Source organism: Bufo gargarizans, chromosome 1, assembly GCF_014858855.1.
Source record: "Bufo gargarizans isolate SCDJY-AF-19 chromosome 1, ASM1485885v1, whole genome shotgun sequence".
NCBI lineage: Eukaryota > Metazoa > Chordata > Amphibia > Anura > Bufonidae > Bufo > Bufo gargarizans.
This window is the reverse complement of record NC_058080.1, coordinates 38927274-39477690: the sequence shown is the minus strand read 5'-3', so window position 1 is coordinate 39477690 and position 550417 is coordinate 38927274. Positions and strand designations below refer to the sequence as shown.

The 550417-nt window shown below is 45.3% G+C and overlaps 1 protein-coding gene across 8 annotated transcripts; it reads right to left on the bottom strand.

Moving 5' to 3' along the window:
• Positions 1 to 133537: 133537 nt before the first annotated feature.
• On the bottom strand, positions 133538 to 425461 carry CTBP1 (C-terminal binding protein 1). 8 transcript variants are annotated; one of them, XM_044294954.1, is made up of 11 exons: positions 425356 to 425461; positions 395574 to 395672; positions 186132 to 186286; positions 168143 to 168287; positions 166538 to 166744; positions 151230 to 151444; positions 143976 to 144106; positions 143238 to 143365; positions 142576 to 142693; positions 138086 to 138193; positions 134617 to 134749 (listed from the first exon to the last, which is right to left on the bottom strand). In XM_044294954.1, exons 1-10 carry the CDS (start codon positions 425411 to 425413, stop codon positions 138094 to 138096), a joined length of 1356 nt encoding a protein of 451 aa, XP_044150889.1. In that variant the 5' UTR covers positions 425414 to 425461; the 3' UTR covers positions 134617 to 134749; positions 138086 to 138093. The 8 variants fall into 8 exon arrangements, with proteins under 8 accessions (XP_044150871.1, XP_044150910.1, XP_044150902.1 ...); XM_044294936.1 differs by lacking the exon at positions 138086 to 138193 and having other exon boundaries at positions 133538 to 134749; positions 425356 to 425448; XM_044294975.1 differs by lacking the exons at positions 138086 to 138193; positions 395574 to 395672; positions 425356 to 425461 and adding exons at positions 204617 to 204708; positions 205931 to 206065 and having other exon boundaries at positions 133538 to 134749.
• Between the last annotated feature and the right edge of the window lie 124956 nt (positions 425462 to 550417).

Below are 550417 nucleotides of genomic sequence, written 5' to 3'. Positions count from 1 at the left end.
GGACCAGGATGTTGACATGGGGGAGTCCTCCGATCCCGCCGGTCGGACACAGCGTGTCTTTAGAGCGGATGAGACCCTCCTCTCTGTGATGCGCACAGAGTGGAAAAAAGCCTGAGAAGGGTCCAGTGCTTACCAGAAAATTCAGACTCATGTACCCGATGGCTAAACCCTTGGTGGAATCGTGGGGTTCCGTTCCCAAGGTGGACATGGCTATAGCCAAGTTGTCCCGGCGCACTCTAGTCCCTGCAGACGATGGGTCTAGCCTGCAGGACCCTCTAGACCGGAGGGCAGAGTGCACCCTTAGGAGGGGTTACGCGGCGGCTGCTGCCTCCGCATCTACTTCCATTTCGGCCACTGAGGTAGCCACCTATCTACGCTCTAGGCTTAATCAAATCCAGACGGATGTGGACCAGAGCGTATCAAGAGACGACATCCTGGCAGCCTTCAAGTCAGCCAACCTGGCTATGGACTTTTTAGTTGATTCCTCTCAGATGCAGCTAAAGCTGGCCGCCAAAACTATGGCCCTAGTTTCAGCTGCCCGCAGACCACTTTGGCTGAAACCGTGGATCGCGGATAACGCATCCAAGTTTAACCTTTGTGGGCTCCCCTTCGAACCAGATAGGTTATTCGGGTCCGAATTGGACAAAATAATGGAGGGGCTCTCCGATAAAAAAGGGAAGAGCCTCCCCCAGCAGCCCTTTCGGGGACGCCCCAGACAGGAAAGGAAGGGCGGAGGTCGTTCTGGGCAGCAGTCTAGGCGCAGAGATTGGGGGGGGCCGTCTCGTAAATATCCGAGACGCCCCCGCAAACCCACCAGGGAGGCAAACCCCTCCTGACTATGGGCCTCCTCGAGGCTCTTGGATAAGCCCTGCTGCCCCTGCAGTGTCTCCTCTAGATTTTCCCGTACCCCTCCCCCAGATTCCCGTGGGGGGCCGTCTTACCCACTTCAAAGACTCTTGGAGCCGGTTGATTGCAGACCCCTGGGTCCAGGACATAGTTTCCGCCGGGTACCGGGTAGATCTTATCTCTCTCCCCCCAGAGAGATTCATCGCCACACGAAGCTTCGGGTCTGCCAAACAGGTGGTCCTAGAATCTTACATTCAGGACTATATTTCCAAGGGAGCCCTGGAGGAGGTTCCGGCAGGGGAGAGGGGCCTAGGGATTTATTCACCAGTGTTCCTGGTTCCCAAGAAGACAGGAGATCTCCGGATGATCATCGATTTGAGATTCCTCAATCGATTTATAAGGAAAACAAGGTTTCGCATGGAAACCATAAGGTCAGTCAGCCATATCCTCAATCTTGGGGACGTCATGGCTACTCTGGACCTCCAGGATGCGTACCTTCACATTCCGATCCATTCCGCTTCCCGGAAACTCCTCAGGATCGCGGTCCAGATCTCAGGGGTTTGCAGGCACTTTCAGTTCGCCGTGCTTCCCTTCGGAATCTCTTCTGCCCCCCTCATCTTCACCAAGGTGGTGGTTTCGGTGGTGGCAGCTTTGAGACTCCAAGGTCTGACTATTATTCCTTATCTGGACGATTGGCTTTTCATAGCCTCTTCAGTTCCGATCCTTACCCACCATCTTCAGGTCGCAGTCTCCTTTCTCTTCCGCCTAGGCTGGGTTATCAACTGGCAGAAGTCGAATGTGAGCCCATCGACTTCAATCCATTATTTAGGATTCGTGGTCGACTCTGTGGAGATGTCCCTCCGGTTGACTCCAGAAAGGAGAGCGCGGATTCAGGACCTGGCAAAGGTCCTTTATGTCCCTCGTCGAGTCTCTATCCGGACTCTCATGAAGATGCTGGGGCTCATGTCAGCGGCTGTGGATGCGGTCCCTTGGGCGTTATGGCACCTCCGTCCTCTTCAGTCGGAGGTCTTACACCTATGGAACGGCAGCCCTGCGGGGCTAGATTTCCTGTGCTCCCTGTCCGGTCAAACCCGAAATTCCCTCAGATGGTGGTTTCAGCTACCAGCAGGGAAGTCTATGACCCAACCAGCTTGGGTCATATTGACTACAGACGCGTCCCTTGTAGGCTGGGGCGCTCACCTGGACGGATCCCCAATCCAGGGATCTTGGTCTCCTCTGGAGCGGCATCTTTCCTCCAATCTTCACGAGATGCGAGCTATCCGGCTAGCCCTCCTTCACTTTGCGCCTCAGATCCGGGGCAAAGCAGTGAAAGTCCAGTCAGACAATATGACTGCAGTCCTCTATATAAACAAACAGGGAGGCACAAGATCATTGCCCCTTCTGTCAGAGATCGGGGTAATTCTTTGGTGGGCAGAGCTGAACCTTTCCCATCTATCTGCCGTTCATATTCGAGGCTCCCTCAATATGATAGCGGACCGCTTAAGTCGAGGATTACCGACCATGGAGTGGTCTCTGCATCCGGAGATCTTCAGGCAGCTAGTTCACAGATGGGGTATGCCAGAAGTGGATCTCATGGCAACCAGGTTCAACGCCAAGGTGATGAGGTTCTGTTCCCTCTACAGGGAAGACAACCCCCTGGCGATAGATGCTCTGTCAATACCGTGGAGGTTCAGGCTGGCTTACATCTTCCCTCCCTTTTCCATGATACCGAGGGTATTGATGAAAATCCGTCAGGATCAGGCCTCGGTAATAGCCATCATACCGTTTTGGCCCAGAATATCCTGGTTTACCCAGCTCATTCAGATGAGTCGGGGACAATACTGGAGACTCCCCCCGGAGCAGACCCTGGTGTCGTGGGACACTCACCTCTGCCCAGATCTGCACAGGTTCAACCTGACAGCCTGGAGGTTGATCAGTCCCTTCCCAATATAGAAGGGCTTTCCGAGTCGGTCCTGAGAACTTTGTCGCATTCCCGAGCAGAGTCTACAAAGAAGGCCTACTCCAGGATCATGAGAATCTTCGAGGCATGGTGTGATTCCAGACAGGTGGCGTCTGCAGATCCGCCCCTTCCTGCGATACTTCAATTTCTTCAGGATGGATTAGATAGAGGCCTATCTCCAGCTACCTTGAAGGTACAGGTTTATGCCATCTCGGCCTGTCTCAACAGGCCACATTCTCGGGACCCACTCATCAAACGCTTCCTGAAGGGAGCTGAAAGACTAAAGCCTACTATACTGAAACCTATCCCCCAGTGGGATCTTTCAGTAGTGCTCAGGGGGCTAGCATCTCCCCCCTTCGAGCCCTTGGAGGAGGTAAATTTTAAATTTTTGACTTTAAAGATGGTCTTTCTTCTGGCTATAGCTTCAGCCAAAAGAGTTTCTGAATTGCAGGCTTTCTCCGCAAATCACCCGTACATTATTTTTCTACAGGATAGAGTAGTCCTGAAGTTTTTACCTTACTTCAGGCCTAAGGTGCCTACTTTCCAGAACATCAATCAGGTAATATCTTTACCAGTTTTGTTTACAGCCTCCTCCTCTGATACTCCAGCTAGAGACCCGCTGGATATTTCAAGATGCCTCCAGATCTATGTGGATAGATCTAGTGAGTTCAGGATAGATGAGAATCTTCTTATCCTGTTTGCCGGTAAGTCTAAAGGCCGTAAAGCGTCTAAAGCCACCATTAGTCGCTGGATCAAGGAGGCCATTATGGAAGCTTTCGTCTCCCAATCCTTAGATCCTCCCGAGTTTGTGAGGGCCCATTCTACTAGGGCGGTCTCCACCTCGGTTGCGGAGAGAAGACTCCTCCCCTTAGAGTTGATCTGTAAGGCGGCCTCCTGGAGCTCTGAGTCAACCTTCATCTCCCATTATAGGATAGATGCTAGGATGGCAGAGTTTTTCGGCTTTTGGGCAGACTATTCTTAGTTCTGCCAGGCATGAGGACCCTCCCTAGGGGATTCTTCTTGCTATCTCCCCATCTGTGCTGCTGTTGAGGACGTAAGGGAATCGTTAATTTCTAACGATAATTTGTTTTCCCTTAGTCCTAACAGCAGCACACAAATATCCCACCCTAAATACATTATGCTTGTTAAAAAACACGGTGGGCTGGGGGGGTGATCTCCTCCCTTTCAGGGAGCTGAAGATCGTTTATTGGTTCTTGGGCTCATTAAAATTCCGCCGATCCTACCAGTCCACAGGGGCAGTTAACCCCATCTGTGCTGCTGTTAGGACTAAGGGAAAACAAATTATCGTTAGAAATTAACGATTAGAGACATGAAAAATTAGGAAAACCTACACCAAGGGTGCACAACCTGCGGCCCAGGGGCCACATGCGGCCCTCGATACCATTCTGTGTGGCCCCCAACCATCTGGTAACAGACATACTGTATATGTCTGTGTCTTGTGGCTGCTTATATGCATCTTTCATGTATTTTCTGATTCAGATGGCAGTATTAGAAGTGTAACTAGACATTTATGATATATACTGTGTTTTCAATATGCCATAAATATAGTATTTCCGTTGATAATACCCCTTTAAGTTTTATTTTCAGGCTTTGGAATTGGTTCAGGCTGACAATGTGGCCCCCAACCAGAAAAGTTTGTGCACCCCCGGCCTACACCAAACCTATTAACAACCTATCATGTTCAATGGCCATTCGTAGGCGTCTCGAAACAGTGACCCGGGTCATAGCTAAGGGGGGGTTTCAAAGTTGCAAAACTCTAAAATTGCTAAATTTGGGCAGCAACATCAATTTTAAGGTTTTAAAGAGTCACTGTACTTTCACACAATTTTATTTAATTTAATAGAGAATGGTTTAACTAGCAAATTTGTATTATTTAACCCATAAGTGAACCACCCATACGCCTTTTTACGGTGGTCACTAAGTAGCTTTAGGCTGGGCCACCGCTTTTTTACGGAGGACCAGTCTAAGCGCTGCACGGATCCCCGTGCAGCGGAGAGCAGGGGCCAGGCTCTCACATGAGAGCCTCGGCCCTGCTCTAACATCCCGGACCGGCAGGTGTGCCGATCTGGGCTGTTTAACACTTTACATACCCGCCGCATGTAAAGTGCTGACAGAGGGAGCGGACTCCCTGTGTCTCCCATCAGCACCCTGCAAATGCGATCGCGGGTCGCCAATGTGTGTGAAGGCTGGCTGGGGTCTAATGAAGGGATCAAGCCTGCCTTGAGTAATTTCCAGCAGGCTGTGCCTCTCTGGCGCAGCCTACTGGTCAATGTCCGAATAGCACTGACATTAAAATGCAATGCACTTGGGATAGTGCATTGCATTTTAAAATCAATCAAAAAGCTGTCTGTTATAGTCCCCTTGTGGGACTATTAAGTGGTAAAAAAACAAACAAAAAAAAAACACATTTATTTAATAATTTTAAAAAAACATTAAGAAAATACGCTTTTCAATGACAAAAATAGCAACAAAAAAAAATCTCCCCCATATTTTGGTGGTCTGTAACCACCCAGACTACATAAATATCACGTAAATTATTCCCTACGGTGAAGGCCGCAAATAAAAAAAAAGCACAGAATTGCTAATTTATTCTTAGTTTCCACCGAAAAAATGTAATAACAAGCGATCAAAAAGCGCCATTTGCTCCAAAATTATACCAATGAAAAATACAAGTCGTCCTGCAAAAATCAAGCCCTCACTCAACTCCATAGAAAGAAGAATAAAAAAGTTATAGGTCTTGGGAAGTGGAAGAAAGGTGTTTTATTGCAAAAAAACTATATGTATTTGGTATCACTGTAATCGTACTGACCCATAGAATAAAGATATTATTTTTTTTATACCGAAAAATGAACATTGTAAAATTTAAAACGTAGAAACGCAGTGGCAGTATTGCTGTTTTTCCCATCTCCCTCCCAGAAATAGTTAATAAAAGTTAATCAGTAAGTTATGTGTACCCCAAAATGGTGCCATTAAAAACTACAACAAGCCCTCATAAAGCTATATAGACAGAAAAATAAATAAGTTATAGCTCTTGGAACGCGACGTTGAAAAAACGCTTGGTTAGTATGGCCCAAAACAGGCTGGTCACTAAGTGGTTAAAAAATATGCCTGCATCCACCTGAAAAAAAGCTTTAGTCATGGCCACTAGGGGTCTTACTTCCACCTAATTTGCAGTCCACTACTGCCTGCTGTCAAGCATGATCCTTCCCTAGCAACAGATACTCAGAAGATGTCTCACAGTTAATGGGGGCATTTCAGAACTAGCTGAGATCCTGAGACTGCTTCTACACAGCTTTTGAAGATTATAGAAGCTTCCTGTGTGTCTGCAAGAGTGATTTCCCCATCCTTATCTGTTCTGTGAGCTCAGAAACTGAAAACAAACCTAGTGGGAATTAAGGGAAAGGATGGCACAGCAGTACAGTGCTGGCAGATATCACAGAAGGGAGACACCCCCTGCTTCTGAGTGAAATGCATCTAGCTGTGCAGCTGAAAGAGAGAATAATATGGCTGAAAGAGGCATTAGGAAAGCCCGAAAAAACCTGCACAGCCATTATGCAAAATTTTTTAAATCAGGTACGCTTTAAGAATAATCTTTTTAAGTACACAATTGCAGACCACATCTGAATAATGACGGCGAAATTATCAGAGCCATTGGTGCACCAAAAGGATGCTCCCCATAAACAGTACCAGAGAGCATCAAACATAAACAATATTTCCAGCAGAGTTCCAGAGTTCTCCCTGATGAATAGCTATAAAAGTATAAATACATGTGAAACAAGCACCTTCTGGTAACTGCCAGCATTCTTTCGAGAAGACTTGCTTGATCTCCTTGTACTGTAAAAGGTCTCCCCTATTTTGGAAGACTGACAATGCGAGAAAGTAGGCAAATACAGTATATACTCTAAATGATGAACTTCCTGGCTCTGTAGATATTAATCCCTGTCCTAGGGCTTTACAAATTGTCAGCAGCTTTGACAACCATCTCCAAGTCCTTTAGTTAGTCCAAGCATCACATCCTAAAAGTCCTTAAGCAATGGCAAAAGGTCAATCCTTAGTACGAGCTCTACCCTTTTAAGAACGTGGCTGCCAGTCTGCCGCCTTTTATGTACTGTCCACAATCTCGACTGCTGTAATTACTTCATTTTCAGCCTCAGATGCAATTGACCAGACAAAAGTCTTAGCTCCACCCTACTGACCCCTATTGCTGCCAGTGGCGCTAATGACTTTTCCTAGCAATGTAACTTAAAAGGGTTTTCAAAGACTTAAATACTGATGACTAGTGTTGGGCGAGCATGCTTGGCCGAACACTAGTTCGGCTCGAGCATCGTGATGCTGGGCACATCACGGTGTTCGGCCGAATACGGCGTGTGCTCGAGCGTGATGCTCGAGTCTCCTCCCCGCACATTTATTGGCTGCTACGCAGCCAATAAACATGCAGGTAAGTACTGCCCTTCACTGTAATTCCGTAGCCATGTTGGCTGCTGGCATTACAGTGATTGGCTGGCAGGAATGCTTTATCGGGTGCTATATAGCACCCGATGACACGTGTTCAGCTCAGTCTTAGTCAGGGAGAGCTGGAGAACAGAAGGGAGAGAGAGTGTAGGGATTTAAATAGGAATATTTTAGCTTTTATACTTGTTATAGACCCAAAAGTCTTTGTAAGGACTACTGTGTGTGGCAGCAATATATATTTTTAGCGTAACCTGTACTAAATAGCATGCAATTGTTTAGCGACATTATCTGCGCTATATCTCCTGTGTAACGTGTGCGCAGCCTAAAAATATCTGAGACATCCAGTGTACTTTTTCCGGTGTCCGCTGCGGACAGTTACATTACCTGCGCTACATCTCCAGTATAAGATTTGCCCATCCGAAATATCAGTGACATTCATGCAGTGTAATTTTTCGTTAGGCGGTGGTGACAGCGACATTACTTGTGTTATACCTCCTGTTTAATGTGTGCGCATCCTAAAAATGTCTGTGACATTCTGTGTACTTTATTTGCGCATACACTTATAAAACCTGCGCTACCATATGTGTGACATACTTGCAAGCATATATCATTTAATATGCGCAAGGCGAGCAGTAAGGGACGGGGAAGTGGCCGTGCTGCTGATGGTGCACGCAGAGGCCGTGGCACTGGGCGCGGTGAAACTGTGCCTGCTGCCAGAGCACAAGAAAAACAATCATCCACGATACCTAGATTCATATCCCAGTTTGCAGGGCGGCGCAGGACACCACTCTCATAGTCAGACCAGTGCGACCAGGTGGTCAGTTGGATTGCAGCAGATAATGCTTCCAGTCGGTTAAGCACCACCCTGTCTTCCACAAAGTCCAGTCTCAGTAGCCAAGAGTCTGGTCAACAGAATCCTCATCCTGATCCTCATTCCTCCCACCATGGAGAGTCTTGGCAAACAAGTGATCCCACACTCGGATATTCCGAGGAGCTGTTTTCATCGCCATTCCTTAATTTGTGCCTCTCGCCAAGCCCGCTTAAAGAGGAACATGAGGAGATCTTGTGCCCTGATTCCCAAACTCTGGAGCATCCACAGTCAGAAGAAGATGACGGTGGGGAACGACAATTAGTGTTTAATGAGGTGGATGATGATGATGAGACACAGTTGCCAATAAGTCTCAAGTCTGCAATTAGTGTCTCAAGAGGTTCATGATGAGGATGAGACACAGTTGTCAATAACTGAGGTTGTTGTTAGGTCAACAAGTCAGGAGGATGAGCAGAGTAAGGAAGTGGAAGAGGAGATGCTGGACGATGAAGTCACTGACCCAACCTGGGAAGAAGGCAAGCCGAGCGAGGACAGCAGTACAGAGAGGGAGGGATCAGCAGCACAGCAACAGGCTAGATAAGGAAGTGGGGTGGCAAAAAGGAGAAGGCGGGCCACACCAAACTGTTCCCCGGAGCACCCCATTGCGGCAATCTCCCTTGCCAAGGGGTAGATGTTCCATAGTCTGGCGCATTTGTGAGGAAAGTGCGGACGATAAAAGAACTGTCATTTGCAACCTGTGCCGGACCAAAATGAGCAGGGACATGAACACTAGCAACCTCACCAACAGCAGCATGATCCGCAACATGGCATCAAAGCACCGTAATAGGTGGGCCGAACGCCTGGATCCACAACCAGTGTCTGCGGGTCACCCCCCCCCCTTCTCCTCCTCCACCTCCTCCTCCAGTTCCACCTCTGAATTATCATCTTGCAGCACCAGTCAGCCATCACTCGGTAGCTGGAAGCAGTGTAGCACTGCAGTGGGGAAGCGGCAACAGGCCAAGCTTAAAGAGGACCTTTCACTGATTATTACACTGTGAACTAAGTATACAGACATGGAGAGCGGCGCCCGGGGATCTCACTGCACTTACTATTATCCCCAGGCGCCGCTCCTTTCTACTGCTATGCCCTCCGGTATCTATGCACCCCTTCCGCCACTAAAAAGGGTATATGGTTCAATCTCCCTTTTCTCCTCCTCCTCCTCCATCATATCAACATGCTTATTAGGCTGCCCTCGCTTCTAATGTTTTAGAGGGTCAGCTCAGTAGCAGGCCCTCACCCATAATGTTTTAGAGGGTCACCAGCAGGCCCTCACCCATAATGTTTTTGAGGGTCACCAGCAGACCCTCAACCATAATGTTTTAGAGGGTCAGCTCAGCAGCAGACCCTCACCCATAAATTTTCTAGATGGTCAGCTCGGCAGCAGGCCCTCGCCCGCAAAATTTTTTAGATGGTCAGCTCAGCAGCAGACCCTGACCCCTAATGTTTTAGATGGTCAGATCAGCAGCAGGCCATCGCCCCTGTTTTAGAGGGTCACCAGAAGGCCCTTGTTCCTAATGTTTTTGAGGGTCACCAGCAGGCCACCAATCATAATTTTTAAGGGTGTGTATGATGCCCTCCTTTATGTGTAATAAAGGGTGTATTGGAGTGCCGGTTACTTGTAATTTTTGGCAGCACTTGCACTTTATATACAAGTAAATATACAGGAAAGAATGTTTCCTAACAATTTTTATCTTCGGTTTGTTGCGTATTATTGTCAGTCTGTAAAAGTGGCGTACTACTCAGACAACATCGTTCCCAGCAGCGACCTGGGAGTCCAAGATGCATCTAGACATCCTCACCATGCTTATCCCGAACCATTTCAGTGGTTTTTCCATCAATTTCTGACCTTTTACTATGAACCAGACACCCTCCCCTCTTCAGAGCAGGCGGTGCCTGGTTTAATACTCAGGTTCTCCCATTGACTTCCATTGTGCTTGGGTGCTCGGTAGAGGCTCGAACACCTGAGCACATTGGTGCTTGTCCAACACTCCTGATGACCTATCTTCTGGATAGGCCATCAGTATCTGATCAGTGAGGGTCAGACACCCTGGAACCCCAGTGCCGTACATGGTATAGCGGCTGTGCTTGGTATCGTGCTCAGCCCCATTCACTTCTATGGGTCTGAGCTAGGCCACGAGACCTATTAACGTGTCGCCACTGGCAGCAAGAAGGCTGCAGTACTATTTCAAGCGTTGCTGCCTTTTCAAATGGCGGATCGGCAAGGGTCTCAGGTGTCAGCCTCCACGATCAAATACTGATGACCTATCCTGAAAGGGGTCCTTCGTGCCACAGCGTTGGATGTTCCTAGGGGTGCAGCCGAGTGTTTAGATTCCGGATTTAGTGGCCCTTTAATACTTTCTCCATGGCACTGGGTCCCCTTCCTGGTTTATTAATGGCTGGCAGGGAGTGCACAGTCCTTTGAGAGCCTTTGGCTAGCTAACCCTTTTCAAGGGCCTTACTCACTGCCCATGGGTTTTGTTTGTTGCCAAAATGTTATAAATTTAGAGGCCTTGCTCATTGTCAGGGGCTTGCTCATTTCTCAAAGTAGGAACTTAAAGGGTAACTGTTATGTTTTGATCAAATATAAATTTTATCATATGTTACTGCTGCAGCAGCATTATGCATAAAGCAATCTTTAGTTTCTTCACATACCACTGTTTTCCTTGAGCTTTTCCCTTAGTTACGGCTTTTTGAACATTTACAATATGAGGACCTTCTCAAAATGGCTCCTCTGCAAGTTCTCTGAGGCCAAAACTGCTTTCCCTCACTTCCCATACACACTTGCTGTAGCCAGCAGCTCCCTGCCAGCCAATCAGATTGGATTACTGAGAGACACGCCTCCTCACTCTGAAGCCTAATGCAGGCATGCAGTGTGAAGGACCGCCCCTCTGTCTTCCTGTCTTCTTAGCCAGAGACAGACAAGCCATAGCAACTGTATTTTAATGGAGCAGTGGAAAGGGACAGATGATTTTAATGAAAGCTGTTATTATAAGGTAATTACAGATCTTTTGACAATCATTGACAGACTAACTCAGGTATACATGCCTAGCTCTAACAAACTAGCAAATAAATAAAAAAATATGACAGTTACACTTTAAGTGTTTCTGGTTGCTGTCAGCATTATGAGCCCTAGCCTGAAGCTATTGTGTCCCATCTGTTTTTACTTCCAGTCGAGGAACCAAGTGCAGAAAGTTTTTGCAGACAGTTTTCTTAGAACACTGATATTAGGAAAATGTTCAATGGTCATTGACATTTTAAAACCCCGGTTTCCTGCATAAAACTGATATTGAAACTTTGGAAGATCTGTTGTAATTTCTTTCCAGACTTGCAAAACCAAGGAGTTAAATTCCAATGCCAAATTCCCAAGAGTTAGTCATTAATGAAGGCATCAGAAGATCTGGTGAAAGATCTTCTGTCTATGGAGCAGTGCTGGACTTATTTTGGATGATGCTCTGTGCGCTACCATCTATTGATGCACTGGTTATAATAAACTGTTGTACAACTAGCTATATCATTCAGTGTCTAATTATATGAGCCATACAGTATGACAGTATGGTGTCCGAGTAGAAGTGCCATAAATTGGCTAAATAACAATGCTATACCATACCACCACCACCATACAGTGCAAAAACAATTCTAAGTAAAAGTTACCATAAAGTACTAAAATAATATCACCATACATGAACTAATCTCATACCAGTGCTGTACAATGTCTAAAACATTAAAAAGGTTTCCAAGATCCCTAAATTATGGAAAGACAGGAAGTGTTATAAAATAACCAATGCCTAGGTCTTATCTCCTGCTGTTCCAGGGTTGCCATTCTGCTGCTCCTCCCTGGTCTTTGTTTCGGCAGCTCAAGCAATAACGTTCCCAGTTGACCCATGGAATGGCTGCAGCCAGTCACTGACCTTAGCACTCACGTGGGGCCCTCAGGGACATGGTCAAGAAAGACATTTGGAATTTAAACCAGACCAGCATTCAGTCAAGATTCAAATCACAGGAGAAGGTTGCAAATTATTGCCATCTGTTAGAAGCAAACATCTTGGTTGGAGAGTGTCTAATGGTGGGGATGGTCAATGGAATTGAGCTGGCCTGACTACTGAAAACCAGATGGCAAGTGACAACCAGGGCCAAGTCAGTCTTTAAAATTTACTTTTCCTTCTTGTTATGTGAAGGAAGTACCACGGTACACTTCACGGCAGTTCATATTCTGCCTATACACAATGGAGGAATATTGGAAGTGGACATTTCAGTCTGTGGCTGAGATTTGAACAAAAAAAAAAAGAGCAGTGGTGGTGGACAGTGTGATGGGCTCTAATGTTCCAGTAATGCGGTACTTGGGATGAATGTATTGCAAGAGTTAGATGGACTTTGTCTCATTTGATAGGACCAGAGTATTGACAGTACTTCCCAAGTCAGATAATCCCACAGATCTGTGCAGCAGTTCAGAATTCAGAAGATATCTAGATGTTCCAAGATCATAGGTTGTGCAAGAGTACCCCCTCCAGACAACTAGAAATCCCAGCTAGCCATGCATTGTTGCTGCCCTTGCAAGTTGGTACAAGCCAGGGACTGAAAAGATAGCAATGGCCAGGTGCTATTGAGAATGGTAAATGTCACCAAGTAAGATGTGACCCTTGCACCTCGAGAGCTGACAACAGAAGTGTCCCCCATATGCGAGGACCAAATACCCAAGATAGACAGCACAAAGTATTAAGTATGTGTGAAGTGAAAAGAAAATCTACATGGTTTTCAAAATGTGTTAATAGATAAAAATCTGAAAAGTGTAGTGTTTATTTGTTTTCAGCCCCCAGTACTTTGATACCCTTAAATAAAATCCTTTGTGACCAATTGCCTTCAGAAGTCACCTAATTAGTAAATAGAGTCCACCTGTGTGTAATTTATTCTCAGTATAACTACAGCTGTTCTGTGGAGGCCTCCAAGGTTTGCTAGAGAACTTTAGTGATCAAACAGCATCATGAAAGCCAAGGAACACACCAGACAGGTCGAGGATAAAGTTGTGGAGAAATGTAAAGCAGGGTTAGGTTAATAAAAATACCGTAAGCTCTGAACATCTCACGGAGCACTGTTCAATCTGTGATCCGAAAATGGAAGGAGTATGACACAACTGAAAACCTACCAAGACATGTCCGTCCACCTAAACTGACAGCCCAGGCAAGGAGAGCACTAACTAGAGAATCAGCCAAGAGGCCCATGGTCACTATGGAAGAGCTGCAGAGATCCACAGCTCAGGTGGGAGAATCTGTCCACAGGACAACTATTAGTCGTGTACTCCACAAATCTGTCCTTTATGGAAGAGTGGCAAGAAGAAGCCATTTTTGAAAACAAGCCATAATAAGTCCTATTTGCCGTTTGCCACAAGCCAAGTAAGGAACAAAGCAAACATATAGAAGAAAGTCCTCTGGTCAGATGAGACCAAAGTTCAACTTTTGGCCTAAACACAAAAAGCTATGTATGGCGGAAAACTAACACTGCACATCACCCTGAACATACCATCCCCGCCGTGAACCGTGATGGTGGCAGCGTCATGCTGTGGGATGCTTTTCTTCAGCAGGGACAGGGAAGCTGGTTAGAGTTGATGGGAAGATGGATGGAGCTAAATACAGGGCAATCCTGGAGGAAAACCTGGTAGAGGCTGCAAAAGACTTGAGACTAGAGCAGAGAGTCACCTTCCAGCAGGACAACGACCCTAAACATACTGCCAGAGCTACAATGGAATGGTTTAAATTAATGCATATTCATATGACTGGGTATATAGAAAAATCTGATTGCATATAAGGTATAACCTATTTCTTTATTGTTTATAAAATTATACCTTTCAGTGTATCATTAAATCAATAAAATTCAATAAAATTGCACCATTCAATGGTATAATATATATGGGATAATATAATATAATAAATCAATAAAATTGCATCATACAGTGGTATAATATATCAAGGATAATATGATCCCTCTCAATACATCAAGTTGTATCAATAAAAAAGTCCTTGTAAGGCTGGAGAAATCCTAAAATGAAAGGAAGGAGACCTACTTATGCAGGTGATCAGTCTGCATATAGGTCTTGTATGGATGTGCACTATAAAAATAATAATAATAAAATCTTGTGCTGATGTGGGTCCGCTTGTATCCTGAAAGTACAGTCACCTCAAGAAAGGAAAAAAGAACAGTATTACCCCATAAAGTTGGATTCCAGGGAGCTGCTGCAGAGGGGTATCTTTGTTAAAGGGACTCTGTCACCACTTTCTAACCCCCACTTTTAAAACTATAGTTCTGTCCATGTTATAAGCGAAATCTGCTGGCTCGTTTTGATAAAAAAAAACTTTTATCTAACCTGTCAGTCATGTAGATAAGGTGCCCAGGGCGTTTCTCCTGGTCTGAACATGCCGCCCGCCGCCGCCGCCGTTGGTGCCCAGCTCCTCCTCTGCTCTGAATTTGCGCCGCCTGAATATCAAGAAATACGCCTCCGGCTCTCCCTCAGTCCCCCCTCCTTCTTTTCTAAGATCCCGCGCGTGCGCACAGGCCTGTGCCTGATGCGCCCGTGCGGACTTTTAGATTCAGCCTTTATTGAGCGACTTTTAGATTCAGCCTTTATTCAGAGCAGAGGAGGAGCTGGGCACCAACGGCGGCGGCGGCGGGCGGCGGGCGGCATGTTCAGACCAGGAGAAACGCCCTGAGCACCTTATCTACATGACTGACAGGTTAGATAAAAGTTTTTTTTTATCAAAACGAGCCTGCAGATTTCGCTTATAACAACACCTTAGTAATCACAAGGGCTCCATGGACAGAACAATAGTTTTAAAAGTGGGGGTTAGAAAGTGGTGACAGAGTCCCTTTAAGGTAGTCCGATCCTGTGTGGCGTATGGCGTTGGTGCGCACGTGGTCCTCGGCGTCTTTGGCGTCTTCTTCTGTTCCGGCTTCCTGGATCGCTGCGATGTTCTCCGCAATACAGGAAGTGACGTTTCTATGACTGGAAGTGGCGGTCCGTTACTCCGATCAGCTGACCGATTTTGTCAGCGAACACTCTCTGGGGTCTTTCAGAGACCAAATCCTCCCTCTTAGCTTGTTCAGCTTTAGTTAGCCTGTGCACACTTGAGCAAGTGAGATCAAGTGTGCACAGGCTAACTAAAGCTGAACAAACAATAAAGAAATAGGTTATACCTTATATGCAATCAGATTTTTCTATATACCCAGTCATTTGAGTGCCCTCCATTCCGTGAAATTTATACTATATCCAACATTTTGGCAATTGGTACTGCCATATTGGAGAGAGCACCAATCCGTGTTGTGCTGTCAGTAGAGCCTCTGTAATCTTTTCTCATTTTCGTAATGCATATTCATGTGTTAGAATGGCCCAGTCACAGTCCAGACCTAAATCTCGGATAACCAAGGAGCGGCTCCGTAAGAAGCAAATCAAGGTTCTGGAGAGGCCTAGCCAGTCTCCAGACCTAAATCCAATAGAACATCTTTGGAGGGAGAGGAAACTCTGTGTTGCTCAGCGACAGCCCCGAAACCTGACAGCTCTAAAGGAGATCTGTGTGCAGGAGTGGGCCAAAATCCCTGCTGCAGTGTGTGCAAACCTGGTCAAGAACTACAGGAAACGTTTGACCTCTGTAATTGCAAACAAAGGCTTCTGTACCAAATACTAACACTGATTTTCTACAGTGTTCAAATACTTCTGTTCAGCCGTGCAAGACAAATACATTCTTTAAAAATCATACAATGTGATTTCCTGATTTTTTTTATTTTATTCTGTCTCAGAGTGGGAATGCACCTACAATGTAAATTTCAGACCCCTCCATGATTTCTAAGTGGGAGAACTTGCAAAATCGCAGGGTGCTCAAATACTTCTGTTCCTCACTGTAGCTATAGCCCTATAGCGAGACAAGAAGCACCATACTTATATATAGAGATCTATAGTGAGATTATTATGTAGACATTTGCCCCTAATGCTACTGTGCAAGGTCATCAACTGTGAGAGCATGCGGTGGCAGTGTCTCGGCCTTCTGGGTGATTGCCGTGACATGGTTGCCACGCATGCTGTTGCCGGTGGTTACGTGTTTGGTATGCTTGTGTGTGCACTTCCCCTTTAAGTTGTAGCCTCCCTCTGTCTGGTGCTGTAAGGGTTAACTCCCTGACTGGGTGTGGTCACTTGGCTTATATCTTCTGTGGTTTCTTGGCTGGAGTCAGTTGTACTTCAGCTGTTGTTGGTGCTGGAGCTCTGCTCCAGTCCAGGGTGTTCCATCTGTCCAGTGAGGGCCACTCTTGTGGTCATCAATGTTATCCCGGTGTCTCCTTCCTTTCCTGTCCCTATTTGTATGGAGTGGGTTATGTTCAGGGTGTTTGTATGTCTAGTTTGGTGTTGCATGTCTGGTGGTGTTTGGTGTCCAGCACTTGACATTCCCCTGTCTCATGTTTATTGCAGCTATGGTGTTCCTGTGTGGTTTGTGGTGTGTGCTGTGTCCTTTAATGTTGGTGTGGACAGCAGCACTAGTGCACGGGTTCCAGTCAGTGTGTCTGTGGCAGGTAAGTGTGTTATTGGTTTCGCTTACCTGACATCCCCTTTGCTGTATGTGTTCCCCTCTCCTTGCAGCCTGGCCTTAGATAGAGACTCCTGTTCCTCCATGAATTGGATGAACAGGTCATCTCTTCCCTGCTCCTTGGTGAGGGATTACAAGGGCGACTTAGGGTCTCTAGGAATCCTGAGTATGAGTCGTCCTACCATCGGGGTCTGCTCATACAGTGAGGAGTCAGATAGAGGATTAGGGACGCTGTAGGAGGTGACCTGCTCCCTCATTACTTCTTTTGGCCAGGCTGATCCCTTTTTACCCTTTGACACCGCACAGTGGGGGGTTTCCCCCACTCCCCACCGTGACAGTATGACCACAAAGGCTCCTTGCTTGGAGCCTTCGGAAGAAGGCCCAGCATGTGTCGCCTGCCATTTTCTGGCTCACATGCTTATTATCCAGAGGGAGGGTGAAAGGTGAGATGCTGTTAACAGTGCGGTTCCCTGTGACAGTTGGTTGCAGTTGGTGTGAACCGTCACTGGTGTTTGCGTTTCTCCTCGTCCATTTCTCAGTGGTTCAGGTGCTTGTGTTGTGTGCTGGATGCATTCTTTGGTGTACTGTCTGTGTGCTGGTTGGGGATGCTTGCTGGCAGTGACCTGGTGTGAACCGTGTCTGAGGTGGACGCAGTGTTCAGTGCAGTTTCTCTGGTTTATTTGGTGGCTGGTGTCCAGGTTCCTGTGTGTTGCTCCAGGGGCTGGCGGCAGTCTTAGAGAGACATCCTTGCTCTGACTCTGAATCTTCTTACTTCCCCTTGTCCGTGTCTCAGTGGTTTTATCACTTATGTTGTGTGCTGGCTGCATTCCTGTGGTGTGCTGGTTGGGAATGCTTGCTCGCAGCGACCTTGTGTGAACTGGGTCTGAGATGGACTCAGTGTTTAGTGCGGTCTCTCTGAGCTGTATAGTGGCTGGCTGCCTGGTTTCTAGGTGGTTCCGGGGGCTGGCAGCAGTCTTTTTGAGACTTGCTTGCACTGTCGCTGATCCTGTTTCTTACCCCTACCCCCCATCCTGTTGTTTTTTGGGTGTTGTGTTTAGTTGCCCTTTTTTTTTTTTTTTTTTTTTTGGGGGGGGGGGGGGGTGGCTTTGAGGGGTGGAAGTGTCACGGCCTATGATGTACGCTGTGACGCACGGGTTCCAGTCAGTGTGTCTGTGGCAGTTAAGTGTGTTATTGGTTTCGCTTACCTGCCATCTCCTTATGCTGTATGTGTTCCCCTCTCCTTGCAGCCTGGCCTCAGATAGAGACTCCTGTTCCTCCATGGATGGGAGGGACAGGTCGTCTCTTCCCTGCTCCTTGGTGAGGGATTACCAGGGCGACTCAGGGTCTCTAGGAATCCTGAGTATGAGTCGTCCTACCATCGGGGTCCGCTCATACGGTGGGGAGTCAGGGAGAGGATTAGGGATGTTGTAGGAGGTGACCTGCTCCCTTATTACTCCTTTTGGCCAGGCTGATCCCCTTTTACCCTTTGACACCGCACGGTGGGGGGTTTCCCCCACTCCCCACCGTGACACTGGACTTATTTCCCATTGGGGTGCACCATGACTTACCATCCTTTCCGGAGACCAGCAACACATGGCTGACACCTCAGTGGTGTCCAGAGGACCCAGCGTAATGTTGGGACCACCCCATACCCAGCCACTGCATATACAGCCCTATATCATTACATAGCACTGTAAACTACTGAATAGTTTTTGGGCAAGCCTGAATGACCCACCAGTATTTCCCAATGGATAATCCACCCTTGCACCTGTGGACGAAGACTAGTGGGCACCATCTCAGTAAGTAAAGGCCAGAGTAATTATAGAGGAGAGAAGAGTATTCTATGTGACTTGAAGGAGAGGGAAACAAAGATCCTGAGGAGGAGGACTTTTTTCAGGTATAGCGCAACAGAGTAATTTTGGAAAGTTATTCTCCAGATTATGTGATGTTTAAGTTGCCAGAACATCAACCGGTGCCCATTTAACTCCAGCAGACGGCAACAGATCTCTGGTCAGTATGGCTAGGGGAGGAGACTTAGCACAGACAGGATGTGGATGGGGAATATTGCCCCAGTACTGTATGTGCACTGGTGTGCAGAGATCAGCTGTGTAATTCAGTCGGAGCAAGAGCATGGTTACTAGAGCAGCCGTAGTGGAGAACCATGAGAGGAGATATTGTGGTCCTGCTACTGAGTAGCTTGTGGCAAGTGGAGTTTAAATGAGCCCCGGAGTGTACAAGCCACAGCACTGCTGAAGAACATAGGGATGTTGCATCCCTGGGACATCCCCATGAAAGGTAACCTGGAGTATGCAGGGTCTAACACGTGTGGACACTAATGTAATCTAAGCCTAAGGTTCAATATTTCAAGTTATGAGCTTTCCTGACCACAAACAGAGACAGGTATATTATTTCTTTCTTGTGTATACCACGGACACCGATCACACAAGTCACATGCAGCACAGGTCTTACCGTCCATGGGGCACATGGTCTTTGGCAGTGAGCTTTATTACATGCACCTTATCCCATTTATAATCTTTAAAATAGGAAAAACATAGACTCTGGCTGCAGGAGATGTGTGGAGAGATCACAGGAGACATCATCTCTTTTACATAATCGGACTACTCCAGTTTCTGTGGTTTGGCCAACTGGCGGACAGCCTTGTCGGCTCTGTGATCTGCAGAACATGTGTAAAAATAAAACACGGTCATCCGTGAAATACAAAGCCGCTCCAGCGCTGACAGTGAATAAGGGGGCCTCTGTTTATATGGTGGTCACTGACCGCAGCAGACATGTGCCCTACTTACTGGCATCACCACTGTGATTCGGTGCAGCACTCACGTCCTGGTACAGCGTGTCATTGCTGCCATGCAAACAAAGGGCAGAGATGGAACACAGGAGAACTGACACTGGAGTGGTGGGGAGTAATGTCTGTTTGATTATATTAACATTTTTTTATGCAGCCACTTTTGGACTACCCCTTCACCAGTGCCATACTTATTTTCGGGGGACCAATTGCTGGAGAGTTGTGTAGGAACGGGCACCACCATTCCTACACCCTGCTACTGTATCTAATGGCTAACCAATAATGTCATCTGTATATTTATTCCAGGTCCTCTTATACTGTGCATTCGTAATATTGGTATGTAACTGTTATTTCATGTATTACATGCACTATGCCTGGTTGTCCAGAAGGTGTCAGTGTATATGGCAGAGAGATCTTTAGGATAGAATGGAACTATCCATTCCATTCTATCCCCTTTTGGTAGAAGTGGGCTAGTCCTGCTGCCTACTAAGGGAGGGGTTGCAGGAAGTTATAGTTCAGTTTAGATTCGATAGTGGAGCTGAAAAGACATAAGAGATGGCGCAGTGAGGGGAATGCCCCCCCCCCCCCCGCCTTGCAGCATGTAGTCTCCCAAGGGAAGCAGCTTATAGAGCACCATGACTCCTTACTGTTTACATACATAGGTACCTGAACAGTCATAAAGTCCAGCTACCAGACTGAAGCCAGAGTCTAGCAAAGCAGAGAAAGATAAAGCAAGGTATCCAAGTTTGCCTGCTGATTTACACTAGAACCTACTGGAACGATCGGCCCTGGGGGTGGCCAGACGCAATAGCAGGTCCCAGAGGTGGAACCTACACCTACCTGATGTTGATGGCAGATCCTAGTGATATTCCATCAATGTCTGAGCTGGGCCAACCCCTTTAATGTCCCTTTGTGTTAAAGTGGTAGTCTGAATTTAGGGGATCACATGAGGACATGGATGGTTGCTAAGTCATCAGTCATCCTTCGAAGATCTACTGTATGAAAGTGAAGTATGTCGGATTTTTTACTTCGAGCCGTCTTCTTCTCTGGCATTCTCTCACATTAGAAAAAGTTGAAACTTATGTTGTGGGTTTTTTACATTTGACATGTGGTGACATGATTTTTTTTTTTCCTTTCATTAGGAAAAACTATTTTGCATTTTGCAAGTTAAATTATCTTCTGGAAAACTTGTGGTTTTGCTTTCACTAAACCACGGGTCTGTAACAACACACCATAGTGTGTCCACTCACTTTTATGGGATTTCTGGAGGCTGTACTAAGCGCTGTACTTGGTAGTCACTAGAAGTAAATGGAGCAGTGGCCACACAGGAGTACCACCACTCGGGGACCCTCATTCTTGTGATCGGTGGGAGTCCCAGCAGTCAGACTCCCAGTGATCAGGCACCCATGCCCTATCCTGTTGATATGGGGGAGTGTTGTTAGTGAGAAAACCACTTTGCGTATTGCAGGGTGACCATAGAAATCAATTGCGTCTCCCTGTAATACATGGATGTGTCAGGTCCCCCACTGACAGGCCTTTTTACAGCCACTGAGCATTATGGCTCCTGAATGGGAGACTCCCATGGGGAGAGACATTGAACACTTAAGGCTATATTACACCAGCCAAATTTTCAGACGTTTGTCAGGAAGTAAACAGCAAAAGCGTTCCTTCCTGGAAATCGCCTGCTCGCTAGCGGAGGAGACGGAGGTGCTATTGCATGCAGCGATCTTCTCCACAGCATGGGAAGGAGCAATCGTTATGCCATCGCTCGTTCCCATGCTCTATAGTTATTTGCCGTTAGCAGATTGTGATTAGTCAGCACGATATACCATCGGCAAATCATGATCTTTCAGCATGTTGAAAGAACACAATTTGTCGGGCGGTAATGCCTGATGAACGAGCGTTTGCTCATTCATCAGGTAATCGGTGGCAGTATTAGGCTACTTTCACACTTGCGTTCAGAGCGGATCCGTCTGGTGTCTGCACAGACGGATCCGCTCCTATAATGCAGACGATGGGATCCGTTCAGAACTTGAGCCATATTGTGTCAACTTCAAACGGATCCGTCCCCATTGACTTACATTGTAAGTCTGGACAGATCTGTTTGCCTCCGCACGGCCAGGCGGACTCCCAAACGCTGCAAGCAGCGTTCGGGTGTCCGCCTGCTGAGTGGAGGACAAACTGTGCCAGACTGATGCATTCTGAGCGGATCCGCATCCACTCAGAATGCATTAGGGCAGTATGGATGCGTTCGGGGCCGCTTGTGAGAGCCTTCAAATGGAACTCGCAAGCGGAGCCCCGAACGCTAGTGTGAAAGTAGCCCACTGCCAGATGATTGCTAACGAGCGTCATCTGGCAGAAAATGTGCCAGTGTAAATACAGGCTTTACTTCCAGTACTCCCTGTAGATTATATCTGATTACTGGGGGTATCACTTTGTGATCTGCTTATTGTTGAGGGACTTCGTCCAAGGGATTGTCCAGAGTGAAGACCCTTTTACCAAAATTAAAGAGGTCTTCTAGTTTGCATCGACATCCTTTAAAATAATCATTTATCCAGGTAGCTGTAATTTTGTAATGTACTTTTTTTACCTTTCTGCTCCTATCATCCATTCTGGGTTGTGGTCACATGACCATGTCCATGCAGCTCCTTCTTATTTCCTGTGATGTCATGTCCATGGACGGGGCAGTGATAGGGGAGTGTCTATGTAACTAGCTGGGTGGGAGGAGCTAAGCGTGGTTAGAGGCAGTGCTGGAAGCATTGGTAGATATGGAAGTGCATTGTGGGTTTGGTTGGATACAGGAACAGGAAGTGATACATACAGGATTCAACCAAATTAGAGCGATTTGCTTACATGGTGAAACATATCAGAGTCCAACCTGGGGGAAAAAATCACAGATGTACATGAGGTAAGAAACTACAATGGGGACAAAACTGTCAATGGGGACAAAACTGAACTGAACGAAATGGAGTGCACCAGAATGCATTCCGTTCCATTTGGTTGCATTTTCTGTCCACGATGCGGTGCGGAGCAAGACAGATTCGTCCTGACACACAATGTAAGTCAATAGGGACGGATCCGTTTTCTCTGACACAATAGAAAACTGATCCGTCCCCCATTGACTTTTAATTGTGTTCAAGACGGATCCGTCATGGCTATAGAATGCATGCTGCTGTATTATTGTAACAGAAGCGTTTTTGCAGATCCATGACGGATCCGCGAAAAAAGTAGCCTTACAACAAAATTTATATCAGTTTGATAACAATGTAGCTGAAATGAGTGTTAATGAGTAGTGTTGATCACGAATATTCGAATTTAGAATTTTTATCGCGAATATAGGTACTTAGAAAATTTGCTAATATTTCGAATACTGTTATGTATATTCGTAATTTTGAATATTCGGGAAAAAAAATCCCTTTTTTTTTATTTATTTTTTTATCAGTACACATGATCCCTCCCTGCTTCTAGCTTGTGGGCCAATAAGAAGGCTGCAATATACTTGACTACACTAGGAGTAGTAGTGTTTGCGAATTTATCTCTATATTCGTTTTTTTTCGAATATTCGCTATATTGCTATATATTCTTGTTTTAGAATATTACGAATATTCGAAAAAACGAAGTTATAGCAATATAGTGAATATTCGAAAAAAAACTAATATAGAGCAATTTAGCTAATATAGTGCTATAATCTTTTTTTTTTATAGTTGTAATTTTTTTCCAATCTGAACTTCAGATGAGAAAAAAATTACAACTATTAGACAAAGAAGATTATAGCACTATATTAGCAAAATTTCTCTATATTATTTTTTTTGGAATATTCGCTATATTGCTATATATTCTTGTTTTAGAATATTACGAATATTCGAAAAAACAAAGTTATAGCAATATAGCGAATATTCGAAAAAATTGAATATAGAGCAATTTAGCTAATATAGTGCTATAATCTTCTTTGTCTAATAGTTGTAAGTTGAAAAATTCGCAATAAAAAAAATTTAATCCGAAAATTCGAATTACGAAAATTCGCATTTTACACAATCATTACCTTGCCGATTTTTCGAGTAAAAAAAATCGTAGAATATAACGAATATTCGAATATTGCGAATTCGAATATGACCCCTGCCGCTCATTACTATTAATGAGTTGTTAGGAGTTCAGTGATGCTAAGCATTTAGTTGTAATGAGTGTTTATGACTTATCCTCAAGATAGGTCATCAATCCAAGCTCGCTGGGGTATTACTCCCGGCACCTCCAACAATCAGCTGTTTGAAGGGGCCCCAGTGCTCTGCTGAACACCGCGGTTCTTCCTTGTCAAACAGCCTAGACAAAACTCATGTTCCATTCAAGTGAATGGGGCTGAGCTTCAATCGGATATCCCAATCTCCAAAAACCCCTTTAAAACCACAGGAAATAACAAAATTAGCAACTCTCCCTCTGACATCACCTCCTGCTCTACAGCTATTGGCTGAAGTTGGACTTTACAGATATCCTGATCTGTCTGACCGCTTTCTGCTCCATTTTAGCTACTTTATCTTGCATTTGGACTGGTATTAGAGGGTATTATATGTAAGGGAGGCAAATGCCCTCGGCTTCAGTATCAGGGGCAGATTCACAATCCTTGTAGTGACAAATATTGTCAAATATATACACCAGATGACCAACAAAACAAGGTAAATAAAAGTGGAGCACAGAAACACCTAATCATATGGTCAGGGACTTACGCTACCATTACATAAGCACCAATGTACACAATAATACTGTCATACAGTGATCATATAATGGTCAGAAACCCAGTCCATTTAGGCAGTCTTTAGTATATTATTCTGCTGTAGACAATAAAGAGAATACAGCACTATCAGAGGCGGAATATATATTTTCATTTGGTGACACATACAAGTAACATATGTTCTTATTATGGTTTGTTTTCTTTTCTTCTCCATCTGGCCCACACCTTCAGGACAGTTTCTCCCAGCCCAGGCAGTTTCTGTCCTCATTTTTGCTACTTGATGCCTCTAAAAATGCTGCCTCTAAAAATAACAGAGTCAGTTAAGGGAACAATCACACACTACAATATTATTACAAAAGTATTAGACTTTAAAAGGACCAGGTTAACAAGGAAATATAGGACTATTTAAAAAGGGCACTAAAAGGATGAAAAACACATCTATGTACGCCCTTCAGCCAGTGAACTCCAATGGACTGTATGCAGCTAAAAGGGAGTGAAAGGTATCGCCTGTGAATAGAACACCTTGGCTTCAGTCTTCACAACGGTTCACTGGGTTTTTGGCTTCAGGGTGTCCTATCATATATGTATGCACCTTGCATTGCTGCTCATGAATCTGCACTGCAGAAGGAATTACAGAAAAAAAACAATTGGATTTGTTGTGGACCCCTCAGCTGGAATTGTAAGGGATTGCTATTTTAGGCATTACATCTCAGAGGAGGTTGGAACCTTGCTTCAGCCATACCAGTCAGAACATTGTTGGAGCTGTTTTGCCAAGACCTATGCCTCCATCATGTGTGTATGTCTTTTGAATATTTGTGCTCAGTAAAGACTGTAAACTAACCGTTTTACTTTACGTCAGTCATCAGAACTTCAACTCGAGGGGACCCCACTTTCTACCAGTTGGTTGCGCCTCACTAGCTAATGATTGGCAAGAACATGGCAGAGGAACTGCATAATAAGAAAGGAGGTTGGAAATCTGCCCATAAAAGTGGAATGGACGGCAAATCATACCGGGCCCTTGTCACCCACTGTAGTTGGTAAAATCTGGCATCATAAGGGAGCCACCTCTCATCTATTTATGTCATGGCATACAGTATATGGTGGCATTTTTGGACAATTTTTAGAATTGGAGAAAATATCCTTACAATTATTCAATAATCCACTTTTCGCATAAAAAAGGAAAGATTCAGACTCCCATATAGGAGAATATTTCAATGACTTGTCATCCATTTCACCATGTATGACCAGCTCTAGAGACACTGGGTCTGGTAGATATATAAAATTGCCACTGAAAATTATTGGATAATCCTTAAAAAGTCTGTAAAGTAGACTTCAAAACTCTAGCGTCTCTCATCATCCTGAAAGTACCTAGTTGTCTTTTTTTTTACTGCTACTGTTAAATCCGCCTAAATCCATTGTAAACTGCCTGCGTCATTGTCATTTCATCATTTAACCACAGTTTAGGAAAAAGCGTATAAACGGAAGAAGAAATCTAATGTCTAGAATGGAAAATCCAGAAGACAGGACGGACTAAATGACAGAGCAATAAGGGCGTGTGTGGCCATGGAAAGAGCCTAACAATACAAAATGTAATTTCACAAGGACGGAAAAGTCTTCTTTTACAAGAGCAGCCATATAAGAAGAACATAACCTGTAGAATAAATTCAGTATGGAAGAAATTATAGTCTATCGTCCATCTGCAATTCTCCGAAGTGAAGCCAGAAAAAGGCAAGAGCTGTTGGAGTTGCTATGCGATATAACATTACAAAGAACGGTGGAAGATGTTAGACTCCGATATCCCACCAATAAAGACTTTTGTTTCTCTATGACTTTTTCAGATGTTTTCTATAATAGAAAACACTTTAGGTTGCCTTTTGACCAATGACAATGTCAATGAGCCATCTCAGGAAATCAGCTACGGTGCCAACTTGTGAGCCTGGACATATACTGATAGTTGGACTTCTTGGCATACATAGAAGAAAGAGGCCCCAAAGCAAATGCATAAATTGGGCTTCTCGTTATGGTTCTGGGTTTTACCACCCAGGACAGTAGGCATGGTGTTTGTTCCCCCCCTGACAAATCTTGGATCAATTCCCTACCCCAAGTTTGCTAACCATGAAGCTCCTCTGTAGAGAGGAGTCACACATTCTTACCACCCTGTAGCAAAGGACATGGACCTTCTCTCTCCAAGGGCCTCATGTCAGCTTCAGACTTCCACTCTTCTATGCTACTATATATCACATTATGTTGATATGGCCAAAGATTTTTATAATGGGAAACGATCTTTAACCAATTAAATTGGCTCTTTCAAAGTTTCCATAACTGTTTCATCTTCAAACAGCACTGATCCTGCTGATTAAAACGATACCTGTCTTGTCAAAATTGGTTGTGGCATTCCCGGGGAAAAAGACTTGTATTCTTTACGCAAAACAGGTATTCAGTACATTTAGGGGTGGGGCCTAGTCCCTCAGTGCACCTCCTCAGCTCCTAGCCACGCCCCTCATTGCACTGAAGCCATAATTTGCATAAAGAATAAAAGTCTTTTTCCTGGGGAACGCCACAACCGATTTTCACAAGACAGGTATCATTTTAATCAGCAGTATCAACTCTATAAGGTAATATGCCCAGTTTAATAGGGTTGATCCTACTGACTGGTGCACTTTAAGGAATTAAACTAGAGGTAAATCAAATTTCAGGTGCAAGGGCTTATTTGGAATTATGGGAACGTCAAATGGGTATTTTCAGCAATATAGAAGAATCAGCAGTCCAGGAATACGAAGAACTGCAGCCATATTCACCCATGTTGACTCAGTACCACATTTTAGCTCCTCTGTGCAGCCGTTCAGAGCACATGGGTGAACATAGCTGCAACTCTTCATATTCCAGGAGTGCAGCTTCCTTTCCTATATTGTGGCATTGTACCCTGTACCCAGTGAGGCTTTACAAAAGACAACACCCTGCTCACGTCCATAGAATATATTTCTTTGGCGCTCTATGGGTGGACAGGCTAATTACAACATACAGACCGATACACGATCACAAGTATTTTGACCTGAGCAGCTTTGTCCAAATAATATAGGAAAACCAGATTGGGACTGCTCTCAATCTCATGCTTGCGTTGGAAAAACGATTGCTTCTACTAAAGTACATGTGCTGAAGCTCACAAGTCGTGAAAATTATAGAAACAGAACTTTCTCTGCAGAGAACCTGGAAAATGTTTGGCTTATTTCTAAACACTTGTCTGGAGAGATTGTCTTCTCTCTTCCTTGAGAGAGGCTAGGCAGTGTACTGGCTCTCCTTAAAGAGACCAGCCCTGTGTGGAGACTTACTGGAAGGACTCCATGGTATGAAGACTTATTGGCAATGCTCCATGGGAAAACCATTTGCAGAGAGGTACCTCCATGGAGCATTGCCAATAAGTCTCCATACCATGGAGTACTTTCAGTAAGTCTCCACGCAAGACTGGTCTCTCGGGAGCCACTTCCACAAGGTAGCACTAGCGAGATTACTCCCTTAAGGGGAAATTCTGGGCAAAATACTGACTACTGGGGGCCCCTACTGATGTACCTAGAATACGGAATCTGTTGTGTGAAGGGGGGCAGGGTATGACAAAAGTGGGAAGTGAACATAGTCCAGGCTAAATGTAAGTTAGCACCTCTCCCTTCTGCAGGAAGGTGGAGAAGACTCGAGTCCCCAGGTGATGTATCCAATGATGTGGCTTGTGTATCAATCACTCTTTAGGTCAAGAGAGGAGCAGCATGAGGGGCCCTGTTAAATGCGCCAACAAGTGCCATCTTGCCAAAGTTTAGGCGCAAGTCTACATGGTGTATCCACACCCCCTCCCTCTGAAAGCGCAAGCAAGTGAAAAGGCAAACTGCAGCAGTAGATCTGAAAAAGGACAAGAAGCAGGAGGAGGAGGAGTCTCCATTTTGCATTTGTGTTTTTGAGGTGACACAAGAGCACATGAGCAACATGCGTTTCTTGAGTGGGGGTGCGAGAGGTAGATTCGGCCTCGGATCATACTCGCAATTATGTCCCTGGTTGGGGTCACCAATTATAGATCAATGCAGGTAATTCATGCAGCCCAAAGAGCGTAAAAGAAGAGGGAATATTCTTCCCCCAAATCTGTATGGAAGTGGGTGGCAGTGGCTGAGAAGCCTGTGATGTGGTAGGCTGTGGGTGTGCAGGTGGAAAGGGAGTCTCCCTCCTGCAAATGATGATCAATGAGCTAATGAGGAGGACGGAAGGAGAGGTAGCTGAGAAGGCCTGGGTTAGTGCCACCAAGCCTGAAGAGGAACCCATACTGTGGCCCATACTTCAGTCACTGGGAACATTTGATATATTGGGGCAGGTAGAGCATGGTGATTCCCAAGACACAGAGGAACAGAGCTGAAGGAAAGAGATCTTCAGCTAAGGGCCTAGAGAGGCCTGTATTATTTGTTGCTGAATTAAGAAGTTATTCGTTGGGACTGATGGACCTTATGGACTGTAAATAGTTCTGTCTTTAAGAAACTGTCACCTCCAAGAGTGATGTGCCCTCCTGTTGAGAGATTGCAAACAGTATGTGTGAACTTGTGAGTAAATGCTGAAAATGTTAAATGTGTCTTTGCCTGCCAGTATGTGTGTGTCATCCATTACAGGTAGGTAGCTAGCATGTCTTCAGTTCTGAGTTCAGTTTTCCAGTGTTATATCAGTCTTGTGAAGCAGAGTCAGGATTTCGCCTGCTGCAGACTCAAATGACAGCCTCAGAGTTACCTGAAAGAACTATGGAAGGACTCCACTCCTGGAGTATAATACAGGATGTAACTCAGGATCAGTACAGGATAAGTAATGTAATGTATGTACACAGTGACTCCACCAGCAGAATAGTGAGTGCAGCTCTGGAGTATAACACAGGATGTAACTCAGGATCAGTACAGGATAAGTAATGTATATACACAGTGACTCCACCAGCAGAATAGTGAGTGCAGCTCTGGAGTATAATACAGGATGTAACTCAGGATCAGTACAGGATAAGTAATGCAATGTATGTACACAGTGACTCCACCAGCAGAATACTGAGTGCAGCTCTGGAGTATAATACAGGATGTAACTCAGAATCGGTACAGGATAAGTAATGTAATGTATGTACATAGTGACTCCACCAGCAGAATAGTGAGTGCAGCTCTGAAGTATAACACAGGATGTAACTCAGAATCAGTACAGGATAAGTAATGTATGTACACAAATGTACACAGTTACTACCAGCAGAATAATGAGTGCAGCTCTAAAGTATAATACAGGATATAACTCAGGATCAGTACAGGATAAGTAATGTATGTACACAGTGACTCCACCAGCAGAATAGTGAGTGCAGCTCTGGAGTATAACATAGGTATGCAGTTCAGGATCAGTACTGGATAAGTAATTATTATTTATATGTAAGTCCCATTAATTCCAGGTTGTTGTACACCTAAAGAGGTATATATAATATAAAACAAAAAAGTACGATAAGCACCAGCCTATTAGCAGACTGGTACAGAGGAAGAGAGGACCCTGCCCCTGAGGGCTTACAATCTACAAGGTAATGTACGGTATGTATATAGCATATGCCATAATTCTCTGATATACAGCCAGGTCCATAAATATTGGGACAGCGACACAATTCTAACATTTTTGGCAATATACACCACCACAATGGATTTGAATTGAAACCAAGATGTGCTTTAACTGCAGACTGTCAGCTTTAATTTGAGGGTATTTACATCCAAATCAGGTGAACGGTGTAGGAATGACAACAGTTTGCATATGTGCCTCCCACTTGTTAAGGGACCAAAAGTAATGGGCCAATTGGCTTCTCAGCTGTTCCATGGCCAGGTGTGTGTTATTCCCTCATTATCCCAATTACAATAATAGGGCAGAGCAGATAAAAGGTCCAGAGTTCATTTCAAGTGTGCTATTTGCATTTGGAATCTGTTGCTGTCAACTCTCAAGACGAGATCTAAAGAGCTGTCACTATCAGTGAAGCAAGCCATCATTAGGCTGAAAAAACACAACAAACCCATCGGAGAGATAGCAAAAACATTAGGCGTGGCCAAAACAACTGTTTGGAACAGTCTTAAAAAGAAGGAATGCACCGGTGAGCTCAGCAACACCAAAAGACCCTGAAGACCACGGAAAACAACTGTGGTGGATGACCAAAGAATTCTTTCCCTGGTGAAGAAAACAACCTTCACAACAGTTGGCCAGATCAAGAACACTCTCCAGGAGGTAGGTGTATGTGTATCAAAGTCGACAATCAAGAGAAGACTTCACCAGAGTGAATACAGAGGGTTCACCACAAGATGTAAACCATTGGTGAGCCTCAAAAACAGGCAGGCCAGGATAGAGTTTGCCAAACGACATCTAAAAAAGCCTTCACAGTTCTGGAACAACATCCTATGGACAGATAAGACCAAGATCAACTTGTACCAGAGTGATGGGAAGAGAAGAGTATGGAGAAGGAAAGGAACTGCTCATGATCCTAAGCATACCACCTCATTAGTGAAGCATGGTGGTGGTAGTGTCATGGTGTGGCATGTATGGCTGCCAATGGAACTGGTTCTCTTGTATTTATTGATGATGTGACTGCTGACAAAGCAGGATGAATTCTGAAGTGTTTCGGGCAATATTATCTGCTCATATTCAGCCAAAAGCTTCAGAACTCATTGGACGGCGCTTCACAGTGCAGATGGACAATGACACAAAGCATACTGCAAAAGCAACCAAAGAGTTTTTTAAGGGAAAGAAGTTCAATGTTATGCAATGGCCAAGTCAATCACCTGACCTGAATCCGATTGAGCATGCATTTCACTTGCTGAAGACAAAACTGAAGGGAAAATGCCCCAAGAACAAGCCGGAACTGAAGACAGTTGCAGTAGAGGCCTGGCAGAGCATCACCAGGGATGAAACACAGCGTCTGGTGATGTCTATGTGTTCCAGACTTCATGCTGTAATTGACTGCAAAGGATTTGCAACCAAGTTTTAAAAAGTGAAATTCTGATTATTAATCTGTCCCATTACTTTTGGTCCCTTAACAAGTGGGAGGCACATATGCAAACTGTTATCATTTCTACACCGTTCACCTGATTTGGATGTAAATACCCTCAAATTAAAGCTGACAGTCTACAGGTAAAGCACATCTTCATTTCAAATCCATTGTGGTGGTGTATAGAGCGAAAAATGTTAGACTTGTGTCGATGTCCCAATATTTATGGACCTGACTGTACCTCACAGATATGTAGAGATCGGGGACCTCGATCAGCTTGATGAGACAGTCACTAGTTTGATTAGGTAGTCACTTTTTCAGTCATTTCCCAGTAAGTAAATGGAGAGAACCACACACATACGCAGCCACCTCTCCTTTCTTTGACCACCTGGATGCTGTGGCCACCTTGCCAGGTGGTTTGGAGGTCAGAGGACCTCTGTTCTCCATGAAAACAAGGGTCCCAAAGGAGAGATCTGCATCTATAAGGCACATCCTGTGTATATATCGTAAATACCCAAGGTGGGAATATTCCTTTTAATATTAATATGGTGCTATAAGTATGCTGAAAAATCAAATGCCTTGCTGCACTGATGCTTTTAGGTCCATTTCCATTGATAGCTTCTGGCATCATGTTTAGTGGGTTTCGTTAAGTCTTTCAATACTATGGATACCTTTGGGACATTCTCCATCTATACTTGCTGGCATCATTATTAGTATTATTAGTAGGTGACCAGAAAATCTTATCAAGGAAGGTAAAAAATTATCAATCAAGAGGTTCTAGCCCTGTTGTAGATAGGCTCTGTGGGGGTGGTCTACACAAGATGGACCCTTATCTACTTCTGGCTTTCACAGCAACAACATGGGCCATCATTTACTATATGGTACTACCACAATCTTGTAAGATCAGGGTTCACATAAGTTACATAAAACCAGATCTCAGCTGATTTAAAAGCCAGAAGGGAAAACTGTATTATTCCTCACCATTCAGAGTATTTTTATATTTCCCATCACTTACATGCGTTCACACTTTTCCAAATTTGTCAGATATTTTATGTGCAATTACATGACCATTAAACCTCATCATCTTAGGAGAGCTACATTACTTTCTGCCCACAAAGCAGAATGATGGTGGAATTATAATGCTATTAAGCCCTCTGGTTACTCACACCAGGTCATTTTAATTGAAACCCAGAGAAAATAAAATAGCTTGTAATGTGCAATTTAGAAGGTAACCCTGCCCGGTAACAAGGGTTCTGTTTTTTTCCACTAAACATTTATTTGACTATGGCTTCAAACTGTAAGAGAATGATTTCCTCCTCCTCCTCCTCCTCGGTGAACATCTGATTTTTATGTTGAGGAAACTCTTATTTTAACCACTAATCCTACCTCCACCTTCTCCAAATGGGCTGTAAAATGTGTTCTGCAGTTTCCTACTTCAGAGCCAAAAACAAGGATGAACTTGTTTTATGACCGCATCCCTCAGTTACAAGGTGGGTCAACCTTGGAGGACAAGGGCTAAAAAGGCCTATGTATGGTAGGTTATCTCCATCAGTCACAGTACGCATGCATGACCACCAGGCATGGGGACGGGGAAGAGACATGGACTTAATAGTTTATTTTTATTTTTATTTTATAAGCTAAAGTGGTTTAAGATGACCACAAGACCTTTTATTATGGAAGTCAGTGGTGGTCCAGGATCACAGGCTGATCTCTCATTTTATGATGTTTTTGTCTTTATTTTCCATGCCACTATCCATATACAAAAAATTCAGAAATCTTGCCGTTTGAACACCTACAACTATGTCAATGGTGACACTTTCTGTTATGTAGAGAGCACTTCTCAGTAGTCATCTCATTATCATCACAGGCATGATAACAATGATCTATTAGCCAGAGAGTCTCTAACCCTGGAGAACCTAGCACGCCCATGCATTGCATGTACAGCCCATGAGAATGGGAACTAAATAATGCTTGATTTCCCCCTTGGTGGCACTGCAGCAAAATAGATCACTTTCTGTGCTTATCCCCATAGAGTATAGCTGAGGTTTGAGGTCCCAGCTTAAAGGGACTGTGCCACAATTATGTTATTTTAATTTAAGTCAGCATGAAAAAGTAGTTACTTCTGTCATTCACTTTCTGTTACAAAGATGCTCCACTTGTGGGATATTTAATTTGTATAGTAATATGCACGTCCACCTTCTGAGGTGGTCGCACATGCTCAGTTCTATCCTTCAACTGCCACCAGCCATATCTACAGTTTGAAGCTGCGACAGTTACAGGGAGACAGCTGCAGCAGAAAAGGATACTCTGACTGAGGCACGACATTCTCTCTGAGCTGCAGCAGAATGAAGACACCCCCGGAGCTGCCAATTTAATGAGAATCTACCAAAGCAATTGGAATAATTAATGGGGAGGTCAATGGATCAATGGGAAGTACAAGGTTGGTTCTAGCTTGGTAGAAAGGGAATATCATGTGCAGTGAGCCAGCCGATCACTGCTAAAAGTTACTTGTTTCATCAAAAGTTAAATATTGTGATTGGATATTAAACATGTATTTCCTCATGTACTATGTTTACCTGACAATTATTTATGCCTGATCCAGGACAACACCATTCCTGAGATTGAAAGCTGCCAGAGAACAACTTAACTAAACGACTACCCAGTGGCGTAACTAGAGGTCTATGGGTCCCAGGGCAAACTTTATATTGGGGCCCTCCACCCCCATTAACCTGCAACCCCATTACCCCACCTCCTCCCCCTCCACTCGCACTGTATATACAGTGTATATCATTTGGCCCCCACCCAGACTGTATGTATTTCATTTGGCCCCCACTCACTCACACTGTATATATATTTCATTTTGACCCCTATATATAATTGAATGATTGGCTGCCCCTGCCCCCCTCTCACTCTGTATAGATTATATTTTTTTGTGGCCCCCTCTTATATGGCTGTTGCGGGCCCCCCTTTCTAAATTCAGTTCATAGGGCCACTGCCAGGTGCCCCCAGTATGGCACAGCCCCTGCCAGACTATTTTTGTGCCCCCCCCCCCCCCCCCGGCCCTTTCTAAATTCAATTCATAGTGCCGGATGCGCACCGTGTGCATACCTAAAAAAAAATAATAATACTTACCTCTGCTCTGTTCCGCATTCAGTCGTCCCGTCTCACTGGCAGCATCATCACGTCTTCCCGCGAGTCCCGTGACCTCCAGCGCCGGGTCTCCCTGACATTGAGCAGAAAGGGTGTATGTATAGGGATGTGCGCAGCCGCACTAGCCATTTAGTTTCTAAATAGACAGAGCAAGGCGGAGAGGGACTGGGCTGGCAAAAAGCACTTGGGGGCCCCCTTCCCTGCGACTACCCCTGAGGGAAAGAATAGACATTCATCGTGCTTTAAGGAGAAATCTTGGCCTATTAACTACCTTTGCAGTCATGTAACCTGTAAGATCTGTGGGAAGTAGACTTGTATAACAGCTGCTAGTCCATGCATACTGAGAACTGTAACTGATGTACCTGAACTTATGTTACAGATGAGTAAGTGTGGACTCACTGTGCCAACTAACTGGTTTGGCTTTGGGCTAAACCCAAGATCTGGACTTCACTGCAGGGAGCAACCAAACCTCTACCTCTTGGGATAGGCCCAGTATAGTTAACAGCTTACACACTGGGGTCAGTGACTTTGGTTCAAGCGCCAGAGGTTTTAGGCACAGAAAACACACCAACATATGCACCGAAGGTACAGTCTAAACTGTCACCAAAACTGATTATGTGTTTTTTGGCAGAACTTGACTGTAGGAAACTTGGAGACACTAATAGAGCTTGTGGACAGGCTAGTGGCGCATGTGCATTGGGCCGCCCCCCAGGGGAGATCAGGTTCCAGTGTTTAGGAATGCTGAGTGGTATGTTGCGGCCCTAATAGTTTTGTGTCATGGCGATCCTACCCTGATACTGTCACTCCCTGGGGTTAGACTCCGTAGAAACAAAGGAGTTGTAGTTGGTGGAGTAAGTAGAGTCCAGACTTGAGGTTTACCAGTTTTTACTTGAATAAACTTGGAATAAACTTGTGTCATCCAAACCATATTTGATCTTTCTCTTGGCTCCAGCAGGCTAAGATTAAACTGGCAGGTAAACTTGAATACTTTGCTTCCTCTTTCTGCTGCTGTGCTAATACCCGGCTTCAGGGCTTCAGTCTGGTTCCTATCAGCTTCGGTTACTGTTTCTTATGAGAGTGAGGTATCCTGTGACCTGTGTCTTTGGCTCTGTTTTCCCTCTCAGAGGTACTAAGTTCTTATCAGTAATGGGCTCTCTGAGCTACTTTTCCCAAAGCTCCTGCAGCAGTGAGGGTAAAACACTCTTTCACCACACCATGCTGCTTCACTCTCTTGCTCCACCACTCAACTCCACTACAGCTTCCTACAAACCCCTCCCTTGGTAGGAAGCAGGACTAGACCACTTCTGCCCAAAAGGGGAAGATTGAAATGGCGAACCAGGCACAGTACATGAAATACAATACATAACAGTTACATACAGCACCTAATGAACAGACCTGGAAACAGAAGGCATGGTTGTATTACACACTGGTTAGGCATTTAAGACTGTAGCAGGTTGTAGGAATTGTAGTGCCCACTCTGGGGTACTACACATGCAGGAACAAGGCAGGAGGAACCAAGACTGTACCATAGACGGGGGAGACAGACTAGGAGAACCAAGGCACAGACTTAAACTGAAAGCTAAACTGTGAGGTCAAGAGGACACAGGTCGGATGGGTACACGGCAGGAACACAGAATGGATAACACAGGATTAACCAAAAGAATTTCAGAAGCACAAAGTCTTCCAAACACCTTTGTTAATCACGAGGAACCTTAAACTCATGCACCCTCTGTCTGGAGAGGGTGCCTAATATATCCAGAGACCCTCACCCATTGGCTAGGAACGGATTTATAGGTGAGCTCCCTGATCCTTTCAGAGGCTACAGGTGAGCATGCGCACTCCCTAAGAGAATAGAGTGAAGCAATGGAGACAGCAGGTTGCAGAGAGTATGGGGCAGAATGGTGAGTAGCAGGGCAGCAGCGGGCATGGACTGCTGAACTAAAAATGTAATTCTTCAGTAAAGAATTGTTCTACTGCAAAGCTGCCTTGCACCTCAAAATTCATCACCATCAAGGGCCCCCCGAACCACCATCAGGCAAGAGAAACTCACAACCAGGGTTTGCCCTGTAGGGAAGAAAAGTTGTGCCTTTCCCATCACTGCATGGCCCGGCAGAGCGGCAGAGTGGGCACTAACTACTACCTCCATTCTTGCTACTATCACTCTTATCTTCCTCTGCTCTGCTCTCCTGGGCAAGCTGTAATAGAAGGTTTAGAACCATTAAGGCCATGCTGGATTCAGACAGTAAGGTACCGCACGTTTATGGCAATAAGACTTTGCTGCTTGTTGAAAGGATAGATTACCTACGGCACCCGCCACACCTTGAGATGGACAGGCCATCCAAATCTAAGATCTAAACCCTGCAATCTGGGAACAGTTATTAAGAAAGGAATTGCACACTTGTAGTTAGTTGGGAAGGCTGCAAAGTAAGACTCTGAGGATTACTACTACCATGACTGCTACTGCCTATACACAACTATTGGAAGAAACCTACTTTGTAACATACTTCAGAACTCTGCATTTTGCTGCTACATGAACTACTACTCCCATTATATATATTCAGTAAAGAGAGACTTTATTTAGTACAACTAAACGACTCTGATCATTAACTTCACCATCTGTCCGTCAGCCACTGCCTGGCACCCTGCCAACTACCCACCATCAATGGCACCCCAGCCACCACCAGACAGGAAGCCCCAAAAGTCCCCAAGAGAAGAAACAATGTGCTCTCCAATTAATGCACGCCCCAAGAGAGCATCGGAGTGAGGACTGCCACAGTGTACCACCATAACCCCTGTCATAACTACGACTCCCCTCCTCCCGGATCACCCCTGCAGGTCACTGCACATGTACTATATGATCTCTGATTTTTATCTTTTATATCAGTTATGACATAACCCCTTTAATATCAGGGGGCAGACAATTGCCAAAGTCTGTTTTACAGTTTTGAGTTATTCCATTCCTCCAAACTGGAAATTACCCAGTTATGTCTCTGGACTTGACTTTCCTTTGGCAGACAATGCCTTCACTGATGTCATACCGCACAAATTAATACCACAACCCATCCGCTAGCTCTAGAGTACGGTGTATTTCATTGTTTTCTGAGTGAAATATCACACATGAACAAGATATGAACAGGTTTCGGAAGCAGATAAGGGGCAGATAAGACGCCCTCTAATACATGCAAAAAATATTCCAAAATGTTATCCATCTACGATTTCCAAGTCATGTTCCAGAGGCGTATTAACTTTATAAAATTACCAGAGGCTTAAAGGGCATGTGCCACAAAAAATATCTTTTTTCAAACCAGCTACTGGATCTGAATATTTTTGTAAATGTATGTGAGTCAAAATTTAGCATAGTCACTGAGCTATTCAATAGAATGTATCTGTACTACCTGTTATTTGTTCTTCTTCTTATTTCTCTGTCCACCTCAGTAACATCAATGAGGTGGACGCACATGCTCAGTTCCATCTTTCAACTGCCACCAGCTGTATCTACTGTTAGAAGCTGTGACAGTTACAGGGAGAGAGCTGTAGCAGAAAGGACACAGTCCCTGAGCTGTGATAGGAAGAGAGCTGCATCAGAAAGGATATGTAACAGCAGTGGGCGTGGAAACACTGTGCCAACTAACAACTTTGGCTTTGGGCAATCAATGAGAGTGTTATCCTGGCAATCCCCTGGTTTCCACCATTTAATCCCTTGACATGGATCTAGTCTTCACTGAAGAGGAGCCACTAGGTCCCTACCTCTTGGGATCGTCCAGGTGTAGTTGGCAGATGACTCACAGGATCAGGAAATATTCATAGTCATGTAACAGGCCAAGGTCAGGGCAGGCATAGTTCATGAATATCTGAGAGACTAGTCTGAGGTCAGGGCAGGCAGCGATGGATCAGTATGAGAGACAGGCAGTGGAGGGTCAGAGTCGGTACACAGGCAGGTAATCGCAGGTAACAGTTCCTAGTTTGTCCTACACTGGTACTTTGTAATAAACTTTTGGTTCCCTCCACGTGATGGAATGAGGTTCTTCAGGTTGCTGGGATGGAGGAAAGTTCCGCTCCATTAGAACTAGTATGGTTGACATCGGTAGCTGGGAGACAGCTTAAAAGACTAAGAATGGACACATTTACCTCATAAATACTAGACCGGAGAAAAAGATATGGATCGCACATCCACATGCCATGCATTGATCTATTGCTCATCAGCACCATATATAACCTGTGCACAAGGCGCTTGGTATATGTTTTAATAAAAATTCATAAGTCCTCTCAACCCGTCAAGATGGCTTCTAATGAGCAGGTCCCTACTCTAAACTGGCACAGCATGGCGACCACCTCTTTGCAACACAGCACCTGCTGGCAGCGAGATCCAACAGCCCAACAACACCTCAGCAGTCAGGCTAAGCCCCCACAGCACTAGGCCCTGCCATCCCACAGAAACAACATTACTGCAGCAACAGTCACCATGCAACCCCACACAATGCAAAAAGACCTCAAAAGCTCACCTCTCCATGTGGTCTCAGAAACCAGACTGAGACAGTGTAGGAGTTTATTAACCTTCAGGCAGTCTCATGCTAATTGAAACAACTTGGGTCAAATTGGAGGAGTGCTGATACCATAAAAACAAAAAAATATGGGTCAGACTACAAAAATACCAGACTACGGAGAAAAGAATATGGATCACACATTCAAAAGCCATGCATTAATGTGCAAGACTTGACTTTTTCCATGTCATACACTTCAAGAGCAGTAAATTCTAGAAGTTGCAGTCCTAGAGGATATTGTAACTTGGGGCCCTATAACTCGATTTCTACATTTAAACTGCATCAGAAAAACAGATGGTAGTGTTCCTAGTGATAAGCCACCAATGTCTGAGGTGAGACAACCCCTTTAATCTACATTACCTCTTAAAGGGGTATTCTCATCTTAATGATCACTGTTAAATCTGTTAATGATTTGACAGTGATCATTTTTCTAAATACATTTTATTACCCAATTCCCACCCTTTTTTTAGAAAATAAGTCCCCTCTTACCTGATGTTGTCTTTGGTCTCCCGGCCGGGCCGCGCAATGTCCTGAACGCACACGCCGCCGCGCATGCGCCATGATGACTTCTTCCTGGCCAGTATAGTACAGAGCCACGAACGCGCACACCGGCGCTGTAATATACAGGCCAGGAATAGGTCACCATGGCGCATGCGCGGCAGCGTGTGTGTTCAGGACATTGCGCGGCCCGGCCGGGAGAAAATCCTCAGTCTTCTGTGCAAGCGCAGCCCGGCCAGGAGAAGAATCCAGGAAGTGAGCGTCGTGCTCAAGGAAGGCAAGTATGAAAAGGGAAGATGAGAATACCCCTTTAATAAAGGACTCTGCATTTTTTGAGTTTCCTTAATTTTTACTTGGTTGCGTTTTAGTTGTTTACTTCTCATTCTGTGTTTTGTCACGTTCTTTAGACCAGAAAGTGGCCTCCAAAAGTGAAGTAGAGCACACCACACATGCACAACATGCTCTCCATTCATTTCTATGGGAAATAGTCACATTTCACAGAGAAATACAGTAAAAGGTCTTGGGGTATAGTAAAGGCCACTGAAAAATAATATTGAATGCTGGGTGACACTAACGATGTGGGCAAACACCAATAAACGAAGATGTAGACTGCAGAGATGTGCTGCTCCTGGAGCAAGACAGAGCTCTAATGCCATTCTACAATTTTTCTCTACTGTGAAATGAATATATGTGGAGCTGGTTGTAAATGTTAAACTTGTCTGCTCATGGACTGATACTGTGAATTGCAATTTTTCTCCAATGTATTAGCAAATCATCAATCAACAAAACATCTCAAGAGGGATCCTTTCAATATGGTTGGCAGATGATGGATTGGCAATAGTCATTGTCATGGCGATGCTCTGTGTCTACCACCTAGTCTCTGCCCAGCCCCAGCCGCCACACTCCTGTGTTTCACGCTGCAGGCCTCAGTCTAGCTGCTAGGTCTCTCTTGCTATGTGTATATTATAGTCTACTCATTTAACCTCACCCTGCAGTACTGAAAGGGTTAATTTCCCTTTTGCTCTGTACGCAGCTGGGCTGTTTGTTCCACCCCTTGCTAGAGCAGTCCCTTAGGTTTCTCTAGCTTGCAAGGCCCTGCATAAGAGCTATAATCCATTTGTCTGCCTTCGTACCGACTTCTGTCTGATTCCTGTATTCTGACTCTGCCACCTCACCTGACCCGTGTCTGTTCTCTGTTATGACCCTCTGCTGCCTGCGTTGACCTCTGGACTGTTTAATGGATTTGTACGTACTCTGCTTGCCTTGACCTCCGCCTATTTCTTGACTATAAGTATTGTTTGATCCCTCAGTGCTTTGCACCTATGTTTCTGACCCCATGGGTCAGCAGCCAACCTATTCTAAGAGGTAGCACCCTGGTGACTCCCCTGCAGCAAAGGTCAGAATAACGCCCTCAGGACTAGCCAAAAGTCAAACTGGTTGGTTGGCACAGTGGGCCAATACTCATCGCCAAAACAGTCATCTATTTAGTAACTTTGGAGTCCCATATTTTTGGCCAAATATTTGTCTTTTGAATGTGTTTACATACATTGCAGGCTGCTGAGTTCCAGTGAGACATCTTTCATGATGATGGTCTATAGACCCTCTCTCTGCTCTCTTGAACACTCATAAAGCTGATATCCATTCTATAGCCTTCAAAGTTTATTACATATTATATCTTAGGCTGATTTGACGCACAAAATGAATTTTTCTTACCTCTCTATGCTCAACATTTTCCGAGACCTATGGTGTGAGATGACAAACATTTTGAAAAAAAAAATGGTTTCACAATACTGTGTCACAAGATGTCTATCCTATATGTCTCTATGTGTGGCCAACCAGTGGCTGTGTTGTGAATTACAGCCTGTCAAAGATTTTGCTAGCATGTCACAATTGTATTGAATTTGTTTTGTGAGAACATATGGTCCCTCATCAAATTCAAATCAAAGGTAAGGGTCGACATGTCTGTCCATTGGAAAGCTCCCAATGTATACATCACATGTGTCTAAAGGCTCTGATTCACTAGAAGGAGACCAGTCATCATCATACAGGCTGCCACTACTTATGTCTTATGAAGGAGCAGATGATTAGTCACAATATTCATGGGGTACTCAGCCAGGACACTAATCACAAGGTCATGAGAAGCAGGGGTGCAGTGCTCCTGAGTGTGGGCAAAGAGCATAGCAGGTACTGCCTATCCGCGTGACAATTATATATGGAGCTTGCAGAGTATGAAGTCTGTCATTCTGCACTGAATATCCTACCCTCCACACCACACTGTCTGTCACAGGATTGGTACAGTTATGACTTTAACTCTGTGGATCAATTTTACAGCTAGACATGAGTGAGCAAATTCTAAAATTCTGAAATTCAACCAAAAATTTTCTAAAAGTTCTGATTTTAACAAACCTGAATTTTGTGTGATTTGAAATAGAGAGGCAAAGAGACAGTTTTTTCCAGACATTCAGAGTACTTTTGAGTCAGGTCGAAATTTATTTGGCTCCGAATCGATCTGGACAGCCTATTCATTCAAAACGGACCTAAAATTGAAATTTAAGAAACTAGCTCACAGAAGAAACCACAGCCATGGTGCCCTTAAGAAATAGACCACAGTGTCAAGGGACTGGTTGTAGAGTCAATTCCGAATGCTGCTGACTTCTTATGGACCATTGAAATTCCATTATTGTGTCCTGGCTGTTTAACCACTTCAGCCCCGCTAGCTGAAACCCCCTTCATGACCAGAGCACTTTTTACACTTCGGCACTACACTACTTTCACCGTTTATCGCTCGGTCATGCAACTTACCACCCAAATGAATTTTACCTCCTTTTCTTCTCACTAATGGAGCTTTCATTTGGTGGTATTTTATTGCTGCTGACATTTTTACTTTTTTTGTTATTAATCAAAATGTAACGATTTTTTTGCAAAAAAATGACATTTTTCACTTTCAGCTGTGAAATTTTGCAAAAAAAACGACATCCATATATAAATTTTTCGCTAAATTTATAGTTCTACATGTCTTTGATAAAAAAAAAATGTTTGGGCAAAAAAAAAATGGTTTGGGTAAAAGTTATAGCATTTACAAACTATGGTACAAAAATGTGAATTTCCGCTTTTTGAAACGGCTCTGATTTTCTGAGCACCTGTCATGTTTCCTGAGGTTCTACAATGCCCAAACAGTAGAAAAACCCCACAAATGACCCCATTTCGGAAAGTAGACACCCTAAGGTATTCGCTGATGGGCATAGTGAGTTCATAGAACTTTTTATTTTTTGTCACAAGTTAGCGGAAAATGATGATGATTTTTTTTTTTTTTTTTTTCTTACAAAGTCTCATATTCCACTAACTTGCGACAAAAAATAAAAAATTCTAGGAACTCACCATGCCCCTCACAGAATACCTTGGGGTGTCTTCTTTCCAAAATGGGGTCACTTGTGGGGTAGTTATACTGCCCTGGCAATTTAGGGGCCCAAATGTGTGAGAAGAACTTTGCAATCAAAATGTGTAAGAAATGACCGGTGAAATCCGAAAGGTGCACTTTGGAATATGCGCCCCTTTGCCCACCTTGGCAGCAAAAAAGTGTCACACATGTGGTATCGCCGTACTCAGGAGAAGTTGGGGAATGTGTTTTGGGGTGTCATTTTACATATACCCATGCTGGGTGAGAGAAATATCTTGGCAAAAGACAACTTTTCCCATTTTTTTATACAAAGTTGGCATTTGACCAAGATATTTTTCTCACCCAGCATGGGTATATGTAAAATGACACCCCAAAACACATTGCCCAACTTCTCCTGAGTACGGCGATACCAGATGTGTCACACTTTTTTGCTGCCAAGGTGGGCAAAGGGGCACATATTCCAAAGTGCACCTTTCGGATTTTGCAGGGCATTTTTTACACATTTTGATTGCAAAGTTCTTCTCACACATTTGGGCCCCTAAATTGCCAGGGCAGTATAACTACGCCACAAGTGACCCCATTTTGGAAAGAAGACACCCCAAGGTATTCCGTGAGGGGCACTGCGAGTTCCTAGAATTTTTTATTTTTTGTCACAAGTTAGCGGAAAATGATGATTTTTTTTTTTTCTCTTTTTTCCTTACAAAGTCTCATATTCCACTAACTTGCGACAAAAAATAAAAAATTCTAGGAACTCGCCATGCCCCTCACGGAATACCTTGGGGTGTCTTCTTTCCAAAATGGGGTCACTTGTGGCGTAGTTATACTGCCCTGGCAATTTAGGGGCCCAAATGTGTGAGAAGTACTTTGCAATCAAAATCTGTAAAAAATGACCGGTGAAATCCGAAAGGTGCACTTTGTTATATGTGCCCCTTTGCCCACCTTGGCATCAAAAAAGTGTCACACATCTGGTATCGCCGTACTCAGGAGAAGTTGGGGAATGTGTTTTGGGCTGTCATTTTACATATACCCATGCTGGGTGAGAGAAATATCTTGGCAAAAGACAACTTTTCCAATTTTTTTATACAAAGTTGGCATTTGACCAAGATATTTTTCTCACCCAGCATGGGTATATGTAAAATGACACCCCAAAACACATTGCCCAACTTCTCCTGAGTACGGCGATACCAGAGGTGTCACACTTTTTTGCTGCCAAGGTGGGCAAAGGGGCACATATTCCAAAGTGCACCTTTCGGATTTTGCAGGGCATTTTTTACACATTTTGATTGCAAAGTTCTTCTCACACATTTGGGCCCCTAAATTGCCAGGGCAGTATAACTACCCCACAAGTGACCCCATTTTGGAAAGAAGACACCCCAAGGTATTCCGTGAGGGGCATGGCGAGTTCCTAGAATTTTTTATTTTTTGTCGCAAGTTAGTGGAATATGAGACTTTGTAAGGAAAAAAGAAAAAAAAAGAAAAATCAGCATTTTCCGCTAAATTGTGACAAAAAATAAAAAATTCTAGGAACTCGCCGTGCCCCCCACGGAATACCTTGGGGTGTCTTCTTTCCAAAATGGGGTCACTTGTGGCATAGTTATACTGCCCTGGCAATTTAGGGGCCCAAATGTGTAAGAAGTACCTTGAAATCAAAATGTGTAAAAAATGGCCTGCGAAATCTGAAAGGTGCCCCTTTGCCCACCTTGGCTGCAAAAAAGTGTGACACATCTGGTATCGCCGTACTCAGGAGAAGTTGGGGAATGTGTTTTGGGGGGTCATTTTACATATAACCATGCTGGGTGAGAGAAATATCTTGGCAAAAGACAACTTTTCCCATTTTTTTATACAAAGTTGGCATTTGACCAAGATATTTTTCTCACCCAGCATGGGTATATGTAAAATGACACCCCAAAACACATTCCCCAACTTCTCCTGAGTACGGCGATACCAGATGTGTCACACTTTTTTGCAGCCTAGATGCGCAAAGGGGCCCAAATTCCTTTTAGGAGGGCATTTTTAGACATTTGGATCCCAGACTTCTTCTCATGCTTTAGGGCCCCTAAAAATCCAGGGCAGTATAAATACCCCACATGTGACCCCACTTTGGAAAGAAGACACCCCGAGGTATTCAATGAGGGGCATGGCGAGTTCCTAGAATTTTTTTTTTTTTTGCATAAGTTAGCGGATATTGATTTTTTTTTGTTTTTTTTCTCACAAAGTCTCACTTTCCGCTAACTTAGGACAAAAATTTCAATCTTTCATGGACTCAATATGCCCCTCACGGAATACCTTGGGGTGTCTTCTTTCCGAAATGGGGTCACATGTGGGGTACTTATACTGCCCTGGCTTTTTAGGGGCCCTAAAGCGTGAGAAGAAGTCTGGAATATAAATGTCTAAAAATGTTTACGCATTTGGATTCCGTGAGGGGTATGGTGCGTCCATGTGAGATTTTATTTTTTGACACAAGTTAGTGGAATATGAGACTTTGTAAGAAAAAACGAAAACAAAAACAGACAAAAAATTTCCACTGACTTGTGCCAAAAAAAATGGCTGAATGGAGCCTTACCAGGGGGGGGAGTGATCAATGACAGGGGGGTGATCAATGACAGGGGGGTGATCACCCATATAGACTCCCTGATCACCCCCCTGTCATTGATCACCCCCCCTGTAAGGCTCCATTCAGACATCCGCATGATTTTTTACGGATCCATGGATACATGTATCGGATCCACAGAACGCATGCGGACGTCTGAATGGAGCCTTACAGGGGGGTTATCAATGACAGGGGGTGATCAGGGTAATCAGGGTGATCACCCCCCTGTCACTGATCACCCCCCCTGTAAGGCTCCATTCAGACATCCGCATGATTTTTTACGGATCCATGGATACATGGATCGGATCCACAGAACGCATGCGGACGTCTGAATGGAGCCTTACAGGGGGGTTATCAATGACAGGGGGTGATCAGGGTAATCAGGGTGATCACCCCCCTGTCACTGATCACCCCCCCTGTAAGGCTCCATTCAGACATCCGCATGATTTTTTACGGATCCATGGATACATGTATCGGATCCACAGAACGCATGCGGACATCTGAATGGAGCCTTACAGGGGGGTTATCAATGACAGGGGGTGATCAGGGTAATCAGGGTGATCACCCCCCTGTCACTGATCACCCCCCCTGTAAGGCTCCATTCAGACATCCGCATGATTTTTTACGGATCCATGGATACATGGATCGGATCCACAGAACGCATGCGGACGTCTGAATGGAGCCTTACAGGGGGGTTATCAATGACAGGGGGTGATCAGGGTAATCAGGGTGATCACCCCCCTGTCACTGATCACCCCCCCTGTAAGGCTCCATTCAGACATCCGCATGATTTTTTACGGATCCATGGATACATGTATCGGATCCACAGAACGCATGCGGACGTCTGAATGGAGCCTTACAGGGGGGTTATCAATGACAGGGGGTGATCAGGGTAATCAGGGTGATCACCCCCCTGTCACTGATCACCCCCCCTGTAAGGCTCCATTCAGACATCCGCATGATTTTTTACAGATCCATGGATACATGGATCGGATCCACAGAACGCATGCGGACGTCTGAATGGAGCCTTACAGGGGGGTTATCAATGACAGGCGGGTGATCAGGGTAATCAGGGTGATCACCCCCCTGTCACTGATCACCCCCCCTGTAAGGCTCCATTCAGACATCCGCATGATTTTTTACGGATCCATGGATACATGGATCGGATCCACAGAACGCATGCGGACGTCTGAATGGAGCCTTACAGGGGGGTTATCAATGACAGGCGGGTGATCAGGGTAATCAGGGTGATCACCCCCCTGTCACTGATCACCCCCCCTGTAAGGCTCCATTCAGACATCCGCATGATTTTTTACGGATCCATGGATACATGGATCGGATCCACAGAACGCATGCGGACGTCTGAATGGAGCCTTACAGGGGGGTTATCAATGACAGGGGGTGATCAGGGTAATCAGGGTGATCACCCCCCTGTCACTGATCACCCCCCCTGTAAGGCTCCATTCAGACATCCGCATGATTTTTTACGGATCCATGGATACATGGATCGGATCCACAGAACGCATGCGGACGTCTGAATGGAGCCTTACAGGGGGGTTATCAATGACAGGCGGGTGATCAGGGTAATCAGGGTGATCACCCCCCTGTCACTGATCACCCCCCCTGTAAGGCTCCATTCAGACATCCGCATGATTTTTTACAGATCCATGGATACATAGATCGGATCCACAGAACGCATGCGGACGTCTGAATGGAGCCTTACAGGGGAGTTATCAATGACAGGGGGTGATCAGGGTGATCAGGGTGATCACCCCCCTGTCACTGATCACACCCCCTGTAAGGCTCCATTCAGACATCCGCATGATTTTTTACGGATCCATGGATACATGGATCGGATCCACAGAACGCATGCGGACGTCTGAATGGAGCCTTACAGGGGGGTTATCAATGACAGGCGGGTGATCAGGGTGATCAGGGTGATCACCCCCCTGTCACTGATCACCCCCCCTGTAAGGCTCCATTCAGACATCCGCATGATTTTTTACGGATCCATGGATACATGGATCGGATCCACAGAACGCATGCGGACGTCTGAATGGAGCCTTACAGGGGGGTTATCAATGACAGGGGGTAATCAGGGTGATCACCCCCCTGTCACTGATCACCCCCCCTGTAAGGCTCCATTCAGACGTCCGCATGATTTTTACGGATCCATGGATACATGGATCGGATCCGTAAAAATCATGCGGACGTCTGAATGGAGCCTGACAGGGGGGTTATCAATGACAGGGGGTGATCAGGGTAATCAGGGTGATCACCCCCCTGTCACTGATCACCCCCCCTGTAAGGCTCCATTCAGACGTCCGCATGATTTTTACGGATCCATGGATACATGGATCGGATCCGTAAAAATCATGCGGACGTCTGAATGGAGCCTTACAGGGGGGGTGATCAGTGACAGGGGGGTGATCAATGACAGGGGGTGATCAGGGAGTGTATATGGGTGATCACCCGCCTGTCATTGATCACCCCCCTGTAAGGCTCCATTCAGACTTCCGCATGATTTTTACGGATCCATGGATACATGGATCGGATCCGTAAAAATCATGCGGACGTCTGAACGGAGCCTGACAGGGGGGTGATCAATGACAGGGCGGTGATCAATGACAGGGGGGTGATCAGGGAGTTTATATGGGGTGATCATGGGTGATCAGGGGTTTATAAGGGGTTAATAAGTGACGGGGGGGTGGGGTGTAGTGTAGTGTGGTGTTTGGTGCGACTGTACTGACCTACCTGAGTCCTCTGGTGGTCGATCCAAACAAAAGGGACCACCAGAGGACCAGGTAGGAGGTATATTAGACGCTGTTATGAAAACAGCGTCTAATATACCTGTTAGGGGTTAAAAAATTCGGATCTCCAGCCTGCCAGCGAGCGATCGCCGCTGGCAGGCTGGAGATCCACTCGCTTACCTTCAGTTCCTGTGAGCGCGCGCGCCTGTGTGCGCGCGTTCACAGGAAATCTCGCGTATCGCGAGATGACGCGTATATGCGTGACTGTGCGCAGCCCTGCCACCTCCGGAACGCACATGTGCGTTAGGCGGTCCGGAGGTGGTTAAGGATCCTCTGGTGTCCAACCCTGAACCTGAGCACTTTTTTTTTCTGAAATATGCTCATGATTACACATCACATGTGCATGTTGTATCCCTTACATATTTGTATTTTCTCAGTGACATTTACAGTCCTTATTTTTCAAAAGTTTGCTTGGTTTTGAAGACTTTTTTGTCTTTACTGATACTGATAATTTGGCAATGTTTATATCTTAGTGTGAATTCCAAGACCACCAGCAATAATCAGAACACAAAACAATTGTGAACAATGTAAAACACACATTCTAGTCGAGATAAACTTCAAAATGTCATCTGAATGTCAAGAATTAAAAAATAACCTTTTCCACAAAACTCTGCATTTAACTTCTTCTAACCAATTAGAGCTAAATAAATATACTGTGCTAGAAGCACGGAAAGCATCCTGTAAACCTGTTCTGATTATGATGACTGGCTCTCGTGATCTATTGCAGAATCTACAGATGGTGGCAATTTTTATGACGCCAAAGGTACAACAAAGACTGCATAGACTAACATACTGTATATCATTATGAGAACATTCCTGCAAAACTGAATGCATTTGATCACAAAGGCCTCCTTGGTTATCTGTAACCAAGACCTTCTCCTGAAAGTCTAAGTATGTTTTTGGAAAGCAGAACCTAAAATCTAATATCTACAAAAAATTCACACAGGTGAATATGTTGCTCAGGTCTGTTATAAGTGGTCATCCAGGCTCTTTGTTCTTCCAAGCTTTATTCATTAAGAGAGGCATTAAATATTAACCCCAAAAAACATTTGGGACAGTTTTTTCCAATCGCGGCAGAATGTGTCCTTGTCTTTTGGAATCTATAGAGTCAACATAGAAAACACATACATTTTTTTAGAATTGCTAATTGTAAAAGTTTGGATTCACTAAAGTCTTCTCTGATTGGATTAGTTAAATTTTCATTTTGGTGTCTACATGGCCCAGACCGACATGATGACTTCTTCCAGTCACATTAGATGTCATGTTTTTTGTACAGACATCTTTGGTGTCTTTCTTTTCCAGCATCAACCCATCTCTTCCCCATCTTCTATTATAGTACCAGCTGTTTTACACAATGCCCCTAAAATTGTACTTTAGAATTTAGAAATAAACAATGATATCTTAACTGCAATTACCCTGGAAATAAAAGTGCCGCACATTGCACTTGACAACAATAGTGCCAGATAGATAGGAGGCTCAAAAATAATTATGCCAAACAGATGTGCTCTACATTGTGTTCCAAACAGAAGTATTGACCCTCAAAGTATTAGTGACCCTGACAGCAATACTGCTCTATTGAACTCAATAGGTACAGATGTTTTCTCCCTTAGAAGCATTGCTTCTAGAGAAGAAAATCTCCATACATATGGCACCAGAGAGAGCCTGCACAACGACACAAGGATTCCCGTAGGGTTCTGTGCAAGGGAGCCAAACAGCCTTCAAGCACTGCAAATCAATGCTCCAATCCCACAGTAGGTATTCTGCTGCATACTTGGAGCCAGCGCCAATATTTTAAGAGTATGTCCTCTTTTTAACATTATTTTATAGCTTAATATAGATATGTTCCTCTGTTTTTACAATTCTCCTGGTAGTTACTGGAAACAGTCAAGAAGCTTGTTGACAGCCACTCCCCGAACAGCTCAGTTGAGCTCCGATAATACAGCGAGAGAAGTTGTTTCTACTTGAGATGCCTATATATTACTGTACAGTATGTTCTTGTGCATACTTATGTACAATATATTATGTGACAGACCGAGTATATTCAGAATAATTAGATGGACCGTTTTCTGCATTAACGAGAAACCAGCTGTCATGGTTTTAATGCGTAAAGTGCAGATTTACCAAAATGAGGTCTGTTCTGAACACGAGGAAGAAAAAAATGTTTTCTTGGAGATATTTCTATGTAAAAAGCATCTGCTGGAATCTGGTCAAAGACACGGGGCTGACTCTTGGCAGATGCCAGTGGCAGATCCTTTTACTTGTCCATACCAGATTTGAGGCAGCGTATTATATTTTATGCTGGATTAAGAGGTGACGAGGTCGTCCTGTGCCATGAGATGACTCAATTGGACTGTAACCGATGCAGGATCAGGATTTCACATTGGATCTCTTGGTTTTCAGTCCACTCTGCTGAATCAATTAAAGTCCAGCATGTGATTGTGGTTTAAAGGCGAGCGGTTCCAGTTCTCTGCTAACAAAACACTTGGGGGAATGAGACTACCCAGCATCAACTGTACGGGCAAAGATGTCTCATTATGCTCTGATTATAAGTGATTGACACCTATAAACTTGGAAGGGACGCCTATATAATTACATGCGTATACGGATTTAGGATTGATCCACCCAATTATGGGCTAGACCCAAGGAGTGTGTCCTCAGTGCAGGACCCCATAGGTCATCCACTTGACTCCAGGAAAGCACAAACTTAGAGAGTTTCCAGTTTCATGTAAATGAAGATTAATCATCGTATAAGGCCTCATGCACACGAATCTGCAAAATACAGATGCGGTCCATATGTTGTCCTTATTTTATTTGCGGACCCATTGTTTTCAATGGGTCCGTGGTCCGTATTTTGAGATGTGTGCTTTCCTGAACCGTATGTCTGTTCTGCAAAAAGACAGAACATATACTATACTTGTCCACAAAGTGCAAACCACGGAGCCATTGAAGTCCATGGATATGGTCCTGTGCATACGGCCTTAAAGGGGTTGTACAAGAATGGGGGGAAGGGGGGGAGTCTCCGAATCCTGAAAATGAAGGGGGTGTACTGCAGTTCCTGATGGCTGGGGCGCCGCTGTGCAGGGGAGAACAGTGAAAGTAATGCAGCGCTGATTCACTCCATTCTCAGCACTGGTGGGGTCACATAGGTAGGACCGCCACCAAGCACAAATAATGTTATATCCTAACATATGCAATCACCATATCCAATGGGAGTTACCCACATAGAATTGTCAAGACTGGATAAAATTGCATCAAACATGGAAGAAAATTGGCAGCATTTAGAGTAGCAGCAAATTTTAGCTCTGGACTTCCACATGGCATGGGACGAAATGTAGGATTTTGCAATTGACCGTTCTCAGAGGAGTTTTTCGTTGCAGTTGCACTACATGCCAATGAACCCTTCAGGGATTTTCCTATCTTATAAAGGGATGGTAGGTTATATCTTGAGGATAAGCCAACACTCTAGGTCCTTGATCCTGAGGATAAAGGTGACGTAGCCGGGTGGCAGGGAGCGCCACCTAGGCTTCTGCTTCTGGAGGAGAATCCAAAGGTTAGACCCCAATGATTTTAAATAGAGATGAGTGAATCGAAGCTGACGAAGTGGAATTCGATCCAAATTTCAGGAATTATTCGATCCGAATCCGAATTTCCTCACGCTTTGTGGTAATGAATCGAATTTTTTCCTAAAATGGCTGCTGCACATGTTAGGACATGGAGCAAGGAACTCTGAAAACGAGGGATCACCCACAATGCCATGCATGCAGCTCATCAGCAGCCAGCCCTGTGATGTCACAGCCCTATAAATAGCCTCAGCCATCTTGGATTCTGCCATTTTCCAGTGTACTTAGTGCAGGGAGAGACGTCAGCAGGCGCTAGGGACAGTGCTAGGAAAGACTTGAAAACTTATATTTTGCTCAATAGAAGTTCAGGGAAAGAGCATTCAAGGTGAAGGGAAAGAATAGGGAGGAATTATTCCACAGTATTGAAGCAGAACACGGTTCAGTAGGGGAGGTTACAGCCTGGGTAATAGGAGCAATCCTGTTACACCTTGCTGCACTGACTGGAGATCCAAATTGCCATTATACAGCTCTGTAATTCCAGTAAACCGTTCTTGTTATTGGGGTCTTATTAGCCCTTGTGCGGTGCAGTTATATATATGTTCTAAAGCCTTTTTTTGTCGTGTATTAGTGGGGGGGGGGGAGGGGGCTTATTAGCCGTTGTGTGTTGAAGTGAGAAAATGACAGCCCTTTTTGGCGTGTATTAGTGGCAAAAAAAAAGTATTATTTGCCGTTCACTGCTGCAGTTATACGTCTAAAGCCTTTTTTTGTCGTGTATTAGTGGGGAAAAAGAAAAAGGGCTCTCAGCTCAGTATACTGATGGGGAGCTGTGTGACTACATTTCCGAGGTGTCCCACCCTAAAATTAGCGCGGAGGATAGACGGCTGCTAGATGCAGAGATAACACTAGAGGAGATTCAGCTAGCCATTCAGGACCTACCTAAGGGAAAGGCGCCGGGCCCGGATGGGATCCCTGTGGAAGTATATGCTAGATATAGTAATATCCTGGGACCCCAACTCCTTAAATTGTATTCGGAGTCGATTCGACTGCGTTTGTTACCTGACTCCCTGTATGATGCCACCATTGTAGTAATTCTGAAACCGGACAAGGACCCCAATGAGTGTGGGTCTTATAGACCTATCTCATTGCTAAATTTAGACTATAAGATATTGACTAGGCTATTGGCTTCACGCCTAAATAAAGTGGTGACATCCATAGTACATAAAGATCAGGCTGGATTTATGCCAGGCCGGACGACTTCTGATAATATTAGAAGGGCGCAGGTAATAGCACAGATCGGGGCGGCGGAGGACAGGAGGTGGGCCCTGGCGTCCCTCGACACTGCTAAGGCCTTTGACTCTGTGGAATGGCCCTTCCTGCTGCAGATTTTGAGAGACTTTGGCTTCGGTCCTCAGTTTGTAAGCTGGATTGAAATACTGTATCAGAGACCCAGAGCAAACATACTTGTGAATGGCACTCAATCTGCCTCCTTTGCGCTTCACAGAGGTACGAGGCAGGGCTGTCCCCTTTCCCCGCTGCTGTTTGCTGTCGTGATTGAGCATCTTGCGCTACGCATTAGACAAGACGAGGCCTTTCTGGGGATCTCCAGAGGGGAAAGAGTAGAGAAAGTAGGGCTTTACGCTGATGATTTGCTCCTGTTTATGGATGAGCCTGAGAGTACCCTCCGGAGGGCGATGGAAGTGATAGAGAGGTTTGGCACTTACTCGGGCTTGCACATAAATTGGACAAAATCTGCTATCATGCCTCTTTGGACACATTACTGGCCCGGAAGGCTGCTTAACCTACCAGTAGTGGATCATTTCAAGTACCTTGGTATTGTGATCACTAGGGATCCCCATGTATCAGTGGCAAGAAATATAGACCCTATAGAATCTTTATTCATTGACAAATTTAAAACATGGAAGTCTTTGCCGCTTTCGGTAATGGGTAGATTGAATTTGGTCAAAATGGTACTACTTCCGAAGGGTCTTTATCTCCTGTCACACGCATGTGCCCCAGTCCCTAAGGCTTTCTTTGACAGACTGCACAGGATTACAGCGGCTTTTGTCTGGGGGGGAGCTAGGAGGAAGCTTTCCCTGGACGTTCTACAGAGGTCCAAACTTCATGGTGGAGTTGCCCTGCCTGACTTTTTTCTGTATTACTTAGCTAGTCAGTTGAAATACGTAGCGGCATGGGTAGGGCAGGAGGAGTTGCCGGGGCCGGAATACTGGCTGAAAGAATATCTGAGCTTAGCCACTTTATGGCCTGTGTTAGAGTCCCCTAATCTGGTGCCTGGAAGGCTTCTCCCTGCCCATAAGTTAGCCAACCAAATTTGGAGGGCGGCCAAACTTAATTCGTACAAGGGCTTACCGGATGCTGCTCCTCTTTGGGATAATCCCATGTTTCCACATTTAGCGAATTTGGAGGGAGTGGCGGTTTGGAAAGAGCAAGGGATTCGGAACCTGGAGGACTTATATATAGGTGGCGTTCTGAGGTCCTTACAGCAATTACAGGAGAAGTTTGAGATCCCTCATACACACTTCTATAGGTACCTTCAGTTGAGACATGCCCTGACTGCTCAATTTAGAGGGGGGAATAGGAACATCTCTAAGTATCCCTTGATAGGGGTATTAAGGTCACAGGGCCCCAAGGGTGTAATTTCTGTGCTATACACTCATCTTCTGGGAGAACGCATGGCTCTCCAACCTTTGGGGGTAGAGGCAAAGTGGAGAGAATCCATTTCTTCATTTGATGCCGAGGATTGGGAGGAGGCCCTGCTGGTGCCTGCTAAGGTTTCCCCTTCAGTGAACAACAGACTGACCCAGCTATTTATACTCCATAGGAGCTACTTATCTCCTTTAAGGTTATATAGAATGGGAAGGTCTCCTAGCAGCAGATGTCATAGGTGCCAGGAGGAGAGGGCTGATTTTTGGCATTTGATGTGGGGATGCAGCTACATTCAAGCCTTCTGGGATAAGGTTGTGGACGTTCTATCAACAATGGTCCCTGCCCAGCTAGCCATTTGCCCTAAAGTTTGCATCCTGGGAATCTTGGATGAGGAGCAGTGGACGCATCACCAGAGGATATTTTTAGGGGAGGCCTTATTCATGGCTAGGAAGGCAATAGCGCTGAGGTGGATGGCTGACAGGCCCCCAACTGTCAATCAATGGAAAGCACTGGTTAATCAAGCCATGGCTATGGAGAAAGTGGTATATGCTCATAGAAGGTGCCCGCAGAAATTTCGAAAGGTATGGGGAGAGTGGTGCTCTTCAACCTTAACCTTGCAACCCATGCACATGCACTCTATATAGGCAGGGACTGCATGATGCATTTTATGGTGGTTACTGTGTATAGATATATTCAATGCCTGCTTAGTGAGTTATGGAACACGATGTTATGCTTATTTGAGTACATTGCTCCTGCTCCTGGATGCTGCCTTGCCCATATGTGATTTTTATGTAACTACCATGGTACCTGGAGTTCCCCTGCGTGGGCTGCTTCAGGTTTGTTATTGATGCCTTGATGTATGCCTTTTTTTAATGATACTTCAATAAAACGAGTTTAAAAAAAAAAAAAAGAAAAAGGGCTTATTAGCTGGTGTGTAGTGATGTGAGAAAATGTTATCCCTTTTTGGCATGTATAAATTTTCTTTTTATTTACTTATTTGATCTAACAGTATGTCAGACAGAGAAGTGCCAGGCCCTGCACAGGGGAGGGGCACAGGCCTAAATGTTTCTGGCGCAGGCACAGGTCGCAGCAGAGTAAGGGGGCGTGGCAGCAGAGGTCACTTCGAGAGGCCTGAGCTCCCAGTGTCATCTAGCGGTCGTGTCTTGACCAGCAACCCAGCAGTTCTTGAATGGTTGTCCCGATCTTTGACTTCGTCGCAAGTGACATCAGACACCCCCAGCCAAGAGTCGGTGGTTTCGTCAGACACAACCCTTAGTTGGCATGGCCCGTGACCAGGCCCTGTGCCCTCACCTGTCCTCAACCTGCCTCTGTCCTTTTCTGTTCCCTCAGCCAGAGAAGTATTGTATGATGTGGGCTCAGCTCCACTATACAGCGAGGACGAGCTACTAGAGGACAGTCAGCAGCTACTGCCAAGATCCGGAGGAGACATACGCCGCTTCCTCCGGTAGGTGGGCAAGTAGTGATGAAGAGAGTGGCGTGGGAGCTGGTGTTGCGAGCAATCAGGCTCCTGGCTCAGAGACCGATGAGGAGGACATTCGTGACGTGCAGATAGTACTTGATACTAATGTTGCTGATCACAATTGGGAGCCGGGTGACGAAGGGGCTTCATCATCATCGGGAGAAGAGGGTGGCAGCTTGCGTGTGAGGCAGCAGTGGAGCCAGCAAGTCAGTAGTGTGGCGGGGAGTCAGCAGGGTGGCAGCAGTGGGAGGTCGGGAGCCAAACATGCCTGGGTAGACCACTCGCTTTGCAGGAGCCCGGAAAGTAGTGGTGCAGCGGTTCACGGAGGCAGTGGCGGTAGCAGTCAGTCAGTGGGGGGTGTTGGGGGTAAAATCACCTACTCAGCAGTGTGGCAGTTTTTTGTAAAGCCGCTGGGGAGGTGAACATGGCCATTTGTCGAATCTGTGGGCAGAAGGTGAGGCGTGGCCAGGGTGCCAATGTTGGCACCACGGCCCTGCATCAACATATTCAGCGTCACTATGAAGTGGCCTGTGAGAACCGTGGCTCCAATGTGGTGGTCCAGCCTTCTTCAGCAACCGCTGCATCGCCCAGTGGCACAAACCCGATTTCAGGTAGTCAATGCTCCCTTCAGCCGAAGGAAGCTGTCTGTCCTTCCCATCATCTGCTGGTCCTGATGTTCCTGCTCCTCCTCCTCCTACTACTTGTCAGTCATTCCGTCAGCAATCGATCACCGAAGCGATTGCCAAGAGAAAATAGTATGCGTGCTCTCATCCAACGGCACAAAAGCTAACGTGCTTCTGGCCAAGTTGCTGGTACTGCAGTCACTCCCTTTCCAAGTGGTGGACTCTGCACCTTTCAGAGAACTGATGGCTTGTGCCGAGCCGAGGTGGAGAATCCCAAGCCATCATTTCTTTGCCAAAAAAGGCAGTACCAACCCTGCACACATATGCTAAACAGAAGGTGGGCCAGTCCTTGAGCCTGTCGGTGTCTGCCAAAGTGCACGGCAGCACCAACGTGTGGAGCTGTAACTACGGTCAAGGACAATATATGTCGTTTACGGCCCACTGGGTAAATGTTGTTCCTGCCCAGCCAAACCAGCAACTTGGCCAGGTGACGCGGCTTCCGCCTCCACATTCTCACGCCGTTGGTCCTGCGACAATGTCCGCCTCTGTCTCCAAATCCTCCACCGTGGCCTCAGCCTCCACTGCAAGGACAATTCACATTGCCCCACCAGCATATCGCATGTGCAGGGCACAGCCATGTCACGCTGTTCTGCACCTTGTTTGCCTGGGCGAATGGAGTTACACAGGGGAGGAACTGCTCCGATTCTTTCAACAAGAAATCGAACCCTGGCTTTCTCCGCAACAACTCAAAATCAGAACCATGGTGACCAACAACGGGATGAACATGGTGTCGGCGTTGCGTCAAGAAGGGCGTGGCGCATGTGTTCAGTCTGGTTGTGAAGCGTTTCCTGAAGTCTTCCACCCATCTGCAAGACATCCTAAAAATGGCCAGCAAACTTTGCATGCACTTCAGCCACTCGTACACCGCCAAGCACACCCTCCTTGAGCTACAGCGGCAGAACGGTGTCCCCCAACATAGGCTGATATGCGACATTTCTACCCGTTGGAATTCCACCCTCCATATGTTGGACCAACTCTATGAACAGAGAAAGGCCATAATGACTTCTTGATGATACAGGCAGGTACTCCCCTGTGTAACTTCTATGTTAGCCAGTGACACCTGCCATTTGCTCAGGCCCTTTGAGGAGGCCACTTTATTTTTCAGTTGTCATGTCTGCGGGATTAGCAACGTCATTCCACGGATTCACATCCTTGAAAAGATGCTGGTATATCTTGCTGGTCAGGTGACTGGAGACGTGGCGCCTACATCTCACGGCCACATGAGCCCTGTGGGGGCTGAACAAGAGGAAGAGGACATTGGAGCACAAGCAATGTGTAGCGAAATGGGTGGTTTTTCTACACAGGTGACAGGAGAAGAGGAGCAGGAGCAGACAGAGGAGTAAGAGGAAGACGAGGCAGATGACCCAGACACACAGTGGCAGTATGCAGTGGAGATGGAGGCAGGGAGTCCCTCCAAGTCACTTGCGCAAATTGCCTGAAGCATGCTCACTTGCTTGCGTAGTGACAGCCGAATTGTCACCATTCAGCAGAGGGATGACTGCTGGCTCTCCACCACACTATGTCACCTTGCCACTCTGTGGTCTTCTGATGCTGCTGCCATCTCCACACTATATCATCTTGTCACTCTGTGGTCTCCTGATGCTGCTGTTACCTCCACACTATGTCACCTTTCCACTCTGTGGCCTCCTCATGCTGCTGCCGACACTTTCACACTCTGCCACTCTGTAGCCGACTCCTGCTGCTGCTGCCACCTCAACACTATGTCACCTTGCCACTCTGTGGTCTCCTGATGCTGCTGCCACCTCCACACTATGTCACCTTGCCACTCTGTGGTCTCCTGATGCTGCTGCTACCTCCACACTATGTCACCTTGCCACTCTGTGGTCTCCTGATGCTGCTGCTACCTCAACACTATGTCACCTTGCCACTCTGTGGCCTCCTCATGCTTCTGATGCCACCTCTAAACTCTGTCATTATGCCACTATGTGGTCTCCTGATGCTGCTGCTACCTCAACACTATGTCACCTTGCCACTCTGTGGCCTCCTCATGCTTCTGCTGTCACCTCCAAACTCTGTCATTATGCCACTCTGTGGTCTCCTGATGCTGTTGCCACCTCCACACTATGTCACCTTGCCACTCTGTGGTCTCCTGATGCTGCTGCCACCTCCACACTATGTCATTGGGTCACTCTGTGGCCTTCCCATGCTGTTTCCACCCTCCCCACTTCATGACTGGGCCACTATTTTGCCTTTTTGACCTGGTTGACATCATCATTTACTTGACCCTTCTTCTGATCTATCAGAAGGAAGTAAAAATGAGACACACAACGGATCCTGTCTACGTAGCAGCTGTAATGCATGTATGGTCCCATCAGAAGTGGCTTATGATTTGGTAGCCAAAAGCAGGAGTGGGTACAAAACACAGAAGACATGCAAATATTCCATTCACGTGTCATCTCTGTTTTGGATCCACTCCTTGTTTTTTTGGCATTAGCAATACTGATGGATTACTGACCAAATGCTGACCGGGTGAAGGCGGATGCTCAACAGACAGGATCAGTTTTTTGGGGGGTTATTGTTCTGACGGATCAGAGGGAAGGCAAAATAATCAGTGACGTCAACACAAACTTACTGCTGAGACCCTCTCCACTCTGTCAAGGGGGTTCTACTTGTATAAGCGTTTAATAGAAAAGGTTCTGTAGACATCTATGTGAAATCAGCTGACAACGGTGTGAAAGAAGTGTGCTCTTTTACGTTATAGTAGGATCTTGGGCCTCTGCACGGTTCTTTACACCTGACACTAACATCACACTGACCGGGTGAAGGCGGATGCTCAACAGACAGGATCAGTTTTTTGGGGGGTTATTGTCCTGACGGATCAGAGGGAAGGCAAAATAATCAGTGACGTCAACACAAACTTACTGCTGAGACCCTCTCCACTCTGACAAGGGGGTTCTACTTGTATAAGCGTTTAATAGAAAAGGTTCTGTAGACATCTATGTGAAATCAGCTGACGACGGTGTGAAAGAAGTGTGCTCTTTTACGTTATAGTAGGATCTTGGGCCTCTGCACGGTTCTTTACACCTGACACTAACATCACACTTGAGTTATTTGGTTAGAGAAGTGAAGTGTGCAGTGATTCTAAGAGCGACGCCTGTCATGTGCGTGTCATACTGACTCAGAGTATCACTACCACAGCAGACTCCCTATGTGTGATGCTGCAAGGCAGTGTTCTACAACACTATACAGGATCTCTGCAGCCAGGAAATAGCTGTTTTTTAACGTGATTTGCCACAAATTAATTCGGATTGAATCTAATTTTTTCAGACAATTCAGCGAACCGACCGAATCAAATTTTTGAGAAATTCGCACATCCCTAATTATAAAGTGATGAATAACAGACTTAAAGTGCGATTAAAGATGTTTTCAGGGTTCATCAATATAAGATTGGTGGGGGTCTAACTCTCTGCAGCCTTCTTGATCAGCAGTTTGAAGGTGCTGCAACCTCTTCATTATTTACATGGAGCCATCTACCTGCACACCATCTATTTATTGTCAGCTGTCTAGGATATGGCAACTTCTTCCAGCGCTGAAGTCCCAGGACACCCTGCCCTGTGAGGAACTTATTTCCCTGTGACTTTTCTAACCAAACAATTCCCTTTAAGGTGTTATGCACACCTAACAGAGCCAGGGTGTGTACGGTGCAAGTGGACAGGCAACAAATAGAGTTAGACAGGGCCCAGATTAACTGAAGAGCATTCATTAAACAGATGAAATCCGTGACAGGTTGGATATAACTTAACAAAGTCTAAACGGCTAGCGGTTCCCGGCCAATGATCACACAACCAAGACGGTGCACCCTTATTTTTCAGTTTTGCAGCAGGGTGTATGTAGAGGCAGGGTCACATTAATACTTGAATTTTGCGGTCCAAAAGCCCAAGAGAGGCAAATATTTTAGTGCAGGTCTGATAGAAGCCACCTTGTCACTGGTAGTTGGGCACAAAATGGGCACGAAGAGCTTCTAATTTTCATATTGTAAGTATGGTATAGCAATGATGCCATTTACATTTATTCATGTTTTCAATGTTTGCTTGTGTCTTTGCGCATAACGCACTGTGCTGCTATTTGTAGTCCTTGTTCGCTTTTGCGTTGCAGCCATGGTAGCGTGCACCTGAGCTTGCTTTTTATATATAGTTTGGAGGTGTTGGTCTAACTCTCTTTTGCACATTTTACTAGGTGGTATCTCCGCTTGCTGCTATACAGGCTGCCACTCTGGAATAGTAACAGTAATACAGATGTTGGATGTCCTCCTGTGGTCCAAGCTCTTTTATCTTGGACCTGTAGATCAGCCAAGGTGGATGTTGGCTGCTGTGCATGGAAGTTCTGTCTCCACATCCAGTCCCAGACATTCTCGATGGGGGAGAGATCTGGATACCCTGAAGAGCACGTAATGAGACACGGACAATATATGACGGGCGTTATCTTGTGGAACACCACATCACCTAACTGAATCATAAAAGGCAGTTGGACTGGTTCCAAAATGTCCTGGACATACCGAAGGCTGGTCAAAGTTCCCTCCCATGGTAGCTAGTGGTGCCCCACACCATGACACCTGGTGTCGTTCCTGTGTGTCTCCACTCTATACTGGATGGTAGTAGTCGCTGTCCAGCTCTTCTACAAACTCTGATGTGGCCACCAAAGCATAACCTGCTTTCATACTGAACACGTTATAGAAACAGTAACTAGATGTTGTTATACAAGGTGCAAACAAAAAAATGGACGTGTTTCTTAAAGGTAAATTAACAGAGTTGTCCAGGAAAACGTACGTACTTTCTTCTAAAAACAGAGCCACACCTGTCCACAGGCTGTTTGATGTACCATAGCCAACTTTCATGGAGCCGACCTGCAATACCCCACTCAACCCATGGCCCCATTCCCCCAAAAAATAAAACAGCCATGTTTTTCTAATCTTTAACACCCCGTCAAAGGTATATAATATTAGCCTAACAGATTTATAGAGTTCCTAGACCTGCCTATGGGTTACATAAGCATGGAAGTAAAAAAGAGGGAGAGACCTCAAAAACTCACAGATGGAGAAAATGGCTTCATCCAGGAAACCAGCACAAAATACCCCTTGTTTAATCCACCATCATTTGAAGTCTCAAGACTTTTTCCCCTCCGTGTAAGTTTCTAGTAATGTAAAATACAGATGTTTTATTCCAATCATCCTGTCCTCCTTAAAAGAAGCAAAAACTAATTGGTTTTTCACGTGAAATTTCCTAATCGTCTCTTACATCAATCTGGTTTTTCAGAATCCCGGGGACTATTTTGTAACATCTGTTTTTTTAGTATTTTGTGTATATATGTATTTTGCATTGATGTCATCCTCAATATGGATTCTATCCAGAAAGGACAAAGGATGGATTGTGTTAGACCTTCAAGCATGAAGTTGGACTCCCCCTTAGCTCTATAATTACACCTGCCTTGCTGATTACATTAAACCTCTGTGATCCGGCTGTCATGTGCTTGCGTGTTGTCCCAGTGGAAATATTTTGTTGTGACTTACAAAGAGGTTGAGCAAAGATGTCTCCAATCACGCAGAAAGTCATAAAAGGAAGACCATAAATCATTTAGGAAAGTTGTTCCTGCCATGCTTTCTAATTCACTGGTGTGTTTCAGCATCCAACCACTAACTTATCCTGACATCCATAACGTGAAACATATACCATCTTTCCCAACCAATCTCCTAAGTAACAATTTCAAGGTCTGTCAGAGAAACAGAAGCATAATATAACTGGGTCTACTGAGATTGGCCAATAAACCATCTCTGAACACATTTACCTCAACTAGATAGATGCTATTTACTGGTGTAATACATTTCCCAAAGTAAGACCTTTTTCTTCTCTCCGAGGTCGTAATTGGGCGAATGTAGTTTTTGCTTAACTGTTTGAAAAACAAGCAAATAAAAAATACTGTTATAATCATTTATAACACTGTATGGTGATTCAAAAGTCTCTATACACAGACAATAGTGGAACTTATGCCTTCGAGGTTTCTGGATTGGGTGCTGTAGAGTGATCACCAAAGCCACTGAGACATTTGGCACCGTGAAAAGATAAGATAAGATGCTTAAAAATGCAACCATATTGTTTAGTTGAGTTCTTCGTGAATGGAGGAGATGCATACTCATGTGTTGTCAAAAGAAAGGCCATCATGTAAAGCAGAGGTCTCCTATTTTTTGTACCTTGTGGGCCAAAGTCAACTCTGGGCATTGGTGATGAGCCATTTTCAGCTAAGATTTTCAGGAGATTCATCAGTATTGGTAGCTTTGCCTGGTACTACAGCTTGTCCCATTCACTTGACTTGTACTCATTAGTACTAGGCACAGCCACCAGTACTGGTGAGCTATTGTGCCTGTGTAACATCACCGAAACATCACAACCTCTTTATTGTGCTGTTCAACAAGGGACCCCAAGGTCAAATTCCCACCTATGAAACATTGGTGGCCTGTCCATAGGGATGTTCCTCACCTTTATAGTCTCAGATAACCTCTTTAAACCCTTAACAATTATTGGTCAAACCAGATTTATAAAATATCAAATATTGTAAAAAATTGGTTGGAAGTTGTGCTGCCAGTGGGTTGTGCAGATATTTGGTCTACATCTGGCGTGAGACATTCATTCATCTATGACCACCTTTAGGCTTGTAAAGATTAAGTCATTTATATCATATACTGTATATATACATATCCTTCAGATTCTTAGAAAATACCATCACTGGTGTATATTGGGTTTTCCTCTCTGAGAAAGAGTGCCGCTTATCCCAAGCAGATGCATGCTAACTGGTGCCGGAAGAGACTTTACGAGTCGTGATTGAATCCAAGAGGAATTTTTATTTTGTAAACCCTTGAAGCGGAGTGTAGAAGCTGCATGAGCTCAGGATTAAGCACATTCTGCTTGGCAAAAGGACTAGATGTTATTTAGTCCAGCTGGACGGCACGCTTCCGATACTCATAGATCAAGATTTCACCTTCACTTCATGTTTGATGGATTTCAGTCATAGCAGGATGCCAAGTTCTATGTGATAAAACCATAGTTATTATACTATAGAGTAGCATAAAAATTCCTTACATTCTTCAGCTGGACAAGAACATTGCCAGTGGGCTCCAAAGAAGAAATCTTGCTCCTTGCAAATATTCAACAACTGCTGACAAGGTCATTTTTAGGTTCTTCAAATATCCAATAACAATTTGCTCTTTGTCACCATGCATAATATCCCAGGTGGTCTAGGGGAGTTTGGGGATTAATAATTGACATTCCTGGTGATCTAGGGTGGTTTAGGGGTTAACACATTGTATTACTGGTGCTCTTAAGTAGTTTACAGGCTAACATGTATTCTTGGTGGCGTAAGATGGCCAGGTAGAATAATATGTGTTCTGTAGCATGGCCCATGGGATAGACTCAAAAATGAGTTGCAGGTACTGTCCTTGCTTTAAAATGCAGCAAACAGTCCTTTACTTAAAGGGGTTGTCCCAAAGGGACATTTATAGCATATGCCATAAGTGGCCGATAAGTGCAGGCCCTACTCCTAGGACCCAATTCTGTCTCAACAATGGGGCCTTGCAGTGAATGGAGAGGATGTGGTGCATGCTCAACTTTCTCCATTCACTGCTATGGACTGCTATGGTGACACAAAAGGTACAAGTGGAAAAATAGGGGAGCTGCATGAGCCAGTCATCAGCCGATATCTGTAGTGCATGGGTGCAGTGGTGACTTTGGTGGAGGATCAGGTTCAGAAAATGTTGATAAATTTGCTAGAGGGATTAGATCAAGGGATGTGACAGGCCACCCTAAAAAAAATTGTTTTTAGGGAGCGCTTAAAACTGTGTATATTGTGATTTCATCTAATTTCTTGGGGTAAGGCATTCAAGAGAACTGGTGCAGCTTGGGAGAAGTCTTGAAGCAGAGAGTAAGAGTTTCGGATGTCGAAAGTCATTTGCAGAGTGTAGAGCATGGGTAGGGTGGTAGACAGAGATAAGGGAGGAGATGTGGGGGGGTGCAGCACTGTGGAGAGCTTTGGGGGTGATAACAAGCAGTTCAATCCTATACTGTATGGGCAACCAGTGCAGTGACTGGCAGAGGCCGGAGGCATCAGAGTAGCGGTTAGACAGATTTGGCTGCTGCATTAAGGATAGATTGAAGAGTCTGGTGAAGGGGGAGGCCAATTACTAATGAGTTATAGTAAACAAAGCTGGAATGGATCAGGGCGACAATGAGAGTTTTTGTTATTTCCATAATATTTTTGAGGTGCAGGCGGCATAAGCAAGAGATAGATTGAATATAGGGGGTGAAGGAAAGATCAGTGCCAAACATAACACCGAGACAGTGAGCGTGCTGCCCAGGAGTTATGACATCAGGGTTGGGTTGACCCTGCTGTGCTGCACATCAGTTTTTAAAGACCCAGTACTCTTTTTATGTGCAGGGGCCAGCTAACAGCTCAATTAATACAGAAAAAAAAAAACTAACAATATCTGCTGGCTGATGATATGTGAAGCATCATAGTTGCATTGGACACTGTGCAATTGTCCCTATATTTCCAAAAACCTATTGCAAATTTTCTACAGTTAATAAGTGTACAAATAAGCATATTTTACTGCGTCACTAGCAGGTTATATTTTGGTTAAAGAGGTTGTCCAATTGCATCTTGTATCACCCAAAAGCCTGTAGTAAATTTTCTACAGTTAATAAGTGTACAATAATTGTATTTTAGAGCGTCACTGGCAGCATAAATTTTGGCCTCAGACAATTAAACTGTTGTTTTTCAAAAGCCGGTTGCAAAGTTAATAATTGTACAATAAGCATATTTTCCAGTGTCACTGGCAGTGTATATTTGTCCAATTGCACCTTTTTTTCCCAAAAACCTGTTACAAAGTTTCCTTATTTAATCAGTGTATCTAACCTATAACTTCTCATTGTGTAAATAGGCTTTAAAATAGAATGTCTGGTAAATAACCATAGCTATAATGCACTAGGGAGACATGACAGCTAGAATCATTCTGGAAGTGGGGCACTGCCACCTTCTTGTGGAGTTGTTCTGGTTGTGCAAGACACTGTCCATTTGATCCAGGGACTGCAAATAATCAAAAGATTTTACGAAATTCCCAACTGAAGTGTTCCTCCAAGTGATAAATCTGTATTCATCATCTCAGTCACAGCAGGATGATGTTGATGACACCTCTGAGTGTGACACCAAGCCAGAGTTCAGCACATTCCTTATGCTCCTCCTTGTGGCACTAGAGAAGCCTTTTATTTATATTATATGTCTTCACTGGTTCCTGCTAGCTGGGTGCCTTTTTTTTCTAAGAGGAGACAACACCATGGGTTCTGTGGAAGATACTTAAAATAGGCTTCTTGTTAATGAGTTTTGTGAGAACAGTCAGTGTTTTAACTGCCATGAATAGGAGGTTCAGAGCCAACATATAGTCAAAATATCAAAAAAAATAGACAAAGCCAGATCTGCTTCTATTAGACGGCTGGTGATACTGTTTGTGCAGACTCAAAATGTGTCAGACCAAGGCCAAGTTCCATTGCTGGTAGCTCTATGCGGGTATCTCCAGCATGGCAATATTTCTACATAGTGCCTTGCAAACAAAACCATAGAAGTAGGCACCAAACGTAGGCACCACGGCTCTATTGCAACATCATCAGATCCAGTGGAAAAATCAAACTAGCCAGCAATCCTCCGTCTCCTAGTCTTCATTCAGCCAGGCTGCATCCACAATATCATCAATTACTCAATGTCATCAGTACTGCTTCTCCTGCTCAGTCATCTACGTATAAGGGAATGTCTGGCCAGGAAACAACTGTACATGCCCAGTAATCTGCTTGTGTTAAAACTGTACTCTTACATAGTGTTGGGCGCGAAATTTCGAAACGCGAATTTTAATCGCGAATATCGCCACTTCGAGAATTTGCAAAGATTTAGAGTATAGTGCTATATATTCGCATTCGCGAATATTCTAGATTTTTTTTCATCCGAATCCATGATCCCTCCCTGCTTCTTGCTTGTAGGCCAATGAGAAGGCTGCAATGTCTTTGTCTTTGCTTAGCAACATCCCTAGCAACCAATAGGAAATTTGCCTACCCCTTACTATATAAGAACCTCCCCAGCAGCCATTTCCTGCATTTTTTTGCAGTTCTGACAGAGACAGCAATGTCATTGCTGTGGTCTGTGCTTTCCTGTGTCATTAAATTAGATAGTTAGTTAGTTAGCTAGTTAGCTTATATATAATACAGATAGTTAGTAGGAGACAGTCAGTGTAGTTTAGATAGGTTCCAGTGCAGGGTGTTAGGTAGTGTGGTAGGTTCTGCTGTCCATACATACATGCTACAGACATAGTGCTGTGATGTCACGAGTTCACAACAACACTTAGTGCACCAATCAGTAATATGTAGTCAGACCTGCTAAAATGTGCATGTATTGTGCCAAAATATGCGCATCATTAATTGCCTATTGGCGCAATCGCAAATATATTGGAGCACTCTATCTGCATATAAAGCTATAGTAATGTTCTGCCGTGCCAACCATTTTCTCTAGTCTCAGGAAACTTCTAGCAGCTTGAAAAATGTAGCAAAAGTGACCCACGCCTGTATTGCATGCGCAATGCGCGCATATTACATTGCCGATTTTCGCAATCAAGAAAATACTGGCAAATTCACAAATTTATGATGAATATTTGCCCAAATATTCGAGAAATATTGTAAATTTGAATATTGCACCTGCCGCTCATCACTACTCCGAAATGGCCAAGTTGCAGGTGGTGCAGTCGCTGCTGTACCACTTAGTGGATTTCATTTACTTGGTGTGCGCTCAGCCTCAATGGAAGATACCTAGATGCTATTATTTTTTTTAAAAGCCATGACATAAGAATCCTGCAGGGTATCCTGATTTCCCCATCTCCCTTCTTCCTGACTGTTGCCCTCCCTGCCTGGTGGAGACCCCCTGGAGACCCCTAGAATACTTACTCAGTAAAAGTGCCATTAAAGAGAAAAAGAGGAGAGCGTGCAGTGCCGAGCGTGAGAGACGCGGGAGCCGCCATTACGGAGGGAGCGAGGAGAGCTGTGCTGCACAGACCACTGGAGTGGTGTCACGGAAGGTGTACAGGAAACTAAAAGACACAAAATGAATATCCAACTCACTGGATCCAAAACTAACGAACAAAAGGGAGAGCCCTGCATCAGACCTGGCTCTCTCCCTGACTGCTCAGCCTATGCGAAAATCCCAATGGTAGATGATCGCATATCCTCGTACCTCGACTGTATAACACCTGAACACCCTATAATAGTGAAGGGACACGGCCACCGGCTCCCTACACTTGATACAGAGGGAGTCAGGGTCACCTGGGATCCAGCAAACAGAAAAACACAAATGAATGAACAAAACTTATCTGTAGAAGACTCAGAAGTAGGATCAGCATACACACACTCCAGGAAGGAATATAAACCGCAAAGTGAAGCAGTCTGGGAAGGGATTTAAATGGATGCAATCAGTGCAACTACATGACAGCTGAGAGAGGCTAACGAGATGAGAAAATGAAAGCAAAACAAAAGGAAGCTCAAGGAAGAGGTTCTGAAAAACATCTGTCAGAGCTTCTCAGATGTCTGGTGGTGACAGTACCCCTCCTTCTACGAGTGGACTCCGGACACTCAGAGCCCACCTTCTCAGGATGGGACCTATGGAAAGCCCTTATGAGACGAGTGGCCTTAATGTCCGTCACTGGGACCCACATGCTCTCCTCAGGACCATAACCCTCCCAATGAACGAGGTACTGGAGAGAACCGCGGACAACACGAGAATCCACAATCCTAGAGACCTTAAATTCAGATTACCATCAACCACAATCGGAGGAGGAGGCAAAGACAAGGGTACAATGGGTTGGACATAAGGTTTTAATAAGGACTTATGAAAAACATTATGGATCTTCCAAGTCTGAGGAAGATCAAGACGGTAGGCAACAGGATTGATGACGGACAAGATTTTGTAAGGCCCAATAAACTTAGGACCCAACTTCCAGGAGGGAACCTTCAATTTGATATTCTTAGTAGACAACCACACCAGATCACCAACATTCAGGTCCGGACCAGGCACACGTCTCTTATCCGCCACACGCTTATATCTCTCACTCATGCTCTTTAGATTATCCTGAATCTTTTTCCAAATAGATGACAACGACGAGGAGAATCTGTCCTCATCAGGTAAACCAGAAGACCCCTCTCCAGAGAATGTCCCAAACTGCGGATGAAACCCATATGCACCAAAAAATGGTGACTTATCAGAGGACTCCTGACGACGGTTATTTAAAGCAAACTCAGCAAGGGACAGAAAAGAACACCAATCCTCCTGATTCTCCGCCACAAAACAGCGCAGATATGTCTCCAGATTATGATTGACGCGCTCTGTCTGGCCATTCGACTGCGGGTGGAAGGCAGAAGAGAATGACAACCGAACCCCCAAGCGAGAACAGAAAGCCTTCTAGAATCTGGAAACAAACTACGTGCCCCTATCAGAGACTATGTCTGAAGGAATACCATGCAATTTGACAATGTGATCAATAAATGCCTGCGCCAGCGTCTTAGCATTGGGCAAGCCAGGAAAAGGGATGAAATGCACCATTTTGCTAAAACGGTCCACCACCACCAGAATCACAGTCTTCCCCGAGGAACGAGGCAGGTCCGTAAAGAAGTCCATGGACAGATGTGTACAAGGACGGGAAGGAATGGGTAAGGGAAGGAGAGGACCTGATGGCCGTGAATGAGGGACTTTGGCACGAGCGCAGGTCTCGCAGGCTGCCACAAAACCCTCAACCGACTTACGAAGCGCCGGCCACCAGAATCTCCGAGCGATGAGATCCACTGTGGCTCTTGCCCCCGGGTGCCCAGCAAGGACAGTATCGTGGTGTTCCTTAAAAATCTTGTGTCTTAAAGCGAGAGGCACAAACAACCTCCCAGGAGGACAAAGATCAGGAGCCTCTGACTGGGCTACCTGAACCTCTGCCTCCAATTCAGGATAAAGAGCAGAGACCACCACACCTTCAGCCAAAATGGGACCCGGGTCTTCAAAATTCCCACCTCCCGGAAAACAACGTGACAGGGCATCCGCCTTCACATTCTTAACCCCAGGGCGGAACGTGACAACAAAATTAAACCTGGAAAAGAACAAAGACCATCGGGCCTGTCTCGGGTTCAGACGCTTGGCTGACTCCAAGTAGGCCAGATTCTTATGGTCAGTAAACACGGTAATAGGGTGTCTGGCACCCTCTAGCCAATGGCGCCATTCATCAAAAGCCAACTTGATGGCCAACAACTCCCTATCTCCCACATCGTAATTTCTCTCTGCGGAGGAGAGTTTCTTTGAGAAAAAGGCACACGGTCGCCATTTGGCAGGAGAGGGACCCTGAGACAAGACCGCACCCACACCCACATCAGAAGCATCAACCTCAACTATGAAGGGTAGAGAAATATCAGGTTGTACCAAGATGGGAGCAGAAGCAAAACTCTCCTTGATATTAGAAAAGGCCTTACGCGCCTCTACCGACCAGGAGGAAAAATCTACCCCCTTTCTAGTCATATCAGTGAGTGGTTTAACAACAGAGGAATAATTCAAAATAAACTTCCTGTAATAATTGGCAAAGCCCAAAAAACGCATCAGTGCCTTTTGATTCTCAGGAAGCTCCCACTCAAGCACAGCGCGGACCTTCTCGGGGTCCATGCGAAAACCAGAAGCGGAGAGAAGAAACCCCAGAAATTGAATTTCTGGAACCGCAAACACACATTTTTCCAGTTTCGCATATAATTTATTCTCCCGCAGGATGAGCAAGACCTGACGTAAATGTTCCTTATGAGTTTTGAAATCGGGAGAAAAAATCAAAATGTCATCCAAATACACCAATACAAATTTTCCCATCAAATGATAAAAAATGCTGTTCAAGAAATGCTGAAAAACGGCTGGGGCATTCATCAAACCAAAAGGCATAACCAAATTTTCAAAATGGCCCTCAGGGGTATTGAAGGCCGTCTTCCATTCGTCCCCTTCTCTGACCCTGACCAGGTTGTATGCCCCTCTTAAATCTAATTTGGAAAAGACTTTAGCCCCAACAACCTGGTTAAATAGGTCCGGGATCAGAGGAAGCGGATAAGGGTCACGAATTGTGATATTGTTCAGCTCCCTGAAATCCAGACAAGGTCTTAAAGAACCATCTTTTTTCTTAACAAAGAAAAAACCAGCGTCAACAGGTGACTTCGAGGGTCGTATGTGTCCTTTTCTCAGACTCTCAGAGATATAAGCACGCATAGCGATCCTCTCAGGTTGGGAAAGATTGTATAAACGAGATTTAGGCAGCTTGGCGTCTGGGATGAGATTAATAGGGCAATCGTACTCCCTGTGCGGGGGCAAATCCTGAACTCCACTCTCAGAGAAGACATCCGAAAATTCAGAGAGAAAAGATGGTACAGTCTTAGTAGCAACCTCAGAAACAGGCAATGAGGCAATTCTCTCTGCAAAAGTCACTCCAACCATTTATTTGCCTCGCTTGCCAATCAATGGTGGGGTTATGCTTAGTGAGCCAGGGCAGCCCCAACACCAGAGGGGTGGGTAAACCGCTAAGGACGAAACATGACACATCCTCAACATGAGCATCACTCACAATTAAACGGATATTGTGAACTATGCCCTTTAATGATTTTTGAGAAAGTGGAGCGGAATCGATAGCAAAAACAGGAATATCCTTTCCCAAAGTGCGCACCTGGAAACCATGAGTTATCGCAAATTGATTATCAATGAGATTAACCGCTGCTCCACTATCCACAAAAATCTCACAAAAAATGTTCTTGCTCTCTAGCGCCACCCTAGCCGGCAGGACAAAACAGGAACTACAAGCAAATGGAAAACCTTCAATTTCCGCCTCAACCCTGCCAATAGTAACAGACGGAACATTTTTAAAAGATTTTTTCCTGTTTGTTTCTTTTTTACTCCCAGAAAACTGCCTGAATCTCCTAGAGGGACAAATATTTGCCAAATGATTTATACCTCCACAACAAAAACAAACCGTCCCATGCGAGCTGAATCTTCTATTGTCAGAAGCAATCAACCCCAGCTGCATGGGCTCCTGCTCAGAAGGGGCTGACGGCGACTGAGACCCCTGCGCCCAGAACGGGACCGCTGCACTGTCCTGGGACTGCGTATGACAGGAAGGAGACATCTCTCCTCTCTCTCTAAGACGCCTGTCAATACGAACGGCCTGAGACATAGCAGAGTCCAAAGAAATAGGCCTCTCATGAAAGGCAAATGCATCTTTCAATCCCTCTGAAAGACCATGGCAAAATTGACTTCGGAGCGCAGCATCATTCCAACCAGTATCAACTGCCCATCTCCGAAATTCTGAGCAGTATATTTCTGCGGATTGTTTACCCTGGCATAATAGACGTAGTTTAGACTCAGCCAGAGCAATACGATCCGGATCATCATATATCTGACCCAGGGCTAAAAAGAATTCATCCACTGAACGGAGAGCCCGTGCCCCCTCCGGCAGCGAAAAGGCCCAGGACTGAGCGTTACCTCTGAGCAGCGATATAATGATCCCCACCCTCCGTTCCTCATCACCAGAGGAGTGGGGAAGAAGGCGAAAATGGAGTTTGCAAGCCTCTCTAAAACGCACAAAATTCTCACTACCCCCGGAGAACGTATCCGGGAGCGAGATCTTAGGCTCAGAACAAACTCCATGAACGCAAGCTGAACCGGTCACTTGAAGCTGAGAAAAAGTCTTACGGAGATCAGCTACCTCCAATGAAAGACCCTGGAAGCGTTCAGCCAAAAGTGAAACCGGATCCATGCTTGAGACGGTTATGGCGGCTTATAATGTCACGGACGGTGTACAAGAAACAAGGCAAAGCAACATGTATAAACGACTCGCTGGATCCAAAAACTAAGGAACCAAGGGAGACCCCTGCAGAAGAACTGGCACTTTCCCTGGCTGCTCAGCCTATGCAAAGATCCGAATGGTGGAGGTTTGCATATCCACGAACCTTGACTATAAAGCCCTGAGCACCCTACAATAGTGAGGGGACACGACCACCGGCTCCCTACACAAGATACGGAGGGAGTCAGGGTCACCTGGGATCCATCAAACAGAAAATAACAGATAAAGGTACAACACTTAGCTTTGAAGCAAACAGGAGGACAGAGTCAGCGTGCACACACACTCCAGTAAGTAGTATAAGCCGCCCAGAAAAGCCTTCTGGGGAAGAATTTAAAGGGAAGCAATTAGTCCAACACATGACAGCTGAGAGAGGCTAACGAGAGGAGGAGCTGAATACCACAACACAGAAACTCAAGGAGGAGGTTCTGAAAGGCCTCTGTCAGAGCTTCTCAGCTGTCTGGTTGTGACAACTTCTGAGTCTTCTACAGATAAGTTTTGTTACTCTCAAAAGACTGTCTGAATCTCCTAGAGGGACAAACATTTGCCAAATGATTTATACCCCCACAATAGAAACAAACCTTCCTATGAGGACTGAATCTTCCACTGTCAGAGGCAATCAAACCGAGATGCATGGGCTCCTGCTCAGAAGGGATTGAGAGCGACTTAGACCCCTGTGCACTGAATGAGACCGCCGCACTGTCCTGGGACTGAGTATGACAGGAAGGAGTGATCTCTCCTCTCTCTCTAAGACGCCTGTCAATACGAACGGCCCGAGACATGGCAGAGTCCAAGGAGGTAGGTCTCTCATGAAAGGCAAATGCATCTTTCAATCCCTCTGAAAGACCATGGCAAAATTGACTTCGGAGTGCAGCATCATTCCAACCAGTATCAGCTGCCCATCTCCGAAATTCTGAGCAGTATATCTCTGCGGATTGTTTACCCTGACATAAAAGATGTAGTCTAGACTCAGCCAGAGCAATACGATCCGGATCATCATATATCTGACCCAGGGCTAAAAAGAATTCATCCACTGAACGGAGGGGCCGTGCCCCCACCGGCAGCGAAAAGGCCCAGGACTGAGCGTTATCCCTGAGCAGCGAGATGATGATCCCCACCCTCCGTTCCTCATCACCAGAGGAATGGGGAAGTAGGCGAAAATGGAGTTTGCAAGCCTCTCTAAAACGAACAAAATTCTCACTACCCCCGGAGAACGTATCCGGGAGCGAGATCTTAGGCTCAGAACAAACTCCATGAACGCAAGCTGAATCGGTCACCTGAAACTGAGAAAGAGTCTTACGGAGATCTGCTACCTCCAATGAAAGACCCTGCATGCGTTCAGTCAAAAGTGAAACCGGATCCATGCTTGAGACGGTTTTGGCGGTTTATAATGTCACGGAAGGTGTACAGGAAACTAGAAGACACAAAATGAATATCCGACTCTAAAGGAACAAAAGGGAGAGCCCTGCATCAGACCTGGCTCTCTCCCTGTCTGCTCAGCCTATGCGAAAATCCCAATGGTAGATGATCGCATATCCTCGTACCTCGACTGTATAACACCTGAACACCCTATAATAGTGAGGGGACACGGCCACCGGCTCCCTACACTTGATACGGAGAGAGTCAGGGTCACCTGGGATCCAGCAAACAGAAAAACACAAATGAATGAACAAAACTTATCTGTAGAAGACTCAGAAGTAGGATCAGGATGCACACACTCCAGGAAGGAATATAAACCGCAAAGTGAAGCAGTCTGGAAAGGGATTTAAAGGGATGCAATCAGTGCAACTACATGACAGCTGAGAGAGGCTAACGAGATGAGAACATGAAAGCAAAACAAAAGGAAGCTCAAGGAGGAGATTCTGAAAGACATCTGTCAGAGCTTCTCAGATGTCTGGTGGTGACAAGTGGTGAGACTGGGGACACCCTGTGGTTTGCACATACTCCCTGCGGGAACATGATAGAATCGCCCCACGGCCTCCACAGAAGCAAGACACTGTTATTACCGACAGGAAAGGTGCAAACATCGCGGCCTGCATAGGCAAAAGCTGTCTTGCCGGCGTGGCTTAGAGGCCTCTCTTGCAGCACCCCAGCCCGGTATAGGTAGAGGAGGTGAGGTGGAAGCCGTCAGTAGTTGAACGCTATTGCAACAGAGGGCCGGTTTCTGTGGGACTGAGAGTCCTGGCCAATTTGAGACTGCCATGTGAAGGGAGCCTTATGATCTGGTGTCTACAACCATAAATCACTGTGCCTGAGAAGAGGAGACTAAGGCCCCTTTCACACGGGAGTTGCGGGAAAATGTGCGGGTGTGTTGCGGGAACACCCGCGATTTTTCCGCGCGAGTGCAAAATATTGTAATGCATTTTGCACTCGCGTGAGAAAAATCTGAATACAGAATGCATAGTAAAATAGCGCTGGAGGGGTTAAAAATAAATAAAAATTAATTTGACTCACCTTAGTCCACTTGCTCGCGTAGCCGGCATCTCCTTCTGTCTTCATCTTAGCTTTGTGTAGCAACAAGAACCTGTGGTGACGTCACTCCGGTCATCACATGATCCATCACCATGGTAAAAGATCATGTGATGACTGTGATGTCACCAAAGGTCCTTGTTGCTACACAAAGCTAAGATGAAGACAGAATGAGATGCCGGGCAGCGCGAGCAAGTGGACTAAGGTGAGTTAAATTTTTTTATTTATTTTTTTAACCCCTCCAGCGCTATTTTACTATGCATTCTGTATTCAGAATGCTATTATTTTCCCTTATAACCATGTTATAAGGGAAAATAATAATGATCGGGTCTCCATCCCGATCGTCTCCTAGCAACTGTGCGTGAAAATCGCACCGCATCAGCACTTGCTTGCGGATGTTTGCGATTTTCACGCAACCCCATTCACTGCTATGGGGCCTGCGTTACGTGAAACACGCACAAAGAGGAGCATGCTGCGATTTTCACGCAACGCACAAGTGATGCATGAAAATCACTGCTCGTGTGCACAGTCCCATAGAAATTAATGGGCCAGGATTCAGTGCGGGTGCAATGCGTTCACTTCACGCATTGCACCCGCGCGGAATACTCGCTCGTGTGAAAGGGGCCTAAGACATATTATACCTAAATAGTGCTTTATTGCTGGTTCCCTGCTGCAAAGCCTTTTCTTGAATTACGGCCTACATTGATCATAGACTTGCATTGGAATAGGAAAAGCTGTATATGGGGCGGAAGACCACTTTAGCACCCCTCCACTCTCCAGGCAAAGTCTTGATAGACAGCATGAGCCAGACTGAGGAGGAGGATATGTCCATGGCTTCATCTGCTTAAATGCCACAAACAGACAAAATTATGTCGGCCATAGTGGCTTGCCATGCAGCCTTAACTGCAAAAAAAGACCTCCTATAAAGTGACGTAAACTTTTTGCTCCATAATATTGAGAAAATGAGAAACCGTACTCTGAAAGTGGAGCGTGTAGAGTGGGAGAGGTGGAAGACACACCGCACAACACTTCTGAGTTGGCAAACTCGATTATGCAGCAAGTAAAGGTTCTTCAAGCTAGAGTGGAAGATGCCGAAAACCGCAATAGGTGAAATAATATCCGCATACTTGGCCTCCTGGAAAGGTACCAAACCTGAGGTTTTTGCTGGAAACTTGATAAAGTCGGTGCTCTCCCCGCTACATCTTTCTCAATGTTTCATAATTGAAAGGGCACACAGAATCCCGACTAGACCTATGCCTCCAGGCTCACTGCCGAGACCATTTATAATGAAGATCCTAAACTACAGAGACTGAGACAATATTCTGGCAGCAGGTAGAAAAAGGGAACTGTTTCATACGAGAACACTAAAGCTACTTTCACACTTTTGCTGAATCCGGCAGGGTTCAGCAAAAATGCTTTCGTTACTGATAATACAACCATCTGCATCCGTTATGAATGGATCAAGTTGTATTATCTTTAATATATCTTTAACATTGCCAAGACGGATCCGTCATTAACTCCATTGAAAGTCAATGGGGGACAGATCGGTTTTCTATTGTGGCAGAGAAAACCGCCCCCATTGACTTGCATTGTGGGTAATGCCGAATCCGTCTTGCTCCGCATCCCAGGACAGAAAGCTCTCCGGTCTGGGAACACAACTAAATGGAACGGAATGCATTTTGGAGCATTCCGTTCTGTTCAGTTCAGTTTTGACAATGAATGGGGACAAAACTGAAGCGTTTTTTTTTCCAGTATTGAGCCCCTATGACGTAACTCAATACCGGAAAACTTTAACGCTCGTGTGAAAGTACCCTAAGATATCCTTTTATCTGTATTTTACTACTAAGGTACAGAAGAAGAGGAGACAATTTACACAAGTCTGGGCCAAACTAAGGGAACTAGGCATATAATACTGAAATGCACTACCCAACCAGGCTTCGAGTACAAGTAGACGGAACAACTTATTTCTTTCAGACGCCAGAAGAAGCGTTGAATTGGCTGGACACTCGGCGGCCTCGGGAGGGGAGGCGGTGAACCAACTGCTTAATCTAGCTCATTATATTCTATGACCGGGGTTGTCCTCGCATCCTTCATAGTGACATTGCTACAAGATATGGGGTGGGGGTCTGATGGGAGGAAAAGAATGTTTGAGTTGGGGATGTGAATATGGTTCATGAGGAGACATCCCTCTGTTTATGTTTTTTCCTTTTCATTAGCCTCAAGGGGTTGAGTTTCTTTTTCTTAGAAGTGAAGAGAGGGTAGAGATTAAGTTCAGGCGAAGCTACCCTAGTGTTACTCATTTCCCTGCTTTCTTAGTTTGGGAGGGAGGCGGGTGAAGGCTAGGAGATATTTTTTAAGTCAGCGGTTGATCGCTCTTGATTGAGTGTCAGGTTAGCTTTTGACTATTATCTTATATTGGGATTAGAGGCCCAGCTAAGTTGGGGATGTGTGGGCAGGGAGGGGGTAAGGGAATTCATTGGTTAGGTTTGGATTGCTGTGGATGGAAGTGTGAATGTCACCGTGGCGCTGCAGGTCTCTTCATTAAGAGGTACAAGTTTTTGTTCTCATTATGGCAACGCTTAAGATAATCTCATGGAATGTGAGGGGCCTAAATTGCAAGATCAAAAGAGCATTGGTTTTTAACTACTTAAAGTCTTACAACCCTGATTTCATTATTTTACAGGAGATGCATCTAAGGGACCGCGAGGTTCTGTCTCTTGGGTGGGGTAGACCCATTATGTGACATATATGAATACAGCACGGGGAGTCTCCATCCTTGTCAGTAAGAGAACTCCATTACAACTGCACACAATCTTGATAGATCCGCATGGCAGATATGTGATATTGTACAGTATGATACGGGGTAGTCCTATGATAATAGTGGCTCTATATGTACAGTATCTCCTCCCTTTTGTAGATCCATACTGGACGAGATCATGATTAGGGTCTCACAACTGCCCCAATCGCCCCTTATTATATTAGGGGACTTTAATGCAGTCCTGGATATTCAACTTGACAGGCTTAGGCCTCCAAGCAGACACAACCCATCCCTATATACAGTCCTGATCAAAAGTTTAAGACCACTTGAAAAATGGCAAAAAATCATATTTAGCATGGCTGGATCTTAACAAGGTTCCAAGTAGAGCTTAAATAATTATCTATGTATTGTATTGTAATATTTTACATTTAATAAAGGTTGTATTTACCACTTTCTTTTCGAAGTGTGCAAATTTTTTTGTGGTTTAGAGCTTCAACATGCAACAAGAAGAAATGGGAGTAAAACAAAAAAAAATTTGAGCATTCAATTTAATGAAAACAACGAATAAACTGAAACAGGCTGTTTTTAAGCTGATCAAAAGTTTAGGACCACACCTCCCAAAAAAAAAACTAAACTCCCCCAAAACAGAAATCCAACTTCCAAACATGAGCTCAGTAATGAGTAGCTCCGCTGTTATTGTTTATCACTTCCAAAATTTGTTTCGGCATGCTTGATGCAAGCGTTTCCATGAGGTGAGTGGGAACATTTCTCCAAGTGGTGAGGACGGCCGAACGAAGGCTATCTACTGTCTGGAACTGTTGTCCATTTTTGTAAACTTCCCTTGCCATCCATCCCCAAAGGTTCTCAATTGGATTTAGATCAGGGGAACACGCAGGATGGGCCAAAAGAGTGATGTTATTCTCCTGGAAGAAGTCCCGTGTCCTGCGGGCATTGTATACTGTAGCGCTGTCCTGTTGAAAAACCCAATCGTTGCCACACAGACAAGGGCCCTCAGTCATGAGGAATGCTCTCTGCAACATCTGGACATAGCCAGCAGCCGTTTGACGCCCCTGCACTTTCTGAAGCTCCATTGTTCTACTGACGGAAAAAGCACCCCAGACCATTATGGCGCCCCCCCCACTGTGGCACTGTGGCAGGTGGGATCTGCTTGTCATGCCAGTAACGTTGGAAACCATCAGGACCATCAGAGAATAAAATTTTCTTCCACCTTTAAATGTCCCATGTTTGGTGCTCTCTTGCAAAGTCCAAACGAGCAGTTCTGTGGCGTTCAAGGAGACAAGGTTTTTGAAGACGTTTTTTGTTTTTGAAGCCCTTCAGTCTCAGATGCCGTCTGATGGTTATGGGGCTGCAGTCAGCACCAGTAAGGGCCTTAATTTGGGTCGAGGATCGTCCAGTGTCTTGAAGGACAGCTAATTGGATCCTCCGGCTCAGTGCTGATAAAAAATTTTGGGGTCTTTAACTTGACTTTTTTGTTCCATAACCCTCAGGATCATTTAAGAAATTCCAAATGACTGTCTTACTGCGTCCCACCTCAGCAGCGATGGCGCGCTGTGAGAGACCCTGCTTATGCAGTTCAACAACCCGACCATGTTAAAAAAGGGAGTTTTTTTGCCTTTGCCATCACAACGTGTGACTACCTGACAGAAAATGACAATGAATCCACATCTTTGCACAGATTTGGCCTTTTAAAGGCATGTGGTCCTAAAATTTGGATCAGCTGAAAAACAGCCTGTTCCAGTTTAATCGTTATTTTCAATTAATTAAATGCTCAAAAAATGTTTTGTCTCACTCTCATTTCTTCTTGTTGCATGTTGAAGCTCTACTTGGAACCTTATTAAGATCCAACAATGTAAAATATGATTTTTTGCCATTTTTCAAGTGGTCTTAAACTTTTGATCAGGACTGTAATTGGGCTCCCCAGTTGCCAGGACTCCCCAGTTGCCAGGATTAGGATCAATGACTTGATGACAGAGAGCTTTATTCTGGGAAGAGGCACCCGCCAAGGCTGTCCCCTTTCCCCCCTTTTATTCAATATTTATATCGAACCCTTAGCGGCCATGATACGACATGATCCGGAGGTGGCTGGCTTTGGCATAATGGGGAAGCATGACCGCGTGTCCCTCTACGCAGATGATATTCTGTTTTTTATTCATCAAACAAATACCACCCTCCCTCGCATAATGGATCTGGTCGGTCACTTTTCCGACATATCTGGACTTGAGATCAATTGGGAGAAGACCGTACTTCTCCCTATAGACGAGCTGCGAGGCGAATTTAATAATCAGTTAACGATCTCTGATTCAATAAAGTACCTGGGGATAATAGTTTCCGCCAAACCTCAGGAATATTTACAACTTAACCTGATCCCTTTGTTGATGAAGTTAAGAGCAAAAATTAAGACATGGCAAAAAATTCTGCTAGCAAGAGCGGATAGAATTTCATTAATAAAAATGGTAGTGCTGCCCCAGGTTCTTTATGTCCTGCGCAACTCGCCTATATGGATTACAGACAAGCATTTTAGATTGATAGAGCGGATGCTTAATGACTTACTATGGGGGAGGAAGCGTGTGAGACTGAAGGCACTGAGGGCGGGTTGGTGGGGAGAGATGGGGAAAATGCTATCTGTCCGGCTTTTCTGCATGTATTATATAGATGTAGAATGTGAAGGTTCAAATGTCGACACTATTATGTATACTCATATGAAATTATTGTCAATCACGTTCACAGATTAGAATTGGCGGACTGATGGATTTTATAATGTTAATTATGTAATATGTATTTAAGTTTTTGTATCACAATAAATAAAATTTTATAAATTAAAAAAGAAAAAAAAAAAAAAAGGACTGTAATTGGGCGACAGCTCATAATTTAGAGGAGTTGTGGAGATGGTGGAACCCCAGTGCCAGGCAGTTCTCGTTTTACTCGCCCTCTGGTAATACTATGTCTCGTATAGATTTGGCATTTGGTAGCCCTGATTCATTGCACATGGTAAGAGAAGTTAGTTATTTACCAAGGGGCATATCAGATAATGCCCCATTACAGGTGATACTGTCCCAGCCATTAGGAGGGTCCGGTCAAGACATGGAGACTTAACCCTATGTGGTTACAGGTGCTTTGGAGGGAAGATAATTGCAGGAAGGAATTGGAGGAGTATTGTAAATTTAATGAGGGGTCTTCTAATCCATTAACGGAATGGGAAGCATGTAAGGCGATGATGAGGGGAGTCTATTTCGGCCATTGCCACTCACGGGGCTGAACTGTGAAGTACACGAAGCCGGTTGGAAATCAGCCTAGCGAAAGCGGAAGAAGCATTTATTAATGATCCTAGTGACGAGCTGCAAGAGAGGTGGTTATCTCTTCAGAGAGATTACAAGCTACATCTCACTGAGTACTCTCAGAAGGGGCTTCTTGCGCGGCTGCAGACTGTAGTAGCAATGATTAGGTCAGAAACCTTTTTCTCAAAGAAACTCTCCTCCGCAGAGAGAAATTACGATGTGGGAGATGGGGAGTTGTTGGCCATCAAATTAGCTTTTGAGGAATGGCGCCATTGGCTAGAGGGAGCCAGACACCCTATTACCGTGTTTACCGACCATAAGAATCTGGCCTACTTGGAGTCAGCCAAGCTTCTGAACCCGAGACAGGCCAGATGGTCTTTATTCTTTTCCAGGTTTAATTTTGTTGTCACGTTCCGCCCTGGGGTTAAAAATGTGAAGGCCGATGCCCTGTTACGTTGTTTTCCGGGAGGGGGAAACTTTGCATACCCGGGTCCCATTTTGGCTAAAGGGGTGGTCGTCTCTGCTCTTTACCCTGATTTGGAGGCAGAGGTTCAGGCAGAGGCTCCTGATCTTTGTCCTCCTGGGAGGTTGTTTGTGCCTCTCGCTTTACGACACAAGGTTTTTAAGGAGCATCACGATACTGTCCTTGCTGGGCACCCGGGGAGCAGAGCCACTGTGGATCTCATTGCTCAGAGATTCTGGTGGCCGGCTCTTCGTAAGACGGTTGAGAGTTTTGTGGCAGCCTGCGAGACCTGCGCTCGTGCCAAGGTCCCTCATTCACGGCCATCGGGTCCTCTCCTCCCGTTACCCATTCCTTCACATCCTTGGACACATCTGTCCATGGACTTCATTATGGACCTGCCTCGTTCCTCGGGGAAGACTGTTATTTTGGTAGTAGTAGACCGTTTTAGCAAAATGGCGCATTTTATTCCTTTTCCTGAGTTACCCAGTGCTAAAACGCTGGCACAGGCGTTTGTTGATCACATTGTCAAACTGCATGGCATTCCTTCAGACATAGTCTCGGATAGGGGCACGCAGTTTGTTTCCAGATTCTGGAAGGCCTTCTGTTCTCGCTTGGGGGTTCGGTTGTCGTTCTCTTCTGCTTTTCACCCGCCGTCGAATGGCCAGACAGAGACATATCTGGAGACATATCTGTGCTGTTTTGTGACTGAGAATCAGGAGGATTGGTGTTCTTTTTTGTCCCTTGCGGAGTTTGCTTTAAATAACCATCGCCAGAAGTCCTCGGATAAGTCACCATTTTTTGGTGCATATGGGTTTCATCCGCAGTTTGGGACATTCTCGGGTCTTCTGGTTTACCTGATGAGGAGAGATTTTCCTCATCTTTGTCATTTATTTGGCAAAAGATTCAGGGTAATCTGAAGAGGATGAGTGAGAGATATAAGCGTGTGCCGGATAAGAGACGTGCACCTGAATGTGGGTGATCTGGTGTGGTTGTCTACTAAGAATATCAAATTGAAGGTTCCCTCTTGGAAGTTAGGTCCTAAGTTTATTGGGCCTTACAAGATTCTGTCCGTCATCAATCCCGTTGCCTTTCGTCTTGATCTTCCTCAGACTTGGAAGATCCATAATGTTTTTCACAAATCCCTGTTAAAACCTTATGTCCAACCCACTGTACCCTTCTCTTTGCCTCCTCCTCCGATTGTGGTTGATGGTAATCTTGAATTTCAGGTCTCTAGGATTGTGGATTCTCGCATTATCCGCGGTTCTCTCCAGTACCTCGTTCATTGGGAGGGTTATGGTCCTGAGGAGAGGATGTGGGTCCCAGTGGCAGACATTAAGGCCACTCGTCTCATCAGGGCTTTCCATAGGTCTCATCCTGAGAAGGTGGGCTCTGAGTGTCCGGAGTCCACTCGTAGAAGGAGGGGTACTGTCACCGCCAGATCTCTGAAAAGCTCTGACAGACGTTCTTCAGTACCTCTTGCTTGAGGTTCTTTTGTTTTGGTTTTGTTTTGTCATCTCGTTTCCCTCTCTCAGCTGTCATGTAGTTGCACTGATTGCATCCCTTTATATCCCCTCCCATACTGCATCACTTTGTGGTTTATACAACTTCCTGGATTGTGCTCACTGCTAGATGCTGCAACTGCTGGTTCCTCAGATAAGTCTGTTCTTTTATTTGTGTTTTCCTGTTGGCTTGATCCTAGGTGACCCTGACTCCCTCTGTATTAAGTGTAGGAAGCCGGTTGTCATGTCCGCTCACTATTATAGGGTTTTCAGGTGTCACACAGTCTAGGTATGAGGGCATGCAATTATCTATCATAAAGATCTTTGCATGGGCTGAGCAGTCAGGGAGAGCTCTAGGGCTTTTATAGGGCTCACCCTTATTTTCCTTAGTTTGGGATCAAGTCAGTCGGATCTTTATTTGTGTCTTCTAGTTATCTGCAACACCATCCGTGACATTCCCACAATAGGCTCTTATCCCCCTCCTCAATGTCCTCCTCAGTGGACATTTCTAGTCCCCAACAAAAACAGGGAAGAGTGTTGCTTCCACTCCCCCTCACTCCTATCCAGAGCTGCATCTGCCATGGGGCGAGATGAACATATATAGGCACTACAGGGCACTATGGGGGAGCATTATATACTGGCACTACAGGGGGATGGAGGAGTATTACATGCTGGCACTACATTGGGGAGCACAGTGGGCACAGTATTGGGGGTAGCAGCAGGATGACACTGTTGGGGCATATGGAGGAAGAAGAGAAAAATTATCGAAAAGTGAGGAATCTAAAATGTCTGTGTGGCAGATGAGACGTGGCTGAAAGAAGTCATCTGGCACAGGCTCTTCTACTGAACACTGGTCCCTATCTTCAGACAATTAGGGGCTCTGACTGCGCTCCTTTTATACAGTTTCTAACTAAACTAGAACCTTCTAATAGGACAACTGAAGCTGAAGAAACACAGTCTAACAGAAACAATGTTGCAATTTCAGTCTGCTATACTGTAGGCTTGTATTGAGCCGCAACACATGTCAATGAGGATGACTAAGCAGTTTTCAGATGTAAACAGCAGTTTGTATAAACCGTGTCAGTTTTTTTCCTCCAAAACTTAAAAAAATAAGTAGCATCCCAGTACTTAGGTAGAAAGTCCTGAAGTCTCTCACTATTAGCTGGCTGTGTATTAACAGTGCAAATGAACAGGATATATTACAATAAACATATAAAATGCAGTTCAACAATATAAAACAGCATAAGTGTAAGCAACAGCATAAATCATGGTGCAACTCAAACCTTCAAAGCTCAATAGAGCAGGGAGTTGATGGCTTTGCACAAAAGCAATAGGGGCAAATGTCCACAAACATCCATATTCTAAAGTACCCTTTCTCCAGGGCACTATTCTGCCACTACTATTACCCCTACACAGCCACACATCTCCTGCCTTGCCACTGCTGCTACCCCTATACAACCGCACATGTCCTGCTTTGCCATTACTGTTACCCGTATATAGTGGTACATCTGCTGCCTTGTCCGTCTACAGCGCACTGGGGGAGATGTATCAAAACTGGTGCAAAGGAAAACTGGCTTAGTTACCCATATCAACTATCAGATTTCACCTTTCACTTTCGAAAGGAGCTCTGAAAATTGAAAGGTGAAATCTGATTGGTTTCTATAGGCAACTAAGCCAATTTGCCTTTGCACCAGTTTTGATAAATCTCCCCCTAGTGTGTTTTTAAATAGACTGTTTGTTAACACCGGTAACTATGCGTTTACCCATAGCTACAGTTGTGTTCAAAATAAAAGCAGTCAGACATCACTAACCTGATCAATCACTGTTTTTGGTAGAAATGATATTTCTACATGGCAAATAATTTACTAGCAGGTGTAGTAGAGTAATAGAAATCCAACAGACCCAACAGTCATGACATGCATGCTGCTGATTCTGTGTAATTGAATCACTAATTGAAAGAGGCATGTTCAAAATAATAGCAGTGTGGAGTTCAATTAGTGAGGTCATTCATTCTTTGAAAAACAGGTGGCAATTATTGCCCTTATTTAAGGAAGGAAGGCAGCAAATGTTGTACAAGCTGGTTACAGTGCATTTCTCTCTGAAATTATGAAGAAATTGGGTCGTTCCAGACATTGTTCAGAAGAACAGCGTACCTTGATTAAACAGTTGATTGGAGAGGGTAAAACATTTAAAGAAGTGCAGAAAATGATAGGCTGCTCAGCTATAATGCTCGCAAATGTTTTAAAATGGCAACCAAAACCTGAAAGACGTGGAAGAAAGTGAAAAACTACCATTCAAATGGATAGAAGAATAGCCAAAATGGCAAGGACTCAGCCAACAATCAGCTCCAGGAAGATCAAAGAAGGTCTGAAGTTACCTGTGAGTACTGTTACAATTAGAAGACGCCTATGTGAAGCCAAGCTATCTGCAAGAAGCCCCCGCAAAGTCCCACTGTTAAAAAAAAAGACATGTGCTGAAGAGGTTACAATTTGCCAAAGAGCACATTGACGGCCTAAAGAGACATTTTGTGGACTGATGAAAGTAAGTTTGTTCTTTTTGGGTCTAGTGGCCGGAGACAGTTTGTCAGACGACCCCCAAACTCTGAATTCAAGCCACAGTACACTGTGAAGACAGAGAAACATGGTGGCACAAGCATCATGATATGGGGATGTTTCTCATACTACGGTGTTGGGCTTATTTATCGCATACCAGGGATCATGGATCAGTGTGAATACATCAGAATACATGAAGAGGTCATGCTGCCTTATGCTGAAGAGGAAATGCCCTTGAAATGGGTGTTCCAACAAGACAACGACCCCAAACACACCAGTAAACGTGCAACATCTTGGTTCCAGACCAACAAGATTGACGTTATGGAGCGGTCAGCCCAATCCCCGGATCTTAATCCAATAGAAAACTTGTGGGGTGACATAAAAAATGCAGTTTCTGAGGCAAAACCAAGAAATAGAGAAGAACTGTGGAATGTAGTCCAATCATCCTGGGCTGGAGTACCTGTTCACAGGGGCCAGAAGGTGGTTGACTCCTTGCAACACAGACGTCCAGCAGTTCTCAGAAAAAGCGGTTATACAACTAAATATTAGTTACGTGAGTCAAAGGAAAGCAAAAACATTTTTCAGTTTATATAGTAAATGTTTGAGTTTGCAAAGAAGAAACACTGCTATTTTTTTGAACAGTCTAATATTCACTTTTCTTCATTTTTTTTAGAGCAACAACACAAATTTGATATATTTATCTTCATGATTTGATTTGGAATAGAATGTGTAGTGTTCCCAATGCATTTGTGTGTATGCAAATAAAAGCTATTAGAAGGATTTTGAGCTTTGTTCATTTTTGTAAAACACACTGCTATTATTTTGAACACAACTGTATATGTGTCAGTGTCACCCTGACATCATTTGCTATTGCAGTCATTAGATTAAAGATCTTAAAATGGGGAGACAAAGGGAGAGAAATAGTGATTAAAATATATATAAAGAGAGAGAAAGACAAGAAAAGAGAAAATATGAGCCCTAGAAGATCTCTGTTATAGAACAATTATTAGGCCAATTGAAGCACTTTTAATTTGAGCCAAATTTATTTGTACCAGAACAGAATCTTAATCATTAGAATCAGACCCGAAATGAATTACAAAAATTCACTCACCTCTAAATATAATGCATTTTTAAGAAATGCATTATTTCTGTAGATTCTTAATATGTTCTTAGCAGTTGGACTACATCAGGTATTTACCCTCGTACAAGGTCACAAATTTAATGTATGACAGTAAATGACACACAGCCTCCAGAGAGTTGCCAGTGAGAGTTGGAACATGTTCTTCCCTCGACCGTTCCCTAACGATATTAATTTCCTGTCTTTTTATGTTTTTCAAATCCAGTCCAACGTAAGCAAATAGAAGAAGGATTCGGAGCTTCTGCCTGCAACCTGGATATGGAATGATTGTAGGGAAACACTGGTTACAAGTCAAAAACAAAAGGAAGAATTTCTAACAACCATGCTCATCCCAGCTCCCACTTTTTCTCCAGAATGAAGCAACAAATCGCTAAGTGGAAGGTATCAGTACGTACAGCTGAGCTAACCCTACAAGACATTGTGCCTGGTTTGTCAGTGAATTTTCTGCTGACAGAATCCCTTTAATCTCTATGTATGTTTTTGGCTGGAGGTCCCAGAGGTCAGACCTCTACAGATCACACGTCTATGGCTAAACCTTAAAGGACCCATCTCTAAGATCCTGGCATCCCTATTAATCATCTGAGTAAAGGAACTGTTGAGGGGTCAGATGCCCACTGACCAGATTTCATTAGCCTGTTCTAAGGATAGGCCATTGATATTAATGTCCTGGAGAACCTTCCTTTAAAGGGTTTCTACCACCAGAAATACTGTTATGTAGCTGACTGACATTGGCGATGCGGGATTTCGGCAGCGATGCGGCGGACCGTGCCATCCATCAAGAGGAGCGGGGCGGGCAGAACAGGGGACCTGGGCGGGATAAAGGGTGAGTAGACGGAGCCTCTAGGTGCTGATTTTAACTCTATGCTTTCTGGTGTTTTTTCTGTGTCATTGAGCTTACCTTACATTATATAATAAATCTTAAAGGCATATTATCTTTTCTGCTTCTGTGAACACAATATATAACAGTTTTATGACATCCAAACATGAAGTCACTGTAAATAACTCTGCTTTTGTCTTTAACACACAAACATAGGAACTGTATTAAGGTTATTGGCAGGTTTAGCTGTATAAACATATAAACTATATTAGCAACCTAGGACAGGTCTTAGCTGGCCAGCTACACGATGAACCACTAAGTTGAACACGTGGGCTAGGCATGGGATGTGTGTGAGCTTCCCGAGCTCTAAAGCCGCCACCAAGTTACAGCCATTATCAGACATAACAATGCCTGGTTCTAGGTTGAGTGGCGAGAGCCACAGCTCAGTCTGGTATCTTATCCCCTGCCATAGCTTTGCGGCGGTGTGCTGTTTGTCACCTAAGCAGATCAGCTTAAGCACGGCCTGTTGACACCACTGCAGTGCTACACTGCTTCTAGCTACCGACTGATGGCTGACTGGTGCTGCAAAAGGATAATTCTAAGGTGGAATTGGAGGAGGAGGCAGAGGAGGAGAAGTCGGGGTTGGAGCCACTAACGTAGGTGGTGGTGGAAACCCTGATGGAATTAGGGCCCGCAATCCTTGGCGTCGGTAGCACCTGTGCCATCCCAGGGTACGACTCGCTCCCGACCTCCACAACGTTCACCCAGTGTGCAGTCAGGGAAACATAGCATCCCTGGCCGAAAGCACTTCTCCATGTGTCAGTGGTTAAGTGGACCTTCCCAGTAACTGTGTTGGTCAGGTCACGGGTGATGTTACGGGACACATGCTGGTGTAAGGCGGGTACAGCACACCATGAAAAATAGTGGCGGCTGGGGACTGCGTAACATGGGATGGCTGCGGACATCAGGCTGGGGAAGACATCAGTGTCCACAAGCCTAAATGTCAACATTTCCAGGGCCAGTAATTTGGAAAGTTGCGCATTTAGTGCTATGGCCTGTGGGTGGGTGGCTGGGTATTTGCGCTTGCATTCAAATGCCTGGGGTAAGGACATTTGTATGCTGCGCTGGGACACTGAAGTGGATGTGGTCGCTGACAGTTCTTGCGAAGGTCCAGGTGCAGGGCGGGAGGCATCCAGGCCTGCGCCTTCGATAGGGGATTGGCCAGCACGTTACACAGGGGAAGAGGGAACAGTGGTGTGACCCGCAGACAGAGATTGTGGACCCAGGCGTTCTGCTCACCTATTAGGCTGTTTTGATGCCATTCAGCGGATCATGCTGGTCATTTTTGTATGGCACAGGTTGCAAATTACAATTCTATTGTCTTCTGCACTTTCCTCAAAAAAGTGCCAGACTGAGGAACACCTACCCCTTGGCAAGGGAGATTTCCGCAAGGGTGTGCTCCGGGGAACAGTTGCAGGCCTGTTTGGTGTGGCCCGCCTTCTACCTTTTGCCACCCCACTGCCTCTACCAGCCTGTTGCGGTGCTGCGGATCCCTCCTCCTCTGTACTGCTGTCCTCGCTCGGCTTGCCACCTTCCCAGGTTGGGTCAGTGGCTTCATCATCCACCACCTCCTCTTCCACTTATTCACTCTGCTCATCCTCCTGACTAGTTGACCTAACAACAACCTCAGTTATTGACAACTGTGTCTCATCCTCATCATCAACCCCTTGAGACACTAATTGCCGTTGACTTATTGGCAACTGTGTCTCATCATCATCATCCACCTCGTGAAACACTAAATGCCGTTCCCCACCGTCATCTTTTTCTGACTTTGGATGCTCCAGAGTTTGGGAATCAGGGCACAAGATCTCCTCATGTCCCTCTTCAAGCGGGATTGGCGAGAGGCACAAATTAAGGAATAGTGATGAAAAGAGCTCCTCAGAATATCCGAGTGGAGGATCACTTGTTTGCCAAGACTCTTTATGGTGGGAGGAAGGAGGATCAGGGTGAGGATTCTGTTGACCAGACTCTTGGCAACTGAGACTGGACTTTGTGGAAGACAGGATGGTGCTTAACTGACTGGAAGCATTTTCTGCTGCAGGTCTGACTTCGAGAGTGTGGTCCTGCGCCACCCTGCAAACTGGGACATGAAGCTAGGTATCGTGGATGATTGTTTTTCTTGTGCTCTGACAGCAGGCACAGAGCCCAGGGCCACAGCGTCTGCGTGCACCATCAGCATCACGGCCACTTCCCTGTTCCTTACGGCTCACCTTCTTCATATTAAATGTTATATAGGCTTGAAAGTATGTCACACGGGATGTGGAAACGTTACACAGGATAAATACCGCAAGATAATGTCGCTGATGTCACCAGCGGCTAATATAAAATTCCAGAGAATGTCACAGGTATTTGGGATATGGAAACGTTACACAGGCGATGTACCCCAGGTAATGTCACTGTCCGCAAGCCTACACCGTCTACGGAAAAAGTACACTGGATGTCACATATTTTTGGGATGCGCACACATTAAACAGGAGAAATACCGCAGATAATGTCGCTGATGTCAGCAGTGGCTAATATAAAATTACAGGGAATGTCACAGGTATTTGGGAGGTGGAAACGTTACACAGGAGAAATATCGCAGATAATGTAGCTGATGTCAGCAGCGGCTAATACAAAATTACAGGGAATGTCACAGGTATTTGGGATGTGGAAACATCACACAGAAGATATACCATAGATAATGTCTATGCTGTTACCTGCGGCTAATAAAAAATTACAGGGAGTGTCACAGGTATTTGGGATGCGCACACGTCACACTGGAGTAATACAGCAGATAATGTCACTGATGTCAGCAGCGGCTAATATAAAATTACAGGGAATGTCACAGGTAATTGGGATGTGGAAACGTTACACAGAAGATATACCCCAGGTAATGTCACTGTCCGCAGCGGACATAGTCTATGGAAAAAGTACACTGGATGTCACTGATATTTTTTGGATGTGCACACGTTACACAGGAGATGTAGCGCAGCTAAAGTCACTGTCCGCAGCGGACACCGTCTACGGAAAAAGTACACTGGATGTCACAGATATTTTTGAGATACGCACACGTTACACAGAAGATGTAGCTCAGATAATGTCGCTGTCTGCAGCAGCCAAACTATTGCGCGCTATTTAGCGCAGGATGTGCTAAAAATTGATATTGGGGTAGGAGACTCGAGCATTGCGCTCGGCACATGCGGTATTCAGCCGAATACCGCCATGTTCCAAGCATGCTCGATCAACACTAGTGACCGGATCGTTCCCCAGATCATCACACCAGCAGTTGGGGCAGTGTGTTGTTCCACAGCAAAAGCAGGATTAATGCACTCCATGAGGCCTCCATATTAGAACTTGACCATCGTCAGATTCCATAAAGAACCTGGATTCATCACTGAAGACAATATAGTTCCAGTCCATAGAAGTCCAGGTTTCTCATTCATGACACAACTGCAAACTAAGGCAAAGGCGGCTGTCTTTCAATGGCAGGAAACGTAATGGACATAATGACACCAAATTTTCTTCTGCTAAGCACCTGGAAATGGTCCAGGCAGAGACAGGGGCTGTAATGAAGGAGCCACTTGTGTCTGGATGGTGGACAATGAAACTGTGGGAGCTGCTCGTGTTTTTTACAAGATCAAAGGATCCTGTCTACTGGTGGTCTGTCTGGGCCGTCCGTAGCCTGTTCACCATGTGTGGGTGACCTCAAGGACCCACTGCTACCAACACCTCCTAACAGCTAGGTCAGAATTGCTATTCATTGAAACATATATATAATGATACAAAAAAGGAAAAATTAGAGGGTTATTCAAAATATCTTGGGAATAGTTACCCAAAATATATGAAAAACTGTGGGTGCCAAAAGGAGAGGAGTATCAATTCTATTAGGGCTCTTTCACACGAGCGGATGCCGCGTGGGTAATCCACTGCGTGAAAGAATGCCAAGCCGCGTTCCGGACAGCAGAGACACGGAGCAGTAACATGACTGATAATGCTCCGTGCCTCTCTGTGATCTTTTTACTACAAAATTACGGTGACAACTTTATCTCGCTGTGATTTTGTAGTAAAAAGGTCACAGAGAGGCACGGAGCGTTATCAGTCATGTTACTGCTCCGTGTCTCTGCTGTCCGGAGCGCGGCTTGGCATTCTTTCACGCAGCAGATTACCCACGCGGCATCCGCTCGTGTAAAAGAGCCCTTAGTAAAGTATAGGTTGGATGCTTGTGTAGAGGAACAGTATGGGAAGGCAGCTATAATAGTGTTTGAGTAGAGGACTCTCTACATATAATACAAATGTGAAAAAGAGAGAAGGAAACAGATATTTCGACCGAATTAGTAATAAAGGATTGATAAGAAGCTATCAAGTCTGGGCTGCCATCAATTCCTGACCATCTTACATGCGATTTTGGTCAGGTGGGTAAGAGACTGTAGGTGTCTTGAGCCTATCCTACAGACCACCCAAGTGAAGTGAGTTAAAGGGAACCGGTCATCAACTTTATGCTGTCCATACTAACAGCAGCCTAAGGCCTCCTGCACACGAACGTGTGCGCCCCGCTGCCATGCTGCGGCCTGCAAAATGCGGGCTGCAATGCACGAACACCTATCGTGGGGCAGCCGCAGCGGATCGCGGACCCATTCACTTTAGTGGGTCCGCTATCCAGCCGTTCCGCAAAAAGATAGGACATGTTCTATCTTTTTTGCGGAACGAAAGTACGGGACGAAACCCCACGGAAGTACTCCGTAGTGCTTCGGTAGGGTTCCGTTCCACACCATTCCGCATCTCCGGATTTGCGGACCCATTGAAGTGAATGGGAACGCATCCGTGATGATGCAGAATACCCACGGAACCGCGCCCGTGTATTGTGGATCCGCAATACGGAAAAGGGACACCTACGGTCGTGTGCAGGAGGCTTAAAGTAGAGACAGGTGAGTTGATTTCAGCAGTCTGTCATTTATAAGTTAAAAGTAAGTGGATGCCGAGAACCAACATCACAATCATTGCAGACTGGGCCTGGAAAAGAGTCCCGGCCACCTGAGAAGAGTCCTGGTTATCCATGAATTCCTGCTCTCCTGCTGATGACTGACAGTCTTCTACCTAGTTTTCTCTCTTTCTCTCTAGGAGAGAACTGCCAACCATCAGCAGATGTTCCCCTTAGTGAGGTCAGCATATAGTTGATGACAGGTTCCCTTTAATACCCATTTGTTTTAATCCTTTTTTTATTTCGATTTTAATATTGATCACCCTAATATATCTATTTGGATATCTATCACCTGATATATCGGCTTTCTTTGACTTATATACATACATACTCGATATTTTGTCACCTGGTATTCTAGTGTAGACAAATCAGGGAATGGTGCTGATTAAGGTTTGTATATCATTTAACACTCCCATAGTATCTATTTCCGTCTCTCTTTTTCACAATTTATTGAAACACCAATCCTGCTTTTCTAAGTCCAATGATGTATAGCACTAAGAGATACACTACCCAAAAGTAGCCTCTGAGAGCCCTTTGATAGGCAAGTGGGAAAGCACCTTTACACTGTCTTGTGGAAGACCCAGTGTCTAATTAGACCACACCCGTAATCATTTACTACCTGCCCGAGACATAACTGCATGCCAGGTTTGCAGCAGTCTGACATTTCTATATTTTGTATTGTCAATGAGTGTGTGCATGCTGAATGGTTCACACATCTCTCCACAAAATGAAATATTTTAGAAGCACAACTGGTTTTCAAGAAATGTTAAAAAAGTTGAGAAATGGTTAATATGAAGATAAAGAAGTGCAAATCCACAGTACAGTAAAGTCCACCAACACGACTTTCAGGGTGGACTCACATCCTGCGGACGCCTTATCACCAGCAGCGTGGCAGTATGCTCGATTAGGACACATTTGATAGCTTCCAGGCATCCGTCAGTATGACAGCCGCTCTCATGCTGTTTGGTGGGATTATAGACGAGGGCGGAGGTTCCTAGATTACTCTGAATTACTTCATAAATGTTTTATGAGGACAACCGTGACAAGCAAGCTATTAAGGGGGAACTGTGGATTACACTGTTATGGGGGCTCTGTGCATGACACTGTTATGGGGGATCTGTGGATGACACAATGTTATGGGGGATCAGTGGAAGACACTGTTATGGGGGATCTGTGGAAGACACTGTCATGGGGGATCTGTGGATGACACTGTTATGGGGGATCTGTGGATGACACACTGTTATAGAGGCTCTGTGAATGACACAATGTTATGGGGGATCTGTGGAAGACACTGTTATGGGGGATCTGTGGAAGACACTGTCATGGGGGGTCCACAAATTCCCCATAGGTGTGTCATCCACAGATATTTGCCATCTACAGATTCACATAACAGTGTCATCCACAAATCCTCCCCTTAAGGCCTCCTGTACACGAATGTGTGCTGCCCGTTGTCGTATTGTGGACCGCATTGGCAGATCCGCAATACACGGGCGCCGTTCCATGGGCATTCTGCATCACGGATGCGGACCCATTCACTTCAATGGGTCCTCAAATCCGGAGATGCGGAATGGTGCGGAACGGAAGCACAGAATGGAAACCGACGGAAGCACTACGGAGTGCTTCCCTGGGGTTTCATCCCGTACATCTGTTCCGCAAAAAGATAGAACATGATGACCTATCTTTTTGCGGAACGGGTGGATAGCGGACCCATTAAAGTAAATGGGTCCGCGATCAACTGCGGCTGCCCCGCGGTCTGTGTTTGTGCATTATAGGGGATCTGTAGATGACACTGTTATGGGGGATCTGTGGATGACACTTTTATGGGAGATAAGTTGATGACACACTGTTATGGGGGATCTGTGGATGACACACTGTTATGGAGGATCTGTGGATGACGCTCTGTTATGGGGGATCTGTGGATGACACACTGTTATGGAGGATCTGTGGATGACACTGTTATGGGGGATCTGTGGGTGACACTGTTATGGAGGATCTGTGGATGACACTGTTATGGAGGATCTGTGGATGACACTGTTATGGGGGATCTGTGGATGACACTGTTATGGGGGGATCTGTGGGTGTCACACTGTTATGGGGGGAATCTGTGGATGACACTCTTATGTGGGATGGCACACTTATGGGGGATCTGTGGATGACACATTGTTATGGAGGATCTGTGGATGACACTGTTATGGGGGGTCTGTAGATGACACTGTTAAGTGGGATCTGTGGAAGAAACTGTTATGGGGATATATGGAGCACACTCTTATGGGGGATCTGTGGATGACACACAGTTATGGGGGATCTGTGGATAACACACTGTTATGGGAGATTTGTAGATGACACACTGTTATAGGGGATCTGTGGATGACACTTATGGAGGATCTGTGGATGACATTGTTATGGAGGATCTGTGGATGACACTCTTATGGGGGATCTGTGAATGACACACTGTTATAGGGGACCTGTGGATGACACACTGTTAAAGGGGATCTGTGGATAACACTGTTATGAGGGATCTGTGGATGACACTGTTATGGGGGTTCTGTGGATGACACACCATTTGGGGGATCTGTGCATGACACTGTTATGGGGGATCTGTGGATGACACACTGTTATAGAGGATCTATAAATGACACTGTTGTGGGGGATCTGTGGATGACACACTGTTATAGGGGATCTGAGGATGACACTTATGGAGGATCTGTGGATGACATCTGTGGACGTTCACTGTGCTCCGGCCCCCAGCTCCAGTAGTTATAAAATGTTGTACAATTAATAAGCATTCTATTAATTTGGCCCCCCTCTGCAGTAGAACATTCAATACAGCCACATCCTACTCACAGGGCTGTGCTGGCCGGCCGGGCAGACGAGCGGCAGCATCACGACTGACGTCACATGCCTGCGCCGCCTCCTTCATTCAGAAAGTAGGCCGGGCACATGACGTCAGTTGTGACGCTGCCGCTCCTCTGCCCGGCCGGCCAGCATTAAGATGACAGCCCTGTGAGTATGATGTGGCTGTATTGAATGTAATACTGCAGAGGGGGGCCAAATGAATAGATTTCTTATTAATTGTACAACATTTTATAACTACTGGAGCTGGGGGCCGGAGAACAGTGAACGCACCGGCCCCCAGCTCCTCCTCCCAGTTCCTCCCCGCTATTTTCTATTAATCTATTAATTGTACAATGGGGGCTGTGGATGGCACTGTTATGGGGTGGGTGGGGGTCTGTGGATGGCACTGTTATGGGGTGGGTGGGGGTCTGTGGATGGCACTGTTATGGGGTGGGTGGGGGTCTGTGGATGGCACTGTTATGAGGTGGGGGGGTCTGTGGATGGCACTGTTATGAGGTGGGGGGGTCTGTGGATGGCACTGTTATGAGGTGGGGGGGGGGGGGTCTGTGGATGGCACTGTTATGGGGTGGGTGGGGGTCTGTGGATGGCACTGTTATGGGGTGGGTGGGGGTCTGTGGATGGCACTGTTATGAGGTGGCGGGGTCTGTGGATGGCACTGTTATGAGGTGGGGGGGGGTCTGTGGATGGCACTGTTATGGGGTGGGTGGGGTCTGTGGATGGCACTGTTATGGGGTGGGTGGGGGTCTGTGGATGGCACTGTTATGAGGTGGGGGGGTCTGTGGATGGCACTGTTATGGGGTGGGTGGGGGTCTGTGGATGGCACTGTTATGAGGTGGGGGGTCTGTGGATGGCACTGTTATGGGGTGGGGGGTCTTTTAAAAGTATTTGGGCAAAAAGGCAGTTTCGGTTTCGGTTTCGGTTTCGGTCAAGGGGTATCCTGAATTTTCGGTTTCGGTTTCGGACCAGAATTTTCATTTCGGTGCACCCCTAGTTATAGGGGATGTGTGGAGGACACACTATTATGTGGGATCTGCTGATGACACTGTTATGGGGGGATCTGTGGATGACACTGTTATAGGGGATCTGTGGATGACACTGTTATGGGAGATCTGTGGATGATGCTGTTATGGGGGATCTGTGGATGACACACTGTTATGGAGGATCTGTGGATGACACTGTTATGGGGATTTGTTGATGGCACACTGTTATGGAGGATCTGTGGATGAGACACTGTTATGGAGGATCTGTGGATGACACTATTATGGGGGATGGCACACTTTTGAGGGATCTGTGGATAACACATTCTTATGGAGGATCTGTGGATGACAATGTTATGGGGGATCTGTGGATGACATACTGTTATAGGGGATCTGTGGATGACACTGTTATGGGGGATCTGTGGATGACACTGTTATGGGGGATACAGTATGTGGATGACACTGTTATGGGGGATATGTGGCTGACACTGTTATGGGGACCTGTGGATGACACTGTTATGGGGGATCTGTTGATGACACTGATATGGGAGATATGTGGATGACACTGTTATGGGGGATCTGTGGATGACACTGTTATGGGGGATCTGTAGATGACACACTGTTATGAAGGATCTGTGGATGAAACACTGTTATGGAGGATCTGTAGATGACACTGTTATGGGGATTTGTTGATGGCACAATGTTATGGGGGATCTGTGGATGACACAATGTTATGGAGGATCTGTGGATGACACTGTTATGTGGAATCTGTGGATGACACTGTTTTGGGGGTCTGTGGATGACACACCATTATGGGGGATCTGTGGATGACACTGTTATAGGGACCTGTGGATGACACTGTTAAGGGGGATCTGTGGATGACACACTGTTATGGGGATCAGTGGATGACAATTATGGGGGGATCTGTGGATGACACTGTTGTGGGAGATCTGTGGATTACACTCTTCTGGGGGATCTGTGGATGACACAATGTTATGAGGAATCTGTGGATGACACTGTTATGGGGATCTGTGGATGACACTGTTATAGGGGATCTGTGGATTACACACTGTTATAGGGGATCTGTAGATGTCACTTATGGAGGATTTGTGGATGACACTGTTATGGGGGATCTGTGGATGACACACTGTTATGGGGGATCTGTGGATGACACACTGTTATGGGGGATCTGTGGATGACACACTGTTATGGGGGATCTGTGGATGACACACTGTTATAGGGGATCTGTAGATGACACTTATGGAGGATCTGTGGATGACACTGTTATGGGGGATCTGTGGATGACACAATGTTATGTGGGGATCTGTGGATGACACTCTTATAGGTGATCTGGGATTGACACACTGTTATAGGGGATCTGTGGATGACACACTGTTATAGGGGACCTGTGGATGACACACTGTTATGGAGGATTTGTGGATGACACTGTTATAGGGGAATTGTGGATGGCACACTGTTATGGAAGATCTGTGGAGGACATACTGTTATGGGAGATCTGCTGATGACACTGTTATGGGTGATCTGTGGATGACTCACTGTTAAGGGGAGGGTCTGTGGATGACACACTATTATAGGGGATCTGCAGATGATACTGTTATGGGTCATCTGTGGATGACACTGTTATGGGAGATCTGTGGATGACACACTATTATGGGTGATTTGTGGATGACACACTGTTATGGGGGATCTGTGGATGACACACTATTATGATGGACCTGCTGATGACACTGTTATGAGGGATCTCTGGTTGACACTGTTATGGGGGATAAGTGGATGACACACTGTTATAGTGGATCTGTGGATGACATACTAAAAATGGTGGATCTGTGGATGACACTGTTATGGGGGATTTGTGGATGACACACTGTTATGGGGGATTTGTGGCTGACACACTGTTATGGGGGATCTGTGGATGACACACTGTTATGGGGGATCTGTGGATGACACTGTTATGGGGATCTGTGGATGGCACTGTTATGGGGGATCTGTGGATGACACTGTTATGGGGATCTGTGAATGACACAATGTTATGGGGGATCTGTGGATGACACACTGCAATGGGGGATCTGTGAATGACACACTTATGGGGGATATGTGGATGACACACTATTATGAGGGATCAACTGATGACACTGTTATGGGGGATCAGTGGATGACACACTGTTAAGGTGAGTATCTGTGGATGACACACTATTTTGGTAGATCTGTGGATGACACTGTTATGGGGGATCTGTGGATGACACTTTTATGGGGGATCTGTGGATGACACTGTTATGGGGGATCTGTGGATGACACACTGTTATGGAGGATCTGTGGATGGCACACTGTTATGGGGATTTGTGGATGGCACACTGTTATAGGGGATCTGTGGATGACACTGTTATGGGGATCTGTGGATGACACTGTTATGGGAGATCTGTGGATGGCACACTGTTATGGGAGATCTGTGGATGACAAACTGTTATGGGGGATCTGTAGATGACACACTGTTATGGGGGATCTGTGGATGACACACTGTTATGGGGGATCTGTGGATGAGACACTGTTATAGGGGATCTGTGGATGACACTTATGGAGGATCTGTGGATGACACTGTTATGGGGGGATCTGTGGATGACACACTGTTATGGGGGGATCTGTGGATGATACACTGTTATGGGGGATCTGTGGATGGCACTGTTATGGAGGATCAGTGGATGTCACTGTTATGGGGGATCTGTGGATGACACACTGTTATGGAGGATCTGTGAATGACACGTTATGGGGGATCTGTGGATGACACACTGTTATGAGGGATCTTTGGATGACACACTACTATGAGGGATCTGCTGATGACACTGTTATGGGGGCTCTGTGGATGACACACTGTTATGGGGGATCTGTGTATGAGACACTGTTATAGGGGATCTGTGGATGACACTTATGGAGGATCTGTGGATGACACTGTTATGGGGGGATCTGTGGATGACACACTGTTATGGGGGGATCTGTGGATGATACACTGTTATGGGGGGATCTGTGGATGACACTGTTATGGAGGATCAGTGGATGTCACTGTTATGGGGGATCTGTGGATGACACACTGTTATGGAGGATCTGTGAATGACACGTTATGGGGGATCTGTGGATGACACACTGTTATGAGGGATCTGTGGATGACACACTGTTATGAGGGATCTGTGGATGACACACTATTATGAGGGATCTGCTGATGACACTGTTATGGGGGATCTGTCGATGACACTGTTATTGGGGTTCAGTGGATGACACACTGTTAAGGGGAGTATCTGTGGATGACACACTATTATGGTGGATCTGTGGATGACATTGTTATGGGGGATCTGTGGATGACACTGTTATGGGGGATCTGTGGATGACACACTGTTATGGAGGATCTGTGGATGACACACTGTTACGGAGGATATATGGATGACACTGTTATGTGGATTTGTGGATGGCATACTGTTATGAGGGATCTGTGGATGACACTGGTATGGGGATCTTTGGATGACACTGTTATGGGGGATCTGTGGATGACACACTGTTATGGGAGATCTGTGGATAACACACTGTTATGGGGGATCTGTGGATGACACACTGTTATGGGGGATCTGTGGATGACACACTGTTATAGGGGATCTGTGGATGACACACAGTTATGGGTGATCTGTGGATGACACACAGTTATGGGTGATCTGTGGATGACACAATGTTATAGTGACCTGTGGATGACACACTGTTATGGAGGGATCTGTGGATGACACACTGTTATGGGGGGATCTGTGGATGACACACTGTTATGGGGGGGATCTGTGGATGACACACTGTTATGGGGGGATCTGTGGATGACACACTGTTACGGGGGATCTGTGGATGACACACTGTTACGGGGGATCTGTGAATGACACTGGTTTGCAGGAGTCTGTGACTGATAAACAGTGGGACGTGGTCTCAAACGATGAAGAGATTTATAAAAGGATAATGAGAGGAGTCGGCGATTCCTGGGGTGTCGCTGCTTCTCTGTCAGCGGTGATACCGTACTAGTGTTACATATAACGGAACGAGCAGATGTTTCCTTATTATTTTATGTTTACTTCTTGAAAGACGCGTTACCCGGGACAAATTCTTTCCAAAAAGCGATAAAAACATATTTATAAATCAACCCGGCAGCAGAATTTCATCAATGTGTGTTGTAATCCAGCACATGGCCGTCACGAGACCCGTTTTACTTTTCTGGATTGTGACCCCGTATACTTATAACGATGCACATTCCTCCAGGCAGGAAAGGCCACGGCTTCTAGGTGACTGTCCAGGAATAGTCTATAGGTTGAGACGGATGACGCAATCCTGGCATCCTCCAGCCTGGTTTATGAGATTTTCCACCCGGGTAGAGGGTTTCAGTCAGCATTAGCTCAGTATATCGTCAGTACCGGGATAGGGCCGACCACTTACAGTAAGCCCTGCCAGCTCCCAGCTCACGCACTTGTTACTGCATCTCATAAACTGTACTGAAGCTCTGTAGGATGGAGGCTAAATAATAGGTCCTACAAGACCACATACAGCAGAGGTACATTCCTCGCTAGTTTTCTCGTTCCGTCACATCAGGAGAGGCAAGAATTTAACCATCAAGGATTATACTAGAAAGAAATACAGAAAGATCACATTGTGATCATGGTAGATTGTGTGTGCAGTACTCTAGACCTAGGGGGTATAATTTTTTAAGTACACCAGCATGTAGAGGTATGGTTGGCAGGGACAGGGTTCACCACCCTCTTCCTCACCTCTTGGTGAGAGTGGTCTGCTCCTTCTTCCTGCCAGGGGTGAGGGTTCTAGTCTAGACTGGAAGAAGGAAGCATAGCTAATCATTCCTACTCCAAGGATCTTAGGGAACATCAAGAGAACCAATTCTCCTGTGAGACCACTACTCCAGAGAGACTGTCACTATACCAGTATACCTTAGAAGCTACAGCTTAACAGGCCCTGCTGCAAGTGAAGGACTACGGTTCAGACACCCATCACCTTGATTACATCCAGGTCAGGTCAACTCAAAGCCTGCATTACACAGTGGACACCTATAGCCGCAAGTGCCAGCTTCCAGCTATCCAGAACTTCGAGGAAGAGTAATCAGCAGGATAGCTGCCATTAACTGACACTTTGCCCACCTCCATACCTCATTATCTGGAGCAGAAATTTCACTTTATACCAATTACTGCTGGATGTGCTACAATTTAGTAAATAGATACTGTTATACATTTACTTCTGGCGTGAGCCTTGAAACCACCTTTCCACTTCACCCATTCTTAAGGAGTGACGGCCGAAGGGAGTACACTGTGACTACAACACCTCATCAGGGCCACTATAATTTTGCATCCTCTGCACCAGCTCCTCAGGGGCTCGCTCCATGTGCTACCATTTTATTTTAGGGTTTTCTCCCTGAAGGTCCAATAATACATAATATTCAGTTAGTCTGACAGCTATCAGGTCTCATTGATGCTGGATTAAAGGATTTATGGCTTCACTTTTTAATTGCACATTATTACAAATGTCAGTAGATATGGCGGATTCCCGTGCACCTCATAGTATTACCTCTGACAGTCTTATAGGGATGATTCATCTGGACAGCATTAGTGGGCATAACATCTGTCTCTGTTGACCAGGAGTGCCGCCAATGGCTCGGCATTGGTGTGTAGTGGTATTACTTATGTGACACCATTATTTTTTTTTAGGTTTTATCTTGTGCAACTGTTATTTTAAGGGACACAGTGTATGTCAGCATTATATTCAGGGGCACAGTGTTTGGCAGTATTATATTTTGGGGGCACAGTGGTTGGTGGTATTATATTCAGGGACATAGTGCATGGAGATAATATGTTCAGAGGAACAGTGTGTGGTGGTATTATATTGGGGGGGCACAGTATATGGTAGTAATACATTCTGGCGGTGTTACATTCAGAGGCACGCAACGGTATTATATTCACGGGGCACAATCTAGGACGGTATTATATTCAGGGGCACAGTATATGGCAGTATTATATTCAGAGGCACAATATATGGTGGTATTATATTTTGGGGACACAGTGGTTGACAGTATTATACTCAGGAACACAGTGTGTAACAGTATTACTGTATATTCAAGGCCATATTGTGTGGCAGTATTATATTCAGGGGCACATATGTAGAAGTATTATATTCATGGGACACAGTGTGTGACGGTATTATTTTCAGTGGGTGCAGTGTGTGGGTGTATTATATTTAGGGACCACAGTGCATGTCAGTATTATATCCAGGGGTACAGTATATGGTGTTAATATATTTTGGGGACACAGTGGTTGACAGTATTATACTCAGGAGCTCGGTATGTTACAGTATTATATTCAGGGGGCACAGTTTGGGGTGGAATTATATTCAGTAGGCCTATAGTGTGGTGCTATCATTTTCAGGCGCACAGTGTGGGGCACTACAACATTTATGGGGTGCAGTGTGTGGTATTATTTTATTTAGAGGCCACAGTGTCTGGCAGTAGTATATTTAGAGGCACAGAATGTGGTCATATATTTTTGGGCACAGTGGTTGACAGTATAGTACAGGGACAAAGTGTGTGTAGCTAGTATATTCAGAGGCACAGTGTGTGGCGGTATTAGCAGGTGGAGTTGTACCGCAAAAGAAAGGAGCCAAAGAAATGTAGTTGCAAAACATAGAGTTGTAGCTCTGAGAAGTCGTTATTTTGGAGAAAATAATAAAACTACAATCGGAAAAGCGTCCACCTGTGAGTCCCTGAATCACTGTATATTCTGCCTCGGATGAAGTCTGATCTGATGGTTCTGTGACCAATCATATTATGGACCAGCAAATGTGAACCCACTGTGCTAAATAACCGGTTTGGCTATAACCATAAGGGTTTTTTCTGGTGCTCCCCTAATATTCAGCCTTTAAACCCTGTACAGAGACCTGGCCTTCGCTGCAGCACACAGGTGTTCCGGGTATATAGCTGGAGCAGAGACAAGAACAAAGACAGGATAAATGCAGGCAACACAGAGGAGAATTGCAGAAGCACTAGACTCTTAGGGTACTTTCACACTTGCGTTTTTCTTTTCCGGCATAGAGTTCCGTCACAGGGGCTCTATACCGGAAAAGAACTGATCAGGCATATCCCCATGCATTCTGAATGAAGAGTAATCCGTTCAGTTTGCATCAGGATGTCTTCAGTTTAGTCGTTTTGACTGATCAGGCAAAAGAGAAAACCGTAGCATGCTACGGTTTTCTCTCCGGCGAAAAAAACTGAAGACATGCCTGAACGCCGGATCCGGCATTTTTTCCCATAGGAATGTATTAGCGCCGGATCCGGCATTCAGAATACCGGAATGCCGGATCCGTCGTTCCGGCATGCGCAGATCAGTAAAAATGAGAAAAATGTACAAGACGGATCCGTCTCACAAATGCTTTCAGTCAGCAGCAGATCGGCGGATCCGGCGGCCAGAACTGCCCGCCGGATCACACTGCCGCAAGTGTGAAAGTAGCCTTAACACCTTTGCTGCTCACCTTAAAGGGCTTCTGTCACCCCACTAAACTCATTTTTTTGGGGGGGGTACTTATAATCCCTATCCTGCGATATAGCTATACATTATGTTATTAAGCATTTTCGTCCTGTAGATATGTCAAAAAACGTACAAATATTCGATAAAGTCCATTACTATATCCTATGTGTTTTTTATCGAATATTTGAGACTCATCGAATATATTTGCTTATCGTTATCGATTATATATCCTTTATCTTTTTATTGACCAAAATATATATATACCCTTTCTCACTGTACATTTTTTATCACATCGATTATTAATATATTTCGATCATGCGAATACCCACAGATTTAATTATCGATTAGACATTCGCAACTCCAACACACTTATACCTCACTACCCCTTCACTCTTCCCTACACTATCCGGGTGATAACCCCAACACAGTCCCACTACCCAATATAAATCAACAAGAAAACAACCAATCAATAGACTTTGTATAATAAAAATACTAATAAAAAACTCCTTATAATAACCAGATATAGAGTGCCTGTCAATTTCTTTACTTCGATTCAAAGTAAATTAACCCTTATCAGGACTAAATAAAATTGACCCCCACACCTCGCCTCAAAGAAATAACGCAAGCAATTTGCAAACTTTGTACGGTGCAGTCGGGGCTATTAATAATGCATGTAATTAGAACATGCAAGTCCTGATTTTTTTTTTAATTAGAAAACAATTGCAGATAAGAGCAACATCACATTTAGAAAATTTTCATATTCATTACACTGCACCTTTAATCAATACTGTGCCGGCGGAAATCTAACTGGAAGGTTATTATCCTCTCCCCCTCCTGGATTTAATTATGTTCCTATCTCACGGCCAAGAAATTGGAGATAACGTGCTACGCGGTTATGGCGGTAAAGAAGCGCCATTAACTTCTGTTTTCTAATTTCCAGAGGCAGTAATTCCACCTTTTATCTCCTCATGTAGAAATATGGGTAAAGGATTGAAGACGGTTCCTGTGATTGATTCCACCCTGGGAGATCTGCGAGACACAGGCCGGGGCATCGTCACAGGATGTGGTTATATTTGTGGGTTAATCTACTTAGAGTATATCCCATTACCTAATACACTCACAAACTTCCACAGGCCTGAGCGCAATACGGTTTCTCATTAACTCTGCATTGACCTGTATAACATTTATCTGCTATAACAGTTGCATTCCAGCTTCCTTCTCTATCCCTTATCCCTCACGTTTCTTGTTCTCCATGTTCTCCATGGTTGCTTCTCTTCTTTGCTATATTTTGTATCGCACCTTGGAGGCTACAAATTCCTCAGTGTTTACCCCAACCTCATATTGGGCAGAGCCAAAGGTAATCGTAACGTTAAAAGCTTCTACAGAGGTACCCCAAAATATGGTGCTGGCCCTCATATGTGTACGTCAATTTGCAGATGGTTCATCACACCCCTATGCTGGTTATCTGGTGCACATTTCCCCTTAAGCATAGGGTTTTCTAGAACAAGGGTGCAGATCAGGTTATATATTAATGAGTACAGAGCAGAACGTACTGCCCTAAGCCTACTGCACACTTCCCAAGTTTTCATGGGTGTTCTGTGGGAGATGGGTTAGCTAGAAAGCTGAAACCCCTTTTGTTAGACCATGCCCCCATCACTGCAGCACCATGCCACTTTCATGTGGTGACATACCTTCTCAATGTATGTTTGGGCCTGCGTTGGATGATGCAGTACCTACTGCCACATACAATTGAGGTCCATAGAGGGCTGCTTTCTGGAGAAAGGAGCACTCCATGAGGAACCTGGGAGAAGCTGCAGCTCAAAGGGTTGAGACAGTGAGAGAACCCGGCCACGCTCCTCAATGAAGAGGGAGAGAACCAGGAAAAGCACAGTCCTAGCATATTTAGGAAGGAAACTGTCATCACAGTGTTAGGACAGTTTTCTTTGTTGGACTGTAGGTACAAGTACTGGACCTCTATGTGAAAGACGTGTAACTGACAAGAATTTGTGTCTCTGCTTGTCTGAAGTGTAACTACAAAGCGCCAGTAAACTGTAGTGTGTTCCTTGCTGTCTTTTTTCCTGGACACTATTTATCTAGGGGTTGCACTACATTATAACATCAGGCAGAAAACTGTACAGGAGCATGTCCATTTTCACTGTGGCACACACCTGGAAGTAGGAAAGCCAGCAACTGTGAGGGACAATACTGAGAGGAAGCCATCATCCAGTTCCCGCGTGCCACACTATGGGACCCTTACAGAGAAGGGACCCTGTCCTAGCTGGTTTCCACTATTGGGTGGAGAACCTGTGTAGGACTCAAGGGGGTGGTGAAAATACCCAAGGGTGGTGCGTATTGTTTTGTGTCTTCAGGGTAACATGCTACAAACAAACCATAAGTCATAAGTACAGAATGAATGTAATCAACATAAAGAGTACAAATGAAAGGAAGAATGACTACAGTATCTGACTACGCAAGGTTTGTTTGTAGTCTGTCACTATGGAGACACATAGGCCTACATAGGAGTTCTGGAAACAAGCTGCCTAATATAAGACCTATCTAACTGCCCAGAAGTGCTCTAGAGAAGAAGCTGAACTGGACAAGTCTTGTGTAAGTGCTTTCAAAATGGCGGCACCCATTAAATATTGGTGATAGGTAGAGAACATACCACTTTTTAAGAATCTCATCTACAGAAATATATGTTCTACGTTCTGCATTTTCACAATAAGGTCATGCCTAAGGTCATTAAAATCGTCCATCATTTCGTTCACGAGCCAAAAGGACTAGTGCAACTAATGCTACAAATATTTCCAGTTCTTAGATGATATCACATGGATGTGGCTTAGTTATGCCATGAAACCATGTGTATAGCTGTCAGCGTTGCATGACCGGAACTGGTCTGGTAATATAAACAGTTACATCCATTGCTCAGTAATCATAATACACACAACTGATTGTTTGCAGCAGAACAAAATGTCAAGGTGGAGTAAGAAGATCCTCAGCGAACTGTAGAAATTTCCTGAATGAAAATGGATCATTGAAATGAAACATATGCGTTATTCAACAGGACAATATCGCCACCTACTGTGTAACTCATCGCAGTACGTTTTATTCTTATCACAATTTACATCATACTCAATGTTTAACAATTTGACTGGACATAGGGACTATAAGGGGTGCAGATGGAGCAGTCGCTTCTGGGCCCTGGAGCCTGAGGCTCTTATGCCACATCAAAAGGCACCAGTGGCACATTGTAGGTGTGGGGTCTAGTTGATGATATTGCATAGGAGCCTAGGAGCTCAAAGCCCAAGAGAAAGAATCAGGATTGGTATCATCATCTAGCCAGATGTCCTGGCTGAGGGAAAATCATGACAATAGATTTAGGAATTCTCTATTCTTATCAAACTGAGGGTAGAATAGATATGATCCCACTGTAATGGGACAAGAAGAGAGAAGGAACTAGAGGAGAGATGGAACCAGGCATTGTAATTGAGGATGGACTGGGGGAGTGCAAGTGTTAGGAACCCACAGAGGGAATTCACCATCAAGGTGGAAAATGATAAGGGCATGTACAATCATTTTTGTTGACCTGATTCATGTTTCGAGGCAGAGGTGGCAAAAGCTTGGATATTTTGTCTGGAGGGCAGGTGGAAATCAAAGGTTATCCCAAGGCAGCGCAGACTGGCGAATGTGTGGAACAATGAACTGTGAATGGTATGTCTGGTGAGCAACCTGAACGAGATGGGGGAAGATGACGATGAATTCAGTTTTCTATATGTTGAGTTTTAGTAAAAGGGAGGAGAAAAAATGATTTAAAGCTGGAATTCTGGTGAGGTATGAAGAGATCCAAGAAAGAGCCAAGCTTGTGATGCCAAGAAGGAAGCACCAGCAGATGTCAAAGGTGGAGGACGGGTAGTATGAGGAGCACAGAGAAATGTTGTCTGGCTTCAATGACCTGGTTAAGGTTCTGTTCTAATCATTTCCAGAAATCCAGAGGCATTTGTGGAACCATTGAATGACTCACACTACTGGCACTTGGCAAATCCCATTGGTTTACAATGTAACCTCTTTCCATGGCCTGAGAGTGGTGTTTTCTATGACCTTGGTAAATCACAGCTATCCCTGTGGATTGGAAGCACAACCTCAAAGTGCCATATATTTAAAGGGTTGTCCCATCTGCACATTTATGGCATAGCCACAGGATATGCAATACCATAAATGTTGGATAGGTGCAGATCTCACCTCTGGAGTCTACTCCCATCTCAAGAATGAAGTTCTGCTGTGCACCAGGAATAGAAAGGAGAATGTACAGTCGTGGCCAAAAGTTTTGAGAATTACATAAATATTGAAAATTGGAAAAATTGCTGCTTAAGTTTTTCTAATAGCAACTTGCATATACTCCAGAATGTTATGAAGAGTGATCAGATGAATTGCATAGTCCTTCTTTGCCATGAAAATAACTTAATCCCAAAAAAAACTTTCCACTTCATTGCTGTCATTAAAGGACCTGCTGAGATCATTTCAGTAATCGTCTTGTTAACTCAGGTGAGAATGTTGACGAGCACAAGGCTGGAGATCATTATGTCAGGCTGATTGGGTTAAAATGGCAGACTTGACCTGTTAAAAGGAGGGTGATGCTTGAAATCATTATTCTTCCATTGTTAACCATGGTGACCTGCAAAGAAACGCGTGCAGCCATCATTGCGTTGCATAAAAATGGCTTCACAGGCAAGGATATTGTGGCTACTAAGATTGCACCTTAATCAACAATTTATAGGATCATCAAGAACTTCAAGGAAAGAGGTTCAATTCTTGTTAAGAAGGCTTCAGGGCGTCCAAGAAAGTCCAGCAAGCGCCAGGATCGTCTCCTAAAGAGGATTCAGCTGCGGGATCGGAGTGCCACCAGTGCAGAGCGCATCTGCACGCACAGTGAGGCGAAGACTTTTGGAAGATGGCCTGGTGTCAAGAAGGGCTGCAAAGAAGCCACTTCTCTCCAAAAAAAACATCAGTGACAGATTGATCTTCTTCAGAAAATATGGTGAATGGACTGCTGAGGACTGGGACAAAGTCATATTCTCCGATGAAGCCTCTTTCCGATTGTTTGGGGCATCAGGAAAAAGGCTTGTCCGGAGAAGAAAAGGTGAGTGCTACCATCAGTCCTGTGTCATGCCAACAGTAAAGCATCCTGAGACCATTCATGTGTGGGGTTGCTTCTCATCCAAGGAGAGTAGGGCTCACTCACAATTTTGCCCAAAAACACAGCCATGAATAAAGAATGGTACCAAAACACCCTCCAACAGCAAACGTCTTCCAACAATCCAACAACAGTTTGGTGAAGAACAATGCATTTTCCAGCACGATGGAGCACCGTGCCATAAGGCAAAAGTGATAACTAAGTGGTTCGGGGACCAAAACGTTGACATTTTGGGTCCATGGCCTGGAAACTCCCCAGATCTTAATCCCATTGAGAACTTGTGGTCAATCCTCAAGAGGCGGGTGGACAAACAAAAATGACACTAATTCTGACAAACTCCAAGAAGTGATTATGAAAGAATGGGTTGCTATCAGTCAGGAATTGGTCCAGAAGTTGATTGAGAGCATGCCCAGTCGAATTGCAGAGGTCCTGAAAAAGAAGGGCCAACACTGCAAATACTGACTCTTTGCATAAATGTCATGTAATTGTCGATAAAAGCCTTTGAAACGTATGAAGTGCGTGTAATTATATTTCACTACATCACAGAAACAACTGAAACAAAGATCTAAAAGCAGTTTAGCAGCAAACTTTGTGAAAACTAATATTTGTGTCATTCTCAAAACTTTTGGCCACGACTGTATATGTGTGGCTCTCAACTACTATGGGAATTTCAAAAACAGCTGAGCACGCTCTTTTTTTTCGGGGTTATGGTTTTAATGAATTGAAGACGCTATTAGTGAGTAATAGAATAAAGGGGTGGGGTAGGGCAGAGATAAAACACAGCAGTAGGATAAAGGATGAGGTTCGCCGTCCTTTTTGAAACATCTAGTTTGGAATAGATCTACCCTGTCAACATGATCGTGTTCAGTGCATCATACGGTTGACATTTTGGACCTTCCTAAGACCAAAACTGAAGGGTTATATGTGATTATGCGGATGCGAGTCTTGTCTGGTTCAGCATTATCCTACCTCTCATTTGCTTAAATGCGAAAAACATGCGTTTCACAGACACAGAATCTGTCAAAGGCAGGCAGATTAAACGCACGGGCATCTGTTACATAGATAGATAGAGGTAAAAAATAGCCTTGTTATTTCCTCCTGCCTGACAGATTACAGCAGGCAGTGAATACATTTCATCTTGTAACAAACAAAAGGTATTTCATGCATTCTACTTCTGCAGCAGCCGCGTCTATTTGATCCATATCTCTCACAAGACAATTCATCCAGTTACTGTGAATAATATCATAATATCTGGATTGTTGTTTTCTTGGAAATGCGAAGGACAGGAAACCATTTATATGAACTGAGGCAGCGAGTATTCTCTGCTCTGCAGGATGAATCACACAACTTGTGCACTGCTTGTAAAAGAGACAAAAAATTACTTAAAGGGACAGGACTAAGGTTAAAGGTAGGGTTTGCTTTTACTCAAAGGTGCCCTTCAGAGACTTGCCAGGTGCTTGCAGACCCAATGCTTTCAGCCACCCCAACAAACAGCTGATTTGTCCCATGGAAGCCAGACGTTTTCCCTGCATGGGAAATGAAGTATGACATGGAGGCCATGCAGATGGTTTATGTCCTCCTCTGAAGCATGAGCCTTCCTTTACATAAAATCTGCTCCATTTGGCAGTACCTTATATGTAAATGTTTTAGCCCCCATCTAGTTAATCCAGTTGGGCTCATAGACTTCATCAATGCAGAAGTACCATTTCTAAATTTAGAATGGGGATACACCTTAAAGATGAACGAATCCGAAAAATTTACTTTTGGTTTACCCTGGTTTTGTGAAAGTTGGGGTGCTCTGTTTTCATGGAAGAATATTATTAACATTTTCAGTGGGGTTTGAGAGGGTGGTCTGTCCACCATCCGGCTCATAGCAAGAGTTTTCCAGGCCAGAAACAAAACCTCTCGCATAAGGGTGAGACCATTCGTCTCCTTTCAGACGGCACAGCAAACAAATCTCAGGAGATAAAGAGTCAATTTTCTCTAAGATCTCAAAAACTAAGTCTCAAACCTCACACCAAAGGGACCTTCTGTAAGAACAGGACCAAAGAGTTGATTAAATCCTGCATGGTCCTCAGAGCATCTCTGACATCTAATAGAAGGGGATCTGCCCATATTAAGCACTCTCACTGGAGTTCAAAAGCATTGGTGGACAATGAATACTTGGGTCAGCTGATTATTTGCAGCCTGGGAAACTAACTGTGGTGATCCCATAGCTTTCATAAAATCCCCGCTAGACTGTGCGAAGTTGATGTTTTACTAGATCATTTTCCAAATCTTTTACTTCCACCTCAAGACCCTGAGAAATCCAGACTATCTTGTCTTTATGGATGAAGGTAAGTTTCTCCCGTAATGGATCCTGCAATTACACATAGGGCAAGGTTGTGACAACATATTACAAATCACTATGTGGTGGAGGTTAGATGGGACAATTATGTAGGACCATTCACCCCTTGCTTACTAACTTTTAGGTTCTCACTGCTTTTGGAAAAGGGAGATCAGGCCTGCCATCTCTATCGGGCCCATGGTAACCACAGGGTCTGGTATCTACACCCTTATGTGAAGTTATGTGTTTAGCCCATACTGCTGATGAAAAATGCAGATCAGTTTTGCACCCCCTTTCTTTCCCATACAGGGGAATGGAGATGTGACTCTCAGACCAGTTCTCTCCTTGTTTGCTAACTTTGTGGTGCCTATGGTGCAATGAAGCGCATGACATTATGCAGGACGCTCTATTCGCATCAGTTCTGATGCCATGTTTACGCCTCTACATACCACATGGCCATGAACAAGATCTATGGTTAGACAGAAACACTAAAGTCAGCCTATAGTTTTGTCAGTTATGGAGTGCCTTTAATAAAACCGTGGTATTCTTATACATCTACCTGGAGCCGGAACAAAGCGGCAAGGAGCAGGGAAGTATAGACCTCTGCACAGGTATCACTGGGTCTAAGGGAGGTTTGAAAAACAAAAAACCTGGGCAACCTCTTTAAGCTAGGTCCCTTTATCTCCATTAAGAAGTGTTGGGGGTTGGTGTAGCAAGATTGTGGTATGCAGTAAATTTTTCCAAGTCAGTGAGTAGGGTAGAACGTCAACCAACTTTCATCTTCTACTTCTGGATCATCTGGATCCCTCCCTTCTTGCAACAAAGATATCCAGTCCTTTCCATCCAATATCATTTAGGAGAATGGAGATATAACTCTCAAACAAGTTCTCACTAACCTCGTCTATGAAGGAGATTGTCTATGCAAATTCCAAAGGTGATGGAGAATACCCTAAACCCTTTATTTTCTGTTTCTACCTTGATTGCTGACTTTGAAAAGCCAACCCAAATTGAAGATCCCATCTCCATCATTCCAATAGTAAGATTGGTAGTGAAATCGGGTGTTTTGCTCATGCCACCTAGTTTTCATCAATGGAGTACTGGTGGTGGCTGTGGTGTGGCATAGTCATGACGCCTCTGCCAGCAGTTCCATGTTGATGCAACTTCTGGGAACAGCAATGTGCACCGTGTACAATAGAATCAATGGCATGTCCACCTATAGAATTGGTTTGGCAATGTTAGTTGGAGGATACGTTAGTACAATAACACAAATTACAACCAAACAGGAGGCCAAAGATAGATGGTGGGATCCCAAAGCTCTGGACAGTGTGGCGGAGAACATATACACGCCTGTAGGGAGCAGTTGTTACATTAAGCACATTCTCCCGCTATTCCAGCCTCCATCTACTATATGGAAATGAGAATTTTGCATAAGAAGGTTAAATCAAAGACTATCCACTTCCTAATATTGGTTTAGCGCACGGCTATTGCATTCTTCAATGTGATTTAGCTGCCGGAGCTTTAGAGAAAAAGCGAGCCGCACTCTGAAAATGAATATATTTATTTTCTAGGACTTGGCACAAACCTCTCCTGACAAATCGTGTGCAGCGATTCATAAGCCGCTAAATTATAACAACTTACCGCGGAGCTATAGAGTAAATACCATCTGCCTGTAACTTATACAGAGCGCTCCTGCTTGTAAACATGAAGACTGCTGTAACATAAGCAGCCGAAAATACAATATGACATGGAAACTTTGCTTTATTAAAACAGGCAGTGCTCACTACCAATGTCGCGGTTTGTGATGAAAAGTATTTGGAATAAATTTACATATTTTGTCGGGCTTGATGAGAAAAATATATTCCAAGATTCGGATTTTAAAATAAATCTGTAACTAACACGCTTGTCAGGTTCACAAGCTCTCGCTTTGAGATGGCAGCATTGTATAAACCTCCTTATGAGCTTTTCCACCTTAAATGCATGAGATTTATTCAATTAAAATGCAGTCTGTTTATTTTTATTCTTTTCTTCCGAAAAAGTGGCGCTTTTGTCCATGGGTTGCGCATGGTATTGCATCCCAGCCCTATTCTAGGGTCCTAGGAGCCCAAGGCTAACTGGCGTGATAAACCATGTTTGAATCATGTGGACACTTAACTCGGAAAGAAATGGCACAATGGGAAAAAGACAAGACTACGGAGCCAGTATGATGCTTAGGATTGTGTTTTGCTGGAAACCTCGGGCGCTGGCTAGAGATGAGAATATCAATTCTAAACTAATTGGATTTGTAACAAATTTTGCAAAAATACTCGCCCCCTAAACAGATCTGAAGTTTTGGAGATTGGCTTCAGACGTATTAAGCGAAAACGGCACCCAGCGCCATTTTACTGTGAACATTGGTGGGGAAACGACAGGAAGGAAGGCGATGGAATAGCACATGAGCCTTAGAGGGCTTGCCCTGATTGGCTCAGAGGCTGACAGACAGCTTGATCAGCCAGTCAGGGTGCGGTATTCAACCAGGTCATTCTGGGAACGAGCCAAACGCCATTCTGTTCTCAGCTGTGGATGTGATAGGACGTGTTGTGACTGCGCCTGACAAAAAAAAATTGCAGACACAAGCCAGTTACTAGGGTCATTCTAGGGATAGAATTGGAGATATAATTGGGTAGATTTTAGAGTTTTATCAGGTAAAGCGAATGAATGAGGGACTGATCAGTGTACCAGTTGTTTCATACAGCTTGCTGGCAGGTTCTGCATTACAAAAACCTGTAAGAAACTCATATTTCTCTGTACGAACAGCCAGCTTTTTTTTTTTTTTTTCTGTAAAAAGATTTCTACAGTTTATAGGCTTATTTCCAGCAGCCCAATAGCATACATTCTGCTGCAAACGCTGCCCAATTCCCCCATTTATTTTCTTCTAAAAACCATACTAAGCTTTATTAGTGCATGCACGCCGTGCCTCAATAACAGCATTTATATACCCGTTAACGCATTGCGTCAAGATTACCGTGCAATAATAAATGGTGCCCAATCCATATGGGATGTCCAAAAAGATCATATAAACAGCATGGTCCGATGTCCACATTATTTTGTACATTGTAGGTTCAGTTCACGTTCTGTAGAGAAGAAAAGGCAGCTCTCACCTGCTCCTCCTTGCCCTGAGCATGGAAACAGCTCCTGGACGCGGCCGATTTGTATTCGGAAACAAAAACGTGAAGTCCAGCTCAGTCTTGTAGCAAATAGAAATACACTCACCTAAATAATTATTAGGAACACCATACTAATACGGTGTTGGACCCCCTTTTGCCTTCAGAACTGCCTTAATTCTACGTGGCATTGATTCAACAAGGTGCTGATAGCATTCTTTAGAAATGTTGGCCCATATTGATAGGATAGCATCTTGCAGTTGATGGAGATTTGAGGGATGCACATCCAGGGCACGGAGCTCCCGTTCCACCACATCCCAAAGATGCTCTATTGGGTTGAGATCTGGTGACTGTGGGGGCCATTTTAGTACAGTGAACTCATTGTCATGTTCAAGAAACCAATTTGAAATGATTCGAGCTTTGTGACATGGTGCATTATCCTGCTGGAAGTAGCCATCAGAGGATGGGTACATGGTGGTCATGAAGGGATGGACATGGTCAGAAACAATGCTCAGGTAGCCCGTGGCATTTAAATGATGGCCAATTGGCACTAAGGGGCCTAAAGTGTGCCCAGAAAACATCCCCCACACCATTACACCACCACCACCACCAGCCTGCACAGTGGTAACAAGGCATGATGGATACATGTTCTCATTCTGTTTACGCCAAATTCAGACTCTACCATTTGAATGTCTCAACAGAAATCGAGACTCATCAGACCAGGCAACATTTTTCCAGTCTTCAACAGTCCAATTTTGGTGAGCTCGTGCAAATTGTAGCCTCTTTTTCCTATTTGTAGTGGAGATGAGTGGTACCCGGTGGGGTCTTCTGCTGTTGTAGCCCACCTTTCTTTCCCATTCTGACATTCAGTTTGGAGTTCAGGAGATTGTCTTGACCAGGACCACAACCCTACATGCATTGAAGCAACTGCCATGTGATTGGTTGACTAGATAATCGCATTAATGAGAAATAGAACAGGTGTTCCTAATAATTCTTTAGGCGAGTGTATACTTTATTGTAGCGATAAAAACTTCCTGTACAGGGCAGTCCCGTCTACGCGTTTCAGACCCTTGTCTTTAGGTCCTTACTCATGACACATCTACAGTAAGGACCTAAAAACAAGGGGCGGAAACGCGTAGACGAGACTTCCCTTTACAGGAGGTTTTTATCGCTACAATAAAGTATATTTCTCTTTGCTACAAGACTGAGCTGGACTTCGCGTTTTTGTTTCTGAATTGTAGGTTCAGTATATTGTGTGAAGTGAAGAGCCACCTAGCATTGAAGAATCTGTAAAAAGAACAAAAAATAACGAGTGATTACTCCCGTGACACGACAAAGCCAATTCTGGAAATGCGAATATTCTTCCCTGACTTGGAAATATGAAGCTACCTGCAGCACAAGGCAATTTTCAAATAATGTCACTGTTACTAAATTGGGTCATTACTTTCCATAGCATAGCAGGATTCCTGCATTACTGCAACGGCGGACCTATTATAGGAACAGAACTCAGCTGCTATAGAAGGAAAGGGAAGAAAAAGGCGAGAATCCCCAAGGTGATCTATCGTCTTGGAGCTAAATTGCCATACTTAGATATGAGAAATAAACTTACTAATAGTGTCATAGTTCACAAAGCGCCTGTGTGTGCAGTGGAAGTAAATTTAGACGTGTGCAGTAGCTGGGAGTCCTGCCATTCCGTCATTACTCACAGGCAATGAGGAGAGAGTGCTTATAGACTGTTAATAAAAGCATCTCAATTTACTGCAAGAGCATAAAATCCAACGTGAACTTCATAAAAGTTACTCAGTAGATCTGACATTTTAAGATCGGTTTCCTCCAGTGCGTCAGCGCCTTCTTTATTCCACTGTAAAGCCGTCTGGATTATTTTGGTTTATCAGCTGAACGTGTCTCATGGGTGCGGAGCTGAATACACAGATAATCAATCTCAGGCTGAAGTGTTATGGTTAAACATACCATATACTGTATATAGGAGAATCGGTAATGAGCCCGGAGGTTTACACTAATACCACACCAGCCGCCTTACTAATGACCAATAGTCCCTAAAAATCTCATTAACCTTTTGCAACAAGTGACAATAGGGAGATTCCAAGATGCAATGTACAAAGCAGGCAAAGCCATGCTTTATTACATGTGTCCCACCCGTTCATGTCGGGGCATGCTCTCAAACCTGCGGCGTTTGAATCACAAGTTGTGGTAATGAATAAATATGGACCCAAGACCAGACCTCTATAGTAATATAAAACTCAGTCCAAACCTCTTTAATAAATACAGACTCCAAGCCAGACCCCCTATATAAAGAGTCCATACCAGGCCTCAAAATACAAGTCTCCTAAATAAATATGGACCCCAGAGTAGACTCAAAGAAATACCGACCCAAGACCAGACTCCCTATAGGAATATAAAGCTCAGTCCAAACCTCCTTAATATATACAGACCCCATGCCAGACCCCCTATAGTAATAAAGTGCCCCTGTCAGACCACTTAAAAAATACAATCCCCCAAACTAAATACAGACTCCAGACCAGACCTCTATAGTAATACAGACTCTAGACCAGACCTCTGTAGTAATACAGACTCCAGACCAGACCTCTATAGAGATACAGACTCCAGACCAGACCTCTATAGAGATACAGACTCCAGACCAGACCTCTATAGTAACACAGACTCAAGACCTCTATAGTAACACAGACTCAAGACCTCTATAGAAATACAGACTCCAGAGCACACCTCTATAGAAATAAACTCCAGACCAGACCTCTATAGTAATACAGACTCCAGACCACACCTCTGTAGTAATACAGACTCTAGACCAGACCTCTGTAGTAATACAGACTCCAGACCAAACCTCTATAGTAATACAGACTCCAGACCAGATCTCTATAGTAATACAGAGTCCAGCCCAGACCTCTATAGTAATAGACTCAAGACCAGACCTCTATAGTAATAGAGTCCAGACCAGACCTCTGTAGTAATACAGACTCCAGACCAGACCTCTATAGTAATACAGACTCAAGACCAGACCTCTGTAGTAATAGACTCCAGACCAGATCTTTATAGTAACACAGACTCAAGACCTCTATAGTAATACAGACTCCAGACCACACCTCTGTAGTAATACAGACCCTAGACCAGACCTCTGTAGTAATACAGACTCCAGACCACACCTCTGTAGTAATACAGACTCTAGACCAGTCCTCTGTAGTAATAGACTCCCGCCCAGACCTCTATAGTAATACAGAGTCCAGCCCAGACCTCTATAGTAATAGACTCCAGACCAGACCTCTATAGTAATAAAGAGTCCAGACCACACCTCTGTAGTAATACAGACTCTAGACCAGTCCTCTGTAGTAATAGACTCCAGACCAGACCCCTATAGTAATACAGAGTCCAGCCCAGACCTCTATAGTAATAGACTCCAGACCAGACCTCTATAGTAATACAGAGTCCAGATCAGACGTCTTAATTAAATACAAATACCCTAAATAAATATGAATCCCAGACCCTTAAAGGGACTCTGTCACCACTTTCTAACCCCCACTTTTAAAACTATAGTTCTGTCCATGGAGCCCTGTGATTACAATGGTGTTGTTATATGCGAAATCCGCAGGCTCGTTTTGATAAAAAAAACTTTTATCTAACCTGTCACTCATGAGGATAAGGTGCCCAGGGCGTTTCTCCCGGTCTGAACATGCCGCCGCCGTTGGTGCCCAGCTCCTCCTCTGATCCTTTCAGCGCCGCCTGAATATCAAGAAATACGCCTCCGGCTCTCCCTCAGTCCCCCCTCCTTCTTTTCTAAGATCCCGCGCGTGCGGCAGTGTTCGCGTTATCGGGAGGTTGAGCGAAGTGCGCATGCGCATGCGCACTTCGCTCAATGAGGCTGAATCGAGAAGTCCGCACGGGCGCATCAGGCACAGGCCTGTGCGCACGCGCGAAATTTTAGAAAAGGAGGGGGGACTGAGGGAGAGCCGGAGGCGTATTTCTTGATATTCAGGCGGCGCTGAAAGGATCAGAGGAGGAGCTGGGCACCAACGGCGGCGGGCGGCATGTTCAGACCAGGAGAAACGCCCTGGGCACCTTATCCTCATGAGTGACAGGTTAGATAAAAGTTTTTTTTATCAAAACGAGCCAGCGGATTTCGCATATAACAACACCATTGTAATCACAGGGGCTCCATGGACAGAACTATAGTTTTAAAAGTGGGGGTTAGAAAGTGGTGACAGAGTCCCTTTAAAGAAATACAGACCCAAGACCAGACCCCTATAGTAATATAAAGCTCAAACCCAATTTCTTAAATAAATGCAGACGTCAGACTGCCACCCAGTAATAAAGAGCCCACATCAGACCTCCTATAGTAATCTAGACCCCAGACCAGACTCCCAAAAAAATACAGACCCAAGACCAGACCCCCTGTTGTAATATAAAGCTCAAATCAGATTTCTTAAATACGGTAAATACAGACCTCAGACTGGTCCCCAGTAATAAAGAACCCACATCAGACTTCCTATAGTAATATAGACTCCAGACCAGACTTCTAAAGAAATACAGACCCAAGACGAGACCCTTATAGTAATATAAAGCTCAGACCAAGCCTCTTAAATAAATACAGACCACAGGCCAGACCCCCTATAGTAATAAAGAGTCAGACCTCTTAATTATATACAAGCCCCCTAAATAAATATGGATCCCAGACCCTTAAAGAAATACAGACCCAAGACCAGATCCCCTATAGTAATATAAAAAAGGCCAGATCTCTTAAATAAATAAAGATCCAAGACTGTCCCCCATGGCAATAAAGAGCACACATCAGACCTCCTATAGTAATACAGACCCCAGACCTAAACCACTATAGTAATATAAATCTCAGACCAAACCGCTTAAAAAAATTCAAATCTCCTAACTAAATACAGACTCCAGACCAGACCTCTATAGTAATACAGACCCCTCAAGAACTAGAGACCCAAGATCAGACCCCTTAGTAATGTAAAGCTCAGGCCAAACTTCTTACATAATACAGACATCCAGGCCAGAACCCCAATAGATATAAAGAGCCCCCACCAGACCTCTTAAAAAAACACAAATCCCCTAACTAAATACAGATCCAGACCAGACATCTATAGTAATACAGACCACAGTCCAGACCCATCAAGAAATACAGACCCAAGATCAGACCCCTTAGTAATATAAAGCTCAGACCAAACATCAGACCCCAGGCCAGACTCCCTATAGTAATAAAGAGTCCCCACCAGAACTCTTAAAACAATACAAATCCCCTAACTAAATACAGACTCCAGACCAGAACTCTATAGTAATAGAGTCCAGACCTCATAAATAAATACAGACCCCTTTTTATAAATATGGACCCCAGAACAGATGCCTAAATTATCCATGGGATCCTCATCTATCAAGACAACAGGAAACCTGTGACCCCCATTTGCTATATCACAGTGCTTGCTTACCACAAAAAATACAGTTCACAAGTGAGAGCCCATTTGACCGGATAGTTGAGAGTCCCACATCTATCAGGAAATTATGGGACTACCCCTTTAAAAGCCATTCTATTGGACAGTGTGGATGTTATGTCTATTATACTTGCATTAGGGATCACGAGTAATGTTCTTGCTTGAGCACCTATTGCCCAGCTGGATGTAGACTTGCCATTGTTTCCAGACGCAAGTCCAGGTGAACGTTACCGCGCCTGCTGGCGAACGTATAGTAGTGCCCACGCTCAAATTCTTGAATATTACTTTTCTGTGTTTGCTATAATCAATCTTAGGATTCATATGGAAACCTTATGACCGGCAGCATCTGGTGAAGTTATACAGCAGCACTTGTAAACTTGGCAGGGATAACGCGGCGCAAATGAACTGAAAAACCTGCACGTAATAAGCAAATCCTCCACAAAGCACAAATATATACTGTATATATACATATATTAGCTTCTATAATACCGCACTGAGGCAGCAGTGTATGCAGTAATGTCAAGAAAGATAAACTCCATGTGTTGTACAATAAAAAAACGAACAATCATATATGCTGTGCCTAAGCTGCAGTAGTTCCTGGCACTTTTTAAATGGCTTTTCAGGGTCTTAAAGTGTTACTGTACTTTCACACAATTTCCTTTCATTTAACAGAGAATGGTGTAACTAGCACATCTCTAAATCACTTCATTAAAAAAATCTGCCTGCATCCACCTAAAAAATGCTGTATAATCATGGCCACTAGGGGTCTCACTTCCACCCAATTTGCAGTTCACTGCTTGTTGTCAGGCAAGATCTGTCTCAGGTAACAGAGACTGAGAAGATGGCTGAGAGGAAGTGAGGGCGTGTCAGAGCTAGCTGAGATACTGAGCCTGATAGAACGACTGCTTCTGAATTCCCAGGAGCCTCCTCTATGTCTATAAGTGTGATTTCTCCCTCCTTATCTGTTTTGTGAGCTCCAGAGCTGAAAAGAAACATAATGAGAAGTATGGAAAAGGACATTACAGCAGTACAGTACTGGCAGACTTCCATAGAAGGGAGATGCCCCCTGCAGCTGAGTGAAATGCATCTAGCTGTGCAGCTGAAAAAGGGAATATGGTTGAAAGCGAATTAGAGAAGCCCAATCATAACTGTTAATTCACAGTTTTACAGCAAGACACGGAGGCTTCGTATTGCTATCTCCTTCTTTACTTCCACCAATAGCAGCAAAGGAAAAATTAACATAATCAAAACAACAAAGGACCCTCCCCTAACAGATCCTATAATAAGCAGTGTCCTCTTCATATCTTCCTCTTTCTTTGCTGCTCCACCAAAGATAAGTGATCTATTTATCTGATTAGTGTGATTTTGATTCAGGAAGCATTTGTGTCTTTGCTTGGTATTTCAATTACTGGCCTAGTATTTTATGCTATTCTGACCTGTTGCAGGGTCCCCCCCTGTTTTAACTGCGTTGTGGGGTCTTATCCCTGTATTTCTTTTTTCCCTGTATTGCTTTATACCCCATACACCTGTTACGGCCTGCATCTGGGGGTCGTTCCCCCCTTCCTCTCTCCCCTTGGCCTTGGCATTTGCTCATTTCCCCTCATCCTTTCACTTTGGGGTGTGCTCTATAGCCCCCTCCTCTCCCCCTACCTCTGCGCCGCTCTGATTCCTCCCCCGGGTCTCCGGCGGCATAGGCGTGAGGCGGGCTTTTTCTCCTGTGGCTTCCCGCGGCTCCGAGATCTCGCGAGATCTCGGCGGCCATCTTGGGAGCCACCGCCCGTCCTATCGCGAGATTTCGGAACATTCAGCAGTGCTCCCCTGCTCGGCCCAGCTACGGATCGGCTCCTGCTACCTGCGGCGTTTGGGGTGACTAACCCCTAGATAGGTTAGTTTTTCGGCCACAGTTTAGGCGCCACTGTTGGGCACTGTTAGACTAGGTGCCCCATCGATTGCCCAGCAATTTAGCCTTAGTTTTAGATAATCTATAGCATGTCTTCAGACCGCTCTCCCCCTGGGCCTATTCCCCCCCCACCATCAGGGGACCCCAGCTTGCCAGCCATGAGCGCACAGGCCCTGGAGCTACAACGCTCAGTGTCTAGTGCCATTATAGAGGCCATGGGCTCCATGTCCTCAATGATTTCTCAAACCATATCTCAGGCCTTATCTGCTCATGCTCCAGGCCCCTCTACTCTAATGCCTACACCCACTAACCCGCAGCCTACCATTGAACCTCCTGCCCAGGAGAATTTGATTGGTGTGATCCAAGCCACCCAGGATAGCGCGCTTAGATCGCGCAAAAGAGCCTTACCGCGCCAGGCAGAAAGGGCGCGAACGTGGAAAAGTGCTAGAGCACAAACTGATGACATAGATTCTGATAATGAATCTGACATGGAGGCTTATGCGGAGGCAGATGACCACTCTGATGGGGAGTTGGAGATGGAACAGGAGTTTCCAAGTACCTCAGGCCCTAGGCCGTCCACATCTGGGTCCGTGGGCGCATCCACCTCTACCCCAACGCGGCTTCTAGCCTGGTGGATCCTTCTGGCAACCCACTTTTTGACCCTGATGCCCTCCACCACCCTAGGTCGGCGGAGTGGATGCCGGTAGCTCACGTTTGCGACTACCTGGAGCATTGGGTGCGTCGTCCTCTCAGCAAGGAGGCGCGCAGCAAGCTCCGTGCGGAATGCCCCAGACCGTTGATCCCCAACAAGGTCTGTGAAACGCCAGCTGTGGATCAAAAGATGACACAGTTCTTGGCTAAAACTGGCTGGAATCCCCGTAAAGGGCTAGATTCCGCTATAAAGAGCTGTCAGGACAAGCTCCTCGACATTTTTGGTCCCCTCGCCAAGATCTTTGAGATGGCCGAATCGGCCAGAGTGGACGGCTCTCCGGTCGATCCGGAGGAGCTTACGGGCTGGATCCAAAGAGCCATTTGCATCGCGGGCAGCACTAACTCCTCCCTGTCCATTGAAAGGCGTAAAGCCATTCTTTTTAAAATTGACCCAAAATTGGCCAACCTGGCACTCACTGAGACAGGGAAGGAGGCTCAGGGTCAACTGTTCGGGGATTCCTTATTAAGGACCTCAGCAGGTACGTTGGAGCATTCACCGCATTGGACAAGGCCCAGTCCTCCATGAGAAGGGTATTTCAGGGACGGGTCTCCACTAGGGCCGGCAGTGGTAGGGGCCGTCTGTCCGGCCGCTCCAGTTATCAAGCCCGCAGCTCGGGCCGAGGCTCCTTCAACCAGAGGCCTCCATTCCAGGACCAAAGGAATCCCCCCTCGTTCTTCCCGGCCAGAGGCGGTCAATGGCGTTCCAGGTCGGTTAGAGGAAATCCGAACTACAGAAAATCCTTCGGTAAGTCTTTCCCCACTGGGGACTTCTTCCTCCCCTCGTGTAGGGGGCAGACTCCGTCTATGTTCCCGCGTTTGGTCCAACATCACTTCAGATCCATGGGTGCTGAACACTGTGCAGGGGTTCCACATAGAACTTACGGGTTCCCCAGATATCGTCCTGTCTCCCCCTCCCCGGGCACTGCCGGACAGGGAGCTGGTGGACGTAGAACTTTTTTCCCTCTTGCACAAGGATGCAATAGAAAGGGCACCTCCTACCCAAAGGGGCGTTCTCAGCCACATTTTTCTAGTTCAGAAAAAAGGGGGACAATTTCGTCCAGTCATAAATCTCCGGGCTCTGAATTCTGTGGTGCGCTACCGCCACTTCAAGATGGAGGGGATTCACCTCCTTCGGGACTTGCTGATTCCGGGGGACTGGATGGTGAAGCTGGATCTCAAAGATGCCTATCTGACGGTTCCGGTTGCCTCCTCCTCCAGGGACCTTCTTCGCTTCCTGTGGAAGGGCGAGGTGTGGCGCTTCACTTGCCTACCGTTCGGCCTTTCCTCAGCGCCCTGGTGCTTCACCAAGTTACTGCGCCCAGTCATGGCCTGGCTGCGGAGTCGGGGGGTGCGTCTTGTCATATACCTGGACGACATCCTCATTATGCACCAATGTCAGCAGTCTCTGCTACAACACCTCCAGTGGACCTCGGATCTGCTGACGAGTCTGGGTTTTCTACTCAATCTCGAGAAGTCCTGTCTCACACCGTCTCGGACGTATGGAGTTTCTGGGCTTCACGGTGGACTCTGTCGCGGAATCCCTCAGTCTTCCTGCGGAGAAGTTACGGACGATACGCAAGGAGTTGAGACATGCTCTCTCTACTCCCTCCCTATCACTACGCCATCTGGCTCGCATCATTGGGCTATTAGCCTCCTCTATCCAGGCATGTCTTCCCCGCTCCACTCCATTATCGGGCTTTACAGCGTCTGAAGATCGCCCACCTCCGTGCCGGGGCCTCGTTTGCAGACGCGGTGATTCTGGATCAGGAAGCTCAGGAGGAACTCCGTTGGTGGTTGAGCAACTTGGAAGCCTGGAACGGCAGAGCAATTTTCGGATTCCAACCGGAATTCACGGTGGAGTCGGACGCGAGTCTCCAAGGCTGGGGGGCCCACTGCGAGGGTATCTCCACTGGCGGTCGATGGTCGGAGTCCGAGACCCGTTTTCACATCAACGCTCTGGAACTTCTAGCGGGTTCAGTTTGCCATCAGGAGTTTCACCAGGGACAGTAGCGCATGCATGCATCCGTCTACGCATGGACAATGTGTCGGCGGTCCGATACGTCAATCATCCTAGGCGGCACTCAATCGGCCACCTTAGCCCGACTGGCGAAGGAGTTCTGGTCCTACTGTCTGTCCAGGGACATCATGGTTCAAGCGGAGTATCCTTCCGGGTCTCCACAACTACCGAGCGGATTGGAGCTCCCGATGCTTCACGGACGGCAGCGACTGGAGGTTGAATCCGGAGATGTTCTCCATGATCTCGGACATCTGGGGTCCTTGTTCCATAGACCTCTTCGCGTCCCGTCTCAACGCTCACCTGCCCAGGTTCTTCAGCTGGCGTCCGGATCCGGAAGGCAGAGGCGGTGGACTGCGTTTCTCCAGGACTGGTCTGCAGCCCTACATTACGCAGTTTCCGCCGTTTGCCATGATTCCGAGGGATGCTGTTACAGACTCGTCGTCAGGCGGCGGAATTGGTGGTGGTGATCCCCTTCTGGGGGTCTCAAGCTTGGTACCCGATTCTCCTGGAACTCCTGGTGGATATACCTCTCCTACTCCCGACGCGGACGGATCTCCTCCAGGACCCGCTGGGTGCCCCGCATCCCCTCCTGGTCGACGGCTCCCTTCAGCTTCTGGCGTGCCGAATCTCAGGACTCCAGGTGAGATCGAGGGAATTTCGGAGGCAACTAGACGCCTCCTGGACAACGCTTGGGCTCCCGGCACCCGAAAATCTTACCGGGCAGCTTGGGGATCTTGGGTTGGCTGGTGCATGGAACGGGACCTGGATCCCGTTTCGGCGTCTGTGACCCATTTATTGCAATTCCTGACGTCTCTTTTTGAAGCAGGGAAAGCTTATCGGACCATCAATTTGTTCCGTTCTGCGATTTCCTCGACTCATCAGGGATTTGACTGGCGTTCCTGCTGGTCAACACCCTTTGGTGTCTCGACTTTTACGTGGCTCGCGTTTGGCTCGGCCTCCTCGGCCACGTTTCACCACTACGTGGGATGTTTCCCTGGTCCTTTCTTTCCTCTCTTCCTGGCCCGACAATGCGGCTCTTTCCCTCCGTCAGCTTTCGGCCAAGTTGCTGACCCTTTTTTGCCTGATTTCCTGTAAGAGGGTCTCTGATGTCAGGGCTCTGGATCATGATGCCAGATCTTTACGCCCGAGGGTGTTACTTTTAACATCACGCGGCGTACCAAGACCAATATTCGGTCAGTATCCTATCCCAGTTTTCCGTCTTCTCCGGCGCTCTGTCCTGTAGTTTGCCTGCGGGAGTATGAGTTGCGCACTCGGTCTCACCGTTCTGCGGACACTCCGCAGCTTTTCCTCTCTATTCGCCATCCCTTTGGCCCGGTGACCAGTCCCACTTTGGCGCGATGGATGAAGTGGGTCATGTCCCTTTCCGGGATTGATACGACGATCTTTACCGCTCACTCGGCCAGGGGCGCGGCTGCTACTGCCCTGGCAGTTTCGGGGGCTCGTTTGGAGGACATTCTGCGTCTGGCTGACTGGTCTAGGGCCACGACGTTCACAGAATTTTATTTCCGTCCTCCTACTCACGTGTTTTCAGCTATTATTGAGCAGCTTTGAACTTGCAATACGAAGCCTCCGTGTCTTGCTGTAAAACTAAATGATTTTCCTATTTCATGACGTAAAGTCATAGTTTTATTAAAGACACGGAGGCGAGTATTGCCCGCCCTAGGTTTCTCTTGCCCCCCCCGGTTGTTATGTTATTATTGTTATTGACTGTTTGACTGTCTTTTATTGTTATTTATGACGTTTTGCCGTTCAGTTTTATTATGGTTGTTTCAGCGACCTTTTTGATGTGCGACCGTTATAGGGTCGAGATTGCGCATTTTGTACCCATGTGCTTACACTGGCTATATTATTTGTTCTGTTTCAGGTTGAGAACTCCTTGGCAGATGGCGTTCCGTGTTGTTCCAGGTTTCCTGAGATGTTAGCCATGTTGGCTTGAGTTCTTCAGTCGGAGGGACCAGAAGGGGCCGTGTCGGTTCCAGTTCCAGTTCGATTCGTTTTCGGTTATGGTTGGCGGTTGGTGTCGTGGATTCAAAGAAAGAGGAAGTTATGAAGAGGACACTGCTTATTATAGGATCTGTTAGGGGAGGGTCCTTTGTTGTTTTGATTATGTTAATTTTTCCTTTGCTGCTATTGGTGGAAGTAAAGAAGGAGATAGCAATACTCGCCTCCATGTCTTTAATAAAACTATGACTTTACGTCATGAAATAGGAAAATCATTTAGTTATGATTGTACAAAGAAGCACAGCCATTATACAAACTTTTTTATTTTAAACTTAGGCACGCTTTAAAGAGGTTGCCCAGAATGAGAAAATATGGCTGCTCCCTTCTATCAATGTTTGATATTGAAAAAATAATATTTTGGATCTACGCAAGGAACATAATTTAGGGTGTGTTCACATGTTGCAGTCAAATTATATTTTTTTCCTGTGATTTTCGCAAAAAGGCCATTCACACGTCCATTAAAAGACGGTCAGTGATTCATCTGTGACGATTTCCGTGAAGGATCCGTTTTTCACGGACCCATAGACTATAATGGGCGTGACGGCCAAAAATAGGGCATGCTACCGTGTTAAAACCATGAACCGCGCTAAAACACGGATGTGTAAAAACACACATTCAAAAGAATGAGTATGTGCGGACAGCACACGTCTGTGATTCAGACCTTACGCAGTGATCTGACCGAGTCAGGTTGTGTATGGGCCATAGACTGTTATGTAACATATACTTCCTTAGGGTGCATTCACAAGGCAAATCGCGGATCCGCAAAACACGGATACCGGCCGTGTGTGTTCCGCATTTTGCGGACCGCACATGGCCGGCGCTATTTAGAGAATGCCTATAGAACATGCATTATCTTTTTTTGCAGAGCCGCAGAACCGAACGGATGCAGATAGCACACGGAGTGTGCTGTCCGCATCTTTTGCGGCCCCATTGAAATGAACAGGTCCACACCCGTTCCACAAAATTGCAGGGAACGGATGCGGATCCATTTATACTGTCGTGAGAATGCACTCTTAGGCCGCATGCACATGACTGTGGAACCGCCGTGCCCGTGGTACCAGCTGTGTGCACTCTGCATCGCGGTGTGGGCCCATTGAGTTCAAGGTCCGTGCCGCAAACTATCGAAACTAATGGCTGTCCGTGTAATGTATGGACACCCAAAACCTTACAGCGCATGAGGGCGAGGGTTGCCCTGATGGGAAACCCTCAGTCTGGCCCTGTATTGGGCCCATATGTACACAGACATCTGAAACACGGTGCATCCTCTCCACTCTGCAATGGGGATATTTGGGGGATTTTATATTCTTGCGTGTCCTGCAAAAACAAAAAGAAATTATTCAAAATGTGTAGCAGTTTGAGAAACTTCAGCCGCCTGGGGAGAAGTCGAGCCGCATTAAGCCATTTTTCATAATGCATTACAGCCGCGCAGTAAATTTGCGCTTCCAGCAGCTTACTCTTCGTTTTCATTAAATCAGCAATTTCAGAGAAGTATCATGTTGCTTTCAACAAGAAAATTATAAAGCGATTCAATTAGAGATGATTAGGAATGTTTTTACTTGTCATTCCATCAACTTCACGTCTCCGGAAAAAAAAAAAAAAGAGGCTTTTGTTTGGCAATTTCCACCCTTGGAACAAAAGAAAATTGATGAGAATTGCTTTCAATCCCGAATCTCAGCTAATGGGAGGAACGGAGGAGAACATATTGCAGCGAGAGAAGCAAATCTGAGGCCTTTCCATATTAAATGCTTTCCTATTCCTTCTAGTTCAGGGATTGGCAAACTCCGGTTGTTGTGAAACTACAACTCCCAGCATGCACATTTGCTCAGCCGTTTTTTGAAATCCTCACAGCAGTGAATGGAGGATGCTGGGAGTTGTGGTTTGACAACAGCCGGAGGTTGCTGACCCCCTATTGTAGTTCCACCTCATAACTTCTCCATGGCATAGTGTGGCTGGCAGATAGGTGGCGCTATAGGGCGAAGACCAAAAATTGATGAGGAGAGAAGAGGTTCACCAAGTAAAACTCATACACTCTCTTATGCCTAGGTAAGAGGGGCTTGAATAGGTCCGCAATCCGGAAGGTCTGTGCGAAACAGAGGCACGGAACCCACGGAAGCACTACGGTTTTCTCTCCATGCCTCCGCACTGCAATAAAATAGAACATATTCTATTTTTTTGCGTTGCAGATGGATCACGGACCCATTCAGGTTCAAAGTGTTTGGATCCGTCTGCGGCCACCGCACGGAACACGAACACGGAACAGCCGGGCAACAGATGATGTGCATGAGCCCTAACAACTGTGGCGACCACGGAGGCTCTGTGACCAAACATTGAATTAAACTGCTGCCTCCCTCGCTCACAGCACGGAAAAAAAAAGGTATAAAAAAAAGGCAATAAATAGTGCGTTTTTGTTAAGGATTTCAGGTGGATTTTCAACATACAGTCCGTCAACACGTGCACTAGGCTTCCTGCACATGTTTTGGATTACGTGCGTTTTTTTCCACGTGGAATTTTATGTGGAAATCGCAGTGCAAGCAAAGTGAACGAGATTAGACAAGTGTTATGTACACATTGCTTTTTATTTTTGTGTGGAAATTGACCTGCCGCATAGATTTGGAAATCCAAGTATGCCAATTTTTTGTGCAACTTTTTGTGACCATTATACCCTTTGGAATGCAAAAAGTGAGATCTGCGGCGAATCTGCAAAAAATAAAATAAAACGTAAGGAACACATGCGGAGAAATGCACATAAATACACACGAAAATTTGTTTGTGAACCCATACCCATTTGCCGGTAAACGTAGGGCTCCATTATACAACCGCAGGCCGCCCGTGTGTCCGTGCTACGTACCGAAAATTGCAGTCCGTAATGTCATCCGTTTTTTTGCGGACCACAAAATACATACGGTTGTGTGCAAGAGGCCTCTTGCACATGACCGTATGTAATTTGCTGTATTTTGCAGTCTGCAAAAGACGCATCAGCAAAAAAATACTGATGACATCCCTGTGCATTCAGTTTTTTGCGGAACGGAACATCTGGCCCCTAACAGAACATGAACTATCCTTGTCCGTTATGCGGAAACGGAACGGAAAAAAAAAAAAAACGTTCGTGTGCAAGAGGCCTTATACAGAGTGGAAAGGATGCACAGGTTTTCTCTGAAGGACCCTGACATGTCTGTGTACATATGGGCCCAATATAGGGCCAGACTGAGGGTTGCCCCATCAGGGCAACCCTTAGGGCTCATGCACACGACCGCATGTATTTTGCGGTCCGCAAAAAATGGATCGGGAAAGAATATGGATGACGTCTGTGTGCATTCCGTATTTTGCGGAACGGAACAGCTGACCCCTAATAGAACAGTCCTATCCTTGTCTAATGCGGACAATAGGACATGTTCTATTTTTTTATGGAACGGAAATACGGACACATGAAAACGGAATGCACACTGAGTAACTTCCGTTTCTTTTGCGGACCCATTGAAAGAAATGGTTTCGCTTACTGTCCGCAAAAAAAAAAAAAAACAGAACGGACACGGAAACAAAATACGTTCGTGTGCATGAGCCCTTATTATGGGCCATTCATTCTGGCCTCTGGCTGATGGTTACCCCAGTGATAACTTCTGGGAGAAGTTGGTGGGCTTGAACGCACTGGCTCAGATCTCTCTAAGGGCTCATTCACATGAGCGTGTGTCCCCTGTCCATACAAATAGTGGTCCGCAATTCATGAGCACTGTCCGTGTGCACGCCGTTTGCGGATAAGTAACCATTGACTTGAATGAGTCCATGATCCGCCATAGACAATCCGCACTGTGGAAAAAAAAAAAAAAAAAGGACAGTGCGGATTCATACCTCCGTTCTGCACCGCTCCGCATATTGAGGATTGCGGACCCATTCAAGTCAATAGGTCCGCATCCGTGATATGCTGTCCGCAATACGGCAACGGGGCGCACACGTGTTCGTGTGCAAGAGGCCTTATTGCGAGCAAAAACCAGTAGTGAAGCCTACTCAGAGATCAGGTGTAATGGATTAGATTTCCTCCTGTTTTTGATCCGCACCTGGTTTTGGCTGCCAATAACTGATGGAAATAACTGACCAAATAACTAAAGTGTGAACTTGGCCTAACATGTATTTTAGGGCTCATGCACACGGTCATGTTTTGCAGTCTGAAAATCACGGATCCTCAAAACACGGATCTCGGCCTAGTGCAATCCTTGACCGTAATGCGAACAATAATAGGACATCATCTATTTTTTTTGCGCAATTGCCACGCGGACATACGCAGAGTCATTCCCGTTTTTGGTTTTTTTTTGGACCCCATTGAAGTGAATAGTTCCGCATACTATGGGGAGCTGTGTGCAAAAAGGGCGCTTTTGTTGAAAAAAAAAATTGATTTTGTGAAAAACAAAATTTGCTAAATTAAGACCAAACGTTCACAAAATTAAATCCTGTGACACATAGTAATATTATCTGGCACAATACCAAAGGTAAAGACAAAAAGTTCTATAAAGCATGTAGGCAAAGTAATGCACAATGTCATATACTGCACATATAACTGTTACATGAGGCCACCTAGGCCTTATGCCTCATGGGTGTTTTTTAGTGGTTCATTACACAACCGAACCATGTGGGTGGTCCCAGGAAAGCACCTAGCTGCAACTAGCTTTACTATCTTCAGAGTTCTGGTTAGGTTCACCATCACCCAGACTGCTAACCTAATCCTGCCACTAAGTGCCATGGCCAAGGCCAAGTGGCTTGCTTCCACCCTCCTTAACACCAGCAACCAGGCCATATGCCTCGCCACTAGAGACATCCCTTATAAGCATGAAAAAAGTACCCTATATAGTCTCCAGCTGAAAGATGGTGGAAGGTTGCAGTCACACGTAAGCCCTGATGTTGGAGAGACCTCAAATCAAGCACTGCACCGTAAGAGGAGACCAGCGCACAAAGAGACTGTAGGCTGTTACGGCCCTGCTCTATAGGCTAGACCGATTACCAGGAATGAATGCTCATATGATAATTGGCCCATGCAGATGTGCCACCGATCAGCCAACCAATGAGCGGGAAATGATCGGGAACGAATGCTCCGAAGAATGTTTGCTCCCAATCATTGCCTGCTCTATTGAACCATGTAAAAAGGCCCCAAATGTCTCTTTCGGATATGATATCAACGCAGAATACGTCTCCATAATATTGCATTGTACTCATTTTGAGCAAAAAAAAAAACACCACATTTTTTCAATTGGTCTTCATTAAAAATGTTGAGCCCCCTTCTCTGTACAGCCTAGAGATTATACATTAGAAGGCTCTGCGTTTTTACTCTGTTCCATCAGGCAGCTCAGCTGATGGCTCCTCATCTCTGACCTCCTAAACAATAAGTTTTAATAAAGACCAATTATACAAATGATTTTTAGCCCAAAATCAGTAGAAAAATTGCCCTCAAAAGGTGTACGTAGTCTTTAGAAATGCCCAATACATTCCCCCCCCCCCCCCCAACACCATCTGTTAAGGACAAGTTTGTAGGCCCCCATACACACAAGACATTTGGAATTTGCAAGTTTAGATGACTTTACTCTTGTGTGTATGGGCACCTTCACAGTGCTCTTAAACGGGTCAATGACGGCCAAATAATGAGTGGCAATTGATGATATAGAAGTCGATCTGTGCTCTTTTAAAGTGCCTGATGTTGAAGATGCCTCAAATCAAGCACTGCAACGTAAGAGGAGACCAGCGCACAAAGAGACTGTAGGTCATCACGGCCCTGCTCTATAGGCTGAGGATCGGGCCGTTTACCAGGAATGCTCATAGCAGATCATCCAACCAATGAGCGGGAAATGATCAGGAACGAATGCTCAGAACGTTTGCTCCGGTTCATTGCCTGCTCGATTGACCCGTATAAAAGGGCCCCAGGTGTCTCTTTCAGATATTGTATCAGGGCAGAATACGGATCCTTTACTTTCAGCCTACTGCTGTCCTCCAGTTACATATGGGAGCAGGTAAAAAATATGACTGTGCTAACATTTGAAAAAGAGTTCGTCAGTCTGGAGGTTGTCAAACATGTTAGAAGGTGGCTGGACATGCCAACTTCAACCAACATTCACATGAGAAAGGTGGTGTCCTATCACTACGGCAGGTCTCAGGTGAAAGTCGTACCGGCCATGTTGGTTTTTACCGCCACTGCCAGACAAGGTCATTAGCGGCTTATTTTTCCTCCCCACTAAAAACATGCAATGAGGGAGTTATGTGAGCTTGACCAGCATTTGGTCAACAACAATTAAAGGTGTACGGGCAATGACCTATCCAAATGCGATAAATGTTCGACAAGTGTGAATCCCACCTCTGGGACTTGCTACAATCTTAAAAACAGGGCCCATTGTGAATGGAGAGCATGACGTGCATGCGTAACTTTCTCCATTTACTGTTATTGTCAGAGGTCCCGTGGTGGTGAAGGGAGGGGTGGCCGTCCATGCGCGTCATTCTCTCCATTCACAGCTGAGCTCGTTCTTGAGATGAGAGATATTGGATAGTTTTGGCATAGCCTATCGATATGCCATAAGTGTCCAGATGGTAATAACCCTTCAAAAGAATGGAGTGGACGGGTACAGATTATGATGTCACCGACTACTGCCCACTCCATCCCGAGGACGAGAAGCAATCGGTAGAATGAAGGTCAGGTGAGTATTATTTTTTTTTTAACCTGCTGTGCGCCCAAAGAATAATGGTCTACTCGGGGAACCATGACTCCATATCATCATTAACCAACACCTCTCCTTTTACAGGAACAACTCAATCAACCAATGCAACCCGCTAAACGTCTGGGGTTTTCTTTTTTTATTCCTTTAAAATAATTCATACAAATGGTTACACGCACAAACATGATTTTGACCGGAAAAAAAAAAATAATAATAATAATAATATTGCTAGCCTACCACATTACCAGGAAGGAATCAATGTAGGCAATGAAATGTACTACCTTTCAGTAGTCTAGATTTCCCGCATACCACCAATAATATATATAATTTTTTCTTTTTTTTCTTTTTTAACTGATGACAAGAAGCACTATGCTTGTTGATACGAAAATTTTTACATTTTCTTTGCAAAAACAAAAAAAAGTTAAAAAAAATTCTCGTCAGGTTGCATTTATCTGAAATAAGGGATTTCATGCCAAAATAACAGGAGGGATCCAAATGATAAAAAAAAAAAATATATATATATATATATTTAACGTAAGACAAGCAGGTAGTTAAAAAAAAAATGCACTATGTGGTTTTTCAAAAAGAAAAAAAATGGGAAAAAAATGTATTGTCCTGAGAAGTCTGCCAACCGCCTTAATTACTGGGCATGTCATAACATAGAAAAGAACATATTTTTTATTTTTTATTTTTTTCTGTATTTGAAAAGTGGTTTGCTGAGCGCCTCCCTTACGTTATTCCCCATTGACAATTATGCAAATAAACCCCCTTTTTTTAATGTTCTAAAAACTGTACACAGACAAATACATTCATGATATAATTAACTACTAGCTTCTCTCGCTTAACTTAGGACCAACAGGAGGACACAGGACAGTGAGGTCAGTCCACTCAACAGGGACAAACTACAATTTTTTTTTTGTCATGGGGGGAGGGGTAAAAAAAAAAAAAAGTTTCCAATTTCTTTCTTCTTCTCGCACTGTATTCTGTAGATTTGGACCGATCTCTAAAAACAACGTATGATCTGCATGAAAGTTCATTATTTTTGCTTCTATCCAAAATCCAGAATTTTTATTTTTAACACCCTTCTTCTGTCTTCATTTGACTTCCGGATCTCTTAGGCGTGGGAATGGTCATCTGCTATTGTCATTGGCTACAATTGGTCACTTGGGTGGTCTCTGTCAGCTTCTGGTTTGACGGTTTGCACGGGAGAAGGGGCGTGAGGCGGGTGGGCCACGGCCGGATGGGCGTGTGGTAAAGGCATGGCGTTGGGGACGATTCCTTCCACTGCTGTTGGGATGCCAGCTGGGGCCACGCTAACGACTCCTGGGGGATACCTGTTGGAAAAAAGGACACTAGTCACTTGACAGAATGACATAAGCCATAGAAGAGGTCAGGGGCATTTATTTATTTATTATTGCATTGTACTCATTTTGAGCAAAAATAGATTTTTTTAAAATTGGTCCTTATTAGAAAATGTTGAGCACCTTTCTCTGCACAGCCTTGAGATTCTCCAGTAGCAAGCTCTGTATTTTTACTCGGTTCCAGCTGATGGATCTCTAAACACTGAGGGAGAGATTTATCAAACTGGTGTAAAGTAAAACCGGCTTAGTTGCCCATAGCAACCAATCCGATTCCACCTTTCATTTTTCACCGCTCCTTTGAAAAACAAAACAAGGAATCTGATTGGTTGCTATGGGCAACTAAGCCACTTCTACTTTACACCAGTTTGATAAATCTCCCCCTAATTTTTAATAAAGACCAATTGGAAAAAAAGATTTATTTATTTTTAGCCCAAAATGAGTTAAATGCAATAAAAAAATAAAAATAATCCCACCAAAAGATGTACATAGCCTTTAAACATGCCCAATCCATTTCCCCCCAACACCATATGTTGGGGACAAGTTGGTAAGGCCCCATACATACAAGACATTTGGAATTTGCAAGTTTAGATGACATTACTCTTATGGTGCTTTTACACGGGCCGACAATGACCAAATAATGAGCGGCAATCGATGATATAGAAGTTGATCTGCGCTCGTTTAAAGTGCCTGTCACATAGCCGATGCCAGTGAAATGGGCACGAACAATCGCTATTACGATTGTTCATCCCCCATTAACTTTGTATATTGTCAGATGCACATCCCCTGCTTACATAGAGCGATGTGCTGCCGACATAGGGGAATTTTAGGCGCCGCATTTTAGATGCACTTACACCATCCAATTATTGGGAAGAACCATTGGTATGAACGGTCGTTCCCGATAATTGACCGGCTCCTCGCCCCCGCAGCTTTCATTTTTTATACGCACAGTATGAAGAGTCTTCTACAGCTCAGGATATTGCTCACCCACTCGAAAGCAAGTCGTCATTTGCATTGGCTTTGCCCCCAGGGCTGCTGTTCAGTTAATGAATAGCGGTCATGCCTGAGAGCGAGCGCGATGCAAAGGAGATCTGACGTTATATTCATGCAGTCAGCAATCTTTAACTCTTGCCTTTTCCAAGGCATGGACTCTTCCTAGGAAATTCACAAGGGTGCTGACATAACCTAAATGTCCCATTCTTGATGTTGTCGGGGTGCATACCGATATTAAGGCTGCTTTCACATTTCAGTGTTTGGTCAGTGTTTGATCAGTGATTTCCATCAGTGATTGTGAGCCAAAACCAGGAGTGAAGCCTCCACAGAGATAAGATACGAGTTTTGCACCCGGTCTGTGTTTTGGACCTGGACCAGCCAATGCTATGGACAAGATGTAGGTTCTCACACGGTTGGGCTTTATGGTAGATACATCCAGGGGTGACCACCACAAATGGCCGCGGACCACAACTCTCCTGACATGTCTGTTTTAGTAACTACTTGTGTTTCCCATGTAATAATAATTCTGGGGCATATATCCTCATGACTATGTTGTGGCATTCCTCCATTATTCCTGCTAGCAGTTAGAAATTCATTATATGAAGGCCGAGATGGGCATTACCAGTTGAGGGTGTGACCCTGCACAGTATGTCACTACCCAGCCAGTGCTGCCAGTGTCAGATTATGCAGGGACCTACCCCCCAACTAGTAACACCGATCCGGACCTTCATTGCAGACTGCTGGCAATTAATTTATAACTTTTAGCAGGAATAACAGAGGAAAGGCACAATATCGAATCATAAGCATAGGCACTACAGAATTGTTATTATATGGAGAACACAAGTAGTTTTTAAAACAGTAAAGTTACTAACACTAAACTTCTAGTGGGACTAATGAAGGAACGGTACAACATATAATAAATCTTTATAAAGATATATAGATATCTAAATCTATATATATTTATAAAGATGTATTATTCATTTATTTTATTATTTATAAATTAATTATACATTTACTAATCTTTATAACATTATTACTATTCTAGTGGGAATAATAAAGGAATGTCACAACATATCACAATCATAACAATAGATGCTTCAGAATTGTTATTACATGGGGGAAGGCAAGTAGTTACTAAGGATCCATGCACACGTCCGTTGTTCTGGGGCCGCATAATTGCCGAATGGGTGCAGACCAATTCATTTTAATGGGGCCGCAAAAGATGCAGACAGCACACTGTGTGCTGTCCGCAGCCGTACTTCCATTACGCGGCCCCGCAAAAAAGATAGAGCATGCCCTATTCTTGTCCACGGACAATAATAGGCATATCTATCATAGGGCCTGCCATGTGCTGTCCGCAAAATGTGTCACGCACACGGCCGGTATCCGTGTTTTGCGGATCCGCAAAACACTTACGGACGTCTGAATGGACCATAAAACAGACATGTCAGGAGAGGGAACACAATCTGTATAGCAGTATGGTATAGATATGAGAGGACTGTATATGGAGCTGCTGTTGGGTCACTGTCGGTATTAACCTCTTACGGACACAGGGCGTACATGTACGCCCTGATGTCCGAGTCCTCGACACAGGGCATACATGTACGCACTGTGCATCTCCGATCACCGCCGTGTGGTGGGCGGTGATTGGAATGGGTGCCTGCTGAAATCATTCAGCTAGCACCCTGTGACAATGCCGAGGGGGATCCTGTGACCCCCCGTTTCGGCGATCGCTGCAAACCGCAGGTCAATTCAGACCTGCGGTTTGCAGCGTTTCCGGGTCATTCGTGTCTCAGGTGACCCGGAATAGGAGGATGCTCGGTGGTGTAATATACACCACCAATCACCCTCCGTAGATCCTGTGAGGTGGCGTGGACTTCCGTGTGAGCGAGGAGAGAGGAGCCCCGTGTTGGTCCCTCTGCCTCCCAAACGATCCACACCATCCGTGGCCCCTGAGCCACCATAAAGTGCCATCTGGCACATAAACATTTAGGGAGAGCTTTAGGGTAGGTAGGGAGAGTGAAAAAAAAAGTTGTTTGTTTTTGTGTGCACAGCACCCGGATCTCAGGGTGTCTGGGGTCCACAGCACCCCAGGGGTGCTGCAGCTTGCCCCCCACCCCACACACATTTTTTGGGGCGCACACTTTTTTTTTTTTTTGTAGGTGCGCTGACTGTGGCCGGCACTCTTAGCCATAAAGGAGAGTCCGGCCACTGTTAGCGCATCACCCCCCCCTCCCCCCACCGCAGGGTATACGTAAAAACACACCGTCCCCCACACACATACACACTAAATAAAGTTTTACACACACACACACTCCCCTTTAGCGTTAGAAGATGGCCCGCCAGATGTTCTCGGCCGAGGAGGCATACGCCCAGCTGCTCTCCGACTCCGAGAGCCCCAGTGAGGACGAGGACGACCCCACTTTCCTGTTGGAAAATCAGATTTTGAAATTTTCATGAAAAATTGGAAAATTGCTGCTCAACTTTGAAGCCCTCTAACGTCTTCAAAAAGTAAAAACATGTCAACTTAAGGGCACTTTCACACTAGCGGCAGGACGGATCTGACAGGCTGTTCACCCTGTCGCATCAGTCACGCTGCTCCGTCCTCATTGACTATAATGGGGACGGGGGCAGAGCTCCGGCGCAGCACGGCAGTGCGTGGCGAGAGGCCGCCGGACTAAAAAGTGGGACATGCAGTACTTTTAGTCCGGCGGCCTCTCACCGCGCACTGCCGTGCTGCACCAGAGCTCCGCCCCCGTCCCTATTATAGTCAATGGGGACGGAGCAGCAGTCCGGCGGCACAGGCGAAATAGCGGCAGGAGGGTGAACAGCCTGTCGGATCCGTCCTGCCGCTAGTGTGAAAGTAGCCTTATGATGCCAACATAAAGTAGACATACTGAATATGCGAATCAATATATAATTTATTTGGCATGCCCATTTTTCTTACAAGCAGAGAGTTTCAAAGTTAGAAAAATGCAAAATTTTCCAATTTTTCATGAAATTTTGGATTTTTTTCACAAAGAAATGCGGTGAGTATCGGCGAAAATTTACCACTAACATATGTGCCGAAAAAAACTGTCTCGGAATCAGTTTGATAGGTAAAAGCATCCCAGAGTTATTAATGCATAAAGTGACACTGGTCAGATTTGCGAAAATGAGCCCGGCCCTTAAGGGGTTAAGCACAGTATGGCGGTATTTACACACTGTAATATTTAGCTGTGCCGCCACTGTATAGTCTTATTATTGAGGCAGTGTTATTTGGGCACTGTATGTTATGGCTATCTGCAATGGGGACGCCAACAGATGGCACCACGCGAGACCGATCCCACCTGTGACACTTTTTACGGGCCTGGGTATAAAAATATTATCAGGCAGTATTCAGACTAAATAACTGTAATGCCCAAGGGTGGCTTGCATACCATTAACGCCTCTAAGAGGCTCAGTGCCCAGAGACGCTTCCGATACAACGTGGTTCACAAGCTCTGGCGTCAACACGATTTTTTTTTTTCTTTCTCTTTCCTTGGCGAAAGACGGCGCAGAGCGATCATGTTAAATCGGGAACGACATGAACGAGTGAACGTCCCCCCGGTCTTACAACCGCCAGCATTACCTCCGGGAGGCGCAAGATCCAAATCAATATTACAAGACGATAAAAGCGTGCGCCTTATGCCGTCCTGCGCCTCTGTCGCTATTAAATATTTAAGGAGTCAGGAATGTACAGAGCATGCCCACAGCAGCCTGAGGCCGGGGGAGGGGAAGCCTTTTACCAGTAAAGCAGCACAGATATACTGGTAGGTGGCTGATTCAATGCACACAGTGGTGCGAGCCGCCGGGGTCTTGTCCATTAGCCTCATACAGGAGAGCGAACAGTTTTCCGACACGCGCGACATCTTAAATCCCATTATAGGGATGGTGTGGAGGGGAGGCCGAGCACCACTATGCCATGGACGAGGCGAGATAAGGGAACCTGACTGACTTCAGAAACCAATCTCGCAGATATTAGGGAGGTTGAGGGGTGGGCAATACCTACTGTACTACAGATGTAGCAGAGCCCAGTAGGGATAAGCTCTACTAGAACATAAACTGCTCCACTGACCAGAAAGGCAAAATATCACTACGGAGAAATGTAGCAGAGCTGAATTTGTCATTTAACATTGATGGCCTGTGCTTACAACTGGGTATCATTATGTGACTGCTGGGGGTCCCATCCCTGAGATACAATTTGTTCAGCAGAAGGAAAAAGGGCATCTGTCAGCAGTTTTGTCCCTATGGCACTGGATGACCTGTTACATGTGCGCTCGGCAGCTGAAGACATCTGTGTTGGTCCCATGTTCCCTTGTGCCCACATTGCTGAGAAAAGTGAGGTTTTATTATATGTAAATGAGCCTCTAGGAGCAACGGGGGCGTTACCATTACACCTAGAGGCTTCGCTCTCTCTGCAACCGCTGCGCCCTATTCTTTTGATTGACTTTAGGAGAAGTCATGACCAGGTGTGATCACATTACACCGCCTGTCTCTGTCAATCACAGTGCAGAGGGCGAAGCAGTTGGAGAGGGCGGTGCCTCTAGGTGTAATGGTAACGCCCCCGATGCTCCTAGAAGCTCATTTACATATAATAAAACATCACTTTTCTCAGCAATGCGGGCACATATGAACATGGGAGCAACACAGATGTCTTCAGCTGCCAAGAGGACATGTAACAGGTCAGCCAGTGCCATAGGGACAAAACTGCTGACAGATGCCCTTTAATGGACAGTACAGTGATGTCCATACACATACAGCCAGGACTGGTACTACAGGTTCCCGTGTGATGAAAGGGTGATCACTTACTGATTATAGTGACATTGCTATTAATGAGAGAATATAAGACACAGCAGAAGTTTATAGAGGAAGGATAGAAAAATATTAGATAGATAGAGAATAGATAAAAGATGAGATAGATAATAGATGGATAGATGATAGATGATAGATGGATAGATAGATAATAGATAGGTAATAGATGGATAGATAATAGATGGAGAGATAATAGATGGAGAGATAATAGATGGAGAGATAATAGATGGAGAGATAAATAGATAACAGATAGATAATAGATAGATAGATAATAGATAGACATGAGATAGATAGATAGATAAATAGATAATAGATAGACATGAGATAGATAGATGACACTATTACAACACTGCACAGCTGATCGAAACAACAGCACCATCTAGAGGTGACATTGTGCACTGCAGTGGTTTTCCATAATCATGAACATTTCCATTGGGAGGAGGCTCTACAAGTCTCGGTGGATCCCATGCTGAATCCTTATGTAAAACAATCATGAAAACGCTTTAGTTTAAGCTGGCAAGAAAAAATTCGGCTGGCAGTTTTTACAGGGGCATTGGGCGTCATACTATTTACCACAGCACAAGAGCAAGAAGTGTTATCATGGGGGAACAGATAGAAGAAGCAATAAATGGCTAACCCACACATACAGAACTGTATATGGACCCTCAAGCCAGGTACCTATATATTAAGGCTACATTCACACGACCGTATGTGTTTTGCGGTCCGCAAATTGTGGATCCGCAAAAAAAAAAAAAGAAACCAGATTTTTTGCGGATCCATTGTAACAATGCCTCTCCTTGTCCGCAAAACGGCGACATGCCATTCCTGCACAACTAGCGCAGGCCAGACTCCTGAAACTGAAGCAGTCACAGACTCTAAAAGAAAACTCCACACCTTATGTAATCCTACGTCTCGTATAACACAACGCTCTTCAACTTTCTATACGCCTAGTGGCGGATTTATTTCACACAGCAGAATGATTAAAAATGCGCCTTATTTATTAAGAGGCCAAAAAATATATATAAAAAATTAACACCAATTGGGATGTACCCCAAAGTGGTACCACTAAGATCTACAGCTCACCCCCCCCCCCCCCCCAAAAAAAAAAAAAACGCGCGCTCACAAGCCCTATGGATGTCAGAATAAGGGCACAAAAAGCTTTTTATTTCATTAAAGGCAGAAAAACATCACAAAAACTATATAAAATCTGTGATATGAGGATATAAAAGTAGCAGCACAGTACGTCGGATCCAAAAAAAAATCTTAAAAAGGTCGATATTCTATTTAGGCCCCATGAAAACAACCATAGCCGTTTTGCGGTATGTGTCTCATTTTCATTTTTTCAGACCTATTGCCTTCAATGGGTCAGCGGCCCGCATTTTACGGACAAGTAGAAGACATGTGCTATTATCTTGCAGAGCGGACATATGATGCAGAAAGCACACGAATCGTCCCCATCCGGATGTCCGTTCCGCAAAAACATAGACTTTGTCAGCCAAATGCGGATCATGGACCCATTGGAAAAAACGGGTTAGCAAATAAAATGCAGACTGCTCTATGTATTTTGCACATCCGCGATTTGCGGACCACAAAACGGACAGGGTCATGTGCATGGGGGCTTAGTGTAGTGTATTAGCATGCGCACAGTTTTAAGCCTCTGGATATAAAGCAGCAATAATTCCATTCACTGACAGCAAGCAGAAACCTTGAAGTTCCTTGAAAGCCTGGAAACCTTATGTAACAGATGTGGTCACCTTCCATACATGTCAGCAGCGATTAATGGGACACATTCCCTCGAGCACACATCAGGGGCCGCTTTATTTGCCCCCTCGCATTAGATCTACCTAGAAAATGGCGGCAGTTGACCTAGATCAGATACCCGTTAAGGAGCCATTTTGCTCAATATTCCTCTCGAGCGCTTACATGACGAACCCAAGTCACTGCTTGTATCAGCCTCGGTCTAGCAGAGCTCTTACCTGTACGCAGCTCCGTTCAGTTCTGGATGAACTACACCGGGGTCCATACTGGCCCAATGTGTCGCTGCGGTTAGGTGATCCTTATTAACGCAGTTTTTCAGGCTGTCGGGAATACGCCCTGCGAATGAAAAAAAAATATTGATACTAAAATATTTTTTTTTTTAAAAGACGCCTATTCCGATAGCAGCTACATCTCCAAACAGTCATTGTCACTTTTCTAGCATCTTGTATCCTCCCTGAAATTATTATTCATTATATGCAGTCTAAATCCTCCTGCCATTAGGAGGAGCTCACTGCAAACAGATCGATCATAGAGTTCAAAGAGTGCTGTATAAATCCCTATGCAGTGAGCTCCCCCTAGTGGTGGCAGCAGGCAGACAGAATTTGTTCAATTGACTAAATGGTTGTGTGAAAGGGAAACAGGGCATCGTAATACAGACTGCTGACCCCCTATAAAGAATTCTGGAACTATTCAATGATAGGTACATCTTTCCGTCTCCACTAATGTCTGCACCAAACCAGACCACGGGGGAATATTAGGTACCGGGGTTACAAACCCTCTGCAGATTCCTGGACAGTGCGTATAATGGGTGAAGGCATACAGTCTGCACCGTGGACACCAGCGTGCTTGGAAGCCGCTTGTCTAAGGTGGGTCACCTTACCTGTAATGGCTCGGCGGATCTCCCGGGCGGCCTCTTCCCTCATCTCTATGGAAGCCTGTTCACTGTACCAAGCTGCGTGTGGCGTGCAGATGAGGTTCGGTGCGTCTTTCAATGGACCTTGGGAAAAGCTGAAAAACATAAGGACCCGTGACCTGTGGAAAATTCACTAATAATCCTGTCGTACATCATGGCCTGAGAGGTAAACGCTCTCCATAGCCCTACGTGTAGATATAAATAAAAAATACGGCACGCAGAAGATGGCATGAGGTGACTGCTGTCCGGCCGATTCATGTCCATCCAGCCTTAAAGGGGTTATCTTACCTTAGACCAGGGACCAGCAACCTTCGGCACTCCAGCTGTTGTGAAACTACAACTCCCAGCATGCTCCTTTCACTTCTGTGGGAGTTCAGATAACAGCCAAGCAAGTGTGCATGATGGGAGAAGTAGTTTCACAACACCAGAGGTTGCTGATCCCTGCCTTAGACTGAAGTGGGACCCCTGAAGTAAGGGGGGGGGGGGGGGGGGGGGGGCAGAGGCGCATGCACAACCACCCTCCATTAATTTCTATGGAGACAGGTGCGAGTCCCAGAGGTGGGATATGCCATCAATGAGTAAAATGAGACAACCCCTTTAATCTGAATAAGTTAATGCCGTCTGGTTGCTGAGGATAAACCTCCCAACTACAGCCCATATACAGAATTGTCAGACAGCATATCCCTTGTCACGTGTGCACGCTACCTGAAGGGTTCTGATTCATGGACGTCTAACGCGGCTCCTCGTATCCTCCCCTCCTTCAAGGCTTGTGCTAGCGCCTTCTCATCCACCAGGCCTCCCCGGGCTGTGTTCACCAGGAATGCTCCTTGCCTCATCTGTAGAAGACATCCACAGTTCAGAGACCTCCACAACTTCATCAGACCAGAAGCCCCTTACTGAGATCACGAAACGGCCCTGACATTTCGACTTTCCGTATTAGCAGGGTTTTGACACAGATTCGAGCACTATGTGGCGGCATTACTTAGGCTCTGTACAGTACATGGTTCCTGCAGTGTAGGATGGTGGTGCCATGAAGACTTCCTGCTCTTCCTCTCTGGAGGGGGTAAACACCGAAGATACCACCTGAAGAGGGCATGGCCTGGCACTAGTACAGAGAGGTGGCATGTATGGTTGGTAGTGGTGGGGGGAGCGGATGTGTACTGAATTCGATTAATATCTGCTTTGGGGGAAGCACTAGGACTGGTGTGTCATCGGGTCAGGTGTGGAGAAACCTCCCAGTAATTGGAGAGAACTGCTACCCGCACCGGTAATCGAGAATAGTGAGAACGCTTCCATTGGCACCGGTGGGGATGGTAACAGTACTGGCAGTGGTGCCAGTAAGGTTGGGAGCCTTGCCACCAGCACTAGTATTTGGGGAGGGTGTCTGAAGCGCTGCTGCTACAAAAATAATTGGGAGTGGGTAGCACTACCACCAGGAGCAGCAACTGAGGAAGGCTGGAGCGTTGCCTCATGCCCCAATAATGCTAATTCCATTCTCCAAAAGTATGACTTCGAGCAATAACACAATTCAAGTACAGAGACAAAATGTATAGAAAGAAGGGCAGACGACGTGGAAGAACGTCCAGACGCCAACAGAAAAACTGCAGAATTTTGAATGCAGCTCTGGATGTGATATGTGCCTTAAACAACACTATAGATCGGTTACAGAAGTTGCTTCAAAAGGGATACCTCTCAGAATGCCCTGCTACACACCATCAAAATCACGAGACGCCAATGCAAGAATTACGGCATGTGACCACTAGAGGGAGCAGGAGGGCCGTCAGAAACTCAAGTGTGGAGAAGTGACATGAAGTGGGCAGATAGTCGGGGGAAAAATAGTGTCGTCCCCGCTCAGCTAAGATGCATCGTACATAACGTGTACACCGTGCAAACGGGATGAAATAGAAACACTCTGAAATTCAGAACGTGACCATTTAGGGATTCTGACAGTCTATGGCGGCATGTAGAATAATGTGGACTTGTGTATTTATAGGGGTCTCGAGAAGGAGGGTACTTTGGGACTATTCCTGGATATACGCAAACAGAAGCAAATGGCGCCCACTGAACCCCCATTTAAAAAACTGTATACAATGCAGTAGACTAAAAATGGCCAGGGCGTCTTATGCTAGGAGGATGGTATAGCGCCCTATGGATACACTAAAAATGATAATCTAGCACATACCGGGGCGTCTTATGCTAAGAGAATGGTATAGCGCCCTATGCATACACAAAAATTTTTAATCTAGCACATACGGGGCGTCTTATGCTAAGAGGATGGTATAGCGCCCTATGCATACACTAAAAATTGTAATCTAGCACATACGGGGCGTCATATGCTAGGAGGATGGTATAGTGCCCTATGGATACACAAAAAATGGTATACTGGGGCGTCTTCTGCTAGGAGGATGGTATAGCGCCCTATGGATACACAAAATATTGCATTCTAGCACATACCGGGGCGTCTTATGCTAGGAGGATGGTATAGCGCCCTATGCATACAGTAAAAATGGCATTCTAGCATATACCGGGGCGTCTTATGCTAGGAGGATGGTATAGCGCCCTATGCATACACTAAAAATGGTAATCCAGCACATACCGAGGCGTCTTATGCTAGGAGGAGGGTATAGCGCCCTATGCATACACTAAAAATGGCATTCTAGCATATACCGGGGCGTCTTATGCTAGGAGGATGGTATAGCGCCCTATGCATACACTAAAAATGGTAATCCAGCACATACCGGGGCGTCTTATGCTAGGAGGATGGTATAGCGCCCTATGCATACACTAAAAATTGTAATCTAGCACATACGGGGCGTCATATGCTAGGAGGATGGTATAGTGCCCTATGGATACACAAAAAATGGTATACTAGCACATACTGGGGCGTCTTCTGCTAGGAGGATGGTATAGCGCCCTATGAATACACAAAATATTGCATTCTAGCACATACCGGGGCGTCTTATGCTAGGAGGATGGTATAGCGCCCTATGCATACACTAAAAATGGTAATCCAGCACATACCGGGGCGTCTTATGCTAGGAGGATGGTATAGCGCCCTATGCATACACTAAAAATGGCATTCTAGCACATACCGGGGCGTCTTATGCTAGGAGGATGGTATAGCGCCCTATGCATACACTAAAAATGGCATTCTAGCATATACCGGGGCGTCTTATGCTAGGAGGATGGTATAGCGCCCTATGCATACACTAAAAATGGTAATCCAGCACATACCGGGGCGTCTTATGCTAGGAGGATGGTATAGCGCCCTATGCATACACTAAAAATGGCATTCTAGCTTATATCGGGCCGTCTTATGCCAAGAGGATGGTATAGCGCCCTATGCATACGCTTGGAAGCTTTCTGGACATATTCAAATCACGAGGTGTGAACACGGTCTTGGCCTCTCTCCTTTCTAGTCTATGGGTTACAGAAACAGCTGGCTGCTGATACGATGTAAATTAATTTATTGGGAACCCCCTTAAAAAGGGTCAGCATCAGACAAGATGGGGCAGTCTGATGGAGATGTCATGGCTACCTACCTCCTCCTTGGAGGCCAGGCCTGCAGTATACAGCTGTAGTGCTTCAATTATTGACTTCCTCGGTTATTTTTAACCCGGAGATATGTGGCTTTGTCAGCTAATGGATATAAACTGATGTAGCAGAGCCGCCCCTGACATCTTACAAAGGTAAAGTACCCACAGGAACACGCACAACGGCGTATATAATTACACTGCTTAACTGATCGTGAGTTACAGCAGAGCTTATACTCCAGAGCTGCAATCAGAATTCTGCCATGTGACTCTGACAACACCGCATCTAACTGGGATTCCAATATACGCTGCCACTTTCATATTCTGGGAGGTGCAGGATTGTCCTGTAGAGCAGATTACTCTACAATGCTACAAAAGCCACTGTGGTGCAGCGTACCTGGAGCCATACCGTTATCCAACAGGGGGCAGCAGTGAGACGCCATTACGTTACTCAGCAATAGTGATGTGAGCTGCAATACCAGGCACAGCCTTTGGGCACGATTGGTGCCGTTTCAAATACTGAACCCGCAGTACCCCCCCCCCCCCCCCCCCATTTTAATTTCACTGAAGCAGACATTGGGCAAACTGCGTGATCTCAGACCACAGCTGATTTCTAGGATGACGGTGCTCTGTACAGAGATCATACACCTTTGGCACGGCTCAGAGACTGCTGGAAATCTGACCATTTTCTATTGGTTTTAATGGTCCTTTGCTTAGAACTGTGGTCTCTAAACCCTTGGCGGCGGCTGTCAGAGCATACTGGGAGATGCAGTTCTGAAACAGCTGGAGAGCCGTAGGGTGGTGATCACTGGTTTAAGGGCTCGTTCACATGAACGCGTGCTGCCCGTTTCCGCATTTGCGGACCGCATTTGCGGATCCGCAATACACGGGCACCGTTCCGTGCCCATTATGCATCACGGATGCGGACCCATTTATTTTAATGGGTCTGCAAATCTAGAGATGCGGAACGGAAGAATGAAACGGAACACTACACTACTTTCTGGGGTTCCGCTCCGTGCTTCTGCACCGCTCTAACTTTTTGCGGAACGGAGGGATCGTGGACCTATTCAAGTGAATGGGTCTGCGATCCCCATGCGCCTTCATTTACAGGAACGTCGTTTTGGTCTGCATCTGAGCCGCATTTTTTGCGGCTAGGATGGGGACCCATTTACTTCAATTGCTCCGTTCTGTGGCCCCGCAAACAAAACTGAACATGTTCTATTCTTGTCCGTTTTGCGGACAAGAACAGGCATTTCTATTATGGGCGCCTGTTCCGTTCCGCAATTTGCAGAGCGCAAAACACAGCACAGTTGTGTGCATGAGGCCTTAGGGCTCGTTCACACTAACGTATTTTGCGTTCCGTATACGGGCCGTTTTCTGCGTTCTGCATACGGTCCGTAAAGGGAAACATTTATTTCAATGGGTCCACAAAAGATGCGGACAGCACTGTGTGTGCTGTCCGCATCCGTTGCTCCGTTCCGTGACGCCGCAAAAATGATGAATCCTGCCCTATTCTTGTCCGTTTTGCGGACAAGAATAGGCATTTCTATAATGGGTCTCCTGTTCCGTTCCGCAAATTGCGGAAAGCACACGGGCGGCATCCGTTTTTTGCCGATCCGCAACTTGGGGACCGCAAAAAACGGCACGAACGTGTGAACGAGCCCTCTCTGTGCAGTGCGAAAGGTATCTGATCCTTCTATAGAGCCCCTTTCACACAGCGGTGGATGGAGACCACAGATCAAAGCCCTTTGACACTGCTCAGATCTCTGATACTAAAAAACCGGTGATCACCAACCAGTCTTCTAGCTGTTCTACAACTACAACTCCCAGCATGGCCAGAGGATGAAGATGAGGTAGAGCACTGTTCGAAGCTAAAGACCAACAACATTGATAAAATGTTTGCCAAAGGGGTTTGATCTTTCCATGGTTGTCGGAGATCACGGCTGGTACGTATCCAGGACACATCAGATGGTCTCCCCCCCCCCCCATGTAGGCAGCAGATTACAGCGACGTGTACTTCTGTGCTGTAGCATTCAGCTGAATTAATAAACTTCCGTCCCACCGTCCGTGGTGGGGCGTCTGGTTCAGACATTACTGTGTGTGTTTATTTCTTCCCCGTCTCATTAGCGTCTTGCTGTGCACGGCGGATGACATATTTATTCCTAGAAGCAATGACATTACACACGCTTTAAATATCTGCCTGAACGTGGGCTCCTGCGGGAGCGCTGGCAGACGAGGGCGTGCCGCCGGAGCTGTCATACCTCTGCAAGCAAATCACTACGCAAAAAATGGAGCATTTTATTTAAAAAAATGTAAGATTCTGCTCCGCCGGATTATTGGTGGGGGGGCGGCAGAGTCAGCGGCTGAACGGGCACTTCCTCCAACTCGCTTTGTGAAATGCAATTCTCCAAAACCTCCTTACAATGGGAATTCCGAGAAAGGATGCAAACTGGGTTTCCCATGACAATGCGGTGTCGGGGCCTCTGTTATGGTTCCCCTGGAAGCAGGACTGCAGGGCGGCCCTTGGACCCCTGGGCCAATGACAAGGTGCGCTGGGGCTCCCGAACGTAAGGGTGTGGGCGGCAGTCCCAACCGGCATACCTGAACGCCAGCTGTCCTCTTCTGCTATTAAAGGCCGGCACCTGCATCTTATCCTCTGGCTCCTTGCATTACTGAAGACTCTCCTGGCTTTGGATTTCTGGATTTAGCTTTGTGACTACAGTTTTGGCTTCTGGCGTTTGGTATCTTATTGATCTCCTGGTTCTAAATTTCTGGAGTGTTTTGGTTTTCTCGTTTGCCTCTGGCGTTACATGTCGTGTTTTGTCTGACTGGCTTTTGACCCTTTTTCTGTACAACTGACTCTCTTGGTGTTCGTCTGTCCCTGTTTGTGTGTCTCCGTTTACATATTGCAGCGCAGAGACCGTCGTCCAGTTGTGGGTCACTGCCTAACCTTGGCACTCCAGCTGTGGTGAAACTACAACTCCCAGCATGCTCCATTTATTTCTATAGCGTTCTGAGAGCAGCCAAGCAAGGGGGGCATCTTGGGAGTTGTAGTTTTACCACAGCTGGAGTGCCAAGATTAGCCATCACTGCCCTAGGGTGATCGTGCAAGTAGGTAGGGATAGTGGGTCCGGGCAGTTTGAGGGCAGCACTATCCCTGTTTGAGTGTGACTGTAGTCATCATCCTGACAGCCTAGCGTCCAACATGGCGATAAGCTGCCAGTGCCTGGTTACCCAAGGCAGTAGTACAGTATACCCAGCGACCCCCATGGTGGTGGTACAGCTATGCCTGGAGTCGCAAATGGCAAAAAGGGTAGCAGATCTGGCGTCCCCTCCCCCATGGCAGTGGCATGCAGCAGTTTAGTTCCACCCACGCCAATGGGGTGCAGCAGTTTATTTTCACCCATGGCAATGGGGTGCAGCAGTTTATTTTCACCCACGGCAATGGGGTGCAGCAGTTTATTTTCACCCACGGCAATGGGGTGCAGCAGTTTATTTTCACCCACGGCAATGGGGTGCAGCAGTTTATTTTCACCCACGGCAATGGGGTGCAGCAGTTGCAGTTTATTTTCACCCACGGCAATGGGGTGCAGCAGTTTATTTTCACCCGCGGCAATGGGGTGCAGCAGTTTAGTTCCACCCACGGCAATGGGGTGCAGCAGTTTAGTTCCACCAACCTCAATGGGGTGCAGCAGTTTAGTTCCACCCACGGCAATGGGGTGCAGCAGTTTAGTTCCACCAACCTCAATGGGGTGCAGCAGTTTAGTTCCACCAACCTCAATGGGGTGCAGCCGTTTAGTTCCACCCATGGCAAAGGGGTGCAGCCGTTTAGTTCCACCCATGGCAATGGGGTGCAGCAGTTTAGTTCCACCCATGGCAATGAGGTGCAGCAGTTTAGTTCCACCCACGGCAATGGGGTGCAACAGTTTAGTTCCACCCACGGCAATGGGGTGCAACAGTTTAGTTCCAACTACGGCAGGGTCCTCAAGCTCACCCAAGCGAAAGGTGAAGGCAAAGGGACATTCTCCAAAAGGACATAAGAGATCCCACTAATCAGGTTAGGAAGGTTATTACCTTACCACATTTTTACACATTAAATGACCCAACAGAGGAAAGGAATGATACTTATAGGATACGTCCACAAGGGAGGCAAAGTCAGCAAGAAAAATCCACAATCAATCTGCAGAAGGTGAAATCTGCAGGGAAATCCATGGCATACACAGACATGCTGCGGTTTTATAACCCTGTGCGGAATATCCCCCTGTGATTCCACGACGGAGAATCTGCCCCGTGTGAACATACCCTTATACAAGGGGAAATATATATTTCAATCATCTGGAGAGGAACATGCACAATACATAAACAGCATCTATCAGTCCCTCACATCACCCCCACCCCTCCCCCACTGTAAGTGACCGGCACCTACCTGCTTGATGGTGAAGTCATTGATCAGATGATGGTTGTGCTCATTTAAGCTGCAGTGCAGAGTTACACAGTCACTATGAAACAGCAGATCCTGGAGAGTGCTGACCCTCTGCAGACCCAGGGCTCGCTCAACCCCATCCGACAGGTAAGGGTCGTAGAAAATGACATTGAAACCAAAAGTCTTTGCCCTCAGAGCAACTGCTTGACCGACCCGTCCTGTAATAGAAGACCACAGATGTATAAATGCACTGTAGACAAAAAATATACACCTACAGATGTCCAAGCAAACTTCAGCCTATAAACTCTTTACCAAGTGGTAGCCTCAGGAGCAACGAATGGACAGAAGGAGGATAGATGGAGATCACTATAAAACACCAGGAGTCATCTAGATCCTCAATGTTCTCCAGTAGATTATTTAGATGTTTGGCCAGTCTCGTCCAGCATTAGACAGATGTTGGGGGTGATAAGGATCGGACAGCTGGATTTCAACATGTCCAATGTTAAATGAAGGTTAAAAGGGCCAGCAAAGTGGACCTGGCGATAGTTTTTCCTCAAAACTATTGCTTTTTTTATATTTAACATTTTTTAAATGACACTTCTGATATCACTACCTAGATTAAAAAAAGAAAAATCCAGAAATCTTGCTCTTTTCACATGGGCCACGTGTCTAACATCTAGAGAAATCATGTCCTGGAATGAGCACTTTTCAGTAGAGATGAGCGAACTTCTGTTTTAAGTTCGGCGTCTAAAGTTCGGCTTCCGGTTAGCGGAGAATCCCGATCTGGATCCGGATATGGATTCCGACTTCCGTTGTGGTCCGTGGTAGCGGAATCAATAATCGGAGCGGTGCAGTTCTGGAGCCGATTTCCCCTCATTGACAGAGGTGCAGGGTGTCATCAGATATTGATGGCCTAAACTGAGGATAGACCATCAATATTAAATCCCCTGTAAGCCCTATGCTACACATATCCCAGTATCTGTCTCTCCTGGAGTATTCCTTTAATCTAAATTAGTCTCAGATGATGCGCCAATTACGTTTTTAGTCTCTTTACTGCTCTGGTACAAAGCTCAACATCCCCCGCCCCCATGATCACCACTTTATCTCCAATGATAAGAAGCAGGTAAGGTACATACATAACCTGCACTTTTTTAAACCGTTGACATGAGGGACTGTACGGCCTCTCACTACTTGGCGGCGCAGTAATATTAAATGATCAGTTCTGTCAATAAACCGTTATAGCTATGCAACGCTGGGAATTTCTCCCCTGCAGGCTCCACAATCAGGGCTGCAGGACAGGATCTTGGCACAAAACGCATTAAACCGAGGCGTGGCGGGAGGGCCTTTAAGTCATCTGGAACAGACAAAGCCAGACAATCCTGTGGAAATCTGACACCTGGTAAAAATCCACCACCCTCCATCACCACTCCCTTCTCATGGATTACTCCTTTTTTATTTATTTTTTATTCATTTGGCTTAAGGTCTTGCTTTGCAAAAATACTTCATTTATAAGGAAAATCTCCAGGTCTGAACGGGTACGGAAAGTAATGCGGAAATTTCACACAACACAGGAATAATACCCACGTGCGATTTAAAGGGACTGTCCACTTTAGGACATCTCTTTGTTAGAAAAGTAGCCCAACAATAAACTGACCACAGGTTGTCGTGTTGCTGGGAACCGCTGCCCTTTGTGGGGGAACTCAGCAACATGTGTATTCACCTGCAGCACCTCTACAGGGGAGAGTAAGTACTACACAGGGGCCATTCTAATCAATGGGTGGTCCATGAAATGCAGGGAAAGGAGGGTCCTCCATCATTACAGCTACTATTGTTAGCTGCCTTTAAAAGGCAGATCTCAGTGAATCATGGACTGAAGATCTTATACTGGATATTAGTATAGTTTTCAATTTAACTAAACAAACCATAAACCTTTAGCAAGTTTCTATTAGATGAATGATTTTGTCATAGCCTTACAGAGTATATTCATCTAAGCAGTAATACTATCTATAAAAAGTAGAGTAAGTAGGTACATGCATCCTGTACAGATCCTGAGTTACATCCAGTATTATACTCCAGAGCTGCACTCACTATTCTGCTGGTGCAGTCACTGTGTACATACATTACATTACTTATCCTGTACTGATCCCGAGTAACATCCTCCATTATACTCCAGAGCTGCACTCACTATTCTGATGGTGGAGTAGTAAATTTTAAGTAGAAACAGCACTAAGCGGTCCTTGGTCGATGTAACAGCCTCACCGTTGACCCTTGATCCAACAGGCCATAAGATGAACGAAAAACAAGAATGGCACCGGCAGCATCTCACATCATCCAATATTTTATTGCGACCTCAAGACAAATACAGCAGCAACGATTCGGCTGAAACTCAGCCTTTGTCAAGGCTTGACAAAGGCTGAGTTTCAGCCGAAACGTTGCTGCTGTATTTGTCTTGAGGTCGCAATAAAATATTGGATGATGTGAGATGCTGCCGGTGCCATTCTTGTTTTTTGTATTCTGCTGGTGCAGTCACTGTGTACATACATTACATTACTTATCCTGTACTTATCCTGAGTTACATCCTGTATTATACTCCAGAGCTGTATTCACTATTCTGCTGGTGCAGTCACTGTGTACATACATTACTTATCCTGTACTGATCCTAAGTTACATCCTGTATTATACTCCAGAGCTGCACTCACTATTCTGCTGCTGCAGTCACTGTGTACATACATTACATTACTTATCCTGTACTGATCCTAAGTTACATCCTGTATTATACTCCAGAGCTGCACTCACTATTCTGCTGGTGGAGTCACTGTGTACATACATTACATTACTTATCCTGTACTGATCCTGAGTTACATCCTGTGTTATACTCCAGAGCTGCACTCACTATTCTGCTGGTGCAGTCACTGTGTACATACATTACTTATCCTGTACTGATCCTGAGTTACATCCTGTATTATACTCCAGAGCTGCACTCACTATTCTGCTGCTGCAGTCACTGTGTACATACATTACATTACTTATCCTGTACTTATCCTGAGTTACATCCTGTATTATACTCCAGAGCTGCACTCACTATTCTGCTGGTGCAGTCACTGTGTACATACTGTACATTACATTACTTATCCTATACTGATGCTGAGTTTTACAGCAAGACACGGAGGCTCATATTGCTTTCTCCTTCTTTACTGTCCACCAATAGCAGCAAAGAGAAAAAAAATTACATACAGGAAATAACCATAGAAACCACGGTCCCTGCCCTATGGCCCCTATATTAGGCCGCTCTTCCTCTGGACCTCCCTCTTTCTTTGCTGCTGCCACCAGTTAAGTGCACCTATAGTTCTGTCAGTTTACTATTGTGCTTGTATTGTCTTGTTCTGTTTGCGCTGCCCCTGCCAGGGTGACTTACCCTACAGGCAGCGCTCCCTATGTGGATTTTAGGTGTTGCTATTTTTACTTCAGATTTCCCCCTTTAGGTGGTGTTCCCCTTGCGCTTTATTACCCTTGCATGGCGCTTTTCCCTTGCGGTCAGGGTTTCCCTCTGTGGTATCCCTTGTTCCCCCCTGCAGTATCTATTACCAGCATGTAGTGCTGCGCACGGAGTAGGGCACACACTTCGCGGTCGGCGCTTGGGGGCGGAGCTCCGCTCCTTCTCTCTGCCGCGGCGCCATTGCTGGAGCGCTTCTGGGTGTATTCGGACCACGTGATCTCGCGAGATCTCGGCGGCCATTTTCTGGCCTTGATGCCGCGATTCTCGCGGGATTTCGTCCGCAGCAGCCTTCCGGTCACGCAGTTTTTCCTGGCCGCCGGCTCCTGCACGGCTGCTCCGGTCCTCTGCTCCTCAGGCGCCCTGCTACTGTAGTGTTTGCCTCACAGGTTACCCAGCATATTGCACAATTGGCCTCACAGGTTACCCAGCATTACCCTGCAATTTACCCACATTGTGTCAGCCCCAGGGGTACCATGTCTAGCCCTTCACAAAATCTTCCTAATGTCCCCCCCCCTCCTCTCCTGAGGGTCTGATTAACCCTGAGGTGGATGCACAGACGCTGGCCCTGCAGCGCTCTGTGTCTGATGCCATAATGGCTGCCATGTCGAGCATTCTCTCCCAGAGTATTACTCAGGCACTAGTTCAGCCTTCTAGAATGCCCTCACTAGACTCCGCTACCACACCGCAGCCTACCTGTAATGAACCTCCTGTACCACAGGAGACCTTGACTGGTGCGCATCCTGCCACCCCAGATGCCGTGCATAGTTCACGGAAAAGAGCCTCATCACGCCAGGCAGAACGGGCGCGAACATGGAAGTGCGCTAGGGCGCAATCCCCTAATGAGTCTGATTCGGACAGAGTGTCAGACGAGGAGGCTTTTGCGGATGCGGATTACATGTCCGAGGAGGATGTTGCTCCCCCAGTTCAGGGCCCCTCAACCTCCGCTACTGCGGCCTCCTCTGCTAAGGACGGTTCGTCCTCCTCCGCCGTTAACCGATCTGATGCCCTACTAGATTCGGCGGGTATGCCTATGTTCGATCCCGAAACATTGCATCACCCTAGATCGGCGGAATGGCTTCCCACTGAACATGTGGGTAATTATCTAGAGCACTGGGTCCGTCACCCTCTAAGCCGTGAATCACGGAACAAGCTTAGAGCCGAGTGCCCCAGGCCTCTTGTACCTAACAAAGTGTGTGACACACCAATTGTAGACCCCAAGATGTCTCAATTCCTGGCCAAGACGGGTTGGAACCCCAAGAAGGGCCTGGATTCAGCTCTGCGTAGCTGCCAGGACAAGGTACTGGATATTTTCGGCCCTCTGGCCAAGAACTTTGAGCTTGCCGAGGCTGCTAGAACTGAGGGCTCCCCAATTGATCCCGAAGAATTGCGGGGCTGGACCCAGAGGGCAATCTGTATTGCCGGAAACGCCAACACTGCTTTGGCGATTGAAAGGCGAAAAGCCATTTTATTTAAAATCGACCCGAAATTGTCCAATTTGGCGCTCACGGAGGCGGGTAAAGAGGCCCAGGGACTCCTGTTCGGCGAATCCTTTATTAAGGATATGAGCCGATTTGTAGGTACCTTCACCGCGCTAGACAAGGCCCAGTCTTCTATGCGCCGGGTGTTCCAGGGTCGGGTCTCTAATCGGGCCGGCAGTAGTAGGGGCCGCCTGTCCGGCCGTGCAAACTTTCAGGCCCGTGGCGCAGGACGTGGTTCCTTCGGACAACGACCTCCCTTCCAGGAGCAGCGTAACCCATCACCCTTCTTCTCGACCAGAGGAGGCCAGTGGCGAGCTCGCTCTTTCAGAGGCAACCCTAGCTCTCGCAGACCCTTGGGTAAGTCTTCCCCAGATTGGGGATTCTACGGTACCTTGTGTAGGGGGCAGACTCCTAAGTTTTTCTCATGCTTGGGGCCTAATCACGTCAGATCCGTGGGTACTCTCCACGGTCAGGGGCTTCCGTATAGAACTCACGGGGTCTCCAGATCTTGTTCCCTCCCCCCGCCCATTCCGCTATCACACCCAGATCGCGCACTTGTAGACACGGAGCTGTACTCTCTCCGGCAAAAACAGGCAATAGAGCAGGCCCCCCCTACGGAGGGGGGTGTCATCAGCAACATATTCCTTGTGCAGAAAAAAGGAGGTCAGATGAGACCTGTCATCAACCTTCGCGCCCTGAATGCGGTGGTACGCTACCGTCATTTCAAAATGGAGGGGATTCACCTACTTCGGGACCCATTGGCTCCTGGGGATTGGATGGTAAAGCTGGATCTGAAGGATGCTTACCTGACGGTACCAGTGGCCCCTCTCTCCAGGGATCTGCTCCGGTTCTGGTGGAGAGGGGAGACCTGGAGGTTCACATGTCTCCCATTCGGGCTGTCTTCCGCTCCTTGGTGCTTCACCAAGCTGCTACGTCCTGTCGTTTCATGGTTGAGGAGTCGTGGTGTTCGTCTCATCGTTTACCTGGACGACATCCTCCTGTTACATGAGTCCAGAGAGGGTCTGCTACAACACCTGCAGTGGACGGTGGACTTACTGACGGGCCTCGGTTTCCTCATCAACAGGGAGAAGTCATGCCTCGCCCCATCTCAACAGATGGAATTCCTGGGCTTCATGGTGAATTCGATCTCGAAATCCCTCAGTCTTCCTATGGCGAAGTTGCAGTCGATCCGCAAGGAGTTGAGACATGCGCTTCTCGTTCCCCACCACTCTTTGCGTCAACTGGCTCGCATCATCGGTCTCTTAGCTTCGTCGATTCAAGCCGTGTTTCCGGCCCCGTTGCACTATCGGGCTCTACAGAGGCTGAAGATCGCCCATCTTCGGGCCGGTGCCTCCTTTGCGGACGTGGTAGTCCTGGACGCGGAAGCCCGGGAGGAGTTGAGCTGGTGGATCGCCAATCTGGAAGCATGGAATGGCAGGGCGATCTTCGGATTCCTGCCGGAATTGACCATCGAGTCGGATGCGAGCCTCCAGGGTTGGGGCGCTCATCGCGACTGAGTCTCCACGGGGGGATCTTGGTCGGCAGCGGAGTCTCTCCTTTACATCAACGCCATTGGAACTCCTAGCCGGTTCGTTTGCGGTCAAGAGCTTCTCCAACGGGATCGCCAACGCGTGCATCAGGCTGCGGATGGACAATATCTCGGCAGTGCAGTACGTCAACCGATTGGGCGGTACTCATTCGGCGACTTTGGCCCGGTTAGCCAAGGAGTTCTGGTCATTTTGCCTCTCCCGGGACATCATGGTACAGGCGGAGTACTTACCGGGATTGAACAACGTTCGGGCGGACTGGAATTCGCGTTACCTGTCGGACGGCAGCGATTGGCAGTTGGACCCGGAGGTGTTCTTGGCGATTTCAGACGTTTGGGGCCCGATGTCCATCGACCTATTTGCGTCTCGGCTCAACAGGCAACTTCCCCGGTTTTTCAGCTGGCGTCCGGATCCGGAGGCGGTGGACGCGTTCCTCCAGGATTGGTCGGTGTCCCGCCTTTATGCCTTCCCTCCGTTCGATGATTCCGAGGACGCTCCTTCAGGTTCAACGACATCTGGCGGACTTGGTGATGGTGGTTCCGTTCTGGGGGTCTCAGGTCTGGTTCCCGTCCTTACTGAGGATCCTAGTGGAAGTGCCTCTTCTTCTCCCGTCCCGGGCGGATCTCCTTCGCAGCCCTCAGGGTCTACACCACCCGCTTCTCCTCGAGGGTTCGCTACGGTTGCTGGCTTGCCGGGTCTCCGGACACCTGGAGCTGTCGATGGCATTTCGGAGGCGACTCGACGGTTATTGGACAACGCATGGGCTCCCGGTACCCGAAAGTCTTATCGGGCAGCCTGGAGAAATTGGGCTGGCTGGTGCGTGGAACGGAACTTGGATCCCGTTTCGGCGCCTGTAGCCGACCTGTTGCAGTTTCTCACGTCACTTTTCGAGGCTGGTAAAGCATACCGTACCATTAACCTGTTCAGGTCTGCCATTTCCTCTACACATCGAGGTTATGAGGGCGTACCTGCGGGCCAACATCCGTCGGTATCTCGTCTGTTGCGCGGTTCTCGCTTGGCTCGCCCTCCTCGGCCCCGTTTTTCTACTACCTGGGACGTCTCTTTGGTCCTTTCCTTTTGGTTCTTGGCCGGATAATTCGGCCCTTTCATTGAGGCAGTTGTCTGCAAAATTGTTGGCGTTATTTTGCCTTATTTCTTGCAAAAGGGTCTCAGATGTTAGGGCTCTTGATTATGACGCTCGGTATTTCACCCCGGATGGGGTCACTTTTAACATTTCACGACGGACCAAGACTAATATCAGGTTTGTCTCCTATCCCAGCTTCCCTTCGTCTCCGATTTTGTGTCCTGTAACTTGCCTTAGGGAATACGAATCCAGGACTAGGGCCCATCGGTCTCCTGACAAATCTCAATTGTTCCTTTCTATCTGTCACCCTTTCGGGCCGGTTTCTAGCCCGACTTTGGCTCGCTGGCTTAAGTGGAACATGGCTCTGGCGGGTGTCGACACTTCCGTTTTCACTGCCCATTCTGCGCGGAGTGCTTCTGCCACCGCCTTGGCGGTTTCAGGGGCCAGATTGGAGGATGTGATGCGCCTGGCAGATTGGTCCAATGTCACCACGTTCAGAGAATTCTATTTTCGTCCTCAGGCTCATTTGTTTGCTTCTATTGTAGAGAGGCTTTGAACTTGCAATATGAGCCTCCGTGTCTTGCTGTAAAACTCAATGATTTTCCTAGTCTACGACGTAAAGTCATAGTTTTATTAAAGACACGGAGGCGAGTATTGCCCGCCCTTTTCCCTCCCTTGCGTCTTTTCTCTGTGTTTTTCTTACAGGGGTCTTTGCATTATTTACATCTTTGTAGGTTCATCTCGTTATGATTGTTATTATATTCATTGTCATTATTGTTATTATATTAACAGTTATCATATATATTATTTATTGAGAGTAATATTGTTTTCAGTCCTTTAATCCCTAATGTGTCGTTTTGAGTAGAGGGATTCCGGACGTGCTTGGTCCTGACGTGTTTGTTTCACCTGGGTCTATGATCTGCTCTCTTTTTCAGGTTGAAAAGCTATCCAGGATCAGAAGCAGTGCTCCCGGTTGATGCCTTTACCACAGTTTGGCCAGGTTGGCTAGTTGGTTACAGTTGGAGTTTTTTCGTCAGAGGAAGAGCGGCCTAATATAGGGGCCATAGGGGAGGGACCGTGGTTTCTATGGTTATTTCCTGTATGTAAATTTTTTCTCTTTGCTGCTATTGGTGGACAGTAAAGAAGGAGAAAGCAATATGAGCAATACTCGCCTCCGTGTCTTTAATAAAACTATGACTTTACGTCGTAGACTAGGAAAATCATTGAGTTACATCCTGTATTATACTCCAGAGCTGCACTCACTATTCTGCTGGTGCAGTCACTGTGTTCATACATTACATTACTTATCCTATACTGATGCTGAGTTATATCCTGTATTATACTCCAGAGCTGCACTCTATACACATGGAGTGATGGATACTGAAGTGAAAACTCAAAAAAAAAAAAATATTCACATTTTTTTTTTTAATCTCTAATTTTCAGTTTAATTTGTGTTTTTCCCGATGTGCTGGCAACATGAAATATCTAGTTAGTGCTGTAGAATAGGCATCAAGACGGTTGCTGTTGAAACTTGGCAGCGTCAAACTCCCCGGTTCAGATTTAATTTGTTGTGCCAAATTTTCCATTACAGCTTGGACACCAATAAAAGCAGATGCAGAACCCGACCTGACAGGTTTTGGCTACTGCATTATTCACGCACATGCTATGATTTCCATTGGACCCAGGAATTGGACCGCAGCAGAGAAAATTGCCCAAGCTGTTCCTTCAAATTGAAGGGAAAAAGTTTAGATAAAACTTGCAGTTATGCCCAAGGCGTAATATTCTGTGCCAGGCGAGAAAGTAGGTGAAAAGTAACTCGCCCCTGTGAGTTCACGTTGGTCGCCTTAAAGAGCCCATGACCTCCAGGGTGAAAGACTGTCAGCGTGGGCTTTTTTTTTTTTTTTTTTTTTTAATGAAAGGAACATCTGCCATATCTTGTGTCCCACCCCGTGTCATCTACAGGTGGCGCCTCATATGTCTGTAGATGCTATGACTATACATCTATACAGGGGCAAGAGGGTGTTTGTAGAATAAGCCCCTTTATGAGGAATATGCTGTGTGTAAGCAACTGATTGTCACTTAAAGGGGTCGTATAACGAAAAATATTCAAAATTTTTCAAACCAATCCATGGATCTGAATACTTTTATAATTGCATGTAATTAAAAATTTTGTATAGCCACCGAGTTATTCACTGAAATCTATGTGTATAGCGCCACCTGCTGTTTGCCCTCTTTCTAAATTCTCTGTCCTGCTCACTGAGGTTGACATACATCATGCTCCATCCTTTAATTGCCACCAGCTGCAGCAGAAAGGACAAGCCCCCTGAAAAAGTGCCAGCTAGGAGCTGAAGTAGATATTTAGCGACAATTTACACCTGGCATAAATTATTGTAAATTCAGTAGGCCAGTGGAGGCCCAGTCCCCTCAGCCCCTGCCCCTTTTCACATCACTTTTTTAAAGAGACCAGAAGCTCAAAAAGTTGCGAATTACGGCGCAAATGTGTTGCGTGCCATAATCGGACAAATTTTTGCCACTAATTTAGCATAAAAAGAGTGAAATCTTCTCAATGGTGCAGTCATATCAAATCTAGGCTACTAAGGTTACAAAAAAGCCAAAAAAAAATAAAATTTTTCAGGCAGGAAAACCCCTTTAATTTGGAAGGATATTAGTATTCATCCAATTTAAAAGATCAAATTAACAAGAGTCCTCATCTACTAACCATTACAATAAAAATAACCACGCTTTACACCACAAAATCTTGACTTTAACATTTTTATTATAGTCCACAACAGATCCACGATAACAAGAACTACTGGAATTCTTGGTCTATATCTCATCCACTACCTCATCCTTAACTCTCTCCTTAACCCCTTACAATCTGGTCGCCAAACTCTATATTTTACAGCAGGGATGTCAAACTCGTGGCCCTCCAGCTGTTGCAAAACTACAACTCCCATCATGCCTGGGCATACTACAGCTATCAGGGAATGATGGGAGTTGTAGTTTTGCAACATCTGGAGGGCCATGAGTTTGACATCCATGTTCTACAGAATCTGCCACCAAAGTGACAAATGACCTTCTGACAGCTAAATGCAACAGTGACTACTCTCTACTCATTCTTCTGGATCTCTCTGCAGCACTTCACACATGCTCCAATCTACTGGCCTAAAGGACACCACTCTCTCCTGGTTCTCTTCTCTCTTTGACCCCTCCTTCAGGGCGTAATTTTCTGGCTCTACCTACCCTCTCCCTCTTGCTGTTGGGGTTCCTCAGGGTTCAGTTCTAGGTCCTATCCTCTTTTCTCTCTATACAGCCCCTACTGGACAGACTATCAGTAGATTTGGTTTTCAGTACCATCTCAAGGCTGATGACACCCAACTATACACTTCATCACCTGACATCACCCTGGCTGTATTACAGAACACCCGTGACTGTCTGTCCGCTGTCTCTAACATCATGACCACTCTCTATCTGAAAATGAACCTCTCAAAAATTTTACTTCTTGTCTTTCCCCGTCTACTAACCCACCTATACCTGATCTCTCCCTCAGAGTGTGTGGCACTACCATGACGTCTAGGCAGCATGCCCGGTGTTATGTTTGACACTGATGTCTCCTTCACCCCTATATTCAATCACGTCGCCTGCTCATGCTGCCTACGCCAAACATCTCTATAATCCGCCCTTTTCTTACTTTAGGAAAAAACTGAAATGCGACTTGATTAGGGCTCGTGCACAAGACCTATAGCCTGATTTGTAGTCCGCAAATTGCAGATCCGCTAAACACGGAATACCAGCCATGTACATTCCGAATTTTGAGGAATGGAACGTCCGGCCCATAAAAGAACAATCCTATCCTTGTCCGTAATGCGGACAAGATTAGGACATGTTCTATATGGAACGGACATACAGATGCGGACATTGAAGTGAATGGGTCCACATCTGAGCCGCAAAAAATGAGGATTTAATGTGGACCAAAAATACGTTTGCGTGCATGAGCCCTTACTAACTGGTCTCCCCCTCACCAGACTCTCTCCTCTATCCTAAACGCAACTACCAGGCTCAACTATCTGTCTAACCGCTACTCCGATGCCTCCTCTCTGTGCCAGTCATTGCACTGGTTCCCATACAGTATAGGATTGAACTGCTTGTTCTCACCCACAAAGCTCTCCACAGTGCGGCACCCCTCTACATCTCCTCCCTCATCTCTGTCTACCACCCTACCCATGCTCTCAACTCTGCAAATGTCTTACAACTGACTTCCAAAATAATTCGAACCTCTCATTCCTGTCTCCCAAGACTTCTCCTGAGCTGCACCAGTTCTCTGGAATGCCCTACCCTAAGAAATTAGGTTTGTTCCCAACTCGTACAGTTTTAGGCGCTCCCTAAAACCACATCTTGTTAGAGTGGCCCATCACATCCCCGAATAAAACTCTTCTCCTTTCACCCCCCCCCCCACCCCTTTAACCCCATCCTGCTCCATCATCCATCAGTTTTCACCACACTCCATGCACTCATAAGCTCTACAGATATTGACTGGTGACGGCTCATGCAGCTTTATATCTACTGCCCCATTGTGTTAAGATGCCCGGAACACTGTCCAAAACTAGCACTTTTTATCTCATAGATTGTAAGGGCCCGTTCACATCTGTGTTGTAAACTCAGTCAGAGGAACATACTGCTTGAGTTCACTGTATTCGGCATAGCCGGATACCGCCGCGCACCGCCGATTTCCCATTCACTATAATGGGATCCGGCTGTTTTAGGGCACATATGCCGGCTTTTGGTCAGGTGAAAAAAGTGTGTATTATTTTTGTCTGGCCAAAAGCCGGCATATGTGTCGGATACGCTGAGTGGAACAGAGTGCCGGGTGAACCTGGCCATTTATGGGTAATTTAGGCAGATGTAAATGGACTTATCTAATATGTACGACTGTCCCTAGACTTTAAAGAGAGATCGGGGATGTCGGATTTCAACATGTCTGACCCTTTGTTCTAGTGGGTGATAAGCCTCTGACGGAGGGGCCCTCCCTCCACTAAAATAACCACGTGAAAAAATGCATGAAATAAAATGCAATTCACAAATGTGTGAAGATAAAAAAGAAGAAAAAAAAAAGTGTTTTTTTTTTTTACCTATTCAGTATTCACAAGTATTACTCATTAATTTGAAAACATGATAATATGAACATTTTAATTGTGGTCACACAGCTAGAAAGCTTAAATTAGGCAAAAGATCATAAAGCTGGAGAGACAGGCACGGAGGGAATCGGTCATTTGCACTAAAACACATGACATGAATTAATGGCCGTTATATGGCAGAAATAGTCAAAATTAGTCGTTTTGGTTAATGTTCAACTTAAAGGGAGTGTCATGTACTTTGTTTATGTAAAACTGCTGAAATCACATTGTAGCTCGCATGCAGAGTTCACAAATGGTGCCTTTTATTGCTTTGTCTGCTGCTCTGACTTTGAAACCATATGCAAATGAGCTTGTAAGTGCCCAGGGGCATTGTCTATTGCTGCAGATTGCCGGGCCCCCAGGCGACAGGAACATACTAGGCTGGCTTACAGCCAGACAGGTGAGGAGTTATCACTGAGTAACGCCTGGGGGCCCGGGCACTTGCAGCAATAGATAACACCCCTGGGCACTTGCAAGCTCAATTGCATATGGCTTCAAAGTTCATTTTTTTTGGACCATCAGAGCAGCAACATACCATTTGTGAACTATGTGTGCGACCTGTGGTGGTGCGATTTGAGCAGTTGAATAGATGGCAGACTCCCCATGTGCCACCTAAATGAGCAAACAATTACAAGTGGAAGAGCTGAAGGCGCCCACCCTGCCACCCCCTGCATGGTCAGCCAAAGATAAAGGAGAGGAATGAAGACATTGAGAGATGTCATAAAACCCTGCTGAGATGATTCGAACAGGAACCATGTTCATATGGTCGTTATGAGTCCCAACAGAGTTGCATGTCCTAAAACAAGGGGTGTAGGGCTGCAGTAAACAATTATTTTAGTAATCGAGTATTCTACCGATTAATCGAGTACTCTAATAAGAAAAAATGAATTAATAGACTGGTTTTCTTTATAAAAACTCAGACCCCCTGCCATCAGTCCCCAACACCCTTCATTCCCCCAAGTGCATCAGTTCTCCCCAGTGCCATCAGCTCCGTTCCCCCAGTGACTTCAGCTCTCCCCCACCCCAGACCCATCAGCTATACTCCCCTAGTGCCTTCAGCTCTCCCCCACCCCAGTGCCATCAGCTCTCCCCCACCCCAGACCCATCAGCTCCACTCCCCCAGTGCCTTTAGCTCTCCCCCACCCCAGTCCCATCAGCTCCACTCCCCCGATGCCTTCAGCTCTCCTCCACCCCAGTCTCATCAGCTCCACTCCCCCGATGCCTTCAGCTCTCCTCCACCCCAGTCTCATCAGCTCCACTCCCCCGATGCCTTCAGCTCTCCTCCACCCCAGTCTCATCAGCTCTCCCCCACCCCAGTGCCTTCAGCTCTCCCCCACCTCAGTGCCATCAGCTCTCCCCCACCCCAGTCTCATCGGCTCTCCCCAACCCCAGTGCCTTCAGCTCTCCTCCACCCCAGTCTCATCAGCTCTCCCCCACCCCAGTGCCTTCAGCTCTCCCCCACCTCAGTGCCTTCAGCTCTCCCCCACCCCAGTCTCATCAGCTCTCCCCAACCCCAGTGCCTTCAGCTCTCCTCCACCCCAGTCTCATCAGCTCTCCCCCACCCCAGTGCCTTCAGCTCTCCCCCACCCCAGTGCCTTCAGCTCTCCCCCACCCCAGTGCCTTCAGCTCTCCCCCACCCCAGACCCATCAGCTATACTCCCCTAGTGCCTTCAGCTCTCCTCCACCCAGTGCCAACAGCTCCCCCTCCAATGCCACCAGCTCCCCAAGTCATCAGTTGCTCCCCCTCCCACTGCCATCAGCTTTCCCTCCAATGCCACCAGCTCCCTTATGTCATCAGTTGCTCCCCTCCACTGCCATCAGCTCCCCCTCCAATGCCACCAGCTCACCCATGTCATCAGTTGCTACCCCCTCCCACTGCCATCAGCTCCTCCCCCAATGCCACCAGCTCCCTTCCACTGCCATCAGTGCCCAGCTGCAGCGCCAGTGAACTAAAACGTCCTGACGATGTGTGTACGTCAGGATCCAAAGCAGCGTTGTGCGAGCAGGCGGGTGACCACGGAGCGCGAGTAATAGCAAGCTCTTACTCACACTCTGTGGTCACATGGCACAAACAAATCATCGATTCTATTCGATTGATTAGAGGATTTTTTTGTGTCAAGTTAATCGATTAATTTGAGTAATCGTTTCAGCCCTACAGGGTTGTTAAACTCATTTTCACTGAGGGCCTCATCAGCATTATGGTTGCCTTCAAGGGGGCGTTTAGCAGTTGGAGCTCAGAACGCAAGATGGTTCTGCTCCCTCTGCCAAGTACTGGCTGCTTTCCAGTTTACACTGCAACTCTCATGGGTCATAGAAAATGATGTGGTGGGCCACATTCTGCCCGCGGGCCTTGAGCTCGACATGTGTCCTAACTGATCATGGGTCAATTTTGCTGCTGGCTGGTATGTAGCAACTCAACTTTTTAAAAATATTTGGGTAGAAAGTCTTTAATATCCATGTCAAAATTTGGGCAAAACACATTTTTATACTCGTGATCCCATGCATGACGTTCAATGTAAAAGAGGAACTTACCCAGCCCTATAATGCCTAAGGTCTCCCCCCGAATTCGAGCAGCACCGGATGCAACTTCTCTTATCTGCTCCACGCTCTGGACTCTTGTGCCTTCTCGTAAAGCTTGGTGCAGCCACGTTGTTCTCCTGTACAAGTTCAGAATGTGGCACAATGTAGAATCCGCCGTCTCTTCTACGGACGCTGCTGGCACGTTGCACACTGCTATACCTGGATGAATTGTCAAGTAATAACAAGACTGACTGTTAGTGTTTTGTACTTACTACACACCATAATAATCATTTTGGATGAGTCGTAACCCCAGTAAAGTCACTGCGACCTTCAACTATCAGAGATTTATGCCCAAGATTGGAATAATCATTTACCGTATTTTTCGCTCCATAAGACGCAAAAGCGTGAGGAAAACAGCAGTGCGTCTTATGGAGTGAATACTAATGAGCGATTCCATTAAGGGATCATCAGTATGCACAGAGAGCAGTGAGGGTACAGCTGCACCTGGCTATACTCCCCACTCCCTCGTCTTCTTCCGAGAGCTAAATTGTACCTGCCCTGACTATGTACAGCATCAGAATGTAGTGCACTATGACGTGATTCTGTGTGATGGCAGGTCACAGTGCAGCTCTTGCCTGCATAAGATTAGCGAGCGGCAGGTGTCAACGCGATCCAGAGAGGGAGAGGTACGTTTTTTTTGTCTGATGGAGTTTGGGGGTCTAATCTAAGGTCTGAGGAGGAATGGGGTCTGATACAGAATGGAACTTGGGGGTCTGATCTGAGGTCTGATGGAGCTTGGGGGTCTCGTCTGAGGAGGAATGGGGGGTCTGATCAGGGGAGGAATGGGAGTCTGATATAGAGGTTTGATGGTGCTTGGGGGTCTGATCTGAGGTTTGATGAAAAATATTTTCCTCCTCTATATTCTAGGTGCATTTTATGGTCCAGTGTGTCTTATGGAGTGAAAAATGTGGTAGGTTAAAAAAAAAAAAATAGATGAAAAGTTGGCCAAGTAGAAAATGGTCATTAGCTTTGGTCCCCCATCAGGTAAACCTTTTACAAAATTGTGTTAAATTCATGCCGAAAAAGAAAAAGCCAGGACTTTTTAAGCCATTTATTACTCAGCACTGTCTGTTTCTGGACTTACCGGTTTCTGAAGAACCACTATTCCTTAAGGGGTTTGCACACTTTTTCGATGGTAGGAGAAGGTCAGTACTGGCCTGAGGCACTGTATCGTTATGGGGGGTTCAAATAACAGGTATCCATAAAATCCCATCTGTAGGGGTATGGAAGCTGGGATCTCCTAGTTTAGGTCATAAAAGCCTAGGGTGACAAAACTCTACTGCTGGCTACACACTTCAGATAGCTGTCAGCCAAGCACACTCTTTCAGTCGACAACGTGGATTTTTTAAAATAAAATTTAACTTCCAAATAATGGCCATTTTTTTTGTTTTTGCCTGGCTGAAGACTCCCATCTGTGACTCCCATAGAAGTCTTCACTGAGAGGTTTTGTTGGTCTCCTAACTTGACAAGTCTTCTTTTTATTAAAAATGCATGTCTGGTAATTTGGCCCATGGCTTCCAGAACTGTAATTGATGAAAGTAAAGGACTAATTGATACCTAGATCTCCGGCTGACTTGATGTCAATGTTGTCAAACCCACTCCCAATTCGGACAATTATTCGAAGAGCCTTGAACTTCTCCAAGTCTTCTCGCGTTAAAGTGATCGTGTGATACATCAAGGCGCCCACTGCCTCGTTAAGTACCTGAAAATAAACACAGGGACCTCGTTATACTGACTGCTCCTCATAACGGTGCGGCCGGGGATCAGTCTAAGGATTGTGGAGGACCCGGGGCAAAGCACTGCGTGAGGTCCCCCCTTATTACAATACAAGTACAAAAATATAACATAGTTATACAGTGCCATTCAATGCCCTCCCACATAATTAGACAGTACCATTCAATGCCTGCCCGCATAATCCTACCAGGTAATGCCCAACTAATAAGGAAGTTCCATGCCTGCCCACATAGTTCTACTACGCAGTGCTCACCCACATAATTCCACCATGTAGTGCCCAACTAATAAAGCAATTCAAGGCCTGCCCACATAGTTCCACTACATAGTGCCCAACAGTGCCATTCAATGCCTGCCCACATAATTCTAACATGTAGTGCCAAAATGTACCCAAATAACAGTGTTATTAATTGCCTGGCCAAACAGTTCTACCACGTAGAGCTCTAACAACAGTGCCATTCAATGCCTGCCCACATAATTCTATCATGTAGGACCCAAATAATGGTGCAAACAATGCTGTACAGGGCACAAAAAATCCCGATCTGTTAGATCTCCATTCCTCCATGGCTCCGGTGCCTGAGAAAAGAGATTCCTAGTTTGTTTGCTCCTCATAGTAGAGAAAGGGAGGTAGAAGTCCTGGGATTATTGTCCCACTTGCCCCCCTCATAGTTTGGGTCGCCCTGGTTCAGCTCATGTACAAGTGGTCTTCAATTATACCAGTGCCTAAAATTTCAAGTTAAACGTCATTTACACAAGTGTATTTATTGAATAGATATGGAAGGTCCTAAAGAAGGAGTCAATGTTGGGCGCCGCGCAGTCATGACAACATGTGCAAGCTCCAAAACAGCACTGTAGACTTGCTGTACAGAAACACAACGAGTGGGATCTATGCGACATTCCAAATGACCACAAGATCTAACATTTTTTACACCAGGTACCTGTTCTTCTTGAGGAGATGCATCTGGTATTAAGTCTCTAAGCAATGCTTCTTGGGAAAATAAATGCAAATTAGCTCTCCTCTAGAAGAAAGAAAAACGTCTCTACAGTGCCACCTACAGGTGACTATCTTGTAAGGCAACAGCACCCAAACCAGACCAGAAACAGTCTAGGGTTAAGTGCACCTTCTTATAAACCAGAAGAGCTTGAAGTCTTCAAACTATGCACCCCTCACCCCCGCAACCCTACAGCTATGCAAATACACAACCCTAGGCTTAACGCAAAGGGCTCTGACACAGGCTTTTACTATAATGTCATTCCACTAGGCTTGCATAGAAATTCTAGGCAGTCTGCCTCACGTCCTCTATAATCACTGCTGGAAGGATTGCTGAAGCAGGAGGATTTTCTTATCACCAGCGCAGCAATAACAGCTCAACCGGCTCAGAAGCAAAAATGGTGACAGACCGGAGGGGCACTTCAATTTGGGTTTCTATCCCCCTTCCCCGAGCAGGGTGGGATTATAGGTCTCGGTGGATATACATTAATTGAAAGGGGAGGAGAAGGAGAAAGCAGGAAGGGGAAGAGTGGACACCTGAGCCCCCAAGACTAGAGAGAATACCAGCCGCACCTGCACCCAGGTCCCTTAGGGGAGCAGTAAGCTTGACAAGTGTAAAAACACAAAAAAATACACCATTTTACATTAGGAAAACATTAGAAAAAAAAAAATCACTATGGTCTATAACCTGTGGCTATCAGGGCATGATGGGAGTCATAGTTTTCCAACAGCTGGAGAGTCGCAGATTGGTGTACATTCATTCAGCACTGACTGGCCACTGGAGAATAGTAGGACTTGCTGCAAGAAGACATCTCACGAGTTCCTCACAGCAGCGAAGGAACAGCATTCATGCTGCGTCTATCCTGTAACAAAATCAATGGGTGTCCCCAGCCCCGTCACGTAACAGGGGACCGCCATATACTGTATGAAGTGCCTGAGGACCATCAGTCTTTTTTCTCACTGTCATCATTGCAATTCAGCAGTCAAAATAGCAGCGTCCTGCCCCAGCCCTGGGACCAGACGCCATCTACATGGAGGTTGTAGGCTCTCAATGTGTTCATGAGCACACTCTAGTCAACATTATAACCATTCAACTCTGAGTTACATCCTGTATTATACTCCAGAGCAGCACTCACTATTCTGCTGGTGCAGCCACTGTGTACATACATTACATTACTTATCCTGTACTGATCCTGAGTTACAACCTGTAATAGTGACTCTGCCAGCAGAATAGTGAGTACAGCTCTGGAGTATAATACAGGGTGTAATTCAGGATCAGTACAGGATGAGTAATGTATGTACACATTGACTCCACCAGCACATTATAACCATTCAACTCTAAGTTATATCCTGTATTATACTCCAGAGCTGCACTCACTAATCTGCTGGTGCAGTCACTGTGTACATACATTACATTACTTATCCTGTACTGATCTTGAGTTATATCCTATATTATACTCCAGAGCTGCACTCACTATTCAGCTGGTGGAGTCACTGTGTACATACATTACTTATCCTGTACTGATCCCGAGTTACATCCTGTGTTATACTCCAGAGCTGCACTCGCTATTCAGCTGGTGGAGTCACTGTGTACATTGCATTACTTATCCTGTACTGATCCCGAGTTACATCCTGTATTATACTCCAGAGCTGCACTCACTATTCTGCTGGTGCAGTCACTGTGGACATACATTACTTAGGCTACTTTCACACATCCGTCATGGATCTGCACAAACGCATCCGTTGAGATAATACAACCGCATGCATGCGTTCAGAACGGATCCGTTTTCTATTGTGCTATATTGTGTCATAGAAAACGGATCCGTCCTCATCGACTTACATTGTGTGTCAGGATGGATCCGTTTGGCTCAGCTGCAAGCAGCGTTTTGGTGTCCGCCTCCAAAGCTGAATGGAGACGGAACTGATGCATTCTGAGCGGATCCTTTTCCATTCAGAATGCATTAGGGGAAAACGGATCCGTTTTGGACCGCTTGTGAGAGCCCTGAACGGATCTCACAAGCGGAAAGCCAAAACGCCAGTGTGAAAGTAGCCTTAGAGTCCATTCACACGTCCGTAACGTGTTTTGCGGATACACGGATCCGCAAAACACGAACACAGCAATGTGTGTTCCGCATTTTGCGGACCGCACATCGCCGGCACTATTAGAATATGCCTATACTTGTCCGCAATTGCGGACAAGAATAGGACATGTTCTACTTTTTTCAGGAACGGAAATACAGACCCGGAAGTGTGGGTCCACATTTCCAGAGCCGGGCCGCACATCGTGCGGCCCCATAGAAATGAATGGGTCCGCAATTCCGTTCCACAAAGTGCGGAACGAAATTGCGGATGTGTGAATGGACCCTTATCCTGTACCGATCCTGAGTTATATCCTGTATTATACCCTAGAGCTGCATTCACTATTCTGCTGGTGGAGTCACTGTGTACATACATTACATTACTTATCCTGTACTGATCCTGAGTTACATCCTGTATTATACTCCAGAGCTGCACTCACTGTTCTGCTGGTGCAGTCACTGTGTACATACATTACATTACTTATCCTGTATTATACTCCAGAGCTGTACTCACTATTCTGCTGGTGCAGTCACTGTGTACATACATTACATTACTTATCCTGTACTGATCCCGAGTTACATCCTGTTATAGTGACTCCACAAGCAGAATAGCGAGTGCAGCTCTGGGGTATAATACAGGATATAACTCAGGATCAGTACAGGATACGTAATGTAATGTATGTACACAGTGACTCCACCAGCAGTATATTGAGTGCAGCTCTGGAGTAAAATACAGGATGTAACTCAGGATCAGTACAGGATACGTAATGTAATGTATGTACACAGTGACTCCACCAGCAGAATAGTGAGTGCAGCTCTGGAATATAATACAGGATATAACTCAGGATCAGTACAGGATAAGTAATGTAATGTATATACACAGTGACTCCACCAGCAGAATAGCGAGTGCAGCTTTGGAGTATAATACAGGATGTAACTCAGGATCAGTACAGGATAAGTAATGTAATGTATGTACACAGTGACTTCACCAGCAGAATAGTGAGTGCAGCTCTGGAGTATAATACAGGATATAACTCAGGATCAGTACAGGATAAGCAATGTAATGTATGTACACAGTGAGTGCAGCTCTGGAGTATAATACAGGATGTAACTCAGGATCCAGACATGGACAGCATATTTGCCACTAGCTCACATCCTACGCATTGAACTTCCTAATTTTATCAGACACCCTGGCCCTCAAGGCCAATAATGTAGGCGGACGGAGGGGGCCCGTGTTACGTAACCGCAGCATTTCACATAATAGAAGCCGATCAGGCGCAGTCATCATCTACGCGCTCTCCCTCCCGCTGAAGAGATTTCCAGCGCTGGCTGGGCCTAAATGGCTGCAACATGTTGCTGCGCTCTTATTTGCAAACACCGGTCAGACACAATCGGCTCTGCGGGCGCATTATTAGCAGCTCTGGGGTTTCCCATTATCCTCAAATGCTCTGTGATCTGTACTCAAAAGATGAAATCTGGTGGCAGCGTTAAATACTGGTCGGGCAGGGAGAAAATCCGAGTGGAGACACAAGCAGAGATGTAGCAGAGTTGGGTTTCTCATTCAGCACAAAGGATTACAAGGAGTTATCTGTGTTATGGCTACACGCAGTCTTCTAGTAAACCAATGTGCAGATAAGCCTTTTCAGCTCTGCTACATCTGTATTCTGCAAACTTCTAGTTACATTGAAGTGAACCAGGATCAGGTGAGATAGAACATGCTGCGGGCGATTTTGGGGAACTTTTAATAGAAGATTAGTCGTATTGAGTAAATCTGAGAACCATCTTTTGGTAGCATTAACCCTTTCCTGGACAGCCGAGAGTGGGAAACATGGAAATGCTTTTTGAATGGGGTTTGGCTATAAATAATCCCTTATAAAATGCCCTGCCTGTGCAATCAAAGCAGGATTTGCACTTTAAGTCATTATCCTTCATCCTACAGCAGTGACAGATGTAGCAGGATTACACAGGATCCACCATTTACAACAGGTGATGGTCACTGCTCACTCACTCCCCCTCCCTGCACAATGACCTCTGCTCAGGTCACACAGCACTCTACAGGTTAAGTCATCTCCAGACTACATGTTCCTATGTCTATGATGCTGCTGTAAAGTTTATCTGACTGCTTTCAACAGCAACTCAGGCAAGATGGCCACCCCCTTAAGGGTCCATTCACACGTCCGTTTTTTCTTTCCTGATCTGTTCCGTTTTTTGCGGAACAGATCAGGACCAGATCTGGACACATTCATTTTCAATGGGTCCTGGAAAAAAATCGGACAGCACAATGTGTGCTGTCCGTTTCCGTTGTTCCGTTCCGCATGTCCGTTTAAATATAAAACATGTCCTATTCTTGTCCGCAAAATTCGGATCCTGGTACAATACAAAGTCAATGGATCCGCAAAAAACGGAAGACATTCGGATGTCATTCCGTATGTTATCCGTTTTATGCGGAATCCGTTCCTGGAAACACATAACAAATTATTATTATTTTTTTCAATTTTTTTTCAAAGAAATCCAAACAACTTTATTTGATTATTGAACTTTATACATGTTTCCGTTTTTTGCGGATGCGCAAAAAACATATGACATGCGGAAACATTTTCAGGAACAACGGATCCGCAAAAAACGGACCGAAAATCGGGATATAGGAAAATACTGACGTGTGAATGTAGCCTAATTACGTATGTCCAGAAAAAAAAAAAATAGAGTAGAGAAAAAAATAGGAATTTCCGTCTGGTCTGAGTATTAAAAAATAAATAAATAAATATATAAAATAAAAATATATATAATCATTCATGAACTTCTTTCTACAGACAGACCTATTACGCTCCACTGCCATTCTTACGGCTCATACACGTGAACGTCGGCCGTGCCCTTATTGAGGCCTACAAATAGCGGGGGGTCTGCAATATACAGGCCCGACCGTTTTTCACCGATTCAGGAAGGTGTGGTGCTGAACGGAGGCATGGAACCGCGAACCTGTCCGTGCCTCCACACTGCAAAAAAGTAGCACGTACACTACTTTTAGGCGGTGCGGACATGGGTCCACGTTCACATATGGCAGCCGTACGGCCGGTGTCTGTGCATTGCGGACTGGAATTTGCAGGCTATATACACACACACATATATTTTTGGAAAGGTTATATTTAACTTTATATAAAAAAAATAAAAAATACTGCAATTTTCGCACTGGCCACTAGGCTTAATAATAGCGGCCGCTTCTTGGTCTGTACAGATCGTTTTTTAGCAGTCTTCTCATTATCATTACAGGCAGGATTACACCTTTATCACCTTTATATAGATAACGCAGGATCCATCATTCACAATAGGCGATATCGCAGCTTATCTGCTCCCTCCTGACCTCCGCACAGGTCACAGAGCATGCCTAAAAAGCTCTCCCTTAGAAGTCAACGAGGTCCCAGCCAGACCATTATGTCTGTGGAGCATGGGGCTGCTGTAAAGCATCTCTCTATTAACAATAGCTCAGGCAAGATGGCCGCCCCCATAATCATGTTCAGGACATAGAATTTTTATTTATTTTACAAAATGAAAACAGATTAAGAAAAATAAAAGGTGTGTGTCGCACGGTAACGCATCAAATTTATTAACGGGAATGTAATTTAGTCCAACATTTTTTATTTTATTTAGACTGGGGTCTTAAAAAAACATCAGCCATTACTTTACAAGTGAGACTACTTGCAGTGCAGTCTGCTCCGCACCGATGGCCTCCGCTCGGGGCTCAGCTCTAAAGCCGGTGGAACCAGAGCGGGATTAGAATGGAAAGTTCTAGGGGGTTTCCTAGATCCGCCGGTGTGACGAGCCTGTGTTCTCCCGAATGACCTTTACAAAAGCAAAAAACGTCATGTGTCATTTGTACTTGTTCATTACCCAACTTCTCAAGTACAAGGGGAAGTTAATGTGTTCCCTTGGAAAATGCAGCTTCTTATTTAAAAAATGGGGGGGGGGGGGGCCCGCTTACAGCAAGTAAAGTTTATTCTATGCACAATGTAAAGAGTAGAACTGAATACAAGTGTAAAAATTATTCACAATTGTAAAGATCTCTGCTTGTTGTCATAAGAACTCAGGCTACCCCTTTAAACTGGCTAAAACAACAAATGAATGTATACTCCCCCGGTTTCCCTTCAGCAACCTCCTGCAATGTGCTCCGGTCCTCACAGCTGGTCTGGGTTTTTCTGGCAGCAGCAGTGATGCTCCGTGCACAGGCTACCTCTGCAGCCGATCGCTAGCCTCAGCCACGCACGGGACATCTCTGCTGACACCAGTGATCAGCTGCAGTAGTGATGCTCTCTGCACAGGGCACAGGTTACCTGTGATGCCAATCGCTGACCTCAGACCAGTAATCGGCTGTGGAAGTGATGCTCCGTGCACAGGCTACCTCTGCAGCCGATCGCTGGCCTCAGCCACGCACGGGACATCTCTGCTGACACCAGCGATCAGCTGCAGTAATGATGCTCTCTGCACAGGGCACCTCTGATGCCAATCGCTGGCCTCAGACCAGTAATCGGCTGTGGAAGTGATGCTCCGTGCACAGGCTACCTCTGCAGCCGATCGCTGGCCTCAGCCACGCACGGGACATCTCTGCTGACACCAGTGATCAGCTGCAGTAGTGATGCTCTCTGCACAGGGCACCTCTGATGCCAATCGCTGGCCTCAGACCAGTAATCGGCTGTGGAAGTAATGCTCTGTGCACAGGTTACCTCTGCAGCCAATCGCTGGCCTCTGCCATGCATGGGACATCTCTGCTGAGGACACTGATCGGTGGCAGTGGTGGCGTTCCATGCACACAGGTCACAAAAAAAAAACAACGCAGCGGTGAGGACAGGAGCGAAGCGCAGAAAGAATGAGCGGAGAAAATGGGCAAGTATCAATTCATTTGTAATTTTAGGCATTTTAAAGGGGTTGCCCGAGTATAACTTGGACAACACCTTTAACAGGAATCTTTATTGTTTACATCTAGTGGACCATAAAATTCACTCCTGGTCATGTGACGGACACACAGGTGGATGATTCGATACAGGACATAGCTCCAAAAACTGCACTGTGACCCCAGGAGCAAACTAATACCAGCTAGTATTATTTAGGAATCAACGGGGTTATCCAACCCTTATAAAGGCCCCTCATATAGGTAATACTTACCCAACTCCCTGGCACCCGCATCGCTCCTGATGCCCACACAGCCGCCACTGCAACTCCCCGTCTCGTGGATCAACATCCGGTGAATGGGGGGCAGGCCGCGACAGGGATGGCCCCCAACCTCAAAACCCCCCACCCCATTGCGGGATATTTTGATGCGCGTGACAGGGAAATGGAATGGTGGCCATGCAGGGATCAGGAGAGACGCGGGTGCCGGAGAGCGGGGCAAGTATAATCTATATGAGGTGCCCGGGCATTATGGGGGTCACTATAGGGGTTGGATAACCCCTTTAAATATGGGAATTATATAACATTATTATATAGGCTATTTCCATAAGTATTCTGTGTTACTGCTTATTATTGCAGCACTATATGGCGATATTATGTGGGCTGCACAGTTACCCGGCACAATATGGTGACTTTGTGTAGGTTGAAATGACAAGACCAACTGACTAAAAATTGCAAACATGGGCCCTACTTTGTTTTTTGGCATAGGATCTCATTTTCTATAAAAAAAAAACTGCCCTGTTGAGACCACGAACGTCCTGTGCAATCCTGTACTGGTCCGTACACACAAGGTGCAGTAGTGCGTCGTGCATCTGTGCCCTGCATTTAATGCTCTCACTGTATACATCAAAATTATCCACAGGACTCCATTCACCCCACAGGGTCAAAAATGGCCTCCTGGGCTCCATCAGGCTGATATATTTTTGACGGTACATATATGTGCAACAGACGACTTTCCTACACAATGGGCCTAAGCTGCGGCCATTCGGAGACATATGTCACTGTATGTCTACAGTCACAGTGGTACTGTATGTAAAGTCACTGTATACATTGAGAAACCTTAACACCTCTGACAAAAGGCTCTATAAAGAGTGCGAAGAGCTTCACAATGACAGGAACCAAGACTAGACCTGTACGTACACACACTGACAAAAAATATACCGCACCCAGATAGAAATGTCAGATTGCTGCAAAACTCGACGTGCACTTATGTCTCGGGCATTGATTACAGGTGTGGTCTCATTGGCTCATGCCACAATACAGCGTAAAACGGCTTCCCTTAGTGCCCTATAAAAAGACTCAGAGGATACTTTTGGGTAGTGTACCTTTTTGTGAGAGATCGTTGACTGCTCGACGTGCCTTCACGACACACTCATTTTGCACAGTTGACAGATTTTGAGAGGATGGTCATTTTGACTCACCATCAAGGCCGTTCTGTCCTAGGGTTAGGCCATATACCGGTATCACGATATACCGCGGTATTAAAAAAACTGCGATATCGCTGTTTCCTAGTTACCGCTGTATTTTGTGACATGTGCACTGATCCCTTCAAAATCTGCGTCCGCAGCCGCCCACCCCAGCATGATTTCATACCAATTGCTGCCCGCAGCGACTACCCCGGCTCCTCCATGCAGGCTCCCATAATGCAGTCTCCGCCCACTGACGTCTGAATCAGATGACAGACGAGGCGGCGCAGGACAGGACAGGAGCGCCACCAACACTTCCGCTTACAGCCTGCAATACACCTTCTAGTAGGAGATGATACACAAGATTAAAACCACTCGTTCTGGTACAGAATTAACCCTGTAATGATTTTGTTGTTACTAGAAGTCAATCGACTAGTTACAGATAACCGAAATGGTGAAAAATGACATATAAAAAGTATAACAATTAATGTCTCCTTGTGGCTGTTCCCATACAGTGTAACGTTTCCTTGTGGCTGCCCCCATACAGTGTACCGTCTCCTTGTGGCTGCCCCCATACAGTATAGTGTCTCCTTGTGGCTGCCCCCATACAGTGTAACGTCTCCTTGTGGCTGCCCCCATACAGTATAACGTCTCCTTGTGGCTTCCCCCATACAGTGTAACGTTTCCTTGTGGCTGCCCCCATACAGTGTAACGTCTCCTTGTGGCTGCCCCCATACAGTGTAACGTCTCCTTGTGGCTGCCCCATACAGTATAACGTCTCCTTGTGGCTGCCCCCATACAGTATAACGTCTCCTTGTGGCTGCCCCCATACAGTATAACGTCTCCTTGTGGCTGCCCCCATACAGTATAACGTCTCCTTGTGGCTGCCCCCATACAGTATAACGTCTCCTTGTGGCTGCCCCCATACAGTGTAACGTCTCCTTGTGGCTGCTCTCATACAGTATAACGTCTCCTTGTGGCTGCCCCCATACAGTGTAACGTCTCCTTGTGGCTGCCCCCATACAGTGTAACGTCTCCTTGTGGCTGCCCCCATACAGTATAACGTCTCCTTGTGGCTGCCCCCATACAGTATAACGTCTCCGTGTGGCTGTTCCCATACAGTATAACGTCTCCTTGTGGCTGCCCCCATACAGTACAACGTCTCCTTGTGGCTGCCCCCATACAGTACAACGTCTCCTTGTGGCTGCCCCCATACAGTACAACGTCTCCTTGTGGCTGCCCCCATACAGTATAACGTCTCCGTGTGGCTGTTCTCATACAGTATAACGTCTCCTTGTGGCTGCCCCCATACAGTATATGGTCTCCTTGTGGCTGCCCCCATACAGTGGAACATCTCCTTGTGGCTGCCCCCATACAGTATAAGGTCTCCTTGTGGCTGCCCCCATAAAGTATAACGTCTCCTTGTGGCTGCCCCCATACAGAATAACGTCTCCTTGTGGCTGCCCCCATACAGTATAACGTCTCCTTGTGTCTGCCCCCATACAGTATAACGTCTCCTTGTGGCCGCCCCATACAATATAACGTCTCCTTGTGGCTGCCCCCATACAGTATAACGTCTCCTTGTGGCTGTTCTGATACAGTATAACGTCTCCTTGTGGCTGGCCCCATACAGTATAAAGTCTCCTTGTGGCTGGCCCCATACAGTATAAAGTCTCCTTGTGGATGCCCCCATACAGTATAACGTCTCCTTGTGGCTGTTCTCATACAGTATAACGTCTCCTTGTTGCTTCCCCCATACAGTATAACGTCTCCTTGTGGCTGCCCCCATACAGTATAACGTCTCCTTGTGGCTGGCCCCATACAGTATAACGTCTCCTTGTGGCTGGCCCCATACAGTGTACAGTCTCCTTGTGGCTGCCCCCATACAGTATAGTGTCTTCTTGTGGCTGCCTCCATACAGTATAACGTTTCCTTGTGGCTGCCCCCATACAGTATAATGTCTCCTTGTGGCTGCCCCCATACAGTGTAACGTCTCCTTGTGGCTGTTCCCATACAGTACAACGTCTCCTTGTGGCTGTTCCCATACAGTACAACGTCTCCTTGTGGCTGGCCTATACAGTACAACGTCTCCTTATGGCTGGCCCATACAGTACAACGTCTCCTTGTGGCTGCCCCCATACAGTATAACGTCTCCGTGTGGCTGTTCCCATACAGTATAACGTCTCCTTGTGGCTGTTCTCATACAGTATAACGTCTCCTTGTGGCTATTCCCGTACAGTGTAACGTCTCCTTGTGGCTGCCCCCATACAGTATAACATCTCCTTGTGGCTGTTCTCATACAGTATAACGTCTCCTTGTGGCTGGCCCCATACAGTTTAACGTCTCCTTGTGGCTGCCCCCATACAGTATAATGTCTCCTTGTGGCTGCCCCCATACAGTATAACGTCTCCTTGTGGCTGCCCCCATACAGTATAACGTCTCCTTGTGGCTGCTCCCATACAGTGTAACGTCTCCTTGTGGCTGCCCCATACAGTATAACGTCTCCTTGTGGCTGCCCCCATACAGTATAGTGTCTTCTTGTGGCTGCCCCCATACAGTGTAACGTCTCCTTGTGGCTGTTCCCATACAGTATAACGTCTCCTTGTGGCTTCCCCCATACAGTGTAACGTCTCCTTGTGGCTGCCCCCATACAGTATAGTGTCTCCTTGTGGCTGCCCCCATACAGTGTAACGTCTCCTTGTGGCTTCCCCCATACAGTGTAACGTTTCCTTGTGGCTGCCCCCATACAGTGTAACGTCTCCTTGTGGCTGTCCCCATACAGTATAACGTCTCCTTGTGGCTGCCCCCATACAGTATAACGTCTCCTTGTGGCTGTTCCCATACAGTATAACGTCTCCTTGTGGCTGCCCCCATACAGTGTAACGTCTCCTTGTGGCTGCCCCCATACAGTATAACGTCTCCTTGTGGCTGCCCCCATACAGTGTAACGTCTCCTTGTGGCTGCCCCCATACAGTATAACGTCTCCTTGTGGCTGCCCCCATACAGTATAACGTCTCCGTGTGGCTGTTCCCATACAGTATAACGTCTCCTTGTGGCTGCCCCCATACAGTGTAATGTCTCCTTGTGGCTGCCCCCATACAGTATAACGTCACCTTGTGGCTGTTCTCATACAGTATAACGTCTCCTTGTGGCTATTCCCGTACAGTGTAACGTCTCCTTGTGGCTGCCCCCATACAGTATAACGTCTCCTTGTGGCTGTTCTCATACAGTATAACGTCTCCTTGTGGCTGCCCCCATACAGTGTAATGTCTCCTTGTGGCTGCCCCCATACAGTATAACGTCTCCTTGTGGCTGTTCCCATACAGTATAACGTCTCCGTGTGGCTGTTCCCATACAGTATAACGTCTCCTTGTGGCTGCCCCCATACAGTGTAATGTCTCCTTGTGGCTGCCCCCATACAGTATAACGTCACCTTGTGGCTGTTCTCATACAGTATAACGTCTCCTTGTGGCTATTCCCGTACAGTGTAACGTCTCCTTGTGGCTGCCCCCATACAGTGTAACGTCTCCTTGTGGCTGTTCTCATACAGTATAACGTCTCCTTGTGGCTGCCCCCATACAGTGTAATGTCTCCTTGTGGCTGCCCCCATACAGTGTAATGTCTCCTTGTGGCTGCCCCCATACAGTATAACGTCTCCTTGTGGCTGCCCCCATACAGTATAACGTCTCCTTGTGGCTGCCCCATACAGTATAACATCTCCTTGTGGCTGTTCTCATACAGTATAACGTCTCCTTGTGGCTGCCCCCATACAGTATAACGTCTCCTTGTGGTTTCCCCCATACAGTATAACGTCTCCTTGTGGCTGTTCTCATACAGTATAACGTCTCCTTGTGGCTGCCCCATACAGTATAACGTCTCCTTGTGGCTGCCCCCATACAGTGTAATGTCTCCTTGTGGCTGCCCCATACAGTATAACGTCTCCTTGTGGCTGCCCCATACAGTATAACGTCTCCTTGTGGCTGCCCCCATACAGTATAACGTCTCCTTGTGGCTGCCCCCATACAGTATAACGTCTCCTTGTGGCTGCCCCCATACAGTATAACGTCTCCTTGTGGCTGCCCCCATACAGTATAACGTCTCCTTGTGGCTGTTCCCATACAGTATAACGTCTCCTTGTGGCTGTTCCCATACAGTATAATGTCTCCTTGTGGCTGGCCCATACAGTATAACGTCTCCTTGTGGCTGTTCCCATACAGCATAACGTCTCCTTGTGGCTGTTCCCATACAGTATAATGTCTCCTTGTGGCTGTTCCCATACAGTATAACGTTTCCTTGTGGCTGCCCCATACAGTATAATGTTTCCTTGTGGCTGCCCCCATACAGTATAACGTCTCCGTGTGGCTGTTCCCATACAGTATAACGTCTCCGTGTGGCTATTCCCGTACAGTATAACGTCTCCTTGTGGCTGCCCCCATACAGTATAACGTCTCCTTGTGGCTGCCCCCATACAGTATAACGTCTCCTTGTGGCTGCCCCATACAGTATAACATCTCCTTGTGGCTGTTCTCATACAGTATAACGTCTCCTTGTGGCTGCCCCCATACAGTATAACGTCTCCTTGTGGCTGCCCCATACAGTATAACATCTCCTTGTGGCTGCCCCCATACAGTATAACGTCTCCTTGTGGCTGCCCCCATACAGTATAACGTCTCCTTGTGGTTTCCCCCATACAGTATAACGTCTCCTTGTGGCTGTTCTCATACAGTATAACGTCTCCTTGTGGCTGCCCCATACAGTATAACGTCTCCTTGTGGCTGTTCTCATACAGTATAACGTCTCCTTGTGGTTTCCCCCATACAGTATAATGTCTCCTTGTGGCTGCCCCCATACAGTATAACGTCTCCTTGTGGCTGCCCCATACAGTATAACGTCTCCTTGTGGCTGCCCCATACAGTATAACGTCTCCTTGTGGTTTCCCCCATACAGTATAATGTCTCCTTGTGGCTGCCCCCATACAGTGTAACGTCTCCTTGTGGCTGCCCCCATACAGTGTAATGTCTCCTTGTGGCTGCCCCCATACAGTATAACGTCTCCTTGTGGCTGCCCCCATACAGTATAACGTCTCCTTGTGGCTGCCCCCATACAGTGTAACGTCTCCTTGTGGCTGCCCCCATACAGTGTAACGTCTCCTTGTGGCTGCCCCCATACAGTATAATGTCTCCTTGTGGCTGCTCCCATACAGTATAACGTCTCCTTGTGGCTGCTCCCATACAGTGTAACGTCTCCTTGTGGCTGCCCCATACAGTATAACGTCTCCTTGTGGCTGCCCCCATACAGTATAACGTCTCCTTGTGGCTGCCCCCATACAGTATAGTGTCTTTTTGTGGCTGCCCCCATACAGTGTAACGTCTCCTTGTGGCTGCCCCCATACAGTATAGTGTCTTCTTGTGGCTGCCCCCATACAGTGTAATGTCTCCTTGTGGCCCCAAGTGTTTTTTTCTTCTAAATGGGCATTTATCGCGATAAATTTCTTAATATCGTTATCGTGGGAATATTTTTGATATCGTCCAACCCTATTCTGACCTAGCTGTTAGTAGGTTTTGGGATCAATGGTTACGCGAGGACACATGGTAAACTGCCCAGACAGACCACCAGTAGACAGGATCATTTGATCTGCTGACAAGCACGAGCAGCTCCATAGTTTCGTTGTCCACCATCCAGACACATGTAACACCTTCATTACACCCCTGTCTCTGCCTGGACCATTTCCAGGCGCTTAGCAGAAGGAAATTTGGTGTCATGACACCCATTTCATATCCTGCCAGCCACCATCGCTTTCGTTTGCAGTGGTGTACTGCTACAGGCTGGAACAGTCTCGTCATTAGTGATGGATCCAGGTTCTGGGATCCCATGACAGTTGGGTTTGAGTATGGAGGACGCACGTTGAGCGCTTCAATCCTACTTTTGCTGTGGAGCTACACACTGCTCCACCGCTGGTGTGATCATCTGGGGGGGAGCCATCACATACGACTGTTGGTCACGCCTAGTAGTGATATTGGGGATACTAACAGCTCAGAGCTATGTGCAGGAGATCCTGCGGCCACGTGTCACCTCTCATGGCCGGGCTTCCAACTGGTGTTTATCAGCAGTATAATGCTCGCCTGCACACACAAGGGTTTCCCAGCGATGTCTCCTCCAGATTATAACACTTCCTTCGCTGTTCAGTCCCCAGAATCATCACCAATCCAGCATTTATGGGACCAGCTGGGCCGTCAGCTTCAGCAACCTACAAATGTACAGGATCTACAGACCCAGCTGTAACATCTGCCGGCAAATGTGCCGCAGGATACCATATAGAACCTGTATGCCTCCATGTCCAACCGTATCTTATTCTATCACCAGGCTATAGGCCGTATGTCATCTGGTATCCAGACTAGAGGCCGTAACGCATTATGTATCCAGGCTATAGGTGCCCTATAGGGTCTTAGAGCCTCCTTTCAACTGCACAATTTTCCTCAAGAAATGTCTCCTTTCGCTCTAATATTGTGATCACTTACATATATCATTATATTCAGATAGGGAAAGTTTCATTCCATTTCAACAACTCCTTGGTGCGTTATTTTTTTTGTCAATGAATGTATATGCAGTAGTAATCCCCTCTGTATGGAGATGAATGATCACCACGGTGATCGGTTATCCCATAACACTTACAGCTTGTCGGCAGCACATACCTCTTTACACAGGACGATGCGCTGCTTCCAAACTACTATTTTATGTGCCGCATAAGCAGCTTTGCAGTAACAGGCCGGCCAGTACACAGTGGACAGCGATGTGTTGATTCCGGACCCGGTTCCAGTGCTTCTGAATACTGCTGACTGGCGCAAGTACTGGGAGTCGAACCCCTGCCGATCGGACATTGATGACCTACAAATCCTACGGATGGGAACACTGTGCTAGGGCAGTTGGAGACAGAAACTAAAATCTAGTACAACAGGCAAATGTTATGCAAATAAGTGGGTAATTAAGGCCAAACCAAAACGGAGCCATCGTCAAAGACAGGCTTCAATTCCCTGGGTCTCTAAGTGGAAGTCCATGTATTGTTGGAGTCACCATTATGCTGCTCACACTATACACTGTCCCAAGGCTTTCTACAAAGATGCCCTCCTCGTTTTTAATTAGCGTTGGTCGTATTTTTACATATGCTCAACAAAAAAATAGCTCCTTTGCATTGGGGTACGCTCCATTGTAACCCTGCTGCCCGCTGACAATCATTCTGGCCCGCTTTCACGCCAAGCCTAAGAGCTGCAGAGTGACAAGAGAGAGGAATCAATGCAGTAGTATGGACATGCTCTCACCCGCCTGTGGACTACCTGCCAAATCAGCACCTCGAGACTGGGCTTGCACACAAATGAATGGACTTTCTTTGACTGAAGACGCTCAGCACCATGCACTGGCTACCCTCCAAGAAGCAAAAAATATGCTGGACAAGGGCCCAGGCTCGATTCACAAATGGTTGGCGGGGGGGGGGCTCAATTATTTTTCATATTTAACAGGTTCCTTGCTCATTTCTTCAATCCTACCTGCGGAGATGAGTGCTGAGCAGCATCTAATACTGAAAATTTAGATAATGTTGTAGCAATAAGATGCAGACTCCAGCATAACGGAAACCAGACGTATCCGTTATGCAGGCCATAGACTTCTATTATGACGGAATGAACAACAGAATACCTCCAATTCCGTCATGGAATCGCGTTATGGTCCGTGGTAACGGAATCCATAACGCAATTCACATTATACCACAACACAAACTGAAAACAAAATATGAAATGCGCTCATCCCTAGCAGCTACCCTAAAAGGGTTTTCTAAAAGTCTGATATTGGCGACTTATCCTCATCACTATCTGATTGGTGGGGGTCCGACTCCCAAAGCTCCAGCCAATATACTGTTTGAAGATGCCGTGTCCTCTTCCTAGTCCGTCAGTCAAATGGACTAGGTGCGGCTCAACCCCATTCAATATCAGGCACAGCCGCTATACAATGTACGAAGCTTGCTTGGCTAGCCGTGAGGAGGCCACTGTGCTCACTGGAGCGCCATGGCCTCTTCGAACTGCAGATCAGCTGCCGGAAGTCGGACCCCCACCAATCAGATACTGATAACCCATCCAACCATTTCTGTAAAGACAAAACTAGTATAAAATTAGAAAAAGTCACCAATTTTTGCGTAAAACTGTAGCCAGCATAGACGAGTTTCTGGTGCATGGCAGAGATGCGCCTGGTAAACAGGCATCTGCCTCTTCATAAATTAGGCACATCTCAAGCCAGTGCAGGGAGATCAAGACTGGCGTATGGATGCGCCATGAAGGCGTCTTGATAAATGTCCCCCTAGGAGTACAAAAACATTTGGCTATTCTACAAAGAGGATGGGGTTTGCGTTGCTTTACCTTCTCATGGATTTCCTGCGTGGACTGTGCATCGCAGAACGCCACTGTGGCTACGTCTTTGAGGATTGGCATTTCTACTGTACAATCCCTGCCATCCAGCAGGGCCACAAGTGGGCGCGGGTGCATGGGCCCATTCATTATCGGAGGTCGAATGCCTAAAAAGAAAAAAGAAAGAAAATTAGGACAGCGGTCTTGACAGAGAGCATGGATTTGCCATGAGAAAGGTAATATATGACAAGGAAGTAAAGAGCACAATCTATAAATTTTATGATTTTCCGAGTAAGTTTCTACCTGGCATGAAGTCACTTATTTACTCAGGAAATGGTTATGTACTTTTGTGTTGACTTTATCAGATAATTATAATTACTTAAACATTGAGTGATGAAAGGAAATTTTGCTATTAGCCAGAGCAGATCTTGTTCTGAAGACCATCTACACCGTACATAAACTCAATTGGTGCCAAAGGTTGCCATGTAAGGTTTAATTGGCATTGCAGAAACGCTTCACCCAAAATAGGACTCCTTGCGATCGGCTAGTTGTGGACCTACTTGATCAAAAAGGGTTGGTCCAAGACAGTTCCAGTTCAGAAGAGTGATCCATAAAATCCTACAAGCCTGTATCTGAACCTGTAGATGTTTTCTGATGAAACCCCAAGGAGGGTGAAAAGCTAAAAGAAGCTCCAGTCAAAAATGAAATTCTTATGTTACTTGGAATCGCCAACCGAACAAGAAATCTAGCCATAGATACAAAGAATCCATTCAAAAGTAAAGACAACCTAGGATGAGACATTTGTAGGACAAATTCCCTCATTATGAAAGTCCTTACGATAAAAAAGTTACCCCAGAGGGTAAACTTGTGTTGGCATTATCTACCGACAAGAAAATTTCTAAATAGTGCCTAATGATATTCCAACCAATGAATCTACAGACAAGATTTTTATGGTTCATAACCAAATATTTATGACTCAACTAGCTTGTCAAGGGACATAAAAAGTTCTCTGTCTGGTTCTCAAATATGAAATTGTAAAACTTACTAATATAGCATAATAAAGGTGCACTAAGTCCTGATTTCAGCCCACCTCTCCTAGTCTCCTTTCAGTCTCCTCTCCTAGAACATCTTTCGTATTCTTTCTGGGTACAGACAAGTGTCGGAATAAAGGTGGAAGTAGAGCTTCCTGGACCATACGAGAGGGATTTGAAGTCAGGACATCGGTGCAGATATCATCATTTAGACTACCATATATTAATAGGGTTATTATTTTTATGCCCCTGGACAACCCCTTCAGCATTTGTTTTTTGTATTTAGAGACAGGACCATGAAAGCCAGAGAAGACTTCAAGATGTTTCACATTGAAGCTGCCATTTAAATGTACATTCCCTAAATTTTCCAAATCCCATTTTTACGAGAAGCGTTTAAGGTCAGATGACTTGCTTACGAATACTTGGAATATTTAGACTTTACATTCCTTCATAGGCGCCTAACGTTGCAATCTCTTGGATTATCCATCATAAAGAAAGTTTGCGAAGGGTGAAGTTTTTAGATATTTTTTTGGGCAATGAATGATACAATAGACCTTCTATTGCGTGCCCACACCCCTCAGGAATTGTTTGCCTTCAGCTAGAGATTTGATAAACTGCCCATAGAAGTTATTTAGTTTCTGGATGTAAACCTGGAGTGTACGGTTACTGGTTACAGGAACGAGTTCACACAGGATAACACAAAAACAACGGAACTGCCTTTTTCCCATCTTTCTCTTGGACACCAGCCAATGCCTTGAACTTTTCCCCTTTGTTCCAACGTTTCAGTCAATGATCTGATTACATGACACATCCAGACGTTACTAATGTAGTTTCAAACTAGAACAACCTATGCCTCTTGTACTAAACTGGACTAAAACTTGGGAGATATGGACCGGTACAACCTATGTATGTCCAAGTAGAAGAAAGCCTTTACAACCTGACAAGGCATACCTTGGCTGCTTTTATCAGGCCAAGCAAAATTATGGATTGTTAATTTCTATATACTTGATCATCGTTGCAAGATTAACAGAAGTCTTCATATGCAAGTAGAATATTCTTTTTCCCAGAATTCAGAGGATTATTGCCTGACCTATAAAACTCCTTATGCCTACTAGGAGCTCCCCTTAAAGGGTTCTACACCTTTTTATTACTGATGTACTATTCTTTAGATAGATGATAAGCATCTGATCAGTGGGGGTCCGACACCCAGGCCATTCATATTAGTTGTGACATGACTGGGCATGCGGGAAACAGCGAGATGTCCATGGAGCTACTGCGAGCGCCTCTGCCTTCTCAAACCGCTGGGTCGGTGTAGGTCACAGGTATTGAAGCCCCGCCTATCAGATGCTGATGATCTATCCAAAGAATGTCATCACATCAGTAATAAAAAGGTGTAGAACCTCTTTAAGGAGAAATAGTACCCCCAGAAGTCTTTAAATAGTCTTCAGCAGGAGCATAAAGTTATCTGGGTGGTTTCAAATGGTCTAAAAGACCTTAGTAAAAGCTCAACTTCAAAACCCTATACACTGTGCACAAAGGATACCATCATGGTCCCAAAGCCAAGTTCTTGAGACAGCAGATTGGCATCCAGAGGCCAAATTAGTGTGAATGGCTTAAACTCTGTGTAACGCGGCAAAAACAGTACAAAAAAGGTCGAATTATCCTTTAATGCAATTTCTAAAGTATAGAAATCTAGTTGTCCGGCACCAAATAAACCACAGATGACAAGAAGGACTTGTCTGCACCAACTTCTTTCCAGGGTAACTGGTCTAATTTTACATATATTTGTTTACATTTTGGCGCCCATTAAAAGCGCCTCAGTCAGATAGAAGATGTCTCCTCTAGACTAATCCAGAAGGAAGTAGAAAAGATTAAAGGGGTTGGCCAGGATGGCTAACCTCAGGATAGGCCATCAATATCTGATCAGCAGGGGACCAATTACATCAACTGGGGAAGTGCCACAGTAACCACACAGAGAGGGCTACTGCTGAACAATTGATTGGCGGGTGTGCAGGGTGTCAGATATTAATGGCCTGTCCTGAGGATAGGCCATCGGTCGTAAAATCCTGCACATCTTCTTTATAGGTTACAAAATACTTCAATTACTCTTACCGGTAATATGTTTTCCATGAGCCCATGACAGCACCTACATAATTGAGTGGAAGGCAATGGACCAATTTAAGGATCTGGGAAGTTCCTGTTTCCTGTCCGGAAGGGGGAGGATCTCTCACAGGTGCTGTCATGGGGCGTAATGGAAAGGCTGTTGCCCAACTGAAAAGATGCCAACAATAGTCTTAATCAAATTTTTTGGACTGGCTTGATTGCTTAAAGGGGCTGTCCAAAATTAGAAAAACGTGACTGCTTTAGTAACCCAAAGGTTGTTTCTGGTCTTGCAGTTCAACGAGGCAGAGATGCAATATCACACACAACCTGTAACAAGGTGAAGCATTGTTTTTTATTTTTAAAAAGGCAGCTATGTTTGTCCATACAACTCCTTTAAAGCCTGTATAGGGAAAGTTTGCTGGAGGATCAACTCTTACCAGGCAAAACTGCATTTTTACTAAACAAAAAAAATAATCTCAGTTTTCTTACACTCAATGAGTTAAAAGAAAAAAAGGCAACTTTACACCGCCAAGTTCACAGCAAAGGCAAAGAAAATAGGAAAAAGGGAAGAAATAGAAAAAAAGAATGGAAAAATAAAGACTGGTCGGCATAGATTAGGCAAAGAACAACAGAGCTGAATCCAAACACAACAGACATAAGTTTGGCTGAACTTCTGTTAACACAATATAAAGGGGAAAAGCCACACAAGAGAAGAATTGTGCTTCTACCACAAGTCAAGTTCTCCGGGGCCTAAGTTGAAGGTAAGAACGTGGCGTAAGGAACACCTTCTATGTTTCAAACCACCAAATTAATACATGACTGAGTCCTGCTCATTTCCCAAGAAGTCAAATTTTTACAAAATTCTCTATTACACTCTTCAAAATTTCACAATGGGTAAGGTTTTCTTGGTAATTCCAGGACAGTCACCATAAAATGCTCACGTACAGAAACTTTCCCACTAGAAAAAAAAATTAAAACCATTCGAACACCATCACAGTATGAAAGACAGGAAAATACAACTTGATGCCCCCCTAAAAGTATATTGTTTTTGGTTGTTTTTTAAAATTCCAAAAGGTTAATGATGCATATTACAGACCTTTAACAAGTCTCCTAAAAGAGAGGAGTCATTTTCATGGGTAAAAGGACCAGGTCTCTGGATCAGGTCCTCTTGAGTCTTGATGGTACATATTTAATCTGCAACTTTCAGCAGTAACTACTGGTAGTGTGGGTAGACTTCATGGTCAAGTTGAGAATCAGATTATGAACTATGAATTTATAAACAGACTTGAGATTGTGCTGGTCAATGTCCCAAAGCCAAGTACTCCCAACTTAAATAAAGTACATCTAAGTACCACCAAACAATGTGTTATACCTGAAGGCTCCCATACACATTAGGATATTGTTGTCCGAACTGTACACGTTTCGTCAGACTCTGTATGTACAGAGAAACTTTCCCCCATAAGCAACCTACAGTAATAATGTACCTATGCAGCGTTCTGGGGGTCGGACCCATAAAGATCTGATACTGATGACCTATCCTCAGGATAGGTCAACGATACTCAAGTTCTGGAACCCCCATAAATGTGCACACTTGGCCAATCCAAGCATGTATGTTTATGAGGGAGTCGGGACTGTTGGCCATAGAGTAGATTAAACAATTAACCAATTGGGCTCGGGCTGAAGGTCTAACAACTCAGATGTTTTATTAGGGCTAAACCCTACACCTCCTGTCAGATTGTACTTTTTTTTTCTTCCTTACATTATTAGCTCAAAAAGGAAAAAAGTTGTAGAAAGAAATACAAACTGAGAACATGAAAACTACTAAGACAGGAACAAGAAAATTGAATGTGCTACTAAATGAGGAAGTTTCTGCAGATGTTATCACAGCATTGATTGTACCACGAGGTCAGAACGGTCACAAAGAGACAAAATCTTGGTGGTTTCAGAAGTTTTTTGTCTATGCCTTATGCCTCTAATAGACTTTAGTTACTTGTATGAAAAAAAATATGAAAAAAATAAGACTTGACGCAAGAGGAGAGTAGATATTGACTTGTTCTTCAACCATCGTAGACATTGAAGAGCTGGAGAAGTAGACTCCGAAGGCAAAAGATATCACATGTTCATTTTAACTTGGGCACCATACAGACCACTTCACATATGTATACTTTTTTTTGGGAAACCCTATACCCTGCACATGAGCACTAACAGAGCATATGGATACCGTAAGGTCCTCCATTTATAAGAAGTCAGTGCAGAGAACAACTCATTTAAGGGAAACTCTTGGCTGGCCATGGCTTCTCCTGACAAAATTAGCTGTTTGCTGGGCTGGACCTGTGGCTGCTTTCTAAAAAGGATCGTCTCAGATAAGACAACTTCATAAAAATATGGATGGAGACATTCCTAAATATAAAAGATCTACTTTGTTGAGAAACAGTACCACTCTTAGTGTTGGCAGTGCGAATTAGTATTGTAGCATTCCCTTGAATGGCGCTGTAATACCAGACAGATACCATGGGCAAAAGTAGCGCTGTTTTTGGATCCTTCTATGACAATTTTAGATCCTTGGGTACTTGGTTTGCAGCACAATTTGTTAATGATGGCAAGCCAAGCCAAGGATACCTTGCCCAACAATGCGTAATTGATTAAAAAAAACATGGCCGGTTTCTTTAAAAAAAAAAAAAACGCGCCATATCTGTACATAGATTGTACCTGGTATTGCTCCTCATCTCCATTGAAGGTAATGTGACAGAGAAGTCGAAATGTGTGACATGTTCTTCCAGTTTTTGGAAGAAATTGGCCAGGTTTTTCCAAGCCTATATTGCAACATATCTTCTTTCCCATATCCACAGCCTGAGTATACAATCATATGAAGGTTCAATGCATAGATCTTCACACGTACCACTCAGGTTGTGGCTGCGGAGGTCTCCACCCATTAACGCTGTAACTGGTTGTCATAGTATCTCCCCTCGGGACGTTAGTATAACAATCAGGATAAGATCTCCTGGCTATTATTGACTTTACATCATAGGCTTTGCTGGATTTCTTAGTTATGGAGACAGGAAAAATGTGTATGTCACCAGAAGACCTACCACAGCCACTATACTGTGTACGTTCTCATTTGCAATACATTATTATGAGCCTTTGGCCTTTAACATTTTAGTTTTTTCGAAGCCAAATTTGAGGAAGTCACACCACACACCTTTTTCCCCCATCATGACCACAAATTTAAAGAGGCTCTACGGGGTTAGGAAAACATGGAAATCAGCCATATTTATCTTAAAGCCAGGTCCTTTTGGTCCACCACCGATTCTGGTGAGTCCCTTTCTAAGTTTTCCCTGCACTTTGGCTCTCTTGGTCACATGGTCATTTGTATGTGGCCTCGGGTCGTGGGTGCATGCATGGAGAAAACAGTGAAGGGAGCATCAAATTTTCAGGTTTGTTGGAAGCCACTAATCGTAAAGTGAAGGCAAATCTTTACAAGATGGCAAAAAGTGCCCTTGACTGACCACCTTAAAATCTCCCTGACTGTCAGAAGCACCTCACTCGTTACCAGACCCATAGGATATCAGCTTTTGTACATATCTAGATTGAAGAATATTCTATTCAGATTACCCTCTCTCACCAGTTAGAAGTAACCCAATAATTCAAACTGATGCGAGTTTCAAAATGAACAAAAATCTCCATACAATTGTCCAGAGAAGCTAAAAAAATACAACACTCATGTTCAAAAAATCCTCATAATCCTTCAAAATCAACTATGGACCAATGAATTACTCAACCATTTTGTGTTTGCCCCAAACCTTTCTGCTTATACATCTGGTGTCTCCAAAGGAAGGACCAAAATCTGATCCAAATCAATTAGGGGTTATAGGAGATTTCTGGAAAGTAGAAGCCACTAAACCGCTTGGCTCTAGCAAACAAAAACAAGATCTTGTCCAATTTGGCACCTAATGTGTGGAGCTGAATTGGACGGTGACCCAACACTCAGCCCAGGTGGCTGGACAACACCAAGTAGCCCTCTGTATTCTAGTTTCGTAGTATGTGAAAAAGCCGATGTTGTAAAAAAAAAAAGAAAAAACTGGAAACAAAAATAAAATCCCAGCAGAATGTCGATAATTTCATAACATCAAACACAATGAGCCACATATACAAGGATTTCAAAATTTCTAAGAAACTCACTACAGCCCAAAACCAGAATCCTTAAAGGAGAGGTTAAAGACACAATGCACACAAAACAGATTTAAAAAAAACATTGTAAAGACGCTACAAAATCAACTGCTGTGTTTATGCCTCCAGTAAAGAAAACCGAAATAGGCTCCACCGAGAGAAAGCCATCATGTACCAAAAGTGTTGGCATGTCGCTTACCTCCAGGGGCGACTCTTGTGAACATTTACATTGGTAGCGTCAGGAAACAAGGAGGTTGTCTAGATTAGAAAATATTTTCGTACACCCGATTGGAGAATTTTTAGTTAATGGATGGGGATCCTTATCTGTTGGCCACAGAGGCCAACACCTACAAAGCGTCCATCTCACTGGAGGACCCATCCTGTCCTACATTACCCGGAAAATCCATTGATGCACTGTGGGCACTGTGTGTAATGCTTAGTTTTGTCTGCGGTGGTGCTGCAGGGAAACTAAACACTTAACTCTAAAAGATTCGACCTGATCGCAAGGGAACACTTTGTCATTATTTTTTTTTGTCAAAAGGACTCTTGTAGGTAGAGACTGTCCAAGGCAGATAACTCCTTGAAGCACATTTCCAACTGAGCTGCATTTATTCTGTAGAAGCAGAATTTTGTTCATGCAATTTTCTTTCAATTTCAAGAAAAAAAAATGTGGGTGTGCTGGGCGGGGGGGGGGGGGGGTTTGGGTTGTTAGTTGACAGGAGGGGTGTGACCTCCTGGGGCCCAAAAGGCTTATAGCACGTTGGCTCAGTGGTTAGCACTTGGACCTAGGTTCGAATACGACCAAAAACAACATCTTGCATATACTGGACAACACCGAGTCTAGAACCGTTTGTGAAACTACAATTAGCTGAAGGAGTGGGGAACCTAAATCTAGTAATAAACTATTTATTGCCTAAGGGCAATATTGTATGGGGAGTGGAAATGGAGATACATCTTGATTCTTGAGACCCATTTTGGTCTCCTTCATTTGATAAACTACTTGGCTCAACCTTGAATGGTCGCTAAACAGACAACCTAGGTCCAGAACTCACTGTGGTGCCAGGTAGTCTAGATCCCCTCATAAAATGACTTCAAGGCACTGAGAACTCTGTTTCGATAACCAGCACCCAACCTGGAACTTTACACCCCACAATTCACTTGTCTAACACAGTATATGGACATGCATATAGTCATGTGCTCCAGGTTTTGGCCTGCATGTTCCTTATGTCAGAGAAGCAGTTGAAGCTCCAGAGCTGCTCTTCCTTCTGTGGCTGTGGACGGGAAGTTGCCGTTACAGGCAGACATTTGGAAGTCTACGGAGAGCAGTCTTGTTACACACTCACAGAGGCTGCTAGAAGTATATATATATATCTATATCTACACACACACAGACACTTCTTCACTCTTGCCACTAGCGAATTACAGTGTGCAGGCATAAAAAATGCATTCATCAGACAAGCACTGAATATCATGAATACTCCAGAATAAGCAGAGCAAGACAAAAAATAATAAAAAAATGAGGCATAACTGCAGAAAAGAAGAAGTATCACTTCTGACAGGGGAAAAAAAGCGATAGGCAGGGGAGGCAGCAGCCTAAGGTGCCATGGGAGCGCAATGTATGGATAAGTAACAACATATATGGAGCCAGGACAATATAGCAATATGCCTAATCAGATTTGATCCAGCTACATCAGCTCATGTGCCTTGCCCGACACTATCACCCAGATCAGATTTCTTATTTCAGATCACGTTATTTTGTAACCTACTGTTGTAAAATGTATGCGAGATTCTAAGGTTCGGCGTTCCTATGATAAAAATAAGCTGCCAAACCACAAGGGCAGGAAATGTTGTCATGAGAAGACAAGAGAGGGCCTCAGCCCTTATATACAAAAAGAAAACAAAAAACACCCATAATATATAAAAAGGTCAAAATTCGAATACACGCCTGTAAAGTAAGTATGTATAGTGTGTGTGTGTGTGTGTGTGTATGTATATGTACTTATATACACACACACATGAAATGTGGACTCTGTTGTCATGGGAACAGTAAGAGATATTCAGCCACAGTAGAAGACAGACATCAAGCAAACCCCCACCCACGTCATACTCCAGCAGCCCCTACTCTGAAATGCTGGGTGGGGTTCTTCTGCATCATGTACGTGGATTTCACATTATGGGAAATACCACAAAACTTTGACACCTGTGAGCTTACCCTAAAGCTAGTCATACACATTAGTCCTTTGTTGGCCGACACTCTAATGTGTGTGAGGAGTGACAAACTCTCTCGCGACAGGATTGGGTGAAATTAAGTGTTTGGCAGCGTCCTTCTCCACTCTCCCGACAGATATTGAACGTGTAGGGCTCCTTTAGGCTGACTATACATAAAACAACTACTGTCCCCACAAAATAATACTGCCAGGCAATGCCCAAAGGGAAATGGGGTTAATGGTGAAGTCCCTGATGGGCTAGGGCCATCAGTAGCGCTTCAGTCCATGCCTTAAATTTCACTATACACGACATGTATAATCATACTTGGTGTCCTTCGTCCCTCCATTTTGGTCCCGTCAGATTCCTTTCAAGATGGCCACTGATGTCTCTGTCCTTCGTCCCTCCATTTTGGTCCCCTGTCAGATTCCTTTGAAGATGGCCACCGATGTCTCAGACTTCATCTAGAGTGCTGTAGGAAAGTTGAAGATATAACCCCCTCCTCCACCACTGATCTCAGAAGGAAAGTGCCTACAATGTACAAGAGCAGTGTACAGGAGGGACTTATCTTACACTTGATGAGTAAGAGATCATGACGGTGGCAGGCATCCTGATGGGGGACCAGATTGGAGATACGGAGGGGACCAGGTACGTTGACTTAGGCAGGTGTCATGTACAGTCGAATTTTAGGTTTCCATGCTCCTGAGATCATTTATGGAGATACAATTAGCCAACGGTCCTTTGCCACTGCAGGAACATGATACCCCATAAAACAAAATAACGTAAAAAATAAATAAAAATTTAAGCTAGGCCAAGACTTCTCCGCCTTTGATCCAGGCAAAAGTCCAGTAGGACTCAATGGTAAATGTTAGTCTTTAGTCTCATCTTGTAGCCATAAAACGCAGGGGAGTGGGTCTATTATAGAGGCAAATTACATAGCAGACCCAATAGACGTTTTGTTGTATCCACCTCAATCCTACGGGTGGGTGAGCACCTATGTAAGAGATCTGTTCACAAGCCCTACAAACATTTGCAAATAAAGGTTGTGAGGAACCAACCCAAAAGGTCCTTAAAAAAATAAAAATAAAAAAAAAGGAGATGGGGCAAACGAGCGCCTCCTATGCTAGGTGGTTTTGGGGGTGGTAAGGTTGACCAATACCGGAAGGGGGCCCTACAGCAAAGTGTCAAAATGTACACTACTAGAGCATAGGGACAATGCATCCCGAGCCTTGGGCTCCTGCTTATTCCCTGTAATCCGTTGCGCTACAAAATACAACAGTACTCCTTAAATTGAAGTTTACTGAGCTGCAATACCACACACAACCTGTGGACAGAGGCGGCGCTGTTTCAGGCAGGAAAGAGCCATGTTATTCTAATCCTGTACACCCCCCACTTAAAATGCATAGCACAAATACTTCTGACAATAAAATGGCTTCCGAGTGCTTTATATTAAAAGAGCCGACACGCCAGATCTACTGCTGACATTTCCTAATGTCACCTGCTGCTTTGACTGCCTTTATTTTTTATATTTTTCACCCTTTGCTCGAACCAAATATAAGATGTGCAAATCACACATTGGATTTCAATTAACCTTCGGCTGTGTGCCGATTGCTCACACTGTGGAGGTGACGAGCGTTCCGCAGGCCACACCGTTTATACGACTAGTCAGTACAGTGACATGCCTGTAAAGAAGGCACAGCAGGCGGTAATATTATACATTCTGGGCTATGAAGGGGATAGGTACATAAACACTGCCCCTTACAGGCGAGGGTTCACAATATATTTTACCGTAAGATATAGCTGGCCATATGGAAGACCATAGGCTCCTCCGACTGGACACTAATTTACATAAAGATGCAGGGGGTGGCGAGACCCCCCATGGAAAATGTAAGGGGTCTCTGTAACATGTTAATGTGACTGGTCCTCCAAGCACCTGAGACCCGTTCACACAGAAACCGTGGCGGCTGATTAGGACAGCATGGCGGTTTTTTATTTTAAATGCTGCCACTTACAGTTTAGCCTCATTGAATGAAGCTAAACCACAAGTGGACAACCATGGCGGCTTCCAACGGCATCTGTCTGGACACTGCCCCCAGAAGGGGCATGTCCCTTCTTGAAACAGTTGTCGCTTTAAACAACCGGAATCTGCGCCACAATCCGCTAGCAAAGAATAAACAAGCGCCTTATGGTAACTTTGCAGGATTACAAAAAACATGGCCACTTTCTTCCTGAAACAGCGCCACGCCTGATCACGGGTTGTGCCTGGTATTACCACTCAGCTCCAATGAAGTGAATAGGGCTGAACTGCAATACTACAGGCAGCCCGTGGAGAGGTGCGGCGCTGTTTTTAATTGAAATCTTTTTTTTTTTTTTTCATTCTTGACGAACCCTTTAAGGATAGGGCTGCACTGAGATTTTTCGTAACACTGATAAGTCTGAACCCTTTCTGATTCGATGGGACACAGGGTTGCATTTCAGTACCTTGAGGATTGCAACGCAACGTATGAAGCGCTACACTGCAATCTCCGGCCTGTGTCGTACCCATGTGCTTGCTTCTCGTTATCCCAATGCCTTTGGAAACCTATAAAAGCCTAACTTCAGGGGGGATGGGGAAAGGGTTAACCAAGCAGGAAGATTTCGGGATTGTTTTTCTCCTACATGCGACATCAGAGGAGTTTGCTTGCAGGCAGAGGAACGCAGAGCATAAACTCAGTGGTCACGTCACATCCAGCCATCTTCAAAATCAAGGAATATTATGTAACCGAGCGCTCGCAGCAAAGGACGAGTCAATCGAGATGGCAGCGTCACATCAATGCCGTGTCTCGTCATGTACGGGAGGACAAGAAAACGAAGGGCACAGTGCAGCACAAATATACGCTGAACCCGTAATGTAAGGAGCAGGGATAGTGTACTTCCCTAGGGTTTTTCACCAAGCCCATGGACGAGACTGATCATGAATGGTCCACAAATCCAGGACCATGGAACTCTGCTGCAAGGTGTCACAACTATGAAAATCTCTCACCTAGGCTAAGACTTTTCCTACATAGGCTCCTTTGTTCCCACAAATCGCTTTTGCCGTAAAGGAATTCCCCAGTTTACCAAGTTTCCACCACTAAAAGCCCTCACCTCGGGATCTCAAAATGTAACGTATCTATATTAAACATAGACAGTGCCTACTTTTAGAAGGGTCCATTAAAAATAAGCTGATCCCAAAGAGCCCCCCATCGATCAGCTCTGATCTGTGTGGAAACCTGGCAGTAAGTGTTCAGTTTCCTTGCAGCGCCACCATAGGTGACTTTAAGCATTACACATTCAAATCAATGGGTTGTCTGTATAAGGTCCTCCAGCGAGAAAGACACTTTTTATAAACCAGACGGCTGGTTCTTGGGTAGAGCGACACATTGAAAAATCTTACTAACGGGACGAGGAGATTGATCAGAGCCCATTAATTCCATTGAAAAATTATTTGAGGCGGATAAAGAGTTTGGAAGAAATCTGACAACTATGAGCTCATTTTCTGACCACACACAGCCGGCAATGACACATTCAGCAAAGAGCTCCAGAGCGTGAACAAATGGACACTACTTTTGGCCATCCGATCTTATGACCTCATGAAATGGCTACACTGTGGGTCAATGTCAGCCAAATGTACACGAACAGCGCAAAAACACACAAAAAAAACACAATAAATAGCGGGGGAATAAACAGCAGCTACACCTAGACCCTATCACATTGGAAGACCAGTATTATAACGGTACATGGCAAAGCCGAGTGCAACCAAAAATTCATCAGGTTTCTTCTTTTGTGTCTCTCACGGCGCAGTTGCGTTATGTCACCTGATGTAACACGACGGGAATCATTACTTTACCCGCAACTATTGATGGGACGTCTCTTACACGGTGGACGGGGCCAGGACTTTTCGTCATGTGCAGATGAGGTGGATTCAGGAGTTTGCACATCGTCCAAGGAGCTGAACAGTTCTGGCCCCGTCCTCAAAGGAAGGGACACTCGGTCCACAGCCCAGGCCGGAAAACTGGTAAAGGACGTGAGGTCGACAGAAGCCGGATTTTCAGAAGAAGAGTTCCAGCAACTTCAACATATTATATTAGCTTTGTGGGACCTGTTGGATCCCCAAAAACACCTTTAGTACATGGTCACAATGCAAGAACACCTTCCAACCCTTACTAACAGAAATGGTGCACAACTTCTTGTGGCCTGACAGATTCTATATACTTTACGCCAGAAACTGACCTATAGCTCAATTCTACACCTGCCATATCTGGGGGTTGACGGGTGTCAGGCCTCCACCGAACTGATCCTGATGACCTATCCTGAGGATAGGCCATCAATATCTAGATACTGGAAATCCCCCTTAAGGATTTTGGATGAGGAACCACCTGGAAATCCCAAAACATTTTCAAGGTCACTGAGAAGCCAATACAGGATGTCACAAAAGTCATCTGATTTATGACAGAACTGGACTCATTAGCTGGGGAGAGCTGAGTGACAACCATAATTGAGGCTGAACATGATGAGGCTGAACATGATGTGGCTGCTCCTTCAGAACGATCCTGTTTTGTGTGTGTCTCAGCCCAGGGTGGGACATTCTGGGTGTATACAAAAGCCCTGAGGTAATTATGGCCGATTTTCTCTAATTCCTTCCCAAGGCAATTCTTGGTGTCGAGGAGAGAGGTGAATATTGATTTGCCTGATGCCTCCATAAGGGTTATTGGCCAGTCAGGCATCATCTGTATGTACTAGGGTTATAATGAAGATCAGGCTGGACACTTATGGTATATAAATGTCCATCTGTAAGAGAGCCGGATAATCTCTACCCCTCAATTACCACCTACTGGTTAAATTAGGACAAAAAAAGAAAATTCACCCAAGTTAATGCCATGCCACCGCTATGGAGCCCATGGGGGTGCCCAATATGCTTCACCCTAATGAAGTTAGTTTACATAGGACTGCAGGTCAGCTCACTACACCATCATGTAGGAATCTGTTGAATGGCAAATTTGCATCATCGATTACCAGGCTGGTCCCACACTGAGCCTGAGAGACAAGGAAAAACCAGGCACATTACAGGCTCGATGCCATGAGACGCGGAAGGCCAGCTATTCCCAAGGTCATACATCTATTCCCCGTGCTCCTAAATAAGGATGTAATTGCGCCTGCAAGGCATCCATTAGACAGTATCCCATATATGTATAGAGAAGGGCCCTCGGTTACATGAATCCATGAATGTTCAACACCTGTCAACCATGCTAAAATAAAGGAATAACCCAATTTTTTCACTTCTTGGGGTTGGCTTTCCAAATTACACAAAAAAAATGTAAGTATCATAAAATGAAAAAAAAAAATATATATATATTATATACAAATAAAATCTACCATGGTGACTCCTATAAGGACCTGGATTAAAACAATAAAAAAATTGTGGTCAGACAACATAAACTGAAATGGCCCAAATGGAAGCAAAAAATAACGAAAAGCTGTGCGACATGACATGAATGACACATGACCCCGATTGTTTTCTTCCCTTCCCCAGTGGCGATGACTGGTAGAAAGAAGGTAGAGCTGACAGCTGCTTCTTTAGGAGCCGTCGCCGTCATAATCGGCTTTGAAAAAAACGGGATGATGAGCAGACCAATCTAGGAAACATCAGAGGAGGCAGCGTGGTTAAAATCCGGTGGCGGGGTACTACTTAAGGAAAGCTTTGGAGTAAAGAATTGCTCAAAAGGCAATTCCCATTATAAGGCTACATGCACACGACCGTTGTGTGTGTGTTTTGCGGTTTGCAAATTGTTGATCCGCAAAACACGAATGGCGTCCGTGTGTGTTCCGCAATTTGCGGAACGGCACGGACAGCCATTGATATAACTGCCTATTCTTGTCCATTTTGCGGACAAGAATAGGACAGGTTATATTTTTTATGCGGACCACGGAACGGAGCAACGGATGCGGATAGCACACGGAGTGCTGTCTGCATCTTTTGCGGCCCCATTGAAGTGAATGGGTCCGCACCCGAGCCCCCAAAACTGCGGCTCGGATGCGGACAAAAACAACGGCCGTGTGCATGAGGCCTTAGAGAAATAGAATATTAGTCAGCCCCTGAGCAGTACATTGGAGGGGACAGGCAGAGTTGTGGGACTCATGGCCACGTTACTGCTCCATACAAGCTCGGTTGTATGGCACCATGACAGCGCCCATCAAAGTGAGCTCCACCTGAAAATGTGTGTGAGCCTCCAAATTCATACACAGATGTCATATTAATGGTGCCCTATGTGGGCATCGTAAGGCGGTATACAGAGGGCAATATGGGTCCACAGCACAGCGCCATGGAACAGTCCTGGTGCACATGGTTCTGTCCACCGAGGAGCAAAACTAATCGGACGTGGACATAGAGGAAACCCCCAGCACCCATGTTGACAACGCCAAATTATGCCCAGAAAAACTACTGCATTATGGTATCCGCCATCTAATAGTGGATACGCTGCTCAATGAGGCGCTGGTTCCCATCTTCTTGTTTTATGAGCCCTCTAATCACGTTCCCGATAGTCGAGTTGCCAGAACCACCATTATTCAGCTATTATCGCCAAGGTTACTCCTTCACTGAGCCACACATTGCTGAAAAAAGGGGTCTTAAATGGGGACCACCCCCTTTAACAATATTTTCATATTAAGGCAGAGGTGGGGAGATGTCAGTAGATAATCCCTTTAAGTACCCTTTCCTAATGAGTACTTTAGGCCATGTTGCTTAGCAACACAGAACATGCCCTGTGGGTGACAACAGCAGATCTCCATAACCTTTTGGTATCGAGATGGTGCCAAGCACTACAAGTCCTAGCCAGGAAAAGCAAGATGGTAGCAACTTAAGGGTCTTTTACACAGGCCAATTTTCGTCTTGAAAAGGCATATTTAAAAAATATTTTTATGGTTGAGTAAGTAGGTGTTGGTGGTCCTGGGAATCTCTAAGGCTCCTCTAGGCCCATTTTAAAAACTACTACCTCTCAGCTGACCAGCCCAGCAGTGAAAGTGTTAACAGGCACACGAATATTGCCCCCGCAGATCACTAATGCAGCTCTGACACTGGGTTCACACCTGAGCGTTCTGAAAGGAGCGCTCCGTATGCGCGATTGTACGGGCGTTTACAATCGCGCATACAGAGACAAGCGAACGCCCACTGTCGCGCGTTCCCGAAAGTCTATGTACGGGAACGCGCGACAAAACGCCCCAAAGAAGTTCAAGAACTTTTTTGAGCGTAGGGCGTTTTTCAGCGCGTTCAAACGCGCTGTAGAACGCTCAAGTGTGAACCAGGGCCATAGGGAAGCATTGGTTTTCATGTGTTGAGCGTTTTACAGCGCGTTTGAACGCGCTGTAAAACGCTCAGGTGTGAACCCAGTGTTAAGGGTGGGGCCCTCAAAAAAGATTAGCGCGCTAACACTTTTGTAACAGACTAGGAATAGGTATGAGAAGCAGTGCAAACTTTACCGCCACAGAGAGGGGAAGGAGGACAACTAATAGTCACTAGTTAATCTTCAACTATGTGATCAGGGTCATTCACAGAAAACCACAGGAAGGAATGTGCACACAAATATATATATATATATACACACACACACACACACACACACACACCCAGTGGGAGATTTATCAAGACTGGTGTGAAGGAGAACTGGCTTAGTTTCCCTTAGCAACCAATCAGCTTCAACCTTTCATTTTTAAGAGCTCCTCTGAAAAATGAAAGGTGTAATCTGATTGGCTGCCATGGAAAACTAAGCCAGTTCTCTTTCACACCAGTCTTGATAAATCTCCCCTATTATCTATATTACCCCAGGTCTCCGGTATGCAGTTGGAGCAGCCTTTAGAACCAGGATGGACCACAAAAAGCCAAGACATAACCAGGGTCCACACACCATCATCATTGCTCCAGACTGGTCAAACTACTCCCAGCATGTGCTGATCTTGAAAACCGTGGTTCTATAGGATGAAGACCACCAAAATTGAATTCCAAAAATAATAATGATGTGGCCCATCAATAGAATATCTGGTCATAACAAGGACACATTTTAGACTTTGATCAGTCGGTTAAATGAAATAATTGGTAGACCCCCCCCAAATCACTCACGAGAACGATGAGTTAGTCATCGCCTTGGCAGCCCTATGAAAAAGCCCACACATAACCCATTGTGATGTCACCCATCTGACAAACTCAGCCCTGCTTCATTCGGCCTGGGGACAATAGGGATGTTTACCGCACACAAACCCAACCTAGTCGACTCTGCATTGTAGCCATTGCCTACACTATGTAAACAAGCTGCAGAAGCGAAGAGGAAACACAATATACAATCCCTCGAAGGCACGAGTAGAGCAAAGAGCTCTATTAGGAAAGTAAAAAAAAAAACAGGACCAAGCATTGTGGGTAACGGAATCCTAGTTCTCGCCTTCAAACATCCTGAAGCGTACACCCTATAGAACAAAACGTCCTGAAAAAAAGAGCTAGAATGAGCGGTGGACTTCTTTATATGCTAATAGGGTTCATAAAGCAGCTGCACGATCGGCCATTGTTCCCTGCCTGGGACAGATGCCGATTGTAGCTGGTCTCAAAAAAAAAAAAAAAAAAAAAAAAAAAATTTAAAAAAATATGACACATCAGAAACCTGCATTGAAGCATTTAGAAATTTTTTTTTTTACATTCAAATATAAATAAAAAAAATGCATTTCATTGGGTTTAGCGTCAGTTTTACCAAACGGACTACTGTACAAAACAATCGTTTTAAATCAAGAAATACATGTCTATCTGAGGCAAGCGACCCGCAGAGACTCCCCTACTGCTACCCAAAGCCTTGAGTGACATATGGCAAGCTCTATAGGTTGCAAAAGAAAATTAAGACCACGCTAGGCGATTATGACCACTAAGCCGACCCCCGGTAGCTACGGGGTTAATGCACATACCCCCTTTTAAGAGTAGGTTTTAGTGTAACTTACATTTTTCCGCCGGCAAGGGGAAAAAGTTCCAGGCGTGCATTCTAAGCACCAAATAACCACTAGATGCAAATTTCCTTCCGTCGAACTTCAATCTTTAAATGCAAAAAAAATAAAAATTTGTTCTCGTCCAAGGGGTATAAAAAAATAAAAAAAAACTTCCTGGCAACAGCAATACTTGCAGATCCTACGGCAGACTCCTCTCAATCAATGTCGGACAAGTGAACCCATCTGACGCACAGATGAAGCCTCCATCACAGATCCTTACCACAAAAAAAAAAAAATTAAAATCCTTGAAAAATTTTAAAATTCCACTGGAAAAAAAAAAAACATATTTCGCGTTTCAGAGCAAAATCGTAAATTTTTTTTTTTTTTTTGCCTTCTCTCCCGACGTCCGCTGCTGTAAACCTAGGTTTTTTTTTTTTTACATTTTTTTTGCTGATCCTAGCAGTATTTTTTCCCCTTCCACCGAAAAGATTTTATTTCCTCTGCTGGAACGTTCTTTGAAAAAAAAATAAAAAATTTATAAAAAGAAAAAAGAAAAAAAAATTACACATAGCCACACACACTATTTTTTTTTTTTTTCCTTCAGCTGGGATTATGATCTCAACTTAATGTGGTTGTCCTGCCAAGGGGTGGGGGGAGGAAGAAGAAGGAGGGCAAGAGAAGAGTACGCCAGTTCCCGTTTCAGCCTTAAAAAAAAAACCTCCTCTAGGAAACCAACATGTGTCAAACAACTCGCATTTAACCCCTTACCGACCAGGCCCTAGGCCTATTTCCAAATGACAGCATAAAACCCAATCCAAGCAATGCAGTAAAAGGAAAACAAAAAATATAAAAAAAACAATTATACAAAAAAATGTAATAAAAATTTCAAAAATATTTTTAAAATCCCCCCACGCAACATAGTAGCATTACCTGCCATCCACACAATGTCCAGAAACAAGTTTAAAGCCACAATCCATGCAAAGGCATCAAAATATCAATGGATACTAAACCGAGAGGTGCAAAAATGATTAAACAAAAAGAGCTAAAAAATGTCTAAAAATTGAAAGCGATGCAGCAGGGAGGATTCGGCCAGCTGTTACGGCACCGCATAACGCTCCATCAGCATAGCTGGGATATAAATAATCCTTTTATTCTGCAAGGGGGGAAAATGCACTCTCTCATTGACTCACACACACACAAAAGCCAGAGAGGAATGAAGCCAAAGACATGGAGGGGGGGGATGGGACATGCGGCTCGCACAACAACAATGTATCCACAAGTAACAATAAAATAACAATGAAATGAGTTTTAATGTGGCGAGAGCATTACCTAGAGGCAACCCCTTGTTTAGCAAGTGAGAACTTCCCATTGAGGTGTGTGTCCAGCCTCTCTAAAAATGACTGAGATATGGAAAATTAATCCCAAGCATATGGCCGCCACTTCAATTTTTCCCAGAAGTAAGACACACACACACAGGCATACACACTGCCCAAATGCGACTGTCTCTGCAAGAGTGGGAGAGGCGGGAGGGGAGGAGACAGGCTCTGCCACAGGAGAGGAAAAATCTTCTGTTTCTAGGCTGCTGCAGCTGCATAGGGGAGGCCATGCGGGAGGGAGCAGGAAATAATAATAGTTAAAAAAAAAAAATATATATATATATATATATATATATATATATATATATATATAACAAATGTAGAGGTCATTTAGAAATGGTTATGGTAATAATAATAAATAAAAATATTATATATATATGTATGTATATATATATATATATATATATATATTTTTTTTAAATGTAATTTAAAAATAGTTATGTTAAAGAAAATCTAAAAAATCTAAAAAAAAGTAGATGTAATTTAGAAATGTTTTTATGTTAAAAAGATAATATATATATTTAAAAAAAATTATTTAGAAATGGTTATGTTAAAAAAAAAATAATGGAAAATAAAAAAGTTGATGTAATTTAGAAATGTTTTTAGGTTAAAAAAAATAATGAAATAAAAATGCAAGACTTCTTTCACAACTGCATTTTCCCCTTTGGCCTCTTGCACACCAATGTATTTTTCTTTCCGTGCCAGTTTTTTTTTTTCTTGCGGACCGTATACGGAACTATTCATTTCAATGGGTCCGCCCCAAAAAATAAACAAAAAACGGAAGTTACACCTTGTGCATTCCGTTTCCATATCGCAATAAAAAAAACTTGTCCTATTATTGTCCGCATTACGGACATAGATAGTGCTGTTCGATTAGGGGCCAGCTGTTCCGTTCCGCAAAATACATACGGTCATGTGCATGAGGCCTTTCTGGTTTCAAAACTGGAGGAAAACGCTTTAGTTTTGTCCCTATTCATCGTCAAGGGGACAAAACTGAACAAACCGGAACAGAGTGTACATCCCGTTCCCATGCTGGACACAAAACCGCTGCAATCGGATCAAGACGGACATGAAAAAAAAATGAAAAAAGGACGCTAAAACCAATGTAAGTCAATGGGCGTCGGATCTATTTTTTTTTCATGTATGGTTGCAGCGGTTTTGTGTCTTGTTCATTTTGGAGATAATACAACCGGATCCGTTCAGAGCAGATGCAGACAATGTATTATTTACCGGATGCATTTTTGCCGATCCAGCAAAAATACATCTGTGAAAGTAGCCTAATTTAGAGATGGTTACGTTACAGTTCTTGTAGATTAAGGGCTCGTGCACACAAACATGGCTTTTGTCCGCAACCGATCCGCATTTTTTTGTGGGTTGAACCTGGACCCATTCACTTCAGCGGGGCTGCAAAAGATGCGGACAACACACCATGGCCGTGAAAAAACAACATGTCCTATTCTTGTCTGTTTTATGGACAAGGATAGGACAGTTCTGTAGAGGGGAGGACGTTCCGTTCCGCAAAATGCAGAACGCACACGGCAGGTATCTGTGTTTTGGGGATGCCAAAAACGGCACCGGCCATGTGCACGAGCTCTAACACCGGGATATGTTTATGCATATATATTTCCAGAGGAGGGGGGCTCCCTCAGGGATTTGCCCTTCACCTGTACAAATGTTGGGTTTCCTGTTGAATGTGTATTGGGCGGTGATTTGGGAGTCAGACAGCAATTTTTCACATTTGAAATAATAGAAAAGAAAGATAGAAAACAGAACTTAAACCACAAATATGGTAAAATGAGACTAAAAATGAAATAAAAAACAATCCTAAAAAAAAAAAGACAAAAAAAATGACTATAAAAAAAAAGCATAACAAAAGAATGAAATGTATAATATCAAATAAAATTATGATAAAAAAACCATAATAAATGATATAATAAAATAGAGCCTGTGCGCGTCATGTTATGGCCTTATGTATGCCAAGATTACACACAGGGCTCCAACCACCCATCAGAGGCCATTTCTGCCTCCCTCAGCATAAGGGGCCCCTATATATCCATTTAACATATGTGCCCATGGTAATCGTGCACTGCAGACAGAGTGAGAAAAGACCCTTAAAGGGGTATTGCGGTAAGTACAATTTATCCCCTATTCTATCAGATCAGTGGGAGTCCCAGAGGCAGGACCCCCGCCAATCACAAGAATGGGGGGCCCAGTACCCCCTGCAGGCTCCCTGCTACTTCCCTGAAATAACTGGAGCGGCCGGTCGTACAGGCGCGTGACCTCCCCATTCATTTCTTTGGGAGCACCCTGCTTTGCAACATTCCTCTGTTATTCCTTCTGGAAATGTATGAATTAAGAACTACAGTAGGTATGACCATTCCTCTAGTCATAGGGGTGTGTCCTTACAACGTCTGGTACTGTCAGCACTTACTGGACAACGTCAGGCCGTGCAGGGGCATACCCCTAACTGGTAACACCCACCCCTTCAATTTATTCATACATTTTCTAAGGGGAATAACAAAGGAACAGTACAAGTGACCAGTGACAAGCTATAATAATCTATGTGTTGGCTTGCAGTGTACTATAGCTAGGGGGGGGGGGAGGTGCCCATTGGGGGGGGCAGGTGCCCATTGAGCAGGGCAGAGCATTGAGATCTGCCCAACCAAGGTCTATTGTATGGAAGGAAAGGCTGTGAACTCAAGACTTGGTTTAGCAGCAAAGCCCTGTTCTAGTGGTTTCCGAACAATAATGACATGGACTACAACTTAGCAAGGGAGCATCTTTGTGGGCAGGAAATGGGCAACTCACAGTAGAAGGGCTCCTCCTACATGGACTTAGTGGAAAAGATACTTCTCTGTCTATGGCCTCACGCACACGACCTTTCCATTTTTTTGCTGTCCGCAAACCGCGGATCCGCAAAATAACGGAAGCCGACCGTGTGCCTTCCGCAATTTGCGGAACGGAAGGGGCGGCCCATTGTATAAAAATGCCTATTCTTGTCTGCAAAACGGACAAGAATAGGACACGTTATATTTTTTTTGCGGGGCTACGGAACAGGGCAACGGATGCGGACAGAACAACAGAACAACGGACACGGGACACAACGGTCGTGTGCATGAGGCCTAAATAAAACCCACAGTCTACCACCAAGAAATCAGAAACGTAGGGGTCAATAGTTCTCCACACAATACCTGGCTCCTGGGAAAGCTGGGTGACCTCCAAAATGGTTTCCCAGCGGGCCTCGTTATGCAGAGGACTAGTCCTACTGGTTGTCACCCAGCTTTTTCAAAAATATAACTAAGAAATGGCTGAATAAAATCAGCGACAACCAATATGGTCAAATTATCGAACCCACAGGCACCAACGTCAGCTTTCCCAAAAACACATTCTTTGACTTCGAGGGCGATTTTTTTAAAATATATATATGTATATTATTATTTTTTTTTTTAAAGGGATATTACCACCAGACCTTAATGACTAATAGTAAGTGCAGCGACCATCAACTGCATTCAGTTTTATAGGAAAGAAGAGTGGGGAAAAAAAAGCGAGGGTGGCGACAGGAAACAAAGATTTCCCTCGCTTCTTTCTAAGATACGTTAGCTGGCGTGGTCAGCTGACTCCAGAACTGTACGCAAGAGGCATCTATTAAAAGGAACAATCGGGCCTAAATAAAGGCTGCTGGCTACAAGGCCTCGTAACGGCTGGCACGCTCGGCGCTGCACTACTTCCCCCTCCTCTGCTGCCGGACACTAGTAACACCCCCAGCGATCGCTACTGCAAGGTCCCCTCCTAGAAACATGGTCTCCAGGAAGTCGGAAATGAATAACTGCATTATGCTGGCTCCACTTAAAAAGTTTCAGGACTAAAAGCGTAATTTTACGGCAGTTCCTGCGGCCAGTAATGGCTTCCCGTCCCGGAGCTGAACTCTCTGTATTCATTATTCATACGGTGACAATCTTCAACTTCCAGACTGGAAATCTGCGGCGTTTTGCAGCGAAACATCCTCCTCTCCCTTAGGCCTCTTGCACATGACCGTATGGCTTTTTTAGTATTTTGCGGTCCGCAAAAAATACGATTGACGTCCGTGTGCGTTCTGTTTTTTGCGGGACGGAACAGCTGGCCCCTGATAGAACAGCACTATCCTTGTCCGTTATGCGGACAATAATAGGACATGTTCTATGAACGGAAACGGAAGGCATACGTAGCACCTTTGTTTTTTTTGTTTTTTGCGGATCTATTGAAATGAATGGTTCCGTATACAGAACGCAAAAAACGGAACGTAAACAGAAAAAATTAATGTTCGTGTAAAAGAGGCCATACCAACTAAGCAGCATTGCCCTTCAGGACGGTAGAAAAGTTGGGCGACGACCCCCGCGTGGTCCGCAGCTACACAGGGTCCTGCTGCATATTTGCCATTCAGTAGTGCAGGAAAGATGCTGTTATTAGCCACCACCCAGCTTTTCCTGAAACTGATAAAAATCATAAAAAATGGCCCTATAGAGGTTTTTACGTCTCCTCAGGTGCTAATGACGAGGAGTTAGGAAGGTGCTTGAACCCCAAAAATTGCAGTCATTGTCAGGAGGAACTGTAGGTTAAAAGCTGCCCATAGGTTGAATAGTGCCCAGTACATCACTTTCTATTGCTGCCCTCCCTGTGTGCCATATAGTGCCCAAATAAAACGGTCAAACAGTGCACAGATAAATATATCGTACAGTGCCTCGTTATCACCATATTACAGCAACTAAAAAGTTTTGCAGCAACTGGGGGCATCAAAGTCATACCCTAAAGGAATAGTCAAGATGATAAGCATCACATGCCCTACCTCCGCACATCTCCCATCAAGCTATGACGCCAGCACTGATCTCCTGCCATTTGTGTATGGGAGAACCTGGCAGGCACTGGTTAAGAAGGCTGCATGATAGGGCACTATGGTTGGCATTTGAAAAAGGTTACCCATTTGTGTGTTGCGAAACAGCCAAAAATGTATGTGCATGGGAGAAGCTGTCATGACGATCTGGGTCAGATGGAGAATAAATAGAAAGAGAGTAACTGGAAGATGCGTATCGCACATCGGGATTGTCTGTTTATTGTGTCTGGCACAAATCCTGATCAGTATTTTATTTCTTTATCTTCTCTGCTGTGTGAAGTTGCCCTGCCAACTGCCCATATGGCTCATGACAAACACGTATTCCTACCGACAGGATAGGGGATAAGACTTTAATGGAGAAGGCGGTCGCGCATGTCTGCACTTTGAGACTTAGTAGCCACATAGACATATTTGACCACCTGCTCCATTTAAATGTTGGAACATGGGGCTCACGTTCTCACAGTGGTCAAATCGCCACCAATCAGATACCTATCACCTACCCAGTATAAACTGACAGACGTGCCATTCATAGGTCTGGGAACATACCAGTAGATAATGCTGTGAAGTACAGGCCTAAAAAACTGCCTCTGCAATTTTCACAGGACTTAAGTGTCACCAAATTTCACTGTGGTGCCCAGGAACAGGAATACCTCTTCTCCTTAGGCTAGGTGCATCCAGGTTAGGCCTTATGTATAGCTTTCTATGGCACCCTACTATACAGTGCCAAGCTCGCAAAAAATGATTGCCTCTAGGCAGGAATACCTCCAGCATATAGCACCCAACATAGCATCATATGGATCATGGAGGCTCATGGGGCTCTCACTGCCAGCGGCAGAAATGGTCTACAGAGTGCAAGGTAAGTCTGTAGGTAGGTCTCCCTCATACATTTGACACACGCCCTACCTTCGTCGATTACATGTTGCACCCGTCACACTACACAACAATCACCAAGTTTTGTAGAATCCCTGCAATACCCCTAAAATAAAGCCACCGCCATCATACTGACCAAGTTACATGACAAATACAGGCAAGTCAAGGCAATCACTAGTTAGCCGTGCCCCCCCCCCCCCCACCCCTACTGTGCCACCACAATAACCGTCCCGATCCCCCGAAACAGCCAGCCCCTGCCGGTAGTCCTGTTATGACAGAGAGGACCACCTTTACCTCTGGGCCCCTATCCTGCGTGTAAACGCCAGAGCCTGGTTATCACAGGATAAGGGAAAGGGAAAACACCAAATACACACCACAACGAATAGACAACAATCTAGGCCTCAAAAGCTAAGGAAGAGGGATGGTGACCTCCTAGTAATCCCTAGGCCTTTCCCTAACTCCTGCCAGTATGAGCAGATCCTGATGCTGGAAATACTCATACACCAGATACCTAAAGCCCTGCTAAAACTGACGAGCCATAGGATAGGTAGCAGGGGATGACACAGCTGGTTCCTTCCAGAATGAAGGAACCTGCGTCTCCCTGAGGCTTAGAAACAACACACTCCAGATAATAAGAAACAGTGAAGGCAACAAGTACTAAGCTTAGAGATGTATGGAGAAGCAGGAGATCCAAGACAAACCAGCTCTAGCAACTCCAAGCAGAAACTATTACCGCGTGGTCAGCAGTGTGAGGTGGATCTAAATAGAGCCTCATCACTGATAACGAGCAGCACCTGAGGAGAGGTGAGATCCTGCCAAACAACAACATACATATAGGAAAACAGAGAAACCTGTCAGATAGCCCCACGTGCAGCAAGTCTATCCGATCTTCTCACCTCTCTCACAGGAGGCACCGTGACACCGGCAAGGTTGTCCATCCCATCGGAAGCACCATCGTGTAAGATGTGACATTTGTGGTGGCATTACTGACAGTCAATAGTTACAGGGCTCCGCACTAAGCTTAACATTCACACCTGGGTCTTGTGAACAGTGTCATTCTCAAGTAACGTACCAATTTCACTACGCGTTTCACACCGTTGCTTCTACACATAGAATGACATGGTCACCAAGGAAACACTATACGTTCTCTGCCCTTCAAGTTCTGAAGAAGGAAAAGGTAATGAAAGGCAGAAAAGGAGCATCAACTCTGTATGTGTCAGTTATAACCTCCCTTCTGTTCCTCAGCTGTGTCATGTGACTAGTGCTCTGACTCTCCAAATAACACAGCATCATAAGTGTGGACAAGATATCAGTTTCTCTATGTACAGGTATTCCTATGGGAGCCTCAATGTCACTCTCATAGGAATGAATAGAGAAGTAACTGACTTCCTGTCCTGTGTCAGTTGGAGATTAATGTTGGTCACATGACACGGCTGAGGATCAGAATGGAGGTTATAGTCCTGTGTCAGTTGGAGATTAATGTTGGTCACATGACACGGCTGAGGATCAGAATGGAGGTTATAACTCACAAATATAGTCACCGGTGAGAAGATTACCTTCACTACAATTTACATAATGTACCTTTCTAACAGGTCTGGGAATAAAAAAAAATTGTGGGGGTGTTACTTTAATGTAAACAGATCCCTTATCTGCAGTGTGATCAACATGATTTCCTAAACTAATGGCACGAAGGACTGATAAAGGACAAGTCTCAGTATGTCGGCCCACTACTCCCCCTGTTCCCCCAAAGCACAGTTTTATAATTTTTTTAAATCCGTACAGGATTGTTCCCGATACTTTTTATTAGAGATGAATTATTACAGTAATTCAGAAGTTACCGTATCTCATAGCGATAATTACCTATATGGGAGAGAGTTAGCGGAGGTATTTATCATGGTAAATTAGGAGTATACGGAGGAGCCAGCACTGAAGACTCTCTGTATAACTGTTAACATAAAGTAAAGTATCCCCCTCTGGTCGATGATATAGAAAAAAAATATAAAATCCCATCCAGGTGGATAAATAGATAAACCAAACTGCTCCCCGGACTACCAGGCGGAGGACTATACTACCGTAAATATCCTAGAATTTCATCCTGCTCATAACACTTTGTGGTGAAAGGATGTGGATTTTTATTTATTTAAAAAAAATATATGCTATGGCCACTTCAGGGCCTAACAACTTCTGGCATTCGTTGAATCCTACCATGCACTTGCCCTAGACATACACAGTGCATCAGTGGAGCGTTCCTCTAACATAGCTGCTAACAGTCCGGGAATGTACCCAATTTTCAAAGACAATCCCGGCAAACTAGTCTTGCCCGAGCCCAAAAATTGACAGAGCTTATGTAAACCCCATCTAAAAGTGGGCGTTCAGGCAGGGTTGGGCGTGCCTGTTGGCAGGGCCTAAATGCTTCAAATTTACTAACAGAAAAGTATGCTTTAATAGTACCGCAACATACTGCAGTAGTGACCTCTACTAATTTTGAGGGCGTCTTTAAAAAAATAGGCCTAAGGCCTTATACATACGACTGTATTTTCGATACGCCATTTTTTGCGTATTGAATGCGGACCCACTCATTTCTATGTGGTCGCAAAAAATTAGAGCGGCACACAGACGTCATCCATGTGCTGTCTGCATCCATAGTTGGCAGCTGTCCCGAATCGGGTGGGACTGTCCCTGACTTTGAGAGACAGTCCTGGCAAATTCGCTCTGTGCCGGGCCAAAAATGGATGACCAACTCAAACCTCGCCCATAAGTGGGTGTTCTCAGGCGGGGGCGGGGCGTTCCCAAAAGCGGGGCTTAGATGCCCTGATTTTATCAACTGAAACATTGGTATGTATGCGCATCCGTGACACAAATTATAGAGCACGTCCTATTCTTGTCCGTTTTGCGGACAAGAATAGGCATTTCTACAATGGGGCCCACGCATCGGTTTTCGGCAGATCTGTGATTTGCGGATCACAAAACGGATACGGTCGTCACGTGTGCAGGAGGCCTAAGGCTGGGTACAACCACTAGCAGTAAAGACAGAGGTCACGCCCCGTCTCTTCAGATTCTGCATTAGGCACAACACAATGGGGGAGATTTATGAAACTGTCGTAAAACAGTCCATGTCCAAAGCAACCAATCACAGCACAGCTTTCATTTCTTACAGTGCTCTGGAAAATGAAAGCTGCTCTGTGATTGGTTTCTATTTGAAATGGTTTCATAAAGCTTCCTCATAGCAACCAGAGCTCAGCTGCCCTTAGCAACCAATCACAGCTCAGCTTTATTATTTTAAACCTCCTTAGGAAATATATAAGCTGTACTGTGATTGGTTGCTATGGGTGACCAGGCCATTCTTACTTTCGGACCGTTTTAATAAATAAGGCCTGTGTAACGGTTTTTGACAATGACTGTAGGAAAAAAAAAAAAAAAAACGTAAAGGAATCTGTTTGTGGACTATTTTTGTGTTTGAAAGAGGCCTAATACTATTCAGCTGTGTTCGGGCGTGGTTAATACCGTGCTTTGGAAATATGTAGTAAGTGGTCAGAATTAAAACTTAACGTTTAATTAGAAATTTTTGAAAATAGGTCCCAGCATTCATGGGACCTATTTTCCAAAATTTCGAATTAAACGTTAAGTTTTAATTCTGACCACTTACTACATATTTCTTCTGTTTGACTCAGGTGGTCATCCATTATTATCTAAATTGTTATTTGTAATACCGTGCTTTGCCACAATCTTTCCATTTCTTGTGTATATGACAGAAACATTTAAGTTTTGCAAAAAAAATACATACTGCTACGCAATTGCGCTACAAACATCACATACGAACACAACAACCTTAGGCCTCACACACACACGACTGTGTGTCGGCAGTACCGTAGACTGTAAATTGAGGGCCGTTTGCAGATGCGGACCCATTCACTTGAATGGGTCCACAATCCGCAACAATCTTTCCGTTCCGCAAAAAAATAGAACGTGTCTCTTTTTGCCATGCGGAGGCACAGACAGAAATCCCACAGAAGCACTTTGTAGTGCTTCCTTGGGCTTCTGCTTTGGACCGCTCAGTATCTTCTGGATTGTGCTCCTATTTAAGTGAATGGGTCCGCATCCGTGATACAGTGTGCACACGGCCGATGCCTGTATTTTGCAGACCCTCTGTTTGCACGCCACAATACAGGCACAGTCTTGTGCATGAGGCCTTAGGGGGTTCTGCTCCAATGATTTAAAATGGCTGCCAGCAACCTGTCCTAGAATGCAGAGCTGCCTAGGGGGCGTGGCCTCACCACACTCTGGCACTCGCATATACTACACATTGGCGAGTGTTCCTGTCAGGCTGCTCAGCCATGACAGCATATCACAGGCAGGATCGCACCTTTACCATCTATTGTAGAGCAATGCAACACCCCCTAGGCAGCTCTGCAAGCGGTAGCAACCAGTCCTCCTCACATTCTAGGACGGGTTGCCGGAATTTGAAGCAATTTTTTTGCGTTAAATTAACAAAGAAGTACGAGTGGCCACCACTAGTCATGCTATACATTACAGAAATCCCAGACATGGTTAAATACACCTTCACAGATTTCGGGTTGCCATAGAGACACGTTCATGTCCAGCAAGCAGTTATATTTAACCTAAGAAACGTCACAAACAGTTCACATTGACCTTGGAGACGAAGCGCTCTAATACGGTATTCTTCGCAGTTCATCTGCACAAAAGACCCCCCTCTTATTAATAATCAGACAAGAAAGGCCGCTTTCACACTTAGTATTTTCTGGCCATTGTTCTGTGGCTGTGTCAGGCTACTTTTACATTAACGTTTTTTTGCGGATCCGTCATGGATCTGCAAAAATGCTTCCGTTACCACAATACAACCGCATACATCCGTCATGAACGGATCCGGTTGTATTATGTCTTCTATAGCCATGGCGGATCCGTCTTGAACACCATTGAAAGTCAATGGAGGACGGATCCGTTTTCTATTGTGTCCGAGAAAACTGATCCGCCCCCATTGACTTACATTGTGTGTCAGGACAGATCAGTCTTGCTTCACACCACATCGCGGACAGAAAAACGCTGTAATGGGGACGCAACCAAACGGAACGGAATGCATTTTGGAGCATTCTGTTTCGTTCAGTTTTGTCCCTATTGACAATGAATGGGGACAAAACAGAAGCGTTTTCTTCCGCTATTAAGACCCTATGGCGGATCTCAATAGCAGAATTGAAAACGCTAGTGTGAAAATAGCCTTATTTGGTGTGTTTTTTGCTGGAAATATGAAATGGGTGTTTTTGGCTTATTTTTTTTTCTTCTGGTGGTCTTTCTGATTATTATGTGGAGTTTTTTTTGTCTTTCTGGCTTGCTTTCAAAACCACAGCATGTCGCAGCTCTTGGCGTTTTCACACCACCTTTTCTACAGGAAAATAAAACTGCATTAAAAAAACACAAAAAACAACAGAAAAACTGCAGCAAGATAACAGCTTGCACCTATTGTAAAAAAAAAAGAAAAAAAAAAGCCAGCGCCAAATTCATGTTTGTAAGGATCCTAAAAGTTTCATCAGGAACAATGGATGTTGCCATAGTGATAGTGAGAGAAAAAAAAAATACATAAAAATAATTTTGTTTCCGTAAGGGAGAGTTCACATCTCTGTTTTATTTTCTATTCTTCTGATCCGTCCCAAAAAAAAAAATCAAAAATAAAAGATCCTGTTGCATCCGTTAGCGCGTATGCACATGAACGTATTTTTTTTTTCTCGTGTCCAGTCCGTTTTTTTTTTTGGGCAGCTGTATGCAGAGCCATTTACTTCAATGGGGCCGCAAAAAAAAAAACTGAATTATTCTGTTTGCATTCCGTGTCCACATGGCAGTTCCGCCCAAAAATTATAACATGTCCTATTATTGTCCGCGTTAGGGATAGGACTGTTCTATTAGGGCCGGCCCTTCAGTTCAGCAAAATCTGGAATGCCAAAATCCGGTATCTGTGTTTTGCGGACCACAAGACGCCCAACGGCAGAGTGCATGAGCCCTTACGTACAAGATACATATTTTTTTACAGGATCCTGTAAATAAAACATATCCTGTTGCACATTTGACACCCGTTTGAGCCATTTCAGTTCCATTTTTTTAGACGGAAAAAAGTCCCGCAAGCAAACTTTTTTTTTTTTCCCCCATCTAAAAAAAAAAAACTGATCTCAGACAGAAAAAAATGACTCAAACAGATGCCAAATGTGCACTCTCCCTAAAAAGTTTGTGTCCGGGTGTTAAAAAAAAATGTGTTTCTTCTTTTTTCGCAGTCAGAGGAGGAAGCTGAGGGGCACACCCTCTATGCTATCTAAAAAAAAAAACAAAACAAAAAAACACACATACTAAAACCTTCTGCTGGTGAGTAAATGTACCAGGTTTTTAGTGCAATTGTGTTTTTATTACTTTTACTCAATTTTTATTACAAATTAATTTTTTCACATTCCTGGAATCAGAAGACTAAAGATTTTCTACTGCATGTGGTGGGGACTGTTACATATTTTTGGGTAAAAAGTTATAAAAGGTTTTGTTCTACCTAGATAAAAAATGACTCACAGGCAGAAATGGACATAAAAGATTAAAAAAGTAAAATAAATCTCACTGCCTTTCCAGAGCTATGGCCCCCGTCCCTGCTGGACCAGGCGTGATGACGTCCTGTCCATGGCCATAAGACTACTGCAACCAATCACTGGCTTCAGCAGTGACGTATGATTGGCAAGCTCAGCCTCTGCGGTCACGTGCCGTTCTTGCACACATGACCACAGAAGCCAGTGACTGGTTGACGCAGTCATGTGAATGGAAACAGATCATCACTTCCGATCCAGTACAGGCGGCCAGTGGGAATTTCCAGAGGTGGGCGCCAGGGGGCTCTCATCGGGAATCAGGAAACCGATTCCTGACTTCCACACGGTGGTATCTGTTTGGTGCTGGACAGTAGTATTTGTTCGCACGTGAAGCCTTGGCATCACCATGAAATGGCTGGCCATGCCCAAGTTGAGAAGCCCCGCTCTCTACAATGGCGGCCAGATAGGACGGCCGGACAAACGGTGGTAGCGGTGGAGCATAATGATCACTAATGTGGGGGGCAACATTCAATACTTAGGGGGTCTGAACATTGCTACATGGAGGGTAAATCATATTTTTTGAGGACTTCCCTGAAGAAGGCTACAGCTGGCCTCTCGCAAACCCGAGACTCGGCAGTACGAAATACATTTTGCTTGACACCGCTATGTGCAGAGATGAGGACGGCTCGTCAACGCGAGCAGGTAATTGATCCATTCGCAGGGAAGCGGTTTGTCAGCGGGCACGGTCATATACATTTGCCCCCAGGCAGGGAGATGTCAATGAAAATGTCAGCAACCCCCTGAGGTCTGTGGATATGGGGCTGTATGTGTACAGGACGAGCGCAGCTCCTGATGTGTCACTTCTCTGGGGAAGGAGAGGCCTCACATTTTCCACAGTTCGCTCCAGGTTATGGAGGCAGAATAATCCAAAATTACAAGTATCACCATGCCAGGAGGGTTAGAGTGTTGTTAGCGCAGCTGCTCTACCCAATGTCTATATGAAGCCAGGAACACCGTAATGATCCGCTAATGACTTGTGAATGGCATTCGGGAGTTCGATGCCAGGAGTGTTGATTGGGCAGCAAAACAATATACCCATTACAGCCAAGAGACGGGTATCCAGCACGATGCAGGATGTATAGAAAAGTGGAGTCACTCTGTCAACACTTTGCCTTAGTTATATAGTAAGAATCCCGATTTATTCTCCGGAGCTGCATTCATAATTCTGCTGGTTGTTACTGAAATCGTACATAAAGCTACAACACCTTCCCATATAATAAAATATAACTAGCGAGGGATGTTTAGGGGAAACTAGGTATCTTCATTAGTTCTATGTGCTCCCTATTTGTCGCCATTATAGATTGTTTACCAGCAAGCATCCTCACTACGTCCGTCTCTGCGGTGAGTCCCCTGCAAATGTATGGGCCTTATTCATCAAACCGTGAGTAATCCCAGAATAAATAACCCATTGTTCTGAAAGAATAGGTATCCCATTCGTATCTGGTATCTTGACCCATGGGGTCTGAGCTTTATGTGAGCATACGTTTTTAAGATATTATTAAAAGTTATATTTTATTTTATGGGAAGGTGTTCTAGCTTTATGTACTATTTATACTTCCACATTTTTGTCTATATACTGCCAAGGCGGTCTTGTGTTCCGAATTGTTACTGGTATCAGTCAACAGTTGGTTGTCTGACAAACCCCTCATGGCTTATTTGTGTTCCTGTATTGCAATGCCGTACGCTGCACAGCATTCTGGGAGCAATAGGACGAGAAACTTGCAGCGTGTGCGCTCCCATTCAGACCTCTGCTTCTCTGACAGGATAGCACAGTGTTATAATGATTTATATTGCTGTGTGACCCTGAGAGTCCTGGAATCTACTGGATTACACTGACATAATGCTGTCAGTGTAACACAATAGAATCCGGGACACACAGCAGTGGAGAATGGGAACTCTCACTGCCACACGCTGCGAGTTTCTTGCATTGAACTCGCTCGTGTGCGTCTGCTCTTAAGACTACAAGCCTGCATGCTCCGTGCAGACATCATACAGAGCAATTAGGGGATGCTGAGAGATTAGGGTCTGGCTGTCTGCATAAGGCCCCAAGCACAGGACCATCTGCAAAAAGCAGATCCACAAAACACGGATAACCGTGCATGCCGCCATATTCTTTCTCCATTCAATAGAATTGTTCTATCCTGGTCTGCAAAACGGACAGGCATAAAATATTTCATTTCTTACTTGCAGGACTACAGCACGGACAGCGCAGGGTGTGCGGTCAGCATTTTCTGTGACCCAATGAAATTAAGGGGACCACATCCAATCCGCATTTTTGGGACCCAATATTTGGTCGTGTGCATGAAGCCTAATTTTGAAGGCAAATTTGGATTAGAGGAATTTTACAGCGTGGAATTCAGGGACGTGATAAATGGCAGATTATCACGCATTCTGGATTATCGGACAGTCACTGAATACATTCAGAGTCACTTTTAATGGGGTTTTCCAGGATTTCCCTTAGGATATGTCTGACTCCAGCTACCCCCACGATCTGCTATTTTTCCAAGCTGCCCCACACAAACTGGGCACCAAAACTAGATTGCGCCGTATGCGGTGTAGTGGCCGTGCCCGGTTACTGCAGAGCTGCGTCTGACTGTACAGAAATACTAGACCTGAAGCTGAGGCTTGTGGCTCATACGTTCTCAAAAAACCTGAACGTTCAAGAAACATACTGGATGGTGTATATACAGTAATTATATATCCCCCTAAGGTCTCATGCACACGACCGTGCCGTTTTTTGCGGTCCGCAAAAAAACGGAAGCAGCCCGTGTGCCTTGCTCAACGGTCGGCCCATTGTAGAAATGCCTATTCTTGTCCGCAAAACGGACAAGAATAGGACATGCTATATTTTTTTTGCGGGGCCACGGAACGGAGCAACGGATGCGGACAGAACACGGAGTGCAGTCCGCATCTTTTGCGGCCCCATTGAAGTGAATGAGTCCGCACCCGAGCCGCAAAAAATGCGGCTCGGATGCGGACCACAACAACAGTCGTGTGCATAAAGCCTAAGTGGGATTTTCAAAAAAAAAATTCACCAAATTTTAAGTGATGGAGTACAGGCAGGCTTTATTGACATCAAATTAAAAGAATATCTTTTGGTTCCACATCCCATTACAGTTCCACATCCCATCCCATTACTCCTATGTTATACTTACTACCTAAAATCCACAAAGATTTGATTAATCCCCCCGGCAGGCCAATTGTGTCTGGAAGGGGATCGCTGTTCAGTAATGTTTCTGTCTTTCTAGACAGAACATTGCGCAACTTTGCAATGTCAGCAAAGTCTTATATACAGGACACAACTGTTGTCAGATGTCACTCTCTCTTCAGATGTAATTATGGCCTCATTTGATGTAGTCAGCCTCTATACACCGATTAGGCATGATGATGGCATCAATGCTGTAAAATTAGCACTCATTCAATCTGACCAATGCTTACACATAACTACTTCTTGTTTGACGACCATTTTTATTTATAATTGAAGGGGACCGCCATGGGGTCTAATGTGGCGCCGACCTATGCCAACATGGCGGTCTCCTTCTTGGAAGACACTTTCATCTATGTGTCGCCCCACCTTGAACATGTTTTGAGGTGGTGGCGATACATATATGACATTTTTTTTTATTTGGACAGGGACTGAACAGCAATTGCTATCTTTTTTTTCTTTTTTAAAACACTATTGACAGGGATATTAAATTCACATTGAGTTATTCGAGGGAACAGATCAATTTTCTTGACATATTAATAACTTTAAAAGATAGACAATTTATTACTGATGTATACACTAAGCCTACAGACAAAAATACTTTAAGTTTCGACAGTGCCCATGGTCAAGTCCCTTCCATTCAGTCAGTTCACGCGTGGCAAACGGATAGTGAGTGATACACGCCATCTTGATCTGGCATTCATAAAAATGACCAAGTCGTTTAAGGAAAGGGGTTTCCCGAATACGGTGCTTAAACCATGCTTGACATCTATACAAACAGTAGACTGAACAGATTTACTTAACAATAAACGAGAAGGAAGATCCCTACAAAGGATTCCTCTAGTCACCACCTACACAGAGGCTAGTCACTTAATCAACAAGATTGTAAATATATACACTGGCCTGTTCTGAAAAGTGGACATAATAATATTGAGTCATTTAAGCTGCCTCCATTGACATCATATAGGAGACCCCAAAAACTGAGAGATAAATTGGTACACACCGATGTAGGCCCAACAGAAAAAAAACTGGGCAGAGTTTTTTACGTCCTCAAAAATTTGGATGTTTTCCATGTTTAAATTGTGTCAATTGTCGTTACATGCAGAAGGGAAACATTTTCACTCACCCTTTGACAGAGAAACAATTTTTCATTAAAGGGGTTCTGCACTTTGTTTAAACTGATGATCTATCCTCTGGATAGATCATCAGCATCTGATCGGCGGTGGTCTGACACCCAGGACCCCCTCCGATCAGCTGTTTGAGAAGGCAGCAGCGCCGCGGCCTTCTCACTGTTTACCGCTGGCCGAGTGACTTCACAACTTGTATCAACTGGCCTTGGCGGGGCTAAGCTCCATTCAAGTAAACGGAGCTTAGCCGCGCCCAGGCCAGTAATACTAGTCGTGACGTCACTGGGCCAGCGGTAAACAGTGAGAAGGCCGAGGCGCTGCTGGAGCGCCGCTGCCTTCTCAAACTGCTAATCGGCGCGGATCCCAGGAGTCGGACCCCTGCCGATCAGTGCAGAGCACCTTTAATGAAAAATAGTTTCTGTGTCAAAGGGCGAGTCAAAATGTTCGGGTTCGGGTACCAAACATGCTGATTTTTCTCACGCGAGTGCAAAACGCATTAAAACAATTTGCACTTGCGCTGAAAAAAAAACTAAAAAACGCACATTTTCCCAAAACGCACCCACATCCTATCCGGCCCTCACACGCGACACCCCTTGTGAAAGAGGCCTAATGGCTGGCACCTTTGACCGGGGGGGATGTCAGCAATGGTTGTTTTTCCCTTTTCACAGCGGTATTTCTGTTGCCGCACAGTATCCGCCAAATGTTGCCTTTATCATAATGGGGCCCATAATGTTGTCCTCCATAATTAATAATTACTGTACGTTTGTGGAGGTTTTGATGACTGGACCACTGCACAGGTCATCTTAACACACTATGCTATATTATAACACCTCATACAAGTTTTCCTCTAGTTGTTCCCCCCTCTTTGGTGCGGTGATAACCCTCTGGATATTTTTAAACACATTTACTATGAATTTTATGGATGAATTCACTATATAGCTACATTACTAGTGATTGTTTTTTATATATTTAAATTTTCATGTAATAATTTTGAGCACTATTGTACTTTATATGTTAATCAGTATAATTGTCTTATTACCACGTGGGAGGTATTTATACATGTACTATGCACCATTATTGTCACTGCTTGAAAAAGGTTCTATTGAGAGGACCGAAACGTCTCGTCTGGTGAAATAAACGCTTTTGTTGGAAGTGCCGTAGAATTTTCTTTTTCTACATATCTGGTTGGTGGATCGTTTCTACAGCCACTGGCACTCCATTTTCCTACCTTGTCTGAAGTGCTGCCCAGTGTTTTTTTTTTTATTATATATATATATATATATATATATATATATATATATAAATATATATTTTTTTGTGTGTGTTTTGTTTTGGGCACCTACAGGTGATGGTTGCTAGTCAGGGACCTCGGTCAGGCTACCTGCATATATTGTGGATTACGCACGATTTTTAAGTGGGGGAAAAAAAACTGTGCAATACAGTACTGCTAAAGTGCATGAAACCAGAGAAATCTCATATACACTTTTTTCTTCCATGCAAGTTTTGAAATCCACAAATTGTCGACTGTTTGTACAATTTTTGGTGAGGATTTCACCCTTTTCAATGGAAGGGCGAGATCTGCAAAATCCCATCAAATCCGCAGCAAAATCCAGAGGGAGCACATGCGAATGTGGTGCGAAAAATGTACCGAAATTCATGAAGAATTTCTGCAGGTCCGGGTCCACCCGTGTGTAGACAGCCTTAAACAGCTTCACCCAAGGTGTCCACCAGATGAATGGACACTGCAGACTGCGTGAAAATGAGTTATTACCTGTCCACCGGCTGGGACCCCCCTCCACAATTCTGAGAAATAGGGGTCCCTAAGCCCACACTCTCTGATTAGAGCGGTAATGCGCATGTCGGACCACCACGCCATTCACGCCTATGGGGGTGATGTAGACAGAGATCCTTCGTTCCCACGGAAGTGAATGGAGCGGCAGACAGATATGCACATTATAGGGGTCATTTATTATCATGTATATCCGATAAATATTTTCCCCGCTTACGCCAGGTCTATAAAAGGGGGCCAGCCCATCTCATTTATCATTTTCTACGCCTGTTTTAGGCGTAGAAAACTATCTAAATCTACGCCAGCTCCCTTGGATTTAGGCCGGTGGTGGACGGCACCTCTACATAACTTTCGCGCATCCACCACTTGCGCAAGGGGTATTACCCTAGCGTCTAAACCGCCGGTCTTATTAAAAAAAAAACCTATGTATTCGCAAAAATACTACATATATACACACACACACACACACACACGGGTGCAGGTTCACTGGACAGATGTCCGTGCGTTTCCGCACCATAACCTGCATTTTTTATTTGCAGTTTTCAGCGCGGTTTTGTGGCAGGTTAAAATCTGCACAAAAAATTGACATGCTGCAGATTTCGTAATAAAAAAAAAAGTGAAGTGCACATGAGGTTTGTCTCATCTCATACACTTTGCTGGGACTGTATTACACTGCGTTTTTTTCTACGCGCGTAATCTGCATTGTGTGCAGGTAGCCCAAGTGTGCCCAGGGCGTGATAAAGGTCACCTACGCGTCCTCTCTCTCGCCCGCGTACCTATTTATACAGCCCAGATAAATAATGCTATAATACTCCGGTCTCCACTCGCTCCAATCCGAGTGAAATTAATGGTAAGGATAAGAAGCGATGCATTATTAATGATAATAAAGTGCGCCGGAACGTCTTTCATCACCACAAGGACAGGACGGTATATTTGTGCATGGCTTTGCATATCTTGAAACCTAATAGCCCACATAAATAATGAAACCTTACTGGTATGGCAGAGAATGTATTGTGTATGTATACATGCCGTCCTCAAAAGAGCACAAACCAAGTACATCACTCACAATCCCATCGCCTAATACAAAAAAAATGTATACACACAAACTGGAAAAGAACAAGAAACCATCTAATATGGCACAAACCTACATAAAATACACGCAACACTACAGTGCATCAGCATAATCAGGGACAGGGCAGTAGTTAGGAGCTCATGCACATGAACGTATTTTCTTTCAGTGTCTGTTCCGTGGTTTTTTTTGCGGACCGTATGCGGAACCATTCATTTCAATGAGTCGGAAAAAAAAAAAAAAAAAAAAAAAGGGAAGTTACTACGCATGCATTCCGTTTCAATTTGTCTGTTCCGCAAAAAATAAATAAAATAGAACATGTCCTATTATTGTCCGCATTACAGGCAAGGATAGGACCGTTCTATTAGGGGCCAGCTGTTCCGTTCCTCAAAATACGGAATGCACACGGACGTCAACCGCATTTTTTGTGGATCTGTGTTTTGCGGACCGCAAAATAAGTGCGGTCGTGTGCATGAGCCCTAGAACTGCCTTGCAATTCCTAAAATTACAGACTGCGAATGACCCACATTGTTCAGATAGGTCCTAAGCATCAATATCTGATCGGAGGGGTTCCAACTCCTGAGATCAACTGATCGAAGAGGTCGCGGCTATCCACCGAGTGCCCCAGCATCTTCCTAAGCCAGTGACGTCACGGTCATCGGTCGCATGGCCTATGTGCAGTTCAATCCTATTTAAAGGGGTTATGCACTTTGTTTAAACTGATGATCTATCCTCTGGATAGATCATCAGCATCTGATCGTCGGGGGTCCGACACCCAGGACCCCCGCCGATCAGCTGTTTGAGAAGGCAGCGGCGCTCCAGCAGCGCCGTGGCCTTCTCACTGCAGAACCCCTTTAAGAGAATAGGCCAAGGATGACTACCAAGCACGGCCACTATACAATGTACGGCGCTGTTTTTGGTAAACTGTGCGGAGCCTCACAGCCTCTTCAAGCAGCTGATCGGAGGGGGGGGGGGGGGGGGGGGGGGGGGAAATCCACCCCCCACCCCCAATCAGAAATTGATGACCTATCCTCAGAGGCCATCAATATTTAAATCCTGGAAACCCCTTTTAACAATGATGTGCAGTGATTTAACGGGGCTGACTGCCAGTTTTAGAAATTCGAGCCCTGCCAATCCAAAATTGATGGCTTATCCTTCGAAGGAGTATGTCTGGTCCCAGTAATTGTCCAGTGTAAACTGCAGCGATTAGCCACAGTATCCCAGGGAACTTTGTGTGTATGAAGCCTTATAGGGAAGCTAGACAACACCTAAAACAAGTAGTACAAGTACAAAAAGCTACTAATGTGTACGAAACACAAAACGTCTGCAGAAAGAGGACTATAAAATCATATTGCAATGCGGGTTTGACTTTATTGATGCTATAGGTGGTGAACCCCGAAATTACATATTTTTTAAATGGTTTTATAGAAAAATGGGCTCTGGGCAACAAGTCTTTTATTTCAAAAGCTACATATGGCGTATATAAAATAATATCGCCATACAACGCCTATCATCTAAATCATACTAGAACAATATAGTGCCTGCATAAAACAGTCCCACACTGGCACACAATACTCCCATACCGTGTCCACATAATACTGCCCCACAGGTATGTGCAGAGCAGAAGACAGAGAGAACTGTGCAGCTGTAATTTAAAAGCTGCATGGTTCTCTCTATGTTGGATTAACCAGGGTGAGCAAGACTGCTGGAACCTACAGGAACACAATACCTTCCAGCTTCACTCCTTCTTCGGCCTCTTTCACATGGCCGTAGTGCTCCTGTGGCCGTATTGCGGGCCGCATATGGCGGTTCCGCAATACATGGGGCACCGGCCGTGTGCATTCCGCATCACAGATGCGGACCCATTCACTTGAATGGGTCCGCAAATCTGGGGATGCGGTACGGAACGGAAGCACGGAACCCCACAGAGTGCTTCCGTGGGGTTCCTATCTGTGCTTCCGTTCTGCAAAAAAAATAAAAAAATAAAATAGAACTTGCTCTATAGTTTTGCGGAACGGACGGATCACGGACCCATTCATGTTGATCCATTCCGGCCGCCGCGCGGACGTTGCCTCTGCATTGGGGTACGGAACAGCACCAATGCACAGAACGGAACCAATACGTTTATGTGAAAGAGGCCTTAGGGACCTGTCCTGGGTAACGGTCCAGTTTGCCACCTGAAGCTAGTTCTGGATGAAGATGGAGTACTGAGACCGGCATGTGTAGATCAGTTGACTCTTGGAGTCAGCCTGGGAATCTAGCTTCTCCCATTCTTTGACATTTAGAAGGTTCAATTTCATTGTACTATACATGTACGGTAATGATAATGTACAGTTAGGCGGTTTTAATGGACGCAGAGAATATGCAAGCTGGAGCAGAATCATTATTCATTCTGGACAGAAAGAGATTGAAAGCCATCCACACAAGGCCCTTCGGAGCAGCATTCACAAGGAGGGGCTGCTGTAAAATTAATGAGGCAGACACACAAAATTGCAGTAATAGGACTGGTCTCCACTGCAGATTACAACCTCTTCTGCCTTTGTTTTCTCTGCATAGGGGAACAGTCAAGGTTACAAATGCAATTTTTAAAAAATTTCTGGGCAACTTTTCCAAAAATCAGAGTCAGTATTTTTTAAGGTCAATCATGATTATGATTCATTTGTGTCTTCAGAGCGGAACACCAACGTGAAGACGTTAGAAGAATGTACCGAGAGCTGCAAAACCTTCAACAACCTGCAGCAGCCTGGAACAAGCCCCGGGGAGCGGCCGAAACGTTGCACCGAGGGGGATAAATATCACTTTATCTGGAAGTGCTGTGAATCCTTGTGATTATGTAGTCTTTACCCATGAGCACGGCTTAGTACGCTGGAACCCCCACCAAAATCAAGAGAATGGGGGTCCCGTGTCCCACGTCGAGCATGTGCGCTGCCGATCCATTAACCCTTTAAAAGGACTAGAAGAGAAAAAGCACAATGCTTGGCTTATTTCCGAAAGCCCATACAGAATGAGTCACCTGCCGCTCCATTCATACAGGACCCCCATTATTGTCAATGGTGTGGTTTCAGCGGTCGGACCCCCACCGATCAGATACTTATCCCCTTATCCTGTGGACTTAGCAACACCCCCTTTAACCACTTCAGCCCCGCTAGCTGAAACCCCCTTCATGACCAGAGCACTTTTTACACTTCGGCACTACACTCCTTTCACCGTTTATCGCTCGGTCATGCAACTTACCACCCAAATGAATTTTCCCTCCTTTTCTTCTCACTAATAGAGCCTTCATTTGGTGGTATTTTATTGCTGCTGACATTTTTACTTTTTTTGTTATTAATCGAAATGTAACGATTTTTTTGCAAAAAAATGACATTTTTCACTTTCAGCTGTAAAATTTTGCAAAAAAAACGACATCCATATATAAATTTTTCGCTAAATTTATAATTCTACATGTCTTTGATAAAAAAAAAATGTTTGGGCAAAAAAAAAATGGTTTGGGTAAAAGTTATAGCGTTTACAAACTATGGTACAAAAATGTGAATTTCCGCTTTTTGAAGCAGCTCTGACTTTCTGAGCACCTGTCATGATTCCTGAGGTTCTACAATGCCCAAAGAGTAGAAAACCCCCACAAATGACCCCATTTCGGAAAGTAGACACCCTAAGGTATTCGCTGATGGGCATAGTGAGTTCATAGAACTTTTTATTTTTTGTCACAAGTTAGCGGAAAATGATGATGATTTTTTATTTTTATTTTTTTCTTACAAAGTCTCATATTCCACTAACTTGCGACAAAAAATAAAAAATTCTAGGAACTCGCCATGCCCCTCACGGAATACCTTGGGGTGTCTTCTTTCCAAAATGGGGTCACTTGTGGCGTAGTTATACTGCCCTGGCAATTTAGGGGCCCAAATGTGTGAGAAGAACTTTGCAATCAAAATGTGTAAAAAATGGCCTGCGAAATCCGAAAGGTGCACTTTGGAATATGTGCCCCTTTGCCCACCTTGGCAGCAAAAAAGTGTGACACATCTGGTATCGCCGTACTCAGGAGAAGTTGGGGAATGTGTTTTGGGGTGTCATTTTACATATACCCATGCTGGGTGAGAGAAATATCTTGGCAAAAGACAACTTTTCCAATTTTTTTATACAAAGTTGGCATTTGACCAAGATATTTTTCTCACCCAGCATGGGTATATGTAAAATGACACCCCAAAACACATTCCCTAACTTCTCCCGAGTACGGCAATACCAGATGTGTGACACTTTTTTGCAGCCTAGGTGGGCAAAGGGGCACATATTCCAAAGCGCACCTTTCGGATTTCGCAGGCCATTTTTTACACATTTTGATTGCAAGGTACTTCTCACACATTTGGGCCCCTAAATTGCCAGGGCAGTATAACTACGCCACAAGTGACCCCATTTTGGAAAGAAGACACCCCAAGGTATTCCGTGAGGGGCACGGCGAGTTCCTAGAATTTTTTTTTTTTTTGTCGCAAGTTAGTGGAATATGAGACTTTGTAAGGAAAAAAGAAAAAAAAAAAGAAAAATCATCATTTTCCGCTAACTTGTGACAAAAAATAAAAAATTCTAGGAACTCGCCGTGCCCCTCACGGAATACCTTGGGGTATCTTCTTTCCAAAATGGGGTCACTTGTGGGGTAGTTATACTGCCCTGGAAATTTAGGGGCCCAAATGTGTGAGAAGTACCTTGCAATCAAAATCTGTAAAAAAATGGCCTGTGAAATCCGAAAGGAGCTCTTTGGAATATGTGCCCCTTTGCCCACCTTGGCTGCAAAAAAGTGTGACACATGTGGTATCGCCGTACTCAGGAGAAGTTGGGGAATGTGTTTTGGGGTGTCATTGTACATATACCCATGCTGGATGAGAGAAATATCTTGGCAAAAGATAACTTTTCCCATTTTTTTTATACAAAGTTGGCATTTGACCAAGATATTTTTCTCACCCAGCATGGGTATATGTAAAATGACACCCCAAAACACATTCCCCAACTTCTCCTGAGTACGGCGATACCAGATGTGACACTTTTTTGCAGCCTAGATGCGCAAAGGTGCCCAAATTCCTTTTAGGAGGGCATTTTTAGACATTTGGATCCCAGACTTCTTCTCACACTTTCGGGCCCCTAAAAAGCCAGGGCAGTATAAATACCCCACATGTGACCCCACTTTGGAAAGAAGACACACCAAGGTATTCAATGAGGGCCCTGGCGAGTTCATATAAATTTTTTTTTTTTTGCATAAGTTAGCGGATATTGATTTTTTTTGTTTTTTTCTCACAAAGTCTCACTTTCCGCTAACTTAGGACAAAAATTTCAATCTTTCATGGACTCAATATGCCCCTCACGGAATACCTTGGGGTGTCTTCTTTCCGAAATGGGGTCACATGTGGGGTATTTATACTGCCCTGGCTTTTTAGGGGCCCTAAAGCGTGAGAAGAAGTCTGGAATATAAATGTCTAAAAATGTTTACGCATTTGGATTCCGTGAGGGGTATGGTGAGTTCATGTGAGATTTTATTTTTTGACACAAGTTAGTGGAATATGAGACTTTGTAAGAAAAAACAAAAACAAACAAAAAATTTCCGCTAACTTGGGCCAAAAAAATGTCTGAATGGAGCCTTACAGGGGGGGGGGGGTGATCAATGACAGGGGGGGTGATCAATGACAGGGGGGTAATCACCCATATAGACTCCCGGATCACCCCCCTGTCACTGATCACCCCCCCTGTAAGGCTCCATTCAGACGTCCACATGATTTTTACGGATCCATGGATACATGGATCGGATCCGCAAAACACATGCGGACGTCTGAATGGAGCCTTACAGGGGGGTGATCAATGACAGGCGGGTGATCAATGACAGGGGGTGATCAGGGAGTGTATATGGGTGATCACCCGCCTGTCATTGATCACCCCCCTGTAAGGCTCCATTCAGACGTCCGCATGTGTTTTGCGGATCCGATCCATGTATCCATGTATCCGTAAAAATCATGCGGACGTCTGAATGGAGCCTTACAGGGGGGTGATCAATGACAGGGGGTGATCAGGGAGTGTATATGGGTGATCACCACCCCTGTAAGGCTCCATTCAGACGTCCGCATGTGTTTTGCGGATCCGATCCATGTATCCGTGGATCCGTAAAAATCTTACGGACGTCTGAACGGAGCCTGACAGGGGGGTGATCAGGGAGTTTATATGGGGTGATCATGGGTGATCAGGGGTTTATAAGGGGTTAATAAGTGACGGGGGGGGGGGTGTAGTGTAGTGTTTGGTGCGACTTTACTGACCTACCTGTGTCCTCTGGTGGTCGATCCTAACAAAAGGGACCACCAGAGGACCAGGTAGCAGGTATATTAGACGCTGTTATCAAAATAGCATCTAATACACCTGTTAGGGGTTAAAAAATTCAGATCTCCAGCCTGCCAGCGAGCGATCGCCGCTGGCAGGCTGGAGATCCACTCGCTTACCTTCCGTTCCTGTGAGCGCGCGCGTCTGTGTGTGCGCGTTCTCAGGAAATCCCGGCCCTCGCGAGATGACGCGTATATGCGTCGTTGAGCGCAGGGCTGCCGCCTCCGGACCGCACATCTGCGTTAGGCGGTCCGGAGGCGGTTAAACATTGAGGGTCTACATAGGATCATCTCTGGGACACCCAAAAATTTGCACATCTGTAAGGGGTAATGTCTAGAGAGACCAACCCCAAAAAAGAGGTCCAGGCGGCTCTCCCAAGATCTACTTTAGTATAGAATCGTAATCCCCCTGTTCAGAGTCTCCAGAATCGTGCTGTTCCTCTGTTATTCCTTCTTGAAACTGATAAATAAAATAGCAACTGGTTGTTACCAATTGGGGATGTGTCCCTGCAAGTATGATACGGGCACCATTGATTAGACACTGTCTGACTGCCTAAGTACTCACTTCCTTTGACAAGGGGAATGGTAACACCCAGTTTGTTAATTTACTCATAAATAGGAGGAGCAAGAGAGGAACAGCACACAGCTATGAGAAAAGGTGCTTCCTAAATGTTATTTCATGGGAAGTTCAAGTAGAAGAGAGGTTCAAGCTCCTCATTAGGCTACCTGCTAGCAGTTGACAATAAAAGTCCAGAAGGAGTGTGTTCCTGTAGAGTTTGACACTGGAAGCACTGACTGGATAGTGCAATACTGTGCAGGGATACACCCCCAACTGGTAACACCCAGCTGGACCTTCATTGCAAACTGTAATAGCAATTAATCCATAACTTCTAGCAGGAATAATAAAGGAATGTCACATCATAGAGTCGTACGAATAGATGCTCCAGGGTTGTTATTACGCGGGGAATGCAAGTAGCTACTAAACCAGACATGTCAGGAGAAGGGACGGGTTCCTTTTAAATTGAGATAAAGGCCGTCCCTAATCTCCCTGCAGACTGCAGAATGTCAGGTCCTCCCAGCCACCCACAGAGAACAGTAGGACAGCGATTAAAGGGGAAGACTAAAATAGCCGGACCAGGCAAAGGTCAAAATTAAACTTGGATCAGTGAGAAAAGCTGCAAAGAATTAAACGTGTGTGCGTGGTGACCGGGGAGAGGTTCAGGGGTCAACATCTTTATGCTCAAGTAGAACGTCTTAAATCAAAAGTCTATTATATTTTCAAGGTCTTGTGAGGAAGATGATTTCACAAAACCAGTCACATTCCTTCTGATATACTTGTAAGAATGCCCTAGAACGCCAACCAGAAGTCCTTACAGACACCCTCCTATGTGGAAAACGGCTCGTTGGGATCCACACAATCAAATACTGGACAAGCTTTGTGATATGGGTCCCAATGTTCTTCTAGGACCAGGGGTAGTCAACCCTGTGGCTGATAAAATGCCACATATGTTGGATCCCTATGTGATCTGATGTCAGGGAAAGTGGCAGAGAAGAACTTCAGGGCAAGGTCAAAATGGCCCACCAGTGTGTTGAAGGATCCTTCAAACCAGTGTTCCTCAACTCTACTCCTCAGGGCCTACCTGCCGCTCATGTTTTCAGGATTTCCTTAGTATTAATCAGGTGATATATATAGTGTCCAGGCCTCAGAACTTACCACAGGTATTCATTCTGTGGGATATTATCAAATCATGACCGTTAGGTGGGCCCTGAGGACTGGAGTTGAGGAACACTGCGCCAAAGGAAAGAGGTTCCGACCTGCAAAAGAGAATCCCACTGAAGCTACTGTAACTTGGAGAGACTCATCTCTATGGTCTGTTTCTTACAGAGTCATGGACGATTCATAGAATGATGTGACCTGTGTGTACAATGACATTAGCATGGTCTACGACCCAGACAATGGTGGTCGTGCCTCAGTCCTGTATAGAGAGCCAAGGTGCACCAGTTCCAAGGATTATGTGAGGACAAAAATGACCATACCCATCAATGACAACATATTTAACATTCATATATAAATGTTCTTCCCTTTAGTTACCTCTCTTTCTAAAGGTCTGGCCTATAGGAAGAGGCCTACTGTGCCTGTAGGAACATCTGGCCCTGGTCAAGTCTAAAGCTTCTCAACAAGCTCCTCCACTTTCCTCCCATAATTCTGCCAGATAACAGTTCCATGCTTATGTAAAATCCTTTAAAAATAAATAAAAAAATATGTAAAAGATGGCGGCTAGATGTTTATCACTATGGGGAATATATTTCAAGCTTTTTTGTTGGAGGAGGACTTCATGTAGATTTTACTCAGGACCTCAAAAGTTGCTTTATTTAATTGGTTTTAGGACAGAAATAGAATATTCTTGGACGTTTTTTTTTACCCCCCCAAAAAAATTTAAAAAATCATCAGACTTGTGGACCTCATGTAGGACTGTAAACTGTAATTATTTTTCACTCTGTCTTTTTGCTGTGAGCCAGAATCAATCCCATTGCTGTTGGGTGAACACTAATAATACCGCCATTTCATTTAACCTCATCATGACCTTCACAAGGCACAAGTAAATTGTTCCACTGACACAAACGTGAACCTTTATGTCTAGGCCTGCCTTGTTTCACTGGTTTCACACGTAATACACCAGCACCAGCAATGGTCTGACAGTCCTACGTATTATTTTTTTTTATATATATTTTGAAATAAATTATTAGGAATGTTTCCACCAGATTCCATCTGATTATTACAGGTTATCTGCTACCATCCTGCTCCTGATAATACTCCAACCATGGACACTGCTGGAAATAAACCTGATTGTAATGTGAACGCAATTTTTCTAAAAATATCTGCACAAAAAAGAAAAAATTCCAGCATGACCACTACAACACTGCAGTCCTTCCCCACCACTGGACCACATGCAGTTGACCATGTGAACCAGTAGGTGGCGTCTCATGTTGTGACATACACTGAAAGATGAAACCATGAAGCTGGTTGGTTACCAGACATCGAACTGTACATTATGTTGGCACTAGTTTTTATACATGAAGTTAAAGGGATTTTCCAGGTTTGGGACTTTTCTTTTTAACCAGACTCCCAGCAGAGTGTTGTACCCGTTGAAAAACTCATACTGCTGGTCCTCCCTGCTCTGTTCCAGGTCCTGGCTCCCTTCTGTGAACATCCAGTCCCTGTCCTGTAAACTTTCAGGTGGACAGAGTCACTTGGGTCCCAAACCAGCAGGTGGCCAAGCAATGACGTGATGCTTGGGGACTACACAGGGTGTGTTTGTAGTCTGTTACCATGGAGACAAATGCAACATGCTGCAGGTGGACAAGCTGGACAAACGCTTTAAGGCCCCATGCCCCTGACAAATGGAGCCCTTATGAGTGTTGGGCTGCCTTATGTTCCCCTAGAAGCAGTGCCTTCATACTATGGTATTTCTCCATGGTAACAGACTACAAACAGTTCGTAGTCTGATCCCGCACTCTTCCTGTCATCCATTTGTCCTCTACTTGTTTTAAGGGACAGATGCATGGATGCAACCTCAGGATCAGACTACATAGTGTTTGTTTGTAGTCTGTTACCATGGAGACACAGAAATGAACTGGGAACTAAAGGCAAAGGCAGGGCTTCATAGAAACATTCATCTTCCTTCACTTTTCACAGCTCCTTTGGAAAATGAAAGGTGGAATCTCATTACACCACTTTGAAAAATCTCCCCCATAGTGTATTTCTCACAGATTCCAATGCTTCTCTGCAGTTGAGTGTATGAGAGAAGCAATCTGATGACGATTGCTTGTTATAGTTCCCTAGGGAACTATAAAAAAAAAGGGGGTTAAAAATAAAAATAAAATTATGTTTAATACATAAAAATATTTTAAAAAAAATCAAATTGAGATCATTCCCCTCACCTTAAAATCAAAATACATAAACAATTTAAAAAAAAACGTGGGTATTGCTACGTGCGAAAACACCAGCACTATTAAAATATAAAAAATATTTGCCCCATATAGTAAAACAGCAAAATAAGTAAAAAAAAAATAAAAAAAAAAAATACCCGATTCCCAGTTTTTTGGGGTGTTCCACCTCTCAAAAATTATTTTATACAAAGTGATCAAAAAGTCATACACGCCTCAAAATGGTATCAATGAAAAGTACAGATCGCCCCGCAAAAAAAAAGCCCTAACTCAGCTCTGTAGACATAACTACGAAAAAGTTATGAATACGGAGACGAATAGAAAAAAAAATGTTTTCAAAGTTATATTTTTTTTTTTCTCCCATTATTAGGTCTCATGCATACGACCGTTGTGTGTGTTTTGCGGTCCGCAGATTGCAGACCCGCAAAACACGGATGGCATCCGTGTGCGTTCCGCAATTTGTGGAACGGCACGGACAGCCATTGATATAACTGCCTATTCTTGTCTGCAAAACGGACAAGAATAAGACAGGTTATATTTTTTTGCGGACCATGGAACGGAGCAACGGATGCGGACAGCACACGGAGTGCCGTCCGCATCTTTCATGGCCCCATTGAAGTGAATGGGTTCGCATCTAAGCCGCCAAAACTGCGGCTCGGATGCGGACCAAAACAACGGTCGTGTGCATGAGGCCTTAAAATGCAAGAAAAACTATACATATGTGGTATCGCCATACTCATACTGACCTAGAGAATGAAAGTTACAGGTCAGTTTTACTGCATAGGAAACGCCGTAAAAACAAAACCCCTAGAGCTGTTGCGGAATTGTTTATTTTTTTTCCAAATTCACCTTTTTTTGGATTCTTAAGGCCTCTTGCACACGACCGTATGTATTTTGCGGTCCGCAAAAAATACGGATGAGATCCATGTACATTCCGTATTTTGCAGAACGGAACAGCTCGCCCCTAAAAGAACAGTCCTATCCTTGTCTGTAATGCGGATAATAATAGGACATGTTCCATTTTTTTTGCGGAATGGAAATGGAATGCACACGGAGTCACTTCCTTTTTTGAATTGAATGGTTCCGCATACGGTCCGCAAAAAAAAACACAAAAAAACTGAAAGAAAATACGTTCGTGTGCAAGAGGCCTAAATCATATTCATTACTAAATTAATCTTGTCCCGCAAAAAAATAAAAAAAAATCCTCATATCTGAATGGAAAAATAAAAAAAGTTATGGCTTCGGAAAGGCAGGAAGTGAAAAATGAAAATGCAAAAATTGCCTGTGGGCCAATTGCAATTCACTGCACCACATAGTATCAACAGGCAGGTTGTGCTGTGAAGCGTTAGGACTGGACAGTGCTACTGGGACTTGGGACTCTGGTAACTGTCTCTTAAAGGCAACAGCAACTTATTGTTTTAAAATAAAAAAGTGAAAAAATTCTAAAAATCACAAAAATGTAAAAAGGGAAAGAAAAAAAAAGTATATTTTTTTTAATACATCTGCACCGAGCCTAGCAATTCAATGAAGATCAGCGTGTCAAAGGTTCATCTGTAACAGGAAGTTTAGAAGAAAAAAAAAAAAAAGAAGTTTGGGTCTGTGAAACATTTCCAACCACAGATGACAGATGAGAATGAGTTGTTGGCCAAAAAACTGAGAGAGCCATTATCTTTCCTTGCACAGCTGCACCCACTCCCGGCCTCAGAGTGCTGACTGTCAATGTCACCGGGAAATCGAAAACCATGCCAAAATATCTTTCGGCCACGAAGAACCTGAATTTTTTGCTCAGCCAGGCGTGAACGAGGAAGGAAAAAAAAAAAAAAAAAAAATCTTCCAACAAAGGAAATAAGGTTTCTTTTTAAAGTGGCATTCGCCGTGTGAATTATAGCTGCGGGCAACCACCGACGTGGGGGCTTCACAGACTATTCTTTATCGGGTTTCTACAAATTGGAGATTTTGCGAAATGCAGGAAACTTAATGGAACGGCAGACGACAATGTGTTCAGTGTACGAAACTCATTTTCATACACGCGTTTGGAATTAGAAGTTAAAGGGGTTGTGTCCTCTCTCATACACTGATGGCCTAGCGCTAGGATACGCTGTCAGAAAAGAGAGGGTCCCAGAGGACGGGGACCCCCAAAGTTAGTGGTGAGCGCTCGGCTATTTCCAGCGTCGTCCCGTAGCAATGAATGGAGCGATGGCTGCGCATGAGCGGCGTGCTCTCCATTCATCGCTATGGGAGTTTACGAAAATATCCGAGCGAGAGGGCTTGGCTTTTTTCGGAAGTCCCATAACTGTGAATGGAGAGCACGCCCTGCAAGATCAGCCACCGCTCCATTCACTGCTAGAGGACGCCGGAAATGGCCGACTGCAAGAATTTCCATAGCGGAGTACGTTGCGCAAGAGCGGCTATCCTCCGTTCACAGCTAGGGGACTACTGGTAATAATTGGGGTTAAAGGGGTTAATCTGCATACTTTATTTTTTTTTAGGGTTATTTTTTACAGCAATTAGCCCAACAATCTGGATCTAAAGCTTCCATGGCGTACTTCTCCAGAAGTAGGTCATCATATGTAATTATCCCCCCGGCTAGGACACCACAAAAGTAAAAGAAAACTTAATATACAGGTCCTTCTCAAAAAATTTGCATATTGTGATAAAGTTCATTATTTTCTGTAATGTGCTGATAAACATTAGACTTTCATATATTTTAGATTCATTACACACAACTGAAGTAGTTCAAGCCTTTTATTGTTTTAATATTGATGATTTTGGCATACAGCTCATGAAAACCCAAATTTCCTATCTCAAAAAATTAGCATATTTCATCCGACCAATAAAAGAAAAGTGTTTTTAATACAAAAAAAGTCAACCTTCAAATAATGATGTTCAGTTCTGCCCTCAATACTTGGTCGGGAATCCTTTGCAGAAATGACTGCTTCAATGCGGCGTGGCATGGAGGCAATCAGCCTGTGGCACTGCTGAGGTGTTATGGAGGCCAGGATGCTTCGATAGCGGCCTTAAGCTCATCCAGAGTGTTGGGTCTTGCGTCTCTCAACTTTCTCTTCCCAATATCCCACAGATTCTCTATGGGGTTCAGGTCAGGAGAGTTGGCAGGCCAATTGAGCCCAGTAATACCATGGTCAGTAAACCATTTACCAGTGGTTTTGGCGCTGTGAGCAGGTGCCAGGTCGTGCTGAAAAATGAAATCTTTATCTCCATAAAGCTTTTCATCAGATGGAAGCATGAAGTGCTCCAAAATCCCCTGATAGCGGCTGCATTGACCCTGCCCTTGATAAAACACAGTGGACCAACACCAGCAGCTGACATGGCACCCCAGACCATCACTGACTGTGGGTACTTGACACTGGACTTCAGGCATTTTGGCATTTCCCTCTCCCCAGTCTTCCTCCAGACTCTGGCACCTTGATTTCCGAATGACATGCAACAGTCCAGTGCTGCTTCTCTGTAGCCCAGGTCAGGCGCTTCTGCCGCTGTTTCTGGTTCAAAAGTGGCTTGACCTGGGGAATGCGGCACCTGTAGCCCATTTCCTGCACACGCCTGTACACGGTGGCTCTGGATGTTTCTACTCCAGACTCAGTCCACTGCTTCCGCAGGTCCCCCAAGGTCTGGAATCGGTCCTTCTCCACAATCTTCCTCAGGGTCCGGTCACCTCTTCTCATTGTGCAGCGCTTTCTGCCACACTTTTTCCTTCCCACAGACTTCCCAGAGTGCTGTATCAAGGCACCTCAGTGGGAACAGCCTATTCGTTCAGAAATTTCTTTCTGTGTCTTACCCTCTTGCTTGAGGGTGTCAATGATGGCCTTCTGGACAGCAGTCAGGTCGGCAGTCTTACCCATGATTGCCGTTTTGAGTAATGAACCAGGCTGGGAGTTTTTAAAAGCCTCAGGAATCTTTTGCAGGTGTTTAGAGTTAATTAGTTGATTCAGATGATTAGGTTAATAGCTCGTTTAGAGAACCTTTTCATGATATGCTAATTTTTGAGATAGGAATTCTGGGTTTTCATGAGCTGTATGCCAAAATCATCAATATTAAAACAGTAAAAGGCTTGAACTACTTCAGTTGGTGTGTAATGAATCTAAAATATATGAAAGTCTAATGTTTATCAGTACATTACAGAAAATAATGAACTTTATCACAATATGCTAATTTTTTGAGAAGGACCTGTATTAGAAAAGCTGAAAGTCCCTCCTTAGTTAGGCCTCATGCACACGGCCTTTGCCCGGCTGTGGCCGTATTGCAGTCCGCAATATGCCGGGGAGCATCACGGATGCGGACCCATTAACTTGCGGAACGGAGTGCTATGGAGTGCTTCCGTGGCGTTTCTGTTCGTTCCTCCGCACCGCAAAAAAAAAAAAAAAAAAAATAGAACAAGTTCTAGTTTTTTTACGGTGCGGACGGATCACGGACCCATTCAAGTTGAACGGGTCTTGATCCGTCCCGGCCGCAGCACGGATGTTGCCGTGCATTGGGGGCCGCCCAACGGCTGTGTCTACGAGACCTTAAAGAGGAGCTCAAACCTCACCTGGCATGTCTGTTTTAGTAAGGCCTCATGCACACGACCGTTGTGTGCATCCGTGGCCGTTGTGCCGTTTTCCGTTTTTTTTCGCGGACCCATTGACTTTCAATGGGTCCGTGGAAAAATCTGAGAAAATGCACCATTTGGCAGCCGCATCCGTGATCCGTGTTTCCTGGCCGTGAAAAAAATATGACCTGTCCTATTTTTTTCACGGCCAACGGTTCACGGACCCATTCAAGTCAATGGGTCCGTGAAAAATCACGGATGCACACAAGATTGTCATCCACGTCCGTGATCCGTGTCCGTTTTTTCCTATCATTTCAATGGCAAACTTGACTTAGATTTTTTTTTCATTTTTCATGTCCGTGGATCCTCCAAAAATCAAGGAAGACCCACGGACGAAAAAACGGTCACGGATCACGGACCTACGGACCCCGTTTTTGCGGACCTTAAAAAAAAACGGTCGTGTGCATGAGGCCTAACTACTTGTAATCCCCATGAAACTGCAATACTGGTGAATAGAGAGTACGCTGCGCAAGCGCACCCGTTTACCGCTATAGGACAGCCGGAAATACTTAAGTCGTGTTTCAGCTCTTTTCAGAAGTCCCACAGCGGTGGCTGTGTATGCACATCTGCTCCATGTTCACTTCGAAGGCTCCTCGGTGATAGGAGGAGGTCCCAGAGGTGGGACCCGCACCTATCAAACACTGATGGCATATCTTAGTGATGAGAGGAGCCAACCCCTTTAATAGATAAGGATCCTGAAAGGAGGACCTCTTATGTCTTGGCCAGTAGTAGAGAGAGATTACAAAGAGCATCTCTCTCTCTCTGGAGGACCTGTCCTGTCCTGTATTACACACAACCCACTGATTAAAAATGGGCATTGTGTGATGCTCCATTTCACCTGTGGAGGCACTGCAGGGAAAATGAACAAGTGCCAAGTTCTAAACCATCTGATCAGGGGGGTTCCTACTGATAACAAGAACATGGACGCCGTTTTCGCTAATGAATGGAGAGACAGGCCAAGCATGGCTGCTTTACGGCAGATAAATGTGCACTGCCAGGCTTATGCTGGATGGTGCCATGCACAGTAACGTCTGCTGGCATCCCGCTGGAAGTGTGCAAAGAACTACCATACAAAATGGAACTAGATGTTATCCAAATAACACCGTCACACAATGCCTCAGTAAATACCGCCATACAGTGCTAAAGTAAAATGCCACCATCCCCCCTTACTATCTATAGCATACAGGTAATAATAACTCGCTATAGTAGAAAGGTATTAGGGGTACAACACCAAACATAAAGCATAACCAACAGTCACTGTAAAGTAAATTACTGTACTCCGAAATCTGCAGAGATTGCAGAGAGTAAATTATAGTCTATACAAAAAGTGTTTTTTTTTTTCCCAGAAAGTAGACCAACAATCTGGACCTAATGCTTCCATGGCGTATTTCTCCAGAAGTAGGTCATCATATGTAATTATCCCTCAGGCCAGAACACCAACAATATGAAGAGTTCACAAAAGTAAAATTACAACAACAAAAAAACAAAAAAAAGACCCTCCTTAAAGGGTTTCTGTCACCCCAATTTTCACTCTTAGACAAGAATAGGCAGCTCTATAGGGGTGCCGGCCGGATGTATTGTGGATCCGCAATACACTATGGACGTGTGAATGGACCCTTAGTTTTTAACCTTCGGTAGGAGAGGGGCCATAAAAGTAATTCTGACCTTTTTTAATGCGATTCATTGCACGGTACTCATTAAAAGGGGGTTTTCTGGGGGGAGTAGAATATTGATGCCCGATCCTCAGGATGGGTCATCAATATCTGATCGGTGGGTGTTCGGCTCCTGGAACCTCAGCCGATCTGCTGTTCTCTGGTGAGTGCTACAGTCTCCTCACAGCGCCGTACATTGTATAGTGGTTGTGTTTGGTATTGCAGCCCAGGCCCATTCACTTAAATGAGACTAAGCTCCACATAGGTCATGTGACGGATGAACTTAACTTAACTTAAATCATTTTAAGGGCTCATGCACACAAACGTATTTTCTTTCCCTGTCCGTTCCGTTTTTTTTGTGAAACCATTCATTTCAATGGGTCCACAAAAAAAACAAAAAAACGGAAGTTACTCCGTGTGCATTCCATTTGGCCGTATTTCCGTTCCGCAAAAAAAATAGAACATGTCCTATTATTGTCCGCATTACGGACAAGGATAGTACTGTTCTATTAGGGGCCAGTTGTTCCGTTCCACAAAATACGGAATGCACACAGATGTCATCCGTATTTTTTGCGGACCGCAAAATACATATAGTCCTGTGCACGAGCCCTAAAGCCTCTTTCACACGACTGTTTTTTTTCTGTTTATGGGCCGTTTTTTGCGTTCCGTATACTGAACCATTCATTTCAATGGTTCCGAGAAAAAAAACTGAATGTACTCCATATGCATTCCGTTTCTGTATTTCCGTTCCGTTAAAAGATAGAATATGTCCTATAATTGCCCGCAAATCACATTCCGTGGCTCCATCCAAGTCAATAGGTCCTCAAAAAAAACGGAACATATACGAAAATGCATTGATATGTCTTCCGTATCCGTTCCGTTTTTGCGGTTCTATTGAAAATTTTATGCCCAGTCCAATTTCTTCTATGTAATTACTGTATACGCCATATGGAAAAACGGAACAGAAATGGAAACACAACAGAAACAAAGAAAACAGGAACGGATCAAGGAAAAACGGACCGCAAAACACTAAAAAAATCCATACGGTCGTGTGAAAGAGGCCTAATTGAGCAGCACGGCCTCTGCCAACAGGTGATCGGCGGGGGTGTGGGGAGTCATACCCCCACGTCTGATATTGAGGACCTATCCTGACTACTCCCAGAAAACCCCGTTAACATGTTAAAGGGGTTGTCCGGCCATATACTGAAGACCTACCCTTAGGATAGGCCATTGATATCAGACACCAGGTACCCCGCCAATCAGCTGTTTGAAGAGGAGGCGGCGCTCCATGTGAGCGCCACCTCCTGTTCATTACGCTGCACTTTGTCTCAGAAGTGCAGTGTTATACAAGTATTCGCTCCATTCAAGTGAACGGAGCGAGTACGGTACTTATAATTAGACTACGCCGCCGATCCACAGGAGACGACGCGTAGTGTAATGACCAGGAAAAGGATAGGTCATCAATATATGGTATATGGCCGCACAACCCCTTTCGCATTTTAGGTTTTCTTAGAATAAACTAAAACAAACTGGAAATGTATGAATGCTTTTTAACATTTTTTTTCGCGGTACTAGCAGATATACTAATAAGACTGGGACATGCAGAGCGGAACTTACAAAATAATGTATAAAAAACGGCAGACAACGCAGCCGGGATAGGAGTAGTTGTCCGTTATAGTGATGCCACTGCCATCACCAAGCCCTGTGTAGACAGTCATGCTCGCGCACCGTGCTTTAAGGGGTTAAAGCTAGGCTGACAGTTCTGCTCCTACGAGGCAATGTTTTATACAAACATTCATCTCCCCTCAGTTTCCTTCCAGGCAGCTGCTGTGTGCATACATGGCGGTGATATATGTGCTCGTCACCATTACTCACTCCTGAGGCATCATAACCCAGAGATCCAAGTGGAGATGAACCTCCAGTGACTCACACCAGTTTCATTCTGTACATTAGTGTGGAATAAACCTAGTCCTTTAAACACAGGAACCCAAAAAAATGTGTTATTTTGGTCTGGGAATAATTACTTTTTAACTAACGCCCATAGCCTTCTCCTCCTGAAAGAGAAGATCCATACTTACCTGCTCCCCACCGCTCCTCAGGGGTGTTTACATTTGGCTCTGCATGGGCATGGTCACAGAAAACGGCCATAAAAGATAAAGGTGCCCTCACTACATCCCCTTTTCGGGAACGAGGCAAGGGCTGCATAGAAAACAGCTCCCATCTCCACTAACGGGACCCTCGAAATGAACAGAGGCGCATGTGCAGTGACCCTCCATTCATTTCTACGGGAGTTCCAAAAATAACTGAGCAATTACCGGCAGTCCCATAGAGGTGAATGGAGTGGTGGTCGCACGTGTGCAGTGCACTCTCCATTCATTGCTATGGGGAGTTCCAAAAATAGCCAGGCAGCTATTTTAAGAACCTACATAAAAGTCAATGGAGAGCACGCTGTACATGCGCAGTGTGCTCCCGTTCACTTTGGGGGACTCGTTCTAGAGATCCCACACCTACTTGACATTGGTGACATAGTCCATTGCCCAAATAAACTGATAAAGCAGACCTAATAACACAACGAAAAAGTAACCAACATGGGGGTGCTACCCCTGCCAGTCTCACTCGCTAGGCATGGGCCCATGTCGCCATCCGTGAAATCAGCCCTTCCTTATGTTCCCCTTTAGGGATCTTGACTTTTCCATGATTTAACCCAATTTAGTACTTGAGTCACTGAAATAAAAATAAAATAAAAAAAAAAAAGAAGCGATTTTACACATGTGGCTTTTTTCAGAGGTTATCCAATAGACTTTTCAAAGTCTGGAAGAAAAAAAAAACAAGAAAAACATTTTTTTTTTTTTAATGCCAGCCCAACAATTTTTTTTTTTTTAAAACCTATTAAAATTTCAGTGTATGTAAGGCAAAAAAATATTTAAAAAAATGGGGCAGAAAGCTAATTGTAACAGAACCAAGCAGTGGCAGGCAATAAATGCAGCATAATTCACACTATTTCATATCAGGACAAGCAGAAGGGTAATGAGCTGGAGTAAAAATAGTCTGTGAATTAAGAATTAGCATCGCATTCAGCAAGTCTGATCGCAAGGTCATCCAACCCATAAAAAGTTGTCCACGCTAGAAAGACAAATAGATTGGTCTCCTTCCAAGACACTTAAAGCCGTTGTACAGGATTACAAAAACACGGCTGCTTTCTTTCAAAAACAGCGGCACACTTGTCCACAGGCTGTGTGTGGTATTGCAGCTTTTCAGCTTTCAACGAAGCCAAGTTGCGATACCAAACGTAGTCAATGGAAAATGGTCCACCAGAGGAAAATTATTTTTGGGCCCATCCTCAATTGCATCGTGATCGTTGTACACACAGGACAGATCGTCGGTAAGATAAAATCTGCCATTTCTGTCACCCTCTAAGAAACAGACCCTAGTGACAAGTGGTTGTCCCTGAAGTTTCCTCCAAATGGGGTTGTCTTCTACTGGACTTTTGGGGTGTATTATACACAATTATACACTCCGATGGGCCCCGATGCTGACACACACAGCATCGGGGCCCATCGGAGGATATTCCGGGGCCAGTACGACCCCAATTGGTGCGCAATACCTCAAAATTTCAGAACTCTAAAATAGTTTGGGTAGTTGAATAGTAGTTTGAACCTCCTGGGCCCTCTTAAAGGGGTGTGCCAACTAATCAAAAATAGCTTGCTGTAGGTTCCAAAGAGCTTATGATGTACGGTACACCCTCCATCGATCCCAGCTGCTCTCTACTTCCAGGTCTCATCTCCAAAAATGCCACAAGGATGTCCTCTGAGCCAATCACTCGCACAATTGGTGGCCCACCTTCAATATTTCTAAGCATTTCCCACGAGTCGAGAGCGGCATCATATTGGCAGCGATGGGAATCAGTGGAGGAGATCTTTTTGTGCCTTTAAGCCCACTTCCCCTGTCGTTTTTGTGTAGCTGGAACACCCCTTTAATGATCTTCTTGCAAAGCCAACCAAATTGCTGACGAAACAAAATAATTTTTTTTTGATTAAAAACAAATAAAAAAAAAAAAAAAAAAAATCTAGATAATTTCACCTCTGCTTTGGAAGCTGGGTGTGAAAAATCAGAACCAAGGGACTATAAGATGGACAGAAAGATGAGCAATGCTATAGGGTGTGCAGAGGTACCAGGCGAACCCGCACCCTGGTGCCCGAGGGGACCTCCTCTCATACAGGACAGGTGGTGGGCTCCATTGTAGACTTTGCATTGGGCCCACGATCTTCACGGGACGTTTCTGACCTACGTGTATAAGGAACTTTTGCTAACCAGGCTCATCTGTCAGGAGGAGAAGCTCTTTCTACCTAAACCTGGACTCGTTCCACTTCTTGCAGTCTGGTGCATTCATTGTGCAATCCCCATGGTCAGGAAGCAGAGAGGGAGACAGGAAGAGGGCTGAATTTTGGAGATTAGACGGTCTGGATGGTGGAAGCGATCTGTGTGTACACACCAGGGGGGGGGGGGGGGGGACGACTTCCCCTATGCACAGCGCAGAATAAGCCAAAACCAGGCTCAGGGTAAGTGAGGATACATTATACACCTGTAACGTGTGGCAATCAACAATTTCAATGCAGAGAGAGAAGGTTGCCCACAGCATCTAAGAGCGTGCTATGCTCAGGAAACAGGGGTGCTAGCAAGGAGGGGGAAATCAGAAAAGGGTACTTTCACACTTGCGTTGTTGCATTCCGGCAGGCAGTTTCGTCGCCATTCATTTCAATGGATCCGCAAAAAAAAACGGTAGGTACTTCGTATGCCTTCCGTTTCCGTATTTCCGTTCCATTCAAACATAGAACATGTCCTATTATTGTCCGCATAACGGACAAGGATAGTACTGTTCTATTAGGGGCAAGATGTTCTATTCCGCAAAAAACTGATAGACATACGGTCGTGTGCAAGAGGTCTAAAACTGATCAGTATTTTTCCGGTATTGAGCCCCTAGGACAGAACACAATACTGGAAAAATTTAACCCAAGTGTGAAAGTACCCTAACATGCTGAGGAACAAATGTGGAGCCTGGACGAGTGGTGTATCACAGCTGGACGAGGACTTCATCCAGGCTGTGCCCCTGGTATTTTCATTTTAGCAACACCCCCAACGATTTCTTCTCTTGCTAGACTGGGTGGGCACTTTTTACAGCAGATGGACGATTGATTAACAATGGTCATCCACAAGCAAATCTGTTGAATGTGCATTAAAATAACTAAGAATGTATTTAGCTGTTGAAGACCACACCAAAAACCATCTTCTGGCCCAAAAGATAACATAGGAGGATATCTGTGAGCTTGGACAATGCTCAATTCACAAACTGAAGGAGTCATAAGAACCTTGGCCACCGTCCATCAAAATATTAGCCATAGACCTTCATTTCCCTCTGCCCCTCTCACAGCAGCAACTCCAAGCAAAATACATTTAATATATGTAAAACAAAGTATTGTGCTCCTCTAGAGCTCGTCATCACCTCCCAGCACTAAACAAAGCCTGTGAACACTGAATGCAGCTCACAATCTATGGAACAGGCAGATCATCATGTAGCAACATGTGATCCTGCATACAATTTCCATGAAGCCTTCCTGGAGGTTGTAAAAAGCATTTCTGCTTCTAAAACAATTATAAAAAAAAAAAAAAAAAAAGCTTTGTATCTAGAAAAAAGAAAAAAAAAAAAAAAAAGGCTCATAAAAGTGAAAATCAGGTCAAAGACAAAGACAAGGTAAACCAAACATCCAGACATCTGCTGTCAAAATGCTGAATAGCACATTGCGGCCCGGTCAATCATTTGCCTAACTACTACTGCAGAAATGCTGGACGTAATCCAAATCGTATTAAGGACGTCAAATGTGTCAGAGGATACGTAACTAACAAAAATCGTAACAATCTGCTATATGAAAACAGATCAAATACATAGATTAAGGCTGAAACCTACTTCGGTACCAAAAAGTACTGCCTACTTTTTGTTTGGGGGTGCAGAGTTGATGCCTAAAAATTATTTTTTACTCTTCTCTGTATTGTTTGTGCTGCTTTTATTTTTGGTAGATTAGACATGACGGACACCACCCAGGCATGAGGGCATTCATTGGCTGTTAACTTTCCCTGCAGCGGCCACTACAGGGGGAATGTAGTATTACATGATGGAGGTCTTGTTAGCAGTAAATGGGAGTCTACAGGCAAGAGTGACCCTCTAGAACGCGCTTATGCCTTAATCGGGGGTTTATCGAGACAAGACACTTAATTTTACGTTGCTTTTTTACTATAAAGCTTTTTAGACACTGGGGGTCCTGTACTAACTTTCTACGCCAGTTTTATTGGAGTAGAAATGTCAGAAACTTAGTCGTAAGAGAAATTTTTTCAACTCTTTAGCTTTTCCCCAACACGTTTACAAAAAGTGGGCAGGGTGTGGGTCGAAGCAGTTGGACCATGGGTCGGGAGCTCTGTGGCCCGACTCCTTTAACAACATGTGCTCCAGAAAATTGGTGCCTATTACACCAGAAATCCTCTCCAGCCAGGAGTAGATTTTTCTTCTGGGGCATGGACAGCAGAAGATGAGCCTCAAATTTGTCAGATCTTTCACCTTCAGGTTTTTAGTTTTTTTAACCAAGAAGGGCTTAAATGACCCCCATTGTTTGTGAAGGAAACTTATTCATTAGGGTAGTATGGTAGCTCAGTTAGGACTACTACTCTACATCATTGTGATCATGGACTTCAATCCAACCAGGGCCACGTCTTCAAGGCGTCTGAGCAGAATTTTACTTAACCTTTCCTCGACAAAGTACAGGAACAGCTCGGTTTCACCGCAGGGCACCAGTCCGTGGATGAATGAAATGGTTCTCTGTAAGTGTAACTTCAATAACTGGAGTTTTGATGGTGGGTTATTACACCCTTGTTGGCGTTTTATGGTGTGAAGCGCACACTCTTTTACAGAGTCCTCCCTTAGAGACTTTCCCGTCCCTGACCTCGGGCTCACCTTACTCTGCCATCTGGTAGCAGAAGTGTTTTAATTAAAGGTCTTAAGAGAACACGCAAGGGTTTCACAGCACAGAAGACCGGGCAATGTTAAAACAGAGCAAAAAGAATGGCTATGACGGCCCGTTTAACCCCTGCTCTGCCAAAGACCTGCACAAAATGTCCTCATTTGTGGAAACCTAGCCATGGTTTGCACTACTGAAATGCGTTGGTTGCGGCGCAGTTTTATAACCCTGTCTAGCCTCATTAACTTTATATTTTTTTTTTACTATTTTACTAGACAAACAGAAGTGTTTTTGTACTACTGGGGAAAAAAAAATGAACTCACTTGTGGTCTCCAATTTATTTTTCCGCACCTATGGAAACTATAAAAGTACCACAAAAACTTACTGATTCATTGCGTGAATGATAAAAATGTTAAAATAAACCCTAACCCATGGGTTTTTTACCCCCTGAAACCATGCCACTCTTTGCGAATAGGGAAGGTTGCAATACCAGACCCAGACCATGTGCGGCGCTGTTTCTGAGCAAAAAGGTGGACCTTTTTTCTAACACAGAGATCAGCAACCTCCGGCGTTCCAGCAGTTCTGAAACAACAACTCCCAGAATCCTCCTTTCACTTGTAGCCAAGTGTGCATACTGGGAGTTGTAGTTTCACAACAGCTGAAGCGCCGAAGGTTGATGATCCCTTTCAGACGAGCGTGAGCGGAATAGGCCCAGTGAATGCGTTCAGTGAAAAATGTGCGATTTCACAAGCAAGTTCATTCAGTTTTGTCTGCGATTGCACTCCGTTTTTTTCCGCGCGGGTGCAATGCGATTTAATGCGTTTTTCACTGCGCGTGATAAAAAAGTTAAGGTTTACAAACAACATCTCTTTGCAACCATCAGTGAAAAATGCATCGCATCCGCACTTGCTTGCGGATGCGATTTTCACTGAAGCCCCATTCACATCTGTGGGGCCAGGGCTGCGTGAAAAACGCAGAATATAGAACTTGCTGCGATTTTCACGCAACGCACGAGTGATGCATGAAAAACAACTCTCGTGTACACAGACCTATTGAATTGAATGGGTCCGGATTCAGTGCGGGCGCAATGCGCTGGCATCACGCATTGCACCCGCGCGGAATACTTGGTCGTGTGAAAGGGGCCTTAGGGTCTTTACACACACAAATTGTCTGAACTTTTTTTTTTTACACCACTACAAAAAGGCAACGTATGTATTACGGGGTTTATTTTTAGGGCATCTGCGTTTTTGCCACGTTTTTGCCACGTCTTACCACTAGCCTTTCTTTCATGGCGTTTTTCCCACCAATTAACAAAAATAGTAGTAGTTGTGTGCCTTGTTTTTCATATTTCCTATAAAATATGCAGCTAACATCTCGATTTGGCATTTTTGCAAAAATAAAAATAAATAAAAAAAAGACACTAAGAACCAATGTGTGAAAAAACTCAAATAGGTAAATTCTAACAAGTAGATATTTAAATATGTATGACAGGAGTGCGGATTTATTTTTATTTCCTTCAACAGCGCTGTACAGGTTGTCTCCATTCGCATCAGTCACTAGTCCCCTATGAGGGCTCATGCCCACAAATGTATTTTCTTTGTCCACACCCGATCTGCATTTTCTGCGGGTCGGATGCGGACCCATTCACTGAAGGCCACAAAAGATGCAGACAGCACACCGCATATCTGTATCTATTCCGCGGCATCCGCAAAAATATAGGTGTCCTAATATTGTCCGCGCTATGGACAAGGATAGGACTGTTCTGTTATGGGCCGGACATTCTGTTCCGAAAAAAAATATAAAAAAAATGCACACAAAAGTTAACATCGCAAAGAAGCATTTTTCATGTGAAAAATCTACATCCAAGTCAGCCCCCATCAAAAAGAAAAAAAAAAAAAAAGGTTCCCAGGGGCCTCTATACACATTAGTGTACCGATGGCTGGTTGACAGTCTAATGTGCATGGGGAGCTCCAGGTACTCCCCCAGAGATATAAAAATCGGACATGTCGAATTTCTATGCGCAATATTTTTGTTAGCCCAGGAGTTAAAGGGGTTATCCCATGACTAATGTAAAAATTGTAAATCAGACATCATATAGTACATGACAATCTCTTTCTAAGGGCTCATGCACACGACCGTATGTATTTTGCAGTCCACAAAACACAGATCCGCAAAAAATACGGATGTCGTCCGTGTGCATTACGTATTTTGCAGAACTAAACAGCTGCCCCCTAATGGAACAGTCTTATAAAAAAGAAAACAGTCTAATTCATGTTTTCTTATTAGATTACTTGATTAATCGCAAAAAATAAAATCGATAGTGAGCACTAGTGAGACCTCATCTGGAGTATTGTGCTCAGTACTGGAGACCATATCTCCAGAAGGATATTGATACTCTAGAGAGAGTTCAGAGAAGAGCTACTAAACTGGTACATGGATTGCAGGATAAAACTCACCAGGAAAGATTAAAGGACCTTAACATGTATAGCTTGGAAGAAAGACGAGACAGAGGGGATATGATAGAAACTGCTAAATACATAAAGGGAATCAACAAGGTAAAAGAGGAGAGAATATTTAAAAGAAGAAAAACTGCTACAAGAGGACATAGTTTTAAATTAGAGGGGCAAAGGTTTAAAAGTAACATCAGGAAGTATTACTTTACTGAGAGAGTAGTGGATGCATGGAATAGCCTTCCTGCAGAAGTGGTAGCTGCAAATACAGTGGAGGAGTTTAAGCATGCATGGGATAGGCATAAGGCCATCCTTCATATAAGATAGGGCCAGGGGCTATCCATAGTACTTAGTATATTGGGGAGACTAGATGGGCCAAATGGTTCTTATCTGCCGACACATTCTATGTTTCTATGATAGAATACTCAATTTCTAAAATAATAGTTTACTGCAGCCCGAATTCAGAGGACTCCCGAGCTCACACACACCTAATGGAGACGACTCCCGAGCTCACACACACCTAATGGAGACGACTCCCGAGCTCACACACACCTAATGGAGACGACTCCCGAGCTCACACACACCTAATGGAGACGACTCCCGAGCTCACACACACCTAATGGAGACGACTCCCGAGCTCACACACACCTAATGGAGACGACTCCCGAGCTCACACACACCTAATGGAGACGACTCCCGAGCTCACACACACCTAATGGAGACGACTCCCGAGCTCACACACACCTAATGGAGACGACTCCCGAGCTCACACACACCTAATGGAGACGACTCCCGAGCTCACACACACCTAATGGAGACGACTCCCGAGCTCACACACACCTAATGGAGACGACTCCCGAGCTCACACACACCTAATGGAGACGACTCCCGAGCTCACACACACCTAATGGAGACGACTCCCGAGCTCACACACACCTAATGGAGACGACTCCCGAGCTCACACACACCTAATGGAGACGACTCCCGAGCTCACACACACCTAATGGAGACGACTCCCGAGCTCACACACACCTAATGGAGACGACTCCCGAGCTCACACACACATAATGGAGACGACTCCCGAGCTCACACACACCTAATGGAGACGACTCCCGAGCTCACACACACCTAATGGAGACGACTCCCGAGCTCACACACCTAATGGACACGACTCCCGAGCTCACACACACCTAATGGAGAGGACTCCCGAGCTCACACACACCTAATGGAGAGGACTCCCGAGCTCACACACACATAATGGAGACGACTCCCGAGCTCACACACACATAATGGAGACGACTCCCGAGCTCACACACACATAATGGAGACGACTCCCGAGCTCACACACACCTAATGGAGAGGACTCCTGAGCTCACACACACCTAATGGAGAGGACTCCTGAGCTCACACACCTAATGGAGAGGACTCCTGAGCTCACACACACCTAATGGAGACGACTCCCGAGCTCACACACCTAATGGAGACGACTCCCGAGCTCACACACCTAATGGAGAGGACTCCCGAGCTCACACACCTAATGGAGAGGACTCCCGAGCTCACACACCTAATGGAGAGGACTCCTAAGCTCACACACCTAATGGAGAGGACTCCTAAGCTCACACACCTAATGGAAAGGACTCCTGAGCTCACACACATAATGGAGAGGACTCAAAGAGGAGTACTCTCAATGCACAGTGTCTGAATGCAGGCGAGTATGAAAATAAAAATGACATTCCCGATCTCGATGTCACTTACGCTATACACTGCTTACTCTAATCTAATTTGGGGAGAGGGGGGGTTTCGGAGTTAACAGACCCCTAACGGAGCCCGGCCTCGATGTAGCTTTTTATAGATAAAACTGGCCATCTTTGTTCTTTATACCTCTGGGGTCCCATTCCCATCCATCACCTGGAACCCGCCTTTAAATGTACATCTGCGTCAGGCTGATGGACGCAAATCACCTTGAGAACGACTTAAAGTATCATCGGTTTGAGAGAAAAAAGGCTTGATGACACTGAGTAAGCGTGACATGGCCGAGCTGAAATTCTTCTCATTTATTTACAGAATGGCAGCAGAAAAATAGAAGATTGGTCCTTCAAGCGACTTTTCTATTCTGAGTGATGACCTGCGCATAATAAATAGTTAAGCGGGGATTATATTATGAGGAATGTGTCACTTCAGAATGCATAAGGACGCCTAAGACATCGAAATGGAAACAGGGAAAATATTAAACTGCAGTCAGGAGTAATAAGCAGAATGCTGCAAGACTTAAATTATGCATATGGTTACCACAATGACACTGCACTACATCACTGGGGAAGACAGAGGAGAGAACGCTAAATACATATTCTTTTATATTTTGTATGCCAAACACCGAATTGATTAAAAATCAGCCATTATGACTGTCAGCCACTAGGCAGTGCTATTGTCCATCACCAACATCGAACCATATTACTACAGTACCCTGGTCCCAAAGGGTCTTGTTCCTCTGAATAACTTTTTGAAAATGATCAACTCTATAGGAAAATAAGAGTGGATGTGGCTTTAGGGGATGCATAAATTGAAGCTGCACCAGGGCCTTGGTGCCTGAGGGGGGCCCAAATGCCTCTCTCTCATACAAGAGGACATGGTAGGTAGCAGTGGGGTGCCCAGTTAGAGATTTGGACCTAACAGCTTCAGTCGACATCTGACATGGGTTTGGCATGCCTATCAACTTGTAAATCTAAAACCTTCCCACCAAACTGCTATGCCCTCCATTGGTCCCTTGAAATATTTATGGCACTAACTAGCATACCAAGATGGAAGCAGCAGATTATACATTTTCTTTTTAGCATATTCTGTTCTAACCAGGGTCATGTCCCATTCCCAAGTTGAGATTTAATTAGCATAAAAGATTACGTAGACTGGCATGACAACCTGAGTAATGCCAAAGAGGATTATAAAACCCGAACAAATCCCTAAAATCATAGTAAACTCTGCAGGTAAAGGTCATCCAAAAGTCACTCCTTTCAAGTCTGAAAAGGCCAACCATAACCTAACAATAACTTGGGTTACACTAGAGAAAGGGAAGATAAAATTGAGGATGCTTTCAGGAGCTGCTTAAAACCACCACCACACTCTTAACTAACAAACTGGAGGTCCTGGTTCCTCCACCCCAATTTCACAACTTAACTGGTTTTAGATTAGATATGGTGGCAAGCAAAGACATTTGTAGTTAGGGTGTAGGCCAAGATATTCTACAGCCCAAGAGCATCCACTCTAAACGGTCTGGATTTTCATTGGAAAAGAGACTTTTAAAGAGGACCTGGAATCCGAGGAGCAAGATTAACAACCAGAGGTATTAGATTTCATTTTTGAAACATGATCATGGGTTTTCTTTCAAATGCAACCAGGAAGTATTTTGTATATGTTCTTCAACATATGCTACTATTAGGGACCTCTACATTAGCGATTATGGTTGAACACAACCCCCTTTGCCAAAGAAGTTCAACAGTTGCTAGAACCTCCAGGGAAAGCTGCCAAATTCCCTCTAGGCTACCTGATGTTAAAAACCTCAATGGACCAGGATTAGTGGTGTGGATATCATGAACACTTGACCAAAGTCAACTAAATCAGTAGGCCAATCACGTGTCTTGATTCTCATCACAGAGTGGTAGATCCCTAAACCACAATTGGTTTGGCAGTGGCTAAACTGAGGTGTAAAGTCAAGGAATCTCATAATTCTTCACCCTCAACTCCTGCAAGGAGGCATGCACTTTCCTGGTTGGATTCCTAAGTTGCGCTCTCCCGAAGGAGGGGGGGGGGGGGGGGTACGCCGCTAGGAAAATTTGGAGCAGAGATTAGGTCAGGAACAAATGCAAGTGTCGTCCCTCAGAGCAATCAGAATGCAACAAACCAGAGGATGAAACGAAAACATAATCAGAAGACACACCAGGTCAGACACGGAAGACTGGATGTACTAGTCGATAAATTCCAAAGAACAAGACAAAGACAAGTTGTCTGTGAAGGTTCTCATTTATCCAGGTCATGGTATATCTGTAAAGAATAAATCAAGGCAACTGGACTTACTGTAGATTTCTTGAAAACGTTTCACTCGTTCTTCCAACGAGCTTTCTCAATTCTGAGTGACTGTACAAGAATTCTCTGGGAATAAATATGTAACTGAATCAACATCTAGTAATTATACCCAGCATGGGGTCAAAGGTGTTGATACCATTATCCTAATTGGAGTCAGTAGGTGATAATGACCTCCCAGAAAAAGGTGTCAAGACAGCATTATACGTGGCAGACAATAGATGTCTAACCTGACCCCCATGCTGGGTATAATTACCAGATGTTGATTCAGTTACATATTTATTCCCAGAGAATTCTTGTACAGTCACTCAGAATTGAGAAAGCTCGTTGGAAGAACGAGTGAAACGTTTTCAAGAAATCTACAGTAAGTCCAGTTGCCTTGATTTATTCTTTACAGATAAGACAAAGACATGAATCAGAGCCACTACTAAAGTCAGAAACAGCGTCAGGGTCGAGACCTAAAAAACATTAAGTACCTAAATCCAAAGGCAGTGGGGAGTGAGGGATTTATCAAAAGTTTTGCAGCAATTTTTTAGTGTAAAATAAAATACCAAAGTCACAATTTATAGAAAAAAAAAACATCACTATTTACGCTATGCTCACCAAAAGCTGGAAAAGTGGGCATGGTCTCCTGAGAGGGGGGGTGGCCTGTAGCTTTTAGGGTACATGGTGTGGTCGTGGGGTATTCGGGACGTGGCTGTGGTGGACTACTGTGCAGGCACTTAGGCCACAGCTTCCTCTTATTTAACTAATGAAGACCGCACTGTATAGTCGGTCTGCATTGTTAATGTCAACAAGGCACCTTCCATACCGGCAAATGCAACCGTGCCATGTGGTCATGCCCTTAGCTAGTTTTATTATTAATGAGGCCAGAATAATGAAGCTAATTTTAAGCAGGCACACGCATCATTTTCTGACTTAAGGGCAGTCCCAATGTCGAACAAACCGCTTTAAATATATATTTTTTCAAGCACGTACGCCATATGATGGATCCGTCAGGTCCTATGGTCCCATACTTTACTCCCAAGAGCCTTCAATTTTATGCAGAGGTTGTCTTTCACGGATTTATACGAATTCCATGATGGCTGTTCCACCTCATATAGTTTTAGGGCAGTATTTCTTTTAGGTTAGATAGAGTTTTCTCTAGAAGGCACCAAAAGACGTCACGCCAAGTGCCCACTGGTCCATAACACAAACCTACAAGCTGGAGGACGCCAAGCCACTCTGCCTTGACCATGGTATTTGGATACAGGGCAGTGAACTGTTTTTTTGCCTGTGGGAAAATGAAAACCTAGATAGCACTCCGTAGGGACTGCTCTAGGCACTCGTAGGTCACCATACAAGTTCATCTTCTTCTGTTGCCTCATGTAAAATTGGATGATATTGGGCGATTCAGGAAAAGGGGAAGGATTTGGACTCCTCGTTCTCTAACTGCATAATAGTTGGAAGTAACGATAGGTAAAACAAGTGATAAGGCAGGAGTGACAAAGTAATTGCATTTCCTGCACTTAAAAAAAATAAATAAATAAGAAGTCCCATATACCCAACGAGGCAGAATATTATTATTAACATCTGGCTCCAACCCTGCTCCTCTCAGACACGTCTTCCATCATGAACCTTCATAATGTAATAGCTAATGAAGAATGGCTTGCTTGTTTCAGAAACGAAGCTTAATTTGTCAGAAAAGCGAATCTGCTCCAGCATCGAGGTCTGTTTTTTTAATCAAATTATCGAACTTACTTCCCTTAGAATTAGAGGGGCGGATACATGACAAATTGGCCTAATTTATGACAAATTTATGATGGCGATGAAGATAAAAAGGTAGGCGTCTCCTCCCACAACGTGTTACAAATGAATGAATCTGAAAAGGACTATTCAATATGAAACTAGCGGGCGGAACAGGCGCTTATTGTTCATAGAGATAAGGTGTTAAATATTAAACCCTCCATGACAAGAAGCAGAGGCTAAGAACGACTGACGATTGTGCCTGACGTCCGCACTGCTAAGGTCCAACGCAGTAACAAAAATACACAAGATATGAGCAGTAATAAAAAAAAAAAAAAAGGGGCTCTCCCATGATTAATGTAAAGAAAATGAAAAATCTGGCATCATATAGTACATGACAATCTCTTTCTAACAAAGCTAGAACCAGCCCTGTACCTCACATGGATCCAGAGATCTCCACATTTATTGCTCTGCTAGATTTATATCAAGCTGGCGGCTCAGGGGGCGTGTCTCAGCTCTCCCCGTCGCGGCTCAGGGGGCGTGTCTCAGCTCTCCCCGTCGCGGCTCAGGGGGCGTGTCTCAGCTCTCCCCGTCGCGGCTCAGGGGGCGTGTCTCAGCTCTCCCCGTCGCGGCTCAGGGGCGTGTCTCAGCTCTCCCCGTCGCGGCTCAGGGGGCGTGTCTCAGCTCTCCCCGTCGCGGCTCAGGGGGCGTGTCTCAGCTCTCCCCGTCGCGGCTCAGGGGGCGTGTCTCAGCTCTCCCCAGTCGCGGCTCAGGGGGCGTGTCTCAGCTCTCCCCGTCGCGGCTCAGGGGGCGTGTCTCAGCTCTCCCCGTCGCGGCTCAGGGGGCGTGTCTCAGCTCTCCCCGTCGCGGCTCAGGGGGCTTGTCTCAGCTCTCCCCGTCGCGGCTCAGGGGGCGTGTCTCAGCTCTCCCCGTCGCGGCTCAGGGGGCGTGTCTCAGCTCTCCCCGTCGCGGCTCAGGGGGCGTGTCTCAGCTCTCCCCGTCGCGGCTCAGGGGGCGTGTCTCAGCTCTCCCCATCAGGGCTCAGGGGGCGTGTCTCAGCTCTCCCCATCGCGGCTCAGGGGGCGTGTCTCAGCTCTCCCCATCAGGGCTCAGGGGGCGTGTCTCAGCTCTCCCCATCAGGGCTCAGGGGGCGTGTCTCAGCTCTCCCCATCAGGGCTCAGGGGGCAGCTGAAGGATGAAACTGAGCATGTGCGGCCATCTCAGTGAGCAGGACAAAGAAATAAGAAAAAAAAAGAGCAAACAGCAGGTGGCGCTATACAGATACATTTCATTGAATACCTTTATAGCTATAATACATTTTTAATTATGTGCAATTATAATAATATTCCGATCCAGGCGCTGGTTTGAACACTAGAATATTATTTATGGGACATACCCTATAAGTAAAGAGAGACACAGCGGTATACAAACCATAGATGCAGACCATGGACTACCAAGGGGTGCTTGGAGACAAGGGGCCTATGCTAGATTATTCCACTAGACTTCCCCTTGCTAGAGGAACTACAGTGGTTTCAAATGGTGGGGGGGACTGGCTCATGAAAAGTGCAAAATGGGGCACCATAAAAAGGGTCTATTTTAATCTTTGCTATGGGCTGCTCTTCTCTACCTGTACCATCAATTTCAGCACTGGCTGGACGTTCAAATGACCCTAAATTAGGGAATGCTACCCTTCTCCGTCCAAGCTATGGAGGAAAATAAAACGTATGTCTAGAATATGTGATTGCAATATCAGGTGTGGATGGTTGAAGATCTGATTTCTGACACCCTTTAAGGGTCCCTGATGTTTGGTTATAAGTCACTTAGTTGTGTCTCAACGGTTTAATTCATGTGCAGTTCTCCGATGCCCTGAGTATCGTTGGTGGTGGTGGTAGTAGTGCTGAGGAGCTGGAAAGTCATGGAAAATGAAGAAAGGTGGAAAGTAAAAGTAGATGGGTGTTAACAAAACACTTCTGACACCTCTAGTGGAGGCTTACCTTCCTTGAGAACAAAATGAACAGGAATACTGAATTCCAACATGCCCACCACTTCTCCACCAACATCTGCTGCTGCAGGAGAATCTCGACATCTCAATATGCATTGTATGGTCGGTCGAAAATGGTAAACTTAGGAGACAGCTAACAAGTATGGCTATTCTAAATTGTGGTGGCTTAGCTGAAGGGCATGGAGAGTTGTCTTATAGGGGTTATCCTGGAAACGATAATGATGACTTACCCTCACGATAGGTCTTCACGATCACATCAGCGGGGGTCTAATTTCCGGCACGCTGTTTCAGGGAGCCGTTGCACTCGTGAGCCATGCAGGCTCCCAGCAGCTTTCAAAGGACAGCGCCATACATCGAATAGTGGCAGTGCTTAGTATTGCATTGACTTGAATGGGGCCGAGCTGCAACTAGGCCATGTGACCAAAGTACAGTGATGTCACGGCACTAGGAAAAGGCTGCGGCGCTCAAAGTGACCGCCATACTGTAGAATTAAGAACTCTGTTCCAGGTCTCCGCTGTCCCACCTGACTCCTCAGTTCCCAGAGTTTGCTGTGTAGACCAGAAGTCAGTCTCTCTGTGCAAGTCTACGTTAGCCTTGATGAGAGTTTCATAATCTTGTCCTCGGATAGACACAGCACACAAAGTAGGATTTGTGTAGTCAAAGTGGGGGTCAGAAAGTAGTGTAAACACAGTACGTTAAAGGGGTATTCTCATCTCAGACAATGGGGGCATATCGCTAGGATATGCCCCCATGTCTTATAGGTGCGGGTCCCTGCAAAGTGGTTGCGGGAGGACTCCGGTCCGGCCACCAGCAAGCGCTCTCCCATTCATTTCTATGGGTACAACAGAAATAGCTTGGCTATTTTCTGCAGCCCCATAGAAATGAATGGAGGGCGGCTGCACATGCGCAGTGCGCCCTCCACCAGTTTCTTGGCTCAGTTTAAGAGATAGGTGCGGGTCCCACAGCAGGGACCTGCACCTATCAGACAATGGGGACATATCCTCACGATATGCCCCCATTGTCTCAGATGAGAAAACCCCTTCAACTACTTGGTATCCCAGCAGACTACAACAACCGGTCATAGCAAAGGATTCGTTACTAGCCCTTCAGTATATTGGGCAGACTAGATGGGCCAAATGGTTCTTATCTGCCGACACATTCTATGCTTCTATGTTTCATGGATGGTGACAAAAACAAAGAACAATGGCTGAACATAGCCTGACGGCGGCACAAGCTGAACAATGCTATACATAAGGTGACCTATACCCCATGTAGATCAATAATCATTAACAACATAGTCTTCAGTGGCCATACTCCAATAGCTCCAATGAAAGAAGACTTCAAGCATAGCCATCAGTTCCACAAGGACTAGATAAATCATAACTAGATCAGCAATATCGCACCAACACATGAAGCAGAGGTCCAATTAGTTCTGGACCTACATGAAATACCAGGGGTTGATATGTCCCATGAGACATCTGGTGGCCCAAGTCATATGAGGTGAATCAACTTTTACCCAACATTTTCACAGCTTTTTCTACGCGACAGCTCAAGCCGTGTCATGTCCCCTTCCACACCAGCCATGTCAAAAACACATTGAGCTACATACACCATAGACTTCAAGGGAAGCGACATTGAATGGAAGATGTCCAACATCTTGAACCATCAGGACACCATAAATACGGTAGTTAAAATGGGTTGTCCACTTTTTAGAACTCCTTCTCATTAGAATTGTTTCCCAAAAATAAGATGATCACAGGTTGTACTAATCTGGGAACCACCCCAATCAGCTGGAATCTGTAGAAGAACTCAGGAGCAAGCGCTCATTTCTCCTACAGCACCACCACAGGGGAAATTAAGCATTACACAGTTCCCATTGAGATCAATGAGCGGTCCAGACATTTTGGGTCCTCCAGAGAAAGATATTCTTAGCATCATATCAAAGATCATAACCCTTACAATTCAAGAAAGGAAGGCTTGCTGTAAACTGAACAGATATTTACCAGTCAAAGAATTGGTTCAATTCAAAAGGCGGGATGTTCTCGCCCAAATCCATTTTCTCGTGTTAGCCATGAGACAGGCCGCCTTCACCATAACTTTTTGAAATACAAAAATACAATTATGGCACACAAAAATAAATAGAAGGTATAATAAAACGCTCATAAAAGCTGCTCATTCTCAACAAGGCCTCAAGGAGCAACATAGTAAAGCACATTTGGACTTCACATGCATCATCTAAGATGAAGAAGAAAAGGATGAAGACCCTAAGGCAACTCCAGACGACTTGTGTATACTTCACTGGTCAATGCAAGCTTCCCTCAAAGATTCAAGAGTGAACATTCACTCAATGTACTATTCCATCCATTATTAAAAAAAAAAAAAAAAAAAAGAAGAGGTTATCCACACAAATTTGCAATTTTATTTTTATTTTTTTAACTTGCTTATCTGGATGACTTTCTTCCATTTCTGGGGGTAGGCAGGAGCTCAAAAGGAGAATCAAGCACATGCATCTTCCAGAAAACATTACAATTAGGGCTCATGTCCACAAATGTAAGTGTTCCGTGCCCGTATTGCGGACCGCAAACGGCGGGTCAGCAATACACGTGCTTTGGAAGATAGGACATGTTCTATCCTTTGCGGAGCGGAGACATGGATCGGAAGCCCACAGAAACACTACAAAGCGCTTCCGTGGGCTTTCAGGTCCGTGCCTCCACACTGCAAAAGAAAAGACATGTCCTATCTTTTGCCGTATCTTGCGGACCCAATCAAGTCAATGGGTCTGCATCCGCTGCGCGGAGTGCTCATGGCTAGTGCCCCTGCATTGCAGACCACTATTTGCGCCCTTAGCTCGTTACTCCCTTCATACAAATGAATCCCTCAAATATGAAGGAATCTCTGGCATTTTCTTCAGTTCTAGGTGCACATCTTCTCCTACTATGATGCACCGATACCAGTGGTTATCTCAGGGCACCTTTATGCACATGATTGTCTGTGCAGGATCATACCCAAACACGGCGATCTGTGAACATCAGAACAGATGTGGCATCTCTCAGCAAACGGCGCGTGCTTCAGAAGAACAGCCACAAAAGACAACCGGCGTTCATCAGGTGCAACTTCAGAACGTGAATGACGCCGATCAGACCCAGAAACAGATTTTTCTTCTTGCTACGATGTCAGAACTCATTTGCCAGCCGCTCAAGCAGAAGGCATCTTAGAAAGAGCATCTGCCCAAAAAAAAAAAAAAAAAAAAAAAACAGCCGCACTTTGGAACAGATGTAGGATTGCTCCGGTGCTCGGGAGGAAGGCACGATGATGAGTCTTGAAGAGCATTGACCAAACTGCAATACTGCTTGACCTTCACGGGCCGGCTCCTTATTACACGCGCACAACAGGATTTTTGACAGAATAGATGAAGAGGCCATTTAGTGACGAGAGCTCATAATCGCCGTGCGACTTGGCCAATCTAGACAATTAGCCTCGCTATATATCAAACACATAATGCGGGGTTGGGACACGACGTCTTGATGCCCAAGGCAGGGATTTCAGAATGCACCCTTCCATCACCCTCGATGCAGTAGTAGCTTTTGGATGGACAATTGTCGACCATCTTTCCCCAATTATGAGCTGCAGTACCACACACAACCTGTGGACAGGAGTAGCGCCATTTTTAAAAAAAATTTTTTATATATATTTTTTTTTTTATAAAAGAGTGCAGCCATGCTTTCCGAATCCTGGAACCCCCTTAAAGCCCCCTTCAACCGACAGTCCTTCTGCCTTGAGACTCCATATTCAAAGTATTTGCAAACCCCATCCTTCTTGACCTGTCCAAGTGGGTATTTTTTTAAAATGTAAGGGGTGAAGGTTAACATTATGTTTTTTTGTCATGGGTTTGCAGGTATACCCGTTTCATTATCACGGTACACAACCAATGCCACCCTGAAAAGCCATCTATGATATGGCCTCCCCTAAATGTATGCACCTGGCAGCTCCAGTGATGTCCGGGAGCGTCCCCTGGCTGTGAGGGAATCGGGAGGTGAGAAAACCTGGAAGAACCCAGATAGATACTAAAAAAAAAAAAATGCACTGTAACTGCAAAGATCCAAACATCAGGAACTTTTATCCAAGAAGTCTATGGGGTCTAGCATCTCTCGGAACTAGGAGGACACATAGACCCAATTGTGAAAGATCTCCCATATTATCACTAGGTGCAGGCATCTGGCTGCAAGTGCGCAACTCCTAATCATCCCTAACCGAAGCGGATAGGACGCACCGATAAAGAGTTAACTGAAGTAATTTATCTCATCCTCTTAGCACAGGAAAGACGGAGATCCTGATAATGTCAGTCTAGATCACTTCACGTCTTCAGAGTGCTGCAGCGGCATTAAAAACCGCTGATGGTGACAGTTGTTGACAGAGCGGCACAAGGACTTCAATAACGGAACACTATTAACGCCAGCCCTGAGCGACAGCGGACAGAACCGCGCTCACTTATCTTCTATGGGAAAAAATCCTAAATTGTGACTAAAATGGAAAAATGCAGGGGTGTAGTGTTCATTGGGGCAACCCCAAAAAGGACAGAATTCCCCTCCTAGCCCCCCTCTAGTGGTCACCTGGTAAGGCTACTTTCACACGAGCGTTCGGTGCTCCGCTTGCGAGTTCCGTTTGAAGGCTCTCACAAGCGGCCCCGAACGCATCCGTACTGCCCTAATGCATTCTTAGTAGATGCGGATCCGCTCAGAATGCATCAGTCTGGCACCGTTTGTCCTCCGCTCCGCTCAGCAGGCGGACACCTGAACGCTGCTTGCAGCGTTCGGGTGTCCGCCTGGCCGTGCGGAGGCAAACGGATCCGTCCAGACTTACAATGTAAGTCAATGGGGACGGATCCGTTTGAAGTTGACACAATATGGCTCAATTTCAAACGGATCCGTCCCCCATTGATTTTCATTGTAAAGTCTGGATGGATCCGTCTGAGCAACTTTCACACTTAAAATTTTTTCTAAAATATAATGCAGACGGATCCGTTCTGAACGGATCCTATCGTCTGCATTATAGGAGCGGATCCGTCTGTGCACACACCAGACGGATCCGCTCTGAACGCAAGTGTGAAAGTAGCCTAAAAGGGGTTAGTCCTGGTGGTCTAGAGTGCCTTAGGATTTAAAGGGGTTGTCTCATCTCATACAATGGGGGCATATCGCTAAGATACGTCCCCATTGTCTTATAGGTGCGTACCTGCACCTGTATCGATAATGGAGCCTGAAAGTGGTGGAGGGAGCACAGCGCATGCGCAGCCCCCCCTCCATTCATTTCTATGGGGCTGCCGTAAATAGCCGTGCGCTGGCTCGGCAATCTCTGTTCGGTACAGAGAAGTGAATGGGGAGAGCGCTTAGTGGTGGCCGGAACAGAGTCCTCCAGCCACCACTTTGCGGGGCTCCATTCCCGATATAGGTGCGGGTCCCAGTGGTGGGACCCACACATATAAGACAATGGGGGCATATCCTAGCGATATGCCCCCATTGTGTGAGAAGAGACAACCCCTTAAACACCCAGCATCTCTGGTGGTCTAAGGAAGGTTATAAGTTAAAGGGGTTCTCTGGGCTACCCTATTTTTGCCATGGTTTCCGAGCAACGAAATAGTGGCAAGACCATGGCGGGTGGCCACACACTGGTTATCCCCACCGAATAGGGGTAATCAGTATGCAGAACCTCAAGGCTCGGGCTACTAGTTGGACTTTTCCGAAGAGTACTTTGCCCATATGAACAAACGCTTAGGTGGTTAATGCCGTATGACGGTTACAAGAAGTCACGCCTGCTCCACTGGACAGGAGATGACAGTTTGATCAGTGGTGGTCCAATCTGACTCGTGTGTCCTATAACTTTGTGCCTGATCATTACACATACACTTGGGAACGCCCGTTCAACACATCTCAAGCACACCATTCTCTCGAAAGGCGTCGGTATGTTTGGTAGGTCGGTGGGCAGTCTTTCCTCCCAATGCCACCATAAACCTCTATTTCAATGGTGAGGAAGAAATGAGCTGCGGAAAGACACCTCTGGCAGGACAGGTGAAAAATATCGGATTGTGTGCGATCCCAGAAATGGAGGTTCCCCTCTCTGAATGGATCGGTAGCGCGTATGTCGGTGGGAGCGTGGTCCTTCTAGGTCCCAGGAAAGTAAATGGAACGGCAAACCAACATGTGCACTACCGGTCCACTCACCTCTGTTCTTGGGATTGCACAGGGTCCCAACGGTGACACTTTCCAGATTCGATATTCATCACCTATGCATAGTCACCGATACTGTAGTAGGTTAATGGGTGGCATATAAGCCTTGCCCTGGGAACGCCCCCCCCAAATCTGCCCTGGACTGTTCACTAGTCCTACAAATTCGAGACTGTTGGCAACTACACCGATGCGGTGGATAGATGATAACTATTCCTCGTGGGGTAACCCTTTGGTTATCAAAACCACATTTGCGTAGACAGTAGAACATGCAAAAAATTAGCATTTGCTGATATTATTGATTTTATATGATGACTCACGGCAGAATCTCATAGACCCCCCCCCCCCCCCCCCCCATCCTGGCACCTAGGAGGTAAACTTCGGAAAGTGTTCCATTAATTACGAGTCGGGAGAGGAAGTTTACTAAGTGAGGCAAATGTTCTTATCGTTTCTATCAAAATTCATTAAAACTGTCAGGAAACCAAATATCACCATCTGTCTGGGAGCTGTAAAGTCGCTAAAAACAGTTCCGAGGAAGGAGGAGAGCACATCAGAAAGCTGCGCATTTCTAAAGGATAAGCCTCTCTCCCGGCGCCAGCTGGCGGATACCCACTGTAATGCAGATTTCCAGCTGCAGGAACCCTGTAGTACCTACAAATCCTATGGCCAGCTATCAAACCAGGGTGAGGACAAGAGGCAGAGGGCCTCGTGCAAATCTAAGGCCTTGTTCACACAGTGCAGAAGGAGAATCCTTTATATCAGGGAGGCTCAACCAGCGGCCCTCCAGATGTTGTAAAACTACAACTCCCATAATGCCCTCCTGTAGGCAGATAACTGTAGGCTGTCTGGGTATGCTGGGAGGGGAGGCCCGTCCCCGCCTGCCATTGGCTGCTTACCACCCCCCACCCCACCGGATGTTTTCATCCGTGTACAGGGAGAAGCAGCAGCGGTGGTTCGGGGATCGGGAGCGGAGCCGGGTAAGTATATTACGGGTGAGGGGCAGTTTGAGAAATTGGATAATGTACAAGATTGTCTCATCTTGTACATTGCTAGGATATGCTCCCAACGTCTGATACCCGCACCTATCCTTAGACCAGAGCACACAAAGTGACAGAGGTCAGCTATTTTCAGAAGTCCCATTGAAATGAATGGGAAGCGCACTGCGCGGCCACCTCTCTATTCACTTCAATGGGGATTACTGGCTCAGCTATTTTCAGCACTCCCATAGAAATGAATGGAGGGCGGACGCACATGCACAGTGTGCCCTCCATCACTTTGCAGGCTCCATTCTAAGCATAGGTGCGGGACACGCACCTATCAGACATTGGGGGCATATTCTAGCGATATGCACCCAATGTCCAAGGTGAGACAACCTCTTTAAAATTATAGCTCAATCTACATTGAGGAACAGAAGTATTTGAACACCCTGCGATTTTGCAAGTTCTCCCACTAAGAAATCATGGAGGGTCTGACATTCACATTGTAGGTGCATTCCCACTCTGAGAGAAAATTAAAAAAATATAAATAAATCAGGAAATCACATGGTTTGATTTTTTTAAAATGTATTTGTCTCGCACTGCTGAACAGAAGTATTTGAACACCTGAGAAACAGCAAGAATTCTGTCTCTCAAAGACCTGTTACTGTGCCTTTAAAAAGTCCACCTGTACTCCACTCATTTATCTGACTTAGGCCTCATGCACACGACAGTATTTTTTCATGGTCCGCAAAACGGGGTTCCGTTGGTCCGTGATCCGTGACCGTTTTTTCGTCCGTGGGTCTTCCTTGATTTTTGGAGGATCCACGGACATGAAAAATGAAAAAAAAATGTAAGTCAAGTTTGCCATTGAAATGATAGGAAAAAACGGACACGGATCACGGACACGGATCACGGACACGGATGACAATCTTGTGTGCATCCGTGATTTTTCACGGACCCATTGACTTGAATGGGTCCGTGAACCGTTGGCCGTGAAAAAAATAGGACAGGTCATATTTTTTTCACGGCCAGGAAAAACGGATCACAGATGCGGCTGCCAAACGGTGCATTTTCCGATTTTTCCACGGACCCATTGAAAGTCAATGGGTCCGTGAAAAAAAACGGAAAACGGCACAACGGCCACGGATGCACACAACGGTCGTGTGCATGAGGCCTTAGTAGCACCTGTCTGAGCTCTTTAAAGACCCCTCCCCACCCCAGTCAGTCAGACACCAACTACTACCATAGGCAAGACCAAAGAGCTGTCAAAAGACATTGTGGACCTCCACAAGGCTGGAAAGGGCTACGGGCAATTGCCAAGCAGCTTGGTGAAAATAGATCAACTGTTGGAGCAAATGTTAGAAAATGGAAGAGGCTAAAGACGACTGTCAGTCTCCCTCGGACTGGGGCTCCATGCAAGATCTCACCTCATGGGGTATCACTGATGATAAGAAAGGTGAGGAATCAGCCCAGAACTCCAAGGGAGGAGCTGGTCAATGACATGAAGAGAGCTGGGACCACAGTTTCAAAGGTCACTGTCGGTAGAACAGTTTCAAATCATGCATTGCACGGAAGGTTCCCCTGCTCAAGTCATCACATGTCCAGGCCTGTCTGAAGTTTGCCAATGACGAGCTGGATGATCCAGAGGAGGCATGGGAGAAAGTCATGTGGTCAGATGAGACCAAAGTAGAACTTTTTGGTCTAAACTTCACTCGTCGTGTTTGGAGGAAAAAGTTGCATCCCAAGAACACCATTCCTACTGTGAAGCATAGGGGGGGGGGGGGGTAACATCATGACTTGGGGGTGCTTTTCTGTGAAGGGGACAGGACGACTGCACTGTTTTAAGGAGAGGATGAATGGGGCCATTTATTGTGAGATTTTGATCAACAACCTCCTTCCCTCAGTCAGAGCATTGAAGATGGGTGGTGGCTGGGTCTTCCAACATGACAACGACCCGAAGCACACAGCCAGGATAACCAAGTAGCGGCTCCGTAAGAAGCATATCCAGGTTCTGGAGTGGCCTAGTCAGTCTCCAGACCTAAATCCAATAGAACATCTTTGGAGGGAGCTGAAACTCCGTGTTGCTCAGCGACAGCCCCGAAACCCGACAGATCTAGAGGAGATCTGTGTGGAGGAGTGGGCCAAAATCCCTGCTGCAGTGTGTGCAAACCTGGTCAAGAACTACAGTAAACGTTTGACCTCTAATTGCAAACAAAGGCTTCTGTACCAAATACTAAGGCCTCTTTCACACTTGCGTTGTCCCGGATCCGGCGTGTACTCCACTTGCCGGAATTACACGCCGGATCCGGAAAAACGCAAGTGTACTGAAAGCATTTGAAGACGGATACGTCTTCAAAATGCTTTCAGTGTTACTATGGCACCCAGGACGTCATTAAAGTCCTGGTTGCCATAGTAGTAGTGGGGAGCGGGGGAGCGGTATACTTACAGTCCGTGCGGCTCCCGGGGCGCTCCAGAGTGACGTCAGAGCGCCCCATGCGCATGGATGACGTGCCATGCGATCACGTGATCCATGCGCTTGGGGCGCCCTGACGTCACTCTGGAGCGCCCCGGGAGCCGCACGGACGGTAAGTATACGCTCCCCGCTCCCCGCTACACTTTACCATGGCTGCCAGGACTTTAGCGTCCCGGCAGCCATGGTAACCATTGAGAAAAAGCTAAACGTCGGATCCGGCAATGCGCCGAAACGACGTTTAGCTTAAGGCCGGATCCGGATCAATGCGTTTCAATGGGCATTCATTCCGGATCCGGCCTTGCGGCAAGTCTTCAGGATTTTTGGCCGGAGCAAAAAGCGCAGCATGCTGCGATATTTTCTCCGGCCAAAAAATGTTCCGTTCCGGAACTGAAGACATCCTGATGCATCCTGAACGGATTTCTCTCCATTCAGAATGCATTAGGATAAAACTGATCAGGATTCTTCCGGCATAGAGCCCGACGACGGAACTCTATGCCGGAAGAAAAGAACACAGGTGTGAAAGAGCCCTAACACAGATTTTCTCAGGTGTTCAAATACTTCTGTTCAGCCGTGCAAGACAAATACATTCTTTAAAAATCATACAATGTGATTTCCTGAATTTTAGTTTTTTAAATTCTGTCTCTCAGAGTGGGAATTGCACCTGCACATCGCCGGCACTTTTATGAAAATGCCTATTCTAGAATATCCTAGAATAGGACATGTTCTATTTTTTTTTCGGGAACGGTAATTGCGGACCCAGAAGTGTGGATCCGCAGTTCCGGATCCGGGCAGCACATCGTGCAGCCCTATAGAAATGAATGGGTCCACGGAACAGAATTGCGGACATGTGAATGGAGCTTAACGTGTCCGAGTTCCGTCCGTTTGACACTGCAAAATCACGGCATAAGGCACGCAATGGGCAGATACCGGTGGGGTGTTGGCAGTCGGGGCCTCGCCCAGCTTTCCTAACAGACATAACCAATAAATGGCTGAGAAAATATTCCATGAAATTATTATTTTTGGGGTTTTCAAAAATTCTAAAGTGTATATTTTTTTTTAATTAAAACCAGAAAGAGGAGAAACCTTCAGTGTGTGGCTAGTGAAGGCTTCCACATGTTCAGAGCCTCAAGGTCAACTTGTTCGAAACGCGAAAGTGTTCCACAGCGAGACAATAAATCCGTCATCTCCAGCTGAAGTCTCACTTGGAGTCCACATGGTCAAGCAGCTTGTGTTTGTCAAATAATCTGTCATTTCTAATATGCCGGATCCAAACTGTTGTGTGTTCGCACATATGTACATATCTAACCTCCACACGTGTGCCTGCTGTCAGGAGCCGCACCGGGAAGAGGAGGCGGAGATCCTACAAGGCACGCTCAACTTGCTTAAAGGGACACCAAACCTACAAATGTAGGAAAAAAGCCAAACGGTTCGGACGCACGGAGGAAAAAAAACGGAAGTCCCGACCATCTCAGTCTTCAGCGGGGGTGGAGCTCGGACAAGGGGGTGGAGACTGGCTACAAGGAGGCTTCCCAGCTACAGAAGGGGTTGTCTCACTTCAGCAAATGCCATTGATCATGCAGACATAAGTTATTACAGGCCACTTACTAATGTATTACGATCGTTCATATTGCCTCCTTGGCTGGCTGGATTCATTTTTCTATCATGTTATACGCAACGCGTTTCCATGGTTACGACCACCCTGAAATCCATTGGTGGTGGTCGTGCTTGCACACCACAGGGAAAAGCACCGGCCTATGTGAGCTCCCGCGGTCTCGGCCACCAGAGAGGCTGGCATTTTTTCCCTATAGTGTGCAAGCACGACCACCGCTGCTGGATTACAGGGGTGGTCGTAACCATGGAAACAGCAGTGTATAATGTGATGGAAAGGAGGCAATATGGACAATCACAATACATTAGTAAGTGCCTTGTAGTAACTTTCTCTACAAGATAACTGCTATTTGCTGAAGTGAGATAACCCCTTTAAGGGCCCGGGGGAACTGAGAATTCCCAAAAATTTTTTTAGATGGGAAGGAATAGGACGGAGGAGAGGGAGGTTATCGGCTGACGTTCATCTTACATTTATGGCCATCGTAAAAGGTAGCTATCCTCAGGACAGGTCATCAGTATCGGATCGGTGGGACCCCCACCAATCAGATGTTTAAGAAGACAGTGGCGCCGCAGCTCCATACATTGTATAGTGGTTGCACTTGGTATTGCAGCACAGCCCCATTCAAATTAATGGGACTGAGCAGCACCTGGGTCGTGCGGAACGTGACGTCACGCGGGAAAGCTGCTGCGAGCGCTGGTGCCTTCTCAAACGGCTGATCAGTGGAAGACCCCGGGGTCGGACCCCGCTGATCAGATACTGATGACCTATTCAGAGGATTGGTCATTAGTAGTAAAGTCTCTAAAAACCACTGCAGCCGAGAGCATCTGTATGAATGCTCCCACCAAAAACATGCCAGACTAAACTAGCCGATCACAGAGAAAGGTTTTTATTTATTCATTTTTTTTAATTTGGCTCCCCGTTCCTTGAGCAAAATGGCAAACGATTGGCCATATCCGGCCGATCATGTAATACCCATCCCATGTAGTTTTTGTTAACGGATGAAATGTTCCAACTTGGTCGACCATCACTATCTGTCGTCACCCTACACACTAAAATTTTATGCTCAAATTTCCCCCAAAAATATAAAAAGCCAGGGGCCCACAGTCTGCTTCGATGGTACCTATGCCCTTGTACTCAATCAATAGTTTATTTTCATTAGGTATAATTGAGTCCCATAGTCCCATGGCTTTTCCTACTTCTGAATGAGTTTAAGGGGTGGAGCTTAAGGACTGGATCGGGGAAGGTCTTCACCATCCACATGCCATATTGCTCAACAGGTCAGTCAATAAGAGTGTATGCCAAAAGGTCCCGTCCCCTCTCCTGACATGTCCACTAAGGCTGGGTTCACACCTGAGCGTTTTACAGCGCGTTCCTACGCGCTGTAAAACGCTCAACAAGGAGAAACCAATGATTCCCTATGGGAATGGTTCACACTTGGGCGTTTTACAGCGCGTACGATCGCGCTGTAAAACGCCCGACGCTCCAAAAAGTACATGAGCGACTTTTGGGGCGTTTGTGGCCATAGGACACTGTAGTGAATCACACAAACGCGCGTCAAACGCGCGTTTACTATTACAAAAACGCGCATAAAAATGCGCGTCAAAAACGCGCGTAAAACGCGCGTTTGCGCAACGCTCAAGTGTGAACCCAGCCTTAGTGATCACTTCCATCCCCAATGTCATCACAAATCTGGAGCATCTATTCTTAGGACTCTATGTTGTGCTGTTCCTTTATTATTCCTGCTAGAAGACGAAGAATGAATTGACAGCACTTTGCAATGAAGGTCCAGATGGATGTTACCAGTTGGGGGGGGGGGGTGTCCCTGCCCAATCCAACACTGGCAGCACTGACTGGATAGTGTCAGACTGTGCAAGGGTGACAGCCCCGAATGGTAACACCCATCTGGACCTTCATTGTTAACAGCTAGCAATTCATTCATAAACTTCTAGCAGATAGTTTGACGGTTCTGGATCATCAGGTCGCTGTAAAGAGGACCTGTCCCCTCTCCTGACTGATATCCTTGCATTCCCCGTGTGATCACAATTCTAGAGCATCTATTCTTATGACTGTGTTGTGCTGTTCCTTTATTATTCCTGCTAGACGTTTATGAATGAATTGCCAGCCGTTAACAATGCAGTTCCTGATGGGTGTTACCAGTTGGGGGGGTGTCACCCTGCACAGTCTGACACTATCCAGTCAGTGCTTCCAGTGTTGGGATTGTGCAGGGACACACCCCCCCAACTGGTAACATCCATCTGGACCTTCATTGCAAACTGCTAGCAATTCATTCTTAAGTCTTCTAGCAGGAATAATAAAGGAACAGCACAACATAGAGCCATAAGAATAGATGCTCCAGAATTGTGATTACATTGGGGAATGCAAGGATATTAGTCAGGAGAGGGGACAGCGACCTGATAATCCAGAACCGGCAGGTTTTGTTGATTCTGGATTAATGGAATAGTCAAAAGGGTTTTTTTGTTTTGTTTTTTTGAGAAAATGAATAGATTTTAGAAGTATATACATACATGCGGTAGAGAGCAATTGATTTCTGGAGCAGCAGAGAGGAACGACCTGTCTGTGCCTCAAAACTGATGCAGGAGAACAAATTAATGACAGCTCCGGGATGGGCCTAAGAGATTAACTCTCTGCCTGCCAGGAGACGCCAAATCCCATCACACCGCACAAAGCTGCAAACCCCCTGTAGTGCAGAGTGCGTTCCTCCGGCAGAGAGAGGACCCGTGCAGATGCAGCAGAGCCGGGTTTGTCATCAAAACAATGTCATATAATAATGGGTTAGGAGTGATTTTACATGGGGCTGGTTTGCTGAACTCCTAATGACAAAGCGCCATTTCTTATTGGTTTTACCTAAGCCGCCATGGCGCGCGGTCACGTGGGGGCACACGCGCGCGCTGCAGACTAAGGTATACGACAAGCTCAGCTCTGCTACACCTGTAAATAATAAAAGGGGTGAAAAATCATACCGTGACACATATATATATATATATATATATATATACACACACCACTGGCGCAGATCAGGAGGAAGCCATGTACTATAGGGATGCGGTGTATCCCTAGATGGCGGCCATTGAAACGCCAAGCCACGCAGGATGTCCGGCGCACAGGATCAGGACAGCAAATATCATATTATATATGTATATACATACACATACACACACATACACACACAACCCCAGTCACAGAGCCATCAGGTGTCAGCGGTGCCCATCGGACAGACCTAAAATGCATCAGATCACGACCGCCCACTGCGAAAATACCCCAAAAACAATCAATTGCAATAGAAACCGGTCCAAAAGTTTATCCGACCGGCCTAAAAAAACAAAAACCTTCTCCCATGATCCTCTAGTCCTACGACCTTGCACAGCGATTAATCTCATCATGGTCATCGCTCACAGAGATGATGGGGGTAGTAATGATGAATGAATAGGCGTGCATTTGGGGAAACTTCTCCCTATACACAGGCAGTGCAGGCAGGCAGCAGCCCCTGTCAGGTGCCCACCTATATGACCAGCAGCCCCTGTCAGGTGCCCACCTATATCATGAGCCCTGCTGCACATGTGAAGCCTCCCAGCACCCACCCACCTCCTCCTCCTCCTCACAGGGAGCACACAGCATGGGATCAAAGCCACCCACCCCGGGCTGAATGACGCCCCCTCCCGGCCCCGGCCTGTCACTGCCCGGCAGCATGGAGACGGAGAAGGGAAGGAAATAGCACAGACCTTGCATCTCCACCTGGAGGAGAGGAGCCGAGCTGTTTATGCTATGGCTTGTGCAAATATGAAACAAGGTACCAGCCCACCAATCAGCGCGTACGAGCGTCCCGGGGGCAGCCAATCAGAGCGCGGCGAGGCTGGACTGCAGCCAATGGCAGAGGGCTTACACAGAGAGTGGTGGAGGGGGCGGAGACAGCGGGGGAATAAATACAATCCCGTCTTCTGCCCTCCTCCTCCTCCGCCCTAGACATGGCCGAAGGAGGGAGGGGGAAGAGCAAAACTTCTGCACCGAGCCCTGACAATGGCAGGGGAAACCAGGTCACTGGGCCAAATTACACCGCAGGACTTCCTCGGGGCTGATTCACACCGGCAGCTTTTGGATGCAGTTTAAAAAAAAAAAAAAAAGTACAGGTCCTTTTTCCTGTGTGCACTTCCGGTTTTGTTTTCACAAAAGTGCATCAAAAATACCTGCAGGTGTGAATGAGGCTTCTAACCTCTGCACAATTTTTATTTGATTTTTTGGCTAAGGCCCCCTGCACACGAACGCGTGCGCCCCGTGGTCGTCGTGCTGCGGCCCGCAATGCACGAACACAGTCCGTGGGGCAGCGGATCGCAAAAAGATAGGACATGTCCTATCTTTTTGCGGAACGGAAGTATGGGACGAAACCCCACGGCAGTACTCCGTAGTGCTTCTGTAGGGTTCCGTTCCGCACCATTCCGCATCTCCGGATTTGCAGACCCATTCAAGTGAATAGGTCCGCATCCGTGATGCGGAATGCCCACATAACGGCACCCGTATATTGCGGATCCGCAATATGGCAACGGGAAGCACACGTTCGTGTGCAGGGGGCCTTGCGGGGTATATATCAAAATCGCTGGAAAGGAAAACTGGTTTAGTTTCCCATAGCAACCAACCAGATCGGCTCTGGAAAAATGAAATGTGGAATTTGATTGGTTGCTATGGGAACCTAAGATTTTTTATTTATTTTTCCATTACACCAGTTTTGATTAATCTCCCCATATGTATTTCATGCATGCCAGTGTTATAATTTTATATATATAAAAAATATAAAATTAATATTTTTGCTATAGAAAAATCAACGGAAAATGTGTGAGGAAAAAAAATAATATATATTTTTTTTTTTAAGTGGCATGGGCCCACAAAAAAAGCACACACTTATCAAACCACACCCCCTTTTTGGAATGTAGGGTGGCAGGCCGCAGAGGATTGTCCCACAAAACATATTCTACATTTTTCAAACCAGCCCCTGGATCTGAATATTTTTGTAACTGTATGGAATTCAAGATTTAGCAGAGCCGCTGAGTTATCCACTGAAATCTATCTGTATGGCGCCACCTGCTGTTTTTTTTTAAAATAATTATTATTGTCCACCTCACTGAGCTAGGTCGCACATGCTCAGTTTAATTAAGGCTAGGGTTACGCGAAGACATGTGTCACGAGTATAATGATAGTCTTAGGCTATTTTCACACCAGTGGCAAGGAACTCCGGCAGGCTGTTCTGGCGGGTGAACAGCCTGTCGGATCCGTGCTGCCGCTAGTGCACCTGTGCTCCCGGACTACCGCTCAAGTCCCATTGACTATAATGGTGGCGGGCCGGAGTTCCGGCGGCAGTACGGCAAACATGCCGAGAGGCGGCCGATATACGAGTACGACATGTCGTACTTTTATTCCGGCCGCCTCTCGGCATGTTTGCCATGGTGCAGCCGGAACTCCGGCCCGCCACCATTATAGTCAATGGGGCCGGAGCATATCGTACTTTTATTAGGGGGGGCACACGTGCACTAGCGGCAGCACGGATCCGACAGGCTGTTCACCCGCCGGAACAGCGTGCCAGAGTTCCTTGCCACTGGTGTGAAACTAGCCTAAGGCCCCTTGCAGACGAGCAGGTGTCAGGCTGCGAGTCCGCAGCGCAGCTCCCGGCCTGACCTCCCAGCACTGCCGGGGTCACATAGCAAACAGGAGAGACTCGCAGCGTGACAAACGTTCGTCTGCAAGGGGCTTAAGGTGTCGCACTGCGACACAACAGTTGCTAAAAATCCATCTAGTGCAGCATCTCATAGTTTTATTCCGGCAAGTTATTCGGCAAGTTTGTTAACTCTTTTAAGGAGTGTAGTTTCTAAAATGGGGTCATGTATGGGTGGTTTCCATTACGTAAGCCCCTCAAAATCACTTTAGAACTGGATTGGTGCTTAAAAAAAATGGTTTTGGAAATTTTGTTGAAAATTTGAAAAATGGCTTCTAAACTTCTAAGCCTAAAACTTCTAACGTCCTAAAAAAATAAAATGACATTTACAAAATGATGCCAAAATAAAGCAGACACATGGGGAAGGATGACTGATAACTATTTTATGAGGCATTTCTATCTGGATTAGGCCTCATGCACACGACCGTTGTTTTGGTCCGCATCCGAGCTGCAGTATTTGCGGTTCGGATGCGGACCCATTCACTTCAACGTTGGTCCAATCAGTGGCCCGCAAAAAAAATATAACCTGTCCTATTTTTGTCCGTTTTGCGGACAAGAATAGGCAGTTATATTAACGGCTGTCCGCGCTGTTCTGCAAATTGCGGAACGCACACAGACGCCATCCGTGTTTTGCGGACCGCAAAACACACAACGGTCGTGCGCATGAGGCCTTAAAAATAGAGAAATTCAAATGTAGAAAATTGTGAATTTTTTTAATTTTTGGGTACGTTTGGGATTGTCACGAGAAAACAACCTTAGAATGGCCTGGATAAGTAAAAGTGTTCCAAAGTTATTACCACATTAAGGCCTCATGCACACGGCCGTGTGCAGGAGGCCTTAGGGCTCATGCACACAAACGTATTTTCTTTCCGTGTCCGTTCCTTTTTTTTTTTTTTTCCTGCGAACCGTATGCTGAACCATTCATTTCAATGGGTCCGCAAAACAGAAAAAAATAAAAAGTTACTCCGTGTGCATTCCGTTTCCGTATGTCCGTTCTGCAAACAAATTGAGCATGTCTAATTATTTTCCGCATTACGGATAAGGATAGAACTGTTCTATTGGGGACCAGCTGTTCCGGACCGCAAAATACGTACAGTAGTGTGCATGAGCCCTTACTTGGTGGGTGGTGTTATGGTGGAGTGGCCCCGCCCATGGCGCACTGAGAAACTTATTTGCATAAAACTAAAATCAAGCCTTTCTCAGGACTGAAATACTGGATTTTCACAAGAAAGGTATGGTTCTGTTTGGTGGGCACCTACCCCACCTGGCAGTTTGCTTAATTCACAACCGATGTTGGAGGTGATGGATGCACTTCAACCCCACAAGCTGCATCAGGTCCACTCCACCGATGCCAACGTTTACCGTGTCCCTTCTGGTCTCTGCTTTCTGGTCCCATCTTGCCACCCGGGAAGTGGCAGGAGACGCCCAGTTGGTGGGACAACGCTGTGACCAGTGACTGGCTGAACAGGCATCTCTTGTGTATGAAGACCGGACCAAGATGTAGAGACCAGATGGTATATGGGCAGCATAGAAGCGGCTGCGGTGGGGGATCAGTGAGTAACCTTATTTTTTTTTATCTTTTAACCCGTTGTGACCATAAAAATAAAATTTTATTTTGCAGACATTCCCTTTAATATATAGATATAATTGCACAAACGTGTAAGGGTACTTTCACACTCGCGTTTTTGTTTTCCGGCACGGAGTTCCTTCCTAGGGGCTCAATACCGGAAAACAACTGATCAGTTTTATCCTAATGCATTCTGAATGGAGAGCGATCCGTTCAGGATGCATGAGTTCAGTCCCTCTTACGTTTTTTGGCCGGAGAAAATACCGCAGCATGCCAGAGTTTTCTCTCCGGCCAAAAATCCTGAACACTTGCCGGAATGCCGGATCTGGCATTAATTTCCATTGAAATGCATTAATGCCGGATCCGGCAAAACGGATCCGTTCTTTCCGTCCGCGCATGCGCAGACCATTAAGTTTGTGAAAAAAATAAATACCGGATCCGTTTTTCCGGATGACAACCGGAAAGACTGATCCGGTATTTCAATGCATTTGTGAGACGGATCCGCCTCACAAATGCATCCGTTTGTATCCAGATTGCCGGATCTGCCTGCCGGAATCCTCTGCCGCAAGTGTGAAGTACCCTTACTATAATCTGTGGAAGGACAGGTGTAAAACGTAAAAATTTTAATTTAACTTCCTGGCCTTGAATGATCAGACACCGACAAGCAGCTGCAATTTTGGTTCTTGTCACTTTTTTTTTTTTTTAAAGGATCAATTTTAAAATGTGATTTTTTTGGGGGGGAAAAAAATCATTTTTTTTCTTTATAATTTTTAGTTTTACATTGAATTTTTTTCAATTTAACACCAAATGCTGTGAAGGTTATTCCATACCCCCCCCCTTCACCCCAGACAGACGGACTTTGTAAATGCCAGACAGGGACTGCAGTCGGTAGACAATGCTTCATTGTGAAGTTTTCACGGGTTGCACTGCTGCCTCCAGCCGCTGCGGGGAGAGGACAATTTTCGATTTTTCTTGCTCCTGAGAATGTAAAGATAAAATCTCAGTAAATATAACATGACTGTGAACTGCTTTACAGCACTGCAGTCGGTGCGAGCGCTGCGTAAAATATATGGATCCATGTCAGAGCCGATATCTGGCTCTAAATGTGTAAATGGGATCCTGACGACTGTGAACCCCCACACACAGGGGTCATCGGCATGAAACCCATAGAGGAGATGATGGTAAGTGGTTTGTGTAGGAACCAGTAGTAACGGAGTCAGGATCGATCCAGGCGCTCGACCATCATCTGATTTCAAGGAAAATGCCATCCTTCCCTTCACAGAGATAATCTCCTTAAAGGGGTATTTCAGTTTTAGTAAGGGCTCCTTCACACGGACGTATTTTGCGTTCCGTATACGGGCCGTAGGGAACAGTGCTATTCTATGAGGAGGAAGGTCCTAGATATCAGGGGGGAGGGGAAAAATCCCTGTGGAAATCTGCGTATTCTATATCCTGTAGTACACACCCTTCCCTAAATAATGTTGTCATGTAGCCTGGACCCAATTCTAGTAGATTCTGAAACATATCCCTCCCCGGCATGGTAGAATTCCCACCATACACCGATATGAAACATATCAGACACCCCCCTCGTACAACCAGGCGGTATAGTAATAAGGCGTCCCGGACCTTTAATTATTCAGCACTAATATTTTAAATTTACGCGCACGCTGCCGCCTCCAGAGTGACGGCCAACGGCAGCTTCCTTTAGCTCATTCCCCAAGGCCGGTGTTCCTCGCATCAGGTAAGAATTATTTGCAAGGTGCCCTCAAAACTCCGCCATCTAGAGCGCTAGTAAAAGCTGACAGGCCACCAATAAACTCTGACAAATGACCATTTCATAGCATCTGCGACAATCGATAAACCGAGGTGCCAAATTAATAAAATAAAAAACTAGATCGTTAGGCGGAAGAGGATTTTTTTTTTATTTTTTTTTTAAGAATAATTTTATGATAACCAAGTAATGGGGATGCTATAGAGCAGAAGATTAAATGACATGCTAAGCAAATCTGGCTGCGCGTGATAAAGCTTAGGAATATTCTGCAGGTTACACAATACAGCGGCGATAAACCTAAGGCATAAACTAAAACACGCCCCGCCGCCGATTCCAAAATACTCCCCGCCAATGATGACTTTTTCACCGGCTTGCTGATTCATCTCCGTTTTTTTGTCCCAATCACAAACAGCTCGTTAGGTTTATTATTTGTTGTAGTCGCCATCTTACTATGGCGCCGCATAGTACCAGTGCGACCCTCATTGTATCCGAGCATGGTTTTTATTACGGAGGTAAATTTTTACTATGGGATTGATTGCGGTCATAATATTGCCAGGCCCGGTTTACATACTGTATGCCTACGTCAGTGACCATTTGTCCTACATTATATCGAGGTCCTGATGAAGGATCCCACCATTATTAATACCGCCATACAACTACCCAATGTCCTAATGTTATCACCTGCGCAGTGGGGTCTGTAGACTGTAACAACCCCCTCCAAATTCTTGTGACCCCCCCAAATAAATAAATAATTGGGTTGGTTCAGTCGTATGCAGCAGTAGTGACCTCTTCAGGTGGCGACTGTGTACTGCATGGTAACTTTGCATAAACTGAGGTTTTTCATGGTTGATGCCATATTAAAAAAAATTCTTCTAGTTTTGCAGTGAAAAATTATTCAAGAGGAAAAAATTAGGATCATTTCATTAGGATTAGAAAGTTTACGTGTGCATGAAGTCTCTCAGTTTCTTAGGGCTCAAGCACGAGACCCAGTGACCGAGTGCACCCGTACAGTTTGTAATCTTCATGGAACAGCGATGAGTACATTTTAAAAAAAAAGTTAGATTTGGGTACAAATATGCTGAAATTGCCCTGAAAGTTGGTATATAACACTGTCTGGTCTCCAAGGACTTGGAAAGAGAGTCTAGTATGCTACTCTGGGTTTCTGGGCAATATATATGCGTTGTCCTGGGGAGGGGGGGTAGTCTTTCTCATTGTATGGAGCGCCTAGTAGGCGTCGTATGCTGTGTAGAGTACTGTACGCCAGGCAATGTCCCTCTGGATTTCTGGGCAAGATATTCAAATTAGCCTATCTCATCTAAGATCTGCTAATTTTCATATACTTTTCCCAGAAACCCAGAGGAGCAATAACTGGCTTACCATACTCCTCATGCATACTGAGCACTGTTCATAGGAAGAAATAGTACCCCAACCAAGGCCTCTCAGGCGGCCAAACAAATTTTCTTTGCTCATCTCTGTTAAAGGGTAGTTACCTAGAAAGAGCTGGATTCCTGGAATAAGACACTCAATTTTCCTTTTGGAAAGGAGACTAGCTTGCATGTCTCTTCCCAGGGAAGCAAGCGCACCAACAGATGAAAATCTTATCATGAAAAAGCACTGATTGAACAGATTGAGTCCATCACCAGGAGGAACTGTTATAAAAAAAAAAAGCACCGATTGAACAGTTTGAGGCTACCACCAGGTTCCCCCTGGTGGTAGCCTCAAACTGTTCAATCGGTGCTTTTTTTTTAATAAGAGTTCCTCCTGGTGATGGACTCAATCTGTTCAATCAGTGCTTTTTCATGATAAGATTTTCATCTGTTGGTGCGCTTGCTTCCCTGGGAAGAGACATGCACTTGTTTGAGGCTACCACCAAAAACCTAGTGAAAAAAATAGGAGAAAATTGATCTATGAAGCACAAGGAGATATGTATAAATATACATGCTGGAGATGAGCAAATCAACCGAGGCCACATACAACGGCTCAGAAAATGTTATGTCCTGCATAACAGAAACCAGATGGATCCGTTATGCCGCCCACAGACTTATATTATGACGGAATGCAAAGAGAAATGCCTATTATAGGCTTCCGTGGTGCATGCCGTCATAGAATTCCGTTATATTCCATGATAACGGAATCCATGACGGAATTCCACCCGAACCCGAAAACCTCAGGTTCGCTCATGCCTACTAATGATAGGACATCAATGTTGAACTCCCAGAAAAAAACCTTTAATGGCTGTGCAGTGAACTGGCACTGAGCTGGATCACTATTGTGGTCAGTAAAGGGGGTTCTGCACCTTTGGAGGGTTTTTTTTGGGCCTCCCCCCTCCCCATCCCCTTGTGCAGACCTGCCAAGGGAAGCACAATTACCTGCTTCCCTGCGCCTTCTCTCCCCGGCCTTGGCTGCTCGGCTCTCAATATGTAAACTTCTGTTTTGACACTGCTGCAGCCAATCAAGTGACCATTTGACATGACACAAGCAGAGCAGGGTGCCACTGCGGCCAGCAACTGGCTGCAGCTACATGAAAACGCAAGAAGGAGCAGGCAGCCTGTGACGGAAAACTGGTAAGTAGACTTCCCTCCGCAGGTCTGCCCAAGATGGGGGGGAGGGGGTTACCAAAACCAGGTGTGATGACGTTTTTACTTTCTTGCCCTGTCAATCAAAGTACAGAGGGCGTGGCAGTTGCAGAGAGAACAGAGCGCCTGAGAGTAATGGTAACGCCCCCGTTGCTCCTAGAGGCTCATTTGCATATATTAAAACATTTTTTCTCAGCAATGCGGGACACATATGAACATGGGACCAACACAGATGCCTTCAGCTGCCGAGTGCACATGTAACAGGTCAGCCAGTGGCATAGGTGCAAACTTGCTGACGCCCTTTAAGGGAACAAGCACACTGTGCTTCCCAATACTATTCTGCAGAAACAGATAACCCCCCTGAAAATACCACACAGATAGTTCCCCTTCAATAATTATTGGCTCGTGTCCCTGAAACTTAAAGTACCATAAACATAGTGTCCTCCAAAAATAATTGGGCTAAGCTGATCCTGTACTAGAGTGTCTCCCAATGTATCTGTCCTCCCCAAAGTCCCACTAATAGTAATAATTCTCTGCCAGAGTGCACTATGTGGTAACAGTGCACCCAATAGTTATAATGTCCCTCACTTTGCCCCCAGAAGTAATAATTCCCCCTATAATGTGCACCTGTACAAAAAGAAATACCCCCTTATAATATGTGCCAGTACAAAAATAACCCCTTATGTGTGCCAGTGCAAATAACATGTGCCAGTACAAAAAAAAACAACTTATAACATATGTCAGTACAAAAAACGACCCCCTTTTAGTGCCCCCAGTAGAACGGATGTCCCCATAGTGGCCCCCTTATAATGTGTGCCAGTACTAAAATGCTCCTTTTTACAGCCGCAATTTCCCCCCTCCTCATTGTGGCCCAACTCAAATACTTACCTCCATTCTGCTGTCAGGGATGCGGTGCGAGACACAGACCTCAGCCCTGCCTAGGCAGCGCCACACGTGTACCATACATGTACCATACGAGTACACGCCACACGTGGCGGGATCCTATAGGGCTATTCCAGGTGTATACAGCTTGAAGTCATTTCTCCCAATCCTCCTGAATAGGAGACAACCTCTAGGTAGAGCGTTGCGACCCCCCCAACCACCGATGGTTAGCTGGGGGCAGAGTTGCGTGTCGATTAGACATGTGCTCTGCATGTTTGACCTCGGAAATGTATAAGGCCTCATGCACACGACCGTATGTATTTAGCGGTCCTCAAAAAACGGATCCGCAAAGAATACGGATGACAGTCCGTGTGCATTCCGTTTTTTGCAGAACAGAACAGCCGGCCCCTAATAGAACAGCACTATCCTTCTCTGTAATGCGGACAATAATAGGACATGTTCTATTTTTGTGCGGAACAGAAATACGGACATACGGAAACTGAATGCACACGGAGTAACTTCCGTTTTTTTTTTTGCAGACCCATTGAAATGAATAGTTCCGTATACAGTCACAAAAAAAAAAACCGGAACAGACACTGAAAGAAAATACGTTCGTGTGCATAAGCCCTAAGGCCTCTTGCACACGAATGTTGTGTGCCCTTGGACGTTTTGCGGCCCGCATACGGCGGGTCCGAAATACACGGGCACCGGCCCGTGCGCACTCCGCATCACTGATGCGGACCCATTCACTTAAATGAGAAGCGGAACGGAAGCACGGATAGGAACCCCACGGAAGCACTACGGAGTGCTTCCGTGGTGTTTCTGTCTGTGCCTCCGCACCGCAAAAATATTGCTCGTTCAAATTGCGGCCCCCAGTGCACGGAACGGATGCACAACCTTCGCGTGCAGGAGGCCTAGCGCTGACAGTAGGGCATGTTCACACCTAGCAGTCTAGATACCCATCGAGCAGCTGGAGGTGCTGGGCAGTTCACCGTCAGGGAAGCAGGTTACGCCACATGGTAACACGTACCCGGAATAGATGCCAATCAGAATATCAAAGCGCGACGTGTCTGGAACTGCAGCTGTAATGTAGATCCAGCCATTATTACTTTCTTTGCTGAAATAATTGAAGTCACACCCAGATCTGCTGATAACCTCAGTCACACTGCAGCAGGGGCATTTTCATGGCTACGGGGCCAAATGATGCAATTCCGGATATAACGTTCACTACTCTGATGTAACTATATGGCTAATTTATTTCCTTTGTATTTTTAATTTTCTTAAAGGAACACCACCATAAAAAAAAATTTTTTATCACATCAGCCTATATGTGAATATTCTATGCAAAAAAAAAATACTTAAAAGATAGGTGGATAGTTTTCTTTATATAATTTTTGATCTTACTCCATGTATTGTACTTCCTGTCCAGTCTGCCTTAAAGAAGCACTAACAGCAAAAATCTTTATTCTCTAGCCCATTAGAAAGGTGCATGATGTAATCTCTAGTGAAGGTAATCTTCTCACCAGTGAGTTATAACCTCCCTTCTGATTCTCAGCTGAGTCATGTGACCAGCACTCTGATCCCCAACTGACACGGGGCAGGAAGTCAGTTACTTCTCCATTCCTTCCTATGAGACATTGAGGCTCTGGTAGGAAATTGGCTTCCTGTCCACATGTAAGATGCTGTGTCATTTGGAAAGTCAAAGCATTGGTCACATGACGCGGCTGAGGATCCGAAGGGAGGTTATAACTCACAAATACCGTCCCTAGTAGGAAAATTACCTTCTTTACAGTTTACATCATGTACCTTTCTAACAGGTCAGAGAATAAAAAATGTTGTGTGCGTGCTATTTTAAAAGGGTTATGCAGCCAATAATATTGATGATCTTTCCTCAGGATAGGTCATCAATATATGATTAGTACGACCCCCAGCCCCCTTACCAATCAGTTGTTCGTACGGACGCTGCTTCCTTTTCAACAGTACTCCGTTACTTTGAATGGAACAAGCACTTGAGATTACACCGCCGAGACCTCCAAGACAACGAGCAGTGTAATCTTGAAGAGGAAGTAGCGCTGGCAGGAATCCCGCTTCCTCTTCAAACTGCTGATCGGTGGGGGTGCCGGGAGTCAGACCCCCACCGATCAGATATTGATGACCTCTCCTGAGGACAGGTCATCAATATTACTGGCTGCACAACCGCTTTAACTCTCTCAGTCAGACCCTTTGCGCTGACCAGAGAAGTGGGATGAGTGTCTCAATAAGAGCCCCACACATTACACTGATCAATGCAGCGCTCTTCTGTGGACATCTTTATCTAGGCCTATAAAGAAAACAATAGAGCTGTCACACTGTTATCCTAATTCTACTAATCTACTAATATACTAACAGATACCATATTTCCCTCACAGCAGCAGTAAACCGACAATGGATTACCCATCTATATAGGAGTTGTATCTCTCTGTTCTGACTGCTACAGAAGTACAACATTTTGGATATCCTTTTCAATGGTATAGGACTGCCAGAATGAAAAAAATAAAATAAAATTCCATGAATATGAAATTTTTAAAATAATCCCCTTTCTGACGGAAGTGTCCTTGGACTTATAGGTTGAAGCCCCTCATAGATGTATATGGGCTGGACCAGGGGCTGCGGACCATTGAGAGTTTTAAAAAATAAGTATGAGCCTCTGGCGGTCTAACCCACATGATCAAACATGGATGGACTGTCCAGAATTAGAGGGAAAATGGCGACTTTCTTCCAAAAACAGCGCTACATTGCAGCTCAGCTCCATGAGTGATTGATGTTGAGATGCAATACCTCACACAACCTATGGACAGGAGGGGCGCTGTTTTGAAAGAAAGCAGCCATGTTATTCTTATAGATCAAACCAAGAATTGCACAGGAGAAGCGATTCAAAAAGGTATAAATACTTTAACTTTATTGAACAAAAACGGATAAATGAATAAAAACATGATTAAAATCAGGATATGGAAAGAGACACGTACAGCCGGTATAATTACATACATAAATAACAAAATATCTGGACAAGAATCACATGGGAGTGAGAACATGCAGATTGTACACGGAAAGTGTCCGCATTTTGCAGATCCGTGGAACAGATACAGTCGCACATGAATCCATTGATTTTCGGCTGGGGTTACATACTGACATTGGATCTAATAATTGTCAACGGTATCACAGTGCGACGCACGACTGAGGCAAACAATCCAGACCTGGTGGACTTTGCAGGTCACACGCGACTTTTGTTCCATTGACCTTATTGTTAGTCTCGTGCAACTTTTCTGTGACTTGGTTGTGTTTTTACATCCAAATCACAGCTCGAAAAGCGAAGGGACAGCGAGTTGCGGACAAGTCGCACATTTGTTTGTCACAGGTTGTGTGTTATACACACAGGTTGCCATAAAGCCCCGGCCTTAGGCCTCATGCACACGACCGTATGCATTTTTTTTTTCGATCCGCAAAAAATACGGAATAGAACAGTACAATCCTTGTCTGTAATGCGGACAATAGTAGGACATGTTCTATTTTTTTGCGGACTGGAAATACGGACATACGGAAACCGAATGCACGCAGAGTAACTTCAGTTTTTTTGCGGACCCATTGAAATGAACGGTTCAGTTTACGGTCCGCAAAAAAAACTGATTGGACACAGAAAGAAAATACGTGTGCATGAGGCCTAACACTGACGTGTGCTGTCCGCATTTTCCATGGACAGCACACGTACCCCGTGATGCGGACCAAGCACGCCCATTGAAGTCTATGGGTCCATGAAAATCACGGACACAACACGTTTTTCACTGAAGACTAAGGCCTCTTGCACACTTGTGCGCCCCATGGCTGTGCTGCAGACCGCAAATTGCGGGCCGCAATGCACGAACACCCAACGCGGGGCAGCCGCAGCGGATCGCGGATCTATTCACTTTAATGGGTCGGCGATCTGGCTGTTCAGCAAAAAGATAGGACATGTTCTATCTTTTTGTGGAACGGAAGTACGGGACGAAACCCCACGGAAGCACTCCGTAGTGCTTCTGTAGGGTTCTATTCCGTGGTTCTGTTCCGCACCATTCCGCATCTCCGGATTTGCGGACCCATTGAAGTGAATGGGTCCGCATCCGTGATGCAAAATGCACACAGAACGGTGCCTGTGTATTGCAGATTCGCAAATGCGGTCCGTAATACGGCCACGGAGCGCACAAGGCCTTATGCACATGGCCGTTGGGCGGCCATGGCCGTACTGCGGCCCGCAAATGAGAGGTCGGCAATCTACGGCCGCTGGCTATGTGCACCACGCATCACAGATGCGGACCCATTCAGTTGAATGGGTCCGCAATTCCAGAGATGCGGAACGGAGTCACGGAACGGAACACTGGAAGCACTACGGATACGGAGTGCTTCCGTGGTGTTTCTTTCCGTGGTTCCGCACCGCAAAAAAATATGACATGTCAAGTTGAATTGGTCCGGCCCACTGCACGGATGTTGCCTGTGCACTCAGGCCTCCTGCACACAAACATGTGCGCTCCATGGCCGTATTGCGGACCGCATTTGCGGATCCGCAATATACAGGCACCGTTCCGTGTGCATTCCGCATCACGGATGCGGACCCATTCATTTTAATGGGTCTGTAAATCCAGAGATGCAGAACGGAAGAACGGAACTGAACACTACGGAAGCACTACGAAGTGCTTTCTGGGGTTCCGTAACGTGCTTCTGCACCGCAAAAGGATAGAACTTGCTCTATATTTTTGCGGAACGAAAGGATCCCGGACCCATTCAAGTAAATGAGTCTACCATCCCCAATGTGCCTGCCCAACGGACGGTGCCCGTGCATTGCGGACCGCAATTTGCGGTCCACAGCACGAGCACCGAGGGGAAACGGTCGTGTGAACGAGCCCTAAGTCTAAAAAATCTAAATAGGCGAACGAGGCGCAAAAGCCTCAAAAACTGGCACAATTTTTGTAGTAAAGGCGACTAAAAAAAAATAAGACTGTCTAAAACAGGCACAAACACTTTAGTAAATGTGCCCCTATATGAATAGATCCGAAATTAGAAAAATAAAATAAAATGACGCCATGCTCCTTGGACGCGAGGCTCTGCGCTGCACCTCCATGACATCCAGTTCCATTACGTGCCCGTAGAGATGTATGGGGATGCCGCCATTACTCTCCGCTAACCTGCGGAGGTGACTGTGATTGCACCGTCGGGGGTAATGTTCTGTGCGCCCCCCTCCACTACAGGAGCGACATCCCATGTACACGAAATACTGGGGAAGGCGGCTGCACCTAATTACCCATAGTCCAACGAGGGATCAAACGTCGGCTCTAATTATCACAGCACACAGGGCCCCGCCAGGTGACGGCTAATCTATTCAGTCACTGGGATGTCGGGGGAAGGCGTCCTCTGGGATGAATATTAATTAATACATTACACTTTATTCATTATTCATTTTATTCCTGTTTTGAAGAAGGTGGAGTAGACTTCACTCCAGGTGCACGGTCCGCCGGAGGATGCGTCTCATCAGAAATGAAGCACATCCTCTGGCAGCGCAAGGGTTAAGCCTCATTCACACGTCGTCAGTGTAAAAAGCCGCTCTTTGATAAATGACCCTCTTTGTGTTTCAATTTCGCACTGTTTTTTTAAATCATTGGGGGTCATTTACACCGACGTCTTGGTTTCCCCCTTGCGCTGCCGTAAGATTCGGCTAATTAGGGGGAGTACCCCTTTAAGGTCCATGGCACCCCACTGGCGGCGTTTTTGCCAACATTTACACCTGTTTCTAGGCATAAATGTTAAGAAATTTGCCGGGGCTCGAGTCCTAGTCCCCGTCCCGACCCAACTGCCGAACACTGTTTGAAACCAGCTGTGCGACTAAATAGTAAAATAGTCGCAAGTCCCTTAAAGGGCATCTGTCAGCAGTTTTGTACCTATGACACTGGCTGACCTGTTGCATGTGCGCTTGGCAGCTGAAGGCATCTGTGTTGGTCCCATGTTCATATGTGTCCGCATTGCTGAGAAAAAGGAAGTTTTAATATATGCAAATGAGCCTCTAGGAGCAACGGGGGCGTCGCCATTACACCTAGAGGCTCTGCTCTCTCTGCAACTGCTGTGTTATCTGCACGTTGATTGACAGGGCCAGCCGTGACCACGTTTACACTGTCAATCACAGTGCAGAGGGCGCAGCAGTTGCAGAGAGAGCAGAGCCTCTAGGTGTAATGGCAACGCCCCCGTTGCTCCTAGAGGCTCATTTGCTTATATTAAAACTTAATTTTTCTCAGCAATGCGGGCACATATGAACATGGCACCAACACAGAGGCCTTCAGCTGCCAAGTGCACATATAACAGGTCAGCCGGTGTCATAGGTACAAAACTGCTGACAGATGCCCTTTAAAAAATGCCCCCCATTGATTGCTGTCAGTGAATGGGAACATTCTCACAGCTGAAACTTCCATCAACTTTGGTCCATCCAGCTAAACATCAGCAGCAGCACAAATCCTTCTCCTGTTCTGAGAGTTTGCTACAATGTATCAGTGCATATAAAATGAATCATTCTGGGTGCAGGCTGTTTAGCTCAGACTGGATACAACTGTAGCAAACTTTCAGCTGTGAGAAGTTGTAGGTTGGAAGTGCTTCAGGATATGACCTGCAGTTATGGCTGACACCTCAGCGGAAGAGCCCCACAGCCAGAGTCAGGCGGCCACATGAGCCCAGAGCAGATTGTAGAAGTGGTGGCGTGATAGGTAAGCAGGCTGTCTGCAAGCTAGGATAGGCCTCTTTCACACGAGCGTGACGGATTGGCTCCGGATGCGTTCAGTGAAACTCGCACCATTTTGCAAGCAAGTTTAGTCAGTTTTGTCTGCGATTGCATTCAGCTGTTCAGTTTTTTCCGGCCGGGTGCGGACCCATTCACTTCAATGGGGCCGCAAAAGATGCGGACAGCACTCCGTGTTGCACCGTTCCGTGGCCCCGCAAAAAAAAAAAAATAGCATGTCCTATTCTTGCCCGTTTTGCGGACAAGAATAGGCATGTCTACAATGGGCCTTCCGTTCCGCAAATTGCGGAAGGCACATGGGCGGCTTTAGTTTTTTGCGGATCCGCGGTTTGCGGACCGCAAAAAACGGCACGGTCGTGTGCATGTAGCCTTAGTCAGATTCCCGGAGGACCCCTTTAATATTGAAATGTAGTTATCTGACGCTGATGGCATATCATAACTCTTTAGCCTCCTCACAGCATACCAACCACAGCGCCACACATTGTACAGTGGCTGTGCTTAGTACTGCAGCATAGACCCATTAAAGGGGTTATCCGGGAATTTATATTGATGACCTGTCCTCTAGATAGGTCATCAATATCAGATCAGAGGGGGTCCGACACCCAGGACCCCCATTAATCAGCTGTTAGAAGAGGCCGGTGCTCCATCAGCGCCGTGGCCTCTTCCTAGACCATGTGGACTAATTACAGCTCAGCCCCATTGAAGCGAATGGGATTGAGCTGCAATACCAAGCACAGCCACTATACAATAGGCGGCGCTGTGCTTGGCGTGCTGCAGGGAGGCGGCTGCGCTCACTAGAGCTCCCTAAAACAGATGAACGGCCCGGACCCCCGCCGATGTGATAATGATGACCATGATTATCAATTCCTGGATAAGCCCTTTAACTTAGGCCTCATGCACACGACAGTTTATTTTCACGGTCCGCAAAAACGGGGTCCGTGATCCGTGACCGTTTTTTCGTCCGTAGGTCTTCCTTGATTTTTGGAGGATCCACGGACATGAAAAAAAAGTCGTTTTGGTGTCCGCCTGGCCGTGCGGAGCCAAACGGATCCGTCCTGAATTACAATGCAAGTCAATGGGGACGGATCCGTTTGACGTTGACACAATATGGTGCCATTTCAAACGGATCCGTCCCCATTGACTTTCAATGTAAAGTCTGGAGTTCTTTTATACCATCGGATTGGAGTTTTCTCCAATCCGATGGTATATTTTAACTTGAAGCGTCCCCATCACCATGGGAACGCCTCTATGTTAGAATATACTGTCGGATATGAGCTACATCGTGAAACTCAGATTCGACAGTATATTCTAACACAGAGGCGTTCCCATGGTGATGGGGACGCTTCAGGTTAGAATATACTACAAACTGTGTACATGACTGCCCCCTGCTGCCTGGCAGCACCCGATCTCTTACAGGGGGCCGTGATCAGCACAATTAACTCCTCAGGTGCCGCACCTGAAGGGGTTAATTGTACTATCATATTCCCCTGTAAGAGATCAGGGCTGCCAGGCAGCAGGGGGCAGACCCCCCCTCCCCAGTTTGAATATCATTGGTGGCCAGTGCGGCCCCCCCCTCCCTCCCTCTATTGTAATAAATCGTTGGTGGCCAGTGTGCGCCCCCATCGGCCCCCCCTCCCTCCCTCTATTGTAATAAATCGTTGGTGGCACAGTGTGCGCCCCCCATCGGCCCCCCTCCCTCTATAGCAGTAACAACATTGGTGGCCAGTGTGCGGCCTCCCACCCCCCCCCCCCCCATCATTGGTGGCAGCGTAGTTCCGATCGGAGTCCCAGTTTGGGGCTCCGATCGGTAACCATGGCAACCAGGAAGCTACTGCAGCCCTGGTTGCCATGGTTACTTAGTAATAGTACAATAGTAGAAGATTCATACTTACCTGCTTGCTGCTGCGATGTCTGTGACCGGCCGGGAGCTCCTCCTACTGGTAAGTGACAGTTCTTTAGCAATGCGCCGCACAGACCTGTCACTTACCAGTAGGTGGAGCTCCCGGCCGGACACGAACATCGCAGCAGCAAGCAGGTAACTATGAATCTTCTACTATTGTACTATTGCTAAGTAACCATGGCAACCAGGACTGCGATTAAACTGGGACTCCGATCGGAACTCCGCTGCCACCAATGATCGGGGGGGGGGAGATGGGAGGCCGCACACTGGCCACCAATGTTGTTACTGCTATAGAGGGAGGGGGGGGCGATGGGGGGCGCACACTGTGCCACCAATGATTTATTACAATAGAGGGAGGGAGGGGGGGGGCAATGGGGGGCGCACACTGTGCCACCAACGATTTATTACACTAGAGGGAGGACGGGGGGCCCGATGGGGGGCGCACACTGGCCACCAACGATTTATTACAATAGAGGGAGGAAGGGGGGGCCCGATGGGGGGCGCACACTGTGCCACCAACGATTTATTACAATAGAGGGAGGAAGGGGGGGCCCGATGGGGGGCGCACACTGGCCACCAAGCTATTATTACAATAGAGGGAGGGAGGGGGGGGGCCGCACTGGCCACCAATGATATTCAAACTGGGGAGGGGGGGTCTGCCCCCTGCTGCCTGGCAGCCCTGATCTCTTACAGGGGGATATGATAGTACAATTAACCCCTTCAGGTGCCGCACCTGAAGGGGTTAATTGTGCTGATCACGGCCCCCTGTAAGAGATCGGGTGCTGCCAGGCAGCAGGGGGCAGTCTTGTACACAGTTTGTAGTGTATTCTAACTAGAAGCGTCCCCATCACCATGGGAACGCCTCTGTGTTAGAATATACTGTCGGATATGAGTTTTCACGAAGTGAAAACTTAGATCTGAAAAAGCTTTTATACAGACGGATCTTCGGATCCGTCTGTATGAAAGCAACCTACGGCCACGGATCACGGACACGGATGCCAATCTTGTGTGCATCCGTGTTCTTTCACAGACCCATTGACTTGAATGGGTCAGTGAACCGTTGTCCGTCAAAAAAATAGGACAGGTTATATTTTTTTGACGGACAGGATACACGGATCACGGCCTCGGCTGCAAAACGGTGCATTTTCCGATTTTTCCACGGACCCATTGAAAGTCAATGGGTTCGCGAAAAAAAAACGGAAAACGGCACAACGGCCACGGATGCACACAACGGTCGTGTGCATGAGGCCTTATAGGGGTCAGACCCCCACTGATCAGATATTGATGATCTATTCTAAGGACAGCTCATCATCCATATTTTACTCCCGGAAAACCCCTTTAACGGATTAATAATTGTACCATATGGGGTGTATCAGGCTGGGGCTACACGGCAATCTTGGCCACCACACCCATTGCGCAGCCGAGGATCGCTGTGTAGCAGAGCAGGGATAGCGCTGAGTGACTCGCAAGCTGTGACCCTAGAATCGCCAAAAATCTTTTTATTTTTTTTATTTTTAGCAACTTTGGGGTTGTGCCAGCTTGCGAGAAATGAGATAGTGCCTCTTTGAGAAATGAGACACTTAACCGCCTCCGGACCGCCTAACGCAGGATCGCGGTCCGGAGGCGGCAGCTCTGCGCACAGTCACGCATATATGCGTCATCTCGCGAGACGCGAGATTTCCTGTGAACGCACGCACACAGGTGCGCGCATTCACAGGATCGGAAGGTAAGCGAGTGGATCTCCAGCCTGCCAGCGGCGATCGTTCGCTGGCAGGCTGGAGATGTGATTTTTTTTAACCCCTAACAGGTATATTAGACGCTGTTTTGATAACAGCGTCTAATATACCTGCTACCTGGTCCTCTGGTGGTCCCTTTTGTTTGGATCGACCACCAGAGGACTCAGGCAGCTCAGTAAAGTAGCACCAAACACCACTACACTACACCCCCCCTGTCACTTATTAACCCTTTATGAACCACTGATCACCCCTGATCACCCCATACAGACTCCCTGATCACCCCCCTGTCATTGATCACCCCCCTGTCAGGCTCCATTAAGACGTCCGTATGATTTCTACGGATACATGGATCGGATCCGCAAAACACATACGGACGTCTGAATGGAGCCTTACATGGGGGGTGATCAGTGACAGGGGGGTGATCACCTCATATACACTCCCTGATCACCCCCTGTAATTGATCACCCCCCTGTCATTGATCACCCCCCTGTGAGGCTCCATTCAGACGTCCGTATGATTTTTACGGATCCACGGATACATGGATCGGATCCGCAAAACACATACGGACGTCTAAATGGAGCCTCACAGGGGAATGATCAATGACAGGGGGGTGATCACCCATATAGACTCCCTGATCACCCCCCTGTCATTGATCACCCCCCTGTAAGACTCCATTCAGACGTCCGTATGTGTTTTGCGGATCCAATCCATGTATCCTGTGGATCCGTAAAAATCATCCGGACGTCTGAATGGAGCCTTACAGGGGGGTGATCAATGACGGGGGTGATCAATGACAGGGGGGTGATCAGGGAGTCTATATGGGTGATCACCCCCCTGTCAGGCTCCATTCAGACATTTTTTTGGCCCAAGTTAGCGGTAATTGTTTTTTTTTTTTCTTACAAAAGTCTCATATTCCACTAACTTGTGTCAAAAAATAAAATCTCACATGAACTCACCATATCTCTCACGGAATCCAAATGCGTAAAATTTTCCAGACTTCTTCTCATGCTTTAGGGCCCCTAAAATGCCAGAGCAGTATAAATACCCCACATGTGACCCCATTTCGGAAAGAAGACACCCCAAGGTATACGCTGAGGGGCATATTGAGTCCATGAAAGATTTAAATTTTTGTCCCAAGTTAGCGGAAAGGGAGACTTTGTGAGAAAATACCAAAAAAAAATCAATTTCCGCTAACTTGTGCCAAAAAAAAAAAATATTTCTATGAACTCGCCATGCCCCTCATTGAATACCTTGGGGTGTCTTCTTTCCAAAATGGGGTCACATATGGGGTATTTATACTGCCCTGGCATTTTAGGGGCCCGAAAGCGTGAGAAGAAGTCTGGGATCCAAATGTCTAAAAATGCCCTCCTAAAAGGAATTTGGGCCGCTTTGCGCATCTAGGCTGCAAAAAAGTGTCACACATGTGGTATCGCCGTACTCAGGAGAAGTTGGGGAATGTGTTTTGGGGTGTCATTTTACATATACCCATGCTGGGTGAGAGAAAATCTTGGTCAAATGCCAACTTTGTATAAAAAATTGGAAAAGTTGTCTTTTGCCAAGATATTTATCTCACCCAGCATGGGTATATGTAAAAAGACACCCCAAAACACATTCCCCAACTCCTCCTGAGTACGGCGATACCACATGTGTGACACTTTTTTGCAGCCTAGGTGGGCAAAGGGGAACACATTCCAAAGTGCACCTTTCGGATTTCACAGGTCATTTTTTACACATTTTGATTTCAAACTACTTTGCACACATTAGGGCCCCTAGAATGCCGGGGCACTAGAACTACCCCACAAGTGACCCCATTTTGGAAAGAAGACACCCCAAGGTATTCCGTGAGGGGCATGGCGAGTTCCTAGAATTTTTTATTTTTTTGTCACAAGTTAGTGGAATATGAGACTTTGTAAGAAAAAAAAAAGAAGAAAAACAATCATCATTTTCCGCTAACTTGTGAAAAAAAATAAAAAATTCTAGGAATTCGCCATGCCCCTCACGGAATACCTTGGGGTGTCTTCTTTCCAAAATGGGGTCACTTGTGGGGTAGTTATACTGCCCTGGCAATTTAGGGGCCCTAATGTGTGCGAAGTAGTTTGAAATCAAAATCTGTAAAAAATGGCCGGTGAAATCCGAAAGGTGCTCTTTGGAATGTGGGCCCCTTTGCCCACCTAGGCTGCAAAAAAAGTCACACATCTGGTATTGCCGTACTCAGGAGAAGTTGGGGAATGTGTTTTGGGGTGTCATTTTACATATACCCATGCTGGGTGAGATAAATATCTTGGTCAAATGCCAACTTTGTATAAAAAAATGGGAAAAGTTGTCTTTTGCCAAGATATTTCTCTCACCCAGCATGGGTATATGTAAATTGACACCCCAAAACACATTCCCCAACTTCTCCTGAGTACAGCGATACCACATGTGTGACACTTTTTTGCAGCCTAGGTGGGCAAAGGGGCACACATTCCAGAGAGCATCTTTAGGATTTCACAGGTCATTTTTTACAGATTTTGATTTCAAACTACTTTGCACACATTAGGGCCCCTAGAATGCCGGGGCACTAGAACTACCCCACAAGTGACCCCATTTTGGAAAGAAGACACCCCAAGGTATTTCGTGATGGGCATAGTGAGTTCATGGAAGTTTTTATTTTTTGTCACAAGTTAGTGGAATATGAGACTTTGTAAGAAAAAAATTCAAAAATAAATAAATAAATCATCATTTTCCGCTAACCTGTGACAAAAAATAAAAAGTTCTATGAACTCACTATGCACATCAGTGAATACCTTAGGGTGTCTACTTTCCGAAATGGGGTCATTTGTGGGGTGTTTCTACTGTCTGGGCATTGTAGAACCTTAGGAAACATGACAGGTGCTCAGAAAGTCAGAGCTGCTTCAAAAAGCGGAAATTCACATTTTTGTACCATAGTTTGTAAACGCTATAACTTTTACCCAAACCATTTTTGTTTATCAAAGACATGTAGAAAAATAAATTTTGCGAAAAATTTATATATGGATGTCGTTTTTTTTGCAAAATTTTACAACTGAAAGTGAAAAATTTCATTTTTTTGCAAAAAAATCGTTAAATTTCGATTAAAAACAAAAAAATGTCAAAATGGCAGCAGCAATGAAATACCACCAAATGAAAGCTCTATTAGTGAGAAGAAAAGGAGGTAAAATTCATTTGGGTGGTAAGTTGCATGACCGAGCAATAAACGGTGAAAGTAGTGTAGTGCAGAAGTGCAAAAAGTGGTCTGGTCATTAAGGGGGTTTCAGCTAGCGGGGGTTGAAGTGGTTAAAGAGGTACACAGAGACCTCATAGAGGTCGGGGGGGGGGGGGGCATATTACAGCTCTGTAGTCGGTGATTGTGTCAACTATAATCCGGATTTTTTTAAATATATATATATATTTTTTTTTAGGGGGTTGAATACTTTTGCAATGCACTGTGATTGTCTAGTCTATTCTCATACCTTCTGCCGTTTCCCTTTCACATTGCGCCCCCCAGTGTTTAACAGAAAGGCCCTCCGTGTCTCCAGTAGCGGCAGAAGCCGGGTGTCAGGCAGTCATTCCCACATAACATTTTCACGACTGCCGGAACGTGGGATTAAGAGTCCTCGGCATTAACAATGACAAAATGTCTTCTCGACAAGCAATATGCGCTCCCTTTCTTGCCCAGGATAAATAGGTCTCCATCTGCCAAACCAGGTGGATAGGCCCAGTATGGGAGAGCCGAAAGCCAGAGATCTGTGCGAGGAAACGCCGCCAAACATAAAAAATAAAAATAAATGAGTAATGTGATTTGCATGCTCAATCAAATCAGCAGGAAATAAAGAGCAAGTTTATAGCCTGAAAATATAGGGAAATAAAAAAATCTGAATTTTTTTCATCAAAATGATCCTAAATGGGTTGTGTGGGGGGAAAAAAAAGCGCCACTCTTTTCCCACAGGTCATGTGTGGTATTGCAACTCTGCCATGTTTAAAGGGGTTGTGCCGCAAAAAATATTCTTCCTGGATTTGAATATTTTTGTAATTGCATGTAATTAAAAAAGTGAGTGTTTCGATAAACTGGATCTGTATAGCGTCACCTGCTGTTTGCTCTTTTCCTTATTTCTTGTCCACCACACTGAGGTGGTCGCACGCGCTCAGTTTAAAACTTTAACGAGCCATATCTTGCTGTTTTACACAAAAGACTCCCACCGTCAGCGTCAATGGTGGCTCACAACTCTGATCACAGACATTAAACCAATCAGATATCGTGGTCACGTTTACAGAGTCCGGGCTGCTCCCACCGCTATGTAGGCCGGACAGTCCGGATTTCCGAGCCCGTGTCCTCCGTCCGGCGCAGCTCACGCTCAGAAAGCGGCACTGTGCTGTCTGAGTGTGAACTGCAGGGATAAAGTCAACCCGTCCCACTCACCTCCCGTAGCTGACCTGAAGTTGGTTCTGCATTTAATTTTTAAATCTCCACCGGCTGTGTGGAGGGGGAGTGACTTAGTGGATTCTGACTTTTGAGGGTGATCTGAGTGGCCACCCTACCGCTATGCGATCACAAGAGCCTTTCAGATAGCTATGGCAGCCTAGAGCCTAATGAAGGCTCTGAGGCCTGCCATAGTAGATTTCCTATTAATCCCTGCCACAGCCAGGGCTTAATAGGTACACACCAATTTTCTTATAGACTGCAACGGTAAGCCATTGCAGTGTATGGTATAGGCAACCTGACAATCGCATGTTCAAGCCCATTCTTCTGCTGTGGTATATGCTGAGTGTTCTGGGCACCACTCTCCAACACTTGAGCAGTAGTTGTCAGTGTCGGCGGGAGGGTAAGTGGTTGTCAGAGCTGCAGGAAGTGCAGTTTTGGTAGTTGTAGCTGGAACCTGCTCTGTGATTTCAGTTGTTATCTACCAGTAGTACCAATAACTAAGTAGACCACAGCGCAGGCACCATCAGACATGGCTGTCTAGCCCTGTCAGACTAATAGGGGGAGGGAGTGCACTGAGGGGAAAAGCTGTAGTAGTGCTCCAAGAGCTACGCCAGCCCCTCGGTTCTTGAACTGTCTAATTTACAAAAAAATAAAAATCCACATAACTCTGCAGCGGTGCTAGCTAAACAGAAAAGAAAAGTATTGTTTTAATCAGCATGATCAATATCCCTGGTTTAATAGGGTTGATTCTGCTGACAGAGGATCTTTAATGTATGGATGTTGTATGACTTTCTCCTTACATTTTTTTTTTGCCATAAACTTGAAGTTTGGTGAGGCAGCTGCCGGGAAAACTATCCTATGAATAATACATAGCACATGCAGAAGGGACGCTGCATGATCATTGGAAGACTTGTATTTTTGGCTGCTAATCACAGCACAGACGTCCAAATTTCCCAGTACACGCTCGGCAGTACACATCATACTATCCCATTAAGGCCACAATTGCCTTTTATCTACACCCTATTCTCTGATTCACCATACTCGTGCGTCTCTGCAAATGTCAGCTACATCCTCTACTGTACCACTAGAAAAGATCAATCAGATACGGAGCAGCCAGCATTTTATTTTGTGCAAACATTCATTTCATGCAGATTTATTTTTTCCCCCCAATTTATTTATTTTTGCTCTCTTGCCATGTACTAACATATTGGATCTATGCACATAGATGCATATATATCTTACATTTTTTTTTTGTATAATATCCTGATATCTGATATCGGTGGGGGTCTGACAACCAGCTGTGCCTCCTCACGGCTTACCAAGCACAGCGCCATCCCTTGTATAGTGGCTGTGCTTGGTACTGCAGCACAGGCCCATTTACTCGAACGGGACTGATCTGCGTCTAGGCCATGTGATCGATAAGCGAGATGTCACTGGCCTAGGAGGAGGCTGCAGCGCTGTGGCCTCTTCTAACAGCTGGAGATGCCAGGAGTTGGACCCCCTCCAATCAAATATGGATTACAAAGTGCTCTCCTGCTGGGACCCCCAGTGATCATCTGTAATCTGTAGAGAAACCAGGCAGTTAATGTCCAATTTTCCTGCAGCGCCTCCGCAGGGGTAAATAAGTATTACACACTTCACATTCAGATCTGTATAACGCAGGATAGGTCTTTTCAAAACGAGAGGTGCTCTTTGTAACCGCTCTCCACTCTGTCCAAGAAATGAGGATCCTGAACAGAAGACCCCTCCTTTATTAACTCCAAATTTTATGAAAATAGGGTTCCTAAAGTGGACAACCCAGAAGTTCTGGTATTATATTCATGTGCCAGGAACCTCAGGTTGAACAGGTCTCTCCAGATAGGAAAGGATAAAGGAGGCCACAACAATTTGTTAACTTAAAGGGGTATTCCGGCTACACAGATTTATCACAGGTCCATCGGCCGGGGTCTGACCCCTGGGACCCCCAAAGAGCAGTAGAAGAAGGGATTTGAATGCAGCAGCAGTCAAGCTGTTTCAGTCCTTCCCATAGAAATTGAATGGAACGACAACCTGCACACTAGACCGCCCCAACTTATGCCTGGTATTTGAGTCGCCCAGTCTCGGTCATTGAGTCTACACCGACCTATCATTTATCACCTATCTGGTTCATAATTGTGGCTGGGATACCCCTTTAGGTCGTTATTACCATCAGTAGGCCATGCGGCGTCTGTGGTCGATGGGTTTAGGTGGACATTGACTGATGTGGTGGGTCTTGTGGTTGAATGTTTGTGGTTCAGAAACGAACACTTCTGCAATTATCACAATTAGGGGGGGATTATTTGGTCTTTGTGTCCATTTGAAAGTAATGGTACAGTAAACTCTGGAAATAGGCCGTGTCGGCTCTCCACCCCGCCCAGGAACCTGGACGTAGAATAACATAAGAGGTGGTTTCCTGTGGAATGAGAAACAGATGTGCGTCTAGATGTTCTCCACTGTACACACCTCAGAAAGAGCAGGTTCTTGGGTGAGCAAAGCCTTATTCTAGGGGGCAGATCTTACCCCGTCAGGAAGAAAAGTTGATTTTAGTACTAGGGGGCCCTGAAGTCAGGAATCTCGGGTTTATTTAGAGGTGTATTGTGGTGTTATCCGTAGGTGTGCGCCCACTGGGTTGCAATGGATTTGTCTTAGGGCTAAACCTGGGAGCAAAGTCTAAGGCCCCTTTCACGCGAGCGAGTTTTCCCATTCATTTCAATGGGTCTGTGTGCAATTGCGTTTTTTCCACGCATTAGTTCTGCGTTGCGTGAAAAACGCAGCATGTTCTATATTATGCGTTTTTCACGCAGCGCTGACCCCACAGAAGTGAAGGGGACTTCAGTGAAAAATGCATTGCATCCGGAAGCAGGTCAGTGCTCCAGACTAAAAAAAATACCTAGTAGCCATTGGCTCCTGAACTGAAAAACTTTAGGACCCAAATTAAATTTTTAGTCACCGAATCTAAATTTTGGTATGGTGACAACGCTACGTCGATCAGAACGGCGTAGGGTTGTTTTGATACCAAATTTTTTATTCGCTTTCGACACCATAAAAAAGTATTGCGATACTCAATACCAGCATTAGGCATTTTATGAAACGTTCGGCCCATAATAGAACAGTCGGATCCTATTTTGTGGGGTGACAAGGTGACTAAAAAATGGCGAATCACATGGTTTTTATTTATTTCTGTTACGGCGCTCACCACATAGGAGATATTTTTTCAATAATTTAATAGTTTGGACTTTTCCAACGCAACGCTATGTAACATGTTTATTTATTTATTGTTTATATATTTTATATGTAAAATTGGGAAAGGGGGAATTTAAACTTAATATTTTAGTATTTGTGTTTTTTTACTTACTATTAGCCCCCTTGGGGGCTGGAACCCTTGTCCTATTTACCCTTATAGAGCTCTATCAGGGTGAATAGAACTTCACACTCTTCCTGCTGCCCTGGGCTTTGTGCACACGGCAGCAGGGAGCTTACTATAGCAGCCAGGGCTTCAGGAGCGTCCTGGCTGCCATGGTAACCGATCGGAGCCCCAGGAGAGACTCCTCCTCCACTTCGCTGCTGAGAAGAACATCGGCGGCGGGGCAGAGAACTATCATCTCCTGTGCCCTCAGCGGCAGAGCTGCGGCGGCGGGTCTAGTCGCAAATGGCGACAAGACTAAAAAGTCTTGTTGCCATTTGTAATGCAATGCGTTTTTCACTGTTGGTTGCTAAGACATGTTGTTTGTAAACCTTCAGTTTTTTATCACGTGCGTGAAAAACGCATCAAAACGCATTGCACCCGCGCGGAATTTTTTTTAACAACTGAACGCAACCGCTAAAAAACCTGACTGAACTTGCCTGCAAAATGGTGCGAGTTTCACTGAACGCATCCGGAGCCAATCCGTATTGTTTGTGTGAAAGAGGCCTAAAGGTGGATTTACACTGCCCGATAATCGGTTATGAACGTTCCTGCAAACACTCGTTCCCAACAATCTGCCTGTCTAAGGCCCCTTTCACACGAGCGAGTATTCCGCGCGAGTGCGATGCGTGAGTTGAACGCATTGCACCCGCACTGAATCCTGACCCATTCATTTCTATGGGGCTGTTCACATGAGCGGTGATTTTCACGCATCACTTATGCGTTGCGTGAAAATCGCAGCATGCTCCTCTTTGTGCGTTGCGGTGCGATAATCCACGCAACGCAGGCCCCATAGAAGTGAATGGGTTTGCGTGAAAATCGCAAGCATCCGCAAGCAAGTGCGGATGCGGTGCGATTTTCACGCATGGGTTCTAGGTGACAGTCTATTCACTGTATTATTTTCCCTTATAACATGGTTATAAGGGAAAATAATAGCATTCTGACTACAGAATGCATAGTATAATAGTGCTGGAAGGGTTAAAAAAATAAAAAAGTTAACTCACCTGATGGACCATGTGATTGGAGCATGTGATCTGACGTCATCAAAGGTCCTTTAGCCCAAGCCCACAGCTAGCAAAGAACAGACCGGGAACGAACTACGCGAACAAGAGGATAAGGTGAGTTAACTTTTTTATTTTGTTAACCCTTCCAGCACTATTATACTATGCATTCTGTATTCAGAATGCTATTATTTTCCCTTATAACCATGTTGTAAGGGAAAATAATACAATCTTCAGAACATCAATCCCAAGCCCGAACTTCTATGAAGAAGTTCGGGTTTGGGTACCAAACATGCGCGATTTTTCTCACGCGAGTGCAAAACGCATGACAATGTTTTGCACTCGCGCGGAAAAATTGCGCATTTTCCCGCAACGCACCCGGCTCTTATCCGGGCAAAAAACATGACGCCCGTGTGAAAGAGGCCTAAGGGGTCATATACACGAACTTGTGCCGGCCAGCCCACAAATTGCGGTCCGCAATGCACGGGCACCGACCGTAGGGCCGACGTGGACCCAGTAACTTGAAAGGGGTCCGCAATCCACATCTGACAATCTGCACCGCAAAAAAGTAAATGCAGCGGTCTCCTTCACCTAACGAGCAGCCGACTGTCAGAAAGGAGCGCTTCCTGCCTGACAATAGACTGTACACCGGAGCTTCTCAACTCGCCTTAAAGTGTAACTGTCATATTTTTTTATTTGCTAGTTTATTAGAGCTAGGCATGTATACCTGAGTTAGTCTGTCAATGATTGTCAAAAGATCTGTAATTACCTTATAATAACAGCTTTCATTAATGTCCTCTGTCCCTTTCCACTGCTCCATTAAAAGATAGTTGCTATGGCTTGTCTGTCTCTGGCTAAGACAGGAAGATGGAGGGGCGGTCCTTCACACTGCATGCCAGAGTGAGGAGGCGTGTCTCTCAGTAATCCAATCTGATTGGCTGGCAGGGAGCTGCTGGCTACAGCAAGTGTGTATGGGAAGTGAGGGAAAGCAGTTTTGGCCTCAGAGAACTGGCAAAGGAGCCATCTTGAGAAGGTATCCTATTGTAAATGTTTAAACAGCCGTAACTAAGGGAAAAACTCAAGGAAAACAGTGGTATGTGAAGAAACTAAAGATTGCTTTATGCATAATGCTGCTGCAGCAGTAACATATGCTAAAATAGATTTTTTTAATGAAAACATGACAGTTACCCTTTAAGGGATTCCCTGGTATTCATCTAGTAACCCCTGGACATTGCTAGAGGGAATCACTAATCCCTGGAGTAGACCGCAACAGATAACAATGCAATACCAAGGAAGAAGGACGACGTGGTCAGATGAGCAAAGGTCAATGAAAGACAGACCAGGGTCTAGCAACATGGTGGACAGGTGGCAGATGAGGTCAGGAATATAGACAAGTCAAGAAAAGGGATATCAGGACAGAAGACAGAGGCACCAAAAGGACCTTAATGCTGAGGTAGAGGGTCCTTTATAAAACCCAGGACCACGGCTGATTGGAGGATGCTGCTGTTTTTTTTTTAACTACTGGTCCTTTGAGAGGCTAGGAGCCACACGCACGGCGTAGCAGTCCTGGATCAACTTCGACAAACTGAATGAGTCTGCATGTGTTTTTTAGGGTGGGTTCACACAATGTTTTTCCCAGCACACCTTGCTTTTGTATCCTGCAAAGTCCGGTACAAAAACGTATAAGTTAACGTATGTGTTTTTTTAGTTTTTTTTTACAATGGAACAGTAGGGTGAACGGATGCCAATGTATGGCATCAGTCTGAGGCATCCGCTAATGTATACATTTTTTCGTAGGTTAGGCTAAATTCACACTTCGGTTATTTGATCAGTTATTTCCATCAGTTAGGCCTCATGCACACAAACGTATATTGTTTCCGTGTCCGTTCCATTTAATTAAATTCTTTTTTGCAGATAGGAATGCAGACCCATGTCCATTCTGTAGCCCTGATAGAACATGTCCTATTCTTGTACGTTTTGTGGACAAAGATAGGCATTGTTACAATGGATCCGCAAAAAAAAAAAATCCGCAATTTGTGGACCGCAAAACTCATACGATTGTGTGACTGTAGCCTTATTGTGAGCCTAAAATCGATAGTGAAGCCTACTCAGAGATCAGGAGTAATAATTTGATGTTTTTGACCCGCGCCTGGTTTTGGCTCACAATAACTGATGGAAATAACTGACCAAGTAACTAAAGTGTGAACAAGGCCTTAAACGGATGGGAAAAATGTGATGTGAACACAGCCTTATGTCTGTCTTTTACACCCAAGGACACACATGCCATAGATGTAATGCATGCAGCTAATATGTTCCCCTTGGAGAGCACGGGCCTAGGCCATAGCTGGATCCATCCCCTTTTCTATACGGTACGGGGCATCCACTCGGCAGAGGAAGAGAAATGTAAGGCTTGTTTCACACTAGCGGCAAGAAACTCCGGCAGGCTGTTCCGGCGGGTCCTGCCGCTAGTGCACGCGTGCCCCTGGACTACCGCTCAGGCCCCATTGACTATAATGAAGGTGGTACGGAGTTCCGATGGCAGCACGACATGTCATAGTTTTATTCCGGCCGCCTCTCGGCATGTTTGCCGTGCTGCCGACGGAACTCTGGCCCGCCCCTATTATAGTCAATGGGGCCAGAGTGGTAGTCCGGGGGCACGCGTGCACTAGCGGTAGCACGGATCCAACAGGCTGTTCACCCCCCGGAACAGCCTGCCGGAGTTCCTTGCTGCTGGTGTGAAACTACCCTTAGCCGTTCAGGGGAATATGAATAAGGGCAAGGAGGAGAAATCATTGTAAATCATGTGTAATGGCCGCCTGACCTGGGACTGCTTATCTGTGGAGCTTTTCTTTGTCTAAGTTAATCGAACATCAATCTTTACAAAGTGCCCGTCATGCTTATTATATGTTTATTGTGGCGGCATGGTCCCCCGAGGCTTCAAAGGGGAAAACGCGTTGGTACACCTGGGGGGGCAGGGGAGCTTTACTCTTCTGGGACTCTTTTCTCAAAGGATGTCATCTTGCAGGCCAGCATAGAGTCTGCACTTAATGTTGAGGATTATGGGGGTGACGGGGAAGGGGTGGGCCAGGAGGCCCTTCTCATTTATCATTTTCTACGCCTGTTTTAGGCTACATTCACACGACCGTATGTGCTTTGCGGTCCGCAAAACACTGATCCGCAAAAAATACGGATGACGTCCTTTTGGCATCCGTACTGCATTCGTTTTTTTGATACTATTGTATCTGTGGACGATATTTATCGTGGGTGATTGCCCGATATTAATTATCTTCAGGACCACTATACGTATCAATGGTCTAAATAGTTTTTCCAGTGACTTCTTATGATGTGTAATGGCATATGAAGTGTTAAAAATGTGCCCATCACCCACTTAAAGTCTCCTACCGATCATGAGAGTCTGCAGCATCCATAGTGTCCAAGATGGCAGCATGACACGATTTACCCTGGAGAGTGCCTCCCCGGACTCCTGCGCAGGTGCAGCGTTCAGTGCAGGCGCAGATACAGATGGAAGGGTCTCCTACATCTGTGCCCGTGCTGAGCGCCTGCTCGGTAGAGAACACAGCCGGGGAGGCGGTTACTTGGGTAAATCTTATAACCGCAACCATCTTGGATGTTATGGAAGCGATGTTCTGTTTACATACGATACCCATGGGCATCGGGGGGGGGGGGGGACTCTTATGGGTTTGCTGGGGTAAGCAATGTGCCCTTTTATGTTTCACATGGCATTACACATCGTGTATGGCATTTCAGAAATTTAAGCAGAGAACCTCTTTAAGGATTCTGCTTTGAGTTTTTTTACGGAACGTTTTTCTACCCTTACCAGTATTTCTCAGGTGGCATTGATGCCGGGTGACAGACATTTTACCTGTTGGAGCAGTGACATCACCCTCCTGTGGATAGCTGACGTGTTCTAAACTATAATTGTATAAATTATCATATAAAAAAAAGCCCATAGGGAACATTACACATTTCCATAAGTCCTGATGTATTCACGCTGTGCTTGGTCAGTAATAATCACATCCCCTCTTATCATGTCATACATTAGCGCTCACTCTCTATATAAATCACACCATCTTATCGCCCTGGGCCCAGCGATTACTTTATGGGTAGTGACAGTCTCCTATTCTGGAGAACTTTATAGATGAACCATAGTATTAGATAGACTACGGTATGTGTCCAATATTTGTCTTGTGGCAGATCCTCTTCTACCATTGATCCCTTTACTGCCATAGATCACCAAGGAATGTAAAAATAACCCCTTCACTGTCCTAGATCACCAAGGAGTGTAAAAATAACCCCTTCACTGCCCTACATCACCAAGGAGTGTAAAAATAACCCCTTCATTGCCTTACATCACCAAGGAGTGTAAAAATAACCCCTTCACTGTCCTAGATCACCAAGGAATGTAAAAATAACCCCTTCACTGCCCTACATCACCAAGGAGTGTAAAAATAACCCCTTCACTGTCCTAGATCACCAAGGAGTGTAAAAATAACCCCTTCACTGTCCTAGATCACCAAGGAGTGTAAAAATAACCCCTTCACTGTCCTAGATCACCAAGGAGTGTAAAAATAACCCCTTCACTGTCCTAGATCACCAAGTAATGTAAAAATAACCCCTTCACTTTCTTACATCACCAAGGAATGTAAAAATAACCCCTTCACTGTCCTAGATCACCAAGGAGTGTAAAAATAAACCCTTCACTGTCCTAGATCATCAAGGAGTGTAAAAATAACCCCTTCACTGTCCTAGATCACCAATAAATGTTAAAATAACCCCTTCACTGTTCTAGAACACCAAGGAGTGTAAAAATAACCCCTTCACTGTCCTAGATCACCAAGGAATGTAAAAATAACCCCTTCACTGTCCTAGATCACCAAGGAGTGTAACAATAACCCCTTCACTGTCCTAGATCACCAAGTAATGTAAAAATAACCCCTTCACTTTCTTACATCACCAAGGAGTGTAAAAATAACCCCTTCACTGTCCTAGATCACCAAGGAGTGTAAAAATAACCCCTTCACTGTCCTAGATCACCAAGGAGTGTAAAAATAACCCCTTCACTGTCCTAGATCACCAAGGAATGTAAAAATAACCCCTTCACTGTCCTAGATCACCAAGGAGTGTAAAAATAAACCCTTCACTGTCCTAGATCACCAAGGAGTGTAAAAATAACCCCTTCACTGTCCTAGATCACCAATAAATGTTAAAATAACCCCTTCACTGTTGTAGAACACCAAGGAGTGTAAAAAAAAAAACCTTCACTGTCCCAGATCACTAATGAATGTAAAAATAACCCCTTCACTGTCCCAGATCACTAATGTCACGGATGTAGTAGGGGAGAACACCAAAAGACAACAAGACGGAAGGGAAAAGACACTAGGCCTCACCGCTAGGGAAGGAAAAGGGTCACCACCTATGAAACCTTGCTCCTGGCCCTAACTCCTATCCGTATGGCACCTCTCAATGGTAGAGATGCCCATACACAGGAACCTAGAAAACCCTGGTGGCCCTCAGATGCCATAGACTTAATGACAGTGCAGAGACAACCTGCTCCTTCCCTGGTGAAGGAACCAGCGTCTCACTGAGGCCTAGTAAACGACAGAGGGGGGGGGGATACAAAACACAACAAGCAGAACACTTAACTTCTAAGGATGATGGATGATCAGGACTTCAACTAGAACCAAACTCCAGCTCTTCCAACACCAAATGAAGCTATCCAGAGCAAGGAGTGATGGGTGAAGTCAAACTAAATAGGGGGAGGTAAAGGTCACATGATCCACACCTGAACAGGAGGTGTGGACATACAAGCAACACACAGACAAAGTGAAACCAAAAGATGCTGTCAGATCACTAATGAGCAGATAATCTTTCAGACCTTCTCAAACCTGTCACCGGTGTGACAACTAATAATTGTAAAAATAACCCCTTCACTGTCCTAGATCACCAAGGAATGTAAAAATAACCCCTTCACTGCCCTACATCTCCAAGGAATGTAAAAATAACCCCTTCACTGTCCTAGATCACCAAGGAATGTAAAAATAACCCCTTTACTGCCTAGACCACCAGGGAATTTCTCAACGACAGTGTAAAATATAAGAGTGAATCTGGAAATTGGATCGCACATCCTCAATACTATGCTTTTATCTAATAACGGCTTATCAGCATAATTAACATCGCTTCTCAGCACAAATTATCGTATACCTACCCTATGTTGCATGCTGTACATGAGGCATTAGTATACAATTTGATCAAAAAGCATAGGCCCACTCACCACGACAAGGTTGCCTCTTTGAATAGGACCCTACTCTAAATTTGGTGCAGTGCTACGACCACCGGCGCCGCAGCACCGTCCCAGCAGGCAGAGGGACCCAACAGTCAAACAGCGCCCCCGCTGTCTGGGAAAGCCACCCTGGCACTGGGCCCCACCAATCCACCAGCACAGCACCAAAGCAACCAAAGTATACAATTTAGAGTAGGTTCCCATTCAAAGAGGCAACCTTGTCGTGGTGAGTGGGCCTATGCTTTTTGATCAAATTGTATACTAATGCCTCATGTACAGCATGCAACATAGGGGTAGGTATACGATAAATTGCGCTGAGAAGAGATGTTAATTATGCTGAGAAGCAGTTATTAGATTAAAGCATAGTATTGAGGATGTGCGATCCAGTTTCACTCTTATATTTTACAAGTTTTGCAGAATCCATGCTTTTTTCCCCTTCTGGTTTTAGCACTCTTCCCCGTTCGGCCCAGGTGTTTTTAATTAGCAGGAGTCTGTATAAGGGTGTATAAATCTCTACCACCTCTCAGTTGGAGTTCCTGAGAGTATGTGATAGGGTGAGTTTCACACCTGTTCACATGGAGCAGTGTTGCGTGGCGGTGTCACAACCAGACAGCTGAGAAGCTCTGACAGAAGCCTTTCAGAACCTCCTCCTTGAGTTTTCTTTGTTGTGGTGTTCAGTTCCTCATCTTGTTAGCCTCGCTCAGCTGTCATGTACTTGGACTGATTGCTTCCCTTTAAATTCCTCCCCATAATGCATTACTGGGCGGCTTATACTTCTTCCTGGAGTGTGTGTGCATGCTGATCCTATTTCCCAGTCTGCTACTAAGTTAAGTGCTGTACATTGATCTGTTTGCTGGATCCCAGGTGACCCTGACTCCCTCCGTGTCTGGTGTAGGGAGCCGGTGGTCGTGTCCCCTGACTATTGTAGGGTGTTCAGGTGTTATATAGTCGAGGTACGTGGATATGCAACCATCCACCTTTGGGATTTTTGCATAGGCTGAGCAGCCAGGGAAAGTCTCAGGTCTTGTGCAGGGGTCTCCCTTTTGGTTCCTTAGCTTTGGATCCAGTGAGTCATATATGCATGTTGCATTGTCTTGTTTCCTGTACACCGTCCGTGACAGGCGGCCATTGTTGATTTGGTGCTGTGCTGGTGGGGCCCAGTGCCAGGGTGGCTTTGCCAGACAGCGGGGGGTGCTGTTTGGCAATGGGTCCTGCTGCCTGCTAGTGCGGTGCTGAGGCGCCGGTGGTTGCCGCGCAGCGATGCACCAGATTTAGAGTAGGTTCCCATTCAAAGAGGCAACCTTGTCGTGGTGAGTAGGCCTATGCTTTTTGATCAAATTGTATACTAATGCCTTATGTACAGCATGCAACATAGGGGTAGGTATACGACAAATTGCGCCAGTAAGCGATGTTAATTATGCTGAGAAGCAGTTATTAGATAAAAGCATAGTATTGAGGATGTGCGATCCAGTTTCACTCATATTTTACACAATTTTTGAATGAACCCTATGGGTCCCTGAAATAACCAGAATAAAAACTTCTATCAATGCCGGGGGGACTCAACTTTGCATGTTGTCCAGAGACCCATTTTGTGTAAATTAGGCGGTGTAAACATTTTGCCATTCGCTTGCCTTTCGGATGCTCTTACTCACCTGTCCCAGCTCTATATCTGTTCGGCCTCTCCTATGTATGCTGTGGCTGTCCATCCTCTATACAGGCGGTGGTTAACAGCTCAGCCTTCTCTCCGACATGAAAGCTCAGTTTCGGATATCTCAACAGCATCGGGTCGCTATGGCACCTGGCGCCCAAAGATGACAACATGGAGAGCATATTTGAATCCTTCAGCTACAACCACTTGTGATTTTGCTTGGTTCTGTCTTCTTTACTGTTATTCACCAGGTTTTGCCTCTGAGGCAAACTTTTTCCAGTGTTACCCCTTTGCTTCTCTCTATCCCCCTCATTTTCCGGCTGTCTGCTTGTTGCTGACCTCTGCCTGATTCTGGACTCTGCCTCTGCTATATCGCCACCATCAGTCCAGGTGAGCAAAACCTGGGCATTCACTGTGGTTAAGTCTATGCCTCCTCACAGGGGTCTAGGGTGATGAACACGCAACCCCTTAGACTCTGTTTTAATCTGCATTAATAGGATTATAGTTTAGACGATCAACTGAGGCATCAGCGCTGTAACAGATGCATCGGGCAAGCCAGTTATCCAAAACTGAAATGTACTTTTGCCAAATTTTGTAGAAATATAATTTGATGAATTGGGGAATAAATTCCCAAACAAATGGTGTCAAATAGAGCCTCAGTAGTGCCATATAGTATCCAGACCAATAGTGTCAAAGAGAGCCTTAGTAATGCCATACAGTACCAATAGTGTCAAACAGTGCCCAGACCAGTAGTGCCATATAGTGCCCAGGTTAGTAGTGCCATATAGTGCTAAGAAATATTGTATCAAACAGAGCCTTAGTACGGAAATAGTAGCATACAATGATGAGATCAGTAGTGTCAAACAGTGCCCAGACCAGTAGTGCCATATAATGCCCAGACCAATCGTGTCAAACAGTGCCCAGACTAGTAGTGCCATATAGTGCCCAGACCAGTAGTGCCATATAGTGCCCAGACCAATCGTGTCAAACAGTGCCTAGACCAGCAGTGCCATATAGTCCCCAGACCAGTTATATCAAGCTGTGCCATACCCCAGAAATGCCCCTTAGGGTACAGTATGTCCACATGAGACGGATATGCTGCGGAGTTTATGCTACAGAATTGTGGTTGGAAAATCTGCAGTGTTTACATTAACAATAAAGTGGATAAGATTTCACGAAATCTCATCTGTTATGCTGGTGGAAAAATCACCGCAAAAATTGCCCTGTGGTGCAGATTTTAGATCCACAACCAATTGATATGGCAGATTTTCACCGCGGACTTCAATATCTGCTGAATTTGCAGCAAAATCCACTAAAATTTGCATGTTTTGCAAACCTGCTGCAGATTGCTGCAAATTCTGCAGATATTTTCAGTTGCAATTACATCCCGTGTGAACATTAACCTTAGATTTCCCCAACCTTGCCTCTAGCTCTCCTCCTATATGAACATGTTGCCTGCAGACCTCTTCTGGTCGTCATTCAGGATGGTGCATCAAAAGTATCTGACAAATCGGGCAGCACACTCTCGACTCCCTTTCTTGTCTTTTCCAATTCTGTTTACTCGCCGTTAACGAGACACTGTTACAAACACAATGACTGTTGATTCGAGGTTCATCAACCCAACATCAACATGAAGCCAACACAAGAAGGGAACATAGCGGATCGATCCGTCAAGATAAACTCCTATTGTGTCCTGAAGAAGGCCCCTGACAAAGCCCAGCCAGCCCCCGACATAATTGTTAATTTCAATAATTGAGTCATTCAGGACAGAGGAGATCTATCTGGATACAATCACGGCTTTTAGGAGCTCGTGATGAATACCTGAGTGCATGTTCAGCTCCAATGATTGCTCATTGTTTTCCAGCTTTAATTTGCCGACCACAGAAAAACTCATTTGGAAAGCCGACCGCATCAGATAATGACAGCGCGACCTAATCTCATCAACGTTTATTGAGGAAAAAGGGGTTTAGTGTAACCAGCCCAGGGATGGAGCCATTTGTCCTACACTGCGTGTCCATGTCTGTGTGTGACAAAGAGAATTCAAGGGAATGTGCATCACGTTGTAACGGGGAGCCGGCGACGCGCTTCCCCTTTGCAGCACCGTCGGCATCCCGTGCTTGTGAGGGAGCAGGGACGCGGGCGGCGTCCTTGTCTCCATAGCAACCAGGAGGCAGGGAGGATCCGGCCGCGCGCGCCTCCTCAGCGCGGCCGGCGTCCTCCATCCCCTAGGCAACGAGCAGCAGGGGATCTGAGCGCCGATGGGAATGAATCGGCGCTCAGCTGTGTGGCGTGCAATGCGAGTCACGTGAATTACCTGTAGGGGCTATTTAAGGTGTGCCTCCCTGCTGTTTGGTGCGCTAGGGGTTAATCTTCTAGCTAGTTGGGATTATGGTGTGTCCTGGGTGTTGCTGCAAGCATGATATATACCTGTGGCTTGCAGGCTGGGGGCAGTTGTACCACAGCCTTGTTTGGTGATGGAGCTCTGCTCCTTGCCTGGGTGATCCTGTCCAGTCCTTGAGGGCCACCTTATTGGACATAAATTGTCTTTTCTTATGTTGAAGCCTGTTTTCAGCGCTGCTTGGGGCTGCCATGCACTGTGTGAGCATGGGGGGCTCTGGCAGAGTTGGTATGCTGGATTCCTGTGTGGGTTGTTTGTACTGTGACCTGCTGTGTGTTCGTGCTCCTGTACTGATGCACGGGTTCTAGTTGTGGAGGCTTCGGCAGGTAAGTGAGTTGTCATGTTGTTCTTACCTGCCGATCCTCTAGCTGTGTATGGGCTTCCCTTATCCCTGCTTCTAGACCTTTAGAGACTCCTGTTCCTCCGTGTTGTGGATGAAGAGGTCGTCTCTCCCCTGTTCCTAAGGCCTCCTGCACACGACAGTATTTTTTAACGTCCCGCAAAACGTGGTTCCGTTGTACCGTGATCCATGCCCGTTTTTTCTTCTGTGGGTCTGCCGTGATTTTTGGAGGATCCACGGACATGAAAAATGAAAAAAAAAATCGAAGTCAAGTTTGCCATTGAAATAATAGGAAAAAACGGACACGGATCACGGACACGGATGCCAATCTTGTGTGCATCCGTGATTTTCACGGACCCATTGACTTGAATGGGTCCGTGAACCGTTGGCCGTGAAAAAAATAGGACAGGTCATATTTTTTTCACGGCCAGGAAACACGGACGCGGCTGCCAAACGGTGCAGTTTCCGATTTTTCCACGGACCCATTGAAAGTCAATGGGACCGCAGAAAAACACGTTAAACGAGACAACGGCCACGGGTGCACACAACGGTCGTGTGCAGGAGGCCTAAGTGAGGGATTTCCAGGGCGACTCAGGATATTAGGTATCCAGGGTATGAGCCGTCCCACCATCAGGGTCCGCTTATACGGTTAGGAGTTAGGGAGAGGATTAGGGACGCAATAGGAGGTGACCTGCTCCCTGATTCTGGCGTACTGGCCTAGCAGCTACCCATATCCTTACATTGTACAGGGGGGGTTCCCCCACTCCCCACCGTGACAGTTTTGCTCTCTTCTGTAGGCCCCTGCACGTACCCAGACGAGGGACCGCAGCCAAGTTGTACGCCGTCAGTCAGGACGGGCCGTGCAAGTAGGCAGGGATAGAGGTGTGGGTGGAATTCAGGGCTGAACTCTTCCCTTCCACGTGACACACGTACATTATTTTTGCTAATTAAAACCGGATACTGACCCTTTTTTTATTTCAGTTTTTATTTTCAGTTTTTTTTTTTATTCTATTATTTTTGTTTAATTTTTTTTAGCCAGAGCTGTTAACAGCATCTTAGAGTCATGTTTTACAGCAACCACGTGGACAGCAGGAACCTGGAGAGAGTTGTGAACTGTGGAGAGTCGATTGCGCAGGGAGGGGAGTAGATAAGCTGGTAGAGCCTGTAAAGGTAATATCCGTCATCGTAATACTGTCTGTGATGATAACAAGATGACTGCTGAGAAGTGATCTCAACAGAATGAAAGAGCCCTCCCCCCAGAGACTTGGGTGGCTAAGGTGCTGTGATATGGCTCAAACATGGAGTTCCCAAAATAACACAACTTTTATTTGGATACAAGGAACGTCACAGAATTATGGTTAGTGAAATACAATAAACAAAACAGTAGTAAATGATACTAACACTTACGGGCCCCTAATTGCAAGTGCGTATTTAGTAGACTCATGGTTTTGGGTATTCATTTTTAAGTATAACTTCTTCCAGATAAGGCCGCTGATCTCCAATGGAAGCAAGGGTTCTCCAGATATGATGGTTGGTCTCCAATGGGCTGTACTGAGGTTGAGCAGTAAGATGGTGTAGAAAGAAGTTTTGTTTTTTCCACAGTATATGCACAGATAATGAGGCCGATGTGCAATATCCAGGGCCTCAAAAACAGCTCCTTAAACACATTTGGTTTTTGTGACCAACAGGAAAGTCTTCTAAGTAGGATAACTCAGGTTTAGCTTCCTCTTTCACTATAGTCTGTAATTCAGATTCATGAAGGTGGACTTCCAGAGATCCTGCTGTGCTACTTCTACCCTGCCCTGAAGTTCTTCTTATGGACAGTTCCTCCAGATACTTTATCTGATCATAGAGAGGTACGAGGCTATGACCACAGACTGTCACTGGGCAGAGTCAGGGTAACACTAGAGGGCAAAGCTAAGACAGCAGCAGCTGGGCTGTGTACCTTTCAGAGACGGTGTCTCCTGGTAAAATGGCTGAGACCTGTCCTATATGTCCAACTGTCTCTGAGGCAGATACTCAACTGACGTACCTGACGCCACAAGTCCCTTGTAACCCGTCCCTACAACAACAGGAATTGTCAGAATGTTATGAGGCTTATTGGCCTGTACACTGCAGGATTTCCAGATTTCAATGTACAATGTAAAGTAGTCAGTGTGCAACTTGTATAACAGTGTAAATTTGGTGAGCCCTCAAAATAACTCAACACACAGCAATTCATGTCTAAACCTCTGGCAACAAAAGTGAGTACACCCCTAACTGAAAATGGCCACATTGTGCCCAAAAGTGAATATTTTGTGTGGCCACCATTATTTTCCTTCAATGCCTTAACTCTCTTGGACATGGAGTTCACTAGAGCTTCACAGGTTCCACTGGAATCATCTTACACTACTCTATGATGACATCACGGAGCTGGTGGATGTTAGAGACCTTGTGCTCCCCCACCTTCCATTTGAGGATGCCCCACAGATTCTCAATAGGGTTTAGGTCTGTAGACATGCTTGGCCAGTCCAGCACCTTTACCCTCAGTTTCTTTAGCAAGGCAGTGGTCATCTTGGAGGTGTGTTTGGGGTCATCATGTTGGAATACTGCCCTGCTACCCAGTTTCCGAAAGGAGGAAATCATGTTCTGCTTAAGTATATCACAGTACATGTTGGCATTCATGGTTCCCTCAGTGAACTGTAGTTCCCCACTCATGCAGCCTTAAACCATGACACTCCCGCCACCATGCTATTCCTCACTTGGTTGCCACCACACACACTTGACACCATCTGAAACAAATAAGTTTATCTTGGTCTATTTTGAAAAGACAACCTCTGGATATGACGCTGAGCGTGTGAACTTAACTTCTTTGGTTGACCATGACAAGGCCTGTTCTGAGTAGAACCTGTCTTGTTAAACCGCTGTATAGTCTTGGCCACCGTGCTGCAGCTCAGTTTCAGGGTGTTTGCAATCTTCTTATAGCCTCGGCCATCTTTATGTAGAGCAACAATTCCTTTGTTCAGATCCTCAGAGAGTTCTTTGCCATATTGAACTTCCAGTGACCAATATGAGAGAGTGTGAGAGCGATAACATCAAATTTAACACACCTGATCCCCATTCACACCTGAGACCTTGTAACACTAACGAGTCACATGACACCACAGAGGGAAAATGGCTAATTGGGCACAATTTGGCCATTTTCACTTAGGGGTGTACTCACTTTTGTTGCCAGCGGTTTAGACAGTAATGGCTGTGTGTTGAGTTATTTTGAGGGCACCAAATTTACACAGCCGTACACTGACTACTTTACATTGTATCAAAGTCTCAGATCTTCAGTGTTGTCCCAGGTAACGATATCTAATATATAAAGCTGTGTGTCTGTGTGTATGTCCGCTAAAGGTATCCGCACCGTCGCATTTACAATCATGAAATTTGGCACACAGGTACATCAGGTGTCCGGGGAGGTTTTAGACCAGGTCTCAGCTCTCTAGGACGTACCGTTCCTGAGATATTAAAAAAAATATATATACATTAGCTAAAAGAAGCTTGGTCACATGACCCTTATCAGCCAATAGAAGCTCGCAGGTCCTCCAGCCTCCACATACAGTTTTACTCCAGGTTTCCATAACAACCCAGCCATTTATCTTCACTGCTGTAGGAGAGCTTTAAAGGGATTCGGACACCTCTTTTTACCCTATAGAGATGCGGACATGCACGGCTAGATCGCCGCTAGCATGTCCGCAAATATACCTGTCCCATATCTCTGAGTGGTTTTATTGAGTGTGAAAAATGAATTTCTATATATGTAAATCAGCCTGGTAAGGCGCCCAAAGGGCTGTACTAACCGTTCTGGAGCCCAGCCATGCCCCCCTGTGAAGGAGTCAGATCGCCGTAATCTTGCGATGAGCAAGCTCGCGCATGCGCAGTGCCGGCATAGTGTTCCTTCCTGTGCTGGCATCAGCCTCAAGGAAGGAACTGCGCATGCGCGAGCTTGCGGACCGCGAGATTACGGCGATCTGACTTTGTGAGCAAGGAGAAGATTTCTGGATACAGGCGGTGCTGGGCTCCTTCACAGGGGGGCATGGCTAGGCTCCTGGACGGTTAGTACAGCCCCAGGCTGATTTACATATATATATATATACACAGTATATATATATATATAATAATTTTTTACACTCAATAAAACCACTGAGAGATATGGGACAGGTATATTGTGGACATGCTAGCGGCGATCTAGCCGTGCATGTCCACATCTCTATAGGGTAAAAAGAATCCCTTTAAAGGAAATCTGTCACCAGGTAATCGCTATTGAAGTAAAGCCATGGCCTAATAGCACTTAGTACCTTATTTCCAGATGTGCCTTTGTTCCAGCAATAGATGTTTTTATCCTCTGAAAATCCAGTTTATTTGGTATGCAAATGAGCCGGTAATGTGCCCAGAGGGGGGTCACTCTTGCAGGAAGGAGCCCAGACACGCCCCTGCCACACTATGTCCACCCTCAAAAGACTTAACTCTGCCCCCAGGTCCCACTAAGCCACGCCCCTGATCCAGTTAAGCCACGTCCCTTCCCACTCCTTAGCCAAAAGGGGTTGAAAAAATGAAGTTAAAAATCAACTTCTAGGTCCCGCTAAGCCACGCCCCGATCTGGTTAAGTCATGCCCCTTCCCACTCAGCCAGCAGGGATTGAAAAAATGAAGTTAATAATCAACTTCTCTCAGCTGCAGGGGTGGGAGGGACGGTGACTTTCTCCCTGCAGCTCACACTCAGACAGCAAAATGCTGCTGTCTTAGAGAGAGCTGTTGAAAAGGACACGCCCCCCGATCCAGTAAGGACATGCCCCCTCCCACTCCTCAGCCGACAGGGATTGAAAAAATGAAGTTAAAAATCAACTTCTAGGTCCCGCTAAGCCACACCCTCAATTCGCAGGGGTGGGAGGGATGGTGACTTTCTTCCTGCAGCTCACACTCAGACAGCACCATGCTGCTGTCTGAGAGTGAGCTGTTCAAAAGGACATCCTTGTGTCCATCCAGGCTCTGCGCCAAACGGAGGACGGGGAGTCTGAAAGCCGGACTGTCTGGTCTAAAACTGGACCTCTGGCCACCCTAGGGGCAGGCTGCTGCGGAGGTCACAAATAAGAGGACGGCCCGCTATGGAAGTCAGTGTTAAGGGGCATATTGCTGTAAAAGCCACTGTTAAGGGGGGCGAGCCCCTGTGGAGGTCACTATAAAGGGGGTGGTGTGCTGTGAAACTCACTGTTAAAGGGGAAGGCTGCTGTAAAGGTCGAAGTTAAGGGGATGGGCTGCTGTGGAGGTCCAATTTTAAGAGATGGGGCACTGTGAGAGGGGTAGTGTTAAGGGGTGGGGGGCTGTGGAGGTCACTGTTAAGGGGGAGGGGTTCTGTAGATGTCACTGTTATAGTGGATAGTGTTGATATCTTTTAACAACACACACAAACATTAAATGAAATACGGTAGATTAAATATACCCAAGCGAAGCCGGGTCCTTCAGCTAGTAATAAAATATTTACAAAAATGTGAGGGGTGTACTCACTTTTGTGAGATACTGTAAGTGTCTCAACTCTGAAGTTGCTGTTAAATGTGGTGTTAATCTATTTCACGTGGAATTGTGGTAAGAGTTCTGCACTTTAGAAAACAGCTCAAATCCCAAGAGAAAAATAAATCCATGTTATAAAAAAAGACACCTCTCCAATTCTGTTATTTCCTCAGGTAGTTCGGATAGAGAAGTCAAGTTAGATTTAAAGTAAGACGGAAAGGATGGAAGATCACACAAGAAGCTTTTCTAAGGCAGACTGGCCAGCACAAGTATGGATCTGGAGAGCCTCGGTCTTTAGGAAACACCATGTAAGACAGCTGAGTATCCCATCAATCAAAAAGTTGCTTTGTTGCCCAAAGCCAAAGATAAAAAGTCCACATTTAATTTTTTTCTCTGAAGTAGAGAAGATGAAAACTGGACTGACATAGTCAACACAGACATGATTTTCTCTAAGATAATTTTGGTACATGTGATCCTGGTCACATGTCTGGTCCACGTGCAACATATTTTGGTTTTATTCATCATGCCTCTTATAGTATCTACTCCCATTGTTATGTTGTCCTGCTCCTCCAGGGGGCACAGGCACGATATCATTTATTATGCTGATCCGGCGGCCCAGACTTGGCTCTTTTCTTCTGCTCCTATGCGGCAGTCCCCTCCCCGGGGTCACCTGTATCTGAGTAGGCTGCTTCTTGTGGGCAAGGCCTCTCCCCCTTGGGAACACGTGTGCTCCCTTGCTCTAAAAGGCCCAACACACACCCTAATTCTCACCAGACAATGGCTGGACACCTGTGGGTACTTAAGGCACCTCATTCTATGAGCAATAGGTTATCTAGCTTGCTAGTTCCTGCAAAAGTGTGCTGTATTTGTTTTGTATGCCCATGTACAAACGTCTGCTCATTTTCATGATATTGACCCTCCATTGCTTGCCCTGACCTCGGACTGTTTATCGGATAGCTTGTACTCTGCCTGCCCTGACCTTGGCCTTTCCCCTGACTATGGTTTTGCCTGATTCCTTGGGGTTCTGCACCCGTGTCTCTGACACTGATTGGTTGGCTTTCAATTACAAAGTGACAGGGGTGGACTGGGAACTTAAACTAAAATTGGCCCCATGTTGTAGGTGGGTCCAAATTGACAGACGCCGAGCAACACAAGGTGTGGAGTCTAAAGGATTGTGAGTTCTTCACCCCAAAACCCCGGTGAGGAGATACGGACTACTCACCCCTGAAGTAAGTCTCCATTAGCAATTGCTGAGCTATGGCTCAGACTCAAAATCTCTAATGTTACCCATAAAACATACTGCAGACAGTAACGTTAAATTGTAAGGTGGGTGCTGCCAACTCTTTACAAGAGAGATATTTGCAACAGAAGACTAGACCTGGGAAAGTGTTGGATAAGAGTGGGACAATCTACAGAATTAGGATCGAGGTGCCGCATGAGCTTGGACCACCATTAATCTCCAAAAGATAGATTTTGCAATGCTCTATTGATTACAGTTTTGTTGTTTACGTCATTGATTTTTAGTGACATACTCTATACTTTTGTTTGGTAGGGGTCAACGCTAAAGGGACCACATCGATGTGACTTTAAGACGGACGATCATTCCCCTTAATAATTATGGAAAGCACTGTGCTATTAAATTCATCCTGAGACATGCAACCCAAATTCAGCCATACATTTTTATATATCATTTCGGGCAAGTTAAATTCAGTTTTTGAACTTTAAAAAAAAAAAAAATTTTATTTATTTTTAATAATATGACTTCAGGTGCTGTTCAGCGGAAATAAAAGCAATCTGAGGATAAAATTACACATCCGAGAGGTCAAAATGGATGTTTTCACAGGGCCCGGTATAGCTTGCGGTTGTCATGGTTATGGAACCTCAAGAGATTTAGAAAACAATCATGTCAAGAATTCTCTCTTTATTTTAAACAGCACCGGGAAGTACAGGGATCACCTGAGGAACGTTATTAGAGCCGCGGTCGGGAAGGCCTCCTGGGATGAACTGCTACATTTAATGGGCTGTTCATAAGTGTTAACGTTCCAGCTATTGTATTTATGTCTTGTTACCAAATGGACCGTTCTGCTGACCCTATAACATCACTTAAATAATAACTCAACTAGGAAATCGGGATCACATCAGTACCGAGTCGAGTGATGACAGGACTGCAATGATAGTTGCCAGGGTTCCTCTAGGGCAAGACAAGAGGCCACTGGCCCTGGGATATGACGCTGGCGAATGACATTTTTCATATACTGTTACTATTGTGTTTGGCGAAATTTGTATTACCGCTATCCACATTACAAAAGCTCATTTTTCTTTGCCCTCTTCGTTATTTCTAAGTCACATGTGTCAATTTACATTCCAGAGTCACAGATTTGAACCATCTATGCCATTTTTAGTTAACCCCTTAACAACCAGCATGTTTTAATAATAAATTACAAGAATTTTTTTTAACAATGTTTTGCTATTTTTGCTTATTTAATTTTATTTTGTAATGACATTCAATTTTTTTGTCAAAAAGTAAAAGCAACTTTTTATATAATTTTTTAAAAAGTACAGCTCTTTCATTTTTTTTTATTTCACAAATACACAGAAAAATATAGTATTAAAATGGTTCCCTATTTTGTTTTGTTATTTTAGATTTATAGTGTAAGGGCTCATTCAGACGACCGTATGAATGGGTCCGCATCGGTTCCGCAATTTAGCAGAACGGGTGCGGACCCATTCATTACAAGATGTGGACGGCACACCGTACGCTGTCCGCATCTGTAGTTCCGTTCCGCGGCCCCACAAAAAAAGATTAGAATAGGCATGTCTATCATAGTGCCGGCCATGTGCGGTCCGCAAATGGGCCTCTGTGTTTTGTGGATCCACAATTTGGGGTTCGCAAACACTACGGCCGTCTGAATGAGCCCTTATATGTATAGTCGTTGGGTATAAGTTGGCCTTTTTTTTTATTGTTTTCATGTCTTCCAAGAGGTCACACTGCCCCATGCAGTAAAAGTGTCCCACATATTAATAGTGCCCCCTTAGGAACCACACAGTAATACTGCCTTCTTTTAGGCCGCGCACAGTAGCAATGCCACCTTTTAGGTCCCAAACAGTAATAGGGCCCATCCCTCTATGCCTTCATGCTATTATTATTATCTTCTATTAAAGGAGTTATCACAGGCAAAAAATGTCCCCCATATGCCCGGGCCCCTCACACTGCATACACTTACCTGGCTTCCCGCTCCTGCGCTGCTCCTGGTCCCCGCACCGCCACTGATGCTTCTCCCCCTGCGTGGATGAAAAAAAATCTGGTGTCAGGGAGAGCAGCCAATGGAAGTCCGGGACAGGGACAAACCTCCCTAGTATCACGGCCTGCCATTGGCTGCTCCCACCGACACCGGATGTTTTAATTCGGGCACGGGGAGAAGCAGCGGCGGCGGTGCGGGGACCAGGAGCGGCGCAGGGAGCGGGGATGCAGGTAAGTAGATTCAATGTGAAGGGCCCCCCGCAAATGGGGGGAAATTTTTTAGTCTTGGATAACTCCTTTAAAGCACATTCACTCCATGGCGATGTACATATGAAAGACAAGTTACAAACTGGTACAAGAGGAGAGAGGACCCTGTCCACGAGGGTTCACAATCTACAAGGGATGGGTAAAGGATACAGTAGGTGGGGGACACAATAATACACAATAATAATTTAATCTTTGTGCCCACACAGCAACAGTGCCCCCATATTTTTTAAACATATACCTGTTCTGAGTCCTCACAGTTAGGCTACATTTACACAACTGTAGAGTTTGCGGATCCGCAAAACACGGATACTGGCCCGTGTGAGCTACCGGCCCATGCCGCTACCATAGAAAATGCCTAGTCTTGTCCGCAATTGCGGACAAAAATAGGACACGCTCAATTTTTTTTGCGGGGGCCACTGAACGGAACTACGGATGCGGATAGCACACCGTGTGCTGTCCGCATCTTTTGCGGCCCCACTGAAATGAATGGGTCCGCACCCGTTCTGCAAAATTGCATTCATACGGTCGTGTGCGACTCTGATGCCAAGTCCTCCAAAAAGAAAAAGAGGGATATGGTAGCGGCTCTTTCCTCATCCCTAGAGATTGCTGACATTACATAACCCCTATCCAATAGACGGCGCTGTGCTTGGTAAGCTGCGAGTAGGTAAGCACTGTGATTCCTTCAATTGGCTGATCGGCAGGAGTCAGACCCCCACCAATCGGATATTGATTATCTATCCTGCAGATAGGTAATCAATAATAAAAAAACCTTTTGAACCCCCTCCTTTCGTAGACCACCAGGGATTCTGGTATTTATCCCTTCTTTGCCTTAGACAACCAGGGATGCTAAAATGAACCCCTTTCCTGTCCTAGACCATCAGGAAAGCTGCCATAACCCTTTCAACCACCACAGACCGCTAGGCATGCTGATATGAACCCTTTCACTAACCTAGACCCCCAGGGATATAACATAATAAAACATTTGAAACCATGCAACCAAAAATTGCATTTCCCTTTCTAATTCAGGGAGGGTCAATTGTTGCTTGAAACTGATCTTGCGGCTCGAACATCACACCAGTGGTATGTGAAGTCCCTTGCCGTGAAAAGGGTTAAATGATTAATGCGGATTTATTTTTTATTTTATAATGACATAGATGATATAATAATGAGTTTGTCTCATAGAATAATATTACAGCGCATTTCTGCATCTCCCACAAAGGCGAGTCCCCTGAGATTGTAAATCATTTGTGTAAATTGCTAATAATAATCCGGCTTTGTTTTCCTGGCCGGGGAGCGTCTGGAGATCACACACGTATCAGTGTTTTTCTAGTGTGACCGGTCTTGGTGTACGAAGAATAGGCGTACAAGGTAGCTATTGTGTAGGGGGAACCTGATGCTGAGCGCACATTTCCTAGGCCTTGGTGATATGTAATTATTGATCTCATGGGGCTGGAGAAAATAAACCATGTATATTTCAGGAAGCATTATTCTTTTCTATATGAATTCTCTGTAGGTCTTTCACAAAGTCTCAGTAGGCCTTTGGCTAGCGAGGCCTCAGATACACAAAGGAGAAACTAACAAGCAAAATAAGTCAATTTAATCCACGTTTCAGCACATATATTGGCATGATATGAAAATAATCCATGCCAGCTGATAATACAGCACTTGTTACCACCAGAACTTTGAATGTACGAACACTGGGCTAAACCACCCCCTTTACCCAATTCGCCTCCCGACGTGGTCATGCTTATGGCCCATAAACAGATTATACCAAGGAAAATAAAACCACCAAGGAGGACTGGTGTGACCATATGGTGGCCAGACATCCAGTTTTAGGCTAGACAGTCCGGCTTCCTGTCCTCCATAGGCGCAAACGCATGGACATACCCTTGGGTTGCCTCTTTTTTTGTGCCTCTCATCCCCAGTCAGTCACTATAAAGCTTACCTCTCGCTCTGCAACTGGTCTGATGTAAGCTATTCACCCTCTGCTGAGCCAATTCAGCAGAGAGTACATAGCTTGCACCATCACACTGAGCCAGTCACAGAGAGTGGATGTCGCTTTAGCGACTGACTAAAAGTGAGATAAGCAAGCCGTGACAGTGCACAACTTAACATAAGGTCGCGGATGGACAGCATGGTCTGATGATGTAAGACAGGTGGTTCTTCGGTGGTTGTGGATGCAAAAGTGGAAGTCTCTCCACTCTTTCTTTTATTTTCTCTTGCCGACACGGTTACTGTGAGGGGACGTGACTTAGCAGGGTTGGTGGGTGTAGCTTAATAGGGAAGGGCATGGCTCTGCGACTGGTCTGACGTAAGCTATTCACCCTCTGCTGAGCCAATTCAGCAGAGAGTACATAGCTTGCACCATCACACTCAGCCAGTCACAGAGCGGGATGTCGCTTTAGCGACTGACTAAAGGTGAGAGAAGCAAGCCGTGACAGTGCACAACTTAACATAAGGTCTCGGGAGGACAGCATGGTCTGACAATGTAAGACAGGTGGTTGTTCGGTGGTTGTGGATGCAAAAGTGGAAGTCGCTCCACTCTTTCTTTTAATTTCTCTTGCTGACACTGTTCCTGTAAGGGGACGTGACTTAGCAGGGTTGGTGGGTGTGGCTTAATGGGGAAAGGCATGGCCTATGATGTCCTCCTTTTTGGGTTTATGCAAGTGGCCACCCTAGGTAAGGCTGAGGTCAGCCACAGTATTTATTAAACAATTTTATATAAAATATTACTTATAATTAAACTTCACCACAAAGTTGTAAGTACAGTAAGAATAAAATAGATAACTGATTATCCAAAAATGGCATATGCCAGCTGTAAATTCTGACAGACATATGTCAACCATCCCGTCTATGCATCTTTAAGAACTACAAACCCCCCACAAGAAGTATGCATAGCCCTATGTAATGCTCCTTCCACCATCAATCAAGAACAAAGCCAACTCAATTCTGTCTCAAGGCCAGGACAGAAAAATATTAGCCCCTTGCCAAACAGCCTGTGGCACAATTTCTGACCATACCAAGACAAAGCTGGGGAAAAAAGTGAGAACCTATCCATATCTGATTTCAGCAAGCCATGTGTGACACAGGTCATCGCCACTGGCATGAATTGCCAACATTGTGGGCTCCCAAGACCAATGGCTGACTTCCACCGCCACAGGCCAAACCTGCAGGCAACACAGGTCCCAGATACCTCCGCCTCAGAAAATCCCAGAATAGTTCCACCAGAACATACTGATGCCCACCTCATTGTCCATAAGACGTAAGAGTAGCCAATGATCCACACCATTGGACAAATACTGTGGGTGGACCAGGTGGAAGTCACCACGGAGTCTCATCCAGCAAGGTCAATAAACACAGGGGACAGGGGGTTCCCTCCATATCTGCCAGTAGGTGCAACTGGCAAAAAAAACTGCCACTTTGCCAGGGAGCTATATGGGCCAAACAGCATCTCTTGTCCTTTGCCAAAACGTAGTGATGGCGTCTTTGCCAACGCCTGGAGCGACCAACTGTGCTGGATGACCCAGAGAGAGAACTTCCACTTCTGGAGGCCAATGACTCCAAGGATGAGGAGGAGTCCTGGGTATAATGCCTGCACCATTTGTTTTGCCTTGAGCAGGAACTGCAATGAGGGCTGTAGTCTGCGTCAGCCCTACTTCTGAACATCCAGCTCCTATCTGAACATCGCTATGCCCTGGGCCAGCGCAGGCTTGGAAGGGGAGGAGTCTGCTCTGCCCCAATCTCCAGGCATAGGAAGAGAGGCGAGGCAGATGAGAAAGGGGCTGGCAAACCCTGCATCATCAGTGCAGTTTGGATGCTTGGAAAACGAAAGGGCCTGTGATGATGTGATGATGTGATGAAAGGTCCTTCACCTCGCGATGTCTATAGAAGAAAGGGCGGATAAGCCTTCCAGCTGTTTCAAAACTACAACTTCCATGATGCTCAGACAGCTCACAGCTATAAAGGCATGCTGGGAGTTGCAGTTTTGCAACAGCTGAAGGTCCACAAGTTTGACATCCCTGGCCTGGAATGTATAGGCTCCTGAGAGAAGAACTGCAGGAGAAGATCTCTTCCTCCATCCCCAGCCTCCTTGCTTCTGTGCTGCAAGTCGACAAAGGAGGTTGAGACATTAATATGGGGACAATGCTGCTGCCAGTGTGGAGGGGGGTGTTTTACAATTGCAGACACTGTGTCGCAGGCAGTGCACTGCATGCATCCCCCCTTATCGCCATTCGATGAATGAGTCACTAAATGCCGACTGCAGGATGAGCGCGGTGAACTACCTACGACAGAGCGCATAGCATTCACCTAGTTGCATGCTGCACACTGCGAGCAGCCTGGCTCAGGCCTGCGGCCTATGAAAATAATTAATCAGTGAATGTGAGTCATCAGTGCACGTGCGTCTAGCTATCTTGTAGGCTGCACAATGCTCCAGTCCACAGTCAGAGCACTACTAGTGGCCCAGCACCGAGGTATTGAATTTTTTTTGTTTGTTTCAGGGGGTATTTTATTGAGTTGAGGGTGGGCTAAATAGGGATTGGGACTAGCCTCATAATGGAGGATTACTACTGTGGGGGTTTAAAGTCACCTGGATCAACTTTACCCTACCAGGCATATAGCGCATATAGCCTGGTAGGGTTGATGACACTCACAAAAACGATACCTTTCTTTCTGCTGTCGGTGGTCCAGCAGTGGAGAAAAAATAAATAAAATAAATGCTAATTAAGTATTCGAGCACCAGGAGGTGAGCTTATGCAGTTCGCACACCGCTCCAGCGATGCCTCTCTGCTGTACTTCATGCCCCCTGCCTTTAGATTGACAGCACTAGACCCTCTGGTCTAGCACTGAGATCCAGCACCTGCGCACCCGAGCCGTGACGACGCGTGCGCACTATGCATCTTGGGAACATGTCACGGAAGGTGTACAGGAAACAAGACAACACAAAATGAATATACGACTCACTGGATCCAAAACTAAGGAACAAAAAGGGAGACCCCTGCATCAGACCTGGCACTCTCCCTGACTGCTCAGCCTATGCGAAAATCCCAATGGTAGATGATCGCATATCCTCGTACCTCGACTGTATAACACCTGAACACCCTATAATAGTGAGTGGACAAGACCACCGGCTCCCTACACTAGATACGGAGGGAGTCAGGGTCACCTGGGATCCAGCAAACAGAAAAACACAAATGAATGCACAACACTTATCTTGTAGAAGACTGGGAAGTAGGATCAGCATGCACACACACTCCAGGAAGTAATATAAACCGCAAACTGATGCACTATGGGGAGGAATTTAAAGGGATGCAATCAGTACAACTACATGACAGCTGAGCGAGGCTAACGAGATGAGGAACTGAAAGCAAAACAAAGGAAGCTCAAGGAGGAGGTTCTGAAAGGCATCTGTCAGAGCTTCTCAGATGTCTGGTGGTGACAGTACCCCTCCTTCTACGAGTGGACTCCGGACACTCAGAGCCCACCTTCTCAGGATGGGACCTATGGAAAGCCCTGATGAGACGAGTGGCCTTAATGTCCGTCACTGGGACCCACATCCTCTCCTCAGGACCATAACCCTCCCAATGAACGAGGTACTGGAGAGAACCGCGGACAACACGAGAATCCACAATCCTAGAGACCTGAAATTCAAGATTACCATCCACCATAATCGGAGTAGGAGGCAAAGCCGAGGGTACAATGGGTTGGACATAAGGTTTTAATAAGGACTTATGAAAAACATTATGGATCTTCCAAGTCTGAGGAAGATCAAGACGGTAGGCAACAGGATTGATGACAAACAAGATTTTGTAAGGCCCAATAAACTTAGGACCCAACTTCCAGGAGGAAACCTTCAATTTGATATTCTTAGTAGACAACCAAACCAGATCACCAACATTCAGGTCCGGACCGGGCACACGTCTCTTATCTGCCACACGCTTATATCTCTTACTCATGCTCTTTAGATTATCCTGAATCTTTTGCCAAATAGATGACAAAGACGAGGAGAATCTGTCCTCATCAGGTAAACCAGAAGACCCCTCTCCAGAGAATGTCCCAAACTGCGGATGAAACCCATATGCACCAAAAAATGGTGACTTATCAGAGGACTCCTGACGACGGTTATTTAAAGCAAACTCAGCAAGGGACAAAAAAGAACACCAATCCTCCTGATTCTCCGCCACAAAACAGCGCAGATATGTCTCCAGATTCTGATTGACGCGCTCTGTCTGGCCATTCGACTGCGGGTGGAAAGCAGAAGAGAATGACAACCGAACCCCCAAGCGAGAACAGAAAGCCTTCCAGAATCTGGAAACAAACTGCGTGCCCCTATCAGAGACTATGTCCGAAGGAATACCATGCAATTTGACAATGTGATCAATAAATGCCTGCGCCAGCGTCTTAGCATTGGGCAAGCCAGGAAAAGGGATGAAATGCACCATTTTGCTAAAACGGTCCACCACCACCAGAATCACAGTCTTCCCCGAGGAACGAGGCAGGTCCGTTATGAAGTCCATGGACAGATGTGTCCAAGGACGGGAAGGAATGGGTAAGGGAAGGAGAGGACCTGATGGCCGTGAATGAGGGACTTTGGCACGAGCGCAGGTCTCGCAGGCTGCCACAAAACCCTCAACCGACTTACGAAGCGCCGGCCACCAGAATCTCCGAGCGATGAGATCCACTGTGGCTCTTGCCCCCGGGTGCCCAGCAAGGACCGTATCGTGGTGTTCCTTAAAAATCTTTTGTCTTAAAGCGAGAGGCACAAACAACCTCCCAGGAGGACAAAGATCAGGAGCCTCTGACTGGGCTACCTGCACCTCTGCCTCCAATTCAGGAAAAAGAGCAGAGACCACCACACCTTCAGCCAAAATGGGACCCGGATCTTCAAAATTCCCACCTCCCGGAAAACAACGTGACAGGGCATCTGCCTTCACATTCTTAACCCCAGGGCGGAACGTGACAACAAAATTAAACCTTGAATAGAACAAAGACCATCTGGCCTGTCTCGGGTTCAGACGCTTGGCTGACTCCAAGTAGGCCAGATTTTTATGGTCAGTAAACACGGTAATAGGGTGTCTGGCTCCCTCTAGCCAATGGGCCATTCCTCAAAAGCCAACTTGATGGCCAACAACTCCCTATCTCCCACATCGTAATTTCTCTCTGCGGAGGAGAGTTTTTTCGAGAAAAAGGCACACGGTCGCCATTTGGCAGGAGAGGAACCCTGAGACAAGACCGCACCCACACCCACCTCAGAAGCATCAACCTCAGCTATGAAGGGTAGAGAAATATCAGGTTGTACCAAGATGGGAGCGGAAGCAAAACTCTCCTTGATATTAGAAAAGGCCTTACGTGCCTCTACCGACCAGGAAGAAAAATCTACCCCCTTTCTGGTCATATCAGTGAGCGGTTTAACAACAGAGGAATAATTCAAAATAAACTTCCTGTAATAATTGGCAAAGCCCAAAAAAACGCATCAGCGCCTTCTGATTCTCAGGAAGCTCCCACTCAAGCACAGCGCGGACCTTCTCAGGGTCCATGCGAAAACCAGAAGCGGAGAGAAGAGACCCCAGAAATTGAATTTCTGGAACCGCAAACACACATTTTTCCAGTTTCGCGTATAATTTATTCTCCCGCAGGATGAGCAAGACCTGACGTAAGTGTTCCTTATGAGTTTTGAAATCAGGAGAAAAAAATCTAAATGTCATCCAAATACACTAATACAAATTTCCCCATTAAATGATAAAAAATGCTGTTCACAAAATGCTGAAAAACGGCTGGAGCATTCATCAAACCAAAAGGCATAACCAAATTCTCAAAATGGCCCTCAGGGGTATTGAAGGCCGTCTTCCATTCGTCTCCTTCTCTGACCCTGACCAGGTTGTATGCCCCTCTTAGATCTAATTTGGAAAAAACTTTAGCCCGAACAATCTGGTTAAACAGGTCCGGGATCAGAGGAAGCGGATAAGGGTCACGAATTGTGAAACTGTTCAGCTCCCTGAAATCCAGATAAGGTCTTAAAGAACCATCTTTTTTCTTAACAAAGAAATAACCAGCGGCAACAGGTTACTTCGAGGGTCGTATGTGTCCTTTTCTCAGACTCTCAGAGATATAAGCACGTATAGCGACCCTTTCAGGTTGGGAGAGATTGTATAAACGAGATTTAGGCAGCTTGGCGCCTGGAATGAGATTAATAGGGCAATCGTACTCCCTGTGCGGGGGCAAATCCTGAACTCCACTCTCAGAGAAGACATCCGAAAATTCAGAGAGAAAAGATGGTACAGTATTAGTAGAAACCTCAGAAACAGATGTCGTGAGGCAATTCTCTCTGCAAAAGTCACTCCAACCATTTATTTGCCTCGCTTGCCAATCAATGGTGGGATTATGTTTAGTGAGCCAGGGTAGCCCCAACACTAGAGGAGTAGGCAATCCGCCAAGGACGAAACATGACACATCCTCAACATGAGCATCACTCACAATTAAATGGATATTGTGAACTATGCCCTTTAATGATTTCTGAGAAAGTGGAGCGGAATCAATAGCAAAAACAGGAATATCCTTTTCCAAAGTGCATACCTGGAAACCATGAGTTATCGCAAATTGATTATCAATGAGATTGACAGCTGCTCCACTATCTACAAAAATCTCACAAAATTTTTTCTTGCTCTCTAGCGCCACCCTGGCAGGCAGGACAAAACGGGAACTACAAGCAAACGGAAAACCTTCAATTTCCGCCTCAACCCTGCCAATGTTAACAGATGGAACATTTTTAAAGGATTTTTTCCTTCTTGTTTCTTTATTACTCCCAAAAAACTGCCTGAATCTCCTAGAGGGACAAACATTTGCCAAATGATTTATACCTCCAAAAACAAAAACAAACCTTCCCATGCGGGCTGAATCTTCTATTGTCAGAGGCAATCAACCCCAGCTGCATGGGCTCCTGCTCAGAAGGGGTTGACAGCGACTGAGACCCCTGCGCACAGAATGAGACCGCTGCACTGTCCTGGGATTGAGTATGACAGGAAGGAGTGATCTCTCCTCTCTCTCTAAGACGCCTGTCAATACGAACGGCCTGAGACATGGCAGAGTCCAAGGAGGTAGGCCTCTCATGAAAGGCAAATGCATCTTTCAATCCCTCTGAAAGACCATGGCAAAATTGACTTCGGAGTGCAGCATCATTCCAACCAGTATCAGCTGCCCATCTCCGAAATTCTGAGCAGTATATCTCTGCGGATTGTTTACCCTGGCATAACAGACGTAGTCTAGACTCAGCCAAAGCAAAACGATCCGGATCGTCATATATCTGACCCAGGGCTAAAAAGAATTCATCCACTGAACGGAGGGGCCGTGCCCCCACTGGCAGCGAAAAGGCCCACGACTGAGCGTTACCCCTGAGCAGCGATATAATGATCCCCACCCTCCGTTCCTCATCACCAGAGGAATGGGGAAGAAGGCGAAAATGGAGTTTGCAAGCCTCTCTAAAACGCACAAAATTCTCACTACCCCCGGAGAACGTATCCGGGAGCGAGATCTTAGGCTCAGAACAAACTCCATGAACGCAAGCTGAACCGGTCACTTGAAACTGAGAAAGAGTCTTACGGAGATCTGCTACCTCCAATGAAAGACCCTGGAAGCGTTCAGTCAAAAGTGAAACCGGATCCATGCTTGAGACGGTTTTGGCGGTTTATAATGTCACGGAAGGTGTACAGGAAACAAGACAACACAAAATGAATATACGACTCACTGGATCCAAAACTAAGGAACAAAAAGGGAGACCCCTGCATCAGACCTGGCACTCTCCCTGACTGCTCAGCCTATGCGAAAATCCCAATGGTAGATGATCGCATATCCTCGTACCTCGACTGTATAACACCTGAACACCCTATAATAGTGAGTGGACACGACCACCGGCTCCCTACACTAGATACGGAGGGAGTCAGGGTCACCTGGGATCCAGCAAACAGAAAAACACAAATGAATGCACAACACTTATCTTATAGAAGACTGGGAAGTAGGATCAGCATGCACACACACTCCAGGAAGCTTCTCAGATGTCTGGTGGTGACAGAATAAAGCTGGAGGTGTTGTGCACACACGCTGTTCTGGCCACGGGTGCGTAGGCGCGGGTTCTAAAGGCAATGGGCATAAACTATAGCAGAGGGGCGTCATTATGGAGCACCAGGGGCATCGCTGGAGTGGTGCTCGAATCACATAAGCTCGCCTCCTGGTGCTCGAACACTTCATTTGCATATTGTTAAAAGTTCATTTTTCTCCAACACCGGACCACCGACAGCAGAAAGAAAGGTATCATTTTGTCAGCATCATCAACCCTACCAGACTATCTGCCTGGTCTAGTAGTGTTGATCCGGATGACAGAGCCTCTTTAAGTGGTGTCTACACAGCAGGCCGATGGGCTTTTTACTGTTACTGGTAAAATTCCCATGGACCTGCTGTGCAGACTCCAATTAGACCCCCATAGTAATAATCCTTCTCAAGAACACTTGTACGGCACTGGCTGCTGGGCTTTAACCCATAGCGCCATGCGGATTAAAGCTACAGCAAGCTAGGAGGTGCAGGTCAGTGACAGATGCCGACCCCGAGAGGAAGACGGAAGCAGTTTATTACCACTTCTGCCTTCTTTTTTGCTCGATGCATAGCGCTATGCAGTGAGTAGAGAAAGTGGCCAGTGGACCCGCCAATCACGTGATCGCTGGAGGCAGAGCAGAGCTGCTGGGTTTAGCAGACCCTGATCAGCACTGTTTATAAAGGGGCATGCGCAATACATGGCTTGCCCCAGGCACTGACAACCCATGCTACGCCACTGTTAATTTGATAATAATTCCCTCCAAAGACAACTTGCATCTATTTTTATGGACTGTCCAGGAATTTACGGACGGTTGGCGACCTTGATCTGGTATTGGATAGGAATGAGCTGCGATACCAGACACAGCCTACAGATGTGAGTGGTGCTGTTTCTGAAAAAAAAAAGAAAGAAATAGACCCTCTTTTCTCATTCTGGACTCCCCCTTTAGCCAACTTGTGTTGAGTTAATAAAATGTGGTCGAAAACGAGGGACGGAGGGAATTCGCTCCGAGGGAAGAACAACTCTGAGCTATGAAATTCTGCTTTTCATATACATTAGAGAACCCATAGAAAGAGCTCAGCTTACAGTCACATCAATATAAATAGCCTGCAATGTGCAGACCACGTATATTTCTGAAATAACTCGCGCACAAGCTGTTAGTGAGCGCGGATATTTTCGTTGGCTGATACGGCACGGGGGCTCGATCTGCCCATATGCATTCATTTACAATCTGCTTCACGCTCCGTGCTATTTGAAAACCATTGAGTGAATGGGAACAATGCTGGCGGAGCAGAATCTACGGCTGCACGGAGGCGAATTCTGCAAGGAACGGCCATTACTAAATGATAGGGAGAAGAAAGGAAGGGATGCTCGCTTGCACATTTATCAGATATGAAGTGTCTGTGCCCTTTACGCATGAAAAAATCCCCAAAGACGACAATATCATAGCACTGCAGTGTCCTCCAGGTGCGCTCCCCCTGCCCTTAACGCCTCATGTCACCTGGTCCATACAGTGTCCCAGAGAGGTCTCTCTTGAAGGGATGTTCCAGTGTCAGAACCTGATGACTATACAGAGATGAGCGGCGCCACATCTTATCCTGACACAGTTCATTTTTACAGGACGTAGCTTCACCTGTATTAACCGATGACTAATGGATATGTAGGGCTACGGGGTTAGGCCTCATGCACACGGCCGTTGTGCATTGGGGACAGCAATTTGCGGTCCCCAATGCACGGGCCCCCTCCGTGCGGCAGCCGCAATGGATCCAGATCCATTCAACTTGAAGGGGTCCGTGATCCTTTCGCACCGTAAAAAAATAAAACAAGTTATATATTTTTTTTGCGGTGTGGAGGCACGGACAGAAACACCACGGAAGCACGCCGTAGTGCTTCTGTGGGGTTCTGTGCCTCCGTACTGCACTGCAGCTCCGGATTACAGACCCATTCAAGTGAATGGGTCCGCATCCGTGATGCGGGGAGCACGCGGCCGGTGCCTATGTATTGCGGACCCGCCTTATGCGTGCCGCAATACGGTCACGGCCGGGCAACGGCTGCGTGCATGAGGCCTTAGACTGGACATTGTTGATACCACTAGAGAAGATTTGTCCTGGGCCCACTGGAGGTTCCTCCACTCAACTGGTGGCTTAGTCTGAAAAAGAGGTTCTTCAGCAGCTGCAGCTATTATGTCTTGACTGCTGCAAAACATCATAAAAAGCAACTTATGCAGAACATTTCAATACAGACCCCAGCTGCTGCAGAACATTATAATACACACCTCAGCTGCTTCAGAACATCATAATACACACCTCAGCTGCTGCAGAACCTCATAATACACACCTCAGCTGCTTCAGAACATCATAATACACACCTCAGCTGCTTCAGAACATCATAATACACACCTCAGCTGCTGCAAGACATCATAATACACACCTCAGCTGCTTCAGAACATCATAATACACACCTCAGCTGCTGCAGAACATCATAATACACACCTCAGCTGCTGCAGAACATCATAATACACACCTCAGCTGCTGCAGAACATCATAATACACACCTCAGCTGCTGCAGAACATCATAATACACACCTCAGCTGCTGCAGAACCTCATAATACACACCTCAGCTGCTGCAGAACCTCATAATACACACCTCAGCTGCTGCAAGACATCATAACACACACCTCAGCTGCTGCAGAACCTCATAATACACACCTCAGCTGCTGCAGAACCTCATAATACACACCTCAGCTGCTGCAGAACCTCATAATACACACCTCAGCTGCCGCAATACATCATAATACACACCTCAGCTGCGGCAGAACCTCATAATACACACCTCAGCTGCTGCAAGACATCATAATAAACACCTCAGCTGCTGCTGAACCTCATAATACACACCTCAGCTGCTGCAGAACCTCATCATACACACCTCAACTACTGCAGAACATCATAATACACACCTCAGCTGCTGCTGAACCTCATAATACAGACCTCAACTGCTGCAGAACATCATAATACACACCTCAGCTGCCGCAAGACATCATAATACACACCTCAGCTGCTGCTGAACCTCATAATACACACCTCAACTGCTGCAAGACATCATAATACACACCTCAGCTGCTGCAGAACATCATAATACACACCTCAGCTGCCGCAAGACATCATAATACACACCTCAGCTGCTGCAGAACATCATAATACACACCTCAGCTGCTGCAGAACATCATAACACACACCTCAGCTGCTGCAAGACATCATAATACACACCTCAGCTGCTTCAGAACATCATAATACACACCTCAGCTGCCGCAAGACATCATAATACACAGCTCAGCTGCTGGAGAACATCATAATACACACCTCAGCTGCTGCAAGACATCATAATACACAGCTCAGCTGCCGCAAGACATCATAATACACACCTCAGCTGCTGGAGAACATCATAATACACACCTCAGCTGCTGGAGAACATCATAATACACACCTCAGCTGCTGCAGAACATCATAATACATACCTCAGCTGCTGCAGAACATCATAACACACACCTCAGCTGCTGCAGAACCTCATCATACAAACCTCAGCTGCCGCAAGACATCATAATACACACCTCAGCTGCTGGAGAACATCATAATACACACCTCAGCTGCTGCAGAACATCATAATACACACCTCAGCTGCTGCAGAACATCATAACACACACCTCAGCTGCTGCAAGACATCATAATACACAGCTCAGCTGCCGCAAGACATCATAATACACACCTCAGCTGCTGCTGAACCTCATAATACACACCTCAACTACTGCAGAACATCATAATACACACCTCAGCTGCTGCAAGACATCATAATACACACCTCAGCTGCTGCAAGACATCATAATACACACCTCAGCTGCTGCAGAACCTCATAATACACACCTCAGCTGCTGCAGAACCTCATAATACACACCTCAGCTGCTGCAGAACCTCGTAATACACACCTCAGCTGCCGCAAGACATCATAATACACACCTCAGCTGCTGGAGAACATCATAATACACACCTCAGCTGCTTCAGAACATCATAATACACACCTCAGCTGCTTCAGAACATCATAATACACACCTCAGCTGCTGCAGAACATCATAATACACACCTCAGCTGCCGCAGACCATCATAATACACACCTCAGCTGCCGCAGACCATCATAATACACACCTCAGCTGCTTCAGAACATCATAATACACACCTAAGCTGCTGCAAGACATCATAATACACACCTCAGCTGCTGCAGAACATCATAATACACACCTCAGCTGCCGCAGAACTTCATAATACACACCTCAGCTGCTTCAGAACATCATAATACACACCTCAGCTGCTGCAGAACATCACAATACACACCTCAGCTGCTGCAGAACATCATAATACACACCTCAGCTGCCGCAGAACTTCATAATACACACCTCAGCTGCTGGAGAACATCATAATACACACCTCAGCTGCTGCAGAACCTCATAATACACACCTCAGCTGCTTCAGAACATCATAATACACACCTCAGCTGCTTCAGAACATCATAATACACACCTCAGCTGCTTCAGAACATCATAGTACACACCTCAGCTGCCGCAAGACATCATAATACACAGCTCAGCTGCTGGAGAACATCATAATACAGACCTCAGCTGCTGCAAGATATCATAATACACACCTCAGCTGCTGCAGAACCTCATAATACACACCTCAGCTGCTGCAGAACATCATAATACACACCTCAGCTGCTGCAGAACCTCATAATACACACCTCAGCTGCTGCAGAACCTCATAATACACACCTCAGCTGCTGGAGAACATCATAATACATACCTCAGCTGCTGCAGAACATCATAATACACACCTCAGCTGCCGCAAGACATCATAATACACACCTCAGCTGCTGGAGAACATCATAATACACACCTCAGCTGCTGCAGAACATCATAATACACACCTCAGCTGCTTCAGAACATCATAATACACACCTCAGCTGCTGCAGAACATCATAACACACACCTCAGCTGCTGCAAGACATCATAATACACAGCTCAGCTGCCGCAAGACATCATAATACACACCTCAGCTGCTGGAGAACATCATAATACATACCTCAGCTGCTGCAGAACATCATAACACACACCTCAGCTGCTGCAGAACCTCATCATACAAACCTCAGCTGCCGCAAGACATCATAATACACACCTCAGCTGCTGGAGAACATCATAATACACACCTCAGCTGCTGCAGAACATCATAATACACACCTCAGCTGCCGCAGAACATCATAACACACACCTCAGCTGCTGCAGAACCTCATCATACAAACCTCAGCTGCCGCAAGACATCATAATACACACCTCAGCTGCTGCAGAACATCATAATACACACCTCAGCTGCTGCAGAACATCATAATACACACCTCAGCTGCTGCAGAACATCATAACACACACCTCAGCTGCTGCAAGACATCATAATACACACCTCAGCTGCTGCAAGACATCATAATACACACCTCAGCTGCTGCAGAACCTCATAATACACACCTCAGCTGCTGCAGAACCTCATAATACACACCTCAGCTGCTGCAGAACCTCGTAATACACACCTCAGCTGCCGCAAGACATCATAATACACACCTCAGCTGCTGGAGAACATCATAATACACACCTCAGCTGCTTCAGAACATCATAATACACACCTCAGCTGCTTCAGAACATCATAATACACACCTCAGCTGCTGCAGAACATCATAATACACACCTCAGCTGCTGCAGAACATCATAATACACACCTCAGCTGCCGCAGAACATCATAATACACACCTCAGCTGCTTCAGAACATCATAATACACACCTCAGCTGCTTCAGAACATCATAATACACACCTCAGCTGCTGCAAGACATCATAATACACACCTCAGCTGCTGCAGAACATCATAATACACACCTCAGCTGCTGCAGAACATCATAATACACACCTCAGCTGCCGCAGAACTTCATAATACACACCTCAGCTGCTTCAGAGCATCATAATACACACCTCAGCTGCTGCAGAACATCACAATACACACCTCAGCTGCTGCAGAACCTCATCATACACACCCCCTCTGCTGCAGAACATCATAATACACACCTCAGCTGCTGCAGAACATCATAATACACACCTCAGCTGCCGCAGAACTTTATAATACACACCTCAGCTGCTGGAGAACATCATAATACACACCTCAGCTGCTGCAGAACCTCATAATACACACCTCAGCTGCTTCAGAACATCATAATACACACCTCAGCTGCTTCAGAACATCATAATACACACCTCAGCTGCTGCAAGACATCATAATACACACCTCAGCTGCTGCAGAACATCATAATACACACCTCAGCTGCCGCAATACATCATAATACACACCTCAGCTGCTGCAGAACCTCATAATACACACCTCAGCTGCTGCAGAACCTCATAATACACACCTCAGCTGCTGCAGAACCTCATAACACACACCTCAGCTGCTGGAGAATATCATAATACACACCTCAGCTGCTGCAGAACATCATAATACATACCTCAGCTGCTGCAGAACATCATAATACACACCTCAGCTGCTGCAGAACCTCATAATACACACCTCAGCTGCCGCAATACATCATAATACACACCTCAGCTGCTGCAGAACATCATAATACACCTCCACTGCTGAAGAACATCATAATACACATCTCAGCTGCTGCAGAACATCATAATACACACCTCAGCTGCTGCAGAACATCATAATACACACCTCAGCTGCTGCAGAACATCATAATACACACCTCAGCTGCTGCAGAACATCATAATACACCTCCACTGCTGAAGAACATCATAATACACATCTCAGCTGCTGCAGAACATCATAATACACCTCGGCTGCTGAAGACAGCATTCTTGGTAAAAAGGATGAGGGAACTTCATATCCAGTAGGTGCATGGCGGGCAGGAATCTACTGTTCAGAACAAGGTTCTGCAGCATGTGTGGTGTATATTAGGTAATAATGCTCTCTCTGTTGTAAGTTCTAAAAATATACACCGGGTTCCAAGTTATTATGTAAATTATATTTTTCTCTGATTTTCCTAAATAGTCGATGCAAATGACAGTCAGTATATTTTTCAAGTCATCAACCGTTAAAGTCTAAATCTAATTTTATTGAACAAACCTCCCAACGATAACAGTATTTTTTTCACAAATTAAAAAAACTCAAAATGCCCTGTTCCAAATTATTGTGCAGTTTATTATACGAGTTTCCAAACATTTTATAGGTTGTAAAGAACTGAAAATGGTCATTTGTTGAATTTGCAGCATTAAAAACATCTTAACAGGCCAAGTTACATGTTAACATAGGACCCGGCTTCTTTGATATCACCTTCACACTTCTTGGATCCATTGAACTTTGGAGTTTTCGGAGAGTTTCTGCTTGAATTTCTTCCCAGAGCTGCTTTTTTTTATGTGAACTGCCCCCCCATCCTCACAGATATTTTGCCTGGAGGATACTCCAAAGGTTCTCAATAGGGTTGAGGTCAGGGGAGGATGGTGGCCACACCATGAGTTTCTCTCCTTTTATGCCCAAAGAAGCCAATGACTCAGAAGTATTTGCAGCATGAGATGGTGCATTGTCATGGATGAAGATGGATCTTCTACAGAAGGCATGGTTCTTCTTTTTGTACCATGGAAGAAAGTGGTCAGTCAGAAACTCTATATACTTTGCCAACGTCATTTTCACACCTTCAGGGTGTTCGGCTTTCTCCCCATGATCCCGGCCGAAAACATGAGTCCGCCACCTCCTTTCTGACGTCGCAGCCTTGTTGGGACATAGTGGCCGTCCAACAACCATCCATCTGGACCATCTAGGGTTGCAGGGCCCTCATCAGTAAACAAGACTGTTTGAAATTTAGTACTTCTATGTCTGGGTGCACTGCAACCATTTCTGCTTGTGAGCACTGGTTAGGGGTGGCCGAATAGTAGGTAAATGCAAAACTGCAAGCTTCTGGAGGATCCTACACCTTGAGGTTCGCGGACCTCCAGAGGCACCAGAAGCTTCAAATACCTGTGTGCTGCTTTGTAATGGCTTTTTAGCAGCTGCTCTCTTAAAGGGGTTGTATCATCATGGACAATGGGGGCATATTGCTAGGATATGCCCCCATTGTCTTATAGGTGCGGGTCCCAACGCTGGGACCCACACCTATATCGAGAACGGAGCCCCGAAAGTGAAGGAGGGCGCACTGCGCATGCGCAGCAGCCCTCCATTCATTTTCTATTGGGCAAGCGAAAATAGCCGAGCGCTGGCTCAGCTATTTCCATCGGCCTCATAGAAATGAATGGGAGTGGGGGCCACGCATGTGCGGTACGCTCCCATTCACTTCTATGGGGAGCCGGCTTGGTGGTGGCCGAACGGGAGTCCTCCAGCAACCACCTTGCCGGGCTCCATTCTCGATATAAGTGCGGGTCCTAGCAGTGGGACCCGCACCTATAAGACAATGGGGACATATCCTAGCGATATGCCCCCATTGTCCATGATGAGACAACCCCTTTAATCTGACAAACTTGTCTGGCAGAAACCTTCCTCGTTATGCCTTTATCTGCACGAACCCATCTGTGCTCTGAATCAGCCACGAATCTCTATCTAATGTTTTCACACCTTGTCCGAGGCATTGCACTATTTGACGCTTTTCGGCAGCAAAAAGATCCTTTTTCTTTCCCATATTGATTGAAACTCCTGGCCTGCTTAAAGGGGTTGTCTGGGTTTATACCCCCATTTTTACCCAAGCAGCCCCCCTAATATCAGCATCAGAGCATTTCATGCTCCGATGCTCTCCTTTGCCCTGTGCTGAATCGCGCAGGAAAAAGGCATTTTTTTTAGATCAGGTGACGTACCTGGGCTCGCCATGGGTAAGCTAGGCGGAGGCTTCCGCCCACCAGTGACATCACTGGCACTAATGGGCGGATTTAGTGCTGCCCTAGCCTCTAAAACAGCTAGGGCAGCGCTAAAGCGTCAGAGCCGGTGACATCACCGAATACACTGCTCAGCGGAAGCCTCTGCCTAGCAGTGTGTTATTAAACAAACAAGGCCTTGTATCGCGCAGAGCAAGGGAGAGCATCGGAGCGTGAAATGAGGGGTGAAATGAGGGGCCGGAGGGGTGAAAATGGGGGTATGTCCGGGTTCATTGGGCTCACCTGGCAAACTAATTATCACAGGTGTTTGAGATTGATTTCAATGATCCAAAAAGACAGACACAATACCATCCACGAGTTGAATTGAAAAACAAAAAAGATTCCATCTTTATGACACTTAAATGCAATTTGCACAATAATTTGGAACGCAGGTAATCTCAGAGAGTTTCTTCACCCATTGCCATAGACTAGCCACCGCGAGGATTAGCTGTGACGTCACAAAGGTAATGGAGAGAATGCAGGGACTGTGCACTCCCATGGAGCTGCGGGGACTCGGTGACTGCAGACTGTAGATTAGAAGTTTACCGTATATTGTGTATACATTGAACTCAGTAATAACACAGAATCAAGTAAACTCAATCTTTTAACTCCTTAGTGACCAGCCTGTTTTGGGACTTACTGACCAAGCGTTTTTTCTTCCTTTTTTCATCGTTGCCTTCCAAGAGCTATAACTTTTTTATTTTTCCATTTATGTAGTATGAGGGCTTATTTTTTTGCAGTTGTAGTTGTTAATGGCACCATTTTGCAGTACACATAACTTTCTGATTAACTTTTATTAACTCTTTTTGGGAGGGAGATGGGAAAAAACAGCAATACTGCCACTGAGTTTATTACATTATACATTTTAGGCTACTTAAAAAAAAAATGAACCGTTTTGCAGCCGAGACTGTGATCCGTGTATCCTGTCAGTCAAAAAAATATGACCTGTGACGGACAACGGTTCACGGACCCATTCAAGTCAATGGGTCCGTAAAAGAACACGGATGCACACAAGATTGGCATCCGTGTCCGTGATCCGTGGCCGTAGGTTACTTTCATACAGACGGATCCGAAGATCCGTCTGCATAAAAGCTTTTTCAGAGCTGAGTTTTCACTTCATGAAAACTCAGATCCGACAGTATATTCTAACACAGAGGCGTTCCCATGGTGATGGGGACGCTTCTAGTTAGAATATACAACGAACTGTGTACATGACTGCCCCCTGCTGCCTGGCAGCACCCGATCTCTTACAGGGGGCTGTGATCCGTACAATTAACCCCTCAGGTGCTGCACCTGAAGGGGTTAATTGTGCGTATCATAGCCCCCTGTAAGAGATCCGGGGCTGCCAGGCAGCAGGGGCAGACCCCCCTCCCTCCCCAGTTTAAATTTCATTGGTGGCCAGTGCGGCCCCCGCCCCCCCTCCCTCTATTGTATTAATAGCATTGGTGGCACAGTGTGCGGCCCCCCCCTTCCTCCCTCTATTGCATTAACATTGGTGGCAGTGTGCGCCCCCCCCCCGCCCCCCCTTCTTCCCTCTATTGTTTTAATACATTGGTGGCAGTGTGCGCCCCCCCCCCCCCCCCGCCCCCTGCTGGCTGCTGCGAAATCTGTGTCTGGCCGGGAGCTCCTCCTACTGGTAAGTGACAGGTCTGTGCGGCGCATTGCTTAATGATCTGTCACTTACCAGTAGGAGGAGCTCCCGGCCGGTCACAGACAGCGCAGCAGCCAGCAGGTAAGTATGATGCTTCTACTATTGCTAAGTAACCATGGCAACCAGGACTGCAGTAGCGTCCTGGTTGCCATGGTTACCGATCGGAGCCCAAGCGATTAAACTGGGACTCCGATCGGAACTCCGCTGCCACCAATGATCGGGGGGGGGGGGAGAGAGGGGAGGCCGCACACTGCCACCAATGCTATTATTACAATAGAGGGAGGGAGGGGGGGCGCACTGGCCACCAATGATATTCAAACTGGGGAGGGGTGGGTCTGCCCACTGCTGCCTGGCAGCCCTGATCTCTTACAGGGGGCTATGATACACACAATTAACCCCTTCAGGAGCGGCACCTGAGGGGTTAATTGTGCTGATCGCAGCCCCTTGTAAGAGATCGGGTGCTGCCAGGCAGCAGGGGGCAGTCATGTACACAGTTTGTAGTATATTCTAACTAGAAGCGTCCCCATCACCATGGGAACACCTCTGTGTTAGAATATACTGTCGGATATGAGTTTTCACGATGTAACTCATATCGGACAGTATATTCTAACATAGAGGCGTTCCCATGGTGATGGGGACGCTTCAAGTTAAAATATACCATCGGATTGGAGAAAACTCTGATCCGATGGTATAAAAGAGACTCCAGACTTTACATTGAAAGTCAATGGGGACGGATCTGTTTGCAATTGCACCATATTGTGTCAACGTCAAACGGATCCGTCCCCATTGACTTGCATTGTAATTCAGGACGGATCCGTTTGGCTCCACACGGCCAGGCGGACAACAAAACGATTTTTTTTTTATGTCCGTGGATCCTCCAAAATTCAAGGAAGACCCACGGACGAAAAAACGGCCACGGATCATGGACCTACGGACCCCGTTTTTGAGGACCGTAAAAAAAAACGTTGTTCATTTTTTAGTATAAATAACATAACATCTTTATTCTCTGGGTCAGTACGATTACAACGATACTAAATACATACTTTTTTTTACGTTTTGCTACTTTTGTGCAATAAAACCCCTTTTTTTTTAAAAGGAGGAAAATCTTTTGCTGCTTCCCAAGACCCATAACTTTTTTATCTTTCTTTCTGTGTGAGGGCTTGATTTTTGGGGGACGACTTGTAGTTTTCACTGGTATCATTTCGGGGCAAATTACACTTTTTGATCGCTTGTTATTAAAGGGAACCTGTCATCAACTTTATGCTGACCATACTGAGGGCAGCATAAAATAGTGACAGAAATGCTGATGTCAGCGGTGTGTCACTCATCAGCTAAAAGTAAGTGGTTGCTGAGAACCAGGCATCATAATCATTGCAGCCCGGGCCCTGAAAAGAGTCAAATCTACCTGAGAAGAGTCCTGGTCATTCATAATCTCCTGCTCTCCTGCCCACCTGCTGACAGTCTTCTACCTAGTTTTCTCTCTTTATCTTTAGGACAGAACTGCCAATCATCAGCAGATGGGCGGATAGGCAGGAGATTAGATATAACCAGGACTCTTCTCAGGTAGATTTGACTCTTTTCAAGGCCTGGGCTGCAATGATTATGATGCTGGTTCTCGGCAACCAGTTACTTTTAGCTTATGTGTGACACACTGCTGACATCAGCATTTCTGTCACTAGTTTATACTGCCCTCAGTATGGTCAGCATAAAGTGGATGACAGGTTCCTTAAGTTTTTTCGGTGGCAACTAAGAATAAATGAGCAATTCTGCCATTTTTTTTATTTTTTTTTTTAAGGTGTAGGGAACAATTTACTTGATATTTCTGTAGTGCGGGTCATTACGGCAATGCCAAATGTGGGGGAGATTTTATTTTTGCAAGTTTTTTCATTGAAAAGCCAAATTTTATGGAAAAAGAGCGTTTTTTATTTTATTATTTATAATTTTTTTTTACCCACAAGGGGACTATAACAGGCAATATTTTAATTGCTTTGAAAATACAATGCACAATCCCTATAGTGCATTGCATTTTAATGACAGTGCTATATTGACATTGACCAGCAGGCTGCGCCAGAGAGGTGCAAGCCTGCAGTTAAAACACTCAAAGCAGGCTTGGGGCCTATACTAGGCCCCAGCCAGCCTTTACACACTTCAGCAACCCTGTAATCGAATTTGCGGGGTGCCGATGTGAGACCTTTATAAGAATACTGTTAAGAAATTAATCATCACAGAATTTTGGATCTTTATACTTAAAGGATAGGTCATCAGCATCTGATCGTCGGGGGTCCGACACCCAGACTTGAAGCTGCCGATCTGAAACTAATGCTCCTCCAAATTCCTGCCCTTGCCCCCTCCCAAAATGTAGCCCATTGTTAGGAGGACTTGTTCCTTTCAATAACATAAGATTTCAGTCACTGGAAAAGTGTTACGGAATTTGTAATTAGAAATAAATGAAAATAGAATTTTCTTGTAATAAAGAATTAATTTTTGATCATTTGTAACAATCCAGCCTTTTACTCGCTCAGCATGAATAAAACCGAGCTGTAGTATATCAAACAAGCCACTGACGCGTTTCAGGGCCTCAAATCCCCGAGCAATAGCTACAATGAAAATTTGATCAGTCTTATTGAGGGGGAAAAAAACTACATTTTTCTCTGTTGATTGACTGATTATTGCCATGTGGGCAGAAAATGCACAAACTCATTACATTTAAGTGGAGTTTTCATTTAAAGCTCATTACAGGCAATGTTTTCACAAGCGCACTTCGCAAAGATTGTTTTACGGATCTATATCATACGATCCCCCCGCAGCCGCCGCGCTTCATCTCGGTTTATGGTAGCCGTGTATATACTGATTAGATCCATCACTAGTTATATACTTCAGGGAGCCTTTGGACTTTTGTATCTCTGTTCTTCTGTCTTCTGGCCCTGACCCTCAATTTCGGAGATTTTTTTTGTCTTTGCTGATTTTTAGCTGCCCGTTTTTTTTTAGCAATTTGGCCACAGAAAGATGTTCAAGTAGCTAAACTATTTCTTCCCTTGAAAGATTGGCCTGTGTACTTGAATGCTATTTACTGGTTACTGACCTGACCAACCAACCATCCAGATCACTAACCAACAAAACCATCAAACAACACACTAAATAGCCAATTAACCTACCCACAAATTAGCCAAGTATCTAGGTATTTTTCATGTGTTTTTTAATGTGTTTTTGATGCATTTTTTAAACTAATGGTTGTTAAATATATAATTGCATTTTCAGCTTTTTTTTTTACTTTTTTTTTACCCACAAAGGGACTATAACAGTCAATATTTTGACTGCTTTTAAAATACAATGCACAATCCCTATAGTGCATTGCATTTTAATGACAGTGCTATATTGACATTGACCAGCAGGCTGCGCCAGAGAGGTGCAGCCTGCATGAAAACACACAAGGCAGGCTTGGGGCCTGTACTAGGCCCCAGCCAGCCTTTACACACCTCAGCACCAAATCCGTACATGAAACACATGGGCACACACAAATCTGTTATTTGATGCTTCCCTATTTATTTTAATGGGACATTAAGCACGGATTCCGTCCCAAGATAGGGTATGCTGCATGTTTTGAAAAAATAAAAAGCAAGTGCTGCTTCCCATTGAAAATTAATAGGAGCCTGTTTTGAGGTGTTTTTTGGAGCTGATTTTGAGGCAGAAATGCTCCAAAATCAATGCCAAAAAACTCAGTGTGAACTGGCCCTTGCACTGAGAGCGGACGATTGTCGGGAAGGAGGAGTTCTTTCCTGACAATCACCTGCTCGTCAGTGGAGGATAAGGTTGCATTTACATGCAGTGATCTCCTCCACAGTATGGGGAAGAGTGATCACTAATGTCATCGCTCGTCCCCATACAGAATCATTGTTTTCCGGCAGAGGCTGTTTAGATGGCAAAAGCTGCTGCTGGCGAACAATGATTTAGGTATCCTCACCAACTACTCCATCGCCCACTGACTTTTAATGTATTTAGTGACAAATCCGTTTTTTTCCATTTTGATTTCACACAACCGCATCCTAACGGAACGGATGCATCCTGAATTGCAAACTCAAAATGGATCTGTTTAATTCCGGTATTGGGATCCTCTGCCGGATCTCAATACCGGAATTAACAACGCAAGTGTGAAAGTAGCCTTAGGCCTCTTCGTAGGCCAGTGACGTCATGTTTAAGCTGCCATACAAAGCACAGTCAATGGGTCCGCAAAAAAATGGGTATTGCACATGTACTTTATCTGTATTTTGTAGATTAGCGTTTTCCAGACTGCAAAATACATACTGTCGTGTGCATGAGGCCTGAAATAATTTATTTAGCAAAAGTCTAGGTGCTCCCCTCTCCCAGCCACACTGAAGTAAATATTAATGAGGATGAAGAAGCCCGGGACCCCCCACCGTCCGGACCCCCGACTGCAGTGCGAGCCCTGGTCATGTGGCTCCAGAGGACAGTGTTGAGGAGGCTGTGGGGGAACCACAGTGATTGTCATCATGGAAATTGCGGCAAATCTAAAAAAAAGGTAAATATTTTGTTTTTTATTTTTACAATTTTTTTATATTTTTTTCTAATCATCATTTTCAGAAATTGGACACAGCCTGGCGAAAACAGATTTCATTTCCTCTCTTTTAATGATGTGGTTTTGTCTAAATCTGTTTCTAAAATTTTATGATCTTACTGTAATGTTTTCGAAAACCTGATGTCGGGAGTCATACGATAATCATTTAAAAATAGTCATTTAAAAGGCAAAGCAAAAAAAAAAAAAGCTGTTAAATGATCTGTAATTATACACTTTTCATTTTATATGTGATTTAGTATAAAGTATAGATGAAAGAAGCAAGCAGTTGAAAAGCATAATAACATATCTGCCTGTGCCGCGATTCTGAGGGTCGGCCGTCGAGCAGCTTTCTTTCATTGCCATGCAATATTAACTTGGAAATAAAAAAGGGATTTAGGATACTGTAGAAGACTGATTATTATAATCATTTGTTTAATGGTGCCAAATTATTCTGAAAGACAATAAATCATTTGTTTAGATACATGCAGAGAATGATTAACTCGCTGGTGTTCAAAGATAAAATTAGTAATTAGGCAAGCGCTTGTGTTACAGCAAGAAGCAAAGTCAAGAGAATGTCATAATGTGTTTAATTAACTTCCTATAAACATATGCATCAGAAGTCAGCTTATGGTAGGCATGAAACAGATCTTACTCTGTATAAGGGGTGCTCAACCTGCGCCCCTCCAGCTGTTGTAAAACTACAACTCCCACCATGCCCTGCTGTAGGTTGATAGCTGTAAGCTGTCTGAGCAGGCTGGTAGTTTTGCAACAGCTGGAGGGCCACAGGTTCGGCATCCCTGCTCTATATAATTTGCCTATGGCCAAATGTAGGACAATTGTTCCGATTTCAAAAGGGATTTGCTGGGACTCTAATGTCGGAGATCTCCCCATCAAGTGGTCGGATGGGCTGGGTTTTCTTGCCCACGACTTTAGGGAGTATCACCACCTTCCCCCAACACCCAAAAGGCCCCTGTGCAAGAATGGGTCCATTGTGTTCTCCAGCCCAGTACAAGACAATTCCCCGATTCTCTCCTTAGCTATGGAGAAACATTGGTGGTATAACTAAGCAGGTGTTGACCCAATATGCCACTTGAACAGATTTGGGTTTGGGAGTTATCTAAGTGGCTCTCCAGGTGTTCAAAATGTAACCCCTGTATCGCAACTTTTTGGTGTAGTCTCGGTTCAAGTGACTGCAGGGCACTCAGAGATCAACCGTAGTCAGGGACAGGCTGAAGTCAGGGCTGACAGAGAACGTGCAATCCGATAAACAGGCCGAGGTCAGGGCGGGCAACTCAGAGTCAGAAGTGAAAACAGGCAGAGAGGTCAGATACAAAGAACAGGCAAACAAACCAAGGACACCTTAGCAGAAAACTAGCAAACTTAAACCTATTGCTCAGGAACTTTCCAACAGGGGTAGGTATCTAATGCACCCCATGGTTACTAGTCATTGGCTGGGGATGATTTGGGAGTAATCATTCTGGCCCTTTATGAGCCGTAGGGAGGGAAATGTGTGTGCCCTACGGGAAGAAAAAGTCATCAACAGCAAGAAACAGGCCTCAGTCTGTGTAGAAGGAGCATTGCTACTGCAACAGCTGGGGCCACTGAGCTGAAAGACAAAGAAGCCGGCGGGACTGAGCTTTCAGAGCCCTGGGGCAATGGAGCGGGCGAGCAAGGTGGCAGCCGTGCCCACCGGCAGGCGAGAAGTGGCGGTGGGCATGTGTCACGGATGATGTAGCAGATAGCTGGAACATATGCATAAACGTCCGACTGGCTTGATCCCAAACTAAGTAGCATATAGGTGAGCCCTATAAAACCCTAAGAGCTCTCCCTGACTGCTATGCCCATGCAAGGGTCTCAATGGTAGACGATTGCATGCCCAAGTACCTAAAACTGTGTGACACCTGAAAACCCTATAAAATAGTGAGGGGACATGACCACCTGGCTCCCTGCACTTAATACGGACGCAGTCAGGGTTACCTAGAATCAAGCCAGCAAGGAAACACAATACATGAAAAGACATCTGAGTAAACAGCAGCAGCAGCCTCCAGCAGTGAACACTTCATCCAGGAAGTAGTATAAACTGCAAAGTGAGGCAGTATGGGAGGGAATATAAAGGGATACGATTAATCTAAATAGGTGACACCTGGGAGAAGGAAAGGAGATGACAAAGTGAAACCAAAACAAAGAACGTCATGCAAGAGGTAGAGAAGTCTGCCAGATCTTCTCACAGAACTAGCAGTGACAGTACCCCTCCCTCTATGGGTGGACTCCGGACACTCAGAGCCCACCTTCTCAGGATGAGAACTATGGAAAGCCCTGATGAGACGAGTGGCCTTAATGTCCGCCACCGGGACCCACATCCTCTCCTCAGGACCATAACCCTCCCAATTAACGAGGTACTGGAGAGAACCGCGGATAATGCGAGAATCCACAATCCTAGAGACCTGAAATTCAAGATTACCATCAACAACAATCGGAGGAGGAGGCAAAGAGGAGGGTACAATGGGTTGGACATAAGGTTTTAATAGGGACCTGTGAAAAACATTATGGATCTTCCAAGTCTGAGGAAAATCAAGACGGAAGGCAACGGGATTGATGACGGACAAGATCTTGTAAGGCCCAATAAACTTAGGACCCAACTTCCAGGAGGGAACCATCAGTTTTATATTGTTTGTAGACAACCACACCAGATCACCCACATTCAGGTCCGGACCAGGCACACGTCTCTTATCCGCCACACGCTTATATCTCTCACTCATCCTCTTCAGATTACCCTAAATCTTTTGCCAAATAAAAGACAAAGACTAGGAAAATTTCTCCTCATCAGGTAAACCAGAAGACCCCTCTCCAGAGAATGTCCCAAACTGCGGATGAAACCCATATGCACCAAAAAATAGTGACTTATCAGAGGACTCCTGGCGACGTTTATTTAAAGCAAACTCAACAAGGGACAAAAAAGAACACCAATCCTCCTGATTCTCTGCCACAAAACAGCGCAGATATGTCTCCAGATTCTGATTGACGCGTTCGGTCTGACCATTCGACTGTGGGTAAAAAGCAGAAGAGAACGACAATCGAATCCCCAAGCAAGAACAGAAGGCCTTCCAGAATCTGGAAACAAATTGTGTGCCCCTATCAGAAACGATGTCTGAAGGAATGGCATGCAATTTAACAATGTGATCAACAAACGCTTGCGCCAACGTCTTAGCATTGGGTAACCCAGGAAAGGGAATAAAATGCGCCATATTGCTAAAACGGTCCACTACCACCAGAATCACAGTCTTCCCCGAGGAACGAGGCAGGTCCGTAATGAAGTCCATGGACAGATGCGTCCAAGGACTGGAAGGAATGGGTAACGGGAGGAGAGAACCCCATGGCCGTGAATGAGGGACCTTGGCACGAGCGCAGGTCTCGCAGGCTGCCACAAAACCCTCAACCGTCTTACGAAGAGCCGGCCACCAGAATCTCAGAGCAATGAGATCCACTGTGGCTCTACTCCCCTGGTTCCCAGCAAGGACAGTATCGTGGTGCTCCTTAAAAACCTTGTGTCGTAAAGCGAGAGGCACAAACAAGCTCACCAGGAGGACAAAGATCAGGAGCCTCTGCCTGGGCTGCCTGAACCTCTGCCTCCAAATCAGGATAAAGAGCAGAGACGACCACCCCTTCAGCCAAAATGGGACCCGGGTCTTCAAAGTTCCCCCCTCCCGGAAAACTACGTGACAGGGCATCCGCCTTCACATTTTTGACCCCAGGGCGGAACATGACAACAAAATTAAACCTAGAAAAGAACAAAGACCATCTGGCCTGTCTTGGGTTCAGACGCTTGGCCGATTCCAAGTAGGCCAGATTCTTATGGTCGGTAAACACGGTAATAGGGTGTCTGGCTCCCTCTAGCCAATGGCGCCATTCCTCAAAAGCTAATTTGATGGCCAACAACTCCCTATCTCCCACATTGTAATTTCTCTCACACCGTCAATATCTCAGGGTCCCTCTCACACCGTCGCCATTTGCCAGGAGAGGGACCCTGAGATAAGACCGCACCCACACCCACCTCAGAAGCGTCCACCTCAACAATAAAAGGTAGAGAGACATCAGGTTGCACCAAAATGGGAGCAGAAGCAAAACTCTCTTTGATATTAGAAAAGGCCTTACGCGCATCTACCTGACCACAAGGAAAAATCTACCCCCTTTTTAGTCATATCAGTGAGTGGCTTAACAACAGAGGAATAATTCAAAATTAACTTTCTGTAATAATTGGCAAAACCCAAAAACCGCATCAGCGCCTTCTGATTCTCAGGAAGCTCCCAATCAAGCACAGCGCGGACCTTCTCAGGGTGCATGCGAAAACCAGAAGCGGAGAAAGAAAACCAATAAATTGAATCTCCGGAACCGCAAACACACATTTTCCAGTTTAGTGTACAATTTATTCTCCCGCAGAATCAGCAAGACCTGACATAGGTGGTCCCGATGAGTCTTGAAATCAGGAGAAAAAATCAAAATGTCATCTAGATACACCAGAACAAATTTCCCCATTAAATGATAAAAAATGCTGTTCACAAAATGTTGGAAGACGCCCGGACCATTCATCAAACCAAAAGGCATAACCAAATTCTCGAAATGACCCTCAGGGGTATTGAAGGCCGTCTTCCATTCGTCCCCTTCCCTGACCCTGACTAGGTTGTATGCCCCTCTTAAATCCAACTTAGAAAAAACTTTAGCCCCAAAAATCTGGTTAAACAGGTCCGGGATCAGAGGAAGCGGATATGGGTCATGAATCGTGATACGGTTCAGCTCCCTAAAATCCAGACATGGTCTTAAAGAACCATCTTTTTTCTTAACAAAAAAAACCCAGTGTCAACAGGTGACTTCGAGGGTCGGATGTGTCCCTTTCTCAGGCTCTCAGAGATATAAGTACGCATAGCGACTCTTTCAGGTTGGGAGAGATTGTATAAACGTGATTTTGGCAGCTTGGCGCCTGGGATGAGATTAATAGGGCAATCGTACTCCCGGTGAGGGGGCAACTCCTGGACACCACTCTCGGAAAACACATCCAAAAATTCTGAGAGAAAAGATGGCACAGTCTTGGTAGAAACCTCTGAAAGAGACGCCGTGAGGCAATTCTCTCTGCAAAACTCACTCCAACTATTTATTTGCCTTGCTTGCCAATCAATGGTGGGGTTATGTTTAGTGAGCCAGGGTAGCCCCAACACTAGAGGAGTAGGTAATCCGCTTAGGACAAAACATGACATATCCTCAACATGAACGTCACCCACAGTCAAACGGATATTGTGAACTATGCCCTTTAACGATTCTTTGAGAAAGTGGAGCGGAATCGATAGCAAAAACAGGTATATCCTTTTCCAAAGTGCATACCTGGAAACCATGCGTTATTGCAAATTGATTATCAATGAGATTGACAGCTGCTCCACTATCTACAAAAATCTCACAAACAAAGTTCTTGCTGTCTAGCACCATCCTGGCAGGTAGGAGAAAACGGGAAGCTACAAGCAAATGGCAAACCTTCAATATCCGCATCAACCTTGCCAATAGTAGCGAATGGAAAGTTTTTAGAGTTTTTTTTTATTACCCTCAGAAAACTCCATGAATCTCCTAGAGGGGCAAACATTAGCCAATTGATTTATACCCCCACAACAGAAACAAACCCTCCTCTGAGAGCTGAATCCTCTACTATCAGAGGCAAGCAAACCCAGCTGCATGGCGTCCTGCTCAGAGGGGATTGAGAGAGACTGAGACCCCTGCGCACTGAATGAGACCGCCGCACTGTCCTTGGGCTGAATATGACAGGAAGGTGTAGTCTCCTCTCTCTCTCTAAGACGCCTGTCAATACGAACAGCTAGAGACATGGCAGATTCTAACGAGGCTGGTCTCTCATGAAAAGCAAATGCATCTTTCAATCTTTCCGAAAGACCATGGCAAAATTGACTTCGGAGTGCAGCATCATTCCAAGCAGTATCAGATGCCCAGCTCCGAAATTCAGAACAATATATCTCTGCAGACTGTTTACCATGGCATAAAAGACGCAGTTTAGATTCAGCCAGAGAAATACGATCCGGGTAATCATATATCTGCCCCAGGGCTACAAATAATTAATCCACCGATCGGAGGGGCTGTGCCCCCACCGGCAGCGAAAAGGCCCAATACTGAGCGTTATCCCTGAGCAGCGAGATGATGATCCCCACCCTCTGCTCCTCATCACCAGAGGAATGGGGAAGTAGGCGAAAATGGAGTTTGCAAGCCTCTATAAAGCGAAAAAAATTCTCACTACCCCCGGAGAACGTATCCGTAAGAGAGATCTTAGGCTCGGAGCCCTGGGGCAATGGAGCGGGCGAGCAAGGTGGCAGCCGTGCCCACCGGCAGGCGAGAAGTGGCGGTGGGCATGTGTCACGGATGATGTTGCAGATAGCTGGAACATATGAATAAACGTCCGACTGGCTTGATCCCAAACTAAGGAGCATATAGGTGAGCCCTATAAAACCCTAAGAGCTCTCCCTGACTGCTATGCCTATGCAAGGGTCTCAATGGTAGACGATTGCATGCCCACGTACCTAACACTGTGTGACACCTGAAAACCCTAAAATTGTGAGGGGACACGACCACTGGCTCCCTGCACTTAATACGGACGGAGTCAGGGTCACCTAGAATCAAGCCAGCAAGGAAACACAATACATGAAAAGACTTATCTGAGCAAACAGCAGCAGCAGCCTCCAGCAGTGAACACTTCATCCGGGTAGTAGTATAAACCGCAAAGTGAGGCAGTATGGGAGGAAATATAAAGGGAGACGATTAATCTAAATAGGTGACACCTGGGAGAAGGAAAGGAGATGACAAAGTGAAACCAAAACAAAGAACGTCACGCAAGAGGTAGAGAAGGACGTCTGCCAGACCTTCTCACAGAACTGGCGGTGACAGCATGGGGCTTCACAATAACAGATGGCAATAGGAGACCGGTTGAAGAGAAGACACAGGTAGCAAAGGGCTCCTGTGCAAAAACTGGACCAATATTCTCCAGCCCCAAACCAGACACTTCTGCTATCATCTCCATAGCAATGAAGAAACATTAGTGGCAATAGACGACTGGCAAAGGAGTACGACTTGGTTGAATCTGCTTGAGAAGTGAGCTATGGTAGGCATGACATAGATCTTACTATATACACCCTAAGGCCTCTTTCAGACAGGCGTTGCGGGAAAAGGGTGCGTTGCGGGAACATGCACAATTTTTCCGCGCAAGTACAAAACATTGTAATGTGTTTTGCACGGGCGTGAGAAAAATCTGCATGTTTGGTACCCAAACTCTTCACAGAAGTTCGGGCTTGGGATCTGTGTTCTGTAGATTGTATTATTTTCCCTTATAACATGGTTATAAGGGGAAAATAATAGCATTCTGAATACAGAATGCATAGTACAATAGCGCTGGAGGGGTTAAAAAATAAATAAAAAAATTAAACTCACCTTAATCCACTTGATCGCGCAGCCCGGCTTCTCTTCTGTCTTCTTTTTTGCTGTGTGCAGGAAAAGGACCTGTGGTGACGTCACTCCGGTCATCACATGGGCCATCACATGATCCATCACCATGGTAAAAGATCATGTGACGGACCATGTGATGACCGGAGTGACGTCACCACAGGTCCTTTTCCTGCACACAGCAAAAAAGAAGACAGAACAGAAGCTGGGCTGCGCGATCAAGTGGATTAAGGTGAGTTTAATTTTTTTATATTTTTTTTTAACCCTTCCAGCCCTATTGTACTATGCATTCTGTATTTAGAATGCTATTATTTTCCCTTATAACCATCCCGATCGTCTCCTAGCAACCGTGCGTGAAAATCGCACTGCATCCGCACTTGCTTGCGGATGCTTGCGATTTTCACGCAACCCCATTTATTTCTATGGGGCCTGCGTTACGTGAAAAACGCACAAAGAGGAGCATGCTGCGATTTTCACGCAACGCACAAGTGATGCGTAAAAAAAATCTGTGCACGTGTGCACAGCCCCATAGAAATGAATGGATCAGGATTCAGTGCGGGTGCAATGCGTTCAACTCGCGCATCACATCCGCGCGGAATACTCGCCCGTGTGAAAGGGGCCTAAATGGTCTGCAGCCATTAGATAGTGTTGGCTGACCATACCAATTTCGAGAGGGATTTGCTGAGAATCTAGGAGGTGGTTGAATCAAATAGGTCTGCTTTTCCTAAAAAGACTACAGGCAGCATCAGTACCTTTCTCTAGCTCTCTATGGTGCACATAGGCATCAAGTGTCTTCGGTGCATGAATGGGTGCATTGTTCTTCAACCCTTGACAAGACAACTCCCCTATGGCCTTCCTAAGAAATGGAGAAGCATCGAACAGTATCAAGGCACATTTCTAAAGCAAGTCACAGTGCAGTCTCTCCTAATAACTGTATGGGCAAACAGCAACAATGTGGATAATAGGAGTAGTGGTCCCTAATCTCATTCTAAACACTTTTTAAGCAACCTTTTCAAGATAAAAAAAAACTCTCAAAAATAAGTATTGTAGTCCCACAACAAGGTGCATATTTGATGAACAGTCAGCCAAACCATTATATAAGTGGGAAAGGTGCCATTAACTGTTATTCCTTCCACAAGCAGAAAAGTCTATATCAGCCATAAACAGAGAATACCTTGCTAGCACAGCCTTGTGACCCTGCACAGTCTATACATGTATTCTCCAGCTTTTCCTCAGGGATTGTTCTCTCCACAGAAATGGTGTTTCTCCTGGAGCTGAACTAGCAAGCAGAGCTAAAACGGAAGTGGCTGATGCAATCCTGACTAGAAAGCTCCTCCTTCAGAGGGGCAAGCAAATTCACTCTGCTGAGTCAGAGAATATTTACCTAAACAGTGCCACCTACAGACAACATACAAAGCACAATACAAAGCATGAACAGATTAAATAACATCAAATCAAGATAAATTTTCAAATACCTTGTTCTAGAGTATTGCATCTTATACAAGTAGTGGTATACATAGAGGTGAGAGAGCCCCAAAGCAAATATTAAAATAGGTCTCCCAGACCATCTGGGACAGGAGGTTCTTACCCCCCATTAAAATAAGGATTTTGAGGGGGCGTGGCTTGCCGCGGACAGGAAGAGACGTGTGGTGAGGGAGCTCTGTCCACTCGATCTTGCATCTACCACCATCCTGTCGGAAAACCGCCTTATACAGCCACAAATCACTCATTTTGTAAGCTGTAACCCGCCAGCTACAATTTGACCCTATCTGGAGCTCTGTGAGTGCCGGTGAGCCGGAGATATGATCGGGGCCTAGCTAACAGGCGGCACCCGGATCCGACACACAGACCGGGACATTGATTTTACAAACCTCCCAGCGAATACCTATAGGGAGAGGTGATTACCGGAGCTTCCATGGATGGGATCCCGCTGCGAATAAGGAACCTGTGCAGTGTGGGGTGAGAGTCCCGCTGCGCGGAGTGTTAGCAGCGCGTGGCAGAACTGTCTGAAGTAAGGCGCCATCTTGAAAGGGAGCATCGCCGGTGGAGGATTAAAGATCTACTCTGCACTGATCGGAGCTGAGGCTCTCTGAGGTGAAAGGAGGCCTGCTGTTCAGTCCTTTTCGGGCTTTGCATTTTGAAGGTACTGTGTCTGTGTCTTTGCAATTTATACTGGAGGAACCAGCGCCATTATTAAGGCCTCTAAGGACTCCACTTTCCGTTTAAAAGTGAAGCGCCACTAGCACATATCGCATCTGGTCTCCCCAGTTATCTCTGGATTGATTTAGTGTGAGGACTGAGTCCTAATGTTTTAAATGTCCCTTCTTTTACTTTTTGAGAGGAGGTCTCTTTGTTCCACGTATTAGAGCCACAGGCTCAATGTTTTCAGATCATTAATTATGATCTTTCCTGGCTGGACACCTTTATAGCACATGTGAGGATATACAGCACACAAAGGCATAGCATCCATAAGTGATTTCTCCAGCAACTAAGGGACTTAAACCATCTATCTTGCAATGGTCAAATACGGCCAACCTGTCCCTAGAGATCCTAACATGCCTCAGAAAACTCCGCATGGCAAAGGCAATATGGAAAAATTTATCACAAAAGCGTCTGCAAGTGCTGAAACCTCTGCTCCTGTGAATCTACCTTTATCTTTAAGTGGCACACTGCAGGATGAACCACAAACTACAATGCAGACGGATCTCCCTCTATCAAGGGACTTTTTTCAGCAAACCCTCACCAATGCCCTGTCGCCTCTAGCACACAATTTGCAAGAAATTAAACAAGATCTACGCCATATTGGTCATCGTGTGGATAGTTTGGAGGACACCACTGCAGAACTCTGCAATCATTCTAGAGAAGTTGCCACTCATTTTCAAACATGTCAAGATCATCTGAACCAGATTTACATTCAAATGGAGGACCAAGATAATCGCAATAGGCGCAATAATTTAAGAATCCGTGGCCTTCCTGAAACGTATACTGCAGAATCTCTACTCTCAACGGTGAAACAGATTGCCATTGCTTTATTGGGAGATCATTATCCCCTCTCCATTGAAATTGAGAGGGCACACAGAGCATTAAGACCTAGGCCCAACCCTAATGATCCCCCCAGGGATATTATTTGTAGATTTCTGGACTTCAGAGTCAAGGAAGACATGTTTGGGGAAGGCTAGGGTATCCCCCTCTTGGTCCTTTGAAGATCACCAGCTTGTGCTATACTAAGACCTAGCTCCTATAACTCTGCACAAAAGGAAACAACTGAAACCTCTCACAGATTTAATGCGACATAGGAAAATATTATACCGCTGGTTGTTTCCGTTTGGACTCTCCACTACGGTGGCGGGGAAAAGATTTTCTATCCGTCGATATGAGGACCTTACGGAACTTTTGTCAGCACTGGGAGACCCCATGATCTCCATTGAAGATTGGTGCAGTGTCCAAAATCTACAGGCATTTCCAGTGATACCAGCTCCGATTCCGTGGTCCACTGCACAAGCTGGCAGGCATGGGAAAAGTAATAAAAGAAAGACTGATCGGTTGTCCCCTAAACAACCTGATGAGGAGATAACATGAATGTGTTCTAATGTACAAATTTTCTTATGATGTGGGAATTCTCATGTATCCTAAACGGGGACACTTACGTTCTTCTATTCTGTATTCGATCTATCATTAACCCTTACATAAACTGCCTAATATTCCTTCTTCTCTGTCTGTAGAGTGAGCTGAAATTGGTAACACCTCCACTGGTGTAGTTGCTATGCCAAATCTCTTATCTTTTTTGAATACTCTAACCTCAAAATTACTTACGGTTCTTATAAATTAGGGTGATCCTTGTCAGGATCTTTCTGTTTAATTTGGAAACCTTTGCGCTCCTGAAAACTCATGGGCGCTTATCTCTGGTTTTTGTACCAATATAGGCATGTTTGCCTAGTTTTACTTTGTAATCTTGTTAACTCCTGTTATTTCTTCCAGACTCAATGTGATCCTGAATCTGCTGTGTCCGTCGCGCCGTCTGAAATCCACCGTTCTCTCCAGTTTAACGCTAAGTACTTACCTATCCCCACAAAACCACAATGGTACTACACCTAATGTCTGTAAATGTAAGGGGTCTAAATTCCCCCTACAAGCGCTCTGCGCTGTGGAATGATGCTAATAAGACCAAGTGTGATATAGTGCTAGATCAAGAAACTCATTTGTTGACCAAAGATGTTGGTAAGTGTTCAAATAGGCACTACCCACATTATTATTGTGCATCGGCAGAAGTTAAAAAAGCTGGGGTTCTTATAGGGGTTAGGCATTCGGTCCAATTTAAAGCACATCAAACTATTATTGACCAAGCGGGACGATATATTATCCTCCTTTGCTCTATCAACCACGCTGAATACACCATAGCTAATGTCTATGTACCTAACTCTCACCAAGTTTCTTTCCTTACGAGGTTCTTTAAGAAGTTGTTGAATTCTGCCAGGGGTTCCATCATTCTAGGAGGAGATTTTAACCTGCCCATTGATCCTTTGATGGATTGCTCCAAGAAAACGGGGAGTCATCGGCCTGCGTTGGGTAAGCTTCTCAAAACTACTCCCCTACATGATATATGGAGGTACCAACATGAGACAGAAAGGGATTATACCTTTATGTCTCAGGTTCATATCTCCCAATCTAGAATCGACTACTTCCTTATTTCCAAAGACCTTCTGCATAAAACCACTCACACAGCAATAGGCAATATTACATGGTCTGATCATGCTCCAATCTACCTACACATCTCAGATAATTATCCTAATCCTAACCCACCGCTTTGGCGCCTTAACTCATTTTTGCTGAGGGATGAAAATCGGCACCAATTATTCTCTAAAGCTTTGGACGAATATTTTGTTCATAATGACACGCCAGATATCAGCGTCTCCAGATTATGGTGCGCCCATAAAAGCTTGATGAGAGGCCTTTTCATTCAGACTGCGTCCAAACTTAAAAAGCAAAGGGATAAACGGATGCAGGATATCTTAGCTCAAATAGTGGAGGTAGAAACGCGATTTAAGGAGACCCCTACAGATACATTATCAGCGCACAGACCTGCGCTTTCAATTACGCTCTCTCTTGCTCTGCAAATTTGAAAAGGCCCTAACCAGATCAAAGGCAAAATGGTATCACCTAGGAGATAGAGCCGGGGCTATGCTAGCCCGCAGACTGAAAAAAAGGGAGATAGCCTCCCGTATAGATTCAATGAAGCAAAATAATGGAAAGATAACTACACATCCGATAGATATTGCGGATGCGTTTGCAGATTACTATAGTTCTCTTTATAATTTGAAAAATGACGGCGACATCCCACAACCTACCTCACATACCATACTGAATTTCTTAAAATCAGTATCTCTTCCAAGTATTGCCTCCCAAGATTTGGAATTGCTCAATGCCCCCTTTTCGGAACGGGAAGTAGGTATAGCTATTAAATCATTAAAATTGCATAAAGCTCCAGGCCCAGATGGCTTTTCGGGGGACTATTATAAATCCTTTAAAGTAAGCTTACTACCATACCTTACGCAGGCTTTTTAATACATTCCTTCTCCCGGGTACTATACCCAAAGAGATGTTATGTGCTATTATCACAACAATCCCTAAACCAGGGAAACCTCATGATACTCCAGCAAACTTCCGGCCCATATCTTTATTAAATAATGACTTGAAATTATTCTCTAAACTGCTGGCCCTGAGGTTACAGCCCCTTCTTCCTAAATTGGTGTCCACGGACCAGGTTGGTTTCATCCCTGGCCGTCGATGTAGAGATGGTACTCGTAGAGTAATTGATCTGCTCCAAATAGCAGATACCTCCGATGCACCCACAATATTTATATCGCTCGATGCTGAAAAAGCTTTCGACAGGGTGCACTGGGGGTTTCTGACGGAGGTGTTAAATCATTTTGGGTTCCGGGGACCTATCTTCTCAGCTATCTTAAATCTATACTCCCTTCCATCAGCTCGAGTATTAGCATCTGGCTTTTATTCCAAAAGCTTTGATATAACGAACGGTACCAGACAAGGCTGCCCTTTGTCACCGTTGGTTTTTGCGCTAGTGATGGAACCCCTGGCAGAAAGAATCCGGTTGGACCTAGGTATTTTGGGCATACATGTGGGTAAGGCATCACATAAAATAGGACCTCGACCCTCCATTAGCTGTGCTGTCCATCGGAATAGGAAGTTTACCTCACTCCCATAGATCGGTTATGATGGGCATTCTCTCGGCTGCAAGGAAGCTTATTGCGACCTCCTGGAAGCTGCCCATTACTCCTCAGGTATCTGATGTGATCTCACTAGTTAACCAGTATATGCAACATGAATATATATATGCAGATTCTCACTCTGAACGCTCATAAAAGATGGGAATTATGGAACTCTTCCCCGTTTGCAGTTAAGATTCACTCTTTGGCTTTGTAGTAACTGAGGCTGTGGTATACATACATGGCGGGAGAGAGCGTGGATGGAGGACGGTGGACGGATAAAGGTGTAAGGTAAACACATATAGGGGCACGCTAAAGTATAGAATAAATTATATCTCAGGAATGGATCGCAAGTTCTGGATTCAATCTATTAGTTTTGTTCTTGGATTGACTATGTTACAATCTGCTGTATATGTCATAAATATGCTTTGCAGATATTTGGGATAGTTGCTGGATTATACAAGTGACATTTATTATCTGGCATTCTTATGTTGGTTTAACTAAGTAATATCATAATACGAATGTCAAAGTTGTACTTTGAAAATTTTAGCATTGTTCTGGCTTATGCAAGTGACATATTTACTGTCAGATTTCCTTATGCTGAAAAATCAATAAAACATGAAAGTTTTTAAAATAAGGATTTCAGCCAACTTGGGCCCCAGAGCAGCCCCATGGTTTAACTCTGTGGTAGGTATGCCCCTGACCAAAAGGTAGGAAAATGCACAATAATCAGCTTTTGTCTCTCTAAACATGTATGTCCTACTTTATTAGGGTATATGAAGGTAATAGAGAACGATCCCTTACTCATCACTAAGAGTGGTTCTTGGGGACCTGGTGTGTCCATGCATTATTTTGACAATTTGCTAATTTCAGAGCTTCATGGTTGCTTCATGTAATGAGCTCATTGTTATGGCTGTTCAAAGTGATCATCCCATTAACTGAGGCCACTGAAAATTATTATTGTCAGTCAGGATTTATTTTATGGTTGGCTCCGAGCTTATGATAGAAGAGCAAGTCTTGAGGCCAGATCTTTCCCCAGAGGGCGAGAATCTGGAGAAATGTCCAATTTGCCATTGTCAGTCATGCAAAACACAGTCAGTGACGGATCTTGAATCCATAAATGCCTACTTCTGTGACTGATTGAATGGCCAACAGTGTCTTGTGACCACATATAAAACAAATCACAGTAATTATCTTCTCGAAATCGAGATAATCATTACTGACCATCCTTTACACTTGAGGCCACTGCCTAATATCTGGCGCAAAATCAGAATAGGCCTAATCGCCCTTGAGGTTCTGATTTAGTTTGAAAAGTATTTTTTTTTGTTTTTGTTTTGGATTTTGATCACGCAAATTATTATAGATGTGGACAACTCTTACATTACAACTACATAGCGGCAAGTTTTCTTCAGTATTCATTAGGCCACAGGCACAACTAAAACTTGAAGTATGGATGTCTAAGAATTCATGACACCTCTGTCTTCAACTATTGGAAGGTTCACAGTAGACAACATAGTCATCTTGTCTTCCTGCTTGAGTTCCTCAGGACTCACAGTAGTCGGTCCTAAAGTTCCTGGCTTGGAGCATAGACATATCTATACAGATGCATGACCTGAAGCTTCTGGACCCCAATGCAAGATCTATAAGACTTTGTTCAAACTGTGTTCAAGAGCTTTTGGTCAAGGGGGCTCGTCTTCGTTGGGTGGATGAAGGCCACCGATGGATACATTTAGAGCTCTCAGCACAAATGTTAAATGTCAAATGCACCCATAGGCCGCCACTCATTCAGATGCTATGGAATTAGAGCCTAACAGGAGCCATACCTATTATCAGGGGCGTAGCTATAGGGGGTGCAGAGGTAGCAGTCGCTACTGGACCCAGGAGCCTGAGGGGGCCCAAAGCTGACAGAAGAAGACACACAGAGCACTGAGGGAAGAGGGGCCCAAGCTGAACTCTTGCACCAGGTCCCATCAGCTTTTAGCACCATTTATAGAACAGGTATTCTCACATGAGACCTTTTGGACTCCTTCAGCCTCGGGTGTGAACCCAACATCTGAAGGCTTTACACAGGGAGGTGAACAGATAGCAGTCACACCAAAGCCCTGGTGCCTGAGGTGGTCCAGAGGCTCCTCCACCACATAAAAAGAGACTGGTATTATAAATGACACACGGTACATGAGGGCCCTGTTACAGATTTTGCATTGGGGCCCAGAAGCTTCTGCCTCTGCCCTTATAGGTACACCCCCGTATGTGTATATTCTGTATACACCTCACAATAAGAAGAAGGAGGACGGATATTCTTTAGGCATCTCATGTCGGATTACACCACAATGTTTCTTTCACCATGTACCTGTACATAACATACGTAAGGCACTCAGGAACATAAGTGGAAAGTATTTTGACATGCCGTCTCCAATTACCTCTTAATCCTTTTAGTTGTACAAGGCACTGAGCTACCATATATTGATCCAAAGGGGTTTAAAGCCATTAATGCGCTAAATCTAACAAAAGACTCTTTGAAAATGCACAAAACGACTGGTGTTAGCTCAGCTGCCATAACAAAAACATTACAAAAAGGGTAAAGTAATTGGGAATTATTCCAGCCTCATGTGTAACTTTGCCGATTTGTCTAGATGAGATTTTAAAAGGAATATTAGCAGATTGTGAATAATGAATGGCATTTACTGTATACTACTGGCAACAAGAAACTGTAATGTAATAATGTAAAACAGAGCTCCGAGCTAGAAGTCCACACATCGGAGTTGTCACAAAGGGGTTCTCCAGGATATAACAATTGATGACCTATCACTAGGTCTGTGAAGGCTAACCTCCGGCACTCCAGATGTGGTAAAACTACGACTCCCAAGATGTACACTTGCTTGGCTGTTCTCGGAACTCCACAGAAATGAATGGAGCATGCTGGGAGTCGTAGTTTAAGCACAGCTGGAGTGCCGGAGGTTAGCCATCACTGCCCTATGATCCTCAATCAGATCGGCAGGGGTCTGACATCCATCACCCCAGCTGATAAGCTGTTTGGGAGCATTAAGTCGGCGGTGGATCTAGAGAGCTCCATCCATTCTGTGCATGGTTACTGAAGAGCTGCTCCTATTGAAGTCAATGTAATGTATGTGCGACTCCACCAGCAGAATGTTGAGTGCAGCTCTGGAGAATAACATAAAAGATAAATTCAGGATGAGTACAGGATTAGTAATGTATGTACACAGTGACTGCACCAGCAGAATAGTGAGTGCAGCTCTGGACCAGCTGTTCCTGAGCTGCGATTACCTGTGGGTGTGGTCGCCTGTGGCTGTGTGTAGCTGCTGCTGCTGCTCCTGAGCGTTTGGAGGAAAATCTATCCACCTGAGGCCGGCTCTCTCCTCCCCAGGGGGAGAGTGGGTTCTCAGGCATGAGCGAGGGAAGCAAGCCCCAGGCTCCTGTTCCCAGCGGCAGGCCTTCAGGGGACAGGAGAAGCCAGCGTTTGGCCTGCATGGAGGACTCAGGGGTAAGAAGATCTGGCAGGAGTCGCAGTAATGTGGCTTCTGTCTCCCCTGAGTCTGAGGGTAGTAGGAAGAGCCGCAAGGCTGGATCCGCTAAGGAGGACCCGAATGCCAGCATGGGTGAGAGTGGCCCTTCCGGGGCCCAGCAAAAGCCGAGTGTTCACGGAGGTGAAGCAGATCTTGAGGAGGAAGGCTGGGGCGTACTGAGGGCCCGGGAGTCCATTTCCACCTACGGATCCCGGGTCATGAGCCACCTCCGTGAGTACGAAGACGCGACTAAGACCCTGAGGAGGCTCCGGGAGGAGCTGCGCGGCTTGAGGTCTTGTGTTGGAGTGGCCCCAAAGAGGAAGAAGCAGGGGCTGGAGAGCCAAATAAAGCAGCTACAAGCTGACATTGGCGAGATTGAGCAAAGGCGGACTGTACTCCGAGATAAAAGCGGCCCGTTTAAGGAAAAACTCCTAAACGAGGAACGTTTTCGGAAGATGGCGGAGGAGAAGGGGCAGATGGGGCAGCAGCCTGACAGCCAGGTGGAGAAGGAACCAGTCGTGCAGGAGGAGGATGATGATGATGACCAGCAAGATCCACCTGGCAGCCTGCAGGAGCAGATTCCGTACAGTGGGCCCCCTGCACGCCAAATAGCAAGGTCACCCAGCTGCGGCTCGGGGGATGAGTATGAGACCTGCGGCCCGGGAGGGGCCCTAGTGGAGGAGATCCAGCTCCTGGAGTCCCCAGTGCGTTTCCAGGACTTATGCTTTGGTGATGAGTTGCCACCAGAGACGCCTGGGGAAGGAAAGAAAAAGGCTAAGAAGACCAAGCTCCAGGAGCAGGTAAGATATGTATACACCCCCCTCCCTGGGACCCCCGGGTCGACCGCAGGGCCGGCTCACTGTATTAGCCCCTCTTCTCAGCCCAGCCCGTGTCCTGCAGTGGACTCGGTGCAGGAGAGAGGGGAGAGCGAGGTATCCGATATGGTGGTGAGCTCCGTCTCTGTTTGCAGTAACGGGGATGGAGCTGGTGCGACACCGGCTGAAAAGCCGGACAGGAAGGTTACTGCGGAGGATGAGAGAAAAATCTCTGGCGCTGGAGTTTGCTCCCTGATGGGAGGAGGGGGTGGCTGCACGCCACAGATGGCTGCAGGAGCTCCGATGGCTCCAACCGCTGATGACGCTGTTCCCTCGGGCCAGCAGAGGCATGAAGGAGCTGTCGGAGCTATGACGGTTACGCCTCCCAATGAAGGTCAAGAACTGAGGCCAAAGCCTTTGTTTTGTATTGGCGCTGCTGGTCCAGATGAGCGGCGCCATGAAAGAACAGATCAGCAGCGTTTGGATCAGCGGCGCCCGGTAATGGATCAGCGGCGCCCAAAAGTTGTAAATGGTAGTACTGAGGAAGCGGAGGGCAATGATAAAAGTGGGGTTGGGGCTGTGGTCTGTCTTTTGGGGGCAGCTCCGACCCCAGGGCCCAGTGATGCTGAGGTACCAATAATTACACCAAAACACACCGGTTCAGCCAGTATGAGTGAGGGAGCAGGTGGGGGGCAGAAAATTATTTTTAATAAAAATATGTCTGGGGGTTTGGATGGTGGAGTGAATGGTGTTAGGAGGGAAGGAAGGGAGGTCGCAGAATCTGTTGTAAGTAAGGCTGGTTTGGGGATGGAAGATATGGAAGTGGGTGGTGGAGGGTCTTTGGTAAGCGGGGAGGGTGTGGAACCTGGTCCGGTTGCCCCCCCGGCTGTGGCAGCCCCTGTGCGCAGTTTTGCTACTGTCACGGCCGGGGTGAGTAGGGGACCCTCCTTGTCCTCTGGCTCTGGGGACGGCGTTTTGCAGCGGCGTCTTCTGGAGGCTCTAAAGAGAGGGGAGAGCACAATCAATGTAGAGGGGAGGGAGGTTGATCTATCCTTTTGGATAGATAGGCATGGCCTCTCAGCCTTCCGAGAGCAAAGGAGCAGGGGAGACCACGTGGTCCCTCCCGACAGCTGGGCAGGGTGCTCTCCGTAGGAATGTGGTCCGTCTGAGGTGGAGGGGCAGTGATACATGTCCTTCAAGATCAGAAGTTGTTGAGCTCCTTCTAAAGATGTGCTTCAAGGCGACAGACATCTACGCCTTGATACATCCCTATGGGACCCCTGAGTTCGATGTCAGCTTTGTTCGGCCGGAGGGACTTGAGCTCTTCTGGTCGAACTATGAGATGGCAAAGGACGAGCCCAGCTGGCGAGATTTTGCCGTCCAGGCAGTGTCTCGTCAGAACAATGTGAAGAGGGTGACCGTTCTAACCCGTAACGAGTCACTCTCGTGTATTGACATCATGACGTGGCTCGGCCGATATGGGGAGGTGGTGGAGGTTCCCAAGAAGAACAGGGATGAACATGGCATCTGGTCTGGGGCCTGGACGTTCATGGTAAAACTTAGGCTTTTAGGAAACACAGTTACTCACATACCATCTGCCACCTTCCTTGGAAGGGATCGCATCCAGATTTTCTACCAGGGTCAGCCGAAGCTCTGTCACAGATGCGGCAGCCCCACACACTTCAGTGCTAACTGCACTGTACAGAAGTGCGCGCTGTGTGGGGAGATTGGCCACCTCGCTGCATCATGTGCAGAGATTAGGTGTCACCTGTGTGGTGACTTAGGTCACCCATTCAGTCGCTGCCCTCATTCCTTTGCCAATGCGGTCAATGCCCCGGCGGGAGGAAGCCGTGAGGCCAATTCTACTGGGGCAGGGGCTGGCAGAAGTGAAGGAACAGAGGGGCCAGGGAAGAAAAGTAAGCAAAAGACGCCTGCCCAACTGAGGCGTCAGGAAAATCGCCGAAGGGAGAGGGAGATGGGTGAATCCCGGGAACCTCAGGCAACTGGGGAAGCTGGGATGACCCCTGATCTCACCCCTGAGACTGCTGCTACTGCTGAGGCCCAAAGGGACAGTGAGCTGGATGAGGAAATTAGGAGGATCCAGGAAGAGGAAGGTGCCATCTCCTCATTATCCCCCCATGACGGGGGAAGTGGGGGATGGCAAAAGCAGGGTAATAAACGTACAGGGAAAAAGGGAGATTTAAGATCTTCTCCCACCCGCCAGATGCCAAAGGAAGGTACAACCAACCCCCCTCTGATTAGTCTCTCAAACCGGTTCCAAGCCATTGGTGACACCTCCCCCTCCTCAGGGGAGGGAGCCGGTGGGGAGGTTTCGGGAGTCGCGGTGACACCTGGGCCTGCGGGGGACGCCGAGCCTCCTTCTACTGGGGAAAACATGTCCTCAGGGGTGGGGGCTGGCTTGGAGTCAGAGCACAAGGGCAGAGGTGAAATGGACACATCTGTTTGTTTGAAGAGGGGTAAGCCATCATCTGATGAAAAAGTTGGTGGGGGCAGTGGGAAAAGAAAGCCATCTAATTCAATCACCCATGATGGCGGCACTCACTCCGTTGACGCTGGCGTCCATTAATGTCGCCAGCATTAAGTCAGATACGGCTAGATTTGCGGCCTTTGATTTTTTCAGCCGGGTTGAAGCTGACATTTTGTTTTTGCAGGAGACCAGGCTGCCAGATTTGGCATCTGTATTTAAAGCTAAAAGGGAGTGGCGACGCGGATCCTCCTACTGGTCTCTTGCGGCCGAGCCGTATAGCGGGGTGGCAGTCCTTTTTACTGCACCGGTAGAATGCCGACGGGTTATTGAATTAGAAATGGGGAGGTGCCTGATCCTGGATGTCCTCATGAGGGGACAAGAACTTCGTCTAATTAACATCTATGGTCCCCAGTCCAAGTGGGACCGTAAGTGTCTCTTCATGAGGATCAAGCCCTATCTTTTTACAAGTCGGCAGGTGGTCTTTGGAGGGGACTTCAATACTGTCACGAGGCCCCAGGATAGGGGAGGTTCCAGGGACAAGCTGACTTACGACAGCATTGCGCTTAATAAAATAGCTAGTGAGGCTCGTCTGGTGGATGTCCACATCCGGCACACCCCAGGCCACCCGGGGTTCACCTATCATAGGGCTAGTTGTAGGTCTAGAATAGACAGGTTTTATTTAAAGGAGGAAGCCGTCTCTTCAGCCGTGTCCGCTGTGGAGGTGGAGTTCTCCGACCACTGTATGATTTTGTTTTCTCTGAATGTTGCAGAGACCCCCCGAATGGGAAGGGGCTACTGGAGGCTCAATTCGTCTCTCTTGGAAGAAGCGGAGATAAGACAGTCCTTTGAGGATTTCGTTCAGAGCCAGGTACCATTGCTGGATCTCTGCGGCAGTAAGTCTGAGTGGTGGGAGATCTTCAAGGAAAGGGTGGGGAGATTCTTCCGCCAGCTCTCGAGCCTCAGGAGTCTGAGTAAGTATCGCCTGTATCAGGGCCTGAGGAGGAAACTCGAACGTCTTGTCTCGACTGGGGGTAGCCGTGAGGAGATCTCCAGAGTGAAGTCTTTGCTTATGAGGTGTCAGTACGATAGGCACGCATCTTTGGTTTTTGAGAGGGATTACGGGAAATACCGCTCGCCCGACCCTTACAAAAACTGCAGGATGTCAGTGAGTAGTAAGATTGTGTCAGGACTGATTGATAGTACGGGTTCTCTGAGAAGGTCCAGATCAGGGATCCTGGAGGTTGTCAGATCCTTTTACTCACATCTCATGGCAAGGAGGGATCTTGATCGTGATAAGATATCGGCTTTCCTGACTGAAACTGTCCCTGAACCAGGGGTAGACCCCTCTCTTGACGGTTTGACGGAAATGATCAGTGAAGAGGAAGTCAGTCTGGTGATTGAGGGGCTTGCTCCCAAAAAATCACCTGGTCCGGATGGCTTAACATCTGAGTTTTACAAGACCTTTAAGGACACCTTAGTTCCCCTCTTGACTGAGGTATTAAATGAGTGTCTCTCCTCGGGTACTCTACCAAAGTCAATGAGGAGGTCGGCCCTGATCATCCTGTCAAAGGGTAAAGATCCTTTCCACATTGAGAATTGGCGTCCCATAGCGCTCCTCGGTGTGGACAGAAAGATTTTGGCAAAGGTGCTATTTAATCGGCTGGTGAAGTTTGCACCCCAGCTCCTTTCTGGGGCCCAGCATTGCTCTGTTCCCGGCCACAGTACTTTTAGTGCTGTGCTCAGTGTCCGGGAGGCCGTGGAGCAGGGCAGGGCAGGTCACTGGAAGGGGTACATGCTGTCCTTGGATCAGGCAAAAGCATTTGATCGTGTTAACCACGAGTACCTCTGGTCTGTCCTTCTGAGATATGGCCTGCCCGGGGGGTTTGTTGATTGGCTTAAGACCTTGTATGCAGGGGCAGAGAGTTTCCCGCTTGTGAATGGTTGGATTGGGCGTCCTTTTGGGGTGGGATCTGGGGTTCGCCAGGGTTGTCCTCTGAGCCCGCTTTTGTACGTGTTCGCGATCGATCCCTTCCTTAGAGGGGTTGATTGTGGGCCGTTGGCGGGCATCGGGATGGACCGGGCGGCTCCGGAGACTACACTGAGGGTGGTGGCGTATGCTGATGACGTAACTATCTTTGTGTCTTCGAGAGGGGAGGCAGAGTGGGTACTGTCTGAGGTAGAGCGCTACTCAGAGTCATCTGGGTCCAAGATCAACCGAGATAAGTGTGAGAGTCTCTGGCTGGGAGGTGGAGATCCTGGTTTTGATCTCCCGGACACCCTTCCAGAGCCCCAGGAATCTACAAAAGTCCTCGGCATTGAATTTGGCCAGGGGGATTACCCCCATCAAAACTGGGATAGCAGGCTTAAGATTGCCGCTCAGAAGGTGGACCAGTGGAAGGGTTGGTCTTTAACCCTCAGGGAAAGGGTGAACATTATCAAAACCTACCTGATCCCTTTGCTGTTATATCTGGGCAGTGTGTGCGTCTTGCCGGAACCTTTCTGGACTCGGGTCTACAGTCTGTTCTTCCAGATGTTATGGGGAAACAGACTGAACCTTGTCAAGAGGGAGGTTACTTACCGTACGAGGAGACTAGGAGGGTTGGGTATGGTCAACCCTGTGGTGTTCCTGGTGAACACCTTTATTAAGATTAATCTCTCGAACCTCTGGCAAGAGAGGGCTCCTCTGTGGGTAGCCTCCTGTCGGGGATGGTTTCGGCCTTTCTTCCAGGAATGGGAGACAGGGGGGCAAGTGAAGGATCTCCGCACACCACATGGGCATCTCCCGGCTTATGCTGCCCTGGTTCTGAAGGTATTACGTCGGTGGGGTCTGGGGATGTGGGAAATCAGGACTCAGTCAAGGAGACTCCTTGACCAGAGGGTTCTGTTGACCCATTTCCAGAAACCTCTGGCCCTCAGGGACTGCCCAGGTCGGGATCTGAGGGTTGGGTTACGGCTTTTAAATTCCAATAGGATCCCCTTGAAGTTCTTTGACTTGACTTGGCGCTGCTTCCATGGGAAACTGTGTGTGAGGGACAATCTGAAGTGTAGGAGCTCTGAGGACAGGGGGTGTCCCCGTGAGGAGTGCGGTGGTGTGCTGGAAAGCATGGACCACTTCCTGCTTCATTGTCCCTTTAACACAGAGGTTTACACCAGGGTGGGGACCTCCATTGGCTGGCCTAGGCTGGTCACTCTCTCCTATGCGGAATGGGCCTATGGAGCATTCAGACACCTGGGTGGTAGGGACCTTTGCACTTTATTCCTAGTCAGCTCAGTGGTCAGGTACTACACGTGGCATGCACGGTGTTTAGTTTCGACGCAACGCAAAATCCTCCCCGAGGATGAGGTGGTTAGGAACATTCTCGGAGACCTGGTGAAGGTGCGCTCTCTGGAGTACGAGAGGTTGGGGGCGGGTAGAGCCTCTCTCCTCTGGAGGGGTTTTGCCTTTAGGGTACCCTAGCCTGTTGTCTCCCCTCCCGGTGGTGGGCTGAAGCTGACACTGTAGATTTTTGTTTTGTTTTGGTGGCTGTATGAGGACATAGGGCTTGCAGGCGCCAAACTTGGGCTTTAATGGGTTGTGTGTGGCTGAAAAGCCTCACGGTGGGTGGTGAGGTTAAGGTCTACTATGTAATGTACAATGTACTATGTAATGTAGTTTATATGTCTTTATGTCTATATATATTTGTATATTTGTATAGGTTGAGTTGTCGGGTGTAGTGTTAGGTTGGGTGGTGGGTAAATGGGGGGAGGGTTCCATGGAACATTGGGGACTTTGGGACATATAAGAAAATCCTGGGCTGGTTCATGGACGTCTATTATCATGTACTGGGGGCATGGGATGCGGGACCAGCTCAGGGACCCAAAAAAAAAAAAAAAAAAATATATATATATATATATATATATATAAAAAAAAAAAAAAAAATTGTGTGTTGCATTGGGGTGGTGGTGGGTGGGCTTTTTGTAAGTTTAACTTCTGTATTTGTTAAGTGTAGGTAGGTGCAACCGGATCAGGAAGGTTAGTACATGTACATAGATATTGTAAATATTGTACATAGCTGGTGTTCTGTGGCGAGTGGGCTGGACCGGTGCTGTCTGCGCCGCGCTGAGGAGCATCATGTCCTGTATGGTTGGTTTGGTCTCTGTTTTATATATTTATTTATCTGTTTGTTTTAAAATTTTAATAAAAGAAATACAGGATGTAACTCAGGATCAGTACAGGATAAGTAATGTAATGTATGTACATACGCAGTGACTCCACCAGCAGAATAGTGAGTGCAGCTCTGGAGTATAATACAGGATGTAACTCAGGATCAGTACAGGATAAGTAATGTAATGTATGTACACAGTGACTGCACCAGCAGAATAGTGAGTGCAGCTCTGGAGTATAATACAGGATGTAACTCAGGATCAGTACAGGATAAGTAATGTATGTACACAGTGACTCCACCAGCAGAATAGTGAGTGCAGCTCTGGAGTATAACACAGGATGTAACTCAGGATCAGTACAGGATAAGTAATGTAATGTATGTACACAGTGACTCCACCAGCAGAATAGTGAGTGCAGCTCTCGAGTATAATACAGGATGTAACTCAGGATCAGTACAGGATAAGTAATGTAATGTATGTACACAGCGACTCCACCAACAGAATAGTGAGTACAGCGCTGGAGTATAATACAGGATGTAACTCAGAATCAGTACAGGATAAGTAATGTATGTACGCAGTGACTGCAGCAGCAGAATAGTGAGTGCAGCTCTGGAGTATAATACAGGATGTAACTCAGGGTCAGTACAGGATAAGTAATGTAACGTATGTACGCAGTGACTCCACCTGCAGAATAGTGAGTGCAGCTCTGGAGTATAATACAGGATATAACTCAGAATCAGTACAGGATAAGTAATATATGTACACAGTGACTGCACCAGCTGAATAGTGAGTGATGCTCTGGAGTATAATACAATCTGTGAGTACAGTGTGTATGATTCCTTAGGCCTCTTTCAGACGGGCGTTGCGGGAAAATGTGCGGGTGCGTTGCGGGAACACCCACGATTTTTCAGCGCGAGTGCAAAACATTGTAATGCTTTTTGCACTCGCGTGAGAAAAATCGTGCATGTTTGGTTCTGTAGATTGTATTATTTTCCCTTATAACATGGTTATGGTGACGTCACTCCGGTCATCACATGGTCCATCACATGATCCATCACCATGGTAAAAGATCATGTGATGGAACATGTGATGACCGGAGTGACGTCACCACAGGTCCTGTTCAGCAAAGGAGACAGACGAGATGCTGGGCAGCGCGATCAAGTGGACTAAGGTGAGTTAAAAAATTTTTAATTTTTTTTTAACCCCTCCAGCGCTATTTTACTATGCATTCTATATTCAGAATGCTATTATTTGCTAATAATGATCGGGTCTCCATCCCGATCGTCTCCTAGCGACCGTGCGTGAAAATCGCACCGTATCCGCACTTGTTTGCGGATGCTTGCGATTTTCACGCAACCCCATTAATTTCTATGGGGCCTGCGTTACGTGAAAAACACACAAAATAGAGCATGCTGCGATTTTCACACAACGCATAAGTGATGCGTGAAAATCACCGCTCATGTGAACAGCCCCATAGAAATAAATGGGTCGGTATTCAGTGCGGGTGCAATGCGTTCACCTCACGCATCGCATCCGCGCGGAATACTCGCCCATGTGAAAGGGGCCTTAGATCATGTAGCTATGATGTTGGTCTGAATATGTGGCCATTTTCCTTTGACACATGTCTGTCTACCTGTTGTGACGAATGTCCATATGGTGCCTGTCCACAGTGATACTGTTGTGAGTACTACAGCTCAGCCAACTGAATGGGCTAAGCTGCAGTACCAGGCACACCTGAACAGGTATGGATGTCACTATGTTATATACTGTAGAGAAGGGTCCTCTTTGCTCTACTGAGAGGTGACCAAACATGTATACATGTGACCAAACATGTATGTCTGGTGATTGAAAGAACTACGCTTCTATGTAAATACAACTTACAGAGGTTTTCCTGGAATTAAATCTGATGCCCTATTCTTTTTCTTTCAGAAACAGCACCACTTTTGTCTATAGGCCGTGTGTGGTACTGTGGTTTTTCACTAAAATGAAACTGAGCTGCAATGCCAGACACAGCCTATGGCTCAGAGTGGCGCTGTTTCTGGATAAAGTACCTTTTCTGCTTTATATTACCCCCGCATGTGATCACAGACTAATAGAAGCATTACTGATTGCAAAATATTGTGCACCTTTACAATAAAAAATAATAAAAATCTCAATAATGGCATCACTATTGACTTAGCATTAAAGGGGTTATGCTATGATTGATGTAAAAATGAAAATCAGACATCATACAGTACATGACCGTCTCTTTCTAACAAAGCTAGAACCAGCCCTGTACCTCACATGGATCCAGAGATCTCCACATTCATTGATCCAATTACTCTTCTGGATTTATTTCAAGCTGGCAGCTCAGGGGGCGTGTCTTTCCTGCTGCAGCTCAGGGGGGGGGGGGGGTGTCCTGCTGCAGCTCAGGGGGCGTGTCTTTCCTGCTGCAGCTCAAGGGGCGTGTCTTTCCTGCTGCAGCTCAAGGGGCGTGTCTTTCCTGCTGCAGCTCTCTCCCTATCACAGCTCAGAGAGGGAGTGTCCTTTCTCAGGAGCTGTCTCCTTCCTGCTGCTGCTCTCTCCTTGTAACTGTCACAGTTTCTAACAGTAGATCTGGCGGGTGGCATTCGTAGGATGGAACTAAGCATGTGCGACCACCTCAGTTAGGTGGACAAGAAGTAAGGGGGGAAAAAACAAACAGCAGGTGGCGCTATACAGTTAGATTTCATTAAATAACACAATAGCTGTTGTAAACTTTTAATTAGGCTAATTTCACACTAGCGGCAGGGGACTCCGGCGGGTGAACAGCCTGTCGGATCCGTCCTGCCGCTAGTTCACGTGTGCCCCCGGACTGCCGCTCAGTCCCCGTTGACTATAATGGGGCGTGGGCGGAGTTCCGGCGGCAGTGCACGCCAAGAGGCATCCAGACCAAAAGTACTGTATGCAGTATGGCCAGCCTCTCGGCGTGCGCTGCCGTGCTGCCACCGGAACTCCGCCCCCGCCCCCATTATAGTCAATGGGGACGGAGCGGGAGTCCGGGGGCATGCGGTCACTAGTGGCATGACGGATCCGACAGGCTGTTCACCCGCCGGAACAGCCTGCCGGAGGTCCGTGCCGCTAGTGTGCAAGTACCCTTACATGCAGTTGCAAAAATATTCAGATCCAGGAGCTGGTTTGGAAAATTAGACAACCCCTTTAAGAAATGCTGCATTTAAAGGAGCTTCCCATACAATGAAATGACTGGTATAGGATTATAATACCGCTCTCCATTATCTGAACACCAATTTATTCTGTCACTTTAACAAGGCGCAGCAGCAGTAAAGGAGGTATAACACAAGTGACTTGCTCCAGATGCACCCGTCTCGGCAAGCTGTCTGCTTTTTGGCATGAAGAATATGGTTTAAATTGCTACTTTGTATAAACAAAGCTGTATTCTTTATTGACCATGATATGTGCTTGTTCTCTGCCAAAAGTGTGGGTGCAGCAGAAATTCAGACCCCGACGATTTACGGGAAGTGTCTTCAACTTGACGCCCCCCGTCCCACTCTGCTGAGTTCGCTCTTTTCACTGAAGCACAATGCCTGTGATGGCGGCTCTTCTCGCGGCTGGGTTATTGCAGCGCACAGTGACAGGTTCTACTGGTGCCGGATCCAAAAAGTTGTCAAACACAGGAATAGTAATAACGTTAACGATCAGCGGAGACTTTCAGCCAGTTCTCTGGGACGATTAGGCTTAGGATAGGCCATCGGTGGAGGTCCCACCTCCGAGACCTGCGCTAATCAGATTCTTGCCTTTCATTGTCTACATAGGCACATCCCAATCATGGAAGCAGCAGGCCCCTCTACTGTTCTGGAGGTCAGCCCCCCACGATCAAACATCGATGGGTAGGACATTGATGTTCTTGACCATGTCTCTATGGATACAGACTACAAACAAAGCTTGTGTAGTCAGATCTGTCATGTGTTATTCCCTCCCCTGTGATCCCTCCTTTTGCCAATCTCCAGACATTAGAAGAGGAGACAGATGGACGTAAAATATCACTGCAGGACCAGTCGTGTTCTTGTCCATTAATAAAATCAGATCCATCACTTGAAGCTTCTCGGTGCAAAACAAAATCTTTAACACAGTCCACCAGTGGCGTGCCTAGGGCGTTTGGCACCCGGGGCGGGTCCTTTCTCTGGCACCCCCCACCAATACTTAACAAAAATGGTACCCCCTTACAGTAGTATTGCCCTCATTGTCAACCTTCACAGTAGTTTTGTCCAGATATGTGCCCTCTCATGGTAGTTATGCCCATATTGTGCCCGTTCAAGGTAGTTATGCCTTCACTGTACAACTTTCACAGTAGTTATGCCCACATTGTGCCCCTTTAAAGTACTTATCCCTTCATTGTGCCCCCTTCACAGTTGTAATGCCCTCTTTGTGCCTCCCTCACAATAGTTATGCCCTCTCTGTGCCCATTTCAAAGTAGTAATGCCCTATCTGTGCCCCTTCACAGTTGTAATGCCCTCTCTGTGCCCCTTCAGAGTAGTTATGCCCTCACTGTGCCCATAACAGTAATAATGCCCACTGTGCCCCTTCATAGTAATAATGCCCACTGTGCCCCTTCATAGTAATAATGCCCACTCAGTGCCCCATAAGTTATGCCCACCCACTTTACAAGAGTAATGGCATTTGTGCTCCCTTCATAGTAGTAATGCCCATTGTGCACCTTCATAGTAGTAATGCCCATTGTGCCCCCTTTATAGTAATAATGTCCTCTGTGCCCCCACCATGGTAAAAAATGCCCTCTGTTAAATAAAACAAAACACAGTACCTACTCACCTTGTCCCGTTCCTGAAGCTCACAGTCCTCTCTCCCCTACAGACACAGATCGCTCTGCAGCACTGTGTGGGCGGAGTTTATGCAGATCTCCGGGCTGCAGGTTCCGCCCACACAGGCCGGCAGTGCGATCTGTGCCTGCAGGCTGAATGGTGGAGCGGGGACCATTCAGTGCGGGAGAGACAGAGCGCAGGGAGCTGAGTGATAGGACCACAGCTCCCCCCTGTGCTCCAGCAATGAACGCTTCCATTTATATTGATTAAAGCGCTCATTGCTTCTAGGCTCTGGCACCCCCTTAGAGCCGGCACCCTGGGCGGACCGCACCCGCCCCCCCACCCCCTCCTGGGCACACGACTGCAGTCCACACACCCCCGCCCCCTTTATACACTATAGGTGTCTTGTCATGTGCAAGAGGGGCCTTTTGGCTCATACAGGCACCAAGGTTCAGTTGTGACAGTCTCTCCTTTATTGTTCACCTCGGGTTTAAGGGTGACACCAAAGTAGTATTCCCTCACACAAACTGCATTATCCAGCAGAGGGCGACAACGAGCGGAGAAGAAAAACTCCTCCCAGGATATAAAGAATACATATTTTAAGAAAAAAAAAAAAAACTACTTAGACTTAGTTCACATCACCATTTAGGCTACTTTCACGAAAGCGTTTTTGCTAATCCATGACAGATCCAGCAAAAACGCTAGTGTGAAAGTAGCCTTAGGGCTCATGCACACGAACGTATTTTCTTTCCGCTTCCGTTCCGTTTTCTTTTTGCGGACCATATGCGAAACCATTCACTTCAATGGGTCCGCAAAAACAATGGAAGGTACTCCGTGTGCATTCCGTTCCCGTAATTCCGTTCCGCTAAAAAGTAGTGCATGTCCTATTATTGTCCGCAAATCACGGTCCGAGGCCCCATTCAAGTCAATGGGTCCACAAAAAATACGGAACGCATGTCATCCGTATTTTGTGGATCCATACTGTAGAAATGCTATGACCAGCCCACATTGCTCATGTGTTTGGTGATTAATAAGTTACTGTTTCCGATCCGCAAAAAAATGATCGCATACGGAAACCATACGGATATGTTTTGTGGAATAACGGAACGGAAGAGGACTTAAATCAAAAGGAAAAAAAACCTCAGATATGTAACAACGGATCCGTGAAAAACGGACCGCAAAACAACTATGGTCGTGTTCATGAGCCCTTAAAGGGGAACCTGTCACGTTGAACATGGTGTCTGAGCTGCAGGCAGCAGGTTATAGAGCAGGAGGAGCTGAGCAGATTGATATATAGTTTTATAGGAAAAGATTCAGTAAAACTTATAATTAAGGCTACTTTCACACTAGCGTTCGGGCGGATCCGTTCTGAACGGATCCGCCCATAATAATGCAGACGGAGGCTCCGTTCAGAACGGATCCGTCTGCATTAAAATTGCAAAAAAAAAGCTAAGTGTGAAAATAGCCTCGGACGGATCCGTCCAGACTTTCAATGTAAAGTCAATGGGGGACGGATCCGCTTGAAGATTGAGCCACATTGTGGCATCTTCAAACGGATCCGTCCCCATTGACTTACATTGTAAGTCTGGACGGATCCGCACGGATCCGCACGCCTCCGCACGGCCAGGCGGACACCCGAACGCTGCAAGCAGCGTTCAGCTGTCCGCCTGTCCGTGCGGAGGCGAGCGGAGCGGAGGCTGAACGCCGCCAGACTGATGCAGTCTGAGCGGATCCGCTCCATTCAGACTGCATCAGGGCTGGACGGCTGCATTCGGGTCCGCTCGTGAGCTCCTTCAAACGGAGCTCACGAGCGGACCGACGAACGCTAGTGTGAAAGTAGCCTTATCCATTGACATTCCTGCTCTTTCTGGGCTTTGAAGTCAGGGGGGCGGTCCTATCAGTGATTGACAGCTGTCTCTGTATACACAGTCAGAGGGAAGGCTGTCAATCACTGATAGCTCCGCCTCCTTGACTGCAAAGCCCAGAAAGAGCAGGAATTTCAATGGATAAATTATAAGTTTTACTGAATCTTTTCCTATAAAACTATATATTAATCTGCTCAGCTCCTCCTGCTCTATAACAAGCTGCCTGCAGCTCAGACACCATGTTCAACGTGACAGGTTCCCCTTTAACAAACCTATTTTCTGTAATGTCATTGTCATCTAACTTCATAATGCGTACCGCACCATTGATGTTAATGTCGACTGTGACTGAAGCGGCCCTTTATAATAACCGCTGGGGTCAGTGATGCTTTAAGACAGAAGCGCGCGTCGTACTGTAAGCAGCGAGGAGTCATAAGTCATCTCCGAGCGAAACAGACATTGAACTGAGCAGATGTCATTTTGGACAAAAGACTCCCAGAAGTTGGAGGTGTATTTAGCATAATTGCTTTGGAAGTTCTCGTGTGTCGCCTGTGAAAATGCATTTAGGCATTTCTCGTCTTTGCTCCGCTGAACAATAAGCCACATTTTCCCTGTATGCATAACATTACGGAGCTTGCTGTTCGCAACCGGAACCCGCCACCATTAAAAGCGCCCCCCCCCCCCTCCCGGCAAAACTTGCATTCATATTTTCCATTCCAAACAAATTTCAATTTTAATAAAACAGCCATTGACTTCCCAACAATCCGGGGTGTAATTAACGCTCGCGTCTAATTCTCTTAGTGCGCGGGATAGTCAACGTCTGAGCAAATCGCAATAAATAAAAACAAAAAAAAGGAGGTTGTTATGGAAACCGATTCAATATTCGGAACGATTGTACATTCTAAACATGGCCGGACGGAGCACCGAAGATCGCTGGGTGCGAAAATAAAAGCGGAGCCGGTGCTTTGTGCATTCATGCTGATAAGGACCTAAGAGGCTACAGCTGCTTTTATTTATCGAGGCGGGAACGGCGGACGCGAGGTTGTTTGGATTTGATAAATAACTTGCGCTGGAATAGAAGTGGAGAACAGTGAAGGGGGTGAACGGCTCGGAATTTTTGGAGAAAGGAGGAGAGATGCAAACAAGACCATCTGCGGCCGTGAGGACAGAGGGCAGATGTTGTGGATGCTGTGGAGCACCTGCCGCAGCTGACCCACACCCGTGCAAGAAAAATCCCCCAAAAAGGGTGGGGGAACTAAAGATGGCCATAGATTTAATTAGGAGTTTTAAGAAAAAGGGTAAAAAAAAAAAAAATGTGTATGAGGAGAAGGAGTCCCTCACCCACTTCTGCCGGCGCCGGATAGCTCCACCTATGGGTGAGCACCTATGACTGGTTATACAGAATGAGAAACTCGCTTTCTTCTAAAAAAAAAAAAAGAAAAAAAAAAAAAGCCACACCAGTATGGTATTGCAGTTCAGAAACAGCGCCACTCGTGTCCAGTGGTCGTTCCTGGTACTAGTGGTATGGCAGCTCAGTCCCATTCGATTGACTATTGAAATATCAGACACAGCCTATGAACTAAAAAAGTAAGGGAAGCTGAGAGGCCGAGGCTGGATGGGTCGTAAAAATGAAATCTACAGTATAAGGGGGCATTCACATGACTGTAAGTGTTCTAGGGCCGCACCGCAAAGGACAGGACATGTCCTATACTTTGACGCGACATGAAGCATTAAAGTCAATGGGTCTGCACTGTGATGCACCGAGCACACCGCCGGTAACCGTGTTTGTGGATAAGGGCGGGTTAGCATTTGCGTTATGGAATTCCGTTATAGGGTTCTGTTATAACAGAGTTATATAACCGAATTTTAGGACAGAATGCAAAATGGAAGCCTTTAAGAAGCATTCCGTTTTGCTCTATCCTAATACATTTCTATGGGGACAAATAACGTATTTTTTTTACCCTATAAGACGCACCTTTTCCCCCTAAAAGTAGGGGCAAAATGGCAGTGCGTCTTATGGGGTGAATGCTGCAATTTACAATGATACACCGCCGCCGCGATGCTGCACAGCGCAGCCAGCGGGTGTATCAGCGGGGAGGGAGGAGGGGCTGGGGGCCGGCATCTGGTTCTGTAATGGCAGCGGGGCCCGCTGCAGTCACTGTATTCTATTACACCGGGCCCCACTCACTGTAGTAATCATATAGGCAATGCTAAACTGTAGAATTCCTCTCCAATCCAGCCTGTAGTACTTACTACAATCTTCCGTAGCAGGCAGGAGGCCGAGCGGGCGGCAGCGTAACTCACTACGTCACGCACCTGCGCCTCCCACTTTATGAATGAAGCAGGAGGCGCAGGCGCGCGACGTAGTGAGTTACGCTGCCGCCCGCCCGGCCTCCTGCCTGCTACGGAAGATTGTAGTAAGTACTACAGGGCGGATTGCACATGATTTCTATAGTTTAACATTGCCTACAGGTTAGATATGATTACTACAGTGAGCGGGGCCCGGTAAAATAGAATACAGCGACTGCACCAGGCCCCGCTGCCATTACAAAACCAGATGCCGAACCCCACCCACTGTATTGGGGTCATTCTTTACACAGGGACACTGTTATGGGGGGAATCTGTGGATGAGATGCTATATATGTGTCATCCACAGATCCCCCCCATAGCAAAGTCATGCCATCCACAGATGCCCCCATAACAGTGCCATCCACAAATGCCCCCATAACAGTGCCATCAACAGATGCTCCCATAGCAGTGTCATCCACAGATCCCCCATAACAGTGTCCTCCACAAATCCCCCATAACAGTGTCATCCACAGATCCCCCATAACAGTGTCATCCACAGATCCCCCATAACAGTATCATCCACAGATCCCCCATAACAGTGTCAGCCACAGATCCTCCATAACAGTATCATCCACAGATCCCCTCCATAACAGTGTCATCCACAGATTCCCCCATAACAGTGTCATCCACAGATCCTCCATAACAGTATCATCCACAGATCCCCCATAACAATGTGATCCACAGATCCCCCATAACAGTGTCATCCACAGATTCCCCCATAACAGTGTCATCCACAGATTCCCCCATAACAGTGTCATCCACAGATTCCCCCATAACAGTGTCATCCACAGATTCCCCCATAACAGTGTCATCCACAGATTCCCCCATAACAGTGTCATCCACAGATTCCCCCATAACAGTGTCATCCACAGATCCTCCATAACAGTGTCATCCACAGATCCCCCATAACAGTGTCATCCACAGATCCCCCATAACAGTGTCATCCACAGATCCTCCATAACAGTGTCATCCACAGATCCCTATAACAGTGTCATCCACAGATCCCCCATAACAGTGTCATCCACAGATCCCCCATAACAGTATCATCCACAGATCCCCCATAACAGTGTCAGCCACAGATCCTCCATAACAGTATCATCCACAGATCCCCTCCATAACAGTGTCATCCACAGATTCCCCCATAACAGTGTCATCCACAGATCCTCCATAACAGTATCATCCACAGATCCCCCATAACAGTGTCATCCACAGATCCCCCATAACAATGTGATCCACAGATCCCCCATAACAGTGTCATCCACAGATCCCCCATAACAGTATCATCCACAGATCCCCCATAACAGTGTCATCCACAGATTCCCCCATAACAGTGTCATCCACAGATCCTCCATAACAGTGTCATCCACAGATCCTCCATAACAGTATCATCCACAGATGCCCCCATAACAGTGTCATCCACAGATCCCCCATAACAGTGTCATCCACAGATCCCCCATAACAGTGTCATCCACAGATCCCCCATAACAGTGTCATCCACAGATCCCCCATAACAGTGTCATCCACAGATTCCCCATAACAGTGTCATCCACAGATCCCCCATAACAGTGTCATCCACAGATCCCCCATAACAGTGTCATCCACAGATCCCCCATAACAGTGTCATCCACAGATCCCCCATAACAGTGTCATCCACAGATCCCCCATAACAGTGTCATCCACAGATCCCCCATAACAGTGTCATCCACAGATCCCCCATAACAGTGTCATCCACAGATCCTCCATAACAGTGTCATCCACAGATCCCTATAACAGTGTCATCCACAGATCCTCCATAACAGTGTCATCCACAGATCCCCCATAACAGTGTCATCCACAGATCCTCCATAACAGTGTCATCCACAGATCCTCCATAACAGTATCATCCACAGATGCCCCCATAACAGTGTCATCCACAGATCCCCCATAACAGTGTCATCCACAGATCCCCCATAACAGTGTCATCCACAGATCCCCCATAACAGTATCATCCACAGATCCCCCATAACAGTGTCAGCCACAGATCCTCCATAACAGTATCATCCACAGATCCCCTCCATAACAGTGTGTCATCCACAGATCCCCCATAACAGTGTGTCATCCACAGATCCCCATAACAGTGCCATCCACAGATCCCCATAACAGTGTCAACCACAGATCCCCATAACAGTGTCATCCAGAGATCCCCTCCATAACAGTGTGTCATCCACAGATCTCCCATAATAGTGTGTCATCCACAGACCACCATTAGTTCAAAACCCAGCAAAAGCACACCTTTTGGTTCAAAATATTATTTTTCTTATTTTCCTCCTCAAAAACCTAGGTGAGTCTTATGAGCCGGTGCGTCTTATAGGGCGAAAAATACGGTAACGGTTCTGTTTGACTCCGTTATACATGATGGAAAAAAAGTCCTGTCGACAGCAACATGGGGGGAGCAATCTTTATGCCATCGCTCGTCACCATGCTGTACAGTGGTTTGCCGGCGTCAGATCGTTATTAGATAGCACAATCTGCCGCCGGCAAATCCTGATCTTCAGCATTCTGAAAGATCTGGATTGCCTGATAAACGAGCTCATTCATCATGCAATTGGCGGCAGTATTACACTGCAAGATGACCGCTAACAAGCGTTTATACAAACACTTGTTACCGATCATCGGGCAGAAAATCTGCCCAATACATCATTAAGGGTCGTCTCTTCATTCTCTTCTCACCTGAATCTGCAGCGTCCCTCACCCCTGCCCCCTATGTTGCTGAGTGAATTTGGTAGTGAACGGGTATGGAGGCCTTTGAGTGTTAGATGAGTTATTTGTGGTAATGAGGCACCATCTATAGTATAAACCTCAGTACTGAACTATTGGTTAAAAGATTGGTCTTATTTAGAGGCAGTAGTACTGATTGCTTCAGACAATGCAGAAAAATAGTACCCAAAGGTAGTTAGGGGTCATATACCTGGCTGTCTTCACACCAATAAGACCACAATATTATAGCAATACAGCTCAATTTTTATGATACAGAGCTCCAAACCCACTAAATAAATGATAAAATTCTGAATGCTTGCAGCCACCACTAGGGGGAGCTCACTGCATTCTATCCATACATGGAACTCTATGATAAATAGGTATTCAGTAAATTCACAAGCTCCCTCTAGTGGTGGCTGCAGGCAACCAGAAGCTTTGGTCGGTGTTAAGATCTATTAAGAAATTAATCAGCCCAGAATTTTGGATTTGGACCTAAAAACAGCCAGGCAAAACCATGGTTCAGTGGTTTGGGAGCTGGGTCTATGCTCGTTAACCCTTTACAATGTGATATGTGTGTGTGTGATCCTGCACATACAGTATGTGCATCACTGTGGTATTGTGGGTACTGCTGGGCAGGGATTAAGGGGTTATAGTAACAATTTTGCATATAAATCTGCAGGGAGATGCTTGTACCATTTTTAGCAAAGCAGCAACGAGTAAAAGTCCATAAAGAGCCATCGTGCCACAGGTTGTAAAAACCTGCAGACAAAACCATTATTTTTCCTCTTTACAAATAATGCAAAAGAAAATGACATGATAACGGCTCCACCTACTGTTACATTGTTTCTGTGAAATTGATTTTCTTTCCAGGCTGAGCATGTAAATAAATAGCTTTTATGTGCAATTGTTGAAGAGCAGCAGAGCCCAGAACGCCAAAGCTATTTATTTGTCTACAGTCAGATAACTCACCTAGCCAAAGAGAGAGAGAGGAGAAGAAGGCCCAGGGAGGGCAGTAGAGAGGGTGACACAGAGAGAGAGGATAGTTCTGGGAATATCAGGGACAAGAGAAGGAAGAGAAGGTACCAGTAAAGAAAGAGAGAGAGAGGAGAAGAAGGCCCAGGGAGGGCAGTAGAGAGGGTGACACAGAGAGAGAGGATAGTTCTGGGAATATCAGGGACAAGAGAAGGAAGAGAAGGTACCAGTAAAGAAAGAGAGAGAGAGGAGAAGAAGGCCCAGGGAGGGCAGTAGAGAGGGTGACACAGAGAGAGAGAGGATAGTTCTGGGAATATCAGGGACAAGAGAAGGAAGAGAAGGTACCAGTAAAGAAAGAGAGAGAGAGAGGAGAAGAAGGCCCAGGGAGGGCAGTAGAGAGGGTGACACAGAGAGAGAGAGGATAGTTCTGGGAATATCAGGGACAAGAGAAGGAAGAGAAGGTACCAGTAAAGAAAGAGAGAGAGAGAGAGAGAGAGAGATGAAAAGAGGAAAACACGTAGATGAAGAGGTGAGACAGGAAGAGAGACAAAGACTGGAAACTGAAAGTATAGGGAGACATAGAGGAGAAGAAGACGTAGAGGCGAAGACAGGAAGGGAACGTAGGGAAAGAGGAAAAGAAGAAAAAAACACAAGGAACAAGAGGAAGATAATGGAAAGAATAAGAGAAAAGGAAGAAAAGATTGGAATGGTAAAAAGGAGAGACATGGAAAAGGGAGAGGGTGAGATGTGAAGAGAAAGTAAAAAATAATCAGCCGTAAATAAAAAAAAATCTAAACTCTCTATAAAGAGACAATAAAGAGGATGTCAGTGGAAAGTAGTAAAAGAGAGTCAGATATGGAAAGTACTGTGGTCCTGGGTTCAAATCTAAAGTCCAATAGCAGCATAAAGGGGGTCATTTACTAACCAGACATACTCCTATATTAGGTGTATTTCTGGCGCAGATTGCACCTCAATCTGTGACTTTTCCCCGTTCACGGCAGGTCTAAGGGCTCTTTCACACCTGCGTTCTTGTCTTCCGGCATAGAGTTCCGTCGTCGGGGCTCTATGCCGGAAGAATCCTGATCAGTTTATCCTAATGCATTCTGAATGGAGAGAAATCCATTCAGGATGCATCAGGATGTCTTCAGTTCCGGACCGGAACGTTTTTTGGCCGGAGAAAATACCGCAGCATGCTGCGCTTTTTGCTCCGGCCAAAAATCCTGAAGACTTGCCGCAAGGCCGGATCCGGAATTAATGCCCATTGAAAGGCATTGATCCGGATCCGGCCTTAAGCTAAACGTCGTTTCGGCGCATTGCCGGATCCGACGTTTAGCTTTTTCTGAATGGTTACCATGGCTGCCGGGACACTAAAGTCCTGGCAGCCATGGTAAAGTGTAGCGGGGAGCGGGGGAGCAGCATACTTACCGTCCGTGCGTCTCCCGGGGCGCTCCAGAGTGACGTCAGGGCGTCCCACGCGCATGGATGACGTGATCACATGGCACGTCATCCATGCGCATGGGGCGCTCTGACGTCACTCTGGAGCGCCCCGGGAGCCGCGCGGACTGTAAGTATACCGCTCCCCGCTCCTACTATGGCAACCAGGACTTTAATAGCGTCCTGGCTGCCATAGTAACACTGAACGCATTTTGAAGACGGATCCGTCTTCAAATGCTTTCAGTACACTTGCGTTTTTCCGGATCCGGCGTGTAATTCCGGCAAGTGGAGTACACGCCGGATCCGGACAACGCAAGTGTGAAAGAGCCCTAAGTGGGCATGGCATGGGCATTAGCCCATCTCATTTACCAGGCGTAGAAAATGGTCTAAATGTAGGTCAGCTAGGATCCACCTCCAACTATAGGGGATATTAAATATACTAAATAAATCACCCCAAAAGTATTTATGTTCTCCTCATGTTTGCACAGGTTCTCTCCCACACTCCAATAGGTTATTTGGCTTCCAATGCAATTGGCCCTTGTGTGTAAGACATAGGGGCCCCACTGGGGACAGGAGCTGATGTGAATGGTAAGAATCACTGCAGTGCGTTTTACATTTTAAAAATTCATCCGGAAGAAGTCTATTCCCCAGATTTATAGTTCTTTTGGTGGAGAAGCTTTGACGCTTCTGGAGACTGAACTTCTTCTCCAGTCGGAGGCAGCGCCCCCTTGTCTTTTGAGGGGGTTTTACATGGAACAGCTTTTCACCATATTTTTTGTATGGCCCATTTATATATTTGTATATAATGGAATTTAATTATTTTAATCTTTCCTCATAACTAAGACCCTCCATGCCCTTTATCAGTTAAGTCGCTCTCCTCTGTACTTTTTCCAGCACCAGGGCATCCTTTATATGGACTGGTGCCCAGAACTGAACTGCATATTCCAGATGAGGCCGCACTAACGCTTTGTAAAGTGGTAGTATTACATCCCTGCCCCGCAAGTCCATGCCTCACTTAATACATGACAATATCCTGATAGCCTTAGAAGCAGCTGATTGACATTGTGTGCTGTTATTTTATCTTTGATCAACAAGGACTCCCAAATCCTCCTCAAAAGACACAAAGTAACAAAAGTAAGAGAAAGAAAAAGTGACACAGAGAACAGAAACAGTCACAGAGAAATATGAAAGACGGGGAGAAAACAAGGAAATTGAAAGAAAGAAAAGAAAGGGAAACAGAGGACATACCTGATGAGGATAGCAAGAAGGTAAAGAAAAGGATAAGACACAGTGAAGAGCGATATTGGAGTAAGAAATGCAATGGACCTACAAAGAGTGCGCAGCCACCAAACGCTTTCATTTACAAAAGAACCTTTAGGCTAGGTCTACACTACGACATTTGTCGCGTGACATTTTGTTGCACTACAATTTTTTATAATGGCAGCCTATGCTGTCGCACTGCGACATGCGACATGCTGCGACACGACAGTCGCAAAAAAACATTCAAGATGGATTTTTCTGCGACTGTTGCGTCACAATCGCAGCATGTCGTAGTGCAACACCATAGACTACCATTATAAAATTGTCGCGCAACATGTTGCAGTGTAGTTGCGCCCTATGTGTTGCGCGACACGTTGTCGTGTAGACCTAGCCTTAAAAATATGAGATCTGGAAGGCGATTGGTTGGTATGGACCTTAATATGGGGAAAGCAGAGGTAAATATATACCAATATAAAGCACTGATGTGTGGACATAAGGGCCCCCCCCCCCCCACCACCCCACCACCCCACCACCCACATCAATAGAAATAGACGTCTGAGAACTAGAAAAAGAAGAGAATACGCATGTGAAAAGCAAGGAGGTGAACAATGGACACTACATCAGTGCGGCCTAACTTCTATCCTGAGGCAGAACGTGACCTAGATTCCTGTGTTTTACATCTTTTTGTTAATTACATGCTCCATTTTAGCTAAGAACCTGACAGCAGTAATGCAGAGTGAGATCTCAGAAATAACTTACAAAAAGACTACCTCCACTGGGGCAAAAATTCCTCCATGCTCCATAAATTTGGCAAAATCTTCCTCAGAAGGTAATTAAAGGGTTTTTTCTGGGATTTAGATATTGATGATGTATCTAGGACAGGTCATCAATATGGCCACTACACAGTGGATGGAGCTTTCAGCTTCAAGCTCAGTACTGTATACTTTTCTGTTCGATTTCAACATGTCTGATCCTTTGGTTCTCAGGGGAGATAAGCTGCTGCCAGAAGTGTCTGGCAATGACATACTCTTCCTCTCCCAACTGAGAACACATACATGTCAGCCAAACTAGTGCTCTGCATTAAAAGGGTTATCCCATGAATAATGTAAAAAAATGAAAACCAGACACCATATAGTACATGACAATCCCTTTCTAACAAAGCTAGAACCAGCCCTGTACCTCACATGGATCCAGAGATCTCCACATTCATTGCTCTGCTAGATTTATATCAAGCTGGCAGCTCAGGAGGAGTGCCCATGCTCTCCTTATCACAGCTCAGGAGGCGTGTCCATGCTCTCCTTATCACAGCTCAGGAGGCGTGTCCATGCTCTCCCTATCACAGCTCAGGAGGCGTGTCCATGCTCTCCCTATCACAGCTCAGGAGGCGTGTCCATGCTCTCCCTATCACAGCTCAGGAGGCGTGTCCATGCTCTCCCTATCACAGCTCAGGAGGCGTGTCCATGCTCTCCCTATCACAGCTCAGGAGGCGTGTCCATGCTCTCCCTATCACAGCTCAGGAGGCGTGTCCATGCTCTCCCTATCACAGCTCAGGAGGCGTGTCCATGCTCTCTATCACAGCTCAGGAGGAAGTTCAAGGATGAAACTGAGCATGTGCGGCCATCTCAGTGAGCAGGTCAAAGAAATAAGAAATTAAGTGGCGCTATACAGATACATTTTATTGAATAACTCACTGGTTATACTAAATTTTTAATTACATGCAATTACAAAAGTATTCAGATCCAGGAGCTGGTTTGCAAACTGTAGAATATTTTTCGTGGGACAACCCCTTTATCTTTCTTTTAAGTTTGGTGGGGCCTGTGCAAAATTCGCATGAGATTTAACCTACCCTTGAAGTGCACCCTGTCTCGATTCTGCCTTCTTGCAGACAGAATTGAGTTTAGTAGGTTACTTGCTATCATGTGAACGCAGAATCACCTATTCTATAGCGCAGTGGCTTCCATATCCACAGGATAACACTACCTGGATGATGCTAAGGGAGAGCGTAACAGTATCTACTACACGGCTTCCCTGCATGCTTTGTGATCTTTGCTCTGAAGCACAATGGATAGGGAACGTGTCTAAATGTTGTAACCCTTCCCAATTCAACACCCTTAATACACCTTTAATTGCAAACATAGTGGCCAAGCAGACCTTTACTTTATTCGCAACTTACCGCATTCTTCGCTCTATAAGACGCACCTTTTTACCCCAACAGTGTTATAAAGTGGATACCGTTATGGAAGGGCTCACTATACGCAGGAGGCTTGGGGAGCAGTGACTGTAGCTCTGGCTATACTCACCGCGCCCTGGTCTTCTTCCGACAGCGTACAGCGCCAGGACTTAGTGCTCTCACTATGACCTGGCTCTGTGCAAAGTCAGGGCACAGTGCAGTGTGGGACTGAAGAAGACCAAGGAGTGGCGAGTGCAGGAGAGACCTCTGGATCTGCAGAGTGGTAGCAGAGCAGGAGAACTAAGTTAATTTATTTATTTTATCGCTAATAGGAGTCTGATCTCAGATCTAATATGGGGGTCTGATATAGGGGTCTGATCTGTGCCTTGATGAGGGTATGATATGTTCCCTTATGGGGGTCTGACATGTGGGTCTGATCTGAGGTCTGATATGGGGGTCTGATCTGAGGTCTGATATGGGGGTCTGATCTGAGGTCTGATCTGGGGTCTGATATGGGGGTCTCATTTGAGGGCTGATATGAAGGTCTCATTTAAAGTCTGATGAAGGTTGGAGGTCTAATTCGGAGTTCTGATGAAGATTGGAGGAATGATCTGAAGTCTGCTGCAAAAAATTTTTTTTTCTTATTTTCCTCTAAAACCTAGGTGTGTCTTATTATCAGGAGCGTCTTATAAAACGAAAAATACGATCGTTATATGGTCTAATGTAGATGATTGCAAGTTCCACATTATGGCCTCTAAGCAGATACCGTCCACCTCACTCTGCGCAGCTGTATGAGACCATGTCATCTTGCCCCCTCTAGTGGTGTTCTGAGGGACACTACAATACTGGATGCTATTCTGTGACCATACATTCATTCATTGCCGGGCTAGCACTTGACAATCAAGCCACATTCATATGGGACAAGCGTCTCTGTGCCATCCATATAATGAATCACATTTCATTTGAAGCTGTTTTCTTTGGAACAAAAGCCTCAGTTCATCAGTTACAGATGCAGATTGGGACTATCCTATTTCCTATTCATTACATAATTTTTGCTCTGCCTCCATTTGTTCAACTCACATTCAATAAATGAGTAACTGGACCGGTGCCCTGGTAAACGGCCCCGCTCCAAGATAAGCAATGGCACAAACAAGAGACACAGAGCTGGAAACGAATTGTCTTCAAATCAAAAGTCTGGAGTCAAACTTTTTCCATCTGTTATAAAAACCGCTCTGGGGGGTAACGGCGAGAAGGACAAATGTACATACACCATATATAGTTCTTAAAGGAGAACAACTGGAGGAGCCTTATCCAACCTATGGTTTTGCAACTGTAGAGAAACGTCAACTCCCGGGATTATTGACAGTCTGCTGGGAGTTGTAGTGGTGTGAGAGTCAGTAATAGGAAAGAACTGATCTGTGAAGAAGCATCCTTAAAAAGTATCTGTCAGCAGGATCAATCCATTTAAACCAGGCATTGTGCATTATAATAAGGTTGATCCTGCTGATTAAAATGATACCCGTCTTGTGAAAATCGGTTGCGGCGTTCCCGAGAAAATGACTTTTTAGTCTTTCTGCATGCGAGGGCTTCAGTGCTCTGAGGGGTGTGGCCAGCACTGGTAAGCTGAGGAGCACTGAGGGTCTGGGCTCCGCCCCCTTTAGTGCGCTGAAGCCCTCATTTACAGAAAGAATAAAAGCCTTTTTTCTCGGGAACGCCAGAACCGATTTTCACAAGACAGTTATCATTTTAATCAGCAGGATCAAGCCTACCAGGCAGTATGCCTGGTTTAGCATGGTTGATCCTGCTGCCAGGTCCTGTTTAAAAGGGCTGTGAGGCAGAATGGGTTACAAATAAAATAAGTGTTACTCACCTCACTGCCATTCTGATGCTAGTCTCCACTTCCTGGTCTGGTTCTGACACTCAGAGAATGAATGCCTGATCAGGCACTCACTGGCCACATATTTGACCCGACTCATCCAGTGATTGGCTAAGCACGCATCTACAGGTATTTCCTGGGTGTGAAGCCGGAAGCAAAATTGTTGTAAACTTGGAGATCCCCTTTAAGGTGTTTATGAGCCCAAAACGTATTTACTAAAGGACACCATCAAATACATCAAACTATTATATGCAATAAATACTGGAGATATATTAGAAAATAAATAGTTTTGTCTGCATCAGCATGCTGATGGTTTCCAGAATATAAAAAGGTTAATGCATAAATACAGTACATTACACAGAATTTACACTGGATGAATACAATTCTTGCCTTTAAACCACCATGAAATTGACAACATCCGTCTTGCTCAGAGTTCAAGAATCTACTGAAGGAAACATCAGATGTACTATTGTAACACCCCAGAGTTGTGTTACTACACGCCTCTACCCCGCTACTATCTCCTAAGAGCTTTATACTGTCATCAGATGTGATTTTGCTCATGTCTTTCACAAATTTGCATAAAACTATGTTAAATACTATTGTTCCTGTAATTTGCCTGGTAACCAGTAGGTGCCAGCAACACATTGGCAAGTAAAGTCCCAGTTTAGTGAATGGATTATTCCAGCTTAGCTCCCCCTCTGTGGAGAGGGGGGCTGTTCCCACATCCTGCAGCATGGGTGGAGAAGGAAGTTAGAGTCAGTGTAGCCTCCTCCTTGCTAGGGGAAGGCTGTGTGTGTGAGGAGTTCACCTGCATAGGGAAGACAGCAAGGACCGAGTCTCGGCTGAGACTTTGCCAAATACCCAGTCTGAGCACCTGCAGCCTCTGCTGGATGAGGAAAGCAGAAAACTACAGACAAACTCCACAGTACCAGGAAGAAAGCATCCCCTGAGAATCCATCTGAGAGATAAGTACAGAGACCTAGGAGAAGCCAATTCCTCCTCAGCTAGTCTGTCCCCACACAGCAGAGTTCACATTTAAAGCAGAAGTACTCATTCCTGCCAATCATTGCCAAAACCTGCTGGGACCAAAAGACCAAAGCTGTATACTGCTAGGATGCAAGTTATTTCAAGTAAAGCAAAATTTGAACTTCATCTAAAGGTCTGGACATCATTTACTATCACTACACTCAAATTTATTGCAAGTGACCCAGGAGTCCAGCCGTACCCAGGTAGGAGACACCGTGACACAACTACCACCAAACTACAGAGACATTATAGGCCATTACACCACTCTAGCATTCCTAATCTGGGATGTGCGTTATAACACCTTGGAAGGGCCCTGGAGTAGTACCCTGCGCACGCTGCAACTGGCGTCACGACAAATACCGAACTTTAACAACTCGTATCCTGGCTATTGCACTATATGGTCTAGTCCAGGGATCAACAACCTCCGGCACTCCCTCCAGCTCCAGCTGTTCTGACACTACAACTCCCATAATGCTCCGTTGACTTCTATGAGAGTTAGAAGAACAGCTGAGCATGTTGGATGCTGGTTGTTGTAGTTTCACAGCAGCTGGAGTGCTGAAGGTTGTTGATCCCTGGTCTAGTCTGTTACAGTGCTAAATACCGAGCAGTGGCCAGATGGAGCTGATAACCATCCAGACATGTCCGATGCCTGATTAAATTGATTGTTAATGGTTGTGTAGTTTCATGGGTAAATCTGCTGTTTACCTGCAATAGTGCGGCCATTATTAATCAATTTGAAAACGGAGCCAGCAGCGTGGTGGTGGAGATTCCAGCCAAATATGAGTGCCTGGATGTGGGGCGGTAGCTGTACCCGGTTTCTCCTCACTGCCTACACTCTCCACAGTATCCTTTCAGTCAGCCGGTAAATAACTGTCACAACTACGCTGTGATTGCCCTACGTCTATGAGTAGTCCAGGGACATTATTATTAATTTAATTTACTGCCCTAGACCTCCAAAGATGTTATCATTGACTCCTTCACTGCCCTAGCACACCAGGGATGTTATCACTGACTTCATTACTTCCCTAGACCACAATAAATGTTATAATTGACTCCTTCACTGCCCTAGACCACCAGAGATGTTATCATTGACTTCTTCACTGCCCAAGCTTACCAGAGATGTTATCACTGACTCTATTACTGTCCTAGACCACCAGAAATGTTATCATTGACTCCTTTAATGCCCTAGCTCACCAAAGATGTTATCACTGACTCCTTTACTGTCCTAGACCACAAGAAATGTGACCATTGACTCCTTTACTGCCCTAGACCACCAGAGATGTTATCATACTCCTTTACTGACCAAGCCCACCAGAGATGTTATCACTGACTCCTTTACTGCCCTAAAATACCAAAAATGTTATCATTGACTCCTTCAATGCCCTAGACCACCAGAGATGTTATCATTGACTTCTTCACTGCCCAAGCTCACCAAAGATGTTATCACTGACTCCTTTACTGTCCTAGACCACCAGAAATGTTATCATTGACTCCTTCAATGCCCTAGCCCACCAAAGATATTATCATTGACTCCTTCACTGCCCAAGCTCACCAAAGATGTTATTACTGACTCCTTCACTGTCCTAGACCACAAGAAATGTGGTCATTGACTCCTTCACTGCCCTAGACCACCAAAGATGTTATCATACTCCTTAACTGACCTAGCCCACCAGAGATCTTATCACTGACTTCTTTACTGCCCTAAACCACCAGAAATGTTATCATTGACTCCTTCAATGTCCTAGCCCACCAGAGAGGTTATCATTGACTCCTTCACTGCCCAAGCTCACCAGAGATGTTATCACTGACTCCTTTACTGTCCTAGACCACAAGAAATTTTATTATTGACTCTTTCACTGCCCTAGAGCACCAGAGATGTTATCATACTCCTTTACTGTCCTAGACCACCAGAAATGTTATCATTGAATCCTTCAACGCCCAAGCTCACCAGAGATGTTATCACTGACTCCTTTACTGTCCTAGACCACAAGAAATGTTATTATTGACTCCTTCACTGCCCTAAACCACCAGAGATGTTATCATATTCCTTTACTGACCTAGCTCACCAGAGATGTTATCATTGACTCCTTCACTGCCCAAGCTCACCAGAGATGTTATCACTGACTCCTTTACTGTCCTAGACTACAAGAAATGTTATTATTGACTCTTTCACTGTCCTAGACCACAAGAAATGTTATCATTGACTCCTTCAATGCCCTAGACCACCAGAGATGTTATCATTGACTCCTTCACTGCCCTAGACCACCAGACATGTTATGACCTCTTCAGTCGTATAACCCCAAAGGGATTGCACACATAACCCCTTCACTGCTCTAGACCAGCAGGAATGTTATTAACCCTTTCACTGCCCTAGTTCACCAGGGATATTACCATTAACCTTTTACTGTATCTGATATATCCTTGCTATTAAAGACTCTAGCTGTCATCTTTCTCATCTTTAAAAGCAAAGAATCTTGGTTTTAAATCAAGACCAGGATTGTGATCTAGCCTAACAAGGGTAGAACAGGATTAATTTAATATTGTTTTCTGATGATTTCTACATAAATATGGAAACAGACATTTTGGCTAAATCACTACAACTGCAGGTGCAGAAATTTGCTTTACATCAGGATACCTGGACAGAAAATGTTAAAATAGTCAGGAATGACTTGTGACAGTAGTAGTGAGTATGCTCAGCATCATATGCAGAGGCTACTGCTCTGGGAGTGGTAGGAGGAAGAGAGCTAAATCCATCACCTCTTGGAAATGTGCTCCTCCTTATCTACCTCTGTCTTTAAAAAATAGACATGCTTTAGTTTTTTTTTTATTGTAATCCTGCCTGTAATGATAGTGAGCTGACTGCTGACCTATTGTGCATGCAGCCACTATATGATATGTAGGAAGTTACATGGAAAGTGAAATATATCACCACTGAATGCTTTAAAAAATATGCCCAATATGTGGTTACTAAAACATAAGGATATAATAAAAAGCCATTTTTTTACCTGCCTCAGGCGAACTTCGCATCATTGGCCAAGGGGTTGTGTTGCTTCCAGATGTAGGGGCCAGAGCATGCTGAGCCCTCCAAGCCAGAGGGTATGGAGCTGCAAGAAAGAAGAGGGTATGAGTGACTCTGCAAACTGCAGGATTTATCAAGGTACAATCAGCATTCCATATATTTCTTCATGGTCAACCACCAATTCATTCAGTTTATTATGCCTAATGCAGGGCCCGATGGGGTGGCACATTAGACTTCATTACAAAGGACACTACACAATTCCTGTACCACCTTCTCAAGCCCTGTGTAAGCTATGACACTCTTATGGCGGTGTCCCAGTCTCGCCTCTGCTTTGCTCTTCCCCGCGGGCACAGGTGCCACTTTGTTCGCTCACCCTCCAGCTGGCCCCATCAGCATCCTTCTCCAATCCAGTGGACTGGCCGCCGGAATGCTCCTACGCTCTTCTCTCCTTGCAGGCTGTGGAGTGTCGTTCTAGGGTATATAGGGTACCCCCCAGCAGTGTCAGACTGGGGTACTTAGGGCCACCAGTGTAACTGATTCGGGGGGCCAACCTTAGGGCTCCTGCACACTAACATATTCCATGTCTGTACTATTCACTTCACTTGAATGTAAATTCAAAAAATATAAAAATGACTCAGTGTGCATTCCGTGTCTGTATGTCCACATGGCCGCAAAATAATAGAACAGACAAGGATAGGACTGTTCTATTAGGGTCCAGCTGTTCTGTTCTGCATAATATAGAATGCACACAGTATCCATGTTTTGCGCAATTTGCAGACTGATCTCAGAAACGGAAAGCCAAAACACGAGTGTGAAAGTAGCCTCAGCTGTCAATCAAACAGAGACTAGTCCAGGAGGTAGTGGACTAGTGGTTCCCCTGCAGCGGAGACCAGATTGTTGTATAGGGGTTAAAGGGAGAATAACAGGGGACTGCCAGGATAACGCCCACTGTCTAACAAACAGTGTATCTGATTCCCCAGCAGTGTTCCTTTAACTCATATTAAAGATCAAATTGATTCTTCCTATATTTTTTTAAAATTCCGATTGTAATGAACCTGAATTTCTTCAGCTTCAGAGAGATAGATATAGAAGCCAACACATAACATTCAGATTAAAAGATATGTACAAACTAAAGGACAAGAAAACTGGATGTCCCCATGTAACACTCCTCGGGAAAAGACTTGTGCAAATCAATTTTCCTTCCAAAAGGACAAGAAAATTGAGTGTCTCACAGCAGCTGATGTATCATAGCTATCCAATGTCAATGCTTAGCTTTAAAAACAGGCTACAAAGCATAACTGGGCTAATAGCTAAGTCAGCATCTCATCCTATAGCGCTTTCCATGCGATTACCATATAACAGAGCAGATCAGAGAAAATTGGCTTAGCTAGCTGAGAGGCCTTTGTTGGGGCCTACAGGGGTACTCTTTCTCATTATTGAGAGAACCTGGTATGTGTGAGGAGTATTGTAGGTTCTGGGAAAATATATGCAAATTAGCATATCTTACTTCTGCCGACATCTTTGTCTATTTGAAGAAAAGCTAATTTGAGTGTCTTTCCCAGAAACCTAAAGATATTCAAATGAGCTTTCCTTCCAAAAAGAAAAGAAAGCTAAGCTTTGCTAATTTGCATATATTTTTTCCAAAAATGGAGAGCAGTGTTGCCTTACCTACAATACTCCTCATGCATAATATACGCTCTGGATAGTGAAAAATAGTACCTCCCAGATCCCCTGACAAAGGCCTCTCAGCTAGCTAAGCTAATTTTATCTGCTCTGATAAAGGGTAATCACCTGGAAAGAGCAACAAGATGAAATTCTTACTCCGCTATTAGCCAAGTTATAGTCTGTTTTAAGCATTGACTTAAACAGCTGACTTGGATAGCTATTTAACATCTGCTGGTGTCATACACTCCGTTTTCTTGTCCTTTTTTGAAGGAAAACAGATTTGCACAACTTTCAGAATTAATTCGTCTCAGAATAAAAAAAATTGAAAAATCTGGCGAATCAGACCCAAAACGAATTTCAAGAAATTCTCTCATCTTTAACTCATATGAATACTTAACTTTTCATATTAGCCACTAGAGGTCAGCAAAACAGAAATAGAATCCCAGCTGCTAAACCAGTCTCATTTTACAGCTGCTGCGATAAATCCCGTATAATCAGCAATATGGTCGCTTCACTATTATTTACTGTTAAATAGTGTTATAAATTACACAGGACATTTGTGGTGTTTGTTTCATAAATTATACAAATTATATTATAAATTACACAAGTCTTTCCCTTACTTGTTCTTCCTTTGGGCTTACTTTCCAATGGGTTCACATCAGCGGTAGCAATTTCCGTTGTTCTGCTACGTTTTTTGATGGAATCTGCAATAGAGACCCTGAACAGAGACTCCGATGCAGGTGTGAACATACTTTTAGTTGTTTCCTTTGGTGTTGATGCTTTTTAGCTCTGCTCTACTAGGAAAGTGTTGTAATCAGTGGCTATAGATTAGTTGTATTGTTTATGAAACACTAATGTAGTCTGAAATGTATTTCCTGCCTCATCATAGGCTTGGATTGCTGTTTGATCCCACCCAAATGCTTTACACTGCAGCTCTGCTTGTCAAGTTTGGTTGGTCCTTATAGCCAGCATATGAAGTGTTAATTTCCATTACTGCCGAGATGGAATCACAATAAGAGTAACTAGGCCATTAGAGATAAAAAAATAAAGGTAACTGCTACACATAGACTGCGACACGTGAGCATCAACAAGGCGGAACCTGTATTCTACCTTAAAAAGGATTTCTGTGGCGCCAGACGGTGATGAATCATGTCATCCTGGCACCATCTAGTGCCATAAAAATATAATGCAATGTAAATTACGACCCACTACATTGATTTCTGTAAAGTACATTGGATTATAAATTACACCTCTGAATTTGTATGAGCGGAAATGCAAAAATCTAAGAATTATACCGTAATACTGTAATGCAACTAACAGTGTTGTACATAAAAGAGGGTGGGCCTCATGGCAGCGATTAAAACAGACCCCCGTCATGATGGCAGGCTCTGCTACCAAAGACAGGTGTTTGTTTCCCAAAATGTTTTTTCTATGACACTTGGGTCAATTTCCCATCTCAATGCAGTGGGGAGTCTTGCACATGTTGTCATCACCCAATATCAAATGAGGATGTGCCCAAACTGGCATGGACCTCTTTTCCCATAGCTACCAGCAGCCACATGGCCTGGTACATGGTCTCTTGGCACCTTATATTTCTATACTTAATTGTAATAATGAGTGTTCTCTTTTATTTATTTTTTACAAATTAGCCATTGCGAGCACCAAGGGCCCGGCTGTAGCGCTTGGAGCACCTCTAACGCTATGCTCTGGTGCTATGCTTGTGCACTCAATCTGCTGCTGCTGCCCAAGCTGCACAGATTGAGGGTACGCATGCGCCAACGACATCACTCCATCTGGAAGTGGAGGCACCAGCGGCTTCACTGAGAGCGTAGGAGCACAGCTGCTGGGAGGATCGTGAGGTCAGTATGCTCCTCTCCCCATACAGCCCTCACTCCAGAGCCTCCATTGCCACCAATGAGTGCCGGGACCCACATCTTGGAATGCATGATTTTGCTAACATACTGAGACCAGTCACTCGGTATACCATAATAATATTTACACAACACTGGTCCACCAATGACTGTTTGTTACATTACGTTAGTGAGTGACCGTGCAGGTGCAAGAACACAGGTCTAGACAAGAGGCATAGCCCTGTCACTCAACTAGGAAGGAGTAGAATGCAGAGGACCGGAGTGTAGCGCTAGTGGTGCTCCAAGTGCTACGGACAGCCCCTAGGTGCTCAAAATTGCTAATTGGCATAAAAATAAAAAAGATACCTCAGCAGCAGTTCACTCTAGAGACAAAAGACAGGTATCACTTTACTCAGCATGGTCAACCCTACCAGGCAACATGCATACATCATGCCAACAGATGCTCTTAAATGGTGTCCTCAATGCTGAAAAATACAACCAGATATTTATCCATCATGCAATACTATTAGGGAGACGTCTGATTGGCTCCAAATGTATACAGCCAATGTCATTAAGAACTATCTTCAGCGTAAAGTAGAATACAGAGTCCATGGATGTGATGATACGGCCTCCACGGAGGCCTGATCTCAACATCATCCAGTCTGTCTGGGATTACATGAAGAGACAAAAGTATTTGAGCAAGCCTACATCCACAGACCTGTAGTTAGTTTTCCAAGATGTTTGGAATAACCTCCCTGCAGAGTTTCTTCAAAAACTGTGTCCAAGTGTACCTAGAAGAACTGATGCTGTGTTGAAGGCAAAGGGTGGTCACACCAAATATTGACCAGATTTAGATTTCTCTTTTGTTTGATCACTTTCCATTGGCTAACGGAAAAAATATTAACTATCAACACTTCTATTTTTGAAAGCATTCTAACATTGCAGAATTTTTTCCACATCTGCCTAAAGGATTTGCACAGTCTACTGTCCAAGATTTCAGTGAGCAACCAGGGAGCCCCAATGCAAAACCCAGAATCAAGGCCTACTTTACAAGGACTCCCATCAACAGCAAGTCTAGCACTTTGTATTGTCCTTTACATCTCATCTTTCTTTCCTCGGTCGGTCATCTATACTCAATGTGATACTGTCTTTTGCGTCTGCTTCCCCATGCATTTTTTCCCTGCATCTTTGTGTAGGGATTTCATACAGTAGGTGGGCAGTTGATACATGGGACCTCAAAGACCAATATTGTACAGAGCACCTTGGAGACTGTTAATGAGGACCAGACTGAAAATTTTTACAGAACTGGTATGTTGATTGTTTCTCATTAAAAGAACCCCTGTTCACAAGCATCATTAGGGCATATGGATGACAGAGGGGGCTTCTATGTTCTCTGGTCTTCATGAGACAACTACTTTTCCTAGAATTCCACAATAAAATTTGCAACATTCAATAGAATTTAGATTTTTAAGGCTAATTTCACTCAACTAACCTAAACAAACATCCCCTCCCTTGGCCCTCAGGCATCATTGGTCTTTATGCAATGAATTGTCCATCACTCAAATCTTCCATGTCTCAAAGGTTCAATGTAAAACGATAATCCCTCACTCCACTCCTGATACCTGAATTACATGTTAACAGAAACAATACTTCGGCCTTGTGTGCTATTTATTCTGTATGATACGTACTGCAAGTCTTCTGCTTCCAGAAGACTAATGGTAGCTACTGCTGATGCTGGCAGATTATCTGACAAACAATGGTTCTCCATCCTTCAAAAAAATAAATTGAGCGAGGTAACCGAACATTTCAAAGAGAATAATTCATCCTTTCCAAAATCTATCACATTCATCGGTCACACAGGGAAATAAATGTCAGTTTCCTGTAGTGAAGGTTCTATACATAGCTTTCTACCAAATAAAACCAGCTGGATAAAAGAGCAGTGTTGGAAGGTGGCTTCACACAAAGACCTTTTATGACTAAAAGACCTAGGGTCTACTTAAAGTGTAAAGAAAGCATTTGAACCAACATCCCTAGTGGTCAATGACTACTAAGGGGTTATCATCAAGTCCCCTGGTTGTCTAGATCCTGAACAGGTCAATGCCAAAATTCCTTGTGTTTAGGGAAAGGAGGGAGCAATGTCAGCATCTCTAGTGGTCCAAGGCAAGAACGAGATTAATGTCAGCATCCTTTGTGGTAAAGGGCAAGAAAGGGGTTAATGTTATCATCTCTGGTGGTCTATATCAGCTTTCCTGGTGGTGTAGAGTAAGAAGATGTTAATGTAATCTTCTCTGGAGATGACAGCATTTCTAGGTGGTAAAACAAATGCATAAAAGGGGATTGATGACCTATCCTTAGGATAAGCCATTAAGATCATATTGGGGATGGACCTACTCCTGGCACCTCCACTGATTAGCTTACTGAAGGGTCCGTGGCACTCTGACGAGCTGTTCATAAGACCATGACAGGCAGACCATAACATTAAGGACTTTAAATAGTGGAGTCCTAGGTAGAAATTATCATAATTCTCCTTTCCTTACTTTATTGAAAAGACATGATATAAAAATGAGACAATTTTGCAAATAGTCTTCATAAAAATCTACCATTTTTGGTATACAGAACCATGTAGACCTTCATGAGTGATCTGATCTTGGAGTAATATATTACTCCACTCCATATGCCCCATCTTGTTGGTCTTATACAGACAGTAGAAGTATAGACAGATCAGTAGAAGAAGAGTGCGTAGCCTTTAAATTGGCACATAAAGCATAGCCTTTAAATTGGCACATTACACAATAAAAAAAATATATATTTTTAATTTACACTTTCAGATTTTCAGATTTTATGACTGCCTTTAAAAGAAATCTCCGACCTTTATCAAACCATATTAAATACAGCAAAGTGCTGACTTCAGATCAGTAATTTGTAAGTTCCACCAGCAGTGGAATGTAGTGAGAGGACCTCTCGTAAAGTCCTCTCCATTATGGACAAGCGCTCAGGAGTCCTCACAATGCATTTCAGGGCCAGTGAGTATTATTGATATACAAACTACTGATTTGGAGTCAGAAGCAATTTTTTACTAAGTGTATTACTGTCCTTAAAGAGGACCTGTCAACAAGATATGCCGTGCACAATGCTGGCAGAATGTTACAGAGCAGAAGTCTGAGCAGATTGATAAAATGAATTTGGAAAGTCTTCAGACCCTTTTACTGGTTTCACATCTTGTTATGTTGCGGCCTAGTGCTAAAATAAATAAAAAAATTAGTTCAATCTGCACTCAATGCCCCATGAAGAGAAAGTGAAAACAGAATTTTAGAAACGTTTGCAAATGTATTAAAAAGGAAAACTAAAATTTAGCGGGAACATATGTCTTCAGAACCTTTACTATGACACTTGAAATTTAGCTCAGGGGCCCTTCCTTTTCTCTTGATAATTTTTTAGATGTTTCTACACCTTTATTGGAGTCACCTGTGGTAAATTCAGCTGATTGGACATGATTTGGAAAGACACAGCCCTGTCTATATAAGGACTCACAGCTGACAAGGAATATCAGAGCAAAAAACAAGCAAAAAATGCCTGTATAGCTCAGAGACAGGATTGTGTGGAGACACAGATCTGGAGAAGGGTACAAAAAATGATGCTCCACTGAAAGTTCCTAAGAGCACAGTGGTCTCCATAATTCTTAAATGGAAAAAGCTTGGAACAACAGGGACCACTCTTCCTAGCGCTGGCCACACTTCCAAATTAAGTAATCGTCTGAGAAGAACCTTGGTAGGAGAGGTGACCAAGAACCCAACGGTCATTCTGGCTGAGTTCCAAAGATCCTGGGTGCAGATGGGAGAAACTTCCAGAAGGTCAACCATCACTGCAGCACTCCACTTTTATCTGGGTTTTATGGCAGAGTGGCCACATAGAAGACTCTCCTCAGTAAAGACTATATGAAAGCCTGCCTGGAAACAAGATTCTCTGGACTGAGGAAACCAAAGTTAAACTTTTTGGCCTTAATTCTAAGCGTCTGCACAGCTCCTCACCTGCCCAATATGATCCTTACAGTGAAGCACGGTGGTGGCAGCATCATGATATGGGGGTATTTTTAAGCGACTGTGACAATGAGACTGGTCAGGATCAAGGGAAAGCTAAATGGCACAAAGTGCAGAGATATTTTTAACGAAAACCTGATCCAGAGTGCTCCGGACCTCAGACTGTGCCAAAGGCTCATCTTCCAACAAGGGAATGACCCTAAGCGTACAGCCAAGACAACACAGAAGAGACTTAGGGAAAACTCTGTGAATGTCCTTGAGTAGCCCAGCCAGAGCCCGTATATGTTGTTTACACATCTGTATTTCTGTTCCGAAAAAACAGAACATGTCCTATCCTTGGGCGCAGATGCAGGCCACGGACCCATTAAAGTCAACGAGTCCGCAAAAAAAATGGATGAAACACTAACACGACACTGACATCATCTGTATTTTGCAGATCTGCATTTTGAAGACCGCAAAATACTGGTCCTGAGTTACATCCTGTATTATACTCTAGAGCTGCACTCACTGTTCTGCTGGTGAAGTCATTGTGCACATGCATTACAGCAGGGGTGTTGCTAGGCTAAAACATTCGGGGCCTGGCCCCTAATGTTTTGTCCCAGGCCCCAAATATACTACTTGCCGGGCAGATATAACTGTATTGCGGTCCTCAGGGCGGCAATACAATTGAATCTAATGCACTGCAAGATCTGAAAGACCTGTGATGACATCACAGGTCATGTGATCAGTGCAGAAGGCAGTGGTTGAGAAGGACCTGAGATGATTTCACCATCATGTGACCAGTGGGGAGAGGACGGCAGTGAAGAGGAGGAGAAGCTGTGGTGATGTCTGTATATGAGGAGAGGTAAGTGAAGGGAGAGGCAGAGCAATGCTGGGAGTTGTGGTTATTTAACTGGGACTGTATGTTAGGGCTGAAGGGAGGGATGTTATCATGGGACTAAATGTTCAGGAGTGATGTCATTTACATGGGACTGTATGTTGGAGGAGGCTGGGGAGTGGGAGATGTTATTTACATGAGGCTGTATGTTGAAGGCGGCTGTGGGAGGGAGTGATGTTATTTACATGGGACTGTATATTGATGGTGACTGGGGGAGGGGGTGATGTTATTTATATGGGACTGTATATTGATGGTGGCTGGGGAGGGAGTGATGTTATTTACATGGGACTGTATGTTGATGGAGGCTGTGGGAGGGAGTGATGTTATTTACATGGGACTGTATGTTGGAGAAGACTGGGGAGGGGGTGATGTTATTTACATGGGACTGTATATTGGAGGGGGCTGTAGACCGAGAGGGATGTTATTTACATGGGACTGTAATAGATCCGCCTTATTTCTACAAAGAGCACTATGGGGGGCCTTATTAGTACTGAGGGGTCTGTGAGGGCATTATTAATACTGAAGGCCTCTTCTACTAATGGGGAGCATTATCACTGTTGGGGGCACTGTAGGGGGCAGTATTACTAAGGAGGGCATTCTAGAAGGGAATTCCTATTGGTGGGACTACGAGGAGCAGTATTACTATGGGGGGGGCTATCTGTACAGCACTCATTTTTCTTTAGGATAGTATTTGGGGGTATTGCGGAGCACAGCGAGCAGCAGGAGAACACTGTGGGGACTCCAGGTTGGGGGATGATGATAGAAAAGTGAGGACACTAAGATGTCCGTGTGTCACACTCTGCAGAGGTGGCTGAGAGAAGTTAAATAGATGTGTATAGTGGGCACTGCACATTGGGTACAACATATTTAATAAAACAAGTAATATCAATCAATTACATATAGTGGATTATTAGGGGATTATTATCGGGTATTATTTAGGCTACTGAGGAAGAGGTACGCAACCTCGAAACGCGTATAGCAGGAGTGGATGAGATCCTTATACTGATAAGACGTCTTACAGCATTGCAATCAGTAAAAACTATTGCGAAAAACCAACAGGAATATTGCCAGAAATTCGTATAAACGGAGGTTGGTACCGCCTCCGGAACTCAAATTAATTCAACTACACCAAACTCAGGTTACGTGGAACGCCTTGACGCTCTGACGCTCCGATCACGTGACACGCCATCTACACGTGGGCCGCTGAACAGAGACCGATAGGAAACCTGAAGGACAACGCAGCAACATCCCAGAGTGGAAGCGCAAATACCTTACGGTGTATAAGAAGAGGGGTGAGTGACCTGACTAGCAGTGGGACGCCACCACAGTCAGATACAGAAACAAGCGGAACACCAAGCAGTAAGTGAATAATATACTGCATGCAACCAACCCCTAAATAATACCCGATAATAATCCACTATACAAGCGAGACCTACTTACCTAACTAGTCATTTAAAGGTTGATGAACATTGAATAAGTGCACGGCTTAAATCGCACTTTATCAACTATATCCTATCAATTGCACTTTCTTAAATGTGGAAGATTTTAAAGGGATTTTATGAAATGTGAATAAAATGTGATATTATTTTTTCAAAACCTCCAGGAACTTCATCTGAACATTTTTAGTAATAATTTATTTTTAGCAATATTGAGGTATATTGTCATATACAATTGGGAATAATGCTTTTAAATGTATGTAATTGATTGATATTACTTGTTTTATTAAATATGTTGTACCCAATGTGCAGTGCCAGATATTGAGTGCCCACTATACACATCTATTTATTATTAGTGAGAGCACCTGTCTGTGATAACAGGAGGGGGGAGCCACTATATATATATATCAATTATCAGGCTGAGAGAAGTTGTCTGGACCGAGCGGAGAAGATGATGACGGAGAAGGAGACGTCACCTGGGAGGCCCTGGATGTGAGAGGTACTGTATGTGCTGCTGTATAGCAAGTACAGCAAAATGCGGTGTGCGCGGGAAGGGTTGAAAAAAACTTCAGCATGTTGCAGTTTTATTTTAGCAGTCTCTCGGCATGTTTGCCATGCTGCAGTGAATGGGGGCTGGAGCGGACTTCCGGGGGCACGGTGCACTAGCGGTAGCACGCATCCAGCAGACTGTTACCCCGCCGGAACAGCCTGCAGGAGAAAGCTACCGCAAGTGTGAAAGTAGCCCTAGGGAATTGGGCCATATTCACTGGGGCTTGGGCCTCGGATCCTTTGAGACCCTAGCAACGCCCCTGCATTACAGTACTAGTCTCGTACTGATCTTGAGTTACATCCTATATTATACTCCAGAGCTGCAGTCACTGTCTTGCTGGTGGAGTCACTGTGTACATGCAGTGACCCAGTGGATCACTGCATGGGTTAATTTCACGAGACTGTGTTAAATGTTGTGATTTATTGGCAAAGTACTCTTTTCTGTTCATTATGTATCCCACATGGTTATGTATGGGTAACAAATAGTTAACCCGGCAGTGTTAGCCTTAGGTTGCCAGGGTGATGGGCAGATCCCACCCCTTGATTAGTGAGCCGAAGTTGAGCAGAGCTGGAGAAGAGACGTGCATGTGTTCTCCTCAGACTAAAGCCTTATGCAGGAAACACCATTCCTGAGACTGAAAAGCTGCCAGAGAACAACTCAACTGAGAGAAGGAGAACAGACATTTTAGAAAGTTCAGAACCACTTCAGGGGCTGTGCACTGGACTCAGACAGTAAGGTAGCCGCTCGTTTATGGCAAAAGACTTTATTGCTGTGGAAAGGGTATAATGCTTGGGCGCCCACCACATTTTAAAAGGGTTTTTAAAGATTTTTGAACTGATGCCCTATCTTCTTGACTGGAGACTGTACATAGAGAGAGACCGGGAGTACTACTACTACCATCATTTACACATTTATCACCCTGTAATATTATTCAGAACTGTGCCTATGTTGCTGTATCAACTACTACTCCCATTTCCTATTCAGCAAAGAAAGACTTTCGTTACTGCAGTTATATGGGCCTGGGTATTGACTCCACCATCATCCACTCGCCCCTGCTCTCCTACCTAACATCAAGGAAAGAAAGGGGGCACCCTCCATTCACTGCACGACACTAGGGTGCGCTGGAGTGAGGACACAAACCGTGAACCACTACTACTCCTATGTGTGCCACCACTCCCATCTTCTCCTTGCTTTCCCTCCGGGTCGCTGCATACATACATACAGAACCACTACTACTCCTATGTGTGCCACCACTCCCATCCTCTTCTTGCTTCCCCTCTGTGTTCCTGCATACATACATTACAGTACAATACATTACTTATCCGGAACTGATCCTGATACTACTCCAGAGCTGTACTCATTAGTCTGATGGTGTAAATGTGACATAGAGAAGAAAATCTGATGGAAATGATAGGCGGCATATGTTGATATAAAGCAATACATACTAATACAGGCGGTGTACTGTATAATAGTTTGCACTGACATATCCTAGGTGACGACATTTCACCTGCATTGGGATGTGGACAGTAAATGGTTAATCACGCGGATGTGTCCTTTATGCCCAGGTGCAGTACATAGGATCCGACTGCATTCTGAATGTCACATGAAACATGAAAATGTCAAAAGAAACCCGAAAAGGCCATTTTATAAGATGAAAGGTCATTTTCAATAAGCCGAGTTATAGAATGTAATCATTAGGTACAAACACGAGCATCAGCCCCCCGGAGGGAATTTTACGCTCTTTGAGGGTCGCTTATGAAAAAAACAATATTTCAGCGCAAAAGTAGTGAAAAAAAATATTGCGCAGGGCTGTGTCATATATACTCTATGCCCCCATGTACGTTCTACCAGCTGACAACAAGCAGCTGCTGACATAAGGGATAGAAGGATTCTTCTAAAGGGTGGAATTCGCTTGCATTATTAGCATTTCAGGACCGATTCCTGCCCAAAGGTCCAGAGCATTATGGGAACCCATTATCAAACCGCATAGTAAAGCTAAGTAAAATACTCTGCTATCCATCTGATAGTTAAATGAGAGGATTCCAACTGGCAGCAGTCACCACTAGGGGGAGCTCATACCATATGGTTTTTTAGAGCAGTTATTTTTCAAAGGGAGAAAAAAAAGGGGGGCAAAAAAGGGTTAAACAGTCAGAGAATTTCATTTCATTTAATAGAGAATGGTAAAACTAGCAAATTTCTAAATCACTTCATCTGCCTGCATTCAGCTGAAATAAAGCTGTCATGGCCACTAGGGGTCTCACTTCCACCTGATTTGCAGTCTACTACTGCCTGCTGTCAGGCAAGATCCGTCCTTAGTAACAGAGACGACTCGCGGGAAATGGTGGCGTGTCAGAGCTAGCGGAGATACTAAGCATGATAAAACAACTGCTTCTACACAGCTTTTGAAGATTATAGGAGCCACTTGTGTGATCAATGTGATCTCCCCCCTCTGTGAGCTCTGGAGCTGTAAACAAACATAGCGAGAAGTAAGGGAAAGGACATCACAGCAGTACAGTGCTGGCAGATTCCACAGAAGCTTCTGAGTGAAATGCATCTAGCTGTGCAGCTGAAACAGGGAATAATATGGCTGAAAGAGATATTAGGGAAGCCTAAAAAAGCTGGATGCAGGCATATTTAAAAAAAAAAAATTTAAACTACTGTCTAAAGAAGTACAGCCATTATGCAAACATTTTTTTATTTTTTATTTTTAACTCAGGTACAATAAAGCCGAATTAATTGGCTGATGCGGCAATTCCAGCCATTTCCTCTGTTTTGGACTGGAACTAGGAAGCGGAGAGCGGGGGCTACAGTGGCACTAGAACAGCAGTGAACTTTCTGGCCCTTAAAATGTCTCTAACTTCATTAGGAGTATCTGTATGCATAAAGCTCCCCCTAGAGGCCGTTTCATGTTAACAAAATGTAATCGTGCATGGAATCTGGTGGAGCAATTAATCACTAAGGGTTATGTCTAGGATGTGCTAGGATATGCCATAAATGTCGGATAGGTGCGGGTCCCGTCTCCCGCAGTAAAACACTGGTAAGAAGTGCATATCATTAAAGTGGTATTCCAACCTTTGACATTTAGGACATATCTACACACTTGTCCAGCTGTTTTTGTAACTCCCAGAGAAAGTAAATGGAGAGCTGTGAAAATGAACAGTCCCCTCTCCATTCATTCTTCACCTGAGAGCTCCATTCTGAATATGGGTGCAAGTTACAGAGATGGAACCTGTGGCTATGCCATAAATGTCTATGATGGGCATAGCCTCTAAGTGTACTTAGCCACTTAGCAGTTTGTAAACTCACGATAAATAGACCCCACCCAGGGAATGCCCCCAAACTATGTGTAACTGCCCGTTTATGGGTGGAGGTTAAATAAGACCCACACATTTTTTGGCCCGGGTCAGCCCAAATTTGCAGGGGTTTTCTCTGAAAATTAGGGACAGTCCTTGCAAATTTGGGACTGTTGGCAACTATGCTCAAAGGAGTTCTCTGGGAATAAAGATTTTTTCTGTACTGCCTACAGCCATTCTCCGTAAATAGAAGATTCATACTTATCTGCTCCCTGCTGCTCCGGTCCGTTGCACTGGCTCCCTGGTCTGTTTATATCTGGCGGTGTATGACCATGGTCACATGCTCCGCTGCAGCCAATAACTGGCTTCAGCTACGATGTGCCGCTTGTAAGCATGTTGCCACAGAAGCCAGTTATTGGCTGGAGCGGTGCAGTGTTTCCGGTGGCGTCACTGGCACTGATGGGCGGGCTTTAGCATGGGTGCCAGAGGTACCAGCTGTACATATATAATTATATACAGGAGATTATACCAGCATGGTCCATATCACTAGATACAAGAAGATGTTATATTGTATACATATTATTGTATACAGTGATATGGAGCATGCTGGTATAACCTGGGCATCTCCTGTATATAATTATATATGTACAGCCGGTATAATTTATATATCTTCTTGTATATAGTGATATGGACCATGCTGGTATAACCTGGGTATCTCCTGTATATAATTATATATGTACAGCTGGTATAAGTTATACATCTTCTTGTATATAGTGATATGGACCATGCTGGTATAACCTGGGTATCTCCTGTATATAATTATATATGTACAGCTGGTATAAGTTATAATCTTGTATATAGTGACATGGACCATGCTGGTATAACCTGGGTATCTCCTGTATATAATTATATATGTACAGTCGGTATAAGTTATAATCTTCTTGTATATAGTGATATGGACCATGCTGGTATAACCTGGGTATCTCCTGTATATAATTATATATGTACAGTCGGTATAAGTTATAATCTTCTTGTATATAGTGATATGGACCATGCTGGTATAACCTGGGCATCTCCTGTATATAATTATATATTTACATATTGTAATGTGTATGGTATAAGTTATACATCTTCTGGTATATTATATACCGCAAGATGTATAACTTACACCAGCTGTACATATATAACTATATACAGGAGATGCCCAGGTTATACCAGCATGCTCCATATCACTATATACAAGAAGATTATAACTTATACCGACTGTACATATATAATTATATACAGGAGATGCCCAGGTTATACCAGCATGGACCATATCACTATATACAAGAAGATTATAACTTATACCAGCTGTACATATATAATTATATACAGGAGATGCCCAGGTTATACCAGCTGTACATATATAATTATATACAGGAGATACCCAGGTTATACCAGCATGTTCCATATCACTATATACAAGAAGATTATAACTTATACCGACTGTACATATATAATTATATACAGGAGATGCCCAGGTTATACCAGCTGTACATATATAATTATATACAGGAGATACCCAGGTTATACCAGCATGCTCCATATCACTATATACAAGAAGATTATAACTTATACCGACTGTACATATATAATTATATACAGGAGATGCCCAGGTTATACCAGCATGCTCCATATCACTATATACAAGAAGATTATAACTTATACCGACTGTACATATATAATTATATACAGGAGATGCCCAGGTTATACCAGCATGGACCATATCACTATATACAAGAAGATTATAACTTATACCAGATGTACATATATAATTATATACAGGAGATGCCCAGGTTATACCAGCTGTACATATATAATTATATACAGGAGATACCCAGGTTATACCAGCTGCACATATATAATTATATACAGGAGATGCCCAGGTTATACCAGCATGCTCCATATCACTATATACAAGAAGATTATAACTTATACCGACTGTACATATATAATTATATACAGGAGATGCCCAGGTTATACCAGCTGTACATATATAATTATATACAGGAGATGCCCAGGTTATACCAGCATGCTCCATATCACTATATACAAGAAGATTATAACTTATACCGACTGTACATATATAATTATATACAGGAGATGCCCAGGTTATACCAGCTGCACATATATTATATACAGCGCCCTAAGCTCCTCTCTCACATTGCAGCCACAGAGACGTCGCAGAAGGCCCTACATTCTAATCGGCCAATTACAGAGCCAGCCGAGGTGCTGCTTGGCCCTCTCTTAATTGCCAAACACATACCTAGCTCCTCAGCCAGGGCAGTACTATTTGGTGTATCACAGGACAGCCATCTCACGGTCACTTTTACCACAGCCATTGCTAAGTATACAAAAGTAGAGAGTAGAAGCTAGGTTTGGTGAGTACAACATTCCTTACGGATTTCTTGTTTTATTTAGCTGATACTGTAATATAGCTTAATGTTTACATTCTGTTCATAATAGTATCTTTATAATGTAGTATCTTGCATGCTGTAGTATCGAACTATTGTGCGCCACTGTCCCGTTACGATGTCCTCCTTTTTGGGGTTCTGCAAGTTGCCACCCTACATTAATCAGCGCAGGGCGCACTATGAACGGCACAGGCAGTGCACTGCATGCAGACAGACTATTATAGCTAAATGATGAAGTACATGAAAGATATAGTATATTGGACTGTAGTATTCAGGTTAAATTGCAGTGTTGGCACTTTGCGATAAATAAGTGGGTTTTGGGTTAAAGTTTGGGCACTCGGTCTGTAAAAGGTTCACCATCACTGGGCTAGGTCAACACTAAAGCCTATTCATTAGTGCTGGTGACATCACCAGGCTAACTGCTAGGCGGAAGCCCCCTCCTAGCTTTACCCATGGAGAACCCAGTACGTCACCAGATCTCCTGAAAAATCCTTTGCCCTGTGCTATGTCCGGGTTCAGCTCTGAACTCAGACAACCCCTTTAATTTACTAAAACAACTGTACTTAAAGGGGTTATGGAAAAAAATAATATATATATATATATATAGCACTGTAAATCTGATGGTCAGCAATATATGGCTAAACTACGCAAGTTTTTGGCAAAAAAATATCTATTTCCTCATTTCCCTGGTTCTCTTCTGGCCCTTTGTTTACCTGCAATAAAAACCATCTCTGCCCCTCCCCCTGCACTGCTAAGGGAGTGGATACAAAAGCTGCCCTGAGTGAGATGTCTGCCTGCTGGGGGACTCTGCAGCATGTTGTATGTGTAGGACTACAAGTCCCAGGTGTATAATAACACTGCTGATACACACAGCATCTCCCCCTACCTGTTCTTGTGCAATGCTATGCAGAACTCCTCTGTCAGCTCTTGTGCCCAGCATTTGTCTCCTCACTGCCTGCAGCTACTCAGTAAAGCCTTCAGCCCTGAGTCTGTGCTGCTGAAGGGGTTAAGAATCCAGGGAGAGAGCAGACATATCTGATCTCTTAGGCTTGTACAGCAAACAGCATCAGAGCAGGGAGAGACGCTGACATCACAGTGACCCTCAGTAAAATCTGAGAAAGCAGCAACTGGAGATAAAGTAAGTGAATTGTAAAGTCCTTACATTTGCCAAGTTAGAAACATACAAAGAACAAAAAAATAACTCAGACAACCCCTTTAAGTATGCACCAATAATGCTCTATACACCCGAGCAGCTCTAAATGGGTTCAAGTCCATCCATATTGAGAATTCACTGATATGCCACTTATAAGTGGAATTCCCCTTTAGGATATAGACCAAAAAAATGACAAGCAGTTAGCGGTATTTTATTATTTTATCATACTCAAAAGCCATTATGGCCCTTGGAGGGAGACACCGTTCACCCTTAGATATACGCACACAGGGCAGCATTACATCTCATCCTCCACTGGCGCCATTCTTTAATATTGCAGGACCTCCTGGAGAGGATCTAACATCAAAACATGTGCAACTTTCATTCCAACCCCTCCTTGAAGCCAAAAACTAGCGTGATGAACCTGTAGCCCCCAACATAGAGTAATTATATACAACACAAGGCCATAATAATCTCAGTCGTGTATCCTGGGACAGATCCGCTGGATATTGAGGAAAGGTGGAAAATGTAAATTTCTCTTCTCGGGAGACAAGTAAAGGATTTACATGAATGACTGTTCTGTATGACTTCACCCCCTCTGCGTCTACTAAATGTCCTAATGTAATTTTGTAAATGGACAGCATTTGTCCGCCAGGCTTGTGTTGTGAGGAGGGTAATGAAATTTGAATGCAAAAGTTCTGAGGACCACATCTGTCAGACGTTCTCCTTTCCAACTTTCCAATACATAATACACAATCCGAGAGGAGCAAACTTCATAATGATGTCCGTAATCTCATCACACAAGGTCTGCACGGTGAAATAAATACAAGAAGAAGATGTAGATAGTGAAGTAATTCAACAGTGGTCACCTGCAGACCTCGAGTAAGGACGAGTGAAGATCTGTGAAAGCCTCTAGGTAAAACAATTGAGGACTCCTCCTCTTTTTCTTTGAAAGAAGGAAAATATAAAGTAATACTTCCAAGATTATAGTGCCATACAGTACCAAATAACATCCTTAAAATTCCCAGTGCCATATGTCAGGTGGCACCCTGTGCAGTACCATTTGTTAGCACTCCCTTCCCTCATATGGAGTACTGTCAGACACTGCTTATTTGTACAATTTGTGATTTGCATAACCGCTGCGCTGTCCAGCTAATGGTTCTAACTAGAGATGAGCGAATTTTTCAAAAATTCAATTTTGCCGGTTCGCCGAATAAAAAAAAAAAAAGTGGTTTGAAATTTATTCTGGACGAACCGCGTTACAAAACGGCTATATCCTGGATGCAGAGAGCCTTTATAGTGGAGTAGAACACTGTGCCTTGCAGTAACACGCATAGGGAGTCTGCTTTGGTAGTGAAATAATACTGTCAGTCAGTATGACATGCAGATGACAGGCGTCGCTCTTAGAATCACTGCACACTTCACTTATTTGAGCAGTCATGGGGCGAAAACTGACCAAGTAACTCAAGTATAAACTCAGCCTTATAGGTCGATGTTAGCGCCAAGAAGAAGCGCGCTCCCTTTACACCGTCGTCAGCTGATTCCACATAGATGTCTACAGAACCTGTTCTATTAAACGCTTATACAAGTAGACAGAGTGGAGAGGGTGTCAGCAGTAAGTTTGTGTCGATATCAATGAATATTTTGCCCTTCCTCTGATCCGTCAGAACAATAACCCACAAAAAACGGATCCTGTCTGTGGAGCATCCGCCTTCACTCGGTCAGGATTTGGTCAGTAATCCATAAGTATTGCTAATGCAAAAAAAAAAAACAGGAGCGGATCCAAAACAGAGATGACACGTGAATGGAGTCTTTGCATGTCTTCTGTGTTTTGTACCCACTCCTGCTTTTGGCTATCAAATCACAAGCCAATTCTGATTGTACCACACAGGCCTTACAGCTGCTACACAGACAGGATCTGTTCTGTGTCTCATTTTTCCTTCCTTCTGACAGATCAGAAGAAGGGTCAAATAAATGATGATGTGAGCCAGACCGAAATGCAAAATAGTAGCCCAGTCATGAAGTGAGGAGGGTGGGAACGGCATGAGGAGACCACAGAGTGGCCCAATGACCGAGTCTGGAGGTGGCAGCAGCATCAGAAGGAGGCCACAGAGTGGAACAATGACAGAGTGTGGAGGTGGACCATCATCAGGAGGCCACAGAGTGGCACAATGACAGAATGTGGAGGTGGCAGCAGCAGCATCAGGAGGCCACAGAGTGGAAAGGTGACATAGTGTTAAGGTAGCACCAGCATCAGGAGACCACGAAGTGGCAAGGTGACATAGTGTAGAGGTGGCAGCAACATTAAGAGGCCACAGAGTGGCAAGGTGACAGTGTGGAGGTGGCAGCAGCATCATGAGACCACAGAGTGGCAAGGTGACATAGTGTGGAGGTGGCAGCAGCATCAGGAGACCACAGAGTGACCCGGTAACAGAGTGGGGAGGTGGGTGGCAATACCAGTACCAGCTGAAGAAGGTGGGTGAAAGAAGTAGCACTTGGCATCAGATGTGTGGCATAAGGCGGGTGGCAGCATCAGAATAGTAGCTGAGGCAGGTAGCCAGAAGAAACCGGTCTCTTTTGTCAAAGTGTTGGTGTGGCACCATGGATGATCTATTCTGATGCATCAGGCATTGATGTGTGGAAGTCCTGGCTAATCCATGCCTGAATTATCTTGACAAAAGTCCCTCCACATTTTGGGTGGACAGGCAAGTTCTTCTTGGGGTAACTATGGCCCCCGCCAGGCATGAAAGCTTGCCCAGGGCAAACTCGGCCAGTTGCGGCCACAAATCCAGTTTGGTTGCCCACTAATCCAGCGTATCTTCAATGACGGCTGGCTGGCAGGGTGCACAGCAAGTATACCATCACCTGCTGGTTCAGGTTCTGCTCTATGTCTAGCTGCTGGTGAGTAGTTTCTTCACTATGCGAGTGAAGAAAGCTGCTCATCAGCGACTCTAGACTCAGACTACTGCTGATGGAGCTGGTACTGCTCCTATCCCCCCTCCCCAGCAGCCATGGCAGTGGAACTTGATCGCAGAGGGCCCCCCTGGTCAGATCTGCGAGAGGATAGACGATGGTGCAGATAGGCAGCGGCCAACTGAATACATAGGATGTCTCTGTAGTAGTTCAGTTTGTCCTCCCTCTCAGTGGGTGTAAAAAGGGTCCCCATTTTGAACCGTTAGCAAGGGTCCAACAAGGTGGAGAGCCTGAAGTCATCCCTCTGCCTAATGGTGACAATTCGTCTGTCACTACGCAAGCAAGTGAGCATGCATCGGGCCATTTGTCCAAGAGACTCGGAGGGACTCCCTGCCTCCATCTCCACTGCATACTGCCACGGTGTGTCTGGGTCCTCTTCCTCGTCTTCCTCAACGCCCTGTAGCTCCTGTGCCTGCTCCTTCTCTCCTGTCACCTGTGTAGAAAAACCACCTATTTCGCTACACATTGCTTGTGCTCCAATGTCCTGCTCCTCCTCCAGTTCAGCCCCCACAGGGCTCATGTAGCCGTGAGATGTAGGCGTCACGTCTCCAGTCCCCTGACCAGCCAGATTTGCCAGCATCTGTTCCGGGACATAAAGCAGTGGAATGACATTGTTCATTCCGTAGTCCTAGCGACTGACAAATAACGTGGCCTCCTTAAAGGGCACGAGCAATCGGCAGGTGTCACGCATGAGCTGCCACTGGCTGACATCGAAGTTACACAGGGGAGTACTCCTGTCCGCTTGGATCATCAAGAAATCGCTTATGGCCTTTCTCTGTTTGTACAGTCGGTCCAACATATGGAGGGTGGAATTCCAAAGGGTTGAAACGTCGCATATCAGCCTATGTTGGGGATGCCGTTCTGCTGCTGCAGCTCAAGGATGGTGTGCTTTGTGGTGTATGAGTGGCTGAAGTGCATACAAAGTTTCTTGGCCATTTTTAGGATGTCTTGCAGATGGGTGGAAGACTTCAGGAACCGCTTGACAACCAGAATGAACACGTGTGCCATGCAGGGCGCATGGCTCAGCCCTCCTTGATGCAGCTCTGACACCATGTTCTTCCCGTTGTCGTTCACCATGGTTCGACTTTTCAGTTGTCGCAGAGAAAGCCAAGATTCGATTACTTCATGAAGGACACGGAGCAGTTTTTCCCCTGTGTCACTCTGCCCAGGCAAACGAGGTGCAGAACAGCGTGACACCGTCGTGCCCTGCACATGTGTTATGCTGGAGGAGCACTGTGAATTGTCCCTGCAGTGGAGGCTGAGGACACGGTGGAGGATGAGGAGGCAGCGGCGTGAAAACGTGGAGGCGGAAGCGTCGTCACCTGGCCAAATTGCTGGTGTGGCTGTGCAGGAACCACATTCACCCAGTGGGCCATAAAGGACATGTATTGTCCCTGACCGTAGTTACAGCTCCACACATGAGTGCTGCCGTGCACTTTGGCAGACACCAACAGGCTCAAGGACTGGCCCACCTTCTGTTCTACATGTGTGTGCAGGGCTGGTACTGCCTTTTTGGCAAAGAAATGACGGCTTGGGACTCTCCACCTCGGCTCGGCACAAGCCATTAGTGGCCACTAGCACATTCAGCTTCTGTGCCGTTGGATGAGTGCACGCATACTATTGTGTCTTGGCAATCGCTTCGGTGATCGATTGCTGATGGAATGACTAATGAGGAGTAGGAGGGCGAGGAATTACATAGCTGTATAATGGCAATTTGGATCCCCAGTCAGTGCAGCAAGGTGTAATAGGATTGTTCCTATTGACATGAGGAGAGAAATAGAAAAGCGTCGCTTACCGGCGTGGTTCAAACTCTTTATTCGTACAAAAAGGTACAAGATAAAATCTTCGGGCTGGAGCGTGCGGTGCGATACAGCTGGAGTCAGCGGCGACGGCCGTTTCGCGCTAACTTGCGCTTCGTCAGGCCAGTGCCTATTACCCAGGCTGTAACCTCCCCTACTGAACCCTGTTCTACATAAATGCTGTGGAATGATTCCTCCCTATTCTTTCCCTACACCTTGAATAATCTTTCCCTGCACTTGTAAATCGTTTTTTTTTAGCACAATGACGTTTTTTCTAGCACTGCCCCTAGCGCCTGCTGACGTCTCTCCCTGCACTAAATAATGTGATTCGTTACCACGAAGCGTGAGGAAATTCGGATTTGCTCATGTCTAATACTCAACTAGAATTAATTGTTATATTCAGTTATATCTGTTAATCACTATACTTACTGCACTTTGCTGCCATCTAGTGCTATTTGTTATATTTGGTTGTATGTAAGTTAGCTATGGTTGTAATTCATTATGTCATTCATGTTGTAACTCCTCCTACTCTGAGTTCACATCCTGTGTCCTTCAGTCTTTTCCTGTGTGTCAGTCTTGCTTCACAGAGCTGGAGAGAGGAATTTCCTTTGAACTCTATGGTCATTTTTCAAGGTATATTCAATAAATTACCTAAAGTCATATTCATTTCATCTCCTTCACTGGAATTCTATATGCAACTGGTGTCGCTAGAGGAATGATTATAGCAAGTTCATTATCTTGCATTGTTTGTGCAAGAGATTGCCACTCAAACTCATGAGACTTCTCTTGCATACATCAGTGGCAGAATTAGTGAGCAAGCTGCAGTTCTCTCTTAAAGAGACAGTACCTTTCTAAGCAAAAACATAACATCAACAAAAATGCATCATGTTTCTGACAAAGATGCACAGGAAGGAGAGTCCATGCTTAATGTACGAGCTAAACGTGCGATCAAACTGATATAAAAGATTACTTTGAGGCAACCAGAGTTGGGTTCCACAACAATCTAGATGACTTATGGGAAAGAGCCAAACACTACACAGCCGCTCTTCCACACTTTTACAACGTTGCAGCAGAGTTGACCGCAGCTTGTATAGTCTATCTGCTGCCTATGATCGATACCAGCCACTGTCCACAAAGTACATCATATTCCTGAGTAACTCTGATATCAATGATGCCTCAGCAGAACTAGGTGAGAGAAAGATTCTACTCCAAAGAAATTATGTCTAGTACAAGATTCCAAGGATATGGCAGAACTCCGTATTGCACATTTATAAGAGGTTAGATCACATCGATCAGCTTCAAGCAAGCTTGAATCTCCATCTTCCAGATAATGCTGACCTTCTGGAACGAGACAATGTGACAAGCTAATAGAATTCCATGCCAGTGCAGAAGAAGCTAGTGTTAGAAGCTCCTTTGCTAAGAAGGAAGCAGAGGTAAAGGCAAAGTTGTCACAGAAGGAAGCAAAGGCAAAGACATGTCTGACCACTGTGGATACGACATGTGAGTTGCGTGTGCACTATCCACAAAAAAATCTCACCCTCCTAAAGAATGTTGTACGCTCAAGGCAATGACTATGCAAGAGTGCAGACATACTCTCAAAGAGCTTGGGGTTTGTTACCTCCTGAAACCATATTGCAAAGGACTGTAAAGCTGCCATGTTACAGCAATGCATTCTAGTCCACCTCCTGACAACTCAAAACCTTCAGCAGCATCTAACCCCAAGCAACAGGTCTGTAACAAAACTTGCATTTCTTGACATCAAACAATATCATATACCCTCAACACCTGCTCTGGTTACGTAGAGACTTTCGGAAGAAGGGCCACTTGGTACGTTGTCTCTTCAGTCAAGGGCAATACTCATATACCCTTACCAACGTTAACTGAATGTTACTACATTCCAGATGAAATGATGAAAATTCCTACCCCAGAAGCTGCACATCATCATCCCCACTTAAGGCACCTAGCTAATGAAATTCTTCCTATGGACATGGATTTCGATATTCTAATCTTACTCGGGAGAAATATCCTGAGAGTCCTAAAGGTGAGCCACCAATGAAATTGGCCAGAAGATACCCCAAAGATGATTGCACGACTTACTTTAAGCCATGCTCTGATTATTACAAGGTGAATGTAAAGCTCTCTAACCTCATCCAGGCGCCTAATGACATTCCTACTCCTTATGATGAGAACTTAGGGAGATCAATGTTTTGCACAACACAAGATGACAACAAAATTTACCATTGCGTTCGGAGACGCAAGTCATGCGCAATCCAGCACGCTCTTCCTGCAGAGCTGCACTGTGACCTCACATTGCACAGCGTCAGGTTATAGTGTGCACTTACGTGGACTAGATCCTGACGCTGTATGTAGTCAGGTTACAGCACAGCATGGTGCCGGGAGAAGACCAGGGAGTGGTGAGTAAAGCCAGCACCAGGAGCACTACATTCACTGCTCCCCGATCCTACTGTCTAATAATGAACACTTCCATAAGAAACACTGCCAATTTACCCTACTTTTGGGGGGGGAAAGGCAAGTACAAAAATATATATTGGCAGCAAACTTTGCAAAGACGAGATGTGACGAGGGAGAAGTTGTCAGGGCGGTTTCAAGAGATTGGAGAAGAAAACAAAGGAAAATGAGTCCAGAGAAGATGTCACCTATGAACTAGATCACCTATCACTAAATTGTTTATTCGGGGTATTACTTGTATAATTTTTTTTATTTAGATGCTATATTATTGTACAGTATATTTGGAATATTGCACTATTGTGCTTATTATGGTAGAAATAATTTTCTGCCATACTGTTGTAAGGTAAACTATGGAGGTCACAGTCCAGGGCCCCTGCCAGCAAACTCAAAACTGATACCAATCTTCCTACATTACTCCAGTCTAGGCTACCCCTAGATGTTCACCAGAGCCCACCGCAAAGCCAGTGGACTTGGCTGCTAGGGGCCCATGTCTGTGGAATAAGGCAGCAGAAAACCAGTGTGAGCTCACAAGAAGACCTTACCAGATGACCAAACGGGAAACAGAAGAACAGTCAGCTAGCCAGGGTCAAAACCAGGGGAGTCAGAAGCCAAATCAGTAGACGAGGGTTTAATTAGGAGCCAGGCCAAAGTCGGTACGTCGAGGATATCTAAGCAAGAATAGGAGATATTCTTGCTTAGATATCCTCCATTTACTGAGTTTAGTTTGGCTCCTGATTAACCCCTCGTCTACTGATTTGGCTTCTACTGACTCCCCTGGTTTTTACCCTGGCTAGCTGACTGCTCTTTCGTTTTCGTTTTGGTCATCCGGTAAGGTCTGCTACTTGTGAGCATACTGTAGGACTAAAGGAGCCAGGACACATACAAAATCACAGGTACTGACCAAGAGTCAGTGCCTGATTTAAAACCCTCCACCTAGCTCTTTGATTGGACATCTGATTGGTTCATCTTCCTGTCTCTTTGATAGGCTGACTGGCCAGGGCTTGTTGGTTGGTGTGGGAACCTTCCAGAAACCATCATGAAACCTGTGCATGCGCCGCTTCTGATCTCTCCCAGCACTGCTGCACAGGCCAGAGAGGGGCTGCTAAGCAGAGGGACAGACACCGCAGTATGGTGGCCAGGTAAGTAGGTCTCAGCTACTCTGTGGGCACCTAGCAGACATACAGTATCTCTGACAGCCAAGTAAGGAACCGGTTGTTAAAAACTTGAATCCCACTCCTCAGCTAATGCCATCAATATTTCAGATATTAGCGTAAGTGGGGAAAAGTCGCAGATTGCAGCATAAATAGCCTTTGCGCTGCAATCTGCAACAGAAATACACAAAAAATAGGTGAATTTCTGTTAGTAAATGACCCCCCCTAATATTTATAGTATGCAAGCACCTGTGCTGGGACAGGCAGCTGTAGGGACTGGTGCACTCTCTGTATAGCGCTATGTAATATGTTGATGCTGTATTAATAGAGGATAATAAAAACAAAGCCATTCATTTTACAAGAATACCCAATTTTTCAGAAGACACGTTTTCATGAGTAGACGGCCGTCTGGAATTATTATTTTCCCCAGTTTTTCTTTGTTTATTTTCTATCTGGAGAATGTATGCATATTAAATTAGAATTTCAGCTGCAACTTGATATTCATTTTGTGTAAAATTCTGCAAATTCAATTACAGCGCTGTGATGAATATTATAGATGAAACATGCAATAAATCTCACATTTATACAGATAAGTAGCGCATGAGAATAAGCGGAGAGATTGCAGGAATATTAAGTTCATAGCATGTCACGGCTTAGCAATAACTACATCATTTACAGGCAAATACTAGCCAGTAAGATGAAGTCAACTAGAAGCTACTTTATTTAAAGGGATAGCTCGCTTCCCACAGGTGGCACTAGAGATGATTCTCTGGGAGATACCTCTTTGCATATTATTTTCCCATGGGGCATTGCCACAATCGCTTACAAGGCCACTTAGGCTACTTCCTTTATGTTCACCCTCCATTATAAATGGTCGGATGTCTCACAGACAACAACTGGTGAGACCTTTTCAAACCTCTGAACTCTACTATGGGTTGCTGTTAGTCTCCTCAATTTCACCAGTTGGATCAAGCTTCCAAAAACTGCATAAGGTATGCCTAAAGGGGGCCATACTAAAATAATGTTGGATTAACTTGATGACTTAGGTGGAATTTGGTGGGATAAGGCAACATTGCCCCAGAAGGAAAAGGGCCACTGTCCTATTTATCAGCCTTTTAAACCTGAAGGACCTGCAAACTGGCCTCCACCACCTAAGGGTTCTAAGGGCTCATTCACACAACAATATGGCCGCCGTGCCCGTGTCGCAGACCACAAGCAGCGTGTCCACAATACACTAGTATCGGCCAAGTGAATTCTGTGCTGTGGCTGTAGACCCACTGACTTGAATGGGTCCACGATCTGCACAATAAGGCAAAAGATATTTTGCAAAGCGGAGGAACAGATCGGAAAGCCCATTGAAGTTCTTCCGAGTGTTTACGTGGGCTTTCGGGTCCATGCATGTGCACTGCAAAGTGTTGGACTTATCCTATCCTTTGCTGTATTTTGCGGATCAGGGACCAATTCAGCACGGTGCAGGGCTACAGGCTGAATGATGTCATTCCACTCCTTCAAGTCCTGGAGCACAGGTTGATCTGGCTAGCCAGGGGACAGGGTATGTGGCACCTACATCTCACGGCCACCTGAGCCCTGTGGGGGCTGAACTGGCTGAGGAGGAGGACATTCATGCACAAGCAATGTATACAGAAATGGGTGGTTTATCTGCACAAGTGACAGGGGAGGAGCATGAGGAGCTGGAGGACGATGAGGAAGACCAGGCAGATGACCCTGACACCCCGTGGCAGTATGCAGTAGAGATGGAGGCAGGGAGTCCCTTCGAGTTCCTTGCGCAAATGGCCAGATGCATGCTGAATTCCTTGCGTAGTGACAGCCGTATTATCACCATTCGGCAGAGGGATGACTACTGGCTCTCCACCATGTTAGACCCTCACTACAGGTCCAAAATGGGGGACTTTTTTCCAAATGCTGAAAGGTAGGATAAACTCAACTACTATCGAGACATCCTATGTAGTCAGTTGGTCACTGCCTATGTGCACCATCGCCCATCCTCACGAAGGTCTGGGGGGGCCCTCTGCGCTCACGTTCCACTGCTATGGCTGCTGATCCAGAAGGTGGTGGCATACTTGGACTGCACCCTGCCACCCCAGATCCAAGATCCCATGATTTGCTGGGGAGCCAAACTTGATTTGTGGCCGCAACTGGCCGAGTTTGCCCTGGGCAAGCTTTCCTGCCTGGCCAGTAGTGTGGCATCAGAGCGGGTTTTTAGTTACCCCAAAGAGAACTCGCCTTTAACACAAAATCTTGAGAGAATAACCTTTGTAAAGAGGCATGGATCAGCCAGGATTTCCAAACGCCAGTGCCTGATGCATCAGACTTAATCATTCAGGGTGCCACACCAAAACATTGTGAAAAATGGCCCATTACTTCTGGCCACGTGCTTCAGACACTATTCTAATGCTGCCACCTGCCTGATGCCACATACCTGCTGCCTCTGATGCCATCTTCTCCTACTGCCACTATCTTGTGCTGTTACTGCCACTGCTGTTGCCCCCACTTCCCCATTCTGTAACTGGGCTACTCTGTTGACTCCTCATGCTGTTGTCATCCTCAGCACTCTGTGACTGGGCCACTGTCTTGACTCCTCATGCTATTGCCACCCTCACCACTGTGTGACTGGGCCACTGTGTTGACTCCTCATGCTGTTGTCATCCTTACCACTCTGTTGACTCATCATACTGTTGCCACCCTCACTACTCTGTGACTGGGCACCTATGTTGATTCCTCTCGCTGTTGCCACCCTCCCCATACATAACTGGGCCACTGTATTGACTCCTCATGCGGTTGCCACCCTCCCCACTCTGACGGGCCACTATTGTCCCTGTTTGGCCTTGTTGACATCACCGTTTATTTTACCCTTCTTCTGATCTATCAGAAGAACGGAAAAATGAAAAACACAACGTGTCCTGTCTTTGGAGCATCCATAAGGTCTCTATCACACGGTCAGTATTTTGCATCAGGATTTGCTCATGATTCGGAAGCCAAAAGCAGGAGTGGTTCCAAAACACAGAAGACATGCAAATACATGTTATCTCTGTTTTGGACTCACTCCTGTTTTTGCCTTACCAATACTGATCAAATACTGATGCAAAAACTGCCCAAATACTGACCGTGTGATAGAGGCCAATAAATGCCTGCATGCAGGACTTCTTTTCCCATCTGAATAAAACCAATTTGCAAATTGGGCTTGAGGCCTCTATCACACGGTCAGTATTTTGCATCAGGATTTGGTCACAGGGGGCTCTACTTGTATAAGCGTTTAATAGAACAGGTTCTGTAGACATCTATGTGGAATCAGCTGATGACGACGGTGTAAGAGTAGTGCGCTCTTTCAGGCTATAGTAGGATCTTGGGCCTCTGCACGGTTCTTTATACCTGATGCTAACATCAACCTGTAAGGCTGAGTTCCCACTTGGGTTATTTAGTCAGTTTTGGCCCCATGACTGCCCAAATAAGTGAAGTGTGCAGTGATTCTAAGAGTGACGCCTGTCATCTGCATGTTTCACAGGGTTCTACACCAATATACAGGCTAGGATAAAGCTGATTTTTAATGCACTTTGTTACAAATGAATTTGGATCGAATTGATTTTTATTTTTTTATTTGGCGAAGTGTCCGAATTAAATATTTGAAAACTTCGCTCTTCTCCATTAAACATCGACGGGGAAGATGAAGCGAATCTCAGGGTTTTTCTGGAACTTAGATATTGACTGCAATTTGCAATAAGGAGTACAGCGACCACTACCGCTTTTATTGTTCCTCCATGGGCAGTATGCAAGTCATAGTGATGTCACACAGGGCGACCAATCACTGTGGTGATGTCACTATAGATGGAGTGTCACCTGACGTGACATCACAATGAACATAGTATAAATAAATGCCTTCAAATACCAGCAACGCCCGAGTTTGAGAGAAATCAGGACTCGCTGTTCAGTCTTTTTTGAAACTCTTACTAGAATATCTAGATTTACAGACCTATTTTGGCCTCAAAACAGTTCATTTGTTCATTCCAAATGTCAATTTTCTGAAGAAAGCAACAACCTTCTCACCTTCAAATATCCGATCTAATCTCTGGCGCTTCACTTTGTGTTTGTCCATGAGAGACATGAGACTTGGGCGCCACCAGTTGTCCCCAGGCAGTGTTCCACCACCGGTTCAAAGATAGTCTACCTCAAAAAATATTAACCTTGTTCCCAAGTAGAAAATTACCTGCAAAGAAAAGAAAAATTATTATTGCCCGTAATTTCACAAAATGTTGGCCAGAACCTGTAATATTGATGACTTAGGCCCCTTTCACACGGGCGAGTTTTCCACGCGGGTGCAATGCGTGAGGTGAACGCATTGCACCCGCACTGAATCCGGACCCATTCACTCCAATGGGGCTGTGCACATAAGCGGTGATTTTCACACATCATTTGTGCGTTGCTTGAAAATCACAGCAAGCTCTATATTGTGCGTTTTTCATGCAACTCAGGCCCCATAGAAGTGAATGGGGCTGTGTGAAAATCGCAAGCAAGTGCAGATGCGGTGCGATTTCCACGCATGGTTGCTAGGAGACGATTGAGATGGGGACCTGACCTTTATTATTTTCCATTATAACATGGTTATAAGGGAAAATAATAGCATTCTTAATACAGAATGCATAATACAATAGGGATGCAGGGGTCAAAAAAATAAAAATTAAAAAATTAAACTTACCTCATCCACTTGTTCGTGCTGCCCGGCTCGTCTTCTTTCTTCTTCTTTGATGACCTGGGAGGAAAAGGACCTTTGGTGACATCACTGCACTCATCACATGGTCCATCACCATGGACCATGTGACGGACCATGTGATGAGTGCAGTGACTTCACCAAAGGTCCTTTTCCTCCCAGGTCATCAAAGAAGAAGAAAGAAGAGAAGCCGGGCTGCGCGAACAAGTGGATGAGGCAAGTTAAATTTTTTATTTTATTTTTTAATCCCTCCATCCCAATTGTACTATGCATTCTGTATTAAGAATGCTATATTTTCCCTTATAACCATGTTATAAGGGAAAATAATAAAATCTACAGAACACCGATCTCAAACTCGAACTTCTGTGAAGAAGTCCAGGTTGGGGTCTGGGTACCAAACATGACGATTTTTCTCACGTGCGTGCAAAACACATTAAAACTGCTATGCACTCGGGGGGAAATCGCGCATTTTCCCGCAACACACCCTGCATCTTTTCCCGCACGTCACCTGCAACGCCCGTGTGAAAGAGGCCTTAGGGTATATTCACACTAGCGGCAAGGAACTCCGGCAAGCTGTTCCGATTACCGCTCCGGCCCCATTGACTATAAGGGAGTTCCAGCGGCAGCAAGGCAAACATGCCGAGATGCGGACGGAATAAAACTACGACATAGTAATCAATCGTAATTAAATGAACGGAGCATGTTGGGAGTTGTAGTTTCACAACATCTGGAGGGCTGCAGTTTGCTGATCCCTGCTTTAGAAAAACAGCTTTTTTTTTTTTTAAGAGTTCTAAGAATAAATTAAAAAAAGTCCTATTGTAGGAGATTAGAAAAACATGGCAGCTTAGTTCCACTCATGTGAATTCTGTAATACCAGGCGCTGCCTAAGAGTGGCGCTGTTTATGCCATGTTTTTCTAATCTTAAACCACCCCAACACAGTTCCAATACCCTATAAATAGGGCAGACTACTATATGGACCTACTGGTTCCAGTTTATATTTTTCCATGGGAAAAAAAGTAAAGAATATAAAAGAAGGATAAAAGTCTGGAGTGCTTTGGAGAATTTGCACATTTTTCATTTTGCAGAGGCTGTTCGGAGCAGCTTGTTAGCGGGACACATAAGACCATTTACTAGTTATACATCTTCATATTTCAATGACAGAAAATATCAGCACTCAATACATAAAAGCTTGTGGAGCCAATTCAAGGGCACATTACTCAAGATGAAATCACATGGACAGCGGAACGCTACGGCGTTCTGCACTGAAGAATACATGAAATACATCTTATATATAAAAATTCCCACAATAACCTTCAACATTGTCACACTGTAGCCCCCTGTTGTCTGACTGCATCTTAAAGGGGTTATCCAAGACCTAGAAAGACCTCAGAGAATGGCCGACCTGCCGCTGGGTTCCAGCTCCATTGCTTGCCAACCATCTCTGGTCCCAATGTGACCGCTGCAGCCAATTACTGAATGATGTGCTGCATGGGCAATACACTGACGAGCAAAAGGGTAACAATGTTTTGAACTTTTGACTTTCAGGCTCCATATACGTAAGACTACCATTAATTTATAGACAACCACCTTGGCTATCTCTTACATAAACTGGACTTTAAAGTTTGCTCATCACTTGTAGGTCACTGCTGCGGCGGTCAAATGGCGCCCATCAACAGGATGCGCCATGTAAAATGCATTAACCCCTTAGTGACCAGCCTGTTTTGGGCCTTACTGTTTTTCTTCCTTTTTTCATCGTCACGTTCCAAGAGCTGTAACTTTTTTTTATTTTTCCGTCTATATAGCTTTATGAGGGCTTGTTTTTTGCGGGACAATTTGTAGTTTTTAATGGCGCCATTTTGGGATACGCATAACTTTCTGATGAACTTTTATTGACTCTTTCTGGCAGGGAGATAGGAAAAACAGCAATACTGCCACTGCGTATTTACAAGGTAAATTTTACGGCGTTCCTTTTTCCGGTATAAATAACATAATATCTTTATTCTTAGGGTCAGTACGATTACAATGACACCAAATACATATAGTTTTATTTACGTTTTACTACTTTTTTGCAATAAACCACCTTTTTTTTTTTTTTAAGAAAAAATTATTTTGCATTGCCACTTCCCAAGACCCATAACTTTTTTATTTTTCTTTATATGGATTTGTGCGAGGGCTTGAATATTGGCGGACGACTTGTATTTTTCATTGGTATCACTTTGGAGTATATGGCGCTTTTTGATCGCTTGTTATTATGTTTTTTTCGGTGGCAACTAAGAATAAATCAGCAATTCTGTCTTTTTTATTTATTTATTTTTACGGCGTTCACAATAGGGGATAATTTACGTGATATTTATGTAATACGGGTCATTACGGATGCTGAAATACCAAACATATGGGGAAAATTTTTTCATTGAAAAGCGTATTTATGGTATTTTTTTATTGAATAAATCATATTTTTTTAACTTTTTTTTAACCACTTAATAGTCCCACAAGGGGACTATAACAGACAGCTTTCCCTATAGTGCATTGCATTTTAATGGCAATTCTATTCTGACATTGACCAACAGGCTGTGCCAGAGAGGCGCAGCCTGCTGGAAATTACTGAAGGCTGGTCTGGGGCCTACATCAGACCCCAGACAGCCTTCACACAAATCGTCACCCCGCGATCGCATTTGCGGGGAGCCGATGGAAGACAGGGGGAGTCCCCTCCCTCTGTTAGCACTTTACATGCGGCGGGCGCCATTGCCCGCGGCATGTAAAGTGTTAAACAGCCCGGATCGGCACTCCTGCCGGTCCGGGCTGTTAGAGCAGGGCTGCGGCTCTCATGTAAGAGCCTGGTCCTCGATCCACGGGGAACCTGTGCAGTGCTGAGACTGGGCCACCGTAAAAAAAGCAGTGGCCCAGCCTAAGGCCCCTTAGTGACCGCAGTAAAAAGGCGTATGGGTGGTCACTAAGGGGTTAAAAGACAAGGGGTCACTGCCTCCGACAGAGAAGAAAAAGTTCAGTCTCCAGAAGCGTCAAAGCTTCTTTACTGTAAGAACGGTGAAGCTATGGAATAGACTTCCTCAGGACGTGGTCACAGCAGGAACAGTGGACAGTTTTAAAAAGGGTTTAGATGAATTCTTAAAAGTAAATGACATTAATGCTTATGAAAACGTGTAAAAATCGGAGTCTCATTTCCTTCTGGGATTCGTGTCCCCTTGTATCCCTTGGTTGAACTTGATGGACTTATGTCTTTTTTCAACCGCATTAACTACGTAACTATATGTAACTATGTAACAGTTCATTTCTTATAGGGGGACCTAAATTTGCATAATAAAAACCTTATATATATAATTTGTATTGTTTTGCAGTTGTGTAATTGCAGCCAGCAGTGTAAACTATGGGTGTTTGCACTTGAGTTCCTACAGGACACCCCTGACAAGGGTCGTCCCATCTTCATTACCATGAAACCACATCTTAAACCTGAGCTCTTGTCTTACTACAGACTTAATAAGGCAGTGTTCACACTATTTTTCCTCCTTTTTTTGTACAACAAAAATAGTGTCAACAAAAAAAACAACAGAAAAATGACAAAACTCATTACAAGTCAATGGGATCCATCAAAGCGGACTAGGATCTGTTAACACTAATATATTGTGTTTCTGAAGCCACCACTAGGGGGAGCTTATTGAAGACAGATTTGTGCAGTTTCTGGTGAATCTAATAATATGCAATACACTGCTCTCCGCTGCAATGCTAACAGTGAGTAGGTAAACGATGAAGAGAAGGCAGCGCTCGTACAAGCGCTTCGTTCTCTTCAAAAAGCTGATTAGCATGGGTGCTGGGAGTTGACCACCACCGATCTAAAATTGATGACCTATTATGAGGGGGGAAAAAATGACAACCCCTTTCACGGCATCTACAGACAGCCAGGATGTTATCCTTTAACCCTATGGCTATGTGAAGTCAAACAGGGGACTGATCCTTTACAAAATTCTGTTGAATCACACCTTTGTGCTGCCCTTATATAATACCGCTGTTCTTATACATTATTTGACTGATGGGACCTTTGAGTCTCCCTTGGGCACTAGGGCCAGGGTACAACTGCAATTCTCCTCCCATGTGTGTATCACTGGCCAAACTTCTCTCCATTCTCATCAAAAAGTTCTGTAACTTGGATTTTTTCTTTGCTTTCAAAAAGTCATTAGATTCAGTCATGCGAAGGCAACTCGCTGGGGTGAAAAACATGTTATGAACCCCTGCTGTTGTTTTCAATGAAGTGACAAGTCATAAGATTGGAGAAGTAGAAAATCCTAAAGCACCACACTGATAAATGTCTACATCTATCTCTGTACTACTTACATTTATTCATACTCCATAGCACGTCATACCCCGCAGAAAGCCATCTCTAATTCATCGATCAGTAATCAATAGTCACACAGAAGTATTATTTGCTTACAAAACAGACACCATACAATTATATATCCCATAATATAGTATAAGAAATATACGACCTTCGCTACCCCCATCAGAATGTGCCCATGGCAGCTACAAGTCTCGGATGACACCTTTGTGTTGAAAAGATGGGGAAGATGATTGAAAAGTTGCTAAAATAAGAGATGAGATGAGATGTGTCTGGAAGAAGTCGTCATGACGGTCTGGGCCAAAAGGAGAAGATAGGAAACGAGAGCATCTACAATCAAAAGAGACATCACTGAATGTAATATCTATGCTATTATTCTCCTATGCTTAGTAGCACTAAAAGACCAGGCAGCATGCTTAAGGTTGGGCTTGCTTGGTGAGGTGGCCCTCATCTCTTCTGCCCTCTCCATATCATAATTAGAGACAACTGAAGAACAAGGAGGACAGAACATGGCAGCTAGGAAGTATGTGTTGTGGAGCATTTTGTGCTGCATTGTAGTATTTGCTACTGTTGAGGACATATTTTGTGCTGCAGTTTGGCTTTTGTTTGGCCTTGCTGCAGAGGCGATATGGGTGCATCTACAAAGGTAATATGGGTGCTGCACAGTAGTACTTTGTCACTGGTGCAGCCCTGGCATCACGGACTGGATGAAAAAGTTTGAGGAACCCTAATTTAGACCATCTAAAGTTCTACTGTTTTGTATTGTGGTGGTGTTATTTATGTGCTTGCGTGGGGGTATGTTTTAGATGGTCAGGGTCTCCACAGACCTGACCACGACACTTGTTATAGCCTGTTTCCATTATAAGGCAGATAGTTATACTTACCTGATGGCCATAGTATTACTAACACACTGCACCACAACTAATTAGATGATAGCCACAACACCGTATCTCTACTGCATGAATACCTTGGCAGATAAGATGTACATTGACATCTCCAAGCTACATCATATGAAGGACTGCATTTAACTGTTCCAATAAAAATTCCATCTTGCGCCCAACCTTTAACCACTGGTGACATCTTGACAAATTACAAAGATAATGAATTGTCATTGGCTGTTCTTTCCAATCGTTGCACCACTGCAGCATGGACAAAACCACTTTATTTCAGCTGCTTGGACAATGTCCTGTCACTAGAATCAATCAGCTTCTCCGAGATCTGTGCCATCAGGACACCAAACACAGTGTTGAAGAGGGGATAGAGATCTCAGGTTTAATCCTAATTGTATAGTGCCGGCTTCTAGCTTCTCCTTGTATTGTTCTCACGGGTTCCGGGCCGTCCTCGTGTCAGACAGAACGCTAGGAATCACAAAGAATAATGCCGGGACAAGATATATTCACTGACACAACAAACCGACTTGTAATTAAGGCAACACTGGATACTGTAATTTATCATCTGCATTCTAAGCAATTACGTCAGTGGCCTAACTGATCAGAGAGAGGAGGGTGTGGACACTTCTACTGACAATACACATAGCTACGAAGGAGTTTATACTGATGAAATTATATAAATGTGAAGATTAAGATCAGCCACAATTAATATGAATGGTTCAGCACAGTATTATTCATATAAAAGTATAGTTCTGCTCCACAAAGGAGGATAAAATATCTACTATAATACTGCCACCTATATACAACTATAAAACTGCTATAATACCACAGTGTACACGAATATAACTATTATAATACTGCTCCAATTGACAAGACTATAACTACTATAATACTGCCTCCTATGTACAAGAATATAACTACTATAATACTGCTCCTATGTACAAGAATTTAACTACTATAATACTGCTCCTATGTACAAGAATATAACTACTATAATACTGCTCCTATGTACAAGAATATAACTACTATAATAATACTGCCTCCTACATACAAGTATATAGCTACTATAATACTGCTCCTATGTACAACAATATAACTACTATAATACTGCTCCTATGTACAACAATATAACTACTATAATACTGCTCCTATGTACAAGAATATAACTACTATAATACTGCTCCTATGTACAACAATATAACTACTATAATAATACTGCCTCCTATGTACAATAATATAACTATTATAATACTGCTCCTATGTACAAGAATATAACTACTATAATACTTCCTCCTATGTACAAGAATATAACTACTATAATACTGCCTCCTATGTACAAGAGGATAATTACTATAATACTGCTCCTATGTACAAGAATATAACTGCTATAATACTGCTCCTATGTACAAGAATATAACTACTATAATACTGCCTCCTATGTACAAGAGGATAATTACTATAATACTGCTCCTATGTACAAGAATATAACTGCTATAATACTGCTCCTATATACAAGAATATAACTACTATAATACTGCTCCTATGTACAAGAATATAACTACTATAATACTGCTCCTATGTACAAGAATATAACTACTATAATACTGCTCCAATGTACAAGAATATAACTACTATAATACTGCTTCATATGTACAAGAATATAACTACTATAATACTGCTCCTATGTACAAGAATATAACTACTATAATACTGCTCCTATGTACAAGAATATAACTACTATAATACTGCCTCCTATGTACAAGAATATAACTACTATAATACTGCTCCTAATGTACAAGAATATAACTACTATAATACTGTTCCTATGTACAAGAATATAACTACTATAATACTGCTTCATATGTACAAGTATATAAATACTATAATACTGCTATATACAAGAATATAACTACTATAATACTGCTCCTATGTACAAGAATATAACTACTATAATACTGCTCCTATGTACAAGAATATAACTACTATAATACTGCTTCATATGTACAAGTATATAAATACTATAATACTGCTATATACAAGAATATAACTACTATAATACTGCTCCTATGTACAAGAATATAACTACTATAATACTGCCTCCTATGTACAAGAATATAATTACTATAATACTGTTCCTATGTACAAGAATATAACTACTATAATACTGCTTCATATGTACAAGTATATAAATACTATAATACTGCTCCTATATACAAGAATATAATTACTATAATACTGCTCCTATGTACAAGAATATAACTACTATAATACTGCTCCTATGTACAAGAATATAACTACTATAATACTGCTTCATATGTACAAGTATATAAATACTATAATACTGCTATATACAAGAATATAACTACTATAATACTGCTCCTATGTACAAGAATATAACTACTATAATACTGCTCCTATATACAAGAATATAATTACTATAATACTGCTCCTATGTACAAGAATATAACTACTATAATACTGCCCCATATCTGTCAGAGTAAATCTCAGTTATGTCTTGTCAACAACTTTATTTCCATAAATATTCGCATAAGCCTAAAAGCGTAATGCATTTGTTAAAAATGTATACTCCAGCTTAAAAAAAGCATACGTTTGTGTACTTTTACAGGCGTCTATGGTTTTATAAAGTACCATTACAGTTACAACAAATGTAAATCTACAGTTATCTAAAAGAGCAAAATAAATCTAAAACCAGACCTGATCATTAATGATAATGAACGTAATTATACTTGTTTGTCTGCAGTATGGTTTAAACTGGTATACTGCACGGTGCTCTGCAATGTTAGAATGTGGCCTCTAGATGGCTCTATGGTGAAAAGATATATGTAGTGGGGATGGCAGTTTTTTGGTAGTAATATACCCAGTGCACTAGGGGAATCTGCTAAACACGGCCTAGGGTTTAAGGCCCAGGAGAGGTGGTTCGAATATCTGCAGTCAGAGCAAAAAAGGTGCTTCCCGTTGTGCTGTAGTTGGACTTGTGAAAAGTTGAGAATGAGCTGCCAGAGAGAAGTGAGGAGAGCAAGATGTCTCCGAGGCGGGTCGGTGACAATGGGAGAGTGCTGGGCAGGGCAAGGGCTGCCAAACTGCTGAGAGAGTGCTGGGGAGGGCAAGGGCTGCCAAACTGCTGAGAGAGTGCTGGGGAGGGCAAGGGCTGCCAAACTGCTGAGAGAGTGCTGGGCAGGGCAAGGGCTGCCAAACTGCTGAGAGAGTGCTGGGCAGGGCAAGGGCTGCCAAACTGCTGAGAGAGTGCTGGGCAGGGCAAGGGCTGCCAAAATGCTGAAAGAGTGCTGGGCAGGGCAAGGGCTGCCAAACTGCTGAGAGAGTGCTGGGGAGGGCAAGGGCTGCCAAACTGCTGAGAGAGTGCTGGGGAGGGCAAGGGCTGCCAAACTGCTGAGAGAGTGCTGGGGAGGGCAAGGGCTGCCAAACTGCTGAGAGAGCGCTGGGCAGGGCAAGGGCTGCCAAACTGCTGAGAGAGCGCTGGGCAGGGCAAGGGCTGCCAAACTGCTGAGAGAGTGCTGGGGAGGGCAAGGGCTGCCAAAATGCTGAGAGAGTGCTGGGGAGGGCAAGGGCTGCCAAACTGCTGAGAGAGTGCTGGGGAGGGCAAGGGCTGCCAAACTGCTGAGAGAGTGCTGGGCAGGGCAAGGGCTGCCAAACTGCTGAGAGAGTGCTGGGGAGGGCAAGGGCTGCCAAACTGCTGAGAGAGTGCTGGGCAGGGCAAGGGCTGCCAAACTGCTGAGAGAGTGCTGGGCAGGGCAAGGGCTGCCAAACTGCTGAGAGAGTGCTGGGCAGGGCAAGGGCTGCCAAACTGCTGAGAGAGTGCTGGGCAGGGCAAGGGCTGCCAAACTGCTGAGAGAGTGCTGGGGAGGGCAAGGGCTGCCAAAATGCTGAGAGAGTGCTGGGCAGGGCAAGGGCTGCCAAACTGCTGAGAGAGTGCTGGGGAGGGCAAGGGCTGCCAAACTGCTGAGAGAGTGCTGGGGAGGGCAAGGGCTGCCAAACTGCTGAGAGAGTGCTGGGGAGGGCAAGGGCTGCCAAACTGCTGAGAGAGTGCTGGGCAGGGCAAGGGCTGCCAAACTGCTGAGAGAGTGCTGGGGAGGGCAAGGGCTGCCAAACTGCTGAGAGAGTGCTGGGCAGGGCAAGGGCTGCCAAACTGCTGAGAGAGTGCTGGGCAGGGCAAGGGCTGCCAAACTGCTGAGAGAGTGCTGAGGAGAGCATAAGCTACTGTGATGAGAGTGCCTTGCAGCACAAGAGGAGGTATATATACCGCCCGTAGACTCTGAGTTACACCGCTGTGCTGTGTATGGCTGTTACAGGTACCAATCACTTTCAATCACTTCCGCGCACCATAACTCTGACAAGTGAGTGGATCAACTATGTTTGCACTATGTAACCATTAGGCAGGTGTGCCACCATGGAGTTAAACCTGCTAAGAGCCCGCGCTGTCCCCAGTTATACTTTTTCTTAATATGCAAATTTGGCCTTCGGTGCAATGAGGGTGTCACTGCTGCTCTTGTTGCACACAAGTATAATGCCCTGGAGCAAGGGTACTTTGGACTATGGATGACTGTGGACATTTGCCCCTATTGCTACAAGGCAACTCCCTGCTGTATTGCACTTAGTGCGACCTGCACTATGATTTATGCTGTTGTTTACACTTATATTGTTGAACTGCATTTTATATTTATTATACAAGGATTGGATATCTAATATATCCAATTAATTGGCACTATTATTGCACTGTAATATGGTAAGGGTTAATGCACAGCCAGCTAATAGTGAGAGACTTTGGGACTTTGCACCTAAACACTGAGAAGTTAGAAATCTTTGCTCATGCACACGACCGTTGTTTTTGTCTGCATCCAATCCATGTTTTTGTGAATCGGACGTGGACCCATTCATTTCAATGGGGAAGCAAAAGTGTCCTCATCAGTATGGTCGTTCCGTGGCACCCTATTACGGGCAAGGATAGGATAGTTCTTTTATGGGCCAAACGGTAAGTTCCGTGAAATGCGTAATGTACACAGCCGGTATCCTTGTTTGCAGATTCACAATTTGCAGACCGCAAAAATGGCTAGAGACATGTGCTTGACCCCTTACTATAAGGGAGTATGCAAAGCTTTGGAGGTTATAAAACAGACACACTGACCTTTTTACTGTCTGGTTTAGCTCTGTTGTTTAGGTCCGAAGACTTGTTTCTGTCTGGAAAAACTGCTCATTCATTCCCATAGACTTGAATTAAAGCTGTATAAAAGTCTATGACAGACGGAAATTGCAACATTGTTTCTGTTTAGGCTGTGCTTCTACATTACTCCCCTCCCACTAGAAGGTTCTAGTTCAGTCAGGAGCAGTCGGAGCCCCTAGTTGTCTGCAGGTAGGGACCAGTGTTTAGTAGAAGAGATTCTGCCAGACTACATGAGTGATCAGAAGAGGCTGAGACGGGCATACTCCGCCACCCTGGGTCACCAGCACTTTGGCCAGAGTAAAAGCCTTCTGACAGAGACAGAGAGAGAGAGGGAAGGGGACAGCTAGCTCAGGCCTTTCCTCAGCACGAAACCTTCTTCTGCCAGGGAGGAGACTGGAGAAGCCAGCTCAGTGCAACGCCTGCATTGTTTTGCACTTGAGTCCCTGCAGTAAAGAAGCGCACTGATTTACTGAAAACTCTGGCTCTCTGGATTTATTTCATACTAGGATACAACATGCCTTAAAATCCCATCAGGAGAGCGGCAACACGCGGTGACACCTTGATGGGTGTGGGGTACCCAGTCTAGTGCTGGGGCCAGCCCACACCCGGCCACAGCACACGCTCAACCCATTTCTGTTGCCAGCCTCTCCCTCATTGCCTTACCCTGTCAATCAAAGCAGCGAGGGAGGGGCGGCTACAGAAAGGAGCGGAGCCTTGGGTGCAAGAATAGCAATGGTAACGCCCTCATTGCACCAAAGGCCTATATTACATATTAAGAAAAAACATCATAACTCGGGAACAGAGCTTCGGATCAACAAACGAAACACAGCAATTTAATCAGGGGAACCACAACTACGTGTCTGTGGATAGGTTGGATAGGTAGGTTGCCGGTGACAGATTCCTGTCTTTTGACCTCTGCTGTGTTGGTATACGTCTATAACATACCTATTTTTTTTTACAGTATATGTAGTTAACGAGTTAGAAGGCCCGTCCGCCATGTGAACAGAACCTTAAAGGGGTTATCCAACCCCTATAATACCCCATCTAATTCCTGGGCACCTCATATCCCTTTGTGGCTCCTGATGCCCGAACGGCCGCCACTGCATCGGGGGTAGGGGGGGGCAACCAATAGAAAGATGCGAGACAAGCCTCCCTAGCATCGTGCGAACGAGGTAAGTACAACCTGTATGAGGGGCCTGGGCATTAGAGAGGTTGGATAACCCCTTTAAAGGGGCTCTCCCATGAATATTGTAGAATATGAAAATCAGACATCATATAGTAGATGACAATCCCTTTCTAACCAAGCTAGAACCAGCCCTGTACCTCACATGGATCCAGAGATCTCCACATTTATTGCTTTGCTACATTTATTTCAGCCTGGCAGCTCAGGGGGCGTGTCCTTTCTGCTGCACCTCTCTCCCTATAACTGCCACAGCGTCTACCTAACAGAACATATGGCCGGTGGCAGTGAAGATTTAAACTAAGCGTGTTCGACCAGCTCAATGAGATGGACAAAAAAAAATAAGAAGAGAACAAACAGCAGGTGGCGCTATACGCATACATTTTATTGAATAACTCACTGGCTGTACAAATTTTTTAATTACATCCGATTACAAAAGTATTCAGATGCAGGCGCTGGTTTGAAATATGCAGAATATGTTTCGTGAGACAACCCCTTTAAGAAGAGTAATTGTTATTTCTTCTTTTCCGCTGTTTATCCAGGACTCTTAGAACCCGAGCCGCGTCTTGTCTCCTTTCTTCAACGTCCTCACCATTAGCGGGTGCTCAGCGGCTGAAACAAATCAGCGCTCTTTGTACAATCACAGGCGGCGTATTTGTGATCACAGTCATCCTCTGACACAAATGGTCTCTGACAGGAGGCGCAGAGGTAGCGCAGAGCACAGCGGGGCTAGATTTGTAAGTCCATCTGTTCCGCTGTGCTTCAGAGCGAATGTCAAACAGCTGGAAGAAATTGTGCGAGAGCCAACGCTGAAGTCACGTTAACTCCCTGCGATTCTGCTTGAAATACTTCAGATCGAGTTAAAATTTAAGGATTTATTTCCGAACGCTCTCTGCGGGACTATAGGGGCGGCGTGCAGATAATGTCATGGGGTGCTGACACAGGCTATGAATAAAAGGGTCTCCACGGCATATCGCTAGGATAGGTGCTGGTCCCACCTCTGGGGCGCTCGCCTATTTTTGGATGGGGCTCGTACATATGGCATAATCCCTGGCGATAGGCCATCAACGTCTCGGAGGAGACATTTTTGGTATTAAAGGGGTCATGCCATAATTGACTCACACGTCGTATAGTACATGACAATACCTAGCTACAACTACAGATGGACCAGGAGCAGCATCAAAACTCATCATGCATACACGCTGCAATGACAAATTCAGCTCTGCTACACCTGGTATATGAATTCATCTTTCCGATGAAGCATACGCGTAACGGACATGGAGGCAGTGTGACTTCTAGGACAGATCTGGTCTCTGCAGGTCACGTTCTAACAGCGGCTCCAGTACATGGGGAATCGGCCCTGTGATTATTTGGAACTGGGCAGAATTAATGTCCCCCTCCCTGAAGAGCGGTCGGAGGCTTCACCTCTCATTTGTAAGGCCCCTCCAGCTGGTGCGCCAGCCTGGATCTTAGGGTCGTTGTGCCTATCTTGGGGGCACACACCGCCTCGTAACGCAGAGCTGTCAGCGGAGTGGCCTCTGATTGCACCGTATGATTAGTACGGCGTGGAGATGTCAGTGTGTAACGCTGCTCTCTGTGGGGACCGATGGGCTCCGCTGATCTTTCAGCACCCTCTGCTGTCCATTGAGTAAGACACGCGCCGCAGGAGCAGCGAGCGCGCTAATCCATGTTCACGTTCATTAACCTTTACATGACTACCAGCGATACGCACACTACATGACGACCTTACTAGCACAGGCGGAACTAGCAGGGCAGCAGGCATGGCAGCTAAGGGGGCCCGTCTCCACTCTGCATGATGTATATGGACAATGGAAGAGTGCATTACTGTTTGCATTATTCCTGTGCTGTGACATCACGGCAGTGGTGGAGTTATAGGGACTGCAGCAATCGCAATTGTGACCGGGCCCCTAAGTCAATTACGGTATCTTTCGTTTTATAAAGCAAACACGAATAAGTGCTTCCATTATGTCCTGGAGCGACGGTGCAGCGCGGGCTCATAAAAGACCAGCGAGCGGCACTGCAGGAGAGGACACCAGACCTGGAGAGGGGCAACGGAGCAGGAGGGGTAAGTTTATTTATTTATTTTGGGTCTGATCGGAGGTCTGATGGGGGTCTGAGGATCTGATATGGGGGTCTGAGGATTTTATATGGCGGTCTGAGGACCTGATATGGGGTCTGAGGATCTGATATGGGGGTCTGACTCTGATCTGAGGTCTGATATGGGGGTCAGAGGATCTGAAATGGGTGTCTAAGGCTACTTTCACACTTGCAGCAGAGTGATCCGGCAAGCAGTTCCGTCGCCGGAACTGCCTGCCTGATCCAGCAATCTGCATGTAAACGGACATGCATTTTACAAATGCATTGCAAGAACGGATCCGTCTCTCCGGAGAAACTGATCCAGTATATATATTTTTTTCACATTTTTACCAGTCTGCGCATGCGCAGACCGAAAGGACGTATCCGGTATTACGGCAACTGATCCGGAATTTTGGACGGAGATAATACCACAGCATGCTGCAGTATTTCCTCCGTCCAAAACGCAGTTCTGTGACTGAACTGAAGACATCCTGATGCATCCTGAATAGATTTCTCTCCATTCAGAATGCATGGGGATAAAACTGATCAGTTCTTTTCCGGATTTGAGCCCCTAGGACGGAACTCAGCGCCGGAAAAGAACACCGCTAGTGTGAAAGTACCCTAACTCTGATCTGAGGTCTGATATGGCGGTCTGAAGATCTGATATGCAGGTCTGAGGATCTGTTATGGGGGTCTGACTCTGATCTGAGGTCTGATATGGGGTCAGAGGATCTGATATAGGGCTCTGACTCTGAGGTGTGATATTGAGGTCTGAAGACCTGATATGGGGGTCTGAGGATCTGATATGGCTGTCTGAGAATCTGATATGCGGGTCTGAGGATCTGATATGGCTGTCTGAGAATCTGATATGCGGGTCTGAGGATCTGATATGGCTGTCTGAGAATCTGATATGGCTGTCTGAGAATCTGATATGCGGGTCTGAGGATCTGATATTGGGGTCTGACTGTGATCTGAGTTTTGATATGGGGGTCTGAGGATCTGATATGGGGGTCTGATCTGAGGATCTAATATGGGGGTCTGATTTGAGGATCTAATATGGGGGTCTGATTTGAGGATCTAATATGGGGGTCTGATTTGAGGATCTAATATGGGGGTCTGATTTGAGGATCTAATATGGGGGTCTGATTTGAGGATCTAATATGGGGGTCTGATCTGAGGATCTAATATGGGGGTCTGATTTGAGGATCTAATATGGGGGTCTGATTTGAGGATCTAATATGGGGGTCTGATTTGAGGATCTAATATGGGGGTCTGATTTGAGGATCTAATATGGGGGTCTGATTTGATATTGTCACGGTGGGGAGTAGGTGAAAACTTCCCACCATATAGCGTAGGAAAATGGGGAAGCAGCAAGGCCTGGACACCAGGTAAAGGGAGCAGGTCACCTCCTAATGCCGCCCTAATCCTGGCCCTGACTCCTAACCGTATGAGCAGACCCAGATGGTAGGTGGGCTCATACACAGGAACCTTGAAACCTGAGTCGCCCTGAAGATCCCTACAATGAGGTTAGGAGCAGGAGACGACCTGTTCATCCCAGACGCGGATCAACAGGAGTTTCCACAGACCTAGCTATAAGGGAAGGGACAGCCAGTGAACAGCCACTGGATCGGCAATAAGAGCCCAGAAACAACATGCACTTACCTGCCGCATCCACAACAACAATTGGACCCCCATGCAGACAGAAAGCATGGTGGCCCCAGGCAGAGCTGTTAACCAACTAGTGATTCCCCCTCCGGGGAACCCAGAGACCCCCTTCCGGAGGTTATGCGACTCACAGGGGAAATGTCTAGTGAACATGCTGGAAAACAGACACCCACATGCCAGACACGTAACGACAACTAGACAAACAACAGACCTCGCACATAACCCACACCAAACATAGATACAAAGGAATGTAAAGAAATAGGGAACATAGGGGAGACAACATGGTGACATTGATCGGAAAGGAAGAAAGATCCAGCACCTTGTTTTTCTTGCTTGACGTTTATTCCACAAACCAAATATACAGCGGTGATAGAAACCTCCAAAAATAAGCCCCAGTACGGTCTACATGTTTCGAACCCTCCCACTGGACAGATGGTATATCCAGGAAAGGAGCAACACTCCAGCTCACAACACCAGGATATAAAGAGCCAAGAGGCCACACCCAGGACACACCTAGATCACCACCAGCCAGATAGTTAACCCCTCCAGCACCAAACAGGGAAAGGAAGCAAGATAAAAGGGGCAGGCACCTACATGCTGCAAAAAACACACGCCGCTGGCAACAGATCTGATATGGGGGTCTGATCTGAGGTCTGATATGGGGGTCTGATCTGAAAGATAAGGGAGTATTTTTTGCACTGGCACACATTATAAAAGGGGGTATTTATGTACTGGTGCACACTAGGGCTGCACGATAAATCGAAAAAATAATCGAATCGCGATAATCGGCAAATGCGATATGGCGATTTGGCCGACCTGAAAATGCCTGCGATTATATATAATATATATAAAAATCTCTCCTAACAGGTCCGGCCTCTGTACTCACTATGAATGCAATGCACTGCAGCGAGCGGCAGCGAGCGTTCAGGAAGCAGGAGCGTTACTAAGTGACGTCAGTCACGCGCCGGCCGGCCAGCTCGCTGCCGCTCGCTGCAGTGCATTGCGTTCATAGTGAGTACAGAGGCCGGACCTGTTAGGAGAGAGATTGTTTCACCCACACACACACTAGTAAAACACTTTACACGCAAAAGGCAGTTATGTGCCCAGTTTAGGACACATGAGGGGGACCAGCATAAGATGCTATATGTCTTAAGCTGGCCCCCCTCATGGCCCTATGTGTCCTGCACACATCCCCTATAACAGTGCCATCCACAGGTCCCCCATAAGTGTCCTCCACAGGTCCCCCATATAACAGCGCCCTCCACAGATCCCCCATATAACAGCGTCCTCCACAGATCCCCCATATAACAGCGCCCTCCACAGATCCCCCATATAACAGCGTCCTCCACAGATCCCCCATATAACAGCATCATCCACAGATCCCCCATATAACAGCGTCCTCCACAGATCCCCCATATAACAGCGCCCTCCACAGATCCCCCATATAACAGCGTCCTCCACAGATCCCCCATATAACAGCGTCCTCCACAGATCCCCCATATAACAGCGTCCTCCACAGATCCCCCATATAACAGCGCCCTCCACAGATCCCCCATATAACAGCGCCCTCCACAGATCCCCCATATAACAGCGCCCTCCACAGATCCCCCATATAACAGCGTCCTCCACAGATCCCCCATATAACAGCATCATCCACAGATCCCCCATATAACAGCGTCCTCCACAGATCCCCCATATAACAGCGCCCTCCACAGATCCCCCATATAACAGCGCCCTCCACAGATCCCCCATATAACAGCGTCCTCCACAGATCCCCCATATAACAGCGTCCTCCACAGATCCCCCATATAACAGCGCCCTCCACAGATCCCCCATATAACAGCGCCCTCCACAGATCCCCCATATAACAGCGCCCTCCACAGATCCCCCATATAACAGCGCCCTCCACAGATCCCCCATATAACAGCGTCCTCCACAGATCCCCCATATAACAGCGCCCTCCACAGATCCCCCATATAACAGCGCCCTCCACAGATCCCCCATATAACAGCGCCCTCCACAGATCCCCCATATAACAGCGCCCTCCACAGATCCCCCATATAACAGCACCCTCCACAGATCCCCCATATAACAGCGTCATCCACAGATCCCCCATAACTATGTCATACCCAGCCACGTCAGCGGCTCATATGGGAAAATCCAAGCAAATAGACCTCTAGCACAATTCCTTTAAAATATTGCATCGCATATCGTTATCGCAATTTTTAGGGCCCTAATCGCAATCGCACAAAATTCCCATATCGTGCAGCCCTAGTGCACACTATAAGGTGAATTATTACTGCTGGGGGACTACGGGGAACATGATTACTAGTATGGGCACAATGGGGGTATTATTACTGGAGGCACTGTTAACACTAATGCACTCTGGCAGATCATTATTTCTATTGGTGGGACTTTGAGTAGCACTATTACTGTGGTGGGCAACCTGGCACAGTATCAGCTTAGCACAATTAGTTTTGGGCAATGTTATGTTTATTTTATTAGTGTCAGGGACACTATTTGCTGGGCGCAGTTATGGTTTACAGCACTGTGAGCCAATAATTATTGAAAGGGGCACTATCTGTGTGGTACCAGTATTTTCAGGGGGACTGTTTCTTCAGTTATTGGTGGTGGCAGGATGGGGTGTTCAGAAGGTGGGAGAATAATGGAAAAGTAGAGAACTAAGATGTCTGTTTTTCAAACTTTGTAGACAAGAGATGGGAGAAAGAAATAATCATGGCGATCTGGACTGAATGGAGAAGATGAGGACAGGGAATACCTACATCAGAGCAGACATGGCTGGATGTATGAAGTATGTGGCGCTGTATTCTCCTGTATGTTTTGTCACACTGTATGTAATGTTTTCCAAGTATGTCTTTACCAGTAGGGCTGGCGGGAAGGGGTTGGGTGGAGAATTTGGCATGGGGGGATGTGTTGTTTCAATTTTTGCCTCAGGCAGCAGAAAGGCTAGGTGCACCCCTGCCCCTTGCCACAAAGCACTAGGGCAAGGGGGGCCATGCTGAACTCTTGCACCAGTGCCCATGAGCCATCACCATGTATATTATCTTAGTATAGTGATATCACTCTGAGCTTTATTGAAGATTACAGATGGGGTGGAATTGAAAAAAACACCTAACTTCTGCCACAGTTTTATGGGTTTTGTTTTTTATGGTGTTCCTGTGCGGTAAAACTGATCTTTCCCCACCCACCGGTGTTCCACACCTATCTCAGACATTTAACCACTTAAATGCCGTTATCAAATGTGACTACAGCGTCTAAAAGCGCAAAATCTGTAAGTGCAACGCTTCCAGGCCTAGAACAGCTCCCCCACATGGTAAATGGAGGAGCTATTCATTAGTTGTGAAAGGCCGGAGCCTGCTGAAGGCTCCGATGCCTTTCACAGGTATATTCCAATGTAGGCCAGCAGGTGGCAGCATGACATGGCAATATACAGAATCTTCTATTTGTCAGTGGATTTATTTCTATTGATAAATAGAAGTGGCAGTCTAATGAATGCATGACATTCAGCCCCTGGGGGCCTAAAAAAAACAGTAAAAAAAAAAGTTTTAAAAAATATAAGAAATCAAATCAATCCACTTTCCCAGTAACAAAAATAAAGAAAATACCGGTAAAACAATCAAAAAAATAAAAATCATAGACATGGCAGTGTCCAGAAACGTTTGTACTAATAAAAAGTAAAAAATATTTATTTCATATGGCAAAAAGAAAAAATCCTTTTTTGTCACTTTACCTCAAAATTTTTTATAAAAAATTCAGAAAAAGTCATACACACTCCAAAATGGAACCAATAAAAACCAAAGATCTTCCCACAAAAAATGAGTCCCCACACAGCTCTGTAGACATAACTATAATTTTTTTTTTAAGGGGGTCAGAATATGGCGACAGACTCCCTTTAAGGCTGAGTTCACACGGGCGAGATTTCCGCACAGGTGAAATGCGGAAGGTGAACGCATTGCATCCGCACTGAATCTGGACCCATTCATTTCTATGGGGCTGTGCACATGAGCTGTGATTTTCACGCATCACTTATGCGTTGGTGATGGACCATGTGATCTGATGTCACCACAGGTCCTTTAGCCGGCAGCTCATGATTAAAGAAGTAAGAAGAGACTGGCAGCTACACGATCAAGAGGAGAAGGTGAGTTAATTATTTTATTTTTTTTAACCCTCAATTGACCACCTACTAAGCATTCTGTATTAAAGAATGTTATTATTTTCCCTTATAACCATGTTATAAGGGAAAATAATAACATCTACACAACACTGAACTCAAACCTGAACTTCTGTGAAGAAGTTCGGGTCTGGGTACCACAGTCAGTTTTTTATCACGCACGTGCAAAACGCATTGCACCCGCGCGATAAAAACTAAACAACGGAACGCAATCGCAGTCAAAACTGACTGCAATTGCGTACCTACTCGCGCGGGTTTGCCGCAAAGCACCGGGACGCATTCGGACACGTTCGTGTGAACTCAGCCTAAGACAGCCGGAGAATCCGTCTGTGTCCTCTCATACCCAGCTCAGCAGGTGCGATGACTACTGTAAGGGAGGGAAACTAGAGGTTAGCACTACTGTGTAGGTACACTAAGGGGGCATTCACTGTGTAGGGGCATGGTGGGGGTGTTTTACTGTGTAGGGGCATGGTGGGGGTGTTTTACTGTGTAGGGGCACTGTGGGGGTGTTTTACTGTGTAGGGGCACTGTGGGCACATGGCTACAGGGGGACTGGGCATGTATACACAGGCATTGTGCGAAGAAAAAAAATAGAAAAGGGAGTTGACTGAAAGGATATTAAGGATAGGGGGAATTTGGGAAGGAGAGGGGAAAGGGGAATATGAGGCGCCAAGGGATAACACCGGAAGGTGGTAATCAAAGATGGAAGTGGTGGAAATAGTAGGAACGTAGGCAGCTCCCCAAACCAAAAAAGCAATCAGTACACACCAGTGAATTGTTAAATAGATTAGGGCAAAAAGACGGTCAGCGGTGCTTTTCAGGAGAGCACCGAGGGGGCACCACAGAGCCAATGAAGATGAAAATAACTGAGTATGTGAGGAATGTAGCTATTGGTGAACAATAGTAATAGAGATTTGAGAGTATAAAAATGATGCATATACAAACACACACGTGTACATGTACCTGTGTCTCCTGCTCATTCACGATTTGTGCTCGCTAATGGACGTAATGCAATGATAAAGGACTTACTTTACCGGGGAGGTGGGTATAGGATAAACTCAAGACACCTATACCTCAGCCTCCCCCGCCGAGGTCGCTTTAAGATTGTAGATAATGCTTCTTTGTCCCCCAAAAAAGATGACACCAGGGCTCCGGGATGAAGTAGAAGTCTTTAATAGCTAAAATAAAGCTTTTTTTGGGGACAAAGAAGCCTCATCTACAATCTTAAAGCGACCTCGGCGGGGGAGGCTGAGGTATAGGTGTCTTGAGTTTATCCTATACCCACCTCCCCGGTAAAGTAAGTCCTTTATCATTGCATTATGTCCATTAGCGAGCACAAATAAATGACCGTTTAGGTGCCATGCTAAATTACGCTAGTAAATACTGTATCCGAGAGGGTTAAACATCTGTAATCACAGTTGTCTCCAATGACGGATTCTGACATGGATGTCTCCTATGAGTGGCCAGCTATGGTGCCTGCTCATCTCTAAAAACGTGGCATCCGCCATATATATATATGCCAGATGATAAACGCGATAAATCCCTTTTTTTTTTTCTTAACTTTCCCGTTTACTTTTTCTAGTCTACCCTATCCCATATCCCACTGTAAATTTTAATGGCGCAAGGTCAGCACTGCTGTATCCTGAGATCCGGGTCCTTAATATATTGCAATAGACCAGGGATGCTCAACCTGCAGCCCTCCAGCTGTTGTAAAACTACAACTCCCACCAGGCTGTAGGCTGATAGCTGTAAGCTGTTCGGGCATGCTGGGAGTTGTAGTTTTGCAACAGCTGGAGGGCCGCAGGTTGAGCATGCCTGCAATAGACGAATCCATGGGTGTAGCTGCAGGGGGTGCTTGACGCTACGTCTGTGGTCACAGCCGACGCTGGATGCACTTATAGGCAGTATTATTTCGTATCATGCTGATCTGCATACAGAGAAAACAAATAATTAACATAACCTTTTAACTCTTATTTCTTAGCAAAAGGTCAAACCTGTCTGCACTGATAGACTTCTCTTTAATCACAATCCCGGCATACATGCCTAAGGGGTTATTGAAATCACAAGAAAGAAACAGTGTAGTATTCATTAAAAGGAGACAGCGCTCATTTCAAGCAAACACTTTCTGACACTCCGGAGGCAGATACACGTCCACCCGCCCCAAAATCACTCCTGGAGATTGCGCTCACATAACGCGTTGTCACATCTGTGCAATTTCATTGTTATTCAGGCTCCACTTTTCAAATCTGTGTTATCAGAGGAGCACGGTTTAGGTGAGGGAAAAAAAAAAACTACCACAACGTCTTGCCTTAGACTGCAGGGCCCGGGAGAGGGAAATATCCTAGGCTACTTTCACACTTGCGTCGTTAATTCCGGTATTGAGAAAATACCGGAATTAGACGGATCCGTTTTGATTTTGCACATCAGGAGGCATCCGTTCCTTTAGGATGCGGTTGTGTGAAATCAAAATGGAAAAAAAAAGGATCCGTCACTAAATACATTGAAAGTAAATGAAAGTAAAACGGGTGACGGATCCGTTTTTTTAGGCTCCTAAAAAAAACGGATCGTCACCATTGACATTCTTTTCAGTGCCAGATCCGTTTTTTTTTCCGTTTTTGTGACCGGACAAAAAACCCCAGCTTGCATCGGTTTTTAGTCCGGTCACAAAACGGAATACTGCCAGAACGGAAGACATCCTGATAAATCCTGAACGGATCTCTTTCCATTCAGAATGCAAGAGGACTAACTTGAAAAAAAAAAAAATTCGGTATTGAGATCCTCTGCCCGAATACTGGAATACCGAAATAACGCAAGTGTGAAAGTTGCCTAGGGCTGAGTTCACATCTGCATTTAGCTTTCCATTTTTCTGATCCGTCGGAAGAACAGAAAAGTGAAAAATAACTGATCCGTCTTATTTTGTGCATCAATTTTTGTCACTTCCGCCAGACATCAGTTATTTTTGACGGGAGAAAAAGTTCTGCTTGGGGCACCAGAATGGGGAGTTTGTGATGGAAAGGTAGGGACGATGATAGAAATTTGGGGAACCTAAGAAATCTGTGTGGCAACGCTGCAGAGACAAGACATGACGGAAAGAAGTCTTCATGGCGGTCTGGGCCATATGGAGAAGATGAGGAAAGAGAATGTTTACTATAACAGATGTAATAGGTATGTAGAGCTGTATTCTGCTGTATTTGTGAAAGCGAAGAAAGACTGCTGAAGGTATTGGCTTGCTCTGTGCTGTGGTCCATATCTCACCCCCTTCTCCATATGCTTAGTAGAGTCAACTGGAGATTGAGGGCAAAAAAAGAACATAAAGCTACATGAAGACAAAAGAGCAAGAAGCAGACAAATGAACTAGCCATTGAATACTACTCCTCCCATCCCAAATATTGGACATGACCATAATGCAATTCTGTTATACACTACAACTCCTAATATGACACGACCATAATACAATATTATACTTATACATAGGTCACTACACCTCTCAACATTCCCCGACCACTGGACATGGCCATAATGCAATTCTGTTAGTCTCTTCTCTCTATAGTTACAGTATGCACAATATAAACTGATAAAGGGCCGGCAGATGATATATACAGTGTACTATGTGTCAGCTGTATACACTTTGCGGTGTGTTGAATCTCAGTACATAGAATATGCATATTCTAGAGGGAAAATGGGCTATCATATTCTCATCTCTGAGGGCATCTAGGTGTAAAATGAAATCTACATATGTATGAAATGTCCTTCGTTTAAAAGGAAAGACTCCTTCATTACTGGACAGCACACTGTATGGCGGCATGTTTTATGTACACGTGTGTGGGCAGACAGATGTTTCCGGGTGTCACTGTGACATAACAGATAATCACACATCATTATTTCTGACAAACCTACAAAAGAACTTGTGCCGAGCCTCGTTATTCTTCCGATTTCAAGCTCGATAATTTTATGCAATTTATTTACATTACGCATCCTACAGCATTAAAAATAGCAAGTATGAAATAACACTAATGGCCTAAAAGCATGGGGGGGGGGGGGGCAAACAAGTCTGTAGGGTATTGCTCGCTAAACAATTCTAATGTAAAATTATATGAAATCGAAATTATATAGAGTTGACCTCATGTAGAGTATATAGGAGCCTCCAGACTCTCTCTCACTTTATTTTATTGAAAGCCCGAATATATGCTTTCTTCACTCCACTACAGTGCCGCTACAAAAAGTGTAGCATGCTAGAAAGAAAAGGATGTGATGCACGCCACAAACCTTCCTCAACTATCGGATCCACGAGACATTGCAAGGATCAGAGATCAATGGCCTCCCACTGAAACCTAGGGAGAGCCAGGGATGGACCGGCCATAGACCTTATTGAGAAATTTCTTGGTAAGCCGATGCCCAGTGGGCAGTCTGAACAATTTCAAATTAATACTATAGTAGACCTTCCTGAGTACATGAAGCCCTAACGGTCCCTGTGTTTGAGGGCATGAAAAAAAAATTATCGAAGGGTGCTCCATCTATATGGTAATAGTTCTTTTTCAAGAAGCCTATCGCTATGGCATTAGTATTTCTGCGGTATAGTATATGGCACCATTCGGGGGTATAGTATTGGGGTTGGCAGCAGGATGACACTGTTAGGCCACCAAGATAGGCAGTATGAGATGAGAAGGTAGGAACAATGATGGGAAATTGAGGCACCTAACATGTAAGGCAACGTTGCAGAGACAAGACATGGCTGGAAGAAGACTTCATAGCGGTCTGGGCCGTATGGAGAAGATGAGGAAAGAGAATGTTTACAATAAGAAAAGATGTTACTGGATGTAACAGCTATGTAGTGCTGCTTTCTCCTGTATTTGTAGTAGAGAAGAAAGACCAAGCAGCATGATGTAGATAGGGCTGGCTTGGTGCCGTGGTCCGTGTCTCACCTCCTCAGCCCCTTCTGATTATTAGAGTTAACTGGAGAAAGAGGGCAGCACCTGGCAGTTGGCCCTGGCCACTACAGAGGGGCAGCTTTTGGGGATGTATTTTGTACTGCTATTTAGCGCTTATGGTGCTGTACTTTGTGCTACAGTGTAGGTGTTTGGTTATGCTGGGGAGGTATGTTGTGCTATACTGTGGTATGTGATGCTGCTAGAGAGGTAATGCTGTATGGTAGTATTTGGTGAGGCCCTGCCATCATCATGGATTGGCTGGTGAGATCAAAGTAGAAAAGGTCTGAGAAGCCTGTATAACAGTATTAATTTAATAGACCTTATAATCCGGAGCATGATGTAGATTTCTACCTCGGATTTCACCATTTCCAATGCATATGGTGAAATCTATATGATTAGGTCCGCCTACTGAAAAGGCCCTGCCCGACATTGTATGCTTGCTTTTCCCCACCTACCAGCAGTGACTAAGCCTAATGGTTTGATGACCCCACCTACTTTTATTGGCCCCGCCTTGTACCAATTTGAACCCACCTAAAACATTTGGCCACTTTTTGTTTTCATCTTAAGGGGGTTATCCAATTCTAAAAAAGCCAACCACAATTCCCGAGCCCCTCCTATAGATCATAGTTACCTCGATGCCCGGCACCTGCTTCAATCCGGATCCCTGCATGGCGGATCAAAGCATCCGGCGATAGGGGGTGCAGCCAATAGCAGGCCACGACGGTGACCAGCCTCCCTAGCATCACGGGTGACGTATAGGAGGGGCTCAGGCATTGAGGGGGGACATTTTTAGAACTAGATAACCCCTTTAAGGCCACTTTAAGTTTCCTATCCGACCCAAGGGCAGCCCATCTTGCTCATCGCACCTACATGGGCTGCCACCTCAGAACTGAACAGGGGCCAATGGAAATATGAGGGTTTGGGTATGAAGGGGAACATCCCATAAGGGCACCACACCCTGAAAAAATCCTTGCAACAAGCAAATGTCCAAACAGAACAAAAACGGAGTAAATACCAACACGCAATGTGTCATCATGATGACCTGGGCATCCAACTGAAATTATAAAAATCATTGTACTGAAGGCCCAGGCAAACAGAGGTCTGTGCGCTCAAAAGTAATGTGTGTAAAAATGTGCCACCACTTAGTGTGATCCCAACCCTAGTGAGTTCAGGCACCATGAGTCATTACTCCTAGGGGAAATCTGCACCTTGAGCTTTCAAAGTTCCCAAACTCATGTCTTTCAATCGAAAGGCCCAGGTCATACGTCCAGAACTAAACTGCCCATTCTGTACAATGGTTTTGGAACTAGGCACTAATAAGAACACACAATACACTTGATCTTAGCCAAAAGGCCATCCTCCGATGAGAACAAAACCGCTTGTAGGCTGCCAGTGCTGATATTCCCAAATACAGGCCTATGAGGATGATCTAGTCTAGGACTGTCTTTCCAAGAAGCTATCAGCCATTGCCAGGACGAATTGAAGATGGAGTAGAAAGTCAGTTGAGCACCAAAAAAGAGTGCAATTTATGGATTCAAAAACAGATGGTGGAAACATGGGTATGGTACATTAAAAGTAAGATCAGATTATTAGTGTTGGTGGACAACTATAGGCCACTTGGGCCACTAGGTGAATGACAGTCCATCTGAAAGATGTCACTGTGGGTTGAGGAGCAATGGGACTTTGACTGTGTAGACTCTGGCTGGGAGATAGCTTGCTGCATAAGAACTTATCTGACCTACAGCCCTGTCCACATTTGAGACCAAAAAAGTTCCTTCAGACAAACCTGAACACTCGAATAGCCCTCTGCTTGAGGTGGAAATTTCAGGGGACGAGATGGCCCTGTTCTCTGGGCCAGATTTCTGCAATTGCTGTATTTCAGTTTTGGAGATAACTTTTCAGCCTAACCAGTTCCATATTCTTTCTAGGTTTAGTGTCCTTTGAAGGCACTTCCAGTTTCTACATAATTCCCATCAGGCTACATGGCTTCCTCTTAACTTTACAATAGAGTCACCAGACTCTGGGTATATATCAGTGGTGTTCAGTTAAGAATCCTTCATTACCCATCACTCTAACATCTCCTGACCATCAGCGTAAGCAATCTCCTGTAAATACGAGTTTAGTGCTTCCATGGAAACTGATTTATCAAACATGACGGTGGTCAGTGACCCTCCTTGGGACAGGCTGGAGAAACTGATGAAGAATTTGGAACACAGATAAGGAGATTAAATAGTCTGTTCCCAATCCAAAGACATTGTAAGATCCCACTCTTGTGGTCTAAATCTAAGTCAGCTTCTTTGCTGTCTTACAATTAGTCCATTTTCTACACCTAAAACAGGATGAATGAGATGGACCTGCCGGCCGGTCCCCTTCCCCGTCACACCAACTTTTTTAGACCTGGCATAAGCACGGAAAAGTCGCAGATTGCGGCGAATATATAAGCCTAATGTAGGTGTATTTCTGAGTGTACTTCTAGTACTGAGCCACCAGAGAAGGACTGCCAGATGCCCACTAATGATGTCATTGAGAAGATGGAATACTGAGCCTTTATTCTATACCGCACAGGAGAGCCGACCGATCCTCTATACTACACCGCACAGGAGAGCCGACAGATCCTCTACACTACACCACACAGGAGAGCTGACAGATCCTCTATACTACACCGCACAGGAGAGCCGACCGATCCTCTATACTACACCGCACAGGAGAGCCGACAGATCCTCTACACTACACCACACAGGAGAGCCGACAGATCCTCTATACTACACCACACAGGTGAGCCGACAGATCCTCTACACTACACCACACAGGAGAGCTGACAGATCCTCTATACTACACCACACAGGAGAGCCGACAGATCCTCTATACTACACCGACCACAGGAGAGCTGACAGATCCTTCATACTACAACATACAGGAAAGCCGACAGATCCTCTATACTACACCACATAGGAGACCTGACAGATCCTCTATACTACACCGCACAGGAGACCTGACAGATCCTCTATACTACACCGCACAGGAGAGCCGACAGATCCTCTACACTACACCGCACAGGAGAGCTGACAGATCCTCTATACTACACCGCACAGGAGAGCTGACAGATCCTCTATACTACACCGCACAGGAGAGCTGACAGATCCTCTATACTACACCACACAGGAGAGCTGACAGATCCTCTATACTACACCACACAGCAGAGCCGACAGATCCTCTATACTACACCGCACAGGAGAGCTGACAGACCCTCTATACTACATCACACATGAGAGCTGACAGATCCTCTATACTACACCGCACAGGAGAGCTGACAGATCCTCTATACTACACTACACAGCAGAGCCGACAGATCCTCTATACTACACCGCACAGGAGAGCTGACAGATCCTCTATACTACACCACACAGGAGAGCTGACAGATCCTCTATACTACACCGCACAGGAGAGCTGACAGATCCTCTATACTACACCACACAGGAGAGCTGACAGATCCTCTATACTACACCACACAGGAGAGCTGACAGATCCTCTATACTACACCACACAGGAGAGCTGACAGATCCTCTATACTACACCACACAGGAGAGGTGACAGATCCTCTATACTACACCGCACAGGAGAACTGACAGATCCTCTATACTACACCACACAGGAGAGCTGACAGATCCTCTATACTACATCACACAGGAGAGCTGACAGATCCTCTATACTACAGCGCACAGGAGAGCCGACAGATCCTCTATACTACACCACACAGGAGAGCCGACAGATCCTCTATACTACACCACACAGGAGAGCTGACAGATCCTCTATACTACACCACACAGGAGAGCTGACAGATCCTCTATACCACACCACACAGGAGAGCGGACAGATCCTGTATACTACACCACACAGGAGAGCTGACAGATCCTCTATACTACACCACACAGGAGAGCCGACAGATCCTCTATACTACACCACACAGGAGAGCTGACAGATCCTCTATACTACACCACACAGGAGAGCTGACAGATCCTCTATACTACACCACACAGGAGAGCTGACAGATCCTCTATACTACACCACACAGGAGAGCTGACAGATCCTCTATACTACACCACACAGGAGAGCTGACAGATCCTCTATACTACACCACACAGGAGAGCTGACAGATCCTCTATACTACACCACACAGGAGACCTGACAGATCCTCTATACTACACCACACAGGAGAGCTGACAGATCCTCTATACTACACCACAAAGGAGAGCTGACAGATCCTCTATACTACACCACACAGGAGAGCTGACAGATCCTCTATACTACACCACACAGGAGAGCTGACAGATCCTCTATACTACACCACACAGGAGAGCTGACAGATCCTCTATACTACACCACACAGGAGAGCTGACAGATCCTCTATACTACACCACACAGGAGACCTGACAGATCCTCTATACTACACCACACAGCAGAGCCGACAGATCCTCTATACTACACCGCACAGGAGAGCCGACAGATCCTCTATACTACACCGCACAGGAGAGCCGACATTTCAGGTTTCATTCTAGAAGAAAATTCTAAGATAGACTGAACACCAAACAGTAATTAACCAAATGTGAAAATAGTCAAACATTTAATCCCCAGAAATGTAAAATGTATTTCCTGTTTGAAAATGCGCGGAATGATTTTGCCTGAACTGTAGCAGCGTGTTTAGGTAATCCCGGGAGCCTATCCTCTATAACAGATGACTCCGATACCTCAGAAGGGACACGTGTCTTACTCTTTGCTATCATAATGATGTTTTAATCACTAACATAATAACCTGGAAGAGTTATCAGAATTTGTGTATAAAAATCGTGAGGAACATTCTAATAAATTAAGGGAGCGACTGGGAGGTACTTGGAGATTCAATTTAAAAGGATCCACAATCTTAATTAATTATCACTGTTTCCATTTGCATTATGGAATACACCAATTAGTTTTCCTGGAAAATGTTGCCTATTAACAATGACCAGTTAAGTAATTACATTCGGTGACATTGGGGTAATGAAAGTTTAATTCCGCAGTTTGAAAAGGACAGCACATGAGCTGAATTCTGGATGCCATGATTCTCCAGACGTTGTGCAACTACAACTCCCAGTATTCCCTGACAAGGACAGCCATTCATCTGCACATACATACAGTAGGTGGGACAACATTTGCAGAACCTCAAAACAGGATCACTGCAAAGAATAAATTGTTGTAATGTTATGTTGCTAAGTGAAATGCTGTGATTTACCCAAGAGCACCGCATGGACAGTTTAGGGTTGGTTAATCCTCTTAGGTTCCCAAGAAATGGACCTGGGTCCACCCCTTGGTAGGTGGTTGTCACGGAAGGTGTACAGAAAACTAGAAGACACAAAATGAAGATCCGACTGACTGGATCCAAAACTAAGGAACCAAAGGGAGAGCCCTGCAACAGACCTGGCTCTCTCCCTAACTGCTCAGCCTATTCAAAAATCTCAATGGTAGATGATCGCATATCCTCGTTCCTCGACTGTATAACACCTGAATACCCTATAATAGTGAGGGGACACGACCACCGGCTCCCTACACTTGATACGGAGGGAGTCAGGGTCAACTGGGATCCAGCAAACAGGAAAACACAAATGAATGAACAAAACTTACCTGTCGAAGACTCAGTAGTAGCATCCAGCATGCACACACTCCAGGAAGTTGTATAAACCGCAAAGTGATGCAGTATGGGAAGGGATTTAAAGGGATGCAATCAGTGCAACTACATGACAGCTGAGAGAGGCTAACGAGGTGAGAAAACGAAAGCAAAACAAAAGGAACCTCAAGGAGGAGGTTCTGAAGAACGTCTGTCAGAGCTTCTCAGATGTCTGGTGGTGACAGTGGTACTGTTGTTTTATACCTTATAGTCCTTTATGGGCAGTTTAGGGTTTTGATTCAACTCCTTAGGTTGCCAAGAGATGGACCTGGGTCTACCCCTGGGTAGGTGAGTAGGGAGTCTAGCCGTGCCACAGTGAGGACCTACTTGTGCAAGCTCCTCAGAGCTAGGCCCGAACCCAGATACCCTGCTACCATGTTATTTACTTCTCTATTCTCGTTCATAGCCATGTATCTGAGTTTAACACAAATTAACTTGACTGATTTCTTCAGTATCTAACATGTACTGAAGGTCTGGGGTCAACAGAGTACCTCGATAAAGTTGCTGTTCAAAATTATTTCTATCTTTGGATCATTTCCAAACATGGGACAATTCAAGAGCAAAGAGTCCTGTACTTCTTTCTACCCCTCTGACCAAAGCTTACTTTTGAGCAGCTAGTAAGCAGGCGCTCAAATATCACCATCTTTATTCATCTGCTTGGCCTTCGCCTTGACATGATACTCTTTCTCATTATGAAGAGCGCCTAGTATGCGGAGTAGGTGTGCGCAGTATTGTAGGCCAGGCAAAGCACCTTTGGGTTTCTGGGAAAGATATTCTAATCTGATGCCAACAGATGTTAGACATGATAATTTGCATTTTTTTTCCCCCAGAAATCAAGAGGAGTGTTGCCTCGACTACAATAGTCATCATGTATATCACCTGGTCTCCATAATAGAAATAGTACCCACCCAGAGTAACCCCCAAGGCCTTGCAACTAGAAAAGTTGTTTCTATCTGCTCTTTCTTTCTCTTTCGTTGGTTCAGGGTGACTGAATCTTGACAGGTTTGCTCATCTCTAATGCGATTGAAGTGCACATGCATTGGTTCGGTAAAGCTGGATGGCGGGCCTTCAGCCTCCTGGTTTCTGGGAATTGGGGACTCTCCATAAATATTTAAGAGCCCAGGTGTGTCTTCCCTGGTTGAATATCAGTTGTGTCTATCTATGTACATGCTCCGGGTTACAATCTACAGAGCGCATTTTCTGCCGCTTTAGTGTCGCCATTAGAGATCTCTTCTGCCATCACCACAATCCTTTCAGCTTTTAATCATCATTAGCTGTTGTTATTGAAGTATGCCTTACTGATTGCATGCTCTCATGTGAAAATCTTTCTACAGACGAGATCTGTAAGCAGAATACATCACTGTCATATTTCTGCTTCCAGCGTGAGGCTGTTTGGAAATGTCTTTGTATATAATCTTGACGTGGAATGATTGTTTCATTGCCGAACACATCAAAGGCTGGCGCATTTCAGGCTAATCAAAGAAATTTGCTAAAGCACATTTAGTGAAATAAATATAACAAAGAGAATACATCAGCTTCTGTAATCACAGATTAATCACAGTTACATTAAAGATCCTGGGCCCCCAGGCGAAAAGCGATACCTGCCTCCCCCACCACTACCTAAAAACCCTATGGTGGCCTATTATATTATGCTAGAAGGATAAGGGGGGCCCATAGAAAAAGACAGAAGTAAACTGTATCGTAAAGCTGGAAAAACCAAACAAAAATTAAAATGACACGGCTGGACTCCCTACTCACCTACCCAGGGGTAGACCCAGGTCCATCTCTTGGCAACCTAAGGGGTTGAACCAAAACCCTAAACTGCCCATGCAGGACTATTAGGTATAAAACAACAGTACCACCTACCATGCGGTGCTCTTAGGTGAAATTAGACATTTCTAACAAATCTATGACGAGCCCTGTACCTTACATAGATCCAGAGATCTCCCCATTCATGCTCTGCTAGATTTATATCAAGCTGACAGCTCAGGGGCGTGTCCTTTCTACTGCAGTTTTCTCCTTATCACAGCTCAGAGAGGGAGTGTCCTTTGTGCTGCAGCTCTCTCCCTATCACAGCTCAGGAGGTGTGTGTCCTTTCTGCTGCAGCTCTCTCCCTATCACAGCTCAGGAGGTGTGTGCTTTCCGCTGCAGCTCTCTCCCTATCACAGCTCAGGAGGTGTGTGCTTTCCGCTGCAGCTTTCTCCCTATCACAGCTCAGGAGGTGTGTGCTTTCCGCTGCAGCTCTCTCCCTATCACAGCTCAGGAGGTGTGTCCTTTCTCTGGCAGCTTTCGCCCTATCACAGCTCAGGAGGTGTGTGCTTTCCGCTGCAGCTCTCTCCCTATCAAACTCCAGGGGGCATGTCCTTTTTGCTGCTGAAGCTCTCTCACTATTACAGCTCAGGAGGCATGTCCTTTCTGCTTTAGCTTTCTCCCTAGCAAAACTCAGGAGATATGTCCTTTCTGCTGCAGTTCTCTCTCCAGCGCAGCTCAAGGGGTGTGTCCTTTCTGCTGCAGTTCTCTCCCTGTAACGATCACTGTTTTTAACAGTAGATAAGGTGGCAATTGAAAGATTGAACTCAGCAGCATGTGCAGCCACCTCAGTGAGGTAGACAGAATAATAAGGAAAATAACAAACAGCAGGTGGCACTATACAGTTAGATTTTCCTGAACTCGCTGACTGTATTTCTAATTACATGCCATTACAAAAGTATTCTGATCCAGGTGCTGGTTTGAAAAATGTAGAATATTTTTTGTGGGACAACCCCTTTAAAAGGGTTTGCCGAGATTTTAATACTGATGACCTTTCCTCTGGATAGGTCATTAGTATCTGATTGGTGGGGGTGTGACACCAGGGTCCCCCCGCCGATCAGTCGTTCAAGAAGGCAGCGGCCTTCTCCCTGCTCACCAAGCACAGCGCCGTACATCGTATAGTGGATGTACTTGGTATTACAGCTCAGACCCATTCACTTCTATAGGGCTGAGCAGTGCCTAGGCCATGTGACTTATGAGCGTGACATCACATGATCTAGGCAAAGAGAAGGCTGTGGCGCTACTGGGAGTTCTGGTGCCTTCTCAAACAGCCGATTGGCAGGGGGTCCCAGGTGTTGGACCCCCACCGATCAGGTACTAATGACCTATCAAGAGGATAGGTTATCAGTATTAAAATCTCGGAAAACCACTTTAAGCACCTTCTTTTTTAGGCCCCTGGCAAAAGTGAAAATCAGGTTCCCAAGATACGGTATTAAGACTGTTACTTCCTAAGATGAATGAGTATACTTCCATATTGTATACTGCCTAAGTAATGCTCCCATACCTAAGCAATGCTCCCATACCTAAGTAATGCTCCCATACACTATCCACATGCTACTGCTTATAGAGCCCATACAATATAGTCATACAGTAAGTAATGCTCCCGTCCACTATCCACATGATACTGCATATAGAGCCCATATAATAGTGTTATACAGTAAGTAATGCTCCCGTCCACTATCCACATGATACTGCATATAGAGCCCATATAATACCGTACTCAAAAATAAGTATTACTAGTATCCAAATAATACTCCATTACAGAACCCACATTATACAATCATATAGTTCCCACATAATGCAGCAATTCAGTTCCCGAATAATACCGCCATATATCTCTAAATAATATTGGGTGGGTTTTAAGGGTAAATTTAAGCCGGGTGGTCAGGGGGTTAAAGGTGGCGTCACTGGCTGTCCATAGCCCTGCTTTCATTATGCGAATGAGTGCGGGAGGGCAGTGCTGCTGGGTACACAAGCAGTTTGCCAACAGTGGAGCGGTACTTTTTTTCTGCTCTACTTTCAGGTTGTTTCTGGGGGTCTTGGGGACGATTGTCCAGTTTCCACCACCTAAAACCGTCCCTAGCTCACTGCAAGAATGCAAAGTACATCATATGGAAAATATGGAATTTTTATCTATCTGACTTGTGCTGCCAATTTCTGACCCCATCAGCTAACATTATCCAGAGAAGAGAAAGACGAGAACCTCCACCGCAACCACATTAGTGGACATGGTGGACGCTGTAGGGGGAATTGTGTCGTCTGGTTGCCAGGGCAGATTGGAACTTAAAGTGGCCCTGGAAAGAAAACATAAAAGTGGCCCCATGTTGTATTTGGGTCTAAATTGACAGAAGGTGCGGCAACAGAAGTAGTAGAGGCCAGCAATACTGTAGTGCAGCACAAAATACCGCCCCAGCAGAACCATATACCACAGTGCAGCACAAAATACTGCCCCAGCAGAACCTAATACCACAGTGCAGCACAAAACACTGCCCCAGCAGAACCATATACCACAGTGCAGCACAAAACACTGCCCCAGCAGAACCATATACCACAGTGCAGCACAAAATACCGCCCCAGCAGAACCATATACCACAGTGCAGCACAAAATACTGCCCCAGCAGAACCATATACCACAGTGCAGCACAAAATACTGCCCCAGCAGAACCAAATACCACAGTGCAGCACAAAATACCGCCCCAGCAGAACCTAATACCACAGTGCAGCACAAAACACTGCCCCAGCAGAACCATATACCACAGTGCAGCACAAAATACTGCCCCAGCAGAACCAATTATTATTATTATTATTTGTTATTATAGCGCCATTCATCCCCTGGCGCTGTACATATGATAAGCGGTGCACATACATAATACAGACAATTGCACTAATCATAAACAAGATGAGTTACAGACTGGTACAGAAGGAGAGAGGGCCCTGCCCGTGAGGGCTTACAATCTACATGGTATGGGAGAAGGACACAGTAGGTGCGGGTTGAGTTGGTCATGGCGGTATAGAGGCAGCAGGGTCACTGGTTGTAGGCTTGTCTGAAGAGGTGGGTTCTCAGGTTTCTTTTGAAGGATTCCACTGTAGGTGAGAGTCTGATATGTTGGGGTAGCGAGTTCCAGAGTATGGTGGATGCGTGGGAGAAATCGTGGAGGCGATTGTGGGAAGAGGCGATAAGAGGAGAGAAGGAGGATCGGAGAGTGCGTGTGGGGGTGTATCGGGGGGGTAGCTCAGAGATGTAGGGAGGGGACAGGTTGTGGACGGCCTTGTATGTGTTTGTTAGTACTTTGAAGTGAATTCGCTGGGCAATGGGGAGCCAGTGAAGGGATTGGCAGAGGAGTAATAGGGTGAGAGGTGGATTAGTTGGGCAGCAGAGTTGAGGATAGATTGGAGGGGTGCGAGGGTGCTAGATGGAAGGCCACAGAGGAGAATGTTGCAGTAGTCTAGGCGGGAGATGATGAGGGCATGTACAACCATTTTCGCAGATTCGAAGTTAAGGAAAGCGCGGATGCGGGAGATGTTTTTGAGTTGGAGGCGGCAGGTGGTGGAAAGGGCTTGGATGTGCGGTCGGAAAGAGAGGGCAGAATCCAAGGTCTCTCCAAGGCAGCGGGCTTTGTTGACTGGGGATAATGTGCAGCCATTGATCGTGATAGACAGGTCTGTTGGGGGGTTGAACAAGATGGGGGAAAGATTATGAATTCTGTCTTATCCATGTTAAGTTTAAGAAAGCGAGAGGCGAAGAAGGATGATATAGAAGATAGACATTGTGGGATTCTAGATAGTAAGGTGGTGATGTCTGGACCAGAGAGGTAGATTTGTGTGTCGTCAGCGTAGGAGTGATACTGAAAGCCATGGGACTCTATGAGCTCAAAATACTGCCCCAGAACAACCAAATACCACAGTGCAGCACAATATACTGCCCCAGAACAACCAAATACCACAGTGCAGCACAATATACTGCCCCAGAACAACCAAATACCACAGTGCAGCACAATATACTGCCCCAGAACAACCAAATACCACAGTGCAGCACAATATACTGCCCCAGAACAACCAAATACCACAGTGCAGCACAAAATACTGCCCCAGAACAACCAAATACCACAGTGCAGCACAATATACTGCCCCAGAACAACCAAATACCACAGTGCAGCACAATATACTGCCCCAGAACAACCAAATACCACAGTGCAGCACAAAATACTGCCCCAGAACAACCAAATACCACAGTGCAGCACAATATACTGCCCCAGAACAACCAAATACCACAGTGCAGCACAATATACTGCCCCAGAACAACCAAATACCACAGTGCAGCACAAAATACTGCCCCAGAACAACCAAATACCACAGTGCAGCACAATATACTGCCCCAGCAGAACCAAATACCGCAGTGCAGCACAATATACTGCCCCAGCAGTAACAAATACCACAGTGCAGCACAAAATACTGCCCCAACATAACCAAATACCACAGTGCAGCACAATATACTGCCCCAGAACAACCAAATACCACAGTGCAGCACAATATACTGCCCCAGAACAACCAAATACCACAGTGCAGCACAAAATACTGCCCCAGAACAACCAAATACCACAGTGCAGCACAATATACTGCCCCAGAACAACCAAATACCACAGTGCAGCACAAAATACTGCCCCAGAACAACCAAATACCACAGTGCAGCACAATATACTGCCCCAGCAGAACCAAATACCGCAGTGCAGCACAATATACTGCCCCAGCAGTAACAAATACCACAGTGCAGCACAAAATACTGCCCCAACATAACCAAATACCACAGTGCAGCACAATATACTGCCCCAGAACAACCAAATACCACAGTGCAGCACAATATACTGCCCCAGAACAACCAAATACCACAGTGCAGCACAAAATACTGCCCCAGAACAACCAAATACCACAGTGCAGCACAATATACTGCCCCAGAACAACCAAATACCACAGTGCAGCACAAAATACTGCCCCAGAACAACCAAATACCACAGTGCAGCACAATATACTGCCCCAGCAGAACCAAATACCGCAGTGCAGCACAATATACTGCCCCAGCAGTAACAAATACCACAGTGCAGCACAAAATACTGCCCCAACATAACCAAATACCACAGTGCAGCACAATATACTGCCCCAGAACAACCAAATACCACAGTGCAGCACAATATACTGCCCCAGAACAACCAAATACCACAGTGCAGCACAAAATACTGCCCCAGAACAACCAAATACCACAGTGCAGCACAATATACTGCCCCAGAACAACCAAATACCACAGTGCAGCACAAAATACTGCCCCAGAACAACCAAATACCACAGTGCAGCACAATATACTGCCCCAGCAGAACCAAATACCGCAGTGCAGCACAATATACTGCCCCAGCAGTAACAAATACCACAGTGCAGCACAAAATACTGCCCCAACATAACCAAATACCACAGTGCAGCACAATATACTGCCCCAGAACAACCAAATACCACAGTGCAGCACAATATACTGCCCCAGAACAACCAAATACCACAGTGCAGCACAAAATACTGCCCCAGAACAACCAAATACCACAGTGCAGCACAATATACTGCCCCAGAACAACCAAATACCACAGTGCAGCACAATATACTGCCCCAGAACAACCAAATACCACAGTGCAGCACAAAATACTGCCCCAGAACAACCAAATACCACAGTGCAGCACAATATACTGCCCCAGCAGAACCAAATACCGCAGTGCAGCACAATATACTGCCCCAGCAGTAACAAATACCACAGTGCAGCACAAAATACTGCCCCAGAACAACCAAATACCACAGTGCAGCACAAAATACTGCCCCAGAACAACCAAATACCACAGTGCAGCACAAAATACTGCCCCAGCAGAACCAAATACCGCAGTGCAGCACAATATACTGCCCCAGCAGAACCAAATACCACAGTGCAGCACAATATACTGCCCCAGCAGTAACAAATACCACAGTGCAGCACAATATACTGCCCCAGCAGAACCAAATACCACAGTGCAGCACAATATACTGCCCCAGCAGTAACAAATACCACAGTGCAGCACAATATACCGCCCCAGCAGAACCAAATACCACAGTGCAGCACAATATACTGCCCCAGCAGTAACAAATACCACAGTGCAGCACAATATACCGCCCCAGCAGTAACAAATACCACAGTGCAGCACAATTTACTGCCCCAGCAGAACCAAATACCACAGTGCAGCACAATATACTGCCCCAGCAGTAACAAATACCACAGTGCAGCACAATATACCGCCCCAGCAGAACCAAATACCACAGTGCAGCACAATATACTGCCCCAGCAGTAACAAATACCACAGTGCAGCACAATATACTGCCCCAGCAGAACCAAATACCACAGTGCAGCACAATATACTGCCCCAGCAGAACCAAATACCACAGTGCAGCACAATATACTGCCCCAGCAGAACCAAATACCACAGTGCAGCACAATATACCGCCCCAGCAGAACCAAATACCACAGTGCAGCACAATATACTGCCCCAGCAGTAACAAATACCACAGTGCAGCACAATATACTGCCCCAACAAAACCAAATACCACAGTGCAGCACAATATACTGCCCCAGAACAACCAAATACCACAGTGCAGCACAATATACTGCCCCAGAACAACCAAATACCACAGTGCAGCACAAAATACTGCCCCAGAACAACCAAATACCACAGTGCAGCACAATATACTGCCCCAGAACAACCAAATACCACAGTGCAGCACAAAATACTGCCCCAGAACAACCAAATACCACAGTGCAGCACAATATACTGCCCCAGCAGAACCAAATACCGCAGTGCAGCACAATATACTGCCCCAGCAGTAACAAATACCACAGTGCAGCACAAAATACTGCCCCAGAACAACCAAATACCACAGTGCAGCACAAAATACTGCCCCAGAACAACCAAATACCACAGTGCAGCACAAAATACTGCCCCAGCAGAACCAAATACCGCAGTGCAGCACAATATACTGCCCCAGCAGAACCAAATACCACAGTGCAGCACAATATACTGCCCCAGCAGTAACAAATACCACAGTGCAGCACAATATACTGCCCCAGCAGAACCAAATACCACAGTGCAGCACAATATACTGCCCCAGCAGTAACAAATACCACAGTGCAGCACAATATACCGCCCCAGCAGAACCAAATACCACAGTGCAGCACAATATACTGCCCCAGCAGTAACAAATACCACAGTGCAGCACAATATACTGCCCCAGCAGAACCAAATACCACAGTGCAGCACAATATACTGCCCCAGCAGAACCAAATACCACAGTGCAGCACAATATACTGCCCCAGCAGAACCAAATACCACAGTGCAGCACAATATACCGCCCCAGCAGAACCAAATACCACAGTGCAGCACAATATACTGCCCCAGCAGTAACAAATACCACAGTGCAGCACAATATACTGTCCCAGCAGAACCAAATACCACAGTGCAGCACAAAATACTGCCCCAGCAGAACCAAATACCGCAGTGCAGCATAATATACTGCCCCAGCATTAACATATACCACAGTGCAGCACAATATACTGCCCCAGCAGTAACAAATACCAAAGTGCAGCACAATATACTGCCCCAACAGAACCATATACCACAGTGCAGCACAAAATACTGCCCCAGCAGAACCAAATACCGCAGTGCAGCATAATATACTGCCCCAGCATTAACATATACCACAGTGCAGCACAATATACTGCCCCAGCAGTAACAAATACCACAGTGCAGCACAATATACTGCCCCAACAGAACCAGATACCACAGTGCAGCATAATATACTGCCCCAGCAGAACCATATACCACAGTGCAGCATAATATACTGCCCCAGCAGAACCATATACCACAGTGCAGCACAATATACCGCCCCAGCAGTAACAAATACCACAGTGCAGCATAATTTACCGCCCCAGCAGTAACAAATACCACAGTGCAGCATAATTTACTGCCCCAGCAGTAACAAATACCACAGTGCAGCACAAAATACCGCCCCAGCAGAACCATATACCACAGTGCAGCATAATATACTGCCCCAGCAGAACCATATACCACAGTGCAGCACAATATACTGCCCCAGCAGAACCAAATACCACAGTGCAGCACAAAATACCACAGTGCAGCACAATATACTGCCCCAGCAGAACCAAATACCACAATGCAGCACAATAAACTGCCCCAGCAGAACCAAATACCACAGCGCAACATAAAATACTGCCCCAGCAGAAGGAAATACCACAGTGCAGCACAATATACTGCCATCCACGTCACAGTAAGAAACTGTATCATTGTCCTGAGGATGGCAATACAGTTGAATTCAGGAAGGACCTGCAGCTGCTGGCCAGATGCATAAGGGCCTGGAGCTCTTAAATTAATACGGAGAACATCAGATCTTTATGTACCTGGATGGCGGCGATGAGGAGGCCTTGGGTGGGCCCCTGGGCATCGGCCCAGGAGCAAATTTCCCTGTAGGCTCTATGGCCGGCCATGTCCGGTTGGTTCTTTCTCTGAGTATCGTAGAAATTTGATCATTACTCTTGCCCCATCACTGATATGACGGATGTCACGTCTTCCTCATCAGGACTGTCACATGACAGCTCCCTCGTTATTAAGATGTTTGGCCTGTGTTTTATTTTATTCCTTTGATTTCCTCCTTGAAAGAAAAGCTGTAGTATAAAATGTCACGCTGACACTATGAAGTGACTGCTGAGTAACACTTAGTATTTGTCTCACCGTCACAGAGGACAGATCTCTTCTCCGTTCCATTCATGTCAGGATGGAAAAATGATGTTTTACTGTGAAACGCGTGGCGCTCAAAGCTCTACGGCGGAGAACCTACAGCGGGATAACACTCCTGTCAACATCATGGAGCCAATCTAGGAGGCTGACACATAATGTCAGGCATGACTGCCTATTAGTTCCGGTCCCTGGACACTGTCCTTTACCTCGTTATATGGACATGACAGGGGATGGTGTCATAAATCAGAACGAACATGCAAAAAACAAAAGCACTAATGAAGATCAGAGACATTTATAGGAGAAGACTGAAAAAACCAGGAGAACCTCATGCCAGCACTTCAGTCCCATGAAAAATGTTCTATACTTTTCAATACTTTTGAAATTGCATGGAATTAATAAATTTTGAATAGCCGCTGAGTTATTCAATAAAATGCATCTCTATAGCGCCACCTGCTGTTTGATATTTTTCTAATTTCTCAGTCCACCTCACTGAGGTGGACGGACATGCTCAGTTTCGTCCTTCAACTGTCACCAGCTACAGCAGAAAGGCCACACTACTGCGAAAGGACATGCCCCCTTAGCCGTTATAGGGAGAGAGACCACTCCAGAGAAAGGAAACGTCCCCTGAGCTGCCAGCTTAAAGTGTTGTAGAGCAATTGGAACAATGAATGAGGAGATCTCTGGATCCATGTGAGGTACAGGGCTGGTTCTAGCTTTGTTACTATATGATGTATGTTGATAATTTTTTTTTTACTATTTTTAACTACAAGGTCTAGATTGGGTGCGGGAGCATAAAATATTAGGACATGAAGACGTGTGATAATTGAGTTCGAAGGAGGAGCTTTGTTATAAATTTGGCCTTGGTGTCCATCTAGCAAGCTCCTCTTATATAGTACTACTATGGTAGCAGACCACGCTCCTCTATAATACGGCGGGGTTGACTAGTGTTCCAGACACTGAAATATTTTCTGTTTGGAGAAAATTTGTTCTCGGAGACACATGCAAAATGTCCATAATTTCCCATCATCATGCTGGTCACCCACTTTAGACAGATACCAATGGATTTACCACTCCTTCCTAAACTCCCTCAATTATACACAGATACACAACAAAAGTCATAATCCTTCAGTTTGCAAGGTGGTGGAGGCTAGTATTTTGGGTCTGTCCCAGAAAGATTGATTTTGGGCATATCCAATTACAGTAGGTGTCTAATATCTGACCCAATCATGTAGCTCAGTCACATACTTGCCAACATTGTTGTTGATAAAGTCAGGACGTGTAAGTCCTACCCTGAGAACGTACCAAAACCCAACCAGGAATGCCCACTTATGGATGGAGCTTACATAAGCCTTGCCCATTTTCAGCCTTGGACTGTCCAAATTTGCCAGAACTATCTCTGAAAGTCGGAAACTGGTAATAGGAACATGGATTCTGGTCATATTTCTGAGCAACTGTACCTCTGGTCCCTGAGGTGTACCTACTGGGGTGGACAATACAACTTCTGGTGGCCAACCACAGGGTACAAGGATAAGGAAATTCCATTATGCATTGCCATCACCGAAGAAGTCTTTACTGTAAGAGTAGCGAGACGACAGTGGTGCGATTGTTAAAGGGGTTGTCCAATTTTGGAAATGCTAATTACTTTTCCCTAATATGAGAAAAATTGGCCGCTACTTCATAGAGGTTTTTTTTTTTTTTGCCTTCTCTGGATCAAAACTGTAAGGTGTTATGTTGATCTTGATAGACTTATTACTCTATATTAGTAATAAAAATGTAAAACAATATTGGCCCCCCATAAATTACATCCAAACACTTAAAGCTCAAGACTAGGGGAAGAACATGGATGGGTGGCACCCATTATATAGATGGGAGTGGCAGATTTTCTGTATAAGGGAGGACCTACATTAGATAACCCTGTGTCCAGATGCTCTATTATCAACATTATAGAGCAGGGCTTCTCAATTCCGGTCTTTGGGACCCACCTACCGGTGAGAATTTGAGAATATTCCACAGAATGAATACCTGTGGTAAGTCCTGATGCATGGACACTAATTATATCACCTGCTTAATACTAAGGAAATCCTGAAAACATGACTGGTAGGTGGGTCCCGAGGACCAGAGTTGAGAAACCCTGTTATAGAGTCTTCTGCTTGGGACCCCCATGTTTATGAGTCACAATGGGGAGCTGTTCTGTAATAGCAGCTTCAGTTCTGACAGACTTGAATGGGTTTCCAGGACTTGGATATTGATGACCTATCATTAGGATAGGTCATTAGTATAAGATTGGTCGGGTCCAACATCCGTCACCCCCACCAATCAGCTGTGGACAGTCCACTGTGTAGTTTCCAATGTTGTCGTACTTCAGCTGAGCTTCAAGTACCCCGGCATGGCCACTAGACAGTAGATGAAGCCTTCTGCTTCTGGCTTTGTCCATGGTACCAGCACCCCCATGAACATCTGATAGATGGGGTTGCCAGGTGGTGAACCATCTCTAACTGATCTGATATTGGTGACCTATCCAGAGAATCATTATCTAAGTCCCGGCAGCCAATAGAAGGCGGGGACGAGCCTCCCTAGCATCATGGGTGACGCTAGACTCCCTGTCCCCGCCTGCCATTGGCTGCTTCCCCCCGACACCAGATGTTTTCATCCGTGTGTAGGGACAAGCAGCAGCGGTTGTGCGGGGACCAGGAGCGGACCCCGGGAGCGGGGTAAGTATATTACTGGTGAGGGGCCCGGCACATGTGTTTTTTTTTCCCTGAAATTGGATAACCCATTTAAAGTCATCTGGAGGACTGCAATATAATATTACACTTCTCCTGCAGTGGACCTACATGGAAAATACTAGCTGGCTGTAGCTTCCTCTAGCAAAATCAGTAGCTCCTTCCTGTAAGGGGATGTCTCTAACGAGACAACCCTTTTATGAAATGGAATGTGTCACCTATAATTTTTTCCGCCAGTTAAAATCGTATAGCGACAAATATCTTTTTTTCTGATTGCAGATTTATTTATTTTTTATTCTATTTCCTGAACATGATTATAGGGACGGCCATCTTGCCAGAGCTGTTAACGGCTTTTAGAGGTATTTTTTACAGAAGCCAATCATGAACCATAGAGAGTTTCCTAGGCATTCTCTGTGGTGTGATCCTGCGTTCTCTCTGTATATAGATGTAATCTGTGATTCTAATCCTGTCGGTGATGATAATAAGATGGCAGCTGAAAAGTGATCTGACTGGTGGTGTAAAGTGACTGGGCCCCACAGCAAATTTTTGAACGCCCTCTGACCCCCCAGCAACCTCCTCCTGTGCCACCCCCACTCCTGTGGCTAGTCAAGGTCACTCTCCCAGGCCAGGCCCGGCCTCAGCTACGTCCGTCTCCTACACGTGTATACTGTATGTCATTGTATAACACTGTTGAGGCGGCCCTGAAAATAAAATCTTTCAGTCCTCCTCCTGGGCGGGTCGTTTGGGCGATGTGCAAATATGGTGAATTTAAAGCGCAGTTGAAATCAGGACTTTAGGTGCATATTTCTTTAGTAAAAAAAGTCAAAATCAATTAAGAAAGTATATTAGAAAAGTAATTTTCAGGGCAGTTTGGACATTTAAAAAAAAAAGTTGAATAAAAGTTTACTTACTTTTTAAGAGTTTTTAAATATTATAATGGATAGTGACATGGAAAATGAAAGGTAACATCAAACAAGTTTAACATAAAAACGGGTTGTAAACAGCAGGTCACATTCTGACGACACATCCCTAGACCTTTTTATATAACGTGTTTATGTTCTGTAAACTTTTTCTCTAAAGTAGATTTGTCTGCAGACCTTTCTAAACAATTTATTCCCAGTTGTGTCGCACTGAACAGATTTTCTAAGTGGTTCAAGGCTGAGATGGAAATTGATGCAATGACAAAATGACAAAAGTTCAGAATGTGTTTTAATTCAATGTTTTATCAGTTATTTTTTTTATCATTTGCATCAGGTTACAAAGTACGACTACCTTACAATTTAGACATTAAATCCATACATTTCAGAACTTTGGTTTTATTTATCTCAATAGGCTCATAATTATAGGTTGTCTATTTTCTTAAAGGGGTTGTCCCATGATTAATGTATAAAATAAAATCATATAGTACATGACAATCTCTTTATAACAAAGCTAGAACCGGGCCCTGTACCTCACATGGATCCAGAGATCTCCTCATTCATTGCTCTGCTAGATTTATATCAAGCTGGCAGCTCAGGGGAGCGTATTTTCTGCTGCAGCTAAGGGGGCGTGTCTCAGCTCTCCCTATCACAGCTCAGAGGGTGTGTCTCAGATCTCCCTATCACAGCTCGGGAGGCAGCTGAAGGATGAAACGGAGCATGTGCGGCCATCTCAGTGAGCAGGACAAAGAAATAAGAAAAAAGAGCAAACAGCTTGTGGCGCTATAAAGATCCTTTTTGTTGAATAACTCAGTATCTATAATACATTTTTTATTACATGCAATTACAAAAAGTATTCAGATGCAGGTGCTGGTTTGAAAACTGTAGAATATGTTTTGTGGGACAACCCCTTTAAAGGATGGGATTGAGCATGTGCGACCACCTCAGCTAGGTGGATAGAGAAATAAAAAAAAATACCGTATTTTTCGCCGTATAAGACGCATCGGCCTATAAGACGCACCTAGGTTTTTGGGGAGGAAAATAAGAAAAAATATATTTTTAACCAAAAAGATGTGCTGTGTGTTTGGTGGGTTTGGAACTAATGGTGGTCTGTGGATGGCACTATTACTGGGGATCTGTGGATGACGGACACTGTTATGGGGGGGGGGATCTGTGGATGACAGACACTGTTATGGGGGGGGATCTGTGGATGACGGACACTGTTATGGGGGATCTGTGGATGACGGACACTGTTATGGGGGGATCTGTGGATGACGGACACTGTTATGGGGGGATCTGTGGATGACGGACACTGTTATGGGGGGGATCTGTGGATGACGGACACTGTTATGGGGGGATCTGTGGATGACGGACACTGTTATGGGGGGATCTGTGGATGACGGACACTGTTATGGGGGGATCTGTGGATGACGGACACTGTAATGGGGGGGATCTGTGGATGACGGACACTGTTATGGGGGGGATCTGAGGATGACGGACACTGTTATGGGGGATCTGTGGATGACGGACACTGTTATGGGGGGATCTGTGGCTTGCACTGTTACAGGGGGATCTGTGGCTGGCACTGTTATATATGTGTCATCCACAGACCCTCCCAGCCCATAACTGTGCCATCCACAGATCCCCCGCCGCTCCAGTATACTAATATAATATGTCTTATTCAATTAATAGTTATTAAATATGCCCCTTTATTCCTAATAGTACCTTAAATCCTAACCGCTTCAGTACAATGCCGGCAGGCAGGCCGGGCGGCCGGAGCGTCACTCACTGACGTCACTTGCCTGCGCCGCCTGCTTCATTCATAAAGTAGGCGGCGCAGGCACGTGACATCAGGGAGTTACGCTGCCGCCCACCCGGCCTGCATTGTACTGAAGCGCTTAGGATTTAAGGTACTATTAGGCATAAAAGGGCATATTTAATAACTATTAATTGAATATGACATATTATATTAGTATACCGGAGCGGCGGGGCGGGGCTATAGTACAGTGATTGCACCGCCCCGCTGCTATTGCCGGCCCCAGCTCCTCCTCCCAGTCCCTCCCCGAGTCCCCGCTCGCTTTACATCGCAGCTTGCGATGTAAAACTGACAGCATTCGCCGTATAAGACGCAGGGGCATTTTTCCCCCATTTTGGGGGGAGAAAAAGTGCGTCTTATACGGCAAAAAATACGGTATACAGTACAGACCAAAAGTTTGGACACACCTTCTCATTCAAAGAGTTTTCTTTATTTTCATGACTATGAAAATTGTAGATTCACACTGAAGGCATCAAAACTATGAATTAACACATGTGGAATTATATACATAACAAAAAAGTGTGAAACAACTGAAAATATGTAATATTCTAGGTTCTTAAAAGTAGCCACCTTTTGCTTTGATTACTGCTTTGCACACTCTTGGCATTCTCTTGATGAGCTTCAAGAGGTAGTCACCTGAAATGGTCTTCACTTCACAGGTGTGCCCTGTCAGGTTTAATAAGTGGGATTTCTTGCCTTATAAATGGGGTTGGGACCATCAGTTGCGTTGTGGAGAAGTCAGGTGGATACACAGCTGATAGTCCTACTGAATAGACTGTTAGAATTTGTATTATGGCAAGAAAAAAGCAGCTAAGTAAAGAAAAATAAGTGGCCATCATTACTTTAAGAAATGTAGGTCAGTCAGTCCGAAAAATTGGGAAAACTTTGAAAGTGTCCCCAAGTGCAGTCACAAAAACCATCAAGCGCTACAAAGAAACTGGCTCACATGCGGACCGCCCCAGGAAAGGAAGACCAAGAGTCACCTCTGCTGCGGAGGATAAGTTCATCCGAGTCACCAGCCTCAGAAATCGCAGGTTAACAGCAGCTCAGATTAGAGACCAGGTCAATGCCACACAGAGTTCTAGCAGCAGACACATCTCTAGAACAACTGTTAGGAGGAGACTGTGTGAATCAGGCCTTCATGGTAGAATATCTGCTAGGAAACCACTGCTAAGGACAGGCAACAAGCAGAAGAGACTTGTTTGGGCTAAAGAACACAAGGAATGGACATTAGACCAGTGGAAATCTGTGCTTTGGTCTGATGAGTCCAAATTTGAGATCTTTGGTTCCAACCGACCTTTTCTGCGACGCAGAAAAGGTGAACGGATGGACTCTACATGCCTGGTTCCCACCGTGAAGCATGGAGGAGGAGGTGTGATGGTGTGGGGGTGCTTTGCTGGTGACACTGTTGGGGATTTATTCAAAACTGAAGGCATACTGAATCAGCATGGCTACCACAGCATCTTGCAGCGGCATGCTATTCCATCCGGTTTGCGTTTAGTTGGAACATCATTTATTTTTCAACAGGACAATGACCCCAAACACACCTCCAGGCTGTGTAAGGGCTATTTGACCATGAAGGAGAGTGATGGGGTGCTGCGCCAGATGACCTGGCCTCCACAGTCACTGGACCTGACCCCCATCAAGATGGTTTGGGGTGAGCTGGACCGCAGAGTGAAGGCAAAAGGGCCAACAAGTGCTAAGCATCTCTGGGAACTCCTTCAAGACTGTTGGAAGACCATTTCAGGTGACTACCTCTTGAAGCTCATCAAGAGAATGCCAAGAGTGTGCAAAGCAGAAATCAAAGCAAAAGGTGGCTACTTTGAAGAACCTAGAATATGACATATTTTCAGTTGTTTCACACTTTTTTGTTATGTATATAATTCCACATGTGTTAATTCATAGTTTTGATGCCTTCAGTGTAAATCTACAATTTTCATGGTCATGAAAATAAACAAAACTCTTTGAATGAGAAGGTGTGTCCAAACTTTTGGTCTGTACTGTATATATAAAAAAAACAGCAGGTGGGGCACGTTTTAAATTACACAAAATTGCAAAAGTATTCAGATCCCAGTGCTGGTATTGAAAAATATTTGAAAAACCTCATATATTCATAGCGTTCAGAGTTCCGTTTTTCTGATGCAGAGCTTCAAATCCCCAGCATACACCTAGAGTTAAAGGGGTTTTCCCACAAGAAAACATCATCCCATAATTGGAGAGAAGAGTGAAAAGTTGCAAATTTTAGCTCAAATGTGCAATCATTTGTAACTTTTTTATGGCAAAAATAAAATAATAAAATAATATAAAAATAAAAAACACATAATAAAAAAATAAAATGTACTCATTGGGAGGAATTTATCATTCCCTTTGCACCAGAAACTGTTCATTAAAATTTGCAAACTCTAGAACATGTATTTCCTGCACACAAAAATAGCTTTTTTCAATATCATGCTGCACTCAGCACTTTTAAGAAAAGTCAGTGGGGCTAATCGGAAAGGAGTGTGGACTCACACTGTCTGGCGCTTGGGACAGGAAAAGATGAAACAAATTCATTAAAGGAGTTTTCCACCTTATACTAAGTGATAGGCCATAACTACCCGCGCCTATCACCTGGTCGGCATTGGCTATGGCGTCAGAATCGAACAGCTCAAGCGTCACTGAAGCGCTGCTCTCCTAGTGTCAGACCCCCACTGATCAGGTATTGATGGTCTATCCTGAGGATAGGTCATTTCTTAATAAAAGGTGGACAACCTGTGCCTATTAATACATTTTTTAGCATCTTACTCCCGCACAATTTGGACTAGAATCTGTCTATGAAACATCGGTTTTAATAAATTCCACCATATCTTTACCATATATTATAACTACAGGTGGTCCACAACCATTGCAGTGACCCAGTGGTTCACTGCTAAAAGAAAGTGTGGGGGGTTATGACATTATGTAATGCACTTTCCTTCCTAAAGGCTGTGTATGGGGATATAGGGTTAACTAGCCAGCCACTTAGATGCAGTTGCCAGGTGTGGGTGGATCCCAGTTGCCAGGTGTGGGCGGGTCCCAGGTGTGGGCGGGTCCCACCCTTGTAGTTGGCAGCCGTTGTGGGTGGGTCCAACCCATCCCTGTAGTTGGCAACTGCTGTGGAGGTAGTTGTAGTGTAGTAGCCAGCGTGGGGAGGAGAGATAGCAGACAGGGATACGTCTGTCCTGTAAAATAAGAGCAGCCAGGTGATAGAAAAAATTGTGTGTAACGAGTGCCAACCTCTGAGGAACAGTAGAACTAAATTCAATAGAAGGTAAAGGTAAAGCAGCTATTACACGGGACAGTACATCGACAAAAAGCCAGTGTCAGGCTATGGACTTTACTGCAACCTGGATTGGGTTAGAAGCCTCAGGCACCCTTTTAAAAATAAATAAATAAAATACCCGTATTCAACATGTCAGCATTTTATGATAAAGTTCTGAGGACATTTTGACTCCTCCAGCGTATTTGCAATCTGTGACCCGCGCCCTGTGTTTACATCCCAACGCAAGCCTTGTGGGAAGTGTCTGTAGCATCAGGTCTCTGCCTCTCCTTCCCCTTTCAGCTTGAATGCCACAGATCCAAGCCTGTTTGAAGCCCTGCTGAAAAAACCCCAGCCTAAGAAACGGCATCATTGCTGACACCGCGTTTACAGGCAGGGCGTCCAAGAGAATGAACAGATGTCTACAGGCCACAGCCTTACAAGTCTTGCCATGCTTCAGATTTCAATGTGATGTCATCAGGGCAGGAAACCAGCACAGCAAAAAAATGTCTCGTGACTGAGATGGAGTGCAGGAAAACAGGGCATTACAGATAAAAATCACTACTAATAAGTGATAGTATGTGTTGTTTCCTGTGAATTGATGCTGAAAATTGCAAAACCGGATTAACCCTTTAAGAGACAGTCAGGGCATCTATTAAAGGTTTAGAGCCCACAGCTGGTAAATGTAAAGTAAGGCCTCATGCACACGACCGTTGTGTGCATCCGTGTCCGTTGTTCCATTTTCCGTGATTTTCTGCGGACCCATTGACTTTCAATGGGTCCGTTGAAAACTCGGAAAATGCACCGTTGTTCATCCGTGTCCGTGATCAGTGTTTCCTGTCCGTCCAAAAAAATATGACCTGTCCTATTTTTTGGACGGACAACGGTTCACGGACCCATTCAAGTCAATGAGTCCGTGAAAAAACACGGATGCACACAAGATTGTCATCCGCTTCAGTGATCAGTGTCTGTAGGCTACTTTCATACAGACGGATCTGCATAAAAGCTTTTTCAGAGAGGAGTTTTCACTTCGTGAAAACTCAGATCCGACAGTATATTCTAACACAGAGGCGTTCCCATAGTGATGGGGACGCTTCAAGTTAGAATATACTATGAACTGTGTACATGACTGCCCCCTGCTGCCTGGCAGCACCCGATCTCTTACAGGGGGCTGTGATCCGCACAATTAACCCCTCCCCAGACCCCCCCCCCTCCCCAGTTTTAAATTCATTGGTGGCCAGTGCAGCCCCCCCTCCCTCTCTCTACTGTATTAATTTCATTGGTGGCCAGTGCGGCCTTAGCAATATTAGAAGCATTATACTTACCTGCTGCGCTGTCTGTGACTGGCCGGGCGCTCCTCCTACTGGTAAGTGACAGGTCTGTGCGGCGCATTGCTTAATGATCTGTCACTTACCAGTAGGAGGAGCACCCGGCCGGTCACAGACAGCGCAGCAGGTAAGTATAATGCTTCTAATATTGCTAAGTAACCATGGCAACCAGGACTGCAGTAGCGTCCTGGTTGCCATGGTTACCGATCGGAGCCCCAGCGATTAAACTGGGACTCCGATCAAAACTCTCCGCTGCCACCAATGATGGGGGAGGGAGAGGAGAGGCCGCATTGGCCACCAATGAAATTAAAACTGGGGAGGGAGGGGGGTCTGCCCCCTGCTGCCTGGCAGCCCCGGATCTCTTACAGGGGGCTATAGGGACTCCTGACTTTACAGGGAGTGCAGAATTATTAGGCAAATTGTATTTTTGAGGATTAATTTTATTATTGAACAACAACAATGTTCTCAATGAACCCAAAAAACTCATTAATATCAAAGCTGAATATTTTTGGAAGTAGTTTTTAGTTTTAGCTATTTTAGGGGGATATCTGTGTGTGCAGGTGACTATTACTGTACATAATTATTAGGCAACTTAACGAAAAACTAATATATACCCATTTAAATTATTTATTTTTACCAGTGAAACCAATATAACATCTCAACATTCACAAATATACATTTCTGACATTCAAAAACAAAACAAAAACAAATCAGTCACCAATATAGCCACCTTTCTTTGCAAGGACACTCAAAAGCCTGCCATCCATGGATTCTGTCAGTGTTTTGATCTGTTCACCATCAACATTGCGTGCAGCAGCAACCACAGCCTCCCAGACACTGTTCAGAGAGGTGTACTGTTTTCCCTCCTTGTAAATCTCACATTTGATGATGGACCACAGGTTCTCAATGGGGTTCAGATCAGGTGAACAAGGAGGCCATGTCATTAGATTTTCTTCTTTTATACCCTTTCTTGCCAGCCACGCTGTGGAGTACTTGGACGCGTGTGATGGAGCATTGTCCTGCATGAAAATCATGTTTTTCTTACCTTGCAGACTTCTTCCTGTACCACTGCTTGAAGAAGGTGTCTTCCAGAAACTGGCAGTAGGACTGGGAGTTGAGCTTGACTCCATCCTCAACCCGAAAAGGCCCCACAAGCTCATCTTTGATGATACCAGCCCAAACCAGTACTCCACCTCCACCTTGCTGGCGTCTGAGTCGGACTGGAGCTCTCTGCCCTTTACCAATCCAGCCACGGGCCCATCCATCTGGCCCATCAAGACTCACTCTCATTTCATCAGTCCATAAAACCTTAGAAAAATCAGTCTTGAGATATTTCTTGGCCCAGTCTTGACGTTTCAGCTTGTGTGTCTTGTTCAGTGGTGGTCGTCTTTCAGCCTTTCTTACCTTGGCCATGTCTCTGAGTATTGCACACCTTGTGCTTTTGGGCACTCCAGTGATGTTGCAGCTCTGAAATATGGCCAAACTGGTGGCAAGTGGCATCTTGGCAGCTGCACGCTTGACTTTTCTCAGATCATGGGCAGTTATTTTGCGCCTTGGTTTTTCCACACGCTTCTTGCGATCCTGTTGACTATTTTGAATGAAACGCTTGATTGTTCGATGATCACGCTTCAGAAGCTTTGCAATTTTAAGAGTGCTGCATCCCTCTGCAAGATATCTCACTATTTTTGACTTTTCTGAGCCTGTCAAGTCCTTCTTTTGACCCATTTTGCCAAAGGAAAGGAAGTTGCCTAATAATTATGCACACCTGATATAGGGTGTTGATGTCATTAGACCACAACCCTTCTCATTACAGAGATGCACATCACCTAATATGCTTATTGGTAGTAGGCTTTCGAGCCTATACAGCTTGGAGTAAGACAACATGCATAAAGAGGATGATGTGGTCAAAATACTCATTTGCCTAATAATTCTGCACGTAGTGTACATTGAAAGTCAATGGGGGATGGATCCGTTTGCAATTGCACCATATTGTGTCAACGTCAAACGGATCCGTCCCCATTGACTTGCATTGTAAGTCAGGACGGATCCGTTTGGCTCCGCACGGCCAGGCGGACACCAAAACGACTTTTTCCTTCATGTCCGTGGATCCCCTAAAAATCAAGGAAGACCCACGGAAGAATAAAAACGGACACTGATCACAGAACTACTGAACCCGTTTTTGCGGACCGCAAAAAAAAACGGTTGTGTGCATGAGGCCTAACTGATAGAAAAGAGAGAGAACTTGCACCCCTTTGGCCTGATTGGGAAGATTGCATAGTTTAACTGGAAAGGGACTGACTACACTATTCACCCCTATACGCAGCCTTAGAAAAACTGTTTTATGCAACATTTAAAGACGGTGTCTGCACTTGCAAGCACCTGTATGCACCAACTGCCACGTTTCTTCAGTAAAGTTCTGTTTACTTGTCGCCCCCAAAACCGGCCTGATCATTGATCTGTATCATCACCTGCATGCAACAGATTTGCAACAGTCCCAATCCACAAAGGACTCCTGCCTTACACCCCAAAACCCACCGACACCAAGGGCACTCCACCTACCATCTGGTAAGAGACCCCAAACCAGGTGGTCTCCAAGGGGAATAAGACGTGCACCTCCTCTCCCTTCACTGCACAGCCCAGGAAGCACCAGAGTGAGAAGCACCACCTTGAGTACTACTACCGTCATTCTGACCAGCACTACCACTAGCATCCTCTCTCCCTTTCTTAGGCTCGCTGCACCATTATTGCCCAGGGACCCAGACCACTCATCCACAAGGCATGGGTTGTAACTGCAACCTGCATGTCTACTTCTATATTTTACACAATCCCAACACTAAAGAACAGATATAGATGTGCATACCCTAACAAATTCAATAAATTATATGTATATCATTTAATAAACTGAGTTGAAAGGTGTTAAAGGGCAACTGTCAGCAGGATCAATTCTACTACACTAGGCATACTGCATTGTAGGGGGGATCATACTGATTAAAATTATACCTGTCTTGTGAAAATCGGTTGTGGCGTTCCAGAGAAAAAAAGACTTTTATTCTTTATGCAAGTGTGGACTTTACAGCACAGAGGGGTGTGGCCAGCACTGGAAAGCTGAGGTGCACTGGGCCCCGCCTTCTGTGCACTCAAGTGCTCATCTGCTTAAAGAATAAAATACTTTTTTCTCAGGAATGCCACAACTGATTTTCACAAGACAGGTATCATTTTAATCAGCAGGATCATCCTGACCAGGCTATATTCCTGGTTTAATAGGGGCTATGGCCTGGACTGGTCTACAGTTACTTCTTTACCCTGGTCTATATACCCAATATAAAAGTGTCCTACAGAAGATAAAACCGTGATGTTCTGCAGTAATACAACATGATCTGTCAGTCCTGTGCACTGTTCTCTAGTGTCTCAATTTCAAGTACATGCAAAAACTATCTGACAGGCTAAGCAAAACCACAGATTGGACATAATTGTTTAAATATGGTTGGCTGGGTTCCTGGAATATAAAATACTATTCCCAGGCACTTGGGAGTAGGTGACAACACAGAGTGCCTGGTGTAAATAGTGATGAGAGCAGTGCTGCCCGTACATCTTAGAACAAGTGTTTTGGCACAGTGGGTAAAAGATTAAAAAAATAAAAATAAAATACATTTTTTGCCTTGTGTTTCCAAGTAACAGATTCCCAATTATCTGAGAAGTACATTCTGACAATACTACAAGTAATAAAACATATGTGCGACTTTTCATGACGAGAACTTTTATTACTGATGCAAAATGAATCCATTACTTCCTAAATATGCAAATGAAGCTTTTAGTGCGATGAGGGTGTCACCGTTGCACTTGTCGCACCCAAGCTCTGCTCCTCCTTCTGTGCTTTTCCACTGCCTGGTAATGTCAATCAAAGCAGCCAGGGAGGGGCTGGCCATAGAAAGGAGTGGAGCTTGAGTGCAACAAGAGCAATGGTGATGCCCTCATTGCACCAAAGGTCTAATTTGCATATTAAGAAAAAAAAATAAAGGGAGGTGGCTGGTGAGAGAGTCCGCTTAATGCTATGGAGTTATGTGCACCGCGTGGAATGCATGGCCTCTTGTGACCATACACTTAAAGGGGTTGTGTCGCAAAACATATTCTACATTTTTAAAACCAGCGCCTGAATCTGAATACTTTTGTAATTGCATGTAATTAAAAATTTTGCATATTCCCTGAGTTATTCAATAAAATGTATCTGTATAGCGCCCCCTGCTGTTTTTTTTTTTTTGTCCGTCTCACTGAGTTGGTCGAACATTTAATCTTAAACTGCCACCAACTATATGTTCTAGTAGAAGCTGTAGCAGTTACAGGGAGAGAGCTGCAACAGAAAGGGCACACCCCTTGAGCTGCCAGGCTGAATATAATCTAGCAGAGCAATAGCCCATGGCATATGCTGTTCTTGCACTGGGGCCCTTGGTTGTTGGTGTTTGCCCCTGGGTAAGATATTGCAATATCACAAGTGGGTGTCAAGAGAGCTACAGTGACATCACAAATGTGTTCCTGTGATGTCATAATTGTTTCAGTCATGTACACTATTGTGACATCACTAGTGGGTTTCGGTCAAGCCAGTCACTGTGACATCACAAGTAGGTTTTAGTTTGGAAAGCTTTTGTGACATCGTGTGTTTCCGTTGTGTGATTGTTGTGACGCTACAACTGTTTCAGTGACATAAAATGCTGTGACATCACACGTCACAAGTGGCTTTTAAAGGAGGTTGGCCAGTGTGACATCACAAGTGACTTTCAGTCAGGTGGGCTGTTTTTCATCATGTTCATTGCTGTGACATCACAAGTGAGACAGGTAGGCTGCTAATGCAGTGAACCGTTGTTTCATTCTTTAAGGGGTCAAGTTGTACTGTATGTAATTCATATATCGCATAGGCTGAATTTGGGAACTTTTAGAGTCATTGCCCTCTGGTGTTTTAGAGCTAGTTGCATGGTGTGGGCTGGTCCCACCCCTAGGGCTAGGAACTGTAGCTAGACAGTGTGCAGCCAGCCTCCAATGTGTGAGCAGCTAAAGCATCAAGCTAGTCGGGATACACTGACCCTGCAAGCTGGACCAGACAAGCAAGCAGCTTTCGATGTCTGCCCCTGTGTAAGATACTGTGATGTCACAAGTGGGTGTCAGTCAAGGGAGATACTGTGACATCACAAATATGTTTCTGTCAGATAACTGCTGTGATGTCACTATTATGACATCACAAGTGCGTTTAGGTCAGTCAGGTAAAGCTGCTGTGCTAGCACTAGTGGGTTCTAGTCAAGCGAGTCACTGTGACATCATAAGTATGTGTTCGTTAGGCACGTTGCAGTGACATCACACGTGAGCTTCAGTCGGGTAGGCTGCTATGGTGTCATACATGCTACCACCAAGTGAGCTACCATGACATCTCAATTACATTTCAGTCAAATTAACATCCCAACTAGCTTGTCAGGTAAACTCCAGGGTAGACATTCCATTCCATACCATCAAATAAGGCTACTTTCACACTAGCGGCACGGACCTCCGGCAGGCTGTTCCGTCGGGTGAACAGCCTGTAGGATCCGTCCTGCCGCTATTGACCGTGTGCCCCCGGACTGCCGCTCCATCCCCATTGACTATAATGGGGGCAGGGATGTAGTTCCGGTGGAGGCACGGCAGCGCACGGCGAGAGGCCCTTGGACTAAAACTACGACATGTCCGACATTTATTCTGGCAGTCTCTCGTCGTGCACTGCCGTGCCTCCGCCGGAACTCCGCTCCCATTATAGTCAATGGGGACGGAGCGGCAGTCCGGGGGCACACGGTCACTAGCGGCAGGACGGATCCGACAGGCTGTTCACCCGACAGAACAGCCTGCCGGAGGTCCGTGCCGCTAGTGTGAAAGTAGCCTTAGCCACACGAAATCAAGGGGCCCATATAATAATAAAAAAGTTATTTAATACACTATATACACCCCAAAATAGTTCCTAAAAAAACTACAACTAATCCTGCAAAATAAAAAAAATAAAAACTATTTTAAAGAAAAAAATTAAAAAGTTATGACTGCTAGAACACAAAGGGGAGAAAATATTATTGGTACTTAAGGCTAAAATGAATTGTCACTAAAAGGGTTAAAAATGCAATTAAGTCCCCTGAGTTGTGCGCCAAATGGGACACATATTAAAAATCTACAAGTAAAAAAAGTGACATTTTTGGGAGTTTTTTTTTTTCATTCCAATTTTAATGTGACTGAGAGGAGATTAAAACTTGGTAAAAATAGAACAAAATGGCAAAAACCCACCATGTAATGCTGTGCTCATTTGACGCGGATGAATTCAATATCTAATGCAGTCCGTCAGGCCTACCGATGTGATAAATTAGAATGGCAATCCCGTAACTGACCACACGGAGCGCTGTGATAAAAATATCTATGAGGAAACATCAAGCAAAGAGGATCTACAGTTGACTATAATAAAGGGGTTGTATATAATAAGAGGCTAGCCAGAAGTGCCACTCATGCCCATAGGCTTTGTCTATTATTGTAGCTGAGCCCAATTTAAGTGAATACTGCAATACCTCATACAACCCACAGGCAAGTGGTGCTGTTATTGGAAAAAAGCTGACTACAACCCCATCATGTATACTAGCCTACAACATGGTCTGGCGGTATAAATAATGCAATCATCAACATTTCTGCTCTAGAAAACACGACAAGAAGTACATTGTACTTTCAAAATTAATGATTCACACAAAGGAGAAAGTTAATGGAAGATTCCTGAAGGGTCTCTAGAGTAGGAGGAGGAGTAGTGCTACGGTTCCCTCACCGTGCAGCATGGTATGGTAGATGGGAGCATCACGGAGGAAGGGATTTCCTGCACCCGAGATGTTCTGACATAGGCAGCTATTGACTTTCATTGTGCATCATGAGTGACTCAGTAACTAGCTCTGTTTTCCATATCTCCAGTTCATTTGAGCTGCAAAAGCCCACCAGCAAAATGCCACCGATCCATAACCCACTTCACACTTCCCTCCATATATGGGGGCTGGAGAGTAGGAAACATCTCTGATCTGGTGAGGCTGAGTCACAATAAATCACTCAAATATTTAAAATTTACTTCGAATTGCACTGAGCATTCATACGTATTACTGACATTAGCTTCTCCTTGGGTCAAATATAAGGACAACCAATGGCATACATAGAGGGCAGATGACCACAAAGCAGAGATAAAAATTAGGTCCCATTTAGTTGCTTCTTGACACTATCACATCCCTTGGTGCCTAGTGCCCCCATGCCATGTTCAGGACTATGGAAGCCACATCGCTATGCAGGTTCTTAAATCAACAGGAAATAGACCTCCTCTTCCCAGATGATTAATAGCAAACACATTTGATTCTTCTGTAGTAGGTATTCCCATGTAGAAAACCAGAAATACATATGTAGAAAATTAAGAAAAAAGGGAGAAATGTCATGTTGTACAGCAGCATTCTTCAACCACTGCCTTTGGAATCCCATTCAGGGCCTTCTTGGCTCTCCTGTGAGGCACCTCAGCTCTTACGAGGCTCCTCGGTCTTGTGTGGTGTTTCTCAGCTCTTCTATGGGGTACCTCACCTCCTTTATGAGGCTCCTCCTGTCTTGTGTGGTGTTCCTCAGCTTTTTTATGAGGCTCCACAGTTCTTGTGTGGGCCCCTCAGCTCTTTTATGGGGCTACTCAGGTATTGTGTGGGGTTCCTCAGTTTTTTCTCTCCCTGTGACCTTAATGCTTTAGGTACACTATTCTTCCGCCTTCTATTCAAAAGCTGATTACCCAAGATGGAGGAATAACTTAAAACTTAACCTTTAATAATTGTGATTAAAATGAACACATTTGCTATGAACACACTATGAACATACAACTATCTTTGTGTGTTTCTGGTACATTATATACCGTAAATGTTCCAGCCCAGATCACATATTAACCCGTTTTAGGGGTTAGGTATTTATTCAGTGTGCACCCCTATTGGATCGCCCTATCAACTTGCTGAGTGCCGGCCGGGGTCGTTCTTTTCAGAGCAAGTGCTCCAACTATGCTGGAGTCAGGCTAGTTTTGAAAGCACTTTTATGAGGCTCCTCTGGTCTTGTGTGGGGCTCCTCAGCTCTTTTTTGAGGTTCCTCAGCTCTTCCACGGGGCACTTCACCTTTTTTATGAGGCTCCACAGGTCTTGTGGGGGGTTCCTCAGCTCTTCTATGGGGCACCTCAGCTCTTGAGAGCTCTGTACACCAATGACAATGTTAACCAATCACTGAAACTTGGCTCCATGGTTAGAGGAACCATATGACTGGCAGCTAAAGTAGAACCATAAAACTGGCACTTGGTTCTCGGGTCAGAATCACATATTGGGCAACCAGTACTATGGCCTGTGCTGTCCAACTACACTTTTTGTGCCATCACAGTATCACTGCCATTTGGATAGTTACACATTCTTACCATTGTCTTTCAAGGTGGCAGTGCTGTATAGTACATAGATGAGAGAGGGCCACACAGCAAGATAAAACCGGACCCTCCATTATGGCACCAGCTTTTCCATCCAGGACAGTAGGAACAGGTTTCCCAGTTTCCCCATCCACCTCTTTCATGGTTCTTATGCTATTTACCTACCTCCATGTACAGATGTTTTGCCCAAGTTTTTGCCCCAATTAGCAAAGGGTTTGGGCGACATTTCTCTGCAGCCACCTGCCCATATTATGTAGGCATTGTATTTGTTTCAGCTCTTTTAGGCAGTTTAAGGTGGAGATTATTACCATCACCAGTGACCTCCTTCCAAAAATTGGAAAAAGCCCCCATTCATATTTTGCCCCTGGTTCCTCCTCAATCCTTGATCCAACCCTGAGCAGTTGCAGTGTGTAGAATCACTGTATTGTCAGCCATATTCCCGGGCTTTCCTTGCTGGTAGCTGCAGCATTGTCATTTTATGATATCAGAGAGCTGCTATAAACTTATTCCCCATTATACGAATAACCATTACCTTGGGAAAAATGTAGTTCTGCAGTTCTTTCCAAACTGGGTATATAATGCACAATTTATTTCTGAAATGACTCTGTGGCTATTATTACAAATCTGCACAGTAACCCAAAGAGCCAGCTTTTGTTAAAATGGGAAAAAAATATTTAAAGGTATACTACACGTAGAAATGAAGGAATATAAATAAAACACAAACACATGCCAGGTCGTCCATCTGCAAGATTTACTGCCACAAACAACTGAGGAGTAGCTCTGGCCCCAAGTTATAACCTGGGCCCTTCATCTTGTATTGAGTAATTACACAGTTTGATCCCGATTTAGATGATTCAAGGTTTATAGTTTTGTCATTATTTTATAATGTATTATATTATATTTTTAAATTACTGTCCACCCCCAGGAAATTACAGAGGAGCTGCATACAGAGCCTTATCTTTGTGCATTGTCTTACTATCCTGTCTTTTCTAGACCTTCAGCAGTATAAGAGAGCTGACATTATCTCACCTACCCTCTAAGGACAGTGGCATGACTCTGCTCATCTCATCCCAGTCTACACAGCAAAGCTGATAAGATACCCAAGGTCCCATGCAGAAGTTATAACCTGGGCCCTTCATTTTGTAGTTAAGGTTTATACTTAAGTCATTATTTTATAATTTATTAAATTATTGTCCAGCCAGAGCTGACATTATCTCACCTACCCTCTAAGGATAGTGAGATGACTCTGCTCATCCTATCCCAGTATCACGATCGGCGTGACTATCACATACGTGACACAGAGGGAGGGAAAGAGGAAGGCCCTGCCCAAGTGAGAGGGAAGGTGGTGACCCCTGACTCACCTTGCGGCTGGCACCTGGCTGCCCTGACGTCCCTAGACGGGTTCCTCACCCGTACGCCGATCACGTGCCTAAAACCCTGGCTTTCCCTAAGATGAGCCCTAGATAGTGAACAGGGCGGTGGGAACACTAGTCCGCACCACTAGCTCTAAAGGAAAACACCAAGGGGAGGACAGACAATACAGACTCAACATATAATCCCAGGTGGGCGACAACAGGAGACAACAAAAAGCCCAACAGGGATCCGGAGGGTAGCACTCTGGAACAACAACCAGGATTCACAGCTCCAGTGGGTCAGTATAGAAGTCCAGGCAGGAAGCTCTATAACTGGCAACTAGAGAAGTGTGAGAGGAGAATATAAGGAGGTTGGGAGTGGCAGACAAGAAACAGCTGAGGAGGAGAAGCTACGGATCCCTGAGTGAGACAAAAAGGATTGCAAGGCAAACACAGAAAACAATCACTAAGAAACAACGTGATCTTTAGACATAGAGCGCGCAGCCACCTGCTGCGACTTCCTGACCCCGGGTATAATGGAGTCAGACGTGGCTCTTGACACCCTCGTGATAGTACCCCCCCTTTCACGAGGGGCCTCCGGACACTCAGGACCAGGTCTCTCAGGATGAGAGGCATGGAAAGCCTGAATTAACCTGTTGGCGTTTACCTCTGACGCTGGAACCCACATTCTTTCCTCGGGACCGTAACCCCTCCAATGCACCAGATACTGAAGAGAGCGGCGGACCCGACGAGAATCAACAATTCTGGATATTTGAAACTCCAGATTACCATCCACAATAACAGGAGGAGGTGGCAGCGGTGATGGTTCTAGAGGTGGAACATACTTCTTGAGTAACGACTTATGGAAGACGTTATGGATCTTAAAAGTCTGAGGTAGCTCCAGGCGAAAAGCCACAGGGTTAATGACGGCTACTATTTTATAAGGACCAATGAACCTAGGGCCCAGTTTCCAAGAGGGAACCTTCAACTTAATATTCCTAGTAGACAACCACACATAGTCATTCACTCCTAGGTCCGGACCTGGCGACCGTTTCTTATCGGCCATGCATTTATATTTACCACTCATATTTTTCAAGTTAGCTTGCACCTTCTGCCATACCGATGAAAGAGATGAAGAAAACCGTTCCTCTTCGGGAACCCCAGAAGACCCCCCCTCTTTGAAAGTACAAAATTGGGGATGAAAACCGTATGCACCAAGAAATGGTGACTTGCCAGTGGATTCCTGACAGCGATTATTTATGGCAAACTCGGCTAACGGTAAATATGATGACCACAACTCTTGGTTTTCAGACACAAAACACCTTAAATATGTTTCTAGGTTTTGGTTGGTACGCTCAGTCTGTCCATTCGACTGAGGATGGAAAGCTGAGGAAAAGGACAAGTGTACCCCCAAACGGGAACAAAAAGCTTTCCAAAACTTAGAAATAAACTGGGTTCCCCGATCCGAAACCACATCGGAAGGGACCCTGTGAAGCTTCACGATTTCACTGATAAACACCTGAGCAAGAGTCTTAGCATTAGGAAGTGCAGGTAGCGCAATAAAGTGTACCATTTTGCTAAACCTGTCTACTACTACCAAGATAACTGTTTTACCCGCAGACAACAATAAGTCAGTGATGAAATCCATTGACAGATGTGTCCATGGCCTATTGGGGATGAAAAGTGGCAATAAAGACCCTGCTGGACGTGTATGAGAGACTTTCGCGCGTGCACAAGTAGAACAAGTAGACACGAAATCCATTACATCCTGACGCAACCTTGGCCACCAAAAACGACGAGACAATAGCTCCAAGGTTGCTTTACTACCCGGGTGCCCAGCAAGTGCCGAATTATGGTGTTCATTTAATAATTCAAGACGCAGGTTTAACGGTACAAACAATTTCCCTGAGGGGCAAGAGGCCGGGGCGTCCCCCTGGGCCTCTACCACCTTTCCCTCTAGAACAGAGTGTACAGCAGAGACAACCACTCCTCTTTGTAAAATAGGTACCGGGTCACTCACAGTACCCCCTCCAGGGAAACTACGAGATAATGCGTCTGCCTTGGTATTTTTTGCCCCAGGACGATAGGTGATTACAAAGTTAAATCTGGTAAAGAATAGCGACCACCTAGCTTGTCTAGGGGTGAGACGCTTAGCCGATTCTAGGTACAGAAGGTTTTTGTGATCCGTAATCACCGTGACGGGGTGGATTGCTCCCTCTAAGAAGTGACGCCACTCTTCAAACGCCAGTTTAATCGCCAACAGTTCCCTATTTCCAATATCATAGTTCTTTTCTGCAGTAGATAACTTTTTGGAAAAGAAAGCGCAAGGACGCCATTTGCCAGGAGACGGACCCTGAGACAGTACAGCCCCCACTCCCACCTCTGACGCATCTACTTCAACAATAAAAGGCTGGGAGACATCAGGTTGAATTAGAACAGGTGCCGAGGTAAATCTCTCTTTTAGAGAGGAAAATGCAATTTTAGCGGCGTCAGACCATTTAGAAAAATCAGTCCCCTTCCTAGTCATGTCAGTAAGGGGTTTAACGATCACTGAATAATTTTTAATGAACTTTCTATAGAAATTTGCGAAACCCAAAAACCGTTGTAGAGCTTTAACCACTTCAGCCCCGCTAGGTGAAACCCCCTTCATGACCAGAGCACTTTTTACACTTCGGCACAACACTCCTTTCACCGTTTATCGCTCGGTCATGCAACTTACCACCCAAATGAATTTTACCTCCTTTTCTTCTCACTAATGGAGCTTTCATTTGGTGGTATTTTATTGCTGCTGACATTTTTACTTTTTTTGTTATTAATCAAAATGTAACGATTTTTTTGCAAAAAAATGACATTTTTCACTTTCAGCTGTAAAATTTTGCAAAAAAAACGACATCCATATATAAATTTTTCGCCAAATTTATTGTTCTACATGTCTTTGATAAATAAAATATGTTTGGGCAAAAAAAAAATGGTTTGGGTAAAAGTTATAGCATTTACAAACTATGGTACAAAAATGTGAATTTCCGCTTTTTGAAAAAGCTCTGACTTTCTGAGCACCTGTCATGATTCCTGAGGTTCTACAATGCCCAGACAGTAGAAAAACCCCACAAATGACCCCATTTCGGAAAGTAGACACCCTAAGGTATTCGCTGATGGGCATAGTGAGTTCATAGAACTTTTTATTTTTTGTCACAAGTTAGCGGAAAATGATGATGATTTTATTTATTTATTTTTTTTCCTTACAAAGTCTCATATTCCACTAACTTGCGACAAAAAATAAAAAATTCTAGGAACTCGCCATGCCCCTCACGGAATACCTTGGGGTGTCTTCTTTCCAAAATGGGGTCACTTGTGGCGTAGTTATACTGCCCTGGCAATTTAGGGGCCCAAATGTGTGAGAAGAACTTTGCAATCAAAATGTGTAAAAAATGACCGGTGAAATCCAAAAGGTGCACTTTGGAATATGTGCCCCTTTGCCCACCTTGGCAGCAAAAAAGTGTCACACATCTGGTATCGCCGTACTCAGGAGAAGTTGGGGAATGTGTTTTGGGGTGTTATTTTACATATACCCATGCTGGGTGAGAAACATATCTTGGTCAAATGCCAACTTTGTATAAAAAAATGGAAAAAGTTGTCTTTTGCCAAGATATTTCTCTCATCCAGCATGGGTATATGTAAAATGACACCCCAAAACACATTCCCCAACTTCTCCTGAGTACGGCGATACCAGATGTGTCACACTTTTTTGCTGCCAAGGTGGACAAAGGGGCACATTTTCCAAAGTGCACCTTTCAGATTTTGCAGGCCATTTTTTACACATTTTGATTGCAAGGTACTTCTCACACATTTGGGCCCCTAAATTGCCAGGGCAGTATAACTACGCCACAAGTGACCCCATTTTGGAAAGAAGACACCCCAAGGTATTCCGTGAGGGGCATGGCGAGTTCCTAGAATCTTTTATTTTTTGTCGCAAGTTAGTGGAATATGAGACTTTGTAAGGAAAAAAGAAAAAAAATGAAAAATCATCATTTTCCGCTAACTTGTGACAAAAAATAAAAAATTCTAGGAACTCGCCATGCCCCTCACGGAATACCTTGGGGTGTCTTCTTTCCAAAATGGGGTCACTTGTGGCGTAGTTATACTGCCCTGGCAATTTAGGGGCCCAAATGTGTGAGAAGTACCTTGCAATCAAAATGTGTAAAAAATGGCCTGCAAAATCTGAAAGGTGCACTTTGGAATATGTGCCCCTTTGCCCACCTTAGCAGCAAAAAAGTGTGACACATCTGGTATCGCCGTACTCAGGAGAAGTTGGGCAATGTGTTTTGGGGGGCCATTTTACATATAACCATGCTGGGTGAGAGAAATATCTTGGCAAAAGACAACTTTTCCTATTTTTTTATACAAAGTTGGAATTTGACCAAGATATTTTTCTCACCCAGCATGGGTATATGTAAAATGACACCCCAAAACACATTCCCCAACTTCTCCTGAGTACGGCGATACCAGATGTGTGACACTTTTTTGCAGCCTAGATGCGCAAAGGGGCCCAAATTCCTTTTAGGAGGGCATTTTTAGACATTTGGATCCCAGACTTCTTCTCACACTTTCGGGCCCCTAAAAAGCCAGGGCAGTATAAATACCCCACATGTGACCCCACTTTGGAAAGAAGACACCCCAAGGTATTCAATGAGGGGCCTGGCGAGTTCCTAGAAATGTTTTATTTTTTGCATAAGTTAGCGGAAATTGTTTTTTTTTGTTTTTTTCTCACAAAATCTCACTTTCCGCTAACTTAGGACAAAAATTTTAATCTTTCATGGACTCAATATGCCCCTCAGCGAATACCTTGGGGTGTCTTCTTTCCGAAATGGGGTCACATGTGGGGTATTTATACTGCCCTGGCTTTTTAGGGGCCCTAAAGCGTGAGAAGAAGTCTGGAATATAAATGTCTAAAAATGTTTACGCATTTGGATTCCGTGAGGGGTATGGTGAGTTCATGTGAGATTTTATTTTTTGACACAAGTTAGTAGAATATTAGACTTAGTAAGAAAAAACAAAAACAAAAACAAACAAAAAATTTCCGCTAACTTGTGCCAAAAAAAATGTCTGAATGGAGCCTTACAGGGGGGGGGGGTGATCAATGACAGGGGGGGTGATCAATGACAGGGGGGTGATCAATGACAGGGGGGTAATCACCCATATAGACTCCCGGATCACCCCCCTGTCACTGATCACCCCCCCTGTAAGGCTCCATTCAGACATCCGCATGATTTTTTACGGATCCATGGATACATGGATCGGATCCACAAAACACATGCGGACGTCTGAATGGAGCCTTACAGGGGGGTTATCAATGACAGGGGGTGATCACCCCCCTGTCACTGATCACCCCCCCTGTAAGGCTCCATTCAGACATCCGCATGATTTTTTACGGATACATGGATCGGATCCACAAAACACATGCGGACGTCTGAATGGAGCCTTACAGGGGGGTTATCAATGACAGGGGGTGATCAGGGTGATCACCCCCCTGTCACTGATCACCCCCCCTGTAAGGCTCCATTCAGACATCCGCATGATTTTTTACGGATCCATGGATACATGGATCGGATCCACAAAACACATGCGGACGTCTGAATGGAGCCTTACAGGGGGGTTATCAATGACAGGGGGTGATCATGGTGATCACCCCCCTGTCACTGATCACCCCCCCTTTAAGGATCCATTCAGACATCCGCATGATTTTTTACGGATCCATGGATACATGGATCGGATCCACAAAACACATGCGGACGTCTGAATGGAGCCTTACAGGGGGGTTATCAATGACAGGGGGTGATCAGGGTGATCAGGGTGATGACCCCCCTGTCACTGATCACCCCCCTGTAAGGCTCCATTCAGACATCCGCATGATTTTTTACGGATCCATGGATACATGGATCGGATCCACAAAACACATGCGGACGTCTGAATGGAGCCTTACAGGGGGGTTATCAATGACAGGGGGTGATCAGGGTGATCACCCCCCTGTCACTGATCACCCCCCCTGTAAGGCTCCATTCAGACATCCGCATGATTTTTTACAGATCCATGGATACATGGATCGGATCCACAAAACACATGCGGACGTCTGAATGGAGCCTTACAGGGGGGTTATCAATGACAGGGGGTGATCAGGGTGATCAGGGTGATCACCCCCCTGTCACTGATCACCCCCCCTGTAAGGCTCCATTCAGACATCCGCATGATTTTTACGGATCCATGGATACATGGATCGGATCCACAAAACACATGCGGACGTCTGAATGGAGCCTTACAGGGGGGTGATCAATGACAGGGGGGTGATCAATGACAGGGGGTGATCAGGGAGTGTATATGGGTGATCACCCGCCTGTCATTGATCACCCCCCTGTAAGGCTCCATTCAGACGTCCGCATGTGTTTTGTGGATCCGATCCATGTATCCATGGATCCGTAAAAATCATGCGGACGTCTGAATGGAGCCTTACAGGGGGGTGATCAATGACAGGGGGGTGATCAATGACAGGGGGTGATCAGGGAGTGTATATGGGTGATCACCCGCCTGTCATTGATCACCCCCCTGTAAGGCTCCTTTTAGACGTCCGTATGCGTTTTGCGGATCCGATCCATGTATCCGTGGATCCGTAAAAATCATACGGACGTCTGAACGGAGCCTGACAGGGGGGTGATCAATGACAGGGCGGTGATCAGGGAGTTTATATGGGGTGATCATGGGTGATCAGGGGTTTATAAGGGGTTAATAAGTGACGGGGGGTGTAGTGTAGTGTAGTGTAGTGTGGTGTTTGGTGCGACTGTACTGACCTACCTGAGTCCTCTGGTGGTCGATCCTAACAAAAGGGACCACCAGAGGACCAGGTAGGAGGTATATTAGACGCTGTTATGAAAACAGCGTCTAATATACCTGTTAGGGGTTAAAAAATTCGGATCTCCAGCCTGCCAGCGAGCGATCGCCGCTGGCAGGCTGGAGATCCACTCGCTTACCTTCCGTTCCTGTGAGCGCGCGCGCCTGTGTGCGCGCGTTCACAGGAAATCTCGCGTCTCGCGAGATGACGCATATATGCGTGACTGTGCGCAGGGCTGCCACCTCCGGAACGCGAATCTGCGTTAGGCGGTCCGGAGGTGGTTAAGGTTCTCAGGAAGATCCCAATCTAAAATTGCCTGGACCTTCCTAGGATCCATACGGAAACCTGAAGCAGATAATAGATATCCCAGGAATTGTATTTCCTGAACGGCGAAGACACATTTTTCAATTTTCGCATATAATTTATTCGTCCGTAGGACCTGCAGTACTTGCCTGACATGTACTTCATGTGTTTTCAGATCAGCCGAAAAAATTAAGATATCATCTAGGTATATGACTACAAACCTGCCGATGAGATGACTAAAAATATAATTAACGAAATGTTGGAAGACAGCAGGGGCATTGGTCAGACCGAAAGGCATAACTAAATTTTCATAATGCCCCTCAGGGGTGTTAAAAGCTGTCTTCCACTCATCCCCTTCCTTGATACGAATTAGATTGTAGGCCCCCCTAAGATCAAGTTTGGAGAACCACCTAGCACCCGCAATCTGATTAAAAAGGTCAGGAATGAGAGGAAGAGGGTATGGGTCTCGGATGGTTATCCGGTTTAGCTCACGGAAATCTAGGCAAGGACGCAGGCCCCCATCTTTCTTTTTAACAAAGAAAAACCCTGCAGCCACGGGTGAAGAAGAGGGTCTGATGTGTCCCTTAGCCAGACTCTCGGAGATATAATCTTTCATGGCTTGTCTCTCGGGACCCGAAAGATTATACAACCTGGACTTGGGTAATTTTGCACCGGGAATCAGGTTAACCGGGCAATCATAAGGACGATGAGGTGGTAGCTTCTGACAACCCTTTTCAGAAAAAACGTCCTCAAAGTCCGAAATAAATGTAGGTAGGGAAGCTATGGAGGCGATTAAGCAATTGTTATTTAAGCAATTCTCTCTGCAATGCTCACTCCACTCCAATATCTCCCTGGCCTGCCAATCCACCACTGGATTGTGCGCTACCAACCAGGGAAGACCCAATACCACAGGAGAGGGAAGTAACATGAAAGACACTCATTATGGTGGTCCCCTACCCGAAGGTGTAAGTTATGGACAATGTGAGTGAGGTTTCTCTGAGACAGAGGAGCAGAATCAATAGCGAATATGGGAATAGGTCTCTGCAGCGTACAGAGAGACAAACCCATAGTGCGGGCAAAATGGGCATCTATCAAATTTACCCCTGCTCCACTGTCTAGAAAAAAAGAAATAGACTCCGTCTTAACACCAAAAACAATAACCGCTGGCAACACAAATGGAGATGTTCGTATGGAGGAAACGTATACCCCCCGGCTGACATCCTCCGCACAGCCTGGGGTTAGTAGTTTTCCGACGGTCTTTTGTTTTTGAGAAAGGAGGGACAGACATTAATGAAATGACCCCTCCGCCCACAGAAAAAACAAGCCCCCCACCTACGGGGAACTTCAGGAGGACGGACCTGACGAGAAGTTCCTCCTAGCTGCATAGGCTCATCTAAGTCAGTACAGACTAACTGCTGCTTGGGAGAGGTTACCAATTGCTCAGGAATTTTCGATCTCTCCCTAAGACGTCTATCTATTCTGATAGAGAGGGACATAACAGCATCAAGGGAAAGGGGGGTCTCATACAGCGCCAGCGCATCCTTAACCCTTTCAGATAACCCAGAGCAGAACTGACTCCTGAGAGCCGGGTCGTTCCACTGAGTATCCGTAGCCCACCTACGGAACTCTGAGCAATACTCCTCTACTGGCCGCTCTCCCTGTAGGAGTCTCCGTAACTTCGACTCAGCCAGGGCGACTCGGTCAGGGTCATCATATATGAGACCCAAAGCCCCAAAAAATCTCTCCACTGACCGGAGAGCCTGGGAACCAGGGGGTAACAAGAACGCCCAGGATTGCGGGTCCCCCTGAAGCAGGGAAATAACAATCCCCACCCGCTGTTCTTCATTACCTGAGGAGTAAGGGCGCAGCTTAAAATATAATTTGCAGGCCTCACGGAACGTCACAAATTTGTCCCTTCCCCCAGAAAATCTGTCAGGAAGAACAACCTTGGGTTCTGTAACAACCTGGTTACCCATAGCAACCGCTGGGCTTGCGGTCTGCTGCATTTGCTGCTGTTGTTGGAGGACAGACGCCTTCAATCCTGCCACCTCCAAAGACAGGCCTTGAAGCTGTTTTGCCAAAGCAGCAATAGGATCCATATTGGATTCTAAAGTAGAGAGAAAAAAAAATAAAAAATCTTTTTTTTTTCTTTTTTTCTCCCAAAAAATAAGGGCCAGTTATAATATCACGATCGGCGTGACTATCACATACGTGACACAGAGGGAGGGAAAGAGGAAGGCCCTGCCCAAGTGAGAGGGAAGGTGGTGACCCCTGACTCACCTTGCGGCTGGCACCTGGCTGCCCTGACGTCCCTAGACGGGTTCCTCACCCGTACGCCGATCACGTGCCTAAAACCCTGGCTTTCCCTAAGATGAGCCCTAGATAGTGAACAGGGCGGTGGGAACACTAGTCCGCACCACTAGCTCTAAAGGAAAACACCAAGGGGAGGACAGACAATACAGACTCAACATATAATCCCAGGTGGGCGACAACAGGAGACAACAAAAAGCCCAACAGGGATCCGGAGGGTAGCTCTCTGGAACAACAACCAGGATTCACAGCTCCAGTGGGTCAGTATAGAAGTCCAGGCAGGAAGCTCTATAACTGGCAACTAGAGAAGTGTGAGAGGAGAATATAAGGAGGTTGGGAGTGGCAGACAAGAAACAGCTGAGGAGGAGAAGCTACGGATCCCTGAGTGAGACAAAAAGGATTGCAAGGCAAACACAGAAAACAATCACTAAGAAACAACGTGATCTTTAGACATAGAGCGCGCAGCCACCCGCTGCGACTTCCTGACCCCGGGTATAACGGAGTCAGACGTGGCTCTTGACACCCTCGTGACACCCAGTCTACACAGCAAAGCTGATAAGTGAGTTTTGGAAGACCAGAAATGCCAGCCTTATGGTGTCTGCTCTAGTGGCCAGTGTAAGAGCTATAAAATATCAAGATTTTTTTTACTATAAAAGGCAACAAAAATTGATTTATAGGGAACCTGTCACATTGAAAGTGTTGTCTGAGCTGCAGGCCACATGTTATAGAGCCAAAGGAGCTGAGCAGATCGATATAGAGTTTTGTTGAAAGAGATTCAGAGAAACGTGTATTTTATTCATTTAAATGCCTTCTCATTCGGCGCGGTCCTATCAGTGATTGTCGGTCTTCCCTCTATGACTGTGTATACAGATAGCTGTCAATCACTGATAGGACCGCCTCCTGGACTTTAAAGACCAGAATGAGCAGGACATTAAGTGTCAAGTTACACTGATTTTTTTCCCCACAAAACTATATATCAATCTGCTCAGCTCCTTCTGCTCTATAACAAGGTGCTTCTAGCATACTTTGCATTTTCATGGTGACAAGTTCCCTTTAAAAGAGCACCAAAATATTTGCCTCATAAAAACACATTTAAATAATAAGTCATTTTCAGATTATACATTCTCTAAAAAGATTTTAGAGGGGTAAATGTACCTCTTTGTGAGTACCACGATGAGTGCCATGCCCTGTTTGAGTGACTCCAACCATTAAGTGCTCAATGTGTCCATGGCCATCAATCGTATGTGCCAACTTGGTGAAGCATAAGTAAAGCTTACTGTTTAAAAGTCTAGGGGTGCCTCAGACTGCCAAACCAAGCTACATCCCCCACCTCATCGTGAAGAACCTCTACACTTAAAGTCTCCTAATAGGAGCATCCATTATGAGTTAGGTCAACAATTGTATCCATCAAGCTTTGTACCTGGAGTGTAACTGTTAAGCCTCACTGTTGGGTTAAGTTGCTGTTCCTTTCAGCCAGTGTGTGCTGCGTCATTCCTTTGACAGGGTTAACCTACCACCTCATTGCCTTCCACCCGCTGCCCATTACAACTAGAGTTGTGGCCACCAGCAGGAACTCACTGTTGGAGCCAGGTTAGGTAAGTAGCGATGCACACACCCATTTTAACTGCATTATAACCTTTGCTGAAGACCCGAGACATATGATCAAGAAAATCGAATAGTTTATTTGTTAATTATGGCCAAAGAAATAGAACCTAGCAACGAGTGACTGGTTCTGTCACTGCCAGTTCTGTGAGAAGATCTGGCAGACGTTCTTCTCTACCTCTTGTATGATGTTCTTTGTTTTGGTTTCACTTTCTCATCTCCTTTCCTTCTGCCAGGTGTTACTTATTTCGACTAATCGTCTTCCTTTATAATCCCTCCCATACTGCCTCACTTTGCGGTTTATACTACTTCCTGGATGAGGTGTTCACTGCTGGAGGCTGCTTCTGCTGTTTGTCCAGATAAGTAATTTACTTTGTGTTTCCTTGCTGGCTTGATTCTAGGTGACCCTGACTCCGTCCGTATTAAGTCCAGGCAGCCGGTAGTCGTGTCCCCTCACTATTATAGGGTTTTCAGGTGTCACACAGTCTTAGGTACGTGGGCATGCAATCGTCTACCATTGAGAGCCTTGCATGGGCATAGCAGTCAGGGATAGCTCTTAGGGTTTTATAGGGCTCACCTATAAGCTCCTTAGTTTGGGATCAAGCTTAGTTTGTTTATTTATATGTTCCAGCTATCTGCTAACTTCATCCATGACAGGTTTTTAAAGGGGTTCTCCAGGAATCAAGAAAATGAAAATACGTAAATATTACTTTATTATAAATAAATTCCCAAATACCTTTCATTAGTTATAATGGCTCCTTTTCTCTGGGGGAGCACTCTTTAGGAAAAATAAAACCTGTCCTAATCACACAGGACAAGTTACTTCAGAGCAGTGAGGTAAAAGAGCTGACTCATCCTTATCTGCTCTGCTTATTCTGAATTATGATCCTGAATACAGCTGATGAGATCTTCAGCTGAATCTCTATAGGAATGGAGTTCATGAGGAGACATGAAGTACAGAGAGGAGGTGGGGATGTGGCTTTGTCCTGCTGTGTGATTAGGACAGGTTTTGTGTGCACTAATAGGACAGTGATCATTTTATTTCCCCTAATGATTGCTCCCCAGACAAAACGAGCCATTACAACTAATGAAAGGTATTTGGGAACATATTTATAAGAAAGTAATATTTAGGCATTTTCATTTTCTTAATTCCCAGAGAACCCCTTTAAATCACATCAAAATGAGGTTGTCTTCTGTGACAAGTCCACAGAAGACAACCTCGAAATGGGGATCTCCAGCTAGAGTAATCTGACTCTAGGCTCTTTAGGAACATTGACACTGGACGATTACAACCTCTGTACACTGCTTCGGTATGTGGTGGCTTTTTGCTAATTGTGGCATCCCAACGAGCTTAAAGAAGGAACAAAACTGGGGACCCAACGAGTCAAACATTGAATATTTACCTGACTAAATAATAATAGCAGGAAAAGCCTAAATCCCATATCTTGGCACTTTATACAGAGCGAAAAAAATCTGACGAGGATGAAAACAGTAGAGGCTTTATTTAATAGTGTACCTCGGGCACTTATAAAGGTGTCATTACTCCCCAGTGCAGCAGTGTGGTTAAGTGACACATGCTCCAGAGATTACATCTTCTGTCACTTTCCTCCAAACACAGATCAGGGCCGCTGTCACAGAAAATCCCGGCTGCGGAAGCATATTTACCAGCCGGCGTTTTCTTCCCTGTGCGAACAAACAGGGCTCACACTGAGAATATCGCTCACAACACAGCGTACCTAGCACGCTACACATATGTCGAACAATGACAGCTCCATACCCAAGCCTTTATAAAGCCGCCTGACACCACAGCGCAACTGTGTGAATACTTACAGTACCGCCAGTCTTACAAGATAGCAAGAAACACACAATGTTCTTCCCTAGAATAGGATTATGATTTAAAGGCTATGGACACCGTCTGAAAAAATAAAATAAAATTGTGATTGCATTCTACTCATTTTGGGCTGAAAATGATTTTTTCAAGTGGTCTTTATTAAAAATTTACAGCCATTTTTGACATACAGGGGTTAAAAATCAGTCTGTTTGCAAACTATCACTTCTGAGTCCAGTAAGCTGATGCCTCATGTGAAGCATTATCTCTGTGATCTCCTGGCCTCATGTTCTTATCAGTTTGATAAGAGTTCAGTTATCCTTCATGAGGTTCAAGAGATCAAAGAAAAGGCTTAACATAAGCGGTCAGCTGACAGGACTCAAAAGTGCAAACAGACTGATTTTTAACCCCTGTATCTCCAAAACTGCTAAAAAAAGAATTAATAAAGAGCAAATGAAAAATGATTTTTTGCCCGAAATGATTTAAAAAAAGCTCCAAAAAGTGTGCATAGCTTTTAAGTTTACAAAGTTTCCATACAATGGAATATATTTCAGTCATAGCACACTATCATACTGATGTAGCAGAGCTGAATTTACCACTGACTAGCTTCATTTGTGCATCGTGATAACTCAGCGGAGGAGTTTTCTAAGCAAAATATCTGCTAAATGTATTAATTTTCATTAAAAAGTTTTCACGGCTACCTCAACAGCTTTGCAAAGTTTCCATATAAAAGGGTGTGACTGTCAGAATTCATAGGAGGGGTGATTTATTAATAGATTTACAGTAAGATGTACCATAAGATTATAATATGGATAAAAAGTACTTTTTCTCCAGAAAGAGGCAATGGATCGCTAAATGTGCCTGATGTAACAGGACGGCGCTTTCCAAATCACCTGGGGGGAGGGGGTCCCCCGAATCATTGCGGTTCCAATTCAGATTTTAACATGTGATGAAAGCGCTCATTACCAGGTCAGGTTTGAGCGCCAGGCACATGACCATAACCGTTTTGCAGTCCGCAAACCGCGGATCTGCATAAATACCGACCCCGTCAGTGTTCAATACACATTTTTCTCAGTCCCATTTATAGAAACGACTATTCTTATCCGTGAATAGGACATGTTCTGTAAGTTGTGAGATGACATATGGGGGTGGACAGAGTACGGATGACATCTGTTTGCTGTCCGATTTTTCTTTTCGGGCCCAGGCCCATAGAAATTAATGGGTCTGTGTGCAATCGGCGATAGATAGATATGAGATGGATAGATAATAGATATCTGCTGCATGACACTACTATCCGTCCCTTTAAAAGGTAGTTACGCTCAATGTACCGGGGGCCCACCCATGACCTTCGACAGGGCTCCAATGAATTCTACTTACTGTAAAATATAGATATATTAGGGAAGTGCATAAATAGATATTCCCTCCTATTTTTTACAATAAAAACCCCCAATGCAACAGCGCCCCCTACATATAATTCTATGAAAAATGACTGCACAGATATCAGCATTATAAATGGTGCCTGGTAGGTGGGGAGCTGTTCCAACATCTGCACTGGGGCCTAGGAGCCTCAAGTTTCTTCCATGCTTTTACCCTTGAGTAGAACATGTCACCCGTTCCTAGGATGAAAATAAGGTTTCTTCCAACACTTCCAAAAATCATGAAGTGCTTTGAAGATCAGAAGCTCTCATGGGGCAGAAATTGGGTCATCTGCTGCCCAAGATGTGTAAGGCTATACGTAGGAGCATGTCAGGAGCCGTATACTAGACAGCTGGTGGTCACTAGTGGTCATTGGTTATGCTCTATCCCTAACAAGCTATTGTTCTGCTTATAAAAACCCATTGCCATACACCCCATTAGGGAATTGTGAATTATTAGAGGGGGGGGGGTCCTCAATTCAGGATCCCATCTCTTGGAGTGAAGACTTGCTGTAAAGAGCGTCTCTTGCTCTGGAGGACCTGCCCTGTCCTGCATTACACAGACAACCCATTGACTTGAATGAGAACTGTGTAATACTTCATTTCACCTGTGGTGGTGCTGCAGGGAAATTGAAAACTTACTGCCAGGTTCTCTCACAGATTACAACTGATCACTGGGGATCGCAGCAGGTAGACCTTTTGTGATCAACTTATTGTCTAATGACTTTTTTAAAGAGTAGGGATTCCTAAATGGATATTGTTGTGTGCATGAGGCTTTACAGGGGTTATCCCATGAGTAATGTAAAAATCAGACATCATATAGTACATGACAACCTCTTTCTAACAAAGCTAGAACCAGCCCTGTACCTCACATGGATCCAGAGATCTCCACATTCATTGCTCCAATTGCTCTGCTACATTTATTTCAAGCTGGCAGCTCAGGGGGCGTGTCCTTTCTGCTGCAGCTGGTGGCAATTCAAGGATGGAACTGAGCATGTATGTCCATCTCAGTGAGCAGGACAGAGAATTTAGAAAGAGAACAAACAGCAGGTGGCGCCGTACAGATATATTTTATTGAATATATTTTTTATTACATGCAATTACAAAAGTATTCAGATCCAGGAGCTGGTTTGAAAAACGTTGAATATTTTTCACGGGACAACCCCTTTAAATGGGTTGTCTGAGTTAAATAAAAACCTGTGCGTCCCTCTGTAAATGGCCTAAAATAACAAATGAACGGATACTTACCCGTTTTCCTTCCCGCTTCTTTCAGTACTGAGCTCAGGTCCTCGCCGCCGCTCTTTGTTTTCCTGGCTGCAGTGGCGAAGTTCTGTGCACACAGATCGCCGCTGCAGCCTATCACTGGCCTCAGGCGTTCACTGGATATCAGTGATTGGCTGCAGCGGTGACCTGTGTGAGCGGATCATCACTGCTGCAGCCAGGAAGATGATGTCAGCAGCAGGAGGACTGGAAAAAGCAGGGGGGGGGGGGGACAAGTGACCATTTAAAGGAGTCGCCCAAGTTTTTATACAACCCCTTTAAAGATTTTTATCAGGAACTATAGATCTATGGTCTATCCTCGGATTAGTGCAATCACTGGGGGTCCAACCCCTGCGAGCCTGCATTTTCATCCTGCAATATATATAGTAAGAAGGTACAAGGAATTATCATGAATAATAGGTACGTGTCACCTATGTTCCTGGCCTTGGTGGAGTAAGAGACGGTTTTTATGTGTCAGCAGCAGTTGCTGTTTGACATCTCAATACTTAGTATGGCTGCATAGCTGATCCGGGACGGCTCTTACTGGGAGTAGTCAAAGTGCTGGGTGGGTGACTACTCCCCATGTTCCAGGCCTAAAAACCAGCCAGCACTGCCAGGTGAGGAGGATTACCTCAGTCTGACAGTGGAGCTCAGGAGGTGTGTGAGCTGGGATCTGAGGCTTGTGCCGTGCTGGAGGGCTGAGACCCGTCTGTAAGGGAAACAGGCCCCCTAAAAGCCTGCTATGGACTGCTGGAGGCAGAACTGCCAACAAGGTGATTTTTGCTAAGAACTGGTAATTTGCCTCTGTACTGCGTCCGCACACCCAGTCTACCAGAGCAAATCCCCACAATATATATATACACATATATATAAAATATATACATATTACTGATGATTTTATGCAAATTTTTCTATTTATTTATTTTTATTAAAAAAACTGAATGTAAATTTGACCAAAACATAATAAGAATAGATTTCCGTCAAGCAATGACTTTCCAGTCTGGAAGCGTGTTACTCTGAATGCTGTCCTTTTTGGAGCTAGCGCTCCAGCGTGATTTATTCGCCTCCATTCCCTGCCAGTTACTATGTAGCAGTGTTTACTTTATCCCATTAAATTTTATTATACGTTCGGTACATCGCCCGCTTACACGTTGGAGGTGGCAGGGTGTAATGGAAAGCAAAAGATGTACTTGTGAGTATAAAAGCTTCTGTAATCTGCCTTTATGCCGGATAAATCAGCCGTGCGCCGCACTAGCGCCGATAACAATAAAAACACTTCAGAAACGCGTATTCAGGAGCCCGACTCCCGCAACCTCCTAAATGAAATCTTCAGAAGATTCCCAGGAAGAGGCCGCCCGTCACCGTCACATTACCCTTCACAAAGGATCGTGAACGCAGTGGATTCTCCCCAAACTGAAAAAAAATTTATGCAACGAGCCATGGCGTTAACTCAATTTTAAGTTCAGGTTTAAAGCGCGCTGGTTTTGTATAATTCTGCTTCTGCCCAAACAATACCGCCATATAGTACTCAAACAGATGCCATACAACAATCAAACAATACCACCATAGAGTGGTCAAACAATACTGCCAAACCATGCTCAAACCATACTGCCATGCTGTGCTTAAACAATAATGCCATACAGCGATCAAACAATACCGCCATAGAGTAGTAAAATAATGCTGCCATTCACTGCTCAAACAATACCGACATAAAGTACTCATACAATACTGCCATAGAGTGGCCAAACAATACCAATATGCCATGTTTAAACAATACTGCCATAAAATGCTGAAAAAACTGCCATACCATGCTCAAACAATGCCACCATACAGTGTTGAAATAATAACGCCATACAGTACTCAGACAGTACAGCCACAGACTTGTCAAACAATACCACCATACCATGCTCAAACGATACAGCTATACCTTGGTCAAACAATACTGCCATATAGTGCTTAAACAATAAGCCATATAAATCTCAAACAATACTGCCATAGACTGGTCAAACATTACTGTCATACCATGTTCAAACAATGATGCCATAATAAGCTCAAACAAAACTGCCATGCAGCGCTAAAAAAATACCGCCATACAGTGGTAAAATAATACTGCCATACAGTAGTCAGACACTACTGCCATATCCTTGTCACACAATACCACCATCATGCTCAAACAATATAGCCATACCGTGCTCAAACAATACCGCCATACAGAACTCAAACAATACTGCCATAGACTGGTCAAACATTACTGCTATACCATGTTCAAACAATACTGCTATAAACTGCTCAAACAATACCAACATACAGTGCTCAAACAACACTGCCATACAGTACTCAAACAGTCCTGCCATAGGGTGGTCAAACAAGACCCTCATACAATGCTTAAACAATATTACCATACAGTTCTCAATCAATACCGCCCTACCATGCTCAAACAATTCTACCATACCATGCTCAAACAATCGTGCCATACAGTGCTCAAACAATACTGCCATAGAGTGGTCAAACAATACCGCCATACCATGTTAAAACAATAAAGAGAAAAAAAATCCAGCGCATAGTGTGTCAATCTAAAATCCATAGAATGATCATATGACCGCCGGTCACTCATACAATCCTGTGCGGTTCAATCAGGCAGGTCACTACACGGTCTTATTCCATCCACAAACACGAGCAACGGAGAACGAGAGCCGCACAGTTTCCCCCTATTTAACAGATCCAGGAGAAGCAGAAGACTCAAAGATGGAGGGACAATGTACATGAGACGGGCAGAGCTTCAAAGATACGGACCAGAACTAGAATGAATGTCCCCTGTAACACCATCAGTGGTTCCATGAACTTCTTCAGGTCAGGTAACGACTCTAGTGCAGAACCCTAACCATTCTCCACAAGAACCATGGCGGTCATGACGTCACCTCAGCAGCACATAATTGGCCACTGTGGCCGGGGTGACAAGTCATTAGTATGGACGCATCAAAGCAAAGTAAAAAATCACAGATGTCCTACATACAATATACTGATGTTTTTAGTGGTTTCTCATAATTCAAAGGGCGTAGATGTCAGGTTTTCGGTCAGTAGACCTTCTTCAGCCATCTGATTGCCCAGTGAGATATGAGAAAAGCATGGCCCACCACAGAGATTACATTGCCATATCTCATGATGGCAGTAGGTGCCCTCTGAGGTGGCCACCAATAGCAAATAGTGGCCACATCACAGTTCACAGGAGGGCTTGAGAGTGCCTACTGCCATCATGTATAGTGCGGGGAGACACAGGACAAACCCCAGGGGTCATGGTGTGGGGCGCCACTAGCTACCATGGCCATTCCTATCTGGTATTCGTGGAGAGAACATTGACCAACCTTCGGTTTGTTCAGGACAGGGATGCTCAACCTGCGGCCCTCCAGCGGTTGTAAAACTACAACTCTCACCATGCCCTGCTGTAGGACAATAGCTGTAGGCTGTCCGGGCATGCTGGGATTTGTAGCTTTGCAACAGCTGGAGGGCCGCAGGTTGAGCAGGTCCAGGACATTGAGGGACCAGTCCTACTGCCTTTTTTTACTCAGGAGATGTGGTGTTCCAACACAATAACACCGCCACACACTGCCCGCACTACACAACGTGCTCTACGGGGTATCCAGCCGCTCTCCTGACCAGATCTCTGCCCCATTGAGAATGTCTGGGACTGGATTGGTTGACGGATCTCCCATGTACAGCAACCAACATCCACCTCGGCTGAACTACACGTCCAAGCTGAAAGAGCTTGTAATGCCACAGGAGGACATCCAGCATCTGTATGACCAAGACCATGTCAGAGCGGCAGCAAGGGGAGATACCACCCAGTATTACTGTGACCCTGCCTCTGCATATACCCTGCTGCCAGGGCCGAAATAAAGCACCACCTTGGTTGTGTAATCATTGACCAAGCACCCCTAGCAGTTTATACTCGGTCAGTCTCAACTTTTTTTTCCATGTCTCTATCTTTATAAATAAAATCCTAAAACCATGCAGTTCTCACCCAGATAGCTGAGCCTTACGACCGGCTGACACTTCCTGACTTCTCAGCAGTCACCTCATCATCATCACAGGCAAGATTACAGTGACAGATAACACAGGATCCGCTATTCACCATAGACGATAGTCACAGGCTATCTACTCCCCGCTCTGCGTGTCACTGCATGGATCAGAGAGCATGCCCACAACATGGAAGTCAATCAGTCGTCTCCAGACTACAGCTTCCTATGGCTCAGGTATCTCTGAATGCTGCTAACAACTGCTCAGGCAAAATGGTCGCCTCCATAATGTGCAGAAAAAAAAATGGAAGAAAATATATAATAACAGATTAGAAAAAATAATATTTATCAGTATCTGGTTTTAATTAGTAAAAAAATATTGGTGATAAATTCTCTTTAAAGGGGCTATCCTATGATTAATGTAAAAAAATTAAATCAGACATCATATAGTACATGACAATCCCTATCTAACAAAGCTAGAACCAGCCCTGTACCTCACATGGGTCCAGAGATCTCCACATTCATTGCTCTAATAGATTCTCTTCAGTCTGGTAGCTCAGGGGGTGTTTCCTTCATGCTGCAGCTCTCTCACTATCACAGCTCAAGGGGTGTGTCCTTCATGCTGCAGCTCTCTTTCTCTCTCACAGCTCAGGGGGGGCATTCCCTTTCTGTTGCAGCTCTCTCTCTCACAGCTCAGGGGGGCATTCCCTTTCTGTTGCAGCTCTCTCTCTCACAGCTCAGGGGGGCATTCCCTTTCTGTTGCAGCTCTCTCTCTCACACAGCTCAGGGTAGGTCTGTTATTTCAGCTGCAGTTCTCTCCTTATCACAGTTCAGGGGGGTGTCCTTTATACTGCAGCTGGCACAGGGCCAGCCCTATACAGAAATGCCTGTACTTGTCCGCAAAAGAATAGGACATACGCTATATTTTTTTGCAGGGTCGCGGAACGGAACGACAGATGCGGACCGCACCCGTTCCCAAAATTTTGATGAGGACCCAGAAATACGGTCGTCTAAATGCACCCTGATGGTGGCTAAACCCCTTCAAGCTTTAATTACATTACTGTTTTCTAAATCTATATACATCCAATTCTTTATGTGGACGCCTTTCCACTCCGGACCCTCAGGCAACGCTTCCATGTCCAAAAGGATCCATCCTAAGGCTTCGTGCACACGATTGTAAGCATGTTGCAGTCCGCAAACCGCCGGTCCGTAAAATACGGAAGCAGTCCATGTGCTATCCACATTTTTTGCGGACTCAGTCTGTTGTTCGCATTTTGCGTCCAAGAATAGGGCATGCTTTATCTTTTTGCGGAACGGGCGTACGCAAATAGATAGCACTTGGCCGCAAAATCTGGACCACGGAAAAAAACTAAAAATTGCGGACGGCACGTGGATCGCATGCATATTTTGTGGATCCGCGGTTTGCGTTCCTGTGCATAGTACTGGGAGTGGAATATACAATCTGCTTGGTGAAAAAAAAAAAAAAAAACTCTCACTTCTGCAACAATTCAATTTACAGCAGGATTATTTTTACTTTACTGTGTTATATACGAAAATGTAAAAAAAGATAATTTTGCCTCAAACAGCAGAATGTGCCAGGCTTAGCGCATTAGAGGACGTCACAAAAGGAAATAAACATTAGGAGCCGCCTGATGAAAATGTATTTCACAAAAATCTAATGTTCTACTTTCAGGTGTCATTTCCCTCCTGAAGTTCACATTTTTCCATTTAAGAGCGGTCGCTGCTGTGAAGGAACATTACATATTTATTGAAAACAATTCTGGAAAATGCAGGAAACAAAGAGCGCCATAACGACAGGTAAAAGAGTGCAGAGCAACAAGGTGGGATAATGGGAACCAGGCCGTATCTGGTCTCTAGAGCAGAGGTTACGGATGGAGGCCCCTGGGTCCATGAGCCATTCATATTCAGGATAGTGCATAAAAAAAAAAAAAAAATAGTGTTTCAGAAACGTGGAAATTTTTTTTTTTTTTTTCAGGGAATTTGATTTACTAATAGTACCACATCTGTCTATAGGTTGTGTCTGGTTTTGCAACTTAACTCAATTTTATAGAAGAAAGCAGCCATGTTTTCCTAATTATGCGCAACCCCTTTAAAAGAGTTGCCCTATCTAGACAATGTGTGTCCTTATAGGGGACATCAATGTGATAGTGAAGGTTCACATGTAAGAAGGTTGAAAAAAAATATAGGTAGGTGCCTGGAAGGCCTTGTGGTCAGAGCCAGAGAACAGTGTGCAGATGTAGGAAGCTATGACATGATGCTGCTGCTCCTGCGTTGTGGTCAGCTAGGAAGTAGAGGTTAGTGTCGCTTGCCAAGAGCGTGCACCACCTCAGGGCCTAGATGGGGTCACAAAGCAGCACAAGATGGAGGGGTAGCCGGAGCATAGGATAGCCAGACACTGCTTAGACCTGAACCCTGAAGCGCCTAGTGAAGCCAGATTGGGATTACTAGGACTAGCCAGCCTGCTGATGGATAAACCACAATTTTGTGCATTGTGTGTACAGTGAATTGTGAGGAGAGAGATACCACAACTTGGGGGTGCCCGTTTATAGTGTGCGGTGCTGTGCAACAAGGAGAAGGTGCCATGAACCATAAAGCCATAGCAGACTCCATTCACATTGTGGACACCCAGGAAAGTTGCATGCAATAAGCTGTTCCTCTTAAAGGATAACTGTCACACTTAGACCCCAATTTCAATTTTCATATATGTAGTTACTAATAACATGATATTTCAGAATCAGTTACTATTAGACTGACTTACCCCATATTTATTAAGATTCAGCCCTTAGCAACCAGTCTGCATAAAACTGCAATTTCACTATTCAGTTAAGATGGCCGCCACTGCCCTCACCCCGAGGCTAATCCCGCCTGCCCTCACTAGCCAGTAACAAAAGCCCCCCAAAAGTGTCAGTAACCAGAGCCCTCCCCCTAAAGGGTTAATCTCCTGCAGCACAAAGGGCTCCTCTTACCACATATTGCTGTCATTTATACACTGAGCAGACGGCAGATCTCCCTTCCCTGGTCTGCGCTGCTCCAGCTCTGCATTGTCCCAGTCTGCTGAGTGAGGGAGCGTCTGCCAAGCGCAGGGACAGCGAGAAGTGCACACAGCCCAGGCACTGTTATCAGCTGCTGGGGAGGACCTGGCTTTAATCATTTACTTGCAGTCCCTGGCTGTCAGTAATCTGACCTTGCACACATAGACGGACCTGCATAGCAACCTGATTTTAAGCACAGGTAAAAGCAGGCAGTACAGGGAACAAAACTGTGTAATTAAGGGGTAATTGAGTACACAGTGAAAAGTTTAAATAGGGCCACCAAGGAGATATTAATCACCACAATCCAATACTCCCAAAAAGAAAATACGACAGTTATACTTTAAAGAGAGTGTTTCTCTTAAAGAGATAGAATTAAACCTGTTTCCACTAAGGCCTCATGCACACGACCTTTTTTTTTTAAGGTCCGCAAAAACGGGGTCCGTAGGTCCGTGACCGTTTTTTCGTCCGTGGGTCTTCATGGTTTTTTAGAGGATCCACGGACATGAAAAATGAAAAAAAAAAATCTAAGTCAAGTTTGCGATTGAAATGATAGGAAAAAACTGACACGGATCACGGACACGGATCACGGACACGGATCACAATCATTGACTTGAATGGGTCCGTGAACCGTTGGCCGTGAAAAAAAATAGGACAGGTCATATTTTTTTCACGGCCAGGAAACACGGATCACGGATGCGGCTGCCAAACGGTGCATTTTCCGATTTTTCCACGGACCCATTGAAAGTCAATAGGTCCGTGAAAAAAAAACTGAAAACGGCACAACAGCCACGGATGCACACAACGGTCGTGTGCCCTCTCTGACTCTTTTAACCATATATTTGTTGCCACACGTAAGACTGTAACCCCTAAGCGTGTTGCCTCTTATAAACCGGTTGTAACTGTCAAGCTTGTCGCTCACATTAGCTCAATAAAAGCCTGTGTTTAATGACATATCTGTGTCTGCCTGTTGCTTCTGCCACCTTTGGGAGGGGAGCTATGCCTACCACTCCGGCCAAAAATATCCTCATTACGGACTGACCCCCCTTACACCCTGATCAGACCCCCCCTCCCCCTTCTATTAGCCCCACTGGAAAGAGAATCTATTAATTGCACTGTCATTTGAGTGGGTGCTATGTAATATTACAGATCCAAGGACGCTGCATGGGGCTATGAATTGCCAGCGATTGTTAGGCCAGACCCACAGCGATCTATTGATCGGGAACCCATTTAAGAACCTACTCCATATGGCTGACATATAGAGAAAATAGGATACAGATTGTATAACTTACAAAATAGTTCATAGTGAGTTTTGTGGTTTAGGGTCAGTGTATGCACCGTAGTATTCTTCCATATTGCAGCCACATTTTCACAGCCATAGACACAGGTCTACTACTAGGGCATCACTAAGAAGATCGGAAATATAACATATGCTATGGTGCCTAATAGAGGGGGTGCCCCTGAGGGAACCAACGATTGGGGGCATCATTACTTTGCTCAGAACCTCACATAAGCCACTGCAAAGTGCAGTTCATGCTCTCACAGACTAGTGTAGACTACAGCGTGGGCATATACTAGCGTAAAGAGAGCAATAATGTACTAGAATATCGTCAAGAGAGTGTGGATATACTAATGTAAAGGGAGCAACAATATATAATGTAAAGAGAGCAATAATATACTAGTGTAGTATACAGAGAGTATGGATATACTAATGTAAAGAGAGCAATAATATACTAGAGAATATATCTATCCTAATGTAAAGAGAGCAAAAGAGAGTAGGGATATACTAATGTAAAAAGAACAATAATATACTAGTATACAGAGTGTGGATATACTACTGTACAGAGAACAATAATATACTAGTATGCAGAGAGTATGGATATACTAATGTAAAAAGAACAATAATATACTAGTATAGAGTGTGGATATACTAATGTAAGAAGAGCAACAATATACAAGTATACAGAGTATGGATTTACTAATGTAAAGAGAGCAGCAATATACTAGAGAATATATCTATACTAATGTAAATAGAGCAAAAGAGTAAGGATATACTAATGTAAAAAGAACAATAATATACTAGTGTAAAAAGGGTATGACTATACTACAGTATATATATGTCAATAGAGCAATAATATACTAATGTAATGAGAATATAACTATACTAATGTAAAGAGAGCAAAAGAGGGAATGGATATACTAATGTAAAGAGGACAATAAAATAATAATGTAAAAAGAGAAGGAATATAGTGATCTAAAGAGAGGGAAAATATATTACGGTACTGTCAGGAGCGTAGTGATATGCTAATGTAAGGACAGTAGGGATGCACTAATATAAGGAGAGCAAAAAAAACACTAATGTAAAGAGGGTATGGGTATACTAATCTAAAAAGAGCAATACTATACTACTGTAAAGAGAGTAATAATATATTAATGTAAAGAAGTAAGAATACACAGTAATAGCGTAAAGAGAGCAATATCTTAATAATCTAAAGAAGAATATACTAATATAAAGCTATATTATATTAATGTAAAGAAGTAGGATAATACCAATGTAAAGAGAGCTATATTATATTAAAGCTATATTAATGAATATACTTGTAAATAAATAAATAAATATGGTCATCGTTGGGAACCACAGAAACTGCTACCATTCTTCCTAAACTACTCCAGTTGGTAGGAAGCTGAGGCTACCCCTAGGTTCTCCACCAGAGCCTGCCACAAATGGACCCAGGTTATATCTGTGGAGTCAAGTAGCAGACGAGGGATTAATCCAGAAACTAGCCACAGTCAATATACCAGGAGAATCAGGGGAAGCCAAACCAACAGATGAGGGGTTAATCCAGAAAACAAGCCAGGGTCAGCACACAAAGGGTTAGGTCTAGAGCTGATACACAAAGCACAGAAGTATAAACCATGCCACTATGCCAGTACACTTTAAGCAATCACAGAAAGCTGGCAGACGTAACCCACTGTCTGACGCTGAGCTAGGAACCTGTAGCCTGAACATTGCAAGTTATAACAAATCTTTCCCTATAAAACTATACATCATCCTGCTCAGCTCCTCCTCTATATCATCCTGCTCAGCTCCTCCTCTATATCATCCTGCTCAGCTCCTCCTCTATATCATCCTGCTCAGCTCCTCCTCTATATCATCCTGCTCAGCTCCTCCTCTATATCATCCTGCTCAGCTCCTCCTCTATATCATCCTGCTCAGCTCCTCCTCTATATCATCCTGCTCAGCTCCTCCTCTATATCATCCTGCTCAGCTCCTCCTCTATATCATCCTGCTCAGCTCCTCCTCTATATCATCCTGCTCAGCTCCTCCTCTATATCATCCTGCTCAGCTCCTCCTCTATATCATCCTGCTCAGCTCCTCCTCTATATCATCCTGCTCAGCTCCTCCTCTATATCATCCTGCTCAGCTCCTCCTCTATATCATCCTGCTCAGCTCCTCCTCTATATCATCCTGCTCCGCTCCTCCTCTATATCATCCTGCTCAGCTCCTCTACATCATCCTGCTCCGCTCCTCTACATCATCCTGCTCAGCTCCTCTACATCATCCTGCTCAGCTCCTCTACATCATCCTGCTCAGCTCCTCTACATCATCCTGCTCAGCTCCTCTACATCATCCTGCTCAGCTCCTCTACATCATCCTGCTCAGCTCCTCTGCATCATCCTGCTCAGCTCCTCTACATCATCCTGCTCAGCTCCTCTGCATCATCCTGCTCAGCTCCTCTGCATCATCCTGCTCAGCTCCTCTACATCATCCTGCTCAGCTCCTCTACATCATCCTGCTCAGCTCCTCCTCTATATCATCCTGCTCCGCTCCTATCATCCTGCTCAGCTCCTCTACATCATCCTGCTCAGCTCCTCTACATCATCCTGCTCCGCTCCTCTACATCATCCTGCTCCGCTCCTCTACATCATCCTGCTCAGCTCCTCTACATCATCCTGCTCAGCTCCTCTACATCATCCTGCTCAGCTCCTCTACATCATCCTGCTCAGCTCCTCTACATCATCCTGCTCAGCTCCTCTACATCATCCTGCTCAGCTCCTCTACATCATCCTGCTCAGCTCCTCTACATCATCCTGCTCAGCTCCTCTACATCATCCTGCTCAGCTCCTCTACATCATCCTGCTCAGCTCCTCTACATCATCCTGCTCAGCTCCTCTGCATCATCCTGCTCAGCTCCTCTGCATCATCCTGCTCAGCTCCTCTACATCATCCTGCTCAGCTCCTCTGCATCATCCTGCTCAGCTCCTCTGCATCATCCTGCTCAGCTCCTCTATATCACGCTGCCTGAGTGTTCAGTGTGAGAGGTTCTTGTTAAAGAAAAGAAAAATAAAGAGCCCCTTTAAATCTTTATAAGCGGTATACTCATCCATCACAGAAAATATCATGTCTGATAGATGTGAACTTTACTTCTGGGTACCACACCTATCTTCAGAACCAAAGTCCTGTGACCCTGTCCTTTCCTAAACCCACCACATCTGGTGAAGAATCAATGAGAGGTGGTGGCTCTCTACATTCACTTCTGTCTGAGTCACTTAAAGGGGTTGTCTGGGTTCAGAGCTGAACTCAGACATACATGCCTGGGTGAAAATGTGGGTATGTGGTGCACTGTGTGATGTATACATATGTGTGATGTACGTGGTGCACTGTGTGATGTATACATGTGTGTGATGTACGTGGTGCACTGTGTGATGTATACATGTGTGTGATGATCACACACTGCACTACACACTGCTGCCACCTTGATGTCCGGGGCTGTTTGTCGCCTCTGAGGACTCCTCTTCAGCTCCTCCACCGCCATGTCTCCTGGGGTTCTTGTGAAACTCCCGGGAGCCGGGCCCTCCTCCTTCCAGCTCCCGCCGGCCTCCCTATTGCTATTGGTCATTTCAGGCACAGGCAGCATCACCGTTCCCTGTGCTGCTAAATGTAGGGGAAAAGTCTAAGGCGTATTGGTAGGCCTTAGGCCCCTTTCACACGGGCAAGATTTCCACGCGGGTGCAATGCATGAGATGAACGCATTGCACCCGCACAGAATCCGGACCCATTCATTTCTATGGGGCTGTGCACATGAGCAGTGATTTTCACGCATCACTTGTGCGTTGCGTGAAAATCGCAGCATGCTCCTCTTTGTGCGTTTTTCACGTAACGCAGGCCCCATAGAAATTAATGGGGTTGCGTGAAAATGGTTATAAGGGAAAATAATAGCATTCTGAATACAGAATGCATAGTAAAATAGCGCTGGAGGGGTTAAAAAATAAATAAATAATAATTTAACTCACCTTAATCCACTTGTTCGCGCAGCCGGCATCTCTTCCGTCTTCTTTTGTGAGGAATAGGACCTTTGATGACATCACTACGTTCATCACATGGTCCGTCACATGATCCATCACCATGGTGATAGGTCATGTGATGAACGTAGTGACGTCATCAAAGGTCCTAAGACAGAAGAGATGCCGGCTGCGCAAACAAGTGGATTAAGGTGAGTTAAAAAAATGTTTTATTTTGTTTAACCCCTCCAGCCTTATTGTACTATGCATTCTGTATTCAGAATGCTATTATTTTCCCTTATAACCATGTCATCTAAACATGGTCTACAATCTACACAACCTTGAACCCAAACCTGAACTTCTGTGAAGAAGTTCGGGTCTGGGTACCACATTCAGTTTTATATCACGCGCGTGCAAAACACATTGCACCCGCGCGGAAAAAACTGAACAACGGAATGAAATTGCAGTCAAAACTGACTTCAATTGCGTACCTACTCGCGCGCAATGCACCAGGACACATCCGGACCTAATCCAGACACGCTCGTCTGCAAGGGGCCTTAGACTTTTTCCAGGAGTAAAATGGCCTGGACAGGCGTCAATAACGCCTGAACAGGCGTCAATGACGCTTGTACAGGTGTTATTGCGACCTATGGGTGGGTCCCTTGCCTTGTGCTGTATCTCGCAGGGCAAGGGCTTTTTTGTTTGTGTATTTACACTGCTAGACGGAGGCTCCCGCCTAGCAGTGTTCCTGGTGACGTCACCAGCACTGATGGGCGGGCTTTAGCGCTGCCCTAGCCGTTTTACAGGTAAGGGCAGCTCTAAAGCCCGCCCATCAGTGACGGTGACCTCACAGCTCTCACTGCTGGACGAAAGCCTCCAAGAAATCCTGGTACTCCCAAAAATGCCATATGGCTTGGTGGGGTATATGGATATCATAGCCGAGACAAATACTTTTGAATTGTATGGTTGGCTACATCTTCCACCATCCATGATTATCACTGAGGTTTCTGAAGCCGGACCTTTGTCGATCGACTGATTTCTAGGCCGACATTGACCTGAGAAAGAGGGTGTCTTGATGCCACTACCACTTTACTGCTTCATACATCAAGATAAACTTCAAAAACATCCATAATTGATATTCCTATTCCTAATGAGAACCCCTAGCTTCTAAAGAATGAGAATAAAGCTTAATAAATATGCATCAGCGCCCTGCCATCTTAAGATAACCAGTATTATTATTTGCTCACAGATGCTTCAAAGCTCTTTTTTTTTTTCCTCCCAACAATGCAGAAATACAAAATGAGCGCATTGAAAAAAGACAAGGATTTGGCATATCTGCCCGGAATGATATTGTTGGGTTTTTTTTTTGCTTTTTTTTTCACCAGCTGTAAAAAAGCAAATGCACTTTAAAAGAAATAAAAATTACACACGGCCTCTAAAAATGAATTACTATCAAACTACCATAGATTTTTTTATGGATGAAAACAGCCACAGCTTGGTTTTGAACAATGAGCTACAAGTAACCATTAAAAGCGGCAGATGAATGGGAGAGAAAATGCCTTTCGAGCTAAGATAAGACTCTTGCCAAAACGGACATTAAACTCAGCAGTAAAGTATAATATAAATACAAAAGATGAGCAATAGTTTTCTAGAACACAACAAGGCGAGCTCAATTATTCCACAATACCCGCCTTCAATGGACCTCGGGGGGGAAAAAAGCATCTAGGCAACGTAAAATGGTAGTAGGATTAAGGAGGGGAAAAAAGAAGAAAAAAAAAAAAACACAAAAAGATACTAAAAGTAATAAAAATCAATTACCAACTCGAAGGAGGAGGATTGTATCAAGTGCCACTTAGAAACCAAATTAATTTATGGGATTGATACATTTATTGTGTTAATAAAGTCATCTTAAAAGCCTTTTAGAGAATTAGTTACGATCATTTGCATGTTTGGCTCGAGAAAGAACTTCAATATTCGAACGTGAACCCCCCCCCCCCCCCCTCCCGACTGTACATGCCCTCGTTGTATTTTTATTGAACTCGAGGGAGGAGAGTGGAAGTTATTTCACTACCTGGAGATGAATGATTGGTTCTATCAACACTCAGCAGGAGGAACGGATAAATCACTTTTATATTTCAAAATAATTAGATGTTATATTGCCGAGAACCGTTCCCCGATACAAAGCACAAACCATAATGCGGACATCTGAAATAAAGGATCAAGCACACTGGCTTCTCGAGGTTTTGTCTTACTGGAGAAGCGGCTCCTTGAGCTGCAGTTGGCTTGGTCCTATCTAAACTGAGGTGTGAAGTCTAAGGAGATCGGGTCTTTCCTTACGGTCCCTAGTATAGTCGCCGATTGGAAGGTGGCACATTGCTAAGAAGGTATGGAGTGGATGGAGAGGAAAAGTTAGGAATAAAGTCAGTGAGCAAGCGACAAGCCAGAAGATGAGACAAAGACACAATCAGAAGATAGGTCAGGGGTCAAAACCAGGAGGTTGGACTACAAGCAGAAGGTGACAAACCCAAAAGGTGGAAGACTAAGGATAAATCCAGAAGCAAGGCTAAGATCAAGGTTAAGGGCACACTGGGAAATTAAAGTGGCCCTGGAAAAAACCTAAAAGATGCCCCCTGTTGTAGGCTGGTCCAAATTGACAGAAGGTGGGGCAACACAAGTAGGTGAGGACAACACATTTAGATGGGACCCAGGCGCCCCAGTGCAAAATCTATAACAGAGGGCCCCCCCCCCCAGCATGCACTTCCCATGTACCATAAGGGTTGGGCCATGTTGCTACTGCTACCTCTACAACCCCTATAGCTTTGTCCCTGGGACCAGCAATATTGTAGTGCTGTACAAAATACCACTCACCAGAACCTAACACTACAATCCAGTAAAAGATACTGCCACCCCTGCTGCAGTATTCAACTGTATCACAGTCCTGAGGACGGCAATACAGCTGAATTCATGAGGCTATCTGAGGCTTCTGGCCAAGTGCAGGTACCTGATTCTCCTGGCATTAATTACTGCTGAGATCATTATGTATCCAGCTGGTGGCCATGAGGAGGGATAGGGTGGCCTCCTGGGCATCGTTCCACCAATTTCCCTGTAGGCTCTATGGCCAGTCCAACCCTGATCAAGGTCACAGACAGAGTTCGGATCAGACTCAAAATCAAAAGCACAATAAATGAGATCAATAAATTGTAGCTTAGTCCACATCCAGTGGTGTGAGGCTGGATTCCTCCTTAAAGGGAATGTCTTATCAAAAAGTGACCTATGGTTTATATCAAGTTTTTATGTTAAAAATATTTTTAAAAATGTTTGTTGATATTTCTTTATTTTATTTTCCATGTAACTATCTATATAAAAAAATATATAAATTTTGCGCACTGGCCACTGAGCGTCAAAAAAAAGGCTGACACATCCAGTTCTAAATAGACAATGTACAACGGCAAAAGTTGGGTGAAACGGGTGCTATGCTGTCCACGTCAGCAATGTCGCACACAAATTTGCCGGTGTAGAGCAGAAGCCTTTATTCTCAGAAGAGGCACAACCTTTTGCTGCTATCACTTGCTCACAAGGTGCAAAACTTGTTGGTTACACTCACTTGTTGGTTACACTCACTTCTTGGTTACACTCACTTGTTGGTTACACTCACTTCTTGGTTACACTCACTTCTTGGTTACACTCACTTCTTGGTTACACTCACTTCTTGGTTACACTCACGCAGAGGGACCTACTTAATGGTTATGCTTATTCTTTACTGTGAGGGCCGGCATTTATAAACCCATCTTACAACTATGATAAAAAAAAAAAAAAAACATAATTTGAAACCATAAAACTTTTTTCATTGCTCACACATTTTACAGATCTTTTTTTTCTATAATTTTTCATTTTTCTACATCTAAGAACGCTCTATTTATTTTAAAATTACCTTTTTCAGGCCTCTTAAAAAGTTATGTGACCTAATCTACCAATAGAAAACAGGATTCCCATTGCTCCCCTTCGTCATCAATGATGTAGTCACTTCCTTTTATTTATGTAATCGTGGATTCTCTTTCATACTAAATCATATAATAAAAAAGCACCACGTTCTCTTTTATACCAGACATGGCTTTAAAGGGCATCTGTCAGCAGTTTTGTCCCTATGGCACTGGCTGACCTGTTACATGTCCTCTTGGCAGCTGAAGGCATCTGTGTTGGTCCCATGTTCATATGTGCCCGCATTGCTGAACCTTTATGAGCAACAGGGGTGTTGCCGTTACACCTAGAGGCTCTGCTCTCTCTGAAACGCCCCCATGTTCACCTGTAACAGCTCCGCTTATTTTATATTCAGCATTACAACTTCGTGATTTTCAATCTCCTGCATTTGTTTTTCTGGCTACGTTTTTTTTTTTACTGTGCAAAAACCACACCACGTGAATGACCTTTCACTGGTCAAAGTCTTGCTAGATGTAAGGTTACTATTATAATAAAAATTGTAAAATGTGTGAGCAATGAAAAAAAACTGTCACGGTGGGGAGTGGGGGGGGGGGGGGAAACTCCACACCGTACAATGTAGGTTGGCGGGATATGCCACTAGGCCTGGAAACAGGAATAAAGGGAGCAGGTCACCTTCTAACACATCCCTAAATCCTAGACCTGACCTCCTAACTGTATGAGCGATCCCTAATGGTGGGAGGGCTCATACCCAGAACCTCGGGCCCTACTAACCCAGATTGGCAGGTAAGCACCCAGCGCAAACAACACACACTGGAACAACAGCACTTACCTGCCACAACTACTGCTCCTGACTAGTGGTTCCCCCTCCGGGAAACCCTGGAGCCCACTTCCGCAGGCAGGTGGTCAATGCGGTTCCCCCTCCGAGGAACCCAGGAGCCCCCCCACTGGGGGCACAACACACAGGGAAACGCCTTGCATACATGCTGGATGAACAACACCAAAAGACCAGACATGAAACTACAACAAGACCTACACCACACCCTGAACATAAACCCACACCAAACATCAACACAGGTAAGGTAGGGAACATGGAGGATACATAAGGGATGACAATCTATGTCCAACAAGGTGGCCCTCAAACTGGACAGATGGTAAGGTCCAGGATGGAAGCATAACTCAAGCTCCACAAGAAGCTGAAGTCCCACTAACCTCAGGCTCCAAGCCCAAGTACTGTAAGAGCCCACACCCAGCTCCACCTTGCTCACACTTTAACCCCATACCCACCAGAATGGGAAGGGACAACAACCTTAAAGGAGAAGTGTGGAAACATGCTAAAAAGTACACGTTGCCACCGGCAACAAGCATGCACGGCTAAAGTGTCACGGTCCACTACCACCAGACCATGACACAGCCGTGACAAAAACTTTTAAAATTATGTTTTTTAAATCATAACTGTGATATGGAAAAGGAATTGGTGGGTTTATCAGTGCCGGCCCTCACGATAAAGAATATGGAATCCCTTGAAGACATGTATGAAACCGGGGGGGGGGGGGGGGGCTCCCTGAAAAGGCAGTGATTTATTGAAGAAGCAATTATCTTCCAATTCTTCCCTGTTCTCCAGAAGCAATACGGATCTGGTAATGTTTTAATTTTGAGACTTTGGGAAGAGGAGCTAGTCGTGTTTGATCTTGCAGATCTTATATTGGACTGGAATAAGGACTCATCGAAGTATTTTCACAGATCAGATAGTTCTCCTCTATCCTGTGCATAGGGAGTAACAAAGGGGTTGGCCACTCTAAGTATCAAAAATCCCAGCATGCATTGCAGCAAGCATGCTCAGAGGAGCAGTCACATGACTACCCCGCCCACATGTGTTTCTATAGAGACAAGAGCCCCTCAGATAATATCAATAACCCGGACCCAGCAGCACACAGGAATATGATGCTAATGTATCTTACATATGTTACTGGGGGGGAGGAGAGGGCCCTGTTCATAAACTTGCTGTAGGGCCCGGTCATTTCTAGTTGCACCATTGGATTTAAGCCATAAACAGAATGAATAGAGGGGGAGAATTATCATTTCCCTTGTTTCTGAAAAGTGTCGTTAAAAAGTTGCAAACTATGTGTTTGAGACTTTTTAACTGTGCCTTTAAAAAAAAAAAAAAAAAAGGGCGTGACAATGGCAGGGAGGGGGCCAACAAATTTATGTACATTTTTTACCAGTTTTCTGACTCAAATGAAGCCAGAAATATACGGCAGCTTTGAGCGGTCATAGATTTCTGTTCAGGTGCATGGACGGCCGGAGGAGGGGGCTGTTGAGCGGGGGGACAGATCTTTGTTGCACAAGAGCTCTGATGAATAAACCTGTACAACTCGATCTGCTCACATAGCGAGGAGCCTCCTGTCTGTCATCACACGACTAAGGCTACTTTCACACTAGCGTTAACAGGGTCTGGCAGGCTGTTCCCCTGCCGAATCAGTGCTAACACTAGCCCACGAGTGCCGTCGGAAGTCCGCTCCAGCCCCATTCACTGATGCCCAGCACGCTGCGTCTTTTGCCGCATCTCCGACCTGTCCCCATTAAAGTGAATGGGGCCGGAGCGGACTTCCGGTGGCACTCGTGGGCTAGCATTAGCACTGATCACTGTATACAGTGTACAGGGGGTCACATATCGCCATATACAGAGTGCAGGAAGGAGAGGGCACACATTTATAGATGGCGAGACTAGTGACTGCTGCTGAGATCACTGACCTGTAATATCATGTATGTGATAAGAACACAGAGCAGAGGGGCCATAAACAGGGCAGACACTCAGATTGCTCACAGTTTGTGGTCCACAGCGCTTCCCTGGCTCTGCTACATCCTCACAGGTTGGCAGGATCCTCTCAGTACAGGGGAAACAGAGGGGGCAGAGCCTGCAGTCAGATCAGCCATCACAGCTTCCCCTCAGTCTCCCTTCCTCCTGCAAAAGTTTCTTTATTTTAGCTTTTAACAAGTGTCCCTGCTCAGACCCTGCACAGCCAGGAGTGCCAATCACAGTGCCAGACCCTGCGCCGATGACGTCACATCTACACCCGGCGCAGGCGCACTGAGGAAGGAGTGGCCGAGTGAGCGTCCTCCTCTCAGTGCGCCTGCGCCGACTGAAGACAGGTACGGCGCAGGCGCCAGATTTTGAAAGCAGACAGGACCAGCAGAGGACGAGCGCGTTCGCTGGCCCTGTCAATCAACATGAGGAGGGGGCGTCTTTATGAAAGGAGGATGCGGCTGCTACCAGCAAGTAACCGCCCTACTTGCTGGTAGACAGGTCATTTACATATTATAAAAGTAATTTTTTTTTAATTAACTACTGAACCAAAATGAGTAATAGCATTATAGATTAATATATCGCAGTATAGGGATTATAAGTAGCCCAAAAAAAAAAGACTTTAGTGGGGTGACAGAAGCCCTTTAACAAGATATATTAGTAAGTGTAATATTTCCCTACTTTCTTCATAACTTTAATAGGTGTTAACAGAGTGGCCAACCCCTTTAAGATTCGGCACAACTCCTCTAACAGCGGCTCCAGCAAGATGGCTGCCACTGTAATCATGTGCAGAAAATAGAATAAAAACATCATAAATAAAATGGAATATGTGTCAGTATAAGTATTCATTTTCACATCGTCAAATTTTTTAAAAAATAGACAAGTGTTTTTCCTTAAACTTGCAAATTAAAGAATTAACAAGTAAGAAAGTAGATGGATTCTTCTGTGTTTGATACTTTCTATTTTGGATAAATTCATTGCGTTACGATATATCTGTCACTGATATACATGCACAGTATGTGTGGAAGTCTATCTATCTCATATCTATCTGTCTAATATCCGTCTCCTATCCATCCGTCTCCTATCCATCCGTCTCCTATCCATCCGTCTCCTATCCATCCGTCTCCTATCCATCCGTCTCCTATCCATCCGTCTCCTATCCATCCGTCTCCTATCCATCCGTCTCCTATCCATCCGTCTCCTATCCATCCGTCTCCCATCCATCCGTCTCCCATCTATCTGTCTCCCATCTATCTACAGTATCTATCCATCTCATATGTATCTCATATTTATCTATGCTACATATTAAAGTCAATCTATCTATCCATCTATCTATATTATGTCTCATTCCTATCGATCTCATATTTATCCATCATACATATTTATGCTCCTTATGTCTCCTTTATAATCTTTCTACACAATCTGAGAATTCACAGCAAGCTCATACGTGGCCCTGTGACCAAGTGGCATCTTATTTGGTTCACTCTCCTGGCACTGGGTCATGCCAATACAGCACTCCCAGAGGGTGATCCCAATATGCATTTCACCACCCTATGTTGGAGAAAAGAATGGTATGACCCATGAGCTGGTTCTTCTCCTATGTTCGCTATTGTAGTGCCCATAGTGAGGGGGCATCCTGGGCAGCTTCACATGAGGTACTTGGGTAAAGCTGAGCACCTCAGGGGCTTCTACTTTAAATATTTTACTGATCCTCAGACTGGTCACAAAGTGCATTTTGGCAGCGGGTGAAACAAATGCTGTCACATGTGAACACGCCTGATATTAACGGCGCACAAATGATCAGTGTTTATGGCTTCCCAGCCGCCCGCATCCTGGTATTTTACATCTGGTTGCTAGGCAACGGTAATAATTCCAGACGAGGCCTTATGCCCATTACCACTCTTACCTGACATTTGATCCTCGCTATCTTGAGCGGTTACTGAGAGGCTGTTTTTTATTCTCTTCATCACAATAAGTCAGTATAGTTTTTTTTTTTTTTTTTACGAATTCCATTACAAGAAGAATAAAAAGAGACTGAGAAATTTCTATTATTCAAAATAATGAAGTGAACTACTTCAAATAAAACTTTAGTGATACACGTAATAAACTTGTGCTGAGATTCCGCCGTGTGCAGATATGGGGGGATGGGGGGGGGGGGGGACTATAAAAATAAGAATATAAAGTAAAAAAAAAAGCAGTGATGAGATAACATTGTGCTATACATAACTATAATATACCATAATACACACCCCTAGCTGCCAACTGTCCTGAATGTGCCGGGACTGGCCCTGATTTTCAGAGACAGTCACAGAAAATTGGTCTTGTCCCGGGCCAAAAAAGCGTGGGCTTGACACAAAACCCACCCACAACTGGGCGTTTCCAGGCAGGTTCGGGGCTTATATACCCTGATTTTACTCAAATGTTGGTACATATGTACACCCCACAGAAAAACATATACATGCATAAAAGGTTATGACGAGCAGGAGGAGAAGAAGGAACTCTCAAAAATGACTGATTTCTACTCAAAGTAAGGCCTCGTTCACACTTCAGTGGTTTTTCCACCAAAGCATGCACCACTTTGGTCCGTGAGGTGGACCAAACACACCCATGGAAGTCTATAGGTCTGAGAAAGCTCCCCGACACAACACGGATGGCATCCATGTTGGATCATTGGTAGGACATGTTCTGGAAATTAATTTTCAGCTGAACACGGACCAAACATAGAACCGTTGTGGATGAAAAATGGATGGATTTTCCACGGAAGTCAAACGGACATGGAAATATGAACAAGGCCTAAGTTCTTGATTCTCAGCCTGTTGTAAATGTCCATCGTGCAATACAGTGTATGATCCTAGCCAAATTTCACAAAGATCTGGACATTTATAACACATGCAAGGGACACGCCATAAAGGTCTGATAGGTGCGGGTCCTACCTCTAAGGTCTCCTCTCCAGAAATGGAGAGGAGACCACGCAAGAACAGCTCTCTCTCTCCATTCACTGCTATGGGACTTCTGAAACAGCGACGTGCTCTTACGCCACTATTTTTCAAAGTCCCAAAGCAATGTATAGAGAGCCATTCATGTGAGTCCTATGCCTGACATTTATAAGGCTGTTCCTCTGCTGACCTGTAAGGCAGTGAAGCCCAGTTGGAGTATCCGGAGAGCGTGCCTGACCTTGCAAGACCATGCTCACTGCAAACTAACTCCAGCTTGGAAGACACTGCTTTGACGCATCCCCAGTGGCGTAGATATCATGGAGGCAGACCACACGACTACTATGGGGCCTGGTTCTGAACGCTGCTTGTTCTTCTTCCTGATATATAGATTTAGGTTTATGGAGATATCACGGGTTTTAGTGCAATGGTAACTGTATAAATTCCCATGCACTGAGCTCCCCCTAGTGGTGGTTGCAAGCAGCCAATTTTGTACTATGTTATGTGAGAAGAAGCAGTGATTTACAGCTGTATGGGGGAGATTCATCATTGTGTGCTGAAAGAGCACCATATTTATGAAGTACTTGTCCCCACTTCTTCCAACAAAGAAGACAGAGCAACATTTTTAAAATTAAAAATGTCTCTACTTAATAAAAAAATTTATAGTAATTTTTGTTATGGGACCCTGTGAGATGGGTGTACATCTCTGTGCTGTCCCTGATGATTGGACAGCGTCAGAACAAAGAAATAGCCTCTACCTTTTGGGAGACTGCACTGCAACCGCCCTATTGGACATTCAGAGCCTTATGTACATACAGGATGGGAAAAGAATGGAGGTCATAACTCTAGGAAGGGGGGAACCTGAAAAAAAAAAAAACTGCAAGATGGTCAAGGGAGCAAAGAGATTTCAGGGAAATGTTTGCTTCACAAGTTTCCTACAGGTGACATGTCCTCTTTAAGTCCTCTGCCTAGGACTTAATTTTTCCCAATCTTCAATCCCACAAGTTCTGCATAAATTAATAGTACAAGCGACTATAAGAAACTTTGTAATATGTCTTATCAGAGAGAAATGTTGAGTTCTCATGTTCTCAGTCTTTTACCTCAATCCACGTACTTAAAGGGACTCTGTCACCACTTTCTAACCCCCACTTTTTTAACTATCGTTTTATTCATGGTGCCCTTCTGATTACAGTTGTCATCTTATATGTTAGATCTGCGGTGCCGTTTAGGTAAAAAATCGATTTATATCACCTGTCAATCAGCTAGATAAGGTGCCCAGGGCGTTCCTCTCCTCTTGAATCTGCCGCCTGCCGCCGCCGCCGCCGTTGGTGCCCAGCTCCTCCCCCGGTCTCGTCAGCGCTGCTTCAAACAACACAGATCCGCCTCCGGCTCTCCCTCAATGCCCCCTCCTTTTTTTCGGAAATCTCGCGTGTGCGCACAGGCCTGCGCCCGTGCGTACGCATCCTTTTCTCGCGCATGCGCATAACGCGAACTTAGAGCGATGATGCCGAAAGGATGCGTACGCACGGGCGAGATTTCCGAAAAAAAGGAGGGGGCATTGAGGGAGAGCCGGAGGCGGATCTGTGTTGTTTGAGGCAGCGCTGACGAGACCGGGGGAGGAGCTGGGCACCAACGGCGGCGGCGGCAGGCGGCAGATTCAAGAGGAGAGGAACGCCCTGGGCACCTTATCTAGCTGATTGACAGGTGATATAAATCGATTTTTTACCTAAACGGCACCGCAGATCTAACATATAAGATGACAACTGTAATCAGAAGGGCACCATGAATAAAACGATAGTTAAAAAAGTGGGGGTTAGAAAGTGGTGACAGAGTCCCTTTAATGTTTTTCTCTTTGAAATTTGCTTTGAACACATCCAGGATGGGGGCTGCTCACAGAAGGATCAAATTACATATGTCAATACAAGTCTATGGACGGAGTGAGCAGAAACTCAGAAACAGGCATAGTAAAGTTTTGTTGAAATCACCACTATTATTTTCGATCTTCTGCTCCGTTATAGAAGCCGAAATACGGAAATGGGATCCACTCGGTTTTCTGTTCTGGAACCTTTCTTTTAACTGAGAAAAAAGTCCTGCATGCAAGACTTTTCTCTCCTCTATTTTTGACAATTTCTATGATGGAGCCTCCAACGCAGATGTGAACATACCCAAAGAGAGACTCCTGCAGCAAAATAGGAACTTTATATCTGAGCCCAAGTGCTTTATTCATGCCCATACAGGTCAGTACTTCAGTATTGTCCTCTATAATCCTGAGGATGAGTGGTTAAATTGGTTGTCAAAGTTATTTTCCTTTTCATTGTATGTTTCTAACTAAACAAATGTAAGGGGTTTTCAATTCACTTACTTCATTTACAGTGGCCCTGTTCTCCTAGTTAGCTGAGCTTTACATGACCTGTGATGTTAGCTTCTTTCCCTGCTCTGATAACGTTCCATGCACAAGCCTGAGGGAACAGGAGGAGCAGGTCTGCCTCTGGGCACGGGACGTCACTGTGAAGGCTGTGCTGGTTGGAGCAACAAGCCACGCCCCCTGCACTGCCGATCTGCTGACCATGCCCCCTGCACTGCCCGATCTGCCGGCTGAGCTGTCTGCCCTGTGTCTCCCCTCCCACTGGATTCGGCAGCAAAGTTTAACCCCTTCTACCATTAGCAACACAGACACAGGGCTGGAGGCTCTGACTCAGGTACTGAGCAGCTGCAGTTTTTTTTTTTCTCTTCTCCAGGCACTGAAGAAACAAATGCTGTGCACAGGAGCTTCCTGCAAACACAGAGCTGACAAAGACCAGAGGAGTCCTCTTCTCTGTACTCTTCTGCTGGCTGTGAGAAAGTGTCTGCAGAGCACTGCACGAGAACAGGAAAGGGGGGAAATCCTGTGTGTATCAGCGATGTCATTGCACTGTACAGCTGGGACTTGTAGTCCCACACATAAAAAAAAAATGGGTATCCTAGCAGTCACACTGCAGGCAGGGCAGCACTTTTATTCACTCCCATTGCAGAGAAGGGGGAGGGAAAGGCAGTCTTTGTTGACAACCACAAATATTCAGGAGGAAACATTCAGAGACTGTAGTTACACGCCCTCCACAGCTCTGCAACTGCATGTCAACAAAGGGCCAGAACAGAACTAGGGAAATTAGTTTTTTGCATAAACTGGCTTACCTTATGTATATGTTGCTGACCATCACATTTACAGTGTTTTTTTTTTTTACATAACTTGGACAATGCCTTTAAAGGGGTTATCCCATCTTAGACAATGGGGGCATATCGCTAGGATATGCCCCCATTGTCTGATCGGTGCGGGTCCCACCGCTGGGACCCGCACCTACAAGGAGAACGGAGCAGAGAAACTGGAGGAGGGCGCACTGCGCATGCGCAGCCGCCCTCCGTTCATTTCTATGGAGCCGCCGAAAATAGCCGAGCGCTGGCTCGGTTTTTTCCGTCGGCCCGATAGAAATGAATGGGAGCATTGGCCGCGCATGTGCGGTGCACTCGCATTCACTTCAATGGGAGAGGCGGGGAGCTGTGCCTGGTGGTGGACGGACCCTGGGAAACCCGGGGTCCTTCAGCCACAACTCTCCCCGGCTCCGTTCTCGTTGTAGGTGGGGGTCCCAGAGGTGGGACCCGCACTTATCAGACAATGGGGGCATATCCTTGCGATATACCCCCATTGTCTAAGATGGGATAACCCCTTTAAGTGAAGCAAATCCTCCTCTACTTTCTGTGTGCAGTGGATGGAAGCTGGTCTTACTCTTCACCCACCATATCTGGGAAAACTGAAATCTAGAGACAGCCTAGAAAGAAAAACTGCTAATAAAACGGCAAATACAAGTCTTATAATGGCCAGAAATAGTATTATTCCTCATGAACGCACACTGTACTATTGATTAATGCAAAGTTAATTGACAGGTTAGGTACGGTTTAATAAATTAGGCGCATCTCACTCCAGCGCACAGGGGAAATCTCCCCCAATGTGTAAAATTAAATTTTCTTTTATTAGAAAGACAATGCATGTACATGCTTCAGATATGACGTCTTTGTCTCTTTCATTCAATAATGTGCCAACATTGCTGGGGCTCCATTTACCTTCGCAACGCTTCTCAATGACTGCGATACCCTGATGAAAACATCCCCCATCTTTGTCGCTGCGTGCACCGCAATTAATGGGGAAGACATCTGACTGGGAATAAAGGATCTGCAGATTCAGGGACATTCTGCCACCCATTTTCTTGTATACCATTAGAAGTTCCCAGGTGATGGAAATTTTTGATATTTCTTAACAAACTAGTTGACACAATTTTGAAAGCCGCCCATACTTCTCTTTCGCTGTCCTTTAACACTTTCAGCTCCAGATTTTTTTCTTCTTCATTTTTTACTCCCTAACTTTCTGGGGCCATAACTTTTTTATTTTTCAATACACATAGTCCTACAACGGCAGTTTTTTTTAAAGGAACAATTTGCACTTTCTAATTCCACAATTCAATATTGAATACGATATAGTGGAAAGCTGGCAAAAAAAATATCCAAATGGGGTGAAATTGGAAAAAAAAAAGCAATTAAGCGACAGTTTGTGGGGTTTGTTTTTACGGCGTTCCCGATACAGTAAAAATGACCAGTTATTTTCATTCTCCAGGTCAATACGATTACAGTGATACCACATATACAGTACAGACCAAAAGTTTGGACACACCTTCTCACTCATTCAAAGAGTTTTCTTTATTTTCATGACTATGAAAATTGTAGATTCACACTGAAGGCATCAAAACTATGAATTAACACATGTGGAATTATATACATAACAAAAAAGTGTGAAACAACTGAAAATATGTCATATTCTAGGTTCTTCAAAGTAGCCACCTTTTGCTTTGATTACTGCTTTGCACACTCTTGGCATTCTCTTGATGAGCTTCAAGAGGTAGTCACCTGAAGTGGTCTTCCAACAGTCTTGAAGGAGTTCCCAGAGATGCTTAGCACTTGTTGGCCCTTTTGCCTTCACTCTGCGGTCCAGCTCACCCCAAACCCTCTCGATTGGGTTCAGGTCCGGTGACTGTGGAGGCCAGGTCATCTGGCGCAGCACCCCATCACTCTCCTTCGTGGTCAAATAGCCCTTACACAGCCTGGAGGTGTGTTTGGGGTCATTGTCCCGTTGAAAAATAAAATGATGGTCCAACTAAACGCAAACCGGATGGAATAGCATGCTGCTGCAAGATGCTATGGTAGCCATGCTGGTTCAGTATGCCTTCAATTTTGAATAAATCCCCAACAGTGTCACCAGCAAAGCACCCCCACACCATCACACCTCCTCCTCCATGCTTCACGGTGGGAACCAGGCATGTAGAGTCCATCCGTTCACCTTTTCTGCATCGCACAAAGACACGGTGGTTGGAACCAAAGATCTCAAATTTGGACTCATCAGACCAAAGCACAGATTTCCACTGGTCTAATGTCCATTCCTTGTGTTCTTTAGCCCAAACAAGTCTCTTCTGCTTGTTGCCTGTCCTTAGCAGTGGTTTCCTAGCAGATATTCTACCATGAAGGCCTGATTCACACAGTCTCCTCTTAACAGTTGTTCTAGAGATGTGTCTGCTGCTAGAACTCTGTGTGGCATTGACCTGGTCTCTAATCTGAGCTGCTGTTAACCTGCGATTTCTGAGGCTGGTGACTCGGATGAACGTATCCTCCGCAGCAGAGGTGACTCTTGGTCTTCCTTTCCTGGGGCGGTCCGCATGTGAGCCAGTTTCTTTGCAGCACTTGATGGTTTTTGTGACTGCACTTGGGGACACTTTCAAAGTTTTTCCAATTCTTCGGACTGACTGACCTTCATTTCTTAAAGTAATGATGGCCACTCATTTTTCTTTACTTAGCTGCTTTTTTCTTGCCATAATACAAATTCTAACAGTCTATTCAGTAGGACTATCAGCTGTGTATCCACCTGACTTCTCCACAACGCAACTGATGGTCCTAACCCCATTTTTAAGGCAAGAAATCCCACTTATTAAACCTGACAGGGCACACCTGTGAAGTGAAAACCATTTCAGGTGACTACCTCTTGAAGCTCATCAAGAGAATGCCAAGAGTGTGCAAAGCAGTAATCAAAGCAAAAGGTGGCTACTTTGAAGAACCTAGAATATGACATATGTTCAGTTGTTTCACACTTTTTTATTATGTATATAAAATTCCACATGTGTTAATTCATAGTTTCGATGCCTTCAGTGTGAATCTACAATTTTCATAGTCATGAAAATAAAGAAAACTCTTTGAATGAGAAAACAAACTTTTGGTCTGTACTGTAGATGCTGGCATTAAGGCAAGTGCATGACCTGCTCATATATGTATAAATAGGCCAAGAATAAGGCTGGAATACTGGTCCACCTGCCAGATAGTGATACATTAACCTGGACTAGAGAGGAGGAGAAGAGTCTTTTGGTCAAGAGTAAAAGCGATAGAAGCCACTAAAAAGTTCAGCAACAACTCAAGGAGGCCACCATTTAGCAAACCATTGAGAAATTCCCCACCCAACTCACTTCCCATACATTGCTTGAGAAAGATCACACTGATCGAAACGTCACATTTGTTTTGGTGAAATAAAGCATTAAGGATCAAGGCTGGAGAGTGCTGCAGTTTTCTGTTACATTCCCATACATCAGGGATATCAGTAATTTCAAGGAGGGGCACATTTTTGCTTACAGTGGTAGGAACACCAAAGTATTCAAAGTGGAAATGGAACGGTCGTTCTCAGAGGGGGAGAGTGAGGCTGAATCTGCCCGTCATTGGACTCCTCTACTCTACATCTCAGAGGGAACCCTCTCGAGGCCATGGTGGCAGATAGAGAGGTGGCAGCAAAATAGTTGTTTTTTTTTACACAAGCGCCTCCTGGTCTCCGTCTACCTCCTCCGGAACAGCATGAACCATCAGTGAAGAGCTGTCATAGGAACCTCCAATGTAATGATTCATAGATCAGTAATTTATCACAGAAGGTACTGAGCACAGCTAAAATAAAACATGCTCAGCATAGGCCTTTCTTTTGTACTGACACACAGATTCAATCTATTTGATTGGGTCAAAGACCTTAATCTATTCGCACGGGAATTGAAATTGAAGAAGTTTTTTCGCAACTCACAATAGACGACTTAGGCGTTGACCCGGGAGAACTCTCTGATGTAAGATGTCTGGCTGAACTCTTGGCTGAGAGCAAAAGACAGATTGGGAGCAGACTGTTCACCAGTTTGAGTCTTCTATCCACTAAGAGTGACCCCATCAGTGACAACACACCCACTGATACATTCCTGGAGGTGGTTAATGACCCAGTTGTGGGGTCTGGAGGTGGAATCAGGGGTAGGAGGGCTTACTGTCATTAGAGTCGGACTCGGACACATCCGTTATTATCAAACCCTCGGATATGGGGGTAATATTCTTATTCCAGATCGAATTCAGTATGTCCAGATGTGTCACCGTATACTAGATGACAAATCTTGTTACAAAACCCTTCCATACAACCCCAAGCCCGTCTATGTCACTTCAGCAAAAAGCATTTATCATGTGAAGAAAGTTAATACAAGGCACTTTTTCCAATAGTGTGAAAGCACGGCCACCATTGATGGATTGCAGGGTGGTCATAACCATGGAAACGAGCAGTGTATAATGTGATGAAAAAATGAATGAAGTCAGCAAAGGAAGCAATAAGTGGCTTGAATTAACTTTCTCTACATGATAAAAGCAACTTACTGAAATGAGACAATCCCTTTAACAGTCTTATGGAGGAAGCGCTCAGTTACGGTCACATCAGTAAAACAGAACGTGCCTTTCTGCTGCCCCTACATCCACATCTAGCATGGGGCCTCCCTAAAATCCACAAAGGGTTGGACTCACTCAAGGAGAGTCCGATAGTCTCGGGCACTGGTAGCCTGACACACACACAGCATTAGCACTAAAGTGGATACCATTTTACGACCGTTTGTGACATCCTTACCCTCCTACACATGTGACTCCATGGAGGTCCTTAAGAAATTAAGACCATCTGTATGTTGAGGAAGGGACACTTCTCGCCAGTTTTGACGAAGAAGTATCTTACAGTTCCATCCCACACGATCGGGGATGTAATAAGGTCGGGTATTTATGACCACACAATCGCTTTGTCCTCTCTCTCCTGAACTTTTCCACCATCAACAGCTCAGTGGTGTGGTAATGGGTAGCCCTAGTGTGCCCACATATGCCAACTTTTACTTGGAAGAGGGAGGTCGTATTGGGTGATGACATGAACAGCTTGGCATCGCCTATCATACCGTGGTTACGTTAAATTAACGTTGTGCTAATTTTTTTGGAAGAGGAATAAAGACCAATTTTGTTGGTTCATTTCTGCCTTAAAGCACAATGATCTTGGTCTTGGTCAGAAATTCATGAGTATCGAATCACCTCTCTGGATCTGTCAATTCTCGAAAGAGGCAGAATAAGATGGTAGAATAGCCATGCAACGTTTTCGTAAAAAACATCATGACTAACGGCTTATTATGGTGGGACAGGTATTCTTAATGGGCCAATATTTATAGGTTTGCCAAAATTTTTCCACTCTCTCTGACTTCAAAGTTGCAGCAGGGCAATTGAGAACCAGATTTGAGAGACTAAGGTACCCAACAGGTGTCCTCAAAAGTACATACTAGCACTCTCTAGGCAGTAATTATGAGTCCCTTCTTTACCCAAGACCTAGAGAGGGCAATGATGAGCAGATCAGCATAATCACTACCTTTGATGCACACAGAGAAGGGATATTCTGTCCAAGAATTTACGATCTGCCTCGGACATTTAGCATGTGGTAGGGTAAACCCTGCCGCTAACATGTCGACGAGGTCATAACCATAAAGATATACTTGTCCATACCCTCTTTCAGGCATCTGTTACCACCATATGGCTCACTGATACCACCGTTGATACTTTCAAAAGTAGCAGATGCATCGCATGTGGGTCCACTAGAGTAGGTAGAACATTCAGATGCTCAGTTACAGCCAAGATCTACGTCATAAAGACATTATTCAACTGCAAGCCCACTTGACTGGTATAGTTGATCACATGTGACTGCGACAAAACCATCACATAGTTCCAATGACGCACAGAGGAACATCTGAATGATGTGCCTAATAACAAGGACATCCCTGTTGCACTTTACGTGTGGGACCATCACCAGGGGGATCCTCGTTGGGGCCTTAAGTTTTTAGGGGATTGAATGCATCAGACGTTTGGCACGTTGGGGGGATTTTTCGGCCACAGAAAGCCTGCATATAATACGTCCATTGGGCTTAAATACCCAGATAAGTTTTACCAGCTTCATCTAGGAATTGTGTCACAGTAGTCTGGCCTTCATCATTAATATGGACCATATCTGTATCCATCTCCTCCCCAGTTCACAGTATCGTGGTAACACTACATCCAGTGTTCCAGCCTTATTCTTGGCCTTTTTATACAACCCCCATCCATGAATATTGCATTAGAGTGGTGGGAGATATCTACTATTATGCTCGTGATGAGATGTGTAGAGTGTACAGATGTATACATGTTGAGCGGCCAAACACGTGTTTTTAAGTCGGGTGACCTTGGTCTGATAAGAGTCTGGCTGTTCATGGTTGGGACACTAATTGCGCTGTCCAGCTCAACCCTCTCTGCCGTATACTTACCTTCAGACCAAGCTCCTTCTCATGACTGTCTCCCAGAAGCTGTGCACCCTCACCTTACCCCATTAACACTCTGGCTCCAGATGTATTAGGAGAAGATGCAGATCCACGAATTCTCACTCACATGGAAGCTCTCCTCTCATTTAAGCCTGCTTAGACTTTCCTAATGTATACAGAGGCATTACAAATGCTGAGGTCAAATGTATACAACTGTCAGGGGCAGGGTTGTGGGATATACCAGACGCCATATTTATTATCTCATTACTTTAACCATCTACATCTAGGCTACTTAAGCCAATATTTACCCCATCCCTGCCCTTATCGATAGTGGGGCTTCTGCCCTTTTGGTGTTAGATTGGGTTTTATCCTTTGTTTTTATTGTTAGATTGGGTTTTTCCCCTTTTTTGAGTATTAACTATTTTTTTTGTTTTAATGTTTTTAGTGGCCACTGATTCATAGTTTATGCAAACCACGACCAGAAGTGGACTTAAAGGGGTTTGTCACATACCTAGTAAATGTCAAAAAATGGTGGCGTTAAAGGGGTTGTCTCACTTCAGCAAAAAGCATTTATCATGTAAAGAAAGTTAATACAAGACACTAATGTATTGTGATTGTCCATATTGCTTCCTTTGATGGCTGAATTCATTTTTCCATCGCATTATACACTGCTCGTTTCCATGGTTACGACCAAGCTGCAATCCAGCAGCGGTGGTCATACGTGCACACTATAGGAAAAAGCGCCGGCCTATGTGCGCTCCACCCATGGTCCTGACCACTAGAGAGGCCGGCACTTTTTCCTACAGTGTACAAGCACGGCTACCCCTGCTGGATAGCAGGGTGGTCGTAACCATGGAAATGAGCAGTGTATAATGGGATGGAAAGGAAGCAATATGGATAATAACAATGCATTAGTAAGTGCCTTGTATTAACCTTCTCTACATCTGCCACTTGCTCAAGTGAGAGAAACCCTTTAAATGCCCCAAAATTACCAACAAAAATGTTGGTAAGTATGACAACCCACTGTTAGTGTTGGTAATTGACCATGTTGGGTGGGTGTCTAGTCTACATGCCTAATATGCTCCATTTAACCCTATCTATCACTGCAAAAACTTCTACAGCATATGTGCCAACTCCAAGACGCTCCCAGAAAAAGCAGGGGACTCCTGGGTTCCTGGAGGAGCTGACCAATCTCCAGCACCACTCTTGAAGTGCTGCTTTCTCCCAGAAAACATCCCTCCTGTATGTACAGGCAAGATAATGCCGCACCTGCACCCATACTGCTCTGGGGGAGGCATGAAGCTTCTAGAAAGGGGACCTAGCTACGTAGGAAAATGGTTGGGGGGTCTTCAAATGGGGGGTGCGTCAACATCTAGAAAAATATCTGTCCTCCTGCGAGCCACTAATAGAAATCCGCTGTATCTACTAATAGTGGGGATGGCTGAAATGGTTAATGCTCTCAGACCTGGACCTTACCTACGAGGTGGTGCCCGCTGGTTCCTGCCTTACTGCCAGTAGCACATCCATTTAGTCAGATTTTTCCAGGTAATTAGAACGCCTTGGAAACATATTTGTTTGATTTGCTGCAATTTGTTGCATATTCCGAAATACTTTCCTCGAGATAAATAGAACTTCTATCGGCCTAATGCAGCATAATGGCCTCCAGGAGCTGGGATCTGCGGCTGCCTGCCGAGTTCAGCTGCCGATGCCAAATAAATGTTTGCAGTCGAGAGAAATTTGTGCAGGTTAAACTGGTTAAGTCCTTAAAATGAGAGGCATGACTTCCCGGTAAACAAGTCCCGAGCACAATGAATATTTGTTCCAGAAATGTAAACATTTGTTGAAAATATGAGAGGCAGCGACGTATCAGCACATGGTTTAACTGTCAGTAGGAGTTAGGCTACTTTCACATTTGTGTTTAAACTATCCGGCAAATGAACAGCCTGTCCTAGTTCAGCATAGCCAGACACTGCCGGTGACTGCTGGAGCCCATTGACTATAATGGAACCTGGACAGTTTCCGGTATGAACGCCGGTATTCCGTCGGACAAAAACTAGTGCAAGTGCTAATGCCACAAACAGGATCCCATTATAGTCAATGCCGGATACAATGGACTCCTCTGCCGGAGCAGCCTCCTATTGATGCCCTTTAAACGCTGACAGTGGAGAAGCTGGGAGGCAATAGTGATCTGGACTCCTTGTCTGTAGTACTACTCATGTGTTACTTAGACCAGTGATGCCCAACCTGTGGCCCTCCAGCTGTTGTAAAACTACAATTCCCACCATGCCCTGCTGTACGCTGTCTGGGCATGCTGGGAGTTGTAGTTTTGCAACAGCTGGAGGGCCACAGGTTGGGCATCCCTGACTTAGACAATAGTCCAAGATCCTGGAGACAGATTCCTTTTAAGCCATTCTAAATTGGCTAGCTTGAACGCATATGTGATGAAGCCCCAGCTTCATCTGCACATTGTCCAGTGGTGGCAATTTGGGGGCCTAAATCCTGCTCAAAGTTTACCTGTACTGTATACTCCAATACTGTAATGACGCTGGCTAGACACTAGACAACCTCAGCAGTTGACTTTCCTAGGTACTAACAGTGTCCCCCAAGACTTAGGTGCCCCAAGGACTTTGAGTATAGCTGAATGGTGGAACAGTCACCCAGATAATAATAAGAAGCACATATGACTATCAGGCAAGAAGAAGGAACTCACCAATGGATGACTGGAAAGGATGATGATGGTAATGGATGATGACAATGATAATCAGAAGGATGATATGGTGAGCAGATGGTTGAACAAATTGATAAAAACTGTCCATGACTCCAGCTTTCCTTGACCTGTTCCCTAGATCTATGAACACTGACCCTAAAACCAGCACCACAGACCCTCAATGTCCCTGAACACATCCCTATAGAATACCCTAATCTGCAATATTGACCCTAACATGAACAAGAAGAGGGCATTGGAAGTGGAATCCGGGCAAGACACATGTAAGCATAAAGGAAACAAACTTCAAGACTCGAGAAGAAGTCGTATCTGTCCTTTTATACTTCTGACCTTTTGTGCATACCCTCAGGGTGGAGCAAGGACTGGACTAGAAACCACAAGAAGCTAGTCAATAAAAAAATACTAGAATAAGTAAAGATTACTGGATTCAAAAGCACAGAACTTTCACTATCACCAGCAATATAAAAGAGGAAGCCAGAATTATTGAAAGAGTGGAACCAAATGAGACTGGTTGCAGCAGACAAGATTGCATAGCAACTGTACAAACTAACAGACAGAAGAAGACAGCACAATAGGAGTATTTGATTGTAACAAGTTCATCCTCTATGCAATGTAAACATCTGTTAGGCATAAATGACTCCAAATTTAAACAATTGACACCTAATGGTGCCCCCCCCCCCCCCATCAAATTCTCAATCCAACCCCCTTCCTCCAGCCCTACTGTTAAACACATATTTGGAAAACATTACATACAGCGCTACAAAACATACAGGGTAACACAGCGCCACATACCTCTTACATCCAGTGAGGTCTCCTCTGATGTAGACGTTCTCTTTTCTCATCTTCTCTATCTGGACCAGACCGCCTTGACGACTTAAGCGGTTTCTCGTCTCCTCAGAGTCAGTGATGGTTAGTTCGCAGTGTTCGCCAGCGAACACATGCGGGCTGCCATCTTTAGTAAGGTAGACTAGTAAGGTAGCTCCTTAGTTATAAGCTTTGCCGATGTATGTCGCAGTGGAACCGCCTCCGGGTACGAGGTCAATAGCGATTCACTCAAACGGCACCTCGATGATCGGGAGAGGTACCAAGGGACTGCGGAAAAAAAGGTGCTTGGTGCTAGTTGCCTGGCAGGTCGGGCAAGACTTACAGAATTCTTTCACCTCCCTAAACACACTGGGCCAGTAAAACCGTTGTAGTATCCGGTCCTATGTCTTCTGCATTCCCAGATGACCCCCGAGAACATGCTGGTGGGCTAACTCTAACGATAAGCCTGGGGCACCGCCAAGAGTTCAATGGATTCACCTCGCAGCTGGTTTACCCGGTACAACATATCCTGATGAACCACAAAACGGGGGAACACCGATTCTGCCCCTGGTTGTTGTGGTTCACCATCTACTATTAATACATTTTCCCAGGCTCGGGATAGGGTTGGGTCCCGGTGTTGGGCGGTACCAAAATTATCCCCGGAGACATTGAGGTCTGCCAGCTCAGGACCCGGCGGCAAGTCCTCCTAGATTCTCCCTTGAGGCCACCTACTCGTACATCGCCAGGTAGGTTTCGATGTCATCCGATGGTGTCATATTGGGGATCGCCGCACGACCGCTTTCCGGACAACATGGACACTCTGGGACGCTCCTGCCGTCTGTTAAGCCATCACGTGTTGTAACAGCAGCTGGTTTGTTTCCTGCTGGTGTTGGTTAGCCTCCACGAGAGCCTTCATTACAGCCTCCATTTTGTGACGTGACATAAGTTTAAATTTAGCTGGTTTAATCCAGGACATCCAGCCGTACCCAAAAACAAAAATTTCGGCGTTTACGCCACCCTCACTGCGCTTGCCTGCATCCGACACCAATTGTGAGGATTTGCTCTGGTAGGCAAGGTAAGCGGAAGCAGTACAGAGGCAAAACAAGTTCGTAATCAAAATGTCAGTGTTTATTCACACAAAAGGCATTACAGTCTTGGTGTTAATTCACACAATAAAAAGTCCATAGAACAGACAAGTCACGTTGCTAGCCGTTTTATGCCCAGCAGTCCACAGCAGGCTTTAGGGGACCTGTTTCCCAGCGTGCAGCCTTCATGCGACTCTGAACCTTCCAGCACAGCACCATGCTTCAGATCCCTGTCCTATTTAAGGACAGCCAGGTGCTGCCAAAACCCGGACCGGCATTTAAACTCTGGTCCAGTATTTGATCTCACCTGGCTGAAAATCAGCCCAGCCGCCCATGTTGGGAGGAAAATACCTGCCTTCCCAAACAAAACGCCTTGCTATGTCACATACCACCCCCCCCCCCCCCCTTTGTTCAACCCTGAGGGGGTGAACACACGCCAGACAGTGTACCCGGGACAGGGCATCCACGTTTCCCTGTAACCAGCCTGCCCAGTGTTCTCCTGTAAACTTAAAGTTTTGCAAGGACAAGAACCATCTGGTGACCCGAGCATTCCTCTCTTTGAACTCGCTCATCCACTTGAGAGGAGAGTGGTCGGTCACCAGGCGGAACTTTCTCCCCAACAGATAATAGCGAAGAGACTCAAGTGCCCACTTGATGGCCAGGCACTCTCTCTCCACTATACTGTACCGGGTCTCGGCTGGAGTGAGCTTATGGCTGAGGAAGACAACGGGATACTCCTCCCCGTTGACTTCCTGAAACAGTACAGCACCAAGGCCTACTTTGGAGACATCGGTCTATACTATAAACTCCCCTTTGAAGTCGGGAGTCACCAAAACCGGGGACCCACACAGGGCCGACTTCAAAGCGGAGAAAGCCTTATCCGCCTGGTCATTCCAAAACCCCTTGCTATGTCACGATATATATATATATTATACACACACACACACACACACACACACTGCCACCGGGGTTTAACTAAGCAAATAGTTATGAGCCTCCTATTGGATAATTACTGCCGGGCGATTATCTTTCAGCTGGCAATAAGTTATTTACCCCAACTGGTGCAATGAGTAGCTTCTCATTTCTTAAACAACCATGTCGAAAGACACATCTCATGGTCGTGGAAAAGATATTAGTCTGTTTGAGAAGGGTCAAATCATTGGCATGCATCAAGCAGAGAAAACGTCTAAGGAGATTGCAGAAACTACTAAAATTGGGTTAAAAACTATTAAAAACTGGAAGGATAGCGGGGACTCATCGTATTCGAGGAAGAAATGTGGCCGGAAAAAAATCCTGAATGATGGTGATCGGCGATCACTTAAACGTTTGGTGAAATCAAATCGAAGAAAAACAGTAGAGCTCATGGCTATGTTTAATAGTGAAAGTAAGGGCATTTCCACACGGACAATGCGAAGGGAACTCAAGGGATTGGGACTGAACAGCTGTGTAGCCGTAAGAAAACCACTAATCGGTGAGGCAAACCAGAAAAAAAGGCTTCAATTGGGAGCATAAAGATTGGACTCTGGAGCAATGGAAGAAGGTCATGTGGTCTGATGAGTCCAGATTTACCCTGTTCCAGAGTGATGGGCGCATCAGGGTAAGAAGAGAGGCAGATGAAGTGAGGCACCCATCATGCCTAGTGCCTACTGTACAAGCCTGTAGGGGCAGTGCTATGATCTGAGGTTGCTGCAGTTGGTCAGGTCTAGGTTCAGCAACAGTAGGTGCTCCAAGAATGAGGTCAGCTGACTACCTGAACATACTGAAGGACCAGGGTATTCCATCAATGGATTTGTTCTTCCCTGATGGCACGGGCATATTCCAAGATTCATCGGGCTCAAATTGGGAAATAGTGGTTCAGGGAGCATGAGACATCATTGTCACACATGGATTGGCCACCACAGAGTCCAGACCTTAACCCCATTGAGAATCTTTGGGATGTGCTGGAGAAGGCTTTGCGCAGCGGTCAGACTCTACCATCATCAATGCAAGATCTTGGTGAAAAATTTATGCAACACTGGATGGAAATAAATCTTGTGACATTGCAGAAGCTTATCGAAACAATGCCACAGCGAATGCGTGCCGTAACCACAGCTAAAGGCGGTCCAACTAAATATTTTTGGTGGCGAGTTGGCAAGCCGTTTTCTGGGGAAGATTAGAGTGCATGAGCTGGCCCTTTTATTCCAGCAGCTGAGTCAAAGAGGTGAGATGACGGTGGGTCCAAGCCTGTGGAGCAAGGGAGCAGCGAGGCGGCCGTACCTGGAAGCACAGCGGCGTTGAGCACGGGTCGCCACTATGACAACCCAGTTATAATGAATTCACACATTTCCAGGGGGAATAACAGAGGAACCGCACACTGTTTAGTTCCAATACACTATGCCTCGGAATTTTTATTTCATGAGGATTACAAATATTTACTAAAACAGAATATTACAAAGGATAATTTTTTATCATGAACTTTCCCTTTAAACTGCCCGCACGGCTCCATTACACTCCATTAATACCGTCTCTTTCTAATATGTTCATTATTCTCAGCAAAACTTTGCAGTCCCAGCACGGAAGAAAAATGACTGCAGTACGTCTCCCACTTGATTGTACTCAGCCATTCTAATTTGAGTCCACATCTGCCGATAGATGGCATTTGATCTGAAGAGCTGCCAATGTTTTATAATGTTCTTAATGACTGGGCATCGTTAAAGAGACACAAAGTTGCTGAAGATTCACATTTATTTTTATAATCTCCTGGCAATTCCAAAATGGACGTTAATCTCAGACATTTACAGCCGACAGCAGCTGACTGTGACACATAGGGGGAGCGGGGGACAATAACTGATCGTGCTTCAATCAGATTTATGCTGTAGATATACTAAAGTCAGAGAAAAGAAGAAAAAGAGAAAAAAAATCTTCATTACGTGAAACGTATTTGATGTAACACACTGTATGAAAATCTTCACAATTTGGGCAACTGATAAAAAGTTGCTGAAACATAAAGTGAATGTCCAGCCTTAAACATCCTTTTGATATTTTTAACGCATGCCGAAATTCTGCGCCGATTCATTTCTTTATAGAACTTTATTACGCTGCATTAATCTGATACCCTGCATCAACATAGAGTTAAAGGGGGTCTGTCAGCAGTTTTGACTATGTAAAACGGCTGACAGCACTAGGTAGGAGCTGGAAAGAGCATACCTTTTGTGGGGTGGTGTAAATATGAAGTTTTATTCTGTCAGTGTCACGGAAGGTGTACAGAAAACTAGAAGACACAAAATGAAGATCCGACTGACTGGATCCAAAACTAAGGAACCAAAGGGAGAGCCCTGCAACAGACCTGGCTCTCTCCCTAACTGCTCAGCCTATGCAAAAATCTCAATGGTAGATGATCGCATATCCTCGTACCTCGACTGTATAACACCTGAACACCCTATAATAGTGAGGGGACACGACCACCGGCTCCCTAAACTTGATACGGAGGGAGTCAGGGTCACCTGGGATCCAGCAAACAGGAAAACACAAATGAATGAACAAAACTTATCTGTAGAAGACTCAGTAGTAGCATCCAGCATGCACACACTCCAGGAAGTTGTATAAACCGCAAAGTGATGCAGTATGGGAAGGGATTTAAAGGGATGCAATCAGTGCAACTACATGACAGCTGAGAGAGGCTAACGAGATGAGAAAACGAAAGCAAAACAAAAGGAACCTCAAGGAGGAGGTTATGAAGAACGTCTGTCAGAGCTTCTCAGATGTCTGGTAGTGACAGCCAGGTTCTTCTCCTGCAAGTGCCCAGTAGGCAAAAAAACACAGTTTTGACCAAGCTAAACAGCATTACATAGGCGCAGTGTTTCCCAACCAGTGCGCCTCCAGCTGTTGCAAAACTACAATTCCCAGCATGCCCGCACAACCAAAAACTGTCCGGGCATGCTGGGAGTTGTAGTTTTGCAACAGCTGGAGGCACACTGGTTGGGAAACACTGACATAGGGGCTGAAGAGAGCGGGACAAATGTACCTTTTGTAGAGCATTTCTCACCAGGAGTAGTGTGAATATGAAGCTTTGTTCTGCCAGGTTCTGCTCCTGCAACTGCCCTGAAGGAGATGCATCAGAGTTTTGACCAAGCTAAACAGTTGACAGTACTAGATAGGGGCTGGAGAGAGCAGGACAAATGTGCCTTTTGTGGAGCATTTCTCATCAGGAGTAGTGTGAAAATGAAGTTTCATTCTGTCAGGTTCTGCTACTGCAAGAGGCGATGCATCACAGTTTTGCCCACGCTAAACAGTTGATAGCACCACATAGGGGTTAGAGAGAACAGGACAAATGTACCTTTTGTGGAGCACTTCTTATCAGGAGTAGTGTAAATATGAAGCTTCATTCTGCCAGGTTCTGCTCTTGCAAGTGTTCAGGAGGCAGAGCATCACTGTGAAGTACTCTCTGCAATGAGCTGTTTCACAACCCCTCTCCTCTGCTCTGAGTGACAGCTGTAGCATCCAACCCGGAGAACACTACAGCTGTAACTCAGAGCAGAGGGGTGTGGTTGTAAAGCAGATTTGTGCAGAGAGCACTTCACAGTGAAGCTCCGCCTCCTGAGCACTTGCAGGAGCAGACCCTGGCAGAAAATTCCTTCCCAACTCCAAAGTGGGGAAAATTGTCTTCTACCTCACAGGGTTTTTTTTTTTTTGCCTTTCTCTGGATCAACTTGCAGGATAACGGGCAGAACTGGGTGGACAGATGTCTTTTTACAGCCTTACAAACAATGTTACTATGTAAAAGGTATCTCTCCATCCCTTATCTAGTGCTGTCAATGGTTGAGCATGCTTAACACTGTAAAGAGTTGCCTCCTGGGCACTTGCAAGAGCAGAACCTGGCAGAATGAAGCTTTAAATTCACACCACTCCTGATGAGAAATGCTCCACAAATGTATGTTTGTCCTGCTCTCTCCATCCCTTATCTGGTTTTTAGGTCAATGGTTAAGCATGGTCAAAACTTGTTGCCTCCTGGGCACTTGCAAGAGCAGATCCTGGCAGAATCAAACTTCAATTTCACACTACTCCTGATGAGAAATGCTCCACAAAATGTATGTTTGTCCTGCTCTCTCCATCCCTTATTTAGAGCTGTCAACTTTTTAGTGTGGTCAAAACTGTAAAAAGAGTTGCCTCTTGAGCACTTGCAAGAGCAGAACCTGGCAGAATGAAGCTTCAAATTCACACCACTCCTGATGATAAAAGCTCCACAAAAGGTATGTTTATACTGCTCTCCCCAACCCCTACCTAGTACTGTTTAGCATGGTCAAAACTGCTGACAGATTCCCTTTAGATCAAGAATGCCCAACCTGCAGCCCTCCAGCTGTTGCAAAGCTACAACTCCCAGCATGCCTGGACAGCCTACAGCTATTAGGGCATGCTGGGAGTTGTAATTTTACAACAGTTGCAGGGCCGCCGGTTGAGCATCCCTGCTTTAGATAATAAAATTCTGTCTGCCTGCAGACACCACTAGAGGGAGCTTGGGAGCTAACTGCACACTGTGTATATACTGCACTCCCCCTAGTGGCAGGAAATGTAACATTTGATTCTATGTCTGGGCATGAGGTTTGGAGTTCAGGTCATAAAGCTAAGAGTAAAGTTAAGGAAACAGCCAAGATTAAAGGGGTTATCCCCTCTGGACATTTCATCACTGCAGCCAAGTGAACAAAGACCAGCGCAGGGCATCGGTAAGGTGTTGCTGGAACGGCGTAGCGATTCTTTCATTATTTTATCAGATTTAAAAAATAATAATATTTACTCCCCTTGGCCAAACATGAAAAACCTCTTTAAATAGTCCACCAGGACCAAAAGTCATCAAGGAGCAACGCCTGCCCTGCAAACCCAACGCAGGCAGCAGCGGAAACCAGCAGTCAATGCAGGAACAGGGACCCTGCGCTGGAAACCTGAGAGTTGGGTAACACTGCACCTTATAGTCAGAGAACAACCTGAATAAGTGAGACATACATCATCCCCTAATACCAGATGAAGGCTACGTCTCACTGCGCAGCGGCACGCCATCCTTCATTAACTCAGTCAAATACATACACTGATTCACAATGGTAATTAAAGATTGTATTCCCGATAATAAAGTGACTGGTATCATTAGTGAGGGTTCTGCTGTGTACTTGTACCTACGGATGACCGATTTCGAGTGAGGTTAAAACATAATACACCAGGCGTTCACCTCCGGCACGCTCGCCTCTTCATGAGGAAGATATCTGGCAGGTGGCCAATAAACGAGGTTTTATCATGATCTAACTGCAGTACAGTAATAAAGTAATGGTACTAATATACCGGGCCTAGAAAAACGATTCACTCCCAATCACATTTTGCAATTTATTAATTTTTTGCCATATTTGGGCACTCTTAGTTAAAGGGAGTGTCCACTTTTGATACGGTGTCCCACTGCTGAAACCTTCCGAGATCAACTATAGTCTGAAGGGAAAACTGCGATTCTGCAGAAACAAACAACTGCAGAAACAAAGGATTGGGCATGCTGAAATCCAACATACCCGAACCCTCTTTTGTCCTGAAATCTGCCACCAGGGGAAAATCTGGACACTCGAAAGGAGACCGGCAGAAGATGTGCCCGTGTGATAGATTTGACACATCTTGAAGACACTTCTCTCTAACTTATGCAACTTTTTGTGCCAAAATTGAGGCCCAGGTCATTGATACACTTGGTGCCTTTTATGGAGTCCATTTAGCCACACCGCCTTTTTTGAAAACTGTCTAGTAAGAGCTCATTCAAATGACCATATGAATGAGTCCGCATCCGTTCCGCAAAATTGCAGACCCATTCATTTCAATGGGTCTGCACACTGTGTGCTGTCCACATCCGCTAATCCGTTCCGCGGCCCCGCCACAAAATATAGAGCATGCCCTATTCTTGTCCGTGTTTTGCGGACTGCAAAACACTACGGTGGTCTGAATGAGCCCTAAGGAATGAGGACCTGTTTTCTGCCTCCTATCATGGAGCACAACAGAAATAACAACATAGGAGCGGACACCAGTCTTAAATATATATTATGGCACCAACAGGTGTTCAAAAAGTATAGCAATGTGCACGTCCACCTACTGAGCCGAGTTCTGGAGGTCACACAGGCTTAGTCACTCACCCCACAGCCAGAGATAACTTTAGAGATAACTTTCTGTCTGATTCTCAAGGAAGGAGCACAGCCTCCAAAATAATATGGAAATTTAGTTGAGAAGACACCTTCTTCAGAAGTAAGAAAAGACTATATTGTCAGCTGCCAGAGGAAAAAGGAGACGGATTCTGTCTAGTACCTGCCCTAGCAGCACATTTTATCAACAGCAAGAAGGGAAAAGCATTATCATGGTCTTCTCTCTAAGTATCCCTCACCTTGAAAGCTTTTTATAACAGTTGGACTTCCTCAGATTACCTGCTGGGATGCATCACAGCTGCCAGAGGGGAAAGGAGACCGATTCTGTCCTGTACTCGCCCCTAGCAGCACATTTTAGCAGCAGCACCAAGGGGAAAGCATTATCTTGGTCTTATCTTTAAGTGTCCGTCACCTAGGATCCTTTCTTAACAGAAGGACTGCCCCAGATTACCTACTGGGACGCATCACAGCTGCTTGAGGGGAAAGGAGACTAATTCTGTCCAGTACCTGCCCTAGCAGCACATTTTATCAGCAGCAAGAAGTGGAAAGCATTATCATGGTCTTCTCTCTAAGTGGCCCTCACCTTGAAAGCTTTTTCTAACAGTTGGATTTCCTCAGATTACCTGCTGAAATGCATCACAGCTGCCAGAGGGGAAAGGAGACTAATTCTGTCCTGTACTCGCCCCCAGCAGCACATTTTAGCAGCAGCACCAAGGGGAAAGCATTATCTTGGCCTTCTCTGAGCCCCTCACCTCAGATCCTTTCTTAACAGAAGGACTGCCCCAGATTATCTGCTGGGAAGCATCACAGCTGCCAGAGGGGAAAGGAGACCGATTCTGTTCTGTACCTGCCCCAGCAGCACATTTTAGCAGCAGCACCAAAGGGAAAGCATTATCTTGGTCTTCTCTCTAAGTATCCCTCACCTTGAAAGCTTTTTATAACAGTTGGACTTCCTCAGATTACCTGCTGGGATGCATCACAGCTGCCAGAGGGGAAAGGAGACTGATTCTATCCTGTACTCGCCCCTAGCAGCACATTTTAGCAGCAGCACCTGGGGAAAAGCATTATCTTGGTCTTATCTCTACGTGCCCTTCACCTAGGATCCTTTCTTCACAGAAGGACTACCCCAGATTACCTGCTGGGAAGCATCACAGCTGCCAGAGGGGAAAGGAGACTGATTCTGTCCTGTACTCGCCCCCCGCCGCACATTTTAGCAGCAGCACCAAGGGGAAAGCATTATCTTGGTCTTCTCTGTAAGCGCCCCTCACCTCGGATCCTTTCTTAACAGAAGGACTGCCCCAGATTACCTGCTGGGAAGCATCACAGCTGCCAGAGGGGAAAGGAGACTGATTCTGTCCTGTACTCGCCCCCAGCAGCACACTTTAGCAGCAGCGCCAAGGGGAAAGCATTATCTTGGTCTTTTCTTGAAGTGCCCCTCACCTCGGATGCTTTTTCTAACAGTAGGACTGCCCGGGAATCATCACAGCTGCCCTACCTGCTACCCTGGCATTTATGCCTAGGCCCATAAGTGATACAGATCCCGCAAATTGGGATGCTTTACAGATAACCGCTTTCCCAGTAGCAGATGGGGAGGTGCATCAAGTTCTCGGAGCACATTATGCTGTAGTGTGTATTACCTCTGAGTATCTTTTGTACAAAATATCTGTTCTTTATAATCCGCAGACTGCGGCATATAATAAGTCTTCATGGCAGCCTCACATGCTCTTAAATATTGAGTATACAGCGCTGTATTTCATGCAGTCACGGCGAAGCATGAAGGGATATATAAACTGTAATGAATATGTCAATGTGCACCTTTAGCGCTCGTGCAGGCCTTTAAATAATACATGGCGGCTTAAGTGAGATATCTTTATTGAACCTTCCCCAATATTATGTATGTATTTCATCCTCCACTGTGAGGTTGTGACACAGTTTAATACAGGAAGGAATAAGATGAATGCGTCTTGATATGAAATTGCCTGTAGATTATTTTTATAGGGCGCGGTGACAGTCAATGGAAGCGGACACGTCTGTTACCGAACCGTAGGATGGTAAAGGTGGGGGCGGGCGGAGAAGAAGAAAGGAAGTGGGGTACACTAGGAACCGGTTTTGTTTCAGGCCCTTTCTATCCAGTGAAAGAACGTTCTTGACCATTGCTCCATGTAAATCCGCCCAGTGTATTAGTGATCATTCATCCCTGTACAGTACAATACCTGCCGCATGTACCGCAAGTGCTGCTGACTGTCCTGGTATATCATTGTTTGATGCTCGTTACAGGCAGAAAATCTGCCCGTGTAAAGAGACCTTTACTGTCTCATTATCCCAGCTTATTACCAAGGAAAACTAGAAAGGATGGTGAAAAGGGATGGACAGAAGGGGAACTAAAGGGAACAGATGGGAAGGAAGTGGAGGAAATGGGAAGGGGGGGATAAAAGGAAGAGAGAAAAAAGGGCTGATAAGATGGGGAGGGGAAGAGAAGAAAGGGGAAAGGAGGGGAAGGAATGGGAACGTTAGGAAAGAAATGGGAACAGAATGGAAATGAGGGGAAAAGAAGGGAAGGAGAGGAAAGGAAGAGAGGAGGAGAACAGAATGAAAATGGGTGGATAAAAAGGGAGAGGAGGAGAGGAGGACGGAGAGAAGAAATAAAAGGAAGCTAAAAAAGGGAATGAGAAGTGAAAGATGGGGAGGGGAAGAAAAGGGAACAGAAGGAAAGAAATGGGAGCAGAATAAAAGTGAGGGGAAGAGAAGGGAAGGAAAGGAGAGGAGAGGATGGGAAGAAAAGAGAGCGGACGATAAGTCAAGAATGAATAGGAAATTGAGGGGAGGAAAAGAGAGAAAAGTAGAATAGAATGGATGTGAATGTAACAGAAGGGAGAGGAACAGAACAGTAAGAGACAACAAGAAGTAAAGGATCGGGAGAGAAGAAAGGGGAGGAGAAGAGAACAGAATGTAAGAGAAGGAAACTGAAGAAGGGAGAACAGGAGGAAAACAAGCTGAAAAGAAGAGAGGAGACTAGAAGTGAAGGATGGGGATGGAAAGGGACTAGAAGAGAAGGGAGAGGTATAATGGAGAGGGGAGGAGAAGAAAATGAAAGTGAAGGTAAGATGAGGGAGAGGAATAGAGGAGGGATAAGGGGACAAGAAGTGAAAGATGAGAAGAAAAGAGAATCTTAGCTGAAGAAAATGGGGAAAGAGAAGGGTGTAAAGGAAGGGAAGAGAAGACAGGGTACGAGAAATGAAGGATTGGTAGGGAACGGGAACAGATTGGACGTGAGAGGAAGAGAAAGTAAGGAGAGGGAATAGAAATGATAGGAAGGGAATGGATAGGAAAGGAAGGGAAAGAGGGGAGAAAAAGTGAAGGGAACATGGAAAAGAAAGGTAACTGCACTGTCTAAATCTGGCCATACGCCCTATCGCCATTCCTCCTGATGTTTTTTTCAATAGGAGAGGGGAATTTGCCACTGTAGGACCCCTCTGGAGAAACAAGGTAGTGGGCCTGTTGAAATCCAATACGTCAAATCCTGCTTTCCCCCAAATCCAGAAGAGTTAAGTGACCCCCCCTCCCCCATACACATTAGATGGCTGGTCGATCCTGCCCAAATCAGCAAGTTCTGATTGCTTCTGTTTTCTCAATGTGTATGGACAGTTTTAGGATCTATTCACACAAACCACAACGCATTCCTGGATGTGTCCACTGGCGCCCAGCCTTGATGGAGTCCTTTGGGTTCTATTGTGGTCTCTGTCACTTTGCAGGGAAGACTATGGCATTGCATGCAGCTATATTATGGAAACCTCTGCAGGGCTGAACATTCCTCAATGTCCAATTCTCCACAGCAGGGCCCCTATCCTCATATCCTTCACCCCACAATATGCCTTTCATAATGCAGAATCCATAAGCATAAGAAGAAAAAGGGAAGGGAGAAGAGAAGGGAAAGATCCTCCGATTATATATTTGTCGGCAACTGATCACATCCCGTGTTATTTCTAAAGTCATCCGATTCATTATACTAACACTGGAGTCATTGTATTAGCCGACATCATGTTTTATACATTACCCCCATTGGGATCCATTTGTCATGGGACTCTTCGTTTTGTGAATAGAGATAATTTGTTTAATTTACTTGCAGTTGTATGGAAAATTCACATTTAACACACAGTGATTTGTCTTAGGGTCCATTTACACGTCCGCAAAAAACGGACACTGGCCGTGTTCGTTCTGCATTTTGCGAACCGCACAGGGCTGGCAATTTAAATAGAAATGCCTTTTCCTGTCTGTGTCTGCGGACAAGAATAGGATATGTTCTATTTTTTTGCAGGACGGAAGTGCGGATGCGGACAGCACACTGTGTGCTGTCCACATCTTTTGCGGCCCCAATGAAAATTAATTTGGATCCATTTTGCGGAAGTGTGACTGGACCCTAACGCTGGGTTCAGACCTGAGCGTTCGGAAACGAGCGCTCTGTATGCGCGATTGTACGGGCGTTTACAATCGCGCATACAGAGACAGGGGTGCACACATTGTCGCGCGTTCCCGAATATCTATGTACGGGAACGCGCGACAAACGCCCAAAAAAAAGCTCAAGCACTTGTTTGAGCGTCGGGCGTTTTACAGCGCGATCGTACGCGCTGTAAAACGCCCAGGGGAGAACCATTCCCATAGGGAATCATTGGTTCTTGCCTGT

Excerpts from the sequence above, each read along its gene's own strand:
- CTBP1 (XM_044294936.1), bottom strand. The coding sequence starts at position 425,413 with ATGTCTCTCATGGACAAACACAAAGTGAAGCGCCAGAGATTAGATCGG. Across the intron at positions 186,287-395,573 it reads GCGAAGTTCGCCTGAGGCAG|GCATTCGACCTCCGATAATG; the intron begins GTAAAAAAATGG and ends TTTTCTTTTTAG. Across the intron at positions 168,288-186,131 it reads CGCAGGAAATCCATGAGAAG|GTACTTAACGAGGCAGTGGG; the intron begins GTAAAGCAACGC and ends GTTTATTTTCAG.